Source organism: Hemitrygon akajei, chromosome 18 (genome assembly GCF_048418815.1).
Source record: "Hemitrygon akajei chromosome 18, sHemAka1.3, whole genome shotgun sequence".
Taxonomy (NCBI): Eukaryota; Metazoa; Chordata; class Chondrichthyes; order Myliobatiformes; family Dasyatidae; genus Hemitrygon; species Hemitrygon akajei.
Window position 1 is genome coordinate 31427503 of NC_133141.1, and position 518817 is coordinate 31946319.

Genomic DNA, 518817 nt, shown 5'->3' on the forward strand with positions numbered 1-518817 from the left:
CCTCTGAACACATCCCACTCGCTTTTCCCCGAAATGTAGCGACGATGCCTCGGTGATTGAAGGCGCCCCCCCCCCCCAACCTCACACACAGCCCAGTAGAAAATCTAACTTGTTCATTCTTCCCCCCCCCCCAACGTAAAGCTTAACACAATCCTATCAGAAATCATGGATCAGGGTCCCAGCAAAGTTACTTGTCAAACTACAAATTAAACGGTACCACTGGTTGCATTATGGTGTGTATGTGTTTACATAAACACAAAAAATTAATCCTCCAATCACCACCACGTCCTGGAGACGGAAAAGCCGCCTGTCTGGGTCCCTGCACAGTGCGACTTTTCATTTACCGGGGGGGGGGGGGGGGGCACGATTAGCATTTATTTGCAAACATCCAGGAACACAGAGGAAAAAAACTCCCCGCACTTTTACAGAAATGCAAAAAACACACGCTATTTCGCATCGAAAATGCCAATCGATTACGTTCGGCAAATCGAACCACATCATGGAAACGGCCGGAATTAAAAGATTTCTGCAGAATCGAAAGCTTCCCAATCCGCTTCGTTTTTCTGCCCGAGCGAGTTCATGTTTATTCCATCGATTTGCGATTGCAACAGGATTTTGTTTTTCGCACTTTGATTCCTAGTGTAAACGCCACGAAATGCGAAGGACACACAACTACTGCGATTTTTTTTCGCAAACTGAAAGCATTCAGACACGTTTAATGATACATGATTTTTTTCCCCCACAGCTTTTTCTAATTAGGCAAAAGCATCGACTTTCCTTAACACTTGGCTTCCTGACCTTAATTTCCACGAGATGTTTACGGATTTTTCTGCTTTCTTGTTTTTGAAAAAAAATGCAGTATTCCCGCAGATTGGAAAAGGATTAAGTATTGCAAAGGATGCAAGAGAATAGAAAGGTTTCTTGCATTTGAAAAAATGCAGGAAAGCAAGCAGTCGTTTTATACTGCGCTTAAAGGACAGAAGGACTCGTATTTGGATGCAAATTGCAAAAGGGTCGAGAGGGTTGAATTTGCGGAGGGCACGGTTACGAATAAACCTTTATTTGATAAAGCATTCAGGGGCACACGCAATCCAAAGAATGAAAATGGGTTAAATTTTATTTTTCGTGTCCATTCACGTTTAAGGTCTAATAAAAAGTCAGAGTGCAATTAAAACAACGCAACTCCCACAAAATTTAACGGGAACCGCTCATTGTGTTGGAATGTAACGCCGTCCCTGCAAGATCGAGGACAAGATGCACGGATGCAAATAAAAGCGATCGAGACCCGGAGGACTGAGCCGGATCCGCTCGTCGCATTTTACCTTAGAATCGCACAAGGATGCAACCTGGTACTTGCATTTTTAATTTTGTAAAGACCGGGTTGGGTGCAAAGAAATCAAGCCAAATCTTCAGGATTGTCACGCACGGATTTGGGGAAGAGGCAAGCAAACCCGGCGCACTGCAGTGCATTTGGAAAAATATATATCTGTAGACACCAACGACCAGCACCCACCCACTCACGACACGTTGCCCACTCCCCACATGGGGGGAGGGAGGGAGAAAGAAAAAAAAGGAAAAAAAAACACCATCTCTCCGTTTTGCATTCTGCCTCCAACCAGCCAAAACAAAAGGAAAAATGTAAGAGCAAACGTTGCATGAGGACGAATGCAAAGCGGGGAGGTGGGTGATCCTTTGCAATTGCCTTTTGGCAAACGCGCGAGCGGGGAGGAGGGGTGGACAAATAATCCGCTCCAGCTTACCTTCGGCCGCGCGGGTGGACGAAAGATCTTGCGACGCCCCTCGCACCGCGCTTGCTAGCAGCAGCAGCAGCAAGGACAGCCCGACTGGAGACATGATGCACGGAGCCAGGCGATGCACGGACAAGCGCTGCATGGGAAGCGTCCTCGGACCGGCCCCGGCTCGATCGCACGGAGCTCCCCGGCGGGGTAGGGAAAGGGGGGGGTGGGGTGAGTGGGTGGTCTCGCTATGGTTTGGTCGACCCGGGGAGAAGCCAACCTCACATGAGGAGAAAGGCTTCAGAAAATCGGTAACAGTCACTTTGCCCTCCCCTCCAAGCAGTTCTCAGATGGTTTGCCTATAGAACTCCGTCTCCAGGGACCCCCGCTGTCGTCGACGAAAATGAACGAGGGATTGGGGGGGGGGGGGGAGGTGGTGGAATCGAACAGCGAACAAATCAGATCCGTCCTCTCCGAGCACTTCGCTCGGACTGAACGAACTAGGCTTGAAGGGCTGAGGAACCGCGCAGGCGCATTGGCAGCAGAACGGTCTGGGCGGGGCTGGCAATACGTAAAACCTTATTGGCCAAGGAAAGGGAGCTGGGCACAGGCTGGGAGGAGGAGAAGAGTAGGAGGGGCCGTCGGCCAGCGTGGCATGGAGAAAATGGGCGGGAAGGAGACCCACGTGGGAGGTCGCGACATCCAGCAATCGGGGAGCTCGGCGGCCACGGTGACGTCCAACGGAGGAAATGTCTGCAAATCAGAGCTCGGGCTGACACTCCCGACCAGCCCACCTGTGTAGGACGCATGCGCCCGGAGCACCACCGGTGGGTTCCCAGCCACGCAAACGCGGCCCTGTCCCAGGGTGGGGGGGAAAGGTAGCTTTCCCTCTCGGCGCATGTGCAGTTGTCTCCCACAGGCCATGTGCTCGGAAAGGAATGGCAAGATCCAGTAATACCCACGAAAATAAAATGGCAAGGGGAAAAGGACGAAGGGCTTTGGTGTACAAGTCAAGAAGGTGGCCAAAGACAGGCTCAGAATGTGCTGGGGAGGGGTAGGAGGAGACGACGACCAATTGCACAACAGGATCCCAAAGGGTCAGAGATTCTCTTGAGCTGTCTGTCTCCCTTTGGCGGCAGGGGTGACGGAGTTGTCAAATGTTGTCACACACGACGAGTTTGAGAGTCCAGGGCCAAGGACTGGAGGCCCACAGGTTGCCTGGCTTGTGGTTGGAGGGCTGGCTGTTGGTCTGAGGCTGTGGGTGGAAGGAAGGATGGGTAAGATGGTTTGTGTTGCTATTGTTTTCCTGTCCTGATGAAGGGTCTCGACCTGAACTGTCAACTGTTTACTCTTTTCCATAGAGTTCCTGCCAAGATTCCTCCATCGTTTTGCATTTGGATTCCCAGCATCTTCAGATTTTCTCTTGTTTTGCTATTGTTTTGATGCTGTTGCTGCTTGTGTCCTTCTGCTGAACACTGTGGACCTGCTATTTGGTGCCAGAATATGTGGCAACACTTGTGGGCTGCCCCCACCACATCCTTGGTTCTTTTGGTTGTTAGAGCAAATGATGCATGGGTGTTTTGACATATATGTGATAAATAAATGTGAACACTCACAACAACCAAAAAGCTGATTATTGACTACAGAAGGAAGAAACCGAGCATCCATGACCCAATCTCCATCTGGGGATCAGAGGTGGATTAACTTTAAATTCTTCAGCATGATCAAATCAGAGGATGTGTCCTGGGACCAGCACGTAGAGTGTCATCACAGAGAGGGCTTCTACTTTCTTAGGAACGTGCATAGATTTTCATGTCACCAAAAGTCTTGACAAACTTCTATACGCGCACAGTGGAGAGTATTCTGACTGCTTGCTTCACAGCCTAATATGGAAAGGCCAATGCCCACGAACAGAAAATGATGGATGCAGCCCAGCCCATCACAGGAATAAAGGGATCCTTTCTTGGTGATTAGTAGCATTTTGCAGGGGTTGGTGTTGGGACCATTTCTTTTCACGTCAATGATTTGGACAACGGAATTGATGGCTTTATGGTCAGGTTTGTGGTGTGAATGGGAAGGGGTGGACACGAGCTGGATTGCCAATGGCAGGAAGAATGGGAAGAGGTGATACTGTCCGGATTGTGGACAGTTGGTGTGATAAGAAGGGGTGGATACAGTCTCTGTTAAGGATGATGGGAGTAAATGTAAAGGGGCGGAGAGGGTCCAGATTGCGAACGGCGGGAGTGAATGGGAAGGGGTGGATATGTTTTGGATTGCGAATGACTGGAAAATTGTACCAGATGACTGGAACAAGGTAAATATTGTGGTGTGAGCTGGGGTAGTGATCGGTGCACCCCACTCCTCGATCCGGGGCTATCCCTTTCCTGTGGGGACCCAGCTGCTCTCACTGGCCTGGAGACTCTCCCCCCCCACCCCCCCCCCATCTGTACTGAGTGTGGCCGCCGCGTAGAGTGACTGGTTCCTCGGTGTCTTCCCTCTCGAGATCCCAGTGTCTATGTAGGTAGGTAGGTAGGTAGGTAGGTGTGTGTGTGTGTTGCCTCTCACCTTAAATGCAAGTCCTCTGCTATTAAACATTTCCAACCTGGGCAAACAGACACTGGTTGTCAATCTTGTAAACCTCTAACAGATTTATAATTCTTTAACTCTCAGCCTCTGCCATTCTAGAGAAAGCACCCAGTGTGTGTCCATGTTATCCGTGTGTGTTTCTACGTGTGCATCTGCATGTGCATATCCATGGGGCTGTGCAAATATCTGTGTTGTGTCGGGAGTGGTCTCGGGCTCTGTAAGTGTCTAGGTGCATGTCTGTTGTCTGAGAGGGTTTGTGTGTTTAAGTGCCTGTACTGATGATTGTGTACCTGAGCTGTGCAGGTTTTTAATGGGTGCAGATCTCTGCCTCTGTGCTTGCCTGTGTTTGACCCTCTTTCTTTGCCAGTTTATGGGATCTAGTCACCTCTGTCAGCACCGAGATTTGTCGTCTGTCCCTCATTACCTCTCCTGAGGAAGTGGTGAGGGGATAGGACTTGATGCTCTGATGTGGCAGCCTCTATCACGGAAACCATGGACTCTTGTCTACACTTCCTGCTGCCTCAGAAAAGCAGTCAACGTAATCAAAGACCCCACCCACTCTGGACATTCTCTTCTCCCCCGTCCCATCGGGTAGAAGATACAAAAGCCTGAAAGGACGTAACACCAGGCTCAGGGACAGTTTCTACCCCACTGTTCTCAGACACTTGAATGATTCCTTTATGCAATAAAATGGACTCAATCTCATTCTGATCTTTCAGCTTATTGTCTGCACTGCACTTTCTCTGTAACTGTCACAATTTATTCTGCATTCTTTTATTGTTTTACCTTATTCTACCTCAATGCACTGTGTAATGATCTGATCTGAATGAACAATATACAAGACAAGCTTTTCACTGTATCACAGTACATGTAACAATAATAAACCAATTCCAGAAAACCTCCCGTTCCTGCCTGTGTCACGTGTGCCTGCCTTCTGCCCACTCTGTGCCTGTTTGAGAGAGGGAGGCATGGTGGGGAGAGGGTAGTATGGAGCACCTGGACATAAGCAAGCTACCCACAACACTCACCCACTCTTGTACTCTCCTCACAGGCACAGCCGCTGTCCCTCGAGGAGCTGCTAGCAAAGAAGAAGGCAGCAGAAGTGGCGGAGTCCAAGGTAGGAGTCACTCCCCCCACCCACTCATTTATGGCTCCTCTGGTTGGGTTCCGAGGTCCTGCCCCGCCCACTCCATCCCCTTCCCACCTCTCTTCCTCCCTGTCCTGCACACCTGTGCTCTTCCTAAAGCAAAGATGTTACCAGGACTGAAGAGTGTGAGGCTGGAGATGTTTCTCCTGGAGTGAGGAGTGTCCCGGTAGAGGTTTATAAGCCCATGACAGGTGTAGAAATGGGCGAGGGGAGGGGGGGTCACACGTGTTGGGACATCACATTACAGCTGTACGAGGTATTGGCAAGATTGAAGTATTGTGTGCAGTTCTGTTCGCTTGACTTAAGGAAGGATGTCATTGAGCTAGAAAAAGTGCAGGGACGACTCACAGAGTCACACAGCTCAGAAACAGGCCCTTCAGCCCAACTGGTTCATGCTGACAAAGATTACCATCCAGGCCAGACCCTCTTACCCGTGTTTGGCCCATATCCCTCTAAACTTTTCCATGTATTCTACCTGCCTCAAGCACTTGCTCTGGCAGCTCGCTCCATATCCGGACCTCTCTCTGGGCAGCATGGTAACACAGCAGTTAGTGTAACAGCAATCAATCAGGGTTCAATTCTGCCGCTGTCTGTAAGAGAGTTTGTATGTTCCTCAGGGGGCTTCCTAGGGTGCTCCGGTTTCCTCCCACATTTGGTTGGTGAGATGAGGGCATGGTATGTTGGCACCAGTAATTAATTGATGCTTGTGGGCTGTCCCAGCACATCCTTGGGCGATGTTGGTCGTTGATGCAAACGAGGCATTTCACTGTATCTTTTGATGTACATGTGATAAATAAAACCAATCTTTATTTATTTGTTTCAAACCATCTGTGTAAAACAAAAAAATAAAATTGCCCCTCATCGCAAACGAAAAAATCTGCAGATGCTGGAAATCCAAGCAACACCCACAAAATGCTGGAGGAACTTGGCAGGCCAGGCAGCATCTATGGAAAAGAGGAGAGATTTAAAAGGGACCTGAGGGGTAATGGGCTCACACTGAGGGCAATAGGTATGTGGAACACGCTGCCAGACAAATGTGATAGAGTTGTACCACAATTACAACGTGTACCAAGATAGATGGACACAAGCAGGTCGTGTCATGGAGGCAGGGAGTCTGCAGAAGGGCTTGGACAGATTAGGAGAATGGGTAAAGTAACAGATGGAGTACAGTGTCAGGAAGTGCATGGTCATCCACTTTTAGAAGGAATAAAGGCACAGACCATTGTTGAAACAAGGAGCAAATCCAGAAATCAGAGGTGCAAAGGGACTTGGGGTCCTTGTGCAGGATTCCCTGAAGTTTAACTTGCAGGTTGAGTCGGTGGTAAGGAAGGACGTGTTCGGCATATCTTTGTGGGCCGAAGGGCTTATATTGTGCTGTAGGTTTTCTGTGATTCTGTGAAGGCAAATGCAATGATAGCGTTCATTTTGAGAAGTCTAGAATATAAGAGTAAGGATGTAATGCTGAGGCTTAGTAAGGGATTGGTCAGACTGTACTTGGGATATTGTGAGCAATGTGGGGCTCTGTGTCTGAGGAAGGATGTTCTGTCCCTGAGAGGGTCCAGAGGAGTTTCACCAGAATGAAAGGCTTGACGTACGAGGAGCGCTTGATGTCTCTGGGCCTGTACTCAATGGAGTTAAGAAGGACGAAAGAAGGAATCTCATTGAAACCCTCCTGGATGCTGAAAGGCCTGGAGCGAGCGGATGTGGAGAAGACGTCTCCATCAGTGGGAGGGTCCAGGATCCAAGAGCACAGTGTCAGAATGAGCCTTTGGAACTGGGACAAGGAGAAATTTTGTCAATTAGAGAGTGGTGAACCTGTGAGATTTGTTGCCATGGGGATTGGTAAAGGCCAAGTTGTTGGGTGTGTTGAAGGCTGAGATCGATGGGTGAGGGAGTTAAAGGTTACGGGGAGAAGGTGGGAGAATGGTGTTGAGACAAAGATCAGAAGGGGGAGCAGACTTGATGGGCCAAATGGCCTATATCCACATCTCTATCGTATGATTTAAAATTAAATTGGATAGGATGCAGAGAGCTCAGTATATGGCGCTCCCTGGTGTGGGTCTGACCCAGGGATAGGGAGATGGGAACTGTGCACGGTGCTCCTGGTGTGGGTCTGATCCAGGGACAGGGAGATGGGAGCTGTGCACGGTGCTCCCAGTGTGGGTCTGACCCAGGGATAGGGAGATTGGAACTGTGCACGGTGCTCCCGGTGTGGGTCTGATCCAGGGATAGGTACACGGGAACTGTGCACGGTGCTCCCGGTGTGGGTCTGATCCAGGGATAGGTACACGGGAACTGTGCATGGTGCTCCCGGTGTGGGTCTGATCCAGGGATAGGGAGATTGGAACTGTGCACAGTGCTCCCGGTGTGGGTCTGACCCAGGGATAGGGAGATGGGAACTGTGCATGGGTATGAGTGAGATTCTGATCTTTTCACAGAGGACCCCCAGGAGCGTGAGAGGTGGGAGCGTTGTGAGAGGATGGAGCGGGAGAACCAAGGGAACGATGAGGAAGGTGGGCACCTGAAGATGCGTGAGGAGAAGGACAAGACCAAAGAATTGCAAGCCATCAAGGTCCTGCACACCCCAAATTGTGGGGTCTCAGCAGTCTGGTGAGTGGGTCTAATGTGTTTGAACCTTTCTCTGCAAGGGATGGGAACTGTGATTCAGCTGCCACTTAGAGCCCAGTCCTCAGGAAAGTGGGAGTGAACTGTGGGACACTGGCAGGAAGGACAGCGGAGCAGCAATGGCTGGAGTTTCTGCGAAAAATGAGGGAAGTGCAAGAAGGACACTGCCGTTGCTGATAAGTGAAGTCAGAGCCAAAGTAAAAGCAAAAGAGAGGGCATACAAGGAAGCCAAAGCTAGTAGGAAGATAGAGGATTGGGAGGCGTTTAACAACTTGCAAAAGGAAACTCAGGTCATTAGGAAGGAAGAGATGAATTATGAAAGGAAGCTGGTGACTAATATGCTTTTAAGTTTTTTTAAGTATATGAAGGATAAAAGCGAGTTGAGGACCAATAGAAAATGACGCTGGAGATATTGTAATGAGAGATGCAGAGATGGCAGAGGAACCAAGTGCATATTTTGCATCACTCTTCACAGTGGAAGACATCTGCAGTATACCGGACATTCAAGAATGTCAGGGAAGTGAAGTCTGTGCAGTGAAAATTACAACTGAGAAGGTGCTCAGGAAGATTAATGGTCTGAGGGTGAATAAATCTCCTGGACCTGATGTAATGCACCCTTGGGTTCTGAAAGAAGTAGCCAGAGAGATTGCAGAGGCATTAACAGTGATCTTTCAGAAATTGATAGATTCTGGCATTGTGCCGGATGACTGGAAAATTGCAAATGTTACTCCTCTATTTAAGAAGGGTGGGAGGCAGCAGAAAGGAAACTATAGGCCTGTTAGCCTAACATCAGTGGTTGGGAAGTTGTTGAAATCGATTGTTAGGGATGAGGTTACGGAGTACCTAGAGGCACATGACAAGGTAGGCCAAAGCCAGCATGGTTTCCTGAAAGGAAAATCCTGCCTGACTAACCTACTGCAATTTTTGAGGAAATTACAAGCAGGGTAGACAAGGGAGATGCAGTAGATGTGGTGCACTTGGATTTTCAGAAGGCCTTTGACAAGGTGTTGCACACAAGGCTGCTTAGCAAGATAAGAACCCATGGAATTACAGAGAAGTTACTAGCATGGGTGGAACATTGGCTGGTTGGCAGAAAACGGAGAGTGGGAATAAAGGGATCCTATTCTGACTGGCTGCCAGTTACCACTGGAGTTCCACAGGGGTCGGTGTTGGGACCACTGCTTTTTACATTGTATGTCAATGATTTGGACTTGGGGATTAATGAATTTGTGGCTAAGTTTGCCGATGATACAAAGATAGGTGGAGGAGTGGGTAGTGTTGAAGGAAACAGAGCCTGCAGAGAGACTTATATAGTTTAAGGGAATGGGCAAAGAAGTGGTAAATGAAATACAAAGTTGGAAAGTGTATGGTCATGCACTTTGGTGGAAGAAATAAAAAGGCAGACTGTTATTTAGATGGGGAGAGAATTCAAAATGCAGATATGTAAAGGGACTTGGGAGTCCTTGTGCAGGATACCCTAAAGGTTAACCTCCAGGTTGAGTCGGTGGTGAAGAAGGTGAATGCAATGTTGGTATTCATTTCTAGAGGGATAGGATATAAGAGTAGGGATGTGATGTTGAGACTCTATAAGGCACTTGTGAGACCACACTTGGAGTAAGTATCGTGTGCAGTTTTGGGCTCCTTATTTTAGAAAGGACATACGGACATTGGAGAGGGTTCACAGAAGATTCACAAGAAAGATTGCAGGAATGAAAGGAAAGAATGAGGAACATCTGGCAGCTCTGGGGCTGTGTTCCCTGGAGTTCAGGAGAATGACAATAGACAATAAACAATAGACAGTAGGTGCAGAAGTAGACCATTTGGCCCTTCGAGCCTGCACCGCCATTCTGAGATCATTGCTGATCATCTACTATCAATACCCAGTTCCTGCCTTGTCCCCATATCCCTTGATTCCCCTATCCATAAGATACCTATCTAGCTCCTTCTTGAAAGCATCCAGAGAATTGGCCTCCACTGCCTTCTGAGGCAGTGCATTCCAGACCCCCACAACTCTCTGGGAGAAGACGTTTTTCCTTAACTCTGTCCTAAATGACCTACCCCTTATTCTCAAACCATGCCCTCTGGTACTGGACTCTTCCAGCATCTGGAACATATTTCCTGCCTCTATCTTGTCCAATCCCTTAATAATCTTATATGTTGCAATCAGATCCCCTCTCAATCTCCTTAATCCCAGTGTGTACAAGCCCAGTCTCTCTAACCTCTCTGCGTAAGACAGTCCGGACATCCCAGGAATTAACCTTGTGAATCTACGCTGCACTTCCTCTACAGCCAGGATGTCTTTCCTTAACCCTGGAGACCAAAACTGTACACAATACTGCAGGTGTGGTCTCACCAGGGCCCTGTACAAATGCAAAAGGATTTCCTTGCTCTTGTACTCAATTCCCTTTGTAATAAAGGCCAACATTCCATTAGCCTTCTTCACTGCCTGCTGTACTTGCTCATTCACCTTCAATGACCGATGAACAAGGACTCCTAGATCTCTTTGTATTTCTCCCTTACCTAACTCTACACCGTTCAGATAATAATCTGCCTTCCTGTTCTTACTCCCAATGTGGATAACCTCACACTTATTCACATTAAACGTCATCTGCCAAGTATCTGCCCACTCACCCAGCCTATCCAAGTCACCCTGAATTCTCCTAACATCCTCATCACGTCACACTGCCACCCAGCTTAGTATCATCAGCAAACTTGCTGATCTTATTCTCAATGCCTTCACCTAAATCGTTGATGTAAATCGTAAACAGCTGTGGTCCCAATACCGAGCCCTGTGGCACCCCACTAGTCACCACCTGCCATTCCGAGAAACACCCATTCACTGCTACCCTTTGCTTTCTATCTGCCAACCAGTTTTCTATCCATGTCAATATCCAGGGCCACCTCCTTTAGTACCCTAGGATGCAGACCATCTGGACCTGGGGATTTGTCAGCCTTCAGTCCCATCAGTCTACTCATCACCGTTATCTTCCTAATGTCAATCTGTTTCATTTCCTCTGTTACCCTATGTCCTCGGCCCATCCATACATCTGGGAGATTGCTTGTGTCTTCCCTAGTGAAGACAGATCTAAAGTACTTATTAAATTCTTCTGCCATTTCTCTGTTTTCCATAACAATTTCACCCAATTCATTCTTCAAGGGCCCAACATTGTTCTTAACTATCTTTTTTCTCTTCACATACCTAAAAAAGCTTTTGCTATCCTCCTTTATATTCCTGGCTAGCTTGCGTTCGTACCTCATTTTTTCTCCCCGTATTGCCTTTTTAGTTAAGTTCTGTTGTTCCTTAAAAATTTCCCAATCATCTGTCTTCCCACTCACCTTAGCTCTGTCATACTTCTTTTTTTTTAATGCTATGCAATCTCTGACTTACGTTGTCAACCACTGTGGCCCCTTTCCCCCCTTTGAATCCTTCTTTCTCCAGGGGATGAACTGATTTTGCACCTTGTGCATTATTCCCAAGAAAACCTGCCATTGCTGTTCCACTGTCTTTTCTGCTAGGATATCCGTCCATTTAACTTTGGCCAGCTCCTCCCTCATGGCTCCATAGTCTCCTTTGTTCAACTGCAACACTGACACCTCCGATCTGCCCTTATCCTTCTCAAATTGCTGATAAAAACTTATCATATTATGGTCACTACCTCCTAATGGCTCCTTTACTTCAAGATCACTTATCAAATCCTGTTCATTACACAACACTAAATCCAGAATAGCCTTGTCCCTGGTCGGCTCTCGTACAAGCTGTTCCAAGAATGCATCCCGTAGGCACTCTACAAACTCCCTATCCTGGGGTCCAGCACCAACCTGATTCTCCCAGTTCACCTGCATGTTGAAATCCCCCATAACTACTGCGACATTACCTTTGCCACATGCCAATGTTAACTCCCTATTCAACTTGCACCCAATATCCATGCTACTATTTTGGGGGCCTGTAGACAACACCCATTAGGGTCTTTTTGCCCTTACTGTTCCTCAGTTCTATCCACACAGACTCTACTTCTCCTGACCCTATGTCCCCCCTTGCAAAGGACTGAATCTCATTCCTCACCAACAGGGCCACCCCACCCCCTCTGCCCACATTTCTGTCCCTACGATAGCACGTATACCCTTGTACATTCATTTCCCAGGTCTGATCTCCCTGCAGCCATGTCTCCGTTATCCCAACAACATCATAGTTACCCATTCGCACCTGAGCTTCAAGCTCATCACTTTATTTCTGACACATCGTGCATTCAGATATAGAATTTTTAGCCCATTTCTCCTCTCTCTCTTTAAATCGCTGCCTATTGTGCTTAACCCAGCTCCCCGAACTCCCATTGGGCTATACGCCCCTTGAAATTTGTTGTCCTTCCTAAATTTACTTATTCTTTCTGCACATTTAACTCCATGTTCCGTCAGACCATCCCTCTATACATGTGTCCTCCTTATCACTTGTTCCGCCTCACCTTTCTCTACTACACACTTAATATTCCGGAACCGTGTAGTCCCCACCTGTCCTTTATTCTTCATCTCGCTATCCTCACTCACATTCTAGATCCCTGCCCCCTGCAAATTTAGTTTAAACCCCCCCCCCCCCCGAGCAGCACTAGCAAATTTTCCTGCAAGAATGAGGGGGGATCTCATAGAAACATTCCAAATGTTAAAAAGCCTGAACAAATTAGATATGGCAAAGTTATTTCCCATGGTAGGGGATTCTAGGACAAGAGGGTACGACTTCAGGATTGAAGGACGTCCATTGAGAACAGAGATTCGGAGAAATTAATCAGAGGGAGGTAAATCTGTGGAATTTGTTGCCACAAGCAGCTGTGGAGGCCTAGTTATTGGGTGCATTTAAGGCAGAGATAGATTGGTTCTTGATTAGCCAGGGCATCAAAGGTATGGGGAGAAGGCAAGGGAATGGGGATGACTGGAAGAATTGGATCAGCACATTATTAAATGGCAGAGCAGACTCAATGGGCCAAATGGCCTACTTCTGCCCCTATATCTTATGGTCTCATGAATGGGCAGGGGTGGATACGATCCGGATTGCGGACAGTGGGAAAGAATGGGAAGAGGTGGAAATGGTCCAAATTGCAGACAGTGCTAGTGAATGGAAAAGGGTGAATACAGTCCCTACTGAGGATGGTGGGTGTGAGTGGGAAGGGGTGGAGACGGTCCAGATTGCCAACGGCGGGACTGAATGGGAAAGGGTGGACATGAGCCTGATTTCCGACACTGGGAGTGAAGGAGAGGGGGAGGAGACGGGCTGGATTGTAGACAGTGCAAGTGAATGGGAAGGGGTGGATATGGTCTTGATTGTGGATAGTGTGAATGAATGGGAAAGAGTGGATATGGTTCGGATTGCAGACAGCGGGAATGAATGGGATGGGGTGGAGACTATTCAGATTGTTGATGGCAGGAGTGAATGCGAAGGGGTGGACGTGGGCTGGATTGCCAACGGTCAGAATGAAGGGGAAGAAGTGGATACAGGCTGGATTGCTGACAGCTGGAGTGAAGGGGAAAGTGGTAGGCATGGTCCGGATTACAGACGGCAGGAGTGAATGGGAGAGGGTGGGTATGGTTTGGATTGCAGAAGGTGGGAGGGAATGGGAAAGAGTGGATATGAGCCAGATTACAGACAGTGAGAGTGAATGGGAAGGGGTGGATACAGGCTGGATTGCGGACGGCGGGAGTGAATGGGAGTGTAAAGAAGCTTGTAGGTGAGTGGGAAGGGAGAGTGAGAGAGTTGGGAGGGATTGTGTGGAAGTAGGGTGAAGGAGGGTGAGGGAGCAGAGTGTCAGGGAGTGTCAGAGTGTGAGGGAGTTGGGAGGGATTGTCTGGAAGTAGGGTGAAGGAGTGTGAGGGAGCAGAGTGTCAGGGAGTGTCAGAGTGTCAGGGAGTTGGGAGGGATTGTGTGGAAGTAGGGTGAAGGAGGGTGAGGGAGCAGAGTGTCAGGGAGTTGGGAGGGATTGTGTGGAAGTAGGGTGAAGGAGTGTGAGGGAGTTGGGAAGAGTGAGAGGGAGGGGGGATAATGTTAAGAAGAGTGAGAGTTTGAAGAGGGAGAGTGTGGGGGAGGGTTAAAGTGTGAGGGTGGGGCGAGTGTGAGTGGGAGAATGTGAGGGAGGGTAGAGTGAAGTAGAGTGTGCAATGGGGGGAGAGGGAAGATTGGGGATCAAGCGAGAGAGCAAGAGGCAAGGTTGAGATGGAAATGGGGATGGAGAAGATATTGGGAAGAACTCATGAATAGAACAAATCATTGCCTGAACTTTATTGTGCAAATATATTTGCCAAAATGCATAAATGCCCGTAATAAACTGCACAAGCGATATCCAATCTTGTCCCGAGGAGATCCAATTATTTACATCAGAGCCACAGAGAGCAAATGGCAGATGGTCCCAGCACAGCTTAAACAAACACAGCGAGGGTGTCGTCATCTCCTCCTCCCTCCTGGGGATGGATTTGTCCTGTGCCTCCCCCTCTGAACGGTCCACAGAAATCCCACTGGGGGGCAGGGTGCGGGGAGATTGGGGAGGGTGAGGTTGGAGAGGTGTATCACGGGGATTTGTCCTCCTCGCCGAAGATAGCATCACACTCCAGCAGCACCAGCTCAACGATCTGGTTGTGGTAAACCATCAGAAAGGGCAGACCCAGGGCCTCCCTCTCTGATCTCAGCAGCGTGGGTCCAAACACGATGGAGAGGCTCTGAGCTGTCATCCGGTTCCATTGGGTGTGCTCAACCACTCTGAGGGATCAAAAGGGTGGAGAGAGGGAGGAAGTGAGCAGGTAGACAGGGAAGGATTGGGTAGAGACGGAGGGAGAGGGACAGATAGAGAAGGTGATAGGAAGGAAGAGGGAGGGAGAGAAAGAAGTAGAAGTGTGAAGAGAGAGGAAGGGGAGAGAGTGTGAAAGAGGGAAAGGGAATGTGGGCAAGAGAGGAGTTTGTCAGGGAGGCAGAGAGAGAATGGGTTTGAGGGATAGATGGTGGGATAGCGGGTGAGAGGTGTATAGAGAGAGACAAAGGGGAGATGGGAAAGGGGGAAAGAGAAGAGAAAGGGAAGAGCGAGGAAAGGGAGCAATAAAGTGTGGTGGGAAAGTAAGATGGGGAGAGAGTGGAGTAATAGAGAGGGGAAGAGGAGAAACAGTATGGGGAGAGAAATGGAGAGTGGGGGTGAGGGGGGTAGAGGGTGGGGGAAAGAAGGAGAGATGCTGTCAGTACGAGCATGGCAACACACAATAATTGTTGGCAGTAGAGGAATTGGATTTGACATATTGCCACACACAAAACAATGGAGGAACTATGCAGGTCAGGCAGCATCTATGGAGAGGAATAAATGGCCACTGTTTCAGACCCAGATGCTTCATCAGGACTGGAAAGGAAGGGAGCAGAAGCCGGAATAAGGTGGGGGCAGGGGAAGGAGTACAAGTGGGCAGGTGATGGGTGAGACTTACACACTGTCCATTCAGATCAGAGCATCACACAGTGCATTGAGGTAGAACAAGGTAAAACAATAACAGAATGCAGAATAAAGTGTCACAGTGACAGAGAAAGTGCAGTGTAGGGAGACAATAAGATGCTAAATGATAACAAGGTGGACTATGAGGTCAAGAGTGCATCTTACCGTACATCTTAATGCCCTCACTACAGATTACAGTGTTTTATTGCAGTGTTGTAGTCCTTGTGTTTGTTTTAAAAAAAAAAGAGGGGGACTGCAGGGAAATCTCTTTAGGAGCCGGGCCCAAACGACGTCAACAGACTGGGTTGAGGTGACCTCAAGTGGGAGGCCCACAAACTTTATATCAGAAACCTGGGCTGCAGATTGTTGCACTGGCTGGTACCAGGAAGGAGAATGAGAGCTTAGTGACATGGTGTCATGACAACAACCATTTCTTCAACATCAACAAAAACAAATAAGCTAGCCATTGACTTCAGAAAGGGACAGGTGGGGGGGGGGGTGAGGAAGTGGGGGTGGGCGTTGGGGTGTCCACATTCTACAAACTACATTAACAGTGTTCAGGTTGAGAGCTTCAAGTTTCCGGGAGAGAATCAACAGTGTGGAGGGAGATTCACTCTGTGTCTGACCCCGGGAACGTGTGGAGGGAGATTCTGTCTGTGTCTGCAAACGGGAGTGTCTGATGGGATGGGGTGGAGGGAGATTTACTCTGTGTCTAACCCTGGGAGTGTGTGATAGGACAGTGTGGAGGCAGACTCACTCTGTCTCTGACCCCGGTAGTGTGTGATTGGACAGTGTGGAGGGAGATTCACTCTGTGTCTGACCCCGTGAGTGTTTAATGGGATGGGGTGGAGGGAGATTCCCTCTGTGTCAGACCCCAGTAGTGTGTGATGGGACAGTGTGGACGGAGATTCACTCTTTGTCTGACCCTGGGAGTGTGAGATGGGACAGTGTGGAGGGAGATTCACTGTGTGTGTGAGACACTGGGATTGTGTAATGGGACAGTGTGGAGGGAGATTCACTCTGTGTCTGACCCCGATAGTGTGTGATGGGACAGTGTGGACGGAGATTCACTGTTTCTCTGTCCCTGGGAGTGTGTGATGGGACGGTGTGGAGGGAGATTCACTCTGTGTCTGACCCCAGTAGTGTGTGATGGGACAGTGTGGACGGAGATTCACTCTTTGTCTGACCCTGGGAGTGTGTGATGGGACAGTGTGGAGGGAGATTCACTGTGTGTGTGAGACACTGGGATTGTGTAATGGGACAGTGTGGAGGGAGATTCACTCTGTGTCTGACCCCGATAGTGTGTGATGGGACAGTGTGGACGGAGATTCATTCTTTCTCTGTCCCTGGGAGTGTGTGATGGGACGGTGTGGAGGGAGATTCACTCTGCGTCTGACACCAGTAGTGTGCGATGGGACAGTGTGGACGGAGATTCACTCTGTGTATGACCCCGGGAATGTGTGACGGGACAGTGTGGAGGGAGATTCCCTCTGTGTCTGACCCTGGGAGTGTGTGATGGGACAGTGTGGAGGGAGATTGACTCTGTATCTCACCCTGGGAATGTGTGATGGGACGTGGTGGAGGTAGATTCACTCTGTGTCTGACACTGGGAGTGTGTGATGGGACAGTGTGGAGGGAGATTCACTCTGTGTCTGAAACTGGGAGTGTGTGTTGGGACAATTTGGAGGGAGATTCACTCTGTTTCTGACACCGGGAGTGTGTGATGGGACAGTGTGGAGGAAGATTCACTCCATGTCTGATTCCGGGAGTGTCTGATGGGACAGTGTGGAGGGAAGTTCACTCTCTGTCTGACCCTGGGAGTGTGTGATGGGACGGTGTGGAGGGAGACTCATTCTGTGTCTCAACCTGGGAGTGTGTGATGTGACAGTGTGGAAGGAGATTCACTCTGTGTCTGCAAACGTGAGTGTGTGATTGGATGGGGTGGAGGGAGATTCACTCTGTGTCTGTCCCTGGGAGTGTGTGATGGGACAGTCTGGAGGGAGATTCACTCTGTGTCTCACCCTGGGAGTGTGTGATGGGACAGTGTGGGGGAGATTCACTCTGTATCTGACCCTGGGAGTGTGTGATGGGACAGTGTGGAGGGAGATTCACTGTGTGTGTGAGACATCGGGAATGTGTAATGGGACAGTGTGGAGGGAGATTCACTCTGTGTCTGACCCCAGTAGTGTGTGATGGGACAGTGTGGACGGAGATTCACTCTTTGTCTGACCTTGGGAGTGTGTGATGGGACGGTGTGGAGGGAGACTCACTCTGTGTCTGATCCTGGGAGTGTGTGATGCGACGGTGTGGAGGGAGATTCACTCTCTCTCTGACCCTGGGAGTGTGTGATGGGACAGTGTGGAGGGAGATTCACTCTGTCTCTGACCCCGGTAGTGTGTGATTGGACAGTGTGGAGGGAGATTCCCTCTGTGTCTGTCCCTGGTAGTGTGTGATGGGACAGTTTGGAGGGAGATTCACTCTGTGTCTGACCCCAGTAGTCTGTGATGGGACAGTGTGGACGGACATTCACTCTTTGTCTGACCATGGGAGTGTGTGATGGGACAGTGTGGAGGGAGATTCACTGTTTCACTGTGTGTGTGAGACACTGGGATTGTGTAATGGGACAGTGTGAAAGGAGATTCACTGTGTCTGACCCCGATAGTGTGTGATGGGACAGTGTGGACGGAGATTCACTCTTTCTCTGTCCCTGGGAGTGTGTGATGGGACGGTGCGGAGGGAGACTCACTCTCTGTCTGACCCTGGGAGTGTGTGATGGGACAGTGTGGAGGGAGACTCATTCTGTGTCTCACCCTGGGAGTGTGTGATGCGACAGTGTGGAGGGAGATTCACTCTGTGTCTGCAAACGTGAGTGTGTGATGGGATGGGGTGGAGGGAGATTCACTCTGTGTCTGTCCCTGGGAGTGTGTGATGGGACAGTGTGGAGGGAGATTCACTCTGTGTCTCACCCTGGGAGTGTGTGATGGGACAGTGTGGGGGAGATTCACTCTGTATCTGACCCCGTGAGTGTGTAATGGGACGGGGTGGAGGGAGATTCCCTCTGTGTCTGTCCCTGGTAGTGTGTGATGGGACAGTGTGGAGGGAGATTTACTCTGTGTCTGACCCTGGGAGTGTGTGATGGGACAGTGTTGAGGGAGATTCACTCTGTGTCTGACCCCAGTAGTGTGTGATGGGACAGTGTGGACGGAGATTCACTCTTTGTCTGACCTTGGGAGTGTGTGATGGGACGGTCTGGAGGGAGACTCACTCTGTGTCTGATCCTGGGAGTGTGTGATGCGACGGTGTGGAGGGAGATTCCCTCTCTGTCTGACACTGGGAGTGTGTGATGGGACAGTGTGGAGGGAGATTGACTCTGTATCTCACCCTGGGAATGTGTGATGGGACGTGGTGGAGGTAGATTCACTCTGTGTCTGACACTGGGAGTGTGTGATGGGACAGTGTGGAGGGAGATTCACTCTGTGTCTGACACTGGGAGTGTGTGTTGGGACAATTTGGAGGGAGATTCACTCTGTGTCTGACACCGGGAGTGTGTGATGGGACAGTGTGGAGGAAGATTCACTCCGTGTCTGATCCCGGGAGTGTCTGATGGGACAGTGTGGAGGGAAGTTCACACTCTGTCTGACTCTGGGAGTGTGTGATGGGACGGTGTGGAGGGAGACTCATTCTGTGTCTCACCCTGGGAGTGTGTGATGCGACAGTGTGGAGGGAGATTCACTCTGTGTCTGCAAACGTGAGTGTATGATGGGATGGGGTGGAGGGAGATTCACTCTGTGTCTGTCCCTGGGAGTGTGTGATGGGACAGTGTGGAGGGAGATTCACTCTGTGTCTCACCCTGGGAGTGTGTGATGGGACAGTATGGAAGGAGATTCACTCTGTATCTGATCCCGTGAGTGTGAAATGGGACGGGGTGGAGGGAGATTCCCTCTGTATCTGTCCCTGGTAGTGTGTGATGGGACAGTGTGGAGGGAGATTTACTCTGTGTCTGACCCTGGGAGTGTGTGATGGGACAGTGTGGAGGGAGATTCACTGTGTGTGTGAGAGCCTGGGAATGTGTATTCGGACAGTGTAGAGGGAGATTCACTCTGTGTCTGACCCCAGTAGTGTGTGATGGGACAGTGTGAACGGAGATTCACTCTTTGGCTGACCTTGGGAGTGTGTGATGGGACGGTGTGGAGGGAGACTCACTCTGTGTCTGATCCTGGGAGTGTGTGATGCGATGGTGTGGAGGGAGATTCTCTCTCTGTCTGACCCTGGGAGTGTGTGATGGGACAGTGTGGAGGGAGATTCACTCTGTCTCTGACCCCGGTAATGTGTGATTGGACAGTGTGGACGGAGATTCACTCTTTGTCTGACCCTTGAAGTGTGCGATGGGATGGTGTGGAGGGAGACTCACTCTGTGTATGACCCCAGGAGTGTGTGACGGGACAGTGTGGAGGGAGAGTGACTCTGTATCTCACCCTGGGAATGTGTGATGAGACGTGGTGGAGGTAGATTCACTCTGTGTCTGACACTGGGAGTGTGTGATGGGACAGTCTGGAGGGAGATTCACTCTGTGTCTGACACCGGGAGTGTGTGATGTGACAGTGTGGAGGAAGATTCACTCCGTGTCTGATCCCGGGAGTGTCTGATGGGACAGTGTGGAGGGAAATTCACTCTCTGTCTGACCCTGGGAGTGTGTGATGGGACGGTGTGGAGGGAGACTCACTCTGTGTCTGATCCTGGGAGTGTGTGATGCGACGGTGTGGAGGGAGATTCACTCTCTGTCTGACCCTGGGAGTGTGTGATGGGACAGTTTGGAGGGAGATTCACTCTGTCTCTGACCCCGGTAGTGTGTGATTGGACAGTGTGGAGGGAAATTCACTCTGTGTCTGACCCCGTGAGTGTGTAATGGGACGGGCTGGAGGGAGATTCCCTCTGTGTCTGTCCCTGGTAGTGTGTGATGGGACAGTGTGGAGGGAGATATATTCTGTGTCTGAGCCTGGGAGTGTGTGATAGGACAGTGTGGAGGGAGATTCACTGTGTGTGTGAGACACTGGGAATGTGTATTGGGACAGTGTGGAGGGAGATTCACTCTGTGTCTGACCCCAGTAGTGTGTGATGGGACAGTGTGGACGGAGATTCACTCTGTGTCTCACCCTGGGAGTGTGTGATGGGACAGTGTGGAGGGAGATTCACTCTGTGTCTCACCCTGGGAGTGTGTGATGGGACAGTGTGGAGGGAGTTTCACTCTGTGTCTCACCCTCGGAGTGTGTGTTGGGACAATTTGGTGGGAGATTCACTCTGTGTCTGACACCGGGAGTGTGTGATGGGATGACGTGGAGGGAGATTCACTCTGTCTCTGACCCTGAAGTGTGCGATGGGACATTGTGGAGGGAGACTCACTCTGTGTATGACCCCGGGAATGTGTGACGGGACAGTGTGGAGGGAGATTCTCTCTGTGTCTGACACTGGGAGTGTGTGATGGGACAGTGTGGAGGGAGATTCACTCTGTGTCTGACACTGGGAGTGTGTGATGGGACAGTGTGGATGTAGATTCACTCAGTGTCTGACACTGGGAGTGTGTGATGGGACAGTGTGGAGGGAGATTCACTCTGTGTCTCACCCTGGGAGAGTGTGTTGGGACAATTTGGAGGGAGATTCACTCTGTGTCTGACACCGGGAGTGTGTGATGGGACAGTGTGGAGGAAGATTCACTCCGTGTCTGATCCCGGGAGTGTCTGATGGGACAGTGTGGACAGAGATTCACTCTTTGTCTGATACGCGGAGTGTGTGATGGGACAGTGTGAAGGGAGATTCACTCTGTGTCTCACTCTGGGAGTGTGTGATGGGACAGTATGGAAGGAGACTCATTCTGTGTCTCACCCTGGGAGTGTGTGATGGGACAGTGTGGGGGAGATTCACTCTGTATCTGACCCCGTGAGTGTGTAATGGGACGGGGTGGAGGGAGATTCCCTCTGTGTCTGTCCCTGGTAGTGTGTGATGGGACAGTGTGGAGGGAGATTTACTCTGTGTCTGACCCTGGGAGTGTGTGATGGGACAGTGTGGAGGGAGATTCACTGTGTGTGTGAGACACTGGGAATGTGTAATGGGACAGTGTGGAGGGAGATTCACTCTGTGTCTGACCCCAGTAGTGTGTGATGGGACAGTGTGGACGGAGATTCACTCTTTGTCTGACCTTGGGAGTGTGTGATGCGACGGTATGGAGGGAGACTCACTCTGTGTCTGATCCTGGTAGTGTGTGATGGGACAGTGTGGAGGGAGATTTACTCTGTGTCTGACCCTGGGAGTGTGTGATGGGACAGTGTGGAGGGAGATTCACTGTGTGTCTGACCCCAGTAGTGTGTGATGGGACAGTGTGAATGGAGATTCACTCTTTGTCTGACCCTTGAAATGTGCGATGGGATGGTGTGGACGGAGATTCACTCTTTGTCTGATACTGGGAGTGTGTGATGGGACGGTATGGAGGGAGACTCACTCTGTGTCTGATCCTGGGAGTGTGTGATGCGACGGTGTGGAGGGATATTCATTCTCTGTCTGACCCCGGTAGTGTGTGATTGGACAGTGTGGAGGGAGATTGACTCTGTCTCTGACCCCGGTAGTGTGTGATGGGACAGTGTGAACGGAGATTCACTCTTTGTCTGACCCTTGAAGTGTGCGATGGGATGGTGTGGACGGAGATTCACTCTTTGTCTGATACTGGGAGTCTGTGATGGGACGGTGTGGAGGGAGATTCACTCTGTGTCTGACCCCGGTTGTGTGTGATGGGACAGTGTGGACGGAGATTCACTCAGTGTCTCACCCTGGGAGTGTGTGTTGGGACAATTTGGAGGGAGATTCACTCTGTGTCTCACTCTGGGAGTGTGTGATGGGACAGTATGGAAGGAGATTCACTCTGTGTCTCACCCTGGGAGTGTGTGATGGGACAGTGTAGAGGGAGATTCACTCTGTGTCTGTCCCTGGTAGTGTGTGATGGGACAGTATGGAAGGAGATTCACTCTGTATCTGATCCCGTGAGTGTGAAATGGGACGGGGTGGAGGGAGATTCCCTCTGTGTCTGTCCCTGGTAGTGTGTGATGGGACAGTGTGGAGGGAGATTTACTCTGTGTCTGACCCTGGGAGTGTGTGATGGGACAGTGTGGAGGGAGATTCACTGTGTGTGTGAGAGCCTGGGAATGTGTATTCGGACAGTGTGGAGGGAGATTCACTCTGTGTCTGACCCCAGTAGTGTGTGATGGGACAGTGTGAACGGAGATTCACTCTTTGGCTGACCTTGGGAGTGTGTGATGGGACGGTGTGGAGGGAGACTCACTCTGTGTCTGATCCTGGGAGTGTGTGATGCGATGGTGTGGAGGGAGATTCACTCTCTGTCTGACCCTGGGAGTGTGTGATGGGACAGTGTGGAGGGAGATTCACTCTGTCTCTGACCCCGGTAATGTGTGATTGGACAGTGTGGACGGAGATTCACTCTTTGTCTGACCCTTGAAGTGTGCGATGGGATGGTGTGGAGGGAGACTCACTCTGTGTATGACCCCAGGAGTGTGTGACGGGACAGTGTGGAGGGAGAGTGACTCTGTATCTCACCCTGGGAATGTGTGATGAGACGTGGTGGAGGTAGATTCACTCTGTGTCTGACACTGGGAGTGTGTGATGGGACAGTCTGGAGGGAGATTCACTCTGTGTCTGACACCGGGAGTGTGTGATGTGACAGTGTGGAGGAAGATTCACTCCGTGTCTGATCCCGGGAGTGTCTGATGGGACAGTGTGGAGGGAAATTCACTCTCTGTCTGACCCTGGGATTGTGTGATGGGACGGTGTGGAGGGAGACTCACTCTGTGTCTGATCCTGGGAGTGTGTGATGCGACGGTGTGGAGGGAGATTCACTCTCTGTCTGACCCTGGGAGTGTGTGATGGGACAGTTTGGAGGGAGATTCACTCTGTCTCTGACCCCGGTAGTGTGTGATGGGACAGTGTGGAGGGAGATTCACTGTGTGTGTGAGAGCCTGGGAATGTGTATTCGGACAGTGTGGAGGGAGATTCACTCTGTGTCTGACCCCAGTAGTGTGTGATGGGACAGTGTGAACGGAGATTCACTCTTTGGCTGACCTTGGGAGTGTGTGATGGGACGGTGTGGAGGGAGACTCACTCTGTGTCTGATCCTGGGAGTGTGTGATGCAATGGTGTGGAGGGAGATTCACTCTCTGTCTGACCCTGGGAGTGTGTGATGGGACAGTGTGGAGGGAGATTCACTCTGTCTCTGACCCCGGTAATGTGTGATTGGACAGTGTGGACGGAGATTCACTCTTTGTCTGACCCTTGAAGTGTGCGATGGGATGGTGTGGAGGGAGACTCACTCTGTGTATGACCCCAGGAGTGTGTGACGGGACAGTGTGGAGGGAGAGTGACTCTGTATCTCACCCTGGGAATGTGTGATGAGACGTGGTGGAGGTAGATTCACTCTGTGTCTGACACTGGGAGTGTGTGATGGGACAGTCTGGAGGGAGATTCACTCTGTGTCTGACACCGGGAGTGTGTGATGTGACAGTGTGGAGGAAGATTCACTCCGTGTCTGATCCCGGGAGTGTCTGATGGGACAGTGTGGAGGGAAATTCACTCTCTGTCTGACCCTGGGAGTGTGTGATGGGACGGTGTGGAGGGAGACTCACTCTGTGTCTGATCCTGGGAGTGTGTGATGCGACGGTGTGGAGGGAGATTCACTCTCTGTCTGACCCTGGGAGTGTGTGATGGGACAGTTTGGAGGGAGATTCACTCTGTCTCTGACCCCGGTAGTGTGTGATTGGACAGTGTGGAGGGAGATTCACTCTGTGTCTGACCCCGTGAGTGTGTAATGGGACGGGCTGGAGGGAGATTCCCTCTGTGTCTGTCCCTGGTAGTGTGTGATGGGACAGTGTGGAGGGAGATATATTCTGTGTCTGAGCCTGGGAGTGTGTGATAGGACAGTGTGGAGGGAGATTCACTGTGTGTGTGAGACACTGGGAATGTGTATTGGGACAGTGTGGAGGGAGATTCACTCTGTGTCTGACCCCAGTAGTGTGTGATGGGACAGTGTGGACGGAGATTCACTCTGTGTCTCACCCTGGGAGTGTGTGATGGGACAGTGTGGAGGGAGATTCACTCTGTGTCTCACCCTGGGAGTGTGTGATGGGACAGTGTGGAGGGAGTTTCACTCTGTGTCTCACCCTGGGAGTGTGTGTTGGGACAATTTGGTGGGAGATTCACTCTGTGTCTGACACCGGGAGTGTGTGATGGGATGACGTGGAGGGAGATTCACTCTGTCTCTGACCCTGAAGTGTGCGATGGGACATTGTGGAGGGAGACTCACTCTGTGTATGACCCCGGGAATGTGTGACGGGACAGTGTGGAGGGAGATTCTCTCTGTGTCTGATCCTAGAAGTGTGTGATGGGACAGGGTGGAGGGAGATTCACTCTGTGTCTGACCCCGGGAACCTGTGACGGGACAGTGGGGAGGGAGACTCACTCTGTGTCTGACCCTGGGAGTGTGTGATGGGACAGTGTGGAGGGAGATTGACTCTGTTTCTCACCCTGGGAAAGTGTGATGGGACGTGGTGGAGGTAGATTCACTCTGTGTCTGACACTGGGAGTGTGTGATGGGACAGTGTGGATGTAGATTCACTCTGTGTCTGACTTCGGGAACCTGTGACGGGACAGTGGGGAGGGAGATTCAATCTGTGTCTGACCCCGGGAGTGTGTGATGGGACAGTGTGAAGGGAGATTGACTCTGTATCTCACCCTGGGAATGTGTGATGGGACGTGGTGGAGGTAGATTCACTCTGTGTCTGACACTGGGAGTGTGTGATGGGACAGTGTGGAGGGAGATTCACTCTGTGTCTGACACTGGGAGTGTGTGATGGGACAGTGTGGATGTAGATTCACTCAGTGTCTGACACTGGGAGTGTGTGATGGGACAGTGTGGAGGGAGATTCACTCTGTGTCTCACCCTGGGAGAGTGTGTTGGGACAATTTGGAGGGAGATTCACTCTGTGTCTGACACCGGGAGTGTGTGATGGGACAGTGTGGAGGAAGATTCACTCCGTGTCTGATCCCGGGAGTGTCTGATGGGACAGTGTGGAGGGAAATTCACTCTCTGTCTGACCCTGGGAGTGTGTGTTGGGACGGTGTGGAGGGAGACTCATTCTGTGTCTCACCCTGGGAGTGTGTGATGCGACACTGTGGAGGGAGATTCACTCTGTGTCTGACCTTGGGAGTGTGTGATGGGACAGTATGCAGGGAGATCCACTCTGTGTCTGACCCCGGGAGTGTGTGATAGGACGGGGTGGAGGGAGATTCACTCTGTGTCTGACCCTGGGAGTGTGTGATGGGACGGGGTGGAGGGAGATTCACTCTGTGTCTGACCCCGGTTGTGTGTGATGGGACAGTGTGGACAGAGATTCACTCTTTGTCTGATACGCGGAGTGTGTGATGGGACAGTGTGAAGGGAGATTCACTCTGTGTCTCACTCTGGGAGTGTGTGATGGGACAGTATGGAAGGAGACTCATTCTGTGTCTGTCCCTGGTAGTGTGTGATGGGACAGTGTGGAGGGAGATTTACTCTGTGTCTGACCCTGGGAGTGTGTGATGGGACAGTGTGGAGGGAGATTCACTGTGTGTGTGAGACACTGGGAATGTGTAATGGGACAGTGTGGAGGGAGATTCACTCTGTGTCTGACCCCAGTAGTGTGTGATGGGACAGTGTGGACGGAGATTCACTCTTTGTCTGACCTTGGGAGTGTGTGATGCGACGGTATGGAGGGAGACTCACTCTGTGTCTGATCCTGGTAGTGTGTGATGGGACAGTGTGGAGGGAGATTTACTCTGTGTCTGACCCTGGGAGTGTGTGATGGGACAGTGTGGAGGGAGATTCACTGTGTGTCTGACCCCAGTAGTGTGTGATGGGACAGTGTGAATGGAGATTCACTCTTTGTCTGACCCTTGAAATGTGCGATGGGATGGTGTGGACGGAGATTCACTCTTTGTCTGATACTGGGAGTGTGTGATGGGACGGTATGGAGGGAGACTCACTCTGTGTCTGATCCTGGGAGTGTGTGATGCGACGGTGTGGAGGGATATTCATTCTCTGTCTGACCCCGGTAGTGTGTGATTGGACAGTGTGGAGGGAGATTGACTCTGTCTCTGACCCCGGTAGTGTGTGATGGGACAGTGTGAACGGAGATTCACTCTTTGTCTGACCCTTGAAGTGTGCGATGGGATGGTGTGGACGGAGATTCACTCTTTGTCTGATACTGGGAGTCTGTGATGGGACGGTGTGGAGGGAGATTCACTCTGTGTCTGACCCCGGTTGTGTGTGATGGGACAGTGTGGACGGAGATTCACTCAGTGTCTCACCCTGGGAGTGTGTGTTGGGACAATTTGGAGGGAGATTCACTCTGTGTCTCACCCTGGGAGTGTGTGATGGGACAGTGTGGAGGGAGATTCACTGTGTGTCTGACCCCAGTAGTGTGTGATGGGACAGTGTGGAGGGAGATTCACTCTGTGTCTGACCCTGGGAGTGTGTGATGGGACAGTGTGGAGGGAGATTCACTGTGTGTCTGACCCCAGTAGTGTGTGATGGGACAGTGTGGACGGAGATTCACTCTGTGTCTGATACTGGGAGTCTGTGATGGGACAGTGTGGAGGGAGATTCACTCTGTGTCTGATACTGGGAGTCTGTGATGGGACGGTGTGGAGGGAGATTCACTCTGTGTCTGACCCCGGTTGTGTGTGATGGGACAGTGTGGACGGAGATTCACTCAGTGTCTCACCCTGGGAGTGTGTGTTGGGACAATTTGGAGGGAGATTCACTCTGTGTCTCACTCTGGGAGTGTGTGATGGGACAGTATGGAAGGAGATTCACTCTGTGTCTCACCCTGGGAGTGTGTGATGGGACAGTGTGGAGGGAGATTCACTCTGTATCTGACCCTGGGAGTGCGTAATGGGACGGGGTGGAGGGAGATTCCCTCTGTGTCTGTCCCTGGTAGTGTGTGATGGGACAGTGTGGAGGGAGATTCACTGTGTGTGTGAGACATCGGGAATGTGTAATGGGACAGTGTGGAGGGAGATTCAATCTGTGTCTGACCCCAGTAGTGTGTGATGGGACAGTGTGGACGGAGATTCACTCTTTGTCTGACCTTGGGAGTGTTGATGGGACGGTGTGGAGGGAGATTCACTCTCTGTCTGACCCCGGTAGTGTGTGATTGGACAGTGTGGAGGGAGATTGACTCTGTGTCTGACCCCGTGAGTGTGTAATGGGATGGGGTGGAGGGAGATTCCCTCTGTGTCTGTCCCTGGTAGTGTGTGATGGGACAGTGTGGAGGGAGATTTACTCTGTGTCTGACCCTGGGAGTGTGTGATGGGACAGTGTGGAGGGAGATTCACTGTGTGTCTGACCCCAGTAGTGTGTGATGGGACAGTGTGAACGGAGATTCACTCTTTGTCTGACCCTTGAAGTGTGCGATGGGATGGTGTGGAGGGAGACTCACTCTGTGTATGACCCCAGGAGTGTGTGACGGGACAGTGTGGAGGGAGACTGACTCTGTATCTCACCCTGGGAATGTGTGATGAGACGTGGTGGAGGTAGATTCACTCTGTGTCTGACACTGGGAGTGTGTGATGGGACAGTGTGGAGGGAGATTCACTCTGTGTCTGACACTGGGAGTGTGTGATGGGACAGTGTGGAGGGAGATTCACTCTGTGTCTGACACCGGGAGTGTGTGATGTGACAGTGTGGAGGAAGATTCACTCCGTGTCTGATCCCGGGAGTGTCTGATAGGACAGTGTGGAGGGAGCTTTACTCTGTGTCTGACCCCGTGAGTGTGTAATGGGACGGGGTGGAGGGAGATATATTCTGTGTCTGAGCCTGGGAGTGTGTGATAGGACAGTGTGGAGGGAGATTTACTCTGTGTCTGACCCTGGGAGTGTGTGATGGGACAGTGTGGAGGGAGATTCACTGTGTGTCTGACCCCAGTAGTGTGTGATGGGACAGTGTGAACGGAGATTCACTCTTTGTCTGACCCTTGAAGTGTGCGATGGGATGGTGTGGAGGGAGACTCACTCTGTGTATGACCCCAGGAGTGTGTGACGGGACAGTGTGGAGGGAGACTGACTCTGTATCTCACCCTGGGAATGTGTGATGAGACGTGGTGGAGGTAGATTCACTCTGTGTCTGACACTGGGAGTGTGTGATGGGACAGTGTGGAGGGAGATTCACTCTGTGTCTGACCCTGGGAGTGTGTGATGGGACAGTGTGGAGGGAGATTCACTGTGTGTCTGACCCCAGTAGTGTGTGATGGGACAGTGTGGACGGAGATTCACTCTGTGTCTGATACTGGGAGTCTGTGATGGGACAGTGTGGAGGGAGCTTCACTCTGTGTCTGACCCCGTGAGTGTGTAATGGGACGGGGTGGAGGGAGATATATTCTGTGTCTGAGCCTGGGAGTGTGTGATAGGACAGTGTGGAGGGAGATTCACTGTGTGTGTGAGACACTGGGAATGTGTATTGGGACAGTGTGGAGGGAGATTCACTCTGTGTCTGACCCCAGTAGTGTGTGATGGGACAGTGTGGACGGAGATTCACTCTGTGTCTCACCCTGGGAGTGTGTGATGGGACAGTGTGGAGGGAGATTCACTCTGTGTCTCACCCTGGGACTGTGTGATGGGACAGTGTGGAGGGAGTTTCACTCTGTGTCTCACCCTGGGAGTGTGTGTTGGGACAATTTGGAGGGAGATTCACTCTGTGTCTGACACCGGGAGTGTGTGATGGGACAGTGTGGAGGAAGATTCACTCCGTGTCTGATCCCGGGAGTGTCTGATGGGACAGTGTGGAGGGAAATTCACTCTCTATCTGACCCTGGGAGTGTGTGATGGGACGGTGTGGAGGGAGATTCACTCTGTGTCTGACCCCAGTAGTGTGTGATGGGACAGTGTGTACCGAGATTCACTCTTTGTCTGACCTTGGGAGTGTGTGATGGGACGGTGTGGAGGGAGACTCACTCTGTGTCTGATCCTGGGAGTGTGTGATGCGACGGTGTGGAGGGAGATTCACTCTCTGTCTGACCCTGGGAGTGTGTGATGGGACAGTGTGGAGGGAGATTCACTCTATCTCTGACCCCGGTAGTGTGTGATTGGACAGTGTGGAGGAGATTCACTCTGTGTCTGACCCCGTGAGTGCGTAATGGGACGGGGTGGAGGGAGATTCCCTCTGTGTCTGTCCCTGGTAGTGTGTGATGGGACAGTGTGGAGGGAGATATATTCTGTGTCTGACTCTGGGAGTGTGTGATAGGACAGTGTGGAGGGAGATTCACTCTGTGTCTGACCCCAGTAGTGTGTGATGGGACAGTGTGGACGGAGATTCACTCTTTGTCTGACCTTGGGAGTGTGTGATGGGTCGGTGTGGAGGGAGACTCACTCTTTGTCTGGTCCTGGGAGTGTGTGATGCGACGGTGTGGAGGGAGATTCACTCTCTGTCTGACCCTGGGAGTGTGTGATGGGACAGTGTGGAGGGAGATTCACTCTGTCTCTGACCCTGAAGAGTGCGATGGGACATTCTGGAGGGAGACTCACTCTGTGTATGACCCCGGGAATGTGTGACGGGACACTGTGTAGGGAGATTCTCTCTGTGTCTGATCCTAGAAGTGTGTGATGGGACAGGGTGGAGGGAGATTCACTCTGTGTCTGACACCGGGAGTGTGTAATGGGACACTGTGGAGGAAAATTCACTCTCTGTCTGACCCTGGGAGTGTGTGATGGGACGGTGTGGAGGGAGACTCATTCTGTGTCTCACCCTGGGAGTGTGTGATGCGACAGTGTGGAGGGAGATTCACTCTGTGTCTGCAAACGTGAGTGTGTGATGGGACAGGGTGGAGGGAGATTCACTCTGTGTCTGACCCCGGGAACCTGTGACGGGACAGTGGGGAGGGAGATTCACTCTGTGTCTGACCCTGGGAGTGTGTGATGGGACAGTGTGGAGTGAGATTGACTCTGTATCTCACCCTGGGAATGTGTGATGGGACGTGGTGGAGGTAGATTCACTCAGTGTCTCACCCTGGGAGTGTGTGATGGGACAGTGTGGAGGGAGATTCACTCTGTGTCTCACCCTGGGAGTGTGTGATGGGACAGTGTGGAGGGAGATTCACTCTGTGTCTGACACCGGGAGTGTCTGATGGGACAGTGTGGAGGGAAATTCACTCTCTATCTGACCCTGGGAGTGTGTGATGGGACGGTGTGGAGGGAGATTCACTCTGTGTCTGACCCCAGTAGTGTGTGATGGGACAGTGTGTACCGAGATTCACTCTTTGTCTGACCTTGGGAGTGTGTGATGGGACGGTGTGGAGGGAGACTCACTCTGTGTCTGATCCTGGGAGTGTGTGATGCGACGGTGTGGAGGGAGATTCACTCTCTGTCTGACCCTGGGAGTGTGTGATGGGACAGTGTGGAGGGAGATTCACTCTATCTCTGACCCCGGTAGTGTGTGATTGGACAGTGTGGAGGAGATTCACTCTGTGTCTGACCCCGTGAGTGCGTAATGGGACGGGGTGGAGGGAGATTCCCTCTGTGTCTGTCCCTGGTAGTGTGTGATGGGACAGTGTGGAGGGAGATATATTCTGTGTCTGACTCTGGGAGTGTGTGATAGGACAGTGTGGAGGGAGATTCACTCTGTGTCTGACCCCAGTAGTGTGTGATGGGACAGTGTGGACGGAGATTCACTCTTTGTCTGACCTTGGGAGTGTGTGATGGGTCGGTGTGGAGGGAGACTCACTCTTTGTCTGATCCTGGGAGTGTGTGATGCGACGGTGTGGAGGGAGATTCACTCTCTGTCTGACCCTGGGAGTGTGTGATGGGACAGTGTGGAGGGAGATTCACTCTGTCTCTGACCCTGAAGAGTGCGATGGGACATTGTGGAGGGAGACTCACTCTGTGTATGACCCCGGGAATGTGTGACGGGACAGTGTGTAGGGAGATTCTCTCTGTGTCTGATCCTAGAAGTGTGTGATGGGACAGGGTGGAGGGAGATTCACTCTGTGTCTGACCCCGGGAACCTGTGACGGGACAGTGGGGAGGGAGATTCACTCTGTGTCTGACACTGGGACTGTGTGATGGGACAGTGTGGAGGGAGATTCACTCTGTGTCTGACACTGGGAGTGTGTGATGGGACAGTGTGGATGTAGATTCACTCTGTGTCTGACACTGGGAGTGTGTGATGGGACAGTGTGGAGGGAGATTCACTCTGTGTCTCACCCTGGGAGTGTGTGTTGGGACAATTTGGAGGGAGATTCACTCTGTGTCTGACACCGGGAGTGTGTAATGGGACACTGTGGAGGAAAATTCACTCTCTGTCTGACCCTGGGAGTGTGTGATGGGACGGTGTGGAGGGAGACTCATTCTGTGTCTCACCCTGGGAGTGTGTGATGCGACAGTGTGGAGGGAGATTCACTCTGTGTCTGCAAACGTGAGTGTGTGATGGGACAGGGTGGAGGGAGATTCACTCTGTGTCTGACCCCGGGAACCTGTGACGGGACAGTGGGGAGGGAGATTCACTCTGTGTCTGACCCTGGGAGTGTGTGATGGGACAGTGTGGAGGGAGATTGACTCTGTATCTCACCCTGGGAATGTGTGATGGGACGTGGTGGAGGTAGATTCACTCAGTGTCTCACCCTGGGAGTGTGTGTTGGGACAATTTGGAGGGAGATTCACTCTGTGTCTCACTCTGGGAGTGTGTGATGGGACAGTATGGAAGGAGATTCACTCTGTGTCTCACCCTGGGAGTGTGTGATGGGACAGTGTGGAGGGAGATTCACTCTGTATCTGATCCCGTGAGTGTGAAATGGGACGGGGTGGAGGGAGATTCCCTCTGTGTCTGTCCCTGGTAGTGTGTGATGGGACAGTGTGGAGGGAGATTCACTGTGTGTGTGAGACACTGGGAATGTGTAATGGGACAGTGTGGAGGGAGATTCAATCTGTGTCTGACCCCAGTAGTGTGTGATGGGACAGTGTGGACGGAGATTCACTCTTTGTCTGACCTTGGGAGTGTGTGATGGGACGGTATGGAGGGAGACTCACTCTGTGTCTGATCCTGGGAGTGTGTGATGCGACGGTGTGGAGGGATATTCATTCTCTGTCTGACCCCGGTAGTGTGTGATTGGACAGTGTGGAGGGAGATTGACTCTGTGTCTGACCCCGTGAGTGTGTAATGGGATGGGGTGGAGGGAGATTCCCTCTGTGTCTGTCCCTGGGAGTGTGTGATGTGACAGTGTGGAGGGAGATTTACTCTGTGTCTGACCCTGGGAGTGTGTGATGGGACAGTGTGGAGGGAGATTCACTGTGTGTCTGACCCCAGTAGTGTGTGATGGGACAGTGTGAACGGAGATTCACTCTTTGTCTGACCCTTGAAGTGTGCGATGGGATGGTGTGGAGGGAGACTCACTCTGTGTATGACCCCAGGAGTGTGTGACGGGACAGTGTGGAGGGTGACTGACTCTGTATCTCACCCTGGGAATGTGTGATGAGACGTGGTGGAGGTAGATTCACTCTGTGTCTGACACTGGGAGTGTGTGATGGGACAGTGTGGAGGGAGATTCACTCTGTGTCTGACACTGGGAGTGTGTGATGGGACAGTGTGGAGGGAGATTCACTCTGTGTCTGACACCGGGAGTGTGTGATGTGACAGTGTGGAGGAAGATTCACTCCGTGTCTGATCCCGGGAGTGTCTGATAGGACAGTGTGGAGGGAGCTTCACTCTGTGTCTGACCCCGTGAGTGTGTAATGGGACGGGGTGGAGGGAGATATATTCTGTGTCTGAGCCTGGGAGTGTGTGATAGGACAGTGTGGAGGGAGATTCACTGTGTGTGTGAGACACTGGGAATGTGTATTGGGACAGTGTGGAGGGAGATTCACTCTGTGTCTGACCCCAGTAGTGTGTGATGGGACAGTGTGGACGGAGATTCACTCTGTGTCTCACCCTGGGAGTGTGTGATGGGACAGTGTGGAGGGAGATTCACTCTGTGTCTCACCCTGGGACTGTGTGATGGGACAGTGTGGAGGGAGTTTCACTCTGTGTCTCACCCTGGGAGTGTGTGTTGGGACAATTTGGAGGGAGATTCACTCTGTGTCTGACACCGGGAGTGTGTGATGGGACAGTGTGGAGGAAGATTCACTCCGTGTCTGATCCCGGGAGTGTCTGATGGGACAGTGTGGAGGGAAATTCACTCTCTATCTGACCCTGGGAGTGTGTGATGGGACGGTGTGGAGGGAGATTCACTCTGTGTCTGACCCCAGTAGTGTGTGATGGGACAGTGTGTACCGAGATTCACTCTTTGTCTGACCTTGGGAGTGTGTGATGGGACGGTGTGGAGGGAGACTCACTCTGTGTCTGATCCTGGGAGTGTGTGATGCGACGGTGTGGAGGGAGATTCACTCTCTGTCTGACCCTGGGAGTGTGTGATGGGACAGTGTGGAGGGAGATTCACTCTATCTCTGACCCCGGTAGTGTGTGATTGGACAGTGTGGAGGAGATTCACTCTGTGTCTGACCCCGTGAGTGCGTAATGGGACGGGGTGGAGGGAGATTCCCTCTGTGTCTGTCCCTGGTAGTGTGTGATGGGACAGTGTGGAGGGAGATATATTCTGTGTCTGACTCTGGGAGTGTGTGATAGGACAGTGTGGAGGGAGATTCACTCTGTGTCTGACCCCAGTAGTGTGTGATGGGACAGTGTGGACGGAGATTCACTCTTTGTCTGACCTTGGGAGTGTGTGATGGGTCGGTGTGGAGGGAGACTCACTCTTTGTCTGATCCTGGGAGTGTGTGATGCGACGATGTGGAGGGAGATTCACTCTCTGTCTGACCCTGGGAGTGTGTGATGGGACAGTGTGGAGGGAGATTCACTCTGTCTCTGACCCTGAAGAGTGCGATGGGACATTGTGGAGGGAGACTCACTCTGTGTATGACCCCGGGAATGTGTGACGGGACAGTGTGTAGGGAGATTCTCTCTGTGTCTGATCCTAGAAGTGTGTGATGGGACAGGGTGGAGGGAGATTCACTCTGTGTCTGACCCCGGGAACCTGTGACGGGACAGTGGGGAGGGAGATTCACTCTGTGTCTGACCCTGGGAGTGTGTGATGGGACAGTGTGGAGGGAGATTGACTCTGTATCTCACCCTGGGAATGTGTGATGGGACGTGGTGGAGGTAGATTCACTCAGTGTCTCACCCTGGGAGTGTGTGTTGGGACAATTTGGAGGGAGATTCACTCTGTGTCTCACTCTGGGAGTGTGTGATGGGACAGTATGGAAGGAGATTCACTCTGTGTCTCACCCTGGGAGTGTGTGATGGGACAGTGTGGAGGGAGATTCACTCTGTATCTGATCCCGTGAGTGTGAAATGGGACGGGGTGGAGGGAGATTCCCTCTGTGTCTGTCCCTGGGAGTGTGTGATAGGACAGTGTGGAGGGAGATTCACTGTGTGTGTGAGACACTGGGAATGTGTAATGGGACAGTGTGGAGGGAGATTCAATCTGTGTCTGACCCCAGTAGTGTGTGATGGGACAGTGTGGACGGAGATTCACTCTTTGTCTGACCTTGGGAGTGTGTGATGGGACAGTGTGGAGGGAGATTCCCTCTGTGTCTGTCCCTGGTAGTGTGTGATGGGACAGTGTGGAGGGAGATTTACTCTGTGTCTGACCCTGGGAGTGTGTGATGGGACAGTGTGGAGGGAGATTCACTGTGTGTCTGACCCCAGTAGTGTGTGATGGGACAGTGTGAACGGAGATTCACTCTTTGTCTGACCCTTGAAGTGTGCGATGGGATGGTGTGGAGGGAGACTCACTCTGTGTATGACCCCAGGAGTGTGTGACGGGACAGTGTGGAGGGAGACTGACTCTGTATCTCACCCTGGGAATGTGTGATGAGACGTGGTGGAGGTAGATCCACTCTGTGTCTGACACTGGGAGTGTGTGATGGGACAGTGTGGAGGGAGATTCACTCTGTGTCTCACCCTGAGAGTGTGTGTTGGGACAATTTGGAGGGAGATTCACTCTGTGTCTGACACCGGGAGTGTGTAATGGGACACTGTGGAGGAAAATTCACTCTCTGTCTGACCCTGGGAGTGTGTGATGGGACGGTGTGGAGGGAGACTCATTCTGTGTCTCACCCTGGGAGTGTGTGATGCGACACTGTGGAGGGAGATTCACTCTGTGTCTGCAAACGTGAGTGTGTGATGGGACAGGGTGGAGGGAGATTCACTCTGTGTCTGACCCCGGGAACCTGTGACGGGACAGTGGGGAGGGAGATTCACTCTGTGTCTGACCCTGGGAGTGTGTGATGGGACAGTGTGGAGGGAGATTGACTCTGTATCTCACCCTGGGAATGTGTGATGGGACGTGGTGGAGGTAGATTCACTCAGTGTCTCACCCTGGGAGTGTGTGATGGGACAGTGTGGAGGGAGATTCACTCTGTGTCTCACCCTGGGAGTGTGTGATGGGACAGTGTGGAGGGAGATTCACTCTGTGTCTGACACCGGGAGTGTGTGATGGGACAGTGTGGAGGAAGATTCACTCCGTGTCTGATCCCGGGAGTGTCTGATGGGACAGTGTGGAGGGAAATTCACTCTCTATCTGACCCTGGGAGTGTGTGATGGGACGGTGTGGAGGGAGATTCACTCTGTGTCTGACCCCAGTAGTGTGTGATGGGACAGTGTGTACCGAGTTTCACTCTTTGTCTGACCTTGGGAGTGTGTGATGGGACGGTGTGGAGGGAGACTCACTCTGTGTCTGATCCTGGGAGTGTGTGATGCGACGGTGTGGAGGGAGATTCACTCTCTGTCTGACCCTGGGAGTGTGTGATGGGACAGTGTGGAGGGAGATTCACTCTATCTCTGACCCCGGTAGTGTGTGATTGGACAGTGTGGAGGAGATTCACTCTGTGTCTGACCCCGTGAGTGCGTAATGGGACGGGGTGGAGGGAGATTCCCTCTGTGTCTGTCCCTGGTAGTGTGTGATGGGACAGTGTGGAGGGAGATATATTCTGTGTCTGACTCTGGGAGTGTGTGATAGGACAGTGTGGAGGGAGATTCACTCTGTGTCTGACCCCAGTAGTGTGTGATGGGACAGTGTGGACGGAGATTCACTCTTTGTCTGACCTTGGGAGTGTGTGATGGGTCGGTGTGGAGGGAGACTCACTCTTTGTCTGATCCTGGGAGTGTGTGATGCGACGGTGTGGAGGGAGATTCACTCTCTGTCTGACCCTGGGAGTGTGTGATGGGACAGTGTGGAGGGAGATTCACTCTGTCTCTGACCCTGAAGAGTGCGATGGGACATTGTGGAGGGAGACTCACTCTGTGTATGACCCCGGGAATGTGTGACGGGACAGTGTGTAGGGAGATTCTCTCTGTGTCTGATCCTAGAAGTGTGTGATGGGACAGGGTGGAGGGAGATTCACTCTGTGTCTGACCCCGGGAACCTGTGACGGGACAGTGGGGAGGGAGATTCACTCTGTGTCTGACCCTGGGAGTGTGTGATGGGACAGTGTGTAGGGAGATTGACTCTGTATCTCACCCTGGGAACGTGTGATGGGACGTGGTGGAGGTAGATTCACTCTGTGTCTGACACTGGGACTGTGTGATGGGACAGTGTGGAGGGAGATTCACTCTGTGTCTGACACTGGGAGTGTGTGATGGGACAGTGTGGATGTAGATTCACTCTGTGTCTGACACTGGGAGTGTGTGATGGGACAGTGTGGAGGGAGATTCACTCTGTGTCTCACCCTGGGAGTGTGTGTTGGGACAATTTGGAGGGAGATTCACTCTGTGTCTGACACCGGGAGTGTGAAATGGGACACTGTGGAGGGAAATTCACTCTCTGTCTGACCCTGGGAGTGTGTGATGGGACGGTGTGGAGGGAGACTCATTCTGTGTCTCACCCTGGGAGTGTCTGATGCGACAGTGTGGAGGGAGATTCACTCTGTGTCTGCAAACGTGAGTGTGTGATGGGACAGGGTGGAGGGAGATTCACTCTGTGTCTGACCCCGGGAACCTGTGACAGGACAGTGGGGAGGGAGATTCACTCTGTGTCTGACACTGGGAGTGTGTGATGGGACAGTGTGGATGTAGATTCACTCTGTGTCTGACTTCGGGAACCTGTGACGGGACAGTGGGGAGGGAGATTCAATCTGTGTCTGACCCCGGGAGTGTGTGATGGGACAGTGTGAAGGGAGATTGACTCTGTATCTCACCCTGGGAATGTGTGATGGGACGTGGTGGAGGTAGATTCACTCTGTGTCTGACACTGGGAGTGTGTAATGGGACAGTGTGGAGGGAGATTCACTCTGTGTCTGACACTGGGAGTGTGTGATGGGACAGTGTGGATGTAGATTCACTCAGTGTCTGACACTGGGAGTGTGTGATGGGACAGTGTGGAGGGAGATTCACTCTGTGTCTCACCCTGGGAGAGTGTGTTGGGACAATTTGGAGGGAGATTCACTCTGTGTCTGACACCGGGAGTGTGTGATGGGACAGTGTGGAGGAAGATTCACTCCGTGTCTGATCCCGGGAGTGTCTGATGGGACAGTGTGGAGGGAAATTCACTCTCTGTCTGACCCTGGGAGTGTGTGTTGGGACGGTGTGGAGGGAGACTCATTCTGTGTCTCACCCTGGGAGTGTGTGATGCGACACTGTGGAGGGAGATTCACTCTGTGTCTGACCTTGGGAGTGTGTGATGGGACAGTATGCAGGGAGATCCACTCTGTGTCTGACCCCGGGAGTGTGTGATAGGACGGGGTGGAGGGAGATTCACTCTGTGTCTGACCCTGGGAGTGTGTGATGGGACGGGGTGGAGGGAGATTCACTCTGTGTCTGTCCCTGGGAGTGTGTGATGGGATGGTGTGGAGGGAGATTCACTCTGTGTCTGACCCCGGTTGTGTGTGATGGGACAGTGTGGACAGAGATTCACTCTTTGTCTGATACGCGGAGTGTGTGATGGGACAGTGTGAAGGGAGATTCACTCTGTGTCTCACTCTGGGAGTGTGTGATGGGACAGTATGGAAGGAGACTCATTCTGTGTCTCACCCTGGGAGTGTGTGATGGGACAGTGTGGGGGAGATTCACTCTGTATCTGACCCCGTGAGTGTGTAATGGGACGGGGTGGAGGGAGATTCCCTCTGTGTCTGTCCCTGGTAGTGTGTGATGGGACAGTGTGGAGGGAGATTTACTCTGTGTCTGACCCTGGGAGTGTGTGATGGGACAGTGTGGAGGGAGATTCACTGTGTGTGTGAGACACTGGGAATGTGTAATGGGACAGTGTGGAGGGAGATTCACTCTGTGTCTGACCCCAGTAGTGTGTGATGGGACAGTGTGGACGGAGATTCACTCTTTGTCTGACCTTGGGAGTGTGTGATGCGACGGTATGGAGGGAGATTCACTCTCTGTCTGACCCTGGGAGTGTGTGATGGGACAGTGTGGAGGGAGATTCACTCTGTCTCTGACCCTGAAGAGTGCGATGGGACATTGTGGAGGGAGACTCACTCTGTGTATGACCCCGGGAATGTGTGACGGGACAGTGTGTAGGGAGATTCTCTCTGTGTCTGATCCTAGAAGTGTGTGATGGGACAGGGTGGAGGGAGATTCACTCTGTGTCTGACCCCGGGAACCTGTGACGGGACAGTGGGGAGGGAGATTCACTCTGTGTCTGACCCTGGGAGTGTGTGATGGGACAGTGTGTAGGGAGATTGACTCTGTATCTCACCCTGGGAACGTGTGATGGGACGTGGTGGAGGTAGATTCACTCTGTGTCTGACACTGGGACTGTGTGATGGGACAGTGTGGAGGGAGATTCACTCTGTGTCTGACACTGGGAGTGTGTGATGGGACAGTGTGGATGTAGATTCACTCTGTGTCTGACACTGGGAGTGTGTGATGGGACAGTGTGGAGGGAGATTCACTCTGTGTCTCACCCTGGGAGTGTGTGTTGGGACAATTTGGAGGGAGATTCACTCTGTGTCTGACACCGGGAGTGTGAAATGGGACACTGTGGAGGGAAATTCACTCTCTGTCTGACCCTGGGAGTGTGTGATGGGACGGTGTGGAGGGAGACTCATTCTGTGTCTCACCCTGGGAGTGTCTGATGCGACAGTGTGGAGGGAGATTCACTCTGTGTCTGCAAACGTGAGTGTGTGATGGGACAGGGTGGAGGGAGATTCACTCTGTGTCTGACCCCGGGAACCTGTGACAGGACAGTGGGGAGGGAGATTCACTCTGTGTCTGACACTGGGAGTGTGTGATGGGACAGTGTGGATGTAGATTCACTCTGTGTCTGACTTCGGGAACCTGTGACGGGACAGTGGGGAGGGAGATTCAATCTGTGTCTGACCCCGGGAGTGTGTGATGGGACAGTGTGAAGGGAGATTGACTCTGTATCTCACCCTGGGAATGTGTGATGGGACGTGGTGGAGGTAGATTCACTCTGTGTCTGACACTGGGAGTGTGTGATGGGACAGTGTGGAGGGAGATTCACTCTGTGTCTGACACTGGGAGTGTGTGATGGGACAGTGTGGATGTAGATTCACTCAGTGTCTGACACTGGGAGTGTGTGATGGGACAGTGTGGAGGGAGATTCACTCTGTGTCTCACCCTGGGAGAGTGTGTTGGGACAATTTGGAGGGAGATTCACTCTGTGTCTGACACCGGGAGTGTGTGATGGGACAGTGTGGAGGAAGATTCACTCCGTGTCTGATCCCGGGAGTGTCTGATGGGACAGTGTGGAGGGAAATTCACTCTCTGTCTGACCCTGGGAGTGTGTGTTGGGACGGTGTGGAGGGAGACTCATTCTGTGTCTCACCCTGGGAGTGTGTGATGCGACACTGTGGAGGGAGATTCACTCTGTGTCTGACCTTGGGAGTGTGTGATGGGACAGTATGCAGGGAGATCCACTCTGTGTCTGACCCCGGGAGTGTGTGATAGGACGGGGTGGAGGGAGATTCACTCTGTGTCTGACCCTGGGAGTGTGTGATGGGACGGGGTGGAGGGAGATTCACTCTGTGTCTGTCCCTGGGAGTGTGTGATGGGATGGTGTGGAGGGAGATTCACTCTGTGTCTGACCCCGGTTGTGTGTGATGGGACAGTGTGGACAGAGATTCACTCTTTGTCTGATACGCGGAGTGTGTGATGGGACAGTGTGAAGGGAGATTCACTCTGTGTCTCACTCTGGGAGTGTGTGATGGGACAGTATGGAAGGAGACTCATTCTGTGTCTCACCCTGGGAGTGTGTGATGGGACAGTGTGGGGGAGATTCACTCTGTATCTGACCCCGTGAGTGTGTAATGGGACGGGGTGGAGGGAGATTCCCTCTGTGTCTGTCCCTGGTAGTGTGTGATGGGACAGTGTGGAGGGAGATTTACTCTGTGTCTGACCCTGGGAGTGTGTGATGGGACAGTGTGGAGGGAGATTCACTGTGTGTGTGAGACACTGGGAATGTGTAATGGGACAGTGTGGAGGGAGATTCACTCTGTGTCTGACCCCAGTAGTGTGTGATGGGACAGTGTGGACGGAGATTCACTCTTTGTCTGACCTTGGGAGTGTGTGATGCGACGGTATGGAGGGAGACTCACTCTGTGTCTGATCCTGGTAGTGTGTGATGGGACAGTGTGGAGGGAGATTTACTCTGTGTCTGACCCTGGGAGTGTGTGATGGGACAGTGTGGAGGGAGATTCACTGTGTGTCTGACCCCAGTAGTGTGTGATGGGACAGTGTGAATGGAGATTCACTCTTTGTCTGACCCTTGAAATGTGCGATGGGATGGTGTGGACGGAGATTCACTCTTTGTCTGATACTGGGAGTGTGTGATGGGACGGTATGGAGGGAGACTCACTCTGTGTCTGATCCTGGGAGTGTGTGATGCGACGGTGTGGAGGGATATTCATTCTCTGTCTGACCCCGGTAGTGTGTGATTGGACAGTGTGGAGGGAGATTGACTCTGTCTCTGACCCCGGTAGTGTGTGATGGGACAGTGTGAACGGAGATTCACTCTTTGTCTGACCCTTGAAGTGTGCGATGGGATGGTGTGGACGGAGATTCACTCTTTGTCTGATACTGGGAGTCTGTGATGGGACGGTGTGGAGGGAGATTCACTCTGTGTCTGACCCCGGTTGTGTGTGATGGGACAGTGTGGACGGAGATTCACTCAGTGTCTCACCCTGGGAGTGTGTGTTGGGACAATTTGGAGGGAGATTCACTCTGTGTCTCACCCTGGGAGTGTGTGATGGGACAGTGTGGAGGGAGATTCACTGTGTGTCTGACCCCAGTAGTGTGTGATGGGACAGTGTGGAGGGAGATTCACTCTGTGTCTGACCCTGGGAGTGTGTGATGGGACAGTGTGGAGGGAGATTCACTGTGTGTCTGACCCCAGTAGTGTGTGATGGGACAGTGTGGACGGAGATTCACTCTGTGTCTGATACTGGGAGTCTGTGATGGGACAGTGTGGAGGGAGATTCACTCTGTGTCTGATACTGGGAGTCTGTGATGGGACGGTGTGGAGGGAGATTCACTCTGTGTCTGACCCCGGTTGTGTGTGATGGGACAGTGTGGACGGAGATTCACTCAGTGTCTCACCCTGGGAGTGTGTGTTGGGACAATTTGGAGGGAGATTCACTCTGTGTCTCACTCTGGGAGTGTGTGATGGGACAGTATGGAAGGAGATTCACTCTGTGTCTCACCCTGGGAGTGTGTGATGGGACAGTGTGGAGGGAGATTCACTCTGTATCTGACCCTGGGAGTGCGTAATGGGACGGGGTGGAGGGAGATTCCCTCTGTGTCTGTCCCTGGTAGTGTGTGATGGGACAGTGTGGAGGGAGATTCACTGTGTGTGTGAGACATCGGGAATGTGTAATGGGACAGTGTGGAGGGAGATTCAATCTGTGTCTGACCCCAGTAGTGTGTGATGGGACAGTGTGGACGGAGATTCACTCTTTGTCTGACCTTGGGAGTGTTGATGGGACGGTGTGGAGGGAGATTCACTCTCTGTCTGACCCCGGTAGTGTGTGATTGGACAGTGTGGAGGGAGATTGACTCTGTGTCTGACCCCGTGAGTGTGTAATGGGATGGGGTGGAGGGAGATTCCCTCTGTGTCTGTCCCTGGTAGTGTGTGATGGGACAGTGTGGAGGGAGATTTACTCTGTGTCTGACCCTGGGAGTGTGTGATGGGACAGTGTGGAGGGAGATTCACTGTGTGTCTGACCCCAGTAGTGTGTGATGGGACAGTGTGAACGGAGATTCACTCTTTGTCTGACCCTTGAAGTGTGCGATGGGATGGTGTGGAGGGAGACTCACTCTGTGTATGACCCCAGGAGTGTGTGACGGGACAGTGTGGAGGGAGACTGACTCTGTATCTCACCCTGGGAATGTGTGATGAGACGTGGTGGAGGTAGATTCACTCTGTGTCTGACACTGGGAGTGTGTGATGGGACAGTGTGGAGGGAGATTCACTCTGTGTCTGACACTGGGAGTGTGTGATGGGACAGTGTGGAGGGAGATTCACTCTGTGTCTGACACCGGGAGTGTGTGATGTGACAGTGTGGAGGAAGATTCACTCCGTGTCTGATCCCGGGAGTGTCTGATAGGACAGTGTGGAGGGAGCTTTACTCTGTGTCTGACCCCGTGAGTGTGTAATGGGACGGGGTGGAGGGAGATATATTCTGTGTCTGAGCCTGGGAGTGTGTGATAGGACAGTGTGGAGGGAGATTTACTCTGTGTCTGACCCTGGGAGTGTGTGATGGGACAGTGTGGAGGGAGATTCACTGTGTGTCTGACCCCAGTAGTGTGTGATGGGACAGTGTGAACGGAGATTCACTCTTTGTCTGACCCTTGAAGTGTGCGATGGGATGGTGTGGAGGGAGACTCACTCTGTGTATGACCCCAGGAGTGTGTGACGGGACAGTGTGGAGGGAGACTGACTCTGTATCTCACCCTGGGAATGTGTGATGAGACGTGGTGGAGGTAGATTCACTCTGTGTCTGACACTGGGAGTGTGTGATGGGACAGTGTGGAGGGAGATTCACTCTGTGTCTGACACTGGGAGTGTGTGATGGGACAGTGTGGAGGGAGATTCACTCTGTGTCTGACACCGGGAGTGTGTGATGTGACAGTGTGGAGGAAGATTCACTCCGTGTCTGATCCCGGGAGTGTCTGATAGGACAGTGTGGAGGGAGCTTCACTCTGTGTCTGACCCCGTGAGTGTGTAATGGGACGGGGTGGAGGGAGATATATTCTGTGTCTGAGCCTGGGAGTGTGTGATAGGACAGTGTGGAGGGAGATTCACTGTGTGTGTGAGACACTGGGAATGTGTATTGGGACAGTGTGGAGGGAGATTCACTCTGTGTCTGACCCCAGTAGTGTGTGATGGGACAGTGTGGACGGAGATTCACTCTGTGTCTCACCCTGGGAGTGTGTGATGGGACAGTGTGGAGGGAGATTCACTCTGTGTCTCACCCTGGGACTGTGTGATGGGACAGTGTGGAGGGAGTTTCACTCTGTGTCTCACCCTGGGAGTGTGTGTTGGGACAATTTGGAGGGAGATTCACTCTGTGTCTGACACCGGGAGTGTGTGATGGGACAGTGTGGAGGAAGATTCACTCCGTGTCTGATCCCGGGAGTGTCTGATGGGACAGTGTGGAGGGAAATTCACTCTCTATCTGACCCTGGGAGTGTGTGATGGGACGGTGTGGAGGGAGATTCACTCTGTGTCTGACCCCAGTAGTGTGTGATGGGACAGTGTGTACCGAGATTCACTCTTTGTCTGACCTTGGGAGTGTGTGATGGGATGGTGTGGAGGGAGACTCACTCTGTGTCTGATCCTGGGAGTGTGTGATGCGACGGTGTGGAGGGAGATTCACTCTCTGTCTGACCCTGGGAGTGTGTGATGGGACAGTGTGGAGGGAGATTCACTCTATCTCTGACCCCGGTAGTGTGTGATTGGACAGTGTGGAGGAGATTCACTCTGTGTCTGACCCCGTGAGTGCGTAATGGGACGGGGTGGAGGGAGATTCCCTCTGTGTCTGTCCCTGGTAGTGTGTGATGGGACAGTGTGGAGGGAGATATATTCTGTGTCTGACTCTGGGAGTGTGTGATAGGACAGTGTGGAGGGAGATTCACTCTGTGTCTGACCCCAGTAGTGTGTGATGCGACGATGTGGAGGGAGATTCACTCTCTGTCTGACCCTGGGAGTGTGTGATGGGACAGTGTGGAGGGAGATTCACTCTGTCTCTGACCCTGAAGAGTGCGATGGGACATTGTGGAGGGAGACTCACTCTGTGTATGACCCCGGGAATGTGTGACGGGACAGTGTGTAGGGAGATTCTCTCTGTGTCTGATCCTAGAAGTGTGTGATGGGACAGGGTGGAGGGAGATTCACTCTGTGTCTGACCCCGGGAACCTGTGACGGGACAGTGGGGAGGGAGATTCACTCTGTGTCTGACCCTGGGAGTGTGTGATGGGACAGTGTGGAGGGAGATTGACTCTGTATCTCACCCTGGGAATGTGTGATGGGACGTGGTGGAGGTAGATTCACTCAGTGTCTCACCCTGGGAGTGTGTGTTGGGACAATTTGGAGGGAGATTCACTCTGTGTCTCACTCTGGGAGTGTGTGATGGGACAGTATGGAAGGAGATTCACTCTGTGTCTCACCCTGGGAGTGTGTGATGGGACAGTGTGGAGGGAGATTCACTCTGTATCTGATCCCGTGAGTGTGAAATGGGACGGGGTGGAGGGAGATTCCCTCTGTGTCTGTCCCTGGGAGTGTGTGATAGGACAGTGTGGAGGGAGATTCACTGTGTGTGTGAGACACTGGGAATGTGTAATGGGACAGTGTGGAGGGAGATTCAATCTGTGTCTGACCCCAGTAGTGTGTGATGGGACAGTGTGGACGGAGATTCACTCTTTGTCTGACCTTGGGAGTGTGTGATGGGACAGTGTGGAGGGAGATTCCCTCTGTGTCTGTCCCTGGTAGTGTGTGATGGGACAGTGTGGAGGGAGATTTACTCTGTGTCTGACCCTGGGAGTGTGTGATGGGACAGTGTGGAGGGAGATTCACTGTGTGTCTGACCCCAGTAGTGTGTGATGGGACAGTGTGAACGGAGATTCACTCTTTGTCTGACCCTTGAAGTGTGCGATGGGATGGTGTGGAGGGAGACTCACTCTGTGTCTGACCCCGGGAGTGTGTGATGGGACAGTGTGGAGGGAGACTGACTCTGTATCTCACCCTGGGAATGTGTGATGGGACGTGGTGGAGGTAGATTCACTCTGTGTCTGACACTGGGAGTGTGTGATGGGACAGTGTGGAGGGAGATTCACTCTGTGTCTGACACTGGGAGTGTGTGATGGGACAGTGTGGATGTAGATTCACTCAGTGTCTGACACTGGGAGTGTGTGATGGGACAGTGTGGAGGGAGATTCACTCTGTGTCTCACCCTGGGAGAGTGTGTTGGGACAATTTGGAGGGAGATTCACTCTGTGTCTGACACCGGGAGTGTGTGATGGGACAGTGTGGAGGAAGATTCACTCCGTGTCTGATCCCGGGAGTGTCTGATGGGACAGTGTGGAGGGAAATTCACTCTCTGTCTGACCCTGGGAGTGTGTGTTGGGACGGTGTGGAGGGAGACTCATTCTGTGTCTCACCCTGGGAGTGTGTGATGCGACACTGTGGAGGGAGATTCACTCTGTGTCTGACCTTGGGAGTGTGTGATGGGACAGTATGCAGGGAGATCCACTCTGTGTCTGACCCCGGGAGTGTGTGATAGGACGGGGTGGAGGGAGATTCACTCTGTGTCTGACCCTGGGAGTGTGTGATGGGACGGGGTGGAGGGAGATTCACTCTGTGTCTGTCCCTGGGAGTGTGTGATGGGATGGTGTGGAGGGAGATTCACTCTGTGTCTGACCCCGGTTGTGTGTGATGGGACAGTGTGGACAGAGATTCACTCTTTGTCTGATACGCGGAGTGTGTGATGGGACAGTGTGAAGGGAGATTCACTCTGTGTCTCACTCTGGGAGTGTGTGATGGGACAGTATGGAAGGAGACTCATTCTGTGTCTCACCCTGGGAGTGTGTGATGGGACAGTGTGGGGGAGATTCACTCTGTATCTGACCCCGTGAGTGTGTAATGGGACGGGGTGGAGGGAGATTCCCTCTGTGTCTGTCCCTGGTAGTGTGTGATGGGACAGTGTGGAGGGAGATTTACTCTGTGTCTGACCCTGGGAGTGTGTGATGGGACAGTGTGGAGGGAGATTCACTGTGTGTGTGAGACACTGGGAATGTGTAATGGGACAGTGTGGAGGGAGATTCACTCTGTGTCTGACCCCAGTAGTGTGTGATGGGACAGTGTGGACGGAGATTCACTCTTTGTCTGACCTTGGGAGTGTGTGATGCGACGGTATGGAGGGAGACTCACTCTGTGTCTGATCCTGGTAGTGTGTGATGGGACAGTGTGGAGGGAGATTTACTCTGTGTCTGACCCTGGGAGTGTGTGATGGGACAGTGTGGAGGGAGATTCACTGTGTGTCTGACCCCAGTAGTGTGTGATGGGACAGTGTGAATGGAGATTCACTCTTTGTCTGACCCTTGAAATGTGCGATGGGATGGTGTGGACGGAGATTCACTCTTTGTCTGATACTGGGAGTGTGTGATGGGACGGTATGGAGGGAGACTCACTCTGTGTCTGATCCTGGGAGTGTGTGATGCGACGGTGTGGAGGGATATTCATTCTCTGTCTGACCCCGGTAGTGTGTGATTGGACAGTGTGGAGGGAGATTGACTCTGTCTCTGACCCCGGTAGTGTGTGATGGGACAGTGTGAACGGAGATTCACTCTTTGTCTGACCCTTGAAGTGTGCGATGGGATGGTGTGGACGGAGATTCACTCTTTGTCTGATACTGGGAGTCTGTGATGGGACGGTGTGGAGGGAGATTCACTCTGTGTCTGACCCCGGTTGTGTGTGATGGGACAGTGTGGACGGAGATTCACTCAGTGTCTCACCCTGGGAGTGTGTGTTGGGACAATTTGGAGGGAGATTCACTCTGTGTCTCACCCTGGGAGTGTGTGATGGGACAGTGTGGAGGGAGATTCACTGTGTGTCTGACCCCAGTAGTGTGTGATGGGACAGTGTGGAGGGAGATTCACTCTGTGTCTGACCCTGGGAGTGTGTGATGGGACAGTGTGGAGGGAGATTCACTGTGTGTCTGACCCCAGTAGTGTGTGATGGGACAGTGTGGACGGAGATTCACTCTGTGTCTGATACTGGGAGTCTGTGATGGGACAGTGTGGAGGGAGATTCACTCTGTGTCTGATACTGGGAGTCTGTGATGGGACGGTGTGGAGGGAGATTCACTCTGTGTCTGACCCCGGTTGTGTGTGATGGGACAGTGTGGACGGAGATTCACTCAGTGTCTCACCCTGGGAGTGTGTGTTGGGACAATTTGGAGGGAGATTCACTCTGTGTCTCACTCTGGGAGTGTGTGATGGGACAGTATGGAAGGAGATTCACTCTGTGTCTCACCCTGGGAGTGTGTGATGGGACAGTGTGGAGGGAGATTCACTCTGTATCTGACCCTGGGAGTGCGTAATGGGACGGGGTGGAGGGAGATTCCCTCTGTGTCTGTCCCTGGTAGTGTGTGATGGGACAGTGTGGAGGGAGATTCACTGTGTGTGTGAGACATCGGGAATGTGTAATGGGACAGTGTGGAGGGAGATTCAATCTGTGTCTGACCCCAGTAGTGTGTGATGGGACAGTGTGGACGGAGATTCACTCTTTGTCTGACCTTGGGAGTGTTGATGGGACGGTGTGGAGGGAGATTCACTCTCTGTCTGACCCCGGTAGTGTGTGATTGGACAGTGTGGAGGGAGATTGACTCTGTGTCTGACCCCGTGAGTGTGTAATGGGATGGGGTGGAGGGAGATTCCCTCTGTGTCTGTCCCTGGTAGTGTGTGATGGGACAGTGTGGAGGGAGATTTACTCTGTGTCTGACCCTGGGAGTGTGTGATGGGACAGTGTGGAGGGAGATTCACTGTGTGTCTGACCCCAGTAGTGTGTGATGGGACAGTGTGAACGGAGATTCACTCTTTGTCTGACCCTTGAAGTGTGCGATGGGATGGTGTGGAGGGAGACTCACTCTGTGTATGACCCCAGGAGTGTGTGACGGGACAGTGTGGAGGGAGACTGACTCTGTATCTCACCCTGGGAATGTGTGATGAGACGTGGTGGAGGTAGATTCACTCTGTGTCTGACACTGGGAGTGTGTGATGGGACAGTGTGGAGGGAGATTCACTCTGTGTCTGACACTGGGAGTGTGTGATGGGACAGTGTGGAGGGAGATTCACTCTGTGTCTGACACCGGGAGTGTGTGATGTGACAGTGTGGAGGAAGATTCACTCCGTGTCTGATCCCGGGAGTGTCTGATAGGACAGTGTGGAGGGAGCTTTACTCTGTGTCTGACCCCGTGAGTGTGTAATGGGACGGGGTGGAGGGAGATATATTCTGTGTCTGAGCCTGGGAGTGTGTGATAGGACAGTGTGGAGGGAGATTTACTCTGTGTCTGACCCTGGGAGTGTGTGATGGGACAGTGTGGAGGGAGATTCACTGTGTGTCTGACCCCAGTAGTGTGTGATGGGACAGTGTGAACGGAGATTCACTCTTTGTCTGACCCTTGAAGTGTGCGATGGGATGGTGTGGAGGGAGACTCACTCTGTGTATGACCCCAGGAGTGTGTGACGGGACAGTGTGGAGGGAGACTGACTCTGTATCTCACCCTGGGAATGTGTGATGAGACGTGGTGGAGGTAGATTCACTCTGTGTCTGACACTGGGAGTGTGTGATGGGACAGTGTGGAGGGAGATTCACTCTGTGTCTGACACTGGGAGTGTGTGATGGGACAGTGTGGAGGGAGATTCACTCTGTGTCTGACACCGGGAGTGTGTGATGTGACAGTGTGGAGGAAGATTCACTCCGTGTCTGATCCCGGGAGTGTCTGATAGGACAGTGTGGAGGGAGCTTCACTCTGTGTCTGACCCCGTGAGTGTGTAATGGGACGGGGTGGAGGGAGATATATTCTGTGTCTGAGCCTGGGAGTGTGTGATAGGACAGTGTGGAGGGAGATTCACTGTGTGTGTGAGACACTGGGAATGTGTATTGGGACAGTGTGGAGGGAGATTCACTCTGTGTCTGACCCCAGTAGTGTGTGATGGGACAGTGTGGACGGAGATTCACTCTGTGTCTCACCCTGGGAGTGTGTGATGGGACAGTGTGGAGGGAGATTCACTCTGTGTCTCACCCTGGGACTGTGTGATGGGACAGTGTGGAGGGAGTTTCACTCTGTGTCTCACCCTGGGAGTGTGTGTTGGGACAATTTGGAGGGAGATTCACTCTGTGTCTGACACCGGGAGTGTGTGATGGGACAGTGTGGAGGAAGATTCACTCCGTGTCTGATCCCGGGAGTGTCTGATGGGACAGTGTGGAGGGAAATTCACTCTCTATCTGACCCTGGGAGTGTGTGATGGGACGGTGTGGAGGGAGATTCACTCTGTGTCTGACCCCAGTAGTGTGTGATGGGACAGTGTGTACCGAGATTCACTCTTTGTCTGACCTTGGGAGTGTGTGATGGGATGGTGTGGAGGGAGACTCACTCTGTGTCTGATCCTGGGAGTGTGTGATGCGACGGTGTGGAGGGAGATTCACTCTCTGTCTGACCCTGGGAGTGTGTGATGGGACAGTGTGGAGGGAGATTCACTCTATCTCTGACCCCGGTAGTGTGTGATTGGACAGTGTGGAGGAGATTCACTCTGTGTCTGACCCCGTGAGTGCGTAATGGGACGGGGTGGAGGGAGATTCCCTCTGTGTCTGTCCCTGGTAGTGTGTGATGGGACAGTGTGGAGGGAGATATATTCTGTGTCTGACTCTGGGAGTGTGTGATAGGACAGTGTGGAGGGAGATTCACTCTGTGTCTGACCCCAGTAGTGTGTGATGCGACGATGTGGAGGGAGATTCACTCTCTGTCTGACCCTGGGAGTGTGTGATGGGACAGTGTGGAGGGAGATTCACTCTGTCTCTGACCCTGAAGAGTGCGATGGGACATTGTGGAGGGAGACTCACTCTGTGTATGACCCCGGGAATGTGTGACGGGACAGTGTGTAGGGAGATTCTCTCTGTGTCTGATCCTAGAAGTGTGTGATGGGACAGGGTGGAGGGAGATTCACTCTGTGTCTGACCCCGGGAACCTGTGACGGGACAGTGGGGAGGGAGATTCACTCTGTGTCTGACCCTGGGAGTGTGTGATGGGACAGTGTGGAGGGAGATTGACTCTGTATCTCACCCTGGGAATGTGTGATGGGACGTGGTGGAGGTAGATTCACTCAGTGTCTCACCCTGGGAGTGTGTGTTGGGACAATTTGGAGGGAGATTCACTCTGTGTCTCACTCTGGGAGTGTGTGATGGGACAGTATGGAAGGAGATTCACTCTGTGTCTCACCCTGGGAGTGTGTGATGGGACAGTGTGGAGGGAGATTCACTCTGTATCTGATCCCGTGAGTGTGAAATGGGACGGGGTGGAGGGAGATTCCCTCTGTGTCTGTCCCTGGGAGTGTGTGATAGGACAGTGTGGAGGGAGATTCACTGTGTGTGTGAGACACTGGGAATGTGTAATGGGACAGTGTGGAGGGAGATTCAATCTGTGTCTGACCCCAGTAGTGTGTGATGGGACAGTGTGGACGGAGATTCACTCTTTGTCTGACCTTGGGAGTGTGTGATGGGACAGTGTGGAGGGAGATTCCCTCTGTGTCTGTCCCTGGTAGTGTGTGATGGGACAGTGTGGAGGGAGATTTACTCTGTGTCTGACCCTGGGAGTGTGTGATGGGACAGTGTGGAGGGAGATTCACTGTGTGTCTGACCCCAGTAGTGTGTGATGGGACAGTGTGAACGGAGATTCACTCTTTGTCTGACCCTTGAAGTGTGCGATGGGATGGTGTGGAGGGAGACTCACTCTGTGTATGACCCCAGGAGTGTGTGACGGGACAGTGTGGAGGGAGACTGACTCTGTATCTCACCCTGGGAATGTGTGATGAGACGTGGTGGAGGTAGATCCACTCTGTGTCTGACACTGGGAGTGTGTGATGGGACAGTGTGGAGGGAGATTCACTCTGTGTCTCACCCTGAGAGTGTGTGTTGGGACAATTTGGAGGGAGATTCACTCTGTGTCTGACACCGGGAGTGTGTAATGGGACACTGTGGAGGAAAATTCACTCTCTGTCTGACCCTGGGAGTGTGTGATGGGACGGTGTGGAGGGAGACTCATTCTGTGTCTCACCCTGGGAGTGTGTGATGCGACACTGTGGAGGGAGATTCACTCTGTGTCTGCAAACGTGAGTGTGTGATGGGACAGGGTGGAGGGAGATTCACTCTGTGTCTGACCCCGGGAACCTGTGACGGGACAGTGGGGAGGGAGATTCACTCTGTGTCTGACCCTGGGAGTGTGTGATGGGACAGTGTGGAGGGAGATTGACTCTGTATCTCACCCTGGGAATGTGTGATGGGACGTGGTGGAGGTAGATTCACTCAGTGTCTCACCCTGGGAGTGTGTGATGGGACAGTGTGGAGGGAGATTCACTCTGTGTCTCACCCTGGGAGTGTGTGATGGGACAGTGTGGAGGGAGATTCACTCTGTGTCTGACACCGGGAGTGTGTGATGGGACAGTGTGGAGGAAGATTCACTCCGTGTCTGATCCCGGGAGTGTCTGATGGGACAGTGTGGAGGGAAATTCACTCTCTATCTGACCCTGGGAGTGTGTGATGGGACGGTGTGGAGGGAGATTCACTCTGTGTCTGACCCCAGTAGTGTGTGATGGGACAGTGTGTACCGAGTTTCACTCTTTGTCTGACCTTGGGAGTGTGTGATGGGACGGTGTGGAGGGAGACTCACTCTGTGTCTGATCCTGGGAGTGTGTGATGCGACGGTGTGGAGGGAGATTCACTCTCTGTCTGACCCTGGGAGTGTGTGATGGGACAGTGTGGAGGGAGATTCACTCTATCTCTGACCCCGGTAGTGTGTGATTGGACAGTGTGGAGGAGATTCACTCTGTGTCTGACCCCGTGAGTGCGTAATGGGACGGGGTGGAGGGAGATTCCCTCTGTGTCTGTCCCTGGTAGTGTGTGATGGGACAGTGTGGAGGGAGATATATTCTGTGTCTGACTCTGGGAGTGTGTGATAGGACAGTGTGGAGGGAGATTCACTCTGTGTCTGACCCCAGTAGTGTGTGATGGGACAGTGTGGACGGAGATTCACTCTTTGTCTGACCTTGGGAGTGTGTGATGGGTCGGTGTGGAGGGAGACTCACTCTTTGTCTGATCCTGGGAGTGTGTGATGCGACGGTGTGGAGGGAGATTCACTCTCTGTCTGACCCTGGGAGTGTGTGATGGGACAGTGTGGAGGGAGATTCACTCTGTCTCTGACCCTGAAGAGTGCGATGGGACATTGTGGAGGGAGACTCACTCTGTGTATGACCCCGGGAATGTGTGACGGGACAGTGTGTAGGGAGATTCTCTCTGTGTCTGATCCTAGAAGTGTGTGATGGGACAGGGTGGAGGGAGATTCACTCTGTGTCTGACCCCGGGAACCTGTGACGGGACAGTGGGGAGGGAGATTCACTCTGTGTCTGACCCTGGGAGTGTGTGATGGGACAGTGTGTAGGGAGATTGACTCTGTATCTCACCCTGGGAGTGTGTGTTGGGACAATTTGGAGGGAGATTCACTCTGTGTCTGACACCGGGAGTGTGAAATGGGACACTGTGGAGGGAAATTCACTCTCTGTCTGACCCTGGGAGTGTGTGATGGGACGGTGTGGAGGGAGACTCATTCTGTGTCTCACCCTGGGAGTGTCTGATGCGACAGTGTGGAGGGAGATTCACTCTGTGTCTGACACTGGGACTGTGTGATGGGACAGTGTGGAGGGAGATTCACTCTGTGTCTGACACTGGGAGTGTGTGATGGGACAGTGTGGATGTAGATTCACTCTGTGTCTGACACTGGGAGTGTGTGATGGGACAGTGTGGAGGGAGATTCACTCTGTGTCTCACCCTGGGAGTGTGTGTTGGGACAATTTGGAGGGAGATTCACTCTGTGTCTGACACCGGGAGTGTGAAATGGGACACTGTGGAGGGAAATTCACTCTCTGTCTGACCCTGGGAGTGTGTGATGGGACGGTGTGGAGGGAGACTCATTCTGTGTCTCACCCTGGGAGTGTCTGATGCGACAGTGTGGAGGGAGATTCACTCTGTGTCTGCAAACGTGAGTGTGTGATGGGACAGGGTGGAGGGAGATTCACTCTGTGTCTGACCCCGGGAACCTGTGACAGGACAGTGGGGAGGGAGATTCACTCTGTGTCTGACACTGGGAGTGTGTGATGGGACAGTGTGGATGTAGATTCACTCTGTGTCTGACTTCGGGAACCTGTGACGGGACAGTGGGGAGGGAGATTCAATCTGTGTCTGACCCCGGGAGTGTGTGATGGGACAGTGTGAAGGGAGATTGACTCTGTATCTCACCCTGGGAATGTGTGATGGGACGTGGTGGAGGTAGATTCACTCTGTGTCTGACACTGGGAGTGTGTAATGGGACAGTGTGGAGGGAGATTCACTCTGTGTCTGACACTGGGAGTGTGTGATGGGACAGTGTGGATGTAGATTCACTCAGTGTCTGACACTGGGAGTGTGTGATGGGACAGTGTGGAGGGAGATTCACTCTGTGTCTCACCCTGGGAGAGTGTGTTGGGACAATTTGGAGGGAGATTCACTCTGTGTCTGACACCGGGAGTGTGTGATGGGACAGTGTGGAGGAAGATTCACTCCGTGTCTGATCCCGGGAGTGTCTGATGGGACAGTGTGGAGGGAAATTCACTCTCTGTCTGACCCTGGGAGTGTGTGTTGGGACGGTGTGGAGGGAGACTCATTCTGTGTCTCACCCTGGGAGTGTGTGATGCGACACTGTGGAGGGAGATTCACTCTGTGTCTGACCTTGGGAGTGTGTGATGGGACAGTATGCAGGGAGATCCACTCTGTGTCTGACCCCGGGAGTGTGTGATAGGACGGGGTGGAGGGAGATTCACTCTGTGTCTGACCCTGGGAGTGTGTGATGGGACGGGGTGGAGGGAGATTCACTCTGTGTCTGTCCCTGGGAGTGTGTGATGGGATGGTGTGGAGGGAGATTCACTCTGTGTCTGACCCCGGTTGTGTGTGATGGGACAGTGTGGACAGAGATTCACTCTTTGTCTGATACGCGGAGTGTGTGATGGGACAGTGTGAAGGGAGATTCACTCTGTGTCTCACTCTGGGAGTGTGTGATGGGACAGTATGGAAGGAGACTCATTCTGTGTCTCACCCTGGGAGTGTGTGATGGGACAGTGTGGGGGAGATTCACTCTGTATCTGACCCCGTGAGTGTGTAATGGGACGGGGTGGAGGGAGATTCCCTCTGTGTCTGTCCCTGGTAGTGTGTGATGGGACAGTGTGGAGGGAGATTTACTCTGTGTCTGACCCTGGGAGTGTGTGATGGGACAGTGTGGAGGGAGATTCACTGTGTGTGTGAGACACTGGGAATGTGTAATGGGACAGTGTGGAGGGAGATTCACTCTGTGTCTGACCCCAGTAGTGTGTGATGGGACAGTGTGGACGGAGATTCACTCTTTGTCTGACCTTGGGAGTGTGTGATGCGACGGTATGGAGGGAGATTCACTCTCTGTCTGACCCTGGGAGTGTGTGATGGGACAGTGTGGAGGGAGATTCACTCTGTCTCTGACCCTGAAGAGTGCGATGGGACATTGTGGAGGGAGACTCACTCTGTGTATGACCCCGGGAATGTGTGACGGGACAGTGTGTAGGGAGATTCTCTCTGTGTCTGATCCTAGAAGTGTGTGATGGGACAGGGTGGAGGGAGATTCACTCTGTGTCTGACCCCGGGAACCTGTGACGGGACAGTGGGGAGGGAGATTCACTCTGTGTCTGACCCTGGGAGTGTGTGATGGGACAGTGTGTAGGGAGATTGACTCTGTATCTCACCCTGGGAACGTGTGATGGGACGTGGTGGAGGTAGATTCACTCTGTGTCTGACACTGGGACTGTGTGATGGGACAGTGTGGAGGGAGATTCACTCTGTGTCTGACACTGGGAGTGTGTGATGGGACAGTGTGGATGTAGATTCACTCTGTGTCTGACACTGGGAGTGTGTGATGGGACAGTGTGGAGGGAGATTCACTCTGTGTCTCACCCTGGGAGTGTGTGTTGGGACAATTTGGAGGGAGATTCACTCTGTGTCTGACACCGGGAGTGTGAAATGGGACACTGTGGAGGGAAATTCACTCTCTGTCTGACCCTGGGAGTGTGTGATGGGACGGTGTGGAGGGAGACTCATTCTGTGTCTCACCCTGGGAGTGTGTGATGCGACAGTGTGGAGGGAGATTCACTCTGTGTCTGCAAACGTGAGTGTGTGATGGGACAGGGTGGAGGGAGATTCACTCTGTGTCTGACCCCGGGAACCTGTGACAGGACAGTGGGGAGGGAGATTCACTCTGTGTCTGACACTGGGAGTGTGTGATGGGACAGTGTGGATGTAGATTCACTCTGTGTCTGACTTCGGGAACCTGTGACGGGACAGTGGGGAGGGAGATTCAATCTGTGTCTGACCCCGGGAGTGTGTGATGGGACAGTGTGAAGGGAGATTGACTCTGTATCTCACCCTGGGAATGTGTGATGGGACGTTGTGGAGGTAGATTCACTCTGTGTCTGACACTGGGAGTGTGTGATGGGACAGTGTGGAGGGAGATTCACTCTGTGTCTGACACTGGGAGTGTGTGATGGGACAGTGTGGATGTAGATTCACTCAGTGTCTGACACTGGGAGTGTGTGATGGGACAGTGTGGAGGGAGATTCACTCTGTGTCTCACCCTGGGAGAGTGTGTTGGGACAATTTGGAGGGAGATTCACTCTGTGTCTGACACCGGGAGTGTGTGATGGGACAGTGTGGAGGAAGATTCACTCCGTGTCTGATCCCGGGAGTGTCTGATGGGACAGTGTGGAGGGAAATTCACTCTCTGTCTGACCCTGGGAGTGTGTGTTGGGACGGTGTGGAGGGAGACTCATTCTGTGTCTCACCCTGGGAGTGTGTGATGCGACACTGTGGAGGGAGATTCACTCTGTGTCTGACCTTGGGAGTGTGTGATGGGACAGTATGCAGGGAGATCCACTCTGTGTCTGACCCCGGGAGTGTGTGATAGGACGGGGTGGAGGGAGATTCACTCTGTGTCTGACCCTGGGAGTGTGTGATGGGACGGGGTGGAGGGAGATTCACTCTGTGTCTGTCCCTGGGAGTGTGTGATGGGATGGTGTGGAGGGAGATTCACTCTGTGTCTGACCCCGGTTGTGTGTGATGGGACAGTGTGGACAGAGATTCACTCTTTGTCTGATACGCGGAGTGTGTGATGGGACAGTGTGAAGGGAGATTCACTCTGTGTCTCACTCTGGGAGTGTGTGATGGGACAGTATGGAAGGAGACTCATTCTGTGTCTCACCCTGGGAGTGTGTGATGGGACAGTGTGGGGGAGATTCACTCTGTATCTGACCCCGTGAGTGTGTAATGGGACGGGGTGGAGGGAGATTCCCTCTGTGTCTGTCCCTGGTAGTGTGTGATGGGACAGTGTGGAGGGAGATTTACTCTGTGTCTGACCCTGGGAGTGTGTGATGGGACAGTGTGGAGGGAGATTCACTGTGTGTGTGAGACACTGGGAATGTGTAATGGGACAGTGTGGAGGGAGATTCACTCTGTGTCTGACCCCAGTAGTGTGTGATGGGACAGTGTGGACGGAGATTCACTCTTTGTCTGACCTTGGGAGTGTGTGATGCGACGGTATGGAGGGAGACTCACTCTGTGTCTGATCCTGGTAGTGTGTGATGGGACAGTGTGGAGGGAGATTTACTCTGTGTCTGACCCTGGGAGTGTGTGATGGGACAGTGTGGAGGGAGATTCACTGTGTGTCTGACCCCAGTAGTGTGTGATGGGACAGTGTGAATGGAGATTCACTCTTTGTCTGACCCTTGAAATGTGCGATGGGATGGTGTGGACGGAGATTCACTCTTTGTCTGATACTGGGAGTGTGTGATGGGACGGTATGGAGGGAGACTCACTCTGTGTCTGATCCTGGGAGTGTGTGATGCGACGGTGTGGAGGGATATTCATTCTCTGTCTGACCCCGGTAGTGTGTGATTGGACAGTGTGGAGGGAGATTGACTCTGTCTCTGACCCCGGTAGTGTGTGATGGGACAGTGTGAACGGAGATTCACTCTTTGTCTGACCCTTGAAGTGTGCGATGGGATGGTGTGGACGGAGATTCACTCTTTGTCTGATACTGGGAGTCTGTGATGGGACGGTGTGGAGGGAGATTCACTCTGTGTCTGACCCCGGTTGTGTGTGATGGGACAGTGTGGACGGAGATTCACTCAGTGTCTCACCCTGGGAGTGTGTGTTGGGACAATTTGGAGGGAGATTCACTCTGTGTCTCACCCTGGGAGTGTGTGATGGGACAGTGTGGAGGGAGATTCACTGTGTGTCTGACCCCAGTAGTGTGTGATGGGACAGTGTGGAGGGAGATTCACTCTGTGTCTGACCCTGGGAGTGTGTGATGGGACAGTGTGGAGGGAGATTCACTGTGTGTCTGACCCCAGTAGTGTGTGATGGGACAGTGTGGACGGAGATTCACTCTGTGTCTGATACTGGGAGTCTGTGATGGGACAGTGTGGAGGGAGATTCACTCTGTGTCTGATACTGGGAGTCTGTGATGGGACGGTGTGGAGGGAGATTCACTCTGTGTCTGACCCCGGTTGTGTGTGATGGGACAGTGTGGACGGAGATTCACTCAGTGTCTCACCCTGGGAGTGTGTGTTGGGACAATTTGGAGGGAGATTCACTCTGTGTCTCACTCTGGGAGTGTGTGATGGGACAGTATGGAAGGAGATTCACTCTGTGTCTCACCCTGGGAGTGTGTGATGGGACAGTGTGGAGGGAGATTCACTCTGTATCTGACCCTGGGAGTGCGTAATGGGACGGGGTGGAGGGAGATTCCCTCTGTGTCTGTCCCTGGTAGTGTGTGATGGGACAGTGTGGAGGGAGATTCACTGTGTGTGTGAGACATCGGGAATGTGTAATGGGACAGTGTGGAGGGAGATTCAATCTGTGTCTGACCCCAGTAGTGTGTGATGGGACAGTGTGGACGGAGATTCACTCTTTGTCTGACCTTGGGAGTGTTGATGGGACGGTGTGGAGGGAGATTCACTCTCTGTCTGACCCCGGTAGTGTGTGATTGGACAGTGTGGAGGGAGATTGACTCTGTGTCTGACCCCGTGAGTGTGTAATGGGATGGGGTGGAGGGAGATTCCCTCTGTGTCTGTCCCTGGTAGTGTGTGATGGGACAGTGTGGAGGGAGATTTACTCTGTGTCTGACCCTGGGAGTGTGTGATGGGACAGTGTGGAGGGAGATTCACTGTGTGTCTGACCCCAGTAGTGTGTGATGGGACAGTGTGAACGGAGATTCACTCTTTGTCTGACCCTTGAAGTGTGCGATGGGATGGTGTGGAGGGAGACTCACTCTGTGTATGACCCCAGGAGTGTGTGACGGGACAGTGTGGAGGGAGACTGACTCTGTATCTCACCCTGGGAATGTGTGATGAGACGTGGTGGAGGTAGATTCACTCTGTGTCTGACACTGGGAGTGTGTGATGGGACAGTGTGGAGGGAGATTCACTCTGTGTCTGACACTGGGAGTGTGTGATGGGACAGTGTGGAGGGAGATTCACTCTGTGTCTGACACCGGGAGTGTGTGATGTGACAGTGTGGAGGAAGATTCACTCCGTGTCTGATCCCGGGAGTGTCTGATAGGACAGTGTGGAGGTAGCTTTACTCTGTGTCTGACCCCGTGAGTGTGTAATGGGACGGGGTGGAGGGAGATATATTCTGTGTCTGAGCCTGGGAGTGTGTGATAGGACAGTGTGGAGGGAGATTTACTCTGTGTCTGACCCTGGGAGTGTGTGATGGGACAGTGTGGAGGGAGATTCACTGTGTGTCTGACCCCAGTAGTGTGTGATGGGACAGTGTGAACGGAGATTCACTCTTTGTCTGACCCTTGAAGTGTGCGATGGGATGGTGTGGAGGGAGACTCACTCTGTGTATGACCCCAGGAGTGTGTGACGGGACAGTGTGGAGGGAGACTGACTCTGTATCTCACCCTGGGAATGTGTGATGAGACGTGGTGGAGGTAGATTCACTCTGTGTCTGACACTGGGAGTGTGTGATGGGACAGTGTGGAGGGAGATTCACTCTGTGTCTGACACTGGGAGTGTGTGATGGGACAGTGTGGAGGGAGATTCACTCTGTGTCTGACACCGGGAGTGTGTGATGTGACAGTGTGGAGGAAGATTCACTCCGTGTCTGATCCCGGGAGTGTCTGATAGGACAGTGTGGAGGGAGCTTCACTCTGTGTCTGACCCCGTGAGTGTGTAATGGGACGGGGTGGAGGGAGATATATTCTGTGTCTGAGCCTGGGAGTGTGTGATAGGACAGTGTGGAGGGAGATTCACTGTGTGTGTGAGACACTGGGAATGTGTATTGGGACAGTGTGGAGGGAGATTCACTCTGTGTCTGACCCCAGTAGTGTGTGATGGGACAGTGTGGACGGAGATTCACTCTGTGTCTCACCCTGGGAGTGTGTGATGGGACAGTGTGGAGGGAGATTCACTCTGTGTCTCACCCTGGGACTGTGTGATGGGACAGTGTGGAGGGAGTTTCACTCTGTGTCTCACCCTGGGAGTGTGTGTTGGGACAATTTGGAGGGAGATTCACTCTGTGTCTGACACCGGGAGTGTGTGATGGGACAGTGTGGAGGAAGATTCACTCCGTGTCTGATCCCGGGAGTGTCTGATGGGACAGTGTGGAGGGAAATTCACTCTCTATCTGACCCTGGGAGTGTGTGATGGGACGGTGTGGAGGGAGATTCACTCTGTGTCTGACCCCAGTAGTGTGTGATGGGACAGTGTGTACCGAGATTCACTCTCTGTCTGACCCTGGGAGTGTGTGATGGGACGGTGTGGAGGGAGACTCATTCTGTGTCTCACCCTGGGAGTGTGTGATGCGACAGTGTGGAGGGAGATTCACTCTGTGTCTGCAAACGTGAGTGTGTGATGGGACAGGGTGGAGGGAGATTCACTCTGTGTCTGACCCCGGGAACCTGTGACGGGACAGTGGGGAGGGAGATTCACTCTGTGTCTGACCCTGGGAGTGTGTGATGGGACAGTGTGGAGTGAGATTGACTCTGTATCTCACCCTGGGAATGTGTGATGGGACGTGGTGGAGGTAGATTCACTCAGTGTCTCACCCTGGGAGTGTGTGATGGGACAGTGTGGAGGGAGATTCACTCTGTGTCTCACCCTGGGAGTGTGTGATGGGACAGTGTGGAGGGAGATTCACTCTGTGTCTGACACCGGGAGTGTCTGATGGGACAGTGTGGAGGGAAATTCACTCTCTATCTGACCCTGGGAGTGTGTGATGGGACGGTGTGGAGGGAGATTCACTCTGTGTCTGACCCCAGTAGTGTGTGATGGGACAGTGTGTACCGAGATTCACTCTTTGTCTGACCTTGGGAGTGTGTGATGGGACGGTGTGGAGGGAGACTCACTCTGTGTCTGATCCTGGGAGTGTGTGATGCGACGGTGTGGAGGGAGATTCACTCTCTGTCTGACCCTGGGAGTGTGTGATGGGACAGTGTGGAGGGAGATTCACTCTATCTCTGACCCCGGTAGTGTGTGATTGGACAGTGTGGAGGAGATTCACTCTGTGTCTGACCCCGTGAGTGCGTAATGGGACGGGGTGGAGGGAGATTCCCTCTGTGTCTGTCCCTGGTAGTGTGTGATGGGACAGTGTGGAGGGAGATATATTCTGTGTCTGACTCTGGGAGTGTGTGATAGGACAGTGTGGAGGGAGATTCACTCTGTGTCTGACCCCAGTAGTGTGTGATGGGACAGTGTGGACGGAGATTCACTCTTTGTCTGACCTTGGGAGTGTGTGATGGGTCGGTGTGGAGGGAGACTCACTCTTTGTCTGATCCTGGGAGTGTGTGATGCGACGGTGTGGAGGGAGATTCACTCTCTGTCTGACCCTGGGAGTGTGTGATGGGACAGTGTGGAGGGAGATTCACTCTGTCTCTGACCCTGAAGAGTGCGATGGGACATTGTGGAGGGAGACTCACTCTGTGTATGACCCCGGGAATGTGTGACGGGACAGTGTGTAGGGAGATTCTCTCTGTGTCTGATCCTAGAAGTGTGTGATGGGACAGGGTGGAGGGAGATTCACTCTGTGTCTGACCCCGGGAACCTGTGACGGGACAGTGGGGAGGGAGATTCACTCTGTGTCTGACACTGGGACTGTGTGATGGGACAGTGTGGAGGGAGATTCACTCTGTGTCTGACACTGGGAGTGTGTGATGGGACAGTGTGGATGTAGATTCACTCTGTGTCTGACACTGGGAGTGTGTGATGGGACAGTGTGGAGGGAGATTCACTCTGTGTCTCACCCTGGGAGTGTGTGTTGGGACAATTTGGAGGGAGATTCACTCTGTGTCTGACACCGGGAGTGTGTAATGGGACACTGTGGAGGAAAATTCACTCTCTGTCTGACCCTGGGAGTGTGTGATGGGACGGTGTGGAGGGAGACTCATTCTGTGTCTCACCCTGGGAGTGTGTGATGCGACAGTGTGGAGGGAGATTCACTCTGTGTCTGCAAACGTGAGTGTGTGATGGGACAGGGTGGAGGGAGATTCACTCTGTGTCTGACCCCGGGAACCTGTGACGGGACAGTGGGGAGGGAGATTCACTCTGTGTCTGACCCTGGGAGTGTGTGATGGGACAGTGTGGAGGGAGATTGACTCTGTATCTCACCCTGGGAATGTGTGATGGGACGTGGTGGAGGTAGATTCACTCAGTGTCTCACCCTGGGAGTGTGTGTTGGGACAATTTGGAGGGAGATTCACTCTGTGTCTCACTCTGGGAGTGTGTGATGGGACAGTATGGAAGGAGATTCACTCTGTGTCTCACCCTGGGAGTGTGTGATGGGACAGTGTGGAGGGAGATTCACTTTGTATCTGATCCCGTGAGTGTGAAATGGGACGGGGTGGAGGGAGATTCCCTCTGTGTCTGTCCCTGGTAGTGTGTGATGGGACAGTGTGGAGGGAGATTCACTGTGTGTGTGAGACACTGGGAATGTGTAATGGGACAGTGTGGAGGGAGATTCAATCTGTGTCTGACCCCAGTAGTGTGTGATGGGACAGTGTGGACGGAGATTCACTCTTTGTCTGACCTTGGGAGTGTGTGATGGGACGGTATGGAGGGAGACTCACTCTGTGTCTGATCCTGGGAGTGTGTGATGCGACGGTGTGGAGGGATATTCATTCTCTGTCTGACCCCGGTAGTGTGTGATTGGACAGTGTGGAGGGAGATTGACTCTGTGTCTGACCCCGTGAGTGTGTAATGGGATGGGGTGGAGGGAGATTCCCTCTGTGTCTGTCCCTGGGAGTGTGTGATGTGACAGTGTGGAGGGAGATTTACTCTGTGTCTGACCCTGGGAGTGTGTGATGGGACAGTGTGGAGGGAGATTCACTGTGTGTCTGACCCCAGTAGTGTGTGATGGGACAGTGTGAACGGAGATTCACTCTTTGTCTGACCCTTGAAGTGTGCGATGGGATGGTGTGGAGGGAGACTCACTCTGTGTATGACCCCAGGAGTGTGTGACGGGACAGTGTGGAGGGTGACTGACTCTGTATCTCACCCTGGGAATGTGTGATGAGACGTGGTGGAGGTAGATTCACTCTGTGTCTGACACTGGGAGTGTGTGATGGGACAGTGTGGAGGGAGATTCACTCTGTGTCTGACACTGGGAGTGTGTGATGGGACAGTGTGGAGGGAGATTCACTCTGTGTCTGACACCGGGAGTGTGTGATGTGACAGTGTGGAGGAAGATTCACTCCGTGTCTGATCCCGGGAGTGTCTGATAGGACAGTGTGGAGGGAGCTTCACTCTGTGTCTGACCCCGTGAGTGTGTAATGGGACGGGGTGGAGGGAGATATATTCTGTGTCTGAGCCTGGGAGTGTGTGATAGGACAGTGTGGAGGGAGATTCACTGTGTGTGTGAGACACTGGGAATGTGTATTGGGACAGTGTGGAGGGAGATTCACTCTGTGTCTGACCCCAGTAGTGTGTGATGGGACAGTGTGGACGGAGATTCACTCTGTGTCTCACCCTGGGAGTGTGTGATGGGACAGTGTGGAGGGAGATTCACTCTGTGTCTCACCCTGGGACTGTGTGATGGGACAGTGTGGAGGGAGTTTCACTCTGTGTCTGACCCTGGGAGTGTGTGTTGGGACAATTTGGAGGGAGATTCACTCTGTGTCTGACACCGGGAGTGTGTGATGGGACAGTGTGGAGGAAGATTCACTCCGTGTCTGATCCCGGGAGTGTCTGATGGGACAGTGTGGAGGGAAATTCACTCTCTATCTGACCCTGGGAGTGTGTGATGGGACGGTGTGGAGGGAGATTCACTCTGTGTCTGACCCCAGTAGTGTGTGATGGGACAGTGTGTACCGAGATTCACTCTTTGTCTGACCTTGGGAGTGTGTGATGGGACGGTGTGGAGGGAGACTCACTCTGTGTCTGATCCTGGGAGTGTGTGATGCGACGGTGTGGAGGGAGATTCACTCTCTGTCTGACCCTGGGAGTGTGTGATGGGACAGTGTGGAGGGAGATTCACTCTATCTCTGACCCCGGTAGTGTGTGATTGGACAGTGTGGAGGAGATTCACTCTGTGTCTGACCCCGTGAGTGCGTAATGGGACGGGGTGGAGGGAGATTCCCTCTGTGTCTGTCCCTGGTAGTGTGTGATGGGACAGTGTGGAGGGAGATATATTCTGTGTCTGACTCTGGGAGTGTGTGATAGGACAGTGTGGAGGGAGATTCACTCTGTGTCTGACCCCAGTAGTGTGTGATGGGACAGTGTGGACGGAGATTCACTCTTTGTCTGACCTTGGGAGTGTGTGATGGGTCGGTGTGGAGGGAGACTCACTCTTTGTCTGATCCTGGGAGTGTGTGATGCGACGATGTGGAGGGAGATTCACTCTCTGTCTGACCCTGGGAGTGTGTGATGGGACAGTGTGGAGGGAGATTCACTCTGTCTCTGACCCTGAAGAGTGCGATGGGACATTGTGGAGGGAGACTCACTCTGTGTATGACCCCGGGAATGTGTGACGGGACAGTGTGTAGGGAGATTCTCTCTGTGTCTGATCCTAGAAGTGTGTGATGGGACAGGGTGGAGGGAGATTCACTCTGTGTCTGACCCCGGGAACCTGTGACGGGACAGTGGGGAGGGAGATTCACTCTGTGTCTGACCCTGGGAGTGTGTGATGGGACAGTGTGGAGGGAGATTGACTCTGTATCTCAACCTGGGAATGTGTGATGGGACGTGGTGGAGGTAGATTCACTCAGTGTCTCACCCTGGGAGTGTGTGTTGGGACAATTTGGAGGGAGATTCACTCTGTGTCTCACTCTGGGAGTGTGTGATGGGACAGTATGGAAGGAGATTCACTCTGTGTCTCACCCTGGGAGTGTGTGATGGGACAGTGTGGAGGGAGATTCACTCTGTATCTGATCCCGTGAGTGTGAAATGGGACGGGGTGGAGGGAGATTCCCTCTGTGTCTGTCCCTGGGAGTGTGTGATAGGACAGTGTGGAGGGAGATTCACTGTGTGTGTGAGACACTGGGAATGTGTAATGGGACAGTGTGGAGGGAGATTCAATCTGTGTCTGACCCCAGTAGTGTGTGATGGGACAGTGTGGACGGAGATTCACTCTTTGTCTGACCTTGGGAGTGTGTGATGGGACAGTGTGGAGGGAGATTCCCTCTGTGTCTGTCCCTGGTAGTGTGTGATGGGACAGTGTGGAGGGAGATTTACTCTGTGTCTGACCCTGGGAGTGTGTGATGGGACAGTGTGGAGGGAGATTCACTGTGTGTCTGACCCCAGTAGTGTGTGATGGGACAGTGTGAACGGAGATTCACTCTTTGTCTGACCCTTGAAGTGTGCGATGGGATGGTGTGGAGGGAGACTCACTCTGTGTATGACCCCAGGAGTGTGTGACGGGACAGTGTGGAGGGAGACTGACTCTGTATCTCACCCTGGGAATGTGTGATGAGACGTGGTGGAGGTAGATCCACTCTGTGTCTGACACTGGGAGTGTGTGATGGGACAGTGTGGAGGGAGATTCACTCTGTGTCTCACCCTGAGAGTGTGTGTTGGGACAATTTGGAGGGAGATTCACTCTGTGTCTGACACCGGGAGTGTGTAATGGGACACTGTGGAGGAAAATTCACTCTCTGTCTGACCCTGGGAGTGTGTGATGGGACGGTGTGGAGGGAGACTCATTCTGTGTCTCACCCTGGGAGTGTGTGATGCGACACTGTGGAGGGAGATTCACTCTGTGTCTGCAAACGTGAGTGTGTGATGGGACAGGGTGGAGGGAGATTCACTCTGTGTCTGACCCCGGGAACCTGTGACGGGACAGTGGGGAGGGAGATTCACTCTGTGTCTGACCCTGGGAGTGTGTGATGGGACAGTGTGGAGGGAGATTGACTCTGTATCTCACCCTGGGAATGTGTGATGGGACGTGGTGGAGGTAGATTCACTCAGTGTCTCACCCTGGGAGTGTGTGATGGGACAGTGTGGAGGGAGATTCACTCTGTGTCTCACCCTGGGAGTGTGTGATGGGACAGTGTGGAGGGAGATTCACTCTGTGTCTGACACCGGGAGTGTGTGATGGGACAGTGTGGAGGAAGATTCACTCCGTGTCTGATCCCGGGAGTGTCTGATGGGACAGTGTGGAGGGAAATTCACTCTCTATCTGACCCTGGGAGTGTGTGATGGGACGGTGTGGAGGGAGATTCACTCTGTGTCTGACCCCAGTAGTGTGTGATGGGACAGTGTGTACCGAGTTTCACTCTTTGTCTGACCTTGGGAGTGTGTGATGGGACGGTGTGGAGGGAGACTCACTCTGTGTCTGATCCTGGGAGTGTGTGATGCGACGGTGTGGAGGGAGATTCACTCTCTGTCTGACCCTGGGAGTGTGTGATGGGACAGTGTGGAGGGAGATTCACTCTATCTCTGACCCCGGTAGTGTGTGATTGGACAGTGTGGAGGAGATTCACTCTGTGTCTGTCCCTGGTAGTGTGTGATGGGACAGTGTGGAGGGAGATATATTCTGTGTCTGACTCTGGGAGTGTGTGATAGGACAGTGTGGAGGGAGATTCACTCTGTGTCTGACCCCAGTAGTGTGTGATGGGACAGTGTGGACGGAGATTCACTCTTTGTCTGACCTTGGGAGTGTGTGATGGGTCGGTGTGGAGGGAGACTCACTCTTTGTCTGATCCTGGGAGTGTGTGATGCGACGGTGTGGAGGGAGATTCACTCTCTGTCTGACCCTGGGAGTGTGTGATGGGACAGTGTGGAGGGAGATTCACTCTGTCTCTGACCCTGAAGAGTGCGATGGGACATTGTGGAGGGAGACTCACTCTGTGTATGACCCCGGGAATGTGTGACGGGACAGTGTGTAGGGAGATTCTCTCTGTGTCTGATCCTAGAAGTGTGTGATGGGACAGGGTGGAGGGAGATTCACTCTGTGTCTGACCCCGGGAACCTGTGACGGGACAGTGGGGAGGGAGATTCACTCTGTGTCTGACCCTGGGAGTGTGTGATGGGACAGTGTGTAGGGAGATTGACTCTGTATCTCACCCTGGGAACGTGTGATGGGACGTGGTGGAGGTAGATTCACTCTGTGTCTGACACTGGGACTGTGTGATGGGACAGTGTGGAGGGAGATTCACTCTGTGTCTGACACTGGGAGTGTGTGATGGGACAGTGTGGATGTAGATTCACTCTGTGTCTGACACTGGGAGTGTGTGATGGGACAGTGTGGAGGGAGATTCACTCTGTGTCTCACCCTGGGAGTGTGTGTTGGGACAATTTGGAGGGAGATTCACTCTGTGTCTGACACCGGGAGTGTGAAATGGGACACTGTGGAGGGAAATTCACTCTCTGTCTGACCCTGGGAGTGTGTGATGGGACGGTGTGGAGGGAGACTCATTCTGTGTCTCACCCTGGGAGTGTGTGTTGGGACAATTTGGAGGGAGATTCACTCTGTGTCTGACACCGGGAGTGTGAAATGGGACACTGTGGAGGGAAATTCACTCCGTGTCTGATCCCGGGAGTGTCTGATAGGACAGTGTGGAGGGAGCTTTACTCTGTGTCTGACCCCGTGAGTGTGTAATGGGACGGGGTGGAGGGAGATATATTCTGTGTCTGAGCCTGGGAGTGTGTGATAGGACAGTGTGGAGGGAGATTTACTCTGTGTCTGACCCTGGGAGTGTGTGATGGGACAGTGTGGAGGGAGATTCACTGTGTGTCTGACCCCAGTAGTGTGTGATGGGACAGTGTGAACGGAGATTCACTCTTTGTCTGACCCTTGAAGTGTGCGATGGGATGGTGTGGAGGGAGACTCACTCTGTGTATGACCCCAGGAGTGTGTGACGGGACAGTGTGGAGGGAGACTGACTCTGTATCTCACCCTGGGAATGTGTGATGAGACGTGGTGGAGGTAGATTCACTCTGTGTCTGACACTGGGAGTGTGTGATGGGACAGTGTGGAGGGAGATTCACTCTGTGTCTGACACTGGGAGTGTGTGATGGGACAGTGTGGAGGGAGATTCACTCTGTGTCTGACACCGGGAGTGTGTGATGTGACAGTGTGGAGGAAGATTCACTCCGTGTCTGATCCCGGGAGTGTCTGATAGGACAGTGTGGAGGGAGCTTCACTCTGTGTCTGACCCCGTGAGTGTGTAATGGGACGGGGTGGAGGGAGATATATTCTGTGTCTGAGCCTGGGAGTGTGTGATAGGACAGTGTGGAGGGAGATTCACTGTGTGTGTGAGACACTGGGAATGTGTATTGGGACAGTGTGGAGGGAGATTCACTCTGTGTCTGACCCCAGTAGTGTGTGATGGGACAGTGTGGACGGAGATTCACTCTGTGTCTCACCCTGGGAGTGTGTGATGGGACAGTGTGGAGGGAGATTCACTCTGTGTCTCACCCTGGGACTGTGTGATGGGACAGTGTGGAGGGAGTTTCACTCTGTGTCTCACCCTGGGTGTGTGTGTTGGGACAATTTGGAGGGAGATTCACTCTGTGTCTGACACCGGGAGTGTGTGATGGGACAGTGTGGAGGAAGATTCACTCCGTGTCTGATCCCGGGAGTGTCTGATGGGACAGTGTGGAGGGAAATTCACTCTCTATCTGACCCTGGGAGTGTGTGATGGGACGGTGTGGAGGGAGATTCACTCTGTGTATGACCCCCGGAGTGTGTGACGGGACAGTGTGGAGGGTGACTGACTCTGTATCTCACCCTGGGAATGTGTGATGAGACGTGGTGGAGGTAGATTCACTCTGTGTCTGACACTGGGAGTGTGTGATGGGACAGTGTGGAGGGAGATTCACTCTGTGTCTGACACTGGGAGTGTGTGATGGGACAGTGTGGAGGGAGATTCACTCTGTGTCTGACACCGGGAGTGTGTGATGTGACAGTGTGGAGGAAGATTCACTCCGTGTCTGATCCCGGGAGTGTCTGATAGGACAGTGTGGAGGGAGCTTCACTCTGTGTCTGACCCCGTGAGTGTGTAATGGGACGGGGTGGAGGGAGATATATTCTGTGTCTGAGCCTGGGAGTGTGTGATAGGACAGTGTGGAGGGAGATTCACTGTGTGTGTGAGACACTGGGAATGTGTATTGGGACAGTGTGGAGGGAGATTCACTCTGTGTCTGACCCCAGTAGTGTGTGATGGGACAGTGTGGACGGAGATTCACTCTGTGTCTCACCCTGGGAGTGTGTGATGGGACAGTGTGGAGGGAGATTCACTCTGTGTCTCACCCTGGGACTGTGTGATGGGACAGTGTGGAGGGAGTTTCACTCTGTGTCTCACCCTGGGAGTGTGTGTTGGGACAATTTGGAGGGAGATTCACTCTGTGTCTGACACCGGGAGTGTGTGATGGGACAGTGTGGAGGAAGATTCACTCCGTGTCTGATCCCGGGAGTGTCTGATGGGACAGTGTGGAGGGAAATTCACTCTCTATCTGACCCTGGGAGTGTGTGATGGGACGGTGTGGAGGGAGATTCACTCTGTGTCTGACCCCAGTAGTGTGTGATGGGACAGTGTGTACCGAGATTCACTCTTTGTCTGACCTTGGGAGTGTGTGATGGGACGGTGTGGAGGGAGACTCACTCTGTGTCTGATCCTGGGAGTGTGTGATGCGACGGTGTGGAGGGAGATTCACTCTCTGTCTGACCCTGGGAGTGTGTGATGGGACAGTGTGGAGGGAGATTCACTCTATCTCTGACCCCGGTAGTGTGTGATTGGACAGTGTGGAGGAGATTCACTCTGTGTCTGACCCCGTGAGTGCGTAATGGGACGGGGTGGAGGGAGATTCCCTCTGTGTCTGTCCCTGGTAGTGTGTGATGGGACAGTGTGGAGGGAGATATATTCTGTGTCTGACTCTGGGAGTGTGTGATAGGACAGTGTGGAGGGAGATTCACTCTGTGTCTGACCCCAGTAGTGTGTGATGGGACAGTGTGGACGGAGATTCACTCTTTGTCTGACCTTGGGAGTGTGTGATGGGTCGGTGTGGAGGGAGACTCACTCTTTGTCTGATCCTGGGAGTGTGTGATGCGACGATGTGGAGGGAGATTCACTCTCTGTCTGACCCTGGGAGTGTGTGATGGGACAGTGTGGAGGGAGATTCACTCTGTCTCTGACCCTGAAGAGTGCGATGGGACATTGTGGAGGGAGACTCACTCTGTGTATGACCCCGGGAATGTGTGACGGGACAGTGTGTAGGGAGATTCTCTCTGTGTCTGATCCTAGAAGTGTGTGATGGGACAGGGTGGAGGGAGATTCACTCTGTGTCTGACCCCGGGAACCTGTGACGGGACAGTGGGGAGGGAGATTCACTCTGTGTCTGACCCTGGGAGTGTGTGATGGGACAGTGTGGAGGGAGATTGACTCTGTATCTCACCCTGGGAATGTGTGATGGGACGTGGTGGAGGTAGATTCACTCAGTGTCTCACCCTGGGAGTGTGTGTTGGGACAATTTGGAGGGAGATTCACTCTGTGTCTCACTCTGGGAGTGTGTGATGGGACAGTATGGAAGGAGATTCACTCTGTGTCTCACCCTGGGAGTGTGTGATGGGACAGTGTGGAGGGAGATTCACTCTGTATCTGATCCCGTGAGTGTGAAATGGGACGGGGTGGAGGGAGATTCCCTCTGTGTCTGTCCCTGGGAGTGTGTGATAGGACAGTGTGGAGGGAGATTCACTGTGTGTGTGAGACACTGGGAATGTGTAATGGGACAGTGTGGAGGGAGATTCAATCTGTGTCTGACCCCAGTAGTGTGTGATGGGACAGTGTGGACGGAGATTCACTCTTTGTCTGACCTTGGGAGTGTGTGATGGGACAGTGTGGAGGGAGATTCCCTCTGTGTCTGTCCCTGGTAGTGTGTGATGGGACAGTGTGGAGGGAGATTTACTCTGTGTCTGACCCTGGGAGTGTGTGATGGGACAGTGTGGAGGGAGATTCACTGTGTGTCTGACCCCAGTAGTGTGTGATGGGACAGTGTGAACGGAGATTCACTCTTTGTCTGACCCTTGAAGTGTGCGATGGGATGGTGTGGAGGGAGACTCACTCTGTGTATGACCCCAGGAGTGTGTGACGGGACAGTGTGGAGGGAGACTGACTCTGTATCTCACCCTGGGAATGTGTGATGAGACGTGGTGGAGGTAGATCCACTCTGTGTCTGACACTGGGAGTGTGTGATGGGACAGTGTGGAGGGAGATTCACTCTGTGTCTCACCCTGAGAGTGTGTGTTGGGACAATTTGGAGGGAGATTCACTCTGTGTCTGACACCGGGAGTGTGTAATGGGACACTGTGGAGGAAAATTCACTCTCTGTCTGACCCTGGGAGTGTGTGATGGGACGGTGTGGAGGGAGACTCATTCTGTGTCTCACCCTGGGAGTGTGTGATGCGACACTGTGGAGGGAGATTCACTCTGTGTCTGCAAACGTGAGTGTGTGATGGGACAGGGTGGAGGGAGATTCACTCTGTGTCTGACCCCGGGAACCTGTGACGGGACAGTGGGGAGGGAGATTCACTCTGTGTCTGACCCTGGGAGTGTGTGATGGGACAGTGTGGAGGGAGATTGACTCTGTATCTCACCCTGGGAATGTGTGATGGGACGTGGTGGAGGTAGATTCACTCAGTGTCTCACCCTGGGAGTGTGTGATGGGACAGTGTGGAGGGAGATTCACTCTGTGTCTCACCCTGGGAGTGTGTGATGGGACAGTGTGGAGGGAGATTCACTCTGTGTCTGACACCGGGAGTGTGTGATGGGACAGTGTGGAGGAAGATTCACTCCGTGTCTGATCCCGGGAGTGTCTGATGGGACAGTGTGGAGGGAAATTCACTCTCTATCTGACCCTGGGAGTGTGTGATGGGACGGTGTGGAGGGAGATTCACTCTGTGTCTGACCCCAGTAGTGTGTGATGGGACAGTGTGTACCGAGTTTCACTCTTTGTCTGACCTTGGGAGTGTGTGATGGGACGGTGTGGAGGGAGACTCACTCTGTGTCTGATCCTGGGAGTGTGTGATGCGACGGTGTGGAGGGAGATTCACTCTCTGTCTGACCCTGGGAGTGTGTGATGGGACAGTGTGGAGGGAGATTCACTCTATCTCTGACCCCGGTAGTGTGTGATTGGACAGTGTGGAGGAGATTCACTCTGTGTCTGACCCCGTGAGTGCGTAATGGGACGGGGTGGAGGGAGATTCCCTCTGTGTCTGTCCCTGGTAGTGTGTGATGGGACAGTGTGGAGGGAGATATATTCTGTGTCTGACTCTGGGAGTGTGTGATAGGACAGTGTGGAGGGAGATTCACTCTGTGTCTGACCCCAGTAGTGTGTGATGGGACAGTGTGGACGGAGATTCACTCTTTGTCTGACCTTGGGAGTGTGTGATGGGTCGGTGTGGAGGGAGACTCACTCTTTGTCTGATCCTGGGAGTGTGTGATGCGACGGTGTGGAGGGAGATTCACTCTCTGTCTGACCCTGGGAGTGTGTGATGGGACAGTGTGGAGGGAGATTCACTCTGTCTCTGACCCTGAAGAGTGCGATGGGACATTGTGGAGGGAGACTCACTCTGTGTATGACCCCGGGAATGTGTGACGGGACAGTGTGTAGGGAGATTCTCTCTGTGTCTGATCCTAGAAGTGTGTGATGGGACAGGGTGGAGGGAGATTCACTCTGTGTCTGACCCCGGGAACCTGTGACGGGACAGTGGGGAGGGAGATTCACTCTGTGTCTGACCCTGGGAGTGTGTGATGGGACAGTGTGTAGGGAGATTGACTCTGTATCTCACCCTGGGAACGTGTGATGGGACGTGGTGGAGGTAGATTCACTCTGTGTCTGACACTGGGACTGTGTGATGGGACAGTGTGGAGGGAGATTCACTCTGTGTCTGACACTGGGAGTGTGTGATGGGACAGTGTGGATGTAGATTCACTCTGTGTCTGACACTGGGAGTGTGTGATGGGACAGTGTGGAGGGAGATTCACTCTGTGTCTCACCCTGGGAGTGTGTGTTGGGACAATTTGGAGGGAGATTCACTCTGTGTCTGACACCGGGAGTGTGAAATGGGACACTGTGGAGGGAAATTCACTCTCTGTCTGACCCTGGGAGTGTGTGATGGGACGGTGTAGAGGGAGACTCATTCTGTGTCTCACCCTGGGAGTGTGTGATGCGACAGTGTGGAGGGAGATTCACTCTGTGTCTGCAAACGTGAGTGTGTGATGGGACAGGGTGGAGGGAGATTCACTCTGTGTCTGACCCCGGGAACCTGTGACAGGACAGTGGGGAGGGAGATTCACTCTGTGTCTGACCCTGGGAGTGTGTGATGGGACAGTGTGGAGGGAGATTGACTCTGTATCTCACCCTGGGAATGTGTGATGGGACGTGGTGGAGGTAGATTCACTCAGTGTCTCACCCTGGGAGTGTGTGTTGGGACAATTTGGAGGGAGATTCACTCTGTGTCTGACACTGGGAGTGTGTGATGGGACAGTGTGGAGGGAGATTCACTCTGTGTCTGACACCGGGAGTGTGTGATGTGACAGTGTGGAGGAAGATTCACTCCGTGTCTGATCCCGGGAGTGTCTGATAGGACAGTGTGGAGGGAGCTTTACTCTGTGTCTGACCCCGTGAGTGTGTAATGGGACGGGGTGGAGGGAGATATATTCTGTGTCTGAGCCTGGGAGTGTGTGATAGGACAGTGTGGAGGGAGATTTACTCTGTGTCTGACCCTGGGAGTGTGTGATGGGACAGTGTGGAGGGAGATTCACTGTGTGTCTGACCCCAGTAGTGTGTGATGGGACAGTGTGAACGGAGATTCACTCTTTGTCTGACCCTTGAAGTGTGCGATGGGATGGTGTGGAGGGAGACTCACTCTGTGTATGACCCCAGGAGTGTGTGACGGGACAGTGTGGAGGGAGACTGACTCTGTATCTCACCCTGGGAATGTGTGATGAGACGTGGTGGAGGTAGATTCACTCTGTGTCTGACACTGGGAGTGTGTGATGGGACAGTGTGGAGGGAGATTCACTCTGTGTCTGACACTGGGAGTGTGTGATGGGACAGTGTGGAGGGAGATTCACTCTGTGTCTGACACCGGGAGTGTGTGATGTGACAGTGTGGAGGAAGATTCACTCCGTGTCTGATCCCGGGAGTGTCTGATAGGACAGTGTGGAGGGAGCTTCACTCTGTGTCTGACCCCGTGAGTGTGTAATGGGACGGGGTGGAGGGAGATATATTCTGTGTCTGAGCCTGGGAGTGTGTGATAGGACAGTGTGGAGGGAGATTCACTGTGTGTGTGAGACACTGGGAATGTGTATTGGGACAGTGTGGAGGGAGATTCACTCTGTGTCTGACCCCAGTAGTGTGTGATGGGACAGTGTGGACGGAGATTCACTCTGTGTCTCACCCTGGGAGTGTGTGATGGGACAGTGTGGAGGGAGATTCACTCTGTGTCTCACCCTGGGACTGTGTGATGGGACAGTGTGGAGGGAGTTTCACTCTGTGTCTCACCCTGGGAGTGTGTGTTGGGACAATTTGGAGGGAGATTCACTCTGTGTCTGACACCGGGAGTGTGTGATGGGACAGTGTGGAGGAAGATTCACTCCGTGTCTGATCCCGGGAGTGTCTGATGGGACAGTGTGGAGGGAAATTCACTCTCTATCTGACCCTGGGAGTGTGTGATGGGACGGTGTGGAGGGAGATTCACTCTGTGTCTGACCCCAGTAGTGTGTGATGGGACAGTGTGTACCGAGATTCACTCTTTGTCTGACCTTGGGAGTGTGTGATGGGACGGTGTGGAGGGAGACTCACTCTGTGTCTGATCCTGGGAGTGTGTGATGCGACGGTGTGGAGGGAGATTCACTCTCTGTCTGACCCTGGGAGTGTGTGATGGGACAGTGTGGAGGGAGATTCACTCTATCTCTGACCCCGGTAGTGTGTGATTGGACAGTGTGGAGGAGATTCACTCTGTATCTGACCCCGTGAGTGCGTAATGGGACGGGGTGGAGGGAGATTCCCTCTGTGTCTGTCCCTGGTAGTGTGTGATGGGACAGTGTGGAGGGAAATATATTCTGTGTCTGACTCTGGGAGTGTGTGATAGGACAGTGTGGAGGGAGATTCACTCTGTGTCTGACCCCAGTAGTGTGTGATGGGACAGTGTGGACGGAGATTCACTCTTTGTCTGACCTTGGGAGTGTGTGATGGGTCGGTGTGGAGGGAGACTCACTCTTTGTCTGGTCCTGGGAGTGTGTGATGCGACGGTGTGGAGGGAGATTCACTCTCTGTCTGACCCTGGGAGTGTGTGATGGGACAGTGTGGAGGGAGATTCACTCTGTCTCTGACCCTGAAGAGTGCGATGGGACATTCTGGAGGGAGACTCACTCTGTGTATGACCCCGGGAATGTGTGACGGGACACTGTGTAGGGAGATTCTCTCTGTGTCTGATCCTAGAAGTGTGTGATGGGACAGGGTGGAGGGAGATTCACTCTGTGTCTGACACCGGGAGTGTGTAATGGGACACTGTGGAGGAAAATTCACTCTCTGTCTGACCCTGGGAGTGTGTGATGGGACGGTGTGGAGGGAGACTCATTCTATGTCTCACCCTGGGAGTGTGTGATGCGACAGTGTGGAGGGAGATTCACTCTGTGTCTGCAAACGTGAGTGTGTGATGGGACAGGGTGGAGGGAGATTCACTCTGTGTCTGACCCCGGGAACCTGTGACGGGACAGTGGGGAGGGAGATTCACTCTGTGTCTGACCCTGGGAGTGTGTGATGGGACAGTGTGGAGTGAGATTGACTCTGTATCTCACCCTGGGAATGTGTGATGGGACGTGGTGGAGGTAGATTCACTCAGTGTCTCACCCTGGGAGTGTGTGATGGGACAGTGTGGAGGGAGATTCACTCTGTGTCTCACCCTGGGAGTGTGTGATGGGACAGTGTGGAGGGAGATTCACTCTGTGTCTGACACCGGGAGTGTCTGATGGGACAGTGTGGAGGGAAATTCACTCTCTATCTGACCCTGGGAGTGTGTGATGGGACGGTGTGGAGGGAGATTCACTCTGTGTCTGACCCCAGTAGTGTGTGATGGGACAGTGTGTACCGAGATTCACTCTTTGTCTGACCTTGGGAGTGTGTGATGGGACGGTGTGGAGGGAGACTCACTCTGTGTCTGATCCTGGGAGTGTGTGATGCGACGGTGTGGAGGGAGATTCACTCTCTGTCTGACCCTGGGAGTGTGTGATGGGACAGTGTGGAGGGAGATTCACTCTATCTCTGACCCCGGTAGTGTGTGATTGGACAGTGTGGAGGAGATTCACTCTGTGTCTGACCCCGTGAGTGCGTAATGGGACGGGGTGGAGGGAGATTCCCTCTGTGTCTGTCCCTGGTAGTGTGTGATGGGACAGTGTGGAGGGAGATATATTCTGTGTCTGACTCTGGGAGTGTGTGATAGGACAGTGTGGAGGGAGATTCACTCTGTGTCTGACCCCAGTAGTGTGTGATGGGACAGTGTGGACGGAGATTCACTCTTTGTCTGACCTTGGGAGTGTGTGATGGGTCGGTGTGGAGGGAGACTCACTCTTTGTCTGATCCTGGGAGTGTGTGATGCGACGGTGTGGAGGGAGATTCACTCTCTGTCTGACCCTGGGAGTGTGTGATGGGACAGTGTGGAGGGAGATTCACTCTGTCTCTGACCCTGAAGAGTGCGATGGGACATTGTGGAGGGAGACTCACTCTGTGTATGACCCCGGGAATGTGTGACGGGACAGTGTGTAGGGAGATTCTCTCTGTGTCTGATCCTAGAAGTGTGTGATGGGACAGGGTGCAGGGAGATTCACTCTGTGTCTGACCCCGGGAACCTGTGACGGGACAGTGGGGAGGGAGATTCACTCTGTGTCTGACCCTGGGAGTGTGTGATGGGACAGTGTGGAGGGAGATTGACTCTGTATCTCACCCTGGGAACGTGTGATGGGACGTGGTGGAGGTAGATTCACTCTGTGTCTGACACTGGGACTGTGTGATGGGACAGTGTGGAGGGAGATTCACTCTGTGTCTGACACTGGGAGTGTGTGATGGGACAGTGTGGATGTAGATTCACTCTGTGTCTGACACTGGGAGTGTGTGATGGGACAGTGTGGAGGGAGATTCACTCTGTGTCTCACCCTGGGAGTGTGTGTTGGGACAATTTGGAGGGAGATTCACTCTGTGTCTCACACCGGGAGTGTGTAATGGGACACTGTGGAGGAAAATTCACTCTCTGTCTGACCCTGGGAGTGTGTGATGGGACGGTGTGGAGGGAGACTCATTCTGTGTCTCACCCTGGGAGTGTGTGATGGGACAGTGTGTTCCGAGATTCACTCTTTGTCTGACCTTGGGAGTGTGTGATGGGACGGTGTGGAGGGAGACTCACTCTGTGTCTGATCCTGGGAGTGTGTGATGCGACGGTGTGGAGGGAGATTCACTCTCTGTCTGACCCTGGGAGTGTGTGATGGGACAGTGTGGAGGGAGATTCACTCTATCTCTGACCCCGGTAGTGTGTGATTGGACAGTGTGGAGGAGATTCACTCTGTGTCTGACCCCGTGAGTGCGTAATGGGACGGGGTGGAGGGAGATTCCCTCTGTGTCTGTCCCTGGTAGTGTGTGATGGGACAGTGTGGAGGGAGATATATTCTGTGTCTGACTCTGGGAGTGTGTGATAGGACAGTGTGGAGGGAGATTCACTCTGTGTCTGACCCCAGTAGTGTGTGATGGGACAGTGTGGACGGAGATTCACTCTTTGTCTGACCTTGGGAGTGTGTGATGGGTCGGTGTGGAGGGAGACTCACTCTTTGTCTGATCCTGGGAGTGTGTGATGCGACGGTGTGGAGGGAGATTCACTCTCTGTCTGACCCTGGGAGTGTGTGATGGGACAGTGTGGAGGGAGATTCACTCTGTCTCTGACCCTGAAGAGTGCGATGGGACATTGTGGAGGGAGACTCACTCTGTGTATGACCCCGGGAATGTGTGACGGGACAGTGTGTAGGGAGATTCTCTCTGTGTCTGATCCTAGAAGTGTGTGATGGGACAGGGTGGAGGGAGATTCACTCTGTGTCTGACCCCGGGAACCTGTGACGGGACAGTGGGGAGGGAGATTCACTCTGTGTCTGACCCTGGGAGTGTGTGATGGGACAGTGTGGAGGGAGATTGACTCTGTATCTCACCCTGGGAACGTGTGATGGGACGTGGTGGAGGTAGATTCACTCTGTGTCTGACACTGGGACTGTGTGATGGGACAGTGTGGAGGGAGATTCACTCTGTGTCTGACACTGGGAGTGTGTGATGGGACAGTGTGGATGTAGATTCACTCTGTGTCTGACACTGGGAGTGTGTGATGGGACAGTGTGGAGGGAGATTCACTCTGTGTCTCACCCTGGGAGTGTGTGTTGGGACAATTTGGAGGGAGATTCACTCTGTGTCTGACACCGGGAGTGTGTAATGGGACACTGTGGAGGAAAATTCACTCTCTGTCTGACCCTGGGAGTGTGTGATGGGACGGTGTGGAGGGAGACTCATTCTGTGTCTCACCCTGGGAGTGTGTGATGCGACAGTGTGGAGGGAGATTCACTCTGTGTCTGCAAACGTGAGTGTGTGATGGGACAGGGTGGAGGGAGATTCACTCTGTGTCTGACCCCGGGAACCTGTGACGGGACAGTGGGGAGGGAGATTCACTCTGTGTCTGACCCTGGGAGTGTGTGATGGGACAGTGTGGAGGGAGATTGACTCTGTATCTCACCCTGGGAATGTGTGATGGGACGTGGTGGAGGTAGATTCACTCAGTGTCTCACCCTGGGAGTGTGTGTTGGGACAATTTGGAGGGAGATTCACTCTGTGTCTCACTCTGGGAGTGTGTGATGGGACAGTATGGAAGGAGATTCACTCTGTGTCTCACCCTGGGAGTGTGTGATGGGACAGTGTGGAGGGAGATTCACTCTGTGTCTCACCCTGGGAGTGTGTGATGGGACGGTATGGAGGGAGACTCACTCTGTGTCTGATCCTGGGAGTGTGTGATGCGACGGTGTGGAGGGATATTCATTCTCTGTCTGACCCCGGTAGTGTGTGATTGGACAGTGTGGAGGGAGATTGACTCTGTGTCTGACCCCGTGAGTGTGTAATGGGATGGGGTGGAGGGAGATTCCCTCTGTGTCTGTCCCTGGGAGTGTGTGATGTGACAGTGTGGAGGGAGATTTACTCTGTGTCTGACCCTGGGAGTGTGTGATGGGACAGTGTGGAGGGAGATTCACTGTGTGTCTGACCCCAGTAGTGTGTGATGGGACAGTGTGGAGGGTGACTGACTCTGTATCTCACCCTGGGAATGTGTGATGAGACGTGGTGGAGGTAGATTCACTCTGTGTCTGACACTGGGAGTGTGTGATGGGACAGTGTGGAGGGAGATTCACTCTGTGTCTGACACTGGGAGTGTGTGATGGGACAGTGTGGAGGGAGATTCACTCTGTGTCTGACACCGGGAGTGTGTGATGTGACAGTGTGGAGGAAGATTCACTCCGTGTCTGATCCCGGGAGTGTCTGATAGGACAGTGTGGAGGGAGCTTCACTCTGTGTCTGACCCCGTGAGTGTGTAATGGGACGGGGTGGAGGGAGATATATTCTGTGTCTGAGCCTGGGAGTGTGTGATAGGACAGTGTGGAGGGAGATTCACTGTGTGTGTGAGACACTGGGAATGTGTATTGGGACAGTGTGGAGGGAGATTCACTCTGTGTCTGACCCCAGTAGTGTGTGATGGGACAGTGTGGACGGAGATTCACTCTGTGTCTCACCCTGGGAGTGTGTGATGGGACAGTGTGGAGGGAGATTCACTCTGTGTCTCACCCTGGGACTGTGTGATGGGACAGTGTGGAGGGAGTTTCACTCTGTGTCTCACCCTGGGAGTGTGTGTTGGGACAATTTGGAGGGAGATTCACTCTGTGTCTGACACCGGGAGTGTGTGATGGGACAGTGTGGAGGAAGATTCACTCCGTGTCTGATCCCGGGAGTGTCTGATGGGACAGTGTGGAGGGAAATTCACTCTCTATCTGACCCTGGGAGTGTGTGATGGGACGGTGTGGAGGGAGATTCACTCTGTGTCTGACCCCAGTAGTGTGTGATGGGACAGTGTGTACCGAGATTCACTCTTTGTCTGACCTTGGGAGTGTGTGATGGGACGGTGTGGAGGGAGACTCACTCTGTGTCTGATCCTGGGAGTGTGTGATGCGACGGTGTGGAGGGAGATTCACTCTCTGTCTGACCCTGGGAGTGTGTGATGGGACAGTGTGGAGGGAGATTCACTCTATCTCTGACCCCGGTAGTGTGTGATTGGACAGTGTGGAGGAGATTCACTCTGTGTCTGACCCCGTGAGTGCGTAATGGGACGGGGTGGAGGGAGATTCCCTCTGTGTCTGTCCCTGGTAGTGTGTGATGGGACAGTGTGGAGGGAGATATATTCTGTGTCTGACTCTGGGAGTGTGTGATAGGACAGTGTGGAGGGAGATTCACTCTGTGTCTGACCCCAGTAGTGTGTGATGGGACAGTGTGGACGGAGATTCACTCTTTGTCTGACCTTGGGAGTGTGTGATGGGTCGGTGTGGAGGGAGACTCACTCTTTGTCTGATCCTGGGAGTGTGTGATGCGACGATGTGGAGGGAGATTCACTCTCTGTCTGACCCTGGGAGTGTGTGATGGGACAGTGTGGAGGGAGATTCACTCTGTCTCTGACCCTGAAGAGTGCGATGGGACATTGTGGAGGGAGACTCACTCTGTGTATGACCCCGGGAATGTGTGACGGGACAGTGTGTAGGGAGATTCTCTCTGTGTCTGATCCTAGAAGTGTGTGATGGGACAGGGTGGAGGGAGATTCACTCTGTGTCTGACCCCGGGAACCTGTGACGGGACAGTGGGGAGGGAGATTCACTCTGTGTCTGACCCTGGGAGTGTGTGATGGGACAGTGTGGAGGGAGATTGACTCTGTATCTCACCCTGGGAATGTGTGATGGGACGTGGTGGAGGTAGATTCACTCAGTGTCTCACCCTGGGAGTGTGTGTTGGGACAATTTGGAGGGAGATTCACTCTGTGTCTCACTCTGGGAGTGTGTGATGGGACAGTATGGAAGGAGATTCACTCTGTGTCTCACCCTGGGAGTGTGTGATGGGACAGTGTGGAGGGAGATTCACTCTGTATCTGATCCCGTGAGTGTGAAATGGGACGGGGTGGAGGGAGATTCCCTCTGTGTCTGTCCCTGGGAGTGTGTGATAGGACAGTGTGGAGGGAGATTCACTGTGTGTGTGAGACACTGGGAATGTGTAATGGGACAGTGTGGAGGGAGATTCAATCTGTGTCTGACCCCAGTAGTGTGTGATGGGACAGTGTGGACGGAGATTCACTCTTTGTCTGACCTTGGGAGTGTGTGATGGGACAGTGTGGAGGGAGATTCCCTCTGTGTCTGTCCCTGGTAGTGTGTGATGGGACAGTGTGGAGGGAGATTTACTCTGTGTCTGACCCTGGGAGTGTGTGATGGGACAGTGTGGAGGGAGATTCACTGTGTGTCTGACCCCAGTAGTGTGTGATGGGACAGTGTGAACGGAGATTCACTCTTTGTCTGACCCTTGAAGTGTGCGATGGGATGGTGTGGAGGGAGACTCACTCTGTGTATGACCCCAGGAGTGTGTGACGGGACAGTGTGGAGGGAGACTGACTCTGTATCTCACCCTGGGAATGTGTGATGAGACGTGGTGGAGGTAGAACCACTCTGTGTCTGACACTGGGAGTGTGTGATGGGACAGTGTGGAGGGAGATTCACTCTGTGTCTCACCCTGAGAGTGTGTGTTGGGACAATTTGGAGGGAGATTCACTCTGTGTCTGACACCGGGAGTGTGTAATGGGACACTGTGGAGGAAAATTCACTCTCTGTCTGACCCTGGGAGTGTGTGATGGGACGGTGTGGAGGGAGACTCATTCTGTGTCTCACCCTGGGAGTGTGTGATGCGACACTGTGGAGGGAGATTCACTCTGTGTCTGCAAACGTGAGTGTGTGATGGGACAGGGTGGAGGGAGATTCACTCTGTGTCTGACCCCGGGAACCTGTGACGGGACAGTGGGGAGGGAGATTCACTCTGTGTCTGACCCTGGGAGTGTGTGATGGGACAGTGTGGAGGGAGATTGACTCTGTATCTCACCCTGGGAATGTGTGATGGGACGTGGTGGAGGTAGATTCACTCAGTGTCTCACCCTGGGAGTGTGTGATGGGACAGTGTGGAGGGAGATTCACTCTGTGTCTCACCCTGGGAGTGTGTGATGGGACAGTGTGGAGGGAGATTCACTCTGTGTCTGACACCGGGAGTGTGTGATGGGACAGTGTGGAGGAAGATTCACTCCGTGTCTGATCCCGGGAGTGTCTGATGGGACAGTGTGGAGGGAAATTCACTCTCTATCTGACCCTGGGAGTGTGTGATGGGACGGTGTGGAGGGAGATTCACTCTGTGTCTGACCCCAGTAGTGTGTGATGGGACAGTGTGTACCGAGTTTCACTCTTTGTCTGACCTTGGGAGTGTGTGATGGGACGGTGTGGAGGGAGACTCACTCTGTGTCTGATCCTGGGAGTGTGTGATGCGACGGTGTGGAGGGAGATTCACTCTCTGTCAGACCCTGGGAGTGTGTGATGGGACAGTGTGGAGGGAGATTCACTCTATCTCTGACCCCGGTAGTGTGTGATTGGACAGTGTGGAGGAGATTCACTCTGTGTCTGACCCCGTGAGTGCGTAATGGGACGGGGTGGAGGGAGATTCCCTCTGTGTCTGTCCCTGGTAGTGTGTGATGGGACAGTGTGGAGGGAGATATATTCTGTGTCTGACTCTGGGAGTGTGTGATAGGACAGTGTGGAGGGAGATTCACTCTGTGTCTGACCCCAGTAGTGTGTGATGGGACAGTGTGGACGGAGATTCACTCTTTGTCTGACCTTGGGAGTGTGTGATGGGTCGGTGTGGAGGGAGACTCACTCTTTGTCTGATCCTGGGAGTGTGTGATGCGACGGTGTGGAGGGAGATTCACTCTCTGTCTGACCCTGGGAGTGTGTGATGGGACAGTGTGGAGGGAGATTCACTCTGTCTCTGACCCTGAAGAGTGCGATGGGACATTGTGGAGGGAGACTCACTCTGTGTATGACCCCGGGAATGTGTGACGGGACAGTGTGTAGGGAGATTCTCTCTGTGTCTGATCCTAGAAGTGTGTGATGGGACAGGGTGGAGGGAGATTCACTCTGTGTCTGACCCCGGGAACCTGTGACGGGACAGTGGGGAGGGAGATTCACTCTGTGTCTGACCCTGGGAGTGTGTGATCGGACAGTGTGTAGGGAGATTGACTCTGTATCTCACCCTGGGAACGTGTGATGGGACGTGGTGGAGGTAGATTCACTCTGTGTCTGACACTGGGACTGTGTGATGGGACAGTGTGGAGGGAGATTCACTCTGTGTCTGACACTGGGAGTGTGTGATGGGACAGTGTGGATGTAGATTCACTCTGTGTCTGACACTGGGAGTGTGTGATGGGACAGTGTGGAGGGAGATTCACTCTGTGTCTCACCCTGGGAGTGTGTGTTGGGACAATTTGGAGGGAGATTCACTCTGTGTCTGACACCGGGAGTGTGAAATGGGACACTGTGGAGGGAAATTCACTCTCTGTCTGACCCTGGGAGTGTGTGATGGGACGGTGTGGAGGGAGACTCATTCTGTGTCTCACCCTGGGAGTGTGTGATGCGACAGTGTGGAGGGAGATTCACTCTGTGTCTGCAAACGTGAGTGTGTGATGGGACAGGGTGGAGGGAGATTCACTCTGTGTCTGACCCCGGGAACCTGTGACAGGACAGTGGGGAGGGAGATTCACTCTGTGTCTGACCCTGGGAGTGTGTGATGGGACAGTGTGGAGGGAGATTGACTCTGTATCTCACCCTGGGAATGTGTGATGGGACGTGGTGGAGGTAGATTCTCTCAGTGTCTCACCCTGGGAGTGTGTGTTGGGACAATTTGGAGGGAGATTCACTCTGTGTCTGACCCTGGGAGTGTGTGATGGGACAGGGTGGAGAGAGATTCACTCTGTGTCTCTCCCTGGGATTGTGTGATGGGACAGTGTGGAGGGAGCTTCACTTTGTGTCTGACCCTGGCAGTGTGTGATGGGACAGTGTGGAGGGAGCTTCACTTTGTGTCTGACCCTAGGAGTGTGTGATAGGACAGTGTGGAAGGAGATTCACTCTGTGTCTGACCCTGGGAGTGTATGATGGGACAGTGTGGAGGGAGATACACTCTGTGTCTCAGCCTGGGAGTGTGTGATGGGACAGTATGGAGGGAGATTCACTCTGTGTCTGACCCTGGGAGTGTGTGATGGGACAGGGTGGAGGGAGATTCACTCTGTGTCTGACCCCGGGAGCCTGTGATGGGACAGTGTGGAGGGAGATTCAGTTTGTGTCTGACTCCGGGAGTGTGTGATGGCACAGTGTGGAGGGAGATTCACTCTGTGTCTCTCCCTGGGTTTGTGTGATGGGATGGTGTGGAGGGAGATTCACTCTGTGTCTGACCCCGGGAGTGTGCGATGGGATGGTGTGGACGGAGATTCACTCTTTGTCTGATACTGGGAGTGTGTGATGGGACGGTATGGAGGGAGACTCACTCTGTGTCTGATCCTGGGAGTGTGTGATGCGACGGTGTGGAGGGATATTCATTCTCTGTCTGACCCCGGTAGTGTGTGATTGGACAGTGTGGAGGGAGATTGACTCTGTGTCTGACCCCGTGAGTGTGTAATGGGATGGGGTGGAGGGAGATTCCCTCTGTGTCTGTCCCTGGTGGTGTGTGATGGGACAGTGTGGAGGGAGATTTACTCTGTGTCTGACCCTGGGAGTGTGTGATGGGACAGTGTGGAGGGAGATTCACTGTGTGTCTGACCCCAGTAGTGTGTGATGGGACAGTGTGAACGGAGATTCACTCTTTGTCTGACCCTTGAAGTGTGCGATGGGATGGTGTGGACGGAGATTCACTCTTTGTCTGATACTGGGAGTCTGTGATGGGACGGTGTGGAGGGAGATTCACTCTGTGTCTGACCCCGGTTGTGTGTGATGGGACAGTGTGGACGGAGATGCACTCAGTGTCTCACCCTGGGAGTGTGTGTTGGGACAATTTGGAGGGAGATTCACTCTGTGTCTCACTCTGGGAGTGTGTGATGGGACAGTATGGAAGGAGATTCACTCTGTGTCTCACCCTGGGAGTGTGTGATGGGACAGTGTGGAGGGAGATTTACTCTGTGTCTGACCCTGGGAGTGTGTGATGGGACAGTGTGGAGGGAGATTCACTCTGTGTCTGTCCCTGGGAGTGTGTGATGGGACAGTGTGGAGGGAGATTCACTCTTTGTCTGATACTGGGAGTCTGTGATGGGACGGTGTGGAGGGAGATTCACTCTGTGTCTGACCCCGGTTGTGTGTGATGGGACAGTGTGGACGGAGATTCACTCAGTGTCTCACCCTGGGAGTGTGTGTTGGGACAATTTGGAGGGAGATTCACTCTGTGTCTCACTCTGGGAGTGTGTGATGGGACAGTATGGAAGGAGATTCACTCTGTGTCTCACCCTGGGAGTGTGTGATGGGACAGTGTGGAGGGAGATTCACTCTGTATCTGATCCCGTGAGTGTGAAATGGGACGGGGTGGAGGGAGATTCCCTCTGTGTCTGTCCCTGGGAGTGTGTGATGGGACAGTGTGGAGGGAGATTCACTGTGTGTGTGAGACACTGGGAATGTGTAATGGGACAGTGTGGAGGGAGATTCAATCTGTGTCTGACCCCAGTAGTGTGTGATGGGACAGTGTGGACGGAGATTCACTCTTTGTCTGACCTTGGGAGTGTGTGATGGGACGGTATGGAGGGAGACACACTCTGTGTCTGATCCTGGGAGTGTGTGATGCGACGGTGTGGAGGGATATTCATTCTCTGTCTGACCCCGGTAGTGTGTGATTGGACAGTGTGGAGGGAGATTGACTCTGTGTCTGACCCCGTGAGTGTGTAATGGGATGGGGTGGAGGGAGATTCCCTCTGTGTCTGTCCCTGGGAGTGTGTGATGGGACAGCGTGGAGGGAGATTTACTCTGTGTCTGACCCTGGGAGTGTGTGATGGGACAGTGTGGAGGGAGATTCACTGTGTGTCTGACCCCAGTAGTGTGTGATGGGACAGTGTGAACGGAGATTCACTCTTTGTCTGACCCTTGAAGTGTGCGATGGGATGGTGTGGAGGGAGACTCACTCTGTGTATGACCCCAGGAGTGTGTGACGGGACTGTGTGGAGGGAGACTGACTCTGTATCTCACCCTGGGAATGTGTGATGAGACGTGGTGGAGGTAGATTCACTCTGTGTCTGACACTGGGAGTGTGTGATGGGACAGTGTGGAGGGAGATTCACTCTGTGTCTGACACTGGGAGTGTGTGATGGGACAGTGTGGAGGGAGATTCACTCTGTGTCTGACACCGGGAGTGTGTGATGTGACAGTGTGGAGGAAGATTCACTCCGTGTCTGATCCCGGGAGTGTCTGATAGGACAGTGTGGAGGGAGCTTCACTCTGTGTCTGACCCCGTGAGTGTGTAATGGGACGGGGTGGAGGGAGATATATTCTGTGTCTGAGCCTGGGAGTGTGTGATAGGACAGTGTGGAGGGAGATTCACTGTGTGTGTGAGACACTGGGAATGTGTATTGGGACAGTGTGGAGGGAGATTCACTCTGTGTCTCACCCTGGGAGTGTGTGATGGGACAGTGTGGATGTAGATTCACTCTGTGTCTCACCCTGGGAGTGTGTGTTGGGACAATTTGGAGGGAGATTCACTCTGTGTCTGACACCGGGAGTGTGTGATGGGACAGTGTGGAGGAAGATTCACTCCGTGTCTGATCCCGGGAGTGTCTGATGGGACAGTGTGGAGGGAAATTCACTCTCTATCTGACCCTGGGAGTGTGTGATGGGACGGTGTGGAGGGAGATTCACTCTGTGTCTGACCCCAGTAGTGTGTGATGGGACAGTGTGTACCGAGATTCACTCTTTGTCTGACCTTGGGAGTGTGTGATGGGACGGTGTGGAGGGAGACTCACTCTGTGTCTGATCCTGGGAGTGTGTGATGCGACGGTGTGGAGGGAGATTCACTCTCTGTCTGACCCTGGGAGTGTGTGATGGGACAGTGTGGAGGGAGATTCACTCTATCTCTGACCCCGGTAGTGTGTGATTGGACAGTGTGGAGGAGATTCACTCTGTGTCTGACCCCGTGAGTGCGTAATGGGACGGGGTGGAGGGAGATTCCCTCTGTGTCTGTCCCTGGTAGTGTGTGATGGGACAGTGTGGAGGGAGATATATTCTGTGTCTGACTCTGGGAGTGTGTGATTGGACAGTGTGGAGGGAGATTCACTCTGTGTCTGACCCCAGTAGTGTGTGATGGGACAGTGTGGACGGAGATTCACTCTTTGTCTGACCTTGGGAGTGTGTGATGGGTCGGTGTGGAGGGAGACTCACTCTTTGTCTGATCCTGGGAGTGTGTGATGCGACGGTGTGGAGGGAGATTCACTCTCTGTCTGACCCTGGGAGTGTGTGATGGGACAGTGTGGAGGGAGATTCACTCTGTCTCTGACCCTGAAGAGTGCGATGGGACATTGTGGAGGGAGACTCACTCTGTGTATGACCCCGGGAATGTGTGACGGGACAGTGTGTAGGGAGATTCTCTCTGTGTCTGATCCTAGAAGTGTGTGATGGGACAGGGTGGAGGGAGATTCACTCTGTGTCTGACCCCGGGAACCTGTGACGGGACAGTGGGGAGGGAGATTCACTCTGTGTCTGACCCTGGGAGTGTGTAATGGGACACTGTGGAGGGAAATTCACTCTCTGTCTGACCCTGGGAGTGTGTGATGGGACGGTGTGGAGGGAGACTCATTCTGTGTCTCACCCTGGGAGTGTGTGATGCGACAGTGTGGAGGGAGATTCACTCTGTGTCTGCAAACGTGAGTGTGTGATGGGACAGGGTGGAGGGAGATTCACTCTCTGTCTGACCCTGGGAGTGTGTGATGGGACGGTGTGGAGGGAGATTCACTCTGTGTCTGACCCCAGTAGTGTGTGATGGGACAGTGTGTACCGAGATTCACTCTTTGTCTGACCTTGGGAGTGTGTGATGGGACGGTGTGGAGGGAAACTCACTCTGTGTCTGATCCTGGGAGTGTGTGATGCGACGGTGTGGAGGGAGATTCACTCTCTGTCTGACCCTGGGAGTGTGTGATGGGACAGTGTGGAGGGAGATTCACTCTATCTCTGACCCCGGTAGTGTGTGATTGGACAGTGTGGAGGAGATTCACTCTGTGTCTGACCCCGTGAGTGCATAATGGGACGGGGTGGAGGGAGATTCCCTCTCTGTCTGTCCCTGGTAGTGTGTGATGGGACAGTGTGGAGGGAGATATATTCTGTGTCTGACTCTGGGAGTGTGTGATAGGACAGTGTGGAGGGAGATTCACTCTGTGTCTGACCCCAGTAGTGTGTGATGGGACAGTGTGGACGGAGATTCACTCTTTGTCTGATCCTGGGAGTGTGTGATGCGACGGTGTGGAGGGAGATTCACTCTCTGTCTGACCCTGGGAGTGTGTGATGGGACAGTGTGGAGGGAGATTCACTCTGTCTCTGACCCTGAAGAGTGCGATGGGACATTGTGGAGGGAGACTCACTCTGTGTATGACCCCGGGAATGTGTGACGGGTCAGTGTGTAGGGAGATTCTCTCTGTGTCTGATCCTAGAAGTGTGTGATGGGACAGGGTGGAGGGAGATTCACTCTGTGTCTGACCCCGGGAACCTGTGACGGGACAGTGGGGAGGGAGATTCACTCTGTGTCTGACCCTGGGAGTGTGTGATGGGACAGTGTGGAGGGAGATTGACTCTGTATCTCACCCTGGGAACGTGTGATGGGACGTGGTGGAGGTAGATTCACTCTGTGTCTGACACTGGGACTGTGTGATGGGACAGTGTGGAGGGAGATTCACTCTGTGTCTGACACTGGGAGTGTGTGATGGGACAGTGTGGATGTAGATTCACTCTGTGTCTGACACTGGGAGTGTGTGATGGGACAGTGTGGAGGGAGATTCACTCTGTGTCTCACCCTGGGAGTGTGTGTTGGGACAATTTGGAGGGAGATTCACTCTGTGTCTGACACCGGGAGTGTGTAATGGGACACTGTGGAGGGAAATTCACTCTCTGTCTGACCCTGGGAGTGTGTGATGGGACGGTGTGGAGGGAGACTCATTCTGTGTCTCACCCTGGGAGTGTGTGATGCGACAGTGTGGAGGGAGATTCACTCTGTGTCTGCAAACGTGAGTGTGTGATGGGACAGGGTGGAGGGAGATTCACTCTGTGTCTGACCCCGGGAACCTGTGACGGGACAGTGGGGAGGGAGATTCACTCTGTGTCTGACCCTGGGAGTGTGTGATGGGACAGTGTGGAGGGAGATTGACTTTGTATCTCACCCTGGGAATGTGTGATGGGACGTGGTGGAGGTAGATTCACTCAGTGTCTCACCCTGGGAGTGTGTGTTGGGACAATTTGGAGGGAGATTCACTCTGTGTCTGACCCTGGGAGTGTGTGATGGGACAGGGTGGAGAGAGATTCACTCTGTGTCTCTCCCTGGGATTGTGTGATGGGACAGTGTGGAGGGAGCTTCACTTTGTGTCTGACCCTGGGAGTGTGTGATGGGACAGTGTGGAGGGAGCTTCACTTTGTGTCTGACCCTAGGAGTGTGTGATAGGACAGTGTGGAAGGAGATTCTCTCTGTGTCTGACCCTGGGAGTGTATGATGGGACAGTGTGGAGGGAGATACACTCTGTGTCTCAGCCTGGGAGTGTGTGATGGGACAGTATGGAGGGAGATTCACTCTGTGTCTGACCCTGGGAGTGTGTGATGGGACAGGGTGGAGGGAGATTCACTCTGTGTCTGACCCCGGGAGCCTGTGATGGGACAGTGTGGAGGGAGATTCTGTCTGTGTCTGACTCCGGGAGTGTGTGATGGCACAGTGTGGAGGGAGATTCGCTCTGTGTCTGACCCCGGGAGTGTGTGATGGGACGGGGTGGAGGGAGATTCACTCTGTGTCTGACCCCAAAACAGGATTCTGTCAGAATGAGGAGAAAGATTGTCACGCACTTCTGAAAATGTCGGAACAGAGTCCTCATGGTGTCCCTGTTTGGTTCTGGCAGACTCCACACCAACTGTTTGATGGTTGCGAGACGTTCATCAGGATCCTGGATTTCTGCAGAGCAGGAAGAGAGGGGTCTGAGACACATTCACCATGTCCTCCTTAAGCCCCACCTGATATTGTCAAATGCAATACCTGCTGATACCCACTCGCTTTCCTCACCTCACACCCTCCTCACCAGATCCTCATATTCCGCGTCCTTCTCCTTTGACTTACCAGCTCAACCTTGCATCCTCACCTACCCCTCTTCAAACTCCACCGATCTGCACCTCCACTCCACCCTCACCACTTGCTTTACATGCTCCTTATCACACCACCATCCTCTATGTCTTCCCCACCTCATCGCCTCCAGCAGCACTACAACCTTGGCACCCCTCCTTCAGTGGTGAGCGACCTTTCTGTCCCAGCTGGGACAGTCCTGATTCCACCCTCACATGCCTGCACTTACTGATACATGTCACAAATTCCTCGTAGGCGTTGAATGGAAACAACGGTTCAGGCAGTTCCCGGAGAAACATCTTCAAAGCACCAGTGATGACGTGAATGTCTTCCCACTCGGGGTCATCCATGTTCAGCTTTTCCTCTAAGGGGATAGAGGCCAAGAGACAGGAGAGCTGAGAGACGGATGGAGATTAGTTTACCGGGGGACCCACACGCCTGCAACATTTGCAAGGTGAGACACAGAGTGAATCACCCTCCACACCGTCCTATCACACACTCCAAGGGTCAGACACAGAGTGAATCTCCCTCCACACCGTCCTATCACACACTCCCAGGGTCAGACACAGAGTGAATCTCCCTCCACACTGTCCCATCACACACTCCAAGGGTCAGACACAGAGTGAATCTCCCTCCACACCGTCCTATCACACACTCCAAGGGTCAGACACAGAGTGAATCTCCCTCCACACCGTCCTATCACACACTCCAAGGGTCAGACACAGAGTGAATCTCCCTCCACACCGTCCCATCACACACTCCCAGGGTCAGACACAGAGTGAATCTCCCTCCACACTGTCCCATCACACACTCCCGGGGTCAGACAGGGAGTGAATCTCCCTCCACACTGTCCCATCACACACTCCCGGGGTCAGACAGAGAGTGAATCTCCCTCCACACTGTCCCATCACACACTCCCACGGTCAGACACAGAGTGAAACTCTCTCCACACTGTCCCATCACACACTCCTGGGGTCAGACACAGAGTGAATCTCCCTCCACACTGTCCCATCACACACTCCCAGGGTCCGACACAGAGTGAATCTCCCTCCACACCGTCCCATCACCCACTCCCAGGGTCAGACACAGAGTGAATCTCCCTCCACACCGTCCCATCACACACCCCCAGGGTCAGACACAGAGTGTATCTCCCTCCACACCGTCCCATCACACACTCCCAGGGTCAGACACAGGGTGAAACTCCCTCCACACCGTCCCATCACACACCCCCGGGGTCAGACACAGAGTGAATCACCCTCCACATCATCCCATCACACACTCCCGGGGTCAGACACAGAGTGAATCTCCCTCCACACCGTCCCATCACACACTCCCAGGGTCAGACACAGAGTGAATCTCCCTCCACACTGTCCCATCACACAATCCCAGGGTTAGACAAGTTCCTCCACAATTGTCCCATTACACCGAAATGTGCACTGGTAAACATTCATGCTTGCGCAGACAGAGAGAGACAATTGGACTTCCAAATGGTTACACAAACAGAGCCTAATAAACTCTGCACACACACACACACACACACACACACACCCTCTCCCCTCCCCCCCCCCATGGACAATCCAGTGTCCCAGAGAAAGTAGCCCCTCTGGTGCACACAAGGTTACCACAACAGCAGTCCGGGGTGGAGGGGGTGTGAAAGAGATCAGTGGTAGGTGAGGAGGGAGTGTAAGATGGAGAGGGACTGAAGGGTAATGAAGGTTGTGGTGGGGGAGGGAGAGGGAGTGTTGGGATGGGTAAAATATGTCTTCTACCTTGGCACCGCTCTTCAGGAAACAGATACCGCCCGTCACTGGTCACCGCTCGCTCTGCAAAAAGTGATGTGGTCCCTGAGTATTGTTGACCGTGGCAAAGGGGCAACATGAAGCCCCTCTGCTGAAACAAACTGCACCAATTGCCCCCCCCACCGTAAGCTGAGAACACTCAGGACAGCACAGCAGATGAAGTACGCAGGTCTGTGCTGAACTAATTAAGCTAATAATTGAGTGCTTAACTAAACTCACCCCTTCTGCTGACACATTGTCCATATCTCTCCATTCTCTGTGCTTACCCAGCTGATGGAAATCCGTCTGCTATTCCTGAACCAGTCCCATTTGCCTGCATTTGGCCCATATAAATCTTTCCTCTCCAAATGCCTCTGGCATCTTGTTCGATATACTCACCTCCTTCATGGTGAGGAATTACATCTCAGGACCCCTTTAAATCTCTCCCCTCTTAACTTAAACTTATGGCCTCTACTCTTAGACTCCCCAGCCCTGACAGAAAATAGACGTGACCATCCACCTTATCTGCACTCCTCATTATTTTATGAACCTCTATAGATCACCCCTCTGCCTCTTTTGCTCCAGGGATAAAAGACCCAGCCACCTCATGTAACTCAAGACCTCCAATCCTGGTGAATCCTTTTGCATCTTCTCCAGCTCAATCCCATCCTAACAAAGACCCTGATTGGAATTGTATACAGACCTCTGAACCATAGCTAGGGTGCGGGTACAAATTTCAATGGGAAATAGAAAAGGCATGTAATAAGGGCAGTGTTACGATAGTCATAGGGGATTTCAATATGTAGGAAAATTGGGAAAATTAGTTGGTGCTGGATCCTAAGAAAGGGAATTTGTGAAATGCCTATGAAATGGCTTTTTAGATCAGCTTGTCATTGGGCCTACTAGGGGAAAGGCAATTCTAGATTGGGTGTTGTGTAATGAGCCAAATTTGATAAAGGAGCTTAAGGTAAAGGAACCTGTAGGAGACAGTAATCATAATAGGCTAGCATTTACTCAGGAATTTAAGAGGAAGTTAGAGGATTGGGAAGCCTCTATAAACCACAAGAAGGCAACTAAAAAAGCCATAAAGAGAGAAAATATAATATATGAAGGTGGGTTAGCAAATAATATAAAATACCTCTTTTTCATACGCACACACATATATATCTATTAAAAAGGAGCTGCGAGAGTGGATTTCAGACTGCTGGAAAATGACGCTGGTAATGGTGGACAAACTTATTAAGTACTTTGTGTCAGTCTTCACTGTACCAGCAGTATGTCAGGAATTTGAGAGTGTCAGGAGGCAGAAGTAAGTGTAGTGCTTGAAAAGCTGAAAGGTTTGAAGGTAGATAAGTCACCTGGACCAAATGAACTACACACTAGCGCTCTGAAAGAGGTGGCTGAAGAGACTGTAGAGGCATTAGTAATGATCTTTCAAGAATCACTAGATTCTAAAGTAGTTCTGGAGGATTGGAAATTGCAAGTGTCAGTCTGCTCTTTAATAAGGGAGGGAGGCAAAAGACAGGAAGATATAGGCTAGTTGACCTGAGTTCAGTGGTTGGAAAGATGTTGGAGTTCATTATTAAGGATGAGATTTGGGGTACTTGGAGGCACGTGGTAAAATAGGCCGAACTGAGGGGAAATCTTGCCTGACCAATCTGTTGGAATTCTTTGAGGAAATAACAGGTAGAACAGATAAAAGAGAATCAGTGGATGTTGTTTACTTGCATTTTCAGAAGGACTTTGACGAAGTGCTGTACATGAGGCTGCTAAACAAGAAAAGAGTACAGGGTATTACAGGAAAGATATTCGATGGATAGAAGATTGTCTGACCGGCAGGAGACAAAGCATGGGAATAAAGGAGATCTTTTCTAGTTGGCTGCCGGTGACTAGTGGTGTTCTGCAGGGGTCAGTGTTGGGATCACTTTTCACATTGTATGTCAATAATTTGGATAATTAAATTGGTGGTCAAGTTTGCGGAAAATAGAAAGCTAGGTGGAGGGGCAGGTAGTGTTGAGGGAGTAGAGAGGCTACAGAATGACTTGGATAAATTAAGAGAATGGGCAAAGAAGTAACGAATGTAATATAGTGTAGAGAAGTGTATGGTCATGCACTTTGGCAGTAGGAATAAAGGCGAAGACTACTTCCTAAATAGGGAGCAAATTCAGAAATCAGAGGTGCGAAGGGACTTGTGAATCTTCGTGCAGGATTCTGTAAAGGTTAACTTGCAGGTTGAGTCAGTGGTGAGGAAGGCAAATGCAATGTTAGTGTTCATTTTGTGAGGATTAGAATACAAGATTAGGATGTAATGCAGGGACTTTATAAGGTATTGGTCTGACTGTACTTGGAAAATTGTGAGCAGTTATCTGAGAAAGAATGTACTTATCTGAGAAAGAATGTGCTGGCATTCGAGTTCAGAGGGGGGTTTACAAGAATTATCCCAGGAATTAAAGGGTTAACGTAGAAAAAGTGATTTGATGGCTGTGGGCCTGTACTTGAACGAGAGGGGATCTCACTGAAATGTATCAAATATTGAAAGCCCTAGATAGAGTGGACGAGCAGAGGATGTTTCCTATACTGGGAGAGTTGAGGACCAGAGGGCACAATCTCAGATCAGAAGGACGTCCATTTAGAACAGAGATGAGAAGGAATTTCTTGAGACAGGTGGTAAAATCTGTGGAATTCATTACCACAGATGACTGTGGAGGCCAGATCATTCAGTATATTTAAAACATAGGTTGGTAGATTCTTGATTAATAAGAGCATCAAAAAGTTTACAGGGAGAAGGCAGGAGAATGGAGTTGAGAGGGATAATAAATCAGCCATGATGGAATGGTGGAGCAGACTTGATGGGCCAAATGGCCTAATTCTGTTCTTATGTCTTATAGCAGGGCAACCAGAACTGAACACAATTGTCCAAGTGCGGTCTACTAGTGTCATGTACAGCTGCAATTTGGCTTCCAATTCCTGTACTCAGTGTCCTGACTGAAGACCAGCGTGCCAAATGCCTTCCTCACCAGTGCCACCACTTACAGGGAACTACTTACTTGTAGCTATTGGTCTCTCAGCCCTGCAAATCTACATGGGGCCCTGTCATTTATTGTGTAGATCCTGCCCTGGTTTCACTTCTGAAAGTGCAACCCTCTTATTTGTTGGGGGTAAATTCCAACTGCCATTCCTCAGCCAGTTGATCTATATCTTTCTGTGATCTTGAACAATCTACAAGACCATTCCACCTTACCAGCAAGTTTTGTAACTGTGGTCAGTTCCGAATTGTCCCTCCCACTCCCTGCCCTTATGCCCTCCTTCCCACTCCCTGCCCTTATGCCCTCCTTCCCACAGCAAATGCTGGCAGTCAGGGATGGTGTGTCAAATGAGCAGTGTTTGATATGTGCAGAGGTTGAGGAGGCAGAGAGAGAGAGGTTAAGATGGGTAAAGAGAGAAAGAAATTCAGAAATTGGTAGAGAGAGTGAGCTGTAGAGAGGTAGAGAGAGAGAGTGGCAGAGAGAAAGGTGAAGGAGGGGTTGAGGGAGGGAGGGAGGGACGGGGAAGGGGAGGAGGGGGAGAGGGAGTGTGGAAGAGGGAGGGGGCAAGGGGATGGAGGAGGAGAGGGAGGAGCAGAGAGAGGTGGAGGAGAGGGAGAGGATGAGACAAAGGAGGAGGGGTGGAAGTGGAGAGGGAGGAGGAGGAGGGAGGTGGTGGAGGAGAGGGAGGAAGAAGGGATTTGGTTGGAGGAGGGCTGAGATGGGAGTAGAGGAGGAGAGAGGGAGGAGGAGGAGGGGAGGTGAAGAGGGGAATAGGAGAGGAGGAGAGGGAAGAGGAGGGGAACAGGGAGGGGAGGGGTGGCAGAGAAGGGGGAAGGAGAGGGGGAGGCAAATGGGAGGAGTGGAGATGGTGAGAGAGTGTGGGGAAAGAAAGAGAAAGGGAGAGTGATTGGACGGAGGGAGAAGGGGGTGGGGGGGATGAGAGGAAGGAGGAGTATCGGTCTTTCCAGTCTCCCTGGATTGCCAGCAAGAGCTGAATGTCTCTTTCCCAAATCAGTCTGTGTACGGAGCTGGAACAGGAGTTCCTCCTGGTGGGCGCCAGCCTGAATGTACTGCCCTCCCGCATGCCCTTCAGAAACCCCCTTAACCTTCCCCAACACATGGGTGATTTCCAAAGCTCCCATTCTATTGGACTGACACCCCTCCGTGCGATCCCTGAGCTCACTCACCGTGATCGACGATAAACCGCACCAAAGCTCCCATTCTATCGGACTGAGCTCACTCACCGTGATCGACGATAAACCGCAGCTTTTGTATCACAGCCAGGTTTCCACTGACTCGGTACACCCCGTCTGCATCCAGCCCTGGATGAGGGGAGAGAGGGTGGTGAAAGTGAGAGCTGGGGCTTTACAGGTAGTGAGTGGATGAGGGGAAGTGAGTGGGGGGTAGAGGGAAGAGGAGACAGGGGGAGATAGGGGAAAAGTGTGGAGGGAAGAAGTAGGGACAGAAAGGGGCTGAGGAGGAAGAGATGAGAGGGTGGAATAAAGACTGCACAGCTGGTGGGCTGGTGAGGAGGTAGGCAGAAAGGAGAAAGAGAGGGGGAGAAAAAGAGAAGGGGATACCCGTGAGAGTGGGTAAAAGAGGGATGGATTGAGAGAGAGAAAAAAGAGGAAGCAGGAGAGAAAAAGGAAGAGTGGAGCAGATAGAGGGGGAAAAGAGAGAGGGAGAGCTTGTGTGCACATGAGAAGAAAGTTTGGAAGAAGGAGAGCAAGAGATGAGAGGTGAAGAGGAAGGGGGAGAGGGTGTGAGTCGGCAATCAGAAAGAGAACAGAGTAGGAAAGGGATTGGGTTAAAACAGGGAATGTGAAAAAGACAGCGAAGAGGAGTGCGGGGTGTAAGGGGCAACAGGGAGAGAAGAGCTGGACAGTGGGATGGTGTGGCAGAGTGCGTTGATAGGGGAAAAGCAGACGTCCAGGCACATATCTCACCTCGCTTCTCTACTGCGTTGATGCATAGTTGCACAAACTTGGGTATGGTTGCTTTCTCTCGCTCACACAGGGCATCAAGACGGCATCCAAAAACTTGGTCTTCATGGAGGAGAGAAAGGGAGGGAGAGAGAGTCTGTCAGTAGGTTAAGTGTGGGGAGTGGTGAGGACAGAACAGTTCCTCTGACCTTCCTGCAACCTGATTGGTAAGTATTGATGTACCAAGGAATCTCAGGGTCCAAGTCCACAGCTCCCTGTAAATGGCCACACAAGTTGATAGGGCGCTAAAGATGCTTGCCTTTATTAGTCAAAGCACTGAGTTCCGGTGTTGGGAAGTTATGTTGTTGGCATGTTGAGCCAACACACCTCAGCAGATTCTGAATACGTGCAAATGTATATGGCGAAAAAAAATTGAGCTTTAATCCTTGAGTATTGCATTCAATTCTGGTCGTCCCATTACAGGAAGGGTGTGGGGACTTTGGAGAGGGAACAGAGGAGACTCACCAGGATGCTACCTGGATAAGGAGAGGTTGGACAAACTTGGGTTGTTTTCTCTGGAGTGGCGGAAGCTGAGGGAAGACTTGATAGAGATTTACAAGACTATGAGAGGCACAGATAGAGTAGACAGCTTGTATTAAAAATGATGCTGGAGAGGTGGTAATGGAGGACAAGGAAATGGTGGTCAAACTGAGTAAGTATTTTGCCAGTCTTCACTATGGAAGACACTAACACACTGGTGGACGTTTCAGGTAGAGGTCATGAAGTGTGTGAAGTTACCATTAGTAGGGAGAAGGTTCCTGGGGAACTGAAAGGTTTGAAGGTAGTTAAGTCTACACCCCAGGGTTCTGAAAGAGGTGGCTGAAGAGATTGTGGAGGCATTAGATATTGGAATGGTTCTGGAAGACTGGAAAATTGCAAATGTAACTCCAAAAAGGGAGAGAGGCAGAAGAAAGGAAACTATACGCCAGTTAGTCTGACCTCAGTGGTTAGGAAGATGTTGCAGTCGATTGTTAAGGATGTGGTTTGGGATACTTGGAGGCTCCTGATAAAATAGGCCAAAGTCAGCATGGTTTCCTCAAGGGAAAATCTTGCCTAATGAATCTGTTGGAATTCTTTGAGGAAATAAAAAGCAGGATAGACAAAGGAGATTTGGTTGATGTTGGACAAGGTGCCACACATGAGGCTGCTTTACAGGCCATGCATCCGTGGTATTACAGGAAAGATTACGGCATGGATAAAGCAGTGGCTGATTGGCACGAGGCAAAGAGTGGGAACAAAGGGAGATTTTTCTGGTTGGTGCCAGTGACCAGTGGCATTTAAGGTAAGGAAGGGGTATGGTTTTGTAGCCAAGTTTGTGGATGATACAAAGATAGGAGGAAGGGCAGGTTGTGTTGAGGAAGCAGGGAGACTGGAGAAGAACAAACAGATTAAGAGAGTAAACAGTCGATGTTTCAGGCTGAGACCTTTCTTCTAGACACAGGTTGGGCGCTGAGGAGTGTCGTACAACAAAGGGACACAGGTCCATAATTCATTGGAAGTGGCATCATAGATAGATAGGGCAGTAAAGAAAGCTTTGGCCTTCATAAATCAAAGCATTGAGTACAGGAGTTGGGATGTTGTGTTGAAGTTGTCCAAGACATTAGTGAGGCCTAATTTGGAGTATTACATACAGTTTTGGTCACCTACATACAGGAAAGATGTAAATAAGGTTGAAAGAGTATAGAGAAAATTTACAAAGATGTTACCAGGTCTGGAGAACCTGAGTTATAAAGAAAGATTGAGTAGGATAAGACTTTATTCCTTGGAATGTAGAAGATTGAGAGGAGATTAGATGGAGCTATACAAAATTACGAGGGTAAATGCAAGCAGGCTTTCTCCACTGAAGTTGGGTGGGATTACAACTAGAGGTCATGGATTAAGAGTGAAAGGTGAAAAGTTTAAGGGGAGCATGAGGGGAAAGTTCTTCACTCAGAGGGTGGTGAGAGTGTGCAACAAGTGGTGCATGCAAGCTTGATTTCAATGTTCAAGAAAAGTTTAGATAGGTATGTGGAAGGTAGTGGTATGGAAGACTATGGTCCTGGTGCAGTCGAGGGGAGTAGGCAGTTTAACTGGTTTGGCACTAGATGGGCCAAAGGGTCTGTTTCTGTACTGTACTTTTCTATGGCTCTGTGACTCTACATGAGAGCTGCTTAAGAGGCTGTTGGAGAGATAGGTGGATTCTATGTACAGCAGAAAGTGTCCTTACTGGTTGCATCACAGTCTGTTTTGGCAATTCGAACGTGCAGGAATGTAAGAAGCTGCAGAGAGCAGTGGACTCTGCCCAATACATCACGGACACATCCCTCCCCACCATCGGCAGTGTCTACAGGAGGTGCTGCCTCAAGAAGGCAACATCCATCATCAGAGATCCCCACCATCCGGGCCATCCCATCTTCTCACAGCTCCCATCGGGCAGGAGGTACAGAAGCCTGAAGTCCCACACCACCAGGTTCAGGAACAGCTACTTCCCTTCAAACATTCAGAACCAACCGCACAACCCTGATCACCACCTCAGTACAGAAACACCGTGACCAGTTGGATGTTGTAAAAATTGTGTATAATTCATGCTTCCCTTGTGGAAGTTGTATATCTGGAATTTAAATCTTACATCCATCCCACAACGTGAGAGAGTAAAAGTCTTTGCATTATGACTCCGTCACAATGTACAGACACATGAATTTAAAAGTGTAATGGCTTGTAGAAAGAATCTGTCCTGTAGCCTGTTGCTCCTGGCATTTGTCCTGTAGCCTGTTGCTCCTGGCATTAATGCTGTGGTACCATTTGCCAGACAGAAGCAGCTGTAACATATGGTTGGAGTGACTGGTATCCCCGATGATCTTCCAGGCCGCCTTTCTGCACTTGCTGCTGTAAATGTCCTCAGTGGAGGGAAGTTCACATCCACAGATGTGCTGGGCTGTCTGTACCGCTCTCTGCAGTGCCCAGTGATCAAGGTTGGTGCAGTTCCCATGCAGGCAGTGATGCAGCCAGTGAGGATGCTCTCAATGGTGCCCCTGTAGAAGGTCTTGAGGATCAGGGGGCCAATGCCGAACTTCTTCAGTCACCTGAGGTGGAAGAGATGCTGTTGTGCTTTTGTTTTGCCATACATCTACAGTCCAGGTGAGGTGATGTGTATACTGAGGAACTTGAAACTACTCACACTCTCAACTGCAGACTCATTGATGTTGATCGGACAGAGCCCGACTCCATCCCTCCCGTAATCCAAAATCAGCTCTTTTGTTTTTGGATATTGAGGGAGAGGTTGTTATCCTGGCACCACTGTGTCAGGGTGTCAACCTCCCCTCTGTAGACTGTCACGTCACCGCCAGAAATAAGGCTGATCAGAGTCATATCATCTGCAAATTTGATCAGCAGATTGGAGCTGTGTGTGGCAGCACAGTTTGGGTGTAAAGGGAGTAGAGAAGGGGTCTCAGAACACAACCCTGGTGGGTACCCGTGTTCAGGGACAGAGGAGAGGGACCCCATCCTAAACACCTGTTGGTGATCCAATGAGAAGTCCAGGATCCAGCTGCACAAGGTGGAGTGCAGGCCGAGGTCTCTGAGCTTCCTGTCGAGTCTGGAGGGAATTTTGGTATTGAATGCTGAACTGTAGTCCAGGAACAGTATTCTAATGTATGCATCCCTCTTCTCCAGGTGAGTGCAGACACTGTGTAGTGCTGTGGCTATGGTCTCATCGGTAGACCGGTTCCATCGGTAAGTGAATTGTAGGGTGTCCACTGTGGATGGTAGTATGTTGCAGATGTGGTCTTTAACCAGCCTCTCAAAGCATTTGCTTATAATTGAGGTAAGTGTGACAGAGCCGCAATCATTCAGGCATGCTACCTTGACTTTCTTAGGTACAGGGACAATAATGAATTTGAAACAGGAGGGCACTACACACTGGGAGAGGGAGAGATTGAAAATGTCCGTAAACACACACTTTGAGGACATGACCTGGGATGCCCTCCGGCCCCGCTGCATTGCCTCGGAGATGACCACGATGCAGGCCTTCAATCCTTGGGGCTTCAGTCCTATCAACCTCGACTGGAGCGTAAAAAACATTTAGCTAATCCAGGAGCGAGGTGGCAATGTTGGCTGTACTGCTGCGTTTCCTCTTGAAGTCTACAATAGTGTGCAGTCCTTGCCATATGCTGCGTGTGTCATTGTCACAGAGTTGTGACTAGATTTTGTCCCTGTGGTGCCGTTTTGCCACCTTGATGGCTCTATGAAAATCATAGTGGCTACGTGCCTGTAATGATGTTGCAAGAAAATGGTGCCTCATATGCCAGGATGCTGTTTATTGACTATAGCTCAGCGTTTAATATGATCATCCCTCAGAAGCTGGTGGGTAAACTGTCCGCATTGTGTTTCAACACCTCTCTCTGTAACTGGATCCTGGACTGCTTGACCGAAAGACCACAGTCAGTCTGTGTTGGCAAAAACATCTCTAACTCCATCACACTGAGCACTGCCCTCCGCCCCCAGGGCCGAGTGCTCAGCCCGCTGCTGTTCACACTGCTGACACATGATTGTACCGCTAGATCCAGTTCAAGCCGAATCATCAAGTTCACTGATGACACAACAGTGGCTGGCCTTATCAACGACAATGATAAGATGGCACACAGAGAGGAGATATAGCGGCTGGTAGAATGGTGTGAGCACAACAACTTGGGTCTCAACATGGACACGACCAAAGAGATGATTGTGGACTTCAGGAAGGTTCAGGCTGACCACTCCTCACTGCACATACACGGCTCCTCTGGGGAGAGGGTTAGGAGACCCAAGTTTCTGGGAGTGATCTCACCTGGTCCCTCAACACCACCTCTCTGGTCAAGAAAGCACAGCAATTCCTCCACTTCCTGAGGAGATTGAGGTGAATGAGGTTTATCAACCCTCTCCCATTCTATCCAAAGTTTATAGGAGCACAGTTGAGAATGTCTCTCTCACTCATCCGAGATATTTACCAGGAGCACTGTGTAGTCAGGGCCCTCTGCACTGTCAGTGACCCCTCCCATCTGTCCAACAATCTCTCTGACCCTCTACCATCAGACAGGAGGTACCTTAGCATTAGGACAAGGATGGGAAACAGCTTATTCCCCCCCCCCCAGACCATGAGACTACTGAACTCCCTGCCTCCACTCACGTAAGAAATGCCAGTAGCGTTATACTCTTTACTTTTTAAATTGTCTTGTAAATCCACCGTGTTCTTTGATAATTTATTTGTGGTCATTTTACTTTGTGCTATGTGTGTGAGTTATACGTACTGTGTTGTGCAACTCGGTCTGGAGAAACATTGACTTGTTTGGTGGTATTAATGTGTACAGTAGAATGACAATAAAATTAACTTGAACTTGAAATTTTTCATTGCACCTGTGCACACATCTGTGTGTGACAATAAACTCCACTTTGACATTGACACTGTCAGAAAGGTTTGGATTTGCATTGGGATATTAGGTAGAAGCGTGTGTTTGGGGCTGTATGTCTGTGTAGCAATTTAGGGCAGGGTAGGGAAATAGGACTGAGGTAGGGAGTTAGGATTGGTGTATGGAGATGGCTTTGGGCAGTAGGAATGGGGCAGAAAGGTGGAATTAGATTGGATTGGGACATGGAGATGGGATTGAGTTAGAGGGATGGGTTTGGGGTTGGGATGGGATTGGGATAAGGAGATGGTATTGGGAAAGTGGGTGGGATTAGGACAGGATGGGATTGGGACAGGGGAATGGGGTGGGAATGGGACAGTGGGTGAGATTGGGATGGGACTGGAATGGGGATGGGATTGAAATGGTGGGAATAGGATGGGATGGGATTGGGACAGGGAAATGGGGTGGGAATGGGACAGTGGGTGAGATTGGGAATGGACTGGAATGGGGATGGGATTGAAATGGTGGGAATAGGATGGGATGGGATTGGGACGGAGACAATTTAGAGAAGGGAGATGGGATTGGCATAAGGATTGGGATCAGGCATGAGAGTCGAGAGGTATGATTAGGGTAAAGAGTCAGGGTAGGGAGTTGATTTTGTGGAAGGTTGGGAAGGGGTAGATTGGGCTGAGGGCGTGGATGGGGATGAGGGAGGTGGGGAAGGGGGGTTGAGGAGCGGAGGGGGGAGGTGATGTGGTGAGGGTGGTGGGTAAGGTTTAGATGGTTAGCCCCAGCCATTTACCTTTGATCAGGCCTTTCTCCTGCAAGGTCTGGAGGGGTGGTCTCTTCATGATGAACTTCCTGATCCTGTTCTTCACCCGCTTCCTCTCCGAGCTGTCCGAACCCATTCTCCGCACTGCCAACACAAGAAGGAGAAAGAGGGGTCATAATCGGGGAGATGTGTGTCTCAGCATTGGGTGGGGGAGGAGAAGGGGAGGTAGAGGGTGCAAGAAAAGGCAGCTGGCTCCTCCATTCCATCAGGAGAATGGGCAAAGAAGTGGCAGATTGAATACAGTGTTGGGAAGTGTATGGTCGTGCACTTTGGTACAAGGAATAAAGGCGTAGACTATCTTCTAAATGGGGAGCAAATTCAGAAATCAGATGTGCAAAGGAACTTGGGAGTTCTGGTGAGGGTTCACTGAAGGTTAATTTGCAGATTGAGTCGGTAGTAACTGCCAGATCAAGAAAGCTGGCCGGACAGAATTCAGATGGATGCACAAAGTGAGGGAAAAGATATCTGCACCTTCGGCAATGTTGTTTGCATCCTAGTTCTAGATGATTGAAGGGTGGCAAATGTTATTCCTTTGTTCAAGAAAGGTAATGGGGATAATCCTGGAAATTATAGACCAGTGAGTTTTACATCAGCGGTGGGCAAACTACTGGAGAGGATTCTTAAAGACAGGAATTAAAAGCATTTGGAGAAGCAGAATCTGATTAGGGATAGTTAGTGAGGGGCAGGTCATGCCTTATGAGCCTGATTGAGTTTTTTGAGGATGTAACAAAACAAATTGATGAAGGTAGAGCAGTGGATGTGGATTTCAGTCAGGCATTTGACAAGGTTCCCCATGGGAGGCTCATTCAGGAAGTCAGGAGGCAGGGGATCCAGGGAAACTTGGCAGAATTGGCTTGCATACAGAAGACAGAGGGGTGTTGTAGATGGAGTGCATTCTGCCTGGAGGTCAGTGACCAGTGATGTTCCACAGGGATCAAGACTGGGACCCTGCTCTTTGTGATTTTTATAAATTGGATCAGGAAGTGGAAGGGTGGGTTAGTAAGTTTGCAGATGACAGAAAGGTTGGTGGTATTGTGGAAAGTGTAGAGTGTCCTTATTAGTGGATCAGAGGTGGAGAGGGTCAGTAACTTTAAATTCCTTGACATTATCACTTCAGAGGATCTGTCCCGGGCCCAGCACATAAATGCCATTACAAAGAAGGAACTGCAGCACCTCTACTTTCTTATATTTTTTGCGCAGATTCAACCTGTCACCTTTAAAATTCAATTTTAATGAATTTTTAGAGATGTACAGTGGAGAGTATGTATCCTGACTGGTTGCATCATGGCCTGGTGTGGAAACACCAATGCCAGGAATGGAACAGCAGACAAAAAGTAGTGAATACAGCCCAGTCCATCTCAGGAAGAGGCCTCCCTTTCATTGAGCACATCTGCAAGAAAGCAGCATCCATTATCAAGGAGCCCCACCATCCAGACCATGCTCTCTTCTCACTGCTGCTATTGGGAAGGAGGTACAGGAGCCTCTGGTCCCTCACCACCAGGTTCAGGAAGCCATTACCCTTCAACCATTTGTCTCCTGCATAACTTCACTCACCTCAACACTGAACTGATTCCACATTCTACAGATTCACTTTCAAGGACTCTACAACACATGTTCTCAATTTTATTTATTTATCATTATTTAAATTTTTTGTACTTGCACAGTTTGTCTTCTTATGCACATTGGTTGATTGTCCATCTTTGTGTGTAGTTTTTCATTGATTCTACAGTATTGTTCTTCTTTGTTCTACTGTGAAGGCCCATGAGAAAATTAATTTCAGGGTAGTATATGGTGCCATCTATGTACTTTGATAATAAATTTACTTTGAACTTTTGAACATTGTTATATACGGGACATTGACAGGATGCAGAGCTGGGCTGAGAGGTGGCAGATGGAGTTTAATCCCAGAGAAGTGTGAAGTGGATCATTTTGGAAGGTCGAATTTGAAGGCAAAGAGTACAGGGTTTATAGCAGGATTCTTAGCAGAGTGGAGGAACAGGGGACCTTGGGGATCACAACCATAAATCCCCCAAAGTTGCAACATAAATTGACAAGGTCTTTAAGAAGGTGTATTTTGTGTTGGCCTTCATTTGTCAAGGTATTGAGTTCAAAAGCTGTAAGCTAGTGTTGCAGCTCTCCTGGTTAGAACATGTTTGCAATAGCATGTTCAGTTCTGATCACATTATTATAGGAAGGATGTGGATGATTTAGAGACGGTGCAGAGGAGATTTACCAGGGTGCTGCCTGGACTAGAGAGCATGTCTTATGAAGATAGGTTGAGTGAGCTCTGGCTTTTCTCTTTGGAGTGAAGGAGGATGAGAGGTGACTTGATGGGGGTATACAAGATGATAAGTGGCATACAACAAACTTTTCCAGGGTGGCAATGACTAATACCAGAGGACATACAGTTAAGGTGACTGCAGGAAAATGAAGGTGGCTCTTTTTACACAGAGATTTTTCAATGAGTAGAACACACTGCCAGGGTGGTGGTAGAGGTAGGTACTTGAGGAGCATTTAGATCAGCCCATAAATATAAGCAAAATGGAGGGCGATGCAGGAGAGAAGCGTTAGATTAATTTTAGAGTAGATTAAAAGGTCAGCACAATACCATGGGCCAAAGGTCCAGGCAGCTAAAGGAGGGTGTGGGAGGGAGGGAGCGAGGGAGGGACAGAGAGGGAGAGGGGGAGGAAGAGAAGGAGGGAGGTAAGGAGGAGGAGAGGGAGAGAGGAAAGAGGGAGATACAGACAGACAGTCAGATAGATGGACAGGGAGGAGATACGTTCCGGAGCCTGGGGTGGAAAGGGGATCAGAGGGAAGGGAACACGGCAGGGAGACAGAGGGAAGTGACTCACGCGAAATTCGCCGGCTCTCCTTTGGTCTGTCCTGGGTCGGACTCTCCTCCTCATCCCCGCTGCACTCCAGCAGTTCCGCACTGGCCGTCCGCCGCAGTGAGTAGACGATGGGGGAGTCTAGGGGGTTCTCACGATCCTAGGATCACCGGTTGAGGGGAACAGGAGCATGGTGGGGGGAGGGAGGAAGGTCAGGCTGACTTGCACTATCAAACACCAGCCCCTTTCCACACTTTATTACACCTGCTATTCACATTCCCCCCTCCCAACTTCAAGGAAGGTTTGGAGGGGGAGGGAGGTAAATGTCCCTCTGAATCCCCACGGTCCATCTGGTGAAGGTGCTCCCGCAGTCAGAGAGGGAGGGCCGATGTATATCCCAGTCAAGATGGAAGGGAGGTGGAAAATGTGGCAGTGTTTCTCTGTGCCCACACCCCTCATTCATTCTGGGTGGGAGAAGTGTGAGGGTCAGGAGGGGCTGTTAGAGAAGGGTGGATGAGTGACCATGGTGTGTTTTAAAGATAGTCAACACTGCAGGTGGTGGGGGGGAGGGGTTGTTTACAGGTGAGGTGGGATGGGGTGCTGATTGAGCGGGATGCTTTGTCTCGGGTGGGGTCAAGCTTCATGGGACTTGGAGCTGCATTCACATGACGCAAGTGGGGAGAGTTCCAAAACTCTTCTGACCTGTAGACGGTGGAGAGGTAATGTGGTGGATGTGCATGGACTAACTCCACCTGGGCAAGTGGGGAGTGTTCCATCACACTCCTGACCTGTAGACAATGGAGAGGTAATGTGGTGGATGTGGAGTGCATGGACTAACTCCACCCGGGCAAGTGGGGAGTGTTCCATCACACTCCTGACCTGTAGACGGTGGAGAGGTAATGTGGTGGATGTGGAGTACATGGACTAACTCCACCCGGGGAAGTGGGGAGTGTTCCATCACACTCCTGACCTGTAGACGGTGGAGAGTTAATGTGGTGGATGTGGAGTGCATGGACTAACTCCACCTGGGCAAGTGGGGAGTGTTCCATCACACTCCTGACCTGTAGACAGTGGAGAGGTAATGTGGTGGATGTGGAGTGCATGGACTAACTCCACCCGGGCAAGTGGGGAGTGTTCCATCACACTCCTGACCTGTAGACGGTGGAGAGGTAATGTGGTGGATGTGCATGGACTAACTCCACCTGGGCAAGTGGGGAGTGTTCCATCACACTCCTGACCTGTAGACGGTGGAGAGGTAATGTGGTGGATGCGGAGTGCATGGACTAACTCCACCCAGGCAAGTGGGGAGTGTTCCATCACACTCCTGACCTGTAGATGGTGGAGAGGTAATGTGGTGGATGTGGAGTGTATGGACTAACTCCACCCGGGCAAGTGGGGAGAGTTCCAAAACTCTTCTGACCTGTAGACGGTGGAGAGGTAATGTGGTGGATGTGCATGGACTAACTCCACCTGGGCAAGTGGGGAGTGTTCCATCACACTCCTGACCTGTAGACGGTGGAGAGTTAATGTGGTGGATGTGGAGTGCATGGACTAACTCCACCTGGGCAAGTGGGGAGTGTTCCATCACACTCCTGACCTGTAGACAGTGGAGAGGTAATGTGGTGGATGTGGAGTGCATGGACTAACTCCACCCGGGCAAGTGGGGAGTGTTCCATCACACTCCTGACCTGTAGACGGTGGAGAGGTAATGTGGTGGATGTGCATGGACTAACTCCACCTGGGCAAGTGGGGAGTGTTCCATCACACTCCTGACCTGTAGACAATGGAGAGGTAATGTGGTGGATGTGGAGTGCATGGACTAACTCCACCCGGGCAAGTGGGGAGTGTTCCATCACACTCCTGACCTGTAGACGGTGGAGAGTTAATGTGGTGGATGTGGAGCTCATGGACTAACTCCACCCGGGCAAGTGGGGAGTGTTCCATCACACTCCTGGCCTGTAGACGGTGGAGAGGTAATGTGGTGGATGCGGAGTGCATGGACTAACTCCACCCAGGCAAGTGGGGAGTGTTCCATCACACTCCTGACCTGTAGACAATGGAGAGGTAATGTGGTGGATGCGGAGTGTATGGACTAACTCCACCCAGGCAAGTGGGGAGTGTTCCATCACACTCCTGACCTGTAGATGGTGGAGAGGTAATGTGGTGGATGTGGAGTGTATGGACTAACTCCACCCAGGCAAGTGGGGAGTGTTCCATCACACTCCTGACCTGTAGACGGTGGAGCGGTAACGTGGTGGATGTGGAATACATGGACTAACTCCACCTGCGCAAGTGGGGAGTGTTCCATCACACTCCTGACCTGTGGATGGTGGAGAGGTAATGTGGTGGATGCAGAGTGTATGGACTAACTCCTCCCAGGCAAGTGGGGAGTGTTCCATCACACTCCTGACCTGTAGACTGTGGAGAGGTAATGTGGTGGATGTGGAGTGTATGGACTAACTCCACCCAGGCAAGTGGGGAGTGTTCCATCACACTCCTGACCTGTAGACGGTGGAGAGGTAATGTGGTGGATGTGGAGCACATGGACTAACTCCACCCGGGCAAGTGGGGAGTGTTCCATCACACTCCTGACCTGTAGACGGTGGAGAGGTAATGTGGTGGATGTGGAGCACATGGACTAACTCCACCCGGGCAAGTGGGGAGTGTTCCATCACACTCCTGACCTGTAGACGGTGGAGAGGTAATGTGGTGGATGTGGAGCACATGGACTAACTCCACCCGGGCAAGTGGGGAGTGTTCCATCACACTCCTGACCTGTAGACGGTGGAGAGGTAATGTGGTGGATGTGGAGCACATGGACTAACTCCACCCGGGCAAGTGGGGAGTGTTCCATCACACTCCTGACCTGTAGATGGTGGAGAGGTAATGTGGTGGATGTGGAGTGCATGGACTAACTCCACCCAGGCAAGTGGGGAGTGTTCATCACACTCCTGACCTGCAGACGGAGGAGCGGTAATGTGGTGGATGTGGAGTACATGGACTAACTCCATCCAGGCAAGTGGGGAGTGTTCCATCACACTCCTGACCTGTAGACGGTGGAGAGGTAATGTGGTGGATGTGGAGTGTATGGACTAACTCCACCCGGGCAAGTGGGGAGTGTTCCATCACACTCCTGACCTGTAGACGGTGAAGAGGTAATGTGGTGGATGTGGAGTGTATGGACTAACTCCACCCGGGCAAGTGGGGAGTGTTCCATCACACTCCTGACCTGTAGACGGTGGAGAGGTAATGTGGTGGATGTGGAGTACATGGACTAACTCCACCCGGGGAAGTAGGGTGAGTAAATTGGCATTTGCCTTATTGTTGCCTCATATACTGAAGTATACTCTGTGCCATTGTGTGATGCTATAGAAATTTCCCATCCACTGTTCTCCTTGAACTTCACCAACGGCCAGCGATTTCCATTTGGTACCCTTCTCAAACTCCTCCAACCTCCCTGTGTGTAAGGAGTTTGTACATTCTCCCCGTGACCATGTGGGTTTTCTCTGGGTGCTTGGGTTTCCCCTCACATTCCAAAGACGTGCTGGTTGGTAGGTTAGTTGGTGTTTGTAAATTGTTCTGTGATCACACTAGGGTTAAACTGGGAGGCGCAGCCCTGAAAGTCTGGAAGGGCCAATTGCACGCTTTATTTCAATAAATAAATAAATACAGTTTTTGTGGAAAAGAATGTTATGGGTCAATATAACACAATATTAATTGGCCTGGCAGAGCGAACAGTGCAAACGGTGAAACAAGACCTTTCAAAGCAAACACAGAGAGAACCTGATAAAATTCTTTTTGATTATCGGGTTATCCCAAATGAATTCACAGGTGCCTCGCCCGCCGAATTAAGCGCACTTCACAAACCAGATTAGATCGCCTGCAGCCAGCCGTCCAGGAGTGAATTTGCGACAAGCAAGAGGCCATGAAGCAAAGGTTGTGAATGTTTGGTGCCAAACACACACACGGGCTACACGCGCGTGTCCCAGAAAGAAAGAAGCCGCCTGGCATTATCGCGGTCGAGTAGCAGAACTTGAGCTGACAAACGGGCGAGTTGTTCGGCGACCCTTGGACCATATATGCCAGTGGTCTCAGGGAAGCTGCAGCAGCGCCCTCTGCTGGTGGGGCTGGCGTCCCTGCGCATGAACCAAGAGAAGATCCACCAGGAAGGCGTAGACAGCAGCGCCCTCCAGTGGCGGTCCACAGGGGTGCACCGGCCAGTTTATCAGTACCAAGTTCTCAGTTTACTTCAGCTATTTCCTTCCTCTGTGGTTCCCATCTACAGGGGGAGGGATCAACCGCATCGTATCGATTGCAAGAATGTGGTAAACGTGCATGCATTTGATCTTTTGCGCAGTAATTCAATTGGGCCTCGTACGCGTAGGGAGTCCTCTCTGGTTTTTGCGCAGGCTTTCGAGTGCACATGTTTTTGTCTCGGCAGGCCCAGTTGGTTGTTCCCACATTGTACATAACCCAACATTTTCAGTAGCTAACTTGACTTGTTCTTGCTCCGCGCAATAATACCTGCCTCTCACTGACTTGCTAGTGGAGCTGGGGACTCACCAAGGTCTCAATGACCCGCTTGATGGTCTTGTACCAGTCACTGATGTAGTCCTCATTCTCTGCCTGAAGCAGGTACTCGTTCCCTGTAACTGTGCGCAACTGCAATGGAGAGAAAGGGGGCTCTGCATTAAGAGGGGAAGAGCAGGCAGGGTGATGGGATCAGACTGGGAGTACTCATTTAGCTGCTTGATTCACCCAGTGAGGATGTGTTGGACACATATCTAGACCAAGCAGTTCATCCCATTAACCTCCCCTACACCCGGTGATTTCCAACGTCCCCATTCGGTGTCCCCCTTAACCTTCCCAAAACCCGGTGATTTCCAACGTCCCCATTCAGTGTCCCCCTTAACCTCCCCAACACCCGGTGATTTCCAACGTCCCCATTCTGTGTCCCCCTTAACCTCCCCAACACCCGGTGATTTCCAGCGTCCCCATTCAGTGTCCCCCTTAACCTCCCCAACACCCGGTGATTTCCAACGTCCCCATTCAGTGTCCCCCTTAACCTCCCCAACACCCGGTGATTTCCAACGTCCCCATTCAGTGTCCCCCTTAACCTCCCCAACACCCGGTGATTTCCAACGTCCCCATTCATTGTCCCCCTTAACCTCCCCAATACCCGGTGATTTCCAACGTCCCCATTCAGTGTCCCCCTTAACCTCCCCAACACCCGGTGATTTCCAACGTCCCCATTCAGTGTCCCCTTAACCTCCCCAACACCCGGTGATTTCCAACGTCCCCATTCAGTGTCCCCCTTAACCTTCCCAACACCCGGTGATTTCCAACGTCCCCATTCAGTGTCCCCCTTAACCTCCCCAATACCCGGTGATTTCCAACGTCCCCATTCAGTGTCCCCCTTAACCTCCCCAACACCCGGTGATCTCCAACGTCCCCATTCAGTGTCCCCCTTAACCTCCCCAATACCCGGTGATTTCCAACGTCCCCATTCAGTGTCCCCCTTAACCTCCCCAACACCCGGTGATTTCCAACGTCCCCATTCAGTCTCCCCCTTAACCCCCCCCAACACCCGGTGATTTCCAACGTCCCCATTCAGTGTCCCCCTTAACCTCCCCAACACCCGGTGATTTCCAACGTCCCCATTCAGTGTCCCCCTTAACCTCCCCAACACCCGGTGATTTCCAACGTCCCCATTCATTGTCCCCCTTAACCTCCCCAATACCCGGTGATTTCCAACGTCCCCATTCAGTGTCCCCCTTAACCTCCCCAACACCCGGTGATTTCCAACGTCCCCATTCAGTGGCCCCTTAACCTCCCCAACACCCGGTGATTTCCAACGTCCCCATTCAGTCTCCCCCTTAACCTCCCCAACACCCGGTGATTTCCAATGTCCCCATTCAGTCTTCCCCCTTAACCCCCCCAACACCCGGTGATTTCCAACGTCCCCATTCAGTCTCCCCCTTAACCTCCCCAACACCCGGTGATTTCCAACGTCCCCATTCAGTCTTCCCCCTTAACCCCCCCAACACCCGGTGATTTCCAACGTCCCCATTCAGTCTCCCCCTTAACCTCCCCAACACCCGGTGATTTCCAACGTCCCCATTCAGTCTCCCCCTTAACCTCCCCAACACCCGGTGATTTCCAACGTCCCCATTCAGTCTTCCCCCTTAACCCCCCCAACACCCGGTGATTTCCAACGTCCCCATTCAGTCTCCCCCTTAACCTCCCCAACACCCGGTGATTTCCAACGTCCCCATTCAGTCTTCCCCCTTAACCTCCCCAACACCCGGTGATTTCCAACGTCCCCATTCAGTGTCCCCCTTAACCTCCCCAACACCCGGTGATTTTCAACGTCCCCATTCAGTGTCCCCCTTAACCTCCCCAACACCCGGTGATTTCCAACGTCCCCATTCAGTGTCCCCCTTAACCACCCCAACACCCGGTGATTTCCAACGTCCCCATTCAGTGTCCCCCTTAACCTCCCCAACACCCGGTGATTTCCAACGTCCCCATTCAGTGTCCCCCTTAACCTCCCCAACACCCGGTGATTTCCAACGTCCCCATTCATTGTCCCCCTTAACCTCCCCAATACCCGGTGATTTCCAACGTCCCCATTCAGTGTCCCCCTTAACCTCCCCAACACCCGGTGATTTCCAACGTCCCCATTCAGTGGCCCCTTAACCTCCCCAACACCCGGTGATTTCCAACGTCCCCATTCAGTGTCCCCCTTAACCTTCCCAACACCCGGTGATTTCCAACGTCCCCATTCAGTGTCCCCCTTAACCTCCCCAATACCCGGTGATTTCCAACGTCCCCATTCAGTGTCCCCCTTAACCTCCCCAACACCCGGTGATCTCCAACGTCCCCATTCAGTGTCCCCCTTAACCTCCCCAATACCCAGTGATTTCCAACGTCCCCATTCAGTGTCCCCCTTAACCTCCCCAACACCCGGTGATTTCCAACGTCCCCATTCAGTCTCCCCCTTAACCCCCCCCCCCAACACCCGGTGATTTCCAACGTCCCCATTCAGTGTCCCCCTTAACCTCCCCAACACCCGGTGATTTCCAACGTCCCCATTCAGTGTCCCCCTTAACCTCCCCAACACCCGGTGATTTCCAACGTCCCCATTCAGTCTCCCCCTTAACCTCCCCAACACCCGGTGATTTCCAACGTCCCCATTCAGTGTCCCCCTTAACCTCCCCCAACACCCGGTGATTTCCAACGTCCCCATTCAGTGTCCCCCTTAACCTCCCCAACACCCGGTGATTTCCAACGTCCCCATTCAGTCTCCCCCTTAACCTCCCCAACACCCGGTGATTTCCAACGTCCCCATTCAGTGTCCCCCTTAACCTCCCCAACACCCGGTGATTTCCAACGTCCCCATTCAGTGTCCCCCTTAACCTCCCCAACACCCGGTGATTTCCAACGTCCCCATTCAGTCTCCCCCTTAACCTCCCCAACACCCGGTGATTTCCAATGTCCCCATTCAGTCTTCCCCCTTAACCCCCCCAACACCCGGTGATTTCCAACGTCCCCATTCAGTCTCCCCCTTAACCTCCCCAACACCCGGTGATTTCCAACGTCCCCATTCAGTCTTCCCCCTTAACCCCCCCAACACCCGGTGATTTCCAACGTCCCCATTCAGTCTCCCCCTTAACCTCCCCAACACCCGGTGATTTCCAACGTCCCCATTCAGTCTCCCCCTTAACCTCCCCAACACCCGGTGATTTCCAACGTCCCCATTCAGTCTTCCCCCTTAACCCCCCCAACACCCGGTGATTTCCAACGTCCCCATTCAGTCTCCCCCTTAACCTCCCCAACACCCGGTGATTTCCAACGTCCCCATTCAGTCTTCCCCCTTAACCTCCCCAACACCCGGTGATTTCCAACGTCCCCATTCAGTGTCCCCCTTAACCTCCCCAACACCCGGTGATTTTCAACGTCCCCATTCAGTGTCCCCCTTAACCTCACCAACACCCGGTGATTTCCAACGTCCCCATTCAGTGTCCCCCTTAACCACCCCAACACCCGGTGATTTCCAACGTCCCCATTCAGTCTCCCCCTTAACCTCCCCAACACCCGGTGATTTCCAACATCCCCATTCAGTGTCCCCCTTAACCTCCCCAACACCCGGTGATTTCCAACGTCCCCATTCAGTGTCCCCCTTAACCTCCCCAACACCCGGTGATTTCCAACGTCCCCATTCAGTGTCCCCCTTAACCTCCCCAACACCCGGTGATTTCCAACGTCCCCATTCAGTGTCCCCCTTAACCTCCCCAACACCCGGTGATTTCCAACGTCCCCATTCAGTGTCCCCCTTAACCTCCCCAACACCCGGTGATTTCCAACGTCCCCATTCAGTCTCCCCCTTAACCTCCCCAACACCCGGTGATTTCCAGCACATTTTTGTACAGCTTCATCATGACCTTCTGACGCCCACACTCAGCGCCCCAACCCTCGAAGGCCAACTTTCTCATCCTATCTCCTTGAGTGTCCACTTTCAGAGAGCTGTGGGCTTGGGACCATGGAATAGTGACTTAGTGGGGCATTGCACTGAGAGGCGTACCCGGAAGACGTTCTTCTTGCTGGACATCTCCTTGGTCCACTCAATCAGGGATCCTCGCAGGTCCACACTGCTCTCTGGACGATCACCCTGTTGATCAAGAAGGACACAGATGTGGACATTTGAACAGAAATCGCCTGGGAAAATGGAAAATGGGAACCATAACTGAGCCTTGATTCTGCTGCTCGACCAATAATGATCCCTTCCTCGTAGTCACAGAGTCACACAGCGCAGAAACAGGCCCTTTGGCCCAACTGGTCCATATTGAACCTGATTCCCATCTAAACCAGTCTGTTTAGTCCATAAGACAAAAGAGATAAGACATAGGAGTAGAATTCGACCATCTGGCCCATCGAGTCTGCTTCACCATTCAATCATGGCCGATCCTTTTTTCCCCTCCTCCTCAATCTCAGTTTTCGACCTTCTCCCTGTAACCTTTGATGCCATGTCCAATCAAGAACCTATCAATATCTGCCTTAAATAGACCCAACAATCTGGCCTCCACAGCTGCACGTGACAACAAATTCGACAAGTTCACCACCCTTTGGTTAAAGAAATTTCTCCACATCTCTGTTTTGAATGGATGCCCCTCTATCCTGAGGCTGTGCCCTCTTGTCCTTGACTCCCCCGCCATTGGAGACAGCCTTTCCACATCTACCCTGTCTAGACCTTTTAACATTTGAAAGGTTTCAATGAGATTCCCCCCTCATGCTTCTGAATTCCAGTGAGTACAGACCCAGAGCCATCAAACGTTCCTCATATGATAACCCTTTCATTCCTGGAACCATCCTTGTGAACCTCCTCTGGACCCTCTCCAATGTCAGCACATCTTTTCTAAGATGAGAGGCCCAAAACTGTTCACAATATTCAAGGTGAGGGCTCACCAGTACATTATAAAGGCTCAGCATCACATCCCTACTCTTGTATTCTAGACCTCTTGAAATGAATGCTAACATTGCATTTGCCTTCCTCACCACCAACTCATCTGCAGGTTAACCTTTAGGGTGTTCTGCACCAGGACTCCCCAAGTTCCTTTGCATCTCAGAGTTTTGGATTTTCTCCCCATTTAGAAAATAGTCTGTACATTTATTTCTTCTACCATAGTGCATGACCATGCATTTTCCAACACTGTATTATTTACCACTTCCTTGCCCATTCTCCTAATCTGTCTAATTCCTTCTGCAGTCCACCTGTTTCCTCAACACTACCTACCACTCTACCAATCTTCATATCATCTGCAAACTTGGCAACAGAGCCATCAATTCCATCATTAATATACAGCATAAAGACAAGCGGTCCCAGCACCAACCCCTGTGGAACATCACTAGTCAGTGGCAGTCAACCAGAACAGGATCCTTTTATTCCCACTCGCTGCCTCATACCAATAAGCCAATGCTCTAAACATGCCAGTAACTTTTCTATAATACCATGGGCTCTTAACTTGCCTCATATGTGACACCTTTTCAAAGGCCTTCTAAAAGTCCAAATATACAACATCCACTGCATCCCCTTTATCTATCCTACTTATAATCTCCTCAAAAAATTTCCACTGGTTAAGGCAAGATTTTCCTTTAAGCAAGCCATGGTGACTTTGTCCTATCTTGTCCTGTGTCACCTAGGGCTTCATAACCTCATCCTTAACAATTGACTCCAACACCTTCCCAACCACTGAGGTCAGACTAACTGGTCTATAATTTCCTTACTGCTGCCTCCCTCCTTTCTTAGAGAGTGGAGTGACATTTGCAATTATCCAGTCATCTGGCAGCATGCCAGAGTCCAATGATTTTTGAAGGATCATTATTAATGCCTCCACAATCTTTATCACTTCCTCTTTCAGAACCCTAAGGTGCAGTTCATCTGGTCCGGGTGACTTATATACCTTTAGGTCTTTCAGCTTTTTGAGCACCTTCTCCCTTGTAATAGTAACTGCACTCACTTCTCCTCCCTCGCCCTTCAACACCTGGCACACTGCTAGTGTCTTCCACAGTGAAGACTGATGCAAAATACTCACTTAGTTCATCTGCCATCTCCTTGTCCCCTGTTACTTCTCCGGCCTCATTTTCTAGGGGTCCTATATCCACTCTCATCTTTCTTTAATTTTTATATATTTGAAGTAGAGTTTTCTAATCACATTGATATTGTTTACTACCTTACTATCATATTTCATCTTTTCCCTCCTAATGACTCTTCTAGTTGCTCTATGTAGATTTTTAAAAGCTTCCCAATCCTCTATCTTCCCGCTAATTTTGCTTTGTTGTATGCCCTCTCTTTTGCTTTTACATTAACGTTGACTTCCCTTGTCAGCCGCGGTTGTACTATTTTGCCATTGGAGTATTTCTTTGTTTTTGGAATACATCTATCCTGCACCTTCCTCATTTTCCCCAGAAACACACACCATTGCTGCTCTGCTGTCATCCCTGCCAGCATCTCCTTCCAATTTACTTTGGCCAACTCCTCTCTCATCCCACTGTAATTTCCTTTACTCCACTGAAATACTGCTACGTCAGACTTTACCCTCTTCCGATCGAATTTCAAGTTGAACTCATTCATATTGTGATCACTACCTCTAAGGGTTCTTTCACCTTAAGCTCTCTGATCGCCTCCGGTTCATTACGTAACACCCGATCCAGTATAGCTGATTCCCCCAGTAAGCTCAATGACAAACTGCTCTAAAAAGCCATCTCACAGGCATTTAACAAATTTGCTCATTTCCGATCCATTTCCAATCAACCTGCTTGTTGAAATCTCCCATGACTATCATAACATTGCCCTTTTGACTTGCCTTTTCTATTTCCTGTTGTAACCTGGTGGTCCACATCCCAGCCACTGTTGGGAGGCCTGTATATAACTGCCATCAACGTCCTTTTACCCTTGCAGTTTCTTAACTCAACCCCCAAGGATTTAACATCTTCCGATCCTATGTCACATCTTTCTACTGATTTGATGCCTTTCTTTACCAGCAGAGCCACACCACCCCCTCTGCCTACCTTCCTATCCCTCTGATACAACGTGTAACCTTGGACATTAGCTCCCAGCTACAACCATCCTTCAGCCACGATTCAGTGATGTCCACGTCATCATACCTGATAATCTGTAATAGTGCACAAGATCATCCACCGTATTTCTTATACTCTGTGTATTGAGATGTAACACTCTGAGTACTGTATTTGCTACCCCATTTTGATTCAGTATCCCTAATGCACTGATACTCACCCAGCTGGCTGTAATTTTGTCCTCTCTTCTGCCTGCCCTTCTTCACAGTCTGACTGCACACCATCTTTGCCTTTTTACCATCCGTCCTATCCTGTGTTCCTTCACTGCATTTCCCATCCCCCTGCCAAACTAGTTTAGACCCTCCCTAACAGCTCCAACAAACCTGTCCTGTGACTGTGTTTGTCCCATATCCCTCTAAACCTTTTCCATCCATAGACATGTCCACATGTCCTTCCTAAGAACATAAGATATAGGAGCAGGAGTAGGCCATCTGGCCCATTGAGTCTGCTCCACCATTCAATAAGATCATTGCTGATCAGGCCATGGACTCATCTCCACCTACCTGTCTCTTCTCCATAACCATTAATTCCCCATCTCTGCAAAAATCTATCCAAATGTATCTTAACTACATTTAATGAGGTTAGCCTCTGCTGCTTCTCTGGGCAGAGAATTCCTCATAATTCACTACCCTCTGAGAAAAGCAGTTTCTCCTCATCTCTATCCTAAATCTACTCCCCTTAATCTTGAATCCCCTAGTTCTGGTCTTACTCACCAGTAGAAACAACTTTCCTGCCTCCATCCATCTATCCCTTTCATAATTTTATATGTTTCTGCAAGATTTCCTCTCATTCTTCTGAATTACAGTGTATACAGTCCCAGGTGACTCAATCTCTCCCTAATAAAATAATCCCTTCATCTGGAACAAACTGGTGAACCTCCTCTGCACCACCTCCAAAGCCAGTATGTCCTTCCTCAAGTAAAGAGACCAGAACTGCACATGTTGTTCATGTACCCGCCTCAACCAGCTCGTTCCAGAAACAGATCATCCTTGGGGACTGTTGCCTCAGGTTTAGAGAGAGCGCAGAGGAGATTTACCAGGACACAACCTGGATTAGAGAGCATGTCTTATGAGGAAAGGTTAGCAAACTTGTGCTTTGCTCTTTGGAGCGAAGGAGGCTGAAACATGACTTGATAGAGGCATAAGATTATGAGAGGCATGGATAGAGTGGACAGCCAGTGCTTTTTCCCCAGGACAACAATGGCCAATACCACAGGAGAGGGGAAGAAAGTTTAGGGGACACCTGATGAAGGGTCTCAGCCCGAAACGTTGGCTGTTTATTCCTTTCCATAGATGCTGCCTGACCTGCTGAGTTGCTCCAGTGTTTCTGGATTTCCAGCATTTGTAAAATCTCATGTCAGGGTAGATTTTTTTTTATAAACACAGGGAGTGATAAGTTCCTGCCACACACTGTAAGATGTGGTGGGTGAGACTGATACATTTAAGAGGCTCTTAGATAGGCATGTGGATGTAGGAAGTTTGGCTGTTTTAGAGGAAAGGGTTAGATCGATTGTAGGTACCACAACATCGTGCACTTAAGAGTCAGTACTGTGCTGTACTATTCTATGTTCAGATTCCCATTAAATTTCCCCCCCTCACCTTAAAGCTGTGCCCTCTAGGCTTTGATTCCTCAAACCTGGGGGAAAGGCTGTGTACGTCCTATCTATGCCCCTCATGATTTTATACATCTCGATAAGGTTACCCCTCAGTCTCCTAACAAAAATCCCAACCTGCCCAAACCCCTTTCTATCATTTGGTCCCTCGAGTCCCAGACAGTATGGTAGTGTAGTGGTAGGCCTAATGCTCTACAGCACTATTTATTGGGATTTATTTAAATTCCTCCTTGTGATTGTGTGGGTTTCCTCCCACATTCCAATGATGTATGGGTTAGTATGTTGTGGGCCTGCTATGTTGGCTCCAGAAGCATGGTGACCCTTGTGGGCTGCCCTCAGCACATTCTTGGACTGTGTTGTTTGTTGACATAAACAATGCATTTCACTGAATGCTTCATTGTGCATGTGACAAGTAAAGCTACTCATCTCTAACATCCTCATAAACCTCTTCTGCAGTCTTTCCAGCTTCATGTCATCCTTCCTGCAGCAGAGTGATCAAAACGGAACACAGTTTTCCAAGACTTTACCAGCACCTATCCTGTTCAGGAAGATCCAGTAGATACCATTTGCAGGGTCAAAGCAGAGAAGAAAGACACGGAAACAGGAGCTGGGGTCGGCCACAGCCCTCTATCCTGCCCCACCACATTATAATCATGACTGATCTACCCCAAGCCCTATCTCCTCTTCTGTCCCAAATCCCCTGCAGCAATCGGTCTTCCCGAGCTTGCAAGTATTTATCCCCCTCCTTTTCTAACCAGTGATATTGCCTCCACACCCCTCAGAGGAGGGGGCAGAGAATTCCAGAGATTCCCCTCCCTCTGACAGAAGCCCCTACACTCTACAGTGTTAACTATTTGCCCAATACTCCCCCACCCCCACAAACCTCAAATTTGTGTCCCCATGTTTGAGGATTCAATGCTTGCCCTCATTAGAAACAAGAGTCAAGCAGGACTGTAGAGAGTTACAAGGTAGCCAGGAGGGAGCAGAAGAACAGACTTAGGAGAGCTGGAAGGTGACATGAGAAGGCCTTGGTGAGTAGGATTAAGGAAAACCCTAAGGCATTCTACACGTATGTGAAGAACAGGAGGATGACCAGAGTGAGGGTAGGACTGATCTGGGATAGCAGAGGAACTGTGTGCCTGGAATCGGAGAAGGTCAGGGAAGTCTTTACTAAATATTTTGCTTCAGTATTTATTCACCAGTGAGAGGGACCTTGACTTTTGTGAAGACAGTGTAAAGCAGGCTGATATGTTGGAACATGTTGATACCAAAAAAAAGGATGCGTTTGAAAAATATTAGGATAGATAAGTCGATTGGAAAATACGCCAGGTTGCTGCGCCTTTGGTGATGATCTTTGCATCCTCACTCACCACAGGAGTAATACCAGATTATTAGAGGGTGCCAAATGTTATTCCTTTGTTCAAGACAAGGAATAGGGATAACTCTGGGAATTCAATTGAATTAAATTGACTTTATTGCTTACATCCTTCATATACATGAGGAGTAAAAATCTTTACTCCTGTAAAGATTCAGCATGTCATCTAAAATTTGACTGTAGATGCACGTTGGAGATTATTCTAACTTTATTGATCCCAAAGGAAATTACAGTGTCTCCGTAGCATTACAAGTGCTCAAATATTAGGAGAAGTAAGAAAAAATAAAAAATAAGTTACCCCAAACAGTCTAACAGGAGGGGGGTTATCACTTCCCTGGCTGTAGGTTGATTCATTATAGAGCCTAATGGCCAAGGGTAAGAATGACCTCATATAGCGTTCTTTGGAGCAGCGCAGTTGTCTAGTCTATTACTAAAAGTGATCCTCTGTTCAGTCAAGGTGGCATGCAGAGGGTGAGAAACATTGTTCAGAATTGCCAGTATTTTCCAGAGGGTTCTTTGTTCCACCACAGCCTCCAGTGTGTCCAGTTTGACTCCTGTAACAGAGCCAGCCTTTTTAATCAGTTTATTGCGTGTGTTGGCATCACCTGTGTTGATGCCATTGCCCCAGCACACCACCCCATAGAAGATTGCACTGGTGGCGATAGACTGGTAGAACATGTGAAGGAGAGGCCTGCATACTGGAAAGGACCTCAGTCTCCTCAGGAAGTGGAGACAACTCTGGCCCTTCTTGTACACAGTCTCTGTGTTGGTGCTCCACTCACGTCCTCACCATCAATAGTAACAGGGAGCAGTGCAGGCTTGGTCTTCCTAAAGTCCATCACCATCTCCTCTGTCTTACTGATGTTGAGCTGCAGATGATTCAGCTTGAATCATTTGACAAAGTCCTCCACCAGGCCCTGTATTCATCCTCCCATCCTCCCTTTATACACCCAACTATTGCTGAGTCATTAGAGAATTTCTGCACATGACATGAGTCAGTTTTTTACTTAAAGTCCAAGGTATACAGAGTAAACAGGAAGGGAGCCAATGCAGACCCCCGGGGGGGCCCCAGTGCTGCTTATAGCCATGTCTGACATACAGCTCTGAAACCACACAGACTGTGGTCTGACAGTCAGGTAGTCCATTATCCAGAATACAATAGATGTGCCATTGAACAAAGCTTTTCCCCCAGCAATGAGAGCTCTGTGGTATTGGAGGCACTTGAGAAATCAAAAAAACGTGATCCTCACAGTGCTGCCCTGCTTATCCAAATGGGAGTAGGCTCTGTTCAGCAGGAAGATGACAGGATCGTCAACTCCAATGTGCTCCTGGTAGGCAAACTGCAGGGGATCAAGGGCTGATCTGACCAGGGGTTGGAGGTGAGCCAGGACCAGCCTCTCTAGGGTCTTCATGATGTGTGAGGTCAGGGCCACTAGATGGTTATTAAAGACTTTCAGTCGACCCTTCTTGGAGAGCTCCACACAGCTGCTCAGCACACTGCGTCAGGACTTCCAGAATCCTTGAGATTCATTACACTCTGGTAAAAGAAATTCCTCTTCATCCTGTTCTAAATGGATGTCCCTCTATTCTGAGGCTGTGACCTTTATCCTAGACACCCCCACTATTGGAAATATCCTCTCCACATCCACTCTATTCAGGCCTTTCAATATTCAATGAGATCTCCCCTCATTCCATGAAACTCCAGTAAGTAGAGGCCCAGAACCATCAAACACTCCTCATACATTAACCCTTTAATCATTCCCGTGAACCTCCTCTGAAACCTCACCAATGTCAGCACATTTTTTTAGATAAAATGCCTAAAATTGCTCACAAAACTCCAAGTACGATCTGACCAATGCCTTATAAAGCCTCAGCATTACATCCTTGCTGTTATATCCTAGTCCCCTCAAAATGAATGCTAACATTGCATTTGCCTTCTTCACCACTGACTCAACCTGCAAGTTAACCTCAAGGGAATCCTGCAGGAAGACTCCCAAGTCCCTTTGCACCTCTCATTTTTGAATTTTCTCCCCATTTAGAAAATTGTCTACACTTCTATTCCTTCTACCGAAGTGCATGACCACACACTTCCCTACACTATATTCCATTTGCCACTTCTTTTCCCTTTCTCCCAATCTAAGTCCTTAAAGCAGACTCACTGCTTCCTCAACACTACCTGCCCCTCCACTGACCTTCATATCGTCTGCAAACTTGGCCACAAAGCCATCGATTCTGTCATCCAAATCATTGACACAAAATGAAAAGAAGTGGGCCCAACACAGACCCCTACAAACTTGGCTACAAAACCATACCCCTTCCTTACCTTAAATGCCACTGGTCACTGGCACCAACCAGAGAAAAATCTCCCTTTGTTCCCACTCTTTGCCTCGTGCCAATCAGCCACTGCTTTATCCATGCCGTAATCTTTCCTGTAATACCACTGATGCATGGCTTGTAAAGTAGCCTCATGTGTGGCACCTTGTCCAACATCAACCAAATCTCCTTTGTCTATCCTGCTTTTTATTTCCTCAAAGAATTCCAACAGATTTATCAGGCAAGATTTCCCCTGAAGGAAGCCATGCTGACTTCAGCCTATTTTATCATGTGCCTCCAACTACCCTGAAACCTCACCCTTAATTATGGACTCCAACATCTTTCCAACCACTGAAGTCAGGCCAATTGGTTGATAATTCCCGGTCTTCTGCCTCCTTCCTTTAAGAGTGGAGTGATATTTACAATTTTTCAGTATACTGGAACCTTTCCAGAATCACGTGATTATTGAAAGATCATTACTGATGCCCCCACAATCTCTTCAGCCACCTCCTTCAGAACCCTGGGGTGTACACCATCTGGTCCAGGTGACATACAGTGACTTCAGACCTTCTCCTCAGTAATAGCAAATACACACACTTTTGCCTCTCTTTTACTCCTTATATATCTGAAAAAACTTTTGGTATCCTCCGATATTATTTCATATTTTATCTCCTTATGGCTTTCTTGTTGCCTTCTGTTGGTTTTTAAAAGCTTCCCAATCATCTAACTTCCCAATACTTTTTGCTCTATTATACTCCCTCACTTTGGCTTTGACTTCCCTTGTCAGTCACAGTTGTGTCATCCTGTCTTTAGAATACTTCATCTTTAGGATGCATCTTTCCTACGTCTTCTGAATTGCTCCCAGAAACTCCAGCCATTGCTGTTCTGCCATCATCCTTGCTAGTGTACCCTTCAAATCAACTTCGGCCAGATCCTCTCTCAAGTCTCTGTAATTCCTTTTACTCCGCTTTAATACTGATACATCTGATTTTTGCTTCTCCCTCTCAAATTCCAGGGTGATTCTACCATATTACGATCACTCTCTCCTTACGGTTCCTTTACCAGTCTCTTAAGGGCTTGCTAATCAAATATGGTTTATTACACTACACCCAATTGAGAATTGCCTTTCCCCTCATGGGTTCAATCACAAGCTGGTTTAAAAAGATGCCTTGTAGACATTCTACAAATTCTCCCTCTTGGGATCCAGTGCCAACTAGATTTTCCCAAACTACCTATGTATTGAAATTCCTCCATGACCATTCTAACATTGCCCTTTTTACATGCCTTTCCGATCTCCTGTTGTAATTTGTAGCCCACATCCTGGCCACTGTTCGGAGATCTGTATATATCTTCCATCAGTGTCTTTTTAACCTTGCAATTCCTTAACTCTACCCACAATGATTCTACACCTTCTGATCCTATGTCACCTCTTTCGAAGGATTTGAGCCACTCTCCCCCTCTGCCTACGTGCTTGTCCTCTTGATACAATGTTAAGCTCCCAACTATAATCTTTGAGCCATAACTCAGTGATGCCCACAACATGGCACCTGCCAATCTCTAACTGCACTACAAGATCATCCATCTTTTTCTGTATACTGCGTGCATTCAACTATAACACCTTCAATCCAGTATTCATTGCCCATTTCTATTTTGCCCCCATGTTACACTTCAACTCATCCAATGGACTACAATTTTGCCCTACCATCTGCCCTACAATCTGCGAGGTCCAGAGTCCATCTTATTGTACAAGAGGTCTGTTAAGGAGTCTGATAACTGTGAGGTTAACGCTGTCCTTGACAACATAAATTTATGCATAATTTCTATTTTCCTGTGAATGTTGTGTTTCTGACATTCTCTACCTGTGATGCTGTGCTAGGTTTTTCATTGGCCTTGTGTATGTGGCAATAAACTCCACTTTGATAGTGACATATGAATCAAACTCTGGATAGAAACTGTGTCCCCACATTCAAGATTTTCCCACTTGTGGAAACATCCCATGTTATCTCCAATCAGGGTCGGAGATGTTGGAAAAGGACATCCTTTGTTCTTTCAAACCCCAATTAATAAGGACGCAAACTGTCCAGCCTCAGGACACCATCTCATCGCGGGTCTCACCTTTGAACTGGCATGCGTCTTGATCTCCTTGTAAAATGCCAGACTATTCCCAGCAAGAACCACCCAGGAACTGGTCCAGTTCTTCCTGCAAAAGCACAATCAATGGTTGGACAGTCAGGGCACAGAGGTAGAAAGAGATCTAGGAGGGCAGCTACAGGAATCCAGAAGCACACTGCTCCTTCCGCACTGCCACTCCAACACCATGGCACACCCACCTCACCGCCCCTCCCACAGTGGGGTGCTCCCTCCTCACCGTCCCTCCCACAGCACGGCGCTCCCTCCTCACCGTCCCTCCCACAGCATGGCACTCCCTTCTCATCACCCCTCCCACAGCACGGTGCTCCCTCCTCACGGCCCCTCCCACAGCACGGCGCTCCCTCCTCATCACCCCTCCCACAGCATGGTGCTCCCTCCTCACGGCCCCTCCCACAGCACGGCACACCCTCCTGAACGCCCCTCCCACAGCACGGCGCCCCTCCTGACCGCCCCTCCCACAGCGGGGCGCTCCCTCCTCACCGCCCCTCCCACAGTGGGGTGCTCCCTCCTCCTCGTCCCTCCCACAGCGGGGTGCTCCCTCCTCACCGCCCCTCCCACAGCACGGCACACCCACCTCACCGCCCCTCCCACAGTGGGGTGCTCCCTCCTCCCCGTCCCTCCCACAGCGGGGTGCTCCCTCCTCCCCGTCCCTCCCACAGCACGGCACACCCACCTCACCGCCCCTCCCACAGCGGGGTGCCCCCTCCTCACCGCCCCCCCCACAGCACGGCGATCCCTCCTCACCGCCCCTCCCACAGCACGGCGCTCCCTCCTCACCGCCCCTCCCACAGCACGGCACACCCACCTCACCGCCCCTCCCACAGTGGGGTGCTCCCTCCTCACCGCCCCTCCCACAGCACGGTGCCCCCTCCTCACCGCCCCCCCCACAGCACGGCGATCCCTCCTCACCGCCCCTCCCACAGCACGGCGCTCCCTCCTCACCGCCCCTCCCACAGCGGGGCGCTCCCTCCTCACCGCCCATCCCACAGCACGGCGCTCCCTCCTCACCGTCCCTCCCACAGCACGGCGCTCCCTCCTCACCGTCCCTCCCACAGCACGGCGCTCCCTCCTCACCGACCCTCCCACAGCACGATACTCCCTCCTCACCGCCCCTCCCACAGCACAGCACAACCACCTCACTGCCCCTCCCACAGCACCGCGCCCCCTCCTCACCGTCCCTCCCACAGCACGGCGCTCCCTCCTCACCGCCCCTCCCAGAGCACGGCTCTCCCTCATCACCGCCCCTCCCACAGCACGGCGCTCCCTCCTCACCGCCCCTCCCACAGCGGGGCGCACCCTCCTCACCGTCCCTCCCACAGCACGGCGCTCCCTCCTCACCGTCCCTCCCACAGCACGGCGCTCCCTCCTCACCGACCCTCCCACAACACGGCACTCCCTCCTCACAGACCCTCCCACAGCACGGCACTCCCTCCTCATCGTCCCTCCCACAGCACGGCACTCCCTCCTCACCGACCCTCCCACAGCACGGCGCTCCCTCCTCACCGACCCTCCCACAGCACGGCGCTCCCTCCTCACCGTCCCTCCCACAGCACGGCGCTCCCTCCTCACCGTCCCTCCCACAGCACGGCTCTCCCTCCTCTCCGCCCCTCCCACAGCACGGCACCCCCTCCTCACCGCCCCTCCCACAGCACGGCGATCCCTCCTCACCGTCCCTCCCACAGCAGGGCGCTCCCTCCTCACCGCCCCTCCCACAGCAGGGTGCTCCCTCCTCACCGCCCCTCCCACAGTGGGGTGCTCCCTCATCACCGTCCCTCCCACAGCACGGCGCTCCCTCCTCACCGACCCTCCCACAGCAGGGCACTCCCTCCTCTCCGCCCCTCCCACAGCACGGCGCTCCCTCCTCACCGCCCCTCCCACAGCACGGCACCCCCTCCTCACCGCCCCTCCCACAGCACGGCGCTCCCTCCTCACCGCCCCTCCCACAGCACGGCACTCCCTCCTCACCGTCCCTCCCACAGCACGGCGCTCCCTCCTCACCGCCCCTCCCACAGCACGGCTCTCCCTCCTCTCCGCCCCTCCCACAGCACGGCACCCACTCCTCACCGCTCCCTCCTCACCGCCCCTCCCACAGCACGGCGCCCCCTCCTCACCGACCCTCCCACAGCACGATACTCCCTCCTCACCGCCCCTCCCACAGCACAGCACAACCACCTCACTGCCCCTCCCACAGCACCGCGCCCCCTCCTCACCGTCCCTCCCACAGCACGGCGCTCCCTCCTCACCGCCCCTCCCAGAGCACGGCTCTCCCTCATCACCGCCCCTCCCACAGCACGGCGCTCCCTCCTCACCGCCCCTCCCACAGCGGGGCGCACCCTCCTCACCGTCCCTCCCACAGCACGGCGCCTCCTCACCATCCCTCCCACAGCACGGCGCTCCCTCCTCACCGTCCCTCCCACAGCACGGCGCTCCCTCCTCACCGACCCTCCCACAACACGGCACTCCCTCCTCACAGACCCTCCCACAGCACGGCACTCCCTCCTCATCGTCCCTCCCACAGCACGGCACTCCCTCCTCACCGACCCTCCCACAGCACGGCGCTCCCTCCTCACCGACCCTCCCACAGCACGGCGCTCCCTCCTCACCGTCCCTCCCACAGCACGGCGCTCCCTCCTCACCATCCCTCCCACAGCACGGCTCTCCCTCCTCTCCGCCCCTCCCACAGCACGGCACCCCCTCCTCACCGCCCCTCCCACAGCACGGCGATCCCTCCTCACCGTCCCTCCCACAGCAGGGCGCTCCCTCCTCACCGCCCCTCCCACAGCAGGGTGCTCCCTCCTCACCGCCCCTCCCACAGTGGGGTGCTCCCTCATCACCGTCCCTCCCACAGCACGGCGCTCCCTCCTCACCGACCCTCCCACAGCAGGGCACTCCCTCCTCTCCGCCCCTCCCACAGCACGGCGCTCCCTCCTCACCGCCCCTCCCACAGCACGGCGCTCCCTCCTCACCGCCCCTCCCGCAGCACGGCGCTCCCTCCTCACCGCCCCTCCCGCAGCACGGCGCTCCCTCCTCACCGCCCCTCCCACAGCACGGCGCTCCCTCCTCACCGCCCCTCCCACAGCACGGCGCTCCCTCCTCACCGCCCCTCCCACAGCACGGCTCTCCCTCCTCTCCGCCCCTCCCACAGCACGGCACCCACTCCTCACCGCCCCTCCCCACCGCCCCTCCCACAGCACGGCGCTCCCTCCTCACCGCCCCTCCCACAGCACGGCGCCCCCTCCTCACCGCCCCTCCCACAGTGGGGTGCTCCCTCATCACCACCCCTCCCACAGCATGGCACTCCCTCCTCACCGCCCCTCCCACAGCGGGGTGCTCCCTCCTCACCGCCCCTCCCACAGCACCGTGCCCCCTCCTCACCGTCCCTCCCACAGCACGGCACTCCCTCCTCACCGCCCCTCCCAGACCACGGCGCACCCTCCTCACCACCCCTCCCACAGCACGGCTCTCCCTCCTCACCGCCCCTCCCACAGCACCGCGCCCCCTCCTCACCGTCCCTCCCACAGCACGGCACTCCCTCCTCACCGCCCCTCCCACAGCACGGTGCTCCCTCCTCACCGCCCCTCCCACAGCGGGGCGCTCCCTCCTCACCATCCCTCCCACAGCGGGGCGCTCCCTCCTCACCGTCCCTCCCACAGACGGCACTCCCTCCTCACCGCCCCTCCCACAGCACGGCGCACCCTCCTCACCGCCCCTTCCACAGCACCGCGCCCCCTCCTCACCGTCCCTCCCACAGCACGGCACTCCCTCCTCACCGTCCCTCCCACAGCACGGCGCTCCCTCCTCACCGTCCCTCCCACAGTGGGGCGCTCCCTCCTCACCATCCCTCCCACAGCACGGCACTCCCTCCTCACCGTCCCTCCCACAGTGGGGCGCTCCCTCCTCACCATCCCTCCCACAGTGGGGCGCTCCCTCCTCACCGCCCCTCCCACAGTGGGGTGCTCCCTCATCACCACCCCTCCCACAGCATGGCACTCCCTCCTCACCGCCCCTCCCACAGTGGGGTGCTCCCTCCTCACCGCCCCTCCCACAGCACAGCGCTCCCTCCTCACCGTCCCTCCCACAGCACGGTGCTCCCTCCTCACCGCCCCTCCCACAGCACGGCGCCCCCTCCTCACCGTCCCTCCCACAGCACGGCGCTCCCTCCTCACCGTCCCTCCCACAGCACGGCGCACCCTCCTCACCGCCCCTCCCACAGTGGGGTGCTCCCTCATCACCACCCCTCCCACAGCATGGCACTCCCTCCTCACCGCCCCTCCCACAGTGGGGTGCTCCCTCCTCACCGCCCCTCCCACAGCACAGCGCTCCCTCCTCACCGTCCCTCCCACAGCACGGTGCTCCCTCCTCACCGCCCCTCCCACAGCACGGCGCACCCTCCTCACCGACCCTCCCACAGCACGGCACTCCCTCCTCACCGCCCCTCCCAGACCACGGCGCTCCCTCCTCACCGTCCCTCCCACAGCACCGCGCCCCCTCCTCACCGTCCCTCCCACAGCGGGGCGCTCCTTCCTCACCGTCCCTCCCACAGCGGGGTGCTCCCTCCTCACCGTCCCTCCCACAGCACCGCGCCCCCTCCTCACCGTCCCTCCCACAGCACGGCACTCCCTCCTCACCGCCCCTCCCACAGCACGGCGCACCCTCCTCACCGACCCTCCCACAGCGGGTCGCTCCCTCCTCACCGCCCCTCCCACAGCACGGCGCTCCCTCCTCACCGCCCCTCCCACAGCACGGCGCACCCTCCTCACCGACCCTCCCACAGCGGGGCGCTCCCTCCTCACCGTCCCTCCCACAGTGCGGCGCTCACTCCTCACCGTCCCTCCCACAACATGGTGACCCCTCCTCACCGTCCCTCCCACAACATGGTGACCCCTCCTCACCACCCCTCCCACAGCACTGCACCCCCTTCTCACAACCCCAGCCATAGCACAGTGTACACTTACTTCAGCTTTCTCCCACCTTCTGCGATTTTCGTCTTCTTTAGAGGTCCTGCTTTCTCCAGCATCTTGAAAATGATCAAAGGCTCAGTTACAATAACCATCCACTTCTCACAGGAACACTGTTACTTTAGTCAGATATGGTGTGAGCTTCTCACTCTGTATGACCCCAGTGCAGCTCGTTCTACCCCATCCCATTATACATTTTCCAATGTCAGATGCAGACTGAATCTCCCGCCACACCGTCCCATCACACACTCCCAGGGTCAGACACAGAGTGAATCTCCCTCCACACTGTCCCATCGCACACTCCCGGGGTCAGACAATGAGTGAAGCTCCCTCCACACTGTCCCATCACACACTCCCAGGGTCAGACACAGAGTGAATCTCCCTCCACACTGTCCCATCACACACTCCCAGGGTCAGACACAGAGTGAATCTCCCTCCACACTGTCACATCACACACTCCCAGGGTCAGACACAGAGTGAAACTCCCTCCACACTGTCCCATCACACATTCCCAGAGTCAGACACAGAGTGAATCTCCCTCCACACCATCCCATCACACACTCCTGGGGTCAGAAACAGAGTGAAGCTCCCTCCACCCCTTCCCATCAGACACTCCCGTGATCAGAAGCAGAGTGAAGCTCCCTCCACACTGTCCCATCACACACTCCCGGTGTCAAAGAGTGAATCTCCCTCCACACTGTCCCATCACACATTCTCTGTGTCAGACACAGAGAGAATCTCCCTCCACACCATCCCATCACACACTCCCAGGGTCAGACACAGAGTAAATCTCGCTCCACACCATCCCATCACACAATCCCAGGGTCAGACACAGAGTGAATCTCCCTCCACACTGTCCCATCACACTCTCCCAGGGTCAGACACAGAGTGAATCTCCCTCCACACCATCCCATCACACACTCCCGGGGTCAGACACAGAGTGAATCTCCCTCCAGACTGTCGCATCACACACTTCCAGCGTCAGACACAGAGTGAAGCTCCCTCCTTAGCGTTCCATCACACATTCCCAGGGTCAGACAGAGTGAATCTCCCTCCATACTGTCCCAACACAGACACCCAGTGAATCTCCATCCACACTGTCCCATCACACACTCCCAGGGTCAGACACAGAGTGAATCTCCCTCCACACTGTCCCATCACACACTCCCGGTGTCAAAGAGTGAATCTCCCTCCACACTGTCCCATCACATATTCCCTGTGTCAGACACAGAGTGAATCTCCCTCCACACCATCCCATCACACACTCCCAGGGTCAGACACAGAGTGAATCTCCCTCCACACCATCCCATCACACAATCCCAGGGTCAGACATAGAGTGAATCTCCCTCCGCACTTTCGCATCACACAATCCCAGCGTCAGTCACAGAGTGAAGCTCCCTCCTTAGCGTTCTATCACACACTCCCAGAGTCAGACACAGAGTGAAACTCCCTCCATCCCTCCATACTGTCACATCACACAATCCCAGGGTCAGACACAGAGTGAATCTCCCTCCATCCCGTCCCATCACACACTCCCGGTGTTAGACACAGAGTGAAGCTCCCTCCACACTGTCCCATCACACATTCCCGGGGTCAGACAATGAGTGAAGCTGACTCCACACTGTCCCATCACACACTCCCTGGGTCAGACACAGAGTGAAACTCCCTCCATCCCTCCATACTGTCCCATCACACAATCCCAGGGTCAGACACAGAGTGAATCTCCCTCCACCCCGTCCCATCACACACTCCCGTGATCAGACACAGAGTGAAGCTCCCTCTACCCTGTCCAATCACACACTCCCAGTGTCAAAGAGTGAATCTCCCTCCACACTGTCCCATCACACATTCCCTGTGTCAGACACAGAGTGAATCTCCCTCCACACTGTCCCAACACACACTCCCGGGGTCAGAAAGAGAGTGAAGCTCCCTCCACACTGTCCCATCACACACTCCCGGGGTCAGAAACAGAGTGAATCTCCCTCCACACTGTCCCATCACACAATCCCAGGGTCAGACACAGAGTGAATCTCCCTCCGCACTGTCGCATCACACACTCCCAGCGTCAGTCACAGAGTGAAGCTCCCTCCTTAGCGTTCCATCACACATTCCCAGGGTCAGACAGAGTGAATCTCCCTCCATACTGTCCCAACACAGACACCCAGTGAATCTCCATCCACACTGTCCCATCACACACTCCCAGGGTCAGACACAGAGTGAATCTCCCTCCACACCATCCCATCACATACTTCCAGCGTCAGACACAGAGTGAATCTCCCTCCACATTGTCCCATCACACATTCTCTGTGTCAGACACAGAGTGAATCTCCCTCCACACCATCCCATCACACACTCCCAGGGTCAGACACAGAGTAAATCTCCCTCCACACCATCCCATCACATACTTCCAGCGTCAGACACAGAGTGAATCTCCCTCCACATTGTCCCATCACACATTCTCTGTGTCAGACACAGAGTGAATCTCCCTCCACACCATCCCATCACACAATCCCAGGGTCAGACACAGAGTGAATCTCCCTCCACACCATCCCATCACACACTCCCGGGGTCAGAAACAGAGTGAAGCTCCCTCAAACCCGTCCCATCACACAATCCCAGGGTCAGACACTGAGTGAATCTCCCTCCACACCATCGCATCACACACTCCCGGGGTCAGAAACAGAGTGAAGCTCCCTGCACCCCTTCCCATCAGACACTCCCGTGATCAGACGCAGAGTGAAGCTCCCTCCACACTGTCCCATCACACACTCCCAGGGTCAGACACAGAGTGAATCTCCCTCCACACTGTCCCATCACATATTCCCTGTGTCAGACACAGAGTGAATCTCCCTCCACACCATCCCATCACACAATCCCAGGGTCAGACATAGAGTGAATCTCCCTCCACACTGTCCCATCACACACTCCCAGGGTCAGACACAGAGTGAATCTCCCTCCGCACTTTCGCATCACACAATCCCAGCGTCAGTCATAGAGTGAAGCTCCCTCCTTAGCGTTCCATCACACACTCCCAGAGTCAGACACAGAGTGAAACTCCCTCCATCCCTCCATACTGTCACATCACACAATCCCAGGGTCAGACACAGAGTGAATCTCCCTCCATCCCGTCCCATCACACACTCCCGGTGTTAGACACAGAGTGAAGCTCCCTCCACACTGTCCCATCACACATTCCCGGGGTCAGACAATGAGTGAAGCTGACTCCACACTGTCCCATCACACACTCCCTGGGTCAGACACAGAGTGAAACTCCCTCCATCCCTCCATACTGTCCCATCACACAATCCCAGGGTCAGACACAGAGTGAATCTCCCTCCACCCCGTCCCATCACACACTCCCGTGATCAGACACAGAGTGAAGCTCCCTCTACCCTGTCCAATCACACACTCCCAGTGTCAAAGAGTGAATCTCCCTCCACACTGTCCCATCACACATTCCCTGTGTCAGACACAGAGTGAATCTCCCTCCACACTGTCCCAACACACACTCCCGGGGTCAGAAAGAGAGTGAAGCTCCCTCGAACCCGTCCCATCACACAATCCCAGGGTCAGACACAGAGTGAATCTCCCTCCGCACTGTCGCATCACACATTCCCAGGGTCAGAAACAGAGTGAAGCTCCCTCCACACTGTCCCATCACACACTCCCAGGGTCAGACAATGAGTGAAGCTCCCTCCACACTGTCCCATCACACAATCCCAGGGTCAGACACAGAGTGAAGCTCCCTCCACCCCGTCCAATCACACACTCCCAGTGTCAAAGAGTGAATCTCCCTCCACACTGTCCCATCACACATTCCCTGTGTCAGACACAGAGTGAATCTCCCTCCATACTGTCCCAACACAGACACCCAGTGAATCTCCATTCACACTGTCCCATCACACACTCCCGGTGTCAGACACAGAGTGAATCTCCCTCCATACTGTCCCAACACAGACACCCAGTGAATCTCCATCCACACTGTCCCATCACACACTCCCGGGGTCAGACACAGAGTGAATCTCCCTCCACACTGTCCCATCACACACTCCCGTGATCAGACACAGAGTGAAGCTCCCTCTACCCCGTCCCATCACACACTCCCAGTGTCAAAGAGTGAATCTCCCTCCACCCCGTCCCATCACACACTCCCAGGGTCAGACACAGAGTAAATCTCCCTCCACACCATCACATCACACAATCCCAGGGTCAGACACAGAGTGAATCTCCCTCCACACCATCCCATCACACACTCCCGGGGTCAGAAACAGAGTGAAGCTCCCTCAAACCCGTCCCATCACACAATCCCAGGGTCAGACACAGAGTGAATCTCCCTCCAGACTGTCGCATCACACACTCCCAGCGTCAGTCACAGAGTGAAGCTCCCTCCTTAGCGTTCCATCACACATTCCCAGGGTCAGACAGAGTGAATCTCCCTCCATACTGTCCCAACACAGACACCCAGTGAATCTCCATCCACACTGTCCCATCACACACTCCCAGGGTCAGACACAGAGTGAATCTCCCTCCACACTGTCCCATCACACACTCCCGGTGTCAAAGAGTGAATCTCCCTCCACACTGTCCCATCACATATTCCCTGTGTCAGACACAGAGTGAATCTCCCTCCACACCATCCCATCACACACTCCCAGGGTCAGACACAGAGTGAATCTCCCTCCACACCATCCCATCACACAATCCCAGCGTCAGTCACAGAGTGAAGCTCCCTCCTTAGCGTTCCATCACACACTCCCAGAGTCAGACACAGAGTGAAACTCCCTCCATCCCTCCATACTGTCACATCACACAATCCCAGGGTCAGACACAGAGTGAATCTCCCTCCATCCCGTCCCATCACACACTCCCGGTGTTAGACACAGAGTGAAGCTCCCTCCACACTGTCTCATCACACATTCCCGGGGTCAGACAATGAGTGAAGCTGACTCCACACTGTCCCATCACACACTCCCTGGGTCAGACACAGAGTGAAACTCCCTCCATCCCTCCATACTGTCCCATCACACAATCCCAGGGTCAGACACAGAGTGAATCTCCCTCCACCCCGTCCCATCACACACTCCCGTGATCAGACACAGAGTGAAGCTCCCTCTACCCTGTCCAATCACACACTCCCAGTGTCAAAGAGTGAATCTCCCTCCACACTGTCCCATCACACATTCCCTGTGTCAGACACAGAGTGAATCTCCCTCCACACTGTCCCAACACACACTCCTGGGGTCAGAAAGAGAGTGAAGCTCCCTCCACACTGTCCCATCACACACTCCCGGGGTCAGAAACAGAGTGAATCTCCCTCCACACTGTCCCATCACACAATCCCAGGGTCAGACACAGAGTGAATCTCCCTCCGCACTGTCACATCACACACTCCCAGCGTCAGTCACAGAGTGAAGCTCCCTCCTTAGCGTTCCATCACACATTCCCAGGGTCAGACAGAGTGAATCTCCCTCCATACTGTCCCAACACAGACACCCAGTGAATCTCCATCCACACTGTCCCATCACACACTCCCAGGGTCAGACACAGAGTGAATCTCCCTCCACACCGTCCCATCACACACTCCCAGAGTCAAACACAGAGTGAATCTCCCTCCACACTATCCCATCACACACTCCCGGGGTCAGAAACAGAGTGAAGCTCCCTCCACACTGTCCCATCAGACACTCCTGTGATCAGACCCAGAGTGAAGCTCCCTCTACCCCGTCCAATCACACACTCCCAGGGTCAGACACAGAGTGAATCTCCCTCCACATCATCCCATCACACACTCCCAGGGTCAGACACAGAGTGAATCTCCCTCCACATCATCCCATCACACACTCCCAGGGTCAGACACAGAGTGCATCTCCCTCCACACCGTCCCATCACTCACACCCGGGATCAGACACAGGGTGAACCTCCCTCCACACCGTCCCATCACACACTCCCGGGGTCAGACACAGAGTGAATCTCCCTCCACACCGTCCCATCACACACTACCAGGGTCAGACACAGAGTGAATCTCCCTCCACACTGTCCCATCCCACACTACCAGGGTCAGACACAGAGTGAATCTCCCTCTACACTGTCCCATCCCACACTACCAGGGACAGACACAGAGTGAGTCTCCCTCCACACTGTCCCATCCCACACTACCAGGGACAGACACAGAGTGAATCTCCCTCCACACTGTCCCATCCCACACTTCCAGTGTCAGACACAGAGTGAATCTCCCTCCACACTGTCCCATCCCACACTACCAGGGTCAGACACAGAGTGAATCTCCCTCCACACTGTTCCATCCCACACTACCAGGGTCAGACACAGAGTGAACCTCCCTCCACACTGTCCCATCACACACTCCCAGGGTCAGACACAGAGTGAATCTCCCTCCACACTGTCACATCCCACACTACCAGGGTCAGACACAGAGTGAATCTCTCTCCACACTGTCCCATCCCACACTCCCGGGGTCAGACACAGACTGAATCTCCCTCCACACTGTCCCATCACACACTCCCAGGGTCAGACACAGAGTGAATCTCCCTCCACACTGTCCCATCACACACTCCCAGGGTCAGACACAGAGTGAATCTCCCTCCACACTGTCCCATCACACACTCTCAGGGTCAGACACAGAGTGAATCTCCCTCCACACTGTCCCATCACACAATCCCAGGGTCAGACACAGAGTGAATCTCCCTCCGCACTGTCACATCACACACTCCCAGCGTCAGTCACAGAGTGAAGCTCCCTCCTTAGCGTTCCATCACACATTCCCAGGGTCAGACAGAGTGAATCTCCCTCCATACTGTCCCAACACAGACACCCAGTGAATCTCCATCCACACTGTCCCATCACACACTCCCAGGGTCAGACACAGAGTGAATCTCCCTCCACACTGTCCCATCACACAATCCCAGGGTCAGACACAGAGTGAATCTCCCTCCGCACTGTCACATCACACACTCCCAGCGTCAGTCACAGAGTGAAGCTCCCTCCTTAGAGTTCCATCACACATTCCCAGGGTCAGACAGAGTGAATCTCCCTCCATACTGTCCCAACACAGACACCCAGTGAATCTCCATCCACACTGTCCCATCACACACTCCCAGGGTCAGACACAGAGTGAATCTCCCTCCACACCGTCCCATCACACACTCCCAGAGTCAAACACAGAGTGAATCTCCCTCCACACTATCCCATCACACACTCCCGGGGTCAGAAACAGAGTGAAGCTCCCTCCACACTGTCCCATCAGACACTCCTGTGATCAGACCCAGAGTGAAGCTCCCTCTACCCCGTCCAATCACACACTCCCAGGGTCAGACACAGAGTGAATCTCCCTCCACATCATCCCATCACACACTCCCAGGGTCAGACACAGAGTGAATCTCCCTCCACATCATCCCATCACACACTCCCAGGGTCAGACACAGAGTGCATCTCCCTCCACACCGTCCCATCACTCACACCCGGGATCAGACACAGGGTGAACCTCCCTCCACACCGTCCCATCACACACTCCCGGGGTCAGACACAGAGTGAATCTCCCTCCACACTGTCCCATCACACACTACCAGGGTCAGACACAGAGTGAATCTCCCTCCACACTGTCCCATCCCACACTACCAGTGTCAGACACAGAGTGAATCTCCCTCTACACTGTCCCATCCCACACTACCAGGGACAGACACAGAGTGAGTCTCCCTCCACACTGTCCCATCCCACACTACCAGGGACAGACACAGAGTGAATCTCCCTCCACACTGTCCCATCACACACTTCCAGTGTCAGACACAGAGTGAATCTCCCTCCACACTGTCCCATCCCACACTACCAGGGTCAGACACAGAGTGAATCTCCCTCCACACTGTTCCATCCCACACTACCAGGGTCAGACACAGAGTGAACCTCCCTCCACACTGTCCCATCACACACTCCCAGGGTCAGACACAGAGTGAATCTCCCTCCACACTGTCCCATCACACACTCCCAGGGTCAGACACAGAGTGAATCTCCCTCCACACTGTCCCATCCCACACTACCAGGGTCAGACACAGAGTGAATCTCCCTCCACACTGTCACATCCCACACTACCAGGGTCAGACACAGAGTGAATCTCTCTCCACACTGTCCCATCCCACACTCCCGGGGTCAGACACAGACTGAATCTCCCTCCACACTGTCCCATCACACACTCCCAGGGTCAGACACAGAGTGAATCTCCCTCCACACTGTCCCATCACACACTCCCAGGGTCAGACACAGAGTGAATCTCCCTCCACACTGTCCCATCACACACTCTCAGGGTCAGAAAGAGAGTGAAGCTCCCTCGAACCCGTCCCATCACACAATCCCAGGGTCAGACACAGAGTGAATCTCCCTCCGCACTGTCGCATCACACATTCCCAGGGTCAGAAACAGAGTGAAGCTCCCTCCACACTGTCCCATCACACACTCCCAGGGTCAGACAATGAGTGAAGCTCCCTCCACACTGTCCCATCACACAATCCCAGGGTCAGACACAGAGTGAAGCTCCCTCCACCCCGTCCAATCACACACTCCCAGTGTCAAAGAGTGAATCTCCCTCCACACTGTCCCATCACACATTCCCTGTGTCAGACACAGAGTGAATCTCCCTCCATACTGTCCCAACACAGACACCCAGTGAATCTCCATTCACACTGTCCCATCACACACTCCCGGTGTCAGACACAGAGTGAATCTCCCTCCATACTGTCCCAACACAGACACCCAGTGAATCTCCATCCACACTGTCCCATCACACACTCCCGGGGTCAGACACAGAGTGAATCTCCCTCCACACTGTCCCATCACACACTCCCGTGATCAGACACAGAGTGAAGCTCCCTCTACCCCGTCCCATCACACACTCCCAGTGTCAAAGAGTGAATCTCCCTCCACCCCGTCCCATCACACACTCCCAGGGTCAGACACAGAGTAAATCTCCCTCCACACCATCACATCACACAATCCCAGGGTCAGACACAGAGTGAATCTCCCTCCACACCATCCCATCACACACTCCCGGGGTCAGAAACAGAGTGAAGCTCCCTCAAACCCGTCCCATCACACAATCCCAGGGTCAGACACAGAGTGAATCTCCCTCCAGACTGTCGCATCACACACTCCCAGCGTCAGTCACAGAGTGAAGCTCCCTCCTTAGCGTTCCATCACACATTCCCAGGGTCAGACAGAGTGAATCTCCCTCCATACTGTCCCAACACAGACACCCAGTGAATCTCCATCCACACTGTCCCATCACACACTCCCAGGGTCAGACACAGAGTGAATCTCCCTCCACACTGTCCCATCACACACTCCCGGTGTCAAAGAGTGAATCTCCCTCCACACTGTCCCATCACATATTCCCTGTGTCAGACACAGAGTGAATCTCCCTCCACACCATCCCATCACACACTCCCAGGGTCAGACACAGAGTGAATCTCCCTCCACACCATCCCATCACACAATCCCAGCGTCAGTCACAGAGTGAAGCTCCCTCCTTAGCGTTCCATCACACACTCCCAGAGTCAGACACAGAGTGAAACTCCCTCCATCCCTCCATACTGTCACATCACACAATCCCAGGGTCAGACACAGAGTGAATCTCCCTCCATCCCGTCCCATCACACACTCCCGGTGTTAGACACAGAGTGAAGCTCCCTCCACACTGTCTCATCACACATTCCCGGGGTCAGACAATGAGTGAAGCTGACTCCACACTGTCCCATCACACACTCCCTGGGTCAGACACAGAGTGAAACTCCCTCCATCCCTCCATACTGTCCCATCACACAATCCCAGGGTCAGACACAGAGTGAATCTCCCTCCACCCCGTCCCATCACACACTCCCGTGATCAGACACAGAGTGAAGCTCCCTCTACCCTGTCCAATCACACACTCCCAGTGTCAAAGAGTGAATCTCCCTCCACACTGTCCCATCACACATTCCCTGTGTCAGACACAGAGTGAATCTCCCTCCACACTGTCCCAACACACACTCCTGGGGTCAGAAAGAGAGTGAAGCTCCCTCCACACTGTCCCATCACACACTCCCGGGGTCAGAAACAGAGTGAATCTCCCTCCACACTGTCCCATCACACAATCCCAGGGTCAGACACAGAGTGAATCTCCCTCCGCACTGTCACATCACACACTCCCAGCGTCAGTCACAGAGTGAAGCTCCCTCCTTAGCGTTCCATCACACATTCCCAGGGTCAGACAGAGTGAATCTCCCTCCATACTGTCCCAACACAGACACCCAGTGAATCTCCATCCACACTGTCCCATCACACACTCCCAGGGTCAGACACAGAGTGAATCTCCCTCCACACCGTCCCATCACACACTCCCAGAGTCAAACACAGAGTGAATCTCCCTCCACACTATCCCATCACACACTCCCGGGGTCAGAAACAGAGTGAAGCTCCCTCCACACTGTCCCATCAGACACTCCTGTGATCAGACCCAGAGTGAAGCTCCCTCTACCCCGTCCAATCACACACTCCCAGGGTCAGACACAGAGTGAATCTCCCTCCACATCATCCCATCACACACTCCCAGGGTCAGACACAGAGTGAATCTCCCTCCACATCATCCCATCACACACTCCCAGGGTCAGACACAGAGTGCATCTCCCTCCACACCGTCCCATCACTCACACCCGGGATCAGACACAGGGTGAACCTCCCTCCACACCGTCCCATCACACACTCCCGGGGTCAGACACAGAGTGAATCTCCCTCCACACCGTCCCATCACACACTACCAGGGTCAGACACAGAGTGAATCTCCCTCCACACTGTCCCATCCCACACTACCAGGGTCAGACACAGAGTGAATCTCCCTCTACACTGTCCCATCCCACACTACCAGGGACAGACACAGAGTGAGTCTCCCTCCACACTGTCCCATCCCACACTACCAGGGACAGACACAGAGTGAATCTCCCTCCACACTGTCCCATCCCACACTTCCAGTGTCAGACACAGAGTGAATCTCCCTCCACACTGTCCCATCCCACACTACCAGGGTCAGACACAGAGTGAATCTCCCTCCACACTGTTCCATCCCACACTACCAGGGTCAGACACAGAGTGAACCTCCCTCCACACTGTCCCATCACACACTCCCAGGGTCAGACACAGAGTGAATCTCCCTCCACACTGTCCCATCACACACTCCCAGGGTCAGACACAGAGTGAATCTCCCTCCACACTGTCCCATCCCACACTACCAGGGTCAGACACAGAGTGAATCTCCCTCCACACTGTCACATCCCACACTACCAGGGTCAGACACAGAGTGAATCTCTCTCCACACTGTCCCATCCCACACTCCCGGGGTCAGACACAGACTGAATCTCCCTCCACACTGTCCCATCACACACTCCCAGGGTCAGACACAGAGTGAATCTCCCTCCACACTGTCCCATCACACACTCCCAGGGTCAGACACAGAGTGAATCTCCCTCCACACTGTCCCATCACACACTCTCAGGGTCAGACACAGAGTGAATCTCCCTCCACACTGTCCCATCACACAATCCCAGGGTCAGACACAGAGTGAATCTCCCTCCGCACTGTCACATCACACACTCCCAGCGTCAGTCACAGAGTGAAGCTCCCTCCTTAGCGTTCCATCACACATTCCCAGGGTCAGACAGAGTGAATCTCCCTCCATACTGTCCCAACACAGACACCCAGTGAATCTCCATCCACACTGTCCCATCACACACTCCCAGGGTCAGACACAGAGTGAATCTCCCTCCACACTGTCCCATCACACAATCCCAGGGTCAGACACAGAGTGAATCTCCCTCCGCACTGTCACATCACACACTCCCAGCGTCAGTCACAGAGTGAAGCTCCCTCCTTAGCGTTCCATCACACATTCCCAGGGTCAGACAGAGTGAATCTCCCTCCATACTGTCCCAACACAGACACCCAGTGAATCTCCATCCACACTGTCCCATCACACACTCCCAGGGTCAGACACAGAGTGAATCTCCCTCCACACCGTCCCATCACACACTCCCAGAGTCAAACACAGAGTGAATCTCCCTCCACACTATCCCATCACACACTCCCGGGGTCAGAAACAGAGTGAAGCTCCCTCCACACTGTCCCATCAGACACTCCTGTGATCAGACCCAGAGTGAAGCTCCCTCTACCCCGTCCAATCACACACTCCCAGGGTCAGACACAGAGTGAATCTCCCTCCACATCATCCCATCACACACTCCCAGGGTCAGACACAGAGTGAATCTCCCTCCACATCATCCCATCACACACTCCCAGGGTCAGACACAGAGTGCATCTCCCTCCACACCGTCCCATCACTCACACCCGGGATCAGACACAGGGTGAACCTCCCTCCACACCGTCCCATCACACACTCCCGGGGTCAGACACAGAGTGAATCTCCCTCCACACTGTCCCATCACACACTACCAGGGTCAGACACAGAGTGAATCTCCCTCCACACTGTCCCATCCCACACTACCAGTGTCAGACACAGAGTGAATCTCCCTCTACACTGTCCCATCCCACACTACCAGGGACAGACACAGAGTGAGTCTCCCTCCACACTGTCCCATCCCACACTACCAGGGACAGACACAGAGTGAATCTCCCTCCACACTGTCCCATCACACACTTCCAGTGTCAGACACAGAGTGAATCTCCCTCCACACTGTCCCATCCCACACTACCAGGGTCAGACACAGAGTGAATCTCCCTCCACACTGTTCCATCCCACACTACCAGGGTCAGACACAGAGTGAACCTCCCTCCACACTGTCCCATCACACACTCCCAGGGTCAGACACAGAGTGAATCTCCCTCCACACTGTCCCATCACACACTCCCAGGGTCAGACACAGAGTGAATCTCCCTCCACACTGTCCCATCCCACACTACCAGGGTCAGACACAGAGTGAATCTCCCTCCACACTGTCACATCCCACACTACCAGGGTCAGACACAGAGTGAATCTCTCTCCACACTGTCCCATCCCACACTCCCGGGGTCAGACACAGACTGAATCTCCCTCCACACTGTCCCATCACACACTCCCAGGGTCAGACACAGAGTGAATCTCCCTCCACACTGTCCCATCACACACTCCCAGGGTCAGACACAGAGTGAATCTCCCTCCACACTGTCCCATCACACACTCTCAGGGTCAGACACAGAGTGAATCTCCCTCCACACTGTCCCATCCCACACTACCAGGGACAGACACAGAGTGAATCTCCCTCCACACTGTCCCATCCCACACTACCAGGGTCAGACACAGAGTGAATCTCCCTCCACACTGTCCCATCCCACACTACCAGGGTCAGACACAGAGTGAATCTCCCTCCACACTGTCCCATCACACACTCCCGGGGTCAGACACAGAGTGAATCTCCCTCCACACTGTCCCATCCCACACTTCCAGGGTCAGACACAGAGTGAACCTCCCTCCACACTGTCCCATCACACACTCCCAGGGTCAGACACAGAGTGAATCTCCCTCCACACTGTCCCATCCCACACTCCCAGGGTCAGACACAGAGTGAATCTCCCTCCACACTGTCCCATCCCACACTACCAGGGTCAGACACAGAGTGAATCTCCCTCCACACTGTCCCATCACTCACTCCCAGGGTCAGACACAGACTGAATCTCCCTCCACACGGTCCCGTCACACACTCCCAGGGTCAGACACAGAGTGAATCTCCCTCCACACTGTCCCATCACTCACTCCCAGGGTCAGACACAGACTGAATCTCCCTCCACACCATCCCATCACACACTCCCAGGATCAGACACAGAGTGAATCTCCCTCCACACCGTCCCATCACACACTCCCAGGGTCAGACACAGAGTGAATCTCCCTCCACACCATCCCATCACACACTCCCGGGGTCAGACACAGAGTGAAACTCCCTCCATCCCTCCATACTGTCACATCACACAATCCCAGGGTCAGACACAGAGTGAATCTCCCTCCATCCCGTCCCATCACACACTCCCGGTGTTAGACACAGAGTGAAGCTCCCTCCACACTGTCTCATCACACATTCCCGGGGTCAGACAATGAGTGAAGCTGACTCCACACTGTCCCATCACACACTCCCTGGGTCAGACACAGAGTGAAACTCCCTCCATCCCTCCATACTGTCCCATCACACAATCCCAGGGTCAGACACAGAGTGAATCTCCCTCCACCCCGTCCCATCACACACTCCCGTGATCAGACACAGAGTGAAGCTCCCTCTACCCTGTCCAATCACACACTCCCAGTGTCAAAGAGTGAATCTCCCTCCACACTGTCCCATCACACATTCCCTGTGTCAGACACAGAGTGAATCTCCCTCCACACTGTCCCAACACACACTCCTGGGGTCAGAAAGAGAGTGAAGCTCCCTCCACACTGTCCCATCACACACTCCCGGGGTCAGAAACAGAGTGAATCTCCCTCCACACTGTCCCATCCCACACTACCAGGGACAGACACAGAGTGAGTCTCCCTCCACACTGTCCCATCCCACACTACCAGGGACAGACACAGAGTGAATCTCCCTCCACACTGTCCCATCCCACACTTCCAGTGTCAGACACAGAGTGAATCTCCCTCCACACTGTCCCATCCCACACTACCAGGGTCAGACACAGAGTGAATCTCCCTCCACACTGTTCCATCCCACACTACCAGGGTCAGACACAGAGTGAACCTCCCTCCACACTGTCCCATCACACACTCCCAGGGTCAGACACAGAGTGAATCTCCCTCCACACTGTCCCATCACACACTCCCAGGGTCAGACACAGAGTGAATCTCCCTCCACACTGTCCCATCCCACACTACCAGGGTCAGACACAGAGTGAATCTCCCTCCACACTGTCACATCCCACACTACCAGGGTCAGACACAGAGTGAATCTCTCTCCACACTGTCCCATCCCACACTCCCGGGGTCAGACACAGACTGAATCTCCCTCCACACTGTCCCATCACACACTCCCAGGGTCAGACACAGAGTGAATCTCCCTCCACACTGTCCCATCACACACTCCCAGGGTCAGACACAGAGTGAATCTCCCTCCACACTGTCCCATCACACACTCTCAGGGTCAGACACAGAGTGAATCTCCCTCCACACTGTCCCATCCCACACTACCAGGGTCAGACACAGAGTGAATCTCCCTCCACACTGTCCCATCACACACTCCCGGGGTCAGACACAGAGTGAATCTCCCTCCACACTGTCCCATCCCACACTTCCAGGGTCAGACACAGAGTGAACCTCCCTCCACACTGTCCCATCACACACTCCCAGGGTCAGACACAGAGTGAATCTCCCTCCACACTGTCCCATCCCACACTCCCAGGGTCAGACACAGAGTGAATCTCCCTCCACACTGTCCCATCCCACACTACCAGGGTCAGACACAGAGTGAATCTCCCTCCACACTGTCCCATCACTCACTCCCAGGGTCAGACACAGACTGAATCTCCCTCCACACGGTCCCGTCACACACTCCCAGGGTCAGACACAGAGTGAATCTCCCTCCACACTGTCCCATCACTCACTCCCAGGGTCAGACACAGACTGAATCTCCCTCCACACCATCCCATCACACACTTCCAGGATCAGACACAGAGTGAATCTCCCTCCACACCGTCCCATCACACACTCCCAGGGTCAGACACAGAGTGAATCTCCCTCCACACCATCCCATCACACACTCCCGGGGTCAGACACAGAGTGAAACTCCCTCCATCCCTCCATACTGTCACATCACACAATCCCAGGGTCAGACACAGAGTGAATCTCCCTCCATCCCGTCCCATCACACACTCCCGGTGTTAGACACAGAGTGAAGCTCCCTCCACACTGTCTCATCACACATTCCCGGGGTCAGACAATGAGTGAAGCTGACTCCACACTGTCCCATCACACACTCCCTGGGTCAGACACAGAGTGAAACTCCCTCCATCCCTCCACACTGTCCCATCACACACTCCCGGGGTCAGAAACAGAGTGAATCTCCCTCCACACTGTCCCATCACACAATCCCAGGGTCAGACACAGAGTGAATCTCCCTCCGCACTGTCACATCACACACTCCCAGCGTCAGTCACAGAGTGAAGCTCCCTCCTTAGCGTTCCATCACACATTCCCAGGGTCAGACAGAGTGAATCTCCCTCCATACTGTCCCAACACAGACACCCAGTGAATCTCCATCCACACTGTCCCATCACACACTCCCAGGGTCAGACACAGAGTGAATCTCCCTCCACACCGTCCCATCACACACTCCCAGAGTCAAACACAGAGTGAATCTCCCTCCACACTATCCCATCACACACTCCCGGGGTCAGAAACAGAGTGAAGCTCCCTCCACACTGTCCCATCAGACACTCCTGTGATCAGACCCAGAGTGAAGCTCCCTCTACCCCGTCCAATCACACACTCCCAGGGTCAGACACAGAGTGAATCTCCCTCCACATCATCCCATCACACACTCCCAGGGTCAGACACAGAGTGAATCTCCCTCCACATCATCCCATCACACACTCCCAGGGTCAGACACAGAGTGCATCTCCCTCCACACCGTCCCATCACTCACACCCGGGATCAGACACAGGGTGAACCTCCCTCCACACCGTCCCATCACACAATCCCGGGGTCAGACACAGAGTGAATCTCCCTCCACACTGTCCCATCACACACTACCAGGGTCAGACACAGAGTGAATCTCCCTCCACACTGTCCAATCCCACACTACCAGGGTCAGACACAGAGTGAATCTCCCTCTACACTGTCCCATCCCACACTACCAGGGACAGACACAGAGTGAGTCTCCCTCCACACTGTCCCATCCCACACTACCAGGGACAGACACAGAGTGAATCTCCCTCCACACTGTCCCATCCCACACTTCCAGTGTCAGACACAGAGTGAATCTCCCTCCACACTGTCCCATCCCACACTACCAGGGTCAGACACAGAGTGAATCTCCCTCCACACTGTTCCATCCCACACTACCAGGGTCAGACACAGAGTGAACCTCCCTCCACACTGTCCCATCACACACTCCCAGGGTCAGACACAGAGTGAATCTCCCTCCACACTGTCCCATCACACACTCCCAGGGTCAGACACAGAGTGAATCTCCCTCCACACTGTCCCATCCCACACTACCAGGGTCAGACACAGAGTGAATCTCCCTCCACACTGTCACATCCCACACTACCAGGGTCAGACACAGAGTGAATCTCTCTCCACACTGTCCCATCCCACACTCCCGGGGTCAGACACAGACTGAATCTCCCTCCACACTGTCCCATCACACACTCCCAGGGTCAGACACAGAGTGAATCTCCCTCCACACTGTCCCATCACACACTCCCAGGGTCAGACACAGAGTGAATCTCCCTCCACAGTGTCCCATCACACACTCTCAGGGTCAGACACAGAGTGAATCTCCCTCCACACTGTCCCATCCCACACTACCAGGGACAGACACAGAGTGAATCTCCCTCCACACTGTCCCATCCCACACTACCAGGGTCAGACACAGAGTGAATCTCCCTCCACACTGTCCCATCCCACACTACCAGGGTCAGACACAGAGTGAATCTCCCTCCACACTGTCCCATCACACACTCCCGGGGTCAGACACAGAGTGAATCTCCCTCCACACTGTCCCATCCCACACTTCCAGGGTCAGACACAGAGTGAACCTCCCTCCACACTGTCCCATCACACACTCCCAGGGTCAGACACAGAGTGAATCTCCCTCCACACTGTCCCATCCCACACTCCCAGGGTCAGACACAGAGTGAATCTCCCTCCACACTGTCCCATCCCACACTACCAGGGTCAGACACAGAGTGAATCTCCCTCCACACTGTCCCATCACTCACTCCCAGGGTCAGACACAGACTGAATCTCCCTCCACACGGTCCCGTCACACACTCCCAGGGTCAGACACAGAGTGAATCTCCCTCCACACTGTCCCATCACTCACTCCCAGGGTCAGACACAGACTGAATCTCCCTCCACACCATCCCATCACACACTCCCAGGATCAGACACAGAGTGAATCTCCCTCCACACCGTCCCATCACACACTCCCAGGGTCAGACACAGAGTGAATCTCCCTCCACACCATCCCATCAGACACTCCCGGGGTCAGACACAGAGTGAAACTCCCTCCATCCCTCCATACTGTCACATCACACAATCCCAGGGTCAGACACAGAGTGAATCTCCCTCCATCCCGTCCCATCACACACTCCCGGTGTTAGACACAGAGTGAAGCTCCCTCCACACTGTCTCATCACACATTCCCGGGGTCAGACAATGAGTGAAGCTGACTCCACACTGTCCCATCACACACTCCCTGGGTCAGACACAGAGTGAAACTCCCTCCATCCCTCCATACTGTCCCATCACACAATCCCAGGGTCAGACACAGAGTGAATCTCCCTCCACCCCGTCCCATCACACACTCCCGTGATCAGACACAGAGTGAAGCTCCCTCTACCCTGTCCAATCACACACTCCCAGTGTCAAAGAGTGAATCTCCCTCCACACTGTCCCATCACACATTCCCTGTGTCAGACACAGAGTGAATCTCCCTCCACACTGTCCCAACACACACTCCTGGGGTCAGAAAGAGAGTGAAGCTCCCTCCACACTGTCCCATCACACACTCCCGGGGTCAGAAACAGAGTGAATCTCCCTCCACACTGTCCCATCACACAATCCCAGGGTCAGACACAGAGTGAATCTCCCTCCGCACTGTCGCATCACACACTCCCAGCGTCAGTCACAGAGTGAAGCTCCCTCCTTAGCGTTCCATCACACATTCCCAGGGTCAGACAGAGTGAATCTCCCTCCATACTGTCCCAACACAGACACCCAGTGAATCTCCATCCACACTGTCCCATCACACACTCCCAGGGTCAGACACAGAGTGAATCTCCCTCCACACCGTCCCATCACACACTCCCAGAGTCAAACACAGAGTGAATCTCCCTCCACACTATCCCATCACACACTCCCGGGGTCAGAAACAGAGTGAAGCTCCCTCCACACTGTCCCATCAGACACTCCTGTGATCAGACCCAGAGTGAAGCTCCCTCTACCCCGTCCAATCACACACTCCCAGGGTCAGACACAGAGTGAATCTCCCTCCACATCATCCCATCACACACTCCCAGGGTCAGACACAGAGTGAATCTCCCTCCACATCATCCCATCACACACTCCCAGGGTCAGACACAGAGTGCATCTCCCTCCACACCGTCCCATCACTCACACCCGGGATCAGACACAGGGTGAACCTCCCTCCACACCGTCCCATCACACACTCCCGGGGTCAGACACAGAGTGAATCTCCCTCCACACTGTCCCATCACACACTACCAGGGTCAGACACAGAGTGAATCTCCCTCCACACTGTCCCATCCCACACTTCCAGTGTCAGACACAGAGTGAATCTCCCTCCACACTGTCCCATCCCACACTACCAGGGACAGACACAGAGTGAATCTCCCTCTACACTGTCCCATCCCACACTACCAGGGACAGACACAGAGTGAGTCTCCCTCCACACTGTCCCATCACACACTCCCAGGGTCAGACACAGGGTGAATCTCCCTCTACACTGTCCCATCCCACACTACCAGGGACAGACACAGAGTGAATCTCCCTCCACACTGTCCCATCCCACACTACCAGGGTCAGACACAGAGTGAACCTCCCTCCACACTGTCCCATCACACACTCCCAGGGTCAGACACAGAGTGAATCTCCCTCCACACTGTCCCATCACACACTCCCAGGGTCAGACACAGAGTGAATCTCCCTCCACACTGTCCCATCCCACACTACCAGAGTCAGACACAGAGTGAATCTCCCTCCACACTGTCACATCCCACACTACCAGGGTCAGACACAGAGTGAATCTCTCTCCACACTGTCCCATCCCACACTCCCGGGGTCAGACACAGACTGAATCTCCCTCCACACTGTCCCATCACACACTCCCAGGGTCAGACACAGAGTGAATCTCCCTCCACACTGTCCCATCACACACTCCCAGGGTCAGACACAGAGTGAATCTCCCTCCACACTGTCCCATCACACACTCTCAGGGTCAGACACAGAGTGAATCTCCCTCCACACTGTCCCATCCCACACTACCAGGGACAGACACAGAGTGAATCTCCCTCCACACTGTCCCATCCCACACTACCAGGGTCAGACACAGAGTGAATCTCCCTCCACACTGTCCCATCCCACACTACCAGGGTCAGACACAGAGTGAATCTCCCTCCACACTGTCCCATCACACACTCCCGGGGTCAGACACAGAGTGAATCTCCCTCCACACTGTCCCATCCCACACTACCAGGGTCAGACACAGAGTGAATCTCCCTCCACACTGTCCCATCCCACACTTCCAGGGTCAGACACAGAGTGAACCTCCCTCCACACTGTCCCATCACACACTCCCAGGGTCAGACACAGAGTGAATCTCCCTCCACACTGTCCCATCCCACACTCCCAGGGTCAGACACAGAGTGAATCTCCCTCCACACTGTCCCATCCCACACTACCAGGGTCAGACACAGAGTGAATCTCCCTCCACACTGTCCCATCACTCACTCCCAGGGTCAGACACAGACTGAATCTCCCTCCACACGGTCCCGTCACACACTCCCAGGGTCAGACACAGAGTGAATCTCCCTCCACACTGTCCCATCACTCACTCCCAGGGTCAGACACAGACTGAATCTCCCTCCACACCATCCCATCACACACTCCCAGGATCAGACACAGAGTGAATCTCCCTCCACACCGTCCCATCACACACTCCCAGGGTCAGACACAGAGTGAATCTCCCTCCACACCATCCCATCACACACTCCCGGGGTCAGACACAGAGTGAATCTCCCTCCTCACTGTCCCATCACACAATCCCAGGGTCAGACACAGAGTGAATCTACCTCCACCCTGTCCCATCACACACTCCCAGTGTCAGACACAGAGTGAATCTCCCTCCACACTGTCCCATCACACACTCCCAGGGTCAGACACAGAGTGAATCTCCCTCCACACTGTCCCATCACACACTCCCAGGGTCAGACACAGAGTGAATCTCCCTCCACACTGTCCCATCACACACTCCCGGGGTCAGACACAGAGACAATATCCCTCCACACCATCCCATTACACACTCACGGTGTCAGACACAGAGTGAATCTCCCTCCACATGTTTGTATCACATTTGACCACAGTGAAATTAGAACAGCCTGCTGGCAGTGGATCCAAGTTTCCAGAAAAGTATGAGTACTCACTGGGGAGGTAGGTGGGGAGCCGTTGTCTCTGTTGAAGTCGTCCTTTGAGTTAGTCCTCTGGTACATAGCCTTAACACAGAACATTTAAGATAATAACATGGAGCATCGAACCGTACAGCGTGGGAACAGGCTCTTTGGCACCTAGCACTGTCTGGGTAAAAGCACATCTCCTTTGAGCTTACCACCTCTCACCTAAACTCTGTTCAACCCTTGGAAAATGATATCATCTGCCTACTATCTGTGCCTCTCGTAACCTTTCAGCCTCCGCCACTCTGGAGAAAACAACCGAAGTTTGTCCAGCCTCTCCTTATGGCTTGTGCCCTCTCATCCTGGTGAACCTCTTGCTGTAGCCCCCACACCTTTGCGGTAATGGATAGACGAGAACTGTAATCATTAGTTCAAACGTTGCCTCACTGAAGGTTGATCATTTCCATTGAGTTATTTGCTGGTGAATAGGAGAATGAGGGGAGATCTTATAGAGGTATAGAAAACTATGAGGGATATCGATGGGGTAAATGCATGTAGACTTTTTCCCCTCAGATTGCGTGAGGCTAGAACTAGGTTTAGGGTAAAGAGTGAAATATTTAAGAAGAACCAGGAGGGAGAATTTCTTCACTCAGAGGGCGGTGAAGAACGTGGAACAAGCTGCCAATGGAAGTCGTAGATGCGGGTTCAATTGTAACGTTTACGAGAAGTTTGGATCGGTACACAGATGGGGGAGATTTGGAGGGATATGGTCTGGGCGCAGTCAGGTGGGACTAGGCAGAAAATCAGATTAGCATAGGCTGAATGGGCCGAAGGGCCTGGTTCTGTGCTGTAGTACCCCTGACTTAGAACATAGAATGGTACAGCACAGTATGGGCCCTTTGGCCCACAATGTTGCACTGATCTATATAAACCTACTCCACCATCAATATAATCCTTCCTTCCTACACAGCCCATAGCTCTCCAGTTTACATCCATGTACCTATCTAAGAGTCTCTTAAATGTCCCTCATGTATCAGCCTCCACCACCACCCCTGGCAGCACAATCCATGATTCTGTTGATGTACCACACGATGTGTCCCGTCTGGATGCTTCACAGCTTGTTATGGCAACTGCTCTGCCCGTGACCGGTAGAAACTGCGGAGAGTTGTGGACGCGGCTCAGCACATTACAGAAACCAGCCTCCCCTCCATGGACTCTGTCTACACTTCTCACTGTCTCAGTGAAGCAGCCAGAATAATCAAAGACCCCTCCCACCCCAGACATTCTCTCTTCTCCCCTCTCACATCGGGCAGAAGATACAAAAGCCTGAAATCATGTTTCACCAGGCTCAAGGACAACTTCTACCCCACTGTGATCAGACTATTGAACAGTGTCCTATTATAAGATGGACTCTTAGCCTCATAATCTACCTCGTTAGCGCACTGCACTTTCTCTGTAACTCTTTATTCTGCATTCTGTTACTGTTTTACCCTGTTCTACCTCGATACACTGTGTAATGATCTGATCTGTATGAACAGTGTGTGAAACAGGTTTCTCACTTTATCTCAGTACAGGAAACTAAAATAAACCAACTTTAATTCCAATCCCATAGCATTCCTGGGAAAAGGGATTCCTCATTCCCAAATGGCTAAGGTGGTGTTCCCCTTGTTTCAGACTCAGCAGCCTGACACTTACCACTCCAGTCACCCTTCCCTGTGGCATCACGCCACCCCCCCCTTCCTATTGTGGGTACTGAATGGAACAGGAGCAAGGGAGAAGGCATGTGGCCCCTCTCATTCCTGCTCTCCCATTTCATCAGATCACAACTGACCACTATTCCCTCCTTTTTGAAATTTCCCTCAGTCTCTGACCCTCCTAGGAAGAGTTCCAATGGTTTGACCGCGACTTCTCTGGGTGAAGGAATCTCTCCAGCTCTGTCTCCTCAATCTGAAACTGGGACCCCAGTTGTAGACTTGTCAGCCCAAGGGAAACATCCTCTCCCTTCCTCCTCCCCTGTCCAGACCCCCATACCTTCTAATGAGATCTCCCAAACCCCAGAGAGTTCAGGACTCAGCTGCCCGATCTCTCCTCACAGGACAGCCCCTCCATGTCAGGGATGGGTCTGGTGGGACCTCGCATTTCCATCCCTCCTCGGGGAGGAAGGGTGGTCTCACCAGGGTCTGGGGTCGAGACCTCACCCTACCTGCACCTCTCACAATGAAGAGATTTACAAGGATGTGAGTTTGAGCAGGTTGGAATCTTATTCCTTCGAGTGTAGCAGGTTGAGGGGTGAGCTTATAAAATCATGAGGGGTATAGATAGGGGGAATGTGCACAGTCTTTTACCCCAGGGAAAGGAAGTCAAAAGCTAGAGGGCACAGGATTAAGGTGAGGGGGAGAAATTTAAAGTGGACCTGAGGGGCAACTGCTTCACCCAGTGGGTGACCTGTATATGGAACAAGCTGCCAGAGGAAGTGGGACATTAACAATATTTAAAAGACATTTGGACAGGTACATCGATAGGGAAGGTTTGGAGGGATGTGGGTCAAAGGTAGGCAAGTAGTGATGAAGTGATCTGTATGGACAGTATGCTCCAGACTTGTAGATAAAATGCTCCATCCAGGCCAAGGTTCTGGTGAACCTCCTCTGCCCCATCACCTCCTCCCTGCCGTGTGGTGACCAGAACTGCACACTGACCCAGGGTCTGTAAAGTTGCAGCACAACCTCCCCTGCGGAGGGGGGAGAGGATAGGATGAGGGAGAAATGGAGAAAGGGAAAAAGAGAAGTGGTGGAAAGAGGAGGGAGGAGAAATAAAGAAAGAGGGAGGGGAGAGAGACAAAGGGGGGAGGGGGAGAAAGACACGCTGAGAGGGAAAGAGACAAAGGGACAGAGAGAGAGTGGTAGCAGAGGAGTGAGAGTGAAAGATTGAGATACACACACACAACGATTGAGGCATATAATGAATGTGTGTGTGTGTGTGTGGGGGCAGACAGGAGAGGAAGAGATGAGGGATAGAAACGGACAGAGAGAGGGAGGAGCAGAGGAAGATGAGTACAAAGGGAGAGGGGGAGGGGGTAACTCACATTTGTATTCCAGTGTGAGACTTTATTCTGTGCAGCTGGGGGGTGGTAGGCTGGTAGTCTGCCTGAATTGCTCTAATGGGGAGGAATCACAAACTCAAACACAGAGACACACATCTCAAAGCTTCATAAACACACCCATCACCACTTTGACACCTCTCACAAACACACACTCATTATCCCACACAGACACACACAGTCACCATCTCTGATGTACAGAGAGAGAGGAGGATAAGGCTCTGGTGGGTTTAAAGACACCACGTTCCGTTTGGCCTCGTTTCCCACTCCCTTTAAACCCACTTGGACCCCATTTTCTGCTCCCTTTAAATCCAGTGGGGTCCTGCAAACTTCTCTGTGAAGACTTGCCTTTCACTGAGTCAAACAATTACATAGCACAGAAACAGCCCTTTGGCCCAACTTGACAATGATGACCAATGCCTACCTGATCTAGTCCCGATTGTCTGTGTTTCACCCACATCCCTCTAAACCTTTCCCATCTAAATGTCTTTTAAGCATTATAATTGTATCCCCTTTACCACTTCCTCCAGCTGAATCAGAATCAAAATCCACTTTAAATCTTAACCCTATCCCCTCTATTTTAAACTACCCGACACTGGGGAAAAGTCTGTGATCAATCAAGTCATCCTCGGCCTCCTTCGCTCCATTATTGAAATAGCTTACTCTAGAGGGCGTGAATTTAAGTTCAAAGGAGATGTGTGTGGCAAGTTTTCTCACATGCACAGAGTGGTGGCTGTCTCTAATGCACTGCTGGGGTGGTGACAGAGGCAGATATGATAGAGTAGACATGCAGTGCCTTTTCCCCCAGGGTGGGAGATGTCCAATACCAAAGCTTAATGGTGTTTAAAGGTCAGGTTTCCTTTTACACATTGAATGGCGGTGGTGGAGGCAGATAAGATTACAGAGTATGGAGAGAACCAAATGGAATTGATGGTGTCATACAACTCCGTGACCTCTCCCACCACCCAAGGCCGCTGAGCCAGGAATCTCCTACCTTGGGGACCGGGAAATCCGGGATGATCATGGATTTGGTCAGCCGGTTGACACGCTCCAGTTTGTCCGTGGCCTGGGCCACATGGAGGGGACGAGGTAGAGTCAACTGCAGGGACTCGGTAGACGAAGGTCTCTGGATGTTGGTGACCTGGGTGAGGGTGAGGGAGAGGGGAGGAGGGAGCAGAGTGGGTGAGCGGAAGTGGGGTCAGAGAGAGGGGAATAGAAAGAAGAAAAAGGAGAGTGGAGCAGGAAGGAGGGAGGGGAGTGAGATCAGTGAGGGAGGGGTGAAAACTCAGAGGGAAGGGGGTGATTAGAAGTGCCAGGGAGAGTGGGTGTAGGAGAAAGTAAGAGAAGGTAGGGAGGGGAATGGGGTTAGAGGGAAGGGTAGACGATGGAAGGAAGAGAGTCAGAGAAGGAGGGAAAGGGGTGGGGGTAAGATGGAGGAGGGATTTGGGTCAGAAGGATGAGTGAAGGGAGAAGGGAGGGGAGTAGGGTCATAGGGAGCGGAGAGAGAGGACGAGGAATGGGGGGGAGGGAGAAAGGAGCAGGAAGAGGAAGACAAAGACATTAACTCCAGACCAGATTACTCCAGAAATTCCCCACCTTCATCTCCGCCAATTCCTCTGCCCCCTCCAGCAACAATAACCCTCACTAACTCTGCAACACTAAGTCTATCAACAATTGGATCACTGAGAACTCCCCCTGCTGCACATTCCCACCTCTCTGCATCTTTTTAACTTCAGAAACATACCAGTCTGACCAGAAGTTCAATAAACTTCTCAATTTCCAGTAAGTTCCATCAAAGCTTTTGAGTTCCTCCTTCTCACTTCTGCTCGATAATCACGATTTGTTTTTCTCTGTGCACACTGCTCCCGGTGTGGGTCTGACCCAGGGATAGGGAGACGGGAACTGTGCACGGTGCTCCCGGTGTGGGTCTGACCCAGGGATAGGGAGATGGGAACTCTGCACGGTGCTCCTGTTGTGGGTCTGACCCAGGGATAGGGAGATGGGAACTGTGCACGGTGCTCCCGGTTTGGGTCTGACCCAGGGATAGGGAGATGGGAACTATGTACGGTGCTCCCGGTGTGGGTCTGACCCAGGGATATGGAGATGGGAACTGTGCACGGTGCTCCCGGTGTGGGTCTGACCCAGGGAGAGGGAGATGGGAACTGTGCACGGTGCTCCCCATGTGGGTCTGACCCAGGGATAGGGAGATGGGAACTGTGCATGGTGCTCCCGGTTTGGGTCTGACCCAGGGATAGGGAGATGGGAACTGTGCATGGTGCTCCCGGTTTGGGTCTGACCCAGGGATAGGGAGATGGGAACTGTGCATGGTGCTCCCGGTGTGGGTCTGACCCGGGGATAGGGAGACGGGAACTGTGCACGGTGCTCCCGGTGTGGGTCTGACCCAGGGATAAGGAGATGGGAATTGTGTACGGTGATCCCGGTGTGGGTCTGACCCAAGGATAGGGAGATGGGAACTGTGCACGGTGCTCCCGGTGTGGGTCTGACCCAGGAATAGGGAGACGGGAACTGTGCACAGTGCTCCCGTTGTCAGACGGACCCAGGCATAGGGAGACGGGAACTGTGCACTGTGATCCTGGTGTGGGTCTGACCCAGTGATAGGGACAGGGGAACTGTGCACGGTGCTCCCGTTGTCAGACGGACCCAGGCATAGGGAGACGGGAACTGTGCACTGTGATCTTGGTGTGGGTCTGACCCAGTGATAGGGAGACGGGAACTGTGCACTGTGATCCTGGTGTGGGTCTTACCCAGTGATAGGGACACGGGAACTGTGCACGGTGCTCCCGTTGTCAGACGGACCCAGGCATAGGGAGACGGGAACTGTGCACGGTGCTCCCGGTGTGGGTCTGACCCAGTGATAGGGAGACGGGAACTGTGCACTGTGATCCTGGTGTGGGTCTGACCCAGTGATAGGGAGATGGGAACTGTGCACGGTGCTCCTGGTGTGGGTCTGACCCAATGATAGGGAGACGGGAACTGTGCACGGTGATCCTGGTGTGGGTCTGACCCAGGGACAGGGAGACGGGAACTGTGCATGGTGATCCTGGTATGGGTCTGACCCAGGGACAGGGAGACGGGAACTGTGCACTGTGATCCTGGTGTGGGTCTGACCCAGTGATAGGGAGATGGGAACTGTGCACGGTGCTCCTGGTGTGGGTCTGACCCAGTGATAGGGAGACGGGAACTGTGCACAGTGATCCTGGTGTGGGTCTGACCCAGGGATAGGGAGACAGGAACTGTGCACGGTGCTCCCGGAGTGGGTCTGACCCAGTGATAGGGAGACGGGAACTGTGCACGGTGCTCCCGGTGCGGGTCTGACCCAGGGATAGGGAGATGGGAACTCTGCACGGTGCTCCTGTTGTGGGTCTGACCCAGGGATAGGGAGATGGGAACTGTGCACGGTGCTCCCGGTTTGGGTCTGACCCAGGGATAGGGAGATGGGAACTATGTACGGTGCTCCCGGTGTGGGTCTGACCCAGGGATATGGAGATGGGAACTGTGCACGGTGCTCCCGGTGTGGGTCTGACCCAGGGAGAGGGAGATGGGAACTGTGCACGGTGCTCCCCATGTGGGTCTGACCCAGGGATAGGGAGATGGGAACTGTGCATGGTGCTCCCGGTTTGGGTCTGACCCAGGGATAGGGAGATGGGAACTGTGCATGGTGCTCCTGGTTTGGGTCTGACCCAGGGATAGGGAGATGGGAACTGTGCATGGTGCTCCCGGTGTGGGTCTGACCCGGGGATAGGGAGACGGGAACTGTGCACGGTGCTCCCGGTGTGGGTCTGACCCAGGGATAAGGAGATGGGAACTGTGCATGGTGCTCACGGTGTGGGCCTGACCCAGGGATAAGGAGATGGGAACTGTGTACGGTGATCCCAGTGTGGGCCTGACCCAGGGATAAGGAGATGGGAACTGTGTACGGTGATCCCGGTGTGGGTCTGACCCAAGGATAGGGAGATGGGAACTGTGCACGGTGCTCCCGGTGTGGGTCTGACCCAGGAATAGGGAGACGGGAACTGTGCACAGTGCTCCCGTTGTCAGACGGACCCAGGCATAGGGAGACGGGAACTGTGCACTGTGATCCTGGTGTGGGTCTGACCCAGTGATAGGGACACGGGAACTGTGCACGGTGCTCCCGTTGTCAGACGGACCCAGGCATAGGGAGACGGGAACTGTGCACGGTGCTCCCGGTGTGGGTCTGACCCAGTGATAGGGAGACGGGAACTGTGCACGGTGATCCTGGTGTGGGTCTGACCCAGTGATAGGGAGACGGGAACTGTGCACGGTGATCCTGGTGTGGGTCTGACCCAGGGACAGGGAGACGGGAACTGTGCATGGTGATCCTGGTGTGGGTCTGACCCAGGGACAGGGAGACGGGAACTGTGCACTGTGATCCTGGTGTGGGTCTGACCCAGTGATAGGGAGATGGGAACTGTGCACGGTGCTCCTGGTGTGGGTCTGACCCAGTGATAGGGAGACGGGAACTGTGCACAGTGATCCTGGTGTGGGTCTGACCCAGGGATAGGGAGACGGGAACTGTGCACGGTGCTCCCGGTGTGGGTCTGACCCAGGGATAGGGAGACGGGAACTGTGCACGGTGCTCCCGGTGTGGGTCTGACCCAGGGATAGGGAGATGGGAACTCTGCACGGTGCTCCTGTTGTGGGTCTGACCCAGGGATAGGGAGATGGGAACTGTGCACGGTGCTCCCGGTTTGGGTCTGACCCAGGGATAGGGAGATGGGAACTATGTACGGTGCTCCTGTTGTGGGTCTGACCCAGGGATAGGGAGATGGGAACTGTGCACGGTGCTCCCGGTTTGGGTCTGACCCAGGGATAGGGAGATGGGAACTATGTACGGTGCTCCCGGTGTGGGTCAGACCCAGGGATAGGGAGATGGGAACTGTGCATGGTGCTCCCGGTTTGGGTCTGACCCAGGGATAGGGAGATGGGAACTGTGCATGGTGCTCCCGGTTTGGGTCTGACCCAGGGATAGGGAGATGGGAACTGTGCATGGTGCTCCCGGTGTGGGTCTGACCCAGGGATAAGGAGATGGGAACTGTGCATGGTGCTCACGGTGTGGGCCTGACCCAGGGATAAGGAGATGGGAACTGTGTACGGTGATCCCGGTGTGGGCCTGACCCAGGGATAAGGAGATGGGAACTGTGTACGGTGATCCCGGTGTGGGTCTGACCCAAGGATAGGGAGATGGGAACTGTGCACGGTGCTCCCGGTGTGGGTCTGACCCAGGAATAGGGAGACGGGAACTGTGCACAGTGCTCCCGTTGTCAGACGGACCCAGGCATAGGGAGACGGGAACTGTGCACTGTGATCCTGGTGTGGGTCTGACCCAGTGATAGGGACACGGGAACTGTGCACGGTGCTCCCGTTGTCAGACGGACCCAGGCATAGGGAGACGGGAACTGTGCACGGTGCTCCCGGAGTGGGTCTGACCCAGTGATAGGGAGACGGGAACTGTGCACTGTGATCCTGGTGTGGGTCTGACCCAGTGATAGGGCGATGGGAACTGTGCACGGTGCTCCTGGTGTGGGTCTGACCCAGTGATAGGGAGACGGGAACTGTGCACGGTGCTCCTGGTGTGGGTCTGACACAGGGATAGGGAGATGGGAACTGTGCACGGTGCTCCTGGTGTGGGTCTGACCCAGGGACAGGGAGACGGGAACTGTGCACTGTGATCCTGGTGTGGGTCTGACCCAGTGATAGGGAGATGGGAACTGTGCACGGTGCTCCCGGTGTGGGTCTGACCCAGTGATAGGGAGACGGGAACTGTGCACTGTGATCCTGGTGTGGGTCTGACCCAGTGATAGGGAGATGGGAACTGTGCACAGTGCTCCTGGTGTGGGTCTGACCCAGGGACAGGGAGACGGGAACTGTGCACTGTGATCCTGGTGTGGGTCTGACCCAGGGATAGGGAGACGGGAACTGTGCACGGTGATCCCGGTGTGCGTCTGACCCAGGGACAGGGAGACGGGAACTGTGCACCATGTTCCCAGTGTGGGTCTGACATTGTGATATTCAGACAGTGCAGAGGCAGCTCTCAATCCTTCTGAAGTCTGTTGCAGAACACCCCGCCACCCCATCTTATTGCTAGTCCCAGTTGGCAGTCCGACCACGCGTGGTGAGAGCTGCTCACTCGCTCACCATACTGCCCCTCAGACGGAGGTTACCTGCTGGAAGCTGTGACTCGTATTGCCCTGTCTGTGCTCCATGTGACGTCTGAAGGATGTGGGGCTGTTGCCATTGCTGGTCCAGGCAGAAGGTGTCTCTGGTGGGGGCGTTGCGGACTGTGGGTAAGGCAGAGGGGAGAGTGGATCAGGGGTGTATGTGGTGGAGCAAGCGAATACACATCTGTCCGCAGTTGGTTCCTGCCCCCTCACACCTCCGCACGCACCCCCGACTGCTCTGTGTCAACCTTATGGAGAAAATCCACTGATTGAGGGGAGGGGCGGTGAGGAGGAAGCACTGCACTGAGGGAGGGGCGGTAAGGAGTGGGTGCCGCACTGTGGGAAGGGTGATGAAGAGCGGTAGGGGTGGGGAGGAGGAAGTGTCGCGGGGGAAGGGGCGCTGAGATGGGAGTGCTTCGGCAGAGGCAGTGAGGTGAGTGAACTGTGATCTTAGAGGGCATGGGAGGAGAGAAGGGACAATGAGGATGGAGTGCAGTGAGGGGGCAGCACATGGGAGATGAGAAAACGTGGCGCTGTGAGAACCAATCAGAAAGCTCTGGGCGGATGTCCTTCGAACCGGACCCTCCGGCAACACGGTGCTCCCTCCCTCCTGCCTCACCACCTCTCCCTCCGTCCTTCTTCTGTGTCCCCACCTTACACCTGCCGTTCTCCCTCTCTCCTGCCACCCCCTCACTCTCCTTCCTGGCGAGGTACGCTGTGTATTGCCTCGAGTCTTGAGGGCAGAGGGGACAAAACAGGACAGGAGCACCATGTCTGTGTCTCACTAATTAAACATCCACATAAATTAATCTCTTCTACTTGCACGTGATTCACAGTTCTCCATTCCCTGCACATTCATGCCCACCACATAAGTACTGTCCATCATCAGAGATCCCCACCATCCGGGCCATCCCATCTTCTCACAGCTCCCATCGGGCAGGAGGTACAGAAGCCTGAAGTCCCACATCACCAGGTTCAGGAACAGCTACTTCCCTTCAAACATTCGGTTCCTGAACCAACCGGCACAACCCTGATCACCACCTCAGTACAGAAACACTGTGACCACTCTGCACTACAATGGACTCTTTGTTTTTGTTCTGATGGTGTTTATCTTTGTAAAAATTGTTTGTGATTTATATTTTCCTTGTGAGTGCTGCTAATGTGATGCTGTATGTCTGTGATGCTGCTGGAAGCAAGTTTTCCCGTCAGCCCATGCACACAGGGACTTGTGTATGTGACAGCAAAGCCTTCTGAAACATCCCATTGGGGATTCGACACCCCTCATTATCTTATATACTCCTATCAGGTCTCCCAGTCCAGAGAAAACAACTCAAGTCTGTCCAATGCTCTCATGCCCTCTAATCCAGACAGCATCCTGGTGAACCTCTTCAGCACCCTCTCCAAAGCCCCCACACCCTTCCTGTAATGGGGTGAGCGGAACCACATGCAGCTTTAAACAGAAGGACCAAGCCCCATGTTGAGCAGTGGTTATACCCGGGACACCCCGCGGTTCCTGGACTTCCGAGGAGGCTTCCACGTCTTTTCCTTGGTGATGGTGTTGACGAAGTAGCTTCTTCCTGAGGCTGGGTCCACATAACGCTCCCAGAGGTCCAGAATCTGAACAGGTGGTCCCGAGGGGCTTGGGGGCGCCTTCCCTCCCAGCTTCAGCTCCTGCAGGTTGGTGTAGACTGGGCAGCCAGCACCGGATGCGTCAGCCAATGGCTGCGTTTCCTCAGGGGCTTTGGTGTCCTGGAGAGTCGGGAGGAGGGAGAGAGCAAGGGAGGAAAAGGGGAGGAAGAAAGGAAACAAGGGAGGAGTGGTGGACGGAGAGGGAGGGAGAGTGAAGTGTGGGGATGGAGAGAGTGTGGTGAAAGAAGTGAAGAGGGAGGGGAGGGGAGAGGGAAGAGGGAAGGGAGAGGGAGAGGAAGAAAGACAAAGTTACCACATTTGACTACTGTATTTTGAAATCCATATACATGTTAAGTAATTTCTGCGAGGGTTCCTGGCCGATAGGTTGAGCAACCTGATTACGTATGGACACAGAAGAGTTTGACTGAAATCCCCTGGGGATTCTAGAGGTCAATAGCTTTGCTGCAGGAAGGATGGGCATGGATGTGTGATGGGCAAAAAGCCCTTTGGCCCACAGGGTCCGTGTCAACCATCACCCGCCCACTTCCACCGATCCAAAATCCTCCCTGACACACACACACACACACACACACACACACACACACACACACACACACACACACACACACACACACACACACACACACACACACACACACACACACACACACACACACACACCTCGCACGTTATTGGACATGGGAGGAAAGCAGTACAGCCACAGAAAGCCCACAGGGAAAACATACAAACTCCACACACAGACATCGATCCCGTCGTGCCACTGTGCCAACCCGTACTGATGCCCTTGAGACAGTGGTGGGGTGGTGGGCAGCTGAGAGAGGTGGGGGAGGGAGAGGAAGCAAGGGAGGAGCAGGGCATGGGAACAGCAAAGGAGAGTGGGGTGGGGGAGTGAGAGGGACTGAGGGGGAGGCATAAAGAGAAGTCCTCCTGGCTGACGGTACATCAGTGTCTCCTGGAATAGCTCATTATGTCAACACACACTTGGGTGCTACACCCAATTGCACAAACACTGTATAGAGAACAGTACAGGCCCTTCGGCCCACGATGACTATACTGAGCATGATGCCAGATTAAACTAATCCCTTCTGCCTGTGCATATTGCTCCATTCCCTGCACATTCATGTGTCTGGTATTGGTAACGAGAATTGGTTTATTACTGTCACATATACTCGGCTATAGCTAAACACTTGTCTTTCACACTGTTCATACAGATCAGATCATCACACAGTGCATTGAGGTAGAACAAGGTAAAACAATAACAGAATGCAGAATAAAGTGTCACAGTTACAGAGTAAGTACAGTGCTGGTAAATAATGAATGTTCTGTCTGAACAGCTCTATCATATCTGCCTCCACCTCCACTCTGGCCAGCTGCACAGTCAGACAGCCTCACTCTCTGGGATGAAGAAAAAACTTGCCCTACACATCTCCTTTAAACTTTTTCCCTCTCACTTTTAAATGCACGCCCTCTACCATTTAATATTTTTCTCCTGGGAACAATACTCCCTGTCTACTCTATCTACGCCTCTCATAAACTTATAAACCTCTATCAGATCTCCCCTCAGCTTCCACAAATCCGGGGAAAACCGCCCAAGATTGTCCAACCTCTCATTAAGGCTCATCAAAGTCAAAGTCAAGTTTATTGTTGTGTGCACATAGCATCAGATACAGAATATTCACAATAAACTCAAATTATACAAAGTCAAAGTGGAGTTTATTGTCACCTGCACAAGTACCTGTGTGGACAGGTGCAATGAAAAACTTCCTTGCAGCAACATCACAGGAACAGAGTATCAGATAGAGGAAAAACATTCACAAGGAAACATAAACTAAATGTAAATTATGGGCAGATATGATAGAGGTGTTTTGATAAGACACATAAAATATGCATGTCCTCCAGTATTTGACATTTCAACTCAAGGAAAAAGATTCTGAATGTCTGCTTGAACTATGTGTCTCAATAATTTTATCAACCTCTACCAAAACTCCCACTCAGCATCTGCCAAGTTTGTCCAAACTCTCCTTACAGCTCACACCTTGTACTGTTCTGTATTCTAACGTCCATCCAGACAGATCATGCCATACATACAGTAAGTACGTTGAGATGGTACAAGAGGAAAGCAGAATGCAGAATGAAGTGTCACAAAGTGCAGTGCAGGTGCAAGGGTGATGATAAGATGGATTGTGAGACTGAGTTTTCATCCTTATTGTGCAAGTCGAAAGTGGGATAGAACCTGTCCTTGAGCCTCGTGGTATGAGTTTTTGTATCCTCTGCCTAAGGGTGGAGATGGGGGGTGAAGAAGCAGGGCCCTCTTTCTCTGTTTCTAGGATCACCCTGTGCACCCTCTCCACTACCTCTAGATCCTTTTTTTCTAAATCACGCCCCGTGGAACTGCACTCTTCAGCTTCGTGATCTAACCAAGGTTCAGCTGACCCAAGGTAACTTCCTTTCTTCTCAATTCAAGGAACAAGCCTTCCTGGTTACTTTATATGAACTTTTTTACATCCTCTCCAATGCGTCCTGTGACTCTGCCCCTGCTGTGTTCCGCAAAACCTTTAAAGAGTGAGCAAGCCAAGGAGACTTTCCTCTCTCAGGCCAGTACGCTCAGCTTTGGAATCGGTTTATTATTGTCACATGTACAGTGAAAGTCCTGTCTTACACACTGTTCACACAGATCAGATCATCACACAGTGTATTGAGGTAGAACAAGGTAAAACAATAACAGAATGCAGAATAAAGTGTCACAGTTACAGAGAAAGTACAGAGCAGGCAGACAATATGGTGCAAGATCATAACGAGGTAGACTGTGAGGTCAAGAGTCCAGCTTAGCGTACTAGAACACCATTCAATAGCCTTGTAACAGTGGTACAGAAGCTGTCCTCAAGCCTGGTAGTACATGGTTTCAGGCTTCTGTATTTTCTGAATGATGGTTGGACAATATCCCCTTGCACACTGAACCCCAGAGCCCTGGGATGCTGATCAACAGTCGTGGAGCAATGCTGCACAGAATCAGGCCCTCATCCGTGCCAGCCAAGTTGCTAAATTAAGCCCACGTTTGGCCCAGATTCCCTAAACTTTTCTTGTCCATGTACAAGAGGGCCGGACACCTTTCAAACATTGTAGTTGTACCCAGCGCTACCATTTCCTCGTTCTGTGTGCCCACCACTCCATCCCTCAGGTATGCTTTCCATCTCTCCACTTTCATCATAAACTTTCAGTTCGAGTTCAAGGTTATTGTCATTCTACTGTACACATTAATACCACCAAACAAGTCAATGTTTCTCCAGACCGAGTTGCACAACACAGTACGTATAACTCACACACATAGCACAAAGTAAAATGACCACAAATAAATTATCAAAGAACACGGTGGATTTACAAGACAATTTAAAAAGTAAAGAGTATAACGCTACTGGCACTTCATACGTGGGTGGAGGCAGTGAGTTCAGTAGTCTCATGGTCTGGGGGGGGGGGGGGATAAGCTGTTTCCCATCCTTGTTCTAATGCTAAGGTACCTCCTGTCTGATGGTAGAGGGTCAGAGAGATTGTTGGACAGATGGAGGGTAAGGAACCTCATTCTCCTCAGGAAGTGGAGGAATTGCTGTGCTTTCTTGACCAGAGAGGTGGTGTTGAGCGACCAGGTGAGATCACCCCCAGAAACTTGGGTCTCCTAACCCTCTCCCCAGAGGAGCCGTGTATGTGCAGTGAGGAGTGGTCAGCCTGAACCTTCCTGAAGTCCACAATCATCTCTTTGGTCGTGTCCATGTTGAGACCCAAGTTCTTGTGCTCACACCATTCTACCAGCCGCTATATCTCCTCTCTGTGTGCCATCTTATCATTGTCGTTGATAAGGCCAGCCACTGTTGTGTCATCAGTGAACTTGATGATTCGGCTTGAACTGGATCTAGCGGTACAATCATGTGTCAGCAGTGTGAACAGCAGCGGGCTGAGCACTCGGCCCTGGGGGCGGAGGGCAGTGCTCAGTGTGATGGAGTTAGAGATGTTTTTGCCAACACAGACTGACTGTGGTCTTTCGGTCAAGCAGTCCAGGATCCAGTTACAGAGAGAGGTGTTGAAACACAATGCGGACAGTTTACCCACCAGTGTAGTGTTGGCACGTGGCCTAGTGGATAAGGCATCGGTCTAGTGATCTGAAGGTCACTAGTTCGAGCCTCAGGTTCGAGGTAGCGTGTTGTGTCCTTGAGCAAGGAACTTAACAACACATTGCTCTGCGACGACACGGTGCCAAGCTGCATGGGTCCTAGTGCCCTTCCCTTGGACAACATCGGTGGCGTGGAGAGGGGAAGGCCTGCAGCTTGGGCAACTGCCGGTCTCCCATACAACCCTGCCCAGGCCTGCGCCCTGGAAACTCCAGGCACAGACCCATGGTCTCACGAGACTAACGGATGCCTAAAGAGACCCACCAGCTTCTGAGGGATGATCATATTAAATGCCGAGCTGAAATTGATAAACAGCATCCTGGTGTATAAGGCACCATTTTCTAGGTGGGGTGGGACAGCATAGCGTAGAGGGCAGAGGCTACAGCATCATCAGTGGCCCCTGCCCCGGGAAAAAGACTGTGACTCCTTATAACTCAGGCATTCCAGTCCCAGTGAATCCTTTCTGCCCCCTAGTTTGAGACTCAGAATCAGAATCAGGTTTATTATCACTAACATGCCGCAAAATGTGTTGTCTTGTGGCAGCAGTACTGCACAAGACATTAAAATCAATTACTCTAAGTTACAAAAATAAATGTCCGTTCAGCATTCTGAATGTGGAGGGGAAGAAGCTGTTCCTGAATCGGTGAGTGCGGGTTTCCAGGCTCCTGGGCCTCTGTACCTGCTCCCCGACGCTAGTAAAGAGAAGAGGGCGAATCCCCGGTTGTGAAGGTCTTTACTGATGGATGCTGTCTTCTTGAGGCCCTGCCTCTCAAAGATGCCCTGGATAGTGAGGAGGGTTGTGTCCGTGATGGAGCTGACTGAGTCTGTAGCCCTCTGCCCCTGCCTCTGGGAGAAAGACTGTGACTCCTTACACAGTAACTCAAGCCCTCCAGTCCCAGTGAATCCTTTCTGCCCCCTCTCCAGCCTCATGACAGTTTTTCCATAGCTGGGTGACCAGAACTGCATGATACATAAACAATGCCTCTTCTTCCTCAATAGGCTTAGGAAACTTAGCATGTCCCTGTTAACCCTCACCAATGTTTATCAATTCACCATAGAAAGCATCCCGTCTGGATGCATCACAGCTTGTTATGGCAACCGCTCTGCCCGTAACCACAAGAAACTGCAGAGTGTTGTGGACACAGCTCAGCACATCATGGAAACCAGCCTCCCCTCCACGGACTCTGTTTACACTTCTCACTGCCTCGATAAGGCAGTCAACATTATCAAAAACCCCACCCACCCCGGACAATTCTCTCTTCTCCCTCTCCCGTCGTGCAGAAGATACAAAAGCCTGAAAGCACGTTCCACTAGGCTCAGGGACAGCTTCAATTCTGCCTGAATAGTTCCCTAGTATGACAAGATGGACTCTTGCCCGCACAATCTATCTCGTCGAGCTCCTTGCATCTTATTGTACTGCCTTTTCTCTGCAATTGTAACACTACATTTCTGTACTGAGTTGCTGCTTTTCCCTAGTTCTACCTCAGTGTACTCATGCGATGGATAGCGTTCAGAACAAGGTTTGTCACTGTATCTTCAGTACGTGTGAAAACAATACACCAACTTACCAATTACTCCAAGTGCAGTCTCACCAGTGTCTCGTTCAGGTGTAACACAGTGAGTGAATCTCATTCCACTACGTTGGGAAAAAAGGCTGTGACCATCTACCTTATCTACACCCCGACTGGGTCTCCCCTCCCATCGGGCAGAAGATACAAAAGCTTGAGAGCACACACCACCAGGCTCAAGGACAGTTTCTACCCCGCTACCACTCATACGCTCAAAGAGAAACTCCTGGACTCCCAATCTACTTTGCCAAGGCCCTTACACTTCCCTCGTCTGCCTGCCCTGCCCTTGTCTGTAACCGTAACACTATATGTTAGCAGTTCTGAGCCCCATATCTAAGAAAGAAAGTGCTGGGATTGGAAAGAGTCCAGAGGGGGTTTACAAGAGTGATCCCTAGAATTAGAGTTAACATACAAGGAGCAGTTTGATGTCTGCGCACCTGTACACACCAGAGTCTAGAGGAATGGGGGGGCAGGGTCTCATTGAAACCCATTGAACATTGGAAGGCCTAGACAGAGTGGATGTGGAGAGGATGTTTCCTATAGTGAGGGAGTCTAGGACCAGAGGACACAGATAGAGTGGATGTGGAGAGGATGTTTCCTATAGTGAGGGAGTCTAGGACCAGAGGACACAGATAGAGTGGATGTGGAGAGGATGTTTCCTATAGTGGGGGAGTCTAGGACCAGAGGACACAGATAGAGTGGATGTGGAGAGGATGTTTCCTATAGTGGGGGAGTCTGGGACCAGAGGACACAGATAGAGTGGATGTGGAGAGGATGTTTCCTATAGTGGGGGAGTCTAGGACCAGAGGACACAGATAGAGTGGATGTGGAGAGGATGTTTCCTATAGTGGGGGAGTCTAGGACCAGAGGACACAGATAGAGTGGATGTGGAGAGGATGTTTCCAATAGTGGGGGAGTCTAGGACCAGAGGGCACAGATAGAGTGGATGTGGAGAGGATGTTTCCTATAGTGGGGGAGTCTAGGACCCGAGGACACAGATAGAGTGGATGTGGAGAGGATGTTTCCTATAGTGGGGGAGTCTAGGACCAGAGGACACAGATAGAGTGGATGTGGAGAGGATGTTTCCTATAGTGGGGGAGTCTAGGACCAGAGGACACAGATAGAGTGGATGTGGAGAGGATGTTTCCTATAGTGGGGGAGTCTAGGACCAGAGGACACAGATAGAGTGGATGTGGAGAGGATGTTTCCTATAGTGGGGGAGTCTAGGACCAGAGGACACAGATAGAGTGGATGTGGAGAGGATGTTTCCTATAGTGGGGGAGTCTAGGACCAGAGGACACAGATAGAGTGGATGTGGAGAGGATGTTTCCTATAGTGGGGGAGTCTAGGACCAGAGGACACAGATAGAGTGGATGTGGAGAGGATGTTTCCTATAGTGGGGGAGTCTAGGACCAGAGGACACAGATAGAGTGGATGTGGAGAGGATGTTTCCTATAGTGGGGGAGTCTAGGACCAGAGGACACAGATAGAGTGGATGTGGAGAGGATGTTTTCTATAGTGGGGGAGTCTAGGACCAGAGGACACAGATAGAGTGGATGTAGAGAGGATGTTTCCTATAGTGGGGGAGTCTAGGACCAGAGGACACAGATAGAGTGGATGTGGAGAGGATGTTTCCTATAGTGGGGGAGTCTAGGACCAGAGGACACAGATAGAGTGGATGTGGAGAGGATGTTTCCTATAGTGGGGGAGTCTAGGACCAGAGGACACAGATAGAGTGGATGTGGAGAGGATGTTTTCTATAGTGGGGGAGTCTAGGACCAGAGGACACAGCCTCAGAATACAGGATATCCCTTTAGAAGAGAGATGAGGAGGAATTCCTTTAGCCAGAGTGTGGTGAACCTGTGGAATTCCTTGCCTCAGACGGCTGTGGAGGTCAGGCCATTGGAGCAGGTTTAACTCATTCAGCCCATCAAGTCTACTCCACCATTCCATCATGGCTGATTTATTTTCCCTTTCAACCCCATTCTCCTGCCTGCTCACCATTTGACACCTTGCTAGTCAAGAATTCTATCTACCTCTACTTTAAATATACTGCACCAAAAGCTAAAGAAATTCCTCCACATCTCTGTTCTAAAGGGACATCCTGTATTCTGACTGTAATCTCAACCTCCTACTCCAACCCACCTCCTCCAGCCTCAAAGACACTGAGCCTCACTACCCTGCTAGGAAGAGACTCCCAAAAGACTCAGCACCCTCCAAGAGAAACTGTTTACCCCCCCCAACTCCCTCGTCAAAAACATACCACCCTGTGTTAAAGAAAAAGAGAAGATTCACATTTATTTATCATATGTACATCAAAACAGACAGTGAAATGTGTCATTTGCATTAACAACCAACATAATCCAAGGATGTGCCGGGGGCAGCCTGCAAATATCACCATGTTTCCTGTGCCCACGACTTAGCAACTCTAACCTGTATGTTTTTGGAATGTGGGAGGAAACTGGAACACCCACACAGTCATGGGGAGGACGTACAAATTCCTTATGGATAGAGGCGGGAATTGAACCCCAATAACTGGTACTGTAAAGCATTATACTAACTGTGAAGCTACCATGCTTTGTGCCTCTGGATCACCCCCTCCAACATCCATCTGAATGACATTTGAGGATCTGAGGTGTTCCAGTTCCAATCCCCCTTGCTCTCCATAAACCCTGGGGGATAAAAGCCCACCTTGTCCAACCACTCCTCGTGAGACAAGCCACCCATTCCAGGGCTGGCTGCAGTAAACCTTCTCCAAACTGCTCCCAATGCATCAATGTCCTTCACTCAACAAGGAGACCGACACTGTCCACACCACCCGTGAGGTAACGTTGCAGCTCTATAAAACTCTGGTTAGACCACACTTGGAATATTGTGTTCAGTTCTGGTTGCCTCATTATAGGAAGATATAGAAGCTTTAGAGAGGGTGCAGAGGAGATTTATCAGGATGTTGCCTGGATTAGAGAGCATGTCTTATGAAAATAGGTTGAGCGAGCTTTTCTCCTTGGAGCGATGGAGGATGAGAGGTGACATGATAAAGGTGCATAAGATAATGAGCGGCATAGATAGAATGGACAGCCAGGGCAGCAGTGGCCAATATTTAAGTAAATTGGAGGAAAATATAGGGGGATGTCAGAGATTAGCTTTTTTTTACACAGGTACATAGAACATCCTGCAAGGGTGCTGGAAGAGACAGATGCATTAGAGACATTTAAGAAACTCTCAGATAGGTAAACACAAAATATTCTGTATTTGCTGGAAATCTAGAGCAACACACACAATATGCTGGAGGAACTCAGCAGGTCAGGCAGCATCTATGAAACTGAATAAACAGTCAATGTTTCGAGCTGAGACTCTTCTTCAGGACTGGAAAGGGAGGGGGAAGCTGACAATAAAAAGGTGGGAGTGGGGGGAGGGGAAGGAGGTCAAGCTAGAAGGTAATAGGTAAAGCCAGGTGAGTGGAGAAGAAGGAATCTGGTAGGAGAGAAGAGTAGACCATGGAAGGAGGGGCACCAGGGGGAGGTGATAGGCAGGGAGGAGAAGAGGTAAGAGACCAGAGTGGGGAATAGAAGAAGAGGGAAGGCGGAGGGAAAAATACAAGGAGGAGAAATCGATGTTCATGCCATCAGGTTGGAGGCTGCCTAGATGGAATATAAGGTGTTGTTCCTCCATCCTGAGAGTGGCCTCATCGTGGCAAAAGAGGAGGCCGTGGACTGACATAGAATGGGGATAGGAATTAAAATGTTTGGCCACTGAGAAATTCCACTTTTGGCAGATGGAGTGGGGGTGCTTGACAAAGTGGTCCCCCAATTTACATTGGGTCTCACCAATGTAGAGGAGGCCGCATTGGGAGCACTGGATACAACAGACAACACCAATAGATTCACAGATGCCTCACCTGGAAGGACTGTTTGGCGCCCTGAATGGAGGTGAGGGAGGAGGGGAATGGAGAGGTGTAGTATTTCTGACCCTTGCAGGCATAAGTGCTGGGCGGGAGATTAGTGGGGAGGGACAACTGGACAGGGGAATCATCGAAGGTAAAGATGGGTTTGGTGGTAGGACGTGGAGGCTGATGGGTTGGTAGGTGAGCACAAAAGGAACTCTATCACTGTTAAGAAGGTGGAAAGATGGGGTGAGTGTGAATGTCTGGGAAGTGGAGGAGGTGCGGGTGAGGGCAGTGCCAATGGTGGAGGAAGGGAAACCCTGTTCTTTGAAGAAGGAGGACCTCTCTGATGTTGTGGAAAGGAAAGTCTCATCCTAAATACAGATGCAGTGGAGACGAAGAAGCCAAGAAAAGGGATGTGGTTGATGCATAGGAAGAGAACAATTAGTATAAATTGGCATCGAGATTGGCACAACATTGTGGGCAAAATGGCTTTTCCGGTGGTATGCTAAGTTCTGTGTAACACACTGTAGCAAGAGGACAAAGGCTGAGGGGAGGGTGCGGGTAATTTCAATCAATCACATGCTGTCAGTCTCTGCCTGAAAATAACTGAGCAGGAGGTGGTGGCTTTGCATGCCGCTGCTTTGATCATAGTTTAGGTGTGAACATCGTTTTCACACACTCACAATATCACATTCGTGGCTGGCTGTCTCCGTGGCAACCCAGTTGCCCACCTGAGCCAGTCCCATTTGCCCAGCTTTGGCCCATATCCCTCTACGCCTTTCCTATCCACATTCCTGTCCAAGTCTCTTACACACTGTAATTAAACCCGCCTCTACCACTCCTTCCACCCACCACCCTGTCTGTGTGGCAAAACGTGCCGTTTAGGTCCCCTTTAAATTGTTCCCTGCTCACTGAGAAAAGGGAAATAGGAGCAGCCAAGATGCACCACAGGGACAGGCCCTTTGGTCCATCTGAACCGATGAAGGGTCTCGGTCCGAAACGTCGACCGTTCATTCCTCTCCATAGATGCTGCCTGACCTGCTGAGTCCTCCAGCATTTTGTATGCATTGCTCTAGATTTCCAGCACCTGCAGAATCTCCTGACTTTATGTGACTCTGATTAAAATTCCCTGACCATGACTGTTGGTATAGGGGAAGGTGGGGGAAACAAGGAAGTGATAATTGGTTTATCGTTGTCACACTGAGACCATTACTCTAAGTGCACCAAGACAGGACAAAGGGGAAATGGGGCAGAACACACAACTGCAACTACAGACAGGGTGCAGGGCGATAAAGTGCAAAAGAGCACCCTGAGGCAGACCGGGATGGAGAGCGAGGGCTCACCTGGAGTGCACGAGAGAGAGAGAGAGAGATCTGATGAGCACAGCAATGTGCCTCTCCTTACCCACGACACCAGAGACACCTTCCGTACGCTGGCCATGGTCTGTGCTGGGGCTGTAGACCAACTCTGGGGAAGGAGGGGAGGCTGGCAGGTGGTGGAAACACCCTCCAAACCTCACATGAGCTGCACTAGCCAGACAGCCCCCCGCTCAGTGTCTTCCCCCCACGTTTGCTGCCTGGGTTATCGGCGGAAGTCACTGAGTCGTCTGTGTGTTCAAGCAACAAGGCACCCAGTCTACTTCCTCCCTGGGCCTGCACCTTACACCCCTCCCTTCCCTGTGCTTTCCTTCCTCCACCCCCCCATCCCACAACCGCACTTCCTCAGCTGGGGTTTCTGACGCCGGGCTCGGCCAATCAGGGTGGGAGAGCAGGGCAAGGCTTCAAGAGATGGGGCAGCCAGATTGTTGCTGCAACGTGGCAGGAAGTCACAGTTCGGTCCCCGGCCTGTCACAAGCTGCGGCAAACCATACACTGAGAGCACTCCCCCTTCACCGCTCCTTCCTCCTCAGTGGCCCTCCTTCCTCACCGGTCCTCTGTCCTCACTGCCACTCACACGGTACTTCTCCACTTTCAGCCCCTGCTGTGGCACTCACCCCTTATCACATCTAGCCCTCTCCTACCGTCCATCTCTTCTCCCCTCCCTTGCACCATCCCTCTCTCCTCCCCTCCCTCCCACTGACCCTCTCTCCTCCATACCCACCCACCGTCCCTCTCTTCTCCCCTCCCGCTCCCCTCACTTCCCTCCCACTATCCCTCTCTCACCTCCTTCCCCACGCCCCTCCCTCCTCAACTTCCTCCCACAAGACTCCCTCCTCACTGCCACTCCTGACTGTTTGCATCACAGTCTGTTTTGGCAATTCGAACGTGCAGGAATGCAAGAAGCTGCAGAGAGCAGTGGACTCTGCCCAATACATCACGGACACATCCCTCCCCACCATGGGTAGTGTCTACAGGAGGCGCTGCCTCAGGAAGGCAACGTCCATCATCAGAGGTCCCCACCATCCGGGCCATCCCATCTTCTCACAGCTCCCATCGGGCAGGAGGTACAGAAGCCTGAAGTCCCACACCACCAGGTTCAGGAACAGCTACTTCCCTTCAAACATTCGGTTCCTGAACCAACCGGCACAACCCTGATCACCACCTCAACACCAAACACCAGACAGTCATAGAGCACTACAGCACAGCAAAAGACCCTTCAGCCCATCTAGTCTGAGCCACCCTGATCTTCTGCCTCATCCCGTCAACCTGCACCCAGTACATATCTCTCCATACCCGTCCCATCCATGTACCTATCCAAGTTTCTCTTCAATGTTCAAATCAAAATTGCATCCACCACTTGTGCTGGCAGCTCGCTCACCATGCTCTGAGTGAAGAAGCTGCCTGTCAGATTCATTTCACCTTTCACCCTAAACCTATGACCTCTAGTTCCAGTCTCACCCAACATGATGGGAAAAAGCTTGCTTGCATTAACCCCTTGTTCTCCTGTGTTTTAGGGAATAAAATCCCAACCTATTCCACCTTTCCCCATAACACAGCTCCTCAAGTCCTTGTAAAGTTTCTCTGCACTCTGTAATCAAAATATCGGTAAGATTAAAAGGTTTTTTTCTTCTAATTGTGTACTTTTTTGATGAAATTGTGTACAATACATGTTTTTCTTGTGCTGTTGCTAGTGATTTTACGTTGCTCATGGACTTGTGCAGGTACACAATTAGAAGAAAAAAACCTGGCAGAATTTGAACCTGAAGCCCATTTAGGTCTCCAGCCCCTGTAACTGCCCTCGCTCTCTCAGGAAGTGAGTGGGTGATCTGGGAACCTGTGGCCTGTCCAATAAGGTATCTTACATGCTGCTTGGTGGCTGCTGCCCACGGTTCTTGAGAACCGTATACAGTGTGCGACTGCTCTTCACCTGAAAAAAGCAGGAAGAGAAGGCGGCAAGATGCCCAGTGATGCTCACAGCTGTGTGATCGTATTCCCACTCTGCATGGGAGGGAAGGACAGAGATGGAGGAGAACGTCAGGGACAGAGACAGACAGACAGAGGAAGGAGAGAGGGAGAGAGAGAGAGAGGAGGGGAGGGGGGGAGAGAGAGAAGAGGGGGAAGAGAGACAGAAAGAGAAGTGAGAGAGGGAGCAGAAGGAGAGACAGAGGTTAAGAGAGTGAGATAAAAAGGGGGCAAAGATGGGGGATAGAAGGGGGAACAGAGGGAGGGGGAGAGGGGGTAGAGAGCAGGTAGAGGGTGGGAGAGAGGGAGAAGAGAGAGGGGTAGGGTGGAGGAGGGAGGAGAGGGGCAAGAGATGGGGGAGAGATGGAGGAAAAAGAGACAGGAGAGAGAGAGAGGAAGGAAGGATAGAGGCTAAGAGAGAGATAAAAAGGGGCCAGAGATGGGGAAGAAGGGGAAGGGGAAGAGTGAAGGGGGAGAAAAAGAGGGGGTGAGAGAATGGGGAAAGGAGGTAGAGAGAGGGAATGGAGGGAGGAGAGAGGGGGAGATAGAGAGATGGGAGAAGAATGAGGGGGAGGGGGAGACAAAGGAGAGGGGAGAGAAAGATATAGGGGACGGGTTGAGGGGGGAGAGAGGGGGAGAAAGAGAGGGCTGATAGAAGGAAGGGGAAGGGGAGACATGGGGAGGGGGAGATAGAGGGGTGAGAGGAGGTGGGAGAGGGTAGAGATTGGGAGATGGGGTGGGAGAGGGGGAGAGAAGGGAAAGGGGAGGGGGTGCAGGGGGAGAGAGGGTGGGAGAGAGAGGGGTAGGGCAGAGGAGGGAGGAGGGGGCAAGAGATGGGGAGAGAGAGGGAGTGGGGTGTGAGAGGGGAGGAGAGTGGGGCAGTAAATGGGGAGAGAGTTTGGTGCAGTGGGAGAGAGGGAGGGAGGAGAGAGATATAGGGGAGAGAGGGGGAGTTAGAGATGCAGGGGAGAGTGAGAGGAGGGGAGAGAAGAGAGGGAGAGGGGGAGAAAGAATGGTGGAGAGACGGTGAGAGGGTGGGAGATAGAGGGGAGAGAGAAGAGAAAGAGTGGGAGAGAGTAGGGGAGAGATGGAAGAGAGAGGAGGAGAGGGGAGTGGGAGAGAGGGAGTAGAGAGAGAGATAGTGGGAGAGTGGGAGAAAGAAGGGGTAGAAAGGGGGAAAAGTGGGAGAGAGAAGGGAGAGAGTGGCAGAAAGATGAGGAGTGAGGGGATGGGGAGAGGAGAAAGCAGTAGAGAGGTTGAGAAAGGGGGAAGAGAGCGGGGAGAAGAGGGAGGAGAGATTGGGGGTAGGGAGAGAAATGGGAGAGGTAGAGTGAGGGGGAGTGAGAAGGGAGAGAAAGGGGAGATGGGAGCAAGCGGGCAGAGAGAGGGGAACAGAGTGAGTGGGGCAAAAGAGAAAAAACAGGAGAGTGAGAGGGAAGAGAGAGGGGAGGGGAGCAGGGATAAAAAGACAAGGGGAGGGGGAGAAAGAGGGAAGAGCATGGGGGAGTGAGAGAGTGAGTGAAGGGTGAGGGAGGGGCAGAGAAAGAGATGTGAGAGAGGAGAAAGGGAGGGGTGAGAGAGGGGGAGAGCAAGGGGTGGGGAGAGACAGCGGCTCAAGAAAGTTGGGGGAGAGAAGGGGAGAGAGGAAGACTGAAAGGGACAAAGGCCAGCAGGATGTGATCACATGCCACAACCTGATGGTGTGTAGAAAGGAAATGGGTGACCACATGGTTGACTGACAGAGGAGACGCTGGGTTCTTCCATCCAGCTGGGGGATGGAATGTCCACTCGGGCAGGGTCATGGTCTGACCCTGGGGACCCTTTCTGTACCTCAACATTCTTCATATTTACTACATCCCACTGTGACCCTTGACATTGCACACACCTTGATTCAGGCTACCCTCGCTCCCATCCCCTGCAATGAGGAAAGCCATCCCTCCTCCAGCTTCTCCCATCTCTCCCCAGAGCCACAACTTCTTCACATCTCCCTCTGCACCTTCTCCAGTTGCATCAGTAGAAATTGGACCCAGTGATTCAGCTGTGGTCTGGATGATGTTAAAGAATAGTACAGCACAGGAACAAGCCTTTGGCTCACCATGTTATACCAAACTAATTCCATTAACACCTTATTCCCTTCTACACACGGTCAATATTCCTGTCTAAAAGTCTCTATCGAATCTGCTTCCACCACCACATTCCAGGCAGCCATCACTCTCTGTAAAAAACATGTCCTGCACAATTCCTCTGAACCTTCCTCCTCTTCCCTTAAAAGCACATCCTCTAGTATTCAACACTTCAACTCTGGGGGAAAACAGATACCTGTCATAATCTTACAAACCTCGATCAGGTCTCCCCTCAGCCTCTCCCACTCCAGAAAAAACAGCCCAAGTTTTGTCCAGCCTCTCCTTATAGCTCATGCTCTCTAATCCTGGCAGCATCCTGGTGAATCTCCTCTGCTCCCTCTCCAAAACCCCCACACCCTTCCTGTAATGATCAGAACTGAATGCAGTACTAAAGATGCGACCTGACCAGAGTTTTATGAAGCTGCAACATAACTTCCCAACTCAAACTAATAAAGGCTTCTTTGCCACCCTGTGACCTTGCATGACGTGCTGGGAAGGGTTCCACCACAAGTTCTCCACTCTTGTTGTATATCTGCTTCCTTGGCCAATAAACAAAAACATCAGATCCATCTTTATAACTGACTTCAACAGCCTGTGCAACACACACAAAATGCTGGGGGAACTCAACAGGCCAGGTAGCATCTATAGAAAAGAGTACAGTTGACATTTTGGGCCAAGACCCTTCTCCAGTACCCTGTCCTGGATCAACCACACAGACACCATGGCCAAGAAAGCTTGGCCATGCCTCTACTTCATCAGGAAGCTAAAGCAAGTTGGCATGTTCCCATTGATGCTCACTAACTTTTACCATAGAAAACATCCTATCCAGATGTCTCATGGCTTGGTACAGCAACTGCAGAGAGTTGTGGACACAGCACATCGCAGAAACCATCCCCCCACTCCATGGACTCTGTCCACACTTGTCACTGCCTTGGGAAATCAACCAGCACAATCAATGACCCCACCCACCCCGGACATTCTCTCTTCTCTGCTCTCCCGTTGGGTAGAAGGTACAAAAGCCTGAAAACGTGTACTGCCGGGCTCAAGGACAGTTTATGCCCTGCTGTTATCAGACTCTTGAATGGTTCCGCAGTAAAATAACATGGACTCTTGACCTCACTATCTCCCTCGTCATGATCTTGCACCTGATTGTCTACCTGCACTGCACTTTCCCTGTAGCACAGCACACGCGCGCACACACACACACACACACCCCTCCCCCCCACCCCCCCAAACGGCCCCTACTCACGGCTAGCCTGTTTACCTTGTCCCTTGGCTCATCCTGGTTCCTCGGGGGCCACGAGTGCACCCTGGCCGACACACTGCCGACAGATAGCTCGTAGGGGTTTGGGGGCAGGAGGTGCGATCGGAGGCCTCTGCTTCTGTCACCGTCACTGGCTGGCCTGGCTCCTAGCGTTCGGGCCCGCCGGTACAGCTCGTCGTTGCTCTTGCCTGGAGGTGAAAGACGTGAAATCAACTGAGACCATTTAGCCCCTTCAGACCCTGCTGGATAAGCCCCTATACTATTCCCTCCTCTTTCCTACATTCTCCACCCCAATTTGCTCTTGGAAGTTTAGCTTGTAAATTGGTTTATTATTATCACATGTACCAAGGAACAGTGAAAAACTTTGGTTTTCATGCAACAGTTATGATCTGGCACAATATTGTCTGCCTGCACTGCACTTTCTCTTTTATTCTGCATTGTTACTGTTTGACCTCAATACCCTGTGTGATGATCTGATCTGTATGAACAGTATGTAAGACAAGATTTCAATGCAATGGGTAATGGGTACAGACAGTGTGGAAGACGAGCTTTTCACTGACTCATGGTACATACCATCCACACACATCATTTCTCCACTTCGGTAGTACAGTGACAGGATGCAGAATAGAGTGTCACGGTTACAGAGAGAGTGCAGAGCAGGCAGACAATAAGGTGCCAGGGCCACAATGAGGTAGATTGTGAGGTCGAGTCCATCTTAGAGTACTAGGGAACCGTTCAATAGCCCTGTAACAGCAGGCTAGAAGCTGTCTTTGAGTCTGGTGATTCAGGCTTCTGTACCTTTTGCCCAGTGGGAAGGGGGAGAGGACAGAAAATGTGGACACAGCTCAGCATGGCACTGAAACCAGCCTCCCCTCCATGGACTCTGTCTACACTTCCCACTGTCTCAGTAAAGCAGACAGAATAATCAAAGACCCCACCCACCCCCGGACATTTTCTCTTCTCCCCTCTCTGCTGTTATAACACTGTTGTGTACTATAGATGGACACTTGACCTCATAATTTACCTCACTGTGACCATTGCACCTTATTATCAGCCTGCTCTGTGCTTTCCCTATAACTGCTCCACTACATTTTGCATTCTAGTGCCTCGATGTACAGAATGATCTGTCAGATCGGCACACAAAACAGTAAACCAACTACCAATCCCGTTTCTGCAGTCCAGATTCCTGAATGACCATCAACAATCTCTGGAAACCTTCTCTCCCTGCCCCCTCTGTCCCACCATTCAAACATCTTTATTCTGCTTTTCCCTTTTCTTAAATTCAATCCCTCCAGCAACGAAGTCAAATGGAATTCAAAGATCAAGTTCAAAGTAGGTTTATTCTCGAAGTACATATACATCACCATATACAACCCTGAGATTCTTTTTCTTGCAAGCATACTCAATAAATCCATAATAGAATAATAACCATAGTAGAATCAATGAAAGACCGCACCGACTTTGGCGTTCAACCTGTGTGCAAAAGGTAATAAACTGTGCAAAATACAAAAAGAAAGAAGTAATAACAATAAATAAATATGTAATAAATATCGAGAAGATGAGATGAGGAGTCCATGAAAGGGTGTCTTTGGTGATGTTGTCTGCTTCACTGAGGCAGTGAGAAGTGTGGACAGAGTCCATGGAGGGGAGGCTGGTTTCCATGATGTGCTGAGCTGTGTCCACAGCTCTCTGTGGTCACAGGCAGAGCAGATGCCGTGCCAAGCTGTCGTGCTAGAAGGATTGAATTTAAGAGCACAGAGATTATGCTGCAACTGTACTGGTGAGGCTGTACCATGAGTACTGTGGGTAGTTCTGGGTTTGGAGGTGGTGCAAAGGTCACCAGGTTGATTCCAGAGATGAGGGGTGTTAGCCATTGAGAAGAGATTGAGTCACCTGGTACTATACCCAATGGGATAGGAAGAGGGAGAGAGAGAAGGAGAAACAGAGAAAGATTGAAAGATAGAGAGTGAAAGAGAGAAAGACAATAGGAAGAGGGAAAGAAAGAGAGAAAAAATGAGATATAAAAGTAGAGAGAGAAAGAGAAATAAATAGAGAGGCATGAGGGAAGGTCCTGTCTACACCAACCTGGTTGAGGTTGAGAACTTTAAGTTCCTAGGTATGAACATTAACAATAGCCTGTCCAGGTCCAATCCATGTAGATGTCACGGCCAAGAAAGGTCGACAATGCTTCTATTTCCACAGGAGGTTGAAAAAATTCAGCATTCTCTGTGAACCCTTAGCCATATTTATCAATGCACTGTAGAAAGCATTCTGTCTGGATGCATTATGGTTTGCTATGGCAACTGCTCTGCCCGAGACCACGAGCAACTGAATCTCGTTCCAGGTGTGGCAACTGCTCTGCCCGAGGCTGTAAGAAACTGCGGAGAGTTGTGGACACAGCTCAGCTCATCACGGAAACCAGCCTCCCCTCCATGGCCACTGATTATGCTGGCTGCTTTACTGAGGCTGGGAAGTGTAGGCAAAGACCCCACCCATCTGTGACACTGGTTTTTCTCCCCCTCTCCCATCGGGCAGAAGATACAAAAGCCTGAAAGCACATAACTCCAGGCTCAGGGACAGATCCTACCCCACTGTTATAAGTCTATTGAATGAACCTCTTGTACAATAAGATGGACTGTTAACTTCACAATCTACCTCATTATGATCTTGCCTCTTATTGTTTACTGACACTGTACTTTCTCTGTAACTGTGACACTTTATTCTGCATTCTGTTATTGTTTTACCTTGTTCAACCTCAATACACTGTGTGATGATCTGATCTGAATGGACAGTGTGTAAGACAGGACTTTCACTGTACATGTGACAATAATAAACCGATTCCAAAGCTGAGCGTACTGGCCTGAGAGAGGAAAGTCTCCTTGGCTTGCTCACTCTTTAAAGGTTTTGCGGAACACAGCAGGGGCAGTAACAGTCTTTCTCCCAGAGGCAGGGGCAGAGGGCTACAGACTCAGTCAGCTCCATCACGGACACAACCCTCCTCACTATCCAGGGCATCTCTGAGAGGCAGGGCCTCAAGAAGACAGCATCCATCAGTAAAGACCTTCACAACCGGGGATTCGCCCTCTTCTCTTTACTAGCGTCGGGGAGCAGGTACAGAGGCCCAGGAGCCTGGAAACCCACACTCACCGATTCAGGAACAGCTTCTTCCCCTCCACATTCAGAATGCTGAACGGACATTTATTTTTGTAAATAAATTCTAGGGATCACTCTTGTAAACCCCCTCTGGACTCTTTCCAATCCCAGCACTTTCCTTCTTAGATATGGGGCTCAGAACTGCTAACATATAGTGTTACGGTTACAGACAAGGGCAGGGCAGGCAGACGAGGGAAGTGTAAGGGCCTTGGCAAAGTAGATTGGGAGTCCAGGAGTTTCTCTTTGAGCGTGTGAGTGGTAGCGGGGTAGAAACTGTCCTTGAGCCTGGTGGTGTGTGCTCTCAAGCTTTTGTATCTTCTGCCCGATGGGAGGGGAGACCCAGTCGGGGTGTAGATAAGGTAGATGGTCACAACCTTTTTTCCCAACGTAGTGGAATGAGATTCACTCACTGTGTTACACCTGAACGAGACACTGGTGAGACTGCACTTGGAGTAATTGGTAAGTTGGTGTATTGTTTTCACACGTACTGAAGATACAGTGACAAACCTTGTTCTGAACGCTATCCATCGCATGAGTACACTGAGGTAGAACTAGGGAAAAGCAGCAACTCAGTACAGAAATGTAGTGTTACAATTGCAGAGAAAAGGCAGTACAATAAGATGCAAGGAGCTCGACGAGATAGATTGTGCGGGCAAGAGTCCATCTTGTCATACTAGGGAACTATTCAGGCAGAATTGAAGCTGTCCCTGAGCCTAGTGGAACGTGCTTTCAGGCTTTTGTATCTTCTGCACGACGGGAGAGGGAGAAGAGAGAATTGTCCGGGGTGGGTGGGGTTTTTGATAATGTTGACTGCCTTATCGAGGCAGTGAGAAGTGTAAACAGAGTCCGTGGAGGGGAGGCTGGTTTCCATGATGTGCTGAGCTGTGTCCACAACACTCTGCAGTTTCTTGTGGTTACGGGCAGAGCGGTTGCCATAACAAGCTGTGATGCATCCAGACGGGATGCTTTCTATGGTGAATTGATAAACATTGGTGAGGGTTAACAGGGACATGCCAAGTTTCCTAAGCCTATTGAGGAAGAAGAGGCATTGTTTATGTATCATGCAGTTCTGGTCACCCAGCTATGGAAAAACTGTCATGAGGCTGGAGAGGGGGCAGAAAGGATTCACTGGGACTGGAGGGCTTGAGTTACTGTGTAAGGAGTCACAGTCTTTCTCCCAGAGGCAGGGGCAGAGGGCTACAGACTCAGTCAGCTCCATCACGGACACAACCCTCCTCACTATCCAGGGCATCTCTGAGAGGCAGGGCCTCAAGAAGACAGCATCCATCAGTAAAGACCTTCACAACCGGGGATTCGCCCTCTTCTCTTTACTAGCGTCGGGGAGCAGGTACAGAGGCCCAGGAGCCTGGAAACCCGCACTCACCGATTCAGGAACAGCTTCTTCCCCTCCACATTCAGAATGCTGAACGGACATTTATTTTTGTAACTTAGAGTAATTGATTTTAATGTCTTGTGCAGTACTGCTGCCACAAGACAACACATTTTGCGGCATGTTAGTGATAATAAACCTGATTCTGATTCTGAGTCTCAAACTAGGGGGCAGAAAGGATTCACTGGGACTGGAATACCTGAGTTATAAGGAGTCACAGTCTTTTTCCCGGGGCAGGGGCCACTGATGATGCTGTAGCCTCTGCCCTCTACGCTATGCTGTCCCACCCCACCTAGAAGATGGTGCCTTATACACCAGGATGCTGTTTATCAATTTCAGCTCGGCATTTAATATGATCATCCCTCAGAAGCTGGTGGGTCTCTTTAGGCATCCGTTAGTCTCGTGAGACCATGGATCTGCGCCTGGAGTTTCCAGGGCTCAGGCCTGGGCAGGGTTGTATGGGAGACCGGCAGTTGCCCAAGCTGCAGGCCTTCCCCTCTCCACGCCACCGATGTTGTCCAAGGGAAGGGCACTAGGACCCATGCAGCTTGGCACCGGTGACGTCGCAGAGCAATGTGTTGTTAAGTTCCTTGCTCAAGGACACAACACGCTACCTCGAACCTGAGGCTCGAACTAGTGACCTTCAGATCACTAGACCGATGACTTATCCACTAGGCCACGTGCCAACACTACACTGGTGGGTAAACTGTCTGCATTGTGTTTCAACACCTCTCTCTGTAACTGGATCCTGGACTGCTTGACCAAAAGACCACAGTCAGTCTGTGTTGGCAAAAACATCTCTAACTCCATCACACTGAGCACTGCCCTCCGCCCCCAGGGCCGAGTGCTCAGCCCGCTGCTGTTCACACTGCTGACACATGATTGTACCGCTAGATCCAGTTCAAGCCGAATCATCAAGTTCACTGATGACACAACAGTGGCTGGCCTTATCAACGACAATGATAAGATGGCACACAGAGAGGAGGTATAGCGGCTGGTAGAATGGTGTGAGCACAAGAACTTGGGTCTCAACATGGACACGACCAAAGAGATGATTGTGGACTTCAGGAAGGTTCAGGCTGACCACTCCTCACTGCACATACACGGCTCCTCTGGGGAGAGGGTTAGGACCCCAAGTTTCTGGGGGTGATCTCACCTGGTCCCGTCAACACCACCTCTCTGGTCAAGAAAGCACAGCAATTCCTCCACTTCCTGAGGAGAATGAGGTTCCTTACCCTCCATCTGTCCAACAATCTCTCTGACCCTCTACCATCAGCAGGAGGGTACCTTAGCATTAGGACAAGGATGGGAAACAGCTTATCCCCCCCCCCCCCAGACCATGAGACTACTGAACTCCCTGCCTCCACCCACGTATGAAGTGCCAGTAGCGTTATACTCTTTACTTTTTAAATTGTCTTGTAAATCCACCGTGTTCTTTGATAATTTATTTGTGGTCATTTTACTTTGTGCTATGTGTGTGAGTATTACGTACTGTGTTGTGCAACTCGGTCTGGAGAAACATTGACTTGTTTGGTGGTATTAATGTGTACAGTAGAATGACAATAACCTTGAACTCGAACTGAAAGTTTATGATGAAAGTGGAGAGATGGAAAGCATACCTGAGGGATGGAGTGGTGGGCACACAGAACGAGGAAATGGTAGTGCTGGGTACAACTACAATGTTTGAAAGGTGTCCGGCCCTCTTGTACATGGACAAGAAAAGTTTAGGGAATCTGGGCCAAACGTGGGCTTAATTTAGCAACTTGGCTGGCACGGATGAGGGCCTGATTCTGTGCAGCATTGCTCCACGACTGTTGATCAGCATCCCAGGGCTCTGGGGTTCAGTGTGCAAGGGGATATTGTCCAACCATCATTCAGAAAATACAGAAGCCTGAAACCATGTACTACCAGGCTTGAGGACAGCTTCTGTACCACTGTTACAAGGCTATTGAATGGTGTTCTAGTACGCTAAGCTGGACTCTTGACCTCACAGTCTACCTCGTTATGATCTTGCACCATATTGTCTGCCTGCTCTGTACTTTCTCTGTAACTGTGACACTTTATTCTGCATTCTGTTATTGTTTTACCTTGTTCTACCTCAATGCACTGTGTGATGATCTGATCTGTGTGAACAGTGTGAAAGACAAGCTTTTCACTGTATCTCAGTACAGTGGGGTAGAAGGGGAGAAGAGGTAGAGGAACATGGGGAGAGAGTGGGGTAAAGACAGAGGGTTAGAGAGAGAGGCGGATAGAGAGGACAGAGAAAGAGGGGAGTGGGAAAAAAGGGAGTAGAAAGAAAGCAGGTAAAGCGAGGGGGGGTAGAGAGATGGAGAGAGAGGGGAGAGAGAGAATAGCAAGAAGGAGAGTGGGGTTAAGGGAGAAGGGGTAGAGAGAGGGAGAGAGGGGAATAGAAAGGGGGAGATAGAGGGGGGGAGAGAGGGGGTGACAGGGAGGGGGAGGGAGAAGAGAGAGCGGTGAGAGAGATGGCAGACAGAGAGGGAGAGGGGAGAGAGAAAGGGAGTAGGAAGGGGAAGAGAGTGTGGTGAGAGAGGGGTGGACTGAGAGGGGGAGGGAAAGAAAGGGGGGAAAGAGAGAAGGGGGAGAGACTGAGAGTGGGGAGAGAGGGAGGGAGAGGGGGTAGGGAGGGAGCAGAGAGTGGTGAGAGAGGGGTGGACTGAGAGGGGGAGGGGGGAAAGAGAGGAGGGGCCGAGAGTGGGGAGAGGGGGAGGGAGGAAGGGGGGTAGGGAGGGAGCAGTGAGTGGTGAGAGAGGGGTGGACTGAGAGGTGGGGGGGAGAGAAAGGGAGTAGGAAGGGGAAGAGAGAGTGGTGAGATAGGGGCGGACTGAGAGGGGGAGGGGGAGAGAGAAGGGGAGGGACAGAGAGGGGAGAGGGGGAGGGGCAGACTGAGAGGGGGAGGAAGAGAGAGGGGGAGTGGTGGGAGAGGTTAGAGAGAGGGTGGAGAGGGGAGGATAGGGAGGGTAAGAGAGAGGGAAATGGGGGAGATAGAGGGGAGATGGAGGGAGATAAAGGGGGTGTAGGGAGGGTGTGTGTAGAGGGATAGAGAGGGGGATGAGGGGGAGAAAGGGGGTGAGAGAGGGGGAGAAGAGGGATTATAGAGAGTGGAGATAAGGATAGAGGGAGAGAGGGACTGAAAGTGGTACGGTATATAAGCTAGATATAGAGAGAGAGCCAGAGAGAGGAAAAGATGTAGGGAAGTAGATAGAGAGAGAGATTGAGATGTAGATGGAGATGTACAGAAAGTTAGAGGAAGTAGATAGAGGTTGGATAAGATGTACAGAGAAGGAAGGTGACCAGAGTTAGACATACAGAGAGTTGGTGAAGACAGATGGAGGTGTACACAGAGATATGGTGGATGAGATAGAAATAGGAGATGTACAAGCAGCTCGAGAAGGCTGGCCAACTTGTAGATAGAGAATGCACATGGAGAAGGTAGATTTAAGTAGACGTAGAGAGAGAAACAGAAGGTAGCTTGAGATGTTCAGAGAATTGTAGAAGGTACAGAGACAGAAATTCCAGCCTCACCTGTTGGCTCCACTCTGCCTACCCAAAAGCCTCCCTGGTAGGCTCGCCCTCTTGGCCGAGGCGGGGACCTGGGGCACCTCCACCACGTAAGAGGCCGGCACGAAGAAGGGTTTCTCGCCCTTGGGGCCATCCTGGTGCCGCACCTGCCACCAGTCCTGATTGGAGCGACGCAGGAGCACGAAACGGTCCCCCTCGGACATCCGCACTAGCCGCCCATCGCCGGCCACATACTGGTAGTGATACCGGGCCTCCAGCAGGATCGGACTCCGGTCACCAGGCCACCCATCGACTCCGGAACATGGCCAGACACCCTCACCGGAGCTGACCGCTCTTTGCCAGCCGCTTCCCAGGATCGGGCAGGGCCATCCCCTACAACGAGAACGGATGGGGGTCACGGTCTGGGTGTCCAGAACAGAGAAGAGGGTGAGGGCAGTGAGGAGGTAGCATCAAGAGAGGGACAGCAAGGAGGCACTGCCTCCTTCATTGCTCCCTCTGCACCATCCCACCTCAGCATGGTGCTCCCTCCTCACCAAGCCTCTTGTGGTGCTCACTCTTAACTGCCTCTCCCCCGATGCTCCCTCCTCACCATCCCCTCCGTTGATGCTCCCTCTGCACCACCCCTCCGTCATCATGGTACTCCCTCCTCCACCGACCCCCCCTGCAGTGCTCCCTCATTACTGCCCCTCCAACAGCAGAGTGCTTCCTCCTCACTGCCCCTCCCGCAGTGTGATGTTCACTCCTCACTGCCCCCTCCTTCAGCACAGCCCTCCCTCTTCAGCACAATCTCCCGCAGTATGATGCTCCCTCCTCACCGTCCTTCTCTTAGTGTAGGTAGGTCGGCCTTCCAAATCGACACCATTAAAATTCTCCTCCCCCCACCCGCCCCATCAGAGACCTGCCCTGTCCTCCCCCACCTCCTCCCTCATGCTCCGAGCTGGCTAACCTGTGAGGTATTTAAAGTGGTGCCGCTTCCAGCTGAGCCCTGGGTGACGGGGTAGTGGGCGCCTGTCCTCGGGCGCGTGTACTGACACAGTCGAGACCTGTCTTCCTGCTGCTCTAGTTGACTTTTTCCGTTACTTGCTCTCTCAGTAGGTGAGGTAGTCTATCTCTCTCTCTCGCACACACACACATACCACAGGGGACAGGAAATGCTGGTTATGTTCAACACTGAGTGTGCCTCATTCTGCCCTCAGTCCAACACATTCTCTGATCCAGGTTCGGCCCAGTGGTAATTGATTTAAATTCCCTGCACATGTGCTGACTGAAGGCTTTTGGATTTTTTGCCCACTGAAGTGAGAGACAGCTCCCTCCTAATTCCTCCCTCCCCCCACTCCCTGGACCCTTGTGATTACATGCACCTCAATTCAGTCTCCCCTCAGACCCCTCCACTTTGGGGAAAAGCACCCCCGGCCTTTCCCGCCTCAACAAGGTTCCAGTCCTAGTCATCTGGTGAATCTCTCCCTGCAACCTTTGCACACTACCATCATGTCCTTCCTGAAAAGTGGAGACTGGAAGTGGACACAGCACTCAAGCCTGACTGGTTTGGGAGCAGTTTCACCATATCCCTCCCCACCATCAGTAGTATGTACATCCATCATCAAAAATTCCCATCATCCTCACTGTCTCTCCAATTTCTGCAGATGCTCCTCACTTCAGGTGGAACAATATACATAAAACTACGAAACCCCGGTTGGAGGATAGTGTTCAGTTCTGGTTGCCTCATTACAGGAAGGGCGTGGACACTTTAGAAATGGGTGTAGAGGAGATTTACCAGGACGCAGCCAGGATTAGAAACCATGTTTTATGAGGAAAAGTTGAGCGAGCTCGGGCTTTCCCTTTGTAGTGAAGGAGGATGAGAGGTGACTTGATAGAGATGTACAAGATGGTAAGAGGCATAGATCGAGTGGAGAGACAGAGACTTACCCCGGGGTGGAAATGGCTAATACCAGAGGGTATCTCTGTAAGGTGACTGGAGGAAAATTTAGGGGAGACGACAGAGGTAAGTTTTTCTTTCCTCACGACAAGTGGTGGGCGCTGTTGGGAGTGGTGGTAGAGGCTTATAGAATTGGGACATTTAAAAGACTCAGAGAGAGGCACAAGAAACATGGAGAGTTATGGGCTTTTTAGGAGGAAGGGTGAGATTGATTGTAGAGTGTGTTTATATAGGTCAGCAAACATCATGGCCTCTGTTATGTTCTATGCAATAAACCTATTTACCAACTTAAGTGAGTCATCCAATCTAGGCAACATTCTGCGTCATCTTCAGCACAACCACATCCTACCTGTGGTGTGGCTGCATATCTTCCAGATCTGTCTTCCTGAAGTAATCCAAATGAGAAACACAATAGGCGCTCAGGATTCAGAACCACAAAATCTTATGCTCAACAGGTCAGGCAGCATCCAAGGGAGAGAGAATGTGAATTAGGAATTTGGGTACTGATAGCAAGGTTGCAAACGTGATCCAACTATCTAAGAAACAGTTAGAAACATTGGACTGGTGACCTGTAAACTTGGAAGCAGTGAGTATGTGTGTCTTCTCACAGCTCCCATCGGGCAGGAGGTACAGAAGCCTGAAGTCCCACACCACCAGGTTCAGGAACAGCTACTTCCCTTCAAACATTCGGTTCCTGAACCAACCGGCACAACCCTGATCACCACCTCAGTACAGCAACACCGTGACCACTCTGTATTACACTGGACTCTTTGTTCTGTGTGCTCTTTCTTGTAAAAATTATCTTTATTTTTTTCTTGTGAATGTTCTGTATCTGATGCTGCTGTAAGAATGTTTCTCATTGCTCTTGAACAGGTGACGTTAAACTCCACTTTGACTCGACTTTGACTAATAACTCATTTCAGACTCAGCTGTTCTTTGAGAATCTCTTGGAACTCAGAACAGTACAGCACAGGAACAGGCCTTTCAGCCCACAATGTCTGTGCCAAATACGATGCCAAATTAAACTAACTCTTCTGCCCACACAAATCCATAACCCCCATTCCCTGCATATCCAGCCTCTTAAACACCTCCACTGTATCTGCCTGTACCAGCTGCCCTGGCAGCTCGGACTAGAAACCCATGACTCTCTGTGTAAAAGAACTTGCCCTTCACATCTCCTTTTCACTTCAAATGTCTGCTCTCTAGTATGAGATATTTCCACTCTAGGAAAAAAGTCACCAGCTATCTAGCCTATCTATGCTTCTCATAATCTTATAAACTTTTAGCACATCTCCCCTCAAATTTGTCTACGCCCTCTTTAAAGATCACACCCTCTAATCCAGTCAGCATCCTGGTGAAGCTCTTCTGCATCCTCCAAAGCTCCACATCCCCCCCCCCCCCCCACCTCCCGTAACTGGGCAACCAGAACTGGCCCTGAAATAACCCCATGACATTTTGCCCCTGGAATTTGCTGAGCCAAGTGGAGATTCGGTCAGTTTTCAAAGTTGATCAAGACTGGGCAGATCTTGGATGAAGGAAGACACAGTTTTAACAGGGACCCAATTCAGCATGTAATCCTTGAGTGAATGATTAGACTGCAATATGGGGAGATCTAACAGTCTTGTTTATCAATTTGGAATAGTTTTGATTGTGCAAAGCCTGCTTGACGTACACAAACTGTTAACATGCTCAAATGAGTTTTGAGCGGAAATTAGTTGAGATCTTATCTACAAAATATACTTCTGCAGGAGATCAGATGAGAGACACATAGACACACATACAGAAAATGAGAGACAGATAAAGGGAGGGATTGGGAGTGTGAAGGAGGAATCGAGGCAAATTAAGAGAGAGAGGAAGTGACAGAAAGAAATAGAGAGAGACAGAGACAGAGAAGCAGGAAACAGCGATAGAGGCAAATACAGACAGAGAAGGGAAGCAGAGAGAGAGAGGGAAAGATACTTCGGGACACAGCCAGAGTGAGGTAGAGAGAGGGAGATTTGGAGAAGAGGGAGAAGTGCAGAAAGGGGAGGGCAAGGGAGGGAGGAGGGGAGAAAAGGAGGGGGGGGAGCGAGAGAGAGAGATGGAGAGAAGAAATGAGAGAGAGGGAGCGAAAGAGAGGAAGGAAGAGGGAGGGAGAGAAGGAGAAAGAGGGAAAAAGAAGAGGAGAGAGATAGATAACGATACAGACACAGAACAGAGATGGAGGGTGAGGGCGAGGGACAGAGTCAGAGAAAAAATGGATAGAGACAATGAGAAACAAACAGGCGGAAAGACAGAAACACATAGAAACACAAAAACAGAGGCAAGAAAAGGGCAGAGATCAAGAATGAAGAGAAGAAAGGTGAGGGGTGGAGAAAAGTGGAGTTATCAATGGGGTAGAAAGGGGGAAGAGAGTGCGGGTGAGAGGGGCAGCGAGAGGGGGAATGGAGAACAGCAAGGGAGAGGGGACAGGGAGAAGGGAAGGTGGGAGGGAGAGGGTTTGAAAGAGGGAGAGGAGGGGAGGGAGAGGGAGGGGACAGGGAGCAGGAGAGAGGGGGAGAGAGTGGGGGAGATGAGGGAGAGAGGGGGAGAGAAAGGAGAAAGATAAAGGAAGGAGGGTGAGAGAGATGGGGAGAGGGATAGAAAGAGAGAGGGGAGAGAGAATTGTGGAGGGAGTGAGAAAGAGTGAGCCAGAGAGAGAAGTGTGGTAGAGAGGGAGAAGAGGAGAAAGGAGTGGGGAGATGCACGGGAATTTCCCCTCTCCACCATCTACAGGTCAGGAGTGTGATGGAACACTCCCCACTTGCCTGGGTGGAGTTAGTCCATGTACTCCACATCCACCACATTACCTCTCCACCATCTACAGGTCAGGAGTGTGATGGAACACTCCCCACTTGCCTGGGTGGAGTTAGTCCATGTACTCCACATCCACCACATTACCTCTCCACTGTCTACAGGTCAGGAGTGTGATGGAACACTCCCCACTTGCCTGGGTGGAGTTAGTCCATGCACTCCACATCCACCACATTACCTCTCCACCATCTACAGGTCAGGAGTGTGATGGAACACTCCCCACTTGCCTGGGTGGAGTTAGTCCATGTACTCCACATCCACCACATTACCTCTCCACCATCTACAGGTCAGGAGTGTGATGGAACACTCCCCACTTGCCTGGGTGGAGTTAGTCCATGTACTCCACATCCACCACATTACCTCTCCACTGTCTACAGGTCAGGAGTGTGATGGAACACTCCCCACTTGCCTGGGTGGAGTTAGTCCATGTACTCCACATCCACCACATTACCTCTCCACCATCTACAGGTCAGGAGTGTGATGGAACACTCCCCACTTGCCTGGGTGGAGTTAGTCCATACACTCCACATCCACCACATTACCTCTCCACCGTCTACAGGTCAGGAGTGTGACAGAATACTCTCCACTTGCCCGGGGAGGGTTCAGCTCCAACAACTCTTGAGAAGCTCAACCCTACCTCGGAAATGGCAGACCGCTTGTTTGGCACCCCATGCCACTTCCCCACAAAACACTCCCTCTCTCAATCACCATCACTGTGTGACTGCAGTGTGCAATGTCTACAAAACCCACTCTGGTTACTAGTTTGGCCTATTTTGACAGCGCCTCCCATACCCCACACAGGAGAACAGTGGCAACTATCACAGAGGAGCACCACCACACGTTCCCCTTCCACACCATCCTGACTGGGAAATACATCGTTCTTCCTAAATCCCAGGAACTCCCTCCCCAATAATGTTGTGGGAGCTCTTGAACCACACAGACAGCAGTAGCTCAAGGAGAGATGAGTTATGGACAGTCAATGTCCCATGTTTAAAGGAGTGAAATAAAGTCAAAAAGAGGTCACCATGAATGCTGTAGGACATGGGTGACATCACTGTCTTCTCCTCTCTGTCTGTGGCTCATCAAAATACATGTGGCCAGACTGGATATTCATTCAGTCAATGTCTCCCTTCCTCCCCGACCCCCTCTGCATGCCCAAACCATAGAGTGGGTGGAGGAGGGGGAAAGAGACAAGCTGTTCGGATGGCTGGAGGTGGATGTGGCAGAACTGGGTTGACTAAGAGGAGAGAGAAAAGGGGAAACAGGGTACCTGAAGTTGGAGAATTCACTGTTCATGTTGTCAGTTTGTAGACGACCCAGGGTGAATACGAGCTGTTGGTCTCTTTGAGTCATATTGCAATAGTAACCTCGTGCTCAATGTCAGCAAGACCAAGGAACTGACCGTCGACTTCAAGAAGGCAAAGTCAAGAGAATACACCATTCCTCATATAGGTGGAAAGAATGAACAGCTTCAAGTTTTTGGACATCGACATCTCAGAGGAGCTATCCCAGCCCCATTCTACTGATGGAATCACGAAGAAGGCACACCAGCTGCTGTGCTTCATTAGGAGTTTGACTTCATTAAATGTACTTCATTAAATTTTTCTAACAATTTTTTATAGATGTACAGTGGAGAGCATTCTGATTGGCTGCATCACAGCCTTGTATGGAGGAGCTAATGCACGGGATCACAGAATCTGCAAAGGGTTGTCGACTCAGCCAGCTTCATCACCACCCTCCCCATCATCGAGGAAATCTTCAAGAGATGGCATCCTTAACTAAGGACTCTCACCAACTGGGATATGCCCTACCATCAGAGAGGAGATACAGGAGCCTGAAGACCCACACTCAACAATTCAGGAACAGCTTCTCCTCCTCGCCATCAGATTCCTGAATGGACTTTGAACCCATGAACATTAATTCTTATTGTTGCACCACTTACCTGTGTAATTTATGGCAATTTATGAGTGTGCACTCTACAGCCATTGTAAAAGGACAGATTTCACCTGTCTATATCAGTGATAAGGGTCTGATTCTGATAGCTGGGAATAACAAGCCAGTAACTGATTGCTTTGTACTTACCTCGAAAGGTCACCTCACTCAGAGGCACTTGCACTCCAAGACACTATCTGGGGCAGGTAATTATGAAACTAAAGATTGCTATCAAGCTAACTGAAGCATACTTTAACCACTTGACAGCCAACTGCACACTGCATTTGCCCAGGAACTACTTTCCTCCGCTCACCGAATTACACTTATCTCACTCCACCCCTCACCCTTTACACAATCTCCTCTTCTCTCTCTCAGTGCAAACACTGACTGTCCATTTCCAGATGCTGCCTGCCTCCAGAGATTTTGTGTTGTTCTGGTTTGTTTTAAGACTTCACTTACTTAGCCAAGCCTCCCTTGAGCCTAATGGTTACAGAACACAGAACAAAACAGCACAGGAACAGGCCAGGAACTAAATTGCCTCTGTCTGTAAATAATCCATATTCCTCCATTCCCTGCATCTTCATGTTTCTACATAATAGCCTCTTAAACATAGAACATTACAATCCAGGCCCTTCAGCCCAGTGTTGTGCTGACCTTTTAACCTACTCTAAGCTCAACCTAACTCTTTGCCCCCAACAGTCTTCCATTTTTTCTATTATCAATGTGCCTATCTAAAAATCTCTTAAATGCCTCTAATATATCTGCCTCTACCACCACCCCAACAGGCGTTCCTCACACTCACCACTCTCTCTGTTAAAAACCTACCTCCGACATCCCCCCTACACTTAACTCCAATCACCTTAAAATTATGCTCCTTGTTTCCTTGAATTAGCCTTTCCTGCCCTGAGGAAAAAAAAAGACTCTGGTTGTTCAGTTGATCTCTGCCTCTTATAATCTTGTACATCTCTATCATCTCTCATCCTCCCTCACTCCAAAGAGAAAGGCCCTAGCTCACTTAACCTATTCTCATAAGTCACGCTCTCTAATCCAGACAGCACCCTGTTAAATCTCCTCTTCACTCTCTCTAAAGCTTCCACATCCTTCCTACAATGAGATGAACACAAATGTGGTCTAACCCGAGTTTTATGGAGCTGCAACATTACTTCACTGCTTGAACTCTATCTCCTAACGAAGGCCAACACACCATCACCTTATGAACGTGAGCAGTACCTTTGAGTGATCTCTGGACATGGACCCCAAGATCCGTCTGTTCCTACACACGGCTCAGAATCCCGCCAGTAACCCTGTATTCTGCCTTTCAGGTTGCCCTTCCAAAGTGAATCACTTCACACTTTTCTGGGTGAACTTCATCTGCCACTTCTCAGCCCAGCCCTGCATCCTATCAATGAATGTCCTATTGTAATCCTTGACAACCCTCCACACTATCCGCAAAACCAACAAACTTCCTGTCATCTGCAAACTTACTAACCCACACTTCCACTTCCTCATCCAAGTCATTTGTAAAAATCACAAAGATCAGGGATCCCAGAACAGGTCCCTGTGGAACACCACTGGTCTCCGGCCTCCAGGTGTAATACACTCCATCTATAACTACCCTCTGTGTTCTGTGGGCAAACCAATTGTGAATCCAATCCACAGTCAAGTTTCTCTGGATCCCATGCCTCCTGACTTTCTGAATAAGACTACCATGGGAAACCTTATCAAATGCCTTTCTAAAAACCATTCTTCACCACATCCACTGTTCCTCCTTCATCAATGTGCTTTGTCAGAGCCTCGAATTCGATCAGGCCTGTGAGGTACAAGCTGCACCTCATAAAGCCATGCTGACTATCCCTAATCAGACTCTGCTCACACATGCTTAATGCTTGTAAATCCTGTCTCCAAGGATCTTCTCCAATAATTTACCCACCATTGATGTAAGACTCGCTGATCTATAGTTTCCAACATTATCACTACTCCCTTTCTTGAACAAAGGAATAACATTTGCATCAACAGAAGACAAGTAAGTCCTGCTTGTCCTGATGAAGGGTCTCGGCCCAAAATGTCGACTGTACTCTTTTCCGTAGATGCTGCCTGGCCTGCTGAGTTCCTCCAGCTTTTTGTGTGTGTTATGTTAATAACACTTGCATTCCTCCAATCATCTGGTACCGAATCAAAGGTCCTGGCCCAAAACATCGACTCTTTATTCCTTTCCATAGATGTTGCCTGACCTGCTGAGTTCCTCCAGCATTTTGTGTGTGGATTTCCAGCACCTGCAGAATCTCATGGGTTTAATCATCTGGTACTAATCCTGTGGTCAGTGACGATGCAAAAATCATCACCAAAGGTGCAGCAATCTCTTCCCTCACTTCCCATAGTAACCAGGGGTATTTCCCATCCAGGTCTGGGGACTTATCTATCGTAATGTTTTTCAGAGTTCCAGCACATCCTCTTTCTTAACATTGTCATGTTTGAGCATATCAGTCTTTTTTACACTGTCCTCACAAAAGTCAAGATCCGTCTCACTAGTGAATACTGAAGCAAAATATTTCATAAGGGCTTCCCCTACCTCCTCCGACTCCAGGCATATGTTCCTATTCTATCCATGATCGATGCTAACCTCACTCTGGTCATCCTCCTGTTCTTCATATATATGTAGAATGCCTTAGGGTTTTCCTTAATCCTAAATCCGTTCTTGAACGTACCCCAACCTATAATGTCCTCAGTCAAACATGTGAGGAATTCACAATATTTTTTTATCAACAAAATTACTTCCATTAGGGAGAGTATAGCTACAGATACTGGTACCCTCTATAGCCAATCTTGTAAAAAAGAAAACTATGTCAAAAGTTTCAAGTATTTCTGATTCACAACTTGATAAGATTGTAACAAAGAGTAAACTGTCTACTTGCTGTCTCGAACCTGTCGCTACCAAACTTGTTAAGACTCTTTTAATAATGCTTTAAATTCAGCGAGAAAAATTCATTGAAACTGGAGTTTTTCCAGATGCCTTCAAAACTGCAGCTGTCAAACCCCTACTTAAAAAGCCAAACCTTGATAGTGAGGTACTAGCTAACTACAGGCTGATATCAAATCTTCCCTTCCTGGGCAAGATTGTTGAGAAAGTTATTTTCAACCAACTCAACAACTTTCTGAATGAGAACAATATTCCGGAAATGTTTCAATCAGGTTTTACAGCAAACCATGGCATGGAGATGGCCCTTACCAAAATTGTGAGAGACTGTAGGCTGAGCACTGATGCCAGCAGAGTCTCAGTTCAAATTCTTCTAGATCTAATTGGTGCATTTGACACATTTGACCACAACCTTCCCCTAGATCACCTTGATAATTGGTTTGGCTTCTCTGGTAGTGTCCTTAATTGGTTTTGCTCTTAGATCTTAGAGATAAAATTTTTATCTGTCACTGTCTTCAAAGTGCTCACCCACTGAGAGATCTGTCACCTGACCAGATTCATTGCCTGGAACCAGATCCACTACGGCCTCTCCTCTAGTCACCTGTCAACATATTGTGTCAGGAATCCTTTCTGGACATACCTAATAAATTCCACCTCATCTAAACCTTTTGCACTAAGGAGGTGTCAATCAATGTTAGGGCAGTTGAAGTCACCCATGACAACAACCCTGTTTTTTTTTTGGTTTGGATTTTTCCAAAATCTGCCACCTGATCTGTTCCTCAGTGTCTCTGTTATTATTGGGCGGGGGGGGGGGGGGAGTGTCTATAGAATACTCCCAGTAGAGTGATTCCTCCCTTCCTGTTTCTGACTTCCACCCACTATCCCACTGCCCCACCTCCTTTACCTCCTGCCCTATCCCTTTTGAAACATCTAAGCCATGGAATATCCAGAAGCCATTCCTGCCTCTGCCAGAACATCATTGTTCCATGTAATAATTAAACCATAATATATAAGAGCAGAATTAGGGCCATTTGGCCCATTGACTCTGCTCTGTCATTTCATCATGGTTAATCCATTTTCCCTCTCAGCCCCAATCTCCTGCCTTCTCCCTGTTTCACTTCATGCCCTGACTAATCAAGAATCTATCAACATCTGCCCAATGACTTGGCCTCCACAGACGTCTGTGGCAAAGAATTCCACAGGTTCACCACTCTCTGGCTAAAGAAATTCCTCCTCATCTCATTCTAAAAGGACACCCCTCTATTCTGACACTGTGCCATCTGATCTTAGACTCCTTCACCATAGGAAACATCCTCTCAACATCCACTCTATCAAGGCCATTCAACATTCGATAGGTTTCAATGAGGTCTCCCCTCATTCTTCTGAATTCCAGTCAGTACAGGCCGAGAACCATCAAACGCACTTCATATGATAAGCCTTTCAATCCTGGAATCACTTTCATGAACCTCCTTTGAATCCTCTCCAATGTCAGCACATTAAGATAAGGGGCCCAAAACTGCTCACAGTTTTACCAAGTGAGGTCTCACCAGTGCTCTATAACATCTCAATGTTACATCCTTGCTTTCATCTTCTCGTCCTCTCGAAATGAATGCTAACATCGCCACTGACTCAACTTGCAAATCAACCTTTAGGGCATCCTGGATAAGGATTCCCAAGTCCCTTTGCACATCAGATTTTTAAATTTTCTCTGCAATTAGAAAATAGCCTACTCTTTTTCTTCTTCTACCAAGTGCATGATTGTACACTTCCTGACACTGTATTCCATCTGCCATTTCTTGGCTCATTCTCCTAATCCTCTACTTCTCTACTTCCTCAGAATGGTCTGCCCTTCCACCAATCTTTGTATCATTTGCAAACTCTGCCACAAAGACATCAATTCTGTCTTTCAAGTCATTGACATATAATGTAAAAAGCAGACCCAACACAGACCCCTGTGGAACACCACTAGTCACCGGCAGCCAGCCAGAAAAGGCTCCCTTTATTCCCACTCTTTGCCTCCTACCAATCAGCCACTGCTCTATCCATGCCAGAATCTTTCCTGTAATACCATGGGTTCTTATCTTGTTAAGCAGATTCATGTGTGGCACCTTGTCAAAGGCCTTCTGAAAATCCAAGTACGTAACATCCACCAATTCTCCTTTGTCTATACTGCTTGTTATTTCTTCAAATAATTCCAACAAACTTGTCAGGCAAGATTTTCCCTTAAGGAAACCATGCTGACTTCAGCCTATTTTATCATGTGCCTCCAAGTACCCCAAAACCTCATTCTTAACGATCGGCTCCAACATCTTCCCATCCACCGAGGTCAGACTAACTGGCCTGTAATTTCCTTTCTTTTGCCTCTCTCTCTCTTCCTGAAGAGTGAAGTAACATTTCCAATGTTCCATTCCTCTGGAACCATGCCAGAATGAATTGATTCTTGAAAGGTCTTTACTCATGCCTCCACAATCTCTGCAGCCACCTCTTTCAGAGCCTTGGGGTGTAGACCATCCAGTCCAGGTGATTTATCTACCTTCAGACCTTTCAGTTTCCCAAGCAACTTCTCCCCAGTAATGGCAACTTCACTCACTTTTACCCCCTGACACACTTGAACTTCCACCATACTGCTAGTGTCTTCCACAGTGAAGACTGACGCAAAATACTTATCAGTTTGACCGCCATCTCCTTGTCCTTCATTACTACCTCCCCAGCATCATTTTCTAGCAGTCTGATATCTACTCTTGCCTCCCTTTTACACTTTATGTATCTACAGAAACTTTTGGTGTCCTCTTTAATATTATTGGCCAACTTACCTTCGTATTCCATCTTTTCCTTCTTTATGACATTTTTAGTTTCTTTCTGTTGATTTTTAAAAGCTTCCCTATCCTCTAACTTCCCACTAATTTTTGTTCTATTATAAGCCCTCTATTTGCCTTTTATGTTGGGTTTGACTTCCCTTGTCAGCCACGGCTGCGTCATCCTTCCTTTAGGATACTTCTTCTTTGGGATGTATCTATCCTGCACCTTCCAAGTTGCTCCCAGAAACTCCAACCATTGCTGTTCTGCCATCATCCCTGCTAGTATCCCCTTCCAATCAATTCTGGCCAGCTCCTCTCTCGTGCCTCTGTAATTCCCTTTACTCCACTGTAATGCTGATAATCTGACTTTAGCTCCTCCTTCTCAAATTGCAGGATGAAGTCTATCATATTATGATCACTTACCCCAAAGGGTTCTTTTACCTTATGCTATCTGATCAAATCCAGTTCATTACACAGCACCCAGTCCAGAATAGCTGATCCCCTAGTGGGCTCAACCACAAACTTCTCTAAAAAGCCATTCTACAAATTCAGCCACTTGGGATCCAGCACCAACCTGATTTTCCAAATTTACCTGCATATTGAAACCTCCATAACTAATGACCGACTCTCTATGTTCATCATCCTTGTTCATCCTCAGGTTCAGGTGTAACTGTCCTTTTTTGTACATATCATATCTTTCCCAGAAGAGATTCCAATTCACCAGAAATCTGAAACCAATTCCTCAGCCACACATTCACCTGTCAAATCATCCTATTCTTACCCTCAATGTGCAAGGCACAGGCAGCAATCTAGAGATTACTAACATGGAGGTCCTACCTAGCTCTGTATATTCTCTCTTCAGGACCTCATCCCTGATGGTATCATGGCCTCTCCCGTTGACTCAAACTGAGACGTCCCCAACCTGGCACCTGAGAGGCAACATCCCATCCGGGTGTCTCTTTCAAGCCCACAGAATCTGCTTTCTGCCCCCCCCCCCATCACTACTGCACCCCTCTTCACCTCCCTTCCCTTCTGAGCCACAAAGCCAGACTCAATGCCAGAGATTTGGTTGCTGCGGTTTCCCCCTGGTAGGTCACTCCACCCCCACCCTCAATAGTATCCAAAGCGGTATTGACGGGAAACTGATATTGAGGGGAACGACTTGAGGGTATTCTCCGCTATCTGTCTATTCCCTTTCCCTCTCCTGCTTCCTCAAATGTTGCTGTTGTGTCTGTCTCCACCACCATCCTTGTCAGCGCATTCCAGGTATCCACAACTCCCTGTGTAAAAAACTTGGCAAACACATCTCCTTTAACCCCCCCAGTTGTCCCCTCCAGTATTTGACAGTTCCACACTGGGATAAAAGATTTGTGTATCACCAGGCTCCCTCTTCAACTCAGATTAAGGACAGACTCCTTTTTGTTATAAGACTATTGAACCGTCCCCTAGAACATTAAGATGGACCCTTAACATGTCAGGATTCAGATTTTACCCCATGTTCCAATGTTAATCGATCGTTGTGAATCACTTCCCGCAGTGTGTGTGGATGAAGGGTAGAATAATGGGGCTGTCGTTGCGAACGTGAAAAGAAAAAGTTGCAGGGCTACAGAGGACATTAAGGGAAGAAAATGAGAACACTCTGCTGGGAGCTAGTAAAGCGAGAACGGGTAGAACGCTCAGTTCCGCCCTCGCACCCCATTGGCTGGCTCAGATCCAGCCAGCCAGTCGTACACCCGATTACCCTTTGGTCCCACCATAGCTTCGACTCCATTGACGCGAACGGCTGTCAATCACGTCGGCTCCGCTGACCGTTCAACTTTTGCTGCGGGATAAACACCGCCAATTCAACCAGGTGACGGCTCAAAGTGGCGGTGGGGCGTTATTAATATTATTATTTGTCGTACGTTTGTCCCGGAATATTGAGACAAACGTGCGGTTGGAGAAAAATAAAAAAGAAACACCTTTCACCTGTCCACCCCGCTGGCCTAATAGCTCCGACGTGCACTATGTCACTCGGCGGCAAGCGTCCTAAAGCAGGCGGGCTAAACACGTAATCCGCCCTGGTGAAGTGGCCGCGTCGTCTTAAAAGTAAATCTGTTATTAAAGGAAGTATATGTCCTCATATACTACCTTGAGATTCGTTTTCTTGCAGGTATTTAGAGGAAAATAAAGAAATACAATGGAATTTATGAAAAACTATAAATAACTATATATAAACTATGAATAATAATTTGTTGTTCTTATTGTAGGCAAAAAGGTACTCGCACCCAACAATTCAGGATCTGAATTGTTGACTGCCATTCAACAATTCACTGCCATCAGATTTCTGAAAGGCCATGAACTAACTTATTTTTGCACAATTCATTCATTTTGTAATTTATAGTAACTGTTCTGTCTTTACAATGTACTGCTGCCCCAAAACAACAAATTTCAGGTTCTCCAAGTTAGTGATAATAAACCTGATTCTGATTACAACCTACATTGGAGATCAAGTCTGTGATCGACCGCATTGTCTGCAGCAAGATGATGTAGTTCCAATTCATTGAATTACCAGCCCCAGAGCAGATAATGGACTCCAACTGGCGTTATGCATTGGTAATCTAGCCAATCAGCGAAGTCTGTCCGTCCGCATGTGAATGCCGCAGTCCCTCCTGGGAGATGTAGTCCGGTTACCCATTGAACTCGGACATCAAGAACAAAATTATACTACAACCCCTAACGTTGCATTGAGGGTACCAGCCAATTTATTCATCTACTTCTTGTAAAGTTTAATGGTTGGCAAACCAACATTACCGTCATCTACTGAGTTGTAGTGTGGAGAGCAAAGATACAGGAAGTATACCCATTAAATACCACTCCCCAATCGAAAATAATATCAAAAAGTCTAATGTTTTTCAGAAACGTAAACATGCTCTTTTATACATTACAATGCCAGTGATATACTAACAAACTTTCCATCTCGAACTGTGTCTGTCCCAAAGATCTCAATTTAGCAATTTTTCCTTTGCACCTCATAGGAACTGCATTCAAACATGGTGCACTGTTTCTTGACAAGTGCATTGCTGGGGTACCTAGCGCGATTCGAGTGGCAGCAGTACTCTCAATGGATACGATTAAATATTCCCATTTCAGCCTGATACAGCTAAAAAGCACAACTGCTTCCAAAGACAGTACAGTCAAAGATGTCTTAACGCGTTTAAACGAACTGTCATTGCTTAAAACCGACGGAAACAACACCGATTGTGGTCGGAAGCGCCCACGGAGGAGGCGCGGGTGTAGATCGGGGTAACAAGTGCGTTTCAGGAAACGGAGTTTTAAACTCCCTATACTGACTACCTTGATGCCGAATGTACAGTCTCTGGTGAATAAAATCAATGATCTCAGAGCCAGGGTGCTGAATCAGAGGGACATTAGGACCGCATGTGTCCTTCGTTTCATGGAATCCTGATTAACCCCTTTTGTACCAGATGCAGCGATTCAGATCGATGGGTTGACTATACACCGTCACAATAGATCTATAGAGTCTCTCAAAAGCAGAGGAGTATGCCTCATGATCAACTCTCCTTGGTGCACAAATATATCAGTGCTGTTCCAGTTCTGCTCATCAGACCTGGAATATCTAGCAGGAAAGTGCCGACCACGGGAGTTCTCCGGGGTCATTTTGGTAGCAGTTTACATTCCACCTCAGGCCAATGTCAATCAGGCTTTAGATGATCTGAGCAATGGGATCAACATGCACAAATCAGACCTTCACCATCGTTTTGGGAGATTTTAACCAGGCCAATCTGAAAAAAACTCACTAAGCAATTACCATCAACAGATCACTTGCAATACCAGAGGAAACAACACACTGGACCATTGGTACACCACCATCAAGAACGCCTACTGTGTTATTCCCCGCCCTCATTTCGGGAAGTCTGATCACCTGGCTGTACTTCTACTCCCTGAGTATAGGCAGAGACTGAAGACTGTAACACCAGTAGTGAGGACCAAGAAGGTTTGGACAAGGGAAGCACAGGAGCACCTACAGGACTGTTTTGAATCAGTGGACTGGACTGTATTCAGGGATTCATCTTGAATCTGGATGAGTATGCTGCAGGTGTTACTGACTTCATTAAAACCTGTGTGGATGAGTGTGTGCCTACAGAGACTTACTGTACATTCCCAAACCAAAAGCCGTGGGTGAACCAGGAGGTACGTCATCGGCTGCAGGCTAGATCTGTGGCATTCAACTCTGGCAACCCAGGTCTGTACTAGAAATCCAGGTGTGATTTGCGGAGGGATATTTCAAGGGCGAAGAGACAATTTTGAACGAAATTGGAGGCAGCATCGGATGTACGACAACTCTGGCAGGGTCTGCAGGACATTATTTCCTACAAAGTGAAACCCAATATTATGAATAGCAGCGATGCTTCACTACCAGATGAACTCAATGCCTTCTATGTATGCTTTGGAAGGGAGAACACACTACAGCTGTGAAGATCCCTGCTGCACCTGAGGACCCTGTGATCTCCATCTCAGAGGCCGATGTTAGGCTCTGAAAATATGTGCCAACCAACTGGCAGGAGTATACAAGGACATTTTCAACCTCTCACTGCTATGGGCAGAAGTTCCCACTTCCTTCATGAACAATCAGTCCTCATCTTGATCTTTTTCTCAAGGCCCAAATCAACCACAGCCAAAGGTGAAAACCATGGAGGACTGACAGAAGCGGGTACACTGCTGACCATATTCCACATCAAACAACCCAAGACTTTGTGCTCATTCATTTCCCATCCACCCAAAACTGACGACCTTACAAACACAGTGCTCCCAACACACTACTAATGTTGCCAATATTGGATGACAAGTTTTATGTCCTCTTACGTTAACCCAATAAATCATCACTAACTGTAACCTGATTAGATGTAAAGGGAGCTTACCCATTTCTACCAGTAATGTTAAGATTGGGGATGATTTAAAAGCACCACAACATAATCTCATTACTGGAGCTTGAACTTTATCCAGGGGCTTTAAGGCCGTTGGTGAGGCTGACCCATAAGCAACACATCCATACTAAAGACAGATCTTTTTAAAGCAATATACATTAGTCAGCGACCTCCTACTCACACCCCAATTACAGCCAATTAAGCACCTGAGTGCTTAGCACATTAAGGGCTTTTTTTTAAACACATCTCTAGAATTTTATTCACGTGCACCTTCCATGTTAGCTTTGTGTCCATCCACATGCCGAGAAAGTTTATCACTGACTCTTGCTTAAGAGGTTTACTATATAACTTAAGATAAATTGTGGGTGTAATGTAATTGAGTCTTTGCAACAGAAAATTTAAACACACTTCAACATCACCAGTTTTTCTACTTCATTAATAGCTGCCTACATTTATTTAACTATATAATTTATATCCCTGCCTCTCTTCCACATGACTCCATCATCAGCATATTTGGAAATGTCTGAGCCAACATTTAAGAAAATATCATTAATCATAATATTAAAAAGGAGTTGGCTACATGCACTCCCCTGAGGAGTCCCATTCCCCATCTCATACTCTTTACAGAATGTTGTTCCCATCCTAACTTGCATCTTTCTCTCACAAAATTCTTCAATCTAATTCAACATTCTGCCACCTATTCCCATTTTTCCCAGTTTGAGCAGCAACCCTTGTGTCCATTAAATATCAGAAGCTTTCTCTACATGAAAGCAAACTGTTATCACTGAATCGACGAGGGCTGCTCAACAGTTGTGGCAGGGCTTGAATGTTATCACCTCTCATACAGTTAAATCAAGCGACAGAGAACACAGCAGAGTTTCACATCCAGATTAGCCCAATGTCAGAACATGGAGGAACCATTGTGATCTTTCTCATCCCCCGACTGTACTATGATATCAGTCCCTGGAGCTGATGTGTGGGGTGCCTTCAGGAGGGTGAATCCATGGAAACCATCTGAACTGGACAGGGTACCTGGCCAAGTACTATAGACCTGTGCTGATTAACTGACTGGAGTATTCACTGAGATCTTTAACTTCTCGCTTTGGCGGTCTGAGATACCCACCCGCTTCAAGTAGGCTTCAATTATACTGGTGCTTAAGAAGAGCGTGGTGATCTACGCCGATGCCTATTGCCCAGTAGCACTTACATCCACAGTGGCGAAGTGTTTTCAGAGGTTGGTGATGGAACATATTAACTCCTGCCTGAGAAGCGACTTGGATCTGCTCCAATTTGCCTACCGGAGCAACAGGTCCACAGCAGATGCCATCTCATTGGCTCCTCACTCAACCCTGGACCATCTGGACAGAAAAGATACTCAGGACATACTTTATCTACTAAAGCTCATTCCCTCAAAATAATCAATAAGTCCAAGACCTTGGCCTCAATATCTCCTTGTGCGATTGGATCCTGGATTTCCTCACTTGCAGACCCCAGTCAGTTCAGATTAGCAACCACATCTCCTCCACAATCTCCATCAGCACAGGAGCACCACAAGGCTGTGTGCTTAGCCCCCTGCTCTACTCACTTTACACTTACGACTGTGTGGCTAAGCACAGCTCCAATGCCATATTTAAGTTTGCTGATGACACCACTGTCGTTGGCTATATCAAAGGTGGTGATGAATCAGCATATAGGAGGGAGATTGAAAATCTGGCTGAGTGGTGCCACAACAACAACCTCTCACTCAATGTCAGCAAGACCAAGGAGCTGATTATTGACTTCAGGAGGAGGAAACCAGAGGTCCCTGACCCAGTCCTCATTGGGGGATCAGAGGTGGGGAGGGTCAGCAACTTTAAATTCCTCAGTGTTATCATTTCTGAGGACCCGTCCTGGGCCCAGCACACAAGTGCAATTACAAAGAAAGCACGGCAACGCCTCCACTTCATTGGGAGTTTGCAAAGATTCAGCATGGCATCGTAAACTTCGACAAAATTCTATAGATGTGTGCTGGAGAATAGATTGACTGGCTGCATCACAGCCTGGTATGGAAACACCAATGCCCTTGAACAGAAAATCCTGCAAAAAGTAGTGGATTTGGTCCAGTCCATCAATCACAGGTAAAGCCCTCCCAACCACTGAGCATATCTACACAAAACGCTGTTACAGAAAAGCAGCATCCATCGTCAGGAACCCCCACCACCAAGGTCATGCTCTCTTCTCACTGCTGCCATTAGGAAGAAGGTAGAGGAGTCTCAGGACTCACACCACCAGGTTCAGGAATAGTTATTACCCCCTCAAACATCAGGCTCCAGAACAAAATTTGAATTGAATTGACTTTATTTCTTACATCCTCCACATACATGAGGAGTAAAAATCTTTATGTTACGTCTTCGTCTGAATGTGCAAATTATAGTAATTTGTAATAAATAGTATGTACAGTAAGATATACAACCAAAAGGGGATAACATCACTCATCTTCACTTGCCCCACCATTAAGTTCCCACAACCTATGGTCTCACTTTCAAGGACTCTTTATCTCATGTTCTTGATATTTATTCATATTTGCATTTGCTCAATTTGTTGTCTTCTGCACTCTGGTTGATCTTTCATTGATCCTTTTATAGTTACTATTCTATAGATTTCCTGAGTATGCCCACAAGAAAATTTACTTTAAACTTTATTAACTTGGTCCTTACGAATATCAGATTCCACGAGTTCATGGTCATTCTCCCTTTATGAAATCCAGATTGGTATACACTAGTCTTGCTAATGTTCCACTACTCCCAACAAAATAAGAAAGCCTTGCTATAACAATTCGTTCCACTATCTTACATACATGTGACGTTAGCGAAACAAGTCTATAATGGAAGGATTTGGTTGATCCTTACCATATTTCAATTTAGGGATAACAATGCTAATTTGCAGGAAGCAGGAAGTTACCCTTCAACCCATACTTTAGTAAAAAGTCCCAAAACCAACCCAAGTTTCGAATCCAATAACATATTATGCCGGTAGATGTCGTTCGCAAACCTATTCCCAGCACTTGGAGGACAACCTCCAGCGTGCATTGTGGGATCAGCCAATAGCCAGTCTGTCTGTGAGGAATGGGGTGTTCACCCATTGATGTTCAGTATGCATGATCGGGTGCGACTTACGAGAACAATAATGCGGCAAAACTAGTTCTTGTGTCACCGGGCCGCAATGCCTGCTGGGAGATGTAGTCCGCATCATTAATACCCCCTCCCCTGCACCAGCATCATCAACGGCAATTAGATTAGAGCCCCCGTTTAGGGGGATCGGCTAATCAACAAAGCCGGTCCGCAGGTGACGGATGATTGGGCTTTGCCGGGAAATATAATTCGCTTTCCCTTTGGCTCCCAGTTCTGGGGTTGTACTACAATCCTCGGCATGTACTGACTCTGTCCGCATCGGTGTCCGCAGTGCCTCCTGGGAGATGGAGTCAGTACGCTTATTAACTCTCAAAGCACTAAGTGCAAAAGGACTACATCTCCTCAGCGTGCTTCGGTATCAGTCAACCGGGGTATCTGCTTTGCGTATGACGAAGCTGTGCCTGCTGTGAGATGTAGTCTTAATTTTCAGTAACTCTGAGCGCTAGGTAGACCTGACTACAATTCCCGATCTCCCTCGGCGGAGAAGGGGGTGGGGCTGCCCGAATCGGCATCGCGTGGCCTCGCTGCGGGAGCTCTCCGCTTGCATCAGCCGCAGGCACGGTCTAAACTATGGCCATCGAGCTGTTCCTTAGCCCCGGGGTCCCTGGCAACTTGAAGGTGGTGGCTGCTGTGGAGTTGACAGGGGTCCGGCTCGATCAGAAGCAAATCTCCCCGAACGGTGTGAATGGGATGAGAATGGGGAGGGTGGAGGTTGGTGGGAGGAGTGTGGGGTAAGGGGGCTGTGCGGACGGGGGTTCTGGTGAGGGGAATATGGTGAAGGGGGTGTGGTGTTGGGCGGTGAGGGTGTTGGTGAAGGGGAAGGGTTAAGAGAAGGTGGTGTGGTGAGATGAGTGTGGGAATATGTGATGGCATGGGTGGGAATGGGGAAAGGAGTGGCGAGAGGGAGGTGGGGAGAAAGGTGATTTGGAATAGGGGGTGAGAGGGTGAAGGAAGGAAGGTTGGAGGGGAGGGAGAGGAGAAGTTGGAAGGGTGGAGGGGACTGGGGCAAGTGGTGACAGTAGACAAGTTGAAGGAGGAGCAGGGAGAAGAGTGGGGCAGTTTGAAGGAGGGAGATGGGAGGTTAATGGGTAGGGGATGGGAATAGAGAGAAGTGGAGCAAGAGGGGAGAGTGAAGGGTGGGGGCAGAAGGCAGACAGGAATGAGGAAATGGCTGGGGTGGAAAGGAAGGGAGATGAGAGAAGGCAATTTTGGTGAAAGGTCAGCTGAAGGCACAGGAACCCTCGATGCAGGAGGGTCCTGTGTGCCTTTTGTCTCATGGTAGATCCTGCCCAGGGAAGCAGAGGGACCCCAGTGTTGGAGCAAGGTTAGTCTGGAGGAGGGGGAATGCAGTACTCTCGTGGAACCACTGACTCTCTCTTTGTCTCCCTCCAGAGCGCGTGGTGCCTTACCTGTCACAGCCCCAACATCCTGCCCTACAACTCCCAACTGGAGACTTCATATTCTCCGGCAATGCAATTTGTCAGTGAGTATAAAGAGGAGAGGGTTGGGTTTGTCTCACTCTCGATTGGAAGAAAAATTTCCAGGTGTGAGGAGCTTCCCCTCCTCAACACTCCGGTCTTGTGTCCCATTTCCGCGGGTTCCCTGCCCTCGAGTCTGCCGTGGGAAAGGTGCTGTTAAATAGAGGAATCTAAAAGAATGTTATAAACACAGATGTTGGAAATCCAGAGCAACACACACAAAATGCTGGAGGAACTCAGCAGGTCAGGCAGCAACTATGGAGATGACATTTTGGGCTGGGACCCTTCGTTGGGACTGGAAAGGAAGGGGGCAGAAGCCAGAATAAGAAAGTGGGGGGAGGGAAAGGAGTGCTAGCTGGCAGGTGATGTGTGTTATCTCAAGCTCCAGCACACTGAGCACTGGGTGAATGGGTGACATATCAAATGGTGCAAGAACAGCATCAACATGGACGAGATAAAAGAGATGATTGTGGATTTCAAGAAGACACAGTTTAGCCACTCTTTTGGACATCAATAACTGCTGTGGAGAGGGTGAAGAGAAAGTTTCTTGGTGTGAGCATAACAGATGATCTAACCTGTACCCACAACATCTCACTAGCCAAGAAGGCTCAGCATCGTCTATCTCTACTGAGGAGATTGAGGCATGCAAGGCTTTCCACCCCCATTTGAGTGACTCCGTAGAAACTATCAAGAGTGTCCTGTCTGGCCACATCAGTGTGCAGTACAAAAGCTGTAAAACCCTACAGAGGCTAGTAAAAGCAACTGATAGGATCACCAGGGTCTCCCTTCCCCCCCCCCCCCCCCCATTTGTGACATTTACTGGGAGCACTGTATATGAAGAACCCAAAGCGTTGTTGAGGATTCTCACCACCCATCCCACCATCTCTTTGACCCATTACAGGAGCATCAGGACCAGGACTGCCAGACTGGGTGACAGCTGTGAGACTAGTGAATACCCTGACATTACCGAGGTCTCGTCACCAGGACAGGGAGCTGTTCATTGTGCTGTTTATCAATTTCTCCAACTCCTGGTAATTTGTCTCCCTTCCCCATCTGTCTTTATCATTCCCCTTTTTGGCTTCCCTCTTGCCCCTTCTCCTCATCTGCCCATCACCTCCCTCTGGAGCTGCTGCTGCTCCTCCTCTTTCTCCCATGGCCTACGCTCCTCTCCTATCAGATTCCTCCTTCAGCCTTTTACCTCTTGACCTAATCCCTCCCAGCTTCTTCATCTACACCCCACTCTCACCTGTCAGCTTGTCCTTATTCTGTCTTCTTTCCCCTGCCCTGATGAAGGGTCTCGGCCCAACATGTTGAATATTCATTTCCATCCACAGATGTTGCCTGACCTGCTGAATTCCTCTGGCATTTTGAGTGTGCTATGAGGATGTTGCCTGAACTTGGACTGAGTTTTGGAGACGTTGCAGCTTCGTTGGCTCTGGCTCAGTGGGGTAGGGAGTCATGCTGTCTCCTTTGCTGATTTGCATTCTTTTTCTCTTCCCTCACCCCCACCCACACCTTGCAAGGTACCTGTTCACAATCAGCGGGAAGTTGCCAAGTGATGCCACAAATCAGTGGCTTGAGTGGGAGGCGACGCAGCTACAGGTGAGTCGGGTGTGAGTTTGATTCCTATGTGGAATGTGCAAAGCGTAGAACACTAAAAGATGTAGTTGTAAGACAAAATGGTGTCAGCTTGGAATGTGGAGACCTGGGTGCACGTTGCTGAGACTCACTTCAGGTGAAGACTTGCTAATGCTGGGATGTTACCACTCACCTCTCCAGCTCTAACGTCAGCTTCCCTTTGGCATTGACTGTTAATACTATTCTGTTTCTTTACAATCACTCTGCCTTCTTCCTTGTTTTTATTAAGCATCATTTTTACTTCTAGTATTTTATTCTCTATATAACTGTAATAAAGTAATTCTTTTAACCTTTAACACTTACATAGGCACTCCTTTGTGGGTGCCTCTTGTTGCCGAGTCAGGAGAGAACCAGGAACACAATTTCAAAGTAGTTTTGTTACACCTGGGGAGGCAGGTGGTAATGGCCCAGCGATATGAGTCCTGCCCTGGTGCGGGGAGGAGTGGATTGGGCTGGAGTGGTTACGGAAGTGGTAGGTGTACAACGCCCTGAGTAACAGCATCAAACCCTCCCTGTTTCTGAGCTCCAGCTCAGTATCAAGGAAGTTCAGTGGACCGTTTGCCTCTCTTAACCAGCAGCTTTACCTGCTGGCAATTGTTTTGCGGTTCTGCGTCTTGTTTTCAGCAAATGGGGCTCGACAGCTGTGTTTCGGGGCTCACCTGGGAGAAGGAAAACTGATCTGAAACCTCTGCTGTGCACACTCACTGGGAAGGCTTCAGGAGAAACCCTGGGGGGGGGAGAATCCGGAGCTGGAGTCCCAAAGATAGTCCTTCGTTGAGTTCAATGCTGACTGGCAACTCCTGCGTCGCCACTGGTGCCGAACTGTACCAGTCTCTCCTGTTCCTTTCGATTCATCAGCTGCTTGGAGAAGGGGAGCCTGCTGTTCATATCATACTGCACTGGCTCGCGTACCACATTGACCCTGACTAATGGAGGGCCTCCGTATCTCCCTGTTTCTCCTGCTCTGCTGGCTGAAACCTCTGACAAACTTCTACAGATGTACAATACTGTTAGAAGTGCCGTACCATCGCGGTCTAGAACAGCAATTCAATGTGCAGGAACATTCAGAAGCTGCAGAGAGCAGTGGCCTCTGCCCAGTACATCACGGGTACCTCCTCACCATCATCGGTAGTGTCTACAGGAGGTGCTGCCTCAAGAAGGCAACGTCCCTCCCCCAGTGTACCATGGTGATGGCATTTATACCCGTCACAGTGGAGAGCATCAGTGCCTTACTATGGCAACACTGTGCAATACAGTGGACTTTTTCTTGATTCTAAGTGTGTCCTTTCTTTGTAAAACAAAATAGTGTGTAATTTATAATTTTCTTGTGAATATTGCCTATCCTTACTGATTGCGGCCTGTTGGTCAGAGTGTCAAGGGTCCAGTTGAAGAGGGAGCCATTAACTCCCAGAGTCTAAAGTTTGGTGAGAAGTTTGTTTGGTACAGAAACCTGAAGTCCCACACCACCAGGTTCAGGAACAGCTACTTCCCTTCAAACATTCAGTTCCTGAACCAACCGGCACAACCCTGATCACCACCTCAGTACAGCAACACCGTGACCACTCTGCACTATGATGGACTTTTACTTGCTTGTGTTCTCTCTTGTAAAAAGTGTTTTAAAAATTTGTACTGTTCTTGTGAGTGTTGTCTGTCTGATGCTGTGGCAAGTTTCTCAGTGCATCCATGTAACAGTGAATTCTGGCTCTCATGTTTCACAGCCGGTTGTGTGTGGGGCACTGCATGCAGCGCTGGTACAGGGCAGGAGAAAGGAGGAGGCTGCGAAGATGGTCAGCAGGCAGCTGACACACCTCGACCAGGCTCTAAGCAGCTCGGTGCTGCCCTGCCTCACCTCGGTGAGTGTCTCCACCCCCGCAGCACACCCTCACCACTTTCCCTCCCTACTCCCTGTCCCTCCATCCCTCTCTTCTTGCTGTCCCAGCTCTTCTGTGGAGGGGGAAAGGTCCCCACCACCGTGGGATGACGGAAGGTTCCCTCACTGGAGCTTTCAGTTCGGGTCCTGCTGATCGGTCAGAGTGATCCTAGCCCCATGGATCATTCAGGGTGGGGAGCTGGTAAGCGGTTCATTAATTGGCCACAAGGTGAAAGAGTGTGCAAAGATAATGCTGGGCACAGAAGTGGCAAATGCTGTTTAATCTACATAAATGTGCGGGAACATAATTGGCAAGATGTGATATGGGAATGTAAATTGGTTTATTATTGTCATGTATACCAAGGTACAGTGAAAAACAGTTTTGCATACCGTCCATATCATTTATCACATATCAGTATGGATGGCATACGAAACAATGAGTAAACAACAGAATGTAGAATAAAGTGTTACAGCTACGGGGGAAGTGCAGTGCAGGCAGACAATAAGGTGCAAGGTCATAACAAGGTAGATTGTGATGTCAAGAGTCCATCTTATTGTTCCAGGGGTTCGTTCAATAGCTTTATAACAGCAGGTAGAAATAGCCCTTGAACTGTGATGAGAAGGGAGTCCTTCAGCTAGAAAGTGGTGGATCAGTGGGATTTGCCACCCTCGTTGAGATGCAGTGAAGGGTTTGTCTTACAAACTGTCCATACAAATTGGAACATTGTACAGCTTCTGAAGTACAAGATCATAATAAACCAAGAGTCCGTCTTATTGTACAAGAGGTCCGTTCAAGAATCTGATAACAGTGGGATAGAAAGTGGTATGTGTTTTAAGGCTTTTGTATTGTCTGCCTGATAGGAAAGGGAGAATGCCTGGAGTGGGTGGGGTCTATGATCTGCATTACTGAGGCTTTGAGAAGTGTAGACAGTCTGTGATGCGCTGAGCTGTGTCCATGCGGTCACGGGCAGAGCTGTTGACGAACCAAACCGTGAGGCATCTGGATAGGATGTGTTCTGTAAAAATGGATGAAGGTCAAGTTGATCGCTTAACAAACAGCAAAACTTGTTCCTCCTATCTCTCAAAGGACACAGTGACTGTGGCTGATATTGTGGTCTGGGGAACTCTCTATCCACTCCTAAAGGATGATTTGGGACTTCAAGGTATCGTTGGTTTGTTTATTATTGTCTCATAACAAGATACAGTAAAAAAAAAAGCTTTTACGTTGCATGCCATCCACTCAGATCGTGCCTTACAGGGAAAGTGCTGTACCACAAGGAGGTAGATTCTGAGACCAAGAGTTTGAGAGATCCATTCTAGTGTATGACAACAGTAAGCTTGAAGCTGTCCTCGAGTCCATAGATCAACACACAAAGCTGGAACAACTCAGTAGGTCAGGTACCATCTATGTATGGAGGGAAAAGGAGAGCCGACTACTCACTACTCACCTGGATTCATCTATCATCTCCTCCTCCTCCCTCAATTATTTTATTCTGGTTTCTGCACCCTTCATTTCCAGTACTGATGAAGGGTCTCGGCCTGAAATGAGTTCCTCCAGTGTTTTGTGTCTATTGTTCAAGATTTTTAGCATCCACAGTACATAGAAAACAGAACATTACAGCACAAGTACAGAAAAATTGCCTGCATGTGGTCCATATCACTCCATTGCCTGTGCATTCATGAGCTGATTTAAATTTCTCTTGAACACCACTGGCATATCTGCTTGCACCTCCATACCTGACAGCCTTCCACTCCTGATGTATAAAAAAGAAACTTCCTCTGCACGTTCCCCCTCACATTTAAATGCAAATTATTTGGTATTTGACATTTTTATCCTGGGGGGGAGGAAGACTCTGTATCTCTCATAACTTTATAAACCTATCCTAGGTCTCCTTTCTTCCTCTGATTCAGAGGAAATGGCTCCCAGCCTGTCCGTGCTGATCTGATGCTACATAGCTGCAGCAAGTAGCTTTCTCATTGCATGTGCGTACATGTATTTGAATCTGCAGGAACATGTGAAGCTGCAGAGAGTCGTGGACTCTGCCCAATACATCACGGACACTTCCCTCCCCACCATGGGTAGTGTCTACAGGAGGTGCTGCCTCAAGAAGGCAACGTCCATCATCAGAGATCCCCACCATCCGGGCCATCCCATCTTCTCACAGCTCCCATCGGGCAGGAGGTACAGAAGCCTGAAGTCCCACATCACCAGGTTCAGGAACAGCTACTTCCCTTCAAACATTCGGTTCCTGAACCAACCGGCACAACCCTGACAGTTTAATAATACTATGACTATTTCGCAGTACAATGGACAGAACAAAAAGAAAATATGTTATTTAGAACACAACAGCTGTAAAAATTGTCTAAAATTAGTTTTTCTTGTGAATGCTGTGCCTCTGATGCTCCTGTGAACAAGCTTTTCATTGCTGTACGAAAATAAGCTTGTTTTTGACTCTGAGTGGATAACAGTAATGCATACATCAAATCGCTGATCATCTACTGCAGTTCGGCGTACAACACCATCACTCCCTCCAGATTTATCATCAAGCCTCTGTACCTCCCTCTGCAACTCCACCTCGACTTCCTCATCGGGCGACCTCAGTCAGTGAGGTTTAGTAACAAAATCTCCTCCTCACCGACCATCAAGATAGGTGCACCTCAAGGCAGTGTGCTTAGTTCCCTGCTCTATCACCCTCACGCCCATGACTGCATAGCTAAGCACAGGTCCAACACTGTCTACAAATTCACAGATGACAACCACGTTGGCTTGCAGAATCACAGATGGTGGTGAGTCAAAATGGAGTTTGTCTCACTCATGTCCATATGTGTGCACAGGTTCAATGAAAAACTTATTTGCAGCAGCATCACAGGCACATGTTCATGAGAAAAGCATAAATTAAATGCAATTCTTACAAGAGAGGTCACATTTAGAACAAAACAATCAAAGTTCATTATGGTGTTGCTGTACTGAGGTGGTGATCAGGGTTGTGCCGGTTGGTTCAGGAACCGAATGTTTGAAGGGAAGTAGCTGTTCCTGAACCTGGTGGTGTGGGACTTCAGGCTTCTGTACCTCCTGCCCGATGGGAGCTGTGAGAAGATGGGATGGCCCGGATGGTGGGGATCTCTGATGATGGACGTTGCCTTCTTGAGGCAGCACCTCCTGTAGACACTACCCATGGTGGGGAGGGAAGTGTAGGTGATGTATTGGGCAGAGTCCACTGCTCTCTGCAGCTTCTTGTGGTACCAGCCTGTAATGCAACCAGTCAGGAAACAGTACATCTGTAGAGGTTTGAGTGTTTGCTGACAATTCTAACCTCCTGAGAAAGTGAAGATAGTGGCATGCCTTCCCTGTGGTTGCATCTATCAACAATTCATCTGAGATATTAACGGCCAGGAATTTTGAGCTGCTGCCTCTGAGTTTAAAACTGCTGATAGTGATTTTCTCTCTCTCTCTCTCTCTCTCTCCCCCATTTAAATGCACCCCTTTCCCTACAGAAGAGTTTGTGACCCTGAGTGAGTGGTTTCGGCGCATGTCCTGCACAGGACCCTGCCTCGCAGCTGCAACTGCTGTACTGGAGGGGCAGGGGCTGCAAGTCTTCAAGCCCCACTTGCAGAAGCACGTCCCTCCCTCGCAACCAGCAGAGGAGCTTCCTGCCGACAGGACTCAGGTACAAACTGGTGTGTGTTTTCCCTGGCTGCGCTGGGTTTTTCCCACATCGCAGTCAGGCGCAGGGTCTTTGGGTAAGAGGTTGCTGTGAGTTTTCATCGAGGTTACCTCGCTATTCCCTTTTGTTTTGAAATTTTAAGTAACTATGTCTTTGCACTGTACCACTGGCACAAAACTCCAAATTTCACAGTAACAATAAACCTGATTCTGGGTGGGGGGGAATTCATAGAGATCACAAGCTCAGCATCAGTAGAGAGTGGGACAGCAGAGAAACAGACCCATCAGCCCTGACAACGTCTTTGTCTGTCTCCACCAGTCCCATTTCTCCCCCTTTAGGACCCTGGCCTTCCTCACTCTGCCTGTTTCCACAGCATCCCTTGGCAGTCCATTCTAAGCACCTACCGCACACTCTTTTCAAAATCAAAACCTGTCCTGCACATCTCTCTTGAACCTGCCTACCTCCCTCACCTTAAAACCGTGCCCCCGGTATTAGACAATTCAACACAGGAGGGGAAACGATGCCAACTGTCTCCTCTACCTCTGCCTCTCATTACCTTTTAAACTTTTAGCAGGCCTCCCCCTCCGCCGCTCCAAAGAAAACAACCCAAGTTTGTCTAACCTCTCTTTGTAGCTCATGCCCTCCAATCCAGGCAACATCCTGGTGAGGCTCTTCTGCTCCCTCTCCAAAGCCTCTCTGTAAAGGGACGACCAGACTGAATGTGATACTCCAGACGCATCCTGACCACAGTTTTATACAGCTGCATCGTGACTTCCTGACTCTGAAACTGAATGCCCCGATTGAAGAAGGAAAGTGTGCCGTGTGCCTTTATTTTTCTTTTGCCATCCTATCCACTCTCAGGGAAGTGTGGACTTGGATTCCAAGATCCCTTTGTACATTGGAGTTGGTTTATTATTGCTGCATGCCCAGAGTTCAAGTTTAATTGTCATTCAACCACACAGTGTTCCTCTGCAGCTGAGGTGCAAAGCACAGTACCAACAGTCACACAGCACATATAATTATGATAGCAGAACGACGTAGAGTTACAAAAAGAACATTTAAAGTTTAATAATACACCCAAGTCCCTGTAGGTGAATGGTGCACAAGTGTTGTCCCGGAGCCCCATGTTTTGGCAAGAACAGCCACGTGGCATAGTGTACCCGCAGACAAAGGCAGTCCAGCTGATCTCCCACCGAACGAACACTGGAGGGCAGCCTCCAACCCAGCGCCGAATTCAGCGTCTCCTTCCTCAGCAGACTCAACAGGCAACCCCAAGGCGTGAATGAGGGCCTGGTCCGTGCCACAACTAAGGCAGCTTCCCCGCTGTCAGTCTTGCCAGTGAATTGGACTCTTTAAGTATTCTAGATTACCAATGTTCACCAGAGTCTTGCAATCACAACAAAAACGTCCCGCATCATCCAACGGATGGCGCGCAGCCACTGACACCTTCTGTGAGTGGCTGAAGCAGGCTGCAACATCGGTGAATTGTGAATTAGTTTATTATCGTCTCATGTACTGAGTACAATCTTACACACTGTCCATTCAGATCAGATCATTACACAGTGCATTGAGGTAGAACAAGGTAAAGCAATAACACAATGCAGAATAAACTGTCACAGTCACAGAGAAAGTGCAGAGCAGGATTAAACAATAAGATACAAGGGTCACAACAAGCTAGGTTGTGAAATTGAGAGTCCACCTATCTTACAAAGGAACTATTCAATAGTCTGATCACAGTGGGATAGAGACTGTCTCTGAGCCTGGTGGAACGTGCTTTCAGGCTTTTGAATCTTCAACCCGATGGGAGGGGGAGAAGAGAGAGTATCTGGGGTGAGTGGGGTCTTTGATGATTCTGGCTGCTTCACTGAGACAGTGAGAAGTGTGGACAGAGTCCATGGAGGGGGGGCTGGTTTCCTAATGTGCTGAGCTGTGTCCACAACTCTCCCCGGTTTCTTGTGGTCACGGGCAGAGCAGTTACCGGCCAAGCCGTGAAGTATCCAGGCAGAATGCTTTCCATGGCACATTGGTTAAGGACCAATGGGGCACATGCAGAATTTCTTTTGCCTCTGAGGGAAGTAGAAGTGCTGCTGAGCTTTCTTGGTCGTGACAGCAACCTGGTTGGATCAGGGCAGGCTGCTGGTGATATGTACTCCTGGGAATTTTGATCAGCGTTAACTTGGTCAAAGAAACCCAGCGACACTCAAGTGAAACCATCCAACTCAAGCTATTTGCATACTAGTAACACTAAAGAAGTGAATGGGGTGCACAAACCTGTTGAACTGGCATTCATATCTCCTTACGTTTGGCTTGTTAAATCTTTTACAGAGCAATCCCATTCCAAAATGGTTATTTTCCTTTACTATAGGAAACAAACATACTCTCTCCTCACAAGTGGAGGACATCAGTGCAATAAACAGATCGGCTTGCTCAGGAGTGGCAAAGTGACCATTTTGGGAAATCTGATCATTTGGCTGGTTCTTCTCCTGCTCCATTAGTCTTGATAGACCATGGATTTGCGCCTTGGAAAGTTTCCAGGGAAACTTTATGGAAGACCAGCATTTGCCCAAGCTGCAAGTCTCCCCTCTCCATGCCACCAATGTTGTCCAAAGGGAAGGGCATTAGGACCCATACAGCTTGGGACGACCCGGTGTCGTCGCAGAGCAATGTGTGGTTTAGTGCCTTGCTCAAGGCCACAACACACTGCCTCAGCCAAGGCTCGAACTAGCGACATTCAGATCACTAGACGAACGCCTTAACCACTTGGCCACGTGCCAACACAGTCCTCCTCCTACCTGCATACAGGCAGATGCTAAGAACAAGGCTCCAGAGATTAGGACAACAAAGAGGTGGTGGCAGGAGGCAGAGGAGCAGCTAAGGGATTACTTCAAGTCAGTGTGACTGGGCCGTGTTGAAGGACTTATCTGTGGATCTGAATGAAAGCACCATGGTTGTCAGACTTTGTTGAAATGAGTGTGTTCCCACAAAGTCATTCGGTCTTCCCCAATCAGAAGTCCTGGATGAACCATGAGATCTGCAATCTGCTGAGGGTCAGATCTGTGTTGTTCAGGTCTGGCGATCAAGTAAAATAAGAGGTTTAGCTATGATCTCATGTGCAAAGTGGCAGTTCCGGACTAAACTTGAATCGCAGAAGGATGCTGGACAGCTGTGGCAGGGATTGAATGCTGTCATCTCCTACAAAGTGAAACCAAGTGACAAGGCTTCATTTTGAGATGAACTCAATGCCTTTTATGCTCGCTTTGACCATCAAAATGTGGAAGTGCTTTCACAAACTCCCAGCCCCCGATGACCCTGTGATTGCAGTCTGTGAGGCCAAGCTGAGAGTATCATTCAGTAGGGTAAACCCACGGGAATCATTCGGCCCAGATGGCTGAGTACTAAAGACCTGTGCTGATCAATTGGGTGGCGTGTTCACCAATATCTTTGATCTCTTGCTTTGCCCGTCTGAGATACCCACCTGTTTCAAAAAGGGTTCAAATATGCTGGTCGTGAAGAACTGGTGACCTGCCTCAATGACTGTCATCTAGTTGCACTTACATTCACATTGATGAAGTGCTTTGAGAGGTAGGTGATGAAACATATCATCTGCCTGAGAAGCAACTTAGATCCGCTCCAATCTGCCTACCACCACAACTGGTCAACAGCAGATTCCATGTCATTGGCTCTTCACTCAGTCCTGGAGCATCTGGACAGCAAAGGTGCACACATCATTATCGACTACAGCTCAGCATTCAATACCATCATCGCCCCAAAGCTAATCAATAAGCTTCAAGACCTTGGCCTCAATACCCCCTTGTGCAATTGCATTCTCAATTTCATCACTTGCAGACCCCAGTCAGTTTGGATTGACAACAATATCTCTTGCACAATCTCCATCAGCACAGGAGCACCACAAGACTGTGTGCTTAGCCCCCTGCTCTACTCACTTTACACTGATGGTGTGGTTAAGCTCAACTCCGATGCTGCATTTAAGTTTGCTGACGACGCCACTGTTATGAGCCCATTCAAAACTGGCGATGAATCAGCGTACAGGACGGGATTGAAAATCTGACTGAGTGTTGTCATGACAACAACCTCTTGTTCAACGTCAGTAAGACCAAGGAGCTGATTATTGACTCCAGGAGGATGAAACCAGAGATCCGTGAGCCAGTCCTCATCAGAGGTGGAGAGGGTCAGCAACTCTTCGTCTCATGTTCTCTATGTATTGCTTAATTTTTTATGTTTTTGTATTTGCACATTTTGTTGCTTTTGCATGTTGATTGTTTAATTGCTTTGTGCTGGGTGTGGTCTTTTGTTCATTCGAATGTTCTGTTGTGTTTCTTGGATCTACTGTGAATGCCTGCAAGAAGATGAATCATGATTGCATATGGTGATTTTGATAATAAATTTACTTTGAACTCTTTTTAAGCTTTGATAGAGGTTTGTAAGGTAGACACAGATTTGGCAGATGCTGGAAAGCTTAAGCAACTTACAAAATGCTGGAGGAAGTCGGCAAATCGGGCAGCATCTATGGAGAGAAATAAACAATCGGCGTTTTGGGTCTTCCAGTCTGGAAAGGTGGGGGGGGGGGGTGCAGAAGCCAGAATAAGAAGGGGGAAAGGAGAATTATTACAAGCTGGCAGGTGATAGGTGAAGCCAGGTGAGGGGGAAAATTGGTAGGTGGGAGAAGGGGATGAAATAAGAAGCTAGGAGGTGATAGGTGGAAGAGGTAAAGGGCTGAAGAAGGAGGGATCTGATAGGAGAGGACAGTGGACCACAGAAGAAAGGGAATCAGAAGGGAGTGATGGGCAGGTGAGAAAAGAAGAGACGTGAGGGTAAACAGAATGGGGGGAAAAAAGAGGGCAGGATGAAAAATGACTGGAAGTTAATGAAATCAATGTTCATACCATCAGACTGGAAACTACTCAGATGGAATAGGAAGTGAGTTTGGTATTGTGGCAGTAGAGGATGCCATAAATAGACGTCTGAATGGGAATGAGAAGTTGAAATGCTTTTTGTGGCAATCGGGGGGAGGTGCTCAACAGAGAATTTGAGGCATAGATAAACAGCAGTGTCTTTTCAAAATGATTAATACTAGAGGTCTTACGTTTAAGATGTGAGGGAGAAAGTTTTATTTTGCCATATGTGGTGTTGCAGGCAGGTACTATAGAAGTATTCAAGAGGCTCTTCAATTATCAAATGTGCAGGGGATGAGGGATATGGATATCATGTAGGCAGAAGGGAATCGTTTAGTTAGGTGTTTAATTGCTATTAAAATTAGTTTGGAACAGCAAAGACAAGTGGGACAAGTTTTTTTTTACACAGAATGATTAGTACTTGGAATGTGCTGCCAGGGGTGGTGCTGGAGGCAGATATGATAGAGGGGTTTAAGAGGCTGTTAAACAGTCACAGGAATGTGCGGGGAATGGGGGGTGTAGATCATATGTAGGCAGAAAGGGTTTAGTATAATTCTGCTTTGTATTTGGCGCAGAGATTGTGGGCCAAAGGTCCTGTTCTGCGTTCTGTTAACCTCATAGATGGGGTCAATATTCAAAGTATTTTCCCCACAGTGTTGAAGTTTGGAGGGGGAATAGTTTTCCACCCTGAGGGGTGCTGGGGTCTGGGGTGGTGGTGCAGGCACAACGTTGGAGAAGAAGAGCAAGTTTTGGGGTGGATGTAGATAGTAACTGACAGTCAGCATAGTCACGGTCACTTTCCCTTTGGAAACAGCACCACCTGTTGGACCTGTTGTTTGTTTTTGGAAATCGAGAATGAGGCGTAAAACTTGCTGATTATAGCTGATTTATTATTCAAAGAATGAGCAGCAAAATGAAGTAAAGAAAAAGTTGTGGTTGTCCCGTACTTACACATCTACAGGTGATGATATAAAATGCATTAAAAAGTTAAACGACAAGAACAATAATAACAAATCTGCGTTCTGATCCCACACCTCACACTACAGATAGATACAGCGGGAAAAGAGCCTGTTTCTGTGCTTTCAAACTTTATGGCAAAATAATCCTCTGGTCAAATTCAGTTCAAAATCAAAGTAAACTTAGTATCTATCTACAGACTTGTTAGTAAATACTGCCTTGGGATTCATTTTCTTGCAGGCATTTACAGGGAAAAAATACAATATTTTACAAAAAAAACTATACATAAATGGTCAAAGACTGAGAAACACCATTGTGCAAAAGAATACAAACTGTACAATAAAAAATAATAGAACATGAGTTGCAAAGAGTTCTTGAAAGTTGGTCTGTAGGTTGCAGAATCAGTTCAGGGTAATTGTGAATGACTAGATCTCCTGTTTGGGAATGAGACTGGGCAGGTGACAGAAGTTTGTGTCGGGGAACACTTTGCATTTAGTGATCATAATTCCATTAGTTTCAAGATAATTATGGAGAAAGATGGGTCTGGTCCTCAGGTTCAGATTCTAAATTGGAGAAAGGCCAATGTTGATGATATCAGAAAGGATCTGGCAAGTGTGGATTGGGGCATTGTTTTCTGGCAAAGGTGTGAAGGGAGGCCTTCAAAAGTGTAATTTTGAGAGTAGAGAGTCTGTATGTTCCTGTCAGAACAAAAGACAAGGATAACAGGTTTAGGGAACCTTGGTTTTCAAGAGATAATTTGTCCCTGGTTAAGAAGAAGGTGCGTGGTAGGGACAAAAGAGGTATTAAAATGCGTGAGGGGGAAATCAGGAGGGCTAAAAGAAGGCATGAGGTTGCTTTTGCAGCAAGGTTATAGAAAATCCCAAGAGCTTTTACAGATATATTAAGAGCAAACCGATAGCAAGGGGCAAAATTAGTCCTCTGGAAGATCAGTGTGGCCATATATGTGTGGAGCTGAAAGAGATGGAGGAGATCTTAAATGGATTTTTTGCATCTGTATTTACTTGGGAATCTATAGAAGTGAGGCATAGCACCATCAACTTCATAGACTTTCTCCAAGTTACAGAGAAGGAGGTGCTTGCTGCCTTGAGATAAATTAGGGTGGATATGTCCCCAAGGCCTGGCAAGTTGTCCCCTCAGACCTTTTGGGAGGCTAGTGCAGAAATTGCAGGGGCCCTGGCAGAGGTGTTGAAATGTCCTTAGTCACAGGCGAGGAACTGGAGCATTGAAGGATAGCTATTGTTCTGCTGTTGAAGGAAGGTTCTTAAAATAAACCAGGAAGTTATAGGCCAGTGATCCTGACATCAGTAGTGGGTACATTATTGGAAGGAATTTTAAGGGAGAGGATACATATGTATTTAGATCAACAGACTAATTAGGGACAGTCAGCACGGCTTTGTGCGTGGTAGGTCACATCTAACCAATCTTACAATGTTTTACGAGGAGGTTGCAAGGAAAGTTGATGAAGGCAAGGCAGTGAATGTTGTCTACATGGACTTTAGGCAAAGGGTCACATGGTAGGCTGGTTCAGTGGCTTGGCATTCAGGATGAGGTAGTAAATTGGATTAGACATTGGCTTTGTGTGAGAAGCCAGAGAGTGGTAGTAGATGGTTGCCTCTCTGATTGGAGACCTGTGACTAGTGGTGTGCTGCAGGGATAAATCAGTGCTGGGTCTATTGTTTGATAATATGGTAAACTGGATCTGCAAATTTGCAGATGATACTAAGATTGAGGGCATAGTGGACATTGAGGAAGCCTACTCAAGCTTCCAGCAGGATCTGGAACAGCTGGGAAAATGGGCTGAAAAATGGCAGATGGAATTTATTTCAGATAAGCATGAGATGTTGCACATTGGGAGAACAGTGGGATCTGGGAATACAGATCCATAATTCATTGAAAGTGACATCTCCTCCACAATCTCCATCAGCACAGGTACACCACAAGGCTGTGTGCTTAGCCCCCTGCTCTACTCACTTTACACTGATGACTGTGAGGCTAAGCACAGCTCCAATACCGTATTTAAGTTTGCTGATGTCACCACTGTCGGAGGCTGAATCAAAGGAAGTGATGAATCAGCATACAGGAGGGAGATTGAAAATCTGGCTGAGTGGTGTCATAACAACAACCTCTCGCTCGATGTCAACAAGATTAAGGAGCTGATTATTGACTTCAGGAGGAGGAAACCAGAGGTCCTTGATCCAGTCCTCATCGCATCAGAGGTGGAGGGGATCAGCAACTTCAAATTCCTCTGTGTTATTATTTCAGAGGGTCTGTCCTGAGCCCAGGATGTGAGTGCAATTACGAAGAAAGCGCGGCAGCACCTCTACTTTCTGAGGAATTTGCGAAGCCTGAGGTTGGTTGAGACTAGAACTGAAGGTCATGAGTCAGGGTGAAAGGTGAAGTATTTAAGGGGAACCTGATGAAGAACAACTTCACACAGAAGGTGGTGTAAGTGTGGAACGAGCTGCAGTGGAAGTGGTGGAAGAGAATTTTGGATAGGTACATGGATGGGAGGGGTATGGAGGGCTGTGATCCCAGTGTGAGTTAATGGAACCAGGCAGAATAACATTTTGGCATAGACCAGATGGACTGAAGGCCTTTGGTTCTGTAGTGCTCTATGACTGTTGCAGTTCAGGGGCTTGATGGTTGTAACTGAACCTGGTGGTGTGGGATCTCAGGCTCAGTGATGAGATGAATGCTGAGTTGTAGTCAATGAAGAGCATCCTGGCATACGTACCTTCATTACTCAAGCAGATAGGAAATTGTTGTGTAGAAAACATTTTAAAATTCGTTCCTTGGTTTACCTCTCTTTCTATGTACCTCTCTCAGTTTACCTCTCTATATCAGGGGTCACCACCTTTTTTTGCACCATGGACCAGTTTAATATTGACAATATTCTTGCGGACCGGCCGACCGGGGGGTGGGGGAGTGGCGTGGGTGTTAATCACGATCAGAATATAGGTGATAAGTCATCTATAAGTCACTTATAAGTGGCTAATACACTCAATTTCGTTTCCAAAAGGGTTTATCTAACGAATTTAATATTAAACACACAGCGCGTATTTTCCTTGCATGAATATAGTGATAAGTCAATAATAACTCATGTATAAGTCAATGGCATCATAACATTTTAAGTAACTTTTGGATATTAAACACACAGTGCATATTTTCCTCGTATGAACATAAAAAATCATTGCAACACACCAATATAGCTGAATCAGTGGAGCCCTGGGCTTGTTTCCCTGCAACAAGACGGTCCCATCGAGGGGTGATGGGAGACAGCGATACTCGAAGTGGGTTCCTTATGTCCAGTCTATTCCGCAGTTTGGTTTTTGTTGCATTTATTGCAAAAAAAACCCGCTTCGCAGAGATATGATGTTGGAAACGGAAGCAACGTTTTCAGTGCTTTCGTGGCTATCTCAGGATATTCAGCCTTGACTTTGATCCAGAATGCCGGCAGAGATGTTATGTCAAACATACTTTTCAGCCCACCGTCATTTGCAAGCTCGAGGAGTTGATCTTCTTCCCGCGCTGACATAGATAATTCACCGGGGACATTCACAAATGGGTCATGGACCCATTCCTTTGCATGTCTTGGGTCATTTGCGGTTGGGAAGTAATGCTCAAATTCGGTCGACAGTGAAGATAGGTGATCGCGCACCAGCTGTGAGAAGGAAGGTGCAGCCTCAGTCTCTCCCAAAACCCCAGCTAATGTTGGGAACATGTCAAATATGCCCCTGTCCACTCGCCGTCCCCACAGTTCCAGTTTGGCTTTGAAAGCAAACACTTTATCTGCCAACTTGAAGACAGTTGTCATTCTCCCCTGAAGTGACAAATTGAGTTCACTGAGCAGGTTGAAGATGTCACACAGAGAAGCAAGTTTTGCTATCCACTCCTCGTCACTGAAGTGTGCTGCCAGTGGTGACTTTTTTCCTGAAAGAAATCTCTAGCGGCTCTCTTAACTCAAAAACCCTGGCCAGGGCTCTCCCCCTTGATAACCACCTGACTTCAATGTGTAAGAGAAGGCATTTGTGCTTTCATCTGCATCCGTTTCCTTGCAAAGGTGTGAGGGCTTTTTGCTTTGATGTGATTGATAACTTCAACAACGTCACTCAATATGCTGTTAAGATTAGGTGACATTTTTCGGCTAGCCAGCATTTCCCTGTGTATGACAGTGTGTAGACTGGCATTCAGGAGCAACCTCTTTGACTCGGGTAGTGAAGCCAGACAGCTGTCCAGTCATAGCTGCAGCCCCGTCTGTGCATATTCCAACACAGAATGACCAGTCCAGTTTGCCTGACAATTAGTCATTCAAAGACTTGAATAGTTCTGCCCCAGTTGTGTTAGTTGGCAGCGGCAGTGCACACAACATATCCTCGTGCACATCGTCTTGAAATATATATCGCACATAAACCAGCAGTATTGCCTTGTTGTCAACATCGGTAAACTCGTCGACCTGGATAGCATACCATGGTGACTCGTTAAGCCGTCCCAGCAGCTGTGCTTGGATGTCCTCTGCTATGTCATCGATTCTCCTTGAAACTGTGGTAGCTGAAAGAGAAACCTGTGCCATCTTGTTAGCTGCAGCTTCTCCCAACAGTTCACGGCACATGTCCTTGGCAGCAGGCAGAATCAATTCTTCACCAACAGTGAAAGGCTTCTTAGCCTTAGCAATACGGCTAGCCACTAAGTACGACACTCTCAGAGCAGCAGCATTTGTGGAGGTGGTGGCTCTCAGCACTTGCTTCTGTCCCGCTTGCTCACGTTTTTTCCGCTCAAAAATCTCAATGGATTTGTCTTTAAGTGCAGGGTGCTTGGACTCAAGGTGCCGAAGCAGTTTTGAGGGCTTCATTACCTCATTAGACAGCTTGTCTCCACATATCACACACGGGGGCTTGGAGCGTGCGAGTCACCGGTCGCAATAAAGCCATATTTTGTGTACGACTCGTCGTATTTTCCATTGAAGGAAGCTTTCTTTTGTTTTGCAGTCTCAGCCTCAGCTGTCTCTGCGTTATCATCATTAGGCCTTTTATGCCCCCTACCACCTCTTCCAAAGAAACTCTCAAACGACGTTTGTTTTTTACTCATCGAGTAGTTGTAGGTTAATGACCGACTGATGACCTCGCGTGCATTCAAGTTCAGCTGTGGGTGTGACAGGTGTTACGTACCCCGTAACTGGGTCACTTACCAGCAAAGATAGAGAGGTCCGTTGAAGTCTGATGGTACTATTTTTAACAGTATTTATTGATAAAAATACACAAAAATAATATCAATGCAAACATACAGATAATATACGTCGTCAATACTAAATCTAAAAGCGCGGGTATAATAATAATCAATAAGAAATAGCTCTATCGTTGTCTAGGGGATAATGTATTGTCCAATGGAAATATAAAAGTCACTCAAGTTCATTCAGGCTGCAGGCTGCAGCCTTTGGTTGGAGTCAAGAGAGAGAGTTTAAAACTTGCCCATTCCTTTTATGAAGTCAATCCTTCGAGAGTCGTTGGGGCTGATTTCTCCTTTGTGTTAGCTAAAGCCGTTCTTCTGTGGCAAGGCCCATCAATTCCGAGGCAAATGGAAAAGGACGCACGTGGACTTTCCACCGGCTTTCGCTATTACGCTGTTACAGGATTTCTAGCGTTTCTCCTGGTGCGTCTGAAGGGGCTGTCCTCCAGAACCTCTTTTATCCTGACTCACAGGGTCTCAGATGTCAATCAGGGTGGAGGGATGCCTCCCCCTCAACCAGCCCACTTTTGGTCATTCCCTGAGGGCTTCAAATAAATAGCGCAGTACTCAATACACAATTCCGTCTCCAAGAGACAATGGCCGTTTCCCGTAGCTTTGTATCGCCGAGGGGCCAAGACATTCCAAACGTCTCTCTCTCATTTCCTGGGCCTCCTGACCTGAATTAATAGCGATCTTGCGATTCTCAGAAAGGAGGGGGCACAGGCGTAACACAGGGAACGAGGAAAGGTGCAGCTGACTCATATCGACAAATCACACTGTTTCCTCGCGGCCCGGTAGCGCATGCTTTGCAGCCCGGTACCAGTCCGCGGCCCCGTGGTTGGGGACCACTGCCCTATACCTATCTCACTCTACCTCTCTCTCTATTTCCATTAGTAGCGACCCAACCTAAGAGAAGGTTCCCCTTTGCACAAAGAAATTTCCCTTTTTATGCCCTTCAGGATCCGTTATGCTAATACTGTCCCAAACATACATGTTTTTCATTATTATCTACTCTCAAGGCTGTAGTCTCCTACCCACACCGAGTTCTCAAAGTATTCCTGTGGACTGGTTCCTTTGTACTTTCTCAAAACATCCACACATCCCAGGCTCACACCATTTTGTCTTGCAAACGTTTTCTGTTCTCAGTCCATATCCCTCTAAGCCCCACCCCTCCGGGTACCTTCCCAAGTGTTTCTTGTATGGTACGATTGTAAAGATTGTACCTACAAGATCTGATGTATTCAAGGACTGGACAGAAAGATGTTTGGGAGGAGTCAAAAGGCAAGAGGAATCCAAATTATTGTCACATAGATGACGTGAAATTTATTGTTTTGCGGAAGCAGTGACGTAAAATCACCATAAATTACGAACATAAATAAACAGTATAAGGAGAAAGGAATAACAAATTCATGTTCATGGACTATTCAGAAATCTGTTGGTGGAGGGGAAGAATCTGTTCCTGAATCGTTAAGTGTGTGTTTTCAGGTTCCTGTACCTCCTCCCCGATGGGAGTGATGAGAAGAGGGCATGTCCATTGAGGGTTCTTGATGGATGCTGCCTCCTGAGGATGTCCTCGATGTTGGGGAGGGTTGTGCCTGTGATGGAGCTGACTGAGTCTACAACCCTCTGCAGTCTCTTGTGATCCTCTGCATTGGAGACTCCACACCAGACGGTGATGCACCCAGTCAGAATGCTCACCATCGTACAGCTGTGGAAATTATGACAGTTTTTTTTGTCATATTGCATCTCCTCGGACTCTAATGAGGTAGAGCTGCTCGTGTGATATGTTGGTCCTCTAAGATGTTGACACTCAGGAACTTGAAGCTGCTCATTGCGGACTGCTCGACGAGGACTGGTGTGTGTTCTCCCCGCTTCCCCTGGGATTGGGCCAGCTGCGGCGTGGGGGGAGAGTGGGATTAAGAGGGGCCGAGTGACCGCCTTCTGATTTGCAGTTACCCACCCGGCTTTTGTTTTTCAGGAAGGGGATGTTGTCGACCGCAGGGTGACGGCGGAAGAGGAAAGGCAGGCAGAGGAAGCCTGGCTGAGTGGCTTGAAAGGGCTCCCGAAACCACAGCAGTTACAGCACCCCATGTGAGTATCCCTGTGCCCCTTCCCAACCCACCACCACCCCTGTCCAAAACATGCTCGTAAACCCACCCCGGTCTACCTGCTTGCCTCTTTGGACCCTCCGTGATCTTGGATAGTGGGACCAGTGATCTGTTCCACATCCCAATTAGCCAGAGGCACCTGGGTCCCCTTTATATATCTCCTCTCCCCCTCTCCCTCCCTCTTTCTCCTTTATTTTTCCTTTTTCTCTCTCTCTCTCTCACTCCTCCTCTCACTCTACAGCCTGCCCAGGAAGAATGAGAGGAACCTCCTCGTCACCAGTGCCTTACCCTACGTCAACAACATTCCGCACCTGGGGAACATCATTGGCTGCGTGCTCAGTGCTGACGTCTTCGCAAGGTGAGGAAGGGAAGCTGGGGGCAGGGTGGAGATCCACTGACCAGGCCGAGAGGGTCCGAATAACAGGCTGTGTTGACAGCGTGGGGGGGGATGCTGAGAGGAAGGCAGAATTGCTTTTTGGGAAGTTAAACCAGGGCTTTCACACGGAATGGCAGGAGCCCAGGGAGTATTATAGAACAGAGCGACCTCGGTATTGGTACATTGTTCTCTAAAAGTGGAAGACAGGATGGTGAAGAAGGCATTTGAAATGTTGGTCTTCACCATCAGGGCCCTGAGTGCAGGAGTTGGGATGTAATGTTGCGGTTGTATGAGACATTAGTCAGGCTGTGCTTGGAGTATTTTTTTAGTTGTTTTCTCCTCCCTTCCTCCCTCTCCCCCCTCCCTCTCTCCTCCCACCCCAGGTATTGCCGCCTGAGGGGTTGGAACACCCTTTACATCTGCGGCACGGATGAGTACGGGACGGCGACGGAGACCAAGGCCCTGGAGGAGGGCCTGACACCACGGCAGATATGTGACAAATACCACGTCATCCACAGCGACATCTACCGCTGGTTCGACATCTCCTTCGACTTCTTCGGTCGCACCACTACCCCGCAACAGACCAGGTCAGCCATCACCCATCCCCCCCACTCCTCCCTCCCCCTCCACCTGGTGGCTGAGTGTGGGTGGGGGTGTGAGGGAGAATCTACCCCTCACTCTCAGAGACTGTTTCTGTCACAGAAGTAGACCAGGTCAGTCAACCCCTTCCTCCCTCTCCACCTGGAGGGGATATGGGGGAGGAGGGAAGCAGGCACTTGCCCTTGCCCTCAGAGTTGGGGGAGGGTGTAGGAGACGCTCTCCAGAGTGACTCTTACCCCCCCAACATACCCCAGAGCATGGCAGAGAGTCAGGGAGACCTAACGCACAATAGTACACCTCAGGGACAGACCCTTCGGCCCACCGTTACCATGCTGACCACAGTCAGTGCCGAGTCAGGCCAATTTTCTGAATCAGGTTTGAACCACAAACCTACGCATTCAAAACTCCCACTCAGCGTCTGCCGCTCTGGAGAAAACAACCCGAGTTTGTCCAACCTCTCCTTGTAGCTCACGCCCTCTAATCCAGGCAGCATCCTGGTGAGTCTCTACCATACTCTTCCCACTCTCAGTCCTGACGTCTCGACCCAAGAGGCCTCTCTCCCCTCTGGCTTCTTCTGACGCTTCCCTTCCTCTTTACAGCATTGCCCAGGACATCTTCTGCCGGCTGAGGGAAAGGGGCTTCCTCTCCAGCGACGTGGTAGACCAGCTTCACTGCCAGAGGTGCGATCGTTTCCTGGCCGATCGCTTCGTGGAGGGCATCTGCCCCTTTTGCAGCTACCCGGATGCCCGGGGGGACCAATGTGATCTCTGTGGGAAGCTCATCACTGCTGTCGACCTGAAGGTGACTCCCTCCAGACTTCTCAGAGCCGATGGGTGTATGTGGGTGTGGATGTGGCCGTCCTTTATCAGTCGAGCCTCTGTGTTTATCATAAGACATAGGAGCAGAATTAAGCCATTCTGCCCATCTCGAGTCTGCTCCAGCATTTGATTGTGACTGATTTATTTTCCCTCTCAACCCCGTTCTCTGCTTTCTCACTGTAACTTCGATGCCCTTTCTAATCAAGAACCTATCAACCTCCACTTTAAATATACACAATGACTTGGCCTCCGCAGCTGTCTGTGGCAAGAATTAAGAGTCGGGATGTTAAATTTGCAGCTTTTTAAAACTCTAGTTAGACTGCACCCAGGGTGTTGCAATCGACTCTGGTCCCTTGGCACAGCCCCAGCAACTGTCCTCAAGGACCACCACCTTCAGGGGCAAATTGAGGCTGGGAAATTGGAATTGGTTTATTCTTGTCACATGTACCGAAATACAGTGAAAAGCTTGTCTTGCATACTGTTCATTCAGATCAGATCATTACACAATGTATTGAGGTAGAACAAGGTAAAACAATAACAGAATGCAGAATAAAGTGTCACAGTCACAGAGAAAGTGCAGAACAGGCAGACAAATGCCAAATTTCTTAAACTTTATGAACTCCATTGTTGCCAGAGGAATGGTGACTAACCTGCCTGTTTTGTTTTGTCCCTGTGTGTTTGTAACAGAACCCTCGCTGCAAGATCTGCAGGGACACACCGGTCATCAAAAGCTCAAAGCACTTGTTTTTGGAACTGCCTAAGGTAAGCCAAGGTCTCGTTCTTGGAAGCGAGAGCACCAGGTGCCTCAGTCTCTGGTCAGACCTCTGGGTCAGAGGCTCCTTGTCATACCTGAAAGTGGAGACACAGGTGGGCGATGATGTGGAGAAGCCATTTGGTATGCTTGCCTTCACAGCCTGGGGCATTGTTAGCATTCATTCCATGCCTTGCAAATTGACGGGATGTCTTGGCCTACATTGGTTGCGGTCAAGAGCAGTGAGGTTACGTCCATAAAACTCAGGTTGTGTTCAGTTCTGATCACCTGATTATAGGGAGGGCGTGGAAGTTTTAGAGAGAGGGTGCAGAGGAGATTTACCAGGGTGTGACTTATAAGAACAGGATGAGTAAACTCGGGCTTTTCTCTGTGGAGCAAAGGAGGATGAGAGGTGACTTGATAGAGGTGTACAAGGTTATGAGAGGCATGGACAGAGTGGACAGCCAGTGCCTTTTTCCCAGGGCAACAATGGCCAATACAGGAGGACATCTATTTAAGGTGAGTGGAAGAATGTTTAGAGGAGATGTCAGAGATAGATTTTTTACACAGAGGGTGCTGTGCCTGGAATGCACTGCTGGGGCTGGTGCATTAGAGAGTTTTAAAAGTCTCTTAGGCAACGGATGTGGGGGAAATGGTGGGTTATGGGCTGTGTAGGAGGGAAGGGTCAGATTGATTGTAGACTAACTTTATATACCTCGGGCTGTGTTGGCGCATGGCCAAGTGGTTAAGGCGTTCGTCTAGTGATCTGAAGGTCGCTAGTTCGAGCCTTGGCTGAGGCAGCGTGTTGTGTCCTTGAGCAAGGCACTAAACCACACATTGCTCTGCGACGACACCGGGTCGTCCCAAGCTGTATGGGTCCTAATGCCCTTCCCTTGGACAACGTGGAGAGGGGAGACTTGCAGCTTGGGCAACTGCCGGTCTTCCATAAAAAAACCTTGCCCAGGCTTGCGCCCTGGAAACTTTCCAAGGCGCAAATCCATGGTCTATTGAGACTAACGGAGGCCTACATACCCTAGGCTGGCACAACATGGTTCTGTGTTCTCTGAGAGCAAGGGTGTACTGCTGAACCTTTATAAGGCGTTGGTCAGAGTGCATTTGGGATATTGTAAGGATGTGCTGGTCGTGAAGAGGATCCAGAGGAGGTTCACAAGGATCATCCCAGGAAAGCTTCACATAAAAGGATGTCTCTTGCTGGTGTTTAGAAGGATTGTTGTGGCGGGGGGAGGGGGGGTATTGAATCTCATTGAAACCTCCCGAATACAGAAAGGCTTGGAAAGAGCAGATGCGGATAGGATGTCTTCATCAGTGGGAGAGTCTGGGATCCAAGGGCACAGCCTTAGAATGAAGGGTCATCCCTTTGGAAATCAGATGAAGAGGAGTTTCTTCAGCCGGAGGGTCATGAATCTTTGGATTTGTTACCACAATGGGTAGTGGAGGCCTATTCATTAAGGGTGTTCAAGGCACAAATTAGTGTGTTCTTGATCGGTGAGAAGGGTTAGGGGAATTATTCAGTCATGATTAAATGGCAGAGCAGATTTGATGAGCCAAATGGCCTAATTATGCTCCTGGGAGCATCTGGCCGAGGTGCAAGAAGTGGTCGGGTGTTTCTGTACTGAGGTGGTGATCAGGGTTGTGCCGGTTGGTTCAGGAACCGAATGTTTGAAGGGAAGTAGCTGTTCCTGATCCTGGTGGTGTGGGACTTCAGGCTTCTGTACCTCCTGCCCGATGGGAGCTGTGAGAAGATGGGATGGCCCGGATGGTGGGGATCTCTGATGATGGACGTTGCCTTCTTGAGGCAGCACCTCCTGTAGACACTACCCATGGTGGGGAGGGATGTGTCCGTGATGTATTGGGCAGAGTCCATGACTCTCTGCAGCTTCTTACATTCCTGTGCATTCGAATTGTCGTACCAGACCGTGATGCAAACAGTCAGGACAACTCCAACATTATATTATTGTGAGCAGTTTTGGGCCTAATATCTAAGAAAGGATGTGCTGGCAGGGTCCAGAAGAGGTTTACAAGAATGATCCTGTGAACGAAAGAGTTAATGCATGAGGAGCATTTGGTGGCTCTAGACCTGTGCTCACTGGAGCTTAGAAGAATGAGTGGGGATCTCATTGAAACCAAGGCCTAGGACAGGTGAAGGTGGAGAGGATGTTTCCTATAGTGGGGGAGTCTAGGACCAGAGGACACAGATAGAGTGGATGTGGAGAGGATGTTTCCTATAGTGGGGCAGTCTAGGACCAGAGGACACAGATAGAGTGGATGTGGAGAGGATGTTTCCTATAGTGGGGGAGTCTAGGACCAGAGGACACAGATAGAGTGGATGTGGAGAGGATGTTTCCTATAGTGGGGGAGTCTAGGACCAGAGGACACAGATAGAGTGGATGTGGAGAGGATGTTTCCTATAGTGGGGCAGTCTAGGACCAGAGGACACAGATAGAGTGGATGTGGAGAGGATGTTTCCTATAGTGGGGGAGTCTAGGACCAGAGGACACAGATAGAGTGGATGTGGAGAGGATGTTTCCTATAGTGGGGGAGTCTAGGACCAGAGGACACAGATAGAGTGGATGTGGAGAGGATGTTTCCTATAGTGGGGCAGTCTAGGACCAGAGGACACAGATAGAGTGGATGTGGAGAGGATGTTTCCTATAGTGGGGGAGTCTAGGACCAGAGGACACAGATAGAGTGGATGTGGAGAGGATGTTTCCTATAGTGGGGGAGTCTAGGACCAGAGGACACAGATAGAGTGGATGTGGAGAGGATGTTTCCTATAGTTGGGGGAGTCTAGGACCAGAGGACACAGATAGAGTGGATGTGGAGAGGATGTTTCCTATAGTGGGGGAGTCTAGGACCAGAGGACACAGATAGAGTGGGTGTGGAGAGGATGTTTCCTATAGTTGGGGGAGTCTAGGACCAGAGGGCACAGATAGAGTGGATGTGGAGAGGATGTTTCCTGTAGTGGGGGAGTCTAGGACCAGAGGACACAGATAGAGTGGATGTGGAGAGGATGTTTCCTATAGTGGGGGAGTCTAGGACCAGAGGACACAGATAGAGTGGGTGTGGAGAGGATGTTTCCTATAGTGGGGGAGTCTAGGACCAGAGGACACAGATAGAGTGGATGTGGAGAGGATGTTTCCTATAGTGGGGGAGTCTAGGACCAGAGGGCACGGATAGAATGGATGTGGAGAGGATGTTTCCTATAGTGAGGGGAGTCTAGGACCAGAGGGCACAGATAGAGTGGGTGTGGAGAGGATGTTTCCTTTAGTGGGGGAGTCTAGGACCAGAGGACATAGATAGAGTGGATGTGGAGAGGATGTTTCCTATAGTGGGGGAGTCTAGGACCAGAGGACACAGATAGAGTGGATGTGGAGAGGATGTTTCCTATAGTGGGGGAGTCTAGGACCAGAGGACATAGATAGAGTGGATGTGGAGAGGATGTTTTCTATAGTGGGGGAGTCTAGGACCAGAAGGCACAGATAGTGTTTGAAGGGAAGTAGCTGTTCCTGAACCTGGTGATGTGGGACTTCAGGCTTCTGTACCTCCTGCCCGATGGGAGCTGTGAGCTGCGGTTCAAATGCTGATGTTTTGTTCTAATGACTGCAGCTGGAGGATCGTCTGGAACAGTGGCTGGAGAAGTCAATGGCAAGTGGAGACTGGACGGCGAATGCCCGCTTCATCACCCACTCCTGGATCCGGGACGGTCTCAAACCTCGCTGCATCACCCGGGACCTGAAGTGGGGCACAGCCGTTCCACTGGAGGAGTTCCAGGACAAGGTGAGAAGGTCACACCCTCTGGGGGTCAGGAACGGAGTGAAACTCCCTCCACACTGTCCCATCACACACTCACAGGGTCAGACACAGAGTGAAGCTCCCTCCACACTGTCCCATCACACACTCCCAGGGTCAGACACAGAGTGAATCTCCCTCCACACCGTCCCATCACACACTCCCAGGGTTAGACACAGAGTGAATCTCCCTCCACACTGTCCCATCACACACTCCCAGGGTCAGAAACAGAGTGAATCTCCCTCCACACTGTCCCATCACACACTCCCGGGGTCAGACACAGAGTCAATCTCCCTCCACACTGTCACATCACACACTCCCAGGGTCAGACACAGAGTGAATCTCCCTCCACACTGTCCCATCACACACTCCCAGGGTCAGACACAGAGTGAATCTCCCTCCACACTGTCCCATCACACTCTCACAGGGTCAGACACAGAGTGAATCTCCCTCCACACTGTCCCATCACACACTCACAGGGTCAGACACAGAGTGAATCTCCCTCCACACTGTCCCATCACACACTCCCGGGGTCAGACACAGAGTGAATCTCCACACCATCCCATCACACACTCCCGTGGTCAGACACAGAGTGAATCTCCCTCCACACTGTCCCATCACACACTCCCGGGGTCAGACACAGAGTGAATCTCCCTCCACACTGTCCCATCACACACTCCCAGGGTCAGAAACAGAGTGAATCTCCCTCCACACTGTCCCATCACACACTCCCGGGGTCAGACACAGAGTCAATCTCCCTCCACACTGTCCCATCACACACTCCCAGGGTCAGACACAGAGTGAATCTCCCTCCACACTGTCCCATCACACTCTCACAGGGTCAGACACAGAGTGAATCTCCCTCCACACTGTCCCATCACACACTCACAGGGTCAGACACAGAGTGAATCTCCCTCCACACTGTCCCATCACACACTCCCGGGGTCAGACACAGAGTGAATCTCCACACCATCCCATCACACACTCCCGTGGTCAGACACAGAGTGAATCTCCCTCCACACTGTCCCATCACACACTCCCGGGGTCAGACACAGAGTGAATCTCCCTCCACACCGTCCCATCACACACTCCCGGGGTCAGACACAGAGTGAATCTCCCTCCACACTGTCCCAACCGACAACTCCCAGGGTTAGACACAGAGTGAATCTCCCTCCACACCGTCCCATCACACACTCCCTGTGTCAGACACAGAGTGAATCTCCCTCCACACTGTCCCATCACACACTCCCGGGGTCAGACAATGAGTGAAGCTCCCTCCACACTGTCCCATCACACACTCCCGGGGTCAGACACAGAGTGCATCTCCCTCCACACTGTCCCATCACACACTCCCAGGGACAGACACAGAGTGAAGCTCCTTCCACCCTGTCCAATCACACACTCCCAGTGTCAAAGAGTGAATCTCCCTCCACACTGTCCCATCACACATTCCCTGTGTCAGACACAGAGTGAATCTCCCTCCACACTGTCCCATCACACATTCCCTGTGTCAGACACAGAGTGAATCTCCCTCCACACTGTCCCATCACACATTCCCTGTGTCAGACACAGAGTGAATCTCCCTCCACACTGTCCCACCAACATTCCCAGGGTCAGACACAGAGTGAATCTCCCTCCACACTGTCCCATCAACACTCCCAGGGTCATACACAGAGTGAATCTCCCTCCACATCATCCCATCACACACTCCCAGGGTCAGACAAAGAGTGAATCTCCCTCCACACTGTCCCATCACACACTCCCAGGGTCAGACACAGAGTGAATCTCCCTCCACACTGTCCCATCAACACACCCAGGGTCAGACACAGAGTGAAGCTCCCTCCACACCATCCCATCACACACTCCCAGGGTCAGACACAGAGTGAATCTCCCTCCACACTGTCCCATCACACACTCCCAGGGACAGACACAGAGTGAAGCTCCTTCCACCCCGTCCAATCACACACTCCCAGTGTCAAAGAGTGAATCTCCCTCCACACTGTCCCATCACACATTCCCTGTGTCAGACACAGAGTGAATCTCCCTCCACACTGTCCCATCACACATTCCCTGTGTCAGACACAGAGTGAATCTCCCTCCACACTGTCCCATCACACATTCCCTGTGTCAGACACAGAGTGAATCTCCCTCCACACTGTCCCACCAACATTCCCAGGGTCAGACACAGAGTGAATCTCCCTCCACACTGTCCCATCACACACTCCCAGGGTCAGACACAGAGTGAATCTCCCTCCACACTGTCCCATCAACACTCCCAGGGTCAGACACAGAGTGAATCTCCCTCCACACTGTCCCAACCGACAACTCCCAGGGTCAGACACAGAGTGAATCTCCCTCCACACCATCCCATCACACACACCCTGGGTCAGACACAGAGTGAATCTCCCTCCACACTGTCCCATCACACACTCCCAGGGTCAGACAATGAGTGAAGCTCCCTCCACACTGTCCCATCACACACTCCTGGGGTCAGACACAGAGTGAATCTCCCTCCATACTGTCCCAACACAGACACCCAGTGAATCTCCCTCCACACTGTCCCATCACACACTCCCGGGGTCAGACAATGAATGAACCTCCCTCCACACTGTCGCAACACACACTCCCAGGGTCAGACACAGAGTGAAGCTCCCTCCACACTGTCCCATCACACACTCCCAGGGTCAGACACAGAGTGAATCTCCCTCCACACTGTCCCATCACACACTCCCGGGGTCAGACACAGAGTGAATCTCCCTCCACACTGTCCCATCACACACTCCCAGGGTCAGACACAGAGTGCATCTCCCTCCACACTGTCCCATCACACTGTAACCCCTGGGTCACCTCAGGCATCGCTCAAACTCGTTCTCGTCTAGGGGAAGCAGCCTTCGGCCCCGCCAAACTGGTTAATCAGCTGGTGTGGATGCTGTGTGATGTCCCCCGCCTCGCCAAAAAACAGACAGTACACCTTATGCGATTAAATGAGTACAATTTATAAGGATTACTATAACTAAGCGATTACTAACGATACAGTATATATGAATAAGAGAAAAAAAGAAAGGGCGCCAAACTTATCAAAGTCCAAACCACTTCGTGCACAACCGTTGGAGCTCAATTACTGAAGTCTTCTGGTATTCGATCCCCTCCGAACTCCTCGACCCGCCTCCTGGGACCCCCACGGTGGTCGACCAGTCGCTCCACACTCCTCTGTCTCCGTCTCCTCTCATCACCGAAAACCTTGGGCCGGGGACCCCCGCTCGGGGTCCGTACCGTCGCCCAGCTTCCAGCACCCCGTCCTCTCTCTCTCACTCCATCGCGCCGACTCCCCAAAACCCCCACCAACAATCAGTTTATAGTCCCAAACAAGCTTCCAGCACTTATCATAACAAAGACGCTAGCATTCCTACTATTAACACAGGCGCTAGCATTCCTACTTTTAACAAAACAAAGACGCCATTTTGATTACATACACAGTAACAAAGAAAAAGAAAAAAAACCCCGTTACACTCTCCCCCCACCAAATAAAAGTCATGTCCTCATGACTATTAGATAACTCGTCACCTTTCCTGCCAACACACCATAACCCAAACACCAGCAGTGACATCTCCTCCCCACACAGTAAACCTCACGCCCTGTTCCTTAGGCGCTATATAGGCCAACTATCTGGGCGTTCCCTAACCCTTCTGAGACCTCCGTATCCCCCTCACCTAAACCCTTAGGCTAGGACACAGCTGAGGATACCTTGGGTCCACTACCAACTCCTCTTTCAACCTCTCACTCATGCCCCACACTGCACACAGCTAACCCTCCCCACTACAGCTGACTCAGTGGAAGAAGGGCCAAAGGTCTCTTCCTCAATCGAGGGAAAGTCAGCAAAAGGCAGCATGTACCACACATCCAGCACATCAGCCTTTGAATCCGTATTCATCCTCATTTCTTTGATCGGTAGCTGCTGTTTGATCTTCTCCAAACGGAAACACGTGACCTGCACTGCTCCTGCAGTCTCTTCAGCCTCCTGCAATTGAGATTATCATCTTCTCTGGCCCCTGGCTCAGCAGTTCTGACTCCTGCATCCCGACCATCTCAATCTGGATGCAGTTACTCCAACAGCTTCTTCCACCCCGACCTGAAAAGCAGCAGTTAAAGATTGGTCACCCTCCAGTTCAGTATTCACTGCACTTCTCTCCTGCTTCTTTTTTCTCCTCATGACTTCTTCCAGATCAACCTTCAGGTGTTGCACTTCATTTGAACTGTCGATGGTCATCTTCAGGTTCCCTTCAAGCTACCGCTTCCCCCCTTCCAAGATTTGTCCGCAATTTCTTCACCTCCGCAAACTACCTTCTCCAGGCTCTCAGTTTGCTGTGGCCCTCAGTCAAACAACTTTCTTCGTTCTCTCCAACTTGTACATCTTTCAAATGGGTCCAGATCACTCTCTCCGGTCTCTCAGTCTTCATTTCAAACTTGATTCCGTAGAGACAGACACTCACGAGCTGCGACCTTCGCCAGCTCTGGCACGTGTCCAGAAAGCACTTTAACTCTGTAGTTCTCAGCCGCTCCTGCAATGCCCTCACTTCATATTCTCCTGAGGCAAATCCAAATACCAGGAGATCATCCACATACGTCAAAATTCCAAACGCCTCCACACCCCCATGGTCTTCCACATGCCCTGCAGGAAGGTTGCAAGGGCTCCGGAGATACCCTGTGGTATCTTTTCGGACCGGAAAGACTCCTAGGAAACTTTTAACCGCCGTCTTCTCCTTGGCGGCCTCACTCATCGGGATCTGGCAACGTCCACTCCTCAGATCCAGCACCTTAAACCTCTTCGTACCACTCAGATAGGCCATCGCCTCTACGGCCCAATATAATCCACACACACACGCTGCCTACGTCTGCCACGCTGTAGGGGCCAGTCGCCGCAACCTCTGCCTCACCGAGGTGTCTTCAGCAGTCAACTCCCCTCCCTGGTGGTATTTCGCAGCGTCCACTAAGAGGGTCTCACCCTCAGATACTCCTCCAGGCCATACCACCACCGGCTCTCGTTGGAATTCGGTATTGGCCCAATGCTGCTACACACGTCCGCACAAGCAGCTCGAAACTCTGGGTGCATCGATAATGCCTCCAAACAGCTCTCACCCGCCTCCTCCGGGCAGGCCCCCAAGCGCACCAGCAGGATATTGGTTCTCTCCATAACCGAAACGCTGCCCGTCTCAACAGGGTCCGGACACATCAGCATTAACGATTCACGAACCTCAGTCACCTCCACATTTGCCTCTAAGAACTCCATTTTCACTGACCAACAACCGTCGTCTTTATAATCACCGGCACTGGTACCCCAAATCTCCAGTGCCGTCAATGTCATCAAGGGTAAAGGCTTCCAAAAACGGTTATAACACAAACTGTACAGCAACTTAACCGGTGCCCCGGTGCCGAGGATGGCTTTAACTTGACTTCCATCCATCCGTAACAACACCTGAGTGCGTGGTCCCTCTAAGCCTTCAGGAATAGGGTCTGTTCCTTGCGGGAGTTCCTTGGTACATTGCTGGGAACGTTCTCCCCCAGAGACCCCAAGCCGTTCCCCCACTGGGCCTCCTCTAAGTTTCCCGACACCTCTCGGATCAACGGAACAACTGATCCCCTTGACAGATCCCCCTGTCTCCGCAAGCAATTTATCTGCCCTCCTAACCAAAAGGGATACCCTAAAAACTTCCCACCAATCTCCTGCCACGGATGTGATAAGCCCCCCAGCTGCGGCATTTGACTTCCAGTCGAACCACACGCATTTTCCCACACTTTCCCAGAACTGGCAGCTGTCACTCCGAGGTAATTGCGCCCGACAGTTCTAACAACGCTACCAGCCCGCCTACTCAAACTTTCAACCAATCCCTGTCGCTTTCCCTCAGCCAAGCACTGCCACTCACCCAACAACTGAGAGGTCTGCTCCGCCCACGTCTCCGTCCCTTTAGGGCTGGACATTATTCCAACAACCGGGCGGAGCCCACCTCTGCTGAAACATTCCAACCAGACCTTCCTCGCACTCTTAACAGCATGGACAGCCCATAGCCCCACCACCTTTTCGTCAGCGCTAGTCGGAACTCGAACAACGACCTCCGGGCTACCAACAGCAGCCACCCCACCCAACACACATGCAGAGATAACCGGCAATCACACACCCACAAACGCACACCAGCTCTTCGCCGCAGACACAATTCAAAGAGGGCGATCACACAGCTTCCACAGAAATCAATCCCGGACGATCGCACCCACAATGTAACCCCTGGGTCACCTCAGGCATCGCTCAAACTCGTTCTCGTCTAGGGGAAGCAGCCTTCGGCCCCGCCAAACTGGGTAATCAGCTGGTGTGGATGCTGTGTGATGTCCCCGCCTCGCCCAAAAACAGACAGTACACCTTATGCGATTAAATGAGTACAATTTATAAAGATTACTATAACTAAGCTATTACTAACGATACAGTATATATGAATAAGAGAAAAAAAGAAAGGGCGCCAAACTTATCAAAGTCCAAACCACTTCGTGCACAACCGTTGGAGCTCAATTACTGAAGTCTTTTGGCATTCGATCCCCTCCGACTCCTCGACCCGCCTCCTGGGACCCCCACGGTGGTCGACCAGACGCTCCACACTCCTCTGTCTCCCTCTCCTCTCCTCATCGAAAACCTTGGGCCGGGGACCCCCGCTCGGGGTCCGTACCATCGCCCAGCTTCCAGCACCCCGTCCTCTCTCTCTCACTCCATCGCGCCGACTCCCCAAAACCCCCACCAACAATCAGTTTATAGTCCCAAACAAGCTTCCAGCACTTATCATAACAAAGAACCTAGCATTCCTACTATTAACACAGGCGCCAGCATTCCTACTTTTAACAAAACAAAGACGCCATTTTGATTACATACACAGTAACAAAGAAAAAGAAAAAAACCCCCATTACAACACACTCCCAGGGTCAGACACAGAGTGAATCTCCCTCCACACTGTCCCACCAACATTCCCAGGGTCAGACACAGAGTGAATCTCCCTCTACACTGTCCCATCAACACTCCCAGGGTCATACACAGAGTGAATCTCCCTCCACATCATCCCATCACACACTCCCAGGGTCAGACAAAGAGTGAATCTCCCTCCACACTGTCCCATCACACACTCCCAGGGTCAGACACAGAGTGAATCTCCCTCCACACTGTCCCATCAACACTCCCAGGGTCAGACACAGAGTGAAGCTCCCTCCACACCATCCCATCACACACTCCCAGGGTCAGACACAGAGTGAATCTCCCTCCACACTGTCCCATCAACACTCCCAGGGTCAGACACAGAGTGAATCTCCCTCCACACTGTCCCAACCGACAACTCCCAGGGTCAGACACAGAGTGAATCTCCCTCCACACCATCCCATCACACACACCCTGGGTCAGACACAGAGTGAATCTCCCTCCACACTGTCCCATCACACACTCCCAGGGTCAGACACAGAGTGAATCTCCCTCCACACTGTCCCATCACAGACTCCCAGGGTCAGACACAGAGTGAATCTCCCTCCACACTGTCCCATCACACGCTCCCAGGGTCAGACAATGAGTGAAGCTCCCTCCACACTGTCCCATCACACACTCCCGGGGTCAGACACAGAGTGCATCTCCCTCCACACTGTCCCATCACACACTCCCAGGGACAGACACAGAGTGAAGCTCCTTCCACCCCGTCCAATCACACACTCCCAGTGTCAAAGAGTGAATCTCTCTCCACACTGTCCCATCACACATTCCCTGTGTCAGACACAGAGTGAATCTCCCTCCACACTGTCCCATCACACATTCCCTGTGTCAGACACAGAGTGAATCTCCCTCCACACTGTCCCATCACACACTCCCAGGGTCAGACACAGAGTGAATCTCCCTCCACACTGTCCCATCAACACTCCCAGGGTCAGACACAGAGTGAATCTCCCTCCACACTGTCCCATCAACACTCCCAGGGTCAGACACAGAGTGAATCTCCCTCCACACTGTCCCAACCGACAACTCCCAGGGTCAGACACAGAGTGAATCTCCCTCCACACCATCCCATCACACACACCCTGGGTCAGACACAGAGTGAATCTCCCTCCACACTGTCCCATCACACACTCCCAGGGTCAGACACAGAGTGAATCTCCCTCCACACTGTCCCATCACAGACTCCCAGGGTCAGACACAGAGTGAATCTCCCTCCACACTGCCCCATCACACGCTCCCAGGGTCAGACACAGAGTGAATCTCCCTCCACAATGTCCCATCAACACTCACAGCGTCAGACACAGAGTGAATCTCCCTCCACACTGTCCCATCACACATTCCCAGGGTCAGACACAGAGTGAATCTCCCTCCACACTGTCCCATCGCACACTCCAGGGGTCCGACACAGAGTGAATCTCCCTCCACACTGTCCCATCACACACTCCCAGGGTCAGACAGAGAGTGAATCTCCCTCCACACTGTCCCATCAACACTCCCAGGGTCAGACACAGAGTGAAGCTCCCTCCACACCGTCCCATCAACACTCCCAGGGTCAGACACAGAGTGAATCTCCCTCCACACTGTCCCATCACACACTCCCGGGGTCAGACACAGAGTGAATCTCCCTCCACACTGGCCCATCACACACTCCCAGGGTCAGACACAGAGTGAAACTCCCTCCACACTGTCCCATCACACACTCCCGGGGTCAGACACAGAGTGAATCTCCCTCCACACTGGCCCATCACGCTATAATCTTGCCTGTTTGGTCCCTAGGTGTTCTATGTCTGGTTTGATGCCCCTATTGGGTACATATCCATCACCGCCAATTATACCGAGCAGTGGGAGAAGTGGTGGAAGAACCCTGAGGAGGTGAGCATGGTGGGGGGGAGGTTGATTTGATGTTCTTGTGAGGGAGTAAATGACCCAAATGTTTCTCTGATGCTACCATGCAATGACTGAAGTGTCAGAGTGGAGGTCATTGTCATGTACACAAATCCATGCGTTCTTTATTTTCTTGGAATATAACAAAATGAGAGGCAACCATAAAGTCAAGAGTGGTCACGGTGTTGCTGTACTGAGGTGGTGATCAGGGTTGTGCCGGTTGGTTCAGGAACCGAATGTTTGAAGGGAAGTAGCTGTTCCTGAACCTGGTGGTGTGGGACTTCAGGCTTCTGTACCTCCTGCCCGATGGGAGCTGTGAGAAGATGGGATGGCCTGGATGGTGGGGATCTCTGATGATGGATGTTGCCTTCTTGAGGCAGCACCTCCTGTAGACACTACCCATGGTGGGGAGGGATGGTGGAACCGTTGGTGGGTGAACTGGTTTATTATTGTCACATGCAGTGAGGTAGAGTGAAAAACTAAATCTTGCATGCTGTCCGTATTATCACACAGTGCACTGAGGTAGAACAAGGTAAAACAATAACAGAATGCAGAATAAAGTGTCACAGTTACAGAGAAAGTACAGTGCAGGCAGACAATAAGGTGCAAGGACCATAATGAGGTAGACTGTGAGGTCAGGAGACCATCTTATCGTACTTGGGACCATTCAGTAGTCTGATCACAGTGGGTTAGAAGCTGCCCTTGAGCCTGGTGGTACGTATCTTCAGCCCGACGGGAGAGGGAAGAAGAGAGAATGTCCGGGGTGGATGGTCTCTTTGATTATATTGCCTGCTCTACCGTGGAAGTGGAGACAGGAGAGGATGGTGGGGAGGTTGGCTTCTGTGATGTGCTGAGCTGTGTCTATGTGCCAAGTAGTTTCCGTACCAAGCCGTGATGCACGTACCTCAATCGAAATACGTGAGGGTGAACGTGGACATGCCAAATTTCTGTAGCCTCCTAAGGCAGCAGACATATTTGTGAGCTTTCTTGACCATGGCGTCAACGTCGTTGGACCAGGATAGTCTATTGGTTCAGAGACATATTTGTGACTTCAGGGCCACACAGTGCATGAGCCAAGGTACACAAGCATACAGGTTACGTCCACGCTGTGCATTAACCACAGCTGAGAAGAGGAGTATCCTAGCCAGGGTAAACCCACGCAAAGCTGCAGGGTTCGGATGGTTTGAATGATAATTAAATTTGATTTGAGAGGCACAACATTCGCACGGACATCAAATTAAACTTAACTTTTCCCCAGTTTTTACAAGGAAAAGCACAAATAGAAATGTCCATTGTATTGCAAAGTGGTAGTGTTACGAGACTGCAGTAGAGATTCAGTTTATGTAGGTTGAGACCTGTGTCCATTGGTAGTTTGAAGAGGTGATCTGGTTAGTTGGTTGGACTCTGAGAGGGCTGGACAGGGTGGGAGGTGAGGGCTCCTGGTGGGGGTAGAGTCCAGAACTGGGGGACAGGAAGAGGATGAGTCCTGTTGCTTATTTATGAGTATTCATTGCTTTACTACTGATAAAAGTATAACAGAGACAGATTGAGATAAATGAAGCATTTTATATAACCTGGTCAAAATTATTAATATTAATCTTTTAAAAAACAATTGCAAATCACTTAATTTCAAAATGGTATTGTTAGTGTGCCTCATTCAGTATATATACTACAAGGTGTGAATATGAAATTAGAAGCTTTGGTGCATATTCATAAGAGAAAGGAAAGGAGAATAAGTACACTTTATACTCAGTGAGATCTTTGTTGCTGCACTAACAGTGACAGATATTTTATCCAGCTTGCATTTGGTTGTTTTGAGAGCTATGCACATCGTACTAGATTCATCAGTAGTGTACTCGTAGAATTAAACTTGACCAAGTTTATCACTAAGTACAATAACACACATCAACATTCATGGAGGCGCTAAACTACATCAGGATCAGAATCAGGTTTAGTATCATCGGCATGTGTCATGAAATTTGTTAACTTGTGGCAGCAGTACATTGCAATACATAATAATATAGAAAAAAAGTGAATTACAGTTAGTATATGTATGCATATTAAATAATTAAGTTTAGTGCAAAAACAGAAATAGAGTTAAAAAAAAACGTAGTGTGGTAGTGTTCAAGGATTCAATGTCCATTTAGGAATCGTATGGCAGAGGGGAAGAAGCTGTTCCTGAATCGCTGAGTGTGTGCCTTCAGGCTTCTGTACCTCCTACCTGATGGTAACAGTGAGAAAAGGGCATGTCCTGGGTGCTGGAGGTCCTTAATAATGGACGCTGCCTTTCTGAGACACCGCTCCCTGAAGATGTCCTGGGTACTTTGTAGGCTAGTGCCCAAGATGGAACTGACCAGATTTACAACCCTCTGCAGCTTCTTTTGGTCCTGTGCAGTAGCCCCACCCCCCATACCAGACAGTGATGCAGCCTGTCAGAATGCTCTCCACAGTACAACTTTAGAGGTTTTCATGTGTTTTAGTTGACAAACCAAATCCTCTCAAATTCCTAATAAAGTATAGCCGCTGTCTTGCCTTCTTTATAGCTGCATCAATATGTTGTGGCCAGGTTAAATCCTCAGAGATATTGACACCCAGGAACTTCAAACATACAGTATTTACTATTGTTATCATTGAATATCCAGTGTTCACCCACAAGCAAAAGAAGAAAAAATATAAGCAGTGTGAAGCCAATGCCAGCCGGCCCAACCGTTTACAAATACTGATGTATACACTGGGTCTATGTGGATTTCAAAACGTATCATCCTGTGCTATGAAACATCTCACTACTATCGGGTTGTAAAAAAATAATTTGCAACTTCATTTGAAAATCAAATAATGATGTTATCTTTTTATTATGGGTGGAATTTAAAGAATTGAAGAATACTGCATGCTATGTGCCAACAAAATTTTTGTGGAAGCCATTTTGGGCATTTGATCATAGGTTCGCCTCCCTGGCATTCAATAGGGGATTGAGTTTCAGAGCCGTGAGCTATAAAACTCTCGTTAGACCACGATTGTGACTCTAAAGGTTTTCCCGTAATTTTCCACCGAACACAGGTTGAACTCTACAATTTCATGGCCAAGGATAATGTTCCGTTTCACAGCGTTGTTTTCCCATGCTCACTCCTGGGTGCTGAGGACAACTATACCCTTGTCAACAGTCTCATTGCCACAGGTAGGGTGGAGTATGTGTGGGAAGGAGAGAGAGGAGGTGTGTGTGTGTGTGTGTGTGTGTGAGAGAGAGAGAGATGGGTGCATACTGCATTCTTGTCATCCTGACTCCCATCTCCACCTATCCTCTCCCACTTCACTACCACCTCTTCACCTCCTCACATTCCCTCCCCATGTCTCCTCTTACTCTCTCCACTTCTCACCCTCTTCCCCCCCCCCACCCTACATTTTAGGACTATAAGACCACAAAATATAGGAGCAAAATTAGGCTATTTGGCCCATCGAGTCTGCTTCGCTATTCAACCCTTATCCCTTCATGCCTTGACCAATCAAGAACCTATCAACATTTGCCTTAAATATACCCAATGATTTGGCCTCCACAGCTGCATGTGACAATGAATTCCACAGATTCACCACCCTCTGGATAAAGAAATATCTCCTCATCCCCGTTCTGAAAGGACGCCCTCTAAGGCAGTGTCCTCTGGTCTTAGACTCTCCCACCATAGGAAACATCCTCTGCACATCCAGTCTTATCGAGGCTTTTCAATATTTGATAGGTTTCAATGAGTTCACTCTTCGTTCTTCTGAATTCCAGTGAGTAGAGGTCGAGAGCCATTGAACGCTCTTGATATGACAAGCCATTTGATCCTGGAATCATTTTCGTGAATCTCCTTTAAACCCTCTCCACTGTCAGCACATCTTTCTTAGATTAGGGGCCTTAAACTGCTCATAATACTTCAGGTTACGCTTCCCCACTGCTTTATAAAGCCTTAACATTATAACCTTGGTCTTATATTCTAGACCTCTCAAAATTCATACTAAATCACATTTGCTTTCATCACCACCAACGCAACCTGCAAATTAACCTTTATGGAATCCTGCACGAGGACTCTCAAGCCCCTTTGCACCTCAGATTTTTGACTATTCTGTTCATTTAGAAAATAGTATACACTTTTATTTCTTCTACCAAAGTGTATGGCCATACCCTTCCTGATACTGTATTCCATCTACCACTTCTTTGCCCATTTTCCTAATCTGTCTAAGTCCTTATGTAGCCTTTCTACTTCCTCAAATCTCTAACTTCCCACTAATTTTTGCTCTGTTACATGCCCTCTGGTTGGCTTTGACCTCTTGTCAACCACGGTGTCATCCTGACTTTAGAATACTACTTCTTCTTTGGGATGCACATACCCTCTGTCTTGCAAATTGCTTCCAGAAATTCCAGCCAGTGTTCTTTTCCAGTCATCTTTGGCCAGCTCCTCTCTCATGCCTCTGTAGTTGTCTTTACTCCACTGTAATACTGATACAACTGACTTCAGCTTCTCCTTAAAATCTCTTATCAGGACCTCCTCAGCTTTCCTACCCATGTCATTGGTGCCAATATGTAGCAAGACTTCTGACTGTTCACCCTCCCCTTTTCGAGCCCAATCGAAGACATCCCTGACCCTGGCAACTGGGAGGCAAATTCCATCCAAGTGTCTCTATCACATCCACCGAAACCCATCTCTGCCCCTCTGACTAGGGAATCTCCTACCACCACTGCAGTCCTCTTCACCTCTCTTCTCTTCTGAGCCACAGCACCAGACTCAGTGCCAGAGATCCGGTCACTGTGGCTCCCTAGTAAGTCCCCCTCAACAGTACCCAAAATGGTCTACTTATTATTGAGGGGAACAGCCACAGGGAATACTCTGTACTGGCTGCTCATTTCCCTTCCTCCTCCTGGCAGTCACCTAGGGGTGTCTACCTCCCTGTAGCTTCTGTCTGTCTCACCTCAGTCTCCCGTATGAGCCAAAGGTCATCGAGCTGTAGCGCCAGTTCCTCAACACGTTCTCTGAGGAGCTGCAGCTCAGTGCAGATGTGGTTATCCAGGAGGCTGGAGGTCTCCCAGAATTCTCACATCTCACACAAAGAACACAACGCTGCCCCGGAGCCATTCTCACTGCACTAGCTGTGCCCTAACAGACGAGGAATGAAGAAAAGAGAGAAACTTACCAGAGAGTTACCTTGCCCAAGCTTGACGAGCCAAAGCCTCCCCACTCAAACACTGGTCCGCTCACACAATGGCCGCTATGCTTGCACCCGACTTCTTTTCATTTACCATTGCTAATGCAACCCCCTCAGTGACTGGTCACAGTTCAATCTTCGAAAACTGCTGCAAAGCACTGCTTTTTAATCCCCGTCCCCTCACCCCCTCTCTCTACCCACCTTCTCCTCCTCTCTCCCTCCCACTTCTCCCTCTGCCTACCATTACTGTCTCTGCTCCTGTCCACAGAGTACCTGAACTATGAGGATGGCAAGTTCTCCAAGAGCCGAGGGGTGGGGGTATTTGGGAATATGGCACAGGAGGCAGGAATCCCGGCCGATATCTGGCGGTTCTACCTGCTCTTTGTCCGCCCCGAGGGTCAGGACAGCTCCTTCTCCTGGAGCGACTTCATGCTGAAGAACAACTCCGAGCTGCTGAACAACCTGGGCAACTTCATCAACAGGTGAGGGGAGCAGAGAAAAGGAGCGAGGGAAAGAGGAAGGGTGAGACAAGAATAGAGAGAAGGGGAGGGAGTGTTGAGTGAGGGATGAAGGGAAGTCGAGGGGTAGGGAGAGTCGCAGGAGAGGGAGGTAGGGAGTGCTCCATGTGAGGTAACGAGAGGGATTGAGTGCTGCTAGAGTGGAAGGATGAGTGAGGGAGAGGGGGAGGGAGGAACAGTAAAGAGGGATTGCCATGCTGAGGGATGGAGGGGGCACCTCAGTGAGGGACGGGCAGTGGTGAGGAAGGGAGAGAGCACTGTGATGAAGGAAGTGCAGTAGGGAGGGAGGAAGAGGCGAGGGGGGATGATGCCGGACTGACAGGATTGCCTGCGCTCCACCCCTCCCAGAGCCGGGATGTTTGTGGGGAAGTTCTTCGAGGGCTACGTCCCGGCCATGGAGCTGAGGCAGGAGGACAGGAGGCTGCTGGTTCAGGTGACTTGGGAGCTGCAGCAGTACATCCAGAGCCTGGAGAGAGTGAGGTGAGTTTGGTCAATGTCCTGCGGTCAGCTGCTTAGCCCCCTCACCCACTCCCTCCCCCACCCCTCTCCTGCGCTACCCTACCCCTCTTCCGCACCACCCACCTCCTCGAACAACCCCACCCCTCTCCCCAAAGCCCTTCTGCCAACCACCCTTCCCCACCCCTCTCCAAACCCTAACCCTCCCCTCTCCATCACCCTTTCCCATTCCCCTCCCCTATCACCCCTCTCCCCCATCCTTCCCCAAACACCTTTCCCCACCCCTCTCTCCATCACCTTTTCCCCGCCCCACAACCCAAACTCCCTTCCTCTATCAGCCTTTCCTCCTCCCACACTCCTTGTCCTCTCACCCTTACCTCCTCCCCTCTTGTCCTCCCCTCTTCCTCTCCCCCTTCCTCTCACCCCTTCCTCTCCCACCCTTCCTCTTCCCCTTCCTCTTCCCCTTCCTCTTCCCCTTCCTCTCCCCTTCCTCTTCCCCCTTCCTCTTCCCCCTTCCTCTTCCCCTTCCTCTCCCCCTTCCTCTCCCCCTTCCTCTCCCCTTCCTCTCCCCTTCCTCTCCCCTTCCTCTCCCCTTCCTCTCCCCTTCCTCTCCCCTTCCTCTCCCCCTTCCTCTCCCCCTTCCTCTTCCCCCTTCCTCTTCCCCCTTCCTCTCCCCCTTCCTCTTCCCCCTTCATCTCCCCTTCCTCTCCCCTTCCTCTCCCCCTTCCTCTCCCCCTTCCTCTCCCCCTTCCTCTCCCCCTTCCTCTTCCCCCTTCCTCTTCCCCTCCCCCCACCTTCTTCCCCTCCTCCCCTCCCCCCCCACCTTCTTCCCCTCCTCCCCCTCTTTTACCCTCTAGCTCTCGCCATGCCTCCTCTGACTCTCAACCGCCTCCCCTGTCATTCCACCCCCCCCCCCCGTTTCTTCCCTCTGCCTCTTGCGCCCCCTCAATCCCACCCCTCCCCCACCTCCTGTCCCATGACCTCAGTGCTTCATATTTGACTTCTCCCTCTGCCTCAGGATTCGTGAAGCACTCAGGTGCATCCTGAACATCTCCCGCTTTGGCAACCAGTACATACAGATCAGTGAGCCCTGGAAAATGATCAGAGGCAGCGACGCTGACAAGTAAGTTCCAGGGGAAGATTCTCACCTCGCCTCTCTGCATGGCCCCAACATCTTTCCACATTGTCACGTTCTCACATCCATGAGGGCATTACTTGCAGCAGCATCAGACACAACATTCACAAGAAAAACATGAATTAAATACAAGTTGTGCATTATTTTTGGAAGAAAGAAACTCAATTAGAGCACAAACCAAGTCCATCATAGTGCAGAGTGGTCACAGTGTTTCTGTACTGAGGTGGTGATCAGGGTTGTGCCGGTTGGTTCAGGAACCGAATGTTTGAAGGGAAGTAGCCGTTCCTGAACCTGGTGATGTGGGACTTCAGGCTTCTGTACCTCCTGTCCGATGGGAGCTGTGAGAAGATGGGATGGCCCGGATGGTGGGGATCTCTGATGATGGACGATGCCTTCTTGAGGCAGCACCTCCTGTAGACACTACCCATGGTGGGGAGGGAGGGATGTGTCTGTGATGTACTGGGCAGAGTCCATGACTCTCTGCAGCTTCTTACATTCCTGTGCTTTTGAATTGCCATACCAGACCGTGATGCAGTCAGGACACTCCCAACAGTACATCTGTAGCAGTTTGTTAGTGTTTGGTGACAAGCCGACTTCAGGCTTCTGTACCTCCTGAGAAGCTCAATTAGAGCACAAACCAAGTCCATTGTGGTGCCAAAGTGGTCACGGTGTTGCTGTACTGAGGTGGTGATCAGGGTTGTGCCGGTTGGTTCAGGAACCGAATGGTTGAAGGGAAGTAGTGGTTTATTATTGTCACTAAGATACCAGACAGTGATGCAGCCTGTCAGAATGCTCTCCATGGCACAACTACAGAAGTTTTTGAGCGTATCTGTTGACATGCCAAATCTCTTCAAACTCCTGATAAAGCATAGCAGCTGTCTTGCCTTCTTTATAACTACATCGATATGTTGGGATCAGGTTAGATCCTCAGAGATCTTGACACCCAGGAACTTGAAACTGCTCACTCTCTCCACTTTTGATTCCTCTATGAGGATCGGTATGTGTTCCTTCGTCTTACCCTTCCTGAAGTCCACAATCAGCTCTTCCGTCTTACTGATGTTGAGTGCCAGGCTGTTGCTGCAGCACCACTCCACTAGTTGGCATATCTCACTCCTGTACGCCCTCTCATCATCACCTGAGATTCTACCAACAATGATTGTATCATCTGCAAATTTGTAGATGGTATTTGAGCTATGCCTAACCACTCAGTCATGTGTATAGAGAGAGTAGAGCAGTGGGCTAAATACACACCCCTGAGGTACACCAGTGTTGATCGTCAGCGAGGAGGATATGTTATCACCATTCCACACAGATTTCCAGTTAGGAAGTCGAGGATCCAATTGCAGAGGGAGGTACAGAGGCCCAGGTTCTGCAACTTCTCAATCAGGATTGTGGGAATGATGGTATTAAATGCTGAGCTATAGTTGATGAACAGCATCCTGACGCAGGTGTTTGTGTTGTCCAGGTTATCTAAAGCTATGTGGAGAGCCATTGAGATTGCGTCTGCTGTTGACCTATTGTGGCGATAGGCAAACTGCAATGGGTTCAGGTCCTTGCTGAGGCAGGAGTTCAGTCTAGTCATGACCAATTTCTCAAAGCATTTCATCACTGTCGATGTGAGTGCTACCGGGTGATAGTCATTAAGGCAGCTCACATCATTCTTCTTAGGCATTGGTATAATTGTTGCCTTTTTGAAGCAATTGAGAACTTCTACCAGAGTTGTCGTACATCTGATGCTGCCTCCAATCTCGTTCAAAATTGTCTCTTCGCCCTTGAAATATCCCTCCGCAAATCACACCTGGATTTCTAGTACAGACCTGGGTTGCCAGAGTTGAATGCCACAGATCTAGCCTGCAGCCGATGACGTACCTCCTGGTTCACCCACGGCTTTTGGTTTGGGAATGTACAGTAAGTCTTTGTAGACACACACTCATCCACACAGGTTTTAATGAAGTCAGTAACACCTGCAGCATTCTCATCCAGATTCAAGATGAATCCCTGAATACAGTCCAGTCCACTGATTCAAAGCTGTCCTGTAGGTGCTCCCTGTGCTTCCCTTGTCCAAACCTTCTTGGTCCTCACTACTGGTGCTGCAGTCTTCAGTCTCTGCCTACACTCAGGGAGTAGAAGTACAGACAGGTGATCAGACTTCCCGAAGTGAGGGCGTGGAATAGCATGATAGGCATTCTTGCTGGTGGTGTAACAATGGTCCAGTGTGTTGTTTCCTCTGGTATTGCAAGTGATCTGTTGATGGTAATTGCTTAGTGATTTTTTTCAGATTGGCCTGGTTAAAATCTCCCAAAACGATGGTGAAGGTGTTAGGGTGCGCTGTTTCGTGCATGTTGATCCCATTGCTCAGATCATCTAAAGCCTGATTGACATTGGCCTGAGGTGGAATGTAAACTGCTACCAAAATGACCCCGGAGAACTCCCGTGGTCGGCACTTTCCTGCTAGATATTCCAGGTCTGATGAGCAGAACTGGAACAGCACTGATATATTTGTGCACCAAGGAGAGTTGATCATGAGGCACACTCCTCTGCTTTTGAGAGACTCTATAGATCTATTGTGACGGTGTATAGTCAACCCATCGATCTGAATCGCTGCATCTGGTACAAAAGGGGTTAATCAGGATTCTGGGAAACCTTTAGGCACTTTTACTTCCTGAGGAGTTTGTGAAGATTCAGCATGACATCTAATGCTTTGACAAACTTCTATAGATGTGTAGTGGAAAGTATATTGACTGGCTGCATCACAGTCTGGTATGGAAACATCAATGCCCTTGAACAGAAAATTCTGCACAAAGTCGTGGATACGGCCCAGTCCATCACGGGTAAAGCCCCCCCCCCCCCCCACTATTGAGCACATCTGCATGGAGCGTTGCTACAGGAAAGCAGCATCCATCATCAGGGATCCCCACCACCCAGGCCATGCTCTTTCTCACTGCTGCCGTCAGGTAGAAGGTACAGGAGCCTCAGGACTCACACCACCAGGTTCAGGAACAGTTATTACCCCACCCAACCATCAGACTCTTGAACCAAAGGAGATAACTACACTCCACTCACTCCAACACTGAACTGTTCCGCCAACCGATGGACTCACTTTCAAGGACTCGTCGTGTCATGTTCTTAATAGTCATTGCTTATTTATTTATTATTATTATTATTCCTTTATTTTTGTGTTTGCACAGTTTTTTTGTCTTCCGGACTCTTGTTGAATGCCCAAGTTGAGCGGTCTTTTCGTTGAGTATGAAAATGCATCTCAGGGTTGTAAACAGAGACATATATGTATTTTGATAATAAATTTACATTGAACTTTGAATTTTGAATTCCACAGTTTCACCACCCTCCTCATCTCTGTTCTAAAAGGTCATTCTTCTGTTCTGAGGCTGTGCCCTCTAATCCTGGACTCCACCACTATAGGAAACAACCTCTCAACATGCTTTCTATCGAGGCCTTTCAGTATTCAAAAGGTTTCGGTGAGATTCCCCCTTAATTCTCTGAACTCCAGCGAGAAAAGGCCCAGAGCCATGAAACACTGTTCATACATAAACCCTTTCGTTCCTGGGATCATTTCTGTGAGCCTCCTTTGGACCTTCTCCAATGACAGGACATCCTTTCTTAGATGAGGCCCAAAACTGCTCTCAATACTCCAAGTACAGTCTGACCAAAGCCTTATAAAGCCTCAACGTTACATCTTTGTTTTTATATTCTAGTCCTCTTGAACTGAATGCTAACATTGCATTTGCTTTCCTCGCCTCCGACTCAACTTGCAAATTAACCTTTAGGGAATCCTGGATGAGGACTCTTTGCCCTCAGATTTTTGAATATTCTCCATTTAGAAAATAGTCAACCCTTTTATTTCTCCTACCAAAGTGCATAACCACACATTTCCCTACCTTGTTTTCCATCTGACATTTCTTTGCCCATTCTCCCAATCTGTCTAAGTCCTTCCGCAGGCTCCCTGCTTCCTCAACACTACCTGTCCCTCCACCAATCTTTGCATTGTTCGCAAACCTGACCATAAAGGCATCAATTCCGTTGTCCAAATCATTGACGTGAAAAGAAATGGTCCCAACACCAACCCCTGCAAAATGCCACTGATCACCAAGAAAGGATCCCTTTATTCCTGTGATGGGCTGGGCTGCATCCACCATTTTCTGTTCGTGGGCATTGGCCTTTCCATATTAGGCTGTGAAGCAAGCATTCAGAATACTCTCCACTGTGCGCGTATAGAAGTTTGTCAAGACTTTTGGTGACATGAAAATCTATGCACGTTCCTAAGAAAGTAGAAGCCCTCTCTGTGATGACACTCTACGTGCTGGTCCCAGGACACATCCTCTGATTTGATCATGCTGAAGAATTTAAAGTTAATCCACCTCTGATCCCCAGATGGAGATTGGGTCATGGACGCTCGGTTTCTTCCTCCTGTAGTCAATAATCAGCTTTTTGGTCTTGCTGACATTGAGTAAGAGGTTGTTGTTGTGGTACCAGACGGCCAGATTTTCAGTCTCCCTCCTGTATGGCAATTAGTCACCGCCTTTGATTGCACGGTGCAGCCATTAAAATTGGTGAGGGTCAATAGGGACATGCTGAATTCCTTTAGATTCCTGAGGCTGGTGACTTCCTTGGCCACAGTTTCCATGGAGACTCCATGAATCCTGTGTGCCTTGACTTTCTGGATCAGCCTACCCTGTTGAATGCCTTTGTTAAGGTCCACACAGACAACATCCACAGCTCTACCAACTGATTTCCCTTACAGGAAGCGAGCTGGAACGGTAACAGGCGTGGCAGTGAACCTGGCCTGCCTCCTGTCGGTGATGATCCAGCCCTACATGCCCTCCGTCAGCAGGACCATCCAGGAACAACTGCAGGCTCCTCATGACTGCAACGTGCTGGTCGATCGCTTCGTCTGCTACCTGCCCACCGGGCACAAGATTGGCACGGTATGTAACACCCCTCAGAGTCAGAATCAGGCTTGTTATCACTGGCACCTTTCATGAAATGTGTTGTTTTGTTGCAGTAGTACATTGTAATACATTAAATAAAATATAGGTCACAATAAGAAATATATAAAAAATAAATTGTGCAAAAAGAGAGCAAAATAGTGCCCATTCTCATTCTGATATGTCAGTCCATGGCCTCCTCTACTGCCAGGATGGAGGAGCAACACCTTGTATTCCATCTGGGTAGCCTCCAACCTGATGGCATAAATATCAATTTCTCAAACTTCCAGTAATTTCTCCCCCCTCTGTCCTCCTCTCTTCCATTCTGATTACCCTCTCAGCTCTTCTCTTCACCCATCCATCAGCTCTCTCATCCTTCCCATTCTCCTCTCCTATTAGATTCCTTTCCCATCTATCACCTCGCAGTTTTTCACTTCATTCCCATCTACCTTCCCCCTCACTCAACTATCATCTGCCAGCTTGTATTCCTTCCCCTCCCCCCATCTTCTTGTGGCTTCTGCCCCCTTCCGTTCCAGTCCTGATGAGGGTCTCGGCCCGAAACATCAATTGTTTATTACCCTCCAGAGATGCTGCCTGACCTGCTGAGTTCCTCCAGCATTTTGTGTCTGTTGTGCTCATGGACTGTTCTGAAATCTGACAGTGGAGGGGAAGAAGGTAGGAATGGGAGGTCACAGACAGGGAGCGGGTCGCAGAGATGGAGAGGGGTGTAGGGGAGGGATGGGGTCACAGAGACAGGGAAGAGTGTAGCGGAGGGAGGGGGTCACAGTGATGGAGAGGTAGGGGTGTAGGGGTGGGAGGGAGTCACAGACACGGAGAGGGGTGTAGTAGGTGTTGGGAGCATGAAAACCAAATTAATGGAGACAGAGCCGATGTCTCTGTTGATGCCAGGGTATTGGGAATGTGTTCATCATGGGCCAGATCCACTGGCAGGAGAAAGAGAGTAGGGAGGAGGGTTTAGGAGACACTGAGGGGTAGATGCATCCACTCTCTCTGTCGAACACCCCTGTGTAGTAAAGAGCGCAAGGTTTGTCGGTTTCTATCTTATACCCGGATTATCAAACCTCCTGCAGGCCAGCCCCCTGTTCCAGAAATTGGAGAGCGAACGCATTGAGGAACTGCGGAAGAAGTACGGTGGTCAGGTGAGATCACAGTTTGCTGACCCCTATCTGTCTCCGTGACCCCATCCTCCCTCCCTGACTCAATGAACACCTCTCTTCCATATACCCCCCGACTCCATGAACCCCTCCATCCCCTACACCCCTCCCTGACTCCATGAACCCCCCCCCTCCCTCCCTTACATTCTGCCCGTCTCTGTAAACCCATCTGATCCCGTACACCTTCACTGTTTTGGAGGACATGCAGTCGGTGTCTCTGATGACATGTTTTGTGTACGCAGCCCTGCACTACTGGGAAGACTGAGTCACAGGTGACGACGGGGACACCATCTGCTCCCCACCCTCCTGCTGATGTTCAACGTCTCCAGGAACAAGTGACTCTACAGGTGAGTACAAGTACTGGTGACAACGCCAGTGGCCGAGATATTGGTGCCTCTGAATGTGTGATGTATCCAAGGGTCAATACAAGGATACATCAGCTGAACAGTGGCTGGTGGGTAGGTCTCCTTCCTCCCTCTACCTCCTTCCCACACTCCCTCTATGCCCACACCCACACTCCCTCTTTCCCCCACTTCCTCTAATCCCCTCCTCTCTCTACCACCCCACCCCTGCTCTACTCTCCCCTCCCACTGCCCCTCCACCCCCTGCCCCCGCTCCCCCTCCCTCCTCTCCTCCCCTCTCACCCCTTCCCCTCCCTCCCCTCTCTCTCACCTCCCCTCTCTTCACTCTCCCCCACCCCTCGCCTCCCTCCCCCTCTTTCCTCCCTTCTCCCCCTCTCCCCTCTCTTTCTCTCGTTTAGACAATAGGTGCAGAAGTAGACCATTCGGCCCTTCGAGCCTGCACCGCCATTTTGAGATCATGGCTGATCATCTACTATCAATACCCGGTTCCTGCCTTGTCCCCATATCCCTTGATTCCCCTATCCATAAGATACCTATCTAGCTCCTTCTTGAAAGCATCCAGAGAATTGGCCTCCACTACCTTCCGAGGCAGTGCATTCCAGACCCCCACAACTCTCTGGGAGAAGAAGTTTTTCCTTAACTCTGTCCTAAATGACCTACCCCTTATTCTCAAACCATGCCCTCTGGTACTGGACTCTCCCAGCATCTGGAACATATTTCCTGCCTCTATCTTGTCCAATCCCTTAATAATCTTATATGTTGCAATCAGATCCCCTCTCAATCTCCTTAATTCCAGCGTGTACAAGCCCAGTCTCTCTAACCTCTCTGCATAAGACAGTCCAGACATCCCAGGAATTAACCTCGTGAATCTACGCTGCACTTCCTCTACAGCCAGGATGTCCTTCCTTAACCCTGGAGACCAAAACTGTACACAATACTCCAGGTGTGGTCTCACCAGGGCTCTGTACAAATGCAAGAGGATTTCCTTGCTCTTGTACTCAATTCCCTTTGTAGTAAAGGCCAACATTCCATTAGCCTTCTTCACTGCCTGCTGCACTTGCTCATTCACCTTCAGTGACTGATGAACAAGGACTCCTAGATCTCTTTGTATTTCTCCCTTACCTAACTCTACACCGTTCAGATAATAATCTGCCTTCCTGTTCTTACTCCCAAAGCAGGTAAGTTTGTGCATGTTGAGTCTCCATGGCTCCAGTTTCTGTGGGTTCACTGGGTTGACCAGCCACAATCTCTTCAGCTACCTCTTTCAGAACCCTGGGGTGTAGTCTGTCTGATCCAGATGACATATCTGCCTCAGAATTTTTAATAATTTTTGCTCTTGTTTTGCACTGCTCATTTAATTTTATATATACAGTCGGCCCTTCTTATCCGCAGGGGATTGGTTCTGGAACCCCTCGCGGATACCAACATTTGCGGATGCTCAAGTCCTTTATTCAACCTGTCTCAATCCGGTGGACCTTAGGACCCAGCAGAACCCCAGACCTTATTTAACTTGTCTCAGTGCGGTGGACATTAGGACCCGGCACCAGAGCTCTGAATCCGCAGTGTTTCTGTTCACGAAAATAATCACAATCGCGATTGAAAATAAGGTGGAAATAATAAAGTGATCGGAAAGGTGAAACGCCATTGGTCATTGTAAAAGCGTTAGGCTACGTCGGTCAATGATCAGAACAATTTTAAAGGATAAAGTGAGAAAAGCTCTGCCCCGATGAAAGCTACAATTATTACTAAGCAACGCAGTGGTTTAATTATTGGGTTTTGGGGTTTTGATCCTCCACATCAACCTGGCACGGTGGAGAGTGCGCTCCATAGCGATCTGTCACTAGATCGAGCTTGGAAACTTCCCGAGCCCGGTGCTGAAACATACGTTCTTAAGTGTTTCATATGCATAGAAAGGTAAAGTATATACTATATATTAAGACAAACGTTTGACTAACTGACACTAAATAATACCGGATGTACCTGCTCCGACTTACTTAGTAAGAGAACTTCTGATTTTTTTTAATCCCGATCCATGATAATCCATGCACATCCTCCCGTATACTTTAAATCATCTCTAGATTACTTATAATACCTAATACAATGTAAATGCTATGTAAATAGTTGTTATACTGCATTGTTTAGGGAATAATTACAAGAAAAAAAGTCTGTACATGCTCGAGCAACGATTGCTGGAAGAGCACTTCCGGGTTTTCGCGACTCGTGGTTGGTTGAATTCGCGCATGAGGAACTCGTGGAGGGCCGACTGTACTGCTGGGCAAGTTAGTGCATTAGGCAGGGCTGACACATCACTGTTTTAACACAATCTATTATCTCCTCTTCCCCCTCTCTCCAAACCACTCCTTCCCTCCACCCCTCCCTCTCATGCCCGTCACCTCTCCTTACATTCCTCCCCTCTTTCCCCACCCCTTTCTCTTATCCTACGTCCTCTCTCACAAAACACCCTCATTGTACCCTCACCTTTTCTTCCCCTTTCCTTCCTCTTACCTGTCGCTCTGTCCCCCTCTTTCCACCCCCCACCCCCAGGGGAACCGTGTGCGTGAACTGAAGGCTCAGAAGGCGGAGAAGACGCTAATCGCCACAGAGGTGTCGGTGCTCCTCGATCTGAAGAAGCAACTAACACAGGCATTAGGGCAGGGTTAAACCTCCTGCACCACCCTCACACACAGCCCCCCAGTCACAATGGGGGTAGTGGTGGATGGAGAGAAAGAGGGAGGGACGGAGAAGTGTGGTCGACAGGAGCGGAGGAGTGGGGTCTGGAGTAAGGAGGAGAAAGGGAGAGGGGCTGCAGTACTTTACCTGTGTGAAGGGGTCAGGTGCGGCTCAGAGCATCAATAAATGTTTTTTTTAAATTTAAACTGGTCACTCATTCACCGTCCCTCTCAGGCAAGGGAGAGTGGGAAAGCAGTGTTCTTCATGGCAACACACTGGCTCCCACCCTCCCTCCTGTGTCTGCCCAGTTCTGCACTCTACCTCCCCCCAAACTCATCTCCCTCAGACCCTGTCTCCGCCCCTCCCCCAATCTCCACCCACTCACTCCCCAGCTCCCCACCTTGCCTCATCTTGCCCTCTGCCACCCCCCCCCCCCTTTTTTAAGGTCACACAATACAGGAAAGGGCCCTTTGGCCCACCATGTCTGTGCCAACCCTGTCACTAATCTAAATCATGCCTCTTTGTCACCAGCAATGGACTGAGCACCATGTACATTGATAGATCGTGTCGATTTACCAAAGTATTTAATGATTGATCAATAATCTGTAACCAGTTATCTGTTAATCAATGCCAAGAACTAATTATTGCAAGTGAACTACTCATGATTAGTTGAAGAATGATTCTTTTTGTTGGTGTCCAATAATTGGTATGTTATTGTCACAGTGAAAAGCTTGTCTTACACACTGCACAGGGTATCGAGCTAGAACAAGGTAAAAGAATAACAGAATACAGAATTAAGTGTAACAGTTACAGAGAAAGTGCAGTACAGGTAAACAATAAGATGCAAGAACCAGGACAAGTCCAGATGAGGTCAAGTCCATTTTATCGTACAAGGGGACCATTTAATAGTCTGATAACTGTAGGATAGAAGCTGTCCTTGACCTTGGTGGAATGTGCTTTCAGGCTTTTGTATCTCCTGCCCGATGGGAGACGGGGGAGAGAGAATGGCCAGGGTGGGTGGAGTCTTCGATGATATTGCCTGCTTTATAGAACAGTGAGAAGTGTAGACAGAGTCCATGGAGGGGAGGCTGGTTTCTGTGATGTGTTGAGCTGTGTCCACAAATCTCCCCAGTTTCTTGTGGTTACGGGCAGAGCTGTTGCCGTGCCAAGCTGTGATGCATCCAGGTGGGATGCTTTCTATGGTGCATTGTTAAACATTGGTGAGGGTCAACAGGGTCATGCTGAATTTGTTTAGCCTCTTGAGGAGGTAGAGATATTGGTGAGCTTTATTCAGCAGAGACAAAAGAGACAGTAGATATTGTTATCTTAGGTAACACACAAGCTGACGGAGTAATTCCCTCCACTGATGCTGAGTTCATCCAGCAGCTAGTCTTTTCTTCCTCTGGCTACCCAACATTCACTAATCATGGACACAAAGGCCAGAGACGGTGGAGCAACACACAAACTGCTAGGGGGACTCAGCAGGTCAGGCATCATCTGTGGGAGGGAGATGGACAGTCAATGTTTCAGGTAGACTCCCTTCACCTGGGAGGAAAGAGGGGAAGATAGCTGGTGTATCTAGTGGTGGGGGCGAGAGGGGATGGAAGAGGACAGAAGCAGGTGACGGCATGAACATCCACTTCTCTAACTTCCAGTATCCACTCCCCTCTGTACACCTCCTCCCCAATTTGTTTTCCCTTATCCCTTCATTCCCTTCCCCCATGCATCACCACACTCAACCCCCCACCTGTTCCTCTGTGTTCCCCTTCCCCCAAAAACTGGATCCACCAATCACTTACCGGATTTGCTCCACCCTTTCCCCTCTTTTCAGTCCAGATGAAGGGTCTCAACCAGAAATGTCGACTGTCCATCTCCCTCCCCAGATACTACCCATCCTGCTGAGTTTCTCCAGACTGAAGCATGTCGTGAGCACTAATTGTTACCAGAGACTGACTGCACAAATTGATAGTACGTACACAATCAATGGAGGACACTTGTTACTGCTGTGTTGAACACAAATACCTGTAGTGGTGTTACTAGTTCATAATAAATAAGTCACAATCAACTACCAGTTATAAGCGTGTTTTTTTATTGGTTAAAAACGCAATGACTAACAGTTACTTATGAAAAGATAAATTGCTAACAAGTTTTAACTAATTTTTGGAACAGTAAAAGGTCCAAGACTAAGAGTCTATGTGCAGTTATCCTCACCAGTGCAGAGGTCACCATTAACATGGAATTTAATGTTAATGGTATCTGTGACTTCTCAACCAGTTGAGTTGGCTGCTTTGTCCTGGGTAATGGTGGGCTTCTTGAGAGTTGTTCCATCACACTCCTGACCTGTAGACGGTGAAAAAAGGAATTCCCCGAAACTGCATGATGCTGGGAGGCCATTCATACATGGTCTCCAAGCTGCAGACTCTCACGGTCCTCTGTGGGGAGAGGAGAATATTTCCCCCACTTCATCCCCACACTTGCCCCCCAATCCCTTCAGTAACTGGCCCAAAGTGTTTGACCATTCTGAAGAGGGCATTCCCTGCGACTCTCCCCATCTCCTCCACTGCTTCCTGTCACTGTGAACACTCACCAGCTGTGTGACCACTCCCCCTCCTGCCCCGTCTCTATGAAACCCCCTCCCCTACATTCCTCATCACATGAACCCTCCCCATCTGTGACCCCTTCCTATCACTCTCACAGTCTTTGTGACCCCCCCCTCCCCTACACCCCTCCTGTTTCTATGACCCCCCCATCTATATGACCTCACCTCTCCCCTACACCCCTTCCCGTCTACATGAACCCCTCTCCCTTACATTCCTCCCCAGCTCTGTTACCCCTTCCCTCCCCGTCTCTGTGCTACCCCCAACCCCCCCCCCCCCAAAGTCACTCCACCTTCATCTGCCACCCACAACCCTCTGGATGAGGAGCTCCCTTGTCTGCTGGACCTGTACAGCTAACTCCTCCACCCGGGCCCTCAATCTCTGGTTCTCCTGGGCCAGTTTCTCAAGCAGCTGCACCGTCCCCTCGTCCCTCACCCTCCGCCGCTTCAGCCCTCTCCTCCCCGCTGGCCCTCCCTGCACGGTGTGGGTTTGGGGAGAGGGTGGCAATGGGTCGGGCATCTCCAGGCTGGGCTCCCCCCTCTCCACGACCTCTCCCACATTGTCTCCTTTTTCCAGGCGTTGGAAAACTGGGAGTTCCAGCTGCGGGAAGTGAACAGTAGGGGATGTGTGAGCTATGCGAGTAAAAAGAAACCATTCTTCCCCTCTTATCATACTATCTACTATTGTATGACCACTGCCTCCCCCCCATCCCACATTCCCTCCACCACCTCCCCAGCCACCAAGCTTCCTTGCGAAGGAAGTTTCAGAGGTTCTCCTTCCTCCCAACCACCTCTGAAGGGGGAAGTTGCTCCCTATCTCCACCCTTTCTTCTGAGACCAGGACCCCTGGTTCTAAGACTCCACAGCCCAGGGGAAACACCCACCCCTATAAGCCCCATACACTTCGATTAGAACTCCTCTCATTCTCCTGAAGCTGACAGAATACGGGATCCCATCTCATTAATGGAGAATGGAGTTAGGGACAGAGATTGGGGGGGGGGGGGGCGGAAGAGGAGTCACAGAGATAGGGAGGAGTGTAGTGGAGAGAGGGGGGTTCACAGACACTGAAAAGGGTGTAGGGGAGGGGGTCACAGACATGGGGAGGCAGGGTCACAGTGACGGAGTGGGGTGTAGGGGAGGGAGGGGTTCTCATGGAGACCAAGAATTGGAGCAGAAATCTGAGTTTCTCAAGTTTGGGGGGTGGGGGTGGAGTAGGTGGGATCCAGACTGGAGTGGGTTGCAGGGGTGTGACTGCAGGTGGGGCAGTTTTGGTTAATTCACCTGTGTCTGTGCCTCTCCTGGGCCCCCGTCGCTGTCTCCAGGCTCCTCACCCGTGGGACACAAGACACTGTCCAGGTCAAGGAGGAGGGGCAGTTCTGATCTGCACTTGGAGTCCTCCAGAATGGGGGAAGGGACCAGGACGCTCTCGATGTCCTCCAGCCAGCTCTCCAGGTCCAGCCCCCACAGCAGTGCAGGAGGGGACGGAGGTACCTCCATCACTGTTGTCAGCAGTGGATCACCAGTGTCTGGAGGGGAGGGAGGAACAAGAACAGATTAAAGACATTCATTCTGCTTGCCATTCCATGGTGGTTAATTTATTATCCCTCTCAACCCTATTCCCCAGTTTCCTCCTCAACCCCATTCCCTAGCTTCCTCCCCACAACTTTTGACTCCCTTACTTATCAACCTCGGTTTTAAATATACCCAAATGACTTGACCTCCACAATCGTCTGTGGCAATGAATTCCACAGGTTCACCACCATCTGGCTAAAGAAATTCCTCATCACTGTTCTAAATGGATGTCCCTCTGTTCTGAGGTTCTACCCCCTGGTGTTGACACCCCCACTATATGAAACATTCTCTCCACATCCACATTATCTAGGCCTTTCAATATTCAATAGGTTTCAATGAGATATCTCCTTCCGTAACCCCCACCCCCCCCAAGCTATCAAATGCTCCTCATACATTAACCCTTTCACTCCCAGAATCATTCTTGTGAACCTCCTCTGGACCCTCTCCAATGCCAGCACATAATTTGCAGCCCAAAACTGCTCACAATACTCAAGAGAGGCCTTACCAGTGCTGTGTAAAGCCTTAGTATTACATCCTTGCTTTTATATTCTAGACCTCTTGAAATGAATGCTAACATTGCATTTGCCTTCCTCACCACAGAATCAACCTGCAAATTAACCTTTAGGGAATCTTATACAAAGACTTTGCACCTTTGATTTTTGAATGTTTCTCTCTGTTTAGAAAATAGCCTACGCCTTTATTCCTTCTACCAAACTGCATGACCATTTCACTTCCTTACACTGTATTCCATCTGCCACTTCTTTGACCGTTCCCTGCCTCCTTAACATTAGTTGCCCCTCTACTTATCTTCATATTGTCCACAAAGCCATCAACTTTGTCATCCAAATCAGTGACATATAACATGAAAAGAAGCGGTCCTAACATCAACCCCTGCAGAACAACATCCAACATCTTCCCAACTACTAAAGTCAGGCTAATTTCCCTTCTTAGTGGAGTGACATTTACAATTTTCCAGTCCTCTGGAACCATTCCAGAATCAGGTGATTATTGAAAGATCATTACTAATGCCCCATAACCTCTTCAGCTACCTCTTTCAGAACCCTGGGGTGTACACTATCTTGTCCAGTGATTTATCTAACTAGACTGTTCAGCTTCCCAAGCACCTACTCTTCAGTAATGGCAACTACATTCATTCACTTCTGCCGCCTGACATGTTTGAACTTCTGGCAAACTGCTGGTGTCTTCCACAGTGAAGAAAGAGTTTCTCTGCCATTTCTTTGTCCCCATTACTACCTCTCCAGTGTAATTCTCCAGCTGTCCAATATCCATTCTCGCCTCTCTTTTACTCTTTATATATCTGGAAAAATCTATGGTATCCTCTTTGATATTATTAGCCAGCTTACCTTCAATATTCACCTTTACTATCCTTATGGCTTTTTTAGTTGCCTTCTGTTGGATTTTTAAAAAATATTCCCAATCCTCTAACTTCCCACTAATTTTTGCTCTATTATATGCCCTCTTCTTTGATTTGACTTTAGAATACATTGGATTCTGGTTAATTGGGACACATCAGGACCAGTACATTTTGGTCCAATTAAGCAGCTGCCCCCAATGAGCTGAGGTTTCATGGAAACGGAGTAACAAATACAGAACAAATTAGAACACTATCAATACTACAGTTTTACAGTAAAACTTATTTCTTCATAGACAGAGGAATTCATCATACACGGCAGTGTTCTGTTGATTGACTGTAAATGAACAAAAGCACGCAAATAATGGACTGCCATCATACAATGATCGCACCCTCCAAATCTTTATTTTCATTGAAACATTCAAGATGATTGTCGATACCTTCAAATTCTTCATAGTTCCTAACTTGTTGAAGTGAAATCATTTCATTTTCACTCACGGCCATTTCTATCTCCAAGCTTAAATGCTTGAAACCACAGTGAGTAAAACAGATCTGAAATGTCTTGCTGCTTATTTCTTGCCAACTATCAGTGACAGAAATCACTGCTTTTTGAACACAAACGTATGCAACTGATGCCATTTAAAAACTGTTCATTCTAACTACAGTGTAGTGTCTAAGGGCCACACAAATGCAAGCTGCTGACACAAGTTGGAAACTATGGCAACAGTCTCCTGACCCAATAAGCAGGAGTGTCCCTAATAAACTAAGGAAATCCTGGCTAATTTCTTGATTTGTTTTTGTTCTTTAATAGTTGTCCCAAATAAGCGGCTGCCCTGATTAACCAATGGCCCAATTAACCAGAATCCACTGTGCTACTTCAGGATGTATCTATCCTGCACCTTCCAAATTGCTCCCAGAAACTCTAGTTTCCCTATTATTGTCCCCCTTCAATCAACTTTACCCAGCTCCTCTCTCATGTCTCTATAGTTCCCTTTATTCCATTGTAAGCTGATACATCTGATGTTAGCTTCTCCCTTGTAAACAACAGGGTGAGTTCTCTCATATTATGATCACTGAATCCTAAAGATTCCTTTATCTTAAGCTCCCAAATAAAATTTTAAAAATATAATGCAGACTGTCAAGTGTGGGGGTAACGACAGGCAGAGGAGGGGGAAAGAGCCCACATCCTGCCATACGTGCAACTACACTGTTCCTATCAGATACACGCATCAGGAAGGTGGGAGTGTTCCATCACGCTCCTGACCTGTGGAGAGGTAATGTGGTGGATGTGGAGTACATGGACTAACTCCACCCAGGCAAGTGGGGAGTGTTCCATTACACTCCTGACCTGCAGACGGTGGAGAGGTAATGTGGTGAATGTGGAATATATGGACTAACTCCACCCAGGCAAGTGGGGAGTGTTCCATTACACTCCTGACCTGTGGAGAGGTAATGTGGTGGATGTGGAGTACATGGACTAACTCCACCCAGGCAAGTGGGGAGTGCTCCATCACACTCCTGACCTGTGGAGAGGTAATGTGGTGGATGTGGAGTACATGGACTAACTCCACCCAGGCAAGTGGGGAGTGTTCCATCACACTCCTGACCTGTGGAGAGGTAATGTGGTGGATGTGGAGTACATGGACTAACTCCACCCAGGCAAGTGGGGAGTGTTCCATCACACTCCTGACCTGTAGATGGTGGAGAGGTAATGTGGTGGATGTGGAGTACATGGACTAACTCCACCCAGGCAAGTGGACAGTGTTCCATCACACTCCTGACCTGTGGAGAGGTCATGTGGTGGATGTGGAGTACATGGACTAACTCCACCCGGGCAAGTGGGGAGTGTTCCATCACTCTCCTGACCTGTGGAGAGGTCATGTGGTGGATGTGGAGTACATGGACTAACTCCACCCAGGCAAGTGGGGAGTGTTCCATCACACTCCTGACCTGTATACGGTGGAGAGGTAAAGTGGTGGATGTGGAATACATGGACTAACTCCACCTGGGCAAGTGGGGAGTGTTTCATCACACTCCTGACCTGTAGACAGTGGAGAGGTAATGTGGTGGATGTGGAGTACATGGACTAACTCCACCCGGGCAAGTGGGGAGTGTTCCATCACACTCCTGACCTGTAGACAGTGAAGAGTTAATGTGGCAGATGTGGAGTGCATGGCAAGTGGAGGGTGTCTCTGAGATTATTCCCATGTTTTCGTCGCAGTACGTGCCCCTACCTTGTGTCATGTTGTTGGTTCCCATGCTGGTGGATTTCTCAAGACCTGCAAGAGAGAGGGAACAGAGGGTCAGCAAAGGGGATATGTTTCATGTGGAGGTCACTCAACAGAATTGAGCAGCAGGCAGCCTGTTGATCCATAATTTCTCAGCCTGGAGTCAGAGTCACATAGCATGGAAACAGGCCCCTAATCCCAAATGGTCCATGCCACCCAAGATTCCCATCTAAGCTTGTCCTGTATGTCTGTGTTTGGCCCATATCACTCTAAACCTTTCTTATCAATGTTCCTGCTTCAACCACTTCCTCTGGTAGCTCCTTCCATATATTCACCACCCTCTGGGTGAAAAGGCTGCCTCTCGGATTCCGTTCAAACCTTCCCTTCTGGTTATAGGCTCCACTACTGTGGCGAGAAGACTGTGACCATCCACCTTATCTCTGCTTTATAAACCTCTATAAGATCACCCCTCAGCCTCCATTCCATAGAAAGCAGTCCAATGTGTCATTTTGGGCCCAATATTCAAGAAAGAATATGCTGCCATTGGAGAGTGTCCAAAGGAGGTTCATGAGAATTATCCTGGGAATGAAAGGTTAACAAAATGAGCAGTGTTTGATAGCTCTGGGCCTATACTCGCTTGAGCTCAGAAGCACGAGGGGCAATCTCATTGAAACCTACCCAATATTGAAAGGCCTCAACAGAGTGTATTTGAGAGGATGTTTTCTATAATGGAGGAGCCTAGGGACAATCTACACAGCTTCAGAATAGACGAATGTCTCTTTAGAACAGAGATAAGGAGGAATTTCTTTGGCCAGAGGATGGTGAATCTGTGGAATTCATTGCCACAGGTGGCTGTGGAGGCCAAGTCACTGGGTATATTTAATGCAGAGGTTGATAGGTTCTTGATTAGTCAGAGCATCATAGGTTACAGAGAGAAGACAGGAGAATGGGATTGAGAGGGATAATAAATCAGCCATGATGGAATGGTGGAGCAGACTCGATGGGCTGAATGGCCTATTTGAAATATTTCTCAGAGGATTCTGAAGCAACCGACTCTCACTGCCATTGTTCTAGATCAACACCTCTCACCATATCCACACAAATCGACTGATTACTCCTTGGGGTGTAGGAGACTGGGGGGGGGGGGGGTGATCTTAAGGAACTGTATAAAACCATGAGAGGCACAGATGAGGTGAATGTGCAATCTTTTCCCCAGGGTTGGGAAATTAAGAACTGGAGCGCACAGAATTAGGTGAGAGGGGAGAGGTTTAATAGGAACCTGAAGGGCAGAGGATGGCCCAGGCTTGGCCTATATCCCTCTAATCTTTCCTATCCATGTATCTGTCCAAACTTACACTACAGCACTGGACAGGCCATTCAGACTATGACATTGTGTTGATCTCGATGCCAATTTATCCTAAATGCCCTCCTCCGGTGTATCATCTACAGTACCCCCCTCCATTCCATTCATATATCGAACAGCCTGTTAAACTCCACCAAACTGCCTGCTTCCACTACCATCCCTGGTAACCCATAACCCACCCACCAGTCTGCATCTCCCGTGGTCTTTAAATCTCCCCCCCCCCCCCCGCCCCCAACCTTAAAAGCATGTCCTCTGGTGTCTGACATTTTAACCTGTGGAAAAGATTATCTCTCTCTACTCTATCTCTGCCCCTCATAATTTTAAGAACCTCGATCGGATCTCCCCACAGCCTCCACCACTCCAGAGAAAACAACCCAAGTTTGTCTAGCCTCTCCTTCTAGCTCATGCCCTCTAATCCTGGTGAACCTCTTCTGCGTCCTTCCTATAACGGGATGAGCAGAGTTGCATACAATATTCTAAACGCAGTCTGACTAAAGTTTTATACAGTTGCAGCATGAGTTCCTGATTCTCATACTCAACATCCCCCTACCAATGAAGGTAAACAAGCCATTTGCCCTCTTTACCACCTTATCCACTTATTCACTTTCAGTGAACTACGGGACTGGACACCAAGATCCCTCTACTTTGTACCTCAATGTTCTCTCCTTTCATTTGACCTCCCTAATGCCTTTTAAACGTAATTGTACCCACCTCTACCATATACTCAGCACTCCATGTGAAGAAGTTGCCCCTCAAGTCCCCTTTTGCATCTCACCCCTTTCTCCTTAACCCCATGCCCCCTAGGTTTTAGTTCCCCCCACCGTGTGTCAGAAGGTGGACAAGAGGTTTACTCAGAGGGTGATCCATATATGGAACAAGCTGCCGGAGGAAGTGGTTGAGGCAGGGACATTAACAACGTTTAAAAGGGACTTGGCCAGGTACACGGACAGGAAAGGTTTAAAGGGCCAATAGGACCAGCTTAGGTAGAAATCTTATAAGACAAAGAACAACACAGCATGGATACAAACCTTCAGCCAAACTGGTCTGTGAACGGTGCCCAGGCAGCTCGTCCCAACCCTGCATTTCACCCATTGCTCTCCAAGCTCAGCCCCTTCGTGTACCTGTCCAAATGCGTCTTGAATCTTGTACCTGCTTCAACCACTTCTCTGGCAACTCATTCCATATACTCATCACCCTTTGTGTGAAAAATCTGCCCCCTCAAGCCCCATTTAAATCTTAAATCTCATCTTAAATCTCTGCCTCTTAGGTTTGGACTCCCCCTAAATGATTGTTGCCATCCACATTATCCGTGTCTCTCATAATTTTAAATATTTCGTTAAGGTCGCCCCTCAATCTGCTACGCTCCAAAGAAATAAAGATCTAGCCCGACCCTATTACGCAAGCCCTCTAATCCTAGCAATATCCGCGTGAATCTTCTCTGCACTCTTTCTAGTTTAACCACATATTTCCTAATGACAGGGGTGATCAAAACTGAACCCACGTCTTTTTTTAATGACAACAGCTGGTCGGCATCTTGGCAGACACAACCAGTTAGGCCGAAGGCCCGTTTCCTAGCTATGCGACGCTGATTGTTCAAGCAAGGAGAACTAAATGACGTTACTGAAACTTTTAACAAAATATATATGTTTACAGCTTGATTAAAAGGCGCCAACTTACTGTGGCTTTGTAGTGATGCGAATTACACGGGCAATGATTGGTTTGCAACGGAGAGAGCCGATTTTTCATGTTGATCATGTTGAATGCAAGACGCCGGAATGAAGTCTGACTCGTCCCTGAGATTTCACCGGCAATATGGGCGGTGATTGACGGCGCCATCACACCACTCAGCGCCACCGCTCAACGCGCTTCAACCAATAGTGGGCGGTCATAAAGACCTGATTGACAGCTAGGGGCCGTTGTGAGTCAGAACCCGGCTAGGAGCAAAAGCCCCTTTAAACATGATGCAATTGCGTGCAATCTCCGGTGTTACAGAACATTTTGCAGTGAGATATCAGAATTGGAGAGTGATCGACTTGCCAGTGAGATTCACTATGGAAGAGAGAAGGCCGGTGTGGGGGAGATGTTTTGGAGGTGCTCAGAGAGCCGAGGCGGGGCCCAGAACAAGAGATTGCACGAATTTAAGGTGAAGTTGGGAGGAATTCTCTGATTCAATCATTTCTGATCGCATTGCGATGGATGGTTATGTCTGCCGCTACACTGAGCCATTGAACTTCAGAGATTTCAGTTACAAGGGCAGACTTTTCCAACGGACTGCACCACCCCCTTAGCCCCGGTCCTGCTCCACAGCCCTGATGCAGTGTCATAGAGCACTACAGCACATAAATAGGCCCTTCAGCCATTTTGTCTGTGCCAGTCTGGTCGTCTGCCTAGTCTATCTACCTGTACCGCACCGTATATCCCTGTCTAAACTTCTCTTAAATGTTGAAATCGAACCCGCATCCACCACTTCCACTGGCAGCCATTCACACTCTCACCACCCTCTGAGTGAAGAGCCCCCTCCCCGAGTTCCCTGAAATATCTCATCTTTCACCCTAAACTCAAGTTCTATCCTCAACCAACCCGAGGAACAGCCTGCTCGCATTAACTCTATCTATACTCCTCATAATTTTGTATACCTCCATAAGAGCTCTCCTCATTCTCCTGCCCTCAAATGAATATCGGTATAACATATTCAACCTTTTCCCTGTAACATCCTTGTAAATTTTCTTTGCTCTCTTTCAATCTATTGATCTTTCCCGTAAGCGGGTGACCAGTACTCCAAATTAGGTCTCACCAACGTTTTAAACAACTTCAACATAACATCCCAACTACTGCATTCAGTAATTGGATTAATGAAGGCCAATGTGCCAAAAACTCTCCTTATGACCCTATCTACCCGTGATGTCACTTTCAAGGAATTATATTCCCCAGACTCCTCTGCTCTACCACACTCCTCAGAGCCCTACCGCTCATTGTGTAAGTCTTTCCCTGGTTGGTCCTTCCAAAGTGCAAAACCTCGTGCTTGTCTGCATTAAATTCCATCTGCCATTTTTCAGCCCATTTCAGCTGGTCGACAGCATCCAGAATACCCATCTAAGCCAATCCTATTTGTCCACATTTGGTCCATATCCCACTAATCTTTCCTATCTGTGTATCTGTCCAAACTTAGAACATAATACATTATAGCACCAGACAGGCATTCTGCTCACAATGGGCTGATCTTGATGCCAGTTTTATAATGGATATATCATCTACAGTACCCCCTCCATTCCATTCATATATCAAACAGCCTGTTAAACTCCACCAAACTGCCTGCTTCCACTACCCATAACCCACCCACCAGTCTGCATCTCCCGTGGTCTTTAACATCTCCCCCCCCCCCCCCCAACCTTAAAAGCATGTCCTCTGGTGTCTGACATTTTAACCTGTGGAAAAGATTATCTCTCTCTACTCTATCTCTGCCCCTCATAATTTTAAGAACCTCGATCGGATCTCCCCACAGCCTCCACCACTCCAGAGAAAACAACCCAAGTTTGTCTAGCCTCTCCTTCTAGCTCATGCCCTCTAATCCTGGTGAACCTCTTCTGCGTCCTTCCTATAACGGGATGAGCAGAGTTGCATACAATATTCTAAACGCAGTCTGACTAAAGTTTTGTACAGTTGCAGCATGAGTTCCTGATTCTCATACTCAACATGGACAGGAAAGGTTAGGATATGTATCAAACATGGGTAGGTGGTTCTGGTTTTGATCACCATGGGCTGGAAGGGCCAAAGGGACTGTTTTGTGCTGTCTGTCTGGTTCAGAATTCCCTACACCCCCACAGGACAGACCACTGGGTATGGAGTTCCAGGGTTGTCCACCCTCCTAGGGAGAGGAGGAATATCAATGGTGGTGAAGGGGAGAGGGAGCCCAGTAATGCTACTGAATAGCTCTCTCAGTTACCTCAAGGTGATGTCGTGGATGGAGAGAAGATATTCACACAGCTGGTCACGTGCCTAGAGCAGGCGAGAGACAGAGTATGGCTTTGCCTCTCGCTGATGGTCGTAACATCCCCCAGTGGCACTGACCTGTGTGTGTATGCCAGCCTGTGGAAGGGGCAGCGAGAGGGAGGTTTGCCAAGGAGGGAGAGCTGCACTGCGGGAGGGCCGAGTGTGGAAGAGCTGCAGGAGGGGTGGTGATGAGGTGGCACTGTTGTGTGGAAAGGATGCAATCACTTGGGTCCTAAGGTGGTGCAGATATAAGTTCCTTTAATGTTACTGATACAAATTATTTGTCAAATGTACATACACTGAAATGTGTCACATAGAAAAAATCTGCTGATACTGGAAATCCAAGCAACACACACAAAATGCTGGAGGAACTCAGCAGGCCAGGCAGCATCTATGGAAAAGTGTACAGTTCACGTTTCAGGCCGAGACCCTTCATCAGGGCTGGAAAGAAAGAGGAGACGCCAGAGTAAGGTGGGGGAGGGGAGGAAGAGGTACTAGTTAGTAGGTGATAAGTGACACTGGGAGAGTGGGGGGGGGGTGAAGTAAAGAACTGGGAAGTTGATTGGTGAAAGGGAGGGATGAATGGACAAGGGAGTTGTGATCCGTGCAGAAAGTGCGTGGTGGGGGAAGGAAAGATGTGCTTGGTGGTGGGATCCCATTGGAGATGGCGTGAGTTACTAAGTATTATGTGCTGGACACGGAGGCCTAAGGGTGTGCTGAGGGCAGCCCGCAGGTGTTGCCACACATTCCGGTGCCAGCATAGCATACCCACAATGCTCAGCAGAACAACACAAACAACAGGAAAACAAACCCCTTTTCCATTCCAGCCACCCACCCACCACAAACAGCCCTCTAACTGCAGGATGGGCCACCTTCAGGCCTTCAGCCCTCGTCCCCAGGTCATGCCATCTTCTTGGAGCCCTCATTGGGCAGGAGGTACTGAAGTTTGAAGTCCCACATCACACTTCCCTTCAACCATTTGGCTCTTGAACTAAATGGCACAATCCTGATCACTATAGTTTAGCAATACGACGACCACTTTAACTATCTTGCACAAAAATATAATTTTTTGTTGTGATTGGGTACATTCTTGTAAAAAGTATAATTTATATTGAATTTATACTTTTCCTGTGAATGTTGTGTCTGATGTTTTTCATTGCACCTGTGTACATATGGATTTGCGCCCAATTTCACCCTCCATGTGCCCTTTATCAGTGCAGTCCCAATCCAACTGCTCTCTGGGGAGAAGTTTCACCTCAAGTATGAGGTGCTGCACTTCGGAAGGTCAAATGTAATGGGGTAAACCATAAGACATAGGAGCAGAATTTGGTCATTTAGCTCATCAAAACTTCCATCATTCGATCAAGGCTGATTTGTTATCTCTCTCAATCCCATTCTCCTGCCTCCTCCCCATTGATAATTAAGATCCTATCAACCTCTGCTTTAAATATACTCAATGACTTCACCTCCACAGCCATCTGTGGCAAATAATTCCACAGATCTACCACCCTCTGGCAAAAAAAATTCATCCCTGTTCTAAAGGCACATCCTTATATTTTGAGGCTGTGCCCTCTGGAGCGAGACTCCCCCACCAGAGGAAACATCCTCTTCTGTCCACTCTATCCACAATATTTTGTACATTCCAAAGAGATTCCCCCTCCCCATTCTTCTAGTGAGTACAAGCCCAGAACCAGCAAATGCTCCTCAAACATTAACCTTTTCATTCCCAGGATTATTGTTCTGAATCTCCTCTGGACCCTCTCCAATGTCAGCACATCCTTTCTTAGATATGGGGCCCAAAAACTGCTCGCAATACTCCAAATGTGGTCTGACCATTGGCTTATAAAGCCTCATCATTACATCCAGTACAGTACACAGTTAATGGCAGAAGCCTCACAGCACTCATGTACAAAGGGATCTTGGGCTCCCTGAAAGTGGCAATGGGCTTGGACCCCAAAATCCCTCTATACATCAATGAGGTGGTTATGAAGGCAAACAGCATTCATGCCTTCATTAATTAGGGTGTTAAGAGTCGCTAAGACATGTTGTGGCTTGGAGTATTGAGTACAGTTCTGGTCTCCCCATTACAGGAATGATGTGGGGACTTTGGAGAGGGAGCAGAAGAGGTTCACCGGGATGTTGCCTGGATTAGAGTATGAGCAATAAAAGCAGAGGTTAGACAAACTTGAGTTGTTTTCTCTGGAGAGACCCAAAAGAGGTTTATTTGATTTTTAATGCTTTTTGTTTGATCACTTTGCACTATCATGGATATCTTTTTGTTATAATTATGTCCTTGTAAAAATCATACATGATTTATTTATAATTCATATTTTCCTTGTGAATGATATTTCTGATGCCATGTGTTGGCGATGATGCTGCATATAGATTTTTCATTGCATCTGTCCACAATTATGCATGTGACAATAAAATCAGATAGATTCAATCTCCCTCCACACCATCCCAACATATACTGTCCCGTCTACACTGTCCCATCACACACTCCCAGGGTCAGACACAGAGTGAAGCTCCCTCCACACTGTCCCATCACACACTCCTGGGGTCAGGCAGAGTGAATCTCCCCTCTACCCCATCCCACCACACCATTCCTTTTCACCCACACAGACTCAATCAGGAAGCTGAAGTGGGACACAAATGGGGAGTGGAGGTCCTTTAATGTCTCTCCAAGTGAGAGTGCATGCAGGAGCAGTTAGTTTACAGACAAGGTACCCCATTTTCAGTGGAGCATTTCCGGTTACAGATTGTTGGGGTGGTGGGGTCAGAAAACAGAGATGCAATGTCTGGGAAACCTCCCCTCCACCCTGTGGAGGGAAGATGCAGGGCACAGTTCCGAGCCAAGCCTTCAGATGGGGAAACAAGGTGCTGGTCTCTCTTCCTCCCTTCTTCCTCTTCTCCAAAGGGATCAATGGACAGTATGTCGCTGGGGTGGGGGGAGGTGGGTTCCTACGCTGCCAGCTTCCTCATGCGTGTGTCCAGGTTGACGACGTTCTGATGCACCAGGGCCATATTGTCCTTCATAGTCTGCTGTACCTGCCCAAGGGAGAGTGGAGAGGGGAGAGGTCAGGGGCCTGTTCAGTTTGTGCTGCCTACCCCTCTCCCCAAACTCCCTGCTACATTTCCCCTTCAATTCCCAGAGTTCCTGTTGCATCTGCTTCTGGACTCCCCCTCCCTCTCCCTCTCCAACATTCCCCTCTGATCTTCACTTGCTCTTCCCCTATCTCTTCCCATTTCACTATCCCTCATCCCTTTCTCTCCCATCACTCCCCAATCCACCTCTCCCTCTTATCCCCTGCCCCTTTTCACACCCTTCTTACTCCCTTACCAACCCCTTTCCCCTCCATCTCCCAGCCCCTCCCTCCACTTGCCATTGCCTCCCAAATGTCGTTCCTTTCCCTCCCCTCTCACTCACTTTCCTTCCTCCCTATCCTCCTGCCTATCCGTGGCTGCCTGTGAGCAGCCCTACCTGTGTCAGCAGCGTGCTGTTGTCCCTCATGGAGCTGGTGATCACCTGCTGTGTGGAGTCCAGGTGGGCGAGCAGCTGAGCAAACTGCATGGCTGAAACCAGAACACAACATCACGTCAAGATGGGTCTTGGCATTCGCACCCGAACTCACATCCACAGCACTGTCATGTGGCTCCTTGCACAGTTCACACAGACAAACATGTACAGACTTGTGCACAGACACAGAGAGGCAGAGAAAAGAGCAATGCTCACACGTGCACTCACAGGCACACACACGCACGCACGGGGGGGGGGGGGGGGTGTAATCCCTCACCTTGCTCGTGCAGATCCTTCACGGCCACCAGTCTCTCCACAACCTGCGGTAGGGTGGTGGCCATTCCATCCCACTTCTGAACCAGGTCGTACAGCTGGGCGATCTGCAGTACACAGACAGGGGGTCTAGGTTGTAAACTCACCCAGTGGGTGGGAGAGCAGCGCTGCGCCAGGAAGGGAGAGGTGATGGGTGGAGTACAGGGAGCACAAGGAGGGGCAGAGCTGGGGCGTGGGACGGGTATGAGGAGAGGACGGAGGAAGTGAGGGAAAATGATAGGGACAGAGAGAAGGAGGGAGTGGGAGAGAAAGGCAAAGGAGGGGAGAGAGGGAAGGAGGGGAAGGGCAGAGGTAAGGGGGAAAGGAGGAGGGGAGGGAGGATGGGAGAGGGAGGAAGGGAACAAAACGAATGAACAGGGAGGGGAAAACTGAGAAAATAAGTGAGTGCTGGGGTAGAGAGTAAACAGGGTGCAGGAACCATGGACAGAACAGGATAGCCTGCAATGAATCAGACAGTGATGTGGAATGGAGGAAGGGTGGGGTGTGTGTGTGTAGGGTATGGGTAGGATCGGACAGTGTGGTCGGGGGGGGGGGGGGTCAGGTAGTGATGGACTATACTGATGTGAGTGGGGTTTCACAGTGCGGAAGAATCGGGGCGCGGGTCAGAGACGGACCTTGCTCTGGGTCTCCGCGTCCTCGTTGGCCTTCTTGTGTTTGGCAATCTCATTCAGCTTCCCCAGGACGCTCTGCAGGAAGCAAAAACACTGGCATTAAGGAAGGCACCGAGCCACAGGAGGAGACAGCAGGGACACAGCTCCCCAAGTCTGATCTCCTGTGGACTAAATCAGGTCTGTGCTGTGAGGTCTCAGGGTACTTGGAGGCACTAAATACAATAGGCCAAAGTCAGCATGGTTTTCTTAAGGAGAAATCTTGCCTGACAAATCTGTTGGAATTCTTTGAGGAAATATCAAGTGGGAAAATTGTAAAGCATGAAAAACAAAAATTCAAAAACTGAAATGTCAGCAGTTTAAAAGTATTCATCACCCTTTGCTCAGTACTTGGTTGAACCACCTCTCACAGCTATTACAGCCAGTAATCTTTTTGGACCAGTGTCTGTTAGCTTTGCACAACTTTGATGGAGCAAGATTTGCCCATTTCTCCTTGCGAAATTGCTCAAGCTGTGCCAGGTTAGTTGGGGAGCAGCAGTGGACAGCAACCTTGCCAGAGATGTTCGACTGGGTTAAGGTCAGGGCTCTGACTGGGTCACTCAAGGACATCAATTTTCTTCATCTGAAGCCACTCCATGGTTGCTCTGGCAGTGTGATTTGGGTCGTTGTCCTGCTGAAAGACAAACTTCCTCCCCAGTTTAAGCTTTCTGACAGAGGCCAACAGGTTTTTACCAGGATCTCTCTGTATTTAGCAGCATTTCCCATCAATCCTGACCAGATTTCCAGTCCCTGCTGCTGAAAAGCATTCCCATGACATGATGCAACCTCCACCACACTTCACAGTCGGGATGGTCTTACCTGGCTGATGTGCGGTATCAAATTTACGCCACATGTGTTGAGGCCAAAAAGTCCCATTTTAGTTTCATCCAACCACAAGACCTTCTTCCACATCTTTACAGTATCTTCTAAATTACGCTTTGCAAAGTCTTTACAGGCAAGGATGTGTTTCTTTTTTTCAGCCAGGGCTTCTTGCTTGCTACTCTTCCATAAATACCCCTTTTGTGCAAGGCCTTAGAGATTGTGGAGCCATGAACTTCATCTCCAGTTGCAGCCACTGGCTTCTGCAGCTCACTCAGAGTGACTGTTGGCTTCACAGGAGCCTCTCTCACAGTGTCATTCTTCTCCGGTGACTAAGTTTAGAGGGGCGGCCTGACCCAGGCTGTGGTTTCATAGTTTCCAACAATAGACGGCACTGAGCTCTGAGGTATGTTCAGTGCCTTTGAGATGGTCTTGTACCCTTCCCCAGATTTCTGCTTAGAGAAGCACAAATCCCCTGACTTGCCTTGAACGCTCTTTTGTCTTCACTTTGGTTTGCTCTGTTAAAAGCCTATCGTGTGTTGGATCTTACGGAGGGGTAATACATTCGGGTGATCCTCCAATTTTCTACATCAAGACATTGTGTGAGTTGGTAAGGTAATATACAGTATTGCACCTGAGGAAAGTTAGCGTAGTAATTATACAAAGGGAATAAGTACTTTTTCACCCTCACAATTCTGGTTTTTAATTTTTTAGTAAATTGTTGACAGGTTTTGAATTTTTCTTTTGATTTGGCATAATACACAATATTTTGTAGATTAGCTCAAAAAATCCTACTTCAATATACTTTAAATTTAGAAAATGAGACAGTCAAATGTGAAAATAGTTGTGTGGGCTGCATACTTTTTCAAGGCACTGCACTAGCATGGATAGGAAATTGGCTGACAGGCAGGAGGCAATGAGTGGGAAGAAAGGGAGCCTTTTCTGGTTGGCTGCCAGTGACTAGTGGTGTTCTGGAGGGGTCAGTGTTGGGACCGATTCTTTTCATATTATATGACATTGATGGAATTGATGGTTTTGTGGAAGATAGGTGGAGGGCTTGGACAGACTAGGAGAAGAGGGAAAGAAGTGGCAGTTGGAATACAATGTAGGATGTTATGGTCATGCACTTTGGTAGAACGAATAAAGATGAAGACTATTTTCTAAATGGGGAGTGAATTCAGAAATGGGAGGTGCAAAGGGACTTGGGAGACCTTGTGCAGGATTCCCTAAAAGTTAACTTGCAGGTTGAGTCAGTGGTGAGGAAGGCAAATGCAATGTTAGCATTCGTTTCAAGAGGACCAGAATATAAAATCAAGGATGTAGCACTGAGGCTTTATAAGGCATTGGTCAGAACACATTTGGAGTATTGTGAGCAGTTTTGGGCCCCATATCTAAGAAAGGATGTGCTGGCGTTGGAGAGGGTCCAGAGGAAGTTTATGAGAATGATCCTGGGAATGAAAGGGTTAACATACGAGGAGCATTTGATGTCCCTAGGCCTGTTCTCGTTGGAGTTTAGAAGAACAAGGGGGAAGGGGAATCTCAGTGAAACTTAACAAATATTGAAAAGCTCAGATAGAGTGGATGTGGAGAGGATATTCGTATATTGGCAGAGTCTAGAATCAGAGGGAGCAGCCTCAGAATACAAGGACATTCCTTTGGAATGAGATGAGAAGAAATTTCTCTAGCCAGAGGGTGGTGAATCTGTAGAGGTCAAGTCACTGAGTACATTTAAAACTGAGGTGAATAGGTTCTTAATTATTAACAGAGAGAAGGCAGGGGAATAGGATGTGAGAGATAATAAATCAGCCATGATCGAATTACAGAGAAGACTCGATGGGCTGTATGGTCTAATTCTGCTCCTTTGTCTTATTATGTAGAGCCTGTGGTCACTGAGGACCTTGGTGTACTTGTCCAAAGATCTCTGAAGGTAGCACCACAGGTCCATAAGTTAGTAAAGAAGGCATACAAGTCACCTACCATCACTAGCTGGGACTTGGCATACAAGAGCTGGAAGGCTGGTTGGGCCATAGCTGGAGCACCGTGTGCACATCTGCATTTCTATGAAGAAGTGTAATGAAACAGAGGGACCCAGAAGACAAGTGTTGGACAGGGTGGTGAGAAAGGAGTTCAGCACACTAGCCTTCCACAGTCAGGGTACTGGGTACAGGAGTTGGTGAGGCCGCACTCAGAATATTGTGCACAGTTTTGGTTGCCTTGTTGTAGATGTGGTTAAACTGATAAGAGCACAGAAAATATTTATGAGGATGTTGCCAGGACTAGAGGGACTGAGTTACAGAGAGAGGTTGTCCAAGCTCGGTTTTTACTCCTTGGAATGTAGAAGAATGAGGGGTAACCTTGTACAAGTGTTTAAAATTAAAAGGAACTTGGATAAGGTGGATGCCAAGTCTTTTTCTCCCAGGGGAGGGGAACCTAAAACTAGGAGGCACAGGGGTGAGGGAAAAGATTTAAAGGCAACCTGAGAGGCAACTTACTCGCACAGAGGATGGTGAACATATGGAATGTGCTACCAGAGAAAGTGGTTCAGGCCCATATGTCCAAGGATAAATTAGCTCATTTTTATTCTTATATAAACCCTATTTGTGACAGATGTCAATTAGAAATCGCGTCTTTAACTCATATGTTTTGGTCATGTCCGCTTTTGAAAAAATATTGGAAAGATATTTTTGATATTATCTCTGCGGTACTGAACATCGATTTACAACCCCATCCTATTACCGCAATTTTTGGTTTACCGATGATGGACTCACTCTATTTATCTCCTTCCGCCTGTCGAATGATTGCTTTTCTCACTTTGATGGCTAGAAGATCTATTTTGTTGAATTGGAAGGAAATTAATCCTCCCACGGTATTTCATTGGCTTTCTCAAACTATGATATGTCTAAATTTAGAAAAAATTAGAAGTGCTGTATTTGATACTTCTATTAAATTTGAAAAGATATGGAGACCATTTATTCAATATTTTCATATGATGTAATATGGCCCTGTGCCAAGCTTATTGGTTTTTTCAGCTTTAATTGTATGTATGTTGAGAGGATCGGAGTTGACGACATTGATGTTTATGTATTCTTGTGAGATATTATAAACAGCCCTTTTTTTTCTCTCTTTTTCTTTAGTTTTTTCTCTTTTTTTGTTTTCTTTTTTTTCCCTTAGATATTAGATTAGTAGGTTAGTAATTTTGCATATATTTTTTTTCTTTTTCTTTTTTTATATATTATATATTATGAAATATCTAGATTTACCTTGTTCATATATATACTATATGGTTCATGTTTTGGGAAAACTTATTTATACTGTATTCATTGCTTATGTATTCCTTCATGTGTAATGGGAATTTGTATGTTTGTAATCCCTTTATTAATATATTAATTGTATTTTGTTCATAATATTTTTAATACTAATAAAAAGATTGAAAAAGAAAGAGAGAAAGTGGTTCAGGCATGTATCATTTAAGAAGGACCTGGATAGGTATGTGAAGGGGAAAAGCTATAGTGATATGACCTTGATGAACATGTGTTTTGAATGATAAGTGTTTCACTGTACTTGGGTACACATGACAGTAATCATCCAATACCACACTACAGGAGGATCTGATGGCACTGGAGAGGCTGCAGAGGAGGCTCACTCCTCTGTGTTGACTGGTACTGACACTCCCTTGATGCAGTACCCCTCTCGCGATGCAGTGCTCCCTCAGTACTGCCCTTCCCTTAGCATCTCCCTCAATAAGGTGCTCCCCCAGCAATGCCCCCTCTCTTAACATTGCTCCCTCAATGCCACACCCTCCCTCAGCCCTGCCACTCCTTGTTCAACATGGTGCTCCTGCAGGACTCCCTTGATGAAGCGCTACCTCAGCACCACCCCTATATCATCCAAGGCATTTGTGCTCTTCATGCCCAACCTTTGCCAGTTAGCCACCAATTTAGTTCTAGTTACACTTCTACCCCCCACTCTCCTGGTCACTGACACAGCCACTCCTGAATGCCCGGCTCTGTGAAGGTCATAGAGCTAGCAGAGCTATCAGCTACACAGTTCACCAATGGCTCGGTCACCCTTCCTAATGCCCTGATCTCTCTGTACTCTGCCCACGATTCACCTGAAGCCTTGCTTCAACCTGGTCCAAGGTCGCTGGGTCCAACGTGCTCACTTTGGCCTGTAGTATCTCAACTGCTCCCTGGAAAACAGGAACAGTAAATCACACCACTTCTCAGGGCAAGGAGACAGAGAGTGAATCTCCCTCCTCACTGTCCCATTACACACTCCCAGGGTCAGACACAGAGTGAAGCTCCCTCCACACCATCCCATCACACACTCCCAGGGTCAGACACAGAGTGAAGCTCCCTCCACACCATCCCATCACACACTCCCAGGGTCAGACACAGAGTGAATCTCCCTCCACACTGTCCCATCACACACTCCCAGGGTCAGACACAGAGTGAATCTCCCTCCACACTGTCCCATTACACACTCCCAGGGTCAGACACAGAGTGAAGCTCCCTCCACACCATCCCATCACACACTCCCAGGGTCAGACACAGAGTGAAGCTCCCTCCACACCGTCCCATCACACACTCCCAGGGTCAGACACAGAGTGAATCGCCCTCCACACTGTCCCATCACACACTCCCAGGGTCAGACACAGAGTGAATCTCCCTTCACCCCATCCCATCACACACTCCCAGGGTCAGACACAGAGTGAATCTCTCTCCACACCGTCCCATCACACACTCCTGGAAAAGTGAAGCCCCTTCTACATCAGGAGAGGAGAATCCCCAGAGTGCCAACACCCCCTCAGAGGCCTAGCTGTGAGATTGTTGTACTTTTATGAATAACTCTCCACTCCAACACAAACCTTTCTTGTGTCTGACCGCCCAATCGAACCACATTAATTTACTGAAACTCTGTGAATGCTCATCACACCTTGGGGAACGGGCACTCACTGTGTGAACCCACCCATCATCCCTATCAGTAGCCATGACCAATCTCAGGAAACAGACCCTTCCTGTGGTCCAATGGTCCATTCTGCCCATTGCCCACCTGTCTACACTGATCCCATTCCTTTCCCTCCCACGTTCCCATCGTCTCCAACCCCCAGATTCTCAACCTCACCCTCCCAATTACAGCATGAAGGAATTGAGATGCTCACCATGAGAGAGGAGTCTTGCAATGCTACAGTCAATGGGTTCTGTGGAAAGTAAGAATCAGATGTCACCAAAAGTCATGCACAGATCCGTCCACCACATCACACAGGAACAGGACCTTCAGCCTACCATTTCTATGCTAGCAATGGTGTCAATGAAAACTAATCAGATTTGCCTACACACAGTAAACATCCCCCCATTCCCTGCCTGCTTGTGTGCCTGAATAAATGCCTCTTAAACATTACCTATATCTATCTGTAGCAGTCTGTCTGACCTCAGTATCTGTCTATGACCCTAAGTACCTGTTTGTCCTACACCCCAAAACTGTCTGTCTTGCACCCATACCTGTCTGTTCCACACCCCATATCTGGTTATAACTGTCTGTACGTGACTGTCCCATCCTTGTACTGTCTATAACTGCCTGTAATGGGCATATACATGTCTGCCCCATCCCACTAATCAGTCTATATCAAACTATACCAGTCTGTGCCAGCCCTGGACCTGTCTGTAAGTCTGTACCAGGCGTGTACCTGTCTGTCCGAGCTGGTTCCCACAGCCGCTTCCAGTTCTGCCATTCGTTTTTCCAGCTCTGCCAGCTGTGAGAAAGGGACACACATGAAATTAATGCTTACCCTCCTCAACTATTGCAGTTGGAGCCGGAGTGCTGAACATCTTCCTCAGTCCATGTGGGAGGCAAGAGCCAGCAATCTGTGGCCAAAACTTGGGCCACAGGTTTTGACTCTCCCTCTACTCCTGTACCCTCTTTACCCTTCCCTCTCCCCTCCCCACCCTCCCGTTCCCTGCTCTTCCCCATTACCTTTGCAGCCTGGGTGAAGCGGGTCTGCTCAGGCCTGTAGTACAGCTCATAGGTGACTGCATTGCCCTCTCCTCCTTTGGCAGGGCTTTTCCCAGTCGGGCCTGGCACTCCCTCTTTGGTGGTGGCCTCCAGCTGTGCCAGCAGGCGCCTGGAGCGAAGGGGCAAGGTAAGGAGGGGAGGGAAGTAAAATGGAGAGGGATGGGGGAGGAGCAGTGAAAGGAAGGGGAAGGTAGAGGGAAGGAGGGGGAGGAGGAGAGGAGGAAGGGTGGAAAGAATGCAGGGGAGAAGGTTGAAGGGAGTGAGGAGGAAGGAAAACAGGGAGGAAAGAGGAAGGAATGGAGAGGAGGAGGAAGGTGGAGTAGGGGGTGAAGGAGGTGGATGTGGAAGGAAGGAGGGGTTTGCATGGGGTGAGGATGGAGGGGGGTGTGGGGGAAGGAACAAAAATTGAACCAGTTACCAGAAACAGTGACTGACACAGAAAAATATTAAGTTCCTTCTTCTCCAGCCCTTTATATCTTCCACCAATTACCTCTCAGCCTTGCACACAACTCCCTTTCATTCCCCTTTCCCCACCCATCTACTCTCCCCCTCACCTGCCAGCTCTTCTCCTCCTTTCCCTCAACCTTTTATCCTTCCCTCTTTCTTTTCAACCCTGAGGAAGGGTCTTGGCTCGAAACAGCAAATGTCCATTTCCCTCCATAGATGCTGCCTGACAAGCTGAACTCCTCCAGCACTTGTGTGTGTATTGACAATAAAGTCGACTTTGACTTTTCAGGGAACCATGTCCTTGTCCTCCAAGGTTCCCCAGGAGAACTAGAATCAGGTTTATTATCACTGACATATGTTGTGAAATGTGTTATTCTGTAGCAGCAGTACAGTGCAAGACATAAAGAATGACTGTAAGTTACAATAATAGTCTGAAGGAGGAATAATGAGGTAATGTTCATGAGTTTGTGGACCATTCAGAAATCTGTTGGCCGAGTGGAAGAAGCGGTTCCTGAATCATTGAGTGTATGTCCTCAGACTCCTGTACCTCCTCCTTGACGGGAGTAACAAGAAAAAAGAATGTCCTAGGTGGTTAGGGTTAGGGTGGTGACCGTACAGGTACAATCAGGGATTTCTGGGACCCGTGGGCACCTCAGAGGCTTGAGTATGTTTTGGACAGTAGTGACCATATTTTAATGTTAATTGTACCGTAAATAGTTTGTTTTATGAAGTCCCATATATGGTATAGAACATTGAATAGTACAGCACATTACCAACCCTTTGGCACACAATATTGTGCCAACCTTTACCCCTACTCCAAGATCAATCTAACCCTTCCCTCCCACATAGCCCTTGTTTTTTCTTTCATCCATTTGCCTAGAATCTCTTAAATGTCCCTAATGCATCTACCTCTACCACCACCCCCAGCAGTGTGTTCCCCACTCTGTGTAAGGAAACGTACTTCTGACATCACCCTTATACTTTCCTCCAATCACCTTAAAAGTAGGTCCTCTTGTAGCCATTGCCACCTGGGAAAAAGGACCGGCTGTCCACTTTATCTATGCCTCTTATCATCTTGTACACCTTTATAAAGTTATCTCTCATCCTCCTTCACTGTGAAAAAAAAAGCTCCTAGCTTGCTCAACCTTTCCTCATAAAAAATGTTCGCTAATCTAGTTAAGCACCCTGATAAATCTCCTCTGCCCCCTCTCTAAAGCTTCCACATCCTTCCTATAATGAGGCAACCAGAATTGAACACAATATTCCAAGTGTGGTCTAACGAGAGTTGTATAGAGCTGCAACATTACCTAACACTCTTGAATTCAATCCCTCAACTAATGAACCCATCATACGCCTTCTTAACCACCCTAACAAACTGCATGGCGACTTTGGGGGATCTATGGATGTGGACCCCTCTGTCCCTCCATACTGTTAAGAATCCTGCTATTAACCCTGTATTCTGCCTTCATGTTCCACCTACTAAAGTGAATCACTTCGCACTTTTCCAGATTAAACTCCGTCTGCCACTTCTCAGCCCAGCTTGCCATCCTGTCAATGTCCCGTTACAACCTACAATAACCGCCCCCCCCCCACACGATCCACATCTCCACTACCCTGCGTGTCATCTGCAAACTTACAAACCCACCCTTCCAGATGCACCGACCTCCAGAAAGAATATGCTTCATCTAATACTACCCTTTTCTTTATGTGGGCAAACGAATTCTGAATCCACACAGCCAAGTTTCCCTGGATTACAGATTTCCTGACTTTCTGAACAAGCCTACTCCTGTGATATCAGTCCATTGTAGTGCAAAGTGATCAAGGTGGTCACAGTGTTTATGTACTGAGGTGGTGATCAGGGTTGTGCCGGTTGGTTCAGGAACCAAATGTTTGAAGGGAAGTAGCCGTTCCTGAACCTGGTGATGTGGGACTTCAGGCTTCTGTACCTCCTGCCCGATGGGAGCTGTGAGAAGATGGGATGGCCCTGACGGTGGGGATCTCTGATGATGGACGTTGCCTTCTTGAGGCAGCACCTCCTGTAGATACTACCCATGGTGGGGAGGGATGTGTCCGTGATGTATTGGGCAGAGTCCACAACTCTCTGCAGCTTCTTACATTCCCGTGCATTTGCCTTGATATTCCTCTTTTTCACTATATTTTTTATTGTAACTGATAGTAACTTGTTCTGCCTACATTGGACTGCTGCCACAAAACAACAAATTTTATAATTCTGATTTTAAACCTGATTCTGATTTTGAAACTTTTATTTTTAAAAAAAATGAGAAGAGCTTCCAGAGTGTCATCAAGGCACACCCTGTCCCCCCTCTCCCTTCCCCACTCACTTTGCCAGTGCTCCTTCAGGGTCTGTCAGGTCAACGGTAGCCTCAGGACCCAGCACCTTCTCCAGCTGCAGGGTGACCAGTTGTTGCTTCAGGGCAGCCACCTGGCTGGCCAGAGACACCGGAGTCAGCTTCTCCTCAGCCGCCGCGTCCTTCGCCAAATTCTGCTGGCCAGACGACAGTCAGTCAGGGAGGGGCATGTCTGACCCTCAGACCGCCTCAATGAGGAGTTGGGGGGTGGTTTTCCAGCTCGGGTGTGTAGATGCCATGTCCCCAAGCACGTGTTAACACGGGCTGAAGGGTCGGGGGTGGGGGGGATGTGAGCGACAATTCAAACCCACAGGTGCATAATCCAGGAGTGGAAATGTGGGGTGGGTGGTGGGGAAAGAACACCATATTGCGGGAAGGGTGGTGAGGAGGGTGCGCCACACTACAGATGGGGTGGTGAGGGATTGTCATGCTGGTGGTGAGGGAGCATCACGCTGCTTGAGGGGCATTGAGGAGAGAACGCCATGCTACAGGTGGGGTGATGAAGAGGGAGCACTGTGGGGTGGGGCCAGTGATGAGGGTGTGATGCGGTAGGGGCAGTGAGGAGGGAACGCCATGCTACAGGTGGGGTGATGAAGAGGGAGCACTGTGGGGTGGGGCCAGTGATGAGGGTGTGATGCGGTAGGGGCAGTGAGGAGGGAATGCTGTACAGTGACAATGGCTATGTACTCTGTGGGAGGGGCGGTGAGGAGGGAGCACTGTGGGTAGGGGTACCATGCATGTTCCACACACTCCAGCATTCGGGGTCTGGACTGAACCCAGGAACTGGTGCTGCGAGCCAAAGGGTTTATTATCTCAGGTGGATGTAATGAATGCATGGTGTTGTGGGAAGATTTCTGCAGTTCCACTCTGTCCACTGGGTTCAACAGCCAGGCTTTAATCAATATCAGTTGAAATGTAATATTACTGAAAAAGCTTCATTACCTCGGGAACACTGCACTGTGCTTGGACCAGTGCTAGGGTGGGAGTAAAGGTACAGAGAGAGGTAATGTAGAAAGTGGAGGGTTTATAGAGATGGGGAAGGCTGTAGGGAAGGGAGGAGGTCACAGAGATGGGGAGGGGTATGGGGGGAGAAATTATACAAAATGGGGAGGGGTGTTGGGGGTTGGGCAGGGAGTTACAGAGATGAGGAGAGATGTTGCGGCTGGGGGGTTGTTACGGAGACAGGGAGGGATAAAACAGAAGGAGAGGGTTGCTTTTATGGAGTTGTTGAGAGGGAGACGAGGAGCGATACAGTAGAAGGAGAGGGTTACTGTTATAGAGTTGTTGAGTGGGATATGAGCAGGAGGACTGTGAGAATGATGCACTGTCAGACTAGCATCACAGCTGGGTCAAGGAACAAGGTGGGTGAAGGGGGAGGGGTGGGACCTCCCACCCAGCGCGGGCCCTACCTTAATCTGCTCCACCTCCTCACTCAGCTCCTTCATCTCGTGCAGCAGACGCTGGTACTTCTGCTGAGGACTCTCCTTGGTCCCGCACCCTTCAGCCAGCTGTACAAGAAACAGAGAGGGCAGGTTCACACCATACTCTGACAGGGGAGGTGTCCCAGACCAACCTAACCGCTGGGAGGAAAGGGCAGGTCACAGCAAGGTTTGGCTCTGGAGGCATCCTAGACCTGTGAGGGTGAGGAGAGGAGATGACACCAAAGTCTTGCCGTTTTTGCCTGCCATGAGAAGGTACCCTACCCCAAACATCACTCTGCAGGAGATGGGAGGGGAGGAGTTAACACTGTCTCATCCTTTCTATCTGTGCTAGGGAGAAGCCCTTACCCTACCCTCTTGGTGTGAAGGAAGGTTACACCAATGTTTTGCCTTTTCTGTCTGTATTGGGGACGAACCCAACCCCAACTTACCCTCTGGGATGGTAGGAAGCCACACCAATCTCTTACCCCTCATCTCCTCAGAAGGAAAACCCTACCCAAGCCTATCGTTTGTGAGTTAGCGGAGGAGGTCACACCAAGCTCTTGCCCTCGTGTCTCTGTCCCATCTGTAGATCTGGGCTGTCCAGATGAAAACTCAACAGTACATTTCCCTCCACAGATGCTGTCTGAGCCACTGCATTCCTCCAGTGCTTCATGTGTTACTCCAGATGACAGAATCCGCAGTCTCTCTTGGCTCCCATGACTTGTGTCCCCTTTTCCCAGACTTCCCAAAACCTTCTCTGTGGCTCAGGTTAAAACCTGTTGAAAGTGTGATCTCGGTGAGACCATCTTTGTTCCAGGGTCTACAACACAACTGCAGACAAACCCTTGGACCGAGATCCAATGCTAAGGATCTGCACTCTCCTGAAGCTAAAGATGGGCACGAGAGCTCCCCTTGGTAACTGGTGTTGGACTCGGGAGGGGGACCTGTGGGCTTTGGCATTGCTCCGTGCCTGCTCCCCTCTCATAGAACAATACAGGAACCACTTTGGCCCACCATGTGCCAACTTAATCAAGCTAATGGTATCTAATCCCTTCAGCCTGCATGTGGTCCATATCCATAAAATCATGGCACTATAAAACATAGGAGTAAACTTAGGCCATTCAGTCCATTGAGTCTGTTCCACCATCCCATCATGGCTGATTCATTATCCCTCTCAACCCAATTCTCCTCCCTTCTCCCCGTAATCTTTGATGGAGGACTCCCTTAGGGATCTGGCCTCCACAGCCATCTGTGGCAATGAATTCCACTAATTCACCATCCTCTGGTTAAAGAAATTCCTCATTACCTCTGTTCTCCAGGGACATCCCTCTGAGGCTGTTTCATGATAAACTCTCTGATGTGGCAGTTTTGTCGTATTCACGTTCTCCTGACCTTGAAGACCTAATGCTCAAATGCTGACCATTCTATTTACCAGTAGCTTGAGATACTGCATGATGCCGTCACCAAACAATAAACAGTCCATCCCGATGCATTTCATATCATAGTCGGGGATTTCAGTCAGGCTTGTTTGAAGAAAACCCTGCCCAATTACCATCAGCATATAACCTGTAGCACCAGAGGTCCCAACACACAAGGCCACCGTTAAACTAAGATAAGGAATGCCTACCATTCCTTGCCCAGACCACATTTCAGGAAATGTGATCACTTAGCTGTCGTTCTCCTACCTCCATACAGCCAGAGGCTAAAGAGCAAGGCTCCAGAGATTAGGACAATAAAGGGACTGTTGCAGGAGGCAGAAGAGCAGCTAAGGGGTTGCTTCGAATTGGTGAATTGGGCCGTGTTCAGGGACTTATCCGTGAACCTGAATTAATACACCATGGTTGTCACGGACTTTATTAAAACAGTTGTAGACAACTGTGCCCCCACAAAATCTTCCCCAACCAGAAGCCCTGGATGAACCACAAGATCTGCAATCTGGTGAGAGCAAAATCATAGGCAATCAAGTCTGACGATCAAGAAAGTTACAACCTCCAGAAACGGGCGGAATGGCAATTTCGGACTAAACTTGAATCAATGAAGGATGCTCGACAGTTGTGAAGAGCTTGAATGCTATCACTTCTTACAAAGAGAAATCAAGCAACAAAAGGTGTCAACAGGGCTTAACACAAAGTACACTGCAGATGCTGTGGTCGAATCAACACGTACAAACAAGCTGGAGGAACTCAACAGGTCGGGCAGCATCCGTTGAAATGAGCAGTCAACGTTTCGGGCCAAGACCCTTCGTCAGGACTGGAAAAGGGTCTTGGCCCAAAACGTTGACTGCTCGTTTCAACGGATGCTGCCCGACCTGCTGAGTTCCTCCAGCTTGTTTGTACGTGTTGATGTCAACAGGGCTTCGCTTCTGTATGAGCTCAATGCCCTCTTCATCCCATGTTCTTGATATTTATTGCTTATTTATTTATTTATTTATTTATTATTATTTCTGGGTTTTTTTCTTTTTGTATTTGCACAGTCTGTTGTCTTTTGCACACTGGTTGTCTACCCTGTTGGTGTGGTCTTTCACTGATTCTATTATGGTTATTGGATTTATTGAGCACGTCTGCAAGAAAGAGGATCTCAGGGCTGTACATGGTTACATATACATACTTTAATAATGAATTTACTTCAAACTTTTGTGCCCTCTTGTCCTAGATTCTCCTACTTTTGGAAGCATCCTCTCCACGTCCACTCTATCTAGGCCTTTCAATATTTAATAGGTTCCAATGAGGTTCCTCCTCATTTTTCTAAACCCCAGTGAGTACAGGTCTAGAGCCATCAAATGCTCCTCATACATTAACCCTCTAATTCCTGGGTACATTCTTGTAAACCTCTTCTGGACCCTCTCCAGAGGCAGTACATTCTTTCTTAGATAGGATGCTCACAGTACTTCAAATGTGGTCTGACCAATGACTTATTAAGAATCCTTGCTTTTATATTTTAGTTCTCCAGAAATGAATGCAAACATTGCATTTGCCTTCCTTACTATCAACTCAACGTGCAATTTAATTTTAGGGATTCCTGCATTAGGACTCACAAGTCCATTTGCAATTCCTAAACTAATTCCTTCTGCCTATGCTGGTCCACATCCCTCCATTTTCTGCACATTCATGTGCTTATCTGTGAGCCTATAGGACACCATTGTCTCATCTGCCTCCACCAGCACCTCTGGCAGTGCTTTCAATGCACCCACCACTTCCTGTGTAAAAAAAACTTACCCTCACATCCCCTTTGAAATTATTCCCTCTCACCTTAAAGGCTTAAGTACAGCTTGTACAATAAGATGGACTCTTGACCTCACAATCTACTCATTATAACCTCGCACCTTATTGTCTACCAGCATTGCACTTTCCCCATAGCTTTTACACTTTATTCTACATTCTGTTATTGTTTTACCTTGTTCTACCTCAATGCACTGTGTAATGAATTGATCTGTAAGTCAATAGATGACAATAATCAAACAATACTAATACTCTCTGGTATTAGACATTTTGACCCTGGGGAGAAAGATACCAGCTGTCTACTCTACCTAGGCCTCTTATAATCTGATCAACCTCCATCAGGTCTCCCCTCAGCCTCTGCTGTTCCAGAGAAATCAAACCAACCTCTCCTTGTAGCTCATGCTCTCTAATCCAAACAGTGTCCTGACAAACCTCTTCTACACCCTCTCCAAAGCCTCCACACCTTTCCTGCAAACAGGATCGACAAGAACCGATTGCAATCTTCCAATTCTCCTCGCAGTCTAGAAGACGGTAAGGAGAAGCCAACTCCACCGGTGGGAGCGTCTCTCCGGAGAGTCTCGGATGGCAATTACAGCGACAGTGTACTCACAATCTCGTAATCTCCTGACTCATAACCAGTCCGCCTCGCCTTGCTTATTCGGTCGGAGAAATCTGTGGAATGTGAAGACAACCACATTGTAATCAGGGTGCTTGGGTGAGAAGCCTGCTAGCACCACGTGGGATTGAGCAGCAGCCAGGAGGCAAGTCATACAGCACAGAAACAGGCCCTTTGGCCCACACATCAATGATTACCATCAAAAACCCTTCTACACTAATCCCTTTACCAACACTTGGGTGTATTATAGCACAGAAACAGGCCCATCAGCACAACTCGGCCATGCTGACCAAGATAAGCTAGTCCCATTTTCCCTCATACGGCCCATTTCCCTCTGATGTACTTGTTCAATTGTCTTTTAAACAAACTCTCCAACAAACTTCTGCAGATGTCCTGACTGGTTGCATTACGAGCTGGTACGTAAGAAGCCGCAGAGAGTAGTGGACTCACCCTAATACATCACGGACACATCCCTCCCCACCATGGGTAGTGTCTACAGGAGGTGCTGCCTCAAGAAGGCAACGTCCATCATCAGAGATCCCCACCATCCGGGCCATCCCATCTTCTCACAGCTCCCATCGGGCAGGAGGTACAGAAGCCTGAAGTCCCACACCACCAGGTTCAGGAACAGCTACTTCCCTTCAAACATTCGGTTCAGTACAGCAACACTGTGACCACTTTGTACTATAATGGACTTTTGCTTGTTTGTGTTCTTTCTTGTAAAAAATTGTTTATAATTTATGTTTGTTTTGTTTTGTGTTCTCTCGTAAAACTTGAGTAATTTATGTTTCCTTGTGAGTGTTGTGTCTCTGATGCTATGTGCCTGTGATGTTGGTGCAAGTTTTCACCGTACCCATGCACACATGGACTTATGCAGGTGACAATAAACTCCACTTTAACCTTAAACATGGCCCATTCCCTGCTCTGCCTTGGCAACACCAGTGCTGCCCCAGATACTTCTCCAATGTTAAATCACCAATGTCCAGAAAATTCTCCAATGTCTCTACCCACTGCCCCCTCAGGCAGTGGATTCCAGATTCCAAACTCCCCTGAGAACCCCCCTCTATAAATCTCCCCCCTGCCAACTAACAACCCTGCCCTCTTGACTTGCAGGCACCAGAATGCAGTTGCCCTCTGGGATCCCAGTGACCATGCTCCCCTCCACCCCACGGGTTTCCCAGACCTCCAGCTGATGACCCAGACAGGGCAATAACTCACCAATGTCCCTGGTACTGATCCGCTTGTCCTTGAACTTGTCGTAGGATGCGTTTGGGTTCACAACAATGCGCTCAACGCTGTCGCTGTTCAGTTCCTCCTACAAAGAGGAGGTGGGGAGAGCAGTCAGCTGGACATCGCCAAACTGATAAGAGGCAAATCCTGTCCCTCCTACGCACCTCTGAATTCCTTCTCATCTTTACCCCCTTGCTTAGAATGCCACAGCTGAATCCACCTCCGCCTCTTACCCTCCCCCATCATTCAATGCAGTACCAACCCAACCTTCTTGCTGTGGGAACTGTTTCTCCTCCTGTCACCCTTGCTTCATCAGCCCACCATCTTTGCTCCTTCAGCCCCTTCCCCTGGTGGAAGTAGTCTCTCTCAGTCTGTACCCTTCCTGGTTTAAAACACCTCTGTCAGATCCCTTGCCACCTCTGGTTTTTCACTAACCTTCACCAGTCACAGCACCAATCTGGGAGTTGTACTGTAGTTGTACGAGATACTGGTGAAGCCGCACTCAGAGTACTGTATTCAGTTCTGGTCGTCCTGCTGTGGAGAAGGTACCATTGAGCTGGTGAGGCTGCAGAAGGGATTTAAGGGGAAGTTGTCGGGACTTGTGGGACTGAGTTACAGAGTTGGGCAGGTTGGGACTTTTTCCAATGTGGAAAATGGAGGAGTGACCTTATAGAGATGTACAAACACACAAGGGGTGTAACAGATAGGGTGACTGTGCAGAGTTTTTGCCACCAGGGTCTCTCTCTCTCTCTCTCTCTCTCTCACACAACTCCTCTGACCCCCATTCTCCACACAACACCTCTCACCAGAATTGAAACCCTCTTCTGTTGTGAGCAAGGAAGGCAGTAGTTTCCCACACCCCACAAATTCCACAACTTTTATCCAGCTCCTGAAACACAGAACTGTACATCACAGGAACAGGTTCTTTGGCTCACCATACTGAACTAATTAAGTTTATGATGCTTAATTACACCTGCCTGAACAACATTCAAGTCCCTCCATTCCCTGCAAATTCATGATACTATCCAAGAGCCTCTTAAACACCTACCTGTTTTATCTGCCTCCACTATCATCTCTGACAGCACATTGCTCTTTATATATAAAAAACCTGCCCTGCACATCTCCTTTGAACATTTTCCCTCTGTTGCAGACCCTCTAGTTTTAGATTATTACCTGCCTGGCTGTCTATCCTACCTATGCCTCTGATAATCATATAAACTTCCATCAGGTCTCTGCCCTCAGCCTCAGCTGTTTCAGAGAAAACAACCCAAGTTTGTCCAACCTCTCTTTGTAGCTCGTGCCCTCTAATCCAGACAGCATCCTGGTGAACCTCCTCTGCTCCCTCTCCAAAGCCCCCACACCCTTCCTGTAATGTGGTGACCAGAACCAAATTCAATACTCTAGATGTGGCCTGACCAGTCTTATAAAACTGCAACATAACTTCTAGACTCTTGAACTCAGTGTCTCAACTAACAAAGGCAAGCATGCCATACATTGTTTTTACCAAGCACTCTTCTTTAAATACCCCACCACCAGTCCACTCCACAACCCCACCCCAGGGTTGAAAGCTACTGAGATTTGCCACCCTGTGGGCAAGAACGACATCACCATAAGCCACCTCATGCAGATTCTAATTTTCACTGGACAGTCCATCTTCCCCCCCCTTCCCTTGCTGCCCTCCAACCAAGGCAACTGAGAGCTGCAACTGGCAGGAGCTTAAGCGAGTGCACTGCCGGGATGAATGAACCGACAGGTAGGAGTGTGTGTGTGTGTGTGTGTGTGTGTGTGTGTGTGTGTGTGTGTGTGTGTGTGTGTGTGTGTGTGTGTGTGTGTGTGTGTGTGTGTGTGTGCGCGCGCAGCGCGCGCGAGAGAGAGAGGGAGTGGGCGCAAGAGGGCGTGGGAGAGAGAGGGTGAGCGAGAGAGAGAGGGAGAGCAAGAGAGAGAGGGAGGGAGAGCAAGAGAGAGAGGGAGGGAGAGCAAGAGAGAGAGGGAGAGAGACAGTGTGCGCGTGCGAGAGAGAGAGACGGGGAGAGGGCGCGGGAGAGAGAGCGTGTGCATGAGTGAATGTGTGTGTGAGAGAGAGTGAGTGTGAGTGTGTGTGAGAGCAAGAGAGTGAGTGAGTGAGAGTGTGTGTGTGTGTGTGTGTGTGTGTGTGTGTGTGCGCACGCACGCGCATTCTCCCCATTACCTCAAGGGAGAAATGAGGTGACAAACTGTAAAATGTGGAGCTCCTGCCTGCCAGCTACTATAAACACCCCTCCTACATTTCTGCACCAACCTTCCTGCTCAGATTTCGAGGAGCAGCAACTTGTAGTTCCCCCAGGTAGTCTAAAGTGCAACTGCATAGACACATAAGCCTCCAACTTCAGGTAACCTGCTCCTTCCTGACCCCTTTTCTCTCTTCTTCTGATCTACTCCCACCCCAGCCCCACCCATCAGCCTGTCACTCTCTACCATCCTCCAACCCTGTATCTGCCCATCACCCTCACACTCCCCTCAGTGTTCCCTTTGCCCTACCCCCTCCCTTATTTGGTTCCATGTTCCACCATCTGCAGCCCTGTGTCATCCCCAGCTCCTGACCCTATCTCCACACTCCCGTCCTTCGTCTGCCTATCATCTCTCCACACCTGAGTCTTGACAACTTTTGGTGCATCTCTTCACACCAGCAACCTCCCTTTCATTTTTCAGTCTAGATTTCAGTCAACCCAAAACGTCAACTATATCCTTCCACAGATGCTGCCTGACCTGATTTCCTCCAGTATTCTGTATGTTGCTCCAGATTTTAAAACCGCAGCCCCTTCCCAAAGGGTTTAAAGGCTTCGTTCCACCTCACCCCGCCACCGACATTCACACCCTCCACTCTCCTCCCCCCCCCACTAACATCCCAGTGACTGGAATAGAATCGAAACGTCAGCATCCTTACCAGCTCCTTGCAATTCCAAAAGAGTACAAAAAGGGGTAAGTGAGAAGATGGGGCAGTGGGAGCAGAGGAGGAGAGAGAGAGAGACACCGTGAGATATTAATAAAGCTGATACACACAAGCCCAGCGCCACATTAATAGTGTTTACAGACACTCATACACACATCAGCTACAAGCCCTCTGCCACCAATCCCATCCCAGTTAGTTAATCAGAACAGGTTAAGTGTTGGAAGCAGCAGATACACATGCAGGGCTACAGCAGGGTGGTGGAGAAGGGTGGGATGGGTTAACTTGTCTCTACCTCCTGAACAAAGACAACAATCATCATGAGGTCTAAGTGTGTGCCTCTGCCCAGGCAGACACAAAGCCAAAGCCCTGGACCACCTATCTGGAAAAATAATTAATGTTTCGTTCAGGGAATGCACATCAGCTGGTATCTGAATACACCAGGGATACCTTCACTGCAGGGGATTTATCCAATCTGAGCCAAATAAGAGATAATCAGCAGAGAGTGGAAGAGGGAGAAGATGAGAGGGAGAAATACTGTACAGAGAAAGAAATAGAGAGCCAGAAAGAAGGAAATAAAGAGAGATGGAGAAACAGGGAGGGGGAAGAGGGAGAGAATGGGGAGGGGGGGAGAGAGTGGGATTGTAAAAGAGCATAAACAGGAGGTATAAATATACACACAAAATACACAGGAGAGAGGGTAGGTAAGGGGAGGGAGAGTAGGTTAGAGATACAGAAACAGGGACAGATGCAGAAAGAGAGTGTGATAGATACACTAATGTAGACAGAAAGGGATACAGACATACACACCAGATTTGGCTGTACAAGTATATATTCCCTATCACTCAATCTTAATGAACATGTAGGTGATCCTCAGAACTGTGTCTGAAATCACACCACAGACCAACTGATATGTGGGTGAAAGATGCAAAACCTGAGGAGCGGGGGTCATAGGGAGGAAGCAATTCCTGCACAACTGCTCCAGTACCTGTCACCAGAACTTGCTGACTTGGGACCAGAGAACACAGAACAGTTCAGCTCTGTGTAAAATACTTGTCCCGTACATAACCTTTAAACTTTCCTCTTCCCATGGTAAGTGCATTACCTCGAGTATTTGACATTCCTACTCTGGGGAAAGAATACTGGATGTCTACTCTATCTATACCTCTCATAATCTTATAAAATCTACCAAGTTTCCCCTGAATCTCTGCCACTCCAGAGAAAACAACCCAAGTTTGTCCAACCTCTCCTTATAGCTGATGCTCTTTAATCCAGGAAGCATCCTGATGAACCTCTTTTGCACCCTCTCTAAAGCCCCCACACCCTTTCTGTAATGGGGCAACCAGAACGGCACACAATATTCACCCAAGTTTTATATGTGTAGCTGCAATATGAGGTCCTGACCTTTATACTCAATACCAAGACTAATGAAAGCAAGTATGCCATATGCCTTCTCTACCACCCTACCTACTGGTGTGGCCTCTGGACTGCTCAGTGTTATTGGGAAAACCTCTCATGATGGAAGGTCGAGGGCTTGAACCCTACTTCTGGAAGGTAACCAGGACTGAAATCCCCAGTGTCTCAGGAGTGTTACCTTGGGTTCATTTTAGAGGCAGCAAGTCTGAACCCACCCCAGATCCCAACAGCGACTAAACCTGGGCAACGGCTTGAGCAGGAAACGAATTCAGAAGAACCAGAGGAGGTCTCAACGAGACAGGAGGATCTCAGGAAAGAACGATCCACTCTCTGGGTCTAAAGCTGGAGAGGAATTTCTGACTCTCAGAAGACTGTTGATCACTGGAGTCCCTTCTCTGTGAAGGCTGAGGGTGGCAGATGGTCTAGAACATCTGAGGACATGTTGGAGAGACACTGGTTGCAGATGAGGATGTGTTGAGTCATAGAGTTTTACAGGATGGAAACAGGCCCTTCAACCCAACTTGTCTAAGCTGACCAAGGTGCCTTCCTGAGCTGGACCCATTTGCCCATGTTTGGCCCATATTCCTTTAAATCTTTCTGATCCATATACCTGTCCAAGTGCCTCTTAAACCTTGTTAATGTACCTGCCTCAACCAGCTGTTTCATAAATAGACCACCTTCTGTGTGGAAAATCTTACACCTCTGGTTCCCTTTAAATCTTTTCTCTCTCACCTTAAATCATGCCCTCTGCTTCTAGACTCCCTACTCTCGGGAAGAGTCTGTGACCATCCACCCTATCCATGCCACTCATGATTTTATAACCCTCCACACACCTTTATAAATCTCCTGAAACAAAAACCAGCTGTGATTTTACCAGGAGACATTCCAGATTTAATAGTCCATTTCCCTACTGCACTGAGTGAAATTAACCCTCATGGGATGTCTTGGAGGGTGGGATTGTCCCATTGGGAAGGAATGACTAGGTTGGAGGATTTGGAGGAACAAGAGGCGATATGGTTGGAATGTCAGGTTCTGGGAGGGGGTGGTGCATGGGGACTGGACAGGGTGGGTGGTGAGTGGGTAGCTCCCCTGGTAGAGGGATTCCAGAACAGAGGGAACAGGAAGCAGGGACATGATTTCAGCACAATGGAACAATTCCTCACCAACAGACTGGGAGTACTCCACCACGAACACACTGTGAACATACTGTGCAGCTGCCCATGACTGTGGCCTGCATCTACTGTGCCAACCAACACAACCCTAATCACACCTCAGAGTAGCAACTTTGCTCTACAATGGACTTTGGTTTTCTGTTCTAGACATCACAGAGAATAGGGGTAACACATACAAAACTCTGGAGAACCTCAGTGACTCAGGCATTATCTGTGGAGGGAAATGGATAGTTGATGTTTCAGGCCAAAACCCTTCATTGGGACTGGAAAGAAAAGAGGCAAGAAGCCAGAATAAAAAGGTGGGGGGTAGGGGGAGGAGCACAGGCTGACTGGTGATGGATGAATCCAAGTGAGGGGAGGGAGGAAGGTAGGTACGTGGTGGAGAAGGGGGGAAGTGGGAATGATGTGAGAAGCTAGGAAGTGATCGGAGGAAGAGGCAAAGGGCTAAAGAAGGTGGAATCTAAAAGGAAAGGATAGTGGACCATGGAATAAAGTGAAGGAGGTGGGAACCAGAGGAAGGGAGGTGTAGGGGAAGGGCAGGTCATGAGAGTGGGGAATAAGTGGTGAAGAAGTTGGAGGAATGAGGGAAAACAAAAGGGGTGGGGAACAGAAGAGAGTGGTTACTGGAAGTTAGAGAAATTGATGTTGATGCTGTCAGTTTGGAGACTACTAAGATGGAATATGAGATGTTGCTCCTCCAATCTACATCTGGCCTCAACATGGCAGTATATGAGGCTATGGATAGACATGTCAATGTGGGAATGGGAAGAAGAATTAAAATGGCCTGCCACCAAGAGGGAGATCCTGGCTGTTATGGCAGGATGGGGACAAGGGTATCTTTTGTTCTAATTGCATACTTTCTTGTAAAAAATTATGTACCATTTACTATATTTTGAAGTTGTGCTTTAATTGTAAATCATAATCACAAGAGATTCTGCAGATGCTGGAAATCCTGACCAACATACACAAAATGCTGGAAGAACTCAACAAGTCAGGCTCAGCCAAAAACATACATTGTGTATTCCTCTCCATAGATGCTGCCTGACTCACTGAGTTCCTCCAGCATTTTGTGTGTGCTCATTGCAAATGTTTCTCTGATGCTATGTAACTGCGATGTTGCTGTAAGTTAAGTCTTTCACTGCATCTTACACATGATTATAAACTCGACGACTTGGGAGCTGAGCACTTTGTCGAGCAAATCCCGACCTAATTGGGACAAGTATACAAGTCTGGGGTGACATACAGTGGAGAGACAACGCAGTGCAAGGAGTAAGAGGGAGGGCACGAGATAATGAAAAAATGTAAGCCCTGAGATGGATGTCTATTTCGGCAGAGAGTAAAACATTTAAGGGCAGCTTCTTGGGTCATGGATACTTGCAGCGCAAGTCTGAGAACCAGCTCTTAAGACATGGAGAGACACGAGACTGCAGATGCTGGAATCTGGAGCATCCCACAAAGGAGCTGAGGGAGCATAGCAAGTCGGGCAGCATCTATGGACAGGGCAATGGAAAGTCAATATTTCAGATCGAGACCCTTCATCTGGAGTGAGGGAGTACAGGGGAAGAGCTGATATGAAATGGTGGAGAGAAGGGGCGATGTGAAATCGGGCAGGTAATAGGTGGGTTCTGGTGGGAAGGGATAGAAGACAATGATAGATTGATGGAGGAGGAATGGGTGGAGATAAGGACAGAGGCCAGGTGGTGAAGCTGCAGAGAGTCGTGGACTCCGCCCAATACATCACGGACACATCCCTCCCCACCATGGGTAGTGTCTACAGGAGGTGCTGCCTCAAGAAGGCAACGTCCATCATCAGAGATCCCCATCATCCGGGCCATCCCATCTTCTCACAGCTCCCATTGGGCAGGAGGTACAGAAGCCTGAAGTCCCACACCACCAGGTTCAGGAACAGCTACTTCCCTTCAAACATTTGGTTCCTGAACCAACTAGCATAACCCTAATTATTACCACAGTACAGCAACACTGTGATTATTTTGATCACTTTGCACTACAATGGACTTCCGTGGATTTTTTTGTTCTGATTGTGTTTACTCAGAGTATACAAGTTGGGAGGTCATGTTAGAGTTGTACAAAACACCGGGGAGGCCATACTTGGAATATTGGGCTCCATTTTGGTCACCCTGCTATAAGGAAGATGTCATTGAGCTGGAAAGTGGGCAGATTCAGAATGTTGCCAGGACTGGAGGGCTGGAGTTATTGGGAGAGGTTGGCCAGGCTGGGACATATTTCAATGGAGCACAAGAGACGGTGAGGTGACCCTAGAGGTGTATAAAATAATGAGGGGGCAGATAGGGTGAATGTACATAGGGTTGGTGAATCAAGAACTAGAGAACACAGGTGAGAGGGAAGAGATTTAATAGGAACCTGGGGGACAACTTTTCAGCTAGAGGGTGGTCAATATATGGAACAAGCTGCCAGAGGAAATGGTTGAGGCAGGGACATTAACAACATTTAACATACACTTGGACAGGTACATGGATAGAAAGGTTTAGAGGGATATGGGATAAACATGGGCAAATGAGACTGGCTTATATGGGAATCTTGGTCAGCATGGACCAACTGGGCTGAAGGGCCTGTTTCTGTGCTCTATGACTCTATGCCTCAATAGTATAAATTGGGAAGTCTGAGACACAGTGGCATTACCTATACATTATTAACTAAACAAGTGAATTTCTCATTGAGATACTTGCACAGTTAACCCTAACAGACACAAACCAGACTTGAGTTCACAAAATAGCCCTCCATGACCGCAACCCCCCCCCCCCCCAACCCAATACTTGAGCCCGGTTTTCCACAGGGGTGTGGGAATATCAGGCCAAGTTCCCACTATCACTCAAACAGGGAAAGGGCTGGTCATGGGAAGGGTCTCAGCGGTGAACAAGAGGGAAATTTCCTATTGACTATCATCTTGGTACAGTCGCCACTTGTACGGCTCTATAATCAATGGTGGGAGGGCAGTTACTTTAACTCATTGTCCATTGCTCGAGTGGAGGTAAGATTGGGCTCACTCAGCACAATTTCCGTCAATCCCTTTTCCTTTTGGGAGTTTTCCACTCCCCTTGTACATAGAGTCATACAGCACAGAAATCAAGCCCTTCGGCCTAACTGGTCCATGCCGACCAAGGTTCCCATCTAAGCCAGTCTCATTTGCCTGCATTTGGCCCACAACCCTCCAAACCTTCCCTTTCCATGTCCTCACGACTTTTAAATGTTCTTTATGTATGTTCCTCAACCTCTAGCAGCTCCTTCCACATATCCATCACCCTCACTTCCCCTCTCACCTTATACCTGTGTCCTATAGTTTTTGACTCCCGTGCTAACCTGGGGAAAAAAAAAGAAATATCATTCCTTTTTTATCTATGCCTCTCATGACTTTATAAACATCTCAAAGGATACCCCTCAGCCTCCCATGCTTTATGGGAAAAAGCCCCAGCTTATCATTATAACTCAAGCCCTCCAATCCAGCTAGCATCCTTGTAAATCCTTCCTGCCCCTTTCTACTTTACTGACATCCTTCTTAAGCTGGACAACCAGTACTCCAAAAGTGACTTTGCCAACACCTTGCACAGCTATAACATGACTTCCCAACTCCTGCACTCAGTGCCCTGGCTGAAAACCAGCATGCCAAACACCTCCTTCACTAACCTGTGACACCACTTTCAATTAACTATGTACCTGTACTGCTAAGAGCCTCTGTTCCACAATCGCAAGGGCCCTACCGTCAACTGTGTATATCAGAAATGGGAAATTCTTCTCTCAACTTAACCCATGCCACATCAGACCATTGCTAAGTTTACTGCTGTCACCTTCCTTTACTCACATGCACACACACACAGCTTGTTCTCTCCCTCCGGTAACGTTGCTTTGGTTCCAGGGTGAGGTTCTATCCACCACAAGGGGGTAAAACAGAGTTTGGACACAATAGACACAGCACGCTGGATCTGCATGCAGGATACAAGACAAAAGCATGCAAAGGAAATGCAAGCAGTTGAAAAAAAAGCTCTTACTTGAGCAAACTAGCGTCCAGGCAAAGGATGTTCGGTAGGGAAAGCATTTTCAGGAAAAACTCAGGTCAGTGCAGTGCACAAAAGAAATGGTGCAGAACAGATACATTCCCTCCATCTCAATAATATGGGGGGCTGGGGGTTGTTGTAAAAGAGGGAGGGATGAACTTGTGAACGGATTACGGTGGAGGTCAGCTAGAGATGTTTATTTCTAACAGAACACATCCCACAAACCAGCCCCCAAGTCTGTAAACATTTAAATTCAAAAACCATTCCAAAATTAACAGAATCCACAGCACCAGCAAAGCAGTCGCGAATAAGACAACATAGTGGCATCTGGAAGTGCACCAGGGGAAGTGAGGCTCTTCCAATGTCCTATCAGAGTATTGTATTCAGTTCTGTTTGCCCTAATACAGGAAGGGTGTGGGGGCTTTGGAGAAGGAGCAGAAGAGATTCACCAGGATGCTGTCTGGATTTGAGGGCATGAGCTAGAAGGAGAGGCTGGACAAACCCAGGTTGCTTTCTCTGGAGTCGGGGAGGCTGAGAGAGGTTTATGAGAAGACATAGACAGAATAGACTGCCAACATCCTTATCTCCAGATTTAAATGTCAAATATCAGTGTGCATGCATTTAAGGTGAGGAGGGGTAAGTTTAAAGGAGCTGTTTGGGCAAGTTTTTTTTTATACACAGAGAATGGAATGTGCTGCTAGGGATGGTGGTTTACACAGCATTTAGGCAGGATAGGAATTGAGGGATCCCAACTAGGTGAAGGCAGATGCAGTCAGTTTGGACTGGCATCATGGATCAGCTCAGATTTGGCAGGGCTGAAGGGCTGTTCTTGTCCTGTGCTGTTCTCAACCCATGTTTCTTACATTTGCCCTGAATACACTCAAGACTGAGCCTGAAATTGACGAAGGAAATGCTCTCAATCCCAGATATTCAAAGAATGGGTCCCCTGATTCTAGACATACCAGCTGGGGGAAACGCCCCTTCCCCAATCTCCCTGCCAAGTTCCAATCAGTTCTCATCTTCAGAAAACCATTGAGTCATACAATGTGGAAACTAGCCCTTCAGCCCAACTCATTCATACCAACCAAGTCAGTCCCATATCCCTCTAAACCTTTCCTATCCATGTACCTGTACAAGTGGCTTTTATACACTGTAATTGTATACACCTCTAGCACTTCTTCTGGCAGCTTATTCCCCATACTGACCACCCTCAGTGTAAGGAAGCTGCTCCCCAGGACCCCTTTAAATCTTTCTCCTCTCAACTTAAATTTGTGCTCTCTAGACTCCCTGACTTCAGGGGAAAAGGTATGTTATCATCCAAATTATCGATGGCCCTTGTGATTTTATAAACCTCAGTAAGTGTCACCTCTCACCCCCCCCCCCCAGAGCCTGTTTCCATGCTGTCTAATTCTCTGAATCTATGAATCACAAGTAACAGGAGACCATTCAGCCCTTTTGAGCCTGTCTTAGCATTCAAGGGGGTTGTGGCTGATCCCATTCCCACAGTAGGGCATGGGAGGGTAGTGAAGAGGTGCAAGGTGGGGGTTAAATGGGTGGTGGGAAGAGAGAGGTACCTCATCGTGCCAGATCATCACCTGCAGCCATTTGGACATGAGGGAGGCAGGCGGGAGCAATAAACAGAGAGAGAGAAGTTGGAAGAAGGAAGGGACCATTCAAAGAAGAAACAAAATGCCCACAGCATTTCCAACCCCCAAGCAACACTCCTGACCACACTGCGGAGCTACAGTCACTCAGAAATTCTGCTCATGAAGGCTTGTGGGTGTGGGAAAGGAAAGTGGGAGGTGCTTGGTGAAGGGCAGAAGGGAAGAGGTAGGGGGCAGGGATACAGGGGAGCCCCTTGACTGCTCCTTCATTCAGCACGGCTATGGCTGATCCTCTCCCTCACTTACTGTAGCTCCGCTCTCCTCATCCCACAATGCTTCTGTGCCTCAAGATTCATCTCCCTCCTCCTCAGATGTCATCGGTGACTGGGCCTCCAGAGCCCTCTCTGGTGGTGAGTGTCACAGTTTCAGCGCTCTGCCAGGCAGATACCTCCCTTAGAATAGTTGAGGAAATATAGGGATTTAATGAGGGAATTCCAGGGCCTGGGACACTCTCAGTAGAAACAGAGGAAGCAGAGAGCGGAAGACGCTGCATAAGTCGTGGCTGGCTTGGAAAAGTGAGTGCAGTCTGGTTGCCCTGCTAGAGGAAGGATGTCAGTAAGCTGTGAGGGTGCAGGAAAGGCCTACGAGGATGTTACCAGCACTGGAGGAATTGGATTATAAGCAGAGGCTGGACAGGATGGGAGTATTTTCTCTGGACTACAAGACGGTGTCCTGATAGAACATAGACCACTGCAGCACAGTACAGGCCCTTCAGCCCTCCATGTTATATCGACCTTCTAACCTGCCCTAAGATCAATCCAACCCTTCCCTCTTATATAACCCTCCATTTTTCTATCATCCATATGCCTATCTAAATACCCCTAAATAATATGCCTCCACCACCTCCCGACAGGGCAATGCACCACTGTGTGTAAAATAACTTATCTCTGACATCCTCCTATACTTACCTCCAATCACTTTAAAATTATGCCCCTGCATTTCATAAAGATGCAAAATTACATTTTAGGGAGGTTTATAAAATAAGGTCGTTTTCCCCAGCTAGAGGAGTCTTAAAGGGGCATAGGGTTAAGGTGAAATTAGAGAAATGTAAAGGTGATCCAAGGATCAAGATTTTAAACTCATAGGGTGGTGGGTATATGCAATGAGCTGCTTAAGGAATCAAAGTTGTGGACACAGCTAAGCACATCACAGAATCCAGCCTCCCCTCAATGGACTCTGTCTACACTTCTCACTGCCTCAATAAAGTTGACAGCAGAATCAAAGTCCTCACCCACCCCAGACATTCTCTCATGTCCCCCCTTCCATTGAGCAGAAGATGCAAAAGCCTGAAAGCACTTAACAACAGGTTAAAGGACAACTTCTATCCTGCTGTTACGAATGACTCGTCCCCTTGTAAAATAAGACGGACTCTTAACCTGACAATCTACCTCGTTATGACCTTGCACCTTACTGTCTGCCTGCACTGCACTTTCCCTGTGACTGTGACACTTTATTCTGCATTCTTTTATTGCTTTACCTTGTACTGCTTTGATGTAGTGAAGTGATCTGTGTGAATAGCATGCAGAACAAAGATTTTCACTTGTGACAATAATAAACCAATTTACCAATTTAGAGGCAAGTGCAAATATGATCTTTAAAAGACATTTGGGCAGGTACATTGATAGGAAAAGTTTGTCGGGACATTGGTCAGACACAAGTAAATGCTACTAACCCAATCACTAGAGTTTAGCAACACAACAACCACTCTGCACTTTGATCACCTTGCACTAAAGTTGACATTTTTAAATTTGTGTTACTTTTTGTAAAATCTGTGTTTATGTTTAATTTACGTTTATTTTTTGAGAATGTTGTCTTTCTGATGCTATGTGCCTGTGATGCTGTTGTAAGTAAGCTTTTCATTACACTTGTTCATACATGTAATTGAGCAAGTGACAATAAATTTCACTTTGACTAACTCAGGAGGGCATATTGGTTGGCATGGATGGGTTGGGTCAAAAGATCTGCTTTCTATCCTGTATCACTCTATAAGCGAACGACTCCTCCACCTCTCCCACTCCCTTCCAGCATCCTGAACAACAGGTGTAATGGTGACTGTATGGGAGCAAGCCAATACTAAAGGGTGTGCACTTAAGGTGAGAGGGGGTAAGTTCAAGAGAAATGAATGGGGCAAGTATTATTTTCACACAGAGTGCCTGGGATGTGCTGCCAAGGGTGGTTGTGGAGGCAGATATGATAGAGGCATTTAAGGGGCTTCTGGATAGGCACATGAACATGCAGAGAATGAAGGGCTATGGACAGTGTGCAGGCAGAAGGGATTAGTTAAGATACGCATTTAATTGCTAGTGTATCACAACATTGTGGTCCGAAGGGCCTGCTTCTGTGTTGTACAGTTCTGCAGGGGGATTGGAGTTCAGTAATAGGGCAGTACTGGGAGAATTGTTGAGGGTATTGGCAAGGAGTACTGTGTACAGCTTTGATCCCCTTTTGTAATGAAGGAGCTACTGGCATTGGAGGCAGTCCAAGGGAAATTCACCAGCGCAATTCCTGGGTCTAGAGGGTTGTTCCCTCAGGAGGAGCTAGACAGTTTGGTTTTGTATCCTATGGAGTGTGGAGGAATGAAGAATGAAGAATGATTTTATTCCAACATCTCAGACCTTAAGGGAAGGCAACAGGGGAGATGTGGAGATACAGCGCTGTGCAAATGACTTAGGCACATTTATAGCTGGAGTGCCTACGACTTTCGCACAGTATTGTATTTGTCGATGTGAAGTAGAGAGCAAGTTTGTAAAGGATGTTGGGAATGGTGAGGATGGAGCATCATGGGAGGGGTGTGGGACAGAAAAGACATGATGGGACAGGATGTAGAACAGGTGCAGACACACCCAACCCTGAGACACCAGGCAAGGTCATTTGATTCCAAGCAATCTGTTTACTGATCATTAGAGACTGTGCCTCTGGTGATTCCCGCTCCCTCCCCTCTCCCTTCCCCTTTTCCCAACCATGATTCCCCTCTCCCTGCTCTCTTCCCACTCTCAGTCCACAATAGAGACCCATATCAGAATCAGGTTTATCAGCACTCACATATCATGAAATTTGCTTTTCTTTTCCAGCAGCAGTACGGTGCAATACATAAAATTACTACAGTACTGAGCAGAAGTCTTGGGTACCCTAGGTGTATACATGTGCCAAAGACTTTTACACAGGACTGTATTTCTCGCAGTGGAGTGTTTCAAACAAGAGGATACAGTTACAGACTTGGGGGAGAGTGCATGCGTGGGGGCAACTTCTCTCAGAGGGAGGGAATCTCTGGAATTCTCTACCCATAAGGGGGTGGAACCGAGATCACTGGGGGGGGGGAGGGGTAGGATTAAAAGAGATGGGAGATAAATGTTTGAAACATCAGGGGTTGGGTGGGGATCGCAGTCTGTGAGGAACTGAGACGGAAGAGGTGATTGGGGGGGAAGATTAGTCACGATGGTGTTGAATGGTGGGGCAGGACAAGAGTTCTGAATCCTGCTCCATTTTCAAGAGGAATAAAGTGAAGCATTCAAACAACAATCTGCATCTCCAAGCCGAACGAAACAGAGTCACGCACTGTTGTAAGGAGCTCACTGGGAGCTGTGCAATGCAGCGAATGATCCCGAGCCCTTGCCTTTGCCGCTCCCTCCTCCCCATCCCTGCTAAAGGAGCAAAAGTCAAGTTGGCCAGATGGGGGAAGAGAGGTGGGTTTTTGCAGGGGGGGAGGAGGGAGGGAGTCTCATTGGTTGGAAAGGAGCACTAAACTGTACAGTCAGAATTACATGAGCGCGCACACACACACACACACACATACACGCAAATGGAGACAGAAGCCCGTAGGTCTGCTGACCTTACCGCTTCAAACTGTGCCTGGTCATCCTCCGGCAGGTCAGCCGTCTCGTAAATGTCGGGCTCGTTGAAGGCCTGGAAGGCAAAACAGGATAGGGGTTCAGGTCAAAGGCTTTACTTATTTACGAGACTTTCCGACCAACAGACCACAATCAGTATGGATTGGCAGCAACACCTCCGCCACGATTATTCTCAACCCTGGTACTCCACAGGGGCTGAGGACACAACCCTGTCCTCAGCCCCCTCCTAAACTCCCTATACCCTCATGTCTGCGTGACCAGGTCCTGCTCCAACTCCATCTACAAGTTTGCAGTTGATAAGGCTGTAACGGGTTGTATCTCAAATAACGCTGAGTCAGAGTACAGTAAGAAGACAGAGTTTACGTCATGACAATAACCTTCCTCTCAATGTCAACAAACGAGCTGACTTCAGGAAAGGGACAAGTCCACATGCTCTTGTCTACATCAACAAGTGTTGAAGCTGAGAGCTTCAAGTTCCTAGGAGTGAACATCACCAACAACCTGTCCTGGTCCAACCACGTAGGCATCACAGCCAAGAAGCTCGCCAATGTCTCTAATTCCTCAGGAGGGCAAAGAAATTCAACACATCCCCATCGGCCCTCACCACTTTTTATTGATGCACCTTAGAAAGCATCCTGTCTGGATGCACAATGGTTTGGTGTGACAACCACTCTGCCTGTGACCGGTAGAAACCAGGGAGAGCTGTGGGCACAGCTCAGCACATCACAGAAACCAGCCTCCCCTCCATGGACTCTGTCTACACTTCTCACTGTCTCAGTGAAGCAGACAGAATAATCAAAGACCCCTCCCACTCCTGACATTCTCCTCTCCCCCGTCCCATCGGGTGGAAGATACAAAAGCCTGAAAGCACGTTCCACCAGGCTCAGGGACACTTTCTGTCTCACTGTTACCAGATTCTTGAATGGGCCTCTTGGCCTCACAATCTACCTTGTTATGATGCTGCACTTTATTGTCTACCTGTACTGCACTTTCTCTGTAACTGTGACACTTTATTCTGCATTGTGTTATTGCTTTACCTTGTTCTACCTCAATGCACCGTGTGATGATCTGATCGGTATGAACAGTGTGTAAGGCAAGCTTTCCACTGTATCTCAGTACGTGTGACAGTGATAAACCAATTCCAGTACCAAATACCATATCTTCCCCCACCAAGTGCCAGCCACACTCACTCAGAGAAGTCAGATGGCAGGGAAACAAGCCCTTTGCCCCACTAAGTCCATGCCAACCATTGCCCACCCATCCACACTGATCCTATTTTATTCCCATCATCTACCCCCAGAACCCACCCTCACCTACACACACATCAGGGGGAACCATTCACAACAGCTAATTAATCTACCATCCCCACCAAGTTGTTGGAATGTGGGAGGGAACCAGAGCACCTGGACGAAACCCATGGGATAAGAGAACCTGTAAACTGTGTGCGCGCGTGCACACACACACGCACACACAGCGCTGGAGGTCAAGTTTCTGCAGCTGGGAGGCAGTAATACCCATCACCTCTCTGTCACCATTCTCACTCTCCTCTGTCTATTACCACCTCTCCCCTCACCTGCATCCACCTATTACCTACCAGATCTAGTTCCAAACTTCCTCCCATTTTTTTTTATTCTGGCTATCTCCCCTTTATCTTTCAGTTGAAATGAAGGATCAGGTGAAATGTTGACTGTCCATTTCCATGACTTGCTGAACTGTAGTCATACAGCACAGAAACAGGCCTGTGGCCCAACTGGTCCATACCGACATAGATTTCCATCTTTTCTGGTCCCGCTTGCCTGTGTTTGGCCCATATCCCCTTCCTATCTACGTATCTGTCCAAGTACCTTTTAAATGTTGTTTATGTATCTGTCTCAACCATGTCCTCTGGCAGCTCGTTTCATACATGGACAACCCTCTGGGTGAAAACAAAATCTCCCCTCAGGTTCCTATTAAATCTCTCCCCTATCAGCCTAAATCTATGCCCTCTAGTTCTCATTCCTCAGTGCCGGTGAATTCACTATATATAGTCCCACCCAAACCCTCTCGATAATTCAATCCCTTGACGTCCCTGGCAACATCCTCATAAACCTCCTCTGCACTCTTTGCATGTTGCTTCAGGTTCCAGTCTGTTGTGTCTGTGCCAAGAGATAGCAGACAGGCAAGTAGGACCAGAGGGATTTGTGATTTTCCAAAGATGCCAATATTATGGGAAATGCCAAGACGTTACTCGAAACAGGACGGAGAGAGAAGCCAGGAGACTGCAAGCCTGAGGAGCTGTTACTGGAATTGATGATCAGGGATGGGGTGGCTGAAAAACATGAGCTGATCTGAGCAGAGAGTGGCGGACCTCTCGCGTGATTTCAAAAGCTCTGCTCAAAACAGAGACAGCGAGCCTAATATCATGGTAACATGGCAACAACCTCTCTCTCTCAACATCAGCAAAACAAAAGAGCTGGCCACTGGCTTCAGGAAGGGTGCCAGAATACACTCCTGTCACTAGCAGTGGTGCTGAGGTTGACAGGGATGACAGCTTCAGAATTCTAGGAGTGAACATCACCAATAGCCTGTCCTATTCCAACAACAGACATCACAGCCAAAAAAAAACACCTCTACTTCCTCAAGAGGCTAAAGAATTTGACATGACCCTATTGAGACTCATCAGTTTCTGTAGATGCACCTATCCAGATGCATTACAGCCTGGTACGGCAACTGCTCTGCCCAAGACCGCAAGAAAGCACAGAAGTGTGGACACAGCTCAGCACATCAGTAAAACCAGCCTCCCCTCCATGGACTCTGTCTACACTTCTCACTGTCTCGGCAAAGCAGTCAGCAAAATCAAAGTCCTCACCCATCCCAGAGATTCTGGAAGATACTAAAGCCTGTAAACAGGTAACACCAGGCTCAAGGACAGATTTTACTGCTGTTACATGACTCTTCTACTTTGAAGTACAAGATTTGTACTTTTGACTTCACAATCTACCTCGTTATGGCCCCTGCACCTTATTGTCTATCTGTACTATACTTTCTTTGTAACTGTAACACTACATTCTGATATTCCTTTTCCCTTCTGTTACAACAATGTACTTAGTTATAGTGTCATATTCCTAGTTATTTAGCAAGGTAACGGGCCCTCCGGCCCACATCCCTCTAGACCTCTTACCCATATTCCTATCCTAGAGTCTTTTACCTGTTAAAAGTTAACCTGCTTCTATCACCTTCTTTGGCAGCTCTTCCCACATACTCACCACCCTATGTGTGAAAAAGATCACATCTAAATTTCTCCCCTCTCATCCTGAACCTGTTCCCTCTAGTTCCAGACTCCACTGCCCTGGCATGCAAAACAAAAGCTATTCGTAGCTCAGCACAAGTGAGAATAAAGGACACTTGGAAAGAGTGTCATGAAGAGTGCTGTGCAAATTCGTGATCTTTCTTTTCCAAGGTCAGGTTAAACTTGGACAGGCAGACAATGTCAAAGTGTAGTGGACTTGTGCTTCAACCGTGCAGTGAGGTGCTTCAAGTGTTTAACTAGCCCTGCCTCTCACTGATCTTTTACCTGTGGTCAAAATGCTTGATAGTTCAGGGCATTCATTTAAAATGAGAGAGGGAAAGAAGATATGCAGGGCAAGTTTTCTTTTTACACATAGAGTGGTGGATACCTGGAATGCACTACCTATCGTTAACATGTAAGGTCGCCTGGAGCCAGTCACACAGAACAGAAACAGGCCCTTCGGCCCGCAGAGTCTGTGCCGACAATAACACATTCATTTACACTGATCCCATTCATTCCCTACCAGAATCTACCCTTCACCAACACACAGCAGCCAATTAATCCACCAACCTTACAAGTGGTTGAGATGTGCGAGGAGATTGGAGGCCCCAGGAGACAGACAGACAGACAGACAGACACCACACACAGGCAGAAGTCGGGATCAAACCCAGATTTTTGGAGCTTTACCCATTGCACAACATGTAGACTATGCCAAGGGAGAGGGCTTCAGGAACAAGTACATTCATCTGGTCCCACTATCCAAATAGCCAGTCTGACCCAAGGCTTGTGAGGGCTCTCTCAATTACATTACACGGCCTTGAATTAACACAATGACTCAGCATTCACAATCCAAAATTCTAAAGGTTCACATCAGAGAAGAAATTCCTGTTCAAGGTCCCCTTATTGATTCAGTATTTGGTAGGTTTCCATGAAATCCCCCTCATTTTTCTAAACTCCAGTGAGTACAGGCCCAGAGTCATCAAATGTGGCTCTTTATTCCTGGGATCATTCTCATGAACCTCCTCTTCAATGCCAGCACCTCTTTTTTGAGGCATGGGGCCCAAAACTGCTCACAACACTCCAAATGTCGTCTGACAATACCTTTCCACCTCTACATTTCTCTGCAGCACACGAGGCCATTTAGCCCATTGAGTCCATGCTGGCTGGGGGGAGGAATGTTCTCTCTGGTTTCTTTGAGATGATGTTTGTTCCTCTCTGAACCAGCTGAACACAAAAAAAAATCTGGCTGTTGATCACACTACTGCTCATGGGCTAATTGGCAGCTGTGTTTCCTACATCCGAGCACTGAGACGTCAGGTCTCTGCGATATCTGCTCCCTGCTCCAGTAAATAATGGCTCAACTGTTCCCCCAGGAGCTCAGATTTCTGGCACTTTCTTCACACAGAACAAATCACGGGTAAACTCAGCCAGGAGCTCTTTCCCACCTGTGCCACCTTCAGGAGCTGGTGCCTCAAGAAGGTGACATCCATCACTAAGGACCCTCACCACCCAGGACATGCCCTCTTCTCATGACTACCATCAGGAAGGAGGTACAGGAGCCTGAAGACCCACACTCAATATTTCAGAAGCTTATTCCCCTCTGCTAACAGGATTCAGAATGGTTCAACAATACATGAATACTACCTTGTTATTCCCTTTTTTTTGCATGATTTATGTTTGTGATGTATAGTAATTTTGTCTGCCACTATACTGCTGCCACAGAACAGCAAATTCCCCGTCATTTATGTCAGTGATAATAAACCCAATTCTGATGTAGTAAAGTGATGGGCCCAATAAAATGAGAGGCAGGCCCTACCAGCAGATCAGTGTAAGAGACAGGAGACATAAGAAAATGTGAACAAGTTCAGCCAGGAAGATGAAACTGTCAGTGAAGGGGAGCAGGTTAGGTCTTTGCTGCAGAAGAAAGCAGAGGGCTTTCAGGCCTTCTTATGAGGGAACACAGGTATTTAAAGACTGAATGTCCACGGTGGAGAATAAGTGGTGAGGACCAGGAAACTGGAAGTTGTGCAAGGCAAGCAAGGTGAGGAAGGGCGAAGGAGAAATTTGGGGCAAGTGGTCAAGAGCAAGCAGAAACAAATGGACCATAGGACAGATCCTGTTTGTGGATCATGACTGAAGTGGGAAGTACGGGGTAGGGGTAGGATTGGGCTGGAGGCCATGGAGAAGAGACCTCCTGATGTGAGCTGTGGCAGAGCTGGAGAAGGTGGCTTGGTGTTTGCTGGTTTGGTCACGGTAAAAGCAGTAAGTACTAGGAGGAATCTAAAAGCTGTTGTCCAGCCTCTGCAAAGTCTCATACAAGAAGATGTAACCAAAATCTCCAATTTTGAGTAAAATCCCTCATGGAGTCACAGAGCACAGAAACAGGCCCTTCAGTCCAGCCACGTCCTCACTGTCATCGAGAACCCATCAGATAGAACTTGGGGTGACACAGAAATATAGCGGCTAGCATAACACTATTGTGGTGCCCGTGACCTGGGTTCAATTCCACCGCAGTTTGGAAGTTCTCCCCATGACCACATGGGTTTCCGCATCCAGTTTCCTCTCACACTTCAAATACATACAGGGTAGTCGATTATTTAGTCACATGGGTGTAATGTTGCAGCACGGGCTCATTGGGCCAGAAGGACTTATTACCACTCTGTATCTCTAAATAAATAAATAAGGCAGACAAGTGAGAGGCAACGTGCTGTGGGAGGACATGTATTGTAAATGGCAGAGGTCTTAGGAGCTGTACAAAACATTGGTCAGACCACGTTTGGAGTACGGGCACAGTTCTGGTTGACAGAACATTGTTGGCCAATGAACAAAGGGAGTAGCAGGGGAGCCCAATCATTGCCAATCCAGCAACAGAAGTGGGCGGTAGTGAGGGAGGAGCAGATCATTGCCCACCCTGAAACAAAAGAGTGCTGATGATGGGTCCAAGCCAAAACACTGACCGTCTATTCTTCTCCATAGATGCTGCCTGGCCTGCTAAGTCCCTCCAGCATTTTGTCCACCAGAGAAATCAGGATCTCCCATTGGCCACACAATTTAATTCCACGTCCCATTCTGACATGTCTATCCATGGCCTCTTCTACTGTCAAGATGAAGCCACACTCAGGTTGGAGGAACAATACCTTATATTTTGTCTGGGTAGCCTCCAACCTGATGGCATGAACATTGACTTCTCTAACTTCCATTAATGCCCCTCCTCCCCTTCTTACCCCATCCCTTATTTATTTATTCCTCTCCTTTTTTTCCTCTCTCTGCCCATCACTCCTTGCCTGCTCTCCATCTCCCTCTGGTGCTCCCCCCCTCCCCCTTTCTTTCTCCCAAGGCCTCCCGCCCCATGATCCTTTCCCTTCTCCAGCTCTGTATCCCTTTTGCCAATCACCTTTCCAGTTCTTAGCTTCATCCCACCCCCTCCGGTCTTCTCCTATCATTTTGCATTTCCCCCCCACTTTCAAATCTCTTACTATCTTTTCTTTCAGTTAGTCCTGACGAAGGGTCTCGGCCCAAAACGTTGACAGTGCTTCTTCCTATAGATGCTGCCTGGCCTACTGTGTTCCACCAGCATTTTGTGTGAGTTGTTTGAATTTCCAGCATCTGCAGATTTCCTCGTGTTTACATTTTGTGTCTGTTGCTCTGGAACACTAGGGGCAGTGGGTGGGACAAATTATTGCATAGAAGTGAGTGGAACTGAGGCGAGTTCAATCATTGCCCATTCTTGAATGGAAGGGGAAGGTATTGAAGAAGCGGGAGGGAGGAGAGGACCAATCATTACCCAGTCTTGAGCAGGAGTGATACTGAAAGTGAGTGACAGGGGGGCAAAACCAATTATTGAATAGATAGGAGACAGCATTCAAGGGGCGGGGACTTTGCCCTCTCGTGTAGGTGGGGCGTCTCCTCTAATCCAGGCAGGTGACGGGCAGATCCCGCTCTCTTGGCTACATATAGGGCGAGGATGGCCGGGCTCAGAGGGGTTTATGCAAAGCGTGGGAGTGGGACCGACCAAGGGAGAAATGGGAGCGGCCGGACGCAGGCGCAGTTCAATACAACAGTTCTCGGAGCGGGGACGACGAAGAGGCGTGCCCAGGCAAGATCGGCGCCGAGCCCATAACGTCACCGCCCGGCGGAGATCCAACAGTGGCACCAGGGTGTGGTACAACACTGGAAGCTTCTTGCAACCTCTCTTCTCTTCCGCCCCTCCCCCGCTACTTACGATGCCCGGCAGGTTGGCATATTTCGGATCCGCCATACTTCTTTTCCAGTCGTTGGAGCCGAATAAAATAAATAATAAATATGAATTAAGTCTATGGCCGGGTGAATGACTTCGCCTCTTCCTTCTCCACAATGACGACGGCAGCCGGTTCTAAAGACCGACTGCTCTCGCGCGATCTCTGGCTCCGCCCCGGGAGGCGTGTGTGACGTCGCCGCTGCCGATGCATGACGCAGGCTGGGAATTGTAGTTAGGCGTCTCCTCTCCCTGCATCTCTCAAGCTCCGACCCAGTTTCTTGGATCAGTGACAAAGTACCAGACACCGCCGCCCAAGAAGGATCTGGCGTTGACCATTGCCCATAAAGCGTTGAATCAGTATCAGATTTATTGTTACTGACTTACAGAACGTGAAAGTTATTTTTTTCAGCAGCAGTACTGTGCAAATTGTATTATAAAGTCAAAAAGTAGAGTTTATTGTTAAATACACAAGTACATGTATACACAGGACAGGTGCAATGAAAAACGAACTTGCAGCAGTATCAGACATACAACATTCAAAAGACAGGGAAAAAAACAGATTATATTCAGTCCTGATGAAGGGTCTCAGACCGAAATGTTGACCGTACTCTTTTCCATAGATGCTTCCTGGCCTGCTGAGTTCTCCCAGCATTTTGTGTGCATTGCTTTAGGTTTCCACCATCTGCAGATTTTCTCTTCTTTGTGAAAACAATTTATACACATGTTTTAGAACAAAAAACCCATTGCAATGCAAAGTGTAGAGCGGGATCTTGGGTTCCAGATCAGAATCAGGTTTTATTACCACTAACATATGTAGTGAAATGTTTTCTGGCAGCAATACAATGCAAGACATAGAAAAACACTAGGAGTTTCAGGAGTAAATAAATATTGCAAAGGAGGAATAACAAGGTAATATTGATGAACCATTCAGAAATCTGATGGCAGAGGGGAAAGAGCTGTTCCTAAAATACTAAGTGTGGGACTTAAAGCTCCTGTACCTCCTCCCGATGGTAGTAACAAGAAGAGTGCATGCCCCAGATGGTGAGAGTCCTCAGTGATGGATACCCCTTCTTGTGGTACCACCTCTTGAAGATGTCCTCAATGGTGGGGATATTTGTGCCTGTAATGGCAATCATGCCAATGCCAGAATGGAGCATAGGAGACTAAGGGGTGACCTTACAAAGGTGTATGAAACCATTGGGTGAATGTGCTGTTTTTTCCCCAGGGTTGGGATACCAAGAATTGGATGGCACAGGTTTAAAGTGAGAGGAGAGAGATTTAATTGGGACCCGAGGGACAACTTTTTTATACAAAAGATGATATCTATGTGGAACAAACTGCCAGAAAGTGGTTGAGGCAGGTACAATAACAACTTTGAAACACATTTGGACATGTACATGGATAAAAAAGGTTTAGAGGGATGGGCCAAACACAGGCAGGTGGAAATAGTTTAGATGGCCACCTTCCTCAGCACAGACAAGTTGAGCTAAAGAGCCTGTTTCTGTGCTGTATATAGGATGTTCCTCACAAATCCTATATGCTCATGCTTACAATCACCTCACCTTTCTCTACCAATGTATCCAGACACTGCAAGAGGCAGCCCCACCTGCTCTGAGTCCGCCAGGAAAGTGGGATCTCCCAGTGGCCACCCATTTTAATTCCACTTCCCATTCCCATTCCAATATGTCTATCCATGGCCTCCTCCACTGTCGCGATAAGGCCACACTCAGGTTGGAGGAACAACACCTCATATTCCGTTTGGGTAACCTCCAGCCTGATGGCATGGACATTGATTTCTCAAACATCCAATAATGCCCCTCCCTTCTCTATTCCCCATCCCTTTCCCTCTCTCACCTTATCTCCTTGCCTGCCCATCACCTCCCTCTGGTGCTCCTTCCCCTTTTCTTTCTTCCATGGCCTTCTGTCCTTCCTGTCAGACTCCCCCTTCTCTAGCCCTGTATCTCTTTCACCAGTCAACCTCCCAGCTCTTTATTTCATCCCTCCACACTACCTCCCCAGTTTCCCTCCCCAACCTTTTAAGTCTACTCCTCGTCTTTTTTCTCCAGTCCTGCCGAAGAGTCTCGGCCTGAAACATCAACTGTACATTTTCCCCATAGATGCTGCCTGGCCTGCTGAGTTCCTCCAGCATTTTGTGTGTGTTGCTTGGAGTTCCAGCAGATTTTCTCTTGTTTCTGGTCTGGTCCTCAGGTTGGGATTCTAAATTGGAGAAAGGCCAATTTTGATCGTATCAGAAAGGATCTGGCAAATGTGGATTGAGACAGGTTGTTTTCTGGCAAAGGTATACAGTACTTGGTAAGTGGGAGACATTCAAAAGTGAAATTTTGAGAGCACAGACATTGTATGTTCCTGTCAGAATAAAAGGCAAGGATAACTGATTTAGGGAACCTTGGTTTTCAAGAGATATTGAGACCCTGGTTAAGAAAGAAAAGGAGGTACATGGCAGGTAGGGCAGGCAGGAACAAATGAGGTACTTGAGGAGATAAGAAATGCAAGAGAACACTTAAGAAGGAAATCAGGAGGGTTAATAGAAGGCATGAGGTTGCTCCAGCAGACAAGGTGAAGGAGAATCCTAAGGAATTTTACAGATATGTTAAGAGCAAAAGACAAAATTGTTCCTCTGGAAGATCAGATTGATTGGAGCCAAAAGAGACAGGGGAGATCTTAAATGGATTTTTTTGCATCATCTGTCTTCACTTTATTTTCAAAAGGCTTTTGACAAGGTCCCACACAGGAGATAAGTGTGCAAACTTAAAGCACACAGTATTGGGGGTATGGTATTGATGTGGATAGAGAATTGGTTGGCAGACAGGAAGCAAAGAGTGGGAGTAAACGGGACCTTTTCAGAATGGCAGGCAGTGACTAGTGGGGTACCGCAAGGCTCAGTGCTGGGACCCCAGTTGTTTACAATATATATTAATGATTTAGACGAGAAAATTAAATGCAGCATCTCCAAGTTTGCGGATGACACGAAGCCGGGCGGCGGTGTTAGCTGTGAGAAGGATGCTAAGAGGATGCAGGGTGACTTGGATAGGTTAGGTGAGTGGGCAAATTCATGGCAGATGCAATTTAATGTGGATAAATGTGAGGTTATCCACTTTGGTTGCAAGAACAGGAAAACAGATTATTATCTGAACGGTGGCCGATTAGGAAAAGGGGAGATGCAACGAGACCTGGGTGTCATTGTACACCAGTCATTGAAGGTGGGCATGCAGGTACAGCAGGCGGTGAAAAAGGCAAATGGTATGTTGGTATTCATAGCAAAAGGATTTGAGTACAGGAGCAGGGAGGTTCTACTGCAGTTGTACAAGGCCTTGGTGAGACCGCACCTAGAATATTGTGTGCAGTTTTGGTCCCCTAATCTGAGGAAAGACATTCTTGCCATAGAAGGAGTACAGAGAAGGTTCACCAGATTGATTCCTGGGATGGCAGGACTTTCATATGAAGAAAGACTGGATCGACTAGGCTTATACTCACTGGAATTTAGAAGATTGAAGGGGGATCTTATTGAAACGTATAAAATTCTAAAGGGATTGGACAGGCTAGATGCAGGAAGATTGTTTCCGATGTTGGGGAAGTCCAGAACGAGGGGGTCACAGTTTAAGGATAAAGGGGAAGCCTTTTAGGACCGAGATGAGGAAAAACTTCTTCACACAAAGAGTGGTGAATCTGTGGAATTCTCTGCCACAGGAAACAGTTGAGGCCGGTTCATTGGCTATATTTAAGAGGAAGTTAGATATGGCCCTTGTGGCTAAAGGGATCAGGGGGTATGGAGAGAAAGCAGGTACAGGGATCTGAGTTGGATGATCAGCCATGATCATACTGAGTGGCGGTGCAGGCTCGAAGGGCCGAATGGCCTACTCCTGCACCTATTTTCTATGTTTACTCGGGAGACGGACACAGAATCTATAGAAGTGAGGCGAAGCAGTAGTGAGGTCATGGACCCTATACAGATTACAGAGGAGGAGCTGTTTGTTGTCTTGAGGCAAATTAGTGTGGATAAATCCCCAGGGCCTGACAAGGTGTTCCCTTCGATGCTGCAGGAGGCAAGTGTAGAAATTACAGGGGCCCTAGCAGAGATATTTAAAGCAACACACACACACACACACACACACACACACACACACACACACACACACACACACACACACACACACACACACACACACACACACACACACACACACACACACACACACACACACACACACAAAATCTTCTGCAGATTTTCCCATGTTAAAGATATTAAAAATGTCCTTAGCCACGCAGGGTGCTAGGGACTGGTCAATAGCTAATGTTGTTCCATTGTTTAAAAAAGACTTTAAAAATAAGATGGAAAATTATGGGCCAGAGAGCCTGACATCAGTAGTGGGAAAGATATTAGAAGGTATTCTAATGGACCAGATATATACAGTAAGTACTTGGATCAGTGCTGGGTCCATTGATGTTTATTATTTAGTTAATTATTTAGAGATACAGTGCAGAACAGGACATTATGGCCTAACGAGCCGCACCACCCAGCAACCCACCGATTTAACCCGAGCCTAATCACAGGATAACTTACAATGACCTACTAACCCACTGACTGGTACATATTTGTACTGTGATAGGAAAACAGAGCATCCAGAGGAAACACACACAGGAAGACACAGAAATTGAACTCTGAACTCTGACGTTACCATGGTGACCCGCCAATATCAACGATCTGGGTGATAATGTGGTAAACTGGATCAGCAAATTTGTGGAGGACATCAAGATTGTGGGTGGAATGGACAGCGAGGAAGGCTATCATGGCTTGGAGTGGGATCTGGACCAGCTGGAAAAATGGCAGATGGAATTTAATGCAGATACTTTGACATATCAGGGTAGGACTCACACAGTGAACAGGAAGGCACAAAGGATTGCGATAAAACAAAGAAATACAGATATAATTCCTTCAAAGTGGTGTCATAGGGTTGTAAAGAGAGCTTTTGGCACATTGGCCATCTATTGAGTTGGGATGTTCTGTTGGAGAAGAATTCAAGATCCCCAATTTGGAGTACTGTGGGCAGTTGTGTTCATCTACCTACAGGAAAGATAGCAATAATATTGAATGGATGAAAACTGATAAACCCAAAGCAACGGCAGCGATTGATACAGTTTTGCACCAGCAATGTTGTAGGAGTTGCCAGTCAGCACTGGATTTACCGTGCACAGTTCCCGTCTCCCTATCCCTGGGTCAGGCCCACACCGGGAGCACCGTGCACAGTTCCAATCTCCCCATCCCTGGGTCAGACCCACACCAGGAACACCGTGCACAGTTCCCATCTCCCTATCCCTGGGTAAGACCCACACCAGGAAGACCGTGCACAGTTCCCGTCTCCCTATCCCTGAGTCAGACCCACTCCGGGAGCACCGTGCACAGTTCCCGTCTCCCTGTCCCTGGGTCAGACCCACTCCGGGAGCACGGTGCACAGTTCCCGTATCCCTATCCCTGCATCAGACCCACATCGGGACTACCGTGCACAGTTCCCGTCTCCCCATCCCTGGGTCGTACCCATACCGGGAGCACCATGCACAGTTCCAGTCTCCCGATCCCTGGGTCAGGCCCACACCAGGAGCACCGTGCACAGTTCCCGTCTCCCCATCCCTGGGTCAGACCCACACAAGGAGCACCGTGCACAGTTCCTGTCTCTCTATCCATGGGTCAGACCCACACCGGGAGCACCGTGCACAGTTCCCGTCTCCCTATCCCTGGGTCAGGCCCACACCGGGAGCACCGTGCACAGTTCCAATCTCCCCATCCCTGGGTCAGACCCACACCAGGAACACCGTGCACAGTTCCCATCTCCCTATCCCTGGGTCAGACCCACACCGGGAGCACTGTGCACAGTTCCCGTCTCCCTATCCCTGGGTCAGACCCACTCCGGGAGCACCGTGCACAGTTCCCGTCTCCCTGTCCCTGGATCAGACCCACACCAGGAACACCGTGCACAGTTCCCATCTCCCTGTCCCTGGGTCAGACCCACACCGGGAACACTGTGCACAGTTCCCGTCTCCCTATCCCTGGGTCAGACCCACACCGGGAGCACGGTGCACAGTTCCCGTATCCCTATCCCTGCATCAGACCCACATCGGGACTACCGTGCACAGTTCCTGTCTCCCCATCCCTGGGTCGTACCCATACCGGGAGCACCATGCACAGTTCCAGTCTCCCGATCCCTGGGTCAGGCCCACATCGGGAGCACCGTGCACAGTTCCCGTCTCCCTATCCCTGGGTCAGACCCACACCAGGAGCACCGTGCACAGTTCCCGTCTCCCCATCCCTGGGTCAGACCCACACAAGGAGCACCGTGCACAGTTCCTGTCTCCCTATCCATGGGTCAGACCCACACCGGGAGCACCGTGCACAGTTCCAATCTCCCCATCCCTGGGTCAGACCCACACCAGGAACACCGTGCACAGTTCCCATCTCCCTATCCCTGGGTCAGACCCACACCAGGAACACCGTGCACAGTTCCCGTCTCCCTATCCCTGGGACAGACCCACTCCGGGAGCACCGTGCACAGTTCCCGTCTCCCTGTCCCTGGGTCAGACCCACACCAGGAACACCGTGCACAGTTCCCATCTCCCTGTCCCTGGGTCAGACCCACACCGGGAGCACTGTGCACAGTTCCCGTCTCCCTATCCCTGGGTCAGACCCACACCGGGAGCACGGTGCACAGTTCCCGTATCCCTATCCCTGCATCAGACCCACATCGGGACTACCGTGCACAGTTCCCGTCTCCCCATCCCTGGGTCGTACCCATACCGGGAGCACCATGCACAGTTCCAGTCTCCCGATCCCTGGGTCAGGCCCACATCGGGAGCACCGTGCACAGTTCCCGTCTCCCCATCCCTGGGTCAGACCCACACAAGGAGCACCGTGCACAGTTCCTGTCTCCCTATCCATGGGTCAGACCCACACCGGGAGCACCGTGCACAGTTCCCGTCTCCCTATCCCTGGGTCAGGCCCACACCGGGAGCACCGTGCACAGTTCCAATCTCCCCATCCCTGGGTCAGACCCACACCAGGAACACCGTGCACAGTTCCCATCTCCCTATCCCTGGGTCAGACCCACACCGGGAGCACTGTGCACAGTTCCCGTCTCCCCATCCCTGGGTCAGACCCACACAAGGAGCACCGTGCACAGTTCCCGTCTCCCTGTCCCTGGGTCAGACCCACACCAGGAACACCGTGCACAGTTCCCATCTCCCTGTCCCTGGGTCAGACCCACACCGGGAGCACTGTGCACAGTTCCCGTCTCCCTATCCCTGGGTCAGACCCACACCGGGAGCACGGTGCACAGTTCCCGTATCCCTATCCCTGCATCAGACCCACATCGGGACTACCGTGCACAGTTCCCGTCTCCCCATCCCTGGGTCGTACCCATACCGGGAGCACCATGCACAGTTCCAGTCTCCCGATCCCTGGGTCAGGCCCACATCGGGAGCACCGTGCACAGTTCCCGTCTCCCTATCCCTGGGTCAGACCCACACCAGGAGCACCGTGCACAGTTCCCGTCTCCCCATCCCTGGGTCAGACCCACACAAGGAGCACCGTGCACAGTTCCTGTCTCCCTATCCATGGGTCAGACCCACACCGGGAGCACCGTGCACAGTTCCAATCTCCCCATCCCTGGGTCAGACCCACACCGGGAGCACCGTGCACAGTTCCAATCTCCCCATCCCTGGGTCAGACCCACACCAGGAACACCGTGCACAGTTCCCGTCTCCCTGTCCCAGGGTCAGACCCACACCAGGAACACCGTGCACAGTTCCCATCTCCCTGTCCCTGGGTCAGACCCACACCGGGAGCACTGTGCACAGTTCCTGTCTCCCTATCCCCGGGTCAGATCCACACCGGGAGCACAGTGCACAGTTCCCGTCTCCCTATCCCTGGGTCAGACCCACACCGGGAGCACGGTGCACAGTTCCCGTATCCCTATCCCTGCATCAGACCCACATCGGGACTACCGTGCACAGTTCCCGTCTCCCCATCCCTGGGTCGTACCCATACCGGGAGCACCATGCACAGTTCCAGTCTCCCGATCCCTGGGTCAGGCCCACATCGGGAGCACCGTGCACAGTTCCCGTCTCCCTATCCCTGGGTCAGACCCACACCAGGAGCACCGTGCACAGTTCCCGTCTCCCCATCCCTGGGTCAGACCCACACAAGGAGCACCGTGCACAGTTCCTGTCTCCCTATCCATGGGTCAGACCCACACCGGGAGCACCGTGCACAGTTCCAATCTCCCCATCCCTGGGTCAGACCCACACCGGGAGCACCGTGCACAGTTCCAATCTCCCCATCCCTGGGTCAGACCCACACCAGGAACACAGTGCACAGTTCCCATCTCCCTGTCCCTGGGTCAGACCCACACCGGGAGCACTGTGCACAGTTCCTGTCTCCCTATCCCTGGGTCAGACCCACACCGGGAGCACTGTGCACAGTTCCTGTCTCCCTATCCCCGGGTCAGATCCACACCGGGAGCACCGTGCACAGTTCCAATCTCCCCATCCCTGGGTCAGACCCACTCCGGGAGCACCGTGCACAGTTCACGTCTCCCTGTCCCTGGGTCAGACCCACACCAGGAACACCGTGCACAGTTCCCATCTCCCTGTCCCTGGGTCAGACCCACAGCGGGAGCACTGTGCACAGTTCCTGTCTCCCTATCCCTGGGTCAGACCCACACCGGGAGCACTGTGCACAGTTCCTGTCTCCCTATCCCCGAGTCAGATCCACACCGGGAGCACAGTGCACAGTTCCCGTCTCCCTATCCCTGGGTCAGACCCACACCGGGAGCACGGGGCACAGTTCCCGTATCCCTATCCCTGCATCAGACCCACATCGGGACTACCGTGCACAGTTCCCGTCTCCCCATCCCTGGGTCGTACCCATACCGGGAGCACCATGCACAGTTCCAGTCTCCCGATCCCTGGGTCAGGCCCACATCGGGAGCACCGTGCACAGTTCCCGTCTCCCTATCCCTGGGTCAGACCCACACCAGGAGCACCGTGCACAGTTCCCGTCTCCCCATCCCTGGGTCAGACCCACACAAGGAGCACCGTGCACAGTTCCTGTCTCCCTATCCATGGGTCAGACCCACACCGGGAGCACCGTGCACAGTTCCCGTCTCCCCATCCCTGGGTCAGATCTACATCGGGAGCACCGTGCACAGTTCCCGTCTCCCCATCCCTCGGTCAGGCCCACACCGGGAGCACCGTGCACAGTTCCCGTCTCCCCATCCCTGGGTCAGATCCACACCGGGAGCACCGTACTCACTGTTCCCGTCTCCCCATTCCTGGGTCAGACCCACACCGGGAGCACCGTGCATAGTTCCCGTCTCCCCATCCCTGGGTCAGATCCACACCGGGAGCACAGTGCACAGTTCCCATCTCCCCATCCCTGGGTCAGACCCACAACGGGAGCACCGTACACAGTTCCCATCTCCCCATCCCTGGGTCAGACCCACACCGGGAGCACCGTGCACAGTTCCCGTCTCCCTATGCCTTGGTCAGACTGACAACAGGAGCACCATGCAGAGTTCCTGTCTCACTATCCCTGGGTCAGACCCACAAAGGGAGCATCGTACACAGTTCCCGTCTCCCCATCCCTGGGTCAGACCCACACCAGGAGCACCGTACACAGTTCCCATCTCCCCATCCCTGGGTCAGACCCACACCGGGAGCACCGTGCACAGTTCCCGTCTCCCCATCCCTGCGTCAGACCCACACCGGGAGCACCATACACAGTTCCCATCTCCCCATCCCTGGGTCATACCCACACCGGGAGCACTGTACACAGTTCCCGTCTCCCTAAGCCTTGGTCAGACCCACACCGGGAGCACCATACACAGTTCCCGTCTCCCTATGCCTTGGTCAGACTGACAACGGGAGCACCATGCAGAGTTCCTGTCTCCCTATCCCTGGGTCAGACCCACACCGGGAGCACCGTGCACAGTTCCCATCTCCCCATTCCTGGGACATACCCACACCGGGAGCACCGTACACAGTTCCCATCTCCCCATCCCTGGGTCAGACCCACACCGGGAGCACCGTGCACAGTTCCCGTCTCCCTATGCCTTGGTCAGACTGACAACGGGAGCACCATGCACAGTTCCCGTCTCCCTATCCCTTAGTCAGACCCACACAGGGAGCACCGTGCACAGTTCCCATCTCCGTATCCCTAGGTCAGACCCACACCGGGAGCACCATGCACAGTTTCCAGCTCCCTGTCCCTGGGTCAGACCCACAAAGGGAGCATCGTACACAGTTCCCATCTCCCCATCCCTGGGTCAGACCCACACCGGGAGCACCATGCACAGATCCCATCTCCCCATCCCTGGGTCATACCCACAACGGGAGCACCGTACACAGTTCCCATCTCCCCATCCCTGGGTCAGACCCACACCGGGAGCACCGTGCACAGTTCCCGTCTCCCTATGCCTTGGTCAGACTGACAACGGGAGCACCATGCAGAGTTCCTGTCTCCCTATGCCTTGGTCAGACTGACAACGGGAGCACCGTTCAGAGTTCCCATCTCCGTATCCCTAGGTCAGACCCACACCGGGAGCACCGTGCACAGTTCCCATCTCCCCATGCCTGGGTCATACCCACACTGGGAGCACCGTACACAGTTCCCGTATCCCTATCCCTGCATCAGACCCACACCGGGAGCACGGTGCACAGTTCCCGTATCCCTATCCCTGCATCAGACCCACATCGGGACTACCGTGCACAGTTCCCGTCTCCCCATCCCTGGGTCGTACCCATACCGGGAGCACCATGCACAGTTCCAGTCTCCCGATCCCTGGGTCAGGCCCACATCGGGAGCACCGTGCTCAGTTCCCGTCTCCCCATCCATGGGTCAGACCCACACCGGGAGCACCGTGTTCAGTTCCCGTCTCCCCATCCCTGGGTCAGATCTACATCGGGAGCACAGTGCACAGTTCCCGTCTCCCCATCCCTCGGTCAGGCCCACACCGGGAGCACCGTGCACAGTTCCCGTCTCCCCATCCCTGGGTCAGATCCACACCGGGAGCACCGTACTCACTGTTCCCGTCTCCCCACTCCTGGGTCAGACCCACACCGGGAGCACCGTGCATAGTTCCCGTCTCCCCATCCCTGGGTGAGATCCACACCGGGAGCACAGTGCACAGTTCCCATCTCCCCATCCCTGGGTCAGACCCACAACGGGAGCACCGTACACAGTTCCCATCTCCCCATCCCTGGGTCAGACCCACACCGGGAGCACCGTGCACAGTTCCCGTCTCCCGATCCCTGGGTCAGGCCCACATCGGGAGCACCGTGCACAGTTCCCGTCTCCCCATCCCTGGGTCAGACCCACACAAGGAGCACCGTGCACAGTTCCTGTCTCCCTATCCATGGGTCAGACCCACACCGGGAGCACCGTGCACAGTTCCCGTCTCCCTATCCCTGGGTCAGGCCCACACCGGGAGCACCGTGCACAGTTCCAATCTCCCCATCCCTGGGTCAGACCCACACCAGGAACACCGTGCACAGTTCCCATCTCCCTATCCCTGGGTCAGACCCACACCGGGAGCACTGTGCACAGTTCCCGTCTCCCCATCCCTGGGTCAGACCCACACAAGGAGCACCGTGCACAGTTCCCGTCTCCCTGTCCCTGGGCCAGACCCACACCAGGAACACCGTGCACAGTTCCCATCTCCCTGTCCCTGGGTCAGACCCACACCGGGAGCACTGTGCACAGTTCCCGTCTCCCTATCCCTGGGTCAGACCCACACCGGGAGCACGGTGCACAGTTCCCGTATCCCTATCCCTGCATCAGACCCACATCGGGACTACCGTGCACAGTTCCCGTCTCCCCATCCCTGGGTCGTACCCATACCGGGAGCACCATGCACAGTTCCAGTCTCCCGATCCCTGGGTCAGGCCCACATCGGGAGCACCGTGCACAGTTCCCGTCTCCCTATCCCTGGGTCAGACCCACACCAGGAGCACCGTGCACAGTTCCCGTCTCCCCATCCCTGGGTCAGACCCACACAAGGAGCACCGTGCACAGTTCCTGTCTCCCTATCCATGGGTCAGACCCACACCGGGAGCACCGTGCACAGTTCCAATCTCCCCATCCCTGGGTCAGACCCACACCGGGAGCACCGTGCACAGTTCCAATCTCCCCATCCCTGGGTCAGACCCACACCAGGAACACCGTGCACAGTTCCCGTCTCCCTGTCCCAGGGTCAGACCCACACCAGGAACACCGTGCACAGTTCCCATCTCCCTGTCCCTGGGTCAGACCCACACCGGGAGCACTGTGCACAGTTCCTGTCTCCCTATCCCCGGGTCAGATCCACACCGGGAGCACAGTGCACAGTTCCCGTCTCCCTATCCCTGGGTCAGACCCACACCGGGAGCACGGTGCACAGTTCCCGTATCCCTATCCCTGCATCAGACCCACATCGGGACTACCGTGCACAGTTCCCGTCTCCCCATCCCTGGGTCGTACCCATACCGGGAGCACCATGCACAGTTCCAGTCTCCCGATCCCTGGGTCAGGCCCACATCGGGAGCACCGTGCACAGTTCCCGTCTCCCTATCCCTGGGTCAGACCCACACCAGGAGCACCGTGCACAGTTCCCGTCTCCCCATCCCTGGGTCAGACCCACACAAGGAGCACCGTGCACAGTTCCTGTCTCCCTATCCATGGGTCAGACCCACACCGGGAGCACCGTGCACAGTTCCAATCTCCCCATCCCTGGGTCAGACCCACACCGGGAGCACCGTGCACAGTTCCAATCTCCCCATCCCTGGGTCAGACCCACACCAGGAACACAGTGCACAGTTCCCATCTCCCTGTCCCTGGGTCAGACCCACACCGGGAGCACTGTGCACAGTTCCTGTCTCCCTATCCCTGGGTCAGGCCCACACCGGGAGCACCGTGCACAGTTCCAATCTCCCCATCCCTGGGTCAGACCCACACCAGGAACACCGTGCACAGTTCCCATCTCCCTATCCCTGGGTCAGACCCACACCGGGAGCACTGTGCACAGTTCCCGTCTCCCCATCCCTGGGTCAGACCCACACAAGGAGCACCGTGCACAGTTCCCGTCTCCCTGTCCCTGGGTCAGACCCACACCAGGAACACCGTGCACAGTTCCCATCTCCCTGTCCCTGGGTCAGACCCACACCGGGAGCACTGTGCACAGTTCCCGTCTCCCTATCCCTGGGTCAGACCCACACCGGGAGCACGGTGCACAGTTCCCGTATCCCTATCCCTGCATCAGACCCACATCGGGACTACCGTGCACAGTTCCCGTCTCCCCATCCCTGGGTCGTACCCATACCGGGAGCACCATGCACAGTTCCAGTCTCCCGATCCCTGGGTCAGGCCCACATCGGGAGCACCGTGCACAGTTCCCGTCTCCCTATCCCTGGGTCAGACCCACACCAGGAGCACCGTGCACAGTTCCCGTCTCCCCATCCCTGGGTCAGACCCACACAAGGAGCACCGTGCACAGTTCCTGTCTCCCTATCCATGGGTCAGACCCACACCGGGAGCACCGTGCACAGTTCCAATCTCCCCATCCCTGGGTCAGACCCACACCGGGAGCACCGTGCACAGTTCCAATCTCCCCATCCCTGGGTCAGACCCACACCAGGAACACCGTGCACAGTTCCCGTCTCCCTGTCCCAGGGTCAGACCCACACCAGGAACACCGTGCACAGTTCCCATCTCCCTGTCCCTGGGTCAGACCCACACCGGGAGCACTGTGCACAGTTCCTGTCTCCCTATCCCCGGGTCAGATCCACACCGGGAGCACAGTGCACAGTTCCCGTCTCCCTATCCCTGGGTCAGACCCACACCGGGAGCACGGTGCACAGTTCCCGTATCCCTATCCCTGCATCAGACCCACATCGGGACTACCGTGCACAGTTCCCGTCTCCCCATCCCTGGGTCGTACCCATACCGGGAGCACCATGCACAGTTCCAGTCTCCCGATCCCTGGGTCAGGCCCACATCGGGAGCACCGTGCACAGTTCCCGTCTCCCTATCCCTGGGTCAGACCCACACCAGGAGCACCGTGCACAGTTCCCGTCTCCCCATCCCTGGGTCAGACCCACACAAGGAGCACCGTGCACAGTTCCTGTCTCCCTATCCATGGGTCAGACCCACACCGGGAGCACCGTGCACAGTTCCAATCTCCCCATCCCTGGGTCAGACCCACACCGGGAGCACCGTGCACAGTTCCAATCTCCCCATCCCTGGGTCAGACCCACACCAGGAACACAGTGCACAGTTCCCATCTCCCTGTCCCTGGGTCAGACCCACACCGGGAGCACTGTGCACAGTTCCTGTCTCCCTATCCCTGGGTCAGACCCACACCGGGAGCACTGTGCACAGTTCCTGTCTCCCTATCCCCGGGTCAGATCCACACCGGGAGCACCGTGCACAGTTCCAATCTCCCCATCCCTGGGTCAGACCCACTCCGGGAGCACCGTGCACAGTTCACGTCTCCCTGTCCCTGGGTCAGACCCACACCAGGAACACCGTGCACAGTTCCCATCTCCCTGTCCCTGGGTCAGACCCACAGCGGGAGCACTGTGCACAGTTCCTGTCTCCCTATCCCTGGGTCAGACCCACACCGGGAGCACTGTGCACAGTTCCTGTCTCCCTATCCCCGAGTCAGATCCACACCGGGAGCACAGTGCACAGTTCCCGTCTCCCTATCCCTGGGTCAGACCCACACCGGGAGCACGGGGCACAGTTCCCGTATCCCTATCCCTGCATCAGACCCACATCGGGACTACCGTGCACAGTTCCCGTCTCCCCATCCCTGGGTCGTACCCATACCGGGAGCACCATGCACAGTTCCAGTCTCCCGATCCCTGGGTCAGGCCCACATCGGGAGCACCGTGCACAGTTCCCGTCTCCCTATCCCTGGGTCAGACCCACACCAGGAGCACCGTGCACAGTTCCCGTCTCCCCATCCCTGGGTCAGACCCACACAAGGAGCACCGTGCACAGTTCCTGTCTCCCTATCCATGGGTCAGACCCACACCGGGAGCACCGTGCACAGTTCCCGTCTCCCCATCCCTGGGTCAGATCTACATCGGGAGCACCGTGCACAGTTCCCGTCTCCCCATCCCTCGGTCAGGCCCACACCGGGAGCACCGTGCACAGTTCCCGTCTCCCCATCCCTGGGTCAGATCCACACCGGGAGCACCGTACTCACTGTTCCCGTCTCCCCATTCCTGGGTCAGACCCACACCGGGAGCACCGTGCATAGTTCCCGTCTCCCCATCCCTGGGTCAGATCCACACCGGGAGCACAGTGCACAGTTCCCATCTCCCCATCCCTGGGTCAGACCCACAACGGGAGCACCGTACACAGTTCCCATCTCCCCATCCCTGGGTCAGACCCACACCGGGAGCACCGTGCACAGTTCCCGTCTCCCTATGCCTTGGTCAGACTGACAACAGGAGCACCATGCAGAGTTCCTGTCTCACTATCCCTGGGTCAGACCCACAAAGGGAGCATCGTACACAGTTCCCGTCTCCCCATCCCTGGGTCAGACCCACACCAGGAGCACCGTACACAGTTCCCATCTCCCCATCCCTGGGTCAGACCCACACCGGGAGCACCGTGCACAGTTCCCGTCTCCCCATCCCTGCGTCAGACCCACACCGGGAGCACCATACACAGTTCCCATCTCCCCATCCCTGGGTCATACCCACACCGGGAGCACTGTACACAGTTCCCGTCTCCCTAAGCCTTGGTCAGACCCACACCGGGAGCACCATACACAGTTCCCGTCTCCCTATGCCTTGGTCAGACTGACAACGGGAGCACCATGCAGAGTTCCTGTCTCCCTATCCCTGGGTCAGACCCACACCGGGAGCACCGTGCACAGTTCCCATCTCCCCATTCCTGGGACATACCCACACCGGGAGCACCGTACACAGTTCCCATCTCCCCATCCCTGGGTCAGACCCACACCGGGAGCACCGTGCACAGTTCCCGTCTCCCTATGCCTTGGTCAGACTGACAACGGGAGCACCATGCACAGTTCCCGTCTCCCTATCCCTTAGTCAGACCCACACAGGGAGCACCGTGCACAGTTCCCATCTCCGTATCCCTAGGTCAGACCCACACCGGGAGCACCATGCACAGTTTCCAGCTCCCTGTCCCTGGGTCAGACCCACAAAGGGAGCATCGTACACAGTTCCCATCTCCCCATCCCTGGGTCAGACCCACACCGGGAGCACCATGCACAGATCCCATCTCCCCATCCCTGGGTCATACCCACAACGGGAGCACCGTACACAGTTCCCATCTCCCCATCCCTGGGTCAGACCCACACCGGGAGCACCGTGCACAGTTCCCGTCTCCCTATTCCTTGGTCAGACTGACAACGGGAGCACCATGCAGAGTTCCTGTCTCCCTATGCCTTGGTCAGACTGACAACGGGAGCACCGTTCAGAGTTCCCATCTCCGTATCCCTAGGTCAGACCCACACCGGGAGCACCGTGCACAGTTCCCATCTCCCCATGCCTGGGTCATACCCACACTGGGAGCACCGTACACAGTTCCCGTATCCCTATCCCTGCATCAGACCCACACCGGGAGCACGGTGCACAGTTCCCGTATCCCTATCCCTGCATCAGACCCACATCGGGACTACCGTGCACAGTTCCCGTCTCCCCATCCCTGGGTCGTACCCATACCGGGAGCACCATGCACAGTTCCAGTCTCCCGATCCCTGGGTCAGGCCCACATCGGGAGCACCGTGCTCAGTTCCCGTCTCCCCATCCATGGGTCAGACCCACACCGGGAGCACCGTGTTCAGTTCCCGTCTCCCCATCCCTGGGTCAGATCTACATCGGGAGCACAGTGCACAGTTCCCGTCTCCCCATCCCTCGGTCAGGCCCACACCGGGAGCACCGTGCACAGTTCCCGTCTCCCCATCCCTGGGTCAGATCCACACCGGGAGCACCGTACTCACTGTTCCCGTCTCCCCACTCCTGGGTCAGACCCACACCGGGAGCACCGTGCATAGTTCCCGTCTCCCCATCCCTGGGTGAGATCCACACCGGGAGCACAGTGCACAGTTCCCATCTCCCCATCCCTGGGTCAGACCCACAACGGGAGCACCGTACACAGTTCCCATCTCCCCATCCCTGGGTCAGACCCACACCGGGAGCACCGTGCACAGTTCCCGTCTCCCTATGCCTTGGTCAGACTGACAACAGGAGCACCATGCAGAGTTCCTGTCTCACTATCCCTGGGTCAGACCCACAAAGGGAGCATCGTACACAGTTCCCGTCTCCCCATCCCTGGGTCAGACCCACACCAGGAGCACCGTACACAGTTCCCATCTCCCCATCCCTGGGTCAGACCCACACCGGGAGCACCGTGCACAGTTCCCGTCTCCCCATCCCTGGGTCAGACCCACACCGGGAGCACCGTACACAGTTCCCATCTCCCCATCCCTGGGTCATACACACATCGGGAGCACTGTACACAGTTCCCGTCTCCCTAAGCCTTGGTCAGACCCACACCGGGAGCACCATACACAGTTCCCGTCTCCCTATGCCTTGGTCAGACTGACAACGGGAGCACCATGCAGAGTTCCTGTCTCCCTATCCCTGGGTCAGACCCACACCGGGAGCACCGTGCACAGTTCCCATCTCCGTATCCCTAGGTCAGACCCACACCGGGAGCACCGTGCACAGTTCCCATCTCCCCATGCCTGGGACATACCCACACCGGGAGCACCGTACACAGTTCCCATCTCCCTATCCCTGAGTCAGACCCACACCGGGAGCACCGTGCACAGTTCCCATCTCCGTATCCCTAGGTCAGACCCACACCGGGAGCACCATGCACAGTTTCCGGCTCCCTGTCCCTGGGTCAGACCCACAAAGGGAGCATCGTACACAGTTCCCATCTCCCCATCCCTGGGTCAGACCCACACCGGGAGCACCATGCACAGTTCCCATCTCCCCATCCCTGGGTCATACCCACAACGGGAGCACCGTACACAGTTCCCATCTCCCCATCCCTGGGTCAGACCCACACCGGGAGCACCGTGCACAGTTCCCGTCTCCCTATGCCTTGGTCAGACTGACAACGGGAGCACCATGCAGAGTTCCTGTCTCCCTATGCCTTGGTCAGACTGACAACGGGAGCACCGTTCAGAGTTCCCATCTCCGTATCCCTAGGTCAGACCCACACCGGGAGCACCGTGCACAGTTCCCATCTCCCCATGCCTGGGTCATACCCACACTGGGAGCACCGTACACAGTTCCCATCTACCATCCCTGGGTCAGACCCACACCTGGAGCACCGTGCACAGTTCCCGTCTCCCTATGCCTGGGTCAGACTGACAACGGGAGCACCATGCAGAGTTCCTGTCTCCCTATCCCTGGGTCAGACCCACACCGGGAGCACCGTGCACTGTTCCCATCTCCCCATCCCTGGGTCAGACCCACACTGGGAGCACCGTGCACAGTTCCCATCTCCCCATCCCTGGGTCAGGCCCACACCGGGAGCACCGTACACAGTTCCCATCTCCCCATCCCTGGGTCATACCCACACCGGGAGCACCATGCACAGTTCCCGTCTCCCTATTGCATGGTCAGACTGACAACAGGAGCACCATGCAGAGTTCCTGTCTCACTATCCCTGGGTCAGACCCACACCGGGAGCACCGTGCACAGTTCCCGTCTCCCTATGCCTTGGTCAGACTGACAACGGGAGCACCATGCAGAGTTCCTGTCTCACTATCCCTGGGTCAGACCCACACCGGGAGCACCGTGCACAGTTCCCATCTCCGTATCCCTAGGTCAGACCCACACCGGGAGCACCATGCACAGTTTCCGGCTCCCTGTCCCTGGGTCAGACCCACAAAGGGAGCATCGTGCACAGTTCCCATCTCCCCATCCCTGGGTCATACCCACACCGGGAGCACCGTACACAGTTCCCATCTCCCCATCCCTGGGTCAGGCCCACACCGGGAGCACCGTACACAGTTCCCATCTCCCCATCCCTGGATCATACCCACACCGGGAGCACCGTACACAGTTCCCATCTCCCCATCCCTGGGTCAGACCCACACCGGGAGCACCGTGCACAGTTCCCTTCTCCCTATGCCTTGGTCAGACTGACAACAGGAGCACCATGCAGAGTTCCTGTCTCACTATCCCTGGGTCAGACCCACACCGGGAGCACCGTGCACAGTTCCCATCTCCGTATCCCTAGGTCAGACCCACACCGGGAGCACCATGCACAGTTTCCGGCTCCCTGTCCCTGGGTCAGACCACAAAGGGAGCATCGTACACAGTTCCCGTCTCCCCATCCCTGGGTCAGACCCACACCAGGAGCACCATACACAGTTCCCATCTCCCCATCCCTGGGTCAGACCCACACCGGGAGCACCGTGCACAGTTCCCGTCTCCCCATCCCTGGGTCAGACCCAAACCAGGAGCACCGTACACAGTTCCCATCTCCCCATCCCTGGGTCAGACCCACACCGGGAGCACCATGCACAGTTCCCATCTCCCCATCCCTGGGTCATACCCACACCGGGAGCACCGTACACAGTTCCCATCTCCCCATCCCTGGGTCAGACCCACACCGGGAGCACCATGCACAGTTCCCGTCTCCCTATGCCCTGGTCAGACTGACAACGGGAGCACCATGCAGAGTTCCTGTCTCCCTATGCCTTGGTCAGATTGACAACGGGAGCACCGTGCAGATTTCCCATCTCCGTATCCCTAGGTCAGACCCTCACCGGGAGCCCCGTGCACAGTTCCCATCTCCCCATCCCTGGGTCAGACCCACAACGGGAGCACCGTACACAGTTCCCATCTCCCCATCCCTGGGTCAGACCCACACCGGGAGCACCATGCACAGTTCCCATCTCCCCATCCCTGGGTCATACCCACACCGGGAGCACCGTACACAGTTCCCATCTCCCCATCCCTGGGTCAGACCCACACCGGGAGCACCGTGCACAGTTCCCGTCTCCCTATGCCTTGGTCAGACTGACAACGGGAGCACCATGCAGAGTTCCTGTCTCCCTATCCCTGGGTCAGACCCACAACGGGAGCACCGTACACAGTTCTCATCTCCCCATCCCTGGGTCAGACCCACACCAGGAGCACCATGCACAGTTCCCATCTCCCTATCCCTGGGTCAGACTCACACCGGGAGCACCGGGCACAGTTCCCATCTCCCCATCCCTGGGTCATACCCACACCGGGAGCACCGTACACAGTTCCCATCTCCCCATCCCTGGGTCAGGCCCACACCGGGAGCACCGTACACAGTTCCCATCTCCCAATCCCTGGGTCATACCCACACTGGGAGCACCGTACACAGTTCCCATCTCCCCATCCCTGGGTCAGACCCACACCGGGAGCACCGTGCACAGTTCCCGTCTCCCTAAGCCTTGGTCAGACTGACAACAGGAGCACCATGCAGAGTTCCTGTCTCACTATCCCTGGGTCAGACCCACACCGAGAGCACCATGCACAGTTTCCGGCTCCCTGTCCCTGGGTCAGACCCACACCGGGAGCACCATACACAGTTCCCATCTCCCCATGCCTGGGTCATACCCACACTGGGAGCACCGTACACAGTTCCCGTATCCCTATCCCTGCATCAGACCCACACCGGGAGCACGGTGCACAGTTCCTGTATCCCTATCCCTGCATCAGACCCACATCGGGACTACCGTGCACAGTTCCCGTCTCCCCATCCCTGGGTCGTACCCATACCGGGAGCACCGTGCACAGTTCCCGTCTCCCTAAGCCTTGGTCAGACTGACAACAGGAGCACCATGCAGAGTTCCTGTCTCACTATCCCTGGGTCAGACCCACACCGAGAGCACCATGCACAGTTTCCGGCTCCCTGTCCCTGGGTCAGACCCACACCGGGAGCACTATACACAGTTCCCATCTCCCCATCCCTGGGTCAGACCCACACCGGGAGCACCGTGCACAGTTCCCATCTCCGTATCCCTAGGTCAGACCCACACCGGGAGCACCGTGCACAGTTCCCATCTCCCCATGCCTGGGTATGACCCACACCGGGAGCACCGTACACAGTTCCCATCTCCCCATCCCTGGGTCAGACCCACACCGGGAGCACCGTGCACAGTTCCCATCTCCCCATCCCTGGGTCAGACCCACAACGGGAGCACCGTACACAGTTCCCATCTCCCCATCCCTGGGTCAGACCCACACCGGGAGCACCGTACTCACTGTTCCCGTCTCCCCATTCCTGGGTCAGACCCACACCGGGAGCACCGTGCATAGTTCCCGTCTCCCCATCCCTGGGTCAGATCCACACCGGGAGCACAGTGCACAGTTCCCATCTCCCCATCCCTGGGTCAGACCCACAACGGGAGCACCGTACACAGTTCCCATCTCCCCATCCCTGGGTCAGACCCACACCGGGAGCACCGTGCACAGTTCCCGTCTCCCTATGCCTTGGTCAGACTGACAACAGGAGCACCATGCAGAGTTCCTGTCTCACTATCCCTGGGTCAGACCCACAAAGGGAGCATCGTACACAGTTCCCGTCTCCCCATCCCTGGGTCAGACCCACACCAGGAGCACCGTACACAGTTCCCATCTCCCCATCCCTGGGTCAGACCCACACCGGGAGCACCGTGCACAGTTCCCGTCTCCCCATCCCTGGGTCAGACCCACACCGGGAGCACCGTACACAGTTCCCATCTCCCCATCCCTGGGTCATACCCACACCGGGAGCACTGTACACAGTTCCCGTCTCCCTAAGCCTTGGTCAGACCCACACCGGGAGCACCATACACAGTTCCCGTCTCCCTATGCCTTGGTCAGACTGACAACGGGAGCACCATGCAGAGTTCCTGTCTCCCTATCCCTGGGTCAGACCCACACCGGGAGCACCGTGCACAGTTCCCATCTCCGTATCCCTAGGTCAGACCCACACCGGGAGCACCGTGCACAGTTCCCATCTCCCCATGCCTGGGACATACCCACACCGGGAGCACCGTGCACAGTTCCCATCTCGCCATCTCTGGGTCAGACCCACACCGGGAGCACCGTGCACAGTTCCCGTCTCCCTATGCCTTGGTCAGACTGACAACGGGAGCACCATGCACAGTTCCCGTCTCCCTATCCCTGAGTCAGACCCACACCGGGAGCACCGTGCACAGTTCCCGTCTCCCCATCCCTGGGTCAGACCCACACCAGGAGCACCATGCACAGTTTCCGGCTCCCCATCCCTGGGTCATACCCACACCGGGAGCACCGTGCACAGTTTCCGGCTCCCTGTCCCTGGGTCAGACCACAAAGGGAGCATCGTACACAGTTCCCGTCTCCCCATCCCTGGGTCAGACCCACACCAGGAGCACCATACACAGTTCCCATCTCCCCATCCCTGGGTCAGACCCACACCGGGAGCACCATGCACAGTTCCCATCTCCCCATCCCTGGGTCATACCCACACCGGGAGCACCGTATACAGTTCCCATCTCCCCATCCCTGGGTCAGACCCACACCGGGATCACCATGCACAGTTCCCGTCTCCCTATGCCCTGGTCAGACTGACAACGGGAGCACCATGCAGAGTTCCTGTCTTCCTATGCCTTGGTCAGACTGACAACGGGAGCACCGTGCAGATTTCCCATCTCCGTATCCATAGGTCAGACCCTCACCGGGAGCCCCGTGCACAGTTCCCATCTCCCCATCCCTGGGTCAGACCCACAACGGGAGCACCGTACACAGTTCCCATCTCCCCATCCCTGGGTCAGACCCACACCGGGAGCACCATGCACAGTTCCCATCTCCCCATCCCTGGGTCATACCCACACCGGGAGCACCGTACACAGTTCCCATCTCCCCATCCCTGGGTCAGACCCACACCGGGAGCACCGTGCACAGTTCCCGTCTCCCTATGCCTTGGTCAGACTGACAACGGGAGCACCGTGCAGATTTCCCATCTCCGTATCCCTAGGTCAGACCCTCACCGGGAGCACCGTGCACAGTTCCCATCTCCCCATCCCTGGGTCAAACCCACAACGGGAGCACCGTACACAGTTCCCATCTCCCCATCCCTGAGTCAGACCCACACCGGGAGCACCATGCACAGTTCCCATCTCCCCATCCCTGGGTCATACCCACACCGGGAGCACCGTACACAGTTCCCATCTCCCCATCCCTGGGTCAGACCCACACCGGGAGCACAGTGCACAGTTCCCGTCTCCCTATGCCTTGGTCAGACTGACAACGGGAGCACCATGCAGAGTTCCTGTCTCCCTATCCCTGGGTCAGACCCACAACGGGAGCACCGTACACAGTTCTCATCTCCCCATCCCTGGGTCAGACCCACACCAGGAGCACCATGCACAGTTCCCATCTCCCTATCCCTGGGTCAGACTCACACCGGGAGCACCGGGCACAGTTCCCATCTCCCCATCCCTGGGTCATACCCACACCGGGAGCACCGTACACAGTTCCCATCTCCCCATCCCTGGGTCAGACCCACACCGGGAGCACCATGCACAGTTCCCGTCTCCCTAAGCCTTGGTCAGACTGACAACAGGAGCACCATGCAGAGTTCCTGTCTCACTATCCCTGGGTCAGACCCACACCGAGAGCACCATGCACAGTTTCCGGCTCCCTGTCCCTGGGTCAGACCCACACCGGGAGCACCATACACAGTTCCCATCTCCCCATCCCTGGGTCAGACCCACACCGGGAGCACCGTGCACAGTTCCCATCTCCGTATCCCTAGGTCAGACCCACACCGGGAGCACCGTGCACAGTTCCCATCTCCCCATGCCGGGGTATGACCCACACCGGGAGCACCGTACACAGTTCCCATCTCCCCATCCCTGGGTCAGACCCACACCGGGAGCACCGTGCACAGTTCCCATCTCCCCATCCCTGGGTCAGACCCACACCGGGAGCACCGTGCACAGTTCCCGTCTCCCTATGCCTTGGTCAGACTGATAACGGGAGCACCATGCAGAGTTCCTGTCTCCCTATCCCTGGGTCAGACCCACACCAGGAGCACCGTACACAGTTCCCATCTCCCCATCCCTGGGTCAGACCCACAACGGGAGCACCGTACACAGTTCCCATCTCCCCATCCCTGGGTCAGACCCACACCGGGAGCACCGTGCACAGTTCCCATCTCCGTATCCCTAGGTCAGACCCACACCTGGAGCACCATGCACAGTTTCCGGCTCCCTGTCCCTGGGTCAGACCACAAAGGGAGCATCGTACACAGTTCCCGTCTCCCCATCCCTGGGTCAGACCCACACCAGGAGCACCATACACAGTTCCCATCTCCCCATCCCTGGGTCAGACCCACACCGGGAGCACCATGCACAGTTCCCATCTCCCCATCCCTGGGTCATACCCACACCGGGAGCACCGTACACAGTTCCCATCTCCCCATCCCTGGGTCAGACCCACTCCGGGAGCACCATGCACAGTTCCCGTCTCGCTATGCCCTGGTCAGACTGACAACGGGAGCACCATGCAGAGTTCCTGTCTCCCTATGCCTTGGTCAGACTGACAACGGGAGCACCGTGCAGATTTCCCATCTCCGTATCCCTAGGTCAGACCCTCACCGGGAGCCCCGTGCACAGTTCCCATCTCCCCATCCCTGGGTCAGACCCACAACGGGAGCACCGTACACAGTTCCCATCTCCCCATCCCTGGGTCAGACCCACACCGGGAGCACCATGCACAGTTCCCATCTCAACATCCCTGGGTCATACCCACACCGGGAGCACCGTACACAGTTCCCATCTCCCCATCCCTGGGTCAGACCCACACCGGGAGCACCGTGCACAGTTCCCGTCTCCCTATGCCTTGGTCAGACTGACAACGGGAGCACCGTGCAGATTTCCCATCTCCGTATCCCTAGGTCAGACCCTCACCGGGAGCACCGTGCACAGTTCCCATCTCCCCATCCCTGGGTCAAACCCACAACGGGAGCACCGTACACAGTTCCCATCTCCCCATCCCTGAGTCAGACCCACACCGGGAGCACCATGCACAGTTCCCATCTCCCCATCCCTGGGTCATACCCACACCGGGAGCACCGTACACAGTTCCCATCTCCCCATCCCTGGGTCATACCCACACCGGGAGCACCGTACACAGTTCCCATCTCCCCATCCCTGGGTCAGACCCACACCGGGAGCACCGTGCACAGTTCCCGTCTCCCTATGCCTTGGTCAGACTGACAACGGGAGCACCATGCAGAGTTCCTGTCTCCCTATCCCTGGGTCAGACCCACACCAGGAGCACCGTACACAGTTCCCATCTCCCCATCCCTGGGTCAGACCCACAACGGGAGCACCGTACACAGTTCCCATCTCCCCATCCCTGGGTCAGACCCACACCGGGAGCACCGTGCACAGTTCCCATCTCCGTATCCCTAGGTCAGACCCACACCTGGAGCACCATGCACAGTTTCCGGCTCCCTGTCCCTGGGTCAGACCACAAAGGGAGCATCGTACACAGTTCCCGTCTCCCCATCCCTGGGTCAGACCCACACCAGGAGCACCATACACAGTTCCCATCTCCCCATCCCTGGGTCAGACCCACACCGGGAGCACCATGCACAGTTCCCATCTCCCCATCCCTGGGTCATACCCACACCGGGAGCACCGTACACAGTTCCCATCTCCCCATCCCTGGGTCAGACCCACTCCGGGAGCACCATGCACAGTTCCCGTCTCGCTATGCCCTGGTCAGACTGACAACGGGAGCACCATGCAGAGTTCCTGTCTCCCTATGCCTTGGTCAGACTGACAACGGGAGCACCGTGCAGATTTCCCATCTCCGTATCCCTAGGTCAGACCCTCACCGGGAGCCCCGTGCACAGTTCCCATCTCCCCATCCCTGGGTCAGACCCACAACGGGAGCACCGTACACAGTTCCCATCTCCCCATCCCTGGGTCAGACCCACACCGGGAGCACCATGCACAGTTCCCATCTCCCCATCCCTGGGTCATACCCACACCGGGAGCACCGTACACAGTTCCCATCTCCCCATCCCTGGGTCAGACCCACACCGGGAGCACCGTGCACAGTTCCCGTCTCCCTATGCCTTGGTCAGACTGACAACGGGAGCACCGTGCAGATTTCCCATCTCCGTATCCCTAGGTCAGACCCTCACCGGGAGCACCGTGCACAGTTCCCATCTCCCCATCCCTGGGTCAAACCCACAACGGGAGCACCGTACACAGTTCCCATCTCCCCATCCATGAGTCAGACCCACACCGGGAGCACCATGCACAGTTCCCATCTCCCCATCCCTGGGTCATACCCACACCGGGAGCACCGTACACAGTTCCCATCTCCCCATCCCTGGGTCAGACCCACACCGGGAGCACCGTGCACAGTTCCCGTCTCCCTATGCCTTGGTCAGACTGACAACGGAAGCACCATGCAGAGTTCCTGTCTCCCTATCCCTGGGTCAGACCCACACCGGGAGCACCGTACACAGTTCCCATCTCCCCATCCCTGGGTCAGACCCACACCGGGAGCACCGTGCACAGTTCCCGTCTCCCTATGCCTTGGTCAGACTGACAACGGGAGCACCATGCAGAGTTCCTGTCTCCCTATCCCTGGGTCAGACCCACAACGGGAGCACCGTACACAGTTCTCATCTCCCCATCCCTGGGTCAGACCCACACCAGGAGCACCATGCACAGTTCCCATCTCCCTATCCCTGGGTCAGACTCACACCGGGAGCACCGGGCACAGTTCCCATCTCCCCATCCCTGGGTCATACCCACACCGGGAGCACCGTACACAGTTCCCATCTCCCCATCCCTGGGTCAGACCCACACCGGGAGCACCATGCACAGTTCCCGTCTCCCTAAGCCTTGGTCAGACTGACAACAGGAGCACCATGCAGAGTTCCTGTCTCACTATCCCTGGGTCAGACCCACACCGAGAGCACCATGCACAGTTTCCGGCTCCCTGTCCCTGGGTCAGACCCACACCGGGAGCACCGTACACAGTTCCCATCTCCCCATCCCTGGGTCAGACCCACACCGGGAGCACCGTGCACAGTTCCCATCTCCGTATCCCTAGGTCAGACCCACACCGGGAGCACCGTGCACAGTTCCCATCTCCCCATGCCTGGGTATGACCCACACCCGGAGCACCGTACACAGTTCCCATCTCCCCATCCCTGGGTCAGACCCACACCGGGAGCACCGTGCACAGTTCCCATCTCCCCATGCCTGGGTCATACCCACACCGGGAGCACCGTACACAGTTCCCATCTCCCCATCCCTGGGTCAGACCCACACCGGGAGCACCGTGCACAGTTCCCATCTCCCCATGCCTGGGTCATACCCACACCGGGAGCACCGTACACAGTTCCCATCTCCCCATCCCTGGGTCAGACCCACACCGGGAGCACCGTGCACAGTTCCCGTCTCCCTATGCCTTGGTCAGACTGACAACGGGAGCACCATGCAGAGTTCCTGTCTCCCTATCCCTGGGTCAGACCCACACCAGGAGCACCGTACACAGTTCCCATCTCCCCATCCCTGGGTCAGACCCACAACGGGAGCACCGTACACAGTTCCCATCTCCCCATCCCTGGGTCAGACCCACACCGGGAGCACCGTGAACAGTTCCCATCTCCGTATCCCTAGGTCAGACCCACACCTGGAGCACCATGCACAGTTTCCGGCTCCCTGTCCCTGGGTCAGACCACAAAGGGAGCATCGTACACAGTTCCCGTCTCCCCATCCCTGGGTCAGACCCACACCGGGAGCACCATGCACAGTTCCCATCTCCCCATCCCTGGGTCATACCCACACCGGGAGCACCATGCACAGTTCCCGTCTCGCTATGCCCTGGTCAGACTGACAACGGGAGCACCATGCAGAGTTCCTGTCTCCCTATGCCTTGGTCAGACTGACAACGGGAGCACCGTGCAGATTTCCCATCTCCGTATCCCTAGGTCAGACCCTCACCGGGAGCCCCGTGCACAGTTCCCATCTCCCCATCCCTGGGTCAGACCCACAACGGGAGCACCGTACACAGTTCCCATCTCCCCATCCCTGGGTCAGACCCACACCGGGAGCACCATGCACAGTTCCCATCTCCCCATCCCTGGGTCATACCCACACCGGGAGCACCGTACACAGTTCCCATCTCCCCATCCCTGGGTCAGACCCACACCGGGAGCACCGTGCACAGTTCCCGTCTCCCTATGCCTTGGTCAGACTGACAACGGGAGCACCGTGCAGATTTCCCATCTCCGTATCCCTAGGTCAGACCCTCACCGGGAGCACCGTGCACAGTTCCCATCTCCCCATCCCTGGGTCAAACCCACAACGGGAGCACCGTACACAGTTCCCATCTCCCCATCCCTGAGTCAGACCCACACCGGGAGCACCATGCACAGTTCCCATCTCCCCATCCCTGGGTCATACCCACACCGGGAGCACCGTACACAGTTCCCATCTCCCCATCCCTGGGTCAGACTCACACCGGGAGCACCGGGCACAGTTCCTGTCTCCCTATGCCTTGGTCAGACTTATAACGGGAGTACCGTGCAGAGTTCCCATCTCCGTATCCCTAGGTCAGACCCACACCGGGAGCACCGTGCACAGTTCCCATCTCCCCATGCCTGGGTCAGACCCACACCGGGAGCACCGTGCACAGTTCCCATCTCCGTATCCCTAGGTCAGACCCACACCGGGAGCACCATGCACAGTTCCCGTCTCCCCATCCCTGGGTCAGACCCACACCGGGAGCACCATACACAGTTCCCATCTCCCCATCCCTGGGTCAGACCCACACCGGGAGCACCGTGCAGAGTTACCATCTCCGTATCCCTGCATCAGACCCACACCGGGAGCACCGTGCACAGTTCCCATCTCCCCATGCCTGGGTCATACCCTCACCGGGAGCACCGTACACAGTTCCCATCTCCCCATCCCTGGGTCAGACCCACACCGGGAGCACCGTGCACAGTTCCCGTCTCCATATGCCTTGGTCAGACTGACAACGGGAGCACCATGCAGAGTTCCTGTCTCCCTATCCCTGGGTCAGACCCACACCAGGAGCACCGTACACAGTTCCCATCTCCCCATCCCTGGGTCAGACCCACAACGGGAGCACCGTACACAGTTCCCATCTCCCCATCCCTGGGTCAGACCCACACCGGGAGCACCGTACACAGTTCCCATCTCCCCATCCCTGGGTCAGACCCACACCGGGAGCACCGTGCACAGTTCCCGTCTCCCTATGCCTTGGTCAGACTGACAACGGAAGCACCATGCAGAGTTCCTGTCTCCCTAAGCCTTGGTCAGACTGACAACAGGAGCACCATGCAGAGTTCCTGTCTCACTATCCCTGGGTCAGACCCACACCGGGAGCACCGTGCACAGTTCCTGTCTCCCTATGGCTTGGTCAGACTGACAACGGGAGCACCATGCAGAGTTCCTGTCTCCCTATGCCTTGGTCAGACTTATAACGGGAGTACCGTGCAGAGTTCCCATCTCCGTATCCCTAGGTCAGACCCACACCGGGAGCACCGTGCACAGTTCCCATCTCCCCATGCCTGGGTCAGACCCACACCGGGAGCACCGTGCACAGTTCCCATCTCCGTATCCCTAGGTCAGACCCACACCGGGAGCACCATGCACAGTTCCCGTCTCCCCATCCCTGGGTCAGACCCACACCGGGAGCACCATACACAGTTCCCATCTCCCCATCCCTGGGTCAGACCCACACCGGGAGCACCGTGCAGAGTTACCATCTCCGTATCCCTGCATCAGACCCACACCGGGAGCACCGTGCACAGTTCCCATCTCCCCATCGCTGGGTCATACCCTCACCGGGAGCACCGTACACAGTTCCCATCTCCCCATCCCTGGGTCAGACCCACACCGGGAGCACCGTGCACAGTTCCCGTCTCCATATGCCTTGGTCAGACTGACAACGGGAGCACCATGCAGAGTTCCTGTCTCCCTATCCCTGGGTCAGACCCACACCTGGAGCACCATGCACAGTTTCCGGCTCCCTGTCCCTGGGTCAGACCACAAAGGGAGCATCGTACACAGTTCCCGTCTCCCCATCCCTGGGTCAGACCCACACCAGGAGCACCATACACAGTTCCCATCTCCCCATCCCTGGGTCAGACCCACACCGGGAGCACCATGCACAGTTCCCATCTCCCCATCCCTGGGTCATACCCACACCGGGAGCACCGTACACAGTTCCCATCTCCCCATCCCTGGGTCAGACCCACTCCGGGAGCACCATGCACAGTTCCCGTCTCGCTATGCCCTGGTCAGACTGACAACGGGAGCACCATGCAGAGTTCCTGTCTCCCTATGCCTTGGTCAGACTGACAACGGGAGCACCGTGCAGATTTCCCATCTCCGTATCCCTAGGTCAGACCCTCACCGGGAGCCCCGTGCACAGTTCCCATCTCCCCATCCCTGGGTCAGACCCACAACGGGAGCACCGTACACAGTTCCCATCTCCCCATCCCTGGGTCAGACCCACACCGGGAGCACCATGCACAGTTCCCATCTCCCCATCCCTGGGTCATACCCACACCGGGAGCACCGTACACAGTTCCCATCTCCCCATCCCTGGGTCAGACCCACACCGGGAGCACCGTGCACAGTTCCCGTCTCCCTATGCCTTGGTCAGACTGACAACGGGAGCACCGTGCAGATTTCCCATCTCCGTATCCCTAGGTCAGACCCTCACCGGGAGCACCGTGCACAGTTCCCATCTCCCCATCCCTGGGTCAAACCCACAACGGGAGCACCGTACACAGTTCCCATCTCCCCATCCATGAGTCAGACCCACACCGGGAGCACCATGCACAGTTCCCATCTCCCCATCCCTGGGTCATACCCACACCGGGAGCACCGTACACAGTTCCCATCTCCCCATCCCTGGGTCAGACCCACACCGGGAGCACCGTGCACAGTTCCCGTCTCCCTATGCCTTGGTCAGACTGACAACGGAAGCACCATGCAGAGTTCCTGTCTCCCTATCCCTGGGTCAGACCCACACCGGGAGCACCGTACACAGTTCCCATCTCCCCATCCCTGGGTCAGACCCACACCGGGAGCACCGTGCACAGTTCCCGTCTCCCTATGCCTTGGTCAGACTGACAACGGGAGCACCATGCAGAGTTCCTGTCTCCCTATCCCTGGGTCAGACCCACAACGGGAGCACCGTACACAGTTCTCATCTCCCCATCCCTGGGTCAGACCCACACCAGGAGCACCATGCACAGTTCCCATCTCCCTATCCCTGGGTCAGACTCACACCGGGAGCACCGGGCACAGTTCCCATCTCCCCATCCCTGGGTCATACCCACACCGGGAGCACCGTACACAGTTCCCATCTCCCCATCCCTGGGTCAGACCCACACCGGGAGCACCATGCACAGTTCCCGTCTCCCTAAGCCTTGGTCAGACTGACAACAGGAGCACCATGCAGAGTTCCTGTCTCACTATCCCTGGGTCAGACCCACACCGAGAGCACCATGCACAGTTTCCGGCTCCCTGTCCCTGGGTCAGACCCACACCGGGAGCACCGTACACAGTTCCCATCTCCCCATCCCTGGGTCAGACCCACACCGGGAGCACCGTGCACAGTTCCCATCTCCGTATCCCTAGGTCAGACCCACACCGGGAGCACCGTGCACAGTTCCCATCTCCCCATGCCTGGGTATGACCCACACCCGGAGCACCGTACACAGTTCCCATCTCCCCATCCCTGGGTCAGACCCACACCGGGAGCACCGTGCACAGTTCCCATCTCCCCATGCCTGGGTCATACCCACACCGGGAGCACCGTACACAGTTCCCATCTCCCCATCCCTGGGTCAGACCCACACCGGGAGCACCGTGCACAGTTCCCATCTCCCCATGCCTGGGTCATACCCACACCGGGAGCACCGTACACAGTTCCCATCTCCCCATCCCTGGGTCAGACCCACACCGGGAGCACCGTGCACAGTTCCCGTCTCCCTATGCCTTGGTCAGACTGACAACGGGAGCACCATGCAGAGTTCCTGTCTCCCTATCCCTGGGTCAGACCCACACCAGGAGCACCGTACACAGTTCCCATCTCCCCATCCCTGGGTCAGACCCACAACGGGAGCACCGTACACAGTTCCCATCTCCCCATCCCTGGGTCAGACCCACACCGGGAGCACCGTGAACAGTTCCCATCTCCGTATCCCTAGGTCAGACCCACACCTGGAGCACCATGCACAGTTTCCGGCTCCCTGTCCCTGGGTCAGACCACAAAGGGAGCATCGTACACAGTTCCCGTCTCCCCATCCCTGGGTCAGACCCACACCGGGAGCACCATGCACAGTTCCCATCTCCCCATCCCTGGGTCATACCCACACCGGGAGCACCATGCACAGTTCCCGTCTCGCTATGCCCTGGTCAGACTGACAACGGGAGCACCATGCAGAGTTCCTGTCTCCCTATGCCTTGGTCAGACTGACAACGGGAGCACCGTGCAGATTTCCCATCTCCGTATCCCTAGGTCAGACCCTCACCGGGAGCCCCGTGCACAGTTCCCATCTCCCCATCCCTGGGTCAGACCCACAACGGGAGCACCGTACACAGTTCCCATCTCCCCATCCCTGGGTCAGACCCACACCGGGAGCACCATGCACAGTTCCCATCTCCCCATCCCTGGGTCATACCCACACCGGGAGCACCGTACACAGTTCCCATCTCCCCATCCCTGGGTCAGACCCACACCGGGAGCACCGTGCACAGTTCCCGTCTCCCTATGCCTTGGTCAGACTGACAACGGGAGCACCGTGCAGATTTCCCATCTCCGTATCCCTAGGTCAGACCCTCACCGGGAGCACCGTGCACAGTTCCCATCTCCCCATCCCTGGGTCAAACCCACAACGGGAGCACCGTACACAGTTCCCATCTCCCCATCCCTGAGTCAGACCCACACCGGGAGCACCATGCACAGTTCCCATCTCCCCATCCCTGGGTCATACCCACACCGGGAGCACCGTACACAGTTCCCATCTCCCCATCCCTGGGTCAGACTCACACCGGGAGCACCGGGCACAGTTCCTGTCTCCCTATGCCTTGGTCAGACTTATAACGGGAGTACCGTGCAGAGTTCCCATCTCCGTATCCCTAGGTCAGACCCACACCGGGAGCACCGTGCACAGTTCCCATCTCCCCATGCCTGGGTCAGACCCACACCGGGAGCACCGTGCACAGTTCCCATCTCCGTATCCCTAGGTCAGACCCACACCGGGAGCACCATGCACAGTTCCCGTCTCCCCATCCCTGGGTCAGACCCACACCGGGAGCACCATACACAGTTCCCATCTCCCCATCCCTGGGTCAGACCCACACCGGGAGCACCGTGCAGAGTTACCATCTCCGTATCCCTGCATCAGACCCACACCGGGAGCACCGTGCACAGTTCCCATCTCCCCATGCCTGGGTCATACCCTCACCGGGAGCACCGTACACAGTTCCCATCTCCCCATCCCTGGGTCAGACCCACACCGGGAGCACCGTGCACAGTTCCCGTCTCCATATGCCTTGGTCAGACTGACAACGGGAGCACCATGCAGAGTTCCTGTCTCCCTATCCCTGGGTCAGACCCACACCAGGAGCACCGTACACAGTTCCCATCTCCCCATCCCTGGGTCAGACCCACAACGGGAGCACCGTACACAGTTCCCATCTCCCCATCCCTGGGTCAGACCCACACCGGGAGCACCGTACACAGTTCCCATCTCCCCATCCCTGGGTCAGACCCACACCGGGAGCACCGTGCACAGTTCCCGTCTCCCTATGCCTTGGTCAGACTGACAACGGAAGCACCATGCAGAGTTCCTGTCTCCCTAAGCCTTGGTCAGACTGACAACAGGAGCACCATGCAGAGTTCCTGTCTCACTATCCCTGGGTCAGACCCACACCGGGAGCACCGTGCACAGTTCCTGTCTCCCTATGGCTTGGTCAGACTGACAACGGGAGCACCATGCAGAGTTCCTGTCTCCCTATGCCTTGGTCAGACTTATAACGGGAGTACCGTGCAGAGTTCCCATCTCCGTATCCCTAGGTCAGACCCACACCGGGAGCACCGTGCACAGTTCCCATCTCCCCATGCCTGGGTCAGACCCACACCGGGAGCACCGTGCACAGTTCCCATCTCCGTATCCCTAGGTCAGACCCACACCGGGAGCACCATGCACAGTTCCCGTCTCCCCATCCCTGGGTCAGACCCACACCGGGAGCACCATACACAGTTCCCATCTCCCCATCCCTGGGTCAGACCCACACCGGGAGCACCGTGCAGAGTTACCATCTCCGTATCCCTGCATCAGACCCACACCGGGAGCACCGTGCACAGTTCCCATCTCCCCATCGCTGGGTCATACCCTCACCGGGAGCACCGTACACAGTTCCCATCTCCCCATCCCTGGGTCAGACCCACACCGGGAGCACCGTGCACAGTTCCCGTCTCCATATGCCTTGGTCAGACTGACAACGGGAGCACCATGCAGAGTTCCTGTCTCCCTATCCCTGGGTCAGACCCACACCAGGAGCACCGTACACAGTTCCCATCTCCCCATCCCTGGGTCAGACCCACAACGGGAGCACCGTACACAGTTCCCATCTCCCCATCCCTGGGTCAGACCCACACCGGGAGCACCGTGCACAGTTCCCCTCTCCCTATGCCTTGGTCAGACTGACAACAGGAGCACCATGCAGAGTTCCTGTCTCACTATCCCTGGGTCAGACCCACACCGGGAGCACCGTGCACAGTTCCCATCTCCGTATCCCTAGGTCAGACCCACACCGGGAGCACCATGCACAGTTTCCGGCTCCCTGTCCCTGGGTCAGACCCACAAAGGGTGCATCGTACACAGTTCCAGGCTCCCTGTCCCTGGGTCAGACCCACAAAGGGAGCATCGTACACAGTTCCCGTCTCCCCATCCCTGGGTCAGACCCACACCGGGAGCACCATACACAGTTCCCATCTCCCCATCCCTGGGTCAGACCCACACCGGGAGCACCGTGCACAGTTCCCGTCTCCCTAAGCCTTGGTCAGACCCACACCGGGAGCACCATACACAGTTCCCGTCTCCCTATGCCTTGGTCAGACTGACAACGGGAGCACCATGCAGAGTTCCTGTCTCCCTATCCCTGGGTCAGACCCACACCGGGAGCACCGTGCACAGTTCCCATCTCCGTATCCCTAGGTCAGACCCACACCGGGAGCACCGTGCACAGTTCCCATCTCCCCATGCCTGGGACATACCCACACCGGGAGCACCGTGCACAGTTCCCATCTCGCCATCTCTGGGTCAGACCCACACCGGGAGCACCGTGCACAGTTCCTGTCTCCCTATGGCTTGGTCAGACTGACAACGGGAGCACCATGCAGAGTTCCTGTCTCCCTATGCCTTGGTCAGACTTATAACGGGAGTACCGTGCAGAGTTCCCATCTCCGTATCCCTAGGTCAGACCCACACCGGGAGCACCGTGCACAGTTCCCATCTCCCCATGCCTGGGTCAGACCCACACCGGGAGCACCGTGCACAGTTCCCATCTCCGTATCCCTAGGTCAGACCCACACCGGGAGCACCATGCACAGTTCCCGTCTCCCCATCCCTGGGTCAGACCCACACCGGGAGCACCATACACAGTTCCCATCTCCCCATCCCTGGGTCAGACCCACACCGGGAGCACCGTGCAGAGTTACCATCTCCGTATCCCTGCATCAGACCCACACCGGGAGCACCGTGCACAGTTCCCATCTCCCCATGCCTGGGTCATACCCTCACCGGGAGCACCGTACACAGTTCCCATCTCCCCATCCCTGGGTCAGACCCACACCGGGAGCACCGTGCACAGTTCCCGTCTCCATATGCCTTGGTCAGACTGACAACGGGAGCACCATGCAGAGTTCCTGTCTCCCTATCCCTGGGTCAGACCCACACCAGGAGCACCGTACACAGTTCCCATCTCCCCATCCCTGGGTCAGACCCACAACGGGAGCACCGTACACAGTTCCCATCTCCCCATCCCTGGGTCAGACCCACACCGGGAGCACCGTGCACAGTTCCCCTCTCCCTATGCCTTGGTCAGACTGACAACAGGAGCACCATGCAGAGTTCCTGTCTCACTATCCCTGGGTCAGACTCACACCGGGAGCACCGTGCACAGTTCCCATCTCCGTATCCCTAGGTCAGACCCACACCGGGAGCACCATGCACAGTTTCCGGCTCCCTGTCCCTGGGTCAGACCCACAAAGGGTGCATCGTACACAGTTCCAGGCTCCCTGTCCCTGGGTCAGACCCACAAAGGGAGCATCGTACACAGTTCCCGTCTCCCCATCCCTGGGTCAGACCCACACCGGGAGCACCATACACAGTTCCCATCTCCCCATCCCTGGGTCAGACCCACACCGGGAGCACCGTGCACAGTTCCCGTCTCCCTAAGCCTTGGTCAGACCCACACCGGGAGCACCATACACAGTTCCCGTCTCCCTATGCCTTGGTCAGACTGACAACGGGAGCACCATGCAGAGTTCCTGTCTCCCTATCCCTGGGTCAGACCCACACCGGGAGCACCGTGCACAGTTCCCATCTCCGTATCCCTAGGTCAGACCCACACCGGGAGCACCGTGCACAGTTCCCATCTCCCCATGCCTGGGACATACCCACACCGGGAGCACCGTGCACAGTTCCCATCTCGCCATCTCTGGGTCAGACCCACACCGGGAGCACCGTGCACAGTTCCCGTCTCCCTATGCCTTGGTCAGACTGACAACGGGAGCACCATGCACAGTTCCCGTCTCCCTATCCCTGAGTCAGACCCACACCGGGAGCACCGTGCACAGTTCCCATCTTCGTATCCCTAGGTCAGACCCACACCGGGAGCACCATGCACAGTTTCCGGCTCCCTGTCCCTGGGTCAGACCCACAAAGGGAGCATCGTACACAGTTCCCATCTCCCCATCCCTGGGTCAGACCCACACCGGGAGCACCATGCACAGTTCCCATCTCCCCATCCCTGGGTCAGGCCCACACCGGGAGCACCGTACACAGTTCCCATCTCCCCATCCCTGGGTCATACCCACACCGGGAGCACCGTGCACAGTTCCCTTCTCCCTATGCCTTGGTCAGACTGACAACAGGAGCACCATGCAGAGTTCCTGTCTCACTATCCCTGGGTCAGACCCACACCGGGATCACCGTGCACAGTTCCGATCTCCGTATCCCTAGGTCAGACCCACACCGGGAGCACCATGCACAGTTTCCGGCTCCCTGTCCCTGGGTCAGACCACAAAGGGAGCATCGTACACAGTTCCCGTCTCCCCATCCCTGGGTCAGACCCACACCAGGAGCACCATACACAGTTCCCATCTCCCCATCCCTGGGTCAGACTCACACCGGGAGCAACATGCACAGTTCCCATCTCCCCATCCCTGGGTCATACCCACACCGGGAGCACCGTACACAGTTCCCATCTCCCCATCCCTGGGTCAGACCCACACCGGGAGCACCATGCACAGTTCCCGTCTCGCTATGCCCTGGTCAGACTGACAACGGGAGCACCATGCAGAGTTCCTGTCTCCCTATGCCTTGGTCAGACTGACAACGGGAGCACCGTGCAGATTTCCCATCTCCGTATCCCTAGGTCAGACCCTCACCGGGAGCCCCGTGCACAGTTCCCATCTCCACATCCCTGGGTCAGACCCACAACGGGAGCACCGTACACAGTTCCCATCTCCCCATCCCTGGGTCAGACCCACACCGGGAGCACCATGCACAGTTCCCATCTCCCCATCCCTGGGTCATACCCACACCGGGAGCACCGTACACAGTTCCCATCTCCCCATCCCTGGGTCAGACCCACACCGGGAGCACCGTGCACAGTTCCCGTCTCCCTATGCCTTGGTCAGACTGACAACGGGAGCACCGTGCAGATTTCCCATCTCCGTATCCCTAGGTCAGACCCTCACCGGGAGCACCGTGCACAGTTCCCATCTCCCCATCCCTGGGTCAAACCCACAACGGGAGCACCGTACACAGTTCCCATCTCCCCATCCCTGAGTCAGACCCACACCGGGAGCACCATGCACAGTTCCCGTCTCCCTATCCCTGAGTCAGACCCACACCGGGAGCACCGTGCACAGTTCCCATCTCCGTATCCCTAGGTCAGACCCACACCGGGAGCACCATGCACAGTTTCCGGCTCCCTGTCCCTGGGTCAGACCCACAAAGGGAGCATCGTACACAGTTCCCATCTCCCCATCCCTGGGTCAGACCCACACCGGGAGCACCATGCACAGTTCCCATCTCCCCATCCCTGGGTCATACCCACACCGGGAGCACTGTACACAGTTCCCATCTCCCCATCCCTGGGTCAGGCCCACACCGGGAGCACCGTACACAGTTCCCATCTCCCCATCCCTGGGTCATACCCACACCGGGAGCACCGTGCACAGTTCCCTTCTCCCTATGCCTTGGTCAGACTGACAACAGGAGCACCATGCAGAGTTCCTGTCTCACTATCCCTGGGTCAGACCCACACCGGGAGCACCGTGCACAGTTCCCATCTCCGTATCCCTAGGTCAGACCCACACCGGGAGCACCATGCACAGTTTCCGGCTCCCTGTCCCTGGGTCAGACCACAAAGGGAGCATCGTACACAGTTCCCGTCTCCCCATCCCTGGGTCAGACCCACACCAGGAGCACCATACACAGTTCCCATCTCCCCATCCCTAGGTCAGACCCACACCGGGAGCACCATGCACAGTTCCCATCTCCCCATCCCTGGGTCATACCCACACCGGGAGCACCGTACACAGTTCCCATCTCCCCATCCCTGGGTCAGACCCACACCGGGAGCACCATGCACAGTTCCCGTCTCGCTATGCCCTGGTCAGACTGACAACGGGAGCACCATGCAGAGTTCCTGTCTCCCTATGCCTTGGTCAGACTGACAACGGGAGCACCGTGCAGATTTCCCATCTCCGTATCCCTAGGTCAGACCCTCACCGGGAGCCCCGTGCACAGTTCCCATCTCCCCATCCCTGGGTCAGACCCACAACGGGAGCACCGTACACAGTTCCCATCTCCCCATCCCTGGGTCAGACCCACACCGGGAGCACCATGCACAGTTCCCATCTCCCCATCCCTGGGTCATACCCACACCGGGAGCACCGTACACAGTTCCCATCTCCCCATACCTGGGTCAGACCCACACCGGGAGCACCGTGCACAGTTCCCGTCTCCCTATGCCTTGGTCAGACTGACAACGGGAGCACCGTGCAGATTTCCCATCTCCGTATCCCTAGGTCAGACCCTCACCGGGAGCACCGTGCACAGTTCCCATCTCCCCATCCCTGGGTCAAACCCACAACGGGAGCACCGTACACAGTTCCCATCTCCCCATCCCTGAGTCAGACCCACACCGGGAGCACCATGCACAGTTCCCATCTCCCCATCCCTGGGTCATACCCACACCGGGAGCACCGTACACAGTTCCCATCTCCCCATCCCTGGGTCAGACCCACACCGGGAGCACCGTGCACAGTTCCCGTCTCCCTATGCCTTGGTCAGACTGACAACGGAAGCACCATGCAGAGTTCCTGTCTCCCTATCCCTGGGTCAGACCCACAACGGGAGCACCGTACACAGTTCTCATCTCCCCATCCCTGGGTCAGACCCACACCAGGAGCACCATGCACAGTTCCCATCTCCCTATCCCTGGGTCAGACTCACACCGGGAGCACCGGGCACAGTTCCCATCTCCCCATCCCTGGGTCATACCCACACCGGGAGCACCGTACACAGTTCCCATCTCCCCATCCCTGGGTCATACCCACACCGGGAGCACCGTACACAGTTCCCATCTCCCCATCCCTGGGTCAGACCCACACCGGGAGCACCGTGCACAGTTCCCGTCTCCCTAAGCCTTGGTCAGACTGACAACAGGAGCACCATGCAGAGTTCCTGTCTCACTATCCCTGGGTCAGACCCACACCGAGAGCACCATGCACAGTTTCCGGCTCCCTGTCCCTGGGTCAGACCCACACCGGGAGCACCATACACAGTTCCCATCTCCCCATCCCTGGGTCAGACCCACACCGGGAGCACCGTGCACAGTTCCCATCTCCGTATCCCTAGGTCAGACCCACACCGGGAGCACCATACACAGTTCCCATCTCCCCATCCCTGGGTCAGACCCACACCGGGAGCACCGTGCACAGTTCCCGTCTCCCTAAGCCTTGGTCAGACCCACACCGGGAGCACCATACACAGTTCCCGTCTCCCTATGCCTTGGTCAGACTGACAACGGGAGCACCATGCAGAGTTCCTGTCTCCCTATCCCTGGGTCAGACCCACACCGGGAGCACCGTGCACAGTTCCCATCTCCGTATCCCTAGGTCAGACCCACACCGGGAGCACCGTGCACAGTTCCCATCTCCCCATGCCTGGGACATACCCACACCGGGAGCACCGTGCACAGTTCCCATCTCGCCATCTCTGGGTCAGACCCACACCGGGAGCACCGTGCACAGTTCCTGTCTCCCTATGGCTTGGTCAGACTGACAATGGGAGCACCATGCAGAGTTCCTGTCTCCCTATGCCTTGGTCAGACTTATAACGGGAGTACCGTGCAGAGTTCCCATCTCCGTATCCCTAGGTCAGACCCACACCGGGAGCACCGTGCACAGTTCCCATCTCCCCATGCCTGGGTCAGACCCACACCGGGAGCACCGTGCACAGTTCCCATCTCCGTATCCCTAGGTCAGACCCACACCGGGAGCACCATGCACAGTTCCCGTCTCCCCATCCCTGGGTCAGACCCACACCGGGAGCACCATACACAGTTCCCATCTCCCCATCCCTGGGTCAGACCCACACCGGGAGCACCGTGCAGAGTTACCATCTCCGTATCCCTGCATCAGACCCACACCGGGAGCACCGTGCACAGTTCCCATCTCCCCATGCCTGGGTCATACCCTCACCGGGAGCACCGTACACAGTTCCCATCTCCCCATCCCTGGGTCAGACCCACACCGGGAGCACCGTGCACAGTTCCCGTCTCCATATGCCTTGGTCAGACTGACAACGGGAGCACCATGCAGAGTTCCTGTCTCCCTATCCCTGGGTCAGACCCACACCAGGAGCACCGTACACAGTTCCCATCTCCCCATCCCTGGGTCAGACCCACAACGGGAGCACCGTACACAGTTCCCATCTCCCCATCCCTGGGTCAGACCCACACCGGGAGCACCGTGCACAGTTCCCCTCTCCCTATGCCTTGGTCAGACTGACAACAGGAGCACCATGCAGAGTTCCTGTCTCACTATCCCTGGGTCAGACTCACACCGGGAGCACCATACACAGTTCCCATCTCCCCATCCCTGGGTCAGACCCACACCGGGAGCACCGTGCACAGTTCCCGTCTCCCTAAGCCTTGGTCAGACCCACACCGGGAGCACCATACACAGTTCCCGTCTCCCTATGCCTTGGTCAGACTGACAACGGGAGCACCATGCAGAGTTCCTGTCTCCCTATCCCTGGGTCAGACCCACACCGGGAGCACCGTGCACAGTTCCCATCTCCGTATCCCTAGGTCAGACCCACACCGGGAGCACCGTGCACAGTTCCCATCTCCCCATGCCTGGGACATACCCACACCGGGAGCACCGTGCACAGTTCCCATCTCGCCATCTCTGGGTCAGACCCACACCGGGAGCACCGTGCACAGTTCCTGTCTCCCTATGGCTTGGTCAGACTGACAACGGGAGCACCATGCAGAGTTCCTGTCTCCCTATGCCTTGGTCAGACTTATAACGGGAGTACCGTGCAGAGTTCCCATCTCCGTATCCCTAGGTCAGACCCACACCGGGAGCACCGTGCACAGTTCCCATCTCCCCATGCCTGGGTCAGACCCACACCGGGAGCACCGTGCACAGTTCCCATCTCCGTATCCCTATGTCAGACCCACACCGGGAGCACCATGCACAGTTCCCGTCTCCCCATCCCTGGGTCAGACCCACACCGGGAGCACCATACACAGTTCCCATCTCCCCATCCCTGGGTCAGACCCACACCGGGAGCACCGTGCAGAGTTACCATCTCCGTATCCCTGCATCAGACCCACACCGGGAGCACCGTGCACAGTTCCCATCTCCCCATGCCTGGGTCATACCCTCACCGGGAGCACCGTACACAGTTCCCATCTCCCCATCCCTGGGTCAGACCCACACCGGGAGCACCGTGCACAGTTCCCGTCTCCATATGCCTTGGTCAGACTGACAACGGGAGCACCATGCAGAGTTCCTGTCTCCCTATCCCTGGGTCAGACCCACACCAGGAGCACCGTACACAGTTCCCATCTCCCCATCCCTGGGTCAGACCCACAACGGGAGCACCGTACACAGTTCCCATCTCCCCATCCCTGGGTCAGACCCACACCGGGAGCACCGTGCACAGTTCCCCTCTCCCTATGCCTTGGTCAGACTGACAACAGGAGCACCATGCAGAGTTCCTGTCTCACTATCCCTGGGTCAGACTCACACCGGGAGCACCGTGCACAGTTCCCATCTCCGTATCCCTAGGTCAGACCCACACCGGGAGCACCATGCACAGTTTCCGGCTCCCTGTCCCTGGGTCAGACCCACAAAGGGTGCATCGTACACAGTTCCAGGCTCCCTGTCCCTGGGTCAGACCCACAAAGGGAGCATCGTACACAGTTCCCGTCTCCCCATCCCTGGGTCAGACCCACACCGGGAGCACCATACACAGTTCCCATCTCCCCATCCCTGGGTCAGACCCACACCGGGAGCACCGTGCACAGTTCCCGTCTCCCTAAGCCTTGGTCAGACCCACACCGGGAGCACCATACACAGTTCCCGTCTCCCTATGCCTTGGTCAGACTGACAACGGGAGCACCATGCAGAGTTCCTGTCTCCCTATCCCTGGGTCAGACCCACACCGGGAGCACCGTGCACAGTTCCCATCTCCGTATCCCTAGGTCAGACCCACACCGGGAGCACCGTGCACAGTTCCCATCTCCCCATGCCTGGGACATACCCACACCGGGAGCACCGTGCACAGTTCCCATCTCGCCATCTCTGGGTCAGACCCACACCGGGAGCACCGTGCACAGTTCCCGTCTCCCTATGCCTTGGTCAGACTGACAACGGGAGCACCATGCACAGTTCCCGTCTCCCTATCCCTGAGTCAGACCCACACCGGGAGCACCGTGCACAGTTCCCATCTCCGTATCCCTAGGTCAGACCCACACCGGGAGCACCATGCACAGTTTCCGGCTCCCTGTCCCTGGGTCAGACCCACAAAGGGAGCATCGTACACAGTTCCCATCTCCCCATCCCTGGGTCAGACCCACACCGGGAGCACCATGCACAGTTCCCATCTCCCCATCCCTGGGTCAGGCCCACACCGGGAGCACCGTACACAGTACCCATCTCCCCATCCCTGGGTCATACCCACACCGGGAGCACCGTGCACAGTTCCCTTCTCCCTATGCCTTGGTCAGACTGACAACAGGAGCACCATGCAGAGTTCCTGTCTCACTATCCCTGGGTCAGACCCACACCGGGATCACCGTGCACAGTTCCGATCTCCGTATCCCTAGGTCAGACCCACACCGGGAGCACCATGCACAGTTTCCGGCTCCCTGTCCCTGGGTCAGACCACAAAGGGAGCATCGTACACAGTTCCCGTCTCCCCATCCCTGGGTCAGACCCACACCAGGAGCACCATACACAGTTCCCATCTCCCCATCCCTGGGTCAGACTCACACCGGGAGCAACATGCACAGTTCCCATCTCCCCATCCCTGGGTCATACCCACACCGGGAGCACCGTACACAGTTCCCATCTCCCCATCCCTGGGTCAGACCCACACCGGGAGCACCATGCACAGTTCCCGTCTCGCTATGCCCTGGTCAGACTGACAACGGGAGCACCATGCAGAGTTCCTGTCTCCCTATGCCTTGGTCAGACTGACAACGGGAGCACCGTGCAGATTTCCCATCTCCGTATCCCTAGGTCAGACCCTCACCGGGAGCCCCGTGCACAGTTCCCATCTCCACATCCCTGGGTCAGACCCACAACGGGAGCACCGTACACAGTTCCCATCTCCCCATCCCTGGGTCAGACCCACACCGGGAGCACCATGCACAGTTCCCATCTCCCCATCCCTGGGTCATACCCACACCGGGAGCACCGTACACAGTTCCCATCTCCCCATCCCTGGGTCAGACCCACACCGGGAGCACCGTGCACAGTTCCCGTCTCCCTATGCCTTGGTCAGACTGACAACGGGAGCACCGTGCAGATTTCCCATCTCCGTATCCCTAGGTCAGACCCTCACCGGGAGCACCGTGCACAGTTCCCATCTCCCCATCCCTGGGTCAAACCCACAACGGGAGCACCGTACACAGTTCCCATCTCCCCATCCCTGAGTCAGACCCACACCGGGAGCACCATGCACAGTTCCCGTCTCCCTATCCCTGAGTCAGACCCACACCGGGAGCACCGTGCACAGTTCCCATCTCCGTATCCCTAGGTCAGACCCACACCGGGAGCACCATGCACAGTTTCCGGCTCCCTGTCCCTGGGTCAGACCCACAAAGGGAGCATCGTACACAGTTCCCATCTCCCCATCCCTGGGTCAGACCCACACCGGGAGCACCATGCACAGTTCCCATCTCCCCATCCCTGGGTCATACCCACACCGGGAGCACTGTACACAGTTCCCATCTCCCCATCCCTGGGTCAGGCCCACACCGGGAGCACCGTACACAGTTCCCATCTCCCCATCCCTGGGTCATACCCACACCGGGAGCACCGTGCACAGTTCCCTTCTCCCTATGCCTTGGTCAGACTGACAACAGGAGCACCATGCAGAGTTCCTGTCTCACTATCCCTGGGTCAGACCCACACCGGGAGCACCGTGCACAGTTCCCATCTCCGTATCCCTAGGTCAGACCCACACCGGGAGCACCATGCACAGTTTCCGGCTCCCTGTCCCTGGGTCAGACCACAAAGGGAGCATCGTACACAGTTCCCGTCTCCCCATCCCTGGGTCAGACCCACACCAGGAGCACCATACACAGTTCCCATCTCCCCATCCCTAGGTCAGACCCACACCGGGAGCACCATGCACAGTTCCCATCTCCCCATCCCTGGGTCATACCCACACCGGGAGCACCGTACACAGTTCCCATCTCCCCATCCCTGGGTCAGACCCACACCGGGAGCACCATGCACAGTTCCCGTCTCGCTATGCCCTGGTCAGACTGACAACGGGAGCACCATGCAGAGTTCCTGTCTCCCTATGCCTTGGTCAGACTGACAACGGGAGCACCGTGCAGATTTCCCATCTCCGTATCCCTAGGTCAGACCCTCACCGGGAGCCCCGTGCACGGTTCCCATCTCCCCATCCCTGGGTCAGACCCACAACGGGAGCACCGTACACAGTTCCCATCTCCCCATCCCTGGGTCAGACCCACACCGGGAGCACCATGCACAGTTCCCATCTCCCCATCCCTGGGTCATACCCACACCGGGAGCACCGTACACAGTTCCCATCTCCCCATACCTGGGTCAGACCCACACCGGGAGCACCGTGCACAGTTCCCGTCTCCCTATGCCTTGGTCAGACTGACAACGGGAGCACCGTGCAGATTTCCCATCTCCGTATCCCTAGGTCAGACCCTCACCGGGAGCACCGTGCACAGTTCCCATCTCCCCATCCCTGGGTCAAACCCACAACGGGAGCACCGTACACAGTTCCCATCTCCCCATCCCTGAGTCAGACCCACACCGGGAGCACCATGCACAGTTCCCATCTCCCCATCCCTGGGTCATACCCACACCGGGAGCACCGTACACAGTTCCCATCTCCCCATCCCTGGGTCAGACCCACACCGGGAGCACCGTGCACAGTTCCCGTCTCCCTATGCCTTGGTCAGACTGACAACGGAAGCACCATGCAGAGTTCCTGTCTCCCTATCCCTGGGTCAGACCCACAACGGGAGCACCGTACACAGTTCTCATCTCCCCATCCCTGGGTCAGACCCACACCAGGAGCACCATGCACAGTTCCCATCTCCCTATCCCTGGGTCAGACTCACACCGGGAGCACCGGGCACAGTTCCCATCTCCCCATCCCTGGGTCATACCCACACCGGGAGCACCGTACACAGTTCCCATCTCCCCATCCCTGGGTCATACCCACACCGGGAGCACCGTACACAGTTCCCATCTCCCCATCCCTGGGTCAGACCCACACCGGGAGCACCGTGCACAGTTCCCGTCTCCCTAAGCCTTGGTCAGACTGACAACAGGAGCACCATGCAGAGTTCCTGTCTCACTATCCCTGGGTCAGACCCACACCGAGAGCACCATGCACAGTTTCCGGCTCCCTGTCCCTGGGTCAGACCCACACCGGGAGCACCATACACAGTTCCCATCTCCCCATCCCTGGGTCAGACCCACACCGGGAGCACCGTGCACAGTTCCCATCTCCGTATCCCTAGGTCAGACCCACACCGGGAGCACCATACACAGTTCCCATCTCCCCATCCCTGGGTCAGACCCACACCGGGAGCACCGTGCACAGTTCCCGTCTCCCTAAGCCTTGGTCAGACCCACACCGGGAGCACCATACACAGTTCCCGTCTCCCTATGCCTTGGTCAGACTGACAACGGGAGCACCATGCAGAGTTCCTGTCTCCCTATCCCTGGGTCAGACCCACACCGGGAGCACCGTGCACAGTTCCCATCTCCGTATCCCTAGGTCAGACCCACACCGGGAGCACCGTGCACAGTTCCCATCTCCCCATGCCTGGGACATACCCACACCGGGAGCACCGTACACAGATCCCATCTCCCCATCTCTGGGTCAGACCCACACCGGGAGCACCGTGCACAGTTCCTGTCTCCCTATGGCTTGGTCAGACTGACAACGGGAGCACCATGCAGAGTTCCTGTCTCCCTATGCCTTGGTCAGACTTATAACGGGAGTACCGTGCAGAGTTCCCATCTCCGTATCCCTAGGTCAGACCCACACCGGGAGCACCGTGCACAGTTCCCATCTCCCCATGCCTGGGTCAGACCCACACCGGGAGCACCGTGCACAGTTCCCATCTCCGTATCCCTAGGTCAGACCCACACCGGGAGCACCATGCACAGTTCCCGTCTCCCCATCCCTGGGTCAGACCCACACCGGGAGCACCATACACAGTTCCCATCTCCCCATCCCTGGGTCAGACCCACACCGGGAGCACCGTGCAGAGTTACCATCTCCGTATCCCTGCATCAGACCCACACCGGGAGCACCGTGCACAGTTCCCATCTCCCCATGCCTGGGTCATACCCTCACCGGGAGCACCGTACACAGTTCCCATCTCCCCATCCCTGGGTCAGACCCACACCGGGAGCACCGTGCACAGTTCCCGTCTCCATATGCCTTGGTCAGACTGACAACGGGAGCACCATGCAGAGTTCCTGTCTCCCTATCCCTGGGTCAGACCCACACCAGGAGCACCGTACACAGTTCCCATCTCCCCATCCCTGGGTCAGACCCACAACGGGAGCACCGTACACAGTTCCCATCTCCCCATCCCTGGGTCAGACCCACACCGGGAGCACCGTGCACAGTTCCCCTCTCCCTATGCCTTGGTCAGACTGACAACAGGAGCACCATGCAGAGTTCCTGTCTCACTATCCCTGGGTCAGACTCACACCGGGAGCACCGTGCACAGTTCCCATCTCCGTATCCCTAGGTCAGACCCACACCGGGAGCACCATGCACAGTTTCCGGCTCCCTGTCCCTGGGTCAGACCCACAAAGGGTGCATCGTACACAGTTCCAGGCTCCCTGTCACTGGGTCAGACCCAGAAAGGGAGCATCGTACACAGTTCCCGTCTCCCCATCCCTGGGTCAGACCCACACCGGGAGCACCATACACAGTTCCCATCTCCCCATCCCTGGGTCAGACCCACACCGGGAGCACCGTGCACAGTTCCCGTCTCCCTAAGCCTTGGTCAGACCCACACCGGGAGCACCATACACAGTTCCCGTCTCCCTATGCCTTGGTCAGACTGACAACGGGAGCACCATGCAGAGTTCCTGTCTCCCTATCCCTGGGTCAGACCCACACCGGGAGCACCGTGCACAGTTCCCATCTCCGTATCCCTAGGTCAGACCCACACCGGGAGCACCGTGCACAGTTCCCATCTCCCCATGCCTGGGACATACCCACACCGGGAGCACCGTGCACAGTTCCCATCTCGCCATCTCTGGGTCAGACCCACACCGGGAGCACCGTGCACAGTTCCCGTCTCCCTATGCCTTGGTCAGACTGACAACGGGAGCACCATGCACAGTTCCCGTCTCCCTATCCCTGAGTCAGACCCACACCGGGAGCACCGTGCACAGTTCCCATCTCCGTATCCCTAGGTCAGACCCACACCGGGAGCACCATGCACAGTTTCCGGCTCCCTGTCCCTGGGTCAGACCCACAAAGGGAGCATCGTACACAGTTCCCATCTCCCCATCCCTGGGTCAGACCCACACCGGGAGCACCATGCACAGTTCCCATCTCCCCATCCCTGGGTCATACCCACACCGGGAGCACCGTACACAGTTCCCATCTCCCCATCCCTGGGTCAGGCCCACACCGGGAGCACCGTACACAGTTCCCATCTCCCCATCCCTGGGTCATACCCACACCGGGAGCACCGTGCACAGTTCCCTTCTCCCTATGCCTTGGTCAGACTGACAACAGGAGCACCATGCAGAGTTCCTGTCTCACTATCCCTGGGTCAGACCCACACCGGGAGCACCGTGCACAGTTCCCATCTCCGTATCCCTAGGTCAGACCCACACCGGGAGCACCATGCACAGTTTCCGGCTCCCTGTCCCTGGGTCAGACCACAAAGGGAGCATCGTACACAGTTCCCGTCTCCCCATCCCTGGGTCAGACCCACACCAGGAGCACCATACACAGTTCCCATCTCCCCATCCCTGGGTCAGACCCACACCGGGAGCAACATGCAGAGTTCCCATCTCCCCATCCCTGGGTCATACCCACACCGGGAGCACCGTACACAGTTCCCATCTCCCCATCCCTGGGTCAGACCCACACCGGGAGCACCATGCACAGTTCCCGTCTCGCTATGCCCTAGTCAGACTGACAACGGGAGCACCATGCAGAGTTCCTGTCTCCCTATGCCTTGGTCAGACTGACAACGGGAGCACCGTGCAGATTTCCCATCTCCGTATCCCTAGGTCAGACCCTCACCGGGAGCCCCGTGCACAGTTCCCATCTCCCCATCCCTGGGTCAGACCCACAACGGGAGCACCGTACACAGTTCCCATCTCCCCATCCCTGGGTCAGACCCACACCGGGAGCACCATGCACAGTTCCCATCTCCCCATCCCTGGGTCATACCCACACCGGGAGCACCGTACACAGTTCCCATCTCCCCATCCCTGGGTCAGACCCACACCGGGAGCACCGTGCACAGTTCCCGTCTCCCTATGCCTTGGTCAGACTGACAACGGAAGCACCATGCAGAGTTCCTGTCTCCCTATCCCTGGGTCAGACCCACAACGGGAGCACCGTACACAGTTCTCATCTCCCCATCCCTGGGTCAGACCCACACCAGGAGCACCATGCACAGTTCCCATCTCCCTATCCCTGGGTCAGACTCACACCGGGAGCACCGGGCACAGTTCCCATCTCCCCATCCCTGGGTCATACCCACACCGGGAGCACCGTACACAGTTCCCATCTCCCCATCCCTGGGTCATACCCACACCGGGAGCACCGTACACAGTTCCCATCTCCCCATCCCTGGGTCAGACCCACACCGGGAGCACCGTGCACAGTTCCCGTCTCCCTAAGCCTTGGTCAGACTGACAACAGGAGCACCATGCAGAGTTCCCGTCTCACTATCCCTGGGTCAGACCCACACCGGGAGCACCGTGCACAGTTCCCATCTCCGTATCCCTAGGTCAGACCCACACCGGGAGCACCATGCACAGTTTCCGGCTCCCTGTCCCTGGGTCAGACCCACACCGGGAGCACCATACACAGTTCCCATCTCCCCATCCCTGGGTCAGACCCACACCGGGAGCACCGTGCACAGTTCCCATCTCCGTATCCCTAGGTCAGACCCACACCGGGAGCACCGTGCACAGTTCCCATCTCCCCATGCCTGGGTATGACCCACACCGGGAGCACCGTACACAGTTCCCGTCTCCCCATCCCTGGGTCAGACCCACACCGGGAGCACCGTGCACAGTTCCCATCTCCCCATGCCTGGGTCATACCCACACCGGGAGCACCGTACACAGTTCCCATCTCCCCATCCCTGGGTCAGACCCACACCGGGAGCACCGTGCACAGTTCCCGTCTCCCTATGCCTTGGTCAGACTGACAACGGGAGCACCATGCAGAGTTCCTGTCTCCCTATCCCTGGGTCAGACCCACACCAGGAGCACCGTACACAGTTCCCATCTCCCCATCCCTGGGTGAGACCCACAACGGGAGCACCGTACACAGTTCCCATCTCCCCATCCCTGGGTCAGACCCACACCGGGAGCACCGTGCACAGTTCCCATCTCCCCATCCCTGGGTCATACCCACACCGGGAGCACCGTACACAGTTCCCATCTCCCCATCCCTGGGTCAGACCCACACCGGGAGCACCGTGCACAGTTCCTGTCTCCCTATGCCTTGGTCAGACTGACAACGGGAGCACCATGCAGAGTTCCTGTCTCCCTATGCCTTGGTCAGACTTATAACGGGAGCACCGTGCAGAGTTCCCATCTCCGTATCCCTAGGTCAGACCCACACCGGGAGCACCGTGCACAGTTCCCATCTCCCCATGCCTGGGTCAGACCCACACCGGGAGCACCGTGCACAGTTCCCATCTCCGTATCCCTAGGTCAGACCCACACCGGGAGCACCATGCACAGTTCCCGTCTCCCCATCCCTGGGTCAGACCCACACCGGGAGCACCATACACAGTTCCCATCTCCCCATCCCTGGGTCAGACCCACACCGGGAGCACCGTGCAGAGTTACCATCTCCGTATCCCTGTGTCAGACCCACACCGGGAGCTCCATGCACAGTTCCCATCTCCCCATCCCTGGGTCATACCCACACCGGGAGCACCGTACACAGTTCCCATCTCCCCATCCCTGGGTCAGACCCACACCGGGAGCACCATGCACAGTTCCCGTCTCGCTATGCCCTGGTCAGACTGACAACGGGAGCACCATGCAGAGTTCCTGTCTCCCTATGCCTTGGTCAGACTGACAACGGGAGCACCGTGCAGATTTCCCATCTCCGTATCCCTAGGTCAGACCCTCACCGGGAGCCCCGTGCACAGTTCCCATCTCCCCATCCCTGGGTCAGACCCACAACGGGAGCACCGTACACAGTTCCCATCTCCCCATCCCTGGGTCAGACCCACACCGGGAGCACCATGCACAGTTCCCATCTCCCCATCCCTGGGTCATACCCACACCGGGAGCACCGTACACAGTTCCCATCTCCCCATACCTGGGTCAGACCCACACCGGGAGCACCGTGCACAGTTCCCGTCTCCCTATGCCTTGGTCAGACTGACAACGGGAGCACCGTGCAGATTTCCCATCTCCGTATCCCTAGGTCAGACCCTCACCGGGAGCACCGTGCACAGTTCCCATCTCCCCATCCCTGGGTCAAACCCACAACGGGAGCACCGTACACAGTTCCCATCTCCCCATCCCTGAGTCAGACCCACACCGGGAGCACCATGCACAGTTCCCATCTCCCCATCCCTGGGTCATACCCACACCGGGAGCACCGTACACAGTTCCCATCTCCCCATCCCTGGGTCAGACCCACACCGGGAGCACCGTGCACAGTTCCCGTCTCCCTATGCCTTGGTCAGACCCACACCAGGAGCACCATGCACAGTTCCCATCTCCCTATCCCTGGGTCAGACTCACACCGGGAGCACCGGGCACAGTTCCCATCTCCCCATCCCTGGGTCATACCCACACCGGGAGCACCGTACACAGTTCCCATCTCCCCATCCCTGGGTCATACCCACACCGGGAGCACCGTACACAGTTCCCATCTCCCCATCCCTGGGTATGACCCACACCGGGAGCACCGTACACAGTTCCCGTCTCCCCATCCCTGGGTATGACCCACACCGGGAGCACCGTGCACAGTTCCCGTCTCCCTAAGCCTTGGTCAGACTGACAACAGGAGCACCATGCAGAGTTCCTGTCTCACTATCCCTGGGTCAGACCCACACCGAGAGCACCATGCACAGTTTCCGGCTCCCTGTCCCTGGGTCAGACCCACACCGGGAGCACCATACACAGTTCCCATCTCCCCATCCTTGGGTCAGACCCACACCGGGAGCACCGTGCACAGTTCCCATCTCCGTATCCCTAGGTCAGACCCACACCGGGAGCACCGTGCACAGTTCCCATCTCCCCATGCCTGGGTATGACCCACACCGGGAGCACCGTACACAGTTCCCATCTCCCCATCCCTGGGTCAGACCCACACTGGGAGCACCGTACACAGTTCCCGTCTCCGCATCCCTGGGTCATACCCACACCGGGAGCACCGTACACAGTTCCCATCTCCCCATCCCTGGGTCAGACCCACACCGGGAGCACCGTGCACAGTTCCCGTCTCCCTATGCCTTGGTCAGACTGACAACGGGAGCACCATGCAGAGTTCCTGTCTCCCTATCCCTGGGTCAGACCCACACCAGGAGCACCGTACACAGTTCCCATCTCCCCATCCCTGGGTGAGACCCACAACGGGAGCACCGTACACAGTTCCCATCTCCCCATCCCTGGGTCAGACCCACACCGGGAGCACCGTGCACAGTTCCCATCTCCCCATCCCTGGGTCATACCCACACCGGGAGCACCGTACACAGTTCCCATCTCCCCATCCCTGGGTCAGACCCACACCGGGAGCACCGTGCACAGTTCCTGTCTCCCTATGCCTTGGTCAGACTGACAACGGGAGCACCATGCAGAGTTCCTGTCTCCCTATGCCTTGGTCAGACTTATAACGGGAGCACCGTGCAGAGTTCCCATCTCCGTATCCCTAGGTCAGACCCACACCGGGAGCACCGTGCACAGTTCCCATCTCCCCATGCCTGGGTCAGACCCACACCGGGAGCACCGTGCACAGTTCCCATCTCCGTATCCCTAGGTCAGACCCACACCGGGAGCACCATGCACAGTTCCCGTCTCCCCATCCCTGGGTCAGACCCACACCGGGAGCACCATACACAGTTCCCATCTCCCCATCCCTGGGTCAGACCCACACCGGGAGCACCGTGCAGAGTTACCATCTCCGTATCCCTGTGTCAGACCCACACCGGGAGCACCGTGCACAGTTCCCATCTCCCCATGCCTGGGTCATACCCTCACCGGGAGCACCGTACACAGTTCCCATCTCCCCATCCCTGGGTCAGACCCACACCGGGAGCTCCGTGCACAGTTCCCGTCTCCATATGCCTTGGTCAGACTGACAACGGGAGCACCATGCAGAGTTCCTGTCTCCCTATCCCTGGGTCAGACCCACACCAGGAGCACCGTACACAGTTCCCATCTCCCCATCCCTGGGTCAGACCCACAACGGGAGCACCGTACACAGTTCCCGTCTCCCCATCCCTGGGTCAGACCCACACCGGGAGCACCGTGCACAGTTCCCCTCTCCCTATGCCTTGGTCAGACTGACAACAGGAGCACCATGCAGAGTTCCTGTCTCACTATCCCTGGGTCAGACCCACACCGGGAGCACCGTGCACAGTTCCCATCTCCGTATCCCTAGGTCAGACCCACACCGGGAGCACCATGCACAGTTTCCGGCTCCCTGTCCCTGGGTCAGACCCACAAAGGGTGCATCGTACACAGTTCCAGGCTCCCTGTCCCTGGGTCAGACCCACAAAGGGAGCATCGTACACAGTTCCCGTCTCCCCATCCCTGGGTCAGACCCACACCGGGAGCACCATACACAGTTCCCATCTCTCCATCCCTGGGTCAGACCCACAGCGGGAGCACCGTTGACAGTTCCCGTCTCCCTATGCCTTGGTCAGACTGTCAACGGGAGCACCATGCAGAGTTCCTGTCTCACTATCCCTGGGTCAGACCCACACCGGGAGCACCGTGCACAGTTCCCATCTCCCCATGCCTGGGTCAGACCCACACCGGGAGCACCGTGCACAGTTCCCATCTCCGTATCCCTAGGTCAGACCCACACCGGGAGCACCATGCACAGTTCCCGTCTCCCCATCCCTGGGTCAGACCCACACCGGGAGCACCATACACAGTTCCCATCTCCCCATCCCTGGGTCAGACCCACACCGGGAGCACCGTGCAGAGTTACCATCTCCGTATCCCTGTGTCAGACCCACACCGGGAGCACCATGCACAGTTCCCATCTCCCCATCCCTGGGTCATACCCACACCGGGAGCACCGTACACAGTTCCCATCTCCCCATCCCTGGGTCAGACCCACACCGGGAGCACCATGCACAGTTCCCGTCTCGCTATGCCCTGGTCAGACTGACAACGGGAGCACCATGCAGAGTTCCTGTCTCCCTATGCCTTGGTCAGACTGACAACGGGAGCACCGTGCAGATTTCCCATCTCCGTATCCCTAGGTCAGACCCTCACCGGGAGCCCCGTGCACAGTTCCCATCTCCCCATCCCTGGGTCAGACCCACAACGGGAGCACCGTACACAGTTCCCATCTCCCCATCCCTGGGTCAGACCCACACCGGGAGCACCATGCACAGTTCCCATCTCCCCATCCCTGGGTCATACCCACACCGGGAGCACCGTACACAGTTCCCATCTCCCCATACCTGGGTCAGACCCACACCGGGAGCACCGTGCACAGTTCCCGTCTCCCTATGCCTTGGTCAGACTGACAACGGGAGCACCGTGCAGATTTCCCATCTCCGTATCCCTAGGTCAGACCCTCACCGGGAGCACCGTGCACAGTTCCCATCTCCCCATCCCTGGGTCAAACCCACAACGGGAGCACCGTACACAGTTCCCATCTCCCCATCCCTGAGTCAGACCCACACCGGGAGCACCATGCACAGTTCCCATCTCCCCATCCCTGGGTCATACCCACACCGGGAGCACCGTACACAGTTCCCATCTCCCCATCCCTGGGTCAGACCCACACCGGGAGCACCGTGCACAGTTCCCGTCTCCCTATGCCTTGGTCAGACTGACAACGGAAGCACCATGCAGAGTTCCTGTCTCCCTATCCCTGGGTCAGACCCACAACGGGAGCACCGTACACAGTTCTCATCTCCCCATCCCTGGGTCAGACCCACACCAGGAGCACCATGCACAGTTCCCATCTCCCTATCCCTGGGTCAGACTCACACCGGGAGCACCGGGCACAGTTCCCATCTCCCCATCCCTGGGTCATACCCACACCGGGAGCACCGTACACAGTTCCCATCTCCCCATCCCTGGGTCATACCCACACCGGGAGCACCGTACACAGTTCCCATCTCCCCATCCCTGGGTATGACCCACACCGGGAGCACCGTACACAGTTCCCGTCTCCCCATCCCTGGGTATGACCCACACCGGGAGCACCGTGCACAGTTCCCGTCTCCCTAAGCCTTGGTCAGACTGACAACAGGAGCACCATGCAGAGTTCCTGTCTCACTATCCCTGGGTCAGACCCACACCGAGAGCACCATGCACAGTTTCCGGCTCCCTGTCCCTGGGTCAGACCCACACCGGGAGCACCATACACAGTTCCCATCTCCCCATCCCTGGGTCAGACCCACACCGGGAGCACCGTGCACAGTTCCCATCTCCGTATCCCTAGGTCAGACCCACACCGGGAGCACCGTGCACAGTTCCCATCTCCCCATGCCTGGGTATGACCCACACCGGGAGCACCGTACACAGTTCCCGTCTCCCCATCCCTGGGTCAGACCCACACTGGGAGCACCGTACACAGTTCCCGTCTCCGCATCCCTGGGTCATACCCACACCGGGAGCACCGTACACAGTTCCCATCTCCCCATCCCTGGGTCAGACCCACACCGGGAGCACCGTGCACAGTTCCCGTCTCCCTATGCCTTGGTCAGACTGACAACGGGAGCACCATGCAGAGTTCCTGTCTCCCTATCCCTGGGTCAGACCCACACCAGGAGCACCGTACACAGTTCCCATCTCCCCATCCCTGGGTGAGACCCACAACGGGAGCACCGTACACAGTTCCCATCTCCCCATCCCTGGGTCAGACCCACACCGGGAGCACCGTGCACAGTTCCCATCTCCCCATCCCTGGGTCATACCCACACCGGGAGCACCGTACACAGTTCCCATCTCCCCATCCCTGGGTCAGACCCACACCGGGAGCACCGTGCACAGTTCCTGTCTCCCTATGCCTTGGTCAGACTGACAACGGGAGCACCATGCAGAGTTCCTGTCTCCCTATGCCTTGGTCAGACTTATAACGGGAGCACCGTGCAGAGTTCCCATCTCCGTATCCCTAGGTCAGACCCACACCGGGAGCACCGTGCACAGTTCCCATCTCCCCATGCCTGGGTCAGACCCACACCGGGAGCACCGTGCACAGTTCCCATCTCCGTATCCCTAGGTCAGACCCACACCGGGAGCACCATGCACAGTTCCCGTCTCCCCATCCCTGGGTCAGACCCACACCGGGAGCACCATACACAGTTCCCATCTCCCCATCCCTGGGTCAGACCCACACCGGGAGCACCGTGCAGAGTTACCATCTCCGTATCCCTGTGTCAGACCCACACCGGGAGCACCGTGCACAGTTCCCATCTCCCCATGCCTGGGTCATACCCTCACCGGGAGCACCGTACACAGTTCCCATCTCCCCATCCCTGGGTCAGACCCACACCGGGAGCACCGTGCACAGTTCCCGTCTCCATATGCCTTGGTCAGACTGACAACGGGAGCACCATGCAGAGTTCCTGTCTCCCTATCCCTGGGTCAGACCCACACCAGGAGCACCGTACACAGTTCCCATCTCCCCATCCCTGGGTCAGACCCACAACGGGAGCACCGTACACAGTTCCCATCTCCCCATCCCTGGGTCAGACCCACACCGGGAGCACCGTGCACAGTTCCCCTCTCCCTATGCCTTGGTCAGACTGACAACAGGAGCACCATGCAGAGTTCCTGTCTCACTATCCCTGGGTCAGACCCACACCGGGAGCACCGTGCACAGTTCCCATCTCCGTATCCCTAGGTCAGACCCACACCGGGAGCACCATGCACAGTTTCCGGCTCCCTGTCCCTGGGTCAGACCCACAAAGGGTGCATCGTACACAGTTCCAGGCTCCCTGTCCCTGGGTCAGACCCACAAAGGGAGCATCGTACACAGTTCCCGTCTCCCCATCCCTGGGTCAGACCCACACCGGGAGCACCATACACAGTTCCCATCTCTCCATCCCTGGGTCAGACCCACAGCGGGAGCACCGTTGACAGTTCCCGTCTCCCTATGCCTTGGTCAGACTGTCAACGGGAGCACCATGCAGAGTTCCTGTCTCACTATCCCTGGGTCAGACCCACACCGGGAGCACCATGCACAGTTTCCGGCTCCCTGTCCCTGGGTCAGACCCACAAAGGGAGCATCGTACACAGTTCCCGTCTCCCCATCCCTGGGTCAGACCCACACCGGGAGCACCATGCACAGTTCCCGTCTCCCCATCCCTGTGTCAGACCCACACCGGGAGCACCGTACACAGTTCCCATCTCCCCATCCCTGGGTCATACCCACACCGGGAGCACCGTACACAGTTCCCATCTCCCCATCCCTGGGTCAGACCCACAGCGGGAGCACCGTGCACAGTTCCCGTCTCCCTATGCCCTGGTCAGACTGACAACAGGAGCACCATGCAGAGTTCCTGTCTCCCTATGCCTTGGTCAGACTGACAACGGGAGCACCGTGCAGAGTTCCCATCTCCGTATCCCTAGGGCAGACCCACACCGGGAGCACCGTGCACAGTTCCCATCTCCCCATCCCTGGGTCAGACCCACAACGGGAGTACCGTACACAGTTCCCATCTCCCCATCCCTGGGTCGGACCCACACCGGGAGCACCGTACACAGTTCCCGTCTCCCCATCCCTTGGTCAGACCCACACCGGGAGCACCGTGCACAGTTCCCATCTCCCCATGCCTGGGTCATACCCACACCGGGAGCACCGTGCACAGTTCCCATCTCCCCATCCCTGGGTCAGACCCACACCGGGAGCACCGTGCACAGTTCCCGTCTCCCTATGCCTTGGTCAGACTGACAACAGGAGCACCATGCAGAGTTCCTGTCTCACTATCCCTGGGTCAGACCCACACCGGGAGCACCATACACAGTTCCCATCTCCCCATCCCTGGGTCAGACCCACACCGGGAGCACCGTGCACAGTTCCTGTCTCCCCATCCCTGAGTCAGACCCACACCGGGAGCACCGTGCACAGTTCCCATCTCCCCATCCCTGGGTCAGACCCACACCGGGAGCACCGTGCACAGTTCCCGTCTCCCTATGCCTTGGTCAGACTGACAACGGGAGCACCATGCAGAGTTCCTGTCTCCCTATCCCTGGGTCAGACCCACACCAGGAGCACCGTACACAGTTCCCATCTCCCCATCCCTGGGTCAGACCCACAACGGGAGCACCGTACACAGTTCCCATCTCCCCATCCCTGGGTCAGACCCACACCGGGAGCACCGTGCACAGTTCCCCTCTCCCTATGCCTTGGTCAGACTGACAACAGGAGCACCATGCAGAGTTCCTGTCTCACTATCCCTGGGTCAGACCCACACCGGGAGCACCATACACAGTTCCCATCTCCCCATCCCTGGGTCAGACCCAGACCGGGAGCACCGTGCACAGTTCCTGTCTCCCCATCCCTGAGTCAGACTCACACCGGGAGCACCGTGCACAGTTCCCATCTCCCCATGCCTGGGTCAGACCCACACCGGGAACATGGTGCACAGTTCCCATCTCCCTATCCCTGGGTCAGACCCACACCGGGTCGTTCTTATGGACCAGCCAGGATTTCAGTAGAAACCTGTCATCACAAAGAACAGTAAGAGGCTGATCCCCTGAGAACAGCCTGCAGAGATCAATCTGAGGAGTTTCTGCACAAATACAGGAGGGGTGGCAAACGAGAGGACGATGTGGCGCTGGTGAGCAGCAAGTTGGAGGAAGGCAGCTGGTGAAGGACTAGAGGGAGTGAGCTATGGAGAAGTTGAGCAGATTGGAACTTTATTTGTCACAGGTGGACAAATAGTGAATGTTATTGGCATGCTGGTCCTCTGCAAGATGTTCTGTACATGAAAAAGATTCCACATGGTAAGCCACTATAGGAAGATTGCATGGGATCCAGGGAGGGCTAATTGATGGTTTGATGGTAGAAAGCAGAGAGTGATCATGGAAGATTGCTTCTCAGACTGGAGGCGAATGACTAGTGGTGCTCCCCAGGGATCAGTACTGGGCCCTTTTGCCATTTGTCATCTACATCATGGAATTTAATGAGGATTTAGAAGAGGTGGTCAGTAAGTTTACAAATGACACTAAAATGAGTGGTGGTGTTAACAGTGAAGATGGTCATTAGGACTTACAGGGGGATCTCAACCAGCTGGGTAAGTGGGCAGAGGAATGGCAAATAGAATTTGATTTGGAGAAGTGTGAGGTGTTACATTTTGGAAAGTCAAATCCAGATGAGAACTTTCACTGTGAATGATAGATAGATAGATAGATAGATACTTTATTCATCACCTCAGAATACAGGTACACAGTTCCCTGAATGTGGCAGTGTTGGTAGTATAGTGAAGAAGGCTTTTGACACACTGAGTATGAAAGTTAGAATGTCAAGTTGCAGTTGTATTAGATAATGGTGGGTCCGCATTCAGAATATTATAATCAGTTTTGTTCGCCCTGCTAGAAAGAATGCAGAGGAGATTTATGAGGATGCTGCTGGGACTCCAGAGACTGAGTTAGGGCAGCTTGGGACTTTATTCATTGGAGTGTCGGAGACTGGGGGGTGACCTTATAAAGGTATATAAAACCATGAGGGATATAGAGTGAATGCACGCAGTCATTTTCCCCAGGGCTGGGGAATCAAGAACTGGAGAGATTTAATAGGAACCCGAGGGACAACTTTTTCACCTGTGTATGGAACAAGCTGCCAGAGGAAGTGGTTGAGGCACGTACATTAACAACATTTAAAAGACACTTGGACACTTCCATGGGCAGAAAAGGTTTTGAGGGATATGGGTCAAACGCGGACAAATGGAACTGGTTCCAATGGGAATCTTGGTCGAAAGGGAACGGCGGGCTTGAAAGGTCTGTTTCCGTGCTGTATAGCTCCATGGCACTGGACAGGCATCTGAGCTCTTGCTGTGCAGCAAAGGGGGGGTGCAGGAGTTGGCAACTGCCAGGCGAGAAATCTTCCCTATTACCGGAGCCTCGCCCTGTTTGTTTGTTGTGGCTCTGTGAATGGCGCACCGGCCGGCCTATCGGATACATCCTGGGGGCCACCTACTGTTTCATCTGGCAGCAGCTCGGCCAATAGGAAGCCAAGGGAGGTGGGGCAGTCTCTATCCGCTCTCCTGAATGATGCATTGGCAGAGGAGATTGGGGCTATTGTAGCAAGGGCTTATCTAGTGCTTGTGTATATAATATAAATAATTATAAATTTATTTAATTTTTATAGCCTTGGAAACAGAAATTGATTGGGATTAGTTTTTTTTGTATTTGCTGTCTGCATATTGCAGAGACAGCATCCTAATTTTAATCAGGTGCTGTCAATCTCAAAGGACTACATTTCTCCTGTTGTTTGATGGAACTGGAGAGACAATCCTGCATTATTTTCGCTTAAGTAAGGATTTTGGGGCAATGCAATAAGGAGGGAGTGAAATCATCCCAGCCGCTGCTTTGGATCAGGCTCTCTCCTTCTCTCTCTCTCTGTATCTCTATCTCTCTGCCTCACCTCAATTCTCTCTTCTATCTCGTTTTCCTCTTCACAACCTTATCTCATCTCTTCTTCTTACTTTTTTTTCTCTCTCCCTCCTGTTCTTTCTCTTTATTTCATCTTTCGTTTACTTGCTATCATTCTCTCCCCTCTCGTTATCTCTCTTCCCCTTTCTCTAATTTTCTCCACCCTTTCTCTTTCTCTCTCCCCCGTCTCATTCTTTCGCCTCTTTCTTTCTCTGCCCCATTTATTCTCTCTCCTCCTGCCTCCTTATTTTCCTCTGCATTGGCCCGCTTCTCTCCCATCATGACAGAACAACTGTCCCAGTGCAACATCAAGGTGATGTGCAGGTTTCGGCCGCTCAGCCATGCTGAGATCCTTAGGGGCGATAAATTCATCCCGAAATTTCAAAACGATGACACAGTAGTGATCGCGGTAAGTCTAACTCCGTGTTTGTGTGCGCGCCTTTATCTGTGAGTGTCTGCGTCTCCCCTTGGCTGTATCCTCCAGCCAGGCGAAGATTGTAATTTATCATTCTAAACTGTTTTGCAATGGTAATATTAGGGGTGATTTATATCTGTATTGTGATTTCAGAAAGAGATCCGTTTCACTCTCGCAGAGAATGCTTCCCTGTACTTGTATCCCTTTTTGTGTATAGGTCCTCTCATAGAGGTGTAATATGGAGTTATCATCCAGCCCCCTGCCCCTTGAAATTCCCGTCCCTCCAGGATGAAATACGCCCCTCTCCGCACTGCGCCTGCTTCTCCTTTTAGAATTGCCACTCAGCTTGCAATCGGTGAAAACTCGTTCAAAATAGAAGTACGTATTTTAAAGATACCTAGGTTTGCGGACGCTGTTCTGCTGTTTTTGATCGGCAATCCATTTTAAAGATAAACGCGTAGTCAGAAATATTAACAACCTCTATCCCCAACTCCCCAACGTCGCTCTTTATTCTCCTAAATTCAGCACAGGGATCCCTGCCTAACTCTGGACAAGTGTCAGAAAATAAAGAGCATTCAACTTCCCAACTAAGTCACCAGCCACCTACGGACATTTTCCCTCAACTCGCGATCCCCAATTTCACCTTGTGTGCAGAGAACCATCTCCTATACCAAGGCGGTTGCTTTCGTGTGCTTATAGTCACAGTGACTACGAGAAGGACGAGTCATGTCAGAGAGAGAGAGATGGAGAGATGCTGTAGTCCAAATTGCAGCGTCTGGAAAAACAAAAACGCACCCATTAAGCACACATGGCTTTTGCAGTGACTGTGTTTTAGAGAGTATTGCAAATGTATTTGCCAGCCTAAGAATACCTGTATGCATTCGCTAGTTTAAGAATAATTTGTTTATGTTTACGTAACTTACTTATGTGTTCGATAGACCAGGATTAATTTGTATTTGCACTATTCATTTGCTCTGTAATTTATAGTATCTTTTTGGTTTTGCACTGTACTCTTGCTGCTGCGAAACAATAAATTTCACGACAAATCAGTTATAAACACGTTTCTGATAATCTGACAATATTGTCTGTGTGTGTGTGCGCGCGCGCGCTCGCGCGCTTGTGAGAGTTTTGCATTTTAAACATATTCCCTAATCTTCCAATAATTTGTGTGTTAAAGTTTTACATTTTAAATTATACTCGCTAGCCTAGCAACAATGTGTGTTAGAGAGTTTTGCATTTTTATATGTATTCTCCAGCGATAATTTGTGTGTGCGAGAGATAGTTTTGCGTTTATAAATGTAGTCCCTAATTTGGTGATAATCTATATGCGTCCGCGTGTGAGAGAGAGCGTGTAAATGTGTTGGCTAGGAATAATTTATGCGGGTGTGTAGAGAGTTTTGCATTTATAAATGTATTCTGTACAGTCAGGATAATTTTGTGTGTGTGTGTGTGGACGGCCTTTTTCCCTCCCTTCTCTCTCCCTCTCAGGGTGACATTGTGGGCAGTCTCCGCCCTATTGCATCCCGTCTGATGTCGCTGCACTGATTAAACCAGGCTGGCCTATAACGTACGTGCGCACTGCAGTACACGCTGGTTTACCTGCAGTGGCTTGCGACTGGCCTGTCGCCCTCAGCTCAGCGTTCTTCCCCACGTCCCGTCCCCCACACACTGGTTTCTGGGCATGGAGTCGGGCCGATGGGCGTGATCACATTTGTTTTAATTCTGACGAGGGGGGCACAGCCAGCATGGCAAGGGGAAGGCAGGTTTCCTCAGCCGCACCTTAGTGCTGTGCCGAGGGCCCCTTCAGCAGAAAGTTCTCAGCTCTGAGACTTCGGACCGGGGGATATGGCCTGGTGTTCCCCCGGAGGGGCAGTGAGGAGGGAGCTTGCTGCAGGAGAGGCGGTGAGGATGCAGCGCGATGAGGAGAATGTAACATAATCTGTATTGCCCTGTAAAAGGTTCATGAAACAACGGCTCCATCTGCCCTCTTGCGGGCACCTTAAAAATCCCACAGACATTACTTTGGGTAAATACCAGGACCGCTCGTTTGGTGTCCTACTAACATCAACAACCTGGTTACTACCACTCCGCCGTTTGTAAAGCTTCTTGTGCACAAATCGCCCGTCTGTGGAGCTGCAGGCTGCGGAGAAATGGGGACCATTTCCCCCCGTTTTTAAAACTCATCCTCCTGGCTCTAGCCTGGGGAATTCTGAGCACAACTTTACATACTGCATTTTCCACTCGATGGCTCTGGGGATCAGTTCGGGAGAGAGGATCACTGAGCCTCCTCTTGGGAGCACCAAAGAACACCTGGTGCCTCCATATCCTCATGTTCAAAAGCAGGGTCTGTATCTCCTCCTCGCCACCGTGCTCCCTCCTCACTGTCCCTCCCTTCTCACGGCACTTAATCCTCACAGCACTCCCTTATTGCCACTGCTCCTGCAGAGGGACTCTTCCCTCCTCACTGCCCCTACCGCAGAGAGGCTCACCCTCCTTGCCGCCCCTCCCCAACAGCACTCCCTCCTCACCACCTCTCCTGCGGCGCGTCGCTCCCTCCTCACCACTCATCAGGCAGTGTGGTGTTCCCTTCTGAAGCTGCCCCTTCCACAGTGTGGCGCTACATCCCTCCCGCCACCCCTCCCTCAATGCGCGCTCTCTACCCCCCGGCCGCCCCTCAGTTCGGTTCTCCCTCACCCATCGCCACTCCCGCAGTGCACGCTCCCTCCCACCGCCGCCCCTCAGGCTCCTTCGATTTATTATTGAAGTACGCAAATGTCACCACATACAACCCTGAGGTTCATTTTCTAGTGGGCAGACTCAATAAATCTACAGAATAATAATAGAATCAATGGAAGACTGCCTAACTAGGGTGTTCAACCAGTGTGCAAAAACAGAAAGAAAGAAATACTACGAACGAATAAATAAATAAATAAACAAACAAGAAATATCGAGAACATGAAGAGTCCTCAAAAGTAAGTCCATTGATTGTGGGAACATTTCGATGATGGGGCAAGTGAAGTTAGCCCCTTTGGTTCTGGAGCCTGACGTCTGAGGGGTAATAATTGTTCCTGAACGTGGTGGTGTGAGTCCTGAGGTTCCTGTACCTCCTTCCTGATGGTATTAGCCAGAAAGAGCATGTCCTGGGTGGTGGGGGTCCCTGATGATGGATACTGTTTTCCAGTGACAGCTTTTCGTGTAGATGTGCTCAATGGTGGGGAGGGCCTTACACATGATGGACTGGGCCGTATCCACTACTTTTTGTAGGATTTTCCATTCGAGGGTATTGGTGTTTCTGTACCCGGCTGTGATGCAGCCAGCCAATCTATTCTCCAGCACACATCGATAGAATTTTGTCGAAGTTTACGATGCCATGCTGAATCTTTGCAAACTCCCAATGAAGTGGAGGTGCTGCTGTGCTTTCTTTGTAATTGCACTTGTGTGCTGGGCCCAGGACGGGTCCTCAGAAATAATAACACCAAGGAAGTTAAAGTTACTGACCCTCTCCACCTCTGATCCCCCGATGAGGACTGGATCACGGACCTCTGGTTTCCTCCCCATAGAGTCAATAATCAGGAGCTAGGTCTTGCTGACATCGAGCGAGAGGTTGTTGTTATGACACCCCCAGCCAGATTTTCAGTCTTCCTCCTGAATGCTGATTCATCACCACCTTTGATTCAGCCTCCGACAGTGATGTTGTCAGCAAACTTAACTATGGCATTGGAGCTGTGCTTAGCCACACAGTTGTAAGTGTAAAGTGAGTAGAGCAGGGGGCTAAGCACACAGCCTTGTGGTGAAACTGTGCTGATGGAGATTGTGGAGGAGATGTTGTTGCTAATCTGAACTGACTGGCGTCTGCAAGTGAAGAAATCCTGGATCCAATTGCTCAAGAAGGCATTGAGGTCAAGGTCTTGAAGCTTACTGATCAGATCTGAGGGGATGACGGTACTGAATGTTGAGCTGTAGTCGATATAGAGCATCCTGATGTATGCATCTTTTCTGTCCAGATGTTCCAGGGTTGAGTGAAGAGCCAATGAGATAGCATCCGCTGTGGACCTGTTGCCCTGGTAGGCAAATTGGAGTGGATCCAAGTTGTTTCTCAGGCAGGAGTTGATATGTTTCATCACCAACCTCTGAAAACACTTCATCACTGTGGATCTAAGTGCTACTGGATGATAGTCATTGAGGCAGCTCACCACGCTCTTCTTAGGCACTGGTATAATGGAAGCCTCTCATCCCAGGTATCTGTGTGCGCAGACAGTTGGTCTCTCCTGTCTCATTGCTGATGAGACAGGAGCTTCCTCCCTCTGCACCACAACTAATCCTTGGAATATCCATGATCCCAAAGCCCATTAGTGTAAAATAACTCGACTTCCAATGGAGAGGAGGTGAAATAAATTAAATGAAAAGAAGACCATTGAGTGGCCACTGTTGCTAAGTGAATTGAGGCAGTTCCAAGGTCATACAGTACATCTCTGCTAATAAAATAATGCATTATATTTGAAAATACAGGCTATCTCAGAGTTTAAATCCATCTCTCTGATCGGTCCTTCTCTCTCAGTGGCACATATTAATTTGGCAGAGAAACAGGCCCTTCAGTCCCCATGTCTGTGCTGCCCGCCAAGTACGAACTTCTTCAAAGACGTTACGAGGGTGATTGATGAGGGTAGAGCTGTGGGTGTTGTTGACATGGATTTTAGTAAACTGCTTGACAAGGTCTCTTACGGTAGGCTCATCCAGAAAATTAAAATGCATAGGGTCCACAGTGACATCACCATTTGGACTCAAAACTGGCTTGTCCATGGAAGATAGAGGGTAGTGGTCAATGGCTAGAGGTCCATGACTGTAGGGATCTGTACTGGGACCTCTGTTTTGTGATGTATATAAATGAAAATGTAGCTGGGTGGCTCAGTTAGTTGGAATTGGTTTATTATTGTCATATGTACAGTGAAAAGGTTGCCTTGCATACTGTTCCTACAGATCAGATCATTAGATCGAGGTAGAACAAGGTAAAACAATAAAAGAATGCAGAATAGAGTGTCACAGTTACAGAGAAAGTGCAGAGCAGGCAGACAATAAGGTGCGAGGGCCAGAACGAGTTAGGATGTAAGATCAAGAGTTTGTGCTTCTCCTGCTCCCCCTCCCCTACCTTCTTATTCTGGCTTCTGCCCCCTTCCTTCCCAGTCTTGATGAAGGGTACCGGCCCAAAACATCAACTACTTAATCACCTCCATCGATGCTGCTGGACCTGCTGAGCTCCTCCTGCATTTTATGTGCATTACTCAAAGATTCCACCATCTCCAGAATCTCTTGTGTTTACAGTACTCTGTGCAGCCTTATCAACATCTTGTACAGCTCAACATAACATCTCAGCTCCTGTACTCACTGACCTCGTCTGCAGGGTACTGTGGAAGGTAGTGGGGGGAGGTGAATTTGGACTGCTAATTGCTCTGCCGTGGTCTGGAATGCATCTAGCTAGCTGAGTAGCATGATTTGTTTTATTGTAAGTAAAACTAAGCCTCCTCTTGTTCCTCTCTAACAGTACAAGATGTTAAATAATCTTCTATTCCTTTGTAACAGGATCAATGGACTTAAAAGCACTGCTGTGATATCAAGTGCACCCATACTAGAGTCCTAACCTGAATTTAGATGTGACGTCTATCAGTTATAAATATCTGCTAGTACCCTCACTGAGGAGAGATGATGCTGCATCTATTTTACTTTTGCAGACTAAGTTACTTATCTATTTTAGTCTCTTTTCCAGGGGGATTTAGCTGAAACATCATTATTTCAAACCATTATTTCTCCCATCTCCCAGCCAAGGAGATACACACAGCTAATAAAACAGACGACTCACAGTACATTTTACTTTGAGGAGTAATTTCTAACAGGGATTATAATTTTCCAAAACACAAGTACAGTCTTGCAACTAAGGGGAAAAAAACGTTGAGTTACAGATAAACAAATCATTGAAGGAATGCTCTGGGGAAGAGATCCTTCCCAGAACAAGGCTGAGGAGATGGTCTCTGTCCCTGTAACTCCTAACTCCACACTAGCTTCTAATATTTTAAAACAATCATCTTGTAATAACCTCACTTGAAAGCAGTTTCATAACTGTATCAATGAGTTTGATTGAATGCACGTCTTGACGAGGTTAACGTGCACAATGTTATTTATGTCCCCTGATCAGATCACAGACTTCATCAGGACAATATGGACATTATTGTTCATCAGAATAAGATTTATTATCGCTGACTTATAGAACATAGAAATTCACAGCACATTACAGGCCCTTCAGCCCACAATGTTGTGCCGACTTATGATGTGAAATTAGTTGTTTTGCAGCAACAGTGCAGTGCAAAGATATAAAAATAGTATAAATTACAAAATTAAATAAAAGGTCGTGTTCGTGGGTTCATGAACCATTCAGAAGTCTGAAGGCGGAGGGAAAGGAGCTGTTCTTGAAACACTGAGTGTGTGTGTTCAGGCTCCTGTACCTCCTCCCTGATGGTAGTACCAAGAAGAAGGCATGTCCCAGATGGTGAGGGTCCTCAGTGATGGGTGCCACTGTCTTGAGACGCCCTCGACGGTGGGGAGGGTTGTTCCCATGATGTAGCTGGCTGAGTTTACAACCTTCTGCGATCCTGTGCATTGGAGCCTCCACACCAGGCGGTGATGCAACCAGTCTCCCCCATACATCTGTATAAATTTGCTAAGAGTCTTTGGTGACATACCCTATCTTCTCAAACTCCTAACGAAGTACAGCACTGGTGTGCCTTCTTTGTGTTGGGCCCAGGATAGATCCTCAGAGATGTTGACACCCAGGAACTTGAAACTGCTCACCCTTTCCACTGCTGACTCCTTAATCAGGACCTCTGTGTGTTCTCCCAAATTCCCCTTATTGATGTCCACAATCAATTCCTTGGTCTTGTTGACACTGGGTGTGAGGTTGTTGTGACACCATTCAACCAGCGGATCTATCTCACTCCTGTATGCCTCGTCATCACCATCTGAGATCTCTTGATTAGGTCAAAAGGATGAGCAAAGAATACTAGGTTGGAAGTTAAATTATATAATGATCATCAAAGACACAGATTTCCAGAGAGGCTCCAATGCACAGGATTGTAAGAGGCTGCAGAGGGTTATAAGCTCAGCCAGCTCCATCACGGGCACAGCCCTCCCCTTCACTGAGGACACCTTCAAGAGGTGATGGGGTGGCATCCATCACTAAGGACCCTCACCATTAGGGATATGCTCATTTCCCATCACTATCATCGGGGGGGAGGTACAGGAGTTTGAAGACACACACTCAACAATTCAGGAGCAGCTTCCTCCACTCTTGTCATCAGATTTCTAAATGGTCCATGAACGCTACTTTGTTATTTCATTTTTATTGAACTATTTACTTACTTTTAGAATTGGAACTACTTTATTATTTTCACCGGTACCCAGGTGAAGTGAAAAGTTTGTTTTCCATACTGTTCATACAGATCAGATCATTACAGAGTGCATCGAAGTAGAACAAGGTAAAACAATAACAGAATGCAGAATAAAGTGTAACAGCTACGGGGGAAAGTGCAACGCAGGCAGACAATAAGGTGTAAGTTCAAAATGACGTAGACTGTAAGGTTAAGAGTCCAACTTGTGTCAGCGAACAATTTAATAATCTTATAACCACGGGGTAGAAGTTGCCCTTGAGCCTGGTGGAATGTGTTTTCAGGTTTTTGTAATGTCCAGGGTGGGAGGGGTCTTTGATTATTCTGGCTGCTTTACTGAGGCAGTGAGAAGTGTAGACAGAGTCCATGGAGGGGAGGCTGGTTTCTGTGACATAATTTATAGAATTTTTTTTTGTCTTCAACTATACTGCTGCTCAAAACAACAGATTGCACATCATGTAAATCAATGATAATAAACGTGATTCCAATTCATCTTGAACCTTGGACAGTTTCATCTGCTGTGCTAAAAAGCAAAGGATAGAAATAAGTACCCTGGGCTTGGGCATTGAACATCCATTACAGCACCTCCTGTGCTAGAGAGCAGCAGAACCACCTGTCCCTGTTTCTGTTGTACCCAGTGAACCCCTTTCCCTTCTCAAAATGAGTAAATACAGGAACCTCAAAGCACTCTGTTCTAGCAGATTGGACAGCATTGTATTTGGTGAATGTAGAGTGGTCATCTCTCATCTCCATCAGCTTTCAGCTTCAAATAGCAATAGGCTCATTTTTGGATTAAGTATGGATTTAATATCAGCTGACCCCCCCCCCCCAATGTTATTGAATTTAATGGAAATCTGCGTCTGCACTCATCAACAGGAGACAGTGTGTTTGTCTCCAATATTATTCATACCATGGCACAGTGGCTCAGCTGGTAGAGCTGCTGCCTCACATCCCCAGACACCCAGGTTCAATCTTGATCTGTGGTGCTGCCTCTTTGCATGTGTGTGTGCATGCATGCGTGGAACTGGCATGTAAATTGGTTTCATTGCACAGTGTATCAAGGTAAAACAACAACAGAATGCAGAATAAAGTGTTACCGAGAAAGTGCGGTGTAGGCAGACAATAAGGTGCTAAGATCATAATGAAGCAACACACACAAAATGCTGGTGGAACACAGCAGGCCAGGCAGCATCTATAGGGAGAAGCACTGTTGACGTTTCGGGCCGAGACCCTTCGTCAGGACTATCAGGACATAATGAAGTAGATTATGAGATCAAGTGTCCATCCTATTGTAGTAGGGGACCGTTTAATGGTCTGATAACAGTGGAGTAGGCACTGTCCTTGAGCCTGGTGGAACGTGCTTTCAGGTTTTTGTACCTTTTGCCCGATGGGAGGGAGGAGAAGAGGGAATGTCTGGGGTGGGTGGGGTCTTTGATTCTGTCGCTTGCTTTACCAAGGCAGAGGGAAGTGTAGACAGAGTCCATGGAGAGGAGGCTGGTTTCCGTGATGTGGACACAACTCTCTGCAGTTTTTTTGTGGTTAAGGGCAGAGCAGTTGCTTTGATGCTGTAAGGAGAGGTTAGACAAACTTGGTTTGTTTTCTCTGGAGTGTCGGAGGCTTAGGGAAGACCCATTAGGAGTTTATAAGACTATGAGAGGCACAGATAGAGTAGACAGCCAGAATCTTACCCTGTCTAATACCAAAGGACATCCATTTAAGGCAAGAAGGGGTAAGTTCAAAGGGTAAATATTTTTACTCAGAGAGCATTTGGTGCCAGGGGTGGTGGTAGAAGCTGATGCAATAGAGGTACTTGAGAGGCTGTTAGACAAACACGGATGTGCAGGGAATGGAGTGATATGGACATTGCGCAGGCAGAAGGGATCAGTTTAGCTGGGCATTTAATTAGGAATTTAAATAGTTCAATACAACATGCTGGGCTGAAGGGCCTGTTCATATGCTGTATTGTTCTATGTTCTATGCTGACTGTGGTGGTTTAGGAAGTCGTGGTGGATGTGTCTCCTTCGAACATGAAGGGCAGTCTGTGTCTCTGTCATACCTCTGTGAAGTAGTCACCCTCCCTCCTTTATCCCTCTTCTCCCTCTTCCCGATCTACCTATCCCTCATTATCCCTCCTCCACCCTCTCCGTCAGCCCATCACCCACACACCCCACTGCTCCCCTCTACCCTTGCCACCTCCCTCCCTTGGTTCCGTGCTCCACTCTCCACTCTGATCGCATTCCACCATCTGCAGTCTTGAGTCACCTCAACCATTCACTGTTGCTGTTCTCACCCTCACCTGGATCCACCTGCCAGCCTTTACTCCATCTTCTTATGCCAGCATCTCCCTTTCAGTTCAGATAAAGGGTCTCAACCCAAAACATTGGCTGCTCTTTCCTCTCCTGACCGGCTGGATTCCTCCAGCATTTTGTTTGTTTCCCTCCCACCCATCCCCTGGAAGCACCAAGGCCATGACTTAAATTGAGAAGAGACACAACCACAGTTTTCATTCCAAGGATCTTATTGAAACTTCTCAGAACATGAGGGCACAGAACAGGGGAGGTGTTTCCACCAGTGGGAGAGTCTTGAAAGATGAGAAACAGTTACAAGATTGGGTATGCAGTCATTGAAAACTGAGGGGTGCAGGGACTCATAGATTCAATCGGCATGGAAACAGGCCCTTTGGTCCAACATCCATGCCCACCAAGGTGACCATTTGCCTGCATTTTCACCCCATCCCTCTAATCCGTTCCTATCCATAAGCTTGTTCGTGTATTTTAAACATCATCATTGTATCCACGCCTACCACTTCTTTTGGCAGCTCATTCCATTTACCCACCAACATCTGTGTGAAAAAGCTGTCCCTCCAGTTCTCCCCTTCTCACCTTAAGACTTTGCCCTCTTGTTTTAGACTCCCCTACCCTCAGAAAAAGACTGTTTACATTCACTCTATCTATGCCTCTCTATAAAAACACTCCCCCAGTCGCCTATTTTCCAAGGAATAAAGTCCTAACCAGCCTAACCTTTCCCTATAACTTACTCTCTTGAATCCCGACAATATTCTCATAAATTTCCTCTGCACTCTTTCCAACCTCATGGCATCTTTCCTACAGTGGGGTGACCAAAACCGAACACAATAGTTCAGCAGTGGCCTCACAAACATCTTGTACAACTGCACCATAACATTCCAACTCCTGTACTCAGTGCCCTGACTGATGAGGGCCAGAGTCCAAGGGCATTCTTCACCAGCCTGTCTACCTGCAGCTCCACTTTGAGGGAGTCGCAGGAGGGTGGGGAATCTCTGGAATTCTCTGCAATGGAGAGACTGGATCACTGGGGAGATTTAAACAGGAGGGAGATAAATGTTTGAAGATTGGGAGATGTACAGAAGAGGAGTTTCAGTCCTGAGGTAGAGCAACCATTGAGAGATGGGACAGGTCTAAGAGGCTGAGTGGCCTACTTCTGCTCCCATTTCCCCATGTTTGTTGGTGGTGGTGGGGGCAGAGACCTTAACCCAGTTTTAACCAGTCTCTGGGTGACCTGCAACACTGCAGAGCGGGAGAAGGAAGTCAACCTAAAGTCCGTTTCTGGCCAGACCAGAATCAGAATCAGGTTTATTATCACTGGCACACTGTAGGTTGTGTAATTTGTTGTTCTGTGGCAGCAGTACAGTAGCAGGACATAAATACTACAAGTTACAATAAATTGTGCAGAAGAGGAATAATGAGGTGGTGTTCATGGGTTTATAAGCAGTTCAGAAATCGGATGGTGGAGGAGAAGAGGTTGTTCCTGAATCATTGAGTGTGGGTCTTCAGGATCCCATACCTCCTCCCTGATGGTACTAATGAGAAGAGGGCATGTCCTCGATGGTGACGGTCTCACTGATGGATGCCACCTTGAGGCACTGTCTCTGGAAGTTGTCCTCAATGGGGTGAATGGTCGCTTCTTCTGGATCTCAAATAGCGGACCCAGTGTAGGATGTTGTGGGACCCTCCCGGACTCATCCTCCCATTCTGAGTACTTGTTCCTCAGCCCTTCTGTCTGACTCATTGTGACAGCACAGGTGGATGAGGTGGTGAAGAAGGTACGGTACGTGGTTACTTGCCTTCATTAGGATAAGAGCAGGTACAGTACTGTGCAAAAGTCTTAGGCACATGTAAAAAATCTGTAAAGCGAAGATGCTTTCAAAAATAATGAAATAAAAAGTTACAAAATATCAAAAAATTACAAGAAAGAACAACAAACAGTAAAAAATTAAATCAAAATTTGGTGTGACTACCCTTTGTCTTTAAAAGTGCATTAGTTCTCCTAGGTACACTGTCATGCAGTTTTATATATATATATTTTTTAAAAAATAGGTAGGTTGTTCCGAGCATCTTGGAGAACTTACCACAGTTCTTCTGCAGACTTTGGCTGCCTCACTTGCTTCCGTCGCTCCAGGTAATCCTAGACCTCAAATTTCAGTTCAGGGCTTTGTGGAGGCCATACCATCTGTTGCAGAACTTCATGTTCTTCCATTTCACTGAAGATAGTTCTTTATGACTTTGGCTATGTGTTTGGGGTTATTGTCATGTTGTAGAATGAAATTGGGACTGATGAGACACCTCCCTGATGGGATTGCATGGGCAGACATTCATCCATGTAGCGGTCTCCAGCTCTTCTACGGACAAACTGCCTCCTCTTTGAGCCAAAATTTTCAGATTTTGACTTACCAGTCCAGAGTACTTACTGCCACTGTTCAGCACCTCAGTCCTTGTGTTTTAGTGTGTAGGTGAGTCTCTTGGTTTCGTTTCCACTTCGGAGAATGGCTTTTTGGCAGCAAGAAGAACACTTCTGACAAGAATTTTCTAGACTGTACAAGAGAGTACTTGCATTTCAGTGTTTTCTGCAAGTTCAGAGCTGATAGCAGTACTGGGCTTCTTCCGATTTAGAAGCAACGTCAGTTTGATGTATCTCCCGTCTGCTGCAGTCAGTTTCTGCAGCTGACCACTTTGCCACAGATTCACCTTTTAGTCTGGTTGTCCTTCTCCCAGTTTGATTCTTTCTACACCCATTTCAGTTAATCAGTTTAGTTCATTCAACTCATTATGTCATTGATCTGTTCGTTATCTTTGTTTAATCATGCACCGGGGATCTGAGATGGGAATTTTCCCCTGCCCAGACGAGGGGGGAAATGTGGGTTGGAATCTGGAATGCATTGTCTGAGTATGTGGTGGTGATAGAGATTCTCACAACCTTGGAAAATTATCTGGCAGAGAAGTTAAGGAATGAGTGTTGGTCTGCAGTGAGTTGTGTTCACAGCTCAGCACATCAGGAAACCAGACTCCCCTCAATGAACTCTGTCTACACTTCTCACTGTCTCAGTAAAGTAGCCAGAATAATCAGACCCCTCCCACCCCAGACATTCTCTCTTTTCACTTCTCCCATTGGGCAGAAGATAAAAAAGCCTGAAAGCACGTTACACCAGGTTCAAGGACAGCTTCTATCCCACTGTTATTAGACTATTGAACGGTCCTCTAATATGATCAGATGGACTTTCAACCTCTCATTCTACCTCATCATGGTCTTCACACCTTATTGTCTACCTGCTCTGCACTTTCTCTGTAACTGTGACACTTTATTCTACATTCTGTTGTTTTACCTTGTTCTACCTCAATGCACTGTGTAATGATCTGATCGGTATGAACAGTATGCAAGGCAAGATTTCCACTGTATCTCAGTACGTGTGACAGTAATAAAAGGCGGGAACTCCCAGTAGCACCCATTTCAGTTTGACTTCTCATTGCCATTCTGACATGCCTGCCCATGGCCTCGCTTGCTGCCATGATGAGGCCATACTCAGGGGAGGGGGGCGGAGTGTGAGAGAGGCTGGAAGAGACACCTCATATTCTGTCTGGGTAGCCTCCAATCTGATGACATGAACATTGATTTCTCTAACTTCTGGTAATTTCTCCTCCTTCCCCCTTTCTCCCTTTTCCATTCCCCATTCTGGTTACCCTCTCACCCCTTCTGTTCCTATCCTCCTTCATTTCCTTTCATGGTCTGCTGTCCTCTCCTATCTGATTCTTCTTCTTCAGCCCTTATCTCTTCCACCTATCCCCTCTCAGCTTCTTAGTTCATCCCCTGTTCCCCACCCACCTACCTTCCCCCTTACCTGGTCTCACCTGTTACATGCCAGCATATACTCCTTCACCCCCCCTCACCTTATTCTGACTTCTGTCCCTTTTCTTTCCAGTCCTGATAAAGGCTCTCAACTTGAAATGTTGACTATTTATTCCTCTCTATAGATCCTGCCCAACCTGCTGAGTTTCATGTGTTAATAAACCATTTACAATGGGATTGGTGAAGATGGGTGCTGGATGGTCAGCATAGACATGGTGGGCCAAATGGCCTATTTGTTTACTGTGTAACACACGCTCATGAGCCACTTTTCCATCCAGGTCAATAATTTGCCTTCAAGTCCATCATCATCCTCATTCAGTGAGCGTGTTCATCATCACCCACCAGACACCACGACTCCCAAAGGTTTGGTTCCTGTCTCATGTTCCCTATGTCCGTTGAGTCACCTCTCTATCTCCTCTCTTGCAGGGGAAGCCGTTTGTCTTCGACCGTGTGTTCCCAACCAACACCAGCCAGGATCAAGTCTACAATGCCTGTGCCAAGCAGATTGTGCGAGGTGTGAACTGGTCTTGCAGGTGGACATCTTGGGGAGGGTTAATGGCCATTGGCTAGACCAAGCTTAATTCAGCACAGAAGTTGACACAGACATCGTGTGAAAGGGCCTCTTCCTATTTTACTCTGTTCTATGTTCTAAAGTGAGAGGGGGGGGGGGTGGAGCTGGGACAGAAGAGGAGGCAGGGCCTGAGGTAGATCAGCCATGATCATATTGAGAGGTAGGACAGAATAGATGGGTCGAGTGGCCTTCTGTAACTCCTATTTCTATGTACTTATGTTCACTTGAGTAACCAGGCAGACAGAGAGAGAGAGAAAGAGAGAGAGAGAGAGAGAGAGAGAGAGAGAGAGAGATCTTGGCAAGGGATGGATTAAGAAAGAATAAACTCAGGAGATTCTGCCGATGCAGTAAATCTTGAACAACACACACAAAATGTGTGTAGCAGGTCATGATCTATGGAGGAAAATAAACAGTTAACCTTTTGGACTGAGACCCTCTTGATTAAGAAAGAGTGCAAGGGAGAGAAAGATTATATGAAAGAGAGAAAGAGTAAATGTACCTTAGTAAGAGAGGGAAGTCTGTCTATGTGTGTGCGAGAGAGAGGGGGGGGGGGGGGGTGGTGGGGAGAGAGAGAAAAAGAAGGGAGCCCAGGGGACAGCTGGCAAGTGTACTGTAGGTATGTGAGTGAAAGACAGAGCACAGGAATGACGGAGGCCTGAGAGAGTGAGAAGGAATGCAAGCAAGGTTGCTCATACAAGTGAGACTGAAGGAAGGCAGGAGAAACTGTGCAGTGGACAGAGGGTGGATTAAACAGAGTACAAGGGAGAGGGTTTGCAAGAGATAGAGTGTTGGCAGAAAGGCTACAGGGAATGCAGGAGGGTGAGGGAGGGAGTGTGGAGATGCGGGTGGGGGAGCCGGAATGTGAAAGACAACAAGAGTGATGGAGTGTCAAAAATAGCAGTTTATAAACTCAGGAGTGTGAGAGAGTGAGAGAGGGGTAGGGGGACGGGTGTGTGTGAGAAGGGCTGGGAGAGAGAGGGGGAGTGTGAGAGAGACTGGGAGAGAGAGGGGGAGTTTGGGAGAAGGGCAGTGTGAGAGAGACTGGGAGAGAGAGGGGGAGAGTGAGAGACACTGGGAGAGAAACAGGGTGCATGAGAGAGACTGGGGAGAGACAGAGTGTGAGAGAGACTGGGAGAGGGGGTAGTGTGAGAGAGACTGGGGAGAGACAGTGAGTGTGAGAGAGACTGAGAGAGGGGGGAGTGTGAGAGAGACTGGGAGAGACAGGGAGTGAGAGAGACTGGGGAGAGACAGGGAGTGTGAGAGAGAGTGTGAGAGAGACTGGGGAGAGACAGTGAGTGTGAGAGAGACTGAGAGAGGGGGGAGTGTGAGAGAGACTGGGAGAGACAGGGAGTGTGAGAGAGACTGGGGAGAGACAGGGAGTGTGAGAGAGAGTGGGAGAGGGGGAGTGGAGAGACTGGGAGGGAATGAATAGGACAGAATGAGGGTTTGCATGGGAGTGGGAGAGAGAGTGAGGGAAACGGAGAGAGAGAGAGATGCGCTGGATAGATTGGCAATAAACAACTTAGAGAGAATGAGTGTGAAGTTCATGGTCTTTTTCCCAGGTATATGTAGGCTTCTGTTAGTCTCAATAGACCATGGATTTTCGCCTTGGAAAGTTTCCAGGGCGCAAGCCTGGGCAAGATTGTATGGACGACCAGCAGTTGCCCAAGCTACAAGTCTCCCCTCTCCACGCCACCAATGTTGTCCAAGGGAAGGGCATTTTCCCAGGACTGGGAGTCTAAAGCACAGGTTTAAGGTGAAAAGGGAAAGATTTAAATAGCATCCAAGGGGCATCTTTTTCACACAGAGGGTGGTTGGTATATGGAAGTAGAAAGTGGTAGAAGTGAGTATTGTTACAATGTTTAAACAAAACACTTAGATAGCTATGTGGGTAGGGTAAGTTTAGAGGGATGTGGGGAGTATGGTGCTCCCTCTTCACTGCTGCTACCTCAGTGCTGCTTCCATCTCACCACCTTTTAACATCCCACTGACTGTAATTTTGCCCCATCATCTGCCTGTCCTTCCTCACAGTCTCACTACACACTGCATCTGCCAACTGCCCCATCCTCAGCCCTATCACTCCAGTTCCCATCCCCCTGCCAAATTAGTTTAAACCCTCCCCAATGGCTCTAGCAAACCTGCCCACAAGGGTATTGGTCCCCCTCAAGTTCAGGTGTAAACCATCCCCTTTGTACAGGTCATATATTCCCCAGATGAGATCCCAGTGATCCAGAAATCTGAAACCCTGCCCTCCCCTGCACCAATTCCTCAGCCATGAATTCACTTGCCAAATCATCCTTTTTTTAACCACAGGCAGCAATCCGGAGACTACTACCCTTGAGGTCCTGCTTTCCAACTTTCCACCTAAGTCCTTATATTCTCTCTTCAGGACCTTATCCCTTTTCCTACCTATGTCATTGGTGCTAGTATGTACCAAGATGTCCGGCTGTCCATCCTCCCCCTTCAGAATGCTGTGGACCTGATTCGACACATCCCTGACCTGGCACCTGGGAGGTAAAGTCCCATCCAGGTGTCTCTGTCACGTCCACAGAATCTGCTTTCTGCTTCTCTAGTTATGGAATCCCCCATCACTACTGCACTCCTCTTCACCTCCCTTCCCTTCTGAGCCATGGAGACACACTCAATGCCAGAGAGCTGGTCATCTGCCTCGACAGTATCCAAAACGGTTACACTTATTACTGAGGGAAATGGCTGCCTATTCCCTTTCCCTCTCCTGACAGCCATCTAGCAGTCACCTGCCTCCTGCAACTGACTACCTCCCTGTAACTCCTCTCTGTCACTTCTTCAGTCTCCTGTATGAGCCGAAGGCCATCGAGGTGCAATTCCCCTTCCTAAACATGGTCTCTGAGGAGCTGCAGCTCGATACACTTCATGCAGATGTAGCTGTCAGGGAGACTGGAGGTCCGACTCATTACTCCCACCTCACCGTCCCTCCCACAGCCCGGCACTCCCTCCCACAGTGTGGCTCTCCCTCAAGGCAAATCAGCCGATGAGTTTGGCAGGAGAGTTTCACCAACACTCTTCTCCTTCCCGTTACAGATGTGTTGGCAGGATACAATGGTACCATTTTTGCCTACGGACAGACCTCATCTGGGAAGACACACACCATGGAGGTAAGCTGGAAAGTGCCTGGAGTCCACGACCCCCTGGTGCCTGGTGAACTGGGAGGCGAGCAACACACTATCTGTGGGAGGAACTCAATGGGTCGAGCAGCGTCTGCAGGAGGGAAGAGGAACTGTCGACGCTGCAGGTCAAGACCCAGCAGTGGAATGGGGTCGTGTAACTCGGTGGAAAACTTTAAGGAAGGTAGAAGGGCAAAAGGGGAGGGGGTACATCTGGAGCTCAGAGTCAGAGTAATACAGCAGGGAAACAGGCCCTTCGGCCCATCAGATCCATGCCAGCCACAGCATCCTCCCTGCTCGTCCCAGTTGCCCACATTCAGCCCATAACCCTCTATGTACCTGTCCAAATGCCTCTTAAATGTTACAGTCATACCCAAGTTGTCCACTTCTTCTGGCAGCTCATTCTATGTACTCACTGCCCTCTGTGCAAAGAAGATACCTCTTAGGTCTCTTTTAAATCTCTCCCTTCTTAAATTCATAGACTCATAGAGCACCACAGCATAAAAAAAACATTTGGCCCATCTAGTCCATGCTGAACTGTAACTGTGCCTGGTCCCATCGACCTGCACCCAGACCACAGCCCTCCGCACCTCTCCCATCCATATACCTGTCCAAACTTCTCTTAAATGTCACAATTGAACCCACTTCCACTGGCAGCTTGTTCCACACTCGCACCATCCTCTGAGTGAAGAAGTTTCCCCTCATGTTCCTGTTAAATATTTCACCTTTCATCTCACCCAACCTCAGTGGAAAAAGCCTGCTTACACTTACCCTATCTATACTCATAATTTTGATCTACACTCCACAAAATTAAAAATTCTGGACAGCGAGGAGTTTGTAGTGGGATTCTGGACCCATTGAAAAATGGGATGGAAAATAATGCAGAAAGTGCAAGGTATTGCACAGAGCCAGACTCAATGCCAGAGTCCTGACTGCTGAGGCTTTCCCGTTAGATCATCCCCACCACCTTCCCCCACCCAACAACGGCATCCAAAACAATATTCTTGTTATTGAGTGGAACGGCCACAGGGGTACCCTCCACTGGCTGTTTATACCCCTTTTCTCACCTGACAGTCACCTAATTACCTATGTTCTGCTTGCTTTTTAAATCTCATGCTCACTCACCATAGGCAATGGCTTGTGCAATTTCAATCTCCCCAACCCTGACCATCCACTTTATTCATGCTCCTCATGGTTTTATAAACATCTCTGAGTTCATCTCTCATTCTCCTACACTCCAAGGGATAAAGATCTAGCCTAGCCAACCTCTCCTGATAATTCTGGTCCAGTACATCTGTTCTGCACCCTAAATGCCTTTCCTAAAACAGGGTGACCAAACTGTTCCCAACACTCCAAATAAGCTGTGTATTTGTACTCCAAAGTCCCTGTGTTCCACAACACTCGTCAGTGCCCTGCCATTTACTCTATATGTCTGAATGTCCAAAATCCATTATCACACACTTAGCCAAGTTGAAGTCCTTTTGCTTTCCCACCTCTGTTGAGTGGGAGGAGTTAGGGATAGGCTGGCCCAATGAGATGGGCTGAACAGTCCCCTCCTACATTGTGGGTTACCAGTGCCACTGTGAATGCCCTCTAACAGCCTCTGTCTTGCAGGGCTCTTTGCATGACACACACTTGATGGGCATCATACCCAGGATCGCGCATGACATCTTCAACCATATATACGCCATGGACGAGAACCTAGAGTTTCACATAAAGGTAGGACATATGGGATTCATTGGGGATGGGTCTGGGGAAATGGGAACATAAGGAAACAGGAGCAAGAGTCGCTTGCTATGCCCCTAATCACTGCTGCTCATAATTTTGTCCACATGGTAATGTCAGACTCAAAGACAAGTTCAGTATCACATGTCATAAAGTCAAATCGTACTTCTAACTTGTAGAGCCATGGATGTGGAGAGTGTTCCATCGCACTCCTGACCTGTAGACGGTGGAGAGGTAATGTGGTGGATGTGGAGTGTATGGACTAAGTCCACCCAAGCAAGTGGTGAGTGTTCCATCACTCTCCTGACCTGCAGACGGTGGAGAGGTAATGTGGTGGATGTGGAGTACATGGACTAACTCCACCTGGGCAAGTGGAGAGTGTTCCATCACACTTCTGTCCTGTACATGGTGGAGAGGTAACGTGGTGGATATGGAATACATGGACTAACTCCACCTGGGCAAGTGGGGAGTGTTCCATCACACTCCTGACCTGTAGACGGTGGAGAGGTAATGTGGTGGATGTGGAAAACATGGACTAACTCCACCCAGGCAAGTGCAGGGTGAAGTTGAGTTGATTTATTGTTATATGGTCAAGTCCATGTGTGCACAGGAACAAACTTACTTGCGGCAGCATCACAGATACAAAGCATCAGAGACACACTATTCAGAAGAAAAATAGAAATCAAACTTAAATTATACACAATTTTTCCAAGAAAGAAACACAATTAGAACAAACAAAGATTCCATTGTAGTATGAAGTGGTCACAGTGTTGCTGTACTGAGGTGGTGATCAGGGTTGTGCTGGTTGGTTCAGGAACCAAATGTTTGAAGGGAAGTAGCTGTTCCTGAACCTGCTGGTGTGGGACTTCAGGCTTCTGTACATCCTGCCCGATTGCAGCTGTGAGAAGATGGGATGGCCCGGATGGTGGGGATCTCTGATGATGGATGTTGCCCTTTTGAGGCAGCACTTCCTGTAGATACTACCCATGGTGGGGAGGGAGGGATGTGCCTGTGATGTACTGGGCAGAATCCACTACTTCCTGTACTTCCGTACATTCCAGTGTATTTGAATCACCATAGTAGACCGTGATGTAACCAGTCAGGATATTTCCAACAGTACTTGGGTAGAAATTTGTTCAGTGACATGAACCTCCTTACTGTCTTGAGGAAGTAAAGGCACTGGTGTGCCTTCTTTGTGATTGCATCTGTCTGCTGGGCCCAGGACAGGTCATCTGAGGTGCTACGCCCAGGGATTTAAAACTGCTGACTCTCTCCACCACCAATCCCCCAATGTCAACTGGCGCATGTTTGCCCTCCTTTCTCTTCCTGAAGTCCACAATCAGCTGACATTGCTGTGGCACCTTTCAACCAGGAGTCCGGTCTCACTCCTGTACGCTGACTCCTCACCATGTGATCCGTCCAACACTTTATTGTCGTCAGTGAATTTGTAGATTGCATTGGAGCTTTGCCTAGCCACACAGACGTGTGTGTACAAAGAATAGAGCAGGGGACTAAGCACTTGAAGTGCACCGTGTCTCCCGATGAGAAAGTCAAGGATCCAGTTGCAGAGGGAGGCAATGATAATTCTCAATAGGATGCTTTCCCCTGTGTATGTACACTTTTAAATTCAACTTATCGGGTGCTCTCTCAGCACGCTCTGCTCCAGGGAGAACAAGCACAGCCTCTCCTTGTAACTGAGACACTTCACACCAGGCAATGTCCTGGTGAGTCTCTCCTGCACCATCCTCGGTACAATCACATCCTCCCCACAGCACGGTGACCAGAACTGAGTGCGATATTCCAGCTATGGTCTAACTTTAAAGAATTGTACCATCAGTTCAATTTGTGTTCAGTTCGGGAAGGATGTGAAAGCGTAGAGGAGATTTACCAGGACGTTGGCTGGAATAGAGAGCATGTTTTATTTGTAGTTATTCAGAGTGGAACAGGCCCTTTGAACCAAACTACATCCCCTCCACTCACCCCCCCCCCCTACCCCCGTAATCACTGATTTAATCTGAGCCTAATCACAGGACAATTTACAATGACCAATTAACCGACTAACCAATATGTCTCTGGACTGTGAGTGGAAACCAAAGCATTCCAAGGGAAGGATGTACAGAGTCCTTACACGTGACATCAGGATTGAACTCCGACATGCCGAGCTGTCATACTGTCGTGCTAACTGCTACACTACCACGGTGCCCAGTGAGGATAGGTCGAGCGAGCTAAGGCATTTCTCTTTGGAGCGAAGGAGGGTGGGAGGTGCCACCGTATTGTTGCCACACAACAACAATTTTCACAACATATGTTCATGATAACAAACCTGTTTCTGATTTTGGTCTAGGCAGTATTGGACTTTGGGTTGACCTCCCTCTCCCGCACCGCACTGTTCAGGTCACCCAGAGGCTGGTTAAAACTGGGTTCAGGTCTTTGTCCCCATCACCATCAAAGAACATGGAGCAGGAGTTGGCCACTCGGTCCCTCAAGTTTTCGATGGCAGTGATGTATCAAGATCATTCATTCCCTTTCTCCTCCTCAGGTTTCCTACTTTGAGATCTACATGGACAAGATACGTGACCTGCTCGATGGTAAGTCACACTCTAGTGCACGGCAGGTCACACCTTGATCTGGAGAAGCCACTTGGCCCTTCAATCTTGTACTGACCCCTTTGATGGAGCCTTCCAATTTGTCTTGTTTTCACCTCTGACCAGTTGTTCAGTTCTACAGCATGAAAATAGGCTCTTTGGCCAAACTTGTCCAAGTTACCCACCTGGAGCTAATCCCATTGGCCCACATCCCTCTAAACCAGGGGTTCCCAACCTTTTTTTTATGCCATGGACTAATAACATTGAACAAGGAGTCCGTGGACCCCAGGTTGGGAACCCCAGCTCTGAACCTTTCATTTCCATCAACCTGTCCAATCAACATCTAAACACTGTAAATGAGCCTGACTCAACCACTTCCTCTGGCAGCTTGTTCTATACACCCACCACTCTCTGGGTGAAAAAGTTGCCCCTATTAAATCTCTCCCCTCTCACCTTAAACCTGTGTCCTCTAGTTCTTGATTCACCAACCCTGGGGATAAAGACTGTGTACATTCACATCCTCATAATTTTCATCACTGAAGTCAACCCTCATTCCCCTGCAGTCCCAGATTGGCCAACCTCTTCCGATAACTGTGGCCCTCTCAATGCCGGCAACGTGCTTTACAAACCTCTACATAATATGGAATGAGAGATTGAATAGGAACTCAAGGGCAACCTTTTCACTCAGAGGGTGAGCCGGATATGGAAAGAGCTGCCAGAGGAAGTGGTTAAGGCCCTTTCCATAAACACCACATACCACCATCTTCCTGGAGAAAGGAACCCTTGGGTCCTATTTAAATATTACTGCTCTCAGCTTTTAAAGCTACACCCCATAGTTCTGGATAACCTTTCACTGTGTGAAAAACATGCCCTCTCACTTTAAATCATGTGCCTTTTAGTTTTAGACTCCCCTACCCTGGGGAAAGGTCTGTGGCCACCCACCCTATCTAGCCCCTTCATACTTTTAGAAGCCTCTATTAGGTCACCCCTTAGCCAACTTTGCTCCAGGGAGAACGGTCCCAGCCTGTCTAGCCCCAGCCTCTTCTTATATCTCAAGTCCTCCAGTCCTGGTAACATGCTGATGAAACCTTTGTGCACCATCACAACTTAATGACATTCTTCTTTGCAGAATTTCCAATGATTTCTGCTTTCTGGTTGTTCCTGTCAGACCAGCTTCCAGCAGCCCACATCCCAGATGTCAGCTGTTCAACCTGTCCCAGCAATCTCCCCCCTCCTTCTCAATGATTTCCTCTTTGCTCATTCCCAGAATCCCCAACTTGAGCAGAAATTTGACTGAAACTCATCTTAACTTGCCATTCACAGAATGATTCTCACTTGCTTGGGAACTGCATTCTGTTTTATCTCACAGGAAGTGTGGGATGGGATGACATGGAGGGAGCTTTATTCTGTGTCTGACCTGGGATTGTGTGATGGGTCGGTGTGGAGGGAGATTCACTCTGTGTCTGACCCTGGGAGTGTGTGATGGGATGGTGTGGGGGGAGATTCACTCCGTGTCTGACCCCGGAGTGTGTGATGGGACAGTGTGGAGGGAGATTCACTCTGTGTCTGACCCTGGGAGTGTGTGATGGGACAGTGTGGAGGGAGATTCACTCTGTGTCTGACCCTGGGAGTGTGTGATGGGATGGTGTGGGGGGAGATTCACTCCGTGTCTGACCCCGGGAGTGTGTGATGGGACAGTGTGGAGGGAGATTCACTCTGAGTCTGACCCTGGGAGTGTGTGCGGGAACGGTGTGGCGGGAGATTCACTATATGTCTATTTTACTGAGCCTGTGCTCACATTATGAAATTAAAATGTTTTCTCTGTTCCCTAGTGGCAAAGACGAACCTTTCTGTGCATGAGGACAAGAACAGAGTTCCTTTTGTTAAGGTGAGGAACAGTAGGGGATGAGCCTATGGGTTATGCCAATGGATTGAGGAGTCTGTTTTCGTTGTCAGATGTGATAATGCAGCAAATCTGCTGTTCTGACTGAGTTCCTACCTGCTGTTTGTTTTCTGTCTCTCGTAGTGTATGATTGGGAGTGCAAACAGAATTTCACAGTGTGTCTAACCCCAGGAATGTGTGATGGGACGGTGTGGAGGGAGATTCACTCTGTGTCTGACCCAGGGAGTGTGTGATGGGACTGTGTGGAGGGAGATTCACTCTGTGTCTGACCCAGGGAGTGTGTGATGGGACGGTGTGGAGGGAGCTTCACTCTGTGTCTGACCCTGGGAGTGTGTGATGGGACAGTGTGGAGGGAGATTCACTCTGTGTCTGACCCCGGGAGTGTGTGATGGGACAGTGTGGAGGGAGATTCACTCTGTATCTCACCCCGGGAGTGTGTGATGGGACGGTGTGGAGAGATCTTTATCTTCACCTCTTGCCCCTGTAGATCTGTTTGGTGTGTACTCTGTCTCTGTAACCAAATGGTTTCTTCTCCCTCGCTCTTTGAGATGGAAGTCGAATCATTGACTGGTCGTCTTGCTGTCTTGCAGGGTTGCACGGAGCGGTTTGTTTCCAGCCCAGAGGAGGTGATGGATGTGATAGACGAAGGGAAATGCAATCGTCACGTCGCAGTCACCAGTACGTGAAGGATCCCCTCTCTGTTCTGGGCTCCTCAGCTTCCTCCCCACCTGTCCATACCCAAATCTCCTTCTCCCTTCCTGAGTCCAATGCCATGTGATTTAATCCTGATCAGTGTGAGGTGATACAATTTGAGAGGGCAAGCAAGAGTCAGATTGTGGTGTAAGGTTGAGCCCCCGGAAGTGTTGACATTGGGGATTGAGTCTGTGGATCACTGAAGGAGGCACCACAGGTAGATAAGGTGGTGAAGGAGGCGAGCAGGATTCTTGCCTTCATTGGTCCTGGCATGGAATACAACAGCATGTTGAACATCACAAAACATTGGTCAGTCCACAACTGGAACACTGTGTGCAGTTCTGGGCACCACACTCTTTGAAGGAAGTGACTGTACCAGAGAGGGTGTAGAGGAGTTGTTTGGATTTCAGTGCTTCTGTTATAAGGAGAGACTGGAGAGGTGGGGTTGCTTTTCCTTGGAGCAGAGGAGGATCAAATTGAGGTGTATAAAATCAGTAGAGGGAAAGATGAAAGTCCAAGTCAGAGGTTTATTGTCACAGGTGCAATGAAAAACAATGCAGTAACACAGGCACAGAGCATCAGAGACACAACATTCACAAGAAAACATAATTAGCAAAGTCAAAGTGGAGATTATTGTCACCTGTACAGGTCCCTGTGTGCACAGATGCAACGAAAAACTGACAGCAGCTTCACAGGCACAGAGCATCTGAAACACAGCATTCACAAGGAGACATAAGTGTTACATAATTTTAAACAACACATGATTAAAACAAAAAATGACATGCAAACTGATCAAAATGGTGCTAAACAGTAGTGATCAGGGTTGTGCCGGTTGGTTCAGGAACCGAATGGTTGAAGGGAAGTAGCTGTTCCTGAACCTGGTGGTGTGGGACTTCAGGCTTCTGTACCTCCTGCCCGATGGGAGCTGTGAGAAGATGGGATGGCCCGGATGGTGGGGATCTCTGATGATGGACGTTGCCTTCTTGAGGCAGCACCTCCTGTAGATACTACCCACGGTGGGGAGGGATGTGCCCGTGATGTATTGGGCAGAGTCCACCGCTCTCTGCAGCTTCTTGCATTCCTGCACGTTCAATCATGATGCAACCAGTCAGGACATCTGTAGAAGTTTGTTACAGGACTTGGTGATTATTTTTCCCACATGGTGGGAGTGTCTAAGAGGACCTGGGTTGAAGGTGCGAGGTAGGTTTCAAGGGGATCTAAGGAGGGAAAATATTTCCCCAGTCAGGGTGGGATTGGGGGTTGGAATATGCATTGAGAGGGTTGATGAGGCAGAGAGACTCACAACATTGAAAAAGCACTTGAATCACCATGGACAAAGTGCTGGTAAATGGGATTAGTGTAGATAAATGTATACAGTTCTGCTTGCCCCATTATACAGTGGATGTAGAAGATCTGAAAAGGTTCAGAATAGATTCTGAAAAGCAGGCCTTCAAGGGGAGTAATCTTTGGACTGCTTACCACACCAGTGAGGATAAGAATAAGAGTATTTGGCAGATGATTGCGTAGCTGAAGCAGGGGTTCAGATTTCTGGATCATTGAGATCTCTTCTGGGGAAGGTATGACCTGTACAAAAGGGACAGGTTACAATGGAATTCAAGAGGGACCAATATTGAGCTGTTGGGGAAGAGTTTAAATCAGGGATTCCCAACCTCTTTTATGCTATGGACTACTACCATTAACCGAGGGGGTCTGTGAATCACAGGTTGGGAACTCTTGGTTTAAACTGATTTGGCAGAGGGGGTGGGAACCAGAGGGATCAGGCTGAGGATGGGGCAGTTGGTATACAAGTAGATGCAGTGTGCAGTGAGAATGTGAGGAATGATAGGGAGATGACAGGGCAAATTTTCACTCAGTGGGATGTGTTGAATTGTGTCTTTAAACTAAATAGTAGGTTCAGCAGAAGTTTGGAAAGGTGAGGATAAAGCAAAAAGAAAAGAGAGTGCAGGTGAGATTACAAAAGTCTCCAGAATAAAGAAAAAGGCAAAAAGTTTAGAGAGAGTTCAGAATTTAACTTCTGTAACATGAAGGTAAAATTGAAAAGGATGATGAATACAGGACTGAAGGTGTTGTATCTGAATGCATGCAGTGTACAGAAGTAGGCAGATGATCTTGCAGCACAGTTAGAGATTGGCAAGTGCGATGTTGTGGGCATCAGTGAGATGTGGCTGAAAGAAGATTATAGTTGGGAGCTTCACATCCAAGGATACACATTGTATCGAAAGGACAGGAGGGAAGGCAGAGGAGGTGGGGTGGGTCAAAAATGAAATCGAATCCTTGGAAAGAGGTGACATAGGATCGGAAGACGTAGAATCCTTGTGGGTAGAGTTAAAAAGACCCTGATGGAAGCTATATACAGGCCTCTGAACAGTAGCCAGGATGTGGAATACCAATTTCAATGGGAAATAGAAAAGGGCAATGTTACGATAGTTGTGTGGGATTTCAATTTGCAGGTAGATTGGGAAAATCAGGTTGGTGCTGGATTCAGAGAGGCAATGGCAAAAAGAGGTAGAGTGCCTATGAGATTGCTTTTTAGAGCAGCTTGTGGTTGAGCTCACTAGGGGAAAGACAATGCTGGATTATGTGTTGTGTAATGAACCAGATTTGATTAGGGAGCTTAAGGTAAACGAATGCTTAGGGGACAGTGATCATAATAAGACAGAATTCACCTTGCAGTTTGAGAGGGAGAAGACGTCAGATGTATCAGCATTACAGTGGAGTAAAGGGGATTACAGAGACATGAGAGAGGAGCTGGCCATTGTTGATTGTAAGGAGATATTAGCAGGGATGATGGTAGAGCAGCAATGGTTGGAGTTTTTGTGAGCAATTCAGAAGGTGCAGGATAGATATATCCCAAAGATGAAGTAGTATTCTAAATGGAGGATGAGGCAATCGTGACTGACAAGGGAAGTCAAAGACAGCATAAAAGGTAAAAGAGAGGGCATATAACAAAAATTGGTGGGAGGCCAGATGATAGGGAAGCTTTTAAAAATCAACAGAAGGCAACTAAAAAAAAAAAGCCATTAAGAGAGAAAAGATGAAACATGAAGGTAAGCTAGCCAATAATATCAAAGAGGATAAAAGAGGCAAGAGTGGATACTGGACAGCTGGAAAGTGATATTGGAGGATAGTAACGGGGGACAAAGGAATAGCAGATATACTCAATAAATATTTTGCTTCATTGTGGAGAGAATCTTTCAAGAATTACTAGATTCTGGAATGGTTCTAGAGGACTGGAAAATTGCAAATGTTACTCCACTTTTTAAGAAGGGAGGGGGCAGGAAATTATAAACCAGTTGGCTTGACTTCAGTGGTTGGGCAGATGTTGGAGTCAATTGTTAAGGATGTGGTTTCAGAGGCACGTGATAAAATAGGCTGAAGTCAGCATGGTTTCCTTAAGCGAAAATCTTGCCTGATAAATCTGTTGGAATTCTTTGAGAAAATAAGAGACAGGATAGACAAAGGAGAGTCAGTGGATGCTGCCTACTTGGATTTTCAGAAGGCCTTTGACAAGGTGTCACACATGAGGCTACTTAACAAGAGCCAATAGTATTACAGGAAAGACACTAGCATGGATAGAAGGTTGGTTGACTGGTGAATGGAAGAGTGGGAACGAAGGGGGCTTTATAAGGCATTGGTCAGAACACATTTGGAGTATGGCGAGTAGATTTGGGCCCCTTATCTAAGAAAGGATGTGCTGGCATTGGACAGAGTTCAGAGGAGGTTCATGAGAATTATCCTGGGAACAAAAGGGTTAACATATGAGGACTGTTTGGTGGCTCTAGGCCTGTACTTGCTGGAGTTTAGAAGAATGAGGGGGGATCACATTGAAACCTTTCAAATAGAGTCCTGCGCTTTGAGAAAATTTTGATCAAAACTAATATATGAAGAGCTGTTTGTTGAAGTGATTGCAAAGGATGCGTGCACATATGCGCTGCAAGCAAAGTGTAAAACTATTCAGCGGAATGAATTGGATAATGCAGTAGATGCTGCAGATGAATTTACATTTTTAGAAGGAACTCTGGAGTGAAATGGAAACAAGTTTCATGAGGCCAAAATAATTCCATAGAAGGAGAGCTGCCAGCAATTTTGCTCATTATAGATGTATAGTTGTATAATTTGTAAAAAGGAGGTTATACTTATTGTATGAGTAAATGCATGATTCCAAGTGTGAGTGTTCTCAGATTAAACAACCTGCATAAAAAAAAAGAAACCTTTCAAATATTTAAAGGCGTTGATAGAGTGGATGTGGAGAGGATGTTTCCTATAGTGGAAGAAACTAGGACCAAGGGGCACTGCCTCAGAATAGAAGAACATACCTCTAAGAACAGAGATGAGGAGGAATTTCTTTAGCCAGAGAGCAGTGAATCTGTGTAATTCATTGCCATGAATGGCTGTAGAGGCATTAGGTATATTTACCAGAATATTGTGTAAGTCATTGTGTATATTTAAAGCAGTTTGATAGATTCTTTATCAATCAGGATATCAAGAGTTATGGGGAGAAGGGAGGAGAATATGATTGAGAGTGATGATAAATCAGCCTTGATGGAATGGTGGAACAGACTCACTGGGCCGTACGGCCTAATATTGCTCTTTATGTCTTATGGTTCTCCAGGATGCTGTCTGGATTAGACAGCATGAGCTATAAGGAGAGGTTGGACAAATTTGGGTTGTTTTCTCTGGAGCGGCAGAGGCTGAGGGGAGACCTGATAGAGGTTCTTAAAATTAAGAGAGGCATTGATAGTCAGTCATAAGGGTAGCGAGACAGGAACTGTGAACGGTGCTCCCGGTGTGGGTCTGACCCAGGGATAGGGAGACGGGAACTGTGCACAGTGCTCCCGGTGTGGATCTGACCCAGGGATAGGGTGACGGGAACTGTACACGGTGCTCCCGGTGTGGGTCTGACCCAGGGATAGGGAGACGGGAACTGTGCACGGTGCTCCCGGTGTGGGTCTGACCCAGGGATAGGGAGACGGGAACTGTGCACGGTGCTCCCGGGGTGGGTCTAACCCAGGGATAGGGAGACGGGAACTGTGCACGGTGCTCCCGGTGTGGGTCTGACCCAGGGATAGGGAGACGGGAACTGTGCACGGTGCTCCCGGAGTGGGTCTGACCCAGGGATAGGGAGACGGGAACTGTGCATGGTGCTCCCGGAGTGGGTCTGACCCAGGGATAGGGAGACGGGAACAGTGCACGGTGTTCCCGGTGTGGGTCTGACCCAGGGATAGGGAGACGGAAACTGTGCACGGTGCTCCCGGAGTGGGTCTGACCCAGGGATAGGGAGACGGGAACTGTGCACAGTGCTCCCGGTGTGGATCTGACCCAGGGATAGGGTGACAGGAACTGTACACGGTGCTCCCGGTGTGGGTCTGACCCAGGGATAGGGAGACGGGAACTGTGCACGGTGCTCCCGGAGTGGGTCTGACCCAAGGATAGGGAGACGGGAACTGTGCACGGTGCTCCCGGAGTGGGTCTGACCCAGGGATAGGGAGACGGGAACTGTGCACGGTGCTCCCGGTGTGGGTCTGACCCAGGGATAGGGAGACGGGAACTGTGCACGGTGCTCCCGGAGTGGGTCTGACTCAGGGATAGGGAGACGGGAACTGTGCACGGTGCTCCCAGAGTTGGTCTGACCCAGGGATAGGGAGACGGGAACTGTGCACGGTGCTCCCGGTGTGGGTCTGACCCAGGGATAGGGAGACGGGAACGGTACACGGTGCTCCCGGTGTGTGTCTGACCCAGGGATAGGGAGATGGGAACTGTGCATGGTGCTCGCGGTGTTGGTCTGACCCAGGGATAGGGAGACGGGAACTGTGCATGGAGCTCCCGGTGTGGGTCTGACCCAGGGATAGGGAGACGGGAACTATGCACAGTTTTCCCAGTGTGGGTCTGACCCAGGGATAGGGAGACGGGAACTGTGCACGGTGCTCCCGGAGTGGGTCTGACCCAAGGATAGGGAGACGGGAACTGTGCACGGTGCTCCCGGTGTGGGTCTGACCCAGGGATAGGGAGACGGGAACTGTGCACGGTGCTCCCGGAGTGGGTCTGACCCAGGGATAGGGAGACGGGAACTGTGCAGGGTGCTCCCGGTGTGGGTCTGACCCAGGGATAGGGAGACGGGAACTGTGCACGGTGCTCCCGGAGTGGGTCTGACCCAGGGATATGGAGACGGGAACTGTGCACGGTGCTCCCGGAGTGGGTCTGACCCAGGGATAGGGAGACGGGAACAGTGCACGGTGCTCCCGGTGTGGGTCTGACCCAGGGATAGGGAGACGGGAACAGTACACAGTGCTCCCGGTGTGTGTCTGACCCAGGGATAGGGAGACGGGAACTGTGCACGGTGCTCGCGGTGTGGGTCTGACCCAGGGATAGGGAGACGGGAACTGTGCATGGAGCTCCCGGTGTGGGTCTGACCCAGGGATAGGGAGACGGGAACTATGCACAGTTTTCCCAGTGTGGGTCTGACCCAGGGATAGGGAGACGGGAACTGTGCACGGTGCTCCCGGAGTGGGTCTGACCCAAGGATAGGGAGACGGGAACTGTGCACGGTGCTCCCGGTGTGGGTCTGACCCAGGGATAGGGAGACGGGAACTGTGCACGGTGCTCCCGGAGTGGGTCTGACCCAGGGATAGGGAGACGGGAACTGTGCACGGTGCACCCTGTGTGGGTCTGACCCAGGGATAGGGAGACGGGAACTGTGCACGGTGCTCCCGGAGTGGGTCTGACCCAGGGATAGGGAGACGGGAACTGTGCACGGTGCTCCCGGAGTGGATCTGACCCAGGGATAGGGAGACGGGAACTGTGCACGGTGCTCCCGGTGTGGGTCTGACCCAGGGATAGGGAGACGGGAACAGTGCACGGTGCTCCCAGTGTGGGTCTGACCCAGGGATAGGGAGACGGGAACTGTGCACGGTGCTCCCGGAGTGGGTCTGACCCAGGGATAGGGAGACGGGAACTGTGCACGGTGCTCCCGGAGTGGGTCTGACCCAGGGATAGGGAGACGGGAACTGTGCACGGTGCTCGCGGTGTTGGTCTGACCCAGGGATAGGGAGACGGGAACGGTACACGGTGCTCCCGGTGTGTGTCTGACCCAGGGATAGGGAGACGGGAACTGTGCACGGTGCTCGCGGTGTGGGTCTGACCCAGGGATAGGGAGACGGGAACTGTGCACAGTCCTCCCAGAGTGGGTCTGACCCAGGGATAGGGAGACGGGAACTGTGCACGGTGCTCCCGGTGTGGGTCTGACCCAGGGATAGGGAGACGGGAACAGTGCATGGTGCTCCCGGTGTGGGTCTGACCCAGGGATAGGGAGACGGGAATGGTACACGGTGCTCCCGGTGTGTGTCTGACCCAGGGATAGGGAGACGGGAACTATGCACAGTTTTCCCGGTGTGGGTCTGACCCAGGGATAGGGAGACGGGAACTGTGCACAGTCCTCCCGGTGTGGATCTGACCCAGGGATAGGGTGACGGGAACTGTACACGGTGCTCCCGGTGTGGGTCTGACCCAGGGATAGGGAGACGGGAACTGTGCACGGTGCTCCCGTGTGGGTCTGACCCAGGGATAGGGAGACGGGAACTATGCACGGTGCTCCCGGTGTGGGTCTGACCCAGGGATAGGGAGACGGGAACAGTGTACGATGCTCCCGGTGTGGGTCTGACCCAGGGAGAGGGAGACGGGAACTGTGCACGGTGCTCTCGTGTGGGTCTGACCCAGGGATAGGGAGACGGGAACTATGCACGGTGCTCCCGGTGTGGGTCTGACCCAGGGATAGGGAGACGGGAACAGTGTACGATGCTCCCGGTGGGGTCTGACCCAGGGAGAGGGAGACGGGAACTGTGCATGGTGTTCCCAGTGTGGGTCTGACCCAGGGATAGGGAGATGGGAACTGTGTATGATGCTCCCGGTGTGGGTCTGACCCAGGGAGAGGGAGACGGGAATTGTGCATGGTGCTCCTGTTGTGGGTCTTACTCCAGTTGTCCTACCCTTCAGACATGAATGAACACAGTTCCCGGAGCCACAGCATCTTCCTGATCAACATCAAACAGGAGAATGTAGAGACAGAACAGAAACTCAGCGGGAAGCTCTACCTGGTCGACTTGGCAGGAAGCGAGAAGGTACATGAGTTGGTGTTGTATTGGTGCATTGTCCCCTCATTTCCCTCTGTCTTGTCCACTGCTTCACCTCCAACCTTCTCTCTGAGAAGCTGGCTTCCTCATGGAAAGGTCAAGTACTGCCTTCACAGGTCCTTGGACTATGAATCCCACAGAGATGGACAATTGGATTACGGCTTGCTGTTTGGGCAGGGTTCTTAATCGTCCCCATTCCTCCATTCACACCTCCATTGAATCTTCACCTGAGGCTTGCGATGGGTTTGATATGGCTCCACGTTTTTTTTGAGTCATCTTTGTGAGACAGGAGTCACTCATGTCCATTCTATTGGTAATGGAATTGGATTATTATTGTCACATGTACTGAGATATAGTTAAACACTTGCCTTTCACACTGTTCATACAAATCAGATCATTACACAGTGCATTGAGGTAGAACAAGGTAAAATAATAACACAATGCAAAATGAAGTGTCACAGTCACAGGGAAAGTGCAGTGCCGGCAGACAATAAGGTGCAAGGTCATAACGAGGTAGATTGTGATGTTGAAAGTCCTTTTTATCGTATGAGTGAACAGTCCCATAACAGCGTGATAGAAACCGTTCTCGAGCCTGGTGCTTTCAGGTTTTTGTATCTTCTGCCCGATGGGATAGGGGAGAAGAGAGAATGTCCTGGATGGGTGGGGTCTATGATTGTACTGGTTGCTTTACTGAGTGTTGTTTTACAACACTTATTTGGTGTTTGCAAGATAAATAAGTGTTTGAACCTCTCCCCATCCATTTTTACCTTCTCCTCTCCATCCACTGCTCACCTCTCCCTGCCCTCTTCTCCCCTCTCCTTTACCTCCCAGTCCATTCCTCCCCTCTCTCTTCTCCCCTCTTTTCCTCTCCCTTCTCCTTCTATCCCTCTTTCCCATTATCCAACTCCAGACCTTCACCTTCTGTCCCATATACTCCATCTCTCTCCCCACCCTTTTCCCTCTCCCTCTTCAACTATTCTCATTCAGCTCATCACCTTCTCTTCTCCCCCATTCCTCTCCTGCACTGAACCCCCCATCCTCTCACCCCTTTTCCCCTTCCCTTTCACAATTCTTCCCATCTCCCATCCATCTCTACCCCCCTCTCTCCCACCTCTTCCTCCTCCCCATTCACTCTGTCTCCTCCCCCACCTACACAGTTCTCTGCACCTACTTACAGTGTGTGTGAGAGGTAGAATCGGGGGGTGGGGGTAGTCCATGGGAACACGGGCAGAGTGCAATGGGGTCAGTGTAAATAGGTGGTGACAGTTGGCGTTGACGCAATGGGCCAAAGGTCCTGTTTCCCTGACTGTGGGTGGGATGGGGGTTGCACGTAGGCCTTGGGAAAGGTGGCTCGGTGTTTGAAGTGATCTCGTTCTGGTTCTCCTCTCACAGGTCAGCAAGACAGGGGCTGAAGGAGCAGTGCTGGATGAAGCGAAGAACATCAACAAGTCTCTGTCCTCCCTGGGGAATGTCATCTCCGCCCTGGCCGAAGGAACGGTAGGTCAACGAAAACCACCTTCCAGCCCACCATACCAGGAGGAGAAGCAGAGGGCCATTCAGCCCCTCATCCCTGCATTTTCTATTCAGTTAGAGTCACACAACACAGATCCAGGCACTTCAGCCAGCTGCTCCATACTAACCAAGATTCCCATCTAAGACATTCCCACTGAACATAGAACATTACAGCACAGGACAAGCTCTTCAGCCCACAATGTTGTACCAACCTTTTAACCTACTGCAAGATCAATCTAACCTTTCCCTCCCACATAGTCCTCCATTTTTCTATCATCCATGTGCCTATCTAAGAGTTGTCCCTAATGTACCTGCTTCTACCACCATCCCTGGCAAGGTGTTCCACGCAATCACCACACTTTGTGTGAAAAACCTCCCTCTGACATTTCCCCTATACTTTCCTTGAATCACCTTAAAATTATGTTCCCCTGTGTTCATTTCTGCCCTGGAAAAAAAGTGTTGGCTGTCCACTCGATCTAAGTCTCTTATCATCTTATACACCTCTCTCAAGTCATCTCTCATCTTCCTTTGCTCTAGAAAAGCCCCAGCTCACTCAACCTATCCTCACAAGGCATGCTCTCCAATCTCGCAATGTTGTGGTAAATCTCCTCTGCAGCCTCTCTAAAGCTTCCACATCCTTCCTATAATGAGAACTGAACACAATACTCCAAGTGTGGTCTGACCAGAGTTTTATAGAGCTCCCAGCATTTGGCCCAAATCCCTGCAAACTATTCTTATCTTTGAAACAAGAATATGTTAGGACGAGGCCCCATTACGGGAAGGATGTGGAGGCTCTCGAGAAAGTGTAGCAGAGGTTCACAAAAATACTGCCGACCAAGAGGCCCACATGAGCTAACCGTTAAGAGCACTCATGTCCAGAGGGATCCTGGGGTCCAAATCCATAGCTCCCTAAAGGTGGCCACACAAGTTGAAGGGGTGGTATACAGGCACTGAGTGTATGAGTAACAAAGTCATATTGTGGTTGTACAAAACTTTGATCAGGCCACACTTGGAATATTCCGTACAGGCCTGCTCAGCCTGTAACAGGAATAGAGTGCAGGCAAGGTTCACCAAGATACTGCCAACTACGTCCCACATTTGACCCCTATCCCTCTAAACCTTTCCTATCCATGAACTTGGCCAAAAGACATTTAAACACTGTAATTCTGCACATCTCTACCACTTATTCTGACAGCTCGTTCCATATAATGACCACACATTGTGTGGAAAAACAAACCCCTTGAAATCTCTCTCCTCTCATGTTAACCCTGTGCTCTCTGACTCCCCTACACTGGAAAAAAGACTGACCACCAGTTTTATAAACCTCCATCAAGTCACCCCTTAGCCTCCTTTGCTCCAGGGAAAACAGTCCCAGCCTGTCCATTCTTTTCTTACAACTCAAGACCTTCAGTTCCAGTAACATCTTTATGAATTTTTTCTGTGCCCTCTCCATTTATGATTCCAAGAATGAAAGGGTTAACATATAAGGAGCATTTGATGGCTCTGGGCTTGTACTCACTGGAATTCAGAAGAATGGGGGGGGGGGGGTCTCATTTAAACCTACCGAATGTTGAAAGACCTAGCTATTGAGTGACCGTGGAGGGGATGTGTCCTGTAGTGGGGGAGTCTAGGATCAGAGGGTACAGCCTCAAAATAGAGAGCTGACTATTTAGAATGGAGATGAGGAGGAATTTCTTTAGCTAGAGGGTGATGAATCTGTGGAATTTGTTTCCACAGGTGGCTGTGGAGGCCGTCATTGAATGTGTTGAAGGCAGGGGCTGATAGGTTTTAGATTAGTCAGGGTGTGAAAGGTTACGGGGAGAAGGCAGGAGAATGGGGTTGAGAGGGATAATAAATCAGAAGTGATGGAATGCTAAAGCAGACTGGATAGGTTGAATGGCCTAATTTAACTCTTATGTGTTATGGTCTTATAGTATGGTAACCAGAACAACACAAAGTACTCTAAGTGCAAGCTCACCAACATCTTGTACAGCTGTAATGCGATCTCATGCCTCTTGTTGAGACACAGAAAACCACAGACGCTGAAATCTGGAGCACTGGAGGAAGCAGCAGGTCAGGCAGCATCTATGGAGACACACTCAGCACTTCCCTCCACCTCTTTCTTCCAGCTATCTCCCCTCTTTCAGTCTAGATGAAGGATCTTGATCCAAACCTCGACTGTCAATTTACCTCCACAGATGCTACCAGACCTGCAGAGTTCCTCCAACTTTTTGTGTCATAGAGTCCAACCTGTCTGTCCATGCCCACTGTAATGCCCATCCAGCCAGTCCCAATTTCCTGTGTTCGGTCCATATCCCTCCAAGCCCCACCCCTCCACGTACCTGCCTCAACCACTTCCTCTGGCAGCTCGCTTCATATACTCGCCACCCTCTGGCCCTTAGGTCCCTTTTAAATCTTTTGCTTCTCACCCTAAATCTATGACCCCTAATTATAGTCTCCCCTGCCCTAGGGAAATATCTGCACCACCTACCCTATCCATGCCTTTCATAGTTCTAAGCACTTCTACTTTCCAAGGAATAAAGACTGAGCCTGGCCAATCTCTGCTGATAACTCAGGTTCTCCAGTCCCAGCAACATCCTCATAAATCTTCACTGCTCTTTCCAATTTAACCACATCTTTCCTTTAACAGATGACCAAAACTGTGCCGTACTCCAAGTACAGTCTTATCAACATTTGTACAACTACTACATAACCCTGTGTAGTTTCAGTACCTTGGCGGATGAAGGCCAACGTGCCAAACCCCTTCACCAACCTGTCTACCTGTATCACCACTTTCAAGGAACCATGTATTTGTATGGACAGTGAAGACAAATAATGTGTTGGCCTCCATTAATCAGAAAATTGGCTTGAAGAGCCACGAGGTAACATTGCAGCTCTATAAAACCCTGGTTAGACCACACTTGGAATATTGCATTCAATTCCAGTCACCTCATTATAGGAAGGGCATGGAAGCTTTAGAGATGGTGTAGAGGAGATTTACCAGGATGTGGCTAGGACTGGTGAATATTTTTTATGAGGAAAATTTGAGTGAGCTTGGGCTTTTCTCTTTTAGAATGAAGGAGAGAGACATGGACAGAGGCAAGGATGGAAAGAAAATGGAGGGGTATGGGCTGTGTAGAAGGGTTAGATTGACCATAGAGTTGGTTTATATCAGTCAGCACAGTGTTGTGGGCTGTAGGGCCTGTACTATTCCATGTCCCACAGAATCAGAATCAGGTTTATTCTCACTGATATGTTGTGAAATTTGTTGCTTTATGGCAGCACTACAGTGCAAGACAAAAGATGGCAGAGTTTGTCATCGAAACGTCAGTTAAAATCTATACCTGAACCCGGTTGGAAGCCCGAGAAGAGTTTAGTAAGAAATACACCAACAATATAATATTATTTATATTATATTATGGATAGTGTCGAAGATTGTTGTATGTTACAAAGGGACATTGACAGGACACAGAGTTGGGCTGAAAATTGGCAAATGGAGTTCAACCCGGAAAAGTGTGAAGTGATTCACTTTGGAAGGTCAAACCCGAAGGCAGAGTTCAGGGTCAATGAGAGGATTCCGAGCAGTGTGCAGGAACAGAGGGATCTTGGGGTCCACGTCCATAGATCCTCAAAGTTACCGTACAAGTTGATGGGCTGGTTAAGAAGGTGTACAATGTGTTGGTCTTCATTAGTCGGGGGATTGAGTTCAAGAGCCGTGAGGTAATGTTGCAGCTCTGTAAAACCATAGTTAGACCACACTTGGAGTATTGTGTTCAGTTCTAGTTGCCTCATTATAGGAACAAAGCTGTGGAAGCTTTAAAGACAGTGCAGAGGAGATTTACCAGGATGCTGTCTGGATTAGAGAGCATGTCTTATGAGGAAAGGTTGAACATGCTAGGGCTTTTCTCCTTGGAGTAACGGAGGATGAGAGGTGACTTGATAGAGGTGTACAAGATAATGAGACATTGATCGAGTGGACTTTTTCCCAGGGAGGAATTAGCTAATCCCAGAGGATGTTATTTTAAGGTGATTGTTGGAAAGTGTAGGGCCGATGTCAGAGGTAATATAGAGTGTGGTGGGTATGTGGAACACACTTTCAGGGGTGGTGGTAGAGGCAGATACATTCAGGCCATTTAAAAACTCTTAGATAGGCACCTGGATGATAGAAAAACGGAGAGCTAAGTAAGATCTTAGAGTAGGTTAAAAGGTCAATATAACATTGTGCACTGGAGGGCCTGTACTGTGCTGTATTGTTCTATCTGGTTGAAAAGAGACCAGAATAATGAGGTAGTGTTCATGGGTTCATGACCATCCAGAAATCTGATGGTTCTGTGCTTTATGAAATTGCACTTGGTGACCCAGTTGCGATCTCCCACATACTGTATGTCCAAAATGCCACAATTCCCATGCCATTAACCATGTCCTCCATTGCTGTTCCAGAAAGCTCACGTGCCGTACCGTGACAGCAAGATGACCCGGATCCTTCAGGACTCCCTTGGAGGCAACTGCAGGACCACGATCGTCATCTGCTGCTCGCCATCCAGCTACAATGACGCGGAGACCAGATCCACCCTCATGTTCGGGCAGAGGTAGGCCGCCTCGCACAGGCATGGCAGACCGCCAGCACCAGGCCTGGAGGTCATGTTGAGTCTCAGTTAGCAGTGCTCTCCATCTGCCTGTCTGTCCCCTCTTCCATCGTTGTCTAACTCTTTCCCTCTCTTTCTTGTTCTATCTTTGTCTATATTCATCTCTCTCTCACTCCATTTTTCCTTCCCCTTTTTCCCTCTCTCTCACTCTAACTTTTGCTCTGTCACTGCCTTTTGTCCTGTTTCTTCCTTGCTGTTTCTTTCACCCTCTTAATCTTATTCTCTCTCTTTCTGCCATAAATTCTCACTCTTATAGAACAAGTCCAAATTTCCTTCCTCACCAGCCCCCCCCACAGCGCAGCCCTCCCTCCTCACCACCCCTCCCTCAGCACAGCACTCCCTCCTCACTACCCTCAACGCAGCACTCCCTCCTCATCACCCCTCCCACAGCACAGCATTCTCTCCAAGTGCAGTGTTCTTTCTGGGTGGATGGGTCTCAGATCTCCTCTGTTGCCCTGGCAGGGCAAAGACTATCAGGAACACAGCCTCTGTCAACCTGGAGCTGACAGCAGAGGAGTGGAAGAAGAAGTACGAAAAGGAGAAGGAGAAAAACAAGGCTCACAGGGAGACCATCCGACGGCTGGAGGCTGAGCTCAGCCGATGGCGTGACGGTATGTCCCCTCTGTCGACCGTCTCCCCCCCGCCACCACAATCCATCTCCTGCAAAACCCCTCCCCCCCTCACCTCCCTGTCTCTTTGACCCCCTCCGTCCCCTATAGCATCTACAGCTTTTTTGTCTCCCTTTAAATCTTTCCCTAACTATGTTTGGACTCCCCAACTATGATCACTCACTTTATATCTGCCCTTCACAGTTTATAAACCTCTGCCAGGCCACCCCTCAGCCTTCTTCACTCCAAGGAAAACTCTCCCAGTGTCTCCTTGTAACTCAAGCTCTCTAGTCCTGGCAACATCCTTATGAATCATTTCTGCACCTTCTCCAGCTTCATGATTCCTTGCTAAAGCAGAGTAGCCAGAACTGCACACAATCGTCCAATTCTGCTCTCACCAGCATCTTGTCCAACCGTAACATGGTGTCCTGAGTTCGATGTTCTGAAGGCCAGTGTGCCAAATGTCTTTTTCACCACCCTGTCTGCCAGCCACGCCACTTTCAATAAACCATGTACAGTACCTGTACCTCGAGGTCCCTCTATTCTGCAACATTCCCTGGGGTCCTGCTGTTCACAATGCAAGTCCTGCCCCTGGTTTAACTTCACTCACTTCTTTTTCATTCTCTCCCAAAGACAACCAGGGATTAAAATGTTTGACAGAATTGTTGATGTTCAGGGAATCAAGGGGCCTGCGCACCTATCACTCAGTGTTAACGTAGGGCACAGCAAGCTGTTAGAGGGACATGAACATGCTGGCAAGATGGTGTGAGAACAGGAGTGGGGAGGTCTTGCCCTAGTTATCCAGGGTCTGGGCTTTAAAAGAACAGGAGAAGATCTCATTGAAATGAACAGGTGGTTTAACAGAGGAGATGTGGTGCTTGAGGAACACTGTACTCTGTAGGAGGGCTGGTGAGGTGGGAGCGCTGCACCAAGGGAGGGGCATGGAGCAGAGAGCACCACACTGTGGGAGGGGCGGTGAGGAGGGAGCGCTGTGCTGTGGGAGGGGTGGTTGAGGAGGGAGCGTGGTGCTGTGGGAGGGGCAGTGAGGAGGGAGCATCGTGCTCTGGGAAAGGCGGTGAGGAGGGAACACTGTGCTGTGGGAGGGGCGGTGAGGAGGGAGCGCCGTGCTGTGGGAGGGACGGTGAGGAGGGAGCGCCCCGCTGTGGGAGGGTCGGTGAGGAGGGAGAGCCGTGCTGTGGGAGGGACGGTGAGGAGGGAGCGCTGTGCTGTGGGAGGGGCGGAGAGGAAGGAGCACTGTATTGTGGGAGGGGTGGTGAGGAGGGAGCATCGTGCTCTGGGAAAGGAGGTGAGGAGGGAACACTGTGTTGTGGGAGGGACGGTGAGGAGGGAGAGCCGTGCTGTGGGAGGGACAGTGAGGAGGGAGCGCCGTGCTGTGGGAGGGGCGGTGAGGAGGGAGAACTGTATTGTGGGAGGGGAGGTGAGGAGGGAGCGCCGTGCTGTGGGAGGGGCAGTGAGGAGGGAGCATCGTGCTCTGAGAAAGGCAGTGAGGAGGGAACACTGTGCTGTGGGAGGGGTGGTGAAGAGGGTGCGCCGTGCTGTGGGAGGGACGGTGAGGAGGGGGCACCGTGCTGTGGGAGGGTCGGTGAGGAGGGAGCGCCGTGCTGTGGGAGGGATGGTGAGGAGGGAGAGTCGTGCTGTGGGAGGGTTGGTGAGGAGGGAGTATCGTGCTGTGGGAGGGACGGTGAGGAGAGAGCACCGTGCTGTGGGAGGGACGGTGAGGAGAGAGCACCGTGCTGTGGGAGGGACGGTGAGGAGGGAGAGCCGTGCTGTGGGAGGGATGGTGAGGAGGGAGTATCGTGCTGTGGGAGGGGCAGTGAGGAGGGAATGCCGTGCTGTGGGAGGGACGGTGAGGAGGGAGTATCGTGCTGTGGGAGGGGCGGTGAGGAGGGAGCGCCGTGCTGTGGGAGGGATGGTGAGGAGGGTGCGCCGTGCTGTGGGAGGGACGGTGAGGAGGGAGAGCCGTGCTGTGGGAGGGATGGTGAGGAGGGAGTATCGTGCTGTGGGAGGGGCAGTGAGGAGGGAATGCCGTGCTGTGGGAGGGACGGTGAGGAGGGAGTATCGTGCTGTGGGAGGGGCGGTGAGGAGGGAGCGCCGTGCTGTGGGAGGGACGGTGAGGAGGGAGCGCCGTGCTGTGGGAGGGACGGTGAGGAGGGAGAGCCGTGCTGTGGGAGGGACGGTGAGGAGAGAGTTCTGCCAGTAGTGTTGCCATTCTAGATGAGACCATAACCCCACCCCAGCTCCTTGAGCAGCTGCCGGAGCGCTAATCGGAATGAGACCGAGTCTCCCCTTGTCCTGCATTGATATTTATCCCACATCTGGCATCACCAAGAGCCCAAACAGTGGTCACTACCCCTAAGAGCACGATGTGAAACAGCCTTCAGCCCAACCACTCCATGCAGAATGTGTTTTATAGCAGTTAGTGTAATGACATTATAGTGCCAGTGACCCAGACACGCCACAGTCTGTAAGGAGTTTGTATGTTCGCCCTGTGACTGCATAGGGTTTCCTCCACATTCCAAAGACATACGGGGTAGTAGCTCATTTAGTCATGTGGTGTAATTGGGTGTTGCAGGCTTGTTAGGCCAGAAGGGCCTGTTACAATGCTGTATCTCTAAATAATCTTAATGAATCTCCTGCCCTTAAACCTATGTTCTCTTTGTTAGCACCCCAATCCTTGAGGGAAAAAGACTATGAGCTTTCACCATGTCCACGCTCCTCAGTCTGCTACGTTCCAGGAATAAAATCCTAGTTTACACAACTTCTCTATGTAACTCAAGCCCTCCAGTCCAGGCAACATCCCGGTGAATCTTTTCTTGCCATGTTTTCAGCTGTCTGGGATGTCTCTGGCTGTCTGTGGGAGGCATTGAGTCTGTCTTCCTTCCACAGCACTTCCCTGATAACTCCGTCACTCTCTCTCCCCAACACACATGTATATATACACACACACACACACACACACGCACACATACACGCACACCCTGCAGGAGAGAACGTCCCTGTGAGTGAGCAGCTGCCAGAGAGGGAGGAGATGTGCGACATCACCCCAGCGGTGGACAACTCCTCCATTGTGATCCATATCTCCAATGAGGAGAGACAGAAGTACGAAGAGGAGATCCGCAAGCTCTACAAGCACCTGGACGAGAAGGTGAGGGAGGGAGAGAGAGGGATGGGCGAGGAGAGAGAGTTTGGTGCAGGCAGACAATAAGGTGCAAGATCATAGCAAGGTAGACTGTAAGGTCAAGTCCAAGTTATTGTAGAAGAGAACTGCTCAATAGTCTTAAACAGTGGGATAGAAGCTGTTCTTGACCCTGGTGGTACATACTTTCAGGCTTTTGTATCTTCTTCCCGATGGGAGGAGGGAGAGGAGAGAATGTCCGGGGTGGGTGGGGACTTTGATATTGCTGGCTGCTTCACTGAGGCAGCAGGAAGTATAGACAGAGTCTGTAGAGGGGGAAGTTGATTTCTGTGATGTGCTGAGCTGTGTCCACAATTCTCTGTGGTTTCCTGCATTCTCAGGAAGAGCAGTTGTCATACCAAGCCGCGTTGTATCCAGATAGGATGCTTTCTAAGATGCATCTGTAAAAATTGGTGAGGGTCAATGGGGACATACTGAATTTCTTTAGCCTCCTGAGGAATTAGAGGCAATGGTGAGCTTTCTCGGCCATGGTGTCTATGTGTTTGGACCAGAACGGGCTATTAGTGATGTTCACTCCTTGAAGCTCTCAACCCCCTTGACCTCAGCACCCGTGATGTAGACAGGAGCACATGTACCATTCTCCTGTCTGAAGTCACTGACCAGCTCTTTAGTTTTGCTGACATTGAGGGAAGGTTGTTGTCATGACAGCATGACACCGGCCTCTCTATCTCCTCCTGGTATTCCACTGCTTTGGTTTTCATTGGACACATGGGAGGAGGCCTGAGGAGGTATCGATGCCCAACATGGATAGATTGGGCCAAATGGCTTCTTTGATCCAATATGATCAATAAGACAAGTTCAGGTATAGGGTTGGTTCAGGGTTATGAGCTCCTGGGTCAACTGCAGTGGAAGTGATTGACGTGTCCTTACATGGAGTCCTCTGCCTGTCCCCACAGGATGACGAAATCAACTTTCACAGCCAGATGGTGGAGAAACTCAAACTGCAGATGTTGGATCAGGATGAGGTAAGGGCCGAGAGCTGCACTCACACTTGCGCCGATCCTGGGGAGTCCAAGGGAGTGAAGAACCTTCCCCTTCGGCACATCCATTCCATTCCCATTGTGTCAGGCTATGTGTCTTCGATTCCCATTGGCCTGCGATTCTGGGAAACCTCTCTCCAAATCCCATTTGCCAATAACTTTGGGCAACCTCTCTCTGAACCCCATTGGACATTGACTCTGTTCTCTGAATCCTATTGGCCAATGATATTGGGAAACCTGCCTATGAACCTTATTGGCAATGCCCCTGGGCCATCTTCCTCCAAATCTGATTGACCAATGACTCCGGGTAGCCTATCTGTCATTCCCTGGAAAACATAGGAGAGTCATAGAAACCCTCTTCACAAACCTATCTACCTGCGACACCACTTTAAATGAGTTATGGACCTGTATTTCCAGATCCTTCTATTCTACTGCACTCCTTATTTGCCCTACCATTCACTGTGTAAGTCCTACCCTGGCTGGCCCTACCAAAGTGCAACACCTCACACTTGTCTCCATTAAATTCCATTTGCCATTTTTCAGCCCATTTTCCAGCTGGTCCAGATCCTGCTGCAAGCTCAGATAGTCTTCCTCACTGTCCACTACACCCCCCCCCCCCCCCAATCTTGGTGTCATCCACAAGTTTACTGATCTAGTTTATCACATTATCATCAAGATCTTTGAGATATTTGACAAACAACAACAGACCCAGCACTGATCCTTGTGACATACTTCTAGTCACTGACCTCGGGTCAGAGAGGCAACCATATATTACCACTCTCTGGCATCTCCACAAAGCCAATGTGTAATCCAATTTACTACCTCATCTTGAATGCCGAGTGACTGAACCTTCTAGCAGGGACTTGCTAAAGTCCATGTAGACAACATCCACTGCCTTGCCTTCAACAAATTTCCTGGTAAATTCCTCAAAAAGCTCTACAAGATTAGTTAGACATAACCTACCACGCACAAAGCCATGTTGACTGTCCCTAATCAGTTCATGTCTATCCAAATACTTATATATCCGGTTCCTTAGAATAGCTTCCAATAACTTTCCCATTACTGATATCAGGCTCACCGACTTATAATTTCCTGGTATTTTTTAGATGCAAAAAATCTAATTAAAAACTCCCCCATCTCTTTTGGCTCCACACATAGATTACTATTCTGATCTTCCAGAGGACCAATTTTGTTCCTTGCTATCCTTTTGCTTAACATATCTGCAGAAGCCCTTCTGATTCTCCTTTACCTTGTCTGCTAGAGCAACCTCATGCCTTATTTTATCCCTCCTGATTTTCTTCTTAAGTGTTCTCTTGCATTTCTTATACTCCTCAAATAACTTATTTGTTCCTACCAGCCTTTACTTGCTATGTTCCTCCTCCTTTTTCTTAACCAGGATCTCAATATCTTGCGAAAATCAAGATTCCCTAAACTTGTTATCCTTGCCTTTTATTCTGACAGGAACATACAAACACTGTGCTCTCAAATTTCACTTTTGAAGGCCTCCCATTTGCCAAGCACACCTTTGCCAGAAAACAAACTGTCACAATCTACACTTGCCAGATCCTTTCTGATATAATCAAAATAGGTCCTTTTTTCAATTTAGAATCACAACCGGTGAATCAGACCTATCCTTTTCCATAGTTACTTTGAAACTAATGGCACTATGGTCACTGGATGCAAAGTGTTCCCCCACACAAACTTCTGTTACCTGCCCTGTCTAACTCTCTCATTGGTACTTCTACGTACAGATGAAGGAAACTTTCCTGAACACATTTACCATACTCTAACCCATCTAGTCCTTTTACAGTATGGGAGTCCCAGTCAATATGTGGAAAGTTAAAATCACCTATCACAACCTTATGTTTCTTGCAACAGTCTGTAATCTCTCTGCAAATTTGTTCCTTTAAATCCTATGAACTGTTGGGTGGTCTATAATATAATCCCATTAACATGGTGACACCTTCCTTATTCCACACTTCTACCCATAAATCCTCACTGGAGAAGCTCTCCAGCCTGTCCTAACTGAGCACAGCTGTGGCATTTTCCCTGACTAGTAATGCCACCTCCTCCCCCTTTAATCCTTCCCGCTCTATCATGTCTAAAACAACAGAACCCTGGAACAATGAGCTACCAATCCTGCCCCCATCTGCTGCCAAGTCTCACTAATGGCTAAAATGTCATAATTCCATGTCCTGATCCATACCCTAAACTCATCTGCCTTTCTTACAATACTTCTTGCACTGAAATATTCACAGCTCAGAACATTAGTCTCACCACACTCGACCTTTCCATCCCTGACTTTGTATGTACCGTAGGCTTAACAACACCTTTCTCCACAACCACTCCACTATCTGTTCTGGCGCTCTGGTTCCCATCCCTCTACAACTCTAGATTAAACCAACCTGTGCAACACTAGTAAACCTTCCTGCTAGGATATTAGTCCTTTTCAGTTCAGGTGCAAACCATCTCTTCTGTACAGGTCCCACCTTCCCTGGAAGAGAGCCCCTTAGCCACATGTAAAACTGTATGATCTTCTAATTTCTAACCTCACTAACATGTGGCACAGGTAGCAATCCTGAGATTACAACCCTGGAAGTCCTGTTGTTTAACTTGGCACCTAACTCCTTGAACTCACTTTACAGAACCTCGTCACCCATCCTACCCATGTCATTGGTACCGACATAAACCACGAACTCTGGCTGCTCACCCTCCCACTTGGACTCAATCCAAGATATCCCTGACCCTAGCACCCAGGAGGCAAAATACCACCCAAAAGTCAAGTTCTCATCCATAGAATCTCCTTTCGGTTCCCCTAACCAATGAATCCCATATCACCACAGCTCGCCTCTTCTTCCCCCTTCCCTTCTGAGCCACAGAGCCAGACTCAGTGCCAGAGACCTGACTGCTGTGGTATTTTCCTCTGCTAGGTTTAACCCCACTACAGTATCCAAAGTGGTATATCTGCTGTTGAGGGAAAAGGCTACAGGGTTATGCTACATTGGCTACCTATTACCTTTCTCCCTCCTGATGGCCACCCAGTTACCTGTGTCCTGCACCATGGGTGTAACTACCTCCCTGTATGTCCTGTTTATGAAACTTCAGCCTCCTGAATGATCTGAATTATCTAGTCCCAGCTCCAACTCCTTAATATGGTCTATTAGAAGCTACAGCTGGATGCACTTCTTGTACGTGTTGTCGTCATGGACATTGGAGATCTCTCTGCCTTCCCACATCCCGTAAGAGAAGCATTTCACTATCCTGCCTGGTATCCCCATTGATCTAAATGTAAAATAAAAAGAAAGAAAGAATAAATAACAAAGAAATCTACCTGTGGCCTCTGCCTCTCCTTGCTGAAGCCTTAAAGAGCCAAAGCCTCAACTCTTCACTCTAATTCTGGCTCACTCACACAATGGCCATTCTCACAAAGACAATTCCACTTAAAATTAACTTCTTTTTATTGGTCCTTGCCAAGTGCTTAACCACAATTTGAGATTTGAAGTCATGACAGGAGTCAGACAAGGCTGTGTGATGTCAGCGATATTGTTTAATGTGATAATTGGATTATGAAGCAAACAACGAAAAACAAGCAGAGGGACATTAGATGGACTCTATTCTCTACTTTGGAAGAAGATTCAGTGGATGACCTCGTATTACTAACACATATATAGCAGCACATTCAAGGGAAAACTCGGCGCCTGTGTACTTTTGATGGACAGTTTGGACTCTGAGACAACTAGAGAAAGACTGAGACCATTACCCTCAATATAGAGTATCCTCCTCCCATCAAGGCATATGGTGTCTCCTTACCCACCACCGACTGGCAGATTCATCTACCTGGGCAGCATCATTTGGCAGGATGGTGGGACTAAGGACAGCATCCAGTACAGACTCAGTAAAGCTAGAAACATCTCAGCAACATATGGGGATTGACCAAGTACAGCGTCCACACCAAGATGACACTTAGCACAGCTATGTTCTGTCCACACTCTTGTACGGGTCAAAATACTTACATATGACAGAGAATGATCTTGCCAAGCTGTCATAATTCTAAACCATGAGACTTCGCAAGTTCCTCTCTATTTTCTGGCCAAGAAAGATTTCCAACCACGCCCTACTCCATCATGTCATCAAGAGGACAAGGCTACCATCATCATGAGGGAACGTTGGAGATGGATTGGGTACGTGATGAGAAGAGAGGCCAAATACTTCATCAAGACATCATTTCATTGAACCCCTGAAGGGCGGAGGAAACGCAGGAGATCAAAGACAACTTGGCGCCGTACAGTAGAGGCAGAAATGAGAACCCTGAACCACACCTGGGGCACAATAGAGAAGATGGACTAGGATTGACAGAGATAGAGGACCTTCTTTGCTGCCCTAAATGCCAGCAGCGTAACAGGCAGTAGCTAACTGGTCAAGCGCTTAAATGTGCGCAATCCAATGTCTCCTCAGACACTGTGGTGCACAAAACGTGCTGACTGCCCCTGCTCGCTTCTTTTAAGCTCTCTCTCCTTCTATGCAATCCAATGTCTCCTCGAGAAGTGTAGCGTGCAAAAATGTGCTCACTGACCACGGATTACTTTAAACGCTCCCTCCCTCTATGCAATCTAGTGTCTGCTTGGGAACTGTTGCGCGCAAAATGTGCCGACTGTCTTCACTCGCTTCTTTTAAGCTCTCTCTCCTTATATGCAATCCAATGTCTCTTCGAGAACTGTGGTGCGCAAAATGTGCAGATTGCTCCAGTTCGCTTCTTTTAAACTAACTCCTTCTATGCAGTCCAATGTTTGATCAGGAACTGTGGTGCGCGCAAAAAAATGCATCTGCTGCACCCAGATTCTTTTAAACGCAATTTAATATCTCCCTGGGAAATGGGCCGCACAAAATGTGCCGATTCTCTCCGCTCGCTGCTTTTAAACTCTCTCTCCCTTTACACAATTCAATGTCTCTTAGGAACTGTGCCACGCAAGATATGCCAACTGTACCCGTTCGCTTCTTTTAAACTCGCTCTCTCTCCCTCTGCGCAATCGAATGTCTCCTCGGGAACTGTGGCGCGCAAAATGTGCCGACTGACCGCGCTCGCTTCATTTAAACTGTCTCTCTCAATGCAATTCAACGTCTCCTCGGGAACTGTGGTGCGCAAACATGTGCCGCTGCCCCCGCTCTCTTCTGTTAAATGCTCCCTCCCTCTACGCAATCCTATGTCTCCTTGGAAATCTGCTGCGCAAAATGTGCCTATTACCCCTGGTCGTTTCTTTTAAACTCTCTCTCCACCTATGCAATCCAAAGTCTCCTCTGGAACTGCGGATCGCAAAAGGTGCCAACTGCCCCCGCTTGCTTCTTTTAAACTCTGTACTTCTACACAATCAAATGTCTCCTCTAGAATTGTGATGCGCAAGATGTGCTGAATGCCCCCCTCGTATATTTTAAACTCTTTCGCCCTCTACGCAATCCAATGTCTCCTTGGGAACTGTGGTGTGCAAAATGTGCCGACTGACCCGCTCTCGCTAATTCTGATTTGCTAGCGACGTTATTGAACAAGATACCAAGATGGCTTTAGAAGGACTGTGATAGGGTTAGGATGGGAGTTAATGGGATTAGGATGGGTCTTGATAGGATTAAGAAGGGCATGATGGAATTAGGAAGGGTATAATGGGATTAGGAAGGTTGTTGATGAGATTTGGGAAGGTGTGATGAGCCGTGAGGGTGCTGATGGGAGAGTGCTGATGGTATTTGGGAGGGTGCTGATTGAATATGGAGGATGTTGATGGGACTTGGGAGGCTCAAATGGGATTTGGGAGAGTGCTGATGGTATTTGGGAGGGTGCTGATTGAATTTTGAGGATGTTGATGGGATTTGGGAGTCTCTGTTGGGATTTGGGTGGGTGCTGATGAGATTTGGGAAGTTCTGATGGGATTTGAGAGGGTGCTGATGGATTAGGAAGGGTGTTGATGGTGTAGAGATGGGTTGTCATTCTTTTCAGTGGCAAATCAGATGGACATGGCGGAATCATAGAGAGAAAGAGTGGATGTCCCTCCTACAGAGAGTTGCTTGATAGGAAGTTGGAAAGAGATCCAGCAAGAGCTTTCAGAAGAACTGAAAGGGGAGCAGGGAGCACCAGGATGAGGAAACTTCCAGAAAGGACTTGGGGAGAAAGCGCGGGGCAGTGTGACTGGTGGCCATTCGGAGTTCTCTCACCCTCCACTCCTCTGCTCTATCAGCTTCTAGCTTCAACCCGTGGGGACAATGCCAAGATCCAGGAGGAGCTGGGGAGGTTGCAGGCTGAGAATGACAGCGCCAAGGAGGAGGTCAAAGAAGTTCTCCAGGCTCTGGAGGAGCTAGCTGTAAACTATGACCAGAAGACCCTGGAAGTGGAGGAGATGTCCAAGCAGAATGGACTATTGGCAGATGAGCTGACCAAAAAGATGGTGTGTAGCGCCTTCTCCCCACCAGCCAATATCCTTTTGTGTACCCTGGGAAATGTCGGGGGATTGAGTGGGGCAGTCCAACCCTCCTCAAACTTCCTCAATATTCTGAGATTGTAAGGAGAGGGGAGGGATCACTCTTGGTCTCTCCATTTCTGGTTCCACTTTTGTCAGCTCTCCCTATGCTTGCCCCTCCCTCTTTCTAAATCCCCACCCTCTTCTATCCCACCATCCTTTTTGTCATCCCTCCCCCTCATCTCACGTGTTTCCTCCTCTTTCCTCTCCCTTTGTTCTTGTCTTCCCTCCCTCTTTCTGAACCCCCTTTCCCCTTCTCTCCCACACCCCTTCTTACTTTTCCCTCACACTCTCCCTTTCCCTCTTTTCCCCTTTCCCTCCCCCCTCGTGTCCCCTTTACCTCTTCCTTGTCTCTCTCTCTCTTTTGCCCCCTCATTCTTCATCTTTGTTGCTCTCATCAGCCCCTCCCATCTCTCCTTCTCTCTATCTGTCTATCTTTTTATCTATCACTGACTCTCTCTATCTGTCACTCTCTCCTTCTACCTGTCCTATCTCTAACTTTCTATTTCCCCCTTTGTCTCTATCGATCTTTTTCTCTCTTTCCTCTCTCTCTGTCTTCGTCTATCTGTGTCTCTCTAATTCGGCCCCCTCTCTCTATCTCTTTTTCCCTCTCTTTCATTATCCATGTCTACTTCTTTATCTCTCCCTCTCTCTACCTATCTATTTCTCCATCTCACCCTTTCCCTCTATTTAACTATCTCTCCCTCACTTTCTTTCTCTCTATCCATCTCTCTCTCTCTCTCTCATGTATCTCTCTACCTCACACATACTCTCCTGCTTCTTCGGAGGCATTCTCATTGGGACAAAGGGAGGGGAGACTTGGACCAACGTGAGCACGATGAAGGATTCCTTCCTGGGAGTGTTGCGTGAATCTGTGAGGTAAGTGTAACCCAGCACACAGAGTTATCTAGCTTCAACCTTGGAGAGTATAAGCTCCATCCTGAACAGAGTGCTCCGAAGCCCAGGAAGGGAGTGAACTGGGGTCAGTACTCTGGTTTATATTTGGAGTTACTCAATGCATTGGAACCAATAACTAGGAGCGAATGACCAGGTTTTTCCGAGGCTCCCTATGAGGGTGTTATGTAACTGTGGATGTCAAGGAGATAGTCCCAGAGCGGGACAGAATAGAAACAGGTCCTTTGGCCCAACACCTCTATGCCAAAACCAATCCCAGTTGCCCCCATTCAGACTCTGTCCTGATACCCCCTGCCTGTTTAAGTCTCTGTCTAAATGCCCTCGAACACAGTGAGTGTCTCTGATTCCACCTCCTCCTCTGGCAGCACCTTCCAGATATCACCCATTCTCTGTGTGGAGAAACTTGTCTCTCAGGTCCCCTTTAAATGTCCTCCCTCTCACCTTAAACCTACCCCCTTTTATTTCTGATACCCATATCTTTGGGGAAATTGATCCTGACTGTCCACTCCATCTTTGCTTCCTTATATACTTATAACAGCCTCCTTCACTGAAGGGAAAGCAAGCCATTTCTAACCAATCTCTCCCTATAACTGAAGCCCTCAAATCCAGGCAACATCCTAGTGGATCTTCTCAACACTCTCTGTGTAAAAAAAAAACTTACCCCTCAAATTTATTTTCAGAGTCCTTCAACCCAACTGACCCATGCCAACCAAGATTCCCATCCACTTGCATTTGTCCCATGTGCCTCTAAACCTTTCCTATCCATGTACCCATCCAGGTGTATTTTAAATGCTGTTAATGTACCTGCCTCAACCATTTCCTCTGGCAGATCGTTCCATACATTCACCACCCTCTGGGTGAAGAAACTGTCCTTCAGGTTCCTTTGTAAATCTTTTCCATTTCTCCTTAAACCTGTGCCCTCGAGTTTTTAGTTCCCTTTTCCCGGGAAAAGGGCTGTGTGCATCCACCCTATCTGTGTCCAACATTTTTATTTAGAACAGGCCCTTCCGGCCCAATGAGCCACACTGCCCAGCAACACACCTATTTAACCCTAGACTAATCGCAGGACAATTTAGCATGATCTTTGGACTGTGGGATGAAATCCACAGGGTTCACAAGGAGAATGTGTACAAACTCTGAACTCCAGAACACCCCACGCTGCAAAAGCATGCTAACCGCTACACGACTGTGGCACCCATGATTTTACATTCCACTGTAAGATCACCTTCAGCCTCCTACACTCCAAAGAATAAAGCCCCGACTTGCCCAACCCCTTTCAGTCCCTGGACTCCAGGCAACATCCTTGTGAATCTCCTCTGCACGCTTTGCAGGTTAATGACATCTTTTCTGTAGCAGGGCGACCAAAACTGATCACAATACTCTGGGTGCGACCTCACCAGCATCTTATACAATGGCACATAAGATAAACACTACATCCTCTAGTTCCCGATTCCCATTCCGTGGGAGAATACTGTGCGCATTCACCCTACCCACGCCCCTCATGCATAACAGTTTTGCGAGACTTTGATCACTTTGCACTAAAGCTGAATGCTCTTTCTCTGTGCTTGTAAAAATGATGTACAATTTGAGTCCATATGAATGTTGTCTCTGATGCTGTTGCAAGCACGGTATGTTTCTCAATGCATCTGTGCACACATGCACTTGTGCAAACTGAGCATCCATTTAGTGAGGGTTTGAATATAACATCAAGGACTTATTGCTGAGGCTTTACAAGGCATTGGGCAGACCATATCTGCAGTATTGTGAGCTGTTTTGGGCCCCATATCTAAGAAAGGATGTGCTGGTGTTGGAGAGGGTTCAGAGGATCTTTACGAGAATGAAATGGTTAGTGTTTGATGGCTCTGACTGTGCACTCACTGGAATTCAGAAGAATGGAAGGGGAGGGGAGGGGAGGGGGGGAAGATCTCATTGAAACCCATCAAATACTGAAAGGCCAAGATAGAGTGGATGTGCAGAGGATGTTTCTGAAAGTGAGGGAGTCTAGGACCAGAGAATAGAGGGGGGTGTCCATTTAGAACGGAGGTGAGGAGAAATGTCTTTAGCCAGAGGGTGGTGAATCTGTGGAATTCTTTGCCACATACAGTTATCTAGGCCAAGTCATTTGGTATAATTAAGGCAGAGGATGATAGTTCTTGATTAGTAAGGACATCAAAGGTTACGGGAAGAAGGCGAGTGATTGGAGTTGAGAGGAAATGGTTAAATGGCAGTTTAGACTTGATGGGCCAAATGGCCTGATTCTGCTCTTATGACTCACGGTTGTACGGTTTCACAATAAACACAACTTTGACTTTGTACAATTCTATAATTCTCTATAAGGTCACCCCTCAGCCTCCTATCACAGCCTGCTCAACCTCTCCCAATCACTCAGGCCCTAAAGGTCCCAGAAAACAAGCAGATCCCAGAATATCAGAGTAAATTCATTTCACCTCTCCCCCAAGTACTGGCAAAGCAAACACCACTGCCATCCCCTACAGAGTCAAAGAATACCACAGCACATAGAGTACCGAGGTACATTAACAAAGTGAAAGAGGGGACTGAGTGTGGTGTATCTAAGTTTGCTGATGACACAAAATTGAGTGGAAAAGCTAATTGTGCAGAGGATGTGGGGAGTCTGCAGAGAGATATAGATAGGTTAAGTGAGTGGGCAAGGGTCCGGGAGATGGAGTACAATGTTGGTAAATGCCAGGTCATCCACTTTGGAAGGGAAAAGAGAAGGTCAAATTGTTAAAGGAGAAAGATTGTTTCCCTGCTGTTTGATTGTATTCAGAAGGAAACCCCACAAGCTCCCCTGTAACTTTGACAGCCTTAACTGTCCAACCTTGTGTTGCCCCTTTACAGGAAGGGTGTGGAGGCTTTGGAGAGGATGCAGAAGAGGTTTCCCAGGATACTCCTGGATTAGAAGGCATATACTAGGAGAGGCTGGACAAACTTGGGTTGTTTTCTCTGGAGCAGCAAAAGTTGAAGGGAGATAGAGGATGGTGAGATTATGAGAGACATAAGGTGGAGAGTCAGAATCTTTCTCTCTATGTTAGTCATATCAGAAACAAGAGATATTAAGTTTAAAGTGAGAGGAAAGAGGTTTAAAGAGGACCTGAGGGGGGTAAGGTTATCTGTGGGTAAGTTTATCTGTCTATCTGAGGGTAGACAGTCAGTATCTTTTTCCCAGGGTGGAAACATCTAATACCAGAGAGCATGTATTTACGGTAAGAGAGGAAATGTTCAAATGTGTGGGGCAAGTTTTTTTTACACAGAGAGCAGTGGGTGCCTGGAAAGCACTGCGAGGGGTAGGGGTGGAGGCATATATGATAGAGGTGCTTTAGAGACTCTTAAGCAAGCACACGGATATGAAGAGAATGGAGGGATATGGACATCTTGTAGGTAGAAGGGATTCATTTAGTTAATTTACATGCACTGCACTTTTTCCACAGCTGAGACACGTGGCGAGAGTGGATATCGGACCACTGGAAAACGATGCTAGGGAGGTAGTAATGGGGGACAAGGAAATGGCAGATGGACTGAATAAGTATATTGCATCAGTCTTCACTGTGGAAGACACTAGCGGTATGCCGGACGTTTGAGAGTGTCACAGGGCAGAAGTGGGTGAAGTTGTCATTTCTAGGGAGAAGGTTCTTGGGAAACTGAAAGGTCTTATAAGTCACCTGGACCAGATGGTCTACACCCCAGGATTCTGAAAGAAGTGGTTGAAGAGACTGTGGAGGCATTAGTAATGAACTTTCAAGAATCACTAGATTCTGGAATAGTTCTGCAGGACTGAAAAATTGCAAATATCACTCCACTCTTCAAGAAGGGAGAGAGGCAGAAGAAAAGAAATTATGGGCCAGTTAGTCTGACCTCAGTGGTTGGGAAGTTGTTTGAAGTCAATTATTATTTTTTAAAAATATTTTTTATTAGTTTTTCAAAACATTTTACAAAATTAAAAACCCCAAATCCCAATGAGGAGCATTAATACAGTGCAAGATTAAGCATACAATAACAATATGCTACAAAGGAAGAGAATTTAACAAAAAAGCACCTAAATTAAAGACAAGTGAGCTTAATGTCCTCCTCAAGCCCCACAACACAAGAAAAAAACAACAATAACTCCAGACCAACCACCACACAATATAGAGAGTATAAGTCAGGACAGTCAAACTCCCAGACTGTGAATACACTTAGCAACAGAGGATAATAATGCCTACTACCAGAAAAAAAAGGGAGCTGAAAGCAAGGGACCGAAAAGAAGAGAAAAAAAAAAGAAAAAAAAACCCTAGTCAAGAGGAAGGTTATGAAAGTACTCGATAAAAGGTCCCCAGACCTTATGGAACTTTAGATCCGAATTAAGAACTGAATAATGAATTTTTTCGAGGTCCAAGCAGGCCATAATGTCGTTAAGGCATTGCGCATGAGTGGGCGGGGCAACATCTCTCCATCTAAGGAGGATCAAGCGTCTCGCCAGGAGAGAGGCAAAGGATAGTATTCGGCATTTGGTCGGACCCAGACATAAATCTGTCTCGCCCCAAAAACCGAACAGAGCAATTAAGGGGTTAGGTTCTAGGTGCTGATTCAGAATACCCGATAATGTAGTGAAGACATCTTTCCAGAATTTCTCCAAGCTAGGACAGAACCAGTACATATGGATGAGAGAGGCCACGCCCCTCTTGCATTTATCACAGAGCGGACTAATGCCAGGGTAGAATCGAGATAGTTTAGATTTAGACATATGGGCTCTATGAACAATCTGAAACTGTAAAAGGCAATGGCGAGCACAAAGGGAGGGAAGTCAATTATTAAGGATGAGATTTTGAGGTACTTGGGAGAACCATGATAAAATAGGTCATAATCAGCATGGTTAAAATTGTACATTGTTACTACTTGACAAAGGAGAGACTGTCTAAAATGTTTGCTAATGTTGATAGTCAGTGTGACAGATGTAAAACCGAGACAGCCACATTGACGCATATGCTTTGGTCGTGTTCTGGACTGAAACATTTTTGGAAGTCTATTTTCTCTACAATTTCTAAAGTTTTAAAAATTAATTTACAACTTAATAAATTGACAGTTTTATTTGGTAAAATCCCTCAATATATTCATGGTATTTCTTCATCAGACCAACAAGTAATTGCATTTGTTACATTATTGGCCAGAAGGGCTATTTTGTTGAAATGGAAAGATGTTTCTGCTCCTACTTTGATACAATGGTTTTCTCAGGTGATGTTATGTCTTAGTTTGGAGAAAATCAGAAGTCAAACTTCCGATCCTTGATTTGATTTTGAGAAAAGGTGGGGTCCATTCGCCCGCTACTATCATCTGATTTGAGTTAATTAATATGGTTTCCTTCCAATTTTTCTTTAAGTGGATTTGAGTTGGCGGATTGATTTTTTTTTTACGGAAGCTTGTATGATGCTCCAGGGTTGTGCTCCCAATGGGGTTTTTTGTTTTTTTTAGTTAGTAGGGGTTCTTTTCTTTCCTTCTTTTTCTTTCAAAAAATATTCTTAACACTTTATTTTCTCTTATTATTATTGATATATTGCTTAGCTTTGTTAATTAGTTATTTGCTAATTTAATTCCTTATTGTATATAATGACATATTGACTTAATATATCTTTTTGTTAATCTTCAATAATAATTAATAAAAAAATTTAAAATGAAAATGAAAGGCTACATAAGGACTTAGACAGATTAGGAGAATGGGCAAAGAAGTGGTAGATGGAATACAGTATCAGGAAGGGTATGGCCATACACTTTGGTAGAAGAAATAAAAGTCTATACTATTTTCTAAATGAACAGAATAGTCAAAAATCTGAGGTGCAAAGGGGCTTGAGAGTCCTCGTGCAGGATTCCATAAAGGTTAATTTGCAGGTTGCGTTGGTGGTGATGAAAGCAAATGTGATTTAGTATGAATTTTGAGAGGTCTAGAATATAAGACCAAGGTTATAATGTTAAGGCTTTATAAGGCACTGTTGAGGTCCCACTTGGAGTATTGTGAGCAGTTTTGGGCCCGTTATCTAAGAAAGAAAGTGCTGACATTGAGAGGGTTCAAAGGAGGCTCACGAAAATGATTCCAGGATTGAAAAGCTTATTGTATGAGGAACGTTTGATGGCCCTGGGCCTGTATTCACTAGAATTCTGAAAAATGAGGGGCGACTTCATTGAAACCTATCAAATGGTGAAAGGCCACAATAAAGTGGATGTGGAGAGGATGTTTCCTCTGTTGGGAAAGTCTCAGAATAGATGAGCATCCTTTTAGAATGAAGATGAGGAGGAATTTCTTTAGCCAGAGAGCGGTGAATCTGTGGAATTCATTGTCACAGGCATCTGTGGAGGCCAAGTCATTGGAATATTTAAGACAGAGGTTGATAAATTCCTTATTAGTCAGGGCATGAAGGGATACAGGTGGAAGGCAGGAGATTGGGGCTGAGAGGGAAAATGGATCAGCCATGATGAAATGGTGGAGTGACTTGATGGGCCAAATGGCCTAATTCTGTTCCTATATCTTATGGTCATGTGGTATTCTGCATTCTGTTGTTGTTTTACCTTGTTCTACCTTGATGCACTGTGTAATGATTTGATCTGTATGAACAGTATGGAAAACAAACTTTTCAGTATGTTTGATGATGATAAACCAATACCAATACAACTGATGATGTGTCCCTCCCAAACCTCATCCTCTCCACAATCCCGGCCCCTCTCCCCACTGCACTGCAGGCAACACTGATTGGGTTGGAGGCAGAGTTGCGTCACACCCAGGAACTGAGCAACCACCAGAAGACGAGGGTGACAGAGGTCCTGAACAACCTCCTCAAGGACCTGGCTGACTTCAGCAACATCTTGGGCAATGGGGAGTGGAAAGTGGTGAGTGAGGTGGCAGGCACCTGGGGTAGAAATGGGGTTTACTGCCCAGACAAGTGTCTTCCCTTCACCGGGACAGAATATAGAGACCCCAACCCCCCACTTCCCCAAAACACACACACCTCACATCACCAGAAGTCTGGTGCCAGATTCAGAGCCCCAAAATACAGAGATGCCAAAACAACCCCCTCCCAAAAAAAAACAGACCTCACTTGATCAGGACCAAAAGGCTCAAAATACAGAGACATCAAAACACCCTCATAAATAGGGAGGGCATCCCAACACACCCGTAAGTAGAGATACTTCCCATGCTGGGAAACCCCATAAATGTCCCAACACTTTCATAATTGCAGAGACTACAGAACACCCCATTCACGCAGAGACACTTGCATTCATCCCACTCACATAAATAGAGAGACATGTCCACTTCTCCCCATGAATACAAACTCACACTCAGGCACCTTAAAAAAAACCTATTCTCAAGGACTCAATGCGAAAGCTCATGCACTCCTGAGGGATGTCCCGTTAAATACCAATACACACCCTGGGACCCCTGTAAATGCTAACACACTGCCCAGGACCCTCTGCAATGGCTGATACACTTCCCAGGATATCCTGTAAATAGACACACTCCTCGGGGACCCCCTATCAACACTGACACATTCTTCATGGGATTCTCTTGTAAATGCTGACACATTCCCTGGGAGTCCCCTATAAATGCCAACGCACTCAAGGGGTCCCATTGTGAGTACCGATACACTTCCTGGGACTCCCTGTAACTACCGATACTCTCCTCAGGACCCCCTGTAAATACTGACACACTCCCCAGGACCCTCTGCAATTGCTGATACATTTCCCAGGACCCCCTATCAATACTGGCACACTCTTCATGGGATTCTTCTGTAAATCAAATCAAGTTTAATTATCATTCAGACTATACATGGATACAGTTGAATGAGACAGCGCTCCTCCAGGGTCAAAGTGCACAGCATACATTCAAAATAGCGAAAGAGGAAAACAAACTCACATCATTATGCAAGAAAGCACAATGTATTGTCCAAGTCCCTGAGCAACATGCAAACTGATGGTACATCTCCTGGCAATCCTGCCTGTCATTCCACCGATCAAACAGTGGAGGGCAGCACTGACGAGAGAGGCCAGCTCCCTACCGAGCGCAAACTCGACGCTACACCGCCTTCAGTGTCGTCTCACCTGGATTGCAGAAGCAGGCCAGCCTGCTTAAGGCCTTGTCCTTGCTACAACCAAGGCCACACTGCTACCTCGCCACCTATCTCACCACCAAACAAGGGAAACAGACCTGCAGCATCTCACATTATCAAAGTCCAAAAGGGTCTTGCGATCGCGAGAGAAACGTCCAAGAGAGTTACTCACGGTTATACTGCACCTGCTTTTGTGCACTAACTCCGCTTTCTTCAAGTAGCAGGCAGCAACGGGGTCTATAACCAGGTGTGCTCCTTCTGGAACTTCTCCAGCCCATGCACTGGCTTCTTCTTCTCCCAGCCGACCACAGGCTTCTCCTTCTCCAGCCCGTCCACTGCTTTCACCTTCACCAGCCTGTCTGCTGGCTTCTTCTTCTCCCAGCCTAGCACCGGCCACCCCTTCTGAGAGGCCGCTGCATTCGAATGAACCGCCATCTTACCAGAAAAGTATGACACATTCTCTCTGGACCCCTATAAAACTTACACACTCTCCAGAACCCCCTGTAAATACTGACACACTCCCTGAGACCACTTGTAAATAACGACACTCTGCCAGGGGACCCTGTAAGTACCAACACACACACACACACACACACACACTCCTTAAATACTGAACCACTGCCCTGGACCCCCTGTAAATACCATCACACTCCCAGGACCCCCTGTAAATACTGACACACTCTCCAGAACCTCCTGTAAACACTCACACTCTCACTGAGTGTGGTAAACTGTGTATACCTGTCTGGACACGCCCCTCTGCTGACTGCTCCTGTGGCTCCTCCCATAGACCCCTGTATAAAGGTGATTGGAGGCACTGCTCCTCCCTCAGTCTCCGAGATGCCGTGCTCCCTTTTGCTGCTAATAAAAGCCTATCGTTCACGTCCCGTCTCTGAGAGTTATTGATGGTGCATCACTGAGCCACCCTGTAAATACTGACATACACCTCGGGAACCCCTGTAAATATTAGCACTGTGCCCAGGAACCACTGTAAGTACCAACACATGGTCCAGGACCTCCTGTAAATACAGACACACTCCACTGATCCAATAAACAGTGATTGGGAGGAACACAAAGTTCTGTCTCCTGTCCCTTGTCTAGCCTGTGGAGTTCAGTGGTGCCATTGAAGAGGAGTTTACTGTGACTCGACTCTACATCAGCAAGGTGAAATCTGAAGTGAAGATGCTCTTGAAGCGATGTCACCAACTGGAGAACAACCAGAGCGAGTGCAACAAGAAAATGGAGGAGAACACTCGAGAGCTGTCTGCCTGCCAACTCCTCATCTCACAGGTACTGATTGTGGAGGAGCCTAGCCAGCACAGGGGGGAGGGACGCTCACTCTGTGTCTGACCCTGAGAGTGTGTGATGGGACAGGGTGGAGGGAGATTCACTCTGTGTCTGACCCCGGGAGTGTGTGATGGGACAGTGTGGAGGGAGTTTCACTCTGTGTCTGACCCTGGGAGTGTGTGATGGCACAGTGTGGAGGGAGATTCACTCTCTGTCTGACCCTGAGAGTGTGTGATGGGACAGGGTGGAGGGAGATTCACTCTGTGTCTGACCCCGGGAGTGTGTGATGGGATGGTGTGGAGGGAGATTCACTCTGTGTCTGACCCTGGGAATGTGTGATGGGACAGGGTGGAGGGAGATTCACTCTGTGTCTGACCCCGGGAGTGTGTGATGGGACAGTGTGGAGGGAGTTTCACTCTGTGTCTGACCCCGGGAGTGTGTGATGGGATGGTGTGGAGGGAGATTCACTCTGTGTCTGACCCCGGGAGTGTGTGATGGGATGGTGTGGAGGGAGATTCACTCTCTGTCTGACCCCGGGAGTGGGTGATGGGACAGTGTGGAGGGAGATTCACTCTGTGTCTGACCCCGGGAGTGTGTGATGGGATGGTGTGGAGGGAGATTCACTCTCTGTCTGACCCTGGGAGTGGGTGATGGGACAGTGTGGAGGGAGATTCACTCTGTGTCTGACCCCGGGATTGTGTGATGGGACGGTGTGGAGGGAGTTTCACTCTGTGTCTGACCCCGGGAGTGTGTGATGGGACAGTGTGGAGGGAGATTCACTGTGTGTCTGACCCCGGGAGTGTGTGATGGGATGGTGTGGAGGGAGAGTCACTCTGTGTCTGACCCTGGGAGTGTGTGATGATATGCACCTCCACTATCAAAAGCATTTGGTTTCTTCTCTGCAGCTTCTGAAGTGTGGAGATTTGTGCTTGCATGGGAGTTTTGATTTGGAAATGGGGAAGTACCATTACCAGGGTATGAGGTGTCTGTGAGACCATACCTGGAATGGAACATGATGTTGTGCAAAAGTTTTTCTAATGCCATGATGAGACCACTCTCGGTTGGAGGAACAACACCTTATATTCCATCTGGGTAGCCTCCAACCTGATGGCATAAATATCAATTTCTCAAACTTCCAGTAATTTCTCCCCCCTCCTTTCTTTTCTCTTCCATTCTGGTTATCCTCTCAACCCTCCTCTTCTCCTCACCCATCCATCACCTCTCTCCTCCCTCCCTTTTTCCCATAGTCCACTCTCTTCTCCTGTTAGATTCCCTCTTCAGGTTTTTATGCCTTTCCCCATCACCTCCCAATTTCGCACTTCATCCCCCTCCCCCAACCCATCACCTACCCTCTCATCCTAGCTTCACCTGTCACTGGCCAGCCTGTACTTCTCACCTCCTCCTCCTCCTTTGTAATCTGGCTTCTTGCCTCTTCCTCTCCAGTCCTGATGTGGGTCTTGGCCTGAAACATCACCTCTTTATTCCCCTCCAGAGATGTTGCCTGACCTGCTGAAATCCTCAGCATTTTGTGTGTGTTGCTCTAGATTTCCAGCATCTGCAGAATCTATTTTAAAAGTTATTCATGACTCTTGTAAGAAAAAACACAATTAGAAGTGTAAACATAACTTCAACATATGCTCAGTGACAACTTTATTAGGTACACCTGCTCTTTAATGCAAATATCTAATCAGCCAATCATGGGAGCATAAAAGCACACAGACGTGATCAAGAGGGTTAGTTGTTGTTTATACCAAACATCAGAATGGGGGAGAAATGTGATCTAAGTGACTTGCCAGACAGGGTGGTTTGAGTATCCTGGAAACTGCTGATCTCCTGGGATTTTCATGCACAACTGTCTGTAGTGTTTACAGAGGATGGTATGATATACAAAAAGCATCCAGTGAGTGGCAGTTCTGTGAACAAAAATTGCCTTGTTATTGGGAGAGGTCAGAGGAGAATGGACAGACTGGTCCAAGCTGACAGAAAGGCAACAGTAACTCAAATAACCACGTGTTACAACAGTGGTAGGAGAGGAGCATCTCTGACTGCACGACACATCAAACCATGAAGTGGAGGGGCTATAGCAGCAGAAAACCACACCGGGTTCCACTCCTGTACCTAACAAAGTGGCCACTGGGTGTAAGTTATACACAATAATCTCTGTATATAAATTTAGCCTCCCCTCTATGGACTCAGTCTACACTTGGTAAAGCAGCCGACGTAATTGAAGACCCCACCTACTCCAGACACTCTCTCTTCTCCCCCCCAGATATAAAAGCCTGAAAGCACATACCACCAGGCAAAAGGACAGTTTCTACCCTGCTGATATCAGACTCTAGTCTATATGATAGGATGTACAGATCTCTTGTACAATAACGTGGAATCTGCACTTCATTCTACCTCCACATGGCCCTTGCACCTTACTGTTTGCCTACACTGCACTTTCTCTGTGACTGTGACACTTTATTATTCTGCATTCTGTTATTGTTTTACCTTATTCTACCTCGATGCACTGTGTAATGATCTGATCTGAATGAACAGTGTGTAAGACAGGCTTCTCACTGTATCTCAGTACATGTGACAATAATAAACCAATTCCAATTCCAATTTTTCAGCACGAGGCCAAGATCCACTCACTGACAGAGTACACTCAGAATGTGGAGCTGAAGAAACGACACTTGGAGGAAGCTTACGATGCACTCAATGAGGAGGTGTCCAAGCTGCAGACGCAAGGTAAACCCCCCCCTCCCAGTCCCAGTGTTAACTGGTGAGAGAGTATCTTCACATCCTCTGTCCCTGTGACCGTGGTGGGAGAGGTGACACAGCAAGCCTGGATTTGCTTCTGGTTTAACCACTATTTACCCTCCCCTGCAGATATGGTGAACAAAGAGGAGGAAGAGGCGGAGGACGGGAAATCGGGAGAAGAGAGAGGTGTGAAGGTGAGTAGGCAGGGGCAGGAGGAGGCCGTGCGCTCCTGAGAGCCAACACACTTCCTCAATGCGATCAAAGCTGGCCACCAACCCCAAACACAAGAACCCCTGTTAATAATGGTAAGCCCCCCTCCTGCACGTATAATGATGTCATTCCAAACTAGCTCATATAATCACAGATAATGATTATATCCTCATCCCATTTGCCCATATTTGGCCCAAATTCCCTTGAAACTTTTCCTCTCCATATTTCACCTTCTGATGCTTGACACCCTCACCTGTTCCTTAACAGAGGACCCTGGAGAAGCGGATGGAGAGCCATCGTGACACACACCAGAAGCAGCTGGCTCGTCTGCGGGATGAGATTGCAGAAAAGCAAAAGACGATAGATGAGTTGAAAGAGTAAGCTCGCAGGAGGGGCAGTGAGGAGGGAGCGCCGCAGTGTGGGAAGGACAGGGAGGAGGGAGCACCGCGCTGTGGGAGGGGCGGTGAGGAAGGAGTAGCACACTGTGGGAGGGGCAGTGACGAGGGAGTGCTATGCTGTGGGAAGGGGCAGTGCAGAGAGAGTGGTGCGCTGTGGGAGGGGCAGTGACGAGGGAGTGCTACGCTGTGTGAGGGGGCAGTGCAGAGAGAGTGGTGCGCGGTGGGGGGGTGGTGATGAGGGAGTGCTATGCTGTGGGGGAGGCATTGCAGAGAGAGTGGTGCGCGGTGGGAGGGGTGGTGACGAGGGAGTGCTATGCTGTGGGGGAGGCATTGCAGAGAGAGTGGTGCGCGGTGGGAGGGGTGGTGAGGAGGGAGCACTGCGCTGTGGGAGGGGTGGTGATGAGGGAGTGCTACGCTGTGTGAGGGGGCAGTGCAGAGAGAGTGGTGCGCGGTGGGAGGGGTGGTGACGAGGGAGTGCTATGCTGTGGGGGAGGCATTGCAGAGAGAGTGGTGCGCGGTGGGAGGGGTGGTGACGAGGGAGTGCTATGCTGTGGGGGAGGCATTGCAGAGAGAGTGGTGCACTGTGGGAGGGGTGGTGACGAGGGAGCACTGCGCTGTGGGAGGGGCAGTGAGGAAGGAGTCCTCAGATGAGCCTGGATGCTATGACTGACCCCAAGATTCCTGTCCAGCCTGAACCAGCAGCTGAACTTGGAGCTCGAGAAACTGCGTGCCGATTTCGAGAAGTTGAAAAGTGAGCAGCGGGAAAAAAGCAAAAAAATTCAGGAGCTTACGTAAGTGCAGGTCAATACTTCCTGGCCACACCGCACCTTCAAACCTGAAAACACTCAAATCTCTCAGCCGGTTGGGCAGCATCCATGCAGAATCAGTTCATGTTTCAGCTCAAGGCAGAACGTATGAACTCTGTTTATTTTTCTCCTCTTTCAGCTGGAACTCCAAACTCCTTCCCTTCCCCCTCCCTACATCTCCACCCCTTTTCCTCTTCACACCTCCCCCTTCTCCACCCCTTCCCACCTTCCCCTTTCTCTACCCTCTTCCACTCTTCTCTACCCCTTTCCCCTTCTCTACCCATCCTTTCTTCATCCCTCCCTTCTTACATCCCACCTCCCCTTCACTCCTTCCCTCATCTCCTTCCTGCCTTCCCCACTTCTTGTTTCTTCCCCTCTTCCCTCAGCTCTTATCCCTCTTCTTCCCCACTCACATATCACCTCCCCTCCTTCCTCCATCTTCCTTTTAACCTACTTTAAGATCAATCTAACCCTTCCCACCTACAGAGCCCTCTATTTTTTGATTATCCATGTGCCTATCTGAGAGTTTCTTACAGGTCCCTGAAGTATCTGCCTCCACTACCTCCCTTTGCAGGGTGCTCCACACACGCACACCATTCTCTGTGTAAAAAAACTTTTCTCTGATATCACTCCCCTCATACTTTCCTCCAATCACCTTAAAATGACATCTCCTTGTATTAGCCACTTCTGCCCCAGGAAAGAGTCTTTGGCTGTCCCCTATCTTGTACACCTCTGCCAAGTCACCTTTCATCCTCCTCCATCCCAGAGAGAAAAGCCAGAGCTCACTCAACCTATCCTCATAAGACATGCTGTCTAAACCAGACAGCATCCTGGTAAATCTCCTCTGCAGGCACCTTCTTGAGGCACCACCTTTTGAAGATGTCTGTGATGTTGGGGAGGTTTGTGCCTGCGATGGAGCTGACTGAGTCTACAACCCTCTTGTGATCCTTTGCACTGGAGACTCCACACCAGATGGTGATGCACCCAGTCAGAATGCTCTCGGAGTACATTTGTAGAAAATTGCTCGAGTCTTTGGTGACACACCAAATCTCCTCAAACTCCTAACGAAGTAGAACCACTAGTGTGCCTTCATCGTGACTGCATCAGTGTGTTGGGCCTACTTTTGTGTTTCCTAAAGGTGTGCTGGTTGGTGAGTAGCTGGTTTCAGTAAGGTGCTCCTTTTCTGTACAGAAGTAGTGTTCCTCTATGCCCTTCATAATTGTGCACACAACTATCAGGTCCCCCCTCAACCCCCTCCACTCCAGAGGGAATTGACCCAGCCTCGTAGCTGAAATGCTCCACCCCCCCAAGAAACATCCTGGTGAATCTCCTCTGCACCCTTTCCCCATACTGTCACATCCTTCCTAGAACAATTACATTGTGTCAAGAAATTACCCCTCAGATCCCCTCAATTTCCCCACCTTAAGTCTGTGCCTCTTGTTCGAGACACCCCTGCTGATGAAGGAAGCTTCCTTCTATCTACCCGATCTATACCGCTCATAATTTTGTACCCCTTGTACCCCTTCAGCCTCCTCAACTTCAAAGAAAGCAAACCCAGCCTATCCAGTCTCTCCCAATGACTTACATGGAAAGGTAATCAATGTGTGGAGCCAAAAGAGATGGGAGATTTTAAATGGATTTTTTGCATCATCTGTCTTTAATCGGGAGACGGACACAGAATCTATAGAAGTGAGGCGAAGCAGTAGTGAGGTCATGGACCCTATACAGATTACAGAGGAGGAGCTGTTTGTTGTCTTGAGGCAAATTAGTGTGGATAAATCCCCAGGGCCTGACAAGGTGTTCCCTTCGATGCTGCAGGAGGCAAGTGTAGAAATTACAGGGGCCCTAGCATAGATATTTAAAACATACTTAGCCACGGGTGAGGTGCCGGAGGATTGGAGGATATGTAACTATTTGGATAGACATGGACTGATTAAGGATAGTCAGCATGACTTCATGCATGATAGGCCATGTCTAATCAATCTTACAGAGTTTTTCAAGGAAGTTACCATGAAAGTTGATGAAGGCAAGGCAGTGAATGTTGTCTACATGGAATTTAGCAAGGCATTTGACAAGGTCCTGGGAATACAGGCCCATAATTCCTTGAAAATTGTGTCACAGGTAGACAGGGTAATAAAGGGAGCTTTTGGCATATTGGCCTTCATAAATCAATGTATTGTGTACAGAAAATGGGATGTTATGTTGAAGTTGTACAAGACTTTGGTGAGGCCTAATTTGGAGTATTGTGTGCAGTTTTGGTCACCTATCTACAGGAAAGATGTAAACGAGGTTGAAAGAATACAGAGAAAATTTACAAGGATGTTGCTGGGACCTCAGGACCTGAATTACCACCTGAAAAAGGTGGAATTAGTTAGAATTTTATTACCTAGAAGTAGAAGATTGAAGGGAGATTTGATAGACAAAATTGTTAGGGGTATAGATAGGTAGACAGATAAATGCACACAGGCTTTTTCCACTAGAGGATAAGGGTGAAAGGTGAAACATTTAAGGGGAACAAGAGGACATAGATTTAAGGTAAGAGGTAGGAGTTTTCAAGGGGATTTGAGGGGGAAATTTTTTGTACAATGTAAGTCACTATAGGGAGGAAATGACTGCAGTGGAGAGGATGTGATTTTATTTTCAATGTTTAAAAGAAGTTTGGATAGGTATACTATCTATGCCCCTCGTAATTTTCTATACTCCTGTCATGCAGCCCCTCCATCTCCTTAGCTCTAGGGATAGCAAATCCACCTTATCCAGTCTGTCCCAATGACTGACACACTCTTGAAAGTGGCATCACACAAGGGAACATTTGGCACATTGACCTTCATAAATCAAAGTATTGAGTACAGAAGATGGGATGTTATGTTGAAATTGTATAAGATGATGGTGAGGCCTAATTTGGAGTATTGTGTGAAGTTCTGGTCACCTACAGGAAAAATATCAATAATATTGAAAGTGTACAGAGAAAATTTACAAGGATGTTTCCAAAACTTGTATACTTGAGTTATAGGAAAAGGTTGAATAGGTTAGGACTTTATTCTCTAGAGTATGGGAGAATGATGGTGTGGAGAGCTATGGTCCGGGTTCAGATAGATGGGACTAGGCAGAAAACTAGGCTGGCACAGACTAGATGGGCCGAAGAGCCATTATCTGTGTGGCAGTGCTCGATGATTCCATCCCAAGCAACAGCCTAGTGGATATCATTGTGGTCGGCCAGTCACATTGTGCCACAGGTGAGGGGGGAATGATTTAAAGAGGTTTGTTTGGGAGTGGGGGTGGCAGCGAGAGCAGGTATCTCTCAGCATCTCCCATTATTTCCACCACCCCCACCCCTGCAGATTTCTCCACGAGAAACACGAGCAGTCCAGGCAGGATCTTAAGGGACTTGAAGAGACTGTGGTGAGTAGTCACAGCGGGGGGTATGCAGTTCAGGGGCAAAGGAGGGGCAGTGAGGAGAGAACACTGCGCTGTGGAAGGGGCGGTGACGAGGGAGCGTTGTGCTGTGGGAGGGGCGGTGAGGAGGGTGCACTGCGCTGTGGGGGGGCGGTGACGAGGGAGCACCGTGCTGTGGGAGGGGCGGTGAGGAGGGAGAACCACGTTGTGGGTGGTGAGGAGGGAGAGTCGTGCTGTGGGATGGGTGGTGAGGAGGGAGTGTCATATGGGAGGGGTGAGAGAAATCAGTGAACAGTGTCATAAATCAAAAGCTGTTATCACTTTGGCTGTTGAAACAATCTGTATCAATCTGTAACAATCTGTTCCTGGATACACAACCCCCTCAGAAAACATGAAGTCCTCATAAGGTCCACTGCCCACAACCACCCCACCTTTCTGATGGTGCACTCTACCCTTCTCTCCTCAGGCACGAGAACTTCAAACTCTGCATAACCTACGAAAACTTTTTGTTCAAGACCTCACCACACGTGTCAGGAAAGTAAGTGATGGCGGGCCACAGTGCTCTTGGGGTTAAACAGACAGACCAGCTGGGAGCTTATTCAGTATAGGGGCAGACAGGTTTGAGGGGAAGTGTGTGTGTGCGTGTGTGTGCGTGTGTGTGCGTGCGCGCGTGTGTGTGTGTGTGTGTGTGTGTGTGTGTGTGTGTGAGAGAGAGAGAGAGAGAAAACATCCTTGTTTTAGTTCTCACCACCCTCTCCTCTGGTCTTTGCTACTTTCTTACTTTCTAAGAATGGGGTGAATTCCTCCCAATCCCAGGTGACAAGACGGTACAGATGTGGGAAGGGGGAGAGGGAATTGGTGAGGGTGAGAAATGTCTGGCATCTGGGATTTGCTACCTAAGAGCACAGTGGAATCAAATCTGACAGGAGGGGGGATTCCGGAGGGAATGCTGGAAAGGCAAATGGCAAAATAACTGTGGGAGGGGTGGTGAGAAGGGATGCACTGTCAGGTGGGTGGTGAGGAGGGAGTGCCACATTGTGTTGTGGGAGGGGCAGTGAGGAGGAAGTGCTGAGGAAGGGGCGGCGAGGAGGAAGCCCCTCAGGAGGGGTGGTGTGGAGGGAGCGCTGCACTGTAGGAGGGGCGGTGAGGAGGGAGCACCACACTACAAGAGGGACAGAGTGAAGGGAGCACTGCAGGAAGGGTGGCAAGGAGGTAGCTTTCCAGCAGGGACAGCAAGAAGGGTGGGCTAGCGAGGAGGGAGCGCTGTGGGAGGGTCGGGGAGGAGGGAGCGCTGTGGGAGGGTTGGGGAGGAGGGAGCGCTGTGGGAGGGAGGGATGCTGCAGAGATCCTTCTCTCTGCCTACCCCACCCTCCCTATTCCAGTCACCACTGCCTGAGCAGCAGACATCTCCACTCCCCCAACCCCCCAGAACACTGAGCTGGAAGCAGACGACAGCGGTGGGTGCGTTTCACAGAAACAGAAGATATCCTTTCTTGAGAACAACCTGGATCAGCTTACAAAGGTTCACAAACAGGTAGAGGTCAGGGGTCCGGTGGGGAGGGGTCGGTCGGAGGACTGGTGGGGGGGGGGGGGTGGGAGAGAGGATTTGGTTGGGAGGTGCAGTGGGAGGAGGAGGAGGAGGTGGGGTCTTGAGTAGAAATAAGAGATTGTACAGTTAAGTTGTTGAAGGTTGGTCAACTCATGGCCAATGGGTTTGGGTGTCCTCTTCCCGACCCCGAGTGATAGGCTCAGGAGGGGCTGAATAGCCTTCTCTCATTGGAGACTAAGGAATTGCCATATCACTCTCCCCCAGATGCCACTCAATCCCCATGCCCTCCCCTACCAGCAACCCACCCATGCTACCCCTCCCAAACCCTCCGCAGGTGGAAAGGGAGCTCCATGTTCCCACCCTCCTTGGGAAATAAATCCTCTCAAGTTCCCTGCCAGATTCCTGAGTGACTGTCAATGGTCTCTGGTTTGGTTCTCCTGCTCACAGCCCCAGATCAATGGCTTATTGATTTAAAGGTCTCCACGGTGTTGGGGTGAGAGAGACCTGTCCTGTTCCCTCTCTCCCGATGTGGACAGCCTCGCAAATGCCCCCTGCTTCTTGATCCTATCTGTAACGCAGGGACTAGAAGTGGACCCATTGCTCTAAGTATGCTCCAACCGGAGGGCAATACAGGCCTTGAACAGCCCACAGACACAAAAACAGGAGCAGGAGTCAGCCACTTGGCTCCTCAAGACTCCCCACTGTGCAACATGATGGTGGCTGATCACCCCATCTCTTCTTCCCCACAGCTTTCAGTCCTCCCTCTAACCACCAAACATTTATCTCCCTCCTATTTAATACCCCCCACACCCACAATGGGGACATAGCTTCCACCATCCTCAGGGGTAGAGAATTCCTGAGATTCCAAGTTTAAGGTCATGGGCATACATACCTAGGTGGAATATTAAAACTCTGGCTAAGTGGTGCCATAACAACAACCTCTCACTCAACGTCAGCAAAACCAAAGAGCTGATTATCAACTACAGGAGGAAGAAGCCAGAGTCCATGAGCCAGTCCTCATTAGGAGATCAGATCAGATTTGGAGAATATCAGTGGCTTTAAATTCCTTGGCGTTATTAAATCAGAGGATCTGTCCTGGGACAGTACATCAGTGACATCACAAAAAAGGCACAACAGTGCCTCGACTTCCTTAGAAATGTGCATAGATTTGGCATAGATTCAACAAAACTTTGACGAACTTCTGTAGATGTACAGTGGAGAGTATGTATCCTGACTGGTTGCATCATGGCCTGGTGTGGAAACACCAATGCTCAGGATTGGAGGAGTCTACAGAAAGTGGTGGATACAGCCCAGTCCATCGTAGGCAAATCTCTCCCCACCACTGAGCACATTTACATGGAGCGCTGGCACAAGAAAGCAGCATCCATCATCAAGGGCCCCCACCATCCAGGCCATGTTCTGTTCTCACTGCTGCCATCGGGGCAGGAGATACAGGAGCCTTAGGTCCCACACCACCAGGTTCAGGAACAGTTATAACCCTACAACCGTCAGGCTCCTGAATTGGTGTGGATAACTTACTCACCACAACTCTGAACTGATTCCACAACAAACAGCTCACGGACTCTTTGTAATTCATGTTTTCATTTTTTTTGCACAAATTGTCTTATAGAACATAGAACACTACAGCAGACTACATGCCCTTTGGCCCATGGTGTTGTGCTAACCTATTCTAAGATCTTTTGGGCATTGGGTGTTTGTCAGTCTTTGTTTATCTATAGCTTTCATAAATTCCACTGTATTTCATTATTTTTCCTGCAAGAAAATAAACCTCAAGATAGTATATGCGGTGGAGAAAATACTCCCATCCTGTCCAGCCTCTGCTTATAATCCAATTCCTCCAGTGCTGGTAACATCCTCGTAGGCCTTTCCTGCACCCTCACAGCTTACTGACATCCTTCCTCTAGCAGGGCAACCAGACTGCACTCACTTTTCCAAGCCAGCCACGACTTATGCAGCGTCTTCCGCTCTCTGCTTCCTCTGTTTCTACTGAGAGTGTCCCGGGCCCTGGAATTCCCTCCTTAAATCCCTATATTTCCTCAACTATTCTGAGGGAGGTATCTGCCTGGCAGAGTGCTGAAACTGTGACACTCACCACCAGAGAGGGCTCTGGAGGCCCAGTCACCAATGACATCTGAGGAGGAGGGAGATGAATCTTGAGGCACAGAAGCATTGTGGGATGAGGAGAGCGGAGCTACAGTAAGTGAGGGAGAGGATCAGCCATAGCCATATTGAATGAAGGAGCAGTCAAGGGGCTCCCCTGTATCCCTGCCCCCTACCTCTTCCCTTCTGCCCTTCACCAAGCACCTTCCACTTTCCTTTCCCACACCCACAAGCCTTCATGAGCAGAATTTCTGAGTGACTGTAGCTCCGCAGTGTGGTCAGGAGTGTTGCTTGGGGGTTGGAAATGCTGTGGGCATTTTGTTTCTTCTTTGAATGGTCCCTTCCTTCTTCCAACTTCTCTCTCTCTGTTTATTGCTCCCGCCTGCCTCCCTCATGTCCAAATGGCTGCAGGTGATGATCTGGCACGATGAGGTACCTCTCTCTTCCCACCACCCATTTAACCCCCACCTTGCACCTCTTCACTACATTCCTCGCCACCCTCCTCCGGCTGTGGGACTGCACGGCACTTGTGTCAGAATGGCATGGAGCAGTCATCAGTCACCCATTACACCCAAGTCACTATGCCTGAGCTTCCCCAAAGAGTCCCTGGCACAACCCAGACCAGGCGCCCAGCCCTTCCAGAGAAACCAAGGCATGCCCCTCGCGATGCGCCATAACTGCCTCGCCAACCCCTCCCTCCCACAGCGTTCCCTCCTCACCGCTCCTCCCACATCAACCTAATGACAGTCAGCAAATTTGCCCTTGTGGGGCACCATGGAGGAAGCTTGCCAAACGATGGGCAGATGCTGACTCTTCCAGAGTGGGTCTCATTACAGTCAAGGAGCTCTAACCTCAGGACAATGCAGTCATAACTTCCAAGTTGTACACACCCCCTCCCACCCCACCTACTCCACTGTCCTTGTCCACCACACCAACATCGCAGCATCCTGCCGGAAGCTCCTCCATCTCATAACGCCAACAGGAGGGTTTGGAGAGTCCAGTTGATGCCCAAAATTGGCACCCTGCTCCCGACCTGACGTAGCACACACCCCGTCACCTTCAATACCCCTCATCTGCTGCTTTGGGTACATCTCTCATCTGTTCAGGCCTGCCCACTTGCATGCCCTGCCTCAGAATGGGGAGAACGCAAGCATGCTGCTTCACCCTGCCCTACCTGAGTTACACTTGGAGGGTTCTTCCGAATCCCAGCTGAGAAAGAACTTCCAAGTCCTACCCAAATGGAGTCAATTTGAATCCTCATTGGATCTCGAAGTTGGACACTCTGGCTGTTTTCTCTGGAGGCTGACTGGAGACCTAATAGACATTTATAAGGTTATGAGAGGCATAGAAAAAGTAGACAGCTGGTATCTTTTTCCCCAAAGTTGTAATGTCTAATAGTAGAGGACATTCACTTAAGGTGCGAGGGGGTAAGTTTGTTTACACAGAGTGGTGGGTGCCTGGAACACACTGCTAAGGGTGGAGGTGGAAGCAGATACAATGGAAGTGTTTGAGACTGTTAAACACACGGATGTGCAGGGAATGGAGGGATATGGACATTGTGTAGACAGAAGGGATTTGTTTAGTTAGGCATTGTGTTTGATGCAGACATTGTGAGCCAAAGGGGCGTACCTGTGTTGTACTGTTGCATTACAGGATGAGGACTCACTGAATTCTCTCAGGGAATCGGCATTGAATGATAGTGGCCACACAAGTTGATAGGGTAGTAGAGATATGCTTGCCTTTATTAGTCGAGGCATTGAGTTCACGAGTCAGTAGGTTGCAACTTTATAAAACTGTTCAGGCCGCACCTGGAGTATTAGATTCAGTTCTGGTCACCCCATTACAGGAAGGGTGTGGGGGCTTTGGAGGGGGTGCAGAGGAGATTCACCAGGATACTACCTGGATTAGAGGGTGTGAGCTATAAGGAGAGGCTGGACAAACTTGGGTTGTTTTCTCTGGAGCAGCAGAAGCTAAGAAGAGACCTGATAGAAGTTTATAAGATTAGATAGACGGCTGGTATCTTTTTCCCAGGGTTGAAATGTCTCATACCTGTGGGCATGCATTCAAGGTTAGAGGGGGTACGTTCAAAGGACACTTTTTTTTTACACAGAGAGTGGTGGGTGCCCAAAATATGCTCCAGGGATGATGGCGGAGGCAGATATGAGAGAGGTGTTTAAGAGATTGTTAGATAGACACTTGAAAGTGCAGAGAATTGAGGGATGTGGACATTCTATAGACAGAAGGGATTGTTGAGTTAGCTGTTTATTTACCAGTTTAATTAGTTCAGCACAATTGGTAAGCCAAAGAGCCTGTTCCTGTGCTGCACTGTTTTATGTTCTAGTAAAGAGACATTGATGTGGGGCTGGTACATTGTGGAGAGGTCGTCGATGACAATGCCACAGAATGTGTCTGGATAACCGGTGTTCCCATGACTGTCCAAGTCCAAAGGATCTCAAGTGTGGCATCACGAGTAGACAGTGTGGTGAGGAAGGAACACAGGAAGGACACTGTCCTTCATTATTCAGGGCAGGTGAAAGGAGATCATGCTCCATCTTTGTATAACATTGGTTAGAGCACAGCTGGAACAGTGTGTGCAGTTCTGGTCACCACACACCAGGGAGGATGTGACAGAGCCAGAGAGGGTGCAGAGTTGATTCACCAGGCGTCAGCTGGGATGGAGCTATGGAATGGGGGGATGTGTTCTGGAGGGGTTGGGTCTGTTCTCCCTGGAGCAAAGGAGGCTAAAAAGGGGGATATGATCGAGGTGTATAATGTTATGTTGGATATAGATGGAATAGACTTCAGGAATCCCTACCCCATAACAGAAGTAGGTAAAGCTAGAGGACACAGATTTAGGGTGATTGGAGGGGTTCTGAGGGATATGGAAAAGGTAGACTACAGGAACGTTCTCCCCCTACCAAAGGCCAATTAAACTTCTGGGGGGAAAGTGAAGTAGATGGATATGGAGGGGGAGGTGGAACCTTCCTTTCCAGAGTGTGGTAAGTCCCATGAACACACAGACATTGTGAGCAGAGGAGACAGAATCACTGAACTGCCCAGACAGAGAAGTATATGGGCCAAGTGCTGGGAGACACCCCTTGCTGTCTTCCCCATGAACTCTGCTGAAACTACTCTGGTTATAAATTGGTCTATGCGGGAATCTCTCCGGGCAGTAACTTTCCCCTCTTGCATATTATCTTTGCTCATTCTGCATTTGCTTGTACATGCAGTCATGCTTTGCTCCTCCTCCAGTTGCCTTTGTGTTTTTAATAGAATATTCAACTTACATAGTAAGTTACAGCATAGTACAGCGCACCTTTTAACCATCCAACGTCAATCTAACCATTCCCTCCTACATAGGCCTCCATTTTTCTTTCATCCATGTGCCTAGTTCCTGATGTATTTGCCTCTACCGCCATCCCTGACAGATCAGTCCACACACCCACCATTCTCTGTGTATAAAATACCTACCTCTGACATCCCCCTTATACTTTCCTCCAATCAGTTTAAGATTATGCCCCCAGTATCAGCCATTGCCACCCTGGGAAAAAGTCTCTGGCTGTCCACTCCATCTATGCCTCTTATTGTCTTGTACACCCCTTTCAAGTCACTTCTCATCCTTCTTTGTTCCCATGAGAAAAGCCCTGGCTCACCTACCATGGGGAACTGTGTCAAATGCCATGTGCACCACATCCACTCTCCACCTTCATCAAATTGTTTAGTCACTTCCACAAAGAATTCAATCAGCGTGTATTGTCCATCTGCCAATCTGCCACAGTCACCATTAACATCTTTCACCTCTCACCTTAAACCTATGGCCTCTAGTTGTGAACTCCCCTCGCCTGGGGAAAAGACTGTTACTGTATATGTTCCTCATTCTCCTACATTCCAAGGAATGCAAACCTAGCCTAGTCAATCTCTCCCTATAACTCAAGTCCTCTAGCCCTGGTAATAATCTTGTACATCTCTGCACACTTTCCAGTTTAACCCCATCTTTCCTGCAACAGGGTACACAATACTCCCAAGACCTGCCTCACCAACATCTTGTAAAATTACTATAACTCAATGCCCTGACTGATGAAGGCTAGTGTGCCAAGCGCCTTTTCACCTGCCTGTCTAACTGTGATGCCACTTTCAACAAACTATGCACATGTACCCTTGCTTCCTCTGTTTCACCACACTCCCTAGAGCCCTATCATTTGTAGTACAAGTCCCAAACTGGTTTGACTTTCCAAAATGCATTATCTGTATTGAAATCCATTTGCCACTCCTTGGTCCAATTCCCTAATTGATCAAGGCCCCTTTGTAATCTATGATAACCTTCTTTGCTATCAACAACACCACCTCATTTTGTGATATTCACAAATGTATTCATATTGTGCATTCACATACAAATAACAAATTACAAGGGTCCCTATACTAGTCTCTGCAGCACACCACTAATCAACAGCCTCCAATCCAAGTAAACCCATCAAACTATAGTAAGACCATCCTACCTGTTCTAGCTCCCTATCCAGTGTGGTAACTCTTTCATTTGTTTCTTTAGTCTTTACGCCTCTACATTCTTTGCCGCTATTTTGATATGTGATCTGGCTATGTAAACATCATGGCACAGTACCATCATCCTGCCAGCAGAGGTGCTGCTGGTGTCGGTGACATCTCCTTGGGCTCCCTGTGGCTTGGTGTGGCTAGCTTTTTATTCCCAGCTCCCCTTTATTATTTTGCATGCCATCCATCCAGATCATTTCATTGCAACAGTGCATCAAGGTAGTACAAGGAAAGCAATTAGAGAATGTAAAATAAAGGGTCACAGTTACAAAGAAAGTACAGTGCAAGGAGACAGTAAGGTGCAAGGGCATAATGAGGTATGACTATAGACTATGAGGTCAAGAGTCCATCTTATTGTACTAGGGAACTGATCAATAGACTTATAACAGTGGGGTAGAAGCTGTCCCTGAGCCTGGTGGTTACGTGCTTTCAGGTTTTTGTATCTTCCACCCGATGGGAGGGGGAGAAGAGAGAATGTCCGGAATGGGTGGCATCTTTGATTAAGCTGGCTGCTTTGCCGAGACAGTGAGAAGTGTGGACAGAGTCCATGGAGGGGAGGCTGGTTTCCATGATGTGCTGAGCTGTGTCCACAACTCTCTGAAGTTCCTTGTGATCACAGGCAGAGCAGTTGTCACACCAAACTGTGATGCATCTTGATAGGATACTTTCTGTGCTGTAGCGATAAAAATTAGTGAGGGTCAATGGGGACATAACAAACTTCTTTAACCTCCTGAGGAAATAGAGATGTTGGTGAGCTTTCTCGGCTGTGATGCCAACATAGTTGAACCAGAACATGTGATTGGAGATGTTCATTCCCAGGAACTTGAGGTTCTCAACCCTCCCGTTATCAGCACGGATGACATTTACAGGAGCCTGAACACTGCAAACCACCCCCCCCCCCCACCTTTCTGAAGTCATTAACCATTGGTTTGCTGACATTAAGGGAAAGGTTATTGTCATGACACATCTCCAAACTTTCTATCTATTTGCTGGCTCATCATCATTTGCGATTCAGCCCACTATGGTGATATCATTTCAGCCGATAGATCGCCCCTTCATTTTAGACTGTGCTTCAACCTATTGTCAGGGTGCGTACACATATTGAGACTTGGGAAGGTGGGGGTGTTTGCTCCTTGTGGTGAACATTCATCACACAAAGGGGTAGGGTATGCTGGTGATACTGAGGACTGCAGAGACTACTTCTCTCAGAGAGAGGGGAGGGAATGTCTGGAATTGTCTGCCCCCACCCCTTGGGGTGGTAGGCAGAGGCTGGGTATTTGGGAGGGGAGATTAAAGAGGTGGGCAAAGCAATGTTTGGGAGATAGGGTGAGGGTGGAATTGAGAGCTGTGGGGAACTGGGATGGAACAGGAGATGATGCCTGGGGTGGATCAGCCATGATCACACTGAAAGAAGTGTGACAAAGCGATTCCTGTGACTATTTCCTGGCGCACTGAAGCCTGAAAGTTACTCCAAGCAAGCCCAGAATCCCAGGAATTAATCAAACATAATACAGAACACAGAAAGTACAGTGCAGGAACAGGCTCTCCAGCCTACCCATGTTGTGCCAAATGAATTAAACCTAATCTAATCGCTCTTCACTGCACATTGACTACATCCATGTACCAATCCAAAAGCCTCTAGAATGCCTTTATTGTATCTGCCTCCATCACCATTCCTGGCAGCACATTCCAGGCACCCAACTCTCTGCGTGGTAAAAAAAAAACTTGCTCCACATTTTAAACTTTCCACCTCTCACCTTAAATGCCTGTCAACTCTATCTACACCTCTCATAATCTTATAAACCTCTCTCTCAGGTATCCCCTTAGCCTTCGCTGCTCCAGAGAAAACAATTCAAGTTTGTCGAACACCTCCTTATAGTTAAAGCCCTCTAATCCAGGCAGCATCCTGGTGAATCTCTTCTGCACCCTCTCCAAAGAAAATGTCAGGGTGGGAGGGGGTTTCTTGGGCTGATCCCAGCCACTTGCTTCATGAATCGACTGACCGACGTTTTCCTTCCTGCCGATCTCTTCCCTTTGTCGTGGGGGGATCCGTGAACGGGCCAACCACACCCAGCTGGTTCGTGACAATGCAGACCTGCGTTGTGAGCTTCCGAAGCTGGAGAAACGACTGCGGGCTACGGCTGAGAGAGTGCGGGCCCTGGAGGCAGCACTGAAGGAGGCGAAGGAGGGAGCGGTGAAGGACCGCCGGCGCTACCAGCTGGAGGTGGAGCGCATCAAAGAGGTGGTGCGCTCCAAGAATGGGCCCAGGAGGTCACACTCAGCGCAGATCGGTGAGAAGGGGGAGCGGACGTCCTACTGTAACCTGACCGACCTTACAACAATGCGGCGCTCTCTCCTCAACTCCACTCCTCAGCATGATGCTCTCTCCTCACCACCCCTCCCTCAGTGTCACTACCCCTTCCATAGTCCTCCCTCCTTGCCACCCATCCCAGAGCGCAACGCTCCCTCCTCGTCACCCCTCCCATAATGTGGCACTCTCTCCTCACCGATCATCTCACAGTCTGTGATTCTGAGGCTCTTCCTTTCTCTTGCAGCAAAGCCAGTTCGCCCAGGACAACACCCAGCTTGCTCCCCTCTGGGTCTGCACATCCCTCGTCACCCTGAATCCTGCACCTTCAGCAATGCCCTCTTCCATACGTGCCACCCTCTATACCTGGCTGACAGCTCCAAAGTCAAATAGTAAGTGTGGAGGGAGATTCACTCTGTGTCTGACCCCGGGAGTGTGTGATGGGACAGTGTGGAGGGAGATTCACTCTGTGTCTGACCCTGTGAGTGTGTGATGGGACAGTGTGGAGGGAGTTTCACTCTGTGTCTGATGGGACAGTGTGGAGGGAGATTCACTCTGTGTCTGGCCCTGGGAGTGTGTGATGGGACGATGTGGAGGGAGATTCACTCTGTGTCTGACCCTGGGAGTGTGTGATGGGACGATGTGGAGGGAGATTCACTCTGTGTCTGACCCTGGGAGTGTGTGATGGGACGATGTGGAGGGAGATTCACTCTGTGTCTGACCCTGGGAGTGTGTGATGGGACGATGTGGAGGGAGATTCACTCTGTGTCTGACCCTGGGAGTGTGTGATGGGACGATGTGGAGGGAGATTCACTCTGTGTCTGACCCTGGGAGTGTGTGATGGGACGATGTGGAGGGAGATTCACTCTGTGTCTGACCCTGGGAGTGTGTGACAGGAGGGGGTGGATGAGCCTCACCCTGTATGGGAGTGTGCCTATTTATATTTCTGAGTGAGTCTGTTGTGTGTGTCTCATTGGGAATTTGATCCAGGTATGTACTGACTGATTACTCCCTTCCCAAGCTCACTAGGTGGACCATGCAGCAGTGTGCCGGCCGATTGCCTTGACCTCTATCAGAAGGAGATTGTGGATAATGGTATGATTTATTGACCTGCCCTTTTCTTGTGTTGCTGGAAGTTTCAGAGACTGGTGGTAACCTACCACAACGACGGTGGGGGCGAGCGGCATTGTCTGTATGGGAACGGTGTTCACACTTGGCCGGTTTACACCTCACCTGACATGTAATGGCAGTGAACACAGGCCAGTGCGAGACACCAGCTCTTGATAGTCACATCGGAAACACAGGGCAGTTTGGACTGATTGCTGTGTAATGACAGCAAACACAAGCCAGTGCAAAACACCATCACTTGAAGCTTGTATAGAACAAGCTGGTTTGGAGTATGTAAGGATACCAAGCACAGGCCAGTGTGAGATGCCAGCACTTGATGGTCATCCAGGAAACACAGGGTAGTTTGGACTGATCGGTGTGTGATGGCAGCAAACACACTCCAGCACACAAACAGGTCCTTTAGCCCATCTAGTCTGTGCCGAACCACTTTAACTGTCTACTCCCATTGACCTGCATAGGGCCTGTAGCCCTTCAAACCCCTATCATCTACGTATCTAGCCAACGTTGAAATCCAGCTCGCATGCACCACTTGTGCTGGCAACTCATTCCACACACTCATACCCTCTGAGTGAAGACATTTCCCCTCATGTTCCCCTGAACTTTTCACCTTTCACCCTTAACCCATGATCTTTGATTGTAGTCCCACCCAACCTCAGTGGAAAAAGCCTGTTTGCATTTACTCTGTCTATACCCCTCATAATTTTGTATACCTCTATCAAATCTCCCATCAAACTTCTACATTCCAAGGAATAAAGTTTTAACCTATTCAGTCTTTCCTTATAACTCAGGTTATCCAGACCCAGCAACATCCTTGAAATCTTCTCTGTATTCTTTCAATCTTATTTACTGTACTTCTTTCCTGTAGGTAGGTGACCAAAACTGCACCAATAATCCAAATTAGGCCTCACCAACATCTTGTCGAAATTCAACATAACATCCCAACTCCTGTACTCAATACTTCAGTTTATGAAGGCCAATGAGCCAAAAGCTTTCTTTACAACTCTGTCTACCTGTGATACCATCTTCAATAAATCATGGGCCAATATTCCCATATTCCTTTATTCTACCACGCTCTTCAATATCCTACCATTCACTAAGTAAGGTCCACCCTGTTTGGTGCTACCAAAGTGCAACACCTCAGCCTTCTCTGGATTAAATTCCATCAGCCATTTTTCAGCCCACTTTTCCAGCCTTCCTCACTGTACACTACATCGACAATCTTGGTGCCATCTGTAAATTTGCTGTTTACCACATTATCATCCAGATCATTGATATAGATGACGAACAGCAACAGGCCCAGCACCAATCCCTGTGGTACTCCACTAGTCACAGGCCTCCAGTCAGAGAGGCAACCATCTACTACCACTCTCTGGCTTCTCCCATAAAGCCAATATTTAATCCAGTTTACTATCTCATCTCAAATGCTGAGCATCTGAACCTTCTTGATCATCTCCCATGCAGGACCTTGTCAAATGCCTAATAAAGTCCATGCAGACAACATCCACTGCCTTGCCTTACTCAACTTTCCTGGTAACTTCCTCAAAAAACTTTAACTATCCTTAGTGAGTCTACGTATATCCAAATATTTATATTTTTAGTCCCTTAGGATACCTTCCAATACTTTCCCACTACTGATGTCAGGCTCATCAGTCTATAAATTCCTGGTCCATGATTAGAGCCTTTCCTAAACAGCAAAACAACATTGGCTATCCTCCAATCCTCCGCTCCTGTTGCTAAGGATGATTTAAGTATCTATGCTAGGGCCCCAGAAATTTCTGCACTTGTCTCCCATAGGGTCCGAGGGAAGACCTTGTCAGGCGCTGGGGATTTATCCACTCTAATTAGCCTCAGGACAGCAAACACCTTCTCTGTAATCTGTATCGGGTCCTTAAAGTCGATGCCGCTTTATAGACAATAGACAGTAGGTGCAGGAGTAGGCCATTCGGCCCTTCTAGCCAGCACCGCCATTCACTGTAATCATGGCTGATCATACACAATCTGTACCATGTTCCTGCCCTCTCCCCATATCCCTTGACCCCACTTGATAAGAGCTCTATCTAACTCTCTCTTGAAAGCATTCAGAGACTTGGCCTCCACTGCCTTCTGGGGCAGAGCATTCCACATATCCACCACTTTCTGGGTGAAAAAGTTTTTCCACATCTCTGTTCTAGATGGCCTACCCCTTATTCTTAAACTGTGGCCTCTAGTTCTGGACTCACCCATCAGCGGGAACATGCTTCCTGCCTCCAGTGTGTCCAATCCCTTAATAATCTTATGTTTCAATCAGATCCCCTCTCATCCTTCTAAATTCCAGTGTATACAAGCCCAGTCGCTCCAATCTTTCAACATATGACAGTCCCGCCATTCCGGGAATTAACCTTGTGAACCTACGCTGCACTCCCTCAATAGCAAGAATGTCCTTCCTCAAATTTGGAGACCAAAACTGCACACAATACTCCAGGTGGGGTCTCACCAGAGCCCCATACAGCTGCAGAAGGACCTCTTTACTCCTATACTCAATTCCTCTTGTTATAAAAGCCAGCATGCCATTAGCTTTCTTCACTGCCTGCTGTACCTGCATGCTTGCTTTCATTGACTGATGTACAAGAACACCTAGATCTCGTTGGACTTCCCCTTTTCCTAACTTGACTCCATTTAGATCGTAATCTGCCTTCCTGTTCTTGCCACCAAAGTGGATAACCTCACATTTATCCACATTAAACCGCATCTGCCATACATTCGCCCACTCACCTAGCCTGTCCAAGTCACCCTGCATTCTCATAACATCCTCCTGACATTTCACACTGCCACCCAGCTTTGTGTCATCAGCAAATTTGCTAATGTTACTTTTAATCCCTTCATCTAAATCATTAATGTATATTGTAAACAGCTGTGGTCCCAGCACCGAACCTTGCAGTACCCCACTGGTCACAGCCTGCCATTCCGAAAGGGACCCGTTAATCGCTACTCTTTGTTTCCTAACAGCCAGCCAATTTTCAATCTATGTCAGTACTCTGCCCCCAATACCATGTGCCCTAATTTTGCCCACTAATCTCCTATGTGGGACTTTATCAAAGGCTTCCTGAAAGTCCAGGTACACTACATCCACTGGCTCTCCCTTGTCCGTTTTCATAGTTACATCCTCAAAAAATTCCAGATTAGTCAAGCATGATTTCCCCTTCATAAATCCATGCTGACTTGGACTGATCCTTCTACTGCTATCCAAATGTGTTGTAATTTTCTCTTTTATAATTGACTCCAGCATCTTTCCCACCACTGACGTCATGCTAACCGGTCTATAATTCCCTGTTTTCTCTCTCCCTCCTTTCTTGAAAAGTGGGACAACATTAGCCACCCTCCAATCCGCAGGAACTATTCCTGAATCTATAGAACATTGGAAAATGATTACCAATGCGTCCATGATTTCTAGAGCCACCTCTTTAAGTACCCTGGATGCAGACCATCAGGTCCCGGGGACTTATCAGCCTTCAGACTCAACAGTCTATCCAACACCGTTTCTTGCCTAATATAAATTTCCTCAGTTCATCCATTACCCTAGTTCCTTTGGCCACTATTACATCTGGGAGATTGTTTGCGTCTTCCCTAGTGAAGACAGATCCAAAGTACCTGTTCAATTCATCTGCCATTTCCTTGTTCCCCATAATAAATTCACCTGTTTCTGTCTTCAATGGCCCAATTTTGGCCTTAACTATTTTTTTTGCTACTCACATACCTAAAGAAGCTTTTACTATCCTCCTTTATATTCTTGGCTAGTTTACCTTCATACCTCATTTCTTCTTGGCGTATTGCCTTTTTTGTTATCTTCTGTTGCTCTTTAAAAGCTTCCCAGTCCTCCGGTTTCCCACTCATCTTTGCTATGTTATACTGCCTCTCTTTCATTTTTATACTGCCCTTTACTTCCCTCATCAGCCATGGCCTCCCCTTACTCCCCTTAGGATCTTTCTTCCTCTTTGGAATGAACTGATCCTGTACCTTCTGCATTATTCCCAGAAATACCTGCCATTGTTGTTCCACTGTCATCCCTGCTAAGGTTTTGTTCCATTGAACTTTGGCCAGCTCCTCCCTCATAGCTCCATAGTTCCCTTTGTTCAACTGTAATACTGACACATCTGATTTTCCCTTCTCCTCAAATTGTAGGTTAAAATATATCATATTATGGTCACTACCTCCTAATGGCTCCTTTACCTCGAGGTCCCTGATCAAATCTGGTTCATTACACAACACTAAATCTAGAATTGCCTTCTCCCTGGTAGGCTCCAGTACAAGCTGTTCTAAGAATCCATCTCGGAGGCACTCCACAAACTCCCTTTCTTGGGGTCCAGTACCATCCTGATCATCCCAGTCTACCTGCATGTTGAAATCCCCCATGACAACTGTATCATTACCTTTGCAACTTTGCCTCCATTCTATGGATTCTGTGTCTGTCTGAGTAAATACAGATGCAAAAAATTAATTTAAGGTCTCTCTCATCGCTTTTGGCTCCACACATGGATTACCTTTCTGATCTCCCAGAGGAACAATTTTGTCCCTTGCAATCCTGATGCAGGTAACTGGTACAGAATGCCCATGTAAAACACAGACTAGTTGAACTAATCATTGTTTTCTCTGTTCACGCTCCCTCCCTCTTTGTGTACTATTCAGTGACTTATCTTGCTCCCTCCCTCCCTGTGTATTAGTCACTCTGTTTCTCCATTCAATCTCCCTCAACTGCCTCTCCCTTCCCCCTCCCTCCACTTTTTCTGTTCATCACTTACCCTCTCTGTGTACTAATCACTTGTTTTTTCTGTTCACTCCCACCCAATCCCACCCTGACTATTCGGTCAATCCCTTCTCCACAGGGAATGAGACGGACATCAATGACAACAGGTGAGCACCAGACTCCCATGGTCTCTTTAGCATGAATGCGTGGGCCAGCACTTTTGTGTCAGAAGCAGGGCTTCAAATCTCACCTCGGTGGATGTGGAATTAAAACTGACATGTTTTAAAAAAAAATAAACTCACAGGCTCTCTACCCAAGGAATTGAGAGGGAGGACAATTTGTAAATTGGTTTATTACTGTCATCACGGTGCAGTGAAAAACATTTGATTTTGCATGCCACCCATACAGATCATTTCACCACACTGAGGTAGAACAAGGGAAAACAATAACAGAATGCAAAATGCAAGGAAAGTACAAGTGCAGGTAGACAATAATGTGCCTGGGTCATAATGAGGCCTGGAGCCCAATTAATCGTACTGGGAGACCATTCGATAATCTTCTAATAGTGGGGTAGAATTTGTCCTTGAGCATGGTAGATCGTGCTTTCAGGCTTTTGTATCTTCTGCCTGAAGAGAGAGGGGAGAAGAGACTATGTCCGGGGTGGGTAGGGTCTTCGATTATGTTGGCAGATTTCAGGATCAGAATCAGAATCAGGTTTATTATCACCGGCATGTGACATGAAATTTGTTAACTTAGCAGCAGCAGTTCAATGCAGTACATAATATAGAAGAGAAAATAATAAATAAAAATAAATAAATCATATTCAGGATACTTTATACAGTATACATATGTTGAATAGATTAAAAATTGTGCAAAAAACAAAAATACTATGTATTTTTTATAAAGTGAGGTAGTGTCCAAGGGTTCAATGTCCATTTAGGAATCCGATAGCAGAGGGGAAGAAGTTTGGATTAAGCACCATCTGCCATTTCTCTGCTCATCTCCCCTGTATCCTATTATATCCTTTCTCAACTTTCCTCACTTTCTGCAGTTCCATCAATTCTTCTGTTGTCTGCAAACTTAGTAACTGGACCACCTTCATTTTTGTTGTACATCCGATAATATCCCACGTTCTGGGTGAAAGCTCGTCAGAATTTTACTGAGAGTGGGGTGAAAGAAAGCTTTACTGAGGTAGTGGGAAGTGTAGGTAGAGTCTGTGGAAGTTTCTGGAATGCAAAGGTGGGAACACAGGAGATTGATGATATGTGTATAAGACAACAGCAGAAGTGATTGCTGGAATTGGGGAATCAATCAGAGACGAGGTGACGATGGGCTGAGTGGCCTGTTGAGTGATGGCAGCTATGTCCTCTCTCTGCAGGAGTGAGACGCATTGTGGTTGCAAGGCTGAGGACGCAGCAAAGCTCTACATCATTCCCCAGCAGACAGCTGCCAGCTAATGGATCAACCCCACCTGTAGGTAGGTCACCCCACTAGCCTGGAACTGTGCCCCCCTACTCCACCCTGATGGGACCCCTGTCCAACTACCAACCTTCCGCCTCTACACCCTTGCCCATCTCTGTAATCCCCTCCCTCCCCATCCCTGTGAACTCCTCTGGCCCCACATCCCTCCCCACCTTTGCCCGTCTCTCCCCCACTTACACTCCTAAAATATCACCCTTGGACAATATTGACCAGAGGAGGTCACAGACAGGGAGGGGAACAGTGAAGGGAGGGGTTCACTGAGATGGAGAGGGCAGTGGGGAAGGGAAAGGGGTCACATAGATGGCAGGAGAGAGGGATAGAGAGCCAGGGCTCTCTACCCTTGTTAAAGTCAGTTCTGCAGCCGTTTCTCGGTGGAGAGGGGGTTGGGGGGAGGGAGCTGGAACTGTGTAGATGCGGCATGCCTGGGATCTGTCTCCTCACTGACTGCCCCCTTTCTCTCCTTCCCACCCCCCACAGGAGGCTCCCACCCGCCTGCGGATCACCTGCTTCTGTTCCTGTGGCTTCGAGGAACATTGTAGAACCATCCTCCTCCATCACAGCCCTAAGCTCTCCTTCCCCTCTGCTCTCCCCCACCTACCCCTTCGGGCTGCGTGCAGTGGGGATGGTTCTCGGAGGGGTACAAGAAGTGGCTGTTCACAATGACGCTGTCACCCTCATCTCATGACATGGAAGGTGGGAGCCTTTGCTCTGGAGTCAGCCATCTCTCTGACTCTGTTGCTGCGTGTCCTGTTCCTCCCCTATCCTCACCCCCCCACCCATGACTGCATACTCGACGGACCGATACCAGGTTCACAGTCTCTGGATTCCCTAAGGATATTCCAACAGCACATTCCCTACCCCTTCATTCACTCTCCTGGTGTTGTGGATCAGTCTGAATGTCCCAAGTGTTTTTCTCGCTCTTCCCCCCCCCCCCAGGTGTTTCTAGATCAGTGCTGCACCATGTGAGAGGTTGGTTTCTTCTGGGAAAGTTCCGGATGTTGCCTGGAGGCTGACAGAGAGGAGCTGGTCATTCAGGTTGCAAGGGGTGCCACCTTGGATTGCTGCATTTCTAGATCGATGCAGTGTGTTGCATAATCTAGATCACCATGTTCCAACACACAGGCCCATCCTCCTGTTCTGAGTAAGAGTGAGTTTAACTGGAATGGTCTGCTTCTCCTGGTTAGTGCCTCGACACAGAGGATCACTGTTGTTCTGGATCAGGGTGGAGCTGGACAGGACTGCCCAATGTTCAGGATAAATCTAACATTGGTAAGGGTGTCTGTTCAGGATCACTGAGTCATTGAGCAGGATGCTCTGTTTTTCTGGATCATCGTGGCACCAGGCAAGATTACCATTGTTCTAGATAATTGGGGCACATGGTTGCTGTACTTGATCAGCATGGCACTGGAGAGGATACTCTGCTGTTCTGGATAAAGGTGGCACAGGGAAAGATCTGCCCCAATTCTAGATCAGCTATGGTTCAGGTTGGCAGTATCAACCATTGTTGTAGATTAGTGTTGCCCCTGAACAGGGCAAACTCATCTTCTAGGTCAGAGTGGTGCTGGCCAGGGCCCACCAGTGTTCTAGATTGGTGTGTTGTCAGATTCATCTGTCTGTGTTCTAGAGCAGAGTGTCACTAGACAGGGTTGGCTGATACTCCAGTTCAATGTGGGGGCACAGGACAGGATAGGAATTTGTTCTAGATCAACGTGGCACAAGGTAGAATCACCTATTGTTCTTGACTAGCAGTGCGTAAAGCAGGATCAGGCGGTGTTTTAGATCATCCTGCACCAAGGACAGATTTGGTTAGTGTTCTAGACTGATGTGGCATTGTACAGTGTCTGTTGGTGTTCTAGATCCGAGCTGTAGCAGCCATTATTCTAGATTCAGGTGGCACCAGATGCAGAGTTGACTGGTGTTCTAGGTCAGAGCGGTATGGGACAGAGCCAGCTGCTGTTCTAATTCAGAGTCATGGTGGACAGAGCCAGCTGGTATTCTGGATTGACATGGCATTGTGCTGGTTCCACTGGTGCTGAGACAGATGGCACCAGTGCATGTACTAGATATATGGGACCTGGAGACCACCCTCCTCTGAAAAGGGCCCGACTGCAGTTTTACCACCGAGAACCCCACATCCACACTCTCCCCATGCTCTGAGAACAGTGGGGAGATTTGAATCCGTAGGGACTGGACTGGATGGGCAGAATGACCCCTAACGTTCCAGATTCAATGGCTCGGGGTGTGGAGGGGAGGAGACCCACGGGATGCATTCATGGCCGATCCAGGGAGGAGTCAAACCCTCCGCTCTCGCCTCTGCACATTCCCATCCACCTCCCTTTGCCCCGCCCCCGGCTTGCTCTGTCACTTGTCTGTATGTTCACCCCCCCCACCCCACCTTGTCTGCGTTTGTGTCTGTGTTGCATGTCAACCTGAGAAACACGACCTACCATCCATCAGCTCTTTTACCTGTGTGCAGGTCCGATCAATAAAAGATCAGAGATGAGGTAACCTTGTGATGTTGGCTCTCATTTGCCCCACTGGTTCCAGAATTGTTACAAGCCTCCGGAGGTCATTTCCATGTTCCTATCAGCTGAGGTACGGGATGATCATTCTCCCGTGTTCTTTAAGCAGTGCCCTCTGTCCTTCTCCTGTCCATGGGACAAACTCCCTAATTCCAGGATAAAGGTTCCAATCCATAGGACAAAAAACACTGGATTCCAAAATCAATTTCCAAACTGTGGGATAAACTCCCCAATACAGGGGTAAATATCCAGATCTTTGATATAAACAGCCAAATCCCAGTACAAATCCTGAATCAAGGGTATATACTCCTAAATCCCAAGATAAGTGTCCCAATCCAGGGTTAAACCACTGAATCCTAGTATAAATCATAAAACTGGGATAAACTTACCAATCCTGGGATAAATGTCCCAACTATGGGATAAACCACTGGGTGCCAGTATAAATACTCAAACTGTGGGATAAACCCCCAATCCTGGATAAATCCCAGTAACAAAACCACGCTATGGTCCATCCTCTGCAGGATTGGATGCCCTCCTCGATCCCCAATAGAACCCAAGGCCGCACTTCTCCGGTTGCCCCAGGAGACACGGGCCGGGACCTTGTCTGATTGCGTCAGATGAGGGGCGGGGTCAGTACGCTGGGACGGAATACCCCCGAGAAAAATCGGGGGACGTAGCTGTCGGTCCGCGTGAGTTGTCAACTGTGGATACCGCCCATTGGATAACGGAAGGAGTGTGACCTCAACGTGCCCTTGGAAACAAGAGGGACTAGTGGGCGGGGCCTCGGAGCTACTATTGGGTCAACAAATGCGGGGTGGCGGGGGTGTTGCCTCTAGAGACGGAAGTAGGCACGCGGCTTGGTTGCTCCTCGAGACCTTTGGGCGGGATCACCAACGGCTAATAGTTGCGATTGAGGGAGGAGCGTTGGTTGTCGGTTGCCCGTTGTCACTGGAGACGGGGGAGGGACGATCTTTATACGATGCGTTCACCTACGGCCTGGCGGCGCAGGTACCAAGTAGTGTATCCAGTGAGAGAAGAGACCAAGGTAGGGCAGTTCTCAGGAGGGTTCCGAGGAGCCATGGCCTCCTCGGTGAACTCAAGCAACCCACCTAGTACGTCGGTCAGCAAGACCAAGACGAAGAAGAAGCACTTCGTGTCCCAGAACGTGTCGGTGTTCAGAGCGGGCAACCCGGTGATCAGCGTCTTCATGTGGGGTGTCAACCACTCGGTGAGGGCAGGGCTGGGCCCGAGGTTGGAGTGGGTGAGGGCGGCTCGAGGGTGAGGGTCGGGGAGGGTGAGGTGAGGATCGGGGAGGGGTGAGGGAAGGGTCGGGTGAGGGTCGGGGAGGGGTGAGGTAATGGTTGGGGGGTTGGAGGGGTGGGGGTTGCGGGAGGAGGGGCGGGTGTTGGGGAGGGGAGGGACGGGGGTTGCGGGGGAGGGGTGGGTGAGGGGGTGGGGTGTGAGGGGAAGGGTTGGGGGTCGAGGGGGAGGGGCGGGTGGGGTGTGAAGGGAGGAGCTAAGGTGTGTGAGGGGGAATTTTAGGGGGTTGGTGGTTTGTGAGGCTGGGAGAGTGGTAGTGGGGATGTGATCAGGATTTGTTGGGGAGTGGGGTTGTGGGGGGTGGGGTGTGTAGGGAGATGTGGAAGTTGTGAGTGGTGGGGGCTTTTGGGGAGATAACCTGTGGGGTTGTGAGGGGTGTGTGGGGTTGCCAGGGGGTTTGAGGGGTGTTGGCAGATGAGGCATGGAGTGTGTGTGGTGTGAGGGTAGAGGGGAGGGGTTGTTGGGTCTGTGAAGTGAAGGGGTAGTGGGGGGAGGGGTGTGAGGTGTGGTCTGGGACAATGGAGAGGAGGAGCTGTTGGGGCTGTTCCAAAGGGAGTCCCTGACTCTCCTCTCCCTGGCAGATCAATGAACTGAACCACGTCCCAACCCCAGTGATGCTCCTGCCTGATGACTTCAAAGCGAACAGTAAGATCAAGGTGAACAACCACCTGTTCAACAAGTAAGCAGGCATTCACGACAGCTGTAATCTGGAACGTCTGCCTCCCTGTGGCATGCTCAGCCTATCGCACTTGGAGCCCCTATCAGCAGTCCCTCTCTTCTCCTCTCCTTCCTCTTTCAATGTGCTTCTTAACACCTGTGCTTTTGGTTCAGATTTGTGTCAAGTCACTACCTGTTCCAGAGCTAGGGTCCTCAGCAGCTGAAAGAGGAGGGAGAGAGACAGGAAAGTGTTAGGAGGAGAATTGAGGCGAGTTGTTGGCAAATGTATGAGTGGAGATGTGGGGTTGTCCAGAGGTCTGATGTAGACCGAATGGTGCATCTGGTCTAATTTAACAACATTTTTCCCCCCATATACATTCAGTTGGAGGTAGCTTAGAGAAACTTTACTGGGTCATTTCCTGGGGGAGGTGGGTGTTGCCTAATGAAGAATGAGTCCCAACCTGCCCATTCTCTCTCCATAACTCGTGCGCTTGAGTCCTCACAGAAGAATGAGGTGTGGCCTTGTAAAGGTGTTTAAAATCAAATCGATAAGATGAATATGTTGCCCTTCCAGTTCTCATTGAATCTTCATGGTGAGAGGGGAAAGATTTAAAGATTTATTGTCAAAGTATGCATGTACAATACAACTCTGATATTTGTCTTGTCCAGATGGCCATGAAATACAGAAAGACCATACATCAACACCCCCCCCCCCCACACACACACAAAAAAGAAACAAAACTCACAAACCAGGTCAGTGGGACTAGGCAGAGAAATGGTTCGGCACAGCCAAGAAAGGCCATAAGGCTTGTTTCTGTGCTGTAATGTTCTATGGTTCTAAACCCCAAAATGCCCCACCCCATCCTGCAGGAAAAAGTGTGACAATAGCATCAAATCTCCCACCCCTTCCCCACAATCCCTGAGCCCCCATTCACAAAAAAAAGCAACGGTAACAACAAACCCCGCCCCCACACACGCAAAGAACTAAGATCAACCACAAGAAGGAAAACACCGAAAAACCAAAGGAGACCAATATAAAGTACAATCCAGTCACATAAATCTCAGACATCAAACAGTCCTTCTGTGAGTCAGAATGCCCCTGTGGCTTCCGTTGGGGGCGATTGCTGACACCCCTTTGCATTTACCTCAATGCTCCAATCTTCAACATTTCGAGATAGTCGCTTGCGACTCCGTGTCCTGTCTCTGGTCTTTCCATGAGTCAGTTCATGTTCTTGGTCTTTTTTGGATCCTCATCTCCGATCTCCACGAGGCAGCTCTCCAGACACAACAGAGCACTGGATCATTCAGTTGAGTTCTAAACCACACATCACAGATTCTAGACAGTTTCTGTAACACAAGACAAAAAGAGCAAGCAGAAAGTGTGGAAAATGTGAAATAATTTAAGAGATTTGCTATCTGGAAGATGTTGCCCGAGGAATTGTTGTTCATTGGTGCCACTTTGACTGGAAGTTAATTTAGTAACATAAACCTTCTAATTTTTAGCTTACCAATACTAGTTGTATCACTAAATAAATAAGTGCTGAATTGTGCAAAGGTCTTAGGCACCTTAGATTTTTAATATAAATTTTGTCTTAGTAGTTTTTGTCTTCTGCATTAGTGTATCAGTAGTAAAGAGTGAATTTTAGATTTCCAGACATTCATTTTGCAAAACAATTAAATGTTATAGAAAAATGTTTGTATTTCATTAAAGAAAGTAACCTATTAAGTAACAGACCACTTTTAAATAAAAACTTGGTTTGTAGGTATAGTTCAGTGCATGATTAAACAAAGATAACAAACAGATCAATGACATAATAAGGTGAATGAACTAAACTGATTAACTGAAATGGGTGTAGAAAGAATCAAACTGGGAGAAGGACAACCAGACTAAAAGGTGAATCTGTGGCAGATCTGACACTTTAACATTCAGATAATCAATTCTTACACCATGGCAAGAGTGAGTATAGCAACAAGACACAAGTGGTCATTCTACATTAGCAATGTCTCTCCGAAGCAGAAGTTTTGTGACAGTTGGGAGTGTCAAGATGTGCTGCCCAAGCTCTTCTGAAGAAGCACAAAGAAACGGGCAAGGTTGAAGACCAGAGTCGAAGTTGTCAGCCACAGAAACTGACTGCAGCAGACGAGAGATACATCAAACTGATGTCTCTTCTAAATCGGAAGAAGCACAGTACTGCTATCAGCTCTGAACTTGCAGAAACCACTGAAATGCAAGTACTCTCTTGTACAGTCTAGAAAATTCTTGTCAGAAGTGTTCTTCTTGCTGCCAAAAAGCCATTCTCCAAAGTGGAAACGAAGCCAAGAGACTCACCTACACACTAAAACACAAGGACTGAGGTGCTGAGCAGTGGCAGTAAGTACTCTGGACTGGTAAGTCAAAATCTGAAAATTTTGGCTCAAAGAGGAGGCAGTTTGTCCATAGAAGAGCTGGAGACCGCTACATGGATGAATGTCTGCCCATGCAATCCCATCAGGGAGGTGTCTCATCAGTCCCAATTTCATTCTACAACATGACAATAACCCCAAACACATAGCCAAAGTCATAAAGAACTATCTTCAGTGAAATGGAAGAACATGAAGTTCTGCAACAGATGGTATGGCCTCCACAAAGCCCTGAACTGAAATTTGAGGTTGTCTAGGATTACCTGGAGCGACAGAAGCAAGCAAGGCAGCCAAAGTCTGCAGAAGAACTGTGGCAAGTTCTCCAAGATGCTCGGAACAACCTACCAGCCGATTTCTTTATAAAACTGTATGACAATGTACCTAGGAGAATTGAATTGATGCAGTTTTGAAGACAAAAGGTAGTCACACCAAATTTTGATTCTTTTACTGCTTACTGCTCTTTATAATATTTGATATCGAGAAGCTCTTCATTATTTTTGAAAGTATCTTCACTTTACAGAGTTTTTTTTTACAAGCCTTTGCACAGTACTGGACAGGAAAGATAGGGATATGGCCAAATGCAGGCAAGTGGGACTAGCTTGGATGGGAATCTTGGCTGGTATGGACCATTTGGGCTGAAAAACCTTTTATTCTGCTATATGACTCATAACTTCATGAAATGTTGTAATCGTATCCACCTGTCATTTCCTCCATAAACCTACCATCATCTTTGTGGTAAAACTTGCCCCTCAGATCCCTTTTAAATCATTTCCCCTCTCACATCAAATGCTTTAGTTTCAGACTCCCTGACTCTGGAGAAAATTTGAATCAGGTTTATTATCACTGCCATATATTGTGAAATTTGTTTTGCAGTACCAGTACAGTGCAATACATAAAATATACTATAAACTGCAATAAGAAATGTATAAAAATTTACATGAACTATGTAAATATGTACAGTACTGTGCAAAAGTCATAGGCACATATGTGACCTGAAATGTGATCAGATCTTCACCACAAGTCCAAAAACTTGATAAAGTGAACCTAATTAAATAACACAAAAAAATTATACTTTATTCCAATATTACATGTTTTTGTTGGAAAAAGTATGTGAACCTCTCGGGTAATACCTTCTACGAAAGCTATTTGGAGTCAGGTGTTCCAATCAATGAGATGAGATTGGTGGTGTGAGTTGTTAGAAGTGCCCTGCCCTGCCCTAAAAAAAGACACACAAAAGTCATGTTACTGACCGAGCCTGCTCTTCTCAAGAAAGATCTGTTTATGTGCACCATGCCTCAATCAGAACAAGTTTCAGAGGACCTTAGAGGAATTGTAGAGATGCATGAAGCTGGAAAAGCCTACAAAAGCATTTCTAAATACCTGAGTGTTCATCAGACCACAGTAAGAGAAATTGTCTACAAATGGAGGAAACTCAGTACTGTTGCTACTCTCCCTAGGAGTGGGCATCCTACAAAGATCACACCAAGAGCACAACGTGCAATGCTGAAGGAGGTGAAAAAGAATCCCAGGGTAACAGCAAAAGACCTGCAGAAATCTCTCAAACTTGCTAAAGTCACTGTTCATGTGTCCACTATAAGAAAAAAAAAACTGAACAGGAATGGTCTCCAAAAATAAAGATTGCTGCACGTCTAAAGACCACCTGGATGTTCTACAACGCCTGTGGACACATGGGACAAAAGTTAAACTTCTTCCCCTTGGGGATAGGTGGAGAAAGAGTCCAGAACTGGGGGGAACAAGACGGGAAAGGGGAAAGCAGTTTCTGAATAAATGGGGTGGGCCCATTTCAGATGGAGAGTCTTATGTGGGAGACTGGCAGTAGTCTGGAATTCTCTCCTTCAGAGAGCTGTGGAAATTGGGCCATTGGATGTATTCAAGGACACGATAGGGTGTAGAGGGGAGAAGCTGGAGTTAGACATTGGGCCCCGTGGCCTGTTTCTCCCCTTCACGCTCCTCATAGCCATTGCCTTTCTTCCCCTTGATCCACAGGGAGAACCTCCCGAGCAACTTCAAGTTCAAGGAATATTGCCCACAGGTCTTCCGTAACCTGCGGGACCGGTTTGGAGTTGACGACATGGACTACCAGGTTGGTGTGGGTGCCTGTCATTTCCCCCACTCTGGATCCAGATAGGTGCCACCACACAACCCTCTCCACCCCACCCTTGCGTAGATATCTTGTGCCCTTTCTCAGGTACATGTGTCTTGCTTCTCTTCCCGTCCTAACTGCCTCGACAATCTGGAATTTCCTGGGATAGAGAAGAGTTGGTTTCAATAAGTGCTTACCTATGATCAGATTGAGCACTATCCCTGAAGTCTGACTGTACTGTCCTAGTAAAAAAGCACAAGGGTGAACATTTGAAATTGGTTTATTATTTTCGCATGTACTGAGATCCAGGTGTTCTCCCCCGTCCCCCTTACAAAGGTAGAGCGTTCCTATGAAATTTTTCTTAAACCGAAATGGTTTAAGAAAACTATTAACTTATATGGGAAAAATATTTGTAAAAGCAAAAATCCTCTTTGTAGTGCGAAAACAGGTTACTAATGTAAGTCTTTTGTAAAAGCAAAATGGCGTAAAGTGAACATTCGTAAAGTGGGGGACACCTATACAATGAAAAGCTTGTCTTTCACACTGTTCATACAGATCAGATCATTACACAATGTGTTGAGGTAGAACAAGGTGAAACAATAACAGAATACAGAATAAAGTGTGACAGAAATACAGGGAAAGTGCAGTACAGGTAGACAGTAAGGTGGAAGATCATGAAGTAGATTGTGAGGTCTAGATGTTGAATTTGTGTGCACAAGTATAGTGAGGTACACATATGATGAAAAACTAGCAGCAGCATCACAGAATGTAAATTGTGTTGAATTATACCATACAGTGGAACATAGTTTTTTTTTTAAAGTGTGACACAACCAAGACAAGTCCATTAGTGAACCCACACTTGAGGTCATGTGTGCAGTTCTGGTAATCTCATTGGTGGAAGAGTATGGAGACTTTAGAGAAGGTGCAGATGAGGTTCACCAGGATGTTGCCTGGATTAGAGGGCATGAGCTATAAAGAGGTTGGACAAGCTTGAGTTGTTTTCTCTGGAGCAGTGGTGACTGAGGGGAGATCTGATAGAAGTTTATAAAATTCTGAGAGGCATACATAGACAGGGTAGGTAGTCAAATCTTTGTCCTAGGATAGAAATGCGAATACTAGAGATATGCTATAAGTTGAGAGGGGCAAGTTCAAGGTGGGTGCCTGGGGTGTTGCTGGAGGCAAGTCAAGTTGAGTTCATTGCCATGTACAATTTGGGCAATACATAGGATATAAATAATACATGGCAATGTAAAAAGACAGCTGTGGTTCCGTACAATCGTGCAAGAGGTAGTCTGTAGTGTTCCATTACTGAGGTGGCGATTAGGATTGTGCTGGTTGATTCCAGAACAGAATGGTTGAAGGGAAATAGCTGTTCCTGATCCTGTTGGTGTGGTTCTTCAGGTTTCTGTACTTCCTGCCCAATGGGAGCTGCGAGGAAATGACATGGCCCCAATGTTGTGGATTTTTGATCCTTGATGGTAGATGCCACTTTCTTGTGACAGCACCTCCTGTAGCGTGACCCCATTTCTGATCCAAGGTGCCAAGGGTCAGTGTTTGACAAGCAAGCCTGCTCACTCCCCACAGGAATTGAAGAGTGTCAGGGGACAGCAGTGACTGATGTTGCTATTACTAAGGAGAAGGTGATTGGGCAGCTGAAAGGTCTGAAGGTAGATAAATTACCTGGACCAGACGAAATACACCCCAAGGTTCTGAAAGAGGTAGCTGCAGGGATTGTGGAGATATTACTAATGATCTTTCAATAATCATAAGATTCTGGATTGGTTCCGGAGGACTGGGAGATTGTGAATGTCGCGCTACTCTTTTAAGAAGGAAGGGAGACAAAATTATAAGCCGGTTAGCCTGACTTTAGCGGTTGATAAGATGTTGGTGTCCATTATTAAGGATGAGGTTTCGGGATACTTGCAGGCACATGATAAAATAGGCTGAAGTTGGTGTGGTTTCCTTAAAGGGAGAATCTTGCCTGAGAAATCTGTTGGAATTCTTCGAGGAAATAACAGACAGGATAGACAAAGGAGAGTCGGTAGATGTTATGTATTTGGATTTTCAGAAGGCCTTTGATAAGGTGCTGCACGTGAGGTTGCTAAACAAGAGCCCATGGTATTACAGGAAAGATATTTGCATGAATAGAAGATTGGCCAGCTGGTAGGAGGCAAAAGATGGGAATAAAGAGGGCCTTCTCTGGGTGGCTGCCGGTGACTAGCAGTGTTCTGCAGAGGTTGATAGGATCATAATATGTCAATGATCTAAGTGATGGAATTGATGGCTTTGTGGTCAAGTTTCTGCATGAGACCAAGGTACTGTAGGTAAAGGAACAGCCAGTGCTGAGGAAACAGGGAGGCTACAGAAGGACTTAGGCAGTTTAGGAGAATGAGCAAAGAAGTGGCAGATGGAATACAGAACAGGGAAGTGTACGGTCATGCACTTTGGTAGAAGGAATAAAGGCATAAACGATTTTCTAAATGGGGAGAAAATTCAGAAATCAGAGTTGCAGAGGAATTTGGGAGTCCTCGTGCAGGATTCCCTAAAGGTTAACTTGCAGATTGAGTCGATGGTAAGGAAGGCAAATACAGTGTTGGTGTACATTTCAAGAGGACTAGAATATAAAAGTAAGGATGAAATGTTAAGACTTATAGCCCATTGGTCAGGCCACACTTGGAGTTTTGTGAGCAATTTGGGATTCCTTATCTAGGAAAGATGCACTGGTGAGGCCTCACCTTGAGTATTGTGAACAGTTTTGGCCCCCTCATCTTAGTTATCATATGAGGAACGTTTGATGGCCCTGGTTCTGTACTCACTGGAATTCAGAAGGATGAGGAGGGATCTCGTTGAAACCTTTTGAATGTTGAAAGGCCTAGACAGAGTAGATGTTGAAATGATGTTTCCCATGGTGGGAAAATCTAGGACAAGAGGACACATCCTCAGGATAAAGGGATGCCATTTCAAAATAGATGCAGAGAAATTTCTTTAGCCGAAGGGTGGTGAATTTGTGGAATTTGTTGCCACGTGCAGCTGTGGAGGCCAGGTTGTTGGGTGTATTTAAGGCAGAGATTGAAAGATTCTTGATTGGACATGGCATCAAAGGTTAGGGGGAGAAGGCCAGGAACTGGGATTGAGGAGATGGGGGGAAAGAAAAGGATCAGCCATGATTCAATAGCGGAACAGACTGGATGGGTCAGATGGCCTAATTCTGCTCCTATGTCTTATACAGTGCCTATAAAAAGTATTCACCCCCCCCCCCCCCATGGAAGTTTTCATGTTTTATTGCTTTACAACATTGAATCATGGATTTAATTTGGCTTTTTTGACACTAATCAACGGAGAAGGACTTTTGTGTCAAAGTGAAAACAGATCTCTACAAGAAGATTGATATTAATTACAAATATAAAACACTAAATAATTGCATAAGTATTCACCCCCTTCAAGTGAGTATTTAGTAGATGCACATTTGGTAGCAATTACAGCCTTGAGTCTGTGTGGACGGGTCTCTATCAGCTTTGCACATCTGGACACTGCAGTTTTTCCCCATTCTCCGTTACAAAAGTGCTCAAGCTCTGTCAGATTTCATGGGGATTATGAGTGAACAGTCTTTTACAAGCCCAGCCATGAATTTTCAATTGGATTGTGGTCTGGCCACTCCAGAACATTAACTTTGTTTTTAAGCCATTCCTGTGTAGCTTTGGCTTTATGCTTGGGGTCATTGTCTTGCTGGAAAACATATCTCCCATTCACAGTTCTCTTGCAGACTGCATCAGGTTTGTCTCCAAGAATTCCATGTATTTTGCTGCATTCATTTTACCCTCTACCTTCACAAGCCTTCCAGAGCATGATGCAGCCAGTATCATGCTTCACAGTAGGGATGGTGTGTCTTTGATGTGCGGCATTTGGCTTATGCCAAACATTGTGTTTAGTCTGATGGCCAAAAAGCTTAATTTTGCTTTCATCAGACCATAGAATCTTCCAGCTGCCTTCTGGCAAACTCTAGCCAAGGTTTCATGTGAGGTTTTTTTTCAACAGTGGCTTTCTCTTTGCCACTCTCCCATAAAGCTACAACTGGTGAAGCACCCAGGCAACAGTTGTTGTATGCGCAGTCTCTCCCATCTCAGCCTCTGAAGCTTGTAACTCCTCCAGAGTTGTCATAGGTCTCTTGGTGGCCTCCCTCACTACTCCCCTTCTTGCATGGCCACTCAGTTTTTGAGGACAGCCTGCTTTAGGCAGATTTATAGCTGTGCCATATTCTTTCCATTTCTTAATGATTGACTTAACTGTATTTCAAGGATATTCAGTGACTTGGAAATTTTCTTGTATCCATCTCCTGACTTGTGCTTTTCAATAACATTTTCACAGAGTTGCTTGGAGGCTTTTGTCTTCATGGTGTAGTTTTTGCCAGGATACTGACTCACCAGCAGTTGAACCTTCCAGATACAGCTGTATTTTTACGACATTCTATTGAAACACCTTGACTGCACAAAGGTCTTCAAAAACAGAAATAAGAGAAAATCTGCAGATGCTGGAAATCCAAGCTACACACAAAATGCTGGGGGAATTCAGCAGGCCAGGCAGCATCTATGGAAAAAAGTACAGTCGAAAAAAGATTCATTTTTTCTCAGCTCAAAACGTTAACTGTACTTTTTTCCATAGATGTTGCCTGGCCTGCTGAGTTCCTCAGCATTTTTTGTGTGTTTCTCCAAAAACAGATCTCTATTTAACTAATTATGTGACTTCAAAGACCAATTGGCTGCACCAGTGATGATTTGGTGTGTCATTAAAGGGAGTGAATACTTGAGCATTCAGTTATTTTGTGTTTTATATTCATAATTTAGATCATCTTGTAGATATGTTTTCACTTTGACACAAGAGTTGTTCTGTTAATCAGTGCCAAAAAAAAGCCAAATTAAATCCACTATGATTCAGTGTTGTAAAACAATAAAATATTAAAAACTTCCAAGGGGGGTGGTGAATACTTCTTGTAGGCACTGTATGCTCTATAAGGGAAGGAGGCTCGGGTGTGTCTCCATGCAGATGCACTGTAGTTACCCCCTGATAGAAGGGACTCCATAAGATGTCTCTGAACTGCTCTTCCATCTGACAATGTGGAGGGAGATTCACTCTGTGTCTGACCCTGGGGGTGTGTGGAGGGAGATTCACCCTTTGTTGGACCCTGGGGGTGGGTGGGATGGTTTCAGTTGACGCACTGAGTGACCTGTGCCTAACCATGCTCTGCTCGCCCCAGATGTCTCTGACCCGCTTCGCTCCATACAGTGAAGGTGAGAGCCGGATCACTGTGCTGTTCCTCAGCAGTTATGACCGCAGGTACGTGATCAAGCAGATCTCAAGCGAGGATGTAGCTGACATGCACACCTTCTTGTCGGACTACCACCAGGTGAGGCCCTCCACCACAGGTTTAGGAGGGAGGGACAGCAGGGAGGGAATGGCGCGCTGAGGGATGGGCAGCAAGAAGGGAGGACCACATTGCAGGAGGGTAGTGAACATAAACTGGAGCAGAAGTTGGCCATCTGGTCTGTCAAGTCTGCGCCACCATTCAATAAGAGCATGATTAATTAGTCTGCTCCACCTACCTGTCTTTGCATATAACCCTTAATTCCCTTGTTATGCAGAAATCTATCTAACCGTGTCTTAAATATATTTAATGATGTACCCTCTACTGCTTCTCTGGGCAGGGAACTCCACAGATTCACTACTCTCTGGGGAAAACAGTTTTTTCTCATCCGTCCTAAATCTATTCCCCTGAGGTTTTGTCCCCTAGTTCTAGTCTCCTCACCAGTGGAAACAATTTTCTTGCCTCAATCTTAACAATCCCTTTCATAATTGTATATGTTTCAAAAGATCCCCCTCTCATTCTGAATTCCAGTGAGTATAGTCCCAGCTGACTCGTTCTCTCCTCATTGGCTAACCCCCTCATCTCTAGAATGAATCTGGTGAACTTCCTCTGCATTTCCTCCAAAGCCAGTATGAGACCAGAACTGCATGAAGTATTCCAGGTGTAGCCTCACCAGGAGTTGCAGCATAACCTCCCTGCCCTTAAATTCAATCCTTCTAACAATGAAGGCCAACATTGCATTGGCCTTATTGATAAACTGTTAGATCTGTAACCAACCTTTTGTGATTCATTCACAAACACACCAAGTCTCTCTACAGAGCAACAAGCTGCAATCTTTCAACATTTAAATAATTTGATCTATTTTTCATTCCAGAGTGAATGTCCTTGTATTTACCAATGTTGTACTCCAGCTGCAAGACCCTTGCCCACTCACTTAACTAATCTATATCTCTGCAGACTCTCCACATCCTCTGCACAATTTGCTTTTCCAGTCAATGAGGGAGTGCTGCATGAGGGGCAGTGAGGAGGGAGTGCCACACCACAAGAGAGGCGGTGAGGAGGGGCAGTGGGGTGGTGGGGAGGGAGAAGTGGCATTTATTTTACCGGGCTCCCCTCTTTTCACTCCGCAGTATGTCGTGAACTGCCATGGGAACATGGTGCTGCCACAATTCCTGGGCATGTACCGGATCAGCGTGGACAGTGAGGACACTTATGTGCTAGTGATGAGAAACTTTTTCAGCCACAAACTTACCATCCACCGGAAATATGACCTGAAGGTAGATTCCTGACTGCTTGGGGAGAACAATGCTGCTGTCCAGATTCTGATCAGATCCCAATTTAATCACATGTACATCAAAAAAGTGAAATGAATCATTTATGTTACCAACCAAGACATCCAAGGGTATGCTGGGGGAAGCCCACAAGTGTCACCACACATTTCAGCGCCATCATAGTATGTCCACGGTGTTCAGTGGAACAATACAAGCTACAGCAACAATGAAACAAAATAACAGCAAAATGAGTAACTTTCCTGCGAGGGATAGGGAGACAGGAACTGCAGGGTGCTCCTGGTGTGGGTCTGACCCAGGGATAGGGAGACGGGAACTGTGCACGATGCTCCCGGTGTGGGTCTGACCCAGGGATAGGGAGATGGGAACTGTGCATGTTGCTCCCGGTGTGGGTCTGATCCAGGGAGAGGGAGACGGGAACTGTGCACGGTGCTCCCGGTGTGGGTCTGACCCAGGGATAGGGAGATGGGAACTGTGCACGGTGCTCCCCATGTGGGTCTGACCCAGGGATAGGGAGACGGGAACTGTGCACGGTGCTCCCAGTGTGGGTCTGACCCAGGTACAGGGAGATGGGAACTGTGCACGGTGCTCACAGTGTGGGTCTGACCCAGGGACAGGGAGACAGGAACTGTGCACGGTGCTCCCGGTTTGGGTCTTACCCAGGGATAGGGAGATGGGAACTGTGCACGGTGCTCCCTGTGTGGGTCTGACCCAGGTACAGGGAGACAAGAACTGTGCATGGTTCTCCCAGTGTAGGTCTGATCCAGAGACAAGGCGACAGGAACTGTGCATGGTGGTCCCAGTGTGGGTCTGACTCAGGGATAGGGAGAAGGGAACTGTGCACGGTGCTCCCGGTGTGGGTCTGACCTAGGGATAGGGAGACGGGAACTGTATACAGTGTTCCCGGTGTATGTCTGACCCAGAGACAGGGTGACAGGAACGGTGCACAGGGCTCCTGGTGTGGGTTAAAAATTATTTATCTTTGTGTTTTTCAGGGCTCGCTAGTTTCCCGTGAAGCCAGTGATAAAGAAAAGGTAAAACAGAAATATCCTGCAGCCGATGTGCAGATCTGTGCATCAGAGCAGTCACTTACATCCACACACCATAGCAGGGACCCTGAAGTATCTGGATGGCTGCTACATATCCCTTGTAGTTTTTTGCAGTCACCACACACTGAACCTGTGGGAACTCTTGCAGGATGTGCACCCCCCCCCATCAGAAATACTTTTGAGCATCAGAGTGATACAATGGGTAGCGATACTACCTCGCTGCCTCTCAGACACCAGTTTTCTCCCAAACTCCAGAGCTGTGTGTGTTATACACTTATTGACCACTTTGTTAGTTACAGGAGGAACCTAATAAAGTGGCCGCTAAGTGTATTTATGTATGTTCATGGTGTTATGTTGCTGTAGCCCATCCACTTTATGGTTCTTGTGTGTTCAGAGATGCTCTTCAGCACACCACTGCAGTAATGCATGGTTATTTGAATTACTATTGCCTTCCTGTCAGCTTGAACCAGTCTGGTCATTCTCCTCTGACCTCTCATTAACAAGGTGGTTTTGCTCACTGGATATTTTTTTTTGATTTGCGCATCATTCTCTATAAACACATTCTCTGTGAGATTATTGTGCTTGAAAATCCCTGTAGATCAGTAGCTTCTGAGGTACTCAAACCACACCATCGGGCATCAGCAATTGTTCCTTGGTCAAAGTCACTTAGGTTATATTTCTCCCTCATTCTGTTGTTTGGTCTGAACAACAACTGAACCTCCTTGACCATGTTTGCATGCTTTTATGTGTTGAGTTGCTACCAGGATTGGCTGATTAGATATTTGTATTAATGTACAGGTGTACCTAATAAAGTGGCCACTACTGTGCATATTAGAAACAGAATCGGGTTTATTATCACTGGCATGTGACGTTAAATTTGTCAACTTAGCACCAGTTGAATGCAATACATAATCTAGCAGAGAGAAAAAAATAATTAAAATAAAACAATAATAAATAAACAAGTAAATCAATTAAAAAAACACAAAACGCTGGCAGAACTCAGCAGGCCAGACACCATCTATGGGAGGAGGTAATAATGACGTTTCGGGCCGAAACCCTTCATCAGGAAACCCTCCTGATGAAGGGTTTCGGCCCGAAACGTCGTTATTACCTCCTCCCATAGATGGTGTCTGGCCTGCTGAGTTCTGCCAGCATTTTGCGTTTTTTATTTATTTCCAGCATCTGCAGATTCACTCGTGTTGCAAGTAAATCAATTACGTATATTGAATAGATTTTAAAGTGCAAAAACAGAAATACTGTATATTAGAAGAAAAGTGAGGTAGTGTCCAAAGCTTCAATGTCCATTTAGGAATCAGATGGCAGAGGGGAAGAAGCTGTTCCTGAATCACTGAGTGTGTGCCTTCAGGCTTCTGTACCTCCTACCTGATGGTAACAGTGAGAAAAGGGCATGCCCTGGGTGCTAGAGGTCTTTAATAATGGATGCTGGCTTTCTGAGACGCCACTCCATAAAGATGTCCTGGGTACTTTGTAGGTTAGTACCCAAGATGGAGCTGACTAGATTTACAACCCTCTGCAGCTTCTTTCAGTCCTCTGCAGTAGCCCACCCCCCCATACCAGACAGTGATGCAGCCTGTCAGAATGCTCTCCACAGTACAACTAAAGAAGTTTTTGAGTGCATTTATTGACATGCCAAATCTCTTCAAACTCCTAATGAAGTATAGCCACTTTCTTGTCTTCTTTATAACTACATCAATATGTTGGGACCAGGTTACATCCTCAGAGATCTTAACACCCAGGAACTTGAAACTGCTCACTCTCTCCACTTCTGATCCCTCTACAGTATACTGTATATGTGTGTCTGTGTGTCTGAGTCATCTCCCAGTGTGTGGGTGAAGGATAGAATCTGAAGGGAGTTGGTAGGGAATGTGGGGAGACTTTGGGATCTCCTGGCAGGTGCCTTTAACACTGGCGCTGATCCTGGGGTCTGACGCTCTGTGCTGAACTGTCTTCTATAGGTGAAGGAACTGCCCACATTAAAGGACATGGACTTCTTGAACCTCAATCAGAAGGTTTACATTTGCCAGGAGGACAAGAAGTTATTTATGGATAAGCTGAGGAGAGACGTGGAGGTGAGGGACAAGAAAAAAAGGTGTACATAGAACACTACAGCACAGTAAAGGCCCTTTGGCCCATGATGTTGTATTGACCTTTTAATCTACTCTGAGATCAATCTAACCCTTCCCTCCTACATAGCTCTCCATTTTTCTATCATCCATGTGCCTACCTTAAGGGTCTCTGAAATGTTCTTATTGTATTTGCCTTAACCATCACATCTGGCAGGGCATTCAAAACACCCACCACTCTGTATGTATGTGTGTATATATAATATATAAATATAATATATACACAAACTTTTGACATCTCCCCTATATATTCCTGTAATCACCTTAAAATGATGCCTTGTATGAGCCACTTCCAGCCTGGGAAAAAAGCTCTGGCTATCCATTCAATTTATGCCTTTAACCAACTTGTCAGGTGACCTTTTATCCTTCTCTCCAAAGATAAAAGCCCTAGTTCACTCAACCTTTCCTCATAGGACATGCTCTCTAGTCCAGGTAGCATCCGGTTAATCCACTCTGCACTCTCCCTGTTTCCAATCCTTCCTATGATGAGGCTTTATTAAGATGTAACATTATCTCATGTCTCTTGAACTAATTAAAGCCAACCCAAAATATGCCTTCTTAACCACTCTTTCAACTTGTGCAGCAGCTTTGAGGGAGCTATGGACATGGATCCCAAGATCCCTCAGTTCCTCCACACTGCTAACCCTGTATTGTGCCTTCAAATTTTGCCTTCCAAAGTGAATCACTTCACACTTCTCTGGATTGAACTCCATCTGACTCTTCTCAGCCCAGCTCTGCATCCTGTCAATGTCACTTTGTAAAGGGAGGGCATTCTGAGCCTTTTGATCCCCGTCTCTGTCAACTACTTCCTCCCTATCCTTGTTATCTCCCTTCTCTCCCTTCCCTGAACCTATGTGTGTGTGTGCCTCACCCTACCCTTTCTCACTTGTCATTGACCTCATGCTGCCCCAGTGTGCCTGCCCTGACCACTACCTGTCTCCTGGCAGTTCCTGGCCCGGCTGAAGATCATGGACTACAGTCTGCTGCTGGGAATCCACGACGTGCAGAGACAGACGGACGAGGAGGAGGGGGCACCGACCACCATCGTGGTCTCTGAGGATAACCGCAACACTCACAGCAGCGTGTCACCCCACCAATACGGCCACACCCCTGAGATGCTAGGCTCCTACCTCAGCAAGGTGCCTGACTTCATTGAGGAACACTCTCCTCCTGACGCCCATGCCATCAAGAGCTCTGAATGTGAGTGCGCTGTGCAGCAGCTGGGAACCACAACCCTCGCTTGCTCCTCCATCACTTGTTTTTTTTTTTGTCCTCTTCTCCCTCAACCACTCCTCCTGCGCTCACTTTCTATTTCTGCAGTTTTCTTCGACCCTCTCCGCCTTCCCCCGTCTCTCCCACTTGCGCCTTCTGTTCATTCAACCCTCCTCACCACGCATCCTTTTCCTACACCCCCCCACCCCCCCCACAGCTGCTCCCCGGAAGGAGGTGTACTTCATGGGTCTGATCGACATCCTCACCCAGTATGACACAAAGAAGAAAGCTGCCCATGCGGCAAAGACAGTGAAGCATGGTGTGAGTATGGGCTCGGTCTGCTCCCTTCCACGGGCTGTCTCTGTTGCTTTGATGACGGTTTGACTGGGTGAGGTAGAGGGCAAGTGCAAGGGGTCAGGGGAGGTGGGTGAGTGTAAGTGGGGAGGGTGAAGGGGAGAAGGAGGGAGTGAGGGCAGTGGGGGAGGGTGAGAGGGTGAAGGTGAGTTGATCCAGGTTAAAGATGAGAGCGGAGAGAGATCAAGTGGACGAGAGAGTTTCACCCACAGCATAGTGGGCGTGTGGAATGAGATGCTACAGGAAGTGGTAGAGGCACATGAATAGGGAAAGCGTAGAGGGATATATTGTGTATAAAACCATGACATTTGGGGATTCAAGAACCAGAGGGCCCATATTTAAGGTGAAAGAGGAGAGATTTAATTGGGACGCGAGATGCAACTATTTCCACCCAGAGGATAGTCTGTATATAGAACAAGCTGCCAGAGGAAGTGGTCAAGGCAAATATATTATCATTTAAAAGGTACATGGCAGGGCCATGGACAGGAAAGGTTTAGAGGATATGGGCTGAATGTGAATATGTGGGACTAACTTAGATTGGCATAGTGGTTAGAGTGGATGGGAGGAGTCAAAGAGCCTGCTTCTGTGACTGATCCGGGATGGGGTGAGGTCTCCAGGGGCAGGTCCCCGGGGACTCTCAGACATGCCCCCCTTCCGCCTTCACTGAGGCCCTCTCGCCCTCGCAGGCCGGCGCGGAGATCTCGACCGTGAACCCGGAGCAGTACGCCAAACGGTTCATGGACTTCATCACCAACATCTTCGCCTAGCAGCAGGGAGAGATCTCACCCCACGGCATGCCTGTCTATCAGAGCAGAAGGGCAGCTGTCTCCCTCAGATCAGCATTCCTACGTTTTTTTCCCCCCCTCCATCCTGCGGACCAGCATTCCCATGTTTTTCTCCAATCCTTCAGATCTGTGTTCCTGTGTTTCCTCCCTCCTCCGGACCTATGTTTTCCCCCTCCTCCGGACCAGTGTTCCTGCATTTCTCCTCTCTTTGGACCAGTATTCTCTTGCTCTTGCTCTCCAAAAGGGATGAACATCCCTTTTCTTCCTTCTTCCATGCTCTTACCATCTCAATGTCACTGCTGGACACCAGTTGCTGTCTCTTTCCTGAGGCAGGGTTTTGTTCATTTCCCCACTCCCCATCTGAATTAATCCCATCCCGGCCCCACTCTTCTGCTGTCCGGAGGGGTCCCTCACTGCCAATCTGTTGGATGGTCCCTCCAACCCATCCAAGTGCCTTTGGTTGTTGACTCTCTCTGAATGCAACCTCAAGTTTTGGTGCTTCTTTCAAAATAAAGTTGACTTTTATTTAATCCAAGCTTCATTTCTTTGCAAAGTCAAAGTGGAGATTATTGTTGCATATGCATATCCCTGTGTGGACAGGTGCAATGAAAAACTTGCAGCAGCATCACAGGCACAGAGCATCAGAAACAACACTCACAAGGAAAGCACTTTAAAATGTGCATAATTTCACCAGAATGAACACAATTAGAGCACAAAGTCCAGTGTTGTGTAAACTGGTCACAGTGTTGCTGTACTGAGGTGGTGTTGTGCCTGGTGTTCAAGAACTGAATGTTGAAGGGAAGTTGGTGGTGTGGGGCTTCAAGCTTTTGCACCTCCAGCTGCAAGAAGATGGCATAGGCCTGGTGGTGAAGATCTTAGATGATGAATGTTACTGCCTTGAGGTAAACCACCTGTAGCTACTGTTGATTGTGAGAAGGGAGGGATGTACCTGTGATGTACTGGTACTACTATGCAGCTTCTTACATTCCTGTGCATTTGAATTGCCCACTCCCCAGTGCATACTGGAATTGGTGCATGTCTGTCCCCTTTCTCATTCAGCAAAGGGGTATGAGGGCAAACATAAAAGTCAAGGTAGGTTATGGGGGAGGAAACTAGAGCAGCTGGAAGGTCAAAGGGAAAACATAGCACAGGATTAAGGTGAGAGGGGAGAGATTTAAAGGGAACCTGAGGGGTGAATTTATCACACAGGGTAGCTGTATATGGAACAAGATATTGGAGGAAGTGGTTGAGGAAGTGGTTGAGGCAGGTACATTAACAACATTTAAAAGACAGTCATAGAAAGGTACAGCACAGAAACAGGCCCTTTGGCCCATTTAGTCCATGCTGAACCATTTAAACTGCCTACACCCACTGACCTGCACCAGGACCATAGCCTTCCATACCCCAACCATTCATGTAGCTATCCAAACTATTTGAACATTGAAATTGAGCTCGCATAGACCACTTGTTCTGGCAGCTTGTTCTGCATTCATGACCCTCTAAGTAAAGAGGTTTCCCCATAAACTTTTCACCTTTCATCCTTAGCCCATAATCCTACCCAATCTCAATGGAAAAAGCCTGCTTGCATTTACACTGTCTATTCTCATAATTTTGCATACATCTATCAAATCTCCCCTCAATCTTTTATCTTTCGAGGAATACAGTCCTAACCTATTCAATTTTTCCTTGTAACTCAGGTCCTCCAGGCCTGGCAATGTCCTTGCAAATTTCCTCTGTATTCTTTCAACTGGTTTACATCTTTCCTGTAGGTAGGTGACCAAAACTGCACACAGTACTCCAAATTAGGCCTCACCAAAGTCTTGTACAACTTCAACATAACATCCTATCAATGTACACAGTACATTGATTAATGAAGGAATGTGCCAAAAGCTTTCTTTACAACCCTATTTACCTGTGATGCCACTTTCAGTGAATTGTGGACCTGTTTTCTTAGATCCCTTTATTCTGCCGCAGTCCTCAGTGCCCGACTGCTCACTGTGTAAGACCTACCCTGGTTGGTCCTACTGAAGTGCAGCACTTTGCACTTGTCTGCATTAAATTCCATCTGGTCCAGATCCCGCTGCAAGCCATGATAGTCTTCCTTGCTGTCCATTACACCCCCAATCTTGATATCCACAAATTTGCTGATCCAGTTAACCACATTATCATCCAGATCATTGATATAGAAGTCAAATGACAATAGACTCAGCACTGATCCCTGTGACACTCCACTAGTCACAGGCCTCCAGTCAGAGATGCAACCATCTACTGTTATTCTCTGGTTTCTCCCACAAAGCAATTGACTTATCTAATTTACTATTTCATCTTGAATGCCGAGCGACTGAAACTTCCTGACCAACCTCCAATGTGGGACCATGTAGACAATATCCACTGCCCTGTCTTCATCAACTTTCCTGATTACTTACTTGAAAAACAATTGGACAAGAACATGGATTGGAAAGGTTTAGAGAGATATAGGCCAAACATGGGCAAATGGGACTAGCTCAGGTAGGCATCTTGCTTGAGGTGGACTAGTTGGACCAAAGGGCCTGCTTCCATCCTGTGTAAGCCCTTAACACTAAATCTATGCCCTCTAATCTTAGGAGCTTCAAAGTTAATTTATTATCAAAGTATATATATATCATCATCTGCTACTCTGAGATTCATTTTCTTGTGAGCATTCATATAAAAACAAGTATAATAGAGTCGATGAACTACACACAAAGTATGACAAACAACCAATGTGCAAAAGTAGACAAACTGCAATACACACACACACACAAAAGCAAACAATATTGAGAATATGAGTTGTGTCCTTGAAAGTGAGTTAAGATGGTTGAAGGGGATATACCTGGTGTGTGGGACCTAAGGCTGTCTCCTCAATGACAGCAGTGAGAAGAGAGCATAACCTGGATGGTGGGGATCTTTGATGATGGATGCTGCTTTCCTGTGGCACCGCTCCATGTAGATGTGCTCAATAGTGGGGAGGGCTTTTCCTGCAATGGACTGGGTCGTTTCCACTACTTATACAAGCTTTTCTGGTCTTGGGCATTGGTGTTTCCATATTAGGATGTGGTGCAATCAGAATACTCTCCACTGTGCCTCTATAGATGTTTGTCAAAGTTTTAGATTACATGCTGAATCTGCACAAACTTTTAAGAAATCAGAGGCGCTGTCATCCAGGTCCCAAGGACTGATCTGATTGGTAACGACAAGGAATTTAAAGTTATTGACCCTCTCTCCACCTCCGATTCTCTAACAAGGACTGGCTCATGGACTTTCAGTTTCCTCCTCCTACAGTCAATAATCAGCTCTTTGGTCTTGCTGACTGGGTGAGAAGTTGTTGTGGCACCCCTCAGTCAGTTTTTCAATCTCTCCTATTTGCCGATTCATCACCTCCTTTGATTAAGCTAACAACAGCGGTGTTGTCAGTAAACTTAAATATGGCTTTGGAGCTGTACTTAAAGTGAGTGGAGCATGGAGCTAAGCACACACACGTCCTTGAGATGCACCTGTGCTGATGGTGATTGTGGAAATGTTACCAATCCAAATGGACTAATGTTTATAAGTGAGGACTTCTGCTATGGGGAGAATTTCCTAATATCTGCCTTATCTCTATCCCTCATATTTTTGTACACCTTTATCAGTTGCAACCCTCCCCTCTCTACCCCTCAAACAGCTCCTTCCTGCTCCAGGGAGAACAGACCCAGCTTCTCGCCATAACTGCAACATCCCAGCCAAGGGAGCATCCTGGTGAATCTCCACCACACCATCTCCACAGACTGACACAGAATGGAAAAGGCCCTTTAGCCCAGACTGGTCCAATCTGACCATTAGAATCAGGTCTATTATCACTGACATATGTCAAGAGATTTGTTTTGCAACAGCACTACAGTGCAATACATAATAAGTTGCAAAAAGAACAAATCGTGCAAAAGAGGAAAAATGAGGTAGTGTTCATGGGTTTGTATACCATTCAGAAATCTGATGGCAGAGGTAAAGCTCTTCCTGAATTGGTGAGTGTGGGTCTTTAGGCTCCTGTACCTCCTCTATGATGATAGTAAGGAGAGGAGGGCATGTCCTGGATGGTGGGCATCCTTAGTGATGGATGCCACCTTCTTGAGACCCTGCCTTTTGAAGATGTCTGTGATGGTGGGGAGGGTTTGTGCCTGTGATGGAGCTGACTGAGTCTACAACCCTCTGAAGCCTCTTGTGATCCTTTGCATTGGAGACTCCACACCAGATGGTGATGCACCCAGTCAGAATGCTCTCCAATATACATCTAGAGAAAGTCTTTGGTGACATATCAAATTCCCTCAGGCTCTGAATGAAGTAGAGCCACTGGACTTGCCTTTAAGATTGGGGAAATAGATATGGAGAGTAGTGGGTGCATGGAATAGGCAAATGGTGGGTGTGGTGGAAGCAGATACGATAGATTAATGGTTCATACAACTCAGAAACAGGCCATTGGGCCCAGCTAGTCCATGCTGACAAAGACACTTATCTAAACCAGCTACATTTGCCCATGATTGGTCCATTCGGTTTCCCACAGTCCAAAAACATACCAGTTGGTAGGTTCTTTGTAAGTTATCCTGTGATTAAGTTATTGCTGGGCAACACAGCTCGAGGGACTGGAAGGCCTATTCTGTGGTGTATTGCAATAAATAAATAAAATAAGACAAATAACCTAATTTAAACCTCTACTATCCACTAGCTTATCCCAGTGACTTTTAAACATTGGAATTGTATCTGCCCATTCCCACCTCCTCGGGCAGCCCAGCTTTGCTCCTGAGAATGGGTTGGACACATCAAGTGCTCTGCCCGAGACCGCAAGAAACTACAAGAGAGTTGTGGACACAGCTCAGCACATCACAGTAACTAGCCACCTCGCCATGGACTCTGTCTACACTTCTTGCTGCCTCAGTAAAACAGCCAACATAATCAAAGACCCCACCCACACCAGACATTCTCACTTCTCCCCCTTACCATCGGGTAAAAGATACAAAAGCCTGAAAGCACATATCACAATAAGACCATAAGACATAAGAGCAAAATTAGGCCATTCAGCCCATCGAGTCTGCTCCACCATTCCATCATAAATGATTTATTATCCCTCTCAACCCCACTCTCCTGCCTTCTTCCTGTAACCTTTGACGCCTTGACCAATCAAGACCCGATCAACCTCTCCTTTAAATATACTCGATGGCTTGGCCTCCACAGACGTCTGTGGCAATGAATTCCACAGATTCACCATCCTCTGGCTAAAGAAATTCCTCATCTTCTCTGTTGACAATCAACACTGGCGCACCTCAGGGATGTGTGTACTTATCCTAGTGCTCTACTCTCTCTACACCTATGACTGCATGGCTAGGTATAGCTCAAATGCCATCTATAAATTTGCTGATGATACAACCATTGTAGGCTGAATTTCAGATGGTGACGAGGAGGTGTACAGGAGTGAGATAGATCAGCTGGTTGAGTGGTGTCGCAGCAACAACCTTGCACTCAACATCAATAAGACCAAAGAATTGATTGTGGACTTCAGAAAGGCCAAGATGAGGGAATAAACACCATTCCTCTCTGAGGGATCAGAAGTGGAAAGGGTGAGCAATTTCAAGTTCTTGGGTGTTAACATCTCTGACGATCGATTCTGGGCCCAACATATCGATGCAGCTACAGAGAAGGCTATACTTCATTTGGAGTTTGAGGAGATTTGATACGTCACCAAAGACATTCGCAAATTTCTACAGATGTACTGTGGAAAGCATTCTAACTGGCTGCATCACCATCTGGTATGGCGGGGGTGGTGCTACTGCACAGGATCAAAGTAAGTTGTAAACTTAGTCAGCTCCATCATGGGCACTAGCCTCCGTTGTATCCAGGACATCTTCAAGGAGCGATGCCTCAAAAAGGCAGCATCTATCATTAAGGATACCTACCACCCAGGACATGCTTTCTTCTCATTGCTACCATTGGAAAGGAGGTACAGGAGCTTGAAGGCACACACTCAATGATTCAGGAACAGCTTCTTCCCATCTACCATCTGATTTCTGAATGGACGTTGAACCCATGAGCTCAATGCTTTTTAAAAATTTTATACTACTTATTTAATTTAACTACTTCATATATATACTTTCTGTAATTTACAGGTTTTTCTATTATTATGTATTGCATTGTACTGTTGCCGCAAAGTCAACAAATTTCATGACATATGCCGATTATATTAAACCTGATTCTGATTCTAAATGGTCGTTGCTCTATTCTGAATCTGTGCCCTATGATCCTAGATTCTCCCACTACAGGAAACATTCTCTCCACACCTCTAGGCCTTTCAATATTTGATAGGTTTCATTATTCTAAATTCCAGTGAGTACAGGCCCAGGGCCATCAAACACTGTCATACATTAACCCTTTCATTCTTGGAATCATTCTTGTGAATCTTCTCTGGACCCTCTCCAATCCCAGCACATTGTTTCTTAGATAAGAGGCCCAAAACTGCTCACGATACTCCGTGCAGTCAGACCAATGCCTTATACACCTTCAGCATCACATCCTTGCTTTTGTATTCTAGTCCTCTCAAAATGAATGCTAACATTGCATTTACCTTCCTCACCGACTCAACCTGCAAGTTAACCTTTAGGGAATCCTGCTCAAGGACTCTCAAGTCCTTTTGCACCTTTGATCTTTGAATTTCTTCCCCATTTAGAAAATAGTATACGCTTTTGATCCTTCTACCAAAGTGCATGACCATACACTTCGCTACACTATCTGCCACTTTTTTGCCCATTCTCCCAATCTGTCTAAGTCTCTCTGCAGACTCCCTGTTTCTTCAACACTACCCGCCCCTCCACCTATCAGATTGTCCACAAACTTGAATACAAACCATCAATTCCATTAACCAAATAATTGACATATACCGTGAAAAGAAGCGGTCCCAATACTGACCCCGGAGAAAGGTTCAAGGACAGCTTCTATCCCACTGTTATAGGACTATGGAATGGTTCCCTCACCATTCAGATGGACTCTCGACCTCACACAATCAAAGTGAACGTACGTTTTATTATCAAAGTACATATACGTCACCATATACAACCCTGAAGTTTATTTTCTTGTGAGCATACTCAGTAAATCTGCAGTAGTAGAGTAGAGCTACAAGGACTTGATGTTTCAATCCCAATGATAAGTCGGCACTCTCCATGTTGGCAGTAGGCTTGGAGTGGTGACGAGGAGGGTAGCTACTTCATCGGGGTCATCAGGTGGGCACCCTCCTTCTTTGACATTTCGTTGATAAGCCCACGACGTCTCCAGAGGGCTCAAAGGTGCTACCTGGCGTCCCAGATACACCCCCCTCAGTTCTGTACCCTCCTGTCTTCATCTTGCAGCCCAGTTGTTGTCTTTCCTTTTAATCCAAATCCAATTGCTGCTTTCCTCTGCTGCATTTGACAAGGACTTGATTGCTTGTTGGAGGGAGACACCCCTCACCCCCACCTTCTTCAATAGACTGGTCGTAAATGTAGCAATGAATCCCCTGCATCCCACTTCTACCGGGAAAATCTTGGTCTTCCAGCCGTTCTGAGCAGCTTCAGTTGCCAGTTCAGAGTACTTGGTCTTTTTCCTCTCTTAAGCTTCTTCAACACCATCTTCCCATGGTACTGTCAATTCCACAACATTTGCCAGCTTGGCTGTTGTGGACCACAGGACCATGTCTGGCCGGAGTGTTGTAGCCGCAATGTCTGGGGGAAACACAAGCTTTTTCTCCAAGTCCACGTCCATTTTCCAATCCCGAGCAACATGCAGAATGCTTATATCCTTCTTTGTTATATGGTGCTCTGGAGGTTGGCCTGTTGATACAAATCGTGTAATGTGGATATTTCCTGCTGATGTTTGTGGGAGAGCGTTTACGGTGGTTTGCCTCTGTTCCAAGATTGATGCCAGCTGTCTGAGAACTTGGTTCAAGTTTGATTTGTAATTGCCACTTGCCTGTGACATGACTTTCTGGAGATTGTACCTGGACCTCTTGTAACTTCCTTGGTCATAAAGCTTGAATGCCTCTGCTCTGGCTCTCATTATGACCTTCAACCTTATTGTCTGCCTGCATTGCACTTTCTCTGTAATTGTGACACTTTATTCTGCACCCTGCTATTGTTTTACCTTGTTCTACCTCAATGCACTGTGTAATGATTTGATCTATATGAACAGTGTGTAAGACAAACTTTTCACAAACGAGAAAATCTGCAGATGTTGAAAATCCAAGCAACACACACAAAATGCTGGAGGAGTTCAGCAGGCAAGGCAGCATCTATGGAAACGAGTTCAGGCCGAGACCCTTCATCAGGACAGCTTTTCAAGCAAGACAAGATTTTCATTGTACTGTGCGACAATATGGTCAATACTAACTTTGGATGACTAGAACCATGCTGCAACCAGAGGCCGCTGCAGCCAGAGAACGCCGTGCGGATAGGAGCCACCTTGACTGGTTTGGCCAAAGTGCATTGTGGAGATTATAGTTCTCTGAACCCATAGCGTATGCTGGGTACAGGGGCGGAGACCTAATACGGAACTACAGCTCCCGACGGACTCAGCGGTACCGCCTTGCTGGAATGTCGGTAGTGGGCCTGGAGTGAGCAGCGTCTGGTGGAAGGAAAGGTAGGTGGAAAGGGAAGAAAATGGGGGGAGGGGTGGAGAGCGGGATGAGGAGTGACGGAGAGGAAGGACGTAGAGGGATGCAGTGGCGGGGAGAAAATCGGGGGCTGCAGAAGAGGTAGGAAGGGAGAGAGATGGGGGAGGGGTGAAACGAGTGGCTGGGGAGGAAGGGAAGGTAGGAAAGAAAAGGAAGGGAGCCATTGGGGGAGGGAGGTTACGAGGGGTGGTGGGTGGGAGGTTGGGAGAGAGAGGGTGTGAAAATGATGAGGAAGGGGGATTTGAATGTGAAAGGGGAAGGAGCGGAGGAGGGGGGGGGGAGGAAGTGGGAAAATGGGGCAAGGGGGAGGAGGAGACTGACAATCGGATCAGAATTTACTGTCAGACTCACCACGTTGCTTGCTCCCAGAAAGCTGAGAGTGCAAACTGCAGTGGGTGAAAAGAAATACAGCAATAAATGCAGTAACGAGCATAAAAATAGTGGAACGGTGTAAATCTGCAGTGGTGCACAAAGAACTTGGTGAAGTGTCAATAAGGGCAGAGTTATTCAGTGGGAGTCCCAACGTGATGGGTTGTGAGAGAGGTTATCGGTTCACCAGTAAAATGGAATCGAATCAGACTTACCATCAATGACTTGTTCATGCACTTTGGTAGTAGAAATAAATGTGGAGACTATTTTCTAAACGGGGAGAAAATCCAGGAATCTGAGGTGCAAAGGGACTTGGGAGTTCTTGTGCAGAACACCCTGAAGGCTATCTTGCAGGTTGAGTTGGTGGTGAGGAAGGCAAATGCCATGTTAGCATTCATTTCAAGAGGTCTAGAATACAAGAGCAGGGATGTGATGCTGAGGCTTTATAAGGCCCTGGTGAGGCCTCACCTTGAGTATTGTGAACAGTTTTGGGCTCCTCATCTTAGAAAAGATGTGCTGGCATTGGAGAGGGTCCAGAGGAGGTTCACAAGGATGATTCCAGGAATGAAAGGGTTATCATATGAGGAACATTTGATGTCTCTGGGTCTGTACTCACTGGAATTTAGAAGGATAAGGGGGATCTCACTGAAACCTTTCAAATGTTGAAAGGCCTAGACAGAGGAGGTGTGGAAAGGATGTTTCCCATGGAGGGAGAGTCTAGGACAAGAGGGCACAGCCTCAGGATAAAGAGGTGTCGATTCAAAATAGAGATGGCGAGAAATTTCTTTGGCCAAAGGGTGGTGAATTTGTGGAATTTGTTGCCACATTCAGCTGTGGAGGCCAGGCTGTTGGGTGTATTTAAGGCAGAGATTGATAGGTTCTTGATTGGACATGGCATCAAAGGTTACAAGGAGAAGGCTGGGAACAGGGGTTGCAGAGGAGGGAAAAAAAATCCAGCCATAATTGAATGGCAGAACGGACTCGATGGACCAGATGACCTAATTCTGCTCCTATGTCTTATGGACTTCTGTATGTAGTGAAATTTGTTGTTTTGCAGCAGTGGTACAGTGTGAAGACATAAAGTTACTAAAACTTACAAAAATAGATAGATAGATACTTTATTCATCCCCATGGGGAAATTCAACATTTTTTCCAATGTCCCATACACTTGTAGCAAAACTAATTACATACAATACTTAACTCAGTAAAAATATGATATTCATCTAAATCACTCTCTCAAAAAGCATTAATAATAGCTTTTAAAAAGTTCTTAAGTAGTTTACTTAAATACATTAAATACAATCAACCCCGGCACTTTAACATATCTTACTCCTGGAGGTTGAATTGTAAAGCCTAATGGCATTGGGGAGTATTGACCTCTTCATCCTGTCTGAGGAGCATTGCATCGATAGTAACCTGTCGCTGAAACTGCTTCTCTGTCTCTGGATGGTGCTATGTAGAGGATGTTCAGGGTTTTCCATAATTGACCGTAGCCTACTCAGCGCCCTTCGCTCAGCTACCGATGTTATACTCTCCAGTACTTTGCCCACGACAGAGCCCGCCTTCCTTACCAGCTTATTAAGACGTGAGGCGTCCCTCTTCTTAATGCTGCCTCCCCAACACGCCACCACAAAGAAGAGGGCGCTCTCCACAACTGACCTATAGAACATCTTCAGCATCTCACTGCAGACATTGAATGACGCCAACCTTCTAAGGAAGTACAGTCGACTCTGTGCCTTCCTGCACAAGGCATCTGTGTTGGCAGTCCAGTCTAGCTTCTCGTCTAACTGTACTCCCAGATACTTGTAGGTCTTAACCTGCTCCACACATTCTCCATTAATGATCACTGGCTCCATATGAGGCCTAGATCTCCTAAAGTCCACCACCATCTCCTTGGTCTTGGTGATATTGAGACGCAGGTAGTTTGAGTTGCACCATATCACAAAGTCCTGTATCAGTTTCCTATACTCCTCCTCCTGTCCATTCCTGACACACCCCACTATGGCCGTGTCATCAGCGAACTTCTGCACATGGCAGGACTCCGAGTTATATTGGAAGTCTGATGTGTACAGGGTGAACAGGACCGGAGAGAGCACGGTCCCCTGCGGCGCTCCTGTGCTGCTGACCACCGTGTCAGACCTACAGTCTCCCAACCGCACATACTGAGGTCTATCTGTCAAGTAGTCCACTATCCAATCCACCATGTGAGAGTCTACTCCCATCTCCGTTAGTTTGTGCCTTAAGATCTTGGGCTGGATGGTGTTAAAGGCACTAGAGAAGTCCAGGAATGTAATCCTCACAGCACCACTGACCCCATCCAGGTGAGAGAGGGATTTGTGCAGCAAATACGTGATAGCATCCTCCACTCCCACCTTCTCCTTATACGCAAACTGAATAGTGCAATGTTTGTGGACTGTTCAGATATCTGATGATGGAGGGGAAGAAGCTGTTCCTAAAATGTTGAGTGTGGTTCTTCAGGCTTCTGTGCCTCCTGTCTGATGGTAGTGACGAGAAGAGAGTGTGTCCCGGATGGTGAGGGTCCTTAGTGACGGATCCTGCCTTCTTGAGGCACCACCTCATGAAGGTATCCTGGATGTTGGGGAGGGTTGTGCCTGTGATGGAGCTGACTGAATCTACAACCCTCTGCAGTCTCTTGTGATCCTCTGCACTGGAGACTCCACACCAGGTGGAGATGCACCCAGTCAGAATGCTCACCACCGTAAGAATCTTTCGTGACCTATCAAATCTCCTCAAAATCCTAATGAAACAGCCGCTCTTGTGCCTTCTTTGTAATTACACCAATATGTTGGGCCCAGGATAGATCCTCAGAGATGTTGACACCCAGGAACTTAAAACTGCTCACCCTTTCCACTGCTGATCCCTTGATCAGGACTGGTGTGTGTTCTCCCAACTTCCCCTTATTGATATCCACAATCAATTCCTTGGTCTTACTGACATTGAGTGCAAGATTGTTGTTGTGACACCACTCAACCAGCTGATCTATCTCGCTCCTGTACACACCTCCTCGTCACCATCTGAGATTCTAACAACAGTTGTGTCATTAGTGAATTTGTAGTTGGTGTTTGAGCTGTGTCTAGCCACTCAGTCATGGATGTAGAGAGAGTAGAGCGGTGGGCTAAGCGCACATCCTTGAGGCGCACCAGTGTTGATTGTTAGCGAGGAAATGTTATTTCCAATCTGCACAGACTGTGGCTTCCCGGTGAGGAAGTTAAAGATCCAATTGCAACAACAGCAGCAAAACAAGTCCCTTTCCTCTCTTCCACCCTCTCTCCTTCCGCGCGCACGCACGCACACACACACACACTCTCCAACTTGGTGAGGGCTGTGGTGGGCAATGCATGGAGGGAGGTGAAGGGATGGAGAAGGTGAGGCAGGGGCTCAAGGAAAGGATAGGGGAGAGGGTTAGAGTAGGAGGGCAGGGGAATCATCTGAAAGAGGAGAGGCAGGAAAGGTCCCCTCCCCCTTCTGTTCAGCCCTCTTCCCTCCATTCTCCCCTTTCCTGCCTCCCCTGCTACCCCTATTCAAGGATACCTCTCCCCTCCCACGTACCCTTCACACCTTCTTTCCCCCTCACCTCACCAATATCCCTCCCACCTCCACTCTTCTACCCCCCCCCCCCCCACCGTTCACTCCTTGGGCTGACTTGCTCTTCTGTACTGCAGATGGTAGGAGAGACGCAGGAACGGAAGAGGTCTCCAGATCGAGCCCCCTCCAAGGAGCGGGAGAAGAAGCGCTCACGTTCCCGGGACCGTGACAGGAAACGGTCGACCTCCAAGGAGCGCAAACGGCACCGGTCACGGGAGAGGAAGCGTTCTCGCTCCAAGAGTGGCGAGCGGGAGGCGGACCGGTGAGGGGAGGGGCGCTGAGGAGGGAGCGTTTTGCGGCGGGATGTGCTGTGAGGAGGGAGCGATGTGGGAGGGGTGGGGAGAGAGACTTTCAGGGTGTGTGCAAGCTGCTGACTGTTTCATGTTGCTGACTTGCTCAGGTGGGCCAGTCCAGTCGCGACGGATCAAGTGGCCTGTGGCAACCTTGTGATTGCGTCAGCCTCACTCTCTGATGTTCCCACAGGGAGCGACACCATGGCAAGGACAAGGAGCGAGACCGAGACCGGTCCAAGAAGGAGAGAGAACGTGATGGACACCGTAAAGCCAGGAAGAGATCAAGGTGAGTGGCAGAGGTGTCACCCTCCACTTCGGGAGGGGCATAGGGGAGGGTGGGGGTCGCAGAGATAGTGTAGTGCAGGGAAGGTAGTGGGCCATATAGGGGAGGGAGAATGTCATACAGTATTGTACAAAAGTCTTTGGCACATATATAAAGCTAGGTACATAGTACTGTATTTGTCAACGTGGAGCAAAGAGCGAGTTTGTAGATCAGTGGGAGCAAAGGACGTTGGGAATGGCAAGAGAGGGGCGTGGAGGGTGACACGGGTGCAGATACACCCAGGCATGAGAAACCAGGCAATGTCATTTGATTCCAAATAATTTGTTTATTGATCATTACAGAATGTCTCTCTGGTGTTTCTCGCTCCCTCCCCTCTCCCTTCCCCTTTTTCCAACCGTGATTCCCCTCTCCCCGACCCCTTCCCAACTCTCAGTCCTCAATAAGGACCCATATCAGAATCAGGTTTATCATCACTCGCATATGTCATGAAATTTATTTTTGCAGCAGTACAGTTCAATACATAAAATTACTACAATACTGTGTAGAAATCTTGGGCACCCTGGCTATATATATGTGCCTAAGACTTTTGCACAGTACTGAAGATAGGGAGGAAGAGGGTCACAACTTGGCCAGGGTAGAGTGGATGGAGGCGACCCAGGGAGTGGACTGGACAGAGACTAGTCTGAATGTTCTGCGCTCTGCGGGGTGTCCTGGGGTTGGGTTTAAGGTGGGTGGGCACATTGATCACCCCTCACTCTCTGCGACTCCCTCTCTCCCCAGGAGCCTCTCGCCTGGAAGGCTAAAGGATGGGAAGGTGAAGATCAAGAAGGAGGAGGAAGAGGAAGAGGAAGATCCAAAGAAGAACAAGGTAGGTATTGTGGGGGAGTGGTCTGTGCACCCCACTCCTTGATCCGGGGCTATCCCTTTCCTGTGGGGACCCAGCTGCTCTCACTGGCCTGGAGTCTCTTCCCCTCCTCCTCATCTGTACTGAGTGTGGCCGCCGCGTAGAGTGACTGGCTCCTCGGTGTCTTCCCTCTCGAGATCCCAGTGTCTATCCAGGTCCAGGTAGGTAGGTGGGGGGGGGTGGGGTGTGTGTGTGTGTGTGTGTGTGTGTGTGTGTGTGTGTGTGTGTGTGTGTGTGTGTGTGTGTGTGTGTGTGTGTGTGTGTGTGTGTGTGTGTGTGTGTGTGTGTGTGTGTGTGTGTGTGTTGCCTCTCACCTTAAATGCAAGTCCTCTGCTATTAAACATTTCCAACCTGGGCAAACAGACACTGGTTGTCAATCTTGTAAACCTCTAACAGATTTATAATTCTTTAACTCTCAGCCTCTGCCATTCTAGAGAAAGCACCCAGTGTGTGTCCATGTTATCCGTGTGTGTTTCTACGTGTGCATCTGCATGTGCATATCCATGGGGCTGTGCAAATATCTGTGTTGTGTCGGGAGTGGTCTCGGGCTCTGTAAGTGTCTAGGTGCATGTCTGTTGTCTGAGAGGGTTTGTGTGTTTAAGTGCCTGTACTGATGATTGTGTACCTGAGCTGTGCAGGTTTTTAATGGGTGCAGATCTCTGCCTCTGTGCTTGCCTGTGTTTGACCCTCTTTCTTTGCCAGTTTATGGGATCTAGTCACCTCTGTCAGCACCGAGATTTGTCGTCTGTCCCTCATTACCTCTCCTGAGGAAGTGGTGAGGGGATAGGACTTGATGCTCTGATGTAGCAACCTCTATCACGGAAACCATGGACTCTTGTCTACACTTCCTGCTGCCTCAGAAAAGCAGTCAACGTAATCAAAGACCCCACCCACTCTGGACATTCTCTTCTCCCCCGTCCCATCGGGCAGAAGATACAAAAGCCTGAAAGGACGTAACACCAGGCTCAGGGACAGTTTCTACCCCACTGTTCTCAGACACTTGAATGATTCCTTTATGCAATAAAATGGACTCAATCTCATTCTGATCTTTCAGCTTATTGTCTGCACTGCACTTTCTCTGTAACTGTCACAATTTATTCTGCATTCTTTTATTGTTTTACCTTATTCTACCTCAATGCACTGTGTAATGATCTGATCTGAATGAACAATATACAAGACAAGCTTTTCACTGTATCACAGTACATGTAACAATAATAAACCAATTCCAGAAAACCTCCCGTTCCTGCCTGTGTCACGTGTGCCTGCCTTCTGCCCACTCTGTGCCTGTTTGAGAGAGGGAGGCATGGTGGGGAGAGGGTAGTATGGAGCACCTGGACATAAGCAAGCTACCCACAACACTCACCCACTCTTGTACTCTCCTCACAGGCACAGCCGCTGTCCCTCGAGGAGCTGCTAGCAAAGAAGAAGGCAGCAGAAGTGGCGGAGTCCAAGGTAGGAGTCACTCCCCCCACCCACTCATTTATGGCTCCTCTGGTTGGGTTCCGAGGTCCTGTCCCACCCACTCCATCCCCTTCCCACCTCTCTTCCTCCCTGTCCTGCACACCTGTGCTCTTCCTAAAGCAAAGATGTTACCAGGATTGAAGAGTGTGAGGCTGGAGATGTTTCTCCTGGAGTGAGGAGTGTCCCGGTAGAGGTTTATAAGCCCATGACAGGTGTAGAAATGGGCGAGGGGAGGGGGGGTCACACGTGTTGGGACATCACATTACAGCTGTACAAGGTATTGGCAAGATTGAAGTATTGTGTGCAGTTCTGTTCGCTTGACTTGAGGAAGGATGTCATTGAGCTAGAAAAAGTGCAGGGACGACTCACAGAGTCACACAGCTCAGAAACAGGCCCTTCAGCCCAACTGGTTCATGCTGACAAAGATTACCATCCAGGCCAGACCCTCTTACCCGTGTTTGGCCCATATCCCTCTAAACTTTTCCATGTATTCTACCTGCCTCAAGCACTTGCTCTGGCAGCTCGCTCCATATCCGGACCTCTCTCTGGGCAGCATGGTAACACAGCAGTTAGTGTAACAGCAATCAATCAGGGTTCAATTCTGCCGCTGTCTGTAAGAGAGTTTGTATGTTCCTCAGGGGGCTTCCTAGGGTGCTCCGGTTTCCTCCCACATTCGGTTGGTGAGATGAGGGCATGGTATGTTGGCACCAGTAATTAATTGATGCTTGTGGGCTGTCCCAGCACATCCTTGGGCGATGTTGGTCGTTGATGCAAACGAGGCATTTCACTGTATCTTTTGATGTACATGTGATAAATAAAACCAATCTTTATTTATTTGTTTCAAACCATCTGTGTAAAACAAAAAAATAAAATTGCCCCTCATCGCAAACGAAAAAATCTGCAGATGCTGGAAATCCAAGCAACACCCACAAAATGCTGGAGGAACTTGGCAGGCCAGGCAGCATCTATGGAAAAGAGGAGAGATTTAAAAGGGACCTGAGGGGTAATGGGCTCACACTGAGGGCAATAGGTATGTGGAACACGCTGCCAGACAAATGTGATAGAGTTGTACCACAATTACAACGTGTACCAAGATAGATGGACACAAGCAGGTCGTGTCATGGAGGCAGGGAGTCTGCAGAAGGGCTTGGACAGATTAGGAGAATGGGTAAAGTAACAGATGGAGTACAGTGTCAGGAAGTGCATGGTCATCCACTTTTAGAAGGAATAAAGGCACAGACCATTGTTGAAACAAGGAGCAAATCCAGAAATCAGAGGTGCAAAGGGACTTGGGGTCCCTGTGCAGGATTCCCTGAAGTTTAACTTGCAGGTTGAGTCGGTGGTAAGGAAGGATGTGTTTGGCATATCTTTGTGGGCCGAAGGGCTTATATTGTGCTGTAGGTTTTCTGTGATTCTGTGAAGGCAAATGCAATGTTAGCGTTCATTTTGAGAAGTCTAGAATATAAGAGTAAGGATGTAATGCTGAGGCTTAGTAAGGGATTGGTCAGACTGTACTTGGGATATTGTGAGCAATGTGGGGCTCTGTGTCTGAGGAAGGATGTTCTGTCCCTGAGAGGGTCCAGAGGAGTTTCACCAGAATGAAAGGCTTGACGTACGAGGAGCGTTTGATGTCTCTGGGCCTGTACTCAATGGAGTTAAGAAGGACGAAAGAAGGAATCTCATTGAAACCCTCCTGGATGCTGAAAGGCCTGGAGAGAGCGGATATGGAGAAGACGTCTCCATCAGTGGGAGGGTCCAGGATCCAAGAGCACAGTGTCAGAATGAGCCTTTGGAACTGGGACAAGGAGAAATTTTGTCAATTAGAGAGTGGTGAACCTGTGAGATTTGTTGCCATGGGGATTGGTAAAGGCCAAGTCGTTGGGTGTGTTGAAGGCTGAGATCGATGGGTGAGGGGGTTAAAGGTTACGGGGAGAAGGTGGGAGAATGGTGTTGAGACAAAGATCAGAAGGGGGAGCAGACTTGATGGGCCAAATGGCCTATATCCACATCTCTATCGTATGGTTTAAAATTAAATTGGATAGGATGCAGAGAGGAGTTACTGTGCCTGGGGAGGTGGATTTATAGGGAGAGAACACCTGGATGGAGGGAGCGTTTCAGGGACAGAGGAGGCTGAGGGGTGGGGTTCAGAGGAGGGTCTGTCGAGGCAGTGGAGGGGGTGTGGAGGAGAAAAGGAAGGGCTGAATTCCCTTAACAGGGAGATCAATAAGCAGGGGTCGGAGATAAACCGGTCTTCCATTTCCCAGTATGGAGATAATGGGCCAAATGGCTTACCTTAACACCAGCCACCCCCACCCCAGACCTTAAACTCCCCAACACCAACAGTGGGCTTCGGGATGGCTGGCGATTTGACCGTGCATGTCGTGTACTCTCCCCTCACTCTGGACATCTACCCCCGCTATTCCAGATGCCCAGACGGTCACTTCCCTCGTTCCTCTGGGTGGGTGGGTAGGGGCTCGTCACTGCTCTCAGTCTGAACCTCCCCCTCCCCAACCCATATCCTCTCCCCACAGCCCAAGTTCCTCTCCAAGGCAGAGAGAGAGGCGGAGGCCATGAGAAGACGGCAGCAGGAGGTGGAGGAGCGGCGGAAGGCTCAGGAGGATGAGAGGAAGCAGAGAAAGCTGTTCCAGGAGCTGGGCAGGAAGATGCTGGGTGAGTGCTTCCATTTATCATCTTCAAGGTCATCAGTCACTCTTCTCTCCAGCTCCCAGGGTATATTGTTCTTGAGTCTGTGCAGTGCTCCCAGTGTGGGTCTGATCCAGGGACAGGGAGATTGGAACTATGCACAGTGCTCCCGGTGTGGGTCTGACCCAGGGATAGGGAGACGGGAACTGTGCACGGGTATGAGTGAGATTCTGATCTTTTCACAGAGGACCCCCAGGAGCGTGAGAGGCGGGAGCGTCGTGAGAGGATGGAGCGGGAGAACCAAGGGAACGATGAGGAAGGTGGGCGCCTGAAGATGCGTGAGGAGAAGGACAAGACCAAGGAACTGCAAGCCATCAAGGTCCTGCACACCCCAAATTGTGGGTTCTCAGCAGCCTGGTGGGGGGAAGGGGTAGAGACCTGGGTCTCTGGTGGGTCGCTCTCTGCAAGGGATGGGAACTGTGATTCATCTGCCACTTAGAACCCAGTCCTCAGGAAAGTGGGAGTGAACTGTCTCCTTGAACCCTGCTGTCTGGTGGTGGAGGGAGGTGGGATGGGGTGCTGATTGAGCGGGATACTTTGTCCTGGGTGGGGTCAAGCTTCATGGGACTTGGAGCTGCATTCACATGACGCAAGTGGGGAGAGTTCTGACACTCTCCTGACCAGTGGATGGTGGAGAGATAATGTGGTAGATGTGGAATGCAGGGATGAACTCCACCCAGGCAAATGAGGACTGTCGACAGGCGAGAGGGGACACCCCAGCTAACTGGTTCTGCTGTGCTCCACAGGAACGTTATTTGGGAGGTGTAAAGAAAAGGAGGAGGACGCGTCACCTCAACGACAGGAAGTTCGTCTTTGAGTGGGATGCTTCAGAGGATACATCTCTGGACTACAACCCACTGTGAGGGCCATTTTTTCACCCCCCCGCTCAACACTGAGACCCCTTTTCGTTCCCGCCTCCCATTCCTCTCTACCCTCCTCCTCCTCTCTTCCCTCTTCCTAACCCACACACCCTGAACACAGGTGTCCTTCCCTCTATTTTAGCCTTCGTAGTTTCCCCATCCCACACCAGTTTAAACTCACTGTGACCCTGTCTCACTCCCTATTCTCAGTTTAACCCTTAGAGTGATCCTCCCCTCACACCTCTTCCCCCCCCTTTCAGTTTTAACCCTAGGAGTCACCTTCATGCCGCAGAACGTTCTGGTTTAACCTTCAGAGTTGATCCCCTCCTCCCTCCTCTCCTGATTTAACTCTCGGCCTGACCTAATCCTCTGACCCCTGCCCTCCCCTCTGTTTTAACCGTCAGTGACCATCCCTTCCCCCCCCCCCCCCCCCCCCCCACCCATCCCGTTCCCTGTCTTGGTCTAACCCTCAGAAATGACATCCTCCTTGATTTAACCCCCGGAGTAACATGCTCCTTGTTCTTCCCACAGCTACAAGGAACGGCACCATGTCCAACTCCTGGGGAGGGGTTTCATTGCTGGCATCGACCTGAAGCAGCAGAAGCGGGAGCAGTCGCGTTTCTATGGCGACCTGATGGAGAAGAGGCGCACCCTGGAGGAAAAGGAGCAGGAGGAGTGAGTGAAATCAGGGCCCTGGGTCCTGAAGCTGCCCACCCGTGTCTGTCTGTCCCCCGGTGCCACCCGCGCTCTCCTTTAGATACTACTGTAAAAGAACCGAATGGTTGATGGGAAATAGCTGTTCCTGAACCTGGTGGTGTGGGATGGCAAGGGTCATTGGGGACTTGCCAAGTTCCCTGAGTGTTAGTGGCTCTCAACTGGCGGCGGGACAGGGGCTAGTGTCCCAGGGAAGGGGAATGCAGGCCTGACGCTGTGTCCTCACTCCTCACCATGGCAGGGCCAGGCTGCGGAAGGTGCGGAAGAAGGAGGCAAAGCAGAGGTGGGACGACCGACACTGGTCGCAGAAGAAGCTGGACGAGATGACAGAGCGGGACTGGAGGATCTTCCGGGAGGACTACAGCATCACCACCAAGGGCGGCCGCATTCCTAACCCTATCCGCTCCTGGAAGGATTCCAGCCTGCCGCTGCACATCCAGGAGGTCATCGACAAGTGCGGATACAAGGTGGGGTGTGGGAGAGTGCTGTGCCAGCCAGCCCGGTGACCCATTGGCAGCACGTACGTGTGTGTGTGTGTGTGTGTGTGTGTGTGTGTGTGTGTGTGTGTGTGTGTGTGTGTGTGTGTGTGTGTGTGTGTGTGTGTGTGTGTGTGTGTGTGTGTGTGTGTGTGTGTGTGTGTGTGTGTGTGTGCGCGCTGATGCATTTAAATTGAGAATAATTTTATTGTTATATGTAAATTGCTCATAGATTATCTAAATGGCAGGAAATTATATTAAAATATAAATTTATCATATATTACGTAAATTATAAATGTAAAATTATACAAATGCAACGATTGACTCTATGACTCTCTGTACGTGTAATTACACATAGTAGCTAGATACATAATGTGCGCTTGTATGTGCTTGTGAGAGAGAGTGTCAGTAGGTTTGTGTATATGTATGTCAGAGAGACTGACCTTGTGTGTTTGTTTATTAGTGGGCCCATGTGTGAATGTCAGTAGGTTTGTGTGTATCAGTGCCATTGGGCTCGTGTGTGTGTGCCCTGTCTGCGTTCTGTGGGAGTGCATGGGCAGTTACACATTGACAACAAATGGCTTCATTGTAGGTACTGTTCACATCCCGTGGAAATGTTAAACCCTATCACTCCCAAGTTATTGACTCCAGATCCCAGCTGTGATGTACACCTCCCTTCACTCTGCTGTTTTGGTTAACAGCTAGGGGGTGGGGGCGGTGTAAGGGATACCTGGTCGTGACTGTTGTGAATTTTCTCTGCAGGAACCGACACCGATCCAACGGCAGGCCATTCCCATTGGACTGCAGAACAGGGATATCATTGGTGTGGCGGAGACAGGCAGTGGAAAGACTGCTGCCTTCCTGATCCCGCTGCTGGTCTGGATCACCACCTTGCCCAAACTGGACAGGTAAAGGAGCTCTGTGCTGGGGAGGGAGGAGCTATGTCTACAGGGTTTATACCCCAGCAACTGCCTCGTTCCCTCCCCACACTCACTTCCCCTTCTTCCATTCCTGATCCCACCAGCCCTCCCCTACCCCTCCCTCCTCATTGGTCCCTATCCCAACCCCCTCCTCACCCCTCCCCGTCTCCCTCCTCGCCACCTCCCCACTCCTGCCCTCACTCTCACTCATTACTCCTTTCTCTTTCTCTGCCCACCTCATCAATTCCTCTGCCCCTCTCTCTCTCTCTTTCGGGCTCGTTCCCATCCCAGGATCGAGGAGTCTGACCAGGGCCCCTACGCCATCATCCTGGCCCCGACCCGCGAGCTGGCGCAGCAGATTGAGGAGGAAACCATCAAGTTCGGCAAGCCCCTGGGCATCCGCACGGTGGCAGTGATCGGGGGCATTTCCCGGGAGGACCAGGGCTTCCGTCTGCGGATGGGCTGTGAGGTGAGGGGAGCTGGGGCGAGGGAAGGGAGGGAATGCCTCGCTGTGAGAGGTGAGGTGGGAACGGCACTGATTGTAGGCATTTCTCGGGAGGACTGGCGATTCTGGCTGCAGGTGGGATGGTAGGTGTGGGTCACAAAAGAGCAGGGTAGGGTGGGCCTGCCTCCCTGTGGGAGGTTCATTAAGAATGGAAGGGTGCTGAGAAGGGAAAAGGGGAGTGCTGCACTGAGGGAGGGGTGGTGAGGAAGGAGTGCCTCCCTGTGGGGGGGGGGGTTGTTGATAAAAGAGGGGCAATGGAGAGGAGGTGCCATGCTGTAGCAAGATAGGAAGGAGGGAGAGAGGGAGTGCTGCACTGTGGGAGGAGTGGTGACTGGGGGCATTTCCCAGGAGGACCAGGGATGTGTGGGACGTGGTGGGGGGTGGGAGGGGTTGAGGAGGGAGCTCTGCAAGAGGGGTGGCCAGGAGTGAGAGAAGGTGACTTGATCATTCTGCCTCTCTCCGCTCCCCCCAGATTGTGATTGCCACGCCAGGCCGCTTGATCGACGTGCTGGAGAACCGGTACCTGGTGCTGAGCCGCTGCACATACGTGGTTCTGGACGAGGCCGACAGGATGATCGATATGGGATTCGAGCCCGATGTGCAGCGGATCTTGGAGCATATGCCCGTCAGTAACCAGAAACCTGACACCGATGAGGCCGAGGACCCCGAGAAGATGATGGCCAACTTCGAGCTGGGCAAGCACAAGTACAGGCAGGTCAGTGAGGGGTGCTGGAGGGTGGGGGGAGATGGCGAGGGGGAAGAGGAGGAGGAACTGGGCAAGCAACAGGTGTAGGCCGGTCTGTAGGGGTAGGATGGTGGCAGAGGAGGGAAGGGGGTGGGAAGAGAAGGGAGTGTGGAGGGAGATGATGAGGGTGGAGGAAGAGGAAGCCAGAAGCAGTGGTGGGGGTGAGGATCCTGAGAAGATGTTGGTCAATTTCAAGCTGGGCAGTCATGGACGGGTACACACAATGGTGTTGGGGACTGTGGGGTGAGGGAGAGGGTTAACCCCAAGAAGGTGACGTCTAACTTGGCATCACCACAGTCAGGTCGATGGAGGGAGGGTGTGAGGAGTGGGAGTGCAGGAGGGGAGGGGGACAATGGGACGAGGAAAGGAGGGGAGACGCACAGACTGGTGTGCAGAGGGAAGGGGCATGAGGATCAGCGTGCCTGTGTCATTTGTCACCTCTCCCTCTCCCTGTCTCCCCACAGACAGTGATGTTCACCGCCACCATGCCCCCATCAGTGGAGAGACTGGCTCGCAGTTACCTGCGCAGACCTGCCGTGGTTTACATTGGTTCCGCCGGCAAGCCCCACGAGAGGGTGGAGCAACGCGTGTACCTGATGTCGGAGAGCGAGAAGAGGTGATGCTGGGGTTCGGGCACTAGGTCCAGAGGTGGGGGTGGAGCTAGTGGACTTGCGAGGAGCGTTCGGTGTCTCAGGCTTGGCATTCAGGATGGTGGGGTTGGGGGGCCTCATTGAAGCCTCCCGTATATTGAAAGGCTTGGAGAAAAGTGGACACGGAGAGGAACAAACACAAGAGATTCTACAGTTGCTGGAAATTCAAAGCAACACACACAAAATGCTGTAGGAACTCGGCAGGTCAGGCAGCATCAGTGATGAGGAATTAACAGTTGATGTTTCAGACTGAGACCCTTCATCAGGACATGAACAAGATGTCTCCATCATTGGGGAAAATTCAGGATCTGAGGGCACAATCTCAAAATGAAGGGGCAACCCATTGCAACGGGATGAGGAGGAATTTCTTCAGCCAGAGAGTGGTGAATTTATGGGCTTGATTGCCAAGGAGTGAGGTGCAGGCCACATCACTGGGTGTGTTGAAGACAGCGATGGATCGGTTCATGATTATTGAGGAGAGAAGGGTTACAGGGAGTCGACAGGAGAAAGGAGTGGGAAAAAAAACAGCTTTCCCATTCCCATATCAACATGTCTATACATGTCCTCTATTGCCATGATGAGGCCGAAGTCCATTCCCCATTCTCGTTCACTTCTCGCCTCTCGTCCGTCTCTCCTCACCTGACCAATGCCTCTCTCTGGTTCCCACCTCCTCCCCTTTGTCCCACAGTCCACTGTCCTCTCCTGTCAGATTCCTCCTTCTTCAGCCCTTCACCTCTTCCACCTGTCACCTCCCAGTTTCTTCCTTCATTCCCCCTTCCCCACCCACCTTGCACCTCACCTGGTCTCACCTATCACCTGCCAGCTTGTTCTCCTCCTCCCTCTCATCATCATATCCTGGTTTCTGCCTCCTTCCTTTCCAGTCCTGAAGAAGGGTCTCAACCCAAAACATCAACTGTTTATTCTCCACCAAAGATGCCGCCTGACCTGCTGAGTTCCTCCAGCATTTTGTGTGTGTGTTACTCTGGATTTCCAACATCTACAAAATCTCTTGCGTTTCTGAAAGAAAAATCCAAAGGATAGAATGGGGCAGCAGACTCAATGGGCCAAATGGCCTGTTTGTTTCCACATTAATATTGTATGTTTTAAAATTCATTTGGACAGAGTGCAGAGAGGAGTTACCATATCTTGGGATGTGGATTTGAGGGAAAAGAATTCCCAGGTGGAGGGAGAGTTGTCTGGGAGCAGAGGAGTCTGAGGGGGTGGCGTTCAGTGGAGGGTTTGTAGAAGGTAGAGATGGAGTTGAAGAGAACAGGAAGGGCTGAATTCCCTCCGCAGAGACCAGTAAGCAGGGGTCAGGTTCAGTTTGTGGGGGTGTGGGGTCCCTCGGGGAGTGGAGAGGCAGGGAGACCCAGCAAAGATGTACAGCTTGTCAATCAATGAGGGGGTGAAGGATTACAGGGAGAAAAAGAGAGAACAGGGTTGAGAAAAAAAATCAGCTGGGATGGAATGGGGTAGAAACTCGATGGGCGGAATGGACTGGTCCTGCCTTGATATATCACTGGGTGGGATTGAGGGTAGGTGGGGTCTGTGAGGTGGGGGGATCAGGTAGGAGCTGGCAGGTTGAATGGTTTCTATGCCCACAGGAAGAAGCTGCTGAACCTGCTGGAACAAGGTTTCGACCCACCCATCATCATTTTCGTCAACCAGAAGAAAGGCTGCGATGTGCTGGCCAAGTCCCTGGAGAAGATGGGGGTAAGTGAAAAAGGCACCCACACATTTCAACCCACCACTTCTGTCTACAGATGAGCTCCCTCCTCACTGACCCCACCACGGTGCTCCCACCCCACTGCTATTCTGCCTGCTCATAATGCACTTCAACCTCATATCTTCCCCCAACCTCACAATTTCCCTCACGACAAGCTCAGCACAGAACGCCCCTGTTTCCCCACTTCCTGATCACCGTGGACAGAATTTGCTGTGGAGGGGCTGGTGGATGTGGAGATGCTCTTGGGAACAACATCTCTTCCCCCAGCTCAGAACCTGACCACCAGTCAGACTAATCCTGTTCGTAAGCACTCCCCTCCACCAACACCGGCTCCCAGTCAGCAGCACAGAGGTTCCCAGAACCTGGTTTAACCTGCTGGGTCACTGCTGTACTGACATGGGCAAATTCAGCTGCTTATCTACAGGAGGAGCTTCTCAGCCCACAGTGGCCTTTCAGTGCACACCCTGTGAGTGACTGTTTTTAGATGTAAAATCAGTGTGGAGGGAGATTCACTCTGTGTCTGACCCCGGGAGTGTGTGATGGGACAGTGTGGAGGGAGATTCACTCTTTGTCTGACCCTGGGAGTGTGTGATGGGATGATGTGGAGGGAGATTCACTCTGTGTATGACCCTGGGAGTGTTGATGGGACAGTGTAGAGGGAGATTCACTCTGTGTCTGACTCTGGGAGTGTGTGATGGGACAGTGTGGAGGGAGATTCACTCTGTGTCTGACTCTGGGAGTGTGTGATGGGACAGTGTGGAGGGAGATTCACTCTGTGTCTGACACTGGGAGTGTGTGATGGGACAGTGTGGAGGGAGATTCACTCTCTGTCTGACACTGGGAGTGTGTGATGGGACAGTGTAGAGGGAGATTCACTCTGTGTCTGACTCTGGGAGTGTGTGATGGGACAGTGTGGAGGGAGATTCACTCTCTGTCTGACTCTGGGAGTGTGTGATGGGACAGTGTGGAGGGACATTCACTCTGTGTCTGACCCTGGGAGTGTGTGATGGGACAGTGTGGAGGGAGATTCACTTTGTGTCTGACCCCGGGAGTGTGTGATGGGATGGTGTGGAGGGAGATTCACTCTGTGTCTGACCCCGGGAGTGTGTGATGGGACAGTGTGGAGGGAGATTCACTCTGTGTCTGACCCCGGGAGTGTGTGATGGGATGGAGTGGAGGGAGATTCATTCTGTGTCTGACCCATGCCTGTACTGTTTGAAGCCTCACTCCTTTTGTTCTCCCCTGTCCACAGTACAATGCCTGCACTCTACACGGTGGGAAGGGACAGGAGCAGAGAGAGTTTGCTCTGTCAAATCTGAAGGCTGGCGCCAAGGACATCCTGGTAGCCACTGATGTGGCTGGCCGTGGTATTGACATTCATGATGTGTCGATGGTACTGAACTACGACATGGCAAAGAACATCGAAGGTATGGGTTCATTTGGATTCAGGAACTGGAGGTTCAGAGGGACTTGGTCTGAGTTCAGGAATTTCTTAAGGTTGAGTCGGTGGTGAGGAAGGCAAATGCAATGTTAGTATTCATTTTGAGAGGACTAGAATATAAAAGCAAGGATGTAATGCTGACTCGTGTTAAGACATTGGTCAGTGATAGCGTGAACAGCTTATGCCCCATATCTAAGGAAGGATGTGCTGTCTCTGGAGAACGATCCCAGAAATGAAAGGCTTGATGAACAAGGAGGATCTGGTGTCTCTAGGACTGTGCTTGATGGAGTTCAGAAGGATGAGAGAAGGGAGGATCTCATTGAAACCTCCGGGATACTGAAAGGCCTGGAGAGGGCATCAGTGGGAGAATCCAGGATCTAAGGGCATAGCTTGAGAGTGAAGGAACATCCCTTTGGAACTGAGACGAAGAGGAATTTCTTCAGCCTGAGAGTTTGTTTAGACAGAGGGTGGTGGTGGTCAAGCCATTGGATGTGATGAAGGCAGAGGTAGGTAAGTTGTTGATTGGTGAGGGGGTTAAGGGCTACACAGGGAGAAGGTGGGAGTATGTGGTGAGAAAAATAATATCAGCTCTAATTGAATGGGGTACTAGACTCAGTGGGCCAAATGGAGTAGCTTGCTCTTTCACACAGAGGAGCCTGGTAACTGGGGTGAGAGCAGGTGGTGGAGGTGGGAACAGCAACAACATGCTGCAACCTGGGGTGCTGCATTTCACCAGGGTGGTGCAGGGGAGTGAGAGGTACATGACATACCATGGAGAGCATTCTGAGTGGTAGCATCACTGTCTGGTGTGGAGTCTCCAAAGCACAGGGGCACAACCTTCCTCACCATCTGGGACATGCCCTCTTCTCATCAGGGAGGAGGTACAGGAAGTTGAAGAGGCCAATACAACGTTTTAGTAACAGCTTCTTCCCCTCCGCTGTCTTATTTCTGAATAGTTTATGGACACTACCTCACTATTTAATTTTTTTTTACTGCCACAGGACAACAAATTTTATGGCTGATTTGGATTGTTTCTCTTCCCCAACTTCCCCACAGATTATATCCATCGTATCGGGCGGACGGGCAGAGCTGGGAAGAGCGGAGTTGCCATCACTTTCCTGACCAAGGAGGACTCCTCTGTCTTCTACGACTTGAAGCAGGCCATCTTGGAGAGCCCCGTCTCCTCCTGCCCCCCCGAGCTGTCCAACCATCCCGATGCCCAGCACAAGCCGGGCACCATCCTCACCAAGAAAAGGAGGGAGGAGACCATCTTCGCCTAGGGATCCTCCCTCCCGCTGAGACTCATCCTTGTAGGCAGGTGGAGAGGGCTAGGGAGAAGGGGGAGGGTCAGATGTTTTTACTGTATTTAATATTAACCCTCACCCCAAACAGAGAGGGGGGAAATCTATTGCTGCATTTAGTATTCAGTCTTCCATTCCTCCGTCCTTGTGAATCGCTGCCCCACTCCCTTCATTGTTCCCTCCCTTCCCTGGTGGACACTCCCTCTGTTCTTCCCATATCTTCCCCTCCATCTCCATTCCTCTCAGCACCCCCCCCCCCACACTCCACGTGAGTGTAGTGATGCATGTCACTGTTACTGCCCCCCCCCACCATCCTGACTTGCTCGGCAACCCCTTCTTCGTTGAGGTTGGGTCCAGTCAGGAGTTGGTCCGGGGTTTGGCATGGGTGGGTGGAATGAGGAAGGTCCAGGAATGAGGTTGTGGGCTCCTAACACTTCCTGTTGTCCTCGCAGAATTGGGTGGAAGGGGGTGAGGGAGCCCCATGATCAGTGACCTAACGCCCCCACCCAGCTCTGTGTCTGCTCCTAGTCTTGTACATTCCACTGGGAGGTGTCCTCTCACTCCACCCCTAATTGCCCCTCATCTCCCTCCTTCCCTCACTTCCCCCCTCCACTCTCCTGTTGCTCTCCCTCCCATTTTCCCTTTGCCCTAGGCTCCACTGTCAGTTCGGAGTATATAAATGTATATGTTTAAATCCTTTCTATGGCCGAATAAAGGGAGACTATTGTTTTACATTTCAGCAAGTCTCCTGTGTTCATCTGCTTTGATGAGTTTCAAGTGTATGTGTGTGTGTGTTCAGTCTGTGTGGGCAACTTGCCTTCTTTGTGTGTGTATGTGAGCATGTGTGTCTCCTCTGTGTATGACAATGTGTCGTGTGTGTGTGTCGTCTTTATGTGTTTGCTCCTCTGCTCCCCCCCCATGTCTTGCCCCTCTCCACATCCCCTCCTCCAACTACCCTCCCACAGATGGTGAGGAGTGGACGGGTGTTCAAGAAAAGGTGCAGAGGGAGCGCTGTCCAGGGGGAGGGGGCACCACTGTGGGGTGGGCAGCGAGGTGGATACAAAGGTGTCTGGCCAGGTGGGTGGTGAAGCGTGGTGTTTGGGACGGTTGTCAGGAAGATGCTGACGCTTCAGCCAGTGGCCAGGAGAGGGCAGCCTTGCTCTATACCCGGCCGTGCAGCAGGGCAACAGGCCCTTAGGCCCAACTGGTCCCTGCCAACTGAGACTCCCATCTAAGCCAGTCTCATATCCCTCTAAACCTTTCCTGTCTATATACCTGTCCAAGTGTCCTTTAAATGCTGTTAATGTACCTGTCTTAACTACTTACTCTGACAGCTCGTTCCACATATACCTCACCCTCTGGCTGAAAAAGTTGCCCCTCGGGGTCCTATTAAATCTCTCCCCTCTCACCTTAAACTTGCGCCCTCTACTCTTTGATTTCCCCAGCCAACCCTATATCTATGTACCTTGTGATTTTATACTCCTCTATAACGTCACCCCTCATTCTCCTACACTCTAATGAATAAAGTCCCAACCTGCTCAACCTCTCTCCATAGCTCAGTCCTCCTAATCATAGCAACCTCCTTGTTAATCTCCGAACTCTTTCCAGGCTAACGGCATCTTTCTTTTAGACCTCTACTTATACATTTGTCCAGTAGCCTCCTCTTCACCTCCCCCAGAGGGACCCCCATCTCCTTACCCCCATGTCTGAACATCAAAATGGGTTGCGGGGTTGGCCCTTGCGGGAGGGGTGAGGGGGAAGTGGTGCACCACTGGAGGGGTAGAGGGCAGAATGGTGATCTCTTGCTGTACACAAGCTGCCCCCTGCTCCTTCCCATATCACAGCTCTAGCTGGTGTTAACTGGATGTCAGCTGGTGGGGGGGGGGGGTAGTGGGTGTGGCTGGGGTTGTAGGATTGGGAACACGAAGAATGAGGGAAATGAAGTTTCTGTCAGTTTGTGAGTTTTTGCATGGGTCTGTTTGTTCATGTACAGTTTGTGTGTGCATCTAGTTTGCATAAGTTTGTATCTGTGGTGCGTGCACCTGTGTAGGTAAAAGTCTGTGTGTTTGATAATGAGAGTGAGTGCCTCTGTGTGCACCGTGTATCTTACTGTACCTGTGTGTGTCGGAGTTTTGGGGGCTATTGCATTAATCTAGCATCCCATCCTGGCGTTACCGGAGCTACAACAGGAGCAAACTCTTCAAGTTGACTGGTCAGAGTCTGTCCACAACCGAGGGGAAAGGGCAGATCCTGGTTCAGCCCCAACAGTGGACGGGCCGCGGTTCTGAGTTGTTGCTGAGCTGATCGAGGATGCAGGAGTTACCATCGAGTTACCCATTTTGCCTGCGGGTACCATGGCCGGCAGTGGCCATGGAAAAACCACTCCAGCAAAATCGCGCTTTCCCTCAAAGCAAAAAAAAGGCACCACTTCTGGTACCAGACTGTTTGAAAGAAAGGTTTTACCAATGGTGTCCTTGTTCATGTTTCTAACTTTTTTAAAATGTGAGAATTTGCATTTATGGTTCACGAGAATGATTCTGGGAATTAAAGGGTTAACGTCTGAGGAGCGGCTGATGGCTCTGCCCGTACTCTCTACAGTTTAAGAAGAATGGTGGGGGGCGGGGAGGATATCATTGAAACCTATCAAATATTGAAAGACCTAGATAGAGTGGACATGGAAAGAATGGGGTCCAGAGGGCACAGTCTCAGAATACAAGGACAGAGATAGGGAGGAATTTCTTTAACCAGGGTGGGGAATTTGTAGAATTCGTTGCTGCAGACGGTAGTGGTGGCCAAGTAATTAAGTAGATTTAAAGTAGAGGTTGATGGGTTCTTCATTAGTAAAGGGCGTCAAAGGTTACAGGGAGAAGGCAGGAGAATGGGGTCGAGAGGGAAAATTAGCCATTATTGAATAGTGAAAAGACTTGATAGGCCGAATGGCCTAATTCTGCTATGTATAACGGTGTTATTTTGTACAGCATTTGAATCTCCCTCTCCCCTCCCTCTCACACAGACGTGCGTACATAAAATCTGATCATCGTTCACAGGCGCTCTCTGGTGTGAATGTGCAGGCGCGCACACAGTCCAATCTTCTGTTCTACACATGCATTTGATTTACAAACAACACACACAGATACGCACCTTCACACACAAAAAAACACACCTAATTCACCTTTGCACGCAAACCGAGACATCTGATTAACCTTACGCGCACTCGCTCTATCGCACTCGCACTCTCTGGTTCTCAAACTCCCACACCTGATTCTCTTTGGCACACGCAGATGCCACCTGATTCCCTGTAACCATTTTTAATCCTGCCGTTTTAAAACGCACATTATGAATCCCCGCTCCCTCGCCTTCTCCGTTACAGGAGGTGCGGTATGACTGGGGCCTGTCGCTTTAAGTATGAATTATGACAAGGAGCCTGTTTAATTTTCCAGAGATTATTACAGATCCGGGGTAAAGGGCGTCTTATTTTCCAGGGAGGGGATGGAGAGCGAGAGTGCCGGGGGAAAGTACGAAGGACCGCTGTAGAAAGAGCAGCGGAGAAGCCGGGGAGTGGGGGGGGGGGGGGGGGGGGGGAGGGGGAGGGAGAGGGGAGGGAAGGGAAGTAACGAGAGGGGAGGGAGGGAAGCCGGAGGCAGCCCTCCTTGACACTCTGCTCACAGGATCGGAGACGGCGTCCCAGGTGAGTGAATGACCGCAGCGCAGCCCGGGTCTTTCCCCTGTTCCGTGGCGATGCCCAGATACATATGGTCGGTTTAGTGGACGGAGGATGAGGTTCACCCCACTCCCCAAATAAATGCACAAATTCCCGAAATAACAGGTATCCCCCGCTCCCCGAGATGGAGAGGGAGGCTATCACTGAGACGGGCGGGTTGTAGATACGGGAGGGTTCATAAAGACAGAGAGGGGTGTAGGGGAGGATGGGGGGTCATAGAGACAGAGAGGGATTACAGGAGCTCTCATCCCTCAGACTCACTCTCTCCACACCAACCCCATCTCCAGAGCACCCTCAGCGACCAAGCTTCTCAGGGGAAGAGTTCTAAAGTTTCAACCCACCCCCCACCTTCATCTCGGGGTGGGGAAGAAATGTCTTGCCATCCCTGTCTCCTTATTATGAGAGCCGATCCCCTTATCGTAGACTCCGCAGCCCAGGAGAAATACCCTCCCTCTCCCCTTCGAGCTGTCGGTATCTTTCGATGAGATCTCCTCTGGCTGCCCCCAACCCCAGTCCGCTCGATCTCTCCCCACAGGACACACCCTCCGTCCCAGGGATAGGTCTGGAGGGACCTCTGCCCCATTCCTCGGTGGTGCAACTGTCGTTCTTCGGGGAGGGAGAGTGGTCTCTGGACACTGTTCTCTGAGAGTGTTCTTACCAGCGTCTGGGTTAGCTGGACCCACTCACGATGGCTCACCCAGTAGTGCTGGGGAGGGAGAGAATCATGGGGGGCAGAGGAGGAAGGGTGGGATAGGAGTGCCCAATACTCTCCTATTCCCTCATCTTTTCCCCCCTAAGAATATAAGAAACAGGATTAGGAGTAGGCTATCTGGCCCGTCGAGTCTGTTCCACCGTTCAATAAGATCATGGCTGATCTCGTTGTGGGTTTGTCTTTTCCCTTGTTATGCAGTAATTTATCTCTCTGTGTCTTAAATATATTTAATGATGTAGCCGCTGCTGCTTCTCTGGGCAGAGAATTCCACAGATTCACTACTCTCTGAGAAAAGCAATTTTTCCTCATCTCTGTCCTAAACTGTTCTGCTGAATTTTGAGACCATGTCCTCTAGTTGGCGTCACACTCACAATGGAAGCCACTTTTCTGCCGCTATCTTATCCTTTTCATAATTTTAGATGTTCCTATAAAATTCCCTCTAATTCTTCAAATTCCAGTGAGTATAGTCCCAGGTGACGCAATCTCTCCTCATAGATTAACCCCCTCATCTCCAGAATCAACCTCTGCACCGCCTCCAAAGTCGGTATACTTTTCAAGTTTTGAGACCAGGACTGCAAGCAATATTCCAAGTGTGGCCTTACCAGTACCCTGTACAGTTGTAGTATAACCTCCCTGCCCTTAAATTCAACTCCTCT

General features: G+C 50.9%; 8 protein-coding genes and 1 long non-coding RNA gene across 13 annotated transcripts in view; 4 read left to right on the forward strand and 5 right to left on the reverse strand.

Moving 5' to 3' along the window:
- LOC140741643 (low-density lipoprotein receptor-related protein 1-like) overlaps positions 1-2221 on the reverse strand; it is a 561364-nt gene extending 559143 nt beyond the window's left edge. The window contains 1 exon segment of the mRNA XM_073071927.1: positions 1761-2221. Within this exon segment, the coding sequence (XP_072928028.1) occupies positions 1761-1893 (133 nt within the window). The 5' untranslated portion in view covers positions 1894-2221.
- Positions 2222-14341: 12120 nt separating this feature from the next.
- On the reverse strand, positions 14342-188510 carry arhgap9 (Rho GTPase activating protein 9). 2 transcript variants are annotated; one of them, XM_073071236.1, is made up of 19 exons: positions 188389-188510; positions 187446-187814; positions 179360-179547; positions 162862-163116; positions 161371-161487; positions 156162-156308; positions 152104-152172; positions 130708-130769; positions 125717-125801; positions 115252-115338; positions 111231-111329; positions 106692-106827; positions 103810-103923; positions 97615-97713; positions 96913-96990; positions 92634-92687; positions 91094-91228; positions 90594-90699; positions 14342-14830 (listed from the first exon to the last, which is right to left on the reverse strand). In XM_073071236.1, the coding sequence occupies exons 2-19, from the start codon at positions 187573-187575 to the stop codon at positions 14641-14643; spliced, it is 2151 nt and encodes a 716-aa protein (XP_072927337.1). In that variant the 5' UTR covers positions 187576-187814; positions 188389-188510; the 3' UTR covers positions 14342-14640. The 2 variants fall into 2 exon arrangements, with proteins under 2 accessions (XP_072927337.1, XP_072927338.1); XM_073071237.1 differs by lacking the exons at positions 179360-179547; positions 187446-187814; positions 188389-188510 and adding an exon at positions 174036-174555.
- Positions 188511-208425: 19915 nt separating this feature from the next.
- On the forward strand, positions 208426-263572 carry mars1 (methionyl-tRNA synthetase 1). Its single transcript, XM_073071238.1, has 21 exons — positions 208426-208631; positions 209345-209435; positions 210954-211032; positions 212787-212921; positions 214026-214101; positions 216434-216606; positions 229696-229808; positions 230067-230183; positions 230585-230788; positions 231401-231602; positions 232307-232381; positions 235998-236168; positions 244966-245061; positions 248131-248248; positions 250517-250730; positions 251115-251246; positions 252241-252345; positions 257117-257300; positions 258392-258460; positions 258718-258822; positions 261382-263572. Exons 1-21 carry the CDS (start codon positions 208523-208525, stop codon positions 261496-261498), a joined length of 2685 nt encoding a protein of 894 aa, XP_072927339.1. The 5' UTR covers positions 208426-208522; the 3' UTR covers positions 261499-263572.
- A 7-nt stretch (positions 263573-263579) lies between these two features.
- On the reverse strand, positions 263580-273731 carry ddit3 (DNA-damage-inducible transcript 3). 2 transcript variants are annotated; one of them, XM_073071240.1, is made up of 4 exons: positions 272316-273731; positions 269282-269326; positions 265385-265629; positions 263580-263847 (listed from the first exon to the last, which is right to left on the reverse strand). In XM_073071240.1, exons 2-4 carry the CDS (start codon positions 269304-269306, stop codon positions 263647-263649), a joined length of 471 nt encoding a protein of 156 aa, XP_072927341.1. In that variant the 5' UTR covers positions 269307-269326; positions 272316-273731; the 3' UTR covers positions 263580-263646. The 2 variants fall into 2 exon arrangements, with proteins under 2 accessions (XP_072927341.1, XP_072927340.1); XM_073071239.1 differs by lacking the exon at positions 263580-263847 and adding an exon at positions 264382-264704 and having other exon boundaries at positions 272316-273727.
- Positions 273732-277283: 3552 nt separating this feature from the next.
- Positions 277284-317990, reverse strand: dctn2 (dynactin 2 (p50)). The gene is made up of 14 exons (XM_073071252.1): positions 317805-317990; positions 310301-310369; positions 295246-295342; positions 294022-294083; positions 290182-290280; positions 288746-288906; positions 285918-286065; positions 285631-285696; positions 285106-285144; positions 284056-284133; positions 279093-279164; positions 278423-278525; positions 278110-278201; positions 277284-277676 (listed from the first exon to the last, which is right to left on the reverse strand). The coding sequence occupies exons 1-14, from the start codon at positions 317838-317840 to the stop codon at positions 277590-277592; spliced, it is 1209 nt and encodes a 402-aa protein (XP_072927353.1). The 5' UTR covers positions 317841-317990; the 3' UTR covers positions 277284-277589.
- A 1875-nt stretch (positions 317991-319865) lies between these two features.
- LOC140741257 (uncharacterized) lies at positions 319866-381534 on the reverse strand. The gene is made up of 3 exons (XR_012102040.1): positions 380974-381534; positions 380018-380149; positions 319866-320036 (listed from the first exon to the last, which is right to left on the reverse strand). It is a non-coding gene; the product is annotated as an uncharacterized lncRNA (long non-coding RNA).
- kif5ab (kinesin family member 5A, b) lies at positions 378597-467399 on the forward strand. 2 transcript variants are annotated; one of them, XM_073071241.1, is made up of 30 exons: positions 378597-379368; positions 393393-393480; positions 396598-396671; positions 398295-398399; positions 400945-400993; positions 402823-402878; positions 403484-403571; positions 411597-411721; positions 413126-413230; positions 417686-417834; positions 418354-418502; positions 421505-421665; positions 422613-422681; positions 428918-429124; positions 436838-436984; positions 439300-439488; positions 442101-442218; positions 442360-442424; positions 442708-442817; positions 443528-443629; positions 446986-447046; positions 447507-447578; positions 448470-448574; positions 451122-451142; positions 457333-457549; positions 457814-457958; positions 458588-458661; positions 463554-463581; positions 464793-464891; positions 465374-467399. In XM_073071241.1, exons 1-29 carry the CDS (start codon positions 379240-379242, stop codon positions 464869-464871), a joined length of 3087 nt encoding a protein of 1028 aa, XP_072927342.1. In that variant the 5' UTR covers positions 378597-379239; the 3' UTR covers positions 464872-464891; positions 465374-467399. The 2 variants fall into 2 exon arrangements, with proteins under 2 accessions (XP_072927342.1, XP_072927344.1); XM_073071243.1 differs by lacking the exon at positions 451122-451142.
- Positions 467400-468257: 858 nt separating this feature from the next.
- Positions 468258-486621, forward strand: LOC140741258 (phosphatidylinositol 5-phosphate 4-kinase type-2 gamma-like). The gene is made up of 10 exons (XM_073071244.1): positions 468258-468646; positions 469320-469417; positions 473803-473899; positions 479151-479300; positions 480389-480535; positions 481543-481581; positions 483573-483686; positions 484688-484940; positions 485170-485273; positions 485993-486621. Exons 1-10 carry the CDS (start codon positions 468398-468400, stop codon positions 486071-486073), a joined length of 1332 nt encoding a protein of 443 aa, XP_072927345.1. The 5' UTR covers positions 468258-468397; the 3' UTR covers positions 486074-486621.
- An 8025-nt stretch (positions 486622-494646) lies between these two features.
- ddx23 (DEAD (Asp-Glu-Ala-Asp) box polypeptide 23) lies at positions 494647-514467 on the forward strand. Of its 2 annotated transcripts, none has more exons than XM_073071245.1 (17): positions 494647-494737; positions 498824-499008; positions 499230-499325; positions 500103-500190; positions 501613-501678; positions 504219-504357; positions 504576-504709; positions 505137-505249; positions 505782-505925; positions 506206-506431; positions 507203-507348; positions 507652-507829; positions 508338-508580; positions 509075-509226; positions 510865-510973; positions 512239-512413; positions 513484-514467. In XM_073071245.1, the coding sequence occupies exons 2-17, from the start codon at positions 498824-498826 to the stop codon at positions 513705-513707; spliced, it is 2418 nt and encodes an 805-aa protein (XP_072927346.1). In that variant the 5' UTR covers positions 494647-494737; the 3' UTR covers positions 513708-514467. The 2 variants fall into 2 exon arrangements, with proteins under 2 accessions (XP_072927346.1, XP_072927347.1); XM_073071246.1 differs by lacking the exon at positions 494647-494737 and adding an exon at positions 494743-494852.
- Positions 514468-518817: the final 4350 nt, after the last annotated feature.

Bases quoted from the DNA above. Each gene is read 5' to 3' on its own strand.
- kif5ab (XM_073071241.1), top strand. From the start codon at position 379,240: ATGACAGAACAACTGTCCCAGTGCAACATCAAGGTGATGTGCAGGTTT. The intron at 439,489-442,100 runs GTACTGATTGTG...CCAATTTTTCAG, and splicing joins GCCAACTCCTCATCTCACAG to CACGAGGCCAAGATCCACTC. The intron at 457,550-457,813 runs GTGAGAAGGGGG...TTTCTCTTGCAG, and splicing joins GTCACACTCAGCGCAGATCG to CAAAGCCAGTTCGCCCAGGA.
- ddit3 (XM_073071239.1), bottom strand. From the start codon at position 269,306: ATGGGAACCAACAACATGACACAAG. The intron at 265,630-269,281 runs GTAGGGGCACGT...CCTCCCCTCCAG, and splicing joins AACCAACAACATGACACAAG to ACACTGGTGATCCACTGCTG. The intron at 264,705-265,384 runs GTGAATTAACCA...CACTTCCCGCAG, and splicing joins CAGGAGAGGCACAGACACAG to CTGGAACTCCCAGTTTTCCA.
- dctn2 (XM_073071252.1), bottom strand. From the start codon at position 317,840: ATGGCGGATCCGAAATATGCCAACCTGCCGGGCATC. The intron at 310,370-317,804 runs GTAAGTAGCGGG...TTTGCCTTCCAG, and splicing joins ATGCCAACCTGCCGGGCATC to GCCTTCAACGAGCCCGACAT. The intron at 295,343-310,300 runs GTAAGGTCAGCA...TCCTCTTTGTAG, and splicing joins ACCAGGCACAGTTTGAAGCG to GAGGAACTGAACAGCGACAG.
- ddx23 (XM_073071245.1), top strand. From the start codon at position 498,824: ATGGTAGGAGAGACGCAGGAACGGAAGAGGTCTCCAGATCGAGCCCCC. The intron at 505,250-505,781 runs GTGAGGGCCATT...TTCTTCCCACAG, and splicing joins TCTCTGGACTACAACCCACT to CTACAAGGAACGGCACCATG. The intron at 505,926-506,205 runs GTGAGTGAAATC...TCACCATGGCAG, and splicing joins GAGGAAAAGGAGCAGGAGGA to GGCCAGGCTGCGGAAGGTGC.
- mars1 (XM_073071238.1), top strand. From the start codon at position 208,523: ATGGCCATCGAGCTGTTCCTTAGCCCCGGGGTCCCTGGCAACTTGAAG. The intron at 216,607-229,695 runs GTACAAACTGGT...TTTGTTTTTCAG, and splicing joins TTCCTGCCGACAGGACTCAG to GAAGGGGATGTTGTCGACCG. The intron at 258,461-258,717 runs GTGAGATCACAG...TTGTGTACGCAG, and splicing joins GGAAGAAGTACGGTGGTCAG to CCCTGCACTACTGGGAAGAC.
- LOC140741258 (XM_073071244.1), top strand. From the start codon at position 468,398: ATGCGTTCACCTACGGCCTGGCGGCGCAGGTACCAAGTAGTGTATCCA. The intron at 483,687-484,687 runs GTGAGGGACAAG...GTCTCCTGGCAG, and splicing joins AGCTGAGGAGAGACGTGGAG to TTCCTGGCCCGGCTGAAGAT. The intron at 485,274-485,992 runs GTGAGTATGGGC...TCGCCCTCGCAG, and splicing joins CAAAGACAGTGAAGCATGGT to GCCGGCGCGGAGATCTCGAC.
- arhgap9 (XM_073071236.1), bottom strand. From the start codon at position 187,575: ATGGCCCCAAGGGCGAGAAACCCTTCTTCGTGCCGGCCTCTTACGTGG. The intron at 161,488-162,861 runs GTATAACCACTG...CCTTACCCACAG, and splicing joins GGAACCGCGGGGTGTCCCGG to TCCGCAACGCCCCCACCAGA. The intron at 14,831-90,593 runs GTGCGTGACAAT...TTGATCCCTCAG, and splicing joins CTGTTCCGACATTTTCAGAA to AGTGGTTGAGCACACCCAAT.